This window comes from Leucopleurus acutus (genome assembly GCF_964270905.1).
Source record: "Leucopleurus acutus genome assembly, chromosome: 16".
Taxonomy (NCBI): Eukaryota; Metazoa; Chordata; class Mammalia; order Artiodactyla; family Delphinidae; genus Leucopleurus; species Leucopleurus acutus.
The window spans coordinates 9,788,287-10,360,273 of NC_139158.1; the positions used below are offsets into that span (position 1 = coordinate 9,788,287).

Below are 571,987 nucleotides of genomic sequence, written 5' to 3' on the forward strand. Positions count from 1 at the left end.
CTCATTGCTGTGCTTTATTCCATTGTGTGAATAAGCCCCCAGGTATTTACTCATCCTGATGGAGGGGTAATTTGGGTTATTTTCAGTTCGGGAGTCTTAGGAAGAGTCCATATCTTTTGGTGCATGTATGTGCCCTTTTCTGTGGTGGCATAGCTAGGCGTGGGATCGCTGGTCATGCTCAGCTTCAGTGTGTAATGCCAGGCTGTCTTCCACATTGCTTACACCAATTTCCACTCCCACTAGCAGTGCACGAGCGTTCTCGATATTCCACATCCTCACCAACGCGTGGTATAGTCCGTGTTTCATTTTATGCATTCCGGAGGATGTAGTGTTGGCGTGATGGCTAATGAAGGTGAACATCTTTTCACCTGTTTATTGGTCTTTTGGTTACCCACTCCCCCCCCCTTTTTTTTTTTTGGTGAAGCGCCTGTTCAAGTCTTTTGCTGATTTTTCTAACTCGATTTTTGGAGTTATTTCCATATTCTGAATAGGCATCCTTTGTACAATACAGGAATTACAAATTCTTTCTCTCCCTCCCCACCCACCCCCACTGGTATCATTTGATGCAAGGGAGCGCTACATATTGTCCAGTTTATCCGTCTTTTCCCTATTTTCAACACTTCCTGGGTTGAAGTCTTTGCCTGCTCCAGCGTTAAGGCAGATCTTCTTTCACGTCTACTTCTAAAAACTGTATTGTTTTACCTTTCACGTTTAGATCTTCTATCCATCTGGAGTTGATTGTTGTGTACGACGTGAAGTAAGTGTATTAGCTTCCTGTGGCTACTCTAACAAATGACCACAGACTTAGTGGTTGAAAACAACAGAAATGTATTATCTTACACTTCTGGAAGTCAGAAGTCTGAAATGGATCTCACCAGGCTAACAGCAGGATGTCAGCAGGACTGCGTTCCTTTTAGAGGCTCTAAGGAAAAATCTGTTTCTAGAAGCCTCTTCCAGCTTCTAGAGGCCTCCCGCATGCTTTGGCTGTTGGCCCCTGCCTCCATCCTCAAAGCCAGCAATGTTGGACTGGGTCCTTTGCAGGCTGCCATCTCTTTGCTTCTCTCTCTCCTGCCTCCCCCCTTCCACGTATGAGGACCCTTGTGATTACATTGAGTCTGCCTGGATAATTCAGAATAATCTTCTGTCTGGTCAGCTGATTAGCAACCGTTCTCTCTGCAACCTTAATTCCCTTTTGCCACGTAAACTGACATGTTCACAAGTACTGGGGATGGGGCCATTACTCTGCCAGCTGCAGAAGGGAGCATGATTTTTTTCCCACGTGGCTGTCCATTTGATCCAACACCACTTATTGTAAAGACTCTCCTTTGCTCAGGGGTAATTTTGAGTTGCGTGTGCAAATTCCACCCCGACAGGCTGGGTTGGGGAGGAGAACCCAGGAGATGGGGGTGACTTTCCTGCAGCTGCCCTGGCCTGGATGTGTTGGATGGGGCTGCCATGGAAACCAGAAGCGAAGGAGGCAGTAGTGAAAGATGACTGGGTCAGCATCCTGGCCCGGAAGGCAGGATACCAGAGCCCGTTCCTTCCTGTTCCCCTGATCGCTGGGCGACCTCAGCAGGCCCCTCCCCTCCTTGGGCCTCTGACTGTCTGGTCTCAGGGCCCTTCTTGGCCAGCACAGGTTTTCTTCATTTGGGCAGCTGACTCTCACTGTCCTGTTTGCTTCACTCCTGTGCCCTGGGCCTCAGCTTTCCCATTCTGTGAAATGGGAATAAAGGTGGGTCAGGGGGCAACTTGAGGTGTGTTGTTCCCAACCCTTCTTTTTGGGCCTGATGGGGGAGCCCATCCAGCAGAGCCAGGGTGATGCCTGCCCAGTGTCCTGGGCCAGTAGCAGGAGGGCTACAGATGTCCAGTTGCTGGGGCCGTGGGTGGCCACACAGCCAGGAGTGGGTTCTGGGGCCATGGCTGTGCCCTGGTTCTGAGCATGCCAACTGTGCGTGCATGCGCGTGTGTAAGACAGGGAAGTATATTGACGTTCCTTCCCCTCCCTAGACCTGACACAGCCCTGATCCTTTTTTTCTTTTCTTTTTTTGGCTGCCCCACATGGCTTATGGGATTTTAGTTCCCCGACCAGGGATTGAACCCTGGCCCTCGACAGTGAGAGTGCGGAGTCCTAACCAATTCCCAGCCCTGATCCCCTTTGCCAGGAGACAGGATCTGAACTCCAAGCTTGAGGGGAGGATGGCCACACCCCAGTGTGTCCAGCTCAGGTAGGACTGACAGGGTGGCCCTTCCCAGGGCTCTGCAGTCACCCCGGGGGTGGGCAGGACACGGAAGATACCAACTGACTTTACAAAGTAAGAACCGCAGCCCTGAGCTCAGAGGCCGTGACGATGGTAGGATGGTGAGTGTGTGGCACTGGATGCCAGCCTTCCGGCCTCAGCCCCTGCTTGTCTCCCCCCGGCAGGTGCCAGGGAAGCGGGGAGTCGATGGGCTCTCAGGTCGGTCTGTCCTTCCCCGCTCAGCCCCGTGGGTGCCCCTGCACCCCATGTCCGAGCTGCTGGCACGCGTGCCCTGCCGTCTTCCCAGCGTCATCCTCCCTCCCCGTCCTTGAAGCCATATCAGCTGGTGTGGCCTGGGTTCCTGCCCCGGCCCTGCTGTGAGGCTTGGCTGGGTCCCTTCCCCACGCTGGTTCTGGATGGCCGCCAGGCCCCTGGGTACTCCCAGGGCAACTCGAGGCCCCAAGCCGGGCCCACCACCACCACATTCTTCCTGGGGTCTCCCGTCCCATCTCCCGCTGCTGGCCGGCCCCTGTGTGAATGTTGGGCTCACACAGCCCGCCCCGCGACCTCACTGACCGGGGGAGAGCAGGGGTGGGTGGGGGGCTGGGGCGCGGGCAGACGGGCGCCGTCTCCTCCGCTCTCCCAGGCCTGAGGGGCAGCTGGTGTGAGCTGGCGGGACTCGCGGGGGGCGGGGGGGGGCTGTCCCAGATCTGCTCTGCTCTGTGCTTGCCCGTGGGGATTCTCGCTTCACCACTGGGTGAAATTCCCTGGACCTCAGTCGCGTGCGAACAAGATGGGCCTCTTTTCCAAGCAGGTGGGACAAGCAGTGGGTGCCGCCTGGGTGGAGGCTCATGGGGACGTTGGTCACACTCGCCCTTGGGGCCCCTGCTGGGTATGGGGGTTGGGGTAGCACTGAGTTTCTAGTGCAGGCGGGAGTGTTGGGATGCCCCGTGGGGCAGCTGGGGGGGGCCCATGCCACGCCCACATAGGGGCCTGCCTTTGGGAGCCTGGCGGTCAGCACCCATGGAGTTCACTCTGTTTGGGGCCTGTCCCCCATTCCTCTTGATGGGTGTGCATGGGGAGGGGAGGAACTGTTTCCTCTCCCCGTCCCCTGGTGTCTGTCTTTAAATTGTTTTTGCTTAAAAAATGTTCTGAAATATTTGAGGCACTCAAAAAGAATAGACAGGGCACAGTGAACTCCCACGTACAGCCTGCAGGGCTTGAGCACATCTCGGGACTTCCCTGGCGCTCCAGCGGTCGAGACTCTGCGCTTCCAGTGCAGGGGGTGCAGGTTTGATTCCTTCCCTGGTTGGGGAGCTAGGATCCCACGTTGCCATTCAGCATGGCCTACAAGAAAAAGAAGAGGAGGAGGAAGAAGCAAATCTTACAAATAGAAACGAAGCCCCAGTTGCCCAGCCCCGGCCCCGTTCCCATCCCCCAAACTGCATTTCTTGGCCGTCGCGTGGGATGCCGTGCATAAGTGCCGTGTAGTCACCTCCAGGACCCTCGGCCACGGTCCCCGGCCGAGTCTCCACTGCACCTGCACTGTTCCCCCAGGCTGTGCCTGCCCTTCGCCCAGCCCTTGGCCCACCTGCCCTTTCCCGGAGGCCTTTCTAGCAACTTGGTATCACCTGGCTTTTTGACTTTTCGCCCATCTGATTGGGTGGGAAAGGGGATCTCCTTGCAGCGTGGATTTGCATTTCCCTGCTGACTGGGGAGGCCCAGCTGCTCTCCAGCCTAACAACATCCTCTCCTCGAAAGCTGGCCCGGCTGTCATCAGGGTGCTCTCAGGTCGGTGCCCTCTGCTCCCTTTCTTCTCTGCCTCCAGCCCCGTATACTACACACCAGGTGGGTGCCCCAGGCCTCAGTCACTTCACACCCAGCCTGTCCCCAGATGAGCTCCCCACCCTGGCCCCTTCCTGCTCCCAGGTCCCTCCAGGTGTTGAGAGGTTCTCCTGCCTTCTGCCGTCCTCAGCCCTGCCTCCCCCCCACCTCCTCCCACCTGCCCTCCTCCACCAGTACTTGTCACCTGCTCGGCACCTGTCCCTGCTCTGTTCCCTCCAGCCCCTGCCTCCGTCTCAGCTCAGGCCTCGTGGCCCCTGTCTGTCACGGCACCTGTCATCCTCATTAGCTCCCAGAGGTTTTGCCGAGATGCTCATCCGATCTGCGGGTCCTCTGGTTGATGCCCTCCATGTCTCATCATCCCCTCAGCCTGATGCCTGGGCATGATTGGAAGACCCCCTCCCCCCGCCCGGATACCCACCCCCTGCACATTGTAGGCAGTCTAAATCCTTAGCTGTTTGGTTGACCTGGCAGAGCGGAGTCTGTGCCCTGCAGTTTCCCCTGCTTGGACCCAGCCCCCCACCCCGTGCGCCTCCCACCGCCCGCTTCGCCCCGTGGCTCTGCTGTGGTCTGGAGGCTTTGGGCCTGCAGTGAGGGGGCAGGGGCCACACTAAGTCCATCTCTGGCTGCCATGTGGCCTGGCACATGGGTCACAGGCTCAGGAGGTGGGGGGAGCGTGGGCACCCCGACTGCTGGGACCCCTGGGGTGGGCAGGAGGAGCCCCCCCCCCCCCCCCCCCCCGCAGAGAGCTCCGTCTGCTGGGCAGCAAGAGAGCCCAGGGTGTGGCTCTTGGCCGAGGTCTCTGAGCTGAGGTCTGGTCCTGGGAGCCTGCTTCCTGGTGCCCGCCTCCCATGCCCTCTGGGCGACGCTGGCACAAGGACATGGGCTTTCCACTGCCCTAGTTGGCATCTTTCCCCCTTCTGTCGGGGCCGCACCCTGGGCCGCTGATTGGTGGAAAGTTCCTGGGCCTCATCCCCCGCCCCCGAAGCTGCAGCCCGCCACCCCCAGGGCAGCTGAAATGGAAACCCTGAAACGCTAAATGGTAATTGAGGGCGGCACAAAGGGGGCCTGTTGGTCTGAACGCCACCCGCCCTTGCTCGCCTCCCCCACACCCGCCTCGTCGAGGCCCCGGCTCCCTGGGGGAGGCGGGGTGTGCATCCCGGGCCTTTGGAGAATGTAATAGAGACCAGACCGTAGTGCTGCTGCCCTTTCCACACAGCCTGCGCGCCGGGCACAGAGGGACGTTCGTGGGGCTGTCTCGTGGACTCGCTCATTTGTGCTCCCCACACAGCAGCAGTGCTTTCCCCCCCATTTTACAGGTGATGGCACTGAGGCTCGTGCAGAGCCAGGGTCCCGCAGCCACTCGGGGTGGGTCTAGGGTTTGGACTCCATGAGACTGGAATCTACTTCCTCCCAGGCCTCCCCCATCGGCTGCAGTGTGGCCAGAGGCCAACTTATCCCCACGTCCCAGCTTTTTCCAAGAAACCCCTCTCTTCCTCTGTCCCACAAGCAGGGCTGAGTCATAAAGGGGCCTCCTCCCCCTCTTCCTGTTCACCATTCTTCTCTCCATCTCCCCTTCCCTGTGTTCCCCCAGCACCGGAGGCCTGCTCGGGGGCAGGGGTGGGACTGGGGTGGGCCAAGTGATGCAGCCTTGGTTCTCTCTCCCGCCAGCTCCTCTGGTCTCCTTTGTCCGTGAGGCACGTGGGTGCTCTCCCCAGAGGCCAGGGGTCTCACAAATGTTATTCCAGGCCTGGGCCAGGCAGTGTAGGGAGGCGGAGGGCTAGACCTGGGTCTGGTTCCAGCCCAGCTGCTGAGCCATGTGTGACTTTGGGCTCGACCCCGCACTTTCTTGAGCATCGGATGTTCCTCCTGTAAGGTGACCACCGCCTCATCAGGGCGTAAGGCCTGGCACACATAGGTTCCTCACGCTGGACGCTGCTGGGTCATCAGGGTCTGGGAGGGTAGGAGGGTGACTGTGAGGGCCTCCAGAAGCCTCCCGTGGGAACAATGTCCCTGGGGATTTGTGGCCTTGAAGGCCTTTGTCCTCTGGGCCGTAGCACGTGTGCTCTCATACGGGGTTTCCAAATCACAAGCTCTGTGCCGGGCGCCATGCTGGGGCTGGGTTCTCAGAGAGGAGGTGGTGGCCCCACCTGGGGTTACCCGTGGGCTCCCAGGAGGCATGAGGAAGGTAGGAGAACGGTATCCTCTCTCCTTGGCTCAGTGTGTGATCCTGAGGTCTCTGGGTCAAAGGTCCTGGGAGACTTCCTGGAGGAGGAGGCATCGAGCTAAGTGTTCCATATGTGGTTGGAATAGGTGAAGTGAAGCAGGTGGGAGAAAAGGCACAGGCAGAGTCTGGGAGGTGGGAGACGGTCAGGCGAGTGGTAAGGAAATGCAGGGTCATCGGCAGCAAGGCTGGTTGGGGAGCCTCCAATGCCGGACACAGTTATGACGCCTGGTCCCTGTCTCAGAGGGCATGTGGGCTCGTGAGGAGTCTAGACCAGCTGCATGAAAAGCTGTGGTGTCAGACGGCCAGCTGGGCTGTTCACTATAAGCCACTCAGTCCTGAGGGCTGGGCCTCCCGGGCCTCTCATCCCCATAAGCCAGCATCATTCATCCATTCAGGTGTTTTCCTGAGCACCTATAGGCACCAGGCATCCCATCAGTGCTGAGGATACCACAGTAAACAGACTCAAGTCTTCTCCTTGTGCAGTAGAGAAAAACAAAGCTGGGGAGGGCTGGAGAGGGGTTGTAATCTTCGAAGGGGAGGTTGGAGCAGATAATTGGAGGAGATGAGCAACACACTGGATATTTGAAGGAAAAGCATTCCAGGCAGAGGGAACAGCATGTGCAAAGGCCCTGAGGCTGGAGTGTGCTTAGTGTGAGCTAGTGTGGCTGGAGTGGAGTGGGTGAGGGAGGGCCTTGGAGGTGGTGAGGAGGGCCTTGAAGCCCATCGCACTACTAGGGGGAGCCTTCAAGGATTTCTTTTTCTTTTTTTTTTTTTGGCTGCGTTGGGTCTTCATTGCTGCACGTAGGCTTTCTCTAGTTGTGGCGAGCGGGGGCTTCTCATTGTGGTGGCTTCTCTTGCTGTGGAGCGCGGGCTTCGGTAGTTGTGGCACGCGGGCTCTAAAGCGCAGGCTCAGTAGTTGTGGCGCATAGGCTTAGTTGCTCCGCGGCATGTGGGATCTTCCCGGACCAGGGCTCGAACCCGTGTGACCTGCATTGGCAGGGGGATTCTTAACCACTGCGCCACCAGGGAAGCCCAGGGATTTCATTTTTTATAGAATTTTTTTTTAAAGTTGAGATCTAATTTACACATTATTAAATCTATCCATTTTAAGTGTACAGTTTGATGACTTTTAGTATAAACATACAGGTGTGTAGCCATCACCACAATCCAGTGTTAGAACATTTCTACCACCCAGAAAGTTCTCTCATGCCTGTTTCAAGTCAGTCCCTGCTCTCAACCCCTGGCAACCGCTGATCTGCTTTCTGTGTCTATAGTTTTGAAATTTCAAATAAGTGGAATCAAACTATATGTAGTCTTTTGAGTCTGGTTTCTTTCACTTAGTGTAATGTTTTTGGAGGTTCACCCATATTGTTGCAAATGTCAACAGTTGGGTTCTGCATTTGCAGATATGGAGGGCTGACTGCACTATACCATTTTATATGAGGGACTTGGGCATCCTCGGATTTGGGTAACCTCAGGGATCCTGAACCAATTCCCCAAGGATACCAAGGGGCAACTGTGTACTATTGTCTAGATGAACTTTGTGTTTATATATTCACCAGTTGATGGACATTTGGGTTGTTTCCATGTTTTGGCTATTGTGAATAAGGTCACTATGAACATTTTTTTTTTTTTTTTACAAATGATTGTATGGTTATATGCTTTTATTTCGCTTGGGTGGTTGGGTCATATGGTAGGTATATATTTAACTTTTTTTTTTTTTAAAGATGTTGGGGGTAGGAGTTTATTAATTAATTAATTTATTTTTGCTGTGCTGCATCTTCGTTTCTGTGCAAGGGCTTCCTCTAGTTGTGGCAAGCGGGGGCCATTCACTATGGCGGCCTCTCTTGCTGCGGAGCACAGGCTCCAGACGCACAGGCTCAGTAGTTGTGGCTCACGGGCCTAGTTGCTCTGCAGCACGTGAGATCCTCCCAGACCAGGGCTCGAACCCGTGTCCCCTGCATTAGCAGGCAGATTCTCAACCACTGCGCCATCAGGGAAGCCCCTATATTTAACTTTTTAAGCAACTGTCAAACTGGTTTCCAGTGGGGTTGCACCGTTTTTCATTTCTACCAGCAATCTGTCCTGATTACTCGACATCCTCGTCAGCACTTGATATTGTCGGTTTTTCTGATTTTAGCCATCCTGATCTGCGTGAAGTGGTATCGCATTGTGGTTTTCATCCACATTGTCCTTGTGACTAATGATGTAGGTCATCTTTTCACGTGCTTATTGCTGTTTACGTATCTTCATTGGTGAAATGGGTATTCAAATCTTTTGTTCATTTTTTTATTAGGTCTTATTAGTAAGTTGTAAGGGTTCTTCATATGTTGGTGAATAAATGACCTTTGTTAGATATATGATTTGTAGCTTGACCCAAGCCTGACAGCGAGTGACTCCTGGGCCCCAGAATTCCTGGGGTGTCAGGGAGTTGGTCAGGGGATTAGAATGTTGGATTTGGCGGACTCTGGGGGGCAGGCCAAGGCTGGCAGGCATGCCTCATACTCCCATCAGCCCACCTGGGCATGTAGGTGCCACTACTTTGTGCCTTGCAGGAGCTCATTTTCCCTTGCTCTTATGTCTAACCACCCTGTGTGAGGAGCTGATCCTTCCCATGGCTATGCCAGGACGGTAATAGTGTTGTTGGCTCATCCTGCTGGCTTGGGAGCCTTTCTGGGGACACATATTCCTGCTGTGAGCATTGTGGGTTGGCTTCTGTATTAGTCAGAACTTCTTTGGTTGCAAGTGACAGTGTCCCTCAAAGAGAATTAGGCAAAAAGACATAACAATGCCTGTGTGTGTCAGGATTTGTTGGCTGATGTAAGTGAAGGGCTCAAGTGACCAGCTTCAGGTTCAGCTGGATCCAGGCCCTCCAAATCCTGGGACTTAGCTCTGCTTTCTCTGTGTTGGCGTTGTTCCCTGGCAGTCTCTTCTATGTAGTAATCCTGCAGCTCCTGGCTTTCATCCCACACCTGGACAGCCCCAGAACAAGAAGAGCACCTTTTCCTAAAGGTTCCAGCCAGAGTCCAGGCCCTGATGCTCCTTGGGTCACATGATCTTCCTTCAGCTAACCACGGGGCTCTGGCCAGGCCTGGGTCATGTGTCCACTCTAGGTGTGGGGATTGGGGGTCAGCTCATGTAAGTCATATGGCTCAAGAATGGAGAAAAGGGTTCTCTAAAAAGGAATAATATTCTGTGACCATGAGTGGGATAAGGATACGGCTGGACGGGCGAAGGGTGCGGCATCCCCTACTGCATGAGTTTAATGTCCAGAAGGCACTAATGTCCCCTGTTCCCGAGGTCCTGAGGGGGTGATGCTTTCTCCCAAAATCCTCTGTCCGTCCGCTGTGCTCTGCATCCCCTCTCCCCACTGGACAGTGTGCTCCCCTAGGTGGAGGACGCATCCTGCCTGCGGCTCTGGGGCAGGACAGGGCCAGGCCTATGGTGAGCCCTACATGAATACCTAGTAGAAGAGAGGGTGTGCACACAAGACAGTGGGGGAGTAGGGGATGTGGGCCTGTCCTTTCTGCCTCTCCCCCAACTCCCCTGCAGACAGTCCCATCTTTCTGTCACCTGGTACCCTGAGCTGATCACCATGGAGACTGGGGGCTTCCCCTCTCAGGAATCCCCTTTGTCAAACACTAGTGCCCTATTAGCCATATGCATCGCATCTTTCTCTGCTTAGTCATGAAAGCAGGGAGCTGTAATCGCAGGAGGGCAGGCTGAGGGCACGGCAAGTCCGTCCCGGCAGGGGGTTGAGGCGGGTGTAAGCTCCTCTGTGTGTGTGTCCCCGCACCTGGGGTGGAGTGGGTGAGTGCTGGATGGTGAACCCAAAGCTGGCGTATGGCCTGTGTGGTGAGGCTGGTTGATTAAACTAGATGTTGCTTTGTCCAGCCTGCATTGAGGGATGTGAGCTGTTGGCTGGTCCTAGAGGGTCTGGGGGCCACTGGAGAGTGACCCACTGGGTTGCCCATGCATGTCAGGATCTGCTGGCCAGTGCTGTGTGGTGAGAGCTGCATTCAGCTGTTGGTGGCCATGCTGAGCTGCACGGTCCTGCTAAGGGGCTGCTGGGGTTAATACAGCCTGTGCTGCAGACCCCTGAGCCGGCTTCCTCCCGATTTTCACCTCCTGGGTCCCGGATGTAAGAGAGAGTGTGTGCCTGACCCAGAGTCTGGCGGACTGGAACAAGTGTCCTGGCAGCGCCGCCGCCATGCTGGGCCCACGCCCGCAGCCACTTCTCTGTACCTCAGTTTCCCTATCTAGAAAGTGGGGATGACCATGGTCCCTGCCTCACGGGGCCAGGGGTGCTCTGCCATATGGTGACGTTGTGATGTGATCCCTCGTGTTCTCTGCCCACAGGTGAGTGACGATGGTGGAGAGCACGTGACCTGCACAGACCCTTCTCTGCCCACCGAGTGGCACCACCATGCAGAAGCCCAGCGGCCTGAAGCCCCCCGGCCGCGGGGGGAAGCACTCAAGCCCCATGGGCCGGACGTCCACTGGATCAACCTCGGCCTCTGCCACTGTGACGGCCACTGGCTCCAAGGAAGGTGCGCGGGGCCAAGGGTGGAGCGGGGGTGGGTAGTGGTTCTTCTGGAAGAGCCAAGGGAACTTGGGCTGCTCCCTGACCAGCCTGGAGGCCAGCAGTTCCCAGAAGTTCTTCTTGATGTCTGACCACATCCCTTTGAAAATTAACGGGCAGGGACACATGCTTTATGTGCAATTGTTCCTTTTCACGCTCCTCCAAAGTTGGGAGGCGGTACCACTGTTGGCTTCCCTTAGGGATGAGGAAATGGAGGCCCAGGGAGGCATGGCAACTTGCCCACATCACTCAGCCTGGGAAACGCAGCCCGATTCCAACTCCAGCCTCTGCCAGCCTCCCTGCCCCCACTCATTCCCCTTCCAGGGTCTGAAATGCTCCCCATCTTCCCATCAGCTTTCTTGTCTACCACCCAGACCTATGCCCTTTGAGCTTTACTTGTGTAACCTCTAGTCCTCCTGCTGGTGGGCAGAGGGTTCCTGGCAGGGCAGGGGTAAGGCCAGGTGCTCGGGCTGGATGCACCAGCTCTGAAGCCAGATGGGTTGAGGACAGCTGTTAGCTATTGGCTTTTTCTAGTGATAAAAAGTAAGAGAGTCCACTCTGTAATATTTGGAAAGTTTGATGTAGGGGTAAAATTGCCTATAATCTTCCCTAGAGGAAGATTACCCTAGAGGTAACTATTACTATTTTGGTTTATATCCTTTCACTTTTTTTTTAATATATATCTTTGCAATCATGCTGCATATACAACTTGAAAATCTGCTTTTTAATTTTTTTATAAATTTATTTATTTTATTTTTGGCTGCATTGGGTCTTCTTTGCTGCATGCGGGCTTCCCTCTGGTTGCATCGAGCGGGGGCTACTCTTGGTTGCGGTGCACTGGCTTCTCATTGCGGTGGCTTCTCTTGTTGCGGAGCTTAGGCTCTAGGTGCGTGGGCTTCAGTAGTTGTGGCACGTGGGCTCAGTAGTTGTGGCTCACGGGCTGTAGAGCGCCGACTCAGTAGCTGTGGCACGTGGGCTTAGTTGCTTCCCGGCATGTGGGATCTTCCCGGACCAGGGCTCGAACCCGTGTCGCCTGCACTGGCAGGTGGATTCTTAACCACTGCGTCACCAGGGAGGCCCTCTTATTTTTCACTTTGGTAAATAATGCTGTGATGAACATCTTTGGCACAAATTCCCACTTTGACGACACTCCAGCCAGCAGGGTAAGACGGGGTCCATCTCATCTGATTGGCATAGAAGTTTGGAGAGGCAAAACCAGTCACAGGCCAGACTGGGCAATCTGGGCCCTGGGTAGGGTCAAGTGAAGTTTGAGCCAAAGGCACGGGCAGTTGACAGAACCAGGTCCCTGGGAAAGCCAGACAGCTAGCATGGAAAGGTGAGGAAGATGTGTCATGTGGCCCGTGGACTGCCCTGCCTGGTACAGGCTCTTGTGGAGGCCCAGACAACCCCTTTCAAGGTGGCAAATCCTCCTTTCCTCATTTCTGAGCCTCAGAAGAACCTAGGCGGGGGAAAAAACAAGGGAAAAAACAAGGCTGTTCCAGGTGAGGGAACAAGTAACGCAAGGACCCTGAGGCAGGAATGGATTGTTTGTTAAAAAAGAGAAAGAAGACAGGTCTGGGTAAAGAGGAGTGTGAAATGAGGTTGGGGAGGGCAGCAGAGGCAGGTGGTGAAGGGCAGGGGGACTGGGTTTGTTTTAAGTGTGATGGAAGCTGTTGGAGGATGTTAGCAAAGGTAGTCTGGTGGTGTTGGCATTCCTCAGGCCACCAGGCAGAGGGCAGGTTGCGGGGGTTAAGAGCGGGGCTGGGGAGACTGGTGAGGAGGCATGTGGTCACCCGGGCGAAGATGTTTGTACTCACTTCCAGGACTGTGGGAGGTGAAGGGGGCTGACCACCATGGGTGGGCTGCAGGGAAGACTTCCTGGAGGAAGTGTGAGTGAGCTCAGCCTTAAGGAAGGAGGGAGTTGTAAGTGTGGAGGAGGAGGACGATGTGGGGCCTGGAGACAGAGCATGGGCAGAGGCACCAAATGGGCCTAGTGGTCTAGAGCGGGTGGGAGTTGTATATCCCACTGGCTGGAGAAGGGCTCCAGCCAGGCTTGGCCCTGACCCTCTTCTCCACTGGGGAGAGCCCCTAGCACCTTCTGGATTCTTTCCTCATTGCCTCCTCTCTGATCCAGAGGGCCTGAGTTCTGGCTCTGATCCAGCTCTAATGTCCCTCCTGTGTGACCTTGGAAGCATTACTTAACCTCTCTGAGCCACAAATGGGATAATGTCATTTCTCTCAGGGAATCAAGTGAGTTAATAAATGAGAAGTGCCTGCAGGCACAAGACTCATTAAAGAGTAATTTCTTTTCCTTTCATCCCTCCATAATCTCATTACAGAAAAATTTGAGTGATAAAAGAAGGAACTCCCATTACCCCTCCACTTAACCTAATCACAGCCACCACTGTGACCTATTCCTTCTGGTCTTTTTTCCTGTTCACATGTTGTTGTTTCAAGCAGTTAAGTCATGGGTTGTATCCAGACTTGCATCCTACTGCTTCACATTTGATTGCGTTCTATGCAAAGCGCCCTCCGCCCCCGTGCTACGGCAGTGTCCTCTTTGCCATCATTTTGAATGGCTACATCCTGGTCTCTCGAGGGAAGGGGAATGGACCACACTGTGTGGCCTGCTGATTGCCTCCTGGTCACACCGCACGGTGGTCTGGGGGCCGCTGAAGGTGGGGCCTGGGTGGTCTGACTCTGCCTGGACCCCAACCCTGCAGGGCTGTTCCTGTGCGGGGAGAGGAGGTGCCGCTCCATGAATGCCCAATTGATCACAGAGACACGCCCCCTGCCGAGGGACACGGTGGCGGCTAAAGGCTGCAGCTGCGGTTGGTGCCGCCCTCCTTCCCGCTCTGGCACCTGCTGCCTTTGCAGGTCAGAGAGAGACAGACCCCCCGGCTGGGGGAGGGAGCAGAGAGCCGGGAGCAGTTGGCCAGGGCAGTGGAGCCCTGTGACAGGGGAAGGGAGATTTCTGCGGCCCAGAGCTGCTTTCGTCCCTGCTCCAGGTCTCATAACAAGAGTCCCAGCAGAGGCAGGATGTGTGGCAGCAGCAGGGGAGGACAGTGGCCCCATTCCTGGCCCGCAGGCTCCCTCACCCACCCTATGGAACTGGCCATCAGGTCTCCGAGGTGCTGGAGGCGCCCACCCCCGTGGGAGGCTGGGACTCCGGAGGTGGGTGCTGGAGCACCAAGAGAGGGTCTGGCAGAGGCTGGAGCCTGGTGGTGGCTGGAGGGGGGCAGTGGCTCTGGGAATCGGGGCAGTGGCAGCCTCCCAAAGCATGAGCTCAGCCTCCGGGCAGAGGATCTGCCAAGGGTCAGGCCTGGGCTGATGCCTCCGCCCCGCCCGGCCTTTGTCAGTTCCCAGAGCCGTGGGACCAGAGGGGCCGTGGGAGGGGGTCTCTTACACCAGGAGGTGGCCCAGGGGTGGTCAAAGCAGGTGCACAGGAAGGCGGTCTGGGACCCACCGGTGGGCCAAAACCTGGGTGGGGCCTCTAGGTCAGGGGCAGCCCAGCCAGATGGGATGGACCCCCTGGAGACTGCTTCAGATCAGGCAGTCGGGGCGGGGGAGGGGGTCCTCGCTCAGGAGGTGACACTGGCGTGAAGATCTTAGTGACAAGCAGGAACCCGCAAGGTCAGGGAAAGGGCATCCAGGCAGAGGCAGTGGTGGCTACAAAAGTCCTGAGTCTTGAGACGTGGGGATGGAGGGAGAGCGGCTAGAGAGGCCTGGGGAGGGGTGTGAATGGGCCGGGGCGGGCGTGGAGACCGGAAGGGAGTTGGGGAGCTGTGGCCCAGGCCGCCTGGGGGTTGGGAGCCTATCCTGGGCCTGAGGAAGATGCGGGGGGAGCTCAGGTCTCCGGGCTGGTGGCCCAAGATGCTGCTGGGGTTAGGCCTTCCGTTTGGGCCAGGAGCAGCCGGCGCTGGCCGGGCAGGTCCAACCCTGCTGGGTAGTCGTAGGAACCACGGCAGGCTGTGCGTAGGAGCCCTTAGTCCTTCCCGGGGTCTGCTTCTGAGCCTCAGGTGGGGGCAGGCCAGGCTAGGCCGTGGGTGTCCCTCTTGGGACAAGAAGGGCTGGCCGCAGGGACCTGGGGAGGGCTCTAGGGACAGGGACAGACCATAGGCCACTGTGAGGTCCCTCTGCCCTTGCCCCCCACTGGGGCAGGAGGACCCTTGGAGGGCCTCTCCCACCCCTTGCCCTGTGGTCCAGCCCCAGAGATTTCCCATCTAGGAGGGACAGCGTTTGACACTTGTGTGTCACAAGCCGGCCCTGCAGCAGGTGTCTTATCACATTTCTTTCTCATTAACAACTGAGTAAGAGAACTGCTCTTCTGTCCATTTGAAAGATGACAGAACTGAGGTTTGGAGGTCTCAGCTGAGTTGCTCAGAGTTACAGGGCCAGAGGGTAGCAGGGCTGGGCTTGGTCTAAAGCTGGTTCAGGCTGCTGGCACCTGCTGCCCCCGGGGTTGAGGCAGCTGCGGTGGCTGGACTCCAGTCCACTCCTACGCTCTGCTCAGGCACCGGCTAGATGGGCGGGGTTGGAGGAGCCATCTGTTCTCGTTAGGTTGGTCACAGCTATCCCCCAGTGTGCCTGTGGCCTTTGCACACGTGGGGGACCCAGGACACAGGAGGTCAAGGACGCATGTGCATGGGCGTCCCCCTCAGAAAAGCAGCGGGCCACTTGGGGCAGGGTCCACTTCCTGTATGTTGATCTCCCCCAAGGGGCCCAGAGCTTTGAAGTTCTGGCTTATTGAGCTGGGGCCCGGGTGCTCCCACACCCTGTGGGTGCTCCAGACATGGGAGCCAGCCTGACGTGCCCGGGGTGGGGTGTCCCACAGAGCTTCACAGCTGGCCTCTAGTCCTAGACACTGACCCCACTCCACTCCACCTGCGGAGGTTCGTGTCTTTCACCTTGATCCCCATGCTCCCTACGAGGGTAGGTGGCTTCATCCCCGTTTTAACTGACCTGTCCCAGATGCTGCGCAAACCTGGGCAGAACCGGACCAGCTGCCAGCCCTTGCTCCTGCGGAGCTAGCCCTGGCTCCAGGCGGCACTCACTCCCTTCAAGGTCAGCTCTCCTGCTCTCCTCCCCTGACCACATCCTAAACTTTTTAATGGCATCAGGATGGGGAAAGCCAAGCTGAGCTTTTCTGTGGCTGGGCTGCGGATGGGCGGGGGGGGCAGGGCAGCCTCCTAATGTTCCTGACGACGCCCAGAATCGATTGGGAATGGGGGCGGGGGGGGGGGGAGCGGGGGGGAGCAGGGGCCCAGCTGCCAGCGCCCGCCCGCCCGCCTGCCTGCCTGCCGTGGCTGGCGTGGCTGTAGCAGGGCTTCTCCATGGGAAGCTGGCTCTGCTCCTTCCAGGGTAAGCCTCCCGCATCTTTTTCTCCCTGGGGCCTCAGCTGAGTCTGCTGGGTAGGGGCTCTTTCCCCCTGGTTTGGGAGTAAGGGGAACAGAAGGGGGCTTCTGAGTTCCCTTTGGCTCAGGAAGGACGCTGAGCAATCCTTGGGACTGGGGCCCGCCCCGGAACGGCCTGGTAGAGGGTCCCTTCTGCAGGGATGGCTGGCTGGAGACGGCGTAGCAGGGGAGATGCCGGGCCTGTGGTGGCCACAGGGGGCGGGCCCTGCCTTGGTCAGAGTGGGTTGGGAGGGGTCTTTCCAGAGACCATATGGGCGGGACGCTGTCAAGGGACTGACTGGAGGGTGGACCGGGCTGGGGGGCTCACGGTGGGAAAGCTGGCGCCCTTGAGGAATGCTCTAGAGACCCCATCCCTTCCTTTGGACCTTGGTGTTGAGTCCCTGCCAGGAGAGCCGGGATCTTAGAGCAGAAAGCTGCTTTGGGGTTTGTGGGGCATTTATGTATGTTGCATTGGGGCCACCAAGGAGGGGAGGTCAGGGTCGTGGCCAGGGTATATTTCAGCCCCATTTTGGGGCCCCGGGGATGGAGAGGGGTCTGTGTGGACCCCACCTCCCAGGGCTTGTCTTCTGGGTGGGGTGCAGACGTGTACCCTGGCAGCCTGGGTGGCAGGCTGTGCCAATCAGGGAAGAATGGAGTTCCGTGGGGTTGCAGTGCCAGTGAGGGGTGGTGGAGCTGGCCTGATGGGCAGGCAGGGTTTCCTTAGGCGACACAGAAAAAAATGCTATAATTTTAGGCCAGAGTGACTATGTACTGCCTGAGACAGCCCTAGTTTATGCTTGTGGTCTTGGCATGATACTATATTAATAGCACCTCTTTTCTCTCCACTGTGTCTAGTTTTGGATTATAAATTATGTAGGCACCTTATTTATAGCCCTCCCTAAGTCATCACACTGCTCATTTGCACATTAAAGGCTCTGACAAGTCCTGTAGCAAAGTAACCTTAACTTTGCTTAAGCCCCTGTTCCTCAAGTTGTTTGAATTTGGAGATTAAGGTTTTGTTTTCATGATACTTATTAATGCCTTGTTGAACTATGTTCTATGGAAAGTTTATAGATACACTTTTTTCCCCTCTGGCTTTCAGGGGCAAAGGGCCAACTTCATCATGCTCCTTGGTGCATGTCATATCATCACTGTGGGTCCCTCCAAGCCCCTCTTGTGGGTTTTTTTTTTTTTTTTTTTTTTTTTGCGGTACGCGGGCCTCTCACTGTTGTGGCCTCTCCCGTTGCGGAGCACAGGCTCCTGACGCGCAGGCTCAGCGGCCATGGCTCATGGGCTCAGCCGCTTCGCGGCATGTGGGATCTTCCCGGACCAGGGCACGAACCCGTGTCCCCTGCATCGGCAGGCAGACTCTCAACCACTGCGCCACCAGGGAAGCCCAAAATTAAGTACATTCTATTAAAAACATAGGTAATAAATATTCAAAACTCATGACTTCTAGTGGTTCTCCTAGTAGTGTTTATACCACTACTACTACTATTTTACTACTGGTAAAAAAGCTACTATTTACTACTAGTAAGATTTTGTAGCATCTGTGTTTTTTTTGTTTTGTCCTGTTATTTATTTATTTATTTATGGCTGCATTGGGTCTTTGTTGCTCCCATGGGCTTTCTCTAGTTGCAGTGAGCAGGGGCTACTCTTCATTGAGGTGCACGGACTTCTCATTGCAGTGGTTTCTCTTGTTGCGGAGCATGGGCTCTAGGCGTGCAGGCTTCAGTAGTTGTGGTGCACGGGCTTAGCTGCTCCGTGGCATGTGGGATCTTCCCGGACCAGGGATCAAACCCGTGTCCCCTGCATTGGCAGGCGGATGCTTAACCACTGCGCCACCAGGGAAGTTCCCAGCATCTGCGTCTTTGAGGTTATTTACTCTATGTTGGAAATACTATATATAATCTCTTCCCAATTCTGTGTTCAGTGGCATCACGCTGGTAGCTTGAGATGGATCATGGTGGGAGAATTTACACTATGGAAATTGGCAAAGGCTACAAAATCAGGGTTATTATTATTATTATTATTTTCTCTTGGAGAACTAGTTAAGCCTTTCCCAGCACAGCACTGGCTGGCATATAGGTGGAGAGGTAGTGGATGGAGACCACCCCATCGGAGAGGACCACCAGTGTGGGCCAGGGTGGAGGACTGGGGAGGCCCCAGTCCTGTCACAGGAACAGGGAGCCTTGAGAGGAGCATGGACAGCAGGGCCAGGCACCACAAGGCCGGGAAGGGCCCCCTGCAGTGCAGCGAGACATCCTTGCAGGAGAAGTTTCCAGAGCGGGGAGGGGTCAGGAGCTGAGGGTCAGAGAAGGACTGGGAAGCAGAGTCTTATTAGGGCATGGAACCGTTTCCTTCTAGACACTGCTGGATGGAAAAATACCAACTGCAGGGAGAGCAGAGGACCGAGTAATATCTAACTACAGCCTGGCTTGTGTTTTTGACTTTTAAGTACTATACACACACACACACACACACACACACACACCCCTACACGCACAGGATAAAGCGTGGAAAAACACACACCAAGATGTTAACTGTGATTATGTTTATATGATGGAACTATAGATCCTTTTCTTTTTCTTTTTCTTTTTTTTTTTCGGTACGCGGGCCTCTCACTGTTGTGGCCTCTCCTGTTGCGGAGCACAGGCTCCGGACGTGCAGGCTCAGTGGCCATGGCTCACGGGCCCAGCCGCTCTGCGGCATGTGGGATCTTCCTGGACCGGGGCACAAACCCGTGTCCCCTGCATCGGCAGGCAGACTCTCAACCACTGCGCCACCAGGGAAGCCCAGGTCCTTTTCATTTTTTTAATCAGTAACTATGTTTAAATTTTTTTCTGCACTGGACATGAATGATCTATGTAAGAAACATTTAGAGAGAGAAAAGCTTGTTTGCTGGGAAGGAGAATGGGTGACGGCAGGAGGGGGCGAGGTGAGGGAAGCTGTTTTGTGGGCCAGGGCGGTGTTCATGTCACCCGTGGGCTCTGACCTCTGTCGGAGGGCCATCGCGGGGAGAGGAGAGAGGTGGCGGGGAGGCGTGTCCCAGGGAAGACCAAAGCGGGATGGAGGTTTGCTTCTAAAAGGAGAAGAGGGTTCTTAGCTTTCCTCTGGAAACACAGGGAAAATGGGAAGGGCTCAGGGAGGTACAAAGGCGGAAGGGAGACCAGGTGAACCGGAAACTGCCTGGAGTGAGCCTCAGATTCCTTGACTGAAGAAATGGGAGCGACGTTCTGCAGCTCGGATTGTTGACTGTTCCGTGCACCCAGCACAGAGCCGGTGTGGGCCCCCGTTCTGAGCCGGCAGTGCAGTGCAGCTTGCATGGAGGGCCTGCTGCGGGGAACCAGGCTGGGTGCTGGAGAGGAAACAGCCCGTGTGAGCTTCCATTTCAGTCTGGAGGCAGACATACTCAGGTGAAGACGGGGTAAATCTCTTGAAGAATGAAGTGAGTAGAGGGTGCTGCAAGTGGGTGGGCTTTTAGGTGAAGCAGTCAGGGAAGGCTGCTCTGTGGAGGTGAGGGAACGAGCCCTGTGACTGTCAGGGCAGAGGTTCTGGGAGGTGCTCCCACCTCTGTTTGCAGTGAGCCCTCTCTCCCCAACCCCAGGACCCCGTGGACCTTGGTGCCTTCCTGCCAGGCAGAAGGCCGGCTGAGTTGTAGCTGCGGTCCTGGTGTTCCCCCACCCCTTTGCTGGGCCCACTTTGACACTGGGTGCTCAACGAATGGGGTCCCTGGTGGCTGAGATTCGGCAGGTATGAAAGATGCCGGTCTCCGCTTCCCAGGCAGGGCAGGACCAAAGCCCTTGCGGAAGCAGGGGAGGATGCGCTCTCATCTGGGCACCTCCCACCACCCCCGCCTTGAGCGCCCCCCGCTCACGTTGGAACAGGCCACCAGCTGCTGTCACTCCACACCATTTCCTTTAGCCCTTTTTATCACAGTTCTACTTTGAACTTGAAACCAGCAGTCAATTCCCTTGTGCCTGGTGTCTGGGGAAGGGTCAGCTGCTGGCGTGAGGTTTAAGTCTGTTGCTGCCCTTTGCTTTCTTGGGGGTTTGCCGAGCTGCTGCTGGTCCATTTGGGAACTAGGAGGGCAGGGAGGCCCAGGCCCTGCCCTCAGGGAGCCTCCAGAACCACCCCAGAGGCTCAGCCCATCAGCCGGGTCTCATAGCTCTGATGACACGCCCCCTCCTCTGGGAGAAGAGGCGGGACTTGTAGCATGTCAGTGCTGGCCAGTACCTTAGCAATTTCTGACCTCGCCCTTTGTCGCCCCATGGGGAAGCTGAGGCCCAGATATGGGAAGGGGCTCGGCCAGGCCCAGCCAGTGTGTTACTGACGGCTCCCTGGAGGGAACGGAGCTCTAGTGGGGTTGCCACCCTTTCCCCAGCTCAGGCGGCTGCAAGCTGCCCGGGGTGAGTGGGGGAGTGGGTGAAGGTTTGTGCCTGTGAGACTGGAGCATCAAAGAGGAAAAATGCAGCAGAACGCCCAAGTGTGGTCGCCAGGCTCGTGACCTGGATTTTATTTTAGCAGCTGTTCAAACAACTGGTCCCCGGGGCCTGTGACCTCTGGAAGGGGCAGGGGTGGGGAAGAAAGGAGATTACCTGGGGGTCTGCCTGGGCCAGGACAGCTGGGAGGACAGCTGAGTAGGCAGCTTCTTGCCAAGAATAGCCACGCTGGGTCCCCCTCGACCTGGGACCCTCCTCTATGCTCTCTGCACAGACAACAGGTAGGGCAGGGTCTCACCTGAGCCACGGCCATTCCGTTAAGCAGACATCACAGAGCCCCTCAGCACGAGGAAGTGTTCTGGAAACGGATATGGGAAGGGCACTGACACCTGCTAGACACCTCCTATGCCTGCCTTATGGGGAGGCTCTGAGCCAGACCAGGTGGGCCTGGCTCCTGCCTGGGTGACTTTGGGCAAGTTTTATAACCTCTGTTTCCTAACCTGCAAGATAAGAATATAATATAGAAAAAGTACACAGTCCAGGGCTTCCCTGGTGGTGCAGTGGTTGAGAATCGGCCCGCCAATGCAAGGGACACGGGTTTGAGCCCTGACCCGGGAAGATCCCACTTGCCGCGGAACAGCTAAGCCCGTGCACCACAACTACTGAGCCTGAGCTCTAGAGCCCGCGAGCCACAACTACTGAGCCCACCTGCCACAACTACTGAAGCCTGCATGCCCAGAGCCCATGCTCTGCAACAAAAGAAGCCACGACAATGAGAAGCCCGTGCTCCGCAACGAAGAGTAGCCCCCGCTCGCCACAACTAGAGAAAGCCCGTGCATAGCAATGAAGACCCAACGCAGCCAAAAATAAAATAAATAAATTTATATATATATAAAAAAAAGTACCCAGTCCGTTGAGGGCACGTAGTCTCACTTCATGAATGGTAGCTGCTGTCTTAATGATGATAACCTTGACCCCTCGTTGTTAGCAGGACCCACGGGCTGCTTGGGCAGTGTCACGAGGGACCTGGGACACCATCTAACTTGTGGCTTCCTCCCACTATGGCTGCTTTTCGGAGCAGGTTTTTTTTTTTTAAGGAACGGGCCCACCTGACCTAGCAGGGTTCCCAGGCCCCGTACTGCTGTGATCCCAGCAGAAGCTCCTTGTAACAGGATTGTCCTAGATGAGAACCAGGGACCCGGAGCTAGCCCAGGCACAGGGAACAGCAGGACGAAGTCGGCTGCTCTGGTGGGGGGTGTGTGTGGTGGGGGCAGAGCCATGGGTCCAAGGTCACCAGAACTTGCTGGAAGCCCTTCTTCTGCCCCCTGATCCTTTTGTGGTTTTAAATTTTTTCTAATCCCTTAGTTTGAGGATCAGTCATTTTCATCCCAGTAAGAACGGTCAGCACTTGTGTGGCCCAGGCACCGTCCCTAGGGCTTTGTGTCCATCACTGTACAGCAGCCCCGTGGCGGAGGGCAGGTGAGGAGACCGAGGCGGGGCTCCAGGGTCTGTTCCCTCAGCCACTGTGGCCTCCACCTTGTGGGATCTCAGGGGTGGAAGAGAAGAGCCTTGGGGACACCCCCCACCCCCACCCCCAGGGTCCCACAGAAGGAGAAGGAGACATCCCTCTGCAGGAAGGAGTACAAGATGAGATTGTTCCCTGCTCGAAGGGACCTGTAGGGTTTGGTCAGAGTCTAGGAAACGGGTCCATGCAGAGGAGTCCAAGATTGGGGTGGTTGTAGTTTAGGGCTTGGCATGGTGGGTGCCTGGTGCACATTTCCTGGACGAATGAAAGCGCCCTGCACCAAGAGCCAGGGGCTGTTGGCCGGACCTTGGCGCTGCTGCCTCCTGCCTGGGGGGCCTAGATAAAGCACCTGATATCTCCAGGCCTCAGTTTCCTCATCTGTAAAATGGGATCATGGAATCACTTCACAGGGTTAACTGAGGGTCCAATGAGCTACTGTATGTATGTCTGCCTCTTAGCAGAGCATCAATTCGTGGGTGTGATCACTCTGGTTGTTAATCAAATTCAGTAGCAAAGCTCACTGATTTCCCAGGAGCCCAGCTCACAGCTGAGAGGGAGCCCCTTGCCCCTCAGTTAGGACGCCCGTCCTGGCTCCCCAGGCCCTGGCTGATCACATGCTTTCCCACCACTACCAGTGCCCCGGAGGGAGAACCTGCCTGCTGGAGCTCGTATGTCAGCCCTGCCCTGGAGTTGTGTGGCTTCCTCATCTCCCAGAAGCTCTGTCCTTCCAGCCTTGAGACAGCATGCAGCCAGGCCTGCGGCCCCAGGCTCCTTGGCCTTGGGTACAAAGAGGATGCTGGTGGAGCCGCTGCCCCTGTGGCCCCTCTACTGGCTACCCATGGAAAGGACCAGAAACACAGGCAACTCTGATAGGGGCATGGCAGTGTCTGCTTGCCTCCTGTCCCCATCTGTATTTGACAAGTCCGTCAGCCTCTGGAGTAGAGGAGGAAAAGGATGAGTCCTTCCCTGCCTGATACTTGGTCTGGCAGGAAGGCGGGGCAGCCTCCAGACCTTGAGGTATAAATGGGCAGGCTTGCCGGCATCCGCTTGCACAGGAGGCCCTGTGCATGGGGCCCAGGAGCCAGACACGCACAAAGCATTGTGGGTTTGAGCTCTGCTTTGTCCTTTTGTGAGCAGGTTGCCCCCCTTCCCTTCTTCTGAGTCTAGAGCACATCAGAGCCCAGGCCTGGGAGGCAGGCCCCCTCCAAGGGTTTGAGTCCCCATTTCTGCTGTGTGGCCTTGGGCGAGGCCCTGGCCTCTCTGAGTCTCAGGGTCATTCTTTCTGTGAAGAGGGGCTGGATTAGGGTACCCAGTTCAGGCCAGAGAGCCTGGAGTTCAGTCCAGCAATGAGGTTAAGTGCTTGCTTCCGCCTCCCACCCTCCTCACACCCCCTTCTCCTGGTCTGTGTGCCCTGAGGCTTGGCCTGCAGCTTGGGGACCGGGGAGGAGAGGGGGAGACTCAGGAGTGGAATAAGAGGGTTTTCTGGCTCCTTCCTTGTCCCGAGATGTCTGTGGCCAGCTGCCAAGGAACAGTGAGGAGCCCTTCGTGGGGCCCAGAACTGGCTGGAGAAGAAGGTGGGGGGCACAGAGATCCCCCCACAAGACCTGAGTCCCACGTGGGGCCATGGGCGGCCTCAAAGTAACAGCTGAGGGCCTGAGCCCACCGGGGTGCGGAAGTAGCAGCTTGTAACCCTCGGTCATGGGTTCATTCTGCCCTCAATTTTGAGTGACCCTGAGCAGTGGAAAGCCTTCAGAGGAGGCACTGTCCTGAGCTTTTCATCCCTGGAACTTTCCAGAGGGGTTGGCAGAGTAGGGAACCGCCCGGGGATGCCTACGGCCCAGGAAGAATGAGACCCGCCCCAGGCCCCACTCCCAGCCCCACCTGCCTCAGTTTCCCCCCGGCCAGCTGGACTACGCGCTCCTGGGACGGCCGAGGGTCCAGCCCCCACCCGAGCCCTAACCGCCGCCTCTCTCCTCCTCCACAGGCTCCCCCCTGCACAAGCAGGCCTCGGGCCCCCCGGCCGCAGCCCCCGCCGCCTCCGAGAAGCCCGGCGCCAAGGCGGCCGAAGTGGGCGACGAGTTCGTGGGGGACTTCGTGGTGGGCGAGCGCGTGTGGGTGAATGGAGTGAAGCCGGGCGTGGTGCAGTACCTGGGCGAGACGCAGTTCGCGCCGGGCCAGTGGGCGGGCGTGGTGCTGGACGAGGCGGTGGGCAAGAACGACGGCGCCGTGGGCGGCGTGCGCTACTTCGAGTGCCCGGCCCTGCAGGGCATCTTCACGCGGCCCTCCAAGCTGACCCGGCAGCCTGCGGCCGAGGGCTCGGGCAGCGACGCGCACTCGGTCGAGTCGCTGACCACCCAGAACCTGTCGCTGCACTCGGGCACGGCCACGCCGCCGCTGACCAGCCGCGTCATCCCTCTGCGGGAGAGCGTCCTCAACAGCTCCGTCAAGACCGGCAACGAGTCGGGCTCCAACCTCTCCGACAGCGGCTCTGTGAAGCGGGGTGACAAGGACCTGCGCCTGGGAGACCGTGTGCTGGTGAGTCCCCCCAACCCAAGCACTCCACCCCACGTAAGTGAGCTGGATCCCCGGGGCTGGGCAGGGTGGGGGACCCACGGGGCTCGGGTGGGGTCCAGGCTGGGGTACCCGCTCCTGGTCAGAACCACAGAGTGACCAGGGAGACAGGTAAAGTGGGTACCCTGGAGACTGTCACTGTGTGACCCTGGACAAGTGTCTTAACCTTCCTGGGCCTCGGTCTTCCCATCTGTAAAATGAGAACTTTAATAGTACCTGCCTTGTGGGTTGAAATGTGTGAATACATGTTAATGCCTTTAGACAGTACCTGATACTTAGTGCCCTCAAAATGTTAGCTGTCATTGATATTATCCATTGATCCAGCCCACCAGCGTGGATGTGCCAGGATTATACTGGAAAAGGCTGGGGACCAGAGTGCTCAAGACCCTTGGCCCTCCACTTCCTAGAGTAATGAAAATAAAAACAAAAATAAACAAATGGGACCTAATTAAATGTAAAAGCTTTTGCACAGCAAAGGAAACCATAAACAAAACGAAAAGACAACCCACAGAATGGGAGAAAATATTTACAAACGAAGCAACCGACAAGGGATTAATCTCCAAAATATACAAACAGCTCATGGAGTCAATATCAAAAAACAAACAACCTATTCAAAAAAAGGGCAGAAGATCTAAATAGATGTTTCTCCAAAGAAGACATACAGATGGCCAAAAAGCACATGAAAAGATGCTCAACATCACTGAGAGATGTTATTAGAGACATGCGAATCAAAACTACAATGGGGTAGTCTGAGTCTCACACGGCTCAGAATGGCCATCATCAAAAAGTCTACAAACAGTAAATGCTGGAGAGGGTGTGGAGAAAAGGGAATCCTCCTACACTGTTGGTGGGAATGTAAATTGGTACAACCATTATGGAGAACAGTATGGAAGTTCCTTAAAAAACTAAATATAGAACTACCATATGATCCAGCAATCCCACTCCTGGGCATATATCCAGAGAAAAACCATAATTTGAAAAGATACATGCACCCCAGGGTTCACTGCAGCACTATTTACAGTAGCCAAGACATGGAAGCAACCTAAATGTCCATTGACAGAGGAGCAGATAAAAAAGATGTGGTACATATATACAATGGAATATTAGCCATAAAAATGAACGAAATAATGCCATTTGCAGCAACGTGGACGGCCCTAGAGTGTCATACCGAGTGAAGTAAGTCAGACAGAGAAGGACAAATATCATATGATATCGCTTATATGTGGGATCTTTAAAAAATAGTGCAAATGAACTTATTTACAAAACAGAAATACAGTCACAGACATAGAAAACAAACTTATGGTTACCAGGGAGGAAAGGGGGGGATAAGTTGGAAGATTGACATATACACACTACTATATATAAAATAAATAACTAATAAGGACCTACTGTATAGCACAGGGAACTCTACTTAATACTCTGTAATGACGAATATGGGAAAAGGATCCAAAAAAGACTGGATATATGTATGTGTATAACTGATTCACTTTGCTGTACGCCCGAAACTAACACAACATTGTAAATCACCTATACTCCAATTAAAAAAAAAAAAAAAGACCCCTGGCCCAAGGTCGGGTGGTTCAGACATCTAATCAGCTAGAACCCCGAGTGGTCAGGCAAGCCGGCTTACAGTCTCACTGAGCTGTCCTTGGGGGTGCCTGGGGTCTGAGGGCACCTGCTGGCCATGGCCACTGCAGGGAAATCAGGCCCAGGTTCGTGCCTTTGCTGCTACTTCCCAGCCGTGTGATGCTGGGTGATTCACTTAACTGGGCCTCATTCCCATTCATTCATCATCTGTCCATTCAGCAAAACGGGCATAGATAACTCCCGTGTGATACTTTCGTTGGGATCATTGAGAAGCTGCTGGCCGTGGAAGTGCATCGTAGTTACCAAGGACTCTGGCTGTGCAAGACGTGGGTAGTGTCATGTGAGTGCCCTGTGGGGTGGGAAGTGGAGCCCCTTGGGGTTATTGACCATCCCTGAATGCTCCTCAGGTTGGGAGAGGAGAGAGGTTTAACCCCAGTGTGATCCTGCCTGGAAATCCTCTTGCACCTGCTCCCCCCTCAGGGAGTGAGAACTGGACGTACTGAGCAGGGGGCACTCAAGCTGTCACGAGGCAGGCCGTGCTCTGGAAATCTCCGCCAGACTGCAGCCCTTCAGCAGGGTTGGCAGTAGCAGCAGACGGGCCCCAGTGACTTCCCAGCCTGAGACTGGGTTGCATCCTTTGGTTTGAAACACTGCTTTCTCCAGGGCGAATCCATGCCCAGCACTTTCTGCACCTTGTCTCTTGGTTCTCCCCGCTGCCTTACGCAGTGGGTGTTATCTCCCCATTTTACAGATGAGGAAACTGGGCTCAGCCCTGGAAAACAACCTGCCCAGGGCCACTCAGCCAGGAGGTGCTGGGCCATTCATTCCTTTATTCACTCATCAACTGTGACTGCCCTGGAAACAGGACATGCTTGGATTCTGGTGGGTTGGGGAGAGGAATTTGAAGGAGGGATTTACTTTCACCTCAAGGATGGAGCCCCACATGCCCCACCCTAGTCCACAGCTTCCCTTGGGTTAGTCCTCCAGCCTGGACCGCTGTGCACAGCCAGGATCCAGCTGGCTCGGCCAACCCTGGGACTTGCTACTTCTCCCTTATGCCTTCTATAAACACCTGACACAGCATCTTCCTATCCCTACCCCTCCCTTTAACAAATTATATCCTGGACATGAATGAAGGTAGAGGCCTGAGCTTACACAATTTGAGGATGGGGGCTTTTTAGGAAACAACAATACAAAAAATATTGCTTTCGCAAATTTTACAAATCATGTGATCCCATGAATGTATTGTCAGGGCCCTCCCCACTCAGAGCCTCCAGAGAGGCTAGTGTATGTGAGGGGCTCTGATTACCTAAGCTACGTTAGCTTCACCAGCCACAAACCTGCTTCTGACCCGGGTCAAAGGCATGAGCAATATTTGTTATTTTTGAACATAAATAACAGAATTTATATCCATTAAGTTACGCTGCTCTTCAGTGATACCTCTGGGTCCTGGTTTCATTTGGGCCTCAACACTACCCCAGGAGGTCCGAGTACTCGCCAAATAGTGGTGGGCAAGTTGTTTATCCTCTCTCTGCCTCAGTTTCTTCACCTGTAAGGTGGGGATGAAAGTTCACCTGCTGGGAATTCCCTGGCGGTCAAGTGGTTAGGACTCTGTGCTTTCACTGCCGGGGCCCAGGTTTGATCCCTGGTTGGGGAACTAAGATCCTATAAGCTGCACAGCATGGCCAAAAAAAAAAAAGTTCACCTGCTGCATATGTAGTGTTTAGAAGGTGGTCTGGCTCCAAGTAAGCCCTGTGAAGTGTTAGCTGGTATCAGCATTGAAGTCCATGAAGGGTGGGCATTCTCCCTGGGCCATGGGGTCCTGGGCACAGGGAGGAACTGAGCTCGGGGAGCCTCTCTGAGGTCACACAGCGGCTCACGTCGGCCTGCATATCCTTGGCTTTCACTGGCTGAGTGCTCGCTGGGAGCGGAGCCTTGTGCCAAGAACTTCACACACAGAATCCATTTCCTCTTCAACCCCGAGGGGCCCTGGCCCCCGGAGGAACCCCTGGGAGGGTGACACAGGGGGAACATGCCTGACCTTCCTGGAATAGTGTCACTTAAATACTGGGCATCTTGTCACATGCCTGCCAGAGCGAAACTGGCAGAAGTTTCAGGTGTGGTTTGGAGTTTCCACACTGAGCTGCATGGACTCACCTCTTACTATCCCAGCTGCCCACGACGCACATGCGCATTGTTCCGTTTTACAGGCTGAGGATGAGAATCAGGCCTGAGTTTCCCACAGCACCCAGAGTGGAAGTGGCGGAGCTGGGCTGTCCTGCCTTTGTCCTTCCCGCCCTCGGCCCCTCCCCCTCCCCAGGACACACACAGGCACACACACGTGCACACACGCGCGCACGCACACACACACACACACACAGATAACCTTTCTGGCTAATCCCTGAAATTCCTCCAGCATTGAATCATTCTATTCCGCCCCAACTTCCTCTTCTGAAATCCTCCCTCCCCGAGTGCTCCCGTAGCTCGGACTGGGTGAGTTTGGGGTAGTACTCAAGGATCCTGGGTGTCTGGAGTTGGGGCGCATGGCAGAGGTGGGAGCAGAGAGATGCAATGACTTGTCCAAGGACACGCAGACTTTTAGAACATGCCTGGCACAGCTGAGACGGGACCCAGGCCCACTGGCCCAGCCTGGTGGGACCCTGGCATCCCAGGCCACCTCTCTATTTCCTTCTGCCTGGGAACACCCACCACTCCCTTTGGTCCTGGGCACCTTCCAGGCCCGGGGAGCCTATGGGGGGGCACTCAGCTGCCTAGCTGGCCGGAGACATAGCTGCTGTGTGTGTTCCCCAAGGTGTGGTCCCGAGGGTCCATCCCAGGAAGTGGGTCTGTCCGCGTGGTTTTAGGGATGTCGCTCCAGAGGCAGCAGGGCTGGTGCGGCAGACTCTAGAGCCAGCCATTAGTTTGCGATTTAGGTCGTGGAAGAGAAGAGACGTTCCAGGGGAATTAACGGAGAAGCAGGAACCGAGACTATGTAGAAAGGCAGCTTGAGAACTGGTGGCACAGAAGAGGGGTAGGAAGACAGCCCCACCCGGGGGCTGATCCAGACTCAGACAGGCCTGCTGGGGCAGAGACCACCGGGCCTTAATCACTCATTGTACAGGGAAGGACCGTGAAGGCCAGAGAGGGTGAGCGGTTGCCTGTGGTCACACAGCACATCATGGGCTGGCCTGGAACAGGAGCTCTGGGCTTCTGTCTATCAGTCCTGGAATGTCCTCTGTATCCCCCCCCCACCCCGAGTGGATCCAGCAGTCCAGGTGGAGGGCTGGAAGTATCTTGGTCAGCTACAGTTGCCAGCATGAGGTTTGATTAGCAAGGACCAGAGGAGGCTGTCTCAGGAAGGAAGAGGCCTGGCTGGTTGCTTGTGGCTCCAAGAGGTGCCCCAGGGCCAAAGCCGCAAGGAATGGATGTCAGTGGGGTAATGGGAGAGCTCTGACCCCCAAAGATGTCAGATGGCTCATAGGTTGCCATGGAGGGTCGGGTTCTCCAAAAGTAGGCGCCAAGGTGGGGTTAGGGGTGTTTCTTAGGGCTTTTAACTTCTGTGAAAGATTGGGCAGAGGGAGAAGTCAGACCGCTCTGCAGGCCAGACAGAGTCTCGGCCAACCTGGGGCAGCTCTGGAGCGAGATTGCCCATCACAGCGTCCCATGCTGAGCCAGCGTGTCCGGGCCTTTCTGCCCCGGCCTCGCTCAGTCACCGCATGTGAGTGCCCCATCTCAGGCGAGGGGCTCCGCACAGCAGGGCAGCAAGGGCTTCCTTGAAGCGAGATCTGAGTGGAGCATCTCCAAGTACTTGAAGTCTCTGCCCTTTTATGTCCCTTCATGTACTGGCCACAGAAGCATCCTGAGGAGGGTGGACCAAGAAACCTTTCCAGGGAATCGCCTCTCCTGCTGACACCCTCTCCCGGCGTATCCCAAAGCTCCCTGCCGGTGCCAGCCTGGCCTTGCAGATAACCCAGACTGTACCAGCCTGCGAGGCGGTCTGAGCAGCCCGGCCCCTCTGCACTGGGTGGGTAGGTTCTCTGCAGGGCTGTGTCCTGCCTGCTGCCCCCTCGGCAGCTGGCCTGGGCAGTGTGGGACCAGCCTCCTGAGAGATGAGGAATGAGGTTTTCTCTCTGCAGGTGTCTCCCTCTCTCCTCAGGCCCCGGTCAAGTTCCCACCACTCTGCTGAGAACTGACACCCAGCAGGGCCATCTGTAGTGTAGAGGCTGCAAGGTGGCCTCTGGGGTGTACAGGCCTGGGCGTGAGCTCAGCTCTGCCCTTCACAGCAGTGTCCCAGGGCAGGGTGCTGAGCCTCAGTTTCCTCATCTTTAAAATGGGCCTGATATTCCCATTTCGTAGGATTTGTATAAATTGAATAAGGAAGGGACTTCCCTGGCGGTCCAGTGGTCAAGACTCTGAGCTTCCACTGCAGGGGCCGTGGGTACCATCCCTGATCGGGGGACTAAGACCCCGCATGCCATGGCGTGGCATAAATAAATAAACAAACAAACAAATAATTAGAATAAGGAAGACTCCCGGCACTTAGTGAGCCCTCGGGAAAGGCTGGTTTTCTTTCCTTGTTCTGGGTGTTGTTTCTTCACCCCGGAGTCTTCACAGCTGAGGGGCAAGTGCTGTGATGCCCAGTGTGAGGCCTGGCTGTAGACGGGAGAGGTTTGTGAGGACCGGCCAGGGGGCATCCTGGGGGCTGCTGTCCTGGGTGCTCAGGCAGAGGGAGCTGGTGTCTGTTGGGAGCGGGGAGGGGTGAGCAGGAGGGGACTCGGTGGCCCACCGAGCACACAGGGCTGCTGGGCCTCCGTGTTCAGGCTCTGCTAATGGGGGGCAGAGCCAGGTAAGGCAGGGGGCCCAGGAGGTACTAGAGCTGCCTCCTGCTTCCTCTGTGCGTCATGGGGCTTCTGGCTGGGTTCCATCAGGGTTCCATCCCCTGTCTCGTGTGTCAAGCCCTTAGTCAACATCTCCACTTTAACCTGCATTAGTTTACTATGGCTGCTGTAACGAGTACCATAAACTGGATGACTTAAAACAGAAATGTACGCTCTCCAAGTTCCGGAGGTTAGACATTTGAAATCCCAGGTGTTGGCAGGGCCATGCTGTCTCTGAAGGATCAAGGGAAGCATGTGCTCCATGCCCTTCTCTTGGGTCCTGGTGTTGCCTGCACTCCTCGGCATTCCTTGGCTTTTAGGTGCACTCCTTGAATCTCTGCCTCAGTCTTTACGTGGCCTTCTTCCCTCCGTGTCTCTTCTCTTACAAGGACACCAGTCATACTGGATTAGGGCCCGCCCTCATGACCTCATCCTAATGTGATCACATCTAAAAGACCCTATTTTTATTTATGTATTTGTTTGTTTGTTTATTGGCTGTGCCGCACAGCTTGCAGGATCTCAGTTCCCCGACCAGGGATTGAACCCGGGCCACGGCAGTCAAAGCCCGGAATCCTAAGCGCTAGGCCGCCAGGGAACTCCCATAAGAGACCCCATTTTTTAATCAGGTTACTCTCATAGTCGTGGGAGTCAGGGCTTCAGCATGTCTTTTTGGGGAACACAGTGCAAACTATAACACACCCAACCCCCATCCCCGACCTGCTCCCCCGCCCCAGCGTCCTCCCCACATCCTCCCCATCTCAGTAAATGGCACGTGTGTCTCCAGCAGACCAATCCAGGAACTTGGCAGTTGGCCTTACGTCCTGTTTTTCTCTCCTCCTGACTACGTGATTCACAATCAGGCCTCTGGTGCCGCCTCCAAAATACACCCCAGTTGGTCCCCAGCCCTCCACCTCTGTGGGCAGGTCCTCTCTCTCCAGCAGTGGAACTGCCGCCCCCTCCTTGGTCTCCCTGCCCCCAGCCCTCCACCTCTGTGGGCAGGTCCTCTCTCTCCAGCAGTGGAACTGCCGCCCCCTCCTTGGTCTCCCTGCCCCCAGCCCTCCACCTCTGTGGGCAGGTCCTCTCTCTCCAGCAGTGGAACCGCCCCCTCCTTGGTCTCCCTGCCCCCACTCAGGGCCCAACACTCCAGGAGGCCCCATCTCACGTGGGATAAAACCCACCCATCTTCCCATGGCCCCCAGACCCTTGTGGTCTGCCCGCCCACCCTCGTATGATCTGACTTCGCCCTCTGTCCTGGCTGCACTCGGCCGCCCTGGCCTCCTTCTCTTTGCTCCCGTACCAGGCCAGTGCCTCTGCTGTGCCCTGCTGACCTCCTCCACCTGGGACTCTGACCCCAGGGCTCCCCACAGCTCACTGTCCCGCTTCCGTTAGGCCTCTGTGCCAATGTCACCTCTTGGAGACGGGGCCCTCTGGTACTCTTCCACGTAGCCCTTGTCATCCGCCTGGAATGACAGCATTTACTCGCTTACTGCTGGGCTGTCTGCTTCCCGCCCTGACGAGGAAGGCTGTGGTGTTTTGCTCACATGGTTGCTCCCCCAGTGCCTGCAACAGAGCCTGGTGTCAGGAAGGCGCTCAAACCTTCCTGCTCAGTGAATGACTCACGGCCCTGCCAGGTGGTCCTGAGAGCGGGTGAGGTACCTCGTGTATGACGTCGATGCCGCAAAAGCTAGTTGAGCCCCAGATGCCCCTCACTAGCTGTTCAGGTCAGCGACCGTGGACATGGTCAGGGAGGGTCACCGAGAGGGGCTGCTCACCTCTGTCCCCTCATCTCCCTGAAGGTGGCCCAGTGGCACCACTCACCTGCCCGTCTCTCCCGGGCAGCCTCTTTCCTACCAGGACCCCCTCCTTCCCCGCTTGCTCTGCTCTTCCGCCCCAGCGGCCCAGCAGGTGCTGCCCCAGGCCTTGGAAATGAGCCCCTCACTGGACCCTCATGGCTGCCCTGTGAGACGGGGGGACTTGCCCCAGCCTCCTGATGGCAGAGCTGTCTGTCCTTGTGGGCGAGATGCATGGGTTTATTTTAAACGAGTCACCTGTTTTAACTTCCTCAGAGGAAAATCCCGGAGAAACAGATAAATTCAATCTGCCCACCTCCCTTGTTTTATGAGACCCGGGATGTAGTCGCTGTTTGGCCCAGGCCAGTGGGGATTCCAGCCTCACAGATAACCCTCAGGGGCTGGAAAAGGAGCGGGTGGGGCTCATCCCTCTGGAGACTGGGGCCCAGCCTGTCCCCCAGTGGGGGTGTGGGGAGGGACAGTCCCTTAGTGGAGCTACAGGGACTCTGGTGCATTGCTGGGGAGGGCCAGGATGCAAAATGCACAGGCACTTAGGAAGACAGCTTGGCCACTTCTTACAAAACTAAACATGCTCTCACCATGCGATTCAGCAGTCCTGCTCCTTGGTACTTACGCAAATGAGCTGACATATCTGCATGAAAACCTGCACACAAATATTTCTAGCAACTTTATTCCTAATTACTAAAACTTGGAAGCAACCGAGATGTTCTTCAGTAGGTGAATGGATAAATAAACTAAGGTGCGTCCAGACAGTGGAGTGTTATTCAAGGCTAAAAGGAACTGAACTGTCAAGCCATGAAAAGACATTCGGGAACCTTAAATGCGTAGTATTAAGTGACTGAAGCCAGTGGGAATGTGCCACGTACTATATGATTCCACCTGTATGACATTCTGGAAAAGACAAAACTTTGGGGACAGTAAGAGATCGTTGGTTACCAGGGGGTAGGGGAGGGAGGGATAGATAGGTGGAACACAGAGCATTTTTAGGGCCGTGAAACTATTCTGTATGATACTATAATGGTGGGTACGAGTCATTATATATCTCAAAGTCCATAGAATGTACAACACCAAGAGTGAACCCTAATGTAAACTATGGACTTTAGTTAATAACAATTTGTTGGCTCACCATTGTAATAAAGGCACCCCACTGATGCAGGGTGTTAATAAGAGGGGAAACTGTCGGGGCGAGAGGTGAGGGGATATGTGGAAATTCTCTGTATTTTCTGCTCAAATTTTCCAGAAACCTAAAATATCTCTATAAAACAAAGTCTATTAGGGACTTCCGTGGTGGTCCAGTGGTTAAGAATCCGCCTTTCAATGCAGGGGGTGCGGGTTCAATCCCTGGTTGGGGAACTAAGATCCTACATGCTGCAGGGCAACTAAGCTTACACACCACAACTACTGAGCCCTCGCGCTGCAACTAGAGGGATGTCCACGCGCTGCAATGAAGATCCCACGTGCCACAACTAAGACCTGATGCAGCCAAATAAATAAATTTTAAAAAGCAACATCTTTAAAAAAGTCTATTAATTTTGTACAGTAAAGACAGGTTAAATATAATAAAAAAAAGAAAGAAGGGAAAGGTCTCATACCTTGGAGGGCAGGGCCTGGCACACATGCAGTGGGGTCTGGTGAGGGGGAAGCTTGTCCATTTCTTCTAGGTTGTCGAATTTGTTGGCATGTAATTGTTCGTAGTATTCGCTTATGGCTTTGGGGATTTGTTTTGTTTTGTTCTTTTGTTGTGCGCTGCGGCATGCGGGACTTAGTGCCCCAACCTGAGATTGAACCTGGGCTACGGCAGTGAAAGCGCCGAATCCTAACCGTTAGGCCACCAGGGAGCTCCTGAATTGCAAGGTTTAGAATTCATGTCTTCAATGTGCCTGGCACGTAGCCAGTCCTTAAGAAATGGTGGGAATAGAGTGAGTTTTAATTAGGGAGCTGGTTCCTTTCGGGCACACCTGAGGCATACTTAAGGGTGTCAGAGAAGGTAGCATTTAGAAAATCCTATTTTGGTTCAGATAAACACAGTAGATAAACACACACATTTATTTTCACCCTTTCCTGAATTTGCACTAGAATGACAGTGAAGGGATTTAAAAAAAAAAAAAAGGTATTAAACCCTCAAGGACAAAGAGAACAGGAGAGGAGACAGCAGAAATACCACTGGAAACCCAGCGCAGCCCAGCGCACAGGCAGCCGCGGGGAAAGCAGAGAAGCAATCAGTGTTTCCCTCAGAAGCCCCCTGAGGATGGGAAGTCAGCCGTATGGTGGCCTCTGGAAATGGAGCTGACGTTGTTTGAAAAATCTTCAGACTCCACCTCCCTGCCTAGGGTCCCCTCTGTGTGGTGACTGCCCCTCCAGCAGATGTCTGGGATGAGTGGTTGTCTCGTGAGAGGTTCAGAGAAGGAGTCTTTGGATGGGGGAACCCCTGGCATGTTGGACTGAAAAGGGAGGATTAAATGAACATGTCTATCCTAAAAGCTGAGCCCCTTTTTCCTACTGGCTTCTCCCTCATTCAGCTCCTAGATCACTGGTGGCCAAGCCTCCACCCTCTAGAGGGCGCAGAAGCTTCTTCTCTGGGGAGGGTGGCCGGTCCTGTGAGAAATAAGAGAAGGTGATACCAGTGTCAAATCTGAACAGAAGGCCACGGAATATAAATACGGATATTCAACAAAAAAGCTCTGGATAATGAAAAACCTGATTGCAGATACAAGAAACATCACAGAAGTACTAGAAGATAAATTTAAGAGAGAAGTACTAGAAGATAGAAGTACTAGAAGATACATTTAAGGAAATTAAATTTAATAAATTTAATTTATTTAATGGAGTCTGATCAAAATGAAGCCATCACTGCGTGGCAGGGGTAGAAACCCAGTAGGGGTGTGTGCAGCCTGGTGATGGGGAGGCAGCACCTGCCCTTCCCTGATGAGACGTCGATGGATGTCACCCCCAAATTGAAAAATTGACAAGTAGCAATATTAGCGTGTCATTTAGAAATATGGAGGTCAACACCAAAAACTTCATCTTAAAGAGTGAAAGTGCTTCTGGGGAGAGGTGGAGAAACTTATACGGTTTTTTAAGGCTTTGGAAGTGTATATATATATATATATACATGTATGTGTGTGTGTATATATATATATATATGTAAAACTTTATGTATATATATAACTTGAATTGAAAGTTTTCTAAATCATTGTTACAGTAGTATTCCCGATTATTGGCCTGTCCTGAGTTATTTTAATTGTGGTAAAACGCACGTAACGTAACATTTACCTTCTTAACCATTTCGGAGCGTACAGTTCAGTAGTATTAAGTATATTCACATTGTTGTGCAACAGGTCTTTTTCATCTTGCGAAACCGAAACTGTATTCCCATTAAACAACTCCCCACTTCCCTTCCTGCCCAGCTCCTGGCAACCTCCATTCAAACCATTTTTTTTTTCCTTTTGGCCGCACAGCTCGGTCTGTGGGATCTCAGTTCCCTGATCAGGGATTGAATCCGGGCCCTCGGCTGTGAAAGCGTGGAGTCCCAACCACTGGACTGCCAGGGAATTCCCTAAACCTTTTTTTTTTTTTTTAAACATCTTTATTGGAGTATAATTGCTTTACAATGGTGTGTTAGTTTCTGCTTTATAACAAAGTGAATCATCTGTACATATACATATATCCCCCATCTCCTCCCTCTTGCGTCTCCCTCCCACCCCCTAAACCATTTTTATGGATAACGTTTATTGAGACTCTAGTATGCTCCAGACACTGCACATTTAGTACTTAATCTTCACAAAAGCCATTTTGACAGATGAAGATGCTGGAGCTCAGAGAGGTTAGGTAACTTGCCCAAGCTCATACAGCTTGTAAATGGCAGGGTTTGAACGCAGGTCTGTCTTCCTGACTCCAGAGCTCTTGCTTGGGACAGCCCTGGGAAGCACTGTTTATACCTGTACCCCTCCCAGCTGTCCTTGGGCCTCCGCCTCATCTCCCCTGGCCCTTGCACACTGGAAGGGAGGCGTGGGATGAGCCCGGGCACCTGGGTGCCTGTGCCCTCTCTGCAGTTCCCACTGCATCCTCTGGACCTGAGTCTCTCTGTGTGCCTATAGGTTGGTGGGACGAAGACTGGTGTGGTACGGTACGTCGGGGAGACAGACTTTGCCAAGGGCGAGTGGTGTGGCGTGGAGCTGGACGAGCCCCTTGGGAAGAATGATGGGGCAGTGGCGGGCACCAGGTATGGTGGGGAGGGAGGAAGGGAGTCCTCTTCTCCTAGGGTGGGTGCAGGGGTCGGGGTTGGGGCATCTGAGAATGCCAGTGTTAAGCATCTGGGTGGCTGTGCCAGATACCATGTACAGATGCTACCACCTCCCTTCTGTCATAGCAGCTCACGGAAGCAGGTGGTGGGACTGTCACCCCCATTTTACAGATCAGAGAACCAAGGCCAGAGAGGTCATTGCCAAGGTCACACAGAGAGTCACGAGCAAGCGCTAGGAGAGTCATCTGTCCCTGGGTTCCCTTCCCCCTGCCACCCATGAGTAGGTGAGGTGGGAGCACCAGAAAAGGAGAGGCAGGGGTCCTGCCTTCTGAGAGTTGCCCTGGGTGACACAGGAAATAATCAGACAGTGCTTGGTGCTCTACAGCCAAGGTTAGGGTCACAGCTGGGTCCCAGGTTTCTCAGCATCTCTGATGAAAGGGAATTGACTGCCAGGAATGCTGGGTTGAGAAGGTCTGAGCCCAGGCCTGGGCCCTTTGAGGGGGGCGTTGATGCTGTGACTGAGCAGTGTCGGGGGTGTGGGGTAAGGCACGGTGGCCTGCGAGCCTGTGTTGGCTGTCCCTGGGCTAGGTTCTGTCGTCCAGGTGAGGCTGCGACAGCTCTGAGAAGGAAGGTGTGCTAGGCTGGGGGTCAGGCTGCACAAAGACCTGAATGTGGGAAGAGGCAGGTGGGGTGGCAGTGTCAAGGTGAGCGGGAAACTGGACAGAACTAGGTCCCTGGTCACACGTGGAATCCATGGCTAGAGAGGTTTTGAGAGAAGACGATCCAGACTTCCATGACAACACTTGCCTTCCTGTTTTCGAGACGGATGTTTCTCTCAATTTACTCTTGCTTCCAGAATCCAGGGGCAGGTTGGGCAGCATCCCTCACCCCATGCCTAAGGTGCCTCCTTCAGGCTTCTGCTTCTCCATTCGGGGGCTCCATGGGCAGAGAGCCTTGGGGCTGGGGGTGGTCCAGAGGCAGCCATGAGAGTGGGGCTGCAGATACGGCTGGGGGCCTCTGACTGATGTTTGGGAGACAAAGCACAGTGGGCTTTGGAGTCCACCGGGTCCAGTCTCAGCTTTGCCATTTAACCAGCTCTCTGACTGTGGGCAGGTTACTTAACCTCTCTGAGCCTAAATCTCGTCTGTGAAATATGGATAACAATAGAGTGGTTGGGGGATCGAAATGAGCATTTTTGTAAAGGGACTGGCATAGAGCAGGTGCTCGGTAATTGTTATTCCCCCATCCCCCAGAAATATGCCCAACCGCTGTTCATGGCTATGCAGAACATCAGGCCCTGCTCACCTCTATTCCCTTTCTGGGAGTCCTGTCTATTGGTCTTAGGGTGTGGGTGATGGGTCCCCCAGGAGAAGCCTCTCTCTGCTGGGCTCTGAAGAGGTAGGGGAGGCAGGCCAGGCTCCAGGCTGTGGGGTTGTGACAGCAGCATGGTCTCTCCTACCTCTCCAGGTACTTCCAGTGCCCACCCAAGTTTGGTCTCTTCGCGCCCATCCACAAGGTAATCCGCATCGGCTTCCCATCCACCAGCCCAGCCAAGGCCAAGAAGACCAAGCGCATGGCCATGGGAGTCTCGGCACTGACCCACAGTCCCAGCAGTTCCTCCATCAGCTCTGTCAGCTCTGTGGCCTCCTCTGTGGGGGGCCGGCCCAGCCGCAGTGGCCTGGTGAGGGATACCCTGGTGTGTGTATGCGAGTGGGGTGGGGACAGAGAGACCCAGTTGTCCCCTGACTTGCTCTGGTTCCAGGCATCCGTCAGTTTGGAGTTTTTGAACAAAGATGAAAGTATATATTTTTTAACAGAGAAATTGACCCATTTACATTTATTGTTATTTTTATATTACCGATTTGTCAGTAGCTAAGCCCTTCCCTGGGAGTTAAAGAGGGTCATACAGAGGCAGGGCAGGTAATACAGGTGCATACAGGTGATACAGGTGCAGGGCAGGTGCTTTAGAAAGGCTGGCACAGCCACCTTGGGTGAGGAGGGAAGGTGAGGTTGCCCTTCCAGCAGAGCTCTGTCTACACGGGAGGTTCCTCCTAGTCCAGGAGAAGGTGGCCCAGGTGAGAGAGCCCACCTTGAGGCAGACCCCCAGGGGCTGTGACTCTCCTGAGAGAGGAAGTTCCCTGGATCGCAAACATCATGATTCCCTCTACATAACTAGGCAGAGTGTCTAGGGCCCTGGGAGGGGAGGAACCGAACCCCAGGAGTTGAGGCACTTGGGCCCCCCACTTGCTGGGTAGTGGTGGGTTGCCTGGACGGTGCTCCGCATCCCTGAGTCCTGCCTGCACCCACGCCTTCCTGCAGCTCACGGAGACCTCTTCGCGCTATGCCCGCAAGATCTCGGGCACGACTGCCTTGCAAGAGGCGCTGAAGGAGAAACAGCAGCACATCGAGCAGTTGCTGGCTGAACGGGACCTGGAGCGGGCCGAGGTGGCCAAGGCCACGAGCCACATCTGTGAGGTGGAGAAGGAGATCGCCCTGCTCAAGGCACAGCATGAGCAGGTGGGTGGCAGGCAGGGCCACGGAGCACCCGGAGGGCACCAGCAGTCTCCTCGGGCCAGTCTTGTCCCTCAGTCACGCTCAGTGAGCAGAACTTGGGGTGTGCAGAGAAAACTGAGTCGCATGTTACCAACACCCCTCATCCTCCTGGTGAATTTCCTTCCAGTGGTAGGTCCACATTCCACCTCCAGAACCTCGATACAAAGTTGCGTGTCCTGCTTTTTCCTACTTCCTATAGTGCGAGCACGATTTCTAGGTCATGGAAAATTCTTCCCCATTTGAAGGACTGCGTGGCCGTCTGTTGCGGGCCGTGTCCTTACTGACGTGGCCTGTCCCCTGCTGGTGTTTAGGTTGTTTTCCAATTCCTCACTTTTTCTAAATAATCCTGATGTAAACATTTCTGGGGTACATCTGTCCACATTTCAGACCGTGCTTTCGAGCAGATTGATTCCTGGGTTGGGTTTCAGGGAAGGAAGTCCTTGCCCATAGCCTTGGCTCTGCTGCTGTCGTGTGTCTACCCTTCCCTGCTGCTTGTTCCCCACGTGGGAGCTCCCTCCTAGGCCCCTGTCCCCATTTGGAGCCAGGCTCACTCTTCCCTCGGGTTCTGGAATTACTAAGGCCAAGCTCACGTGTGTGCCGTGACAGGGGCCTTGACGAGACAATAGGTCTTAGGCCCTCAAGGGCTGAGGGAGGTGGCAGGGACTGGGGGCAGGTGGACCTGAGGTTCCCGTCCCTGGCACTCAGCCGGCCCTCTTCCCTCACATCTAGGTCCACGGTTCCGGTCAGACTAGGGCTGGCAGGGGAGTAGGGGTGGCTGGGTTCCAGGCCTGGCTCCTTGCACCCCCTCCACACCCACCCCTCCCCTACCTGGCTCCCGGTCCCCAGGAGGAGGCTGACCCTGTCCTGGCCCTCGCTTGGGGCCCAGTATGTTGCAGAGGCAGAGGAGAAGCTGCAGCGGGCCCGGCTGCTGGTGGAGAGCGTGCGGAAAGAGAAGGTGGACCTGTCCAACCAGCTGGAGGAGGAGAGGAGGTAGGTGCCGCTCCTGTCCTGGTCCTGGCGGGACACTTTCCCAGAGCCTTGTTAAGGATGACCAGGAAAAGCAAGGCTCGGGACCAGCAGGCACAAACCCCGCCTCCACCACGTACTGGCTGTGTCACCTGGGCTGGTGACATGAGCTCTGCGGGCCTTAGTCGTCTCATCTGCGAAGTGGGGTGATGATCCCCATCTCTGCAGGCTGTTGGGAGGACTTACGAGATAACTCCAGTAAAGCACCCAGCATGACACTGAGCACATGGGAGACACTATATACGTCACTGTTTTCCTTCCTGACATGGGGTTCACCGTTCCTGCCCAGCTCGGCTCATGCAGCATCATGAGAACGCCCAGGCGGGTGGGGGGACCTCTCACTAGGGAGACGTGCATCCGACGTCCCCACCCCGTGACCCAGTTCAGCGCAGGGAACACCCCTTCTGCATCAGGTCCCTCACGTGGAGCTCACAGCCCGTGTCCTGAAGCTTCATTCCCATTTCATGTGTCAGGAAACCGAGGCTCAGAGAAGCAGCAGGAAGAGGCCCCTGGAAACACCTTGCGCCTGGGGCTCAGCCCCGGGGCTGGGGGCGCTTTACCTGCTCTGTTTCTCTCTGGCTCACAGTTAGCCCAGGAGGCAGGTTTTGCCCCCCAGGTCACAGAAAAGGAAACTGAGGCTCAGAGCAGGGAACGGACTTGCCTGAGGTCACCAGCCTGTTAGTGGTGCCACTGGCTCTTGCTGTCCTGCCAGTGGCAAGTGGGAGTTGTGTTCCCTCCCTGTGGGGACTCTGGCCTGACTTGGTCCTGGGTCACCTGGTGGAACTCAGAGCTGACTAGGGCCTGACAAGGGTTTCCCTCAGCCCAGAAGCCTCTCTTTGTCTCCTAGCTGCTGACACACAGATTTCTGCAGCTTCCTCTGCTGCCCTGCACAGTAGCACCTCCCAGACCCAGCCCTCCACCTCCCCCCGACTTGGGTCTGGTTTTGGGCTTTCAGCTGAGGCATGTGCTCCACGAGCTGTTGTTACTGTCTGACTTGGAGACAGGAGGGCTTATTCATATCTGCCTGAGAGGGTCGGTGGGGCCCACGCATCTGGTTCCCATGGCAACGTGCCTGATGCCAACAAACAAAAACAGATCTTTGAGACGTCCTGGGAGTTGTGTTCAGGAAGGCCTGGGTGCAAGTCCCAGCATTGCCCTGTGCTTGCTGTGTGACCTTGGGCAGGTCACTGGCCCTTTCTGGGCCTTAGTTTCATCCTCTGCTGGGAGCTGTCACGAGGCCCCAGGAGTAGCAGCTTTGTGAGCTGTAATGTGCCTGTGTCTCTTCCCTGTGCTCTCTCGGGGGTGGGTGGGTGTCTCCTTGAGGGTGGGCCCCACACTTGCAGCAGGGCATTGGGGGCCCTCCACATCAGGGAGCAGCCCAAGCAGTGGGGGCTGGGGCTCTGGGCCCTGATTTTGAGGGGAGGGAATGAGAATGGGGTCAGTAGGGGAAGAAGCCCACCTGGCCTCCTTCCCCACAGACTGTTCCATGCGACATGTCTGTTCCCTGCTGTGATGAAAACAGCTGTTAGTGCTTCCATTTACTATCCACTCTGTTTTTTATTTCCACAACCACCCTAGCGGGGAAGGATGCTGCATTAAACATTCCTATTTTTTTTTTTTGTGTGTGTGTGTGTGTGTGTGTGTGTGTGTGTTTATTTTTTATTTTTTTATTTTTTTGCAGAAGGAAGGATTTATTTCTTGCAGCAAGTAAGGAGAACACTGAGGATCTTTCCCAAAGCAGTGTCTATTTTAGAGAAGCCAGTGTTCTCTGTGTAGAGCATGGATCAGTAAATTGGGAGGGCTGGATGTTTCCGGGAACTCGGGGCTCTGGGCAGTGTCTTCTGCATAATCTGAGTGTGGACTTTGGGCCACCTGTGGCCTTGGCTCTCTCTGCTATTGCTGACTTGGCAAAGCCCGCCCCTCTGGGTGATGCTCACTCAGCCCCCTCTCCCCCTGCAGGAAGGTGGAGGACCTGCAGTTCCGAGTGGAGGAGGAGTCCATCACCAAGGGAGACCTGGAGGTAATGGTCAAAGGCCCCCCCACCCCAGGCTTGCACCCCAAGCCCAGCCCTCGAAGGGCAAATGGCCATGAGGTCTAGGCAGCAACTCTGGGCCCCCTGGGAGGGGGCGGGGGTATTGCAAGGAAGAAATGGGGAAGAGTCAAAGATCATACCCTGGCGGGGGGGGGTGGCGGTCATGAGAGACTCAGGTGTCAGAAGTGGGAATGGCTCAGCTCCAGGAGCCCCAGAGGGACCATGCTTCCTGTGTCAGCAGCTGGGTGGAATGGACCCAAGGCATCCACAGAGCTGGGCCTGAGGACATAGTGGCCAGGCTCCCCCATCCCTTCTTTCTTGGGCAGTAGCCCTAAAGGTGTTCCCTGGGCCCTTTGTTCATCTTGAATTCCACGTAAAATTTTGGCTGGAAATAGCCTGTGGTTGAGTCACAGAATTTATAGACGGGAAAACAGGCTCAGAAAGGCAAAGGGACCCTCCCGGTCATGGAGCAAGTCAGCAGCCAGTGGGACCAGGACCCAGGACTCCTGACTCCTGCATCCAGTCCGTAAGAATGGCTAGTTACAGCGCCTCCTCAGTTATAGCACCTGGACGAGGGGTCTGGACCTTTCACTCTCATTCTGCAATCCAACCCACCCTTTCTGAGCTGAGGGATGAAGGATGCTCACATCAATGAGTAAAGCACTTAAGGATCCCTGCCCCCCAAGACAAACACTAGCCGCCCTCACCAAATCATTTGGAGACCACGGGGCTCATTAGGCCTGCCCACAGTTGGGTGGGCAGGAGTGCCTTTCCACTGAGACCCTTCCTGCTCCCTGGGAGGTGACAAAAACCAAGGACTCCCAGAACCGTCAGATGGGGCAGGGGGCAGTCAGTTCAGTCCCTCTTCACACTCTGGTCCTGGCCCTAATTGGCCTTGGGCAGCCTCTTCCTTTCCCTGGGCCTCTGTTTGCTCCTCTGTAAAATGAGGAGCTTGAACTAGGTCAGTGATTCTCAGACTTGAGAATTCATCACCTAGAGGGTGTGTTCAGACACGAAATGCTGGGCCCTGGCCTGAGTGGCCGTTCGGTAGGTCTGGGTGGGCCCCGAGAATCTGCATTTCTAACAAGTTGCCAGGTGATGCTGGTCTGGGGACCATGCTTTGGGAATCACTGCATTAGATCATGTCTGAGCTCCAAGGGGAAATTACGGTTTCTGATTTTGTGACAAAGCCGTGTTAAGACCCCTATGACTTCCAACGTCCAGCAAAATTGTGCACATGTCTGTCCTGTCCCTGGATGACCACGGCTCGGGGAGAGACATGTGTGATCTAGGGTCACGGACAGCTGCCCCTGTTGAGGCAGGTTTTGCTGCCTGAGCTTAAAGGATGGATACTGGGGCACAATCTGGTGTAGGGACCCCAGCCTGGTATCAGGGTGTTCCAGTGTAAGTTTCCGTCTTAGCCAAGGGGGCAGGTCATGTGGTTATGTGTAGCAGGCTCTCCTGCTGGGCGGCTGCCCTCCTGCAGAGGCTGGGCGGGGGGGCTTCTGGGAAAAGCACCTGTGGTTGCAAAGAACAGAGACCCCTCCTGCTAAGTCCAGTCATCCGGGGGTTACTGAAAGGCTGCAGGGAAGTCTCACAGCCCCAATGGGAGGCAGTTCAGGGAACCAGAAGGAGGAACAGCATCAGAAATGGAGCCTATTCTCCCGCACTGAGGGGCCTCCCTCTTCTCATGACTCATGGTCAGTCTGTCTGTCTGTCACCGTGTCTGCAAGTCTCCTGGCACATCTGCTCCCTTCTCCCCGACACCCATCCTCCTGGATCCGCCCAGCCTCCAGCACCCACTGTCTCCTAGCTGTCCTCTTGGGAGAATCTGATTGGCCCCAGGCTAGCCAATGGGCTGGCTGGCTTTGGATCAGGTGTCCAGCCCAGATCCAATCAGCCTTGGCTGGGAGAGGCGTGGGGGTGGGACAGACAGTGACAGACAGCTAATTCAGTCCAAGGGCAGTGGAGCCCCGTTGCTGCTGTTTTTATTGTGACTATATTCATGGCAACCAAAAGGCAAAAGTCCCTCTCATCCTTACCTGTCTTAAAAGTCAAAAATAAAACCCAGAATACATCCTTGAGCTTCTGGTCCCCCTCCAGCTATGTCACCCCAGTTCTCTGCTTGTCCTTCTCCTGTCCTCACTCCCCCAGCTACGCAAGGTGCCCCATTCCAACCTCTCACCTCCTTCCTGACCTTGAATGTTGGCCTGTCCAGGGGCTCAGTCTCAGTCTACACTCTCCCTGAGAGCGTCCAGTCTGTGGCATTAATGCCCTTTATAAGCCCACGATTCCCTTGGTCCTCCCCTGAGCTCCGCGCCAGTATACCCACTGGACATCCCCACCAGGAAGAGCAAGTGACAGCTACTTGTAATAGTTCCCGGGGCTTCAGGAAAAAACTACCACAATTCAGTGGCTTTAGACAGCACACATTTATGCTCTCACGGTGCTGGAGGCCACAAGTCTGAAATCAAGGTGTGGACATGGCCAGTCCCATGCCTCTCTCCCAGCTCTGGTAGGATGGCTGGCAGCCACTGGGGTTCCTCGGCTTGTCGCCGCATCACTGCCTCTGTCGTCACGTGGCCTTCCTCCCTGTGTGTTCCTGTGTCTCTTCCCGTGACCTTCTCATAAGGACACTAGTCATCAGACCCACCTTAACCCAGTATGACATCATCGTAACTACTTCCATGTGCAAAGACCCTATTCAAAACGAGGTCACATTCTGAGGTTCCAGGTGGACATGAAATTTGGGGAGATGCTCTTCAGCCCAGGACAGCACCCCCCACATACCCCAGACAGATCTCTCCGTTTGTTCCTGCCTCCCCTTCACCCCCGCACCCCCCTTATCCTTCCCATCTCAGTAATTGGCCCCACAATCCACACGGTTGCTCAGGCCCCGCAGCTAAAATTCATCTTGAACCTTCTCTTTCCCTCGTCCTTCCATCAGAAACCCACTTGACCTTGCCTCCAAAATTGTCTTCATCCCCGCCGCCACCTTCCTGGACCGGGTCACAGTGGGTGACCTGGGACAAGTTACCCCTCTGTTTGGCCCCTGTGTTTCCTCTCTTGTTCCACACTGAAGCCAGATAGCCTTCAAAAAGAATCTTTAACATTTTTTAACGTTGGAAAAAATTTTAACATAAGTAGAGAGGATGGTGTGATGCACTTCCATTTACCCATCACCCAGCTTCAACGATGATCAGCTCCTGGCCACTCTTGTTTCACCGCCATCCACAGCCCTCTCTCAGGTTATTCTGAAGCAAACTGCAGACAGCCTATGACCAAATCTCTTGAAAACATAAATCAGATCCTGCCCCTTCCCTGCTCACACATCTGATGGTGCTACTCTAGATAAAAGCCGGGCTCTGTAGCCCAGGGACGACCCTGGGGACCCAGCCCTGTTCCAGGTATGTGGGGCTCCTGTCTGAGCTAGAACACCCCATGCTCTGTCTGAGCTTCTGCACGTGCTGGTTCCTCGTTTCTCCTCCACCCCTGCCCTGGTCAGCCGGTTCCTGCTTTTCCTGCAGGTCTCCCCTTAGGTTGTATTTTCAGAGAGCCCTTCTCTGCCTCCTTGATTTTGCGTCATCCTCCTTGCTCTGTTCCTGGGCCAAGTCACAGTCTGAAATGGTCCTCACTGGTCACGTATTGTTTTCATCCCTCCCCAGATGTAAGCCCCTTGGGGGGGCCCCTGTCTTGCGCTCCTTCCTGTCCCCGATGCCAGAGCAGGGCACAGCATGGTGAGATGCTTCTGGAAAACAGGCCGGGGACATGTTTTGTGATTCTTGAATGGGCGTGGCCTCATGTTGCCTCATGAAAACGTGTGCCACTCCCTGCTGCCCCCCTGGTGGGGACGTCAGGCAGCTACCTTAGACTTGAAGATACTGGGGTTTTGCTGTGGTTTTATCATCCAGGGGGTTTGTGTTACTGTTTTGTGAATTAAATAGCGCCTCGGTGTTATTTTTCCTTGGCATGGGAACCCCCATTGTAAGGGGAAGAGTCAGAACTCAGAATCAGCTATTTGTTGAGAACTGGCTGTGCAGCTCAAGGCCTGGAGGGAGATTAAGAGGGGCGACGTGCCTCTGGCTTTCAGGAGTCACTGGTGCAGTTGGGGAGACTCCTTCCCAATTAATAATAGCAGCCTTCTGTTATCCGAGGGGCTTCCCAAGGCAGTAACTTTGTGCTTTGGAGTGGGGTAGACACCGTGCGTGCAAGGAGAAGGGGGAAAGCTGTAGGTCAAGGGCTCAGGCCAGGCTTCACCGAGCTTCCGGGATTTGGATGGGGGCAGGGACACAGGGAGTCCCCCACTTCAGGAGCTTCCGTCACTGCTCCGTGTTGCTGCTGGAAGTCTACATCTCCCCTCCGTGGAGTCAGGCTGGTTTGGGGGTAGGGAGGCCCTGGCTCTAGAATCTGGGAGTCTGAGGTTTAGGCCTCCTGCTGCCCCAAGTTGCTGGATGATTCTGAACCTGAGGTGTTCCCCGTGGAGTGGCCGCTGTGAGATGGGGAGATAACCGAGATACCCTGTGTGTGTGTGCGAGGGGGCGGGGCTTGGGTTCTAAAGTTGGCACGTGAGACAGAAATTACATCCCCCCAGGTCGTCCATCTCACCTAAAATCTAGGCTTCAGGGGCTCTCCCCCCGCCCCAAGCTCCTATGGGTTCTCCTGTGCCCCCATGGACCAGGAGGCTGGGAGTTCTGAAAGTGAGAGTGAAGGGTCCTTTTGGAGGGGCTACCAAATGAAGTTGCCCGTGAACTTGTGAAGCTGGAGGCTTTTCTTGCCCTCGGGGCCACAGGTACGGTGTTTGTGATCAGGCTCTGTGTAAGTGCGGGTCCCGGGCAGGGTCGCTGTGCCTGTCATCAGAGGAGAAGGAGCAAGGTGACACGGCCCCTGCAAGGCTGGAGTTGAGGCACCGTCTTCAGCCTGTAATTTTCTGGAAGAGACTGAGCAGGGCTGTATTTTAGCACTGGGGCATGCTGCCCTCTTGGGGGGAGAGAGAGAAGAGGCATTTGTTCCTTTAGGAAAATTCACAGGAATACGATCACGGGCCAGAGGACATAAAGGTCTCTGTAGCTCTTGGTGAACTGCACGAGTATTTCTGGGACGGTACTGGGAGTCTGCACCGTCACCATTACCCTTGCCCGTGTCGGGCGTATTCTTGGTTTTCACACAACAGGCTACGGTGCTAAGCCCCGCCTCTCCTGAACTGCCGCTCAGATTCGCTCTCACCTCGTCTCTCCTTGGTGATGACGGGATGCGCGGGAGGATGCAGACAGAGGACCCTGGCTTCTCCCTGTGGAGAACTTGGTGTCCAGACCCCTCTGGATGCCCTGGGCCTTCAGCCTCCTGCTGCCCTCGCAGATCTCTTAGGGGAAATCCAAATGCCAGCCTGGATGCCCGGAGAATGTCGGGCTTTGTCAGTGTGTGAAGCGGGTGTTGTGAGGCAGGGACAAAAGTGCTCTTGTGCTTTCGGGAGGCCGGGCGTCCTCGGCGGGGCCTGGGGAGTGGGCAGTGCTGGGGCCGGGTTTGAGGCAGGGCGGTGGGAGGCCTAGTCCAGCCTCCGCTAAGGAGGCCTGGCCGGGAGAATCCTGACCGTATGGGTATATTTGAAAACCTCCCATTCAGTCGGTTCTTTGACCTTAAGACAGGCCTGGGGGCCAGGAATCCTGGGGTCATTTACGGGGGCTTCCTGTGTGCAGGATTCTGTGCCTAGAATGAGAAACAGCCCTAGGCTTCCCGATGGGGCGGGGGGGGGGGGGGAGTAGGTTTTGGCTCCTGCCCCGGAGCTGCAAGGGGAAGGGCCACCTGGGGGTGACAGAAGGGATCCAGGTGCCCGTTGTTGCCCCTTCCAGGGGCCGGCTTGGGCAGGGTTACTGCAGTCTGTGCTCTGCCCTTAAACACACCCAGCGGGGACACAGTGAGGGGCGGGCAGCAGGCCCACCCCGCCCCGCCTCCCCAGACCTCCTCTCTTTCCTTCACCTGCTCTCCTGCCTTGTGCACAGAAGATGACCTGCCTCTCTCTCTCTTTTTCTCTCTTCCTCCGGCTTCCTGTCCCTGTGCCCCTCTCTCCTGTCCCCACCTCGCCACCCGCCCCGGGTGGACCAGACCCAGACGCAGCTGGAGCACGCGCGCATTGGCGAGCTGGAGAAACACCTGCTACTGGAGAAGGCGCAGGCCGAGCGGCTGCTCCGAGAATTAGCCGACAACAGGGTAACCGCCGCCACCTCCTGCCGCCAGCGCCTTCGCCTGCTGGCGCCCCTTCAGCTGCCCTGTTTTTGTTATTTTCTCTCTCTCTGGCCGCTCTCCTCGCTTTTTTTTTTTTTTTTCCTTTTGCGCCCCTTCTAGGGAGGTTTAGGAACGTGCTTTTATGCTCCGTGGCCATGTGATGCTTGTTGAGAGGAGAGGGTCTTGGTTCTCTGGGACGTTGCTTCCCAGCTCGTGGACCCACTGGCTGGGAGTGTTCTGTGCGAGCCTCCCCCCGCCCCCCCACCGTTGCATTGCCGTGACCGTGCTTTGTCATGTTCAGAAATCGGGGCTCTTGGGAACATTCTGCCCCTTCTGTGGCCAACCTATCCATGCCTCCCTTCTCCCCAGGCTGGGGAAGGCAGAGGTTGGGAGACTGTGGATCCTTTAGCCTGTGGGTCCTTTAACTGTGGATTCTTTAGCCTGGAGGGTCTTAAATAGAATGGCGTGAGGGGCCAACCTGAAGGACCTGGGGCAGTGGTGGGCCTTCGAGGGAGTGGGGTGTTCCCAGGCATGAGACTCGGTGTCAGCCCCAGGGTGGGAGTGGTTCCTGGGCCAGGGAAAGCTCTGCGTGGGAGTGAAGTCCCCCCCGAGTCCCAGGGCATGGTTCTGAGTCCAGTCTCCAGACCCTGCGAGCCCCTCCACGCCCATCATGCGTGCCCCGGGGGCTGGGCCCCCATGCAGGCACACATCCAAACAGCTGGTCAGCCCAGCGGACAGCCCAGCTGCAGTTCCCCCGGCCGTGGAGTTAAGCCGCCGCAGAGCAGAGATCGGGGAAAACCACCGAACACAGGCTGTGGGCGTAGGGTGGGCGACCGTTGGTTTCCGCAGGTCGGCCTCAGTACACGAGTGAGCACGTGTGTGCCCGTGAGCATCTGGAGACACACACGGGTCCCTGTCCACACACTGGCCTTTGCCAGGTGACTGCGTGTGCAGTACACACGCATGTACACGGAGTCTGCTTGAAGAAACCGACCCAGTCACGGGTGACAGGCTGGAGCCCTCCACACCAAGGCATCTTCCTCTAGGGTTCAACCTGATTAGAAAAACAAAAGCAGGTTTATTGAAGTAAAGGTCACCTTCAGAAACAAATTTCTTAAGCTTGTAAAAGATTTAAAACTTTCAAATATATTGCACCCAAACCTGTGATCACTGACACGGTCGAAGTAGGTTTCTGGCGGGTGGAGCCTCTGATCTCAGAGTTTTCCATCAGAAGGAGGGTCTGGGAGCATTCTTTATTTTTTTTTTTCTTCTGCGTTAAACATTAAACCGGACCCTTCTTTGGCCACCCCCTCCAAAAGGCCTCTCTGTGAATCAGCTCATTCCGGCTGGAACTTTTCTAGAGCAGGATAGTACAGAATTCCCTCTGTTGTGTCTGCCCTTTAAAAATAACATGAACTTGAAGAAAGCCATAACCTCAAATAGATGGTTTCCTTTCGCCACCGATATTTCCCAAACCGCCTAGAGCAGCGGGGACCAGGGAGTCCCCGAGTCACTGGGACACAAGCTGGGGAAGCCTCCCTGGGAGCTGCGGTGGGCAGGGCGGCACTCAGGTGGAGTGGGGCATCCTTCCCTTCTCACGGCCTTCCCCCGTGCCCTCCAGCCGGCCCGCTGACCCCGGTCTCCCTCTCTCCCGGTAGCTGACCACGGTGGCCGAGAAGTCACGGGTGCTGCAGCTGGAGGAGGAGCTGAGCCTGCGGCGCGGGGAGATCCAGGAGCTGCAGCAGTGCCTGCTACACTCCGGCCCGCCACCCGCCGACCACCCCGAGGCCGCCGAGACCCTGCGGCTGCGGGAGCGGCTGCTGTCCGCCAGCCAGGAGCACCAGAGGGAGAGCGGCCTGTTGAGGGACAAGTACGAGAAGGCACTGAGGGCCTACCAGGCGGAGGTGGAGAAGCTGCGGGCGGCCAACGAGAAGTATGCGCAGGAGGTGGTGGACCTCAAGGCCAAGGTCCAGCAGGCCACCAGCGAGAACATGGGGCTCATGGACAACTGGAAGTCCAAGCTGGACTCGCTGGCCTTGGACCACCAGAAGTCCCTGGAGGACCTCAAGGCCACCCTGAACTCGAGCCCGGGTGCCCAGCAGAAGGAGATCGGGGAGCTGAAGGCCGTGATGGAGGGCATCAAGATGGAACACCAGCTGGAGCTGGGCAACTTGCGGGCCAAGCACGACATTGAGACGGCCATGCACGTGAAGGAGAAAGAGGGCCTGCGGCAGAAGCTGCAGGAGGCCCAGGAGGAGCTGGCCGGGCTGCAACAGCACTGGCGGGCCCAGCTGGAGGTGCAGGCCAGCCAGCACCGGCTGGAGCTGCAGGAGGCCCAGGACCGGTGCCGCGACGCTGAGCTGCGGGGGCGCGAGCTGGAGAAGCTGGACGTGGAGTACCGGGGCCAGGCGCAGGCCATTGCGTTCCTCAAGGAGCAGATCTCCCTGGCCGAGAAGAAGATGCTAGACTATGAGCTGCTGCAGCGCTCGGAGGCCCAGAGCAAGCAGGAGGCCGACAGGCTGCGGGAGAAGCTTCTGGTCACTGAAAACAGACTCCAGGCTGTCGAGTCCCTGTGTTCGACCCAGCACACCAACGTAGGCGGCCACCCCTCCTGCCTGGCTGTGCGGGGACCACGGACGGCAGCGGTCCGGGCCCGAGGGCCTGGCTGGGGAGGGTCTAGGCGTCTACTGACCGTTTATTTCCAGTCCAGGGAAGCGTCCTTGTTGCCCCCAGGAGCACGCCGTGGGAGATCGGAGGGCACCTGGCTCAGAGGAGGAGGTCCTTCCATTAGAAGGGCAGCAGGCCCGGGTGACTGTGGGGCCCCAAGGCCGTCTGAGCTGACCTGGCTGGGTCCCCACAGGCCAGGCCTGGAGAGATGTGTATCTAGGCACAGGGAACAGCCTTCTTCCCAGTCCCCAGACACGTCCTCCTGTGCAGGCTCCTGGGCCTCCCCAAGGCACCAGTACCAGATGCTCTGGCACTGGGCTGGCAGACATGTGGAGGGCAAACCCTGCCCATCTCCAAGGCGAGCACCGACCTGGGGGACCCGAGGGCGGCCCCCTACCTGCTGGTCCTGATGAGACTGAGCAAACAGTTCAGCAGCCGCTTTCCCAAGAGCGGGCTGGTCCCTGGAGCGGGACCCTGGAGAGGCTGCTGCCATTGCAATCAGCTTTGCTCCAAATCTAGAAGTCCCAGCTGAGCATGCTGGGGAGGCCAAGACCCCGGGTAGCCTGGGCGTGTGCTCCAGCGGGGGCAGGAAGGGCCTCATGAGTGGCTCTGGGCACCACACCGGGTGCAGGCCCTATGATGCCCTATCTCACCAGGACTCCTTCAAGGTCCATATAGGCTTCGTTTCACAGATGAGCAAACTGAGATTCCGAGGCAGAGTACCTTTCCCAGGTTTTCTTGTCCATCAGTGGCAGAGCTTGTGTCCAGCCCCACTGCCTAAGGGCCAGCAGAGGGTGCCCGGGATGACAAAGTCAAATCTTACATGATAGGACAGCTAGCAGCAAGATCGTTGCCTTTTTATTAGCCATGGGGGTTCCTGAGCTTCTGGTTCCCTTTGTACACTTAAACCAGCATTTAACAATTGAGCCACAAGTATTCAGGAGTTCCACGTACAGGGGGCGCCTTTTTTGTAAAAGGAGCTCTGCCCGTGTCACACCTTGAGGTCCCACTGCACCGGCCTTTCTGCCCCCTTCTCCCAGGGAGGGACCAGCAAGTGCTCTCCCAGGATGCTGGGCAGAGAGAAAAGGAAGATCCTCAGGTTAGCTGTGTACGCATGACCTGATTGGCTGCTCAGGCAAGGAGGGTCAGGCCTGGGACCCCAGGACCTGGACTCCTTAGCAGGGGAGGTTTGGGGCTGCTGTGGTTCCACAGGATGGCCTGCTGCCCCTCAGTCACAGACCTCAAGCCAAGGAGTGGGTGGTGATCTCAGGAATGCCCATCTCTTGATTTCCACACACGTGGGGACTTGGTCTGGACCCACATGCCTCCCAGATTCAAAGGTTCAAGTCCAGGGACAACTCAATTTTGGGTCTCGTGTAGTAAGTATAGGAATTTGGAAAAATTTTAGTGTGTGCCTCATTTTCCCTGCAGTGTGTGTAAATTAAGATCTAGGAAGCTTAGTTTATCGCAACAAACTGAGATTAAAGCAGGGCTTGGGATGTATGAGCAGAAGTATGAGGGGCAGGTGGATGGAGGTGACTGCCTGCTCAGCTCTGTGCTGCCCTGGTATGCAGTGTAGAATGCAAACTGCAGGCTCGGGGGACAGCCAGCTTGGGCAGGAGTCCAGAAACGTCTACCGAAAGGCAGCAAGGAGCCTGCTGATGTTTGCCACACAGATTTTTTTTTTTCCCTTGGTTGATCTTTTCTTCTTTGGCTTCTGGATTTATTTTTTTTTAAGATGTGTTAGAAAAGAAGTAGCATTTCTTGAAGTCCCTCCGGGAGCCGACCCCGGTGCGTGCCCTGCACACGCTGCCCCATGGCGGTCCATTCTTGCTTTATGGATGGGAACCAAGGCCGGGAGTCTTGCCTCTGGATGATGGTGGAGACAGAGTCCCAGGACCAATCTCTGTAGGCATCCCAGGGAAGGAGACATCTGTTTAATATAATAGGCGTTTGCACGAAGGAAAGGTTAGGAGGTGATCCCGTGGAAGCTACGTAAACAGCCTTCCGGGGCCCTGGGAGCAGAGGGGGTCCTCTTGTCAGGGAAGCTAGCCCAAGGACATCTGTGCCCCCTGCTTCATCGAGCCCCTGAAAGTCTCCTTGAAGTGGGGAGAGGTGGGCTGGCTGGGGCTGAGGGCCGAGAGGGGGAGGCGAGTGTCCCCCTTACCAGGCTCTCCTTTCAGATGATTGAGTCCAACGACATTTCAGGGGAGAAGATGAGGATGAAGGAGACTGTGGAGGGTGAGTGGCCGCTGGGCCGGATGAGATGCGGGGCTATGGGGAAAGGCTGGGCAGTTCTGCCTCTGAGCTGGGTCCCGCTTTGCGTTGCATCATCTGCCGATTGGTGAGAGCACTACTGCGTGCACCAGCCGCTCACCCGCGAGGGGAGGAGGGCGGAGGCTCATTTATTGAGAACCTGATTGTATGTTTGGTTTCGTTATTTTTAAAATAGGTATAAACTTCAGATTGTTCAAAGGGCATATGGTGAAGCATCCTCTGTCCCCTACCTAGTTCCCTCCGCAAAGGCACAACGTTGGCCAACTCATGTCTCTCTTCCAGAGACGGTTTATGCACATACAAGCACAGACACAGATGGTGCCACACTTCCCACACTATTCGGGCCCCTTACTCTTTTTTTTGGCCACGCCGTGCAGTTTGCGGGATCTCAGTTCCCTGACCAGGGATTGAACCCGGGCCACGGCAGTGAAAGTGTGGAGTCCTAACCACTAGACCACGAGGGAACTCCTTCGGGCCCCTTACTTCTTTTTGCCCATTTAATAATGGATCTTGGAGACTGCTCCCTGTCACCACATTCTTTTGTATGGTGTAGAATATTCCATCGTGTGGAGCTACCATCGTGTATTTAGCTGATGGATCACGGGTTGTTTCCAGTTTTTATCTGTTACAAACCCTGCTGCAGGAAATTACCTTGCCCTCCATCAGGCTCAACCCGGTCCATCAGCAGTGAAAGCGCAGAGTCCTAACCACTGGACTGCCAGGGAATTCCCAAGGCTCAACTCATTTTTTTTTTTTTTTTTTGCTGTATGCGGGCCTCTGTTGTGGCCTCTCCCGTCGTGGAGCACAGGCTCCGGACGCGCAGGCTCAGCAGCCATGGCTCACGGGCCCAGCCGCTCCGCGGTATGTGGGATCTTCCCGGACCGGGGCGCGAACCCGTGTCCCCTGCATCGGCAGGCGGACTCTCAACCACTGCACCACCAGGGAAGCCCTCAACTCATTTTAACTCCCACCGGCTCTGGTTGAAAGTATGTTTCCCCACAAGCTTCACCAACAAAATATTTCATCAAACTCTGTGATCTTTGCCTATCTCAGCTGTAAAAGATGTTACCTGCTGTAGCTTCAACTTGCCTTTCCCTTACTGTGAGTGACACTCTATTGCCATTTCTCCTTGCATCCTTGGCCCATTTTTTTCCCTGTTGGGTTATTGATCTTTTTGTTGATTTTTAGAAACTACTTATATATGACTTTGCAAACATTTTCGCCCCATTTGTGGTTTGTCTTTTGACTCTTCTTTGGGTGGTGGTTGCCGTGCAGATTTTTAAACATAGGTCTTTTCTTTTTGGGATCCTGGGTTTATTATTTTTAAAATGTATTCCGTGGTTTCCTCTAGTACCTTTTAAGTTCCATTTTCTATGTTTAAATCTCTGATCCATCTAGAATTCTCTCTTCTATAAGGTGTGAGGTAAGGATCCATTTTTATTTTTTTTCCCAAGAGTACCCACTTATGCCAGTACCATTTTTGAAAACCTCATCTCCTGCCTCCACTGATTTGAATTAACCATATTTACCATCTTTAAATTCCATCGGGTAATTGGCTCTATTTCTAGACTTTCGATTCCTTTCCAATGACTTGTCTGTCTCTTCATGTGCCATTTCTACAGTGTTTTGAAGCTTTGTTTATATTTCAGTTACTGGCAGGGCTAGTCTTCCTGTTCTGCTTTTCCAAAATTCTCTCAGCCATTCTTTTTTTTTTTTTTATTCGAGACAAAATTAACGTAAAATAAAATTAACCATTTTGAAGCAAACAATTCAGGGGCGTTAATACATTCACAATGTTGTGCAACTACCTCCTCTGTCTAGTTCCCAAACATTTTCATCACTCCAAAAGGAAGCCGCATGTACATTATCAGTCACTGTCTATTTTCTCCTCACTGCAGCTGCTGACAACTGCTAATCTGCTTTCTGTCTCTGTGGATTTGCCCATTCTTGATGTTTCATATAGATAGAACCATACAATATGTGGCCTTTTATGTCTGGTTTATTTCACTAGGCATAATATATTCAAGATTCATCTGTGCTGTAGCACATGTCAGTGTTCCATTCCTGTTTATAGCTGAGTCATATTGGCATCGTACGCATCACCACATTTTGCTTATCCATTCACCTGTCGACGGGCGTTTGGGTTGCTTCCACCTTTTGGCTATTGTGAATAGTGCTGCATGCGCAGGTACTTGTTGAGCACCTGTTTTCAGCTCTTTGGGGTATATACTTAGGAGCAGAATTGTTAAGTCATATAGTAATTGTGTGTTTAACTCTTTGAAGAAGTTTTTTGCCAGACTCTCTTGGCTAGCCTTGCTTATTTTTTCCAAGCGATTTTAGAATCAGTTTATCTAGTTCCACAAAAATTACAATCTGGCTGGGTATTTTTATTGGTATCATGTCAAATTTATACATTAACTTACAGAAAGTTAACACCTTTCTAGCACTTTCCGTGAATCTTTTTCATGACTGTTCCGAGGCTGTCCAGTATTGAACGCACATGGCCAAGTGACCTGGGCACCGTTACTATCCCCATTCTTCACTTGAGGAAGCTGAGACTCTTGAGAGTTAAGTTGCCCAAGACCACACAGTATTGGTGCCTCTTCTTCAGGGTGGGTTACCCAGAGGGACCACTGGAATGAGGAAGAACTTGGACTCTTGAGGCCAAGTGTGGCCCCATTTTAGGGTTTTGATGGAAGGGGCACCCCCTCACCCACTGGACCGCAGTGTTGGCCCTGGAGTATTGATGGCCCCTCATCTCTCCCTTCACCCCAGGCCTGCAGGACAAGCTGAACAAGAGGGACAAAGAGGTGACAGCCTTAACATCCCAGACCGAGACGCTCAGGGCCCAAGTAAGTGGTAAGTCTCCCTCCTTCAAGGCAGATGCGGGGAGCTTTCTTTGGGCAGTGTGCCAGTCCAGCAGGGGGTGGGTGGTACTGCGTCAGGGTGCCCTCCCCCACTCTGCCTTGAGGAGAAGGCGGCCTGGCCCAGTTCCCATGCACTGGGCTTCCACCTGGACAGCAGTGAATGGGGAGCAGTAGCCCACACTCGGTCCATAATATAATTGGGGGCCCCAGCCAGCTTCTCTCCTCAGAGCCAGGTCTGTGTTCTCTGTGTTATGAAATTGCATCACTAGTTCTCACTTTCTGGGCTTGAAGACCCTTGGGTTTCACTCTCTCTACCTTTTGATACAGTATTTGTGCACCAGCCCCTAGAAGAAATACCAGGATTTCAGAATCAGGGAGAAGGTCTTTGGCCACAGCAGAAAGCAAGGCACAGGGAGAATGAGGCCAGAGGGGAGACTAGGGAGAGACGGGGGGGTCTGGAATTTGTGACTGGGTGACAAACTGGCCCTGCTTCTTGTCCGCCAGAATGCCATTGGTGGTGTCCATGAGACGGCCCCCATCCTGGGAAATGGTTCCCACCCCCACTCCTATCCAGTTCCCATCACGTTCACGTGGCATAATTGGTCCCGACAAAGGTCAGTTGACCTCAGATTCCTCCGGGGCCAAGGTGAAGTTTTAGCTTTTCCTTGTCCAGGCAACAGTGTAAATACCCGGGCCCCGTCTCGGGAAGGGTGGGCTGCTTTCTTGACACCAGAGGGCCCGGCTACTGTGTGGGAACTTTGGTCTGCTTTTCGTAGTAGCTCTTCTCGGCCCCTCGCCGCCTGGCCCTACAGGACGAGAGAGGCCCACTCAGTGAAGTGTGTCCCTGTGACCCCTGGGAAACCTGCTCCCTGCCCGGGCCTTGGCCCCCAGGTGGGATAGATTCCCACGGTGATCCCAGCGCTCTCCCTCCTTACCCTGCCGGCTGGCCCTTAGCACTGGAGAGCAAGTGCAGGTCGGGAGAGAAGAAGGTGGACGCCCTCCAGAAGGAGAAGCGGCGCTTGGAGGTGGAGCTGGAGGCCGTGTCCCGGAAGACCCATGATGCCTCGGGCCAGCTGGTTCTCATCAGCCAGGAGCTGCTCAGGAAGGAGCGGTGAGTCAGCCGTGGGCTGTGTGTTCAGACCTGCCTGACCCTCACTCCACCCAGTTAATATTAGCCAGTCTTCTCCCGAGGCGGGGCAGGGATAGACCCGGTGGACAGATGGCTGGCATCACCGATGATCACCATACTGTGCACTGCTAAGCTCCGATGAAGCCTCAGAATCCTTCTTAACACAGTTCTCCAAGCAGAGCTTATAGGAAAGCTTAGTGGTTCCCAAGCATCCTGGGCCCAGGGACTCCTTGAAACTCTTAAAAATTATTGAGGATTCCCACCACCTCTTCCTTGAAGCTCTTCTTGGTTGATGTAGGCCACTGTGAGCTCCTCCATGCTTCTGTGGTACTTAGGATGGGAGTGGGAGATCAGCAGATTAAACAAGTAGAGATTTATTTTCCTCACATAACAAGAAATCTGGAGGTAGCTGTAGCTGGCATTTGGTTCAGTGGCTCAAGATATCAGTGCCAACACCTTTGTTCTCTTGGGTTATGCTAGACTCTCCCTCGTGGTTGCAAGGTGGCTGCTGAAGCTCCAGCCATCAGGAGCCATCATTCCTAGCAGGAAGAAGGAGGAAAGGGAAAGGGTCAGTGCCAGCAGACTTCCACTTTGTTCTCAACTACCCATGGCCACCTAGAGAGGGAGTTTTCCCCTCCTCTATAGTAGATGCAAGCAAGGGATCATCCTAAGAAAGGCTAAGTCCTCTTGACCGTACCATCCCCGAATCCTGGCCCCTCTCGGGTTGTGGTTGGATGGTTTCGGGCCTTGTATTTCGTCTCTGGTCCCTCCTGGCACAGATGCTGTCTTAGTAGCCAGCGTCCCCCTTCAGGGTGGCCAGTCTCCAGGCGCTTGGCAAATTGCGGAGCACGGGAGGGGAGGGGCCCATCTGAGTGCAGGTGTTCTGTGCGCCCCCCGCCCCCTCCAGGAGCCTGAACGAACTGCGTGTGTTGCTTTTGGAGGCCAATCGCCACTCCCCAGGGCCTGAGAGGGACCTGAGCCGCGAGGTCCACAAGGCCGAGTGGCGGATCAAGGAGCAGAAACTCAAGGATGACATCCGGGGCCTGCGGGAACAGCTGACCGGGCTGGTACGTGGGGAAGGGGGCGGCCTCGGGATGGCAGACACCAGGGAGGGTCTGGGGCTATCTGCTGTCAGCCATGGAGACTGGTGACCTCCTGGAGCCACCCCAGGGATAGCCAAGTCACAGGGAGCGTTCAAAATCCCCTAGAACCACAGGCAGGGTCAGCGAGGTGCCTGGTGAGGGGCCGTGGGCGGCCCCTTTTGTAGATATTGTGGTCGGCTGTGTGTCCGTCTGGGTGATGCAGTGCAGAGGAAGACTTCCTAAGAATCTCACCAGTCCAGAGGTGGGATGGGCTACCGGCAGGTGGTGAGCTCACCATCCAGAGAAGTAATCAACCAGAAACCAGCTCCTTGTTCAGGGTCCAACAGTGGCGATTCATGCATCCACCTCAGGAAGGAGAGGGGAACAGGTGCCTGACTGAGCAGAGTCTCCAGAGGTGGGGGTGCGGTAGGCGAGTGATGCTGGTAGCACAGGACGGAACCATCCCACTCCATCCTCCTGTGGTCAACCTTCAGGACGAGCCTGTGGCCGGTTCCTGGGCCTGGTCAACTCCAGAGCGTTGACAAGATAGGGTCTGGGAGGACAGGATTGCTGTCAGGGGAAGCTGCTCCAAAGCCCCTCGCTGCCCTCCCACCCAGCCACACAGGCTCAGCCACGCTGGAGGAGATGGAAGGACAAGAGTGTCCTGCAGCCATGGAAGCAGCCCTGGGCCTACAGGGTTAAGGGAGAAGGGTATCACTCTGGCTGCACCCAACTGTGTGTGTGGGGACCACCGGGCCCAGCCGCCCTAGGGCCTTTCAGTCCTGGCAGGTCTGGCCAACAGGGGGTTGGTTACACGTGGTCCTCGTGGTGCTGTGAGCCTGGGCGTAACTCAGAAGCCAAGGCCCAGAGGCTGGTGTGGATTTGGGAGCTCTGATTCCAAGGCTTTCCCAGAGCCGCGTGGAGGGGGCAGAGCCGCGCTGACTGTCTCCGTGGGCCACAAGCTGGTCAAATTTACACGTGACTGGCTGCCCCTTACCCCAGGAGAGCCTCTCCCATGTCCCCCTGCACTATCCTCAGTGCCACGGAGCTGCCCCCCTGGGAGAACTACGCACGGGCTTCGTGGTTAGAAAACCTCCGGAACAAGGGAGGTTTGGATGGAGGGGGAGGTTTGGGTAGAGAGTCAGAGCAGAGCAGAAGGACCCTGGAAGCACCGGCCCAGGGAGGACAGTGCAGGGAAGCTTCGTGTGGGAGTGAGGAGGCTGGTCTGCCCACAAGGCAGGTGCATCTCCAGGTACCACGGTGGGCGGGGCCAGCTGCAGAGCACTTGGAAGGGAGGGGAAGGCATGTCCTGTTGGGGCAGGGGAGGGTTCTGAGGAGAGGTTCGGGGATGAGGCTGTAGGTCTAGAGGTGAAGAGGAGGGACCCACATAAACAGTGTGGAGGGAGGCGGGGGGGGGTGCAAGAAGGAAAGGGGGGGAGGAGGGGTCCTGGGTTTTGGGACCTGAAGAATGTGGAGCATCTGACAGAGCCTGGGAATTCAGGGCGGGGGCCAAGGAAGATGCTTCAGAGAGGACCCTTAGGTGAGGGAGGCCTGGTGATTCTCAGGCCTGACCCAGAGATGAGGCGGGACACATGAGTTTCCGGCCTAAAGGAGAGACCACCCTCCTGCAACACGTACACGCATGCACACGCTCTTCCTCTCTCCTACTGCTTCCAGGACAAAGAGAAGTCCCTGTCGGATCAGAGGCGCTACTCCCTCATTGAGCCGTCCTCGTGCTCGTCACCGGAGCTCCTGCGGCTGCAGCACCAGCTGATGAGCACAGAGGATGCCCTGCGGGACGCGCTGGACCAGGCTCAGCAGGTGGAGAGGCTCATGGAGGCGATGAGGGGCTCCCCCGAAAAGTCCCAGGTGAGCTGGGTCTCAGCCAGGTCCTGAGGGGAGAGACACCGCCCTGCACCCCGGGAGTCCCAGCCCAAGGGGTACATGGCTTTATCCCGAGGAGCTCAGACTAAGGGCGGAGATGCCCTGAGAGCCTGTGTTTCCTGGGGTGTGTCCTGGGACCCCTATTCTGATGGGTTCTGCTCAGAGTTTGGATCCTGAGATGGTCCTGTTGGGAAAACCTCGCCATCTAGTGGACAAGCCAGGAAATGCTGCCTGGTGAACCTTGCTCAGCATCTTGCCCTCGACTCTTACAGGCCACCGGCAATTCCGGTTCTGCAAATGGCATCCACCAGCAAGACAAGGCCCACAAACAAGAGGTAAGGGGCACCCTGGCCCCGGGGAGATACTCTGCCACTCCCACGGCCCTCCCGTACAGCCCAACTTCTCTGGAGAAAAACTTTGAAAAGCCACCAAAAATACACAGATACATCGTGCAAGCGGCTTTACAATAGGGTCGCTCACAGAATGTAGTCAAACTCGATTCAGTTACCATCCTGCTCTTTTAACCTTGTTTCTCTTTCAAAAAAAAAAAAAGAAAACCTTTTATTATAAAGTAATACATGCCTACTGGGCAACTTTTGGGGGAAAAAATGAAAAATATATAAAGAAGAAAATACTGGGAATTCCCTGACAGTCCAGTGGTTAGGACTCCGTGCTTTCACTGCCATGGGCCTGGGTTTAATCCCTGCTTGGGGAACTGAGATCCCACAAGACACGCAGCGAAGCCAAAAAAAAAATTACTTACCAGTAGCCCTTCTACCCAGAGATGACCACGGTTAACATTTTGAAGTGATGTCCTTCCTGAACTTTGCTAAGCATGTACACGTGTGTATGTGTATGGATGTACAGTCAATCCTCACTATTCCGTATTTGCAGACTTACCTACCTGGTAACATTTATTTGTAACCCTAAAATCAATACTCATAGCACTTTCCTGGTCATTCGTGGACACCCGTGCAGAGTGGAGAAAAAATTTAATCACCGGACATGCATGTTCCCAGCTGAGCTCATACAAAACACCGTGCTGCCTTCTTGTTTAGCTCATTCTGCAAACAAGTGTCCTTTTCACGGTCTATTTAGTGACATGTTTTTCACATTTTCATGCTTTTTTTCTTGATGATTTCCGCCATTTAAAATGGTCCCCAAGTGTCTGCTGAAGAGCTGTCTAGTGTTCCTAAGTGCGAGAAGGCTGCAATGTGCCTTCCAGAAAGTACCTTCGAGAAGCTTCATTCAGGCATGAGCTACGGTACTGCTGTCCTTGAGTTCATTATTAATGAGTCAACAATATATATTCAGTGAGGTGTCTTTAAACAGAAGCACACATGAAACATGGTTACATATTGATCAATCAACGAAAATGTCAGACCAGAGGTTTGCAGGAACTTTGTATTTCCACTGGGAGCAATGGCTCAGTATTTGCTGGTTCCGCATCTGTGTGATTCTGTAGAACAGAACTCCTGCAAATAATTGTTATATGTTTATGTATGTGTCTGCAGATGCGTGTGCGCATTAACTTTTAAAAAAAAATTTATTGAAGTATGGTTGACACTTAGACATTAACTTTTTATTTGGAAATAATTTCAAGCTGACAAAAAAGTGGCAAGAATAAAATTAGCACCTAGAGCATCAGCTCTCCTTTCCCCCAACATAACATGTTGTTAATCTTTTGCCCCATTTGCTTTATCTTTTGTTCTCTGTGTGTAGATGTGTGTGTTATATGCATGGAGTATTTTTCTGAACCATTTGAGTATAATTGCATGTGTCATGGTCCTTAATACTTCAGTCCGTATTCCTGAGAAAAAGGACGTGATTTTACATAAACACAGTACGATTCACAATCTCAGCGACTTCCCTGGTGGCGCAGTGGTTAAGACTCCACGCTCCCAATGCAGGGGGCCTGGGTTTGATCTCTGGCCAGGGAACTAGATCCCACATGCATGCCACAACTAAGAGTTTGCATGCCACAACTAAGGAGCTGGTGAGCCGCAACTAAGGAGCCTGCCTGCCACAACGAAGGAGTCCATGTGCCACAACTAAGGAGCCCACCTGCCGCAACTAAAAGGAGCCCACGTGCCACAACTAAGGAGCCCGCCTGCCACAACTAAGACCCTGCGCAACCAAATAAATAAATATTTTTTAAAAATTAAAAAAAAAAATTTCAGCAAATGTAATGCTGATACGAGATTTATATCCAATCACTCTCCATACCCAGTTTCTTCACTTGACCCGGGAGTGCCTTCAAAGCTCTTTCCCCCTCAGTACAGGATCCAGTCTAAGGTTGAGTCAGCTGGTTGCATTTACTTGTTACGTCTCTTTAGTCTGCTTGAATCTAGAACATTTCCTCAGCTTCACTTTGATTTTTATGACACTGATATTTATTTATTTATTTATTTATTTATTTATTTATTTATTGGCTGTGTTGGGTCTTCGTTGCTGCACGCAAGCCCTTCTCTAGTTGCAGTGAGCGGGGGCTACTCTTCGTTGCGGTGCACGGGCTTCTCACTGCGGTGGCTTCTCTTGTTGCGGAGCACGGGCTCTAGGCGCACAGGCTCAGTAGTTGTGGCTCGCGGGCTCTAGAGCGCAGCGTCAGTAGTTGTGGTGCACGGGCTTAGTTGCTCCGTGGCATGTGGGATCTTCCCAGACCAGGGCTCAAACCCGTGTCCCCTGCATTGGCAGGCGGAATCTTAACCACTGCGCCACCAGGGAAGTCCCGACATTGACGTTTTTGAAATACAGTCCTCCCTCCTGTTTTAATAGAAGATTCCTCCTTTGGGGTTTGTCCCATGGCTCCTGCTGCAGAGCCAGGTTCTACAACTGAGGCTGGAATACACAGTCAGTGCCACGTTCTCCTCCGGGCATCACGACCGCGGTGTGTGATGTCCATGTGCCCTTCATTCCTGAGTGAATCTTGATCGCCTGGTCAAGGTGTTGTCTGACTCCTCCGCTGTGTAGTTGCTGGTTATTTCCTAACGAGCATTCGGTGGAGACCCTGGAAGACCTTGTGAATCCTCTGTTCCTCACCCAGATGTCCCCTGGATTCGTCATCCATTCATGAATCTTGCCTGAGCCGGTCTTTACTGTGATGGTTGCAAAGTAACATATAAATTACTATACTGTATTGTATTATTATTATTTTTTTGGACACGCCACGTAGCTTGTGGGATCTTAGTTCCTCCACCAGGGATCAAACCTGGGCCCCCTGCAGAGGAAGTGTGGAGTCCTAACAACTGGACCGCCAGGGAATTCCCTAAATTATTTTAATGGAGTAGGTAGTGTGCTCTATATTCAGTTTCACCTCTTGTTTTTTTTACTGAATATTTTCTCTCTTCCTTAAGCAGTCTTTGTAAAGTCTATGTTTTATAAAATTGTGGGTGGAAAATTTGTTTCCTAAAACTTCATGGACCTGACTCCCTTGCTGGGAATGTCTTTGCTGTGTTGTGTTTTAAGAGGGTGCCTGGTGGCCTCCACCCCACAGTTAGCCACTGGCATTCACCCACAGTGTTAGAGAGCCCACCTGGGGCCCAGGTGCTAGCCCGATTAGGCTCTGTCCCTGGCTCGCTGTGTGACCTTTGGGCCAGTGAGGCTGGAGCACAGGAAGGAAGGCTGAGTCCTTCCAGCTTGGCCAGTGGGACCACGGCCGCAGGCGCTCACGTAGAGACAGGAGAACCTTGGCCACAGCATCTGCCGAGGGGCCTGTGAGGGAGAAGCAGAGAGAGAGATGGGCGCGGGGAGGAGGGGACCCTGCACAGGACCTGAGAGCAGGGTGGAGGCACAGAGCTGTGGTGGGACGTGGTGGGGTTGTGTCTGCAGAGGAGCTGCCTGTACCAGGCACCCTGGGAGTTGATGTCCAGACCTTGTGCGACTTTGTCCTGCAAGGCACACGGGGGTCATCCTGGTTTACAGACGCGAAAACTGAGGCTTGGGGTCTCAGCACCAGTTTTCCTTTCCTCGGATCCAGCCTCCGTGCAGGCCCTCAGAGCTGTCTGTAAAACCCACCTGCTCTCGCCTCTTCCCCTCAGTTCTCATAAACTGCTCCCACCCGGCCTCCTGTCTCACCAAACACACAGCGAAGAGACTGCTCCTGCCTCAGGGCCTTTGCACATGCTATTCCCTTTACCTGGCCCAGGTGGGTCTCCTCCCCCAGCCCCACCCCACCCCCTCTGCCGCTTGTCCCTATGCCCACTGAGACACTTGCTGACCAAGCCCATTCTCTCTCCAGGACAAGCACTGACCCTGAGGGACACTGTGGAGCTGCCCGGTCCACACCAGAGCCCCTCCAGCCTGCCCCAGCGGCGCCACCTCCAGGCAGGGGCCAGGACTGTCGCTTTGGAGAAGAGAACAGTGTAACAATAACGTACCCACCGCCGCGGACAATCCCCTACCCCGACCCCCCTGCCGGACCAGGAGGCTTCCTCAAGCGCGACCTTCCACAGAAGGCGGTACAGCCCCGGCCTGGCCCCCGGGACCTTGAGCCTGGACACCCTGGACACCCCGGCGGTTTCTGGAGTTGGTTTGGGGAGGCCGAGGTGATCCGGCCAGGCCCCCTGCCCAGAAGGAGCTGCCCTGAGGACCATCGTGGCCCTCTGGGCACATCCCTGCCCTCCCTTTCTTCCCCTTCTCCTGGGTCCCTCTCAGACCCCAGAGCCGTTGTTCCGGGAAGGGGCCAGAGGAGGGCTCCAGCTTCTCCTTCCGGCACCAAGGAGGGAAGTCCAGCCCTTAGGAGCCAGTGGGGGACCCCCTTTTCTGCAGCTGCTTCCAGGCCAAGGCAGTCCCCAGGGCTTCTTGTCCCCGCATACTGAGCCTCTTTCATGCAGTGGTACAAGCTCCCTTCAGCCCGTCTGCCCAGTGAGGCCCCAGGTTCAAAGTGCTTGGGAGGCAAGGCCCTTCGTTCCCACCCTGACCCCAACGCACACACGGCTCCGAGCTGCTGGCCGGAGGGTAGTCACCAAGGCCGGGAGCCACAGTATTAGGAAAGTCTGGAAGCCCCCCTCCTTCCTGCACCCCCTACCCCCAGTGACCTGGCTTGGAGCTGGGGCAGGGCGGCCCCAGGGGGGCCCAGGACTAGGGCTCTGGGTATGTTTTGATTGGTCAGTAATATGCTGTCCCCTGGGTTGACTTGATGTTCCGAAACCGGGCCTGCCACCTGCAGACTCACCCACGCAGACCCCGACGTATACACCCACTGACCCTTGGCACACACACACTCAGAGGGGTCATGCGTGCACACGTGCCATGTAGGTGGGACTTTTGCAGTCAGCCACACTCAGACTATGTGGACGCTCACCCTCGGGTTCCAGGCCCAAGCCCCAGGCCTGGCAGGGCCGTGACCACACACGTTGCAAATGCTCCTGCGACCTCACCGTGCACATACACAGCCAGGTGCACGTGGGTGAGCCTTTGGGGGGCGTGGCCACACATGCACAGGAACACACAACCCAACAGCCCCCTTTCGGTGGTACAAGGCATCTGCCTTGGGCTTTCTAAGCCCGGTCTTCTGTAGCCAAGAAAAGAGCCCAAGGATGATTGGGACAAGAAAAATCTCCCTGCCTCCCCGCTTCCCCTCAAGCCCTGCCAAGTTACTCCAGCCTCATGCGTGGTGGGAAAAGAGTGTCTGCCCAAAGCCCCCACTCTTAGAGCTGGAGGGCCCATGGGTGACTGCCTTGTACCCTGCAGCGTCTCTGTGGAGGGCCTGCCCCTCCTCCCGCAGCTCAGGGAGAGTGCTCACAGGGGCCTCTCCCACTAGGGGCTAGAGGCGGGGATCTGATGGCCCATCACGGTGTTCCTGAATTGCACCAGGCAGGTATGCAGTTGGTGCCCTGGGAGCAGCCCAGGTAGCCTCTGAGTGCTCCTGGGTACAGGTGGGTGGTGTTCACGTCCCTGCCCCAAAGCAACCCATCCTGGGGATGGCCAGTTAGTCCCATCAGCCCCCTCCCCTCTCCCCGTTGGCTTTCGGTAGCTCTTGCATGCGGTTTTATTAACAACGGTCTAGGAGCAATGCTGTAGTGGCTTAACCCAGAGTCAAATTCTACTCTTTCCAGCAGTCAGGCAGCCGCCCTGCCCACTGGAGATTAGTCTACTAACAGCCAAAAGCCCACACCGGGAGGGGCTGAGCCCCCGGGGCGGGCTGGCGGGTGGCGAGTGCTTTCCCTGTGAGCATCTGCGCCTGCCCAGTGTGTGCTCAGCCACGCCCCCTCCCCAGGTCCTCCCGCACCCTTCCCTTCCCCAAAGTGGAATTGTTGAAGTGTGGCGAGTCCGTGCTCGAGACAATAAAGCTTGTGACTGAGGTCCAGGACCCCTGCAGTTTCTGCTTCTCTCTGTGGGTTCCCTGGGCTCCCCCATCCTCTCTCAGCTCACTGGCACCCTGGTGCCAGGAGTGTGTCTTGATCCTGTTCCTGGTGGACTGCCAGCTAATTCTTACTCAGGTGTGAATGGCTGATGAGAGCCTCAGAGGGCCTGGTGTGGCTGCCACGTCCAAGGAGAGGGAGCTCAGCAAGAACAGGCAGAGAACCAGAGATGGGGGGCAGCAGCGGAGGCCAGGCAAGGTTGCCAGAGAGGTCTGGGGGGTTGGATTTGAATCTGTTGGAGGTATAAGTGGGCCCCCAAGGAGCAATCGAAAATACAAAATAGTGATGGATCAGCTAACACAAGTTTGATGCGTTTGGGGAGAACACCTAAGACTTCAGTGAGCTAATCCTGTCTCCTGCAGCAAGATGTCTATGGATCAGATGGTCAAAGTTTTGCAAGCTTTATGGTCATTTTGCAGGCTGTGCAGTTGAGGGTCCTCCCCCCCCGCCCCCATGGAGCCTGAACAAGGCTCTCGAGGTTAACAGCTGAACGTACCCAGAAGATTTGTGCTCCTTCTCAGGCACCGTATCAGCAGAGTCCTGGAGGAAGCAGTGGGGCCACGCGAGGGGGAATGAGAGTTTAAGGAGGGGCTGTGTGCACAGGTGTGGACAGGGCAAAGGAAACCTATGAGGGTCTCTACTACCCCCACCCCCTGCCGCTCTTGCCAGCCCCTCCCATTGGCTGAACACAAGCAGAAGCCAAGGCAGGGGAGCCTATTGGAGGCCGTAGAGGTCAGCTCCTGGGGCACAGCCAGGATGGAGGGGGCGTGCACAGTGGGTCTGGAGGTGGGGACAGATGGAGAGCAGTCAACACAGTGTCCATCCGGGGCAGATCTCGGATAGATTGAAACAGCAGCCAAGTCTTAGGTTTCTGCCGCCTCCGATATAAATGGTCTCTATCTTTCCAGAACTCATCAGCCCAGTATTCTGAAAGTCAGAGAGCTTCTGCAAAGATCCTTTCCTCTGAGGCTTACCAAGCACCGCTGTGACTTACTGGGTTTTTTTCCATTTTACCCAAGGCACCGTGTTAGCCCAGTCACCCACCTGGCGATGATGCTAAGTGGGTCACCCTCCCCGAGGTAAAGCGTTTCCGGGACCAGTTTAACCTTCGGTGGGAACTCCACGCTGGGGGCTCGTGGTCGGAGAAGAGAGAGGCCCCCCACCCGCTCATGGCTCCCAGGCCAGCAGTTGACGTAACCCTGTGTTAGCTGCGGTGAAGAAGAGGTTGCTGGGGGCGGGGGCGGGGAGGAAGGAAGTGTGGGCAGGCAGGGACTGTGAAGGGGAGGGTGAGGGGCCTGGTGTCTCTGGCCCTTACCGGGGCTGAGGGTGCATGCGACCTGAGGCCAGATGGAGAAGGAGGGCTTGAATCTCATGGAAGGAGCTTCCTGAGTCCTTATCTGTCCGGGGCTTGGCATTCAGCAGGTGCGGGATGAAAGGAGGACACCTGAAGGAGAGTGAGGGGGCCGTCCGCCAGGGGTGAAGTGGTGACGACAGCCTGCCACAGAGTCCTGCTCACAGGGGCTCAAAGCCTGGGGGGCGGGAAGCCCAGGGCTGGGGACTCAGGGAGGTATGTGCAAAGTCAAAGACCTGGAGGGCGGCCTTGAGCCCTTCAGAGCTTTACCCCTTGGGGGGGGGGGTGTCCCTGACAGCATCACCCTGGGAAGAGCTCAGGCACTGGACGTCCTTGAGGTCCAGCCCAGCCCGCCACCCTCTGGCTGTGGGCCAGGCCCATTTCTCCGCTTCCCTGAGCCTCAGTTTCTTCATCTGTAAAATGGAGAAAATGAAACTGATCTTGTGCACCGTGGGGTCTAAATGAGACGGTGAGACGCCCTTAGCTTATGGGCTACGCCTGCTGGTTTCCTTCACTCTCCCAGCCTAGCAGGGAAGTTGTCCTTTCTCCATCTGTAGGCCTCTGGGAGCCCTCACCCCCAGCTTGGTGGGCCCCTGGGCAGTCCAGTTTAGAGGCAGCAAGCTCGCTTCCCCCAGAGCCAGGTCTGGGGTAGGGGTGGCAGGGGGCGGGAGCCTGCCAGTCTGGGCAGAGGGTGTCTCGACACCACCCCGGGTCGATTTTTTGTTTTTTGGGGGCTGCACCACACCACATGCAGGACCTTAGTTCCCCAAGCGGGAATCGAACCCGGGCCCCCTGCAGTGCAAGAGCAGAGACGTAACCACTGGACCACTAGGGAAGTCCCCTTGACTTTCCTAACTTTTAAGTGTTGAGATAATGTCAGCCATACAGAAGAACTGCGGATAGAATTCCTACACACCCTTCACCAGCTTCCTCTCAAGTAAACCTCTTGTCCGACCACAGGACGATGATCCAAATAAGAACACTGACGCTGGTGGGGTGCTGTGGCCTCAAGTACAGACCTTATTTGGATTTCACCAGTTTTTCCTCTAAATATCCCTTTTCTGGTCCGGGATCCCATCCAGATCCCACAGGGCATGGATTCGTCATCCAGTCTGTAGTTTCGCGGACTTGCCTCGTGTTTCACGACCTTGACACATTTGAAGAGCGTGGAACGGCTATGTTGTACAGTGTCCCCCAGTTTGGTTTGTCTGGTGTTTTCTCACGATTAGATGGAGCCCCGAGGTGGTGTGTCCTCTCGGTGCACCATATCGGGGGTACCTGATTTCAATCAATCTGTGTTATTGCTGATGATGCTTAGTTAACCTTGATCGCTTGGTTAAGGTGATGTGTGCTAGTGTCACCGACCAGGGTTCTTGGCCTTCCCCAATCTATAGAGATTGACTAGAGGCCAGACAAGAAATTTGGGCGAGGCTTTCCTGGGGCCCCTGCTGCAGCAGGGGGCAGTGAGAACAAACAACAGGTTGCCTTGCTCGCTCCCTGAGGGGGGCAAGCTTGTTTCTTATATGGGGTAAGAGTAGGGGTGTGTCCAGGGGTCGGGCCGGAGGCTTGACTTAGGAGTTTTGCCCACCCCTTAGTTGATGCTGTGTGCAGGGTCCAGGTGCAGTACCCTGCTTTTACTCTTTAGTCCCATACAGTTTCTTTGTATTTTGTTGCTCAAGGAGAGGTGTGTCCAGATGCAAGCATTGCAGCACGGCAGCAAAGGGTCCCAGGTCCCAGCCTGTCTCACGAGGATTCTCCACTGTCAAATTACTCTTTTTTTCCCGTTTCTAATCGTAACTATTTGGGAGGATACACTTTGAGATTATGCAAATGTCCCATTTCTCCTTAAACTTTCACCACTGATTTTTGCATCTGTCCACGGAGCTTGCCTGCTGTAATTATTACTATGATATTCTAGTAGTGGTTTTCTAGTTCTCTCATTCTGTCTCCATGTATTAACTGGAATTGTTCTGTAAGAGAGAATTGTTTCTTCTTCCCCGTTTATTTATCTATGTATTTATTTTGCTATGGACTCATAGATATTTATTCCATACTTTGGGTTATTATCCAATACGATTGTTATTTACTTTATTGTTCAAGTTGTTCTAGCCCTGACCATTGGGAGTGCCTTCAGTTGGCTCCCCTGTCCCTTTTTGTTTTGGTTTGGTTTTTTTGGCCTGCACCTCGCAGCGTGTGGGATCTTAGTTCCCCGACCAGGGATCGAACCCATGCCCCCTGCATTGAAAGGTGAAGGTTTAACCATTTAACCACCGAGGAAGTCCCTTCCCCTGTCCCTTTGGTGTGCCCTCTTCCTTTTGTCTTTTGAGCACTTCCATACTCTCTGCAGTGCGCTCCAAACTCATTTTGTATGTTTCCTGCCTCAGCCCTGGAATCAGCCACTGATATAAGAATCTAAAACACAAGCAACCAAAGGGGAGAAAAATAGATCAATTGAATTTCATCAAAATTTAGACCTTTTTTTGCCTCAAAGGATATCCACCAAAGGTGAGAAAAAATGTTTGCAAATCATTTACCTGCTAAGGGTCTAGTATCCAGAATATATATAAGGAACTCTTTCAACTCAACAATAAAAAGATAAATACCTCAATTTAAAGTAGGCATAGGGGAACTTCCCTGGTGCGCAGTGGTTAAGAATCCGCCTGCCAATGCAGGGGACGTGGGTTCGAGCCCTGGTCCGGGAAGATCCCACATGTCACAGAGCAACTAAGCCCGTGCACCACAACTGCAGAGCCTGCACTCTAGAGCCCGTGAGCCACAACTACTGAGCCCGGGTGCCACAGCTACTGAAACCTGTGCACCTAGAGCCCGTGCTCAGCAACAAAGAAAGGCCACTGCAATGAGAAGCCCGCGCACCGCAATGAAGAGTAGCCCTGTGGGCAGTAACGAAGACCCAACACAGCCAGAAATAAATTAATTAATCAATTTTTTAAAATAAAATAAAATTAGGCAAAGGATCTGAATACACATTTTTCCAGAGCAGATGGACAAATGGCCAAGAAACACATGAAAAGAAGCTCAGCATCGTTGGTCATTGGGAAATGCAAATGAAAACTTCAATGAGGGGACTTCCCTGGTGGTGCAGTGGTTAAGAATCCGCCTGCCAATGCAGGGGACACGGGTTCAATCCCTAGTCCAGGAAGATCCCACATGCTGAGGAGCAACTAAGCCTGTGTGCCACAGCTACTGAGCCTGAGCTCTAGAGCCCGCGAGCCACAACTGCTGAGCTCGCGAGCCTACAGCCCGTGCTCTGCAACAAGAGAAGCCACCGCAGTGAGAAGCCCATGCACCGCAATGAAGAGTAGCCCCCGCTCACCGCAACTAGAGAAAGCCTGCGCGCAGCAATGAAGACCCAATGCAACCAAAATTAAATTAAATTAAATGAATAAATAAAACTTCAATAAATAAATAAAACTTCAATCAGAGGGGAATTCCCTTGCAGTCCAGTGGTTAGGACTCTGTGCTCACTGCCGTGGCCTGGGTTCAATCCCTGTTCAGGGAACTAAGATCTTGTAACAGGGCAGCATTAACCCCCGCCCTCCCAAAAAAACCACTTCAGTGAGATACCACTTCACACCCACTAGGAGGGCTACAAATAAAAGGCAGACGGTAACAAGTGCTGACAAGCTTGTGGAGAAATTGGAATTCTCATACATTGCTGGTGGGACTGTAAAATGGTGCAGCCACGTGGGAAAATAGCTTGACAGTTCCTCAGAATGTTAACCATAGACTTACCATATGACCCAGCAATTTTACTCCTAGGTATATACCCAAGATAAATTTTTAAATGTCCACACCAAAACCTGTGCACAAATGTTCACAGCAGCATTCTTCACAGTAGCCCCAAAGTGCAAACAGCGCAAATGCCCATCAGCTTATGACTAGATAAACAAAATGTGGTCGATCCACATAATGGAATATTTTTCCACAAAAAAAAGAATGAAATACCGATACATGCTACCAGGTGGATAAACCTCCAAATCATGATGCTAAGCAAAAGAAGCCAGTCATAAAAGGTCGCATACCCTATGATTCCATTTAAATGAAATGTCCAGAATAAATTCATAGAGATGGAAAGCAGATTGCTGGTTGCCAAGGTCTGATGGGAAGAGGCAGTGGGGAGCAAACTGCTTAAGGGAGGTAGGGTTTGACTTTGGTGTGATGGAAATTTTTTGAAACTAAATAGAAGTGCTGGTTGTTGGACTTCTCTGGTGGTCCAGGGCGTAAGAATCCGCCCTCCAATGCAGGGGACGTGGGTTTGATCCCTGGTCGGGGAACTAAGATCCCACATGCTGCAGGGCAACTAAGCCCACACGCCACAACTACTGAGCCCTCGCGCTGCAACTGGAGAGAAGTCCACGCGCTGCCGTGAAGATCCCGCGTGCCACAACTAAGACCCGACGCAGCCAAATAAATATTTTTTTAAAGCAACATCTTTTTAAAAAAGTCTATTAATTTTTACAGTAAAGACAAGGTTAAATATAATGAAAAAAGAAAGAAGGGGAAGGTCTCATACCCTGGGGGGCAGGGCCTGGCGCACATGCAGTGGGGTCTGGTGAGGGGGAAGCTTGTCCATTTCTTTTATGGAAACTTGTCCATAACTACTGAGCCCGCGCACTCTAGAGCCCGCGTGCCACAGCAAAAGATTCCCGCATGCCCCAACGAAGATCCCACGTGCCAGCAACGAAGATCCTACGTGCCACAGCTAAGACCCAACATGGCCAAATAAATAAATAAATATATTTTTTAAAAAGTGTTGGTTGTGTAACGTCATGAAAATACTGAATGCCACTAAGTGATCATTTAATCATTTAAAATGATTAACTTTATGTGATATAATTTTCGCCTCAGTAAATTACTTTTTAAAAAAGAAAAGGAATTTTACATTATGATAATTGCCATGTTTCCACATGTGTACCAGTAAGATTGTGGGAGGAGTGTGACTTGTTCATATTAACACCAAACTGTATTGGTAATCTTTGTTAAGCCGTGATGTGTAAACTTTTTTATTTGTTCAGCTAATTTCAGAGAAAAAAATTGCCAAGAACCTGAGCAGGCTTAAGAACTGGACAGTCTGATCTTGTATTCCAGCTCAGCCACTTACCAGGTTTATGACCTGCACCAGACCCCTAAACCTCCCCGAGCCCCTGTTTTTCCACCTCCAGTATGGCAGGGACAGTGGGATACATCTTATGGGATTGTTGTGACCTCCCCTCCCCCCAACACAGGGTCTGTCTCCTGGGGGGTGCTGGTCTCAGGAACCGGGATTTCTCTTGTCCCACTTCCCTTCTTTACTCCGACTTCCTGGGGAAACATCAGTCAGACCAGCTAGGTCAGTTGGGAGGTCTTGGCCATCTCCTCCTGAGGGAACTGGGGGTGAAGCTGGAGGGTGGGTGAAATACACAGCCCTGGATCCACGGGAACCCATCTGGCAAGCCAAGCCTGTGATGCTTCCCATTCACCAGCAGGTGTCACCCTCGGCCACCTCACCACTGCGTATCAATCCACCGGGGATGGATGCGGAAGGGGAGACTGAGGCCCAGAAGGAACATGGCCACGTTCGCAAGCCAGAACCAGATGGGGACCCAGATGTCCCAGTGCGTGACCCTAGAGCTCTCCACCCCTGTGGGCTCCGAGTCTTGCTTCCGGGCTCTATGTGAGTATCTATCTGGGACCGAGGCCAGCTGGGGGTGGATATTCATTCCATCACCAGGAAACTGCAGACCAGGACCTGACCCATCTCCCTCCTCCCATGACGGTGGCCTCCCCACCCTGCAGGACCTCGGGTCTTGTTTTTGTTTTTGCGGTACACGGGCCTCTCACTGTTGTGGCCTCTCCCGTTGCGGAGCAGAGGCTTCGGACGCGCAGGCTCAGCGGCCATGGCTCACGGGCCCAGTCGCTCCGCGGCATGTGGGATCTTCCGGGACCGGGGCACGAAGCCGTGTCCCTTGAATCGGCAGGCGGACTCTCAACCACTGCGCCACCAGGGAAGCCCAGGACCTCGGGTCTTGATGTACCCCCCTCCTAACTCTAGGCTCTACCCCCTCCATGGAGATGCCTCCTAGACCTAGAATCTCTGTCCTAAACGTTTCCTTCATGTCCCCCTTGCCAAACCCAACTCTGGGTACTTTTTCTGGTTCCCCTCCTACACCCCAGGAGTGGCTGAAAAATGTCTTAAGACAGAAGTGTGGGGCCCAGTGTAAATTTAGGAGACAATATGGGATAGAGCAAATAACCAGGAGACCGAGTTCTAGAGTCTTCTCTGGAAACTTGGGCAAAGTTTTCTGCTCTTTCGCTCGGGTGTCCCAGCAGAGGGAAGGACTTACTGCCTCCAGGGCTGCCCCAACGCGCATCTAGATGCCCCTTACAGCCTCCTTCTCCCAGTCACAGTGACCACCCTCCCCTCTGACCCACACAGACAACTTTGCCTCCAATTTCCCAGAAGCCTTGAGCCTGAAATTTACCAGGAACCTCTTCATTATGCCCCTAGCCAAGTGTGCATCTCTGGACTTCATTACGTTTGTCACTTTCTATCCTTCATTTCTCAGTCCTGTGTGGACCTCCCCCAGGTACCCCGTCCCCTTTCTCACAACTCAGCCCTCAGATCCTGGCTCAAACCCCATAGCCTCAGAGAAACCATTCCAAGTGGCAAGACACGCACACACATAACCCACGTTTTTCTCGCCCTGCACGCTCCCCACCCCCTCATGGCACAGACCACAGTCTGAACTTGCGTACCACCTGTCTCTTCCAGGGGCAAGCACCGTGTGGGGCTCACTCCATATCCCTCACAATTAGCCCAGTGCCTGACGCAGAGTAGACGCTCAATAAACAGTTATCAGATGGATCTATCCCTACCCGACACACACACTTAAATCTTCAGCCTTGCTTTCGACTTGGCCATCTTCCTTGAACTCCAAACATTCCCAAACATTCCTCCATTCTAAAAACTATAGCCCTTTATGGGTCTCTTAATTGTCCTCATTTACTTGTGATCTGAGTTTATTTTCTGTATCTGTAAACTTCTCCAAGTTTTTTTGCTCTTGTTTCCTTTAAAATGGTTTTTCTCTTAGTCCTCTTTCAAGTTTACTTCTTGTTTAGAAGGTAAACAGCACCATCTTCGTTCTCGAAGTCACTTCTTCATCCAGGGTCCCGTCCTCTTGAAAATCTCTCTCTATCTCCTGGGTGGTTGTCTGCATCTTCTTAAACTCTTACATCTTTACCTTTCCTAGGTTTAATCTTTCAATCTCAGACTTTAGGCTTTGATCTTCAATCTTAAATCACATTCATTTTGTCACTTTATTTTATCATCATTTTAAACCTCTTAACTTTCATCTCTCATTCAGGGTAATTTTAAGCCCGCTTTCCTGGTTTTTCATTTTCATTTTGCATTGGCTGATTACAACTTTGTATTATATATACACATTTACATTTTAAAGTTGTCATCTCATTGGTCCTAGTCTTTGATTTCTGTCATCTTAAATTTTTTTCATTATTTCAAATAATTCTCTACCATAAGTCTTGGCTGGCTTTTTTTTTTTTTTTTTTTTTTTTTTGCGGTACATGGGCCTCTCCCATTGCAGAGCACAGGCTCCGGACGCAGCCGTGGCTCACGGGCCTAGTCTAGCTGCTCCGCGGCATGTGGGATCCTCCCGGACCGGGGCACGAACCCGTGTCCCCTGCATCGGCAGGCGGACTCTCAACCACTGCACCACCAGGGAAGACCTGGCTTTTTTTGTTTGTTTGTTTGTTTGTTTTTTGGCTGGCTTTTGATTTTCTCAGTTTAAAATCATTGTTTTTCTCAGGGATTACGTCTTCTTCATCTTCCAGGCATTCAAGCTTCACTAAACCCTGTGCAACTGGTGTTCTAGGATTGCCATCAGCTCTTTTTGAAAGGTGAGCAGATGAGACCCAAGGAGGATAAACAGTTGCTGGAGGTCACACCGCTGGTGAATGGCAGGAGGGATGGCAAGCCCAACGTGGCTGAGTCCAGGCTCTCACTCTCTGCTTCCCCTTCTCCTGGCCCCTGCCACCGCTTCACCACAGGAGCCCCCCTGCCCCTCTGCAGAGGTCCCATGCCTCATTCCCCTGGCTGTCCCTGTAGGCCCCCTCAGGTAGCCCCATAGATCTCCCCACCCATTCACTGCTGCTTTTTCCAAAAACTTCATTCCAAGAAACTAGAGAGGCTCACTAGCCTCTCTGTGCAAAGGTCACCTTGATTTACTGAAGCACATGGTTGCCTAGAATCTCATGCCACTCAGCCTTTCACTAAGGACCTGCACGTTTTAGAATCCGTGGTCTCTGACACCCACAGCTATTGGAGTCAGGGCAGATTCTGCCAGGAGGATGCCACGAACCTAGAGGCTATGCTGGGCAGGAGGTCCTGCCCATGTGCACTTGTCTCCAATGGGAACTGATGCTGGGGTCCTGGTAGCTGGTGATGGAGGACAGGAGAGGGTCTACACCAGGAACCTGGCCCAGCTTTATAGCAGGCTGCCCCGACACATCCATTTCCTGGATGGTCCAGTCCTGTTCTCTGAAAGGCTGTGTGAAAGCCAGGACTCCATGTTGCACAGCTCCAGGGGGTGCTGTTCACATAGCGCCGTGCAGGGATGCTCTGTGAGGACCCTCCTAACGGGCCGAGGGTCAAGGAGCAGCTGGCTCTTACAGAGTTTATCCCAAACAGAGATCATCTTTGGGGTCACACAGGGGCTCCTGACTCAGGCCAGCCAGTTAGGTTACCTCCTCACCCCCAGCTCTTTCCTGCCAGGACCACCACAGGTCACCAGGATCCCCTAGAATGTCCATCTCTTAGGCTTGTCTCACCTCCTTCCCACACTTCACCCCCAGCTATAAAGAACAGAAGCGTAGCAGACAGTTAAAAAAAAACACACAAAGGACTTCCCTGGTGGTTCAGTGGTTGGGACTCCACACTTCCAAGGGGAGCAGTGCATGGGTTCGACTCCTGGTACCCTGGTGGGGAACTAGGATCCTGCATGCCGCACGGCGTGGCCAAAAAAAAAAAAAGGAATAAATCTTAAAACAAAAGGTGCCAGGCAAAACAATGCATACTGTAGAATCCCATTTGTATACGAAATAAAACAGGCAACAGTAATCTATGCTGTTGGTTGTCAGAGTATGAGTAGCAGGAAGTATGCGGGTACTTCTGGGGGCCTGGAAGATTCTATTTCCTCACCTACATGCTGGTTACATGCAAGTGTTCAGTTTATGAAATCCAACATGCTGTACACTTGTGGCATGTGTCCTTTTCTGTATGCAATACCTCAATAAAAAGTTTTTTAAAAAGCAAAAAAAGACGCGTTCTCCTGCCGGCAGAGGATATAGCTTTCCCTGGGCCTGGACCAGGTCTGACCTGCCCTCTGATTATCACATTATCACACAAGAGGGCTCAGACCCACCATCCCAGGTCACGACTCTAGGAGATGCTCCAGGCTTTTAGAGACTTTTAGGTAATGATCCATTTCTTCAAGTCACCCCAGTGAGTTTGGGGCCTGATTTAGAGCCAGGAACCACAAGACTCACACCCACACATCTATGACACCTTACTGTGTGTTATTCTTTGCTCTCCTTTCATTTTTTTTTAACAGCTTTCTTGAGATATGATTCACATACCATACAACTCACCCTTTTTTATTTTAATATTTTATTTATTTATTTGGCTGCGCCGGGTCTTAGTTGCGGCACACTAGATCTTCATTGCGGCGTACGGGATCTTTAGTTGCAGCATGAGGGATTTTTTAGTTGCGGCATGTGGGAATTTGTAGTAGTGGCATGCGGACTCTTAGTTGTGACATGCGGACTCTAGTTGTGACATGCAGGATCTAGTTGCCTGACCAGGGATCGAACCTGGGCCCCCAGCACTGGCCCCCAGCAGAGTCTTAACCTCTGGACAACCAGGGAAGTCCCCAACTCACCCATTTAAAGTGCTATTTTTTTTGGTATAGTCACGGAATTGTGTAACCATCATCACAATCAATTTTAGAACGTTTTCATCACCCCAAAAAGAAACCCCATGCCCCTTAGCTGTTACCCCCTCAATTTCTCCACCACTCCCAGGAACAACTGTGTTTACCTGGTAATGGCCTGCTTTTACCTTTTAGATAAAAACAGATCATGTTTCCCTCTGTATATCAGATACCAAAAATTTCATAGGGAAATCGTGGCCCACCTCTGACAACTACACAAGCCCTCACCTCTGGCTTTATCTTCTTTTCCTGCCGTTATTTTCCCTAATTTCCTAACCTGTTTTTGTTTATCTTTACAAATATAACTTGAAAAACCCACATTAGGATTTGATTGGGGTGGCATTGAATTTATAGATTAATTGAAGGGAGAATTAGCTTCCCATCCATGAATTACGCTCCCATCTGTAATCATGGTATATCTTTCCATTTATCCAGGTGTTTGTTTTGTTTGTTTGTTTTGGGGCTGTGCCATGCGGGGATCTTAGTTCCCTGGCCAGGGACCGAACCCGTGCCGCCTGCAGTGGAAACGAGGGATGCTAATCACTGGACCGCCAGGGAATTCCCCATATCTAAGTGTTTTTTAAATTTACATCCCAAAGTTAATTTTACAATGTTATCTATTAGGTCTTGAGTAACTTTTATTAAACGTATTCCAAAATACCTTACACTTTGTTTGGGACTATTCAATAAATGATGCTAGGACAATTAGCTGTCCATACGGAGAAAGAATAAAATTAGATTCCCACCTCCTACGTAAGCAAAAATCAACTGCAGATGAATTAAAGAACTACTTGTGAAAAGTAAAGTTGTTCAACTTTTAAAAGAAAATGTAGGATAGGGAAGTGTGTTCAACTGGAAACACCCAAAGCAATAGTGGCTTAAGTAAGTTCTCTCTTATTTAAGATCATTTCTATCTCAGGTATAATCACTCTAGAAGTAGGCAACAAAACAAAACTAAACAAAACCAGAAAAACTGTTATGACTGATTCACAGTGATACCAAGAATTAGGCTTCTAACTTTGGCCCTGCCATATTCAGCATGTTGCTTCCATTCTGAGGTCGCCTCAAAGTCCAAAATGACTGCTGGAGCTCCAACCATCACATCTACATTCTAGATGGCAGAATGAAGAAGGTAAGGAAGGGAAATGTCCCAGAAGTCCCACAAAACACTTTCACTCATATATCATCGGCCAGATGTCAGTCTAATGGCCACACCCAGCTGGAAAGAGGACTGGGAAATGTAGTCTTTTAGCTGAGTGGCAATATGTCCAGCTAAAAACTGGTATTCTGGTACTAAGGCAGAAAGGTAGAATGGACGTTGGAGGCCCCCAACAGAATTAGCCATAGTAATTTTTTTGAAACAAGATGCAAAAAGCACAAATGTTAAAGGAAAATATTGGCCACTGTGACTAAATTAAAATGTAAAACTTCTAATAAGTAAACTATTTAACTTATTTTAATAAATAAATATTGACAACAAATGAGTGTTAACTCTTAGTTTGGGGAAAGATTTGCGGTGCATATCGCTAAGTGTTTTAAAATTTTACACAAAGAATTGGGATCCATCATATCTAAAGAATTCCTGCAAATCGATAAGAAAAAGGTTAAAACCCAGTACATGAAACTTACCCTCATGCACCTAAAAAAGACCATAAAGGATGTGTCTGGGCGGGGGGTGGGTTCAAGACAAACCAGCAATGTTAACACTGAACCCCAGAGTACACGGCGGGAGGCGGAAGCGGTGGCCTTAGGGACCAAGCTGCTGCAATGGGGCAATGTCAGTTCATAAGGCACGGGATGACCCAACTGACATGAGTGTTATACATGTGTTGTTGAAAGTGGCTTTAAATTTTCTCTGAAAGGAGGTACAGTCGAGATAACTGAATAAATGAAAGAGTAAAGATGCAGACTTTTTCCACAGATGCTTACTTCTGGGGTGTCTCAGCCTTTATAGCTTCAGACACCCCCTCTTCCCCAGGGCTTCTGCAGCCCCATACTCCTGGGCTGCTTCTTAAATAGGAGTCAATCCCAGAGAAATAGGAAATTCTAGCTGGCTTTGCTCGAATTCCCCAGGGATTTAAGTGCAAGTGATTGGGAGGTGACCCAGGATGACTGTGGAGGGGGTGGGACAGGGAGAAAAGCCAGTAAAGGGTGTGTTAGTTAGCAGGTGACTTTGGGGTAACTGGGGCCCGGGACCCTCTGAGATCTGCGGCTGGCTTCATGCCTCAGGATCGTCCCACGGAGCGGGGGCAGCTGGGGTGCTCAGTTTCCAGCTTCTGCCTTTCACTGGTTGAGGGAGCCCCTCTTACCTAGAGCCAGACATCACCCTTAGGCGGAGTCATGGGATGATGTTTGCAGGTAATGCCAGGTGGGTCAAGGGTATATGGGGAGGACACCAACAGCAAAAGTGTCACAAACAGCATCGTGTCACCCCAACATTATGACTGTGGTCCACCACCACCCCTGCCTGCAGGGCCCCCCGCAGTAAATCTGCCGTTTCTCCTTCCCATCTTCTCTCCCACACTTGGGTCAAGCTGGACAACTCGTTACTCCTGACGCTTCCTGTGTTTTCTCTGCCTCCTGGCTTGTGCACAGGCTCTTTCTTCGTCCTGATCCGTCCTTTCTCTTCTCCCATCACTGAGGTCCAGCTTAGAAGCTAGTGTGTGTCTCTCCACTCACCTTCTTTTGCCCTTTATCTCTCTCTTTCTCTCATCCCCACGGCCTGTTGCCTTCCTCAGAGGATCCATCTAATTGCCTGGTATTTATTCTTGGATGCCCTCTCTCTCCAGCTAGGCTTGGGCTCCTAGAGAACAGGGAATGGTCAGATCTGCTTCCTCTGTGGGTCCCAGGGTCTATCACTGGGCCCTGCACGTAGCAGATGCTCCACAAAACGCTCAAGAATTCTCATTTTGCAGATGGAGACACGGACCCAAGAAGCAAAGTGACTTACATCCCAAATGCCTTATTGAGCACCAACAGTAAACTCAGCCCCGTACACGGAGATCCTGGGCTAGGACGTGTTGGTCAAAAAAGAGGAGACGACTTGGTCCCTGCCTTCCGGGAGTGTTCAGTCCAGCTGTGGAAAGAGTGACCTATGTCAGCGCCCGGGGACTGGTGCTCATTTACATGTCCAGCGCGCACGGAGTGTACTGCCATGTGTTGGGAATGCAGGTAATTGGGGATGGCCAGCCCTGTTTGCTCAGGTCTGTGCAAAGCCACGTGTGGGGCTCAGAGGCAGGAAGCCCAGGAACCAAGGGGATTCCTCCTTGACCTCAGTGAAGCCATGGTCCATCAAGGATACCAGAGCATCCTGGGAGAAGAGGACCACCTGGAGGGTCAGGTGTTGGTGGGCAACATGGACAGTAAGGGGTGAAGTAGCTCAGAGAAGTGAGAGATCCAGGAAGACTTCTTGGAGGAGGTGAGTTGGGGCTGAGACATGGAGAACAAAAAGGAAGTGTTTCCTGGCTGCCCCAACCCTGAGGGACCATGGCCTTGTCTTGCCTCAATTTTCCTTTTGTTGTTTTCCGGTGAGGGCCTGGTCTCCCCAAATTCCCTGGGGGCCCATCTCACCCCTATGGGGTGAGATGAAAGGACATTGAAGCCCTGAGTGATGTTGGACAAATCCCTCCCATTCTCTGTGTCTCAGTTTCCTTATCTGTTAAGGTAAGGTCCATCCCCTTTATCACCCTTACAAGTTTGCAGGGAGGAAAAGAGACGATTTGCAGTTTCTGAGCCAGGAGGGGGCAAAGCTCCTTAGAAATCACGTCACCAGCCGCCTCATTTCACAAAGGGGAAACTGAGTCCCAGAGAGGCAGAGGGCCCTCAGTCAGGTTCAGTGAGACCCCATCTGGGACTGAGCTTCCAGGACGATGGCAATGTACTCCTCACCGGCAAAGTGGATTTCCTCCCAGAGCAAGGGGGTCCCCACTTGGGGTGTGTGTGTTGTCTTCTTCTTTGGCACCTTAGAAATGTTAATTGAGGGACATTATGTAAAGAAGCCCAGATTGGAGATGCTCATTTGAATCCCAACAAGGTTCTATATTAAAAATAGCAGGAGGGGCTTCCCTGGTGGTGCAGTGGTTGAGAGTCCACCTGCCGATGCAGGGGACACAGGTTCATGCCCCGGTCTGGGAAGATCCCACATCCCACATGCCGCGGAGAGGCTGGGCCCGTGAGCCATGGCCGCTGAGCCTGCGCGTCCGGAGCCTGTGCTCCGCAACGGGAGAGGCCACAACCGTGAGAGGCCCGCGTACCGCAAAAAAAAAAAAAAAACAAACCAGGAGGAGGAGGTGGCTTTGGGCTTGGAGGGAGGCAGCCGACCCTGTGACCTGGGAGGGTCCAGACTGTTGGGCCCCTGGTGGGGCGTCCAGGTCTCAGAGCCTGAGTGTGGTCCACAGCTCTGACAGCCCGGGGTCCCCACTGTAGTCAGGCTCCCACGAGTCCCTTTAGCACACTGGACACCCAAGCAGTGATTCTAAAAATCAGATCTGACCCCGTCACTCTTCTGTATATAACCTGCTGAGGCTGTCCGTTGCCCTGAGGATAAAACCTCAGCTCTGTGCTCAAGGCCTGTCCTGTCTGGTCCCTCAGCCTCATCTCCCACCATGTCCTCAGGGCTACCCGGCACTCCAGCCAAGGGAGCATCCTGTCTGATCACCCGGCTTCACCCTCACGCGAAGCCGTTGCACAGGCCACTCCTGCATCCTGCGACAGCAGTGTCTCCTCTTTCCCACCAGGACAGCTACGTCATCCTTCAAGCATCAGCAGCTCAAAGGCACCTTCCTGGAGCCTCCAGGCCAGGCTGGTTATCTCTGTCTCTGCTCTTCCACAAACTTCTCTTGTAACGCCTGCTCTTAGAATTGATGTGTCTGTGGGTCTAGCCATCCTGGGCTACATGCACCCCAAGGTCAGGGGCCACATTGGGGACCTCCCCTGGGCCTGCCCACCGCCCCCCCCAGAGCCAGCCCTTCTGCACAGAGCACATTGAGGGGGGAGTGTCAGAAATAATCACAGGGCTGCCTCCCTGGGCCCCGCCATGTACCCCTCCCTCCAGAGATGGCCGAACTGGCCTGGGTGACTTTGGGTCCCCCACCCCGACCTGTCCTCAAGGACATCAGGGGGAAGGGAGGGGAGTGAGGAGGGAGGCTGGTTATTAATTAAAAAGCAAGTCATGTGCAGGTCCTGCCTCATTCCAATAAAAACCGTCAAGGGTATTAATTACCAGATCTGGTGATAGACGCGGGGTAGGTTTACTCAGGCCGGGTAAGGATGCTGGTGGTCAGAATGCCAATGAGCGTGCAGCCTCTGTGGCTCGGGCCTGGGCCTAGGAGGGGCTGGGAGCTGAGGGGCACCTTGGGTTGACGTCGGTAATGAAATAACACCACCGCCAGTTACCTCCTGCTGAGCAGTTCCCAAGTCCCAGGCAGGGCCCACGTGACCGCTTTTCTGTGCCTTCTGTCATCTCACTCCCTACAGCCTCATGAGATTGGTCCTATTTTTATCTCCATTTTTCAGATGGGGACATTTGGGCACAGAGAGGTTTTGTAACTTGACAAGGTCACACAGCTAGCAAGTGGCTGCACGAGGACACCAGTCTGGGTCTTCACCACAGGGACACGAGGACCTAGACGTGCTGGCTAGCATCATCAAGCAGGCGGTTATCGCACAGGTGGGGAAACTGAGGCAGGAGAGGGCGTCACTTGCCCAAATCATACTGCACGTTGGTGGCATGGAAACCATGTCCCTGGGTGCTCAGTCCAGGAGTCTCTCTCCTCCTCAGCAGTTAAGTATGCATGTTGGGGGTTCCCACCAAGAAGGAATAGGGTGGAGGGGCCTCAGGTGGGCCAGGGTTTGGGGCCAAGGCCACCTGCCCTGTCCTGCCACCCTCCCCACCTCCCCACCTCCTCCCTCTGCCACCTCCCAGAAGCCTCAGGAACCTAGCCCGTCTGAACCAACCCAGTACTCCTCTGTGTCAGCCCCAGAAGGCGGTCTCAGCCCAGCACTCGTCCCAGTGGAATTAAAATAGGCCTGACCTAAATACAAGCACAATGCCAGCACTGAAAATACGGCTGTGTCAGCAGAAACTCCAACTGGTAGGAAACCAATGCACTTTGGGATGAACACCCCCCCCACCCCAGAAAGGCGGCCAGCCTGCGTGACCGTGAACACCGACAGTTCCTTATACCATACCTGAGCGTGACATAGAGGTGGGCAAGAGAGAAGGACACTCCCTCCTGCCGGCCTGGCTGATGGCAAGCTCACAAAGGTGATCAGGCAGCCGCAGCATCACCCCAGGGCTCTCACCCCAGGGAAAATGAGACCCAGAGAGGCGAGGTACCCTAGCCAACGCTGCACAGCTCACGGGCAGCAGAGGTCGGGAGACAGGTCTCTGGTTTCTGGGAAGGAAGACAAGCTGGGAAATGGGCTCCTGAAACAAAAGTCTGGGCCCCTGAGGAGGACCAGGCGGGGGTTGATGCCTTTGACTGGCCTTAGGGTGGGGCCCCAGGAAAGCCCCTAGGGTTGCGCACTCCCTTTGGTCACCAAAAAGAACCAGCGCTGCAGGTGTGCACTGATGATGTATAAACAGGCAGATGAGCAAACTGTGCTCCCCTTGACAGGGCCCACCTCCTGGGCCACACAGGGCCCTGCGCTCAGAAGGACTCCACGCTCAGTTAAATGCTCTGCTGTGGCCATCTTAAAATTCTTAATAATTCTGTCACTGAATGTGTGTTTTGTAAGCGAATTCCAACAGGACGATGAACATGCGTGGTAACAGAGGAGGTACCCGGTTCGTATCCGTGCTCTGTGCCACCATGGTCCACAGTGGAGGCGATGCCCGTCGGGCATGAAATTCCAGTGGACCCGTCAAGAGCAGGAGACTCGAAGCAAGTACAAGGTGAGCGTGTCATAACAGGGGGCTGCTGACAACCTCGAGAAGCCCTGCTTTCTGTTCAAACCACAACTTGCTTCGAGTGCAGAAAAGAAGGCAATGACTTCTAAGAATCACAAAGGACCAAGGAACCCTGTCACACACTTCCTTATCCGTTACTTCCCTGCATTAGCCAACCACCCTTGCCGAAAATGACGACACAGAAGGAAAAGAATAAGTAGGGCAACTCAGAGTTTCTTTTCCTTTTGGTCCTTTCGTACACATCATAAGCCAGAGGTAGAGGGAGTTGGTTGAACGCATTGTATGGTAAAGTGAAATTAAAACAGGTGAGTTAGTTTTGTGCCATGTTTCCACCTGTTGGAGTAAGAATGACATACACAGGCATGTACAAGGCATGATATAAACTGCGTAAACTCGGGGGTTCCACATATGAGTTAAACGCTCTTATAGCTGCATTTAAAACTGGCCCAGGGCTTCCCTGGTGGCGCAGTGGTTGAGAGTCTGTCTGCCTGACGATGCAAGGGACATGGGTTCGTGCCCCGGGCCGGGAAGATCCCACGTGCCGCGGAGCGGCTGGGCCCGTGAGCCATGGCCGCTGAGCCTGCACATCCGGAGCCTGTGCTCCACAACGGGAGAGGCCACAGCAGTGAGAGGCCAGCATACCGCAAAAAAAAAAAAAAAAAAAAAAAAAAAAACTGGTCCTGAAGAATATAAAGATGAATGGTGAAGATGAAATGGCACAATGCTAATCACTTTACATTTGAATTTTTCTTTACTTAGAATGACATTAAATAGTAAATTTTGGGGCTTCCCTGGTAGCGCAGTGGTTAAGAATCCGCCTGCCAATGCAGGGGACACAGGTTCAAGCCCTGGTCCAGGAAGATCCCACATGCCGCGGAGCAACTAAGCCCGTGCGCCACAACTACTGAGCCTGCACTCTAGAGCCTGCGAGCCACAACTACTGAGCCCGCGTGCCATAACTACTGAAGCCCACGTGCCTAGAGCCTGTGCTCCGCAACAAGAGAAGCCACTGTGATGAGAAGCCCACGCACCACAATGAAGAGTAGCCCCCACTCGCTGCAACTAGAGAAAGCCCGCACGCAGCAAGAAGACCCAACACAGCAAAAATAAATAAATAAATTAATTAATTTTAAAGATAAATAAATAAATTCTAAAAAAAAGTAGCAAATTTTTCAAAACACCATGATAAGTCGAAAGAGATACTGCGGAAGAAAGGGAAAGTTTTATATTTTAGTACCTTTAAGGACACATTTTTCTTGCTTGTTGAACAATGAGCACCTGCCCCCCTCACCTACCCCAACCCCCATTTTCATTCTGCAGTTCTGTAGCAGGCCCCGGCCCTGGGTCAGGCAGGAAGAGAAGCATGTGTTATGTGGTTTTATTTTTCTTCTTTATTCAAGTCTCTGCAAACCTGATTGAGCAGGGGCAGAGTGCTGTGCGTCCACGGGGGCCCAGAGGGACAGCTGACCAGCCTGAGATCAGGGACTCCTTCCTGGAGGCAGCGACGTTGAGAGCTGGGCCTGGAGAGGTGAAAAGAATGCTGGGAGGCAAAGGCGCTTTGAGGATGCCGGGCAGCTACCCACCTTGGAGCCTCAGGGCTGAGCGCCCGGCTGGCCCTGGCACGTGTGTCCACCTGGGCGGCAGCTCCAGGTGGCCTTGCACTGGCCCCAGAGGACCTGTCACAAGGCAAGGTGAAAGATGGTGCCCCAGGGACAGGGGGCCCAGCACTGCAGATCCAGGGCCTATAGAGGCCTACTCAGCCCTCATTCAATGAACATCTCTTGCACTTCTTCAGGCGGTCTTCTGGGCGCAAGACATAGAGCAGAAAATGACACAGACCAGAGTCCTGGATGCATGGGGACAGCTGGCTGGAAATGACCAAGAGCTTGGGGAGAGATAGTCTCGGCCATCAGTGGTGACAGGAAGCGCCGGGTCCAGCAGGGCCTCGGGTAGGACAGGCCTGGACCAACGGTATCTCCGAAGAGGACGTTGCTCTCCGGGAGCTTGGGCAGGTGACCCAGATTCCACAGGTGCCGAGGGATACCTCTCAGCAGGGCTCAGCAGGCAGGGGGCTGGTGGCCTCTGAACACATTAGAAAGGGTCTCTGCTTTGGGCAGATGCCATGCCGGGGCGCTAAGCGTGATGGGCTGACCGTGGAAGCAACCTCACACCACTGAGCCCGGGGGAGCTGAGTGTGACCTGGACTTCAGCCCCGGTCACCTGCCCACAGCCTGTCCAACCACCCAGGTCTGGCTCAGCAGGTCTAGACATCCAGTGTGTCTGTCCTTGCAGGTGCCTGGCCTGCTTCCTCCATAGGGTCCCTTAGAGCCGAGGGTAGTGGGGGCACTCAGCTGGTGCCGTGGAGCCTTACACATGCCAGGCACCGTGCTGACCATTCAGACGCATGGACTCATTTAGCTCCCACAGCACCTCTTCGAGGTAGGCAAGTTCCTCATTCCCATTTGATCAGTGAGGTCACTGATGCACAGAGAGGTGAGGTTATTTGCCCAGAGACACACAGCTAGCGAGCGGCAGTGCTGGGATTTACACTCTTAATCATTAGTCTGAACAACCTCTTTCTCTTTATCTCTTGGTTCCCTTAGGTTCTGGCTTAAGTGACCCCCCCTTTTTTTTTTTAATTTTTACTGGAGTGTAGTTGATTTACAACGCTGTGTTAGTTTCAGGTGTACAGTAAAGTGATTCAGTTATACATATACATATATCCACTCTTTTTTAGATTCTTTTCCCATATAAGCCATGACAGAGTATTGAGTAGGGTTCCCTGTGCTATACAGTAGGTGCTTGTTAGTTATCTGTTTTATATATAGTAGTGTGTATATGTCAGTCCCAATCTTCCAATTTATCCTTCTCCCCTAGATGGCCCCTTTTAGACCATTTAGGATGAAGCCCAGGGAAATTCATTAGAACGTTGGATAACTCCTCCCATTTTGAAAAAAACGGAGGCTCAGAGAGGGAAAGGGACTTGCCTGCAGTAGCACAGCAACTCCTGACTCCTCGCTCCAGAGTAAAGCAAACAGTCCCATTCTGTCACCCAAAGGATACTTCTTTTTTGAGATCTCAAAATGTCCCTCAGCCTCCGGGGACCTGGGAGGTGAGACCTCGGGGATTGGACAGTTTGTGCTGAGGGGCAGATGGGGGCTGAAATCCTATCCACACTCAGCTCGCTGGTGCGAGATGGGGTCCTGGGCTGGGGCTGCAGAGAAGGAAATTCCAAGGGTGAGACCCTGGTTCCCTGGGTCCAGGTACTCCCCCTTGTCTCCTGTACAGCGAGAACACACGTTTGCCCACAGCTCTGCCTCCCTCAGGGACCAGAGCTGACGAGTTCTTTGAATGTATTCTTCGGAGTTTGCTACCTGGATGGCTTTCCCCTGTCCTCCTTCATCTCAGCAGCTCAGCCCTGAAGGTACAGCTCCTGTACGATGCGACGTCTCCACTTGACCTTCAAATGGACAATTCTCAGTTTGCCCCCTTGCTGTTGAAACCAAGTCCATCTTCTATGACCTTGGCCCCGAGTACTGACCTCCATTTTTTAATTAACATTGACGTGGGTTCAACCGAATTAACATTCCCATCTTCGAGGCACTCTCTGGCAAGGGTCCAGCCCGGAGTTCTGGGCCGAGGACCTCCTGTGTGACATGCTTCTCCCGAGGGGATGGTGGAGAAGGGCAGAGGCAACTCGGGGGGAGTGGAGGCTGCGGAGGCATCTTCCAGGCAATGGAGACAGGAGCACGCTGCCTCTTTTATTTACTTTTCAGGCCACAAAAGCACAAGTTAAGTGTGTGTCCAGCCTGACCCTGGAGAGGAGCCCAGGCAGTTCCTCTGGGTCTGACCAGCTTCCAGTCCCCGGAGGATCCCGCGACTGTGCCAATTGCCTGGGACCCAACAAGTACCAGGGACCGGAGTCACCTGGGTCACCTGGATTTGGGGGTGGGCCGGGGCAGGAAAAGTGGACAGAGAGGGGCATCTGGCCTCAGACCCCCGCTCTGGGCTCGGCCCAGCTTGCCAATTGTGTTGGTCTCAGGCCCTGTTGGTCAGGGGCCCGGGGTGAGGGGACATAGGCCATCTGTGAGCTTTCCCAGGACTCTCAGGGGTCTGGGCCCATGGCCTCCGTGTGCACTGGCATTCTCTGCTCATTCATTTATTTTCAGAGCAGGAAAGTGGATTTGAAACGCTCCTTCTGAATGTTTATCCCCGGGGGGAATGTGGGGCTCATGAATAATGCAGGCCATGGAGGACCGGGGGCCGGCCGGGCTCTGTCCTGTCCGGAAAGTCTCCAAGTCGCCACAGACGGACCCAGGGCACATGCCGGCTGTGCCCCTTGCTCCTCAGGGGTTGGGAAGCGTCTCTTAGCCTCTGAGCCTCCAGATATAAAACAGGAGTGTGGAGCTTCGCCCTGCCACCCACAAGGCAGCCCATGGAGGGCCAGTCCGTCCTCGCTGCCACCTTGGCCCTCTCCTGGGGCACCGGTGCAGTCACCTACAGCCTCACTCTGATGCTCAGAGCACACCCATCTTTTCTAACCACACACTGAATAGCATCAGAGCCAGACGGTTATTCCAGGCTGCTGGAGGACGCAGGCTGAGGGGCGCCCGGTCCCACCGAGATCCAGGGGGCTCAGCTCGGCCAAGTGGGCTGTTGGGTGGTGGCAGTGGGCACATCTCGTCCCCGTCCTCGGATGACCTGGGTGGCCTCCCTTAAAGGGGCTGGTTTTGCATCTGATGCAGGATGCAGTTCTTGTTCCTGTTCACACCCTGGGCCTCCAGCCTCACTTCTCCTGGGCAGGGATCAGGGCCTCTGCATGTCAGAAATGTCCCCCGTCCCCCAGGGACTGTGCTCAGGGCAGTGGCCCTGTCCTGCCCCTTAGCCCTCTGTCAAGACCCCTCAGACCACCCCCGAGCTCCTTTAGGACTGAATCTCCAGTCAAACCCAACTTGGGTGTGGAAGGACCATCCTTTCTGTGCCCCCTCAGCTCCCCGGTGGCAGTCACACCACAGCTCTGGAGAGCCCTCTGTTGGCGGGGTGACAGCCTGCAGGCTTCTAAGTGCTTCCTGCTGAACCGAAAGCAGGAATGATTTAAGGTAGACACGGGGAGGATCGTTGGGGGTTAAAATGGATCAGCAAATGGCCAAGCAGAAGTTCTTCTGGTGAGGATGGAGTGGGGGACCACACACCCGCTGTGCCCCTCCTATCCCTCACCCCATCCTCAAGGTCTGGGAGGTAGTGACCTCATGCTATCCTCTATCATAATATTTACCAACAGTGCTGCAATTGAGCCAGGCAGCTCGGCAATTATAATCATGTTATCATTATTGCTGATAATTCTGATCATAAGCATAAATTATAAACAAGAGCAGGGCCCAGCAGGTAGGCACAGGGAGGGCATGTAGCGGCAGGGAGACTGGCCTCCCTCCCCACTCACCCACTCCCGCCCCCCCTCCTGTTTTCTGGCCAAGACCACGTGTCCCCTCCGGAGCCTGGCCCTGGGACACTGGTAGCTACAGGTGGCCCTTTCCCGCCGGGGTCCCTGGCTGTCCTGGCCACCTCTCACCGAGCCCTACTCTGCCTCACAGAAACTATTACGGTGCAATTATTACAGAGATGGTCATTCCAAAGTGATCTTTCAGTTACCCCACAGCTGCAACCATGGAGACGGCCCCAGCGCAATTACATGCCTCTCTCTGTTCTTGAAAGATTCCAGGAGAGGAGAGTCGGAGGATACAGAGAGCAGGGACGGCAGAGACAAGAGGCGCAAGGAGAGAGAGCCGCAGAGAGCAAGAGAAGTGAGGACCCCCAGAGACAGAGAGAGACAGAAACACAGAGACAGAGAGAAACAGCGGCCCCTGAGAGAGCTGGGAGAGATAAAGGCTCAGGGAGAGAGAGATGACAGACAGCATCACGTGAAAGATGTAGACAGAGAGACAGAGACAGATTCAGAGAGAGACGGAGATGATACGGGAGGAGAGACAGAGGCCAGGGCAGACACAAGGACATAGAAACAGACCCAGGTGCATATCTTGCTGGAGAGAGCCACATAAAAAGATAGCAACAGATGGAGAGTAACAGAGAGAGAGAGAGAGAGAGAGAAAACAGAGACCAGCAAGTCACGTGACAGCAGACAGCTGAGGCCTTTTTCATTCATCCATTCATTCATTCAGCCAATGTTTGTGGAGCCCTACTGTGGAGGGCTGGGTGCTGGGGACCCCGAGGCACACCAGGACCCCTCTCCATGTCTGTCCTCGCGTGATTTTAATGGGTGAGTCAGACAGGGACTGAACCATCACTCGCCCAACGTAAAGTTCCAATGGGAGCAAGCGATCAGGGTTTCTCCGCTGCTCTTTCCTAAGGGGCTCGGAGAGCCTTGGCGGGATGGGTGGCCGGGTCAGTGCGGTCAGAAAGGCTGAGATCTGGAGGATAGAGAGCTGACTTGGTTAGGCGTTGGGTTTAGAAGGACTGTGTATGCAAAGGCCCACTTGCATGCAGTGATGCAAAAGCAAAGACTTGGTTCCAGACTTCCCCTTGGGAGATGGGGTGGTATGGAAGGCTGATGGGGGACACAGGGAGACCCTGTGTGATAAGTCTTCTCCTGGGGGTGCAGCAGAAAACCCTGGGGCGGAAAGGACTATTTCAGCCTGTGCTGAGGCCCTGGACCAGCGGGCCCATGGCATGGATGCCAGAGGGGGCTTCTGGTTTACTGTTTCCCATGGGACCCGAGAGTGTGGCCTCGGCCACCCCCATTCCTCCTCAGGCTGAGTTGGGTGCCCCCTCTGGCTCCAGTGCACAGGGCCTCTTCATTGCTGCATACACCACATCGTTGTGTGTTCACTGTTGGCTCAGAGCTCCCAGGGGCAGGTGGAGACTGGGTCTAAAGGATGCCTGCTACAGAGAGGGCGCTTTGGTGTGGAATTAGGGCCCCCCATCGCAGGGCTGATCTGGCCCAGCCAGATGTCTGTCCTGACTGCTGGTCTGGGCACCGGCAGCCTGTGAAGGAGGAGCCAGGCTGGAGCGCCGCGTGGCACAGGGGACGTGGCTATGGGATGGAACTGTGTGTCTGAGTGTGGGCAAACCACAGATGCCAGCGCCTGAGCGGCCCTTGGAGAACATGAAGGCTAGTGATCCCCAAACTTGAATGTGTATCAGAAAGACCTGAGGACTGGGTTCTAAAGTGTAAAGTTCCCGACCCCTCTGGTGTCCGGGCCAACACATCTCCAGGAAGGGGCTGGACCTGCGCTTTTTTTTTTCTTTTTCTTTTTTTTTTTTTTGGCCACCGTGCAGCATGCAGGATCTTAGTTCCCCAACCAGGGATCAAACCCTTGCCCCCTGCAATGGAAGCACAGGGTCTTAACCACTGGACCACCAGGGAAGTCTCTGGACCTCTGGTTTTTTTTTTTTTTTTTTTTTGCGGTACGCGGGCCTCTCACTGTTGTGGCCTCTCCCGTTGCGGAGCACAGGCTCCGGACGCGCAGGCTCAGCGACCATGGCTCACGGGCCCACCCGCTCCACGGCACGTGGGATCTTCCCGGACCGGGTCACAAACCCATGTCCCCTGCATCGGCAGGCGGACCCCCAACCACTGCACCACCAGGGAAGCCCGACCTGTGCTTTTAACAAGCACAGGGGAGGAAACTGAGGCCCAAGTCCCGCCGTCAGTAGCTGAGCTGAGATGGAAGATGCCACAACACGACCCCCAGTTCCAGCTCGTCCACTTGCCTCACCTGGTCCCTGCCCTTGTGTCAAGCACTGGGCTGGGGCTCAACTCACTATATGCCTTGGGCTATGTTAGAAACCCCCTCTGCAGATGAGAAAACTGAGGTTTGGAGAAAAGAAAGTACCCAAACAACACAGCTGAGCTTCAGTTCTTGCTGTGCTAGACTTCCAGCAGGGAGGGGGGCGCCCGGCTTCTCCGTGTCCTCTCTTCCCCGCACCCTCCACGGACACACACTCATAGCGGGAAGTCCCCCCAGAGCTTTTCTACTGACTTTGCTCTTTTCCTACGGTTTCTGGGGAAGTTGCTTTGAAGTGTTTTCCCCTTGTTTTTTCCTTTTCTGGCCCTGAAGTTGTTCTAAGTCTTCACTAATTTATAACTCTAAATTTGCTTAGCAGAGCTGCTGCCTGGTTCCCGCTGGGGGTGGGGGAGGGAGTGGGGGGCTGGAGGGCCAAGACCTGAGAAGCAGGGGCCCCTCGTGGGGGATGATGTGAGGGACAAAAGCTTTGCTCCCCCTTGTCCCACATCCTCCAAGTTGGGGCCACGGAAGACTCATCGGCGGCTTCAGCCTAACTTCTGGGTGGGATGATGGAATCGTAACCTTGACCGTGTTTCTCAGGTGCCTCCCTGAGCCTGTTTCTTCCACAGAGTGGGCCTGATGGAAGGTGCTGAACACCACGCCTGGCTTAGAGTAAGCATTCAGTAAATGTTCATTGTTGTGGGGTTTTTTGGTTTTGGGGTGTTTTTGGCTGTGCCGCGTGGCTTGCAAGATCTTAATTTTCCCAACCAGGGATTGAACCCAGGCCCACGGCAGTGAAAGCATCTAGTCTTAACCACTGGACTGTCAGGGAACTCCCACGTTATTGTTATTACTAGTATTTTTCAATGGTTGCTCTGTGGAGCAGGGAAGGGAGGGATGGAAAGTGGGGGGCAGGGGGTCTACAGGGGCTTCTCAGAGGAATCAGCAGATGAAGGGAATTTCGAGGCAGCTCCAGGACCTCCACTTCTGCTCCCATCCAGAGCAGCATATGGACTGAGCTTCTTTGCAAGTGTTTATTGGAAAAAAAGATTTTGCAACTTAAAAAGGGTTGGAAAATTACCTCACAGACCCGCATTTTCCAACACATGGCCACTAGTTACATATTAAAGTCTGTCTGGCCGAAACTGGGATGTGTTTTAAGTGTGAAATAGACACTATTTTCAAAGACTTAGTATAAGGAAAATAATGTAAAATATCTCAATTTTTAAAAATATTACATGTTGGGGCTTCCCTGGTGGCGCAGTGGTTGAGAGTCCACCTGCCGATGCAGGGGACGCAGGTTCGTGCCCCGGTCCGGGAGGATCCCACGTGCCACGGAGCGGCTGGGCCCGTGAGCCATGGTCACTGAGCCTGCGCGTCCGGAGCCTGTGCTCCACAACGGGAGAGGCCACAACAGTGAGAGGCCTGCGTACCGCAAAAAAAAAAAAAAATTACGTGTTGAACACACTTTGGGTGTGTTGGGTTAAATCAAATATACGACTAAAATGAATTTCACCTAGTTCTTTTACTCTTTCAACACGGCTACTAGGAAATTCAAAATTCCCTCCGTGGCGTGCATTTGTGGCTCATATTCTATTTCTGTTGGCCCGCGTGGCCGTACCCTACTTACCAGGGCCAAACCCCGGGGGCCTGGGAGGCTGGGGCTGCAGAGCTGCCTGTGTCATGAAAGGAAGACCTCCCTGCCTCCCAGCTGTCCGCCCCAGCTTGCCAGGGTGCCCGAAATCCCAGTACTAGAGCTTTGCTTTCTGGGGTCTGGAAAGCTTGGAAGAAGGGAAATGATTTCTGCCCTTAGCCTTCTGGATGAGCCGTGGAAAGAAAAATCTGGGGGGACAGGGCCCAGGCAGGGGATGAAAGGAGATGCCCGGAGGCCTGAGGGACGGCCCCTTGTTGGGGGAGGGGGTTGGAAATCTGGGTCCCAGACTCGGGACCCCCAAGCGAGCCCATCGCCAGTCCTTTTCTCCTGCGCAGCCCTCGCACTATCTGAGCACCCTGGCTGACAGGGATAACATTCAACATCTAGGCTTACAGATTCTCTGCTCACCTTGCCTGACCTTGTTTTATGGATTCTGCACGCTGTCTTGAAAGCACATTTCCATCCATCAAATCTATTTTCCCTTTGGTTTCCATGATGGAATAAGAGATAGGTTGCTCTGGAGAGAAACAGGAGTAGTTAAATCCAGAAACCATTCAAGTCTCATTTTTAAAGCCTAGATAGTTATTATCAGATAAAATCATTCTTCCTGAAGATCCAAGGAAAGCCACGGAGATGGCAGAAAAGAACGGCCGTTGGGGGGATTGGGAGTCCAGAGGTCCTCGCCTGCCACTCGCCGCTGGGCTGCTGTGGGTTGATCCTTCCCCTTTCCCCTCTCAGTACTGCGGGCTGCTTACCTGTAAGAGGAGAGCATTGGGCTCACCGTCCTCACCTTTGGCCCTTGTGTTCGCATCCAGGGCAGCCAAGCCCCAGGCTCCCTCTGGGCTTGTCCCAGTGTTCAGAAAAGGGATACCTTGTTGGAGATGGCTGGGCTGTCCTTCTATCCCCCACTCCCACCCCCACCCTGTGGAGTCTCACCTCCAAGGAACAAGGAGCCAGAAGTGGCCCAGAATCATGGGAAAGGAAACAATGCACAAGGAGGTCAGGGATCCAGGTTGGGCCCAAACCCCCAGGGTGCAGAGGGCAGAGTCCATATGGCAGGTCTCTCGGGTGGCCAGTCTGCTGGTCAGAGACCCTGAATCAAACACACTGGGCCAGGAAGAAGAGACCGGCTCCTGCCTGGGAGTTCCTGAGCTGATGGGGAGACAGGACGCCCAGACGCACCGTCACTTCCACAAATGACCAACCATCCTACATTCCCACTTGTGAAATGAGACAAGTGAACGAGGGCGTGCAAAGGGCTTTGTCATGGGAGCAATCCTGTGGCTTTGAGAGAGTTAGGAGGAAGGTGGAGAGAAGAGCCTTGGTTTCCACATCTCTGTAGTAGTGGGGACCTGGCCAGGCCTGGGCGAGGATGGGGCAGGGCCAGTGCAAAGGCGCTTCATAAAGCTGGCAGGAGAAGTTCCTGTAGGTGCAAAGAAGCCACTGGCAAGGATTTCTCAACCAAACTCCCCTCTCTGCTTAAGGAGGTGTTGCTGCCCTTCTCGGGAGAAGGAATTGAACTTGACAGAAATGTGAGTGTCCATGACCTTGTCCTTAGAATCCCCACCTCCTTATGAAAAGCAGTCCAAGCAAAAACTCCACATCTGACTTTGCCCCCTAGATGAAACCAACAAATTTATTATTATTTATTTATTTATTTTTGTGGTACGCGGGCCTGTCACCGTGTGGCCTCTCCCATTGCAGAGCACAGGCTCCGGACGCGCAGGCTCAGCGGCCATGGCTCACGGGCCCAGCCGATCCGCGGCATGTGGGATCTTCCCAGACCGGGGCACGAACCCGTGTACCCTGCATCGGCAGGCGGACTCTCAACCACTGCGCCACCAGGGAAGCCCGAAACCAACAAATTTTTTAAATGAGCATTGTTGTCGAGCACCTACTATGCCTCAAGTACTTTGCTAAACATTTTCCTGTATTGCGTGCCATTTAATCCTCATAGCAGTCTTATGAAGAAAGGACTATCTTTTTTTAAATTTAATTTATTTTTTATACAGCAAGTTCTAAGAGATATTAGTTATCTATTTTATACATATTAGTGTATATACGTTCATCCCAATCTCCCAATTCATCCCCCCAACCCCCACTTCCCCCCTTGTGTCCATACGTTTGTTCTCTACATCTGTGTCTTTATTTCTGCCTCGCAAGCCGGTTCATCTGTACCATTTTTCTAGTTTCCACATATATGCATTAATATACAATATTTGTTTTTCTCTTTCTGACTTACTTCACGCTGTATGACAGTCTCTAGGTCCATCCACTTCTCTACAAATGACCCAATTTCGTTCCTAAGAAAGGACTATCTTGACTCCATTTTACAGATGAGGAAGCTGAGGCCCAGAGAGGGCAACTAACTTGGCCTAGGACACAGCCAGTGAACGTGGAGCCAGCTGTCATACCCCAGTCACACGCAACTGAGAGGGGCAGGGCCTTCCGCTCGATCACACTGCCCCCAGTCTCTGCCTGGGTGAGGCTGAAGTGAGGCTGGCTGTTCCCACGTGGAGGAGCAGCCCAGAGGCAGGCCGTGCCCTCCCGGCACTCCACTTGTTTGTCTGCCGCTCTGGATTCTGCCTGCAGAGGGCAGTCCTGAGCACACACCAAGCCTCGGATCCTTTAGGCCTCCCGCCGGGGTCCAGAGGTTTCTGGTACTCTGCCCCTGGACTTGGGGTCCAGGAAGCATTCTGCCCAGAAGCCAACAGCTCAGCCAGCCAGCCCTTCCTGGGACCAGCTTCCCCTAGCTGGGCGCACTGAGGTCATGCCTAACCCCCCAAACCTCAAGGGTCTTTGCAAATGTAATGGAGGGACCATAGGCCAGTGGGCAGAATGAGGGCTATGGAGAGGGTCCCAGCAATGCCACTCACATGCTGCATGTCCCTAAGCAAGTCACTTCATCTCATTATAAAACGAGGCCAATAATACTGCCTTGCAGGCTTCATGTAAGGAATGGTGATAGCCTAGGTATTATGCCTAGTAGATACAGGTGCCTAGTAGACGCTTAACTAGCAGTGCCCATCATCACTGCTATCTGCAGAGACCACACCGTGGTTCACTGAGAGGCTGCAGGAAGGGGGAAATGGAGGCTCTGAGGGGTGAACTGCCTTGCCCAAGGTCACACGGTGGTAAGAGCCAGGATTTGAAGTCACCTGGTCAGCCTCCAGACCCTGGCCCTTCCCCTTAGTCACTCTGCCACACCAGGGCCAGCACAGGGCAGGTGGGGATGTGAGTCTGAGGGGGACCACAAGACAGGGTGCTTCAAGGGGTCCCCAGGCCTCCCAGCGGCAAGGAGGATGAAAGAGTATCCCCAAGAGGCCGGGGCACCATGGGATAGAGGGCATGACTGTGGCCTCATTCCCAATCCCCTGCTCTGGCTGATACCCTCTGTGGGCAAGGCATTCAATGGGCACAAGGGGCCCTCTGGGCTTGGCCTCGGGCTGGGCAGTGTGGACACAGCCTGCCAGGGGGACACCTGGCCAGCCAAGGTCAGCCTTTACCAAGGGCCCGTTGTGTGCCCGGCAGGGCCCCAGTGGGCTTTGCTAGGACCTAGTAGATTCTCAGTCTGAGTCCCTCCATCTAGGCCAGGCACTCCCTGGGGTTGGGGCCTGCCTGGTCTGTTTCCCTCCCCACAGTGTCCAGCATAGCAAGGGCCTAGCACAGGGCTCAGGGCACTGCCATGAACCATCGTGCTCCTCGTGATGAATTAAGATGCACGCTTTGCAGAGGATCGGAAGTGTGCTTCTGACTCCTAGCACGGCTGGTATGGTGGGGAAGGGGGTGGCCCTGGAGGGGAAGGGGGGGAGTCAGGAGGGCTGCCCAGACAAGATGGGACCTGGCGTGTTCAACTGCATCTGCTGTGACCTTCATCATGTCACTGCCTTCCTTTCCATCCCAGGGGACAAAGGCTGAAAGAGGCACCCGGGCCAAGCCACCGGGAAATAACCTGGGCACGGCAGGGGTGACCAGCCGCTGCACTTCCAGTTTCCCCAGCGCGTGGTGCGCCGGGCCTACGGTCGCTCCGGGCCCCGGTGTCTCCCGGGGATCCTCCCGGAGCCCGCTGAGTGACCTTGACCCTCCGGCCCGGCTCCTGCGCCCGGGTCTCCCGGGGCCGAGCCGCGGCTTTCTAATCCGCCGCGGCCTGACCTGGGGAGGCAGAGGGGCGTCGCGGGCAGCCAGGGGGCGCCGGGGCCGCCCCTCCTGAGGGCCACCCCGGCGGCGGGCGCTGCGGCGGAGCGCGCTCAGGGCGCCGGGCGCGGGGCGGGGGCACGGCGCTCCCCCCGCGGTGCCCAGGCCGGGGCGCGGGGCGGGCAGGGCGGGCTAATCCCGTATGTAAATGGCAGCCAATGGAGGGTGGTGTTGCGCGGGGCTGGGATTAGGGCCGGGGCGAATGGCTGGCAATCTTACTGGGATTACAGAACAAAGAGCCTCCCTGCGCTCCCGCTCTCGGCTCCGCTCCCCGCGCCGCGCCCCGCCCTCCGCCGCAGCCCGCGCCGGGGGTGGGGGCCGCCGAGCGCCAGCCCCCCGGCCGGCCCGAGAGCCCCCGCCGGGCCCCCTCCCCGCCCAGCGCCCCGCTCTCCTCCCGCCCGCCCCCTCCGCCGCTCCGCGCCTCCCTCTGCCTCTCCTTCCCCCATTCTCCTGGATTAATTAAGGAGGCAGCGGCAGGAGTCTGAGTCCTGGCCGCGGGCCGGGGCCGGGGCGCCGCTGGCAGGAGCGCTTGGGGATCCTCCAAGGTAGGAGAAACTTTTGCGGGGGGCGGGCGCCGAGGCCCTTCTCCCCTCTCCTCCCACCCTCCCCCCCCGGGGCCCCCGCCCCTCCCCCTCAAGGTGTTACAGAATCTGGGTCCGGCTTTTGGGTGCATTGGGAGGCACGTGACTGGGATTATAATTCGGGCCGGGGGAGGGGAGGGACGGCCGCCCCCACCTGCCGGGAGGGGGTGGCAGTCGGGAGCTGTCACCCCCCGGCCCTTCCGGATGTAGGGGCGCCCGGGGCGGGCAGCGGGCGCCCGCAGGCTGCTGCAGTTGGCGAATGAGGTCAGTTGTGCTGCCCAGACGGCGGGCGCCAGTGTGGGAGCGGAGGGGGCTGGGAAGGCCGCGGCCCCCGCCCCCCAATTCCCCCCACCTTCGCCTTTCTCGGGCTGGGGCGGTCTCTTGGCCGGTGCCCCCCACTTATAGGCTGAGTTCAGGCAGGACTGAACAGGACAGCCAGGCAGGACTGCCCCGGCACAGTGGTTCCTGTTGGGGTCCCTGGGGAGGGGGCTGGCCTGAGTGGTGGCAGCTGAGCTCCTTGTGGGGTGGGGGGAAGGAGACTCAGAGGATGGCAGTGGGGGTCGCAAAGCTTCCAGAGGAGCAAGTTGGGGATGCTCTGTCTGTGGGTGGTCTCTGAGTTCCCGCAGATGGGTGGGGAGGCCCCTGGAGCAGCCATAGGATGTGGATGGGCTTTGAGGATGATGGGCTTAATGCCTTTCCTGGGTTCCCCAGCCCCTGCCTGTGGCCAGGGAGAGGGGTGATGCCCCGGCCTGGGCCCAGGGGAGAGGGGGACAGTGCATCTGAGAGTTCCGCCCTCCTGGCATTGCTGGAGGGGGCTCGAGCCCTGGACATCTGGCCCTGTGACCCAGGCTCCCAGGACTAGACCTGGGCTGGGAGGCTCCTGTGTCCACATCATAGCCCAAGTGAGGGAGCTCGGCATGTAGGGTCTCCTTGCCCGGCACGTGGGGAAGGCGATGGCCTTGGGTGGAGTATGGTGCTGTTGATGTGGGGCGTGGGGCAGGCCCGGACAGCTTCTAGAGGAGTGGGCATTTGCGGGGCTTCTCTTACTGCCCACAGCAGAAGGCAGGGGTGGCCAGAAGCTGCTCTGACCCCTCTGGCCATCGTCTCCCTCGTGTGTCTGGTTGCTCGGTGGCCAGGACTGCTGCTCCCTGGTACTGACCTGGGGCCTCCGGGCTGGGGAGGTGCCTCTGAGCAGCCCATTTATTTCAGCAACGTCATTCCCAAAGGGTAAGGGCATCGACATCGATTATTTATTCAGAGTGAGAGGCAGTGGTGGTGGGGAGGCTGGTGACTGCTGGCAGGGAGGGGCCGGGCACAAGGGCAGAAAGGATGGGGGTGGTCAGGTGGCCATCAGGAGTAGGGATCCAGGAGGGTGGGGGGTACACTCTGCCTTCTTCTGAACAGGGACCTGTGGACCAAGGGATAGGCCTGGCCCCAAGGGGACAGGATGTTGGAGCCCCCAATCTGCTTTTGGGAGGTGGGGAGCTTAAGACCACACCCCGTTCTGTACCCTGCTCCGAGGGTGACCTAGAAAGTTGTGGCTCTGACTCAAAGGGTCCCAGAGGACCCCAGCGGAGGAAGCGAGGCAGGGTTGGTTCTCGGCCGCCACTCACTGACCACTCGTTCAAAATGCGGGTGGACTTGGGGGGAAAAGGTTGCAAAACTGGGTCTGGGAAGGTAGCATTGTAGGGGCAGGCTTAACCTACTTAGGAGGACCGTTCTCTAGATGCTGGAGGAAGGGTCATTTATTTGCAGTGTGCTTCATCTGTTCGTTTAAGGCAGTCTCCCCGAGCTGGCTAGCCTTCTGACGTGGTTCTAGTTGTTAGATGCTTGGAAATAGTCGGAAAGGCAGACGTAATGATAGGGGTCTCGGAGACAGCTGTTCTTGCAACCTCCCTGTCTCCAGCAGCCAGGGCGTCCCCAGTTTGGTAATGGCCCAGTTGTTGGAGACCCCGGGTGAGGATCTGAGGGTGATGTGGTGGGTGACAGCTTGGGGCTCTCGTGTCCTAAGCGTGACCTTGGAACCACAGACCGCATCTTCTGGTCCATCCCCATTCCAGGTTCTGCTTCGTGTCCTCTGGCTCTCGTCTGCCCACCCGCTGCCTCCTGGGCCCGTTCTTTGAAACCTGCAATCTTACAGTTTTCCTGAATGGCCCTTGCACGTGCCGTTCCTCTCACCTCAGAGGTTCTTCCCACCTGCAGGGGCGGGGCTTCCTGAAATGGCCCCACTTGGTGAGGATGGGGGATAAGAGCTGTAGAATTTGCCTTTTGCCTCTCCTCTGTCAGGACTCAGCTGGCTGTCATGTCCTCCAGCCGGAAGCCTTCCCTGACCTTCCCAGGACTGGCCAAGGTGCTACCTCTGTGTCCCCATGACATTTCTGTCCTTCCCCTGTCCCAACACTGATCTTAATCAAGAGTTACGTGTCCCGATTGTACTAGGGACAGGGCGGGGACTGAGGCTTGCTTTTGGTTCCGTGGTGCCCCAGGGCTGGTCCCCAAATACTTATTGAGTGAATGAATGAATGAAGTCCTGCCCCAGGGTCCGAATTGCTAAGCATACTTTCTCGCGTTGTTCCTGAATTCCCGTCTCTGGGGCAGGTTCCCACGATGGTTGGAATCCCAGGGTCTTTTCCTGAGCTTCCTGCCCCACATCCTCTGGGAGGCTCCTCACCCCATCACCCCAGCCTGTGTCTCCCCCAAACCTGAGTCTGGGGCTTTGCTCCCTGAGCGTCATCCATCCAGCGTCTCTTGATCCTCCGACTCTCAGGCACTTGCGGACATCTCTCTCTTTGATGCCCTGCAGCCAGGACAGAGCCAGGTTCCTTGGGACAGACCAGGAGGGCGTGCCAGCTCCAGGGGTTCTGTGGAGGCCTCAGGGGGCACTGGGAACAGGAGCTGCAGGGTTAATTCACAAGTCCCAGAGAGCAGAGCGAGACCCAGGACCGAGGGCTCGGGATCCCCCGGGAGGATGTGGGGCCTATGAGATGTGACCTCTTGTGGTGACTGGAAGGGAATTCCCGGCAGGAATTCACAAGCAGGGGCAGGTGGGGAGGATTGTTTTATATGGGAGGAGTGAAGGAGACAAACCTGGTCCGAAGACAGTGGCATGTCACCCCTTTGGTGACAGGGTGACAGTGGAGACTTCTGGGTGTAAATGTTGGGGTGTCCAGGTGAGTCCCAAGGGGAGCCAGCCTTGCTGGGCGCCCGCCCGGGTTCCTCATTTGCAGGATGTCTGGCTGGGACTGTCTCACTGGGGTTGATATTTCGTCAGTTCAGACTTCGTGCTGTGGGTTATGTCTGATGACACAAAGAGGCTCAGAGCGCTGGGGGAGGATGGCGTGTGGGGCACAGCCCTTGTTCACTTTGGGGTGAGGCTTTGCTTTGACCAGGCACGGGCTTGGCGTGAGTGGCGGGGGTGTGCCCGGCAGGGAGCAGAGCTCTCGCTCCGAACTCCCTCCTGGTCCCGAGCTGGGCCTGGCTGACCCACAGCTATTTGTGTGCCCACCTGTCTCCCTCCTTCAGGACCACCTGCTCCAGGCTGCCAGATTTAGCCAGTTAAAAGAGGGACACCCGGTTACATTTGGATTTCGGATAAGCAACAGATCATGCAGTATTGGGGCTCTCAATGACGCTAAAAATTTACTTCCTGTTTACCTGAAGTTCAGACTGAACTGGGGGTCTTGTGTTTTTTTCCGGCAACCTTTCCGCTGCGGCCTCTGGGCAGTGAGACTGTTGGGGGCTAGGGAGGGACTCAGGGTGTGGCTGGGGCCTGGAGTTGGGGTCAGGACTCAACCTGAGGGGCGGGGGATGGTCTAGAGCGAGTCTGAATCAGGCAGCGGCGATTCTCATTTCCTCGGTTGGGCTTTCTCCTGTCCGGGGTCCAGGCGTCCAGATCTCCTGTTAGGCCTGGGTAGTGTGGGGCCTCAGGGATCCCCAGGCTGGGAGGCCCTGGCGTTCAGAGTCTTCTGTGCCACTGCAGTCCATACGGTGTATGAAGAAGTGTCGGGAGGCGCAGGGAGGTTGCCGGGGTCGTCCTGACGCCGACTTAGGATTTGCAGAGCCAGGCCTGAGCCCTGGGAGGCTCTGTCTCTGGTGCTCCCCTCTCCAAGGCTGGAGATCGCACCTCCGGGGCCCCTGGTAGGGGAGGGTCCTTGGTGGGCTGGTCACAGGTTTGAGGGGCTGTCCCTTTAAAGGGATGCCGGGTGGGTACAGCATGCTGGTTGCTGGGAATTACCTCCCCGCTGCCATGCCACCGTCCGAGGCAGAAGCCCCAGCCCCTGTGTTGCACTGAGGCCCCTGGAATGTCACGGGAGGGCCCAAGGCCAGGGAGTGACCCATGTCCCCTGCCCCCAGCGGGCTGTGTGTTTGTGTGCGAAGTGGCGATGATGCCCCCGCCCTGCCTGAGCCCGGTGGTGGTGCTGTGGTTTTGGGGGGTTCTGTGTTGCATGGTGGAGGCTCCAGAGGGTGGTAGGTGGGTCACACCGCTGCAGGTCTGGAGTGGAGACGGGGTGGGAAGCCAGAGACGAGAGGTCCCAGCTTAAGGGCTTGGGGTCCTGGGCAGCTCCTAGGTGCCCGGCCTGGCTGTGTGGTTGGGGAAGGAGGGACAGCTGAGGCCGTGTCCCTTCCTGGCCTGTAGCTGGAGGAGACTCTTCAGGCTGCTTCTCTCCTGGAGGCTTGGGCAGGGCCAGGTCTGTTTGCTGGTGGGGTCTAGTGGGGTCTCAAGGTACGTTTTCTGGCTACTGGCAGAATTGCCCTATGGGGGGGTCTGTATCTGTCCATGCATCTGTTGGTCACTCCACAAGCTAGTGAGAAACTTGCAGAGGCACCAGGTCTGCAGGGTCTCAGGTCCTGGCATCCAGCCCCAGGCCGGCACGTAGGAAGGGCTCACCCCACGTGTTATCATGTATATTGTCGAGGGATGAGGAATATCTGGTGAAATGCCCAGGGCTTAAGTGTGCCGTCCAAGGAACTCGACCAATGCATGCATTCACATAGCCCAGCCCCTGTCAAGACGTAGAACATTCCATCCCCCCCAAAGGTTCTCTCAAGCCGGTATGCAGCCAGCCCCCTCCCTTCCCCCAGCCCCTGGCAACCCCTGATCTGGTTTCTGTCTCTATGGCTTCACATCCTCTAGCGCGTCATATAAATGCAATCACGCAGTACGCAGCCTGCGTCTAGCTTCTTCCGTTCCGCCTAATGTATTGTCGGGGCATCGGGAGCGGGTCCTTTTTGTGGCTGAGTAGTACTCCACGGCACGGCTATACCACAGAGCTCTGCCACCCTTCTCGTGGAGGAGGCTCGGGGCCGCCCAGAGGAGGGGGTATCTTTTCCTCATGTTCACAAAGACACCCCCTCCCCACCCGCTTTGAGAGCTGACCCTGAGCCAGGATCGCTGCACACTTCTGTCCGCAGAGCTGGAATTTCATCCTCCGTTTCTGGTGACTTGCACAAACGGGGAGCTCCCGATGAAATTACACCTGCCTGCAGCCGCCCTCAGGGCTGCAGTCTTCCACCCGCCCAATGACCAGGTGGCTTCCTGGACAATTGATGCTCTGGGGGCAGAGGGTGAACCTGAAGGGAGGGAAGCTCTCTGTGCCCGGTGGTGCCTTGCCCATCTCTGTGTGCCCCGCTCCCCCAGGAGTCTGGGGGTCTCTGGCAGTGAGTCCCTGGTCTCCACTTCTGCGGCACTATAGTTTGGGATACAAATTCTGTGTTTTCCTGAAACAAGCGGATATGGAAGGAGGGCAGGCAGGAGCCTGATTCAGGGTCAGACAGAATGGGACTGTGTGACCTCGGGTGGGTGACACCACGTCTCTGTGCTTCGGCCTGGTCATCTGTGAACAGAACAGAGCATCTGGTTTCCAGGGCCAGCATGAGCCTCAGCAGGGGTCACACAAGCTGCTGGGCTTCCGCAGAGCCCTGGAGGGCACGGGACCCCGCGGGGGAAGGAGGTGGGGACATGCGGGCTTCCAGCACCCCGTGTCCCCCTCTGAGTTGGAGTAGGGCCACTTCTATCCAAGTTACCTGTTAGGGCTCTGGATAAAACGTTGGTTGCCACCCATCTGAGATCCACAGATGTGCTGAATGTCCGTGTGGACGGCAGCTCTGAGATTTCGGTTGGTCACAAGCTCCTGGTCAGGCCGATTCCAGCTCTGCCGCCTGCCTGCTGTGCGTGGCTTGGAGGACGGCCACTCTGCTGAGCCTCAGTTTGACCATCTAGAAAATGGAGGCAGCGCTGCCTGTGGGCTCATGAATGGCGGTCCCTGAGTGAAGGGCCCCCCCCCCCGGGGTCGTGGCTTCCTAGGGAAAGGGAGCACCGTGGGTGACAGCAGCATGGCCTATGGGTGTCTTGAGAGATTTGGGGGCTTTTAACTGTTTCTTGTGAGGAAGTCATTGACTTTTCCTGATGAGCCAGCTGCCCCCCCCCTACCCCACCATTGTCCCCTCCCCCATGTCCTCAAAAGCTGGACCCCTGAGTCCCACCCTTGGGCTGTACTCGGTGGAGGGACCATGGCAGGCTAGCCCTGTGCAGAAGGGCCCTTGGGTGGCTCCCTGGAGCAGGCAGGACTCCTGCCTGCCCACCCACCCAGCCAGCTCCAAGGTGGTCCTGGCGGGCTCCAAGGGGGTCTTGTGCCTGGGCCCATCTGGTGTCTCATGTTTATCCAGGAGCTGGTTTTTCAGGTGTGGTGGCTTTCAGCAGAGAGGCCCAGCTTGGGAAAGGTAGGGCCTCTGGGAAGGAGCTAGGTGCCCCTGTTCTCTATGTGTACCCTGGCTGGGGGGTGCAGTCCTCTGGGTGGATAGGCTAACCACATCCTCCCTCTGATCCTGGTCCACTGCCCACATGCCCGCCTGGAGCCAGCCACTGCCTCAGATGCTCTGTTCTCTGCACATCCAGGGTGGGGAGATGCTCCTGGACGCCCTGGGTGGGAGGCCAGTGCCCCTCCTTGGGGGCAGGCTCCTTTGGCTTCCTTAGAGCTTCCCCACTTCCCAGCAGGGTGCCGTTTAACCATCAGAGCCTTTGAAACCAGACAGGCAAGGGTTGGAGCCCCAGTTCTACCCCTCACCTGCTGTGTGACTTCAGACGAGTGACCTTACCTCTCTGAGCCTCACCTGAACAAATGAGTGTGGTTATCCCTGCGTGACAGGGTTCTTGGGAGGATCCGCGTGTTCAGTTGGGAGAAGCTGGTCCCCATCCCAGTGAAGAGTGTTTTCTCAACTTGTCACACGATGATCCCAGAGGCTGGCCCTTGGAGAGCTCCAGGCCTGCCCAGAGAGGCCCTGGCCGCCACCATTCCCTGCTCTGCTCTTGCCTCCTCTGCCCGCGGTGCGTGGGCTGTGCTGAGTCTCTGTTTCTGTAAGCTGGGAAAACCGCAGGGGTAGAAGTGCTTAGTCCCCTTGGCGTGTCCACCTCTCAGACCCTTGGGGTGGGTGATCAGACGTCCCGATGCCAAGTCCTACCTTGGTGCTGGGCTGCCCAGGGGTATGGGCCTCACCGTACTCCCCAGTGGGCCTGGGGGCAGCCTGCAGGAGGTGACTGGAGGACGGGTGGGATTCAGGAGTAGTCTGGGGTGGGCATTCTGGGGTGGGGCGAGGTGGGGGCAGCAGTGTAGGAAAGGGTCCAGAGATGGGAAATGACACTCCAGAAGGTCTTCTGCGGGAACCAACTTGGGGGTGGGGTGGGGGGGCTTGTGTTGGGTCCAGGTGAAGACCTTCATCTGATTGCCTCACTCCCAGCCAGGCCCTGTCTGTTCCTATGAAAGCCATGACGAGCTTCATCAGTTTTCAGAACATACTGCGTTCCCGTCTTGCTTCACAATGTGCTATTGCTTCTCCTTTAAACACGTTTTACCGCTCCCCATCCATTTCACTGGGCTAATTCTTGCGGGTCCGAGCTTGGATGTCACTTCCCTCCGGAAGCCTTCTCTGATGTCCCCTCCCGGGTCTGTGTTAAGTGCCCCTCCTCTGTGTTCCTACAGCTCAGCGCCCCTCGCCTGCTGTGTTCCAACTGGCCTTGTACTTGTCTGTCTCCCTCCAATGGGTCAGGGCCGTGCTGCCCTGTCCCTCTGCATCCCTGCCCCCAGCTCGCTGCCTGACACAGTGAGTGTCCTGTACCCACTTGTTAAGTGAATTAGAAGCAAGCTGGGTGCCGGGACATTTGGGGCGGGGCCTTGGAAGGTCAAGGGGCTTTTCCACCCTTCCATCCCAGCTCTCACAGGCTCACCCCGTCGTCCCCAGTTGCTGCCTCTGCTGGCCTGGCTGTGCCTCTCAGAGACATCCGGGGGGTAATGGCAATGGTGGTGGGGGGCACTGTGTGCAGACCAGTTTGGGGGGTTCCCCCTCCGTGAAGGGCAGCTGGTGCGTGTGGAGAGAGCGCAAGTGTGAAGCCTCAGAACAGTTAATCCCCTGGATTATTTAGACACACGCTTTTGTGCGTGCACGTGCACGTGCACACATCTGTGTGGCGATCCAGAGGCCGCTGGCAGCGACCGTGCCCAGGACCTTGACGTTTAGCTGAGTCCTGACCGCCAGCCTCAGACACATGCCGCCCGGTGTGCGGAGCCCCCTCCAGTCCCGGCGGGTGGCACAGGGGCGAGACCATCAGTTAGGAGCGTGTTGGCTCCAGGTAATAGAAAGCCCAAGTACAGAGGCGTAAACAAAGAGGGGTTTATGTATCCCCCCCAAGAAGAAGCCTGTGGGTAGGTCCTCAGAGCCTCGGGTTGGGGCTCAGTGGTGCCTTTAGGGATTTGTTCTCTTCCTCTCTAGCATGTTGGATTTTTTTTTTTTTTTGAAAATTATTTCCTTTAAAATGCACACTTCAGGACTTCCCTGGTGGTCCAGTGGTTAAGGCTCCGTGCTTCCACCACAGGGGGCCCGGGTTCGATCCCTGGTCAGGGAACTAAGATCCCATGTGCTGCATAGTGCGGTCGAAAAAAAAAAAAAAGTAAAATGTACACTGCAGTGTGTTTTCATATATTCATAAAGTTGTGCAGTGTTCGCCATGGTCTAATTTCAGAGCATTTCATCACTCCAAAAAGAAGTCCTGACCCATTAAGTAGATACACACGCACTCATCCCCTGGCAACCAGTCGGGGTCTGTCTTTCAGGACGTGACTTCTGTCCAGGGCTGGGGCCCAGAGCTTCTGTGGGAGCCCCCGTGCCACCTTGCTCAGGCACCCTTCCCCCTCCCCTACTCCTGAGCCTCCTGGATGGGGTGTGCCACAACCCTTAGAGCTGGAGGGGACCTCTTTTCCTTTTCAGATGGAGAAGCCGAGGCCCAGGGCTGGGAAGACACGTGGCTAAGTTCCCAGAGTTACAAGAATCAGGATCCAAAACCACATCTCGTGACTCTTGGTCCAGGGCTCCCTGTCCTCCGGCAGGTGCCCCGGAGCCTCCCCGGGCTTCCTCTTCAGGAGGCTGGGTGGACGCATTGAGGCAGAACAGCTGGCGGGAGGTCTGGGGGCAGACCGTGGTGAGGGTGGTGGTGGTAGGGGAGTGAGAGTGATCAGGGTATGGGAAACACCCCAGATGAGGAGAGGAGAGTCCGCAGCGGGACCTGGCGGCTGTAGATTCTGCTGGGAGGCAGGAGGCAGGAGGCTGCTGAGCAGTTGGTGCGATGGGGTGTAGGCTGACGGCCCCTGGGACCAAGCAGGAGAGAGGGGCACCGATTTCTGCCCCCGGGAGCTCATGGTGTCACCTCGGGGAAACCTCAAGCCTCCTTATGTGTCCAGGGTAAATCCCAGCGGACACCATTCTTGGGATCTGTAGAATGGGGCTGATGAACTGGAAGGACTGCCTAAAAAAGAGACCCCTGGAGCCCGGGGGCAGGGGTGGGCAGGTGGAGTATCGTGGGTAGTGACGCTCCTGGTACGGGTGGACCCAGCCTTGGTGATGCAGGTGCTACATTCATCTGGTGAGATGTTGAGTCACTGCCTGTGTGGGCTGCGTCCGTCCTCACGGCGCTGCCGAGAGCTCTCGAGGCTTCCGTGAGCACGTGGGGTGGTGGGCAGGCGGGCGTGGCACAGAGCTGGCGCTGGCTAAGGTCCGGGTGCCCACCACCCCCCTTGGGGAGCCAGTTCAGAGCTATGTCAGTCCCACCAGGAGGGTTCTCACCCTGCAGGCCTTGGAGGGCCAGGACCCTGGAGCCCAATGGGAGGGGACATAGGGATGCCAGGGGCAGTGCCTGGGACCCCTCCCTGCCGGCCTGCCCTTCTGCAGGGACAGAACTTTGGAAGAGGAGTGATTTTCTCATCCCAGGCTTCAGACAGGGTTTCTTTTTTGGCAATGAAACCAGTGCCTCCTTGCTCCCATTTTCTTGGCTTCGTGTCTGCTGCTGCAGACGTGAGGGCAGACTGGGCGACCCCACGTCACGGAGGGCTGACAGCTGCCAGGATCTCCACCGTCTCCACAACTCATCCCAACGTCCCGGAAGGTCCGCGATCTTGGCACCGCCCTCCGCCCTGTTTTTGGCTCAGAAAATTACATCTCCGTATCTGTAGGGTCCCTTCTGGTTGTCAGGACCCATGATGACTCCCACGCTGGGCCTCACTGCGACCCCAGAAAGGAGGCCCGGCCACTGTCCTGAAGCCCCTCACTCTCTTGAGGGAGGCAAAAAAGACAGTTTGGAATAACGAACCAAGGGAGGACCCCTCAGCCTTTCTGCAGATACCCGCACGCGAGCCACTGGGCAGTGAGCCGTGCTTGCGGAGGTGCTCAGGGGAGGTGTGTGGGTGTTGGGCACGTGTTTGCTTCTGGCAGGCTTTGCTTTGAAGCTGGCCCCGAAGTCTTCCTGCTGTGTGACCTTGGGCAAGCTACTCAGCCTTTCTGAGCATCTGTGTCCTCATCTGTCAGATGGGTAGAGTTGTGCTTGGAGGGTTGCTGTAGGGGGTTGAAAGAAGGATGCTAACAGCACAGCACTGGGTGGTCACACATGGGTGCTGATAAGGATGGCCGTACTGTGAGGCTTTGTGGAAAAGTGAGGTTCAGCCAGGACCCAGGCCAAGGTGGGATTTGGATAGAAAGACTCCGTTGGGGCCTGGCTCTCACCTCCCACCACTGCTCTGTGAGGAAGGAAGGAGCAGGGTGCCATAGGTGTCTACGGGAGGAGGAGACTGAGGCCCAGAGAGGGGAAGCAGGTTGCTCTACGTCACACAGCCCCAGCAGGTGGCACACCGTCAGTTAGACCCAGATCTCCCAAGGGCTGGCCCTGTGCACGCTCCCGAGACCATGGGCTTTTGGAAGGGTGGGGGGGTGCTGCCCATCAGCAGTGATCGGGCCCTAAGGAGGGAATGGTGTGACCTGGGCTGGGTTCCTCCAGGCTGTCCGCGTCCCTGGGGTTGGGAGAGAAGGGCAGGCACGGGTCACTTTATTGGTACTTTTTTTTTTTTTTTTTGCAGTACGCGGGCCCTTCACTGTTGCGGCCTCTCTCGTTGCGGAGCACAGGCTCTGGACACGCAGGCCCAGCAGCCATGGCTCACGGGCCCAGTCACTCCGTGGCATGTGGGATCTTCCCGGACGGGGGCACGAACCCGTGTCCCCTGCATCGGCAGGTGGCCTCTCAACCACCACGCCTCCAGGGAAGCCCGTGGGGTCACTTTATTGAATCACATCACCTGGCTGGAGCTTTAGGGGAGCCCCAGGTTGTCCCCGGTAGATCGAGGTAGCTAGGCTCCCCTCGCCCAAGTGAGGGTGGAGATGGGGGCATGAGTTTGGAGAAGGAAGTGGTGTCTGTGCACCCGCCTGAGTACACACAGGAGGGGAGGGCCAGGGAGAGGAGCGGGAATGTGGCCTGGAGCCCTGGCTCCCCTGGCTTGTGCGGTGGAGGGCGGGTCACCTACACGCTGGGCCTCATCTGTCCAGTGTAGGACGGATGATGATCTAGATCCTGCCCTGCTCCCAGGGTGCAGGGGCCTCCGATGTGATGGTGTGTGAAAGCAGCTGTGGCCGGGGAGGGGTGATCGGTGTGCACCTGTGTGTGGGAGCCTGTGAGTGTCCCGCCACAAAAGAATGCGTGTCATCCTCTGGGGACCTGGTCATTGATGTGAACCAGCCCCCTTATCCTGCAGGGGCAGGGATTCACCATGACACCCCCGGGATGGACCGTGTGGCTCCATCTTCCCTGTCTGGTGGCGTTCCTCGTCTAGAGCACACAGTGGGTCTGCAGGTGACACTTAACTATTTGTGAAAGGAATGAATGGGACTTGGGTCACCAGCACGTGTCAGCCATGAGACGTGTGCGTGAGTGTGCGGACAGAGGGTGCAGGGACCTGGGGAGGCAGCAGGTGCAGTTGACAAATACCTGATGAGTGGACCTCTGAACGGAGGTGGCCTCCTCTCTCATGTGTGGGTCACCATTTATAACCTTTGGCTTCTCTTTCCCCGCCTGGGAGCTCTGGGGTGGGAACTGGGCCTGAGTCACCCCAGTTCTAGGTCCGTGTCATAACAGGTGCAGTGAAAATACTGTGCACTTAGTTAGGGTCCTGGGGCATCCTTCAGGTGGTTAAGGGGCTCAGGGGGGTGGACAGGCCCAGGACTAGGACTGGGGGAGCCCCTGGAATGGGGAGGGCAGGAGGAAAGGGTCCTGGAGTGTATGTGGTCAGGATTTAAAGGAGCAGGAACGGGGACTTCCCTGGTGGTCCAGTGGGAGCTCTGCGCTTCCGTTGCAGGGAGCCCGGATTCAATCCCTGGTCGGAGACCTAGATTCCGCATGCATGCCGCAACTAAGAAGTTCGCCTGCTGCAGATAAAGATCCCATGTGCCACAAGGAAGATCCTGTGTACTGCAACTAAGATCCCTGCGCAGCCAAAATAAATAAACAGATCGATAAATAAACCATTTTAAAAAATAGAATGAAATAAAGGAGTAAGAACACGAGGGTGGGGGTGCTGGAGGGCATCCAGGTTGGGGGTAGTGCCTATGGACAGGCCGGAAATGAGGAAGGGGTGTGAGGGGGCGGGTGACTCAGATGACTGCTCTGGAGTGGATCAGGGCAGGTATAGAGGCCAGATGCCGGGGAGGGGTCGTGGTGGTCCTTCCGTCTGGAGCTGAGAACTTCTAGCCCAAGTTCTCCACTTACAGATGGGGAAACTGAGGCTCAGAGATGGGTGGTGCCCAGGTTCCACTTCAGGGTGTCATCAGGAGTTAGAAGCTAGGTTCCTTCCGATGGGTTCCTGGGACCCTGGCTCCACACCCCTGGTGGCTCACAGGTCAGGGGGCCGGGTTGAGTAGAAGCCAGAAACAGGAGGAAGGAGGGCGGGGCTGGGCTGCCAGTTGGGGTGGGGGCCCGTGAGCGAGCCCGGCGGCCCGATTAGCTCACCCACAGGTGACTAGCTTTCTTCCGCCCAGCCTTTTCCCGACAAGGCAGGGCCTGGGGCTCCTCGTCCAGGTTTCTCATCCTTCTGAGAAGGCCTGTTTACGTCTGGCAGGGGGGCTCTCGGGAGATGCGCCCGCCCCAGGGGCTGGTACCTCCTAGCTTCTTCCCACCGTCTCCTGACACCCAGCTGAGTGCCAGGCCTGCATTTCCCACCCAAGTCCCCCCAGCACGTAGGGGAACACAAGGGTCCTTGTGCTGCCCGTCAGGAGTCCCGGGTGAGCTGGCCTGGAGATGATGAGACGGGTGATGTCAGGGGGAGACAGCCACTCAGCAGGTGATGTCAGCGCGAAGCCGTCATCGCCGTCATCTCGGCTGCCTCTTTAACGAGCCCGTAGGATCTCCAGGCGCGAGCCAGACGCTTTTTACACGTTATGTCACGCGGGATCCTCTCGATGCCGGGAGCGGCGCCTTTGGTGGTACCATTTTGCTCAGGAGGAAACGCGTGGAGGGTTTGGGTGCCCGATGGAAGTCACAGGCTGGTGATAGCTGGGTGGACTCCTGATCCCAGCTTTGCTTGACCCAAAGCCCAGGCGCTTGCCCCCTCCTCACGCCGAGAGGGGCAGCCAGGGCAGCAGGGGCACTCGGGCCGGCCGGGTGCAGGCGTGGTGGGGTTGGACGTGCCGGGGCAGGGCCTTGGACGCCAAGGATGGTGGAGTTTGGCTCCGCTTGGTTTCCTCTCCCTCTCTCTTCAGGCTTCTGGTTCCTTTTAGTGACTCATTCACCCACCCAGCAAGTATCATGGACTGCCCGCTGTGGTTCTGGGGGACAGCCGTGAACAAAAGAAAACCCCCTCCCCCGCGGGCACGTCCTGTTGGGGCGGCTGGTGAGGCCAGCACTCTCTCTGCCTCCCTGGCTGGTCTTGGGGTCCGGCCTCTGCTGACCGGCGCACACCTTCCCGTCCGATGGAAAGAAGCGGCCGTGGAGTCGGCACTCTTCATTGTCCTGGATTGGCAGAGGGCTTGGCACAAGGGTTCTTGGGCCTGTGTCCTGAACTCAGAGGCTTTGGGGTCCATCTGGAAGGACCCGGGAGGCCTGGTCCCCAGCGGAGACTGTGTCTCCATCCAACCCGATTGGTTCCAGGTTTCCTCATCCTAAAGGATGAAGCCCTTCTGAGCCCTCCCCACCCCTCCGTTCTCGCCCACACCCCACGGCCTCCACCTGCTTCCACTCCCCAGCCCTCTACATCTGCTCCCCGGGGGTCACCCATTTGCCGCACCTCCCACCCCCGTGTTTGTGTTCCTCTAGGCTCCTTGGCCAGCCTCCTGATCTCTGACCTCCACCCTTTTCCCCTCCCCTGACTCTCTGACTCTCCCTTGTCCTCAGTGCCCCTGATTTCTCCCACTATGTTCTCCCTGGCACGCTAGGCCTTTGCTGCTGCCCTGCCGCATGTCTTGCACATCTTGTCCCTTGTGCCCAGAGCTCCCAACCACGCCCAGCCCCTGATCGCCCACGGGTTACAGGTGTCCCTCGGGATCCCAGAGTCAGCCTCTAGGCCTCCTGTCCTCCTCCCTCTGTTCCCTGCTGAGCTGGGGGCACCCTCATCCGCTCTCTCAACAGAATCAGAAAGCCGGGTGTCACTCTAGGCGCCTCCCTCTCAGGACACCCCCATCCACTCAGTCACAAAGTTCTGCCCTGCCCAGTGATCACATCCCTCCTCTCCTCTGCCCCACTGCCACCATCTGCCTCAGACGTGGCCATCCCTGGCCTGGACTGTTGCAGAAGCTTGGTAGCTACCAGATCCCCATCTCCAGTCCTGCCCCCTGTAGTTCACCTGCCAGGAACCCCTAAACTAACCTTGTCTTGCCCCGCCCCAAACCTGCCGGTGGTTCCCGTCCCCCAAATGATGACCTTCCAAGGTCCTTGACCTGGCCCCAGCAACCATGCCCACGTCTTCACCCACCACTTCCTGCCCTGCCCTGGACATTCCAGCCACGCAGAGCCAGGCCCGTCCCCACTCAACCCAGCGCTCGGCTCAGGCTCGACCAAGACACATGGGCGGCCCTGGCTGGTGGTTTTTGGCTTTCCTTCAAATGGTCCTGCCGTATTTGCTCAGCATTTTATTCTAAGGAGGTGGGCCCTGCGGGGGGGCAGAGCAGTCATCCCCCTTGTAGGTGAGTGGTGCCTGGGTATTGCTGCCCGGGCTTTGCTCCTCCCCTGCAAACTCCTGCTCCCACGTGACATGACACACTGCAGTCAGCTTGGGTATCGCCTCCTCCAAGGAGTCTTCCCTGATTCCGCCTTCCACCATCCTGTGCTTCTTGTGTGTCACTTTTTACCTTGGACGGAAGTATAATTTACTTAACAGTAAAATGCATAAATCTTATGTGTCCAGCGTGATGAGTTTTAACCTACGTATATGCCCCGTGTAACCACCACTCAAATCAAGGAGTGTCGCCCTGTGTTTTAATCTCTTTCTTTCTAAGTCTGTTTTATCGTAACTATCCTATCTCCTCCCAGCCTGGGACTCTCTCTAGGGCAGGAACACCTGCTGTCTGTCCCAGTGCTCTGTGGAATGAAGTGTGATGGTTTTGGCGTGTGTGCGCATATGGTCATGTCCCCACATGCGTGACCATGAGTTGGGGGCGGGGTGTGGCAGAGGCTGTGCCCATGGGAACTGGTGCATTTTGAGCCTGGCTGGGGGCCCTGCTGCGAGGCCAGATGCCCCCTCCTCAGCTGAGAGAGTGCCTGATCTCCGCTCCCCAGCCCAGGGCCTCCGCAAGGAGCGACGCCCCGCCCAGAGAGGCCCCTGCGGGCTGGCAGCCTGGAGATTAGTCTCCAAGGCCACGACGCCAGTTGCCATGGGCACGCGGGCCCGAGTCAGGATTGCGATTCCTCATCCTGGTCACGCAGGCGGTGGCCGCCCCTGCCTGCCCGCCAGGAGCCGGGCTTTAAATAACGAAATGGAAACCTGACCCCCGGGGAGCTGTCTGCCCACCGGAGCCTGGCCTCCCCTCCCGCTGGGACAGGCCCCTGAGGCGACCCAGACACCCGCACACTGCCAACAGCACCTGCCCCGTCCCCTCTGGGGCAGAGCCTGGGTTTGAGGGTTCCCTTCGTTAGCTTAGCGCCCTGAGCACAGGCGTGGCCCTAGCCTGGTCCTCGGGAGCCCGCTCTGAGAAGAGAGCTCACCTTCATGAGCCCCCATCCCCACCTGAGAGGACTAAAGCCCCACCTTCCAGAATCCAGGGCTCAGCAGGGGCGGGGCTTCCCGCGGCCGGGCCCCAGCTCCTCCTCCAAGCGGAAGGCGGGGAAGGCAGAAGGCCTCCCTCGTTTCCCCAGGAAGCAGCGTGATGCACGTGCCTGCCCTTTGCCCGGGCCTGGGCTGCTTTCCTGTCCCGGGGGTGGGGCAGCACGTGGGTTGGTTCTTTAAAAAAACTTTTTTTTTTAAGAACGAGGTTTCTGTTATTTCTTTCCAAATTGCAAAAGTCGTACTCCTCACCTCAGCTCATTTACAAAACGCAGAAGAGTAGAGGAGAGCAAGTCACTCGTGGATGCCGCCCACGGAGATGAAATGTCTCCAGTCTCCAGCCCAGGCTTTTCCGCGAGGTCATTAGTCTGTATGATGCTGGTTTCAGCTCCGGTGGGGCACTTAGGTTGTCTGCCATTTCCCTTTTTTGTGTGTTGGCGTGTGTATTTACGGATGTAGGACATGCTTTGGTGAAATGTTTTTGTACATAAATCTTTGTGTTTTGGATAATTTTCTCAGGATAAATTGTTAGGGAGTTCCCTGGCGTCCAGGGGTTAGGGTTTCACACTTTCACTGCCGAGTTCAATCCCTGGTCAGGGAACTAAGATCCCGCATGCCTTGCGGCTCGGCCAAGAGCAAAAAAAAAGGATGAATTGATTAAAGGACTGGGTCAAAGGGTGGGAACTCGGTTAAAGCTCTGGAGACGTGTCAAGACAACTTTCTTGTGTGTTGCGTAACTGGGGATCCCAAACCTGTCTCTTTAAAGCGGTTTATTGAGGGGGGGACAAAGCTATTTATTACGTCAGCAGCTCGATAAGTGTTAAAAAGCAAGTCACCCAGGTAACTACCCAGATTAAGTTTGGAGCATTCCCAGACCCCCAGAGGCCTCTATCATGCCCCCTTCCAGCAGCCAACCCACCCCACTTCCCTGCCAACGTGACCACCATCCCAACCTGTAACGTCCGTCAGAGTTTGGCCTGTGTTTGAACCGCACATAAAAGGAGTTCTACAGCGTGACCTTTCGCACCTGGATTCTTTCATCATCTTGGAGAGACTCGGCCGTAGCGTGGCGTGTAGCTGTGTTTTGTTCATACATCTGATGTCTTTTTCACCAGACCAGGCATCAGGGAGAATGCATTGGAGGCAAACACATGGGCAACGCACTGAAAGCAGGATACCATCTGGATTATCGCCCGTTTTCAAAGACATAAAGCGTGTCTCCCTAAAGGCCCTACTCTGGTGAATAAGAAAGACTCTGCAACCAGCACAGCACTGAAGCTCATGGGAGAGCACGCCGTGTTATGGGATGAACTTGCACTGAGTGTGCAGGCGTCTGGGGTACAGTCCGTCCCCTCTGGGCCTTGGTTTCCCCAGAAGCACATGGAGGTGGTCGGATGGGGGTCCATCCAGCTCTGAGTGCTATGACATTGTATCCTTAAAAGCACTAAGAGTTTCTTTTCTAAAGTGGGTGAAGTTTGGTCTCGCCATCCTGTTTACCAACTTGCCTCACTTTCTACATAAAGTAAATGTGAGCTATCTTCCACCTCTGCCCACCTTACCCCGAGGCCAGGTGACTTGACGGAAGGATCTTTGCAGATGGTGCCCGTCTCTCCTTTAAAAACTTGTACAGACCCTCTCTAAGAGGCCTTGATAAGTGGGCAACTTCCACTTGAAAACCCCCAGGGACGGGGAACCCCGGGGCCCACGAGGCTCCTGGTCTTCCATTTGGAGACAGCCCTCCTGGTGGGGTAGCTTTTCCTGTGTTGAGTCAAAGCCTGTATCTCTGTAACCTCTACCAGTGTGACATGAATGCACATGGACTGGTGTGGGGCTTCAGGAGCCAGTCACGAATCAAAGACTGGGGAGATGATGGGCATCACCAGGCCTGGCATCATGGGTCCCCTTGATAGCGCTCGGTAAATGGTAGGAGCTACTGTTAGTGTTCTTATTACTTTTTTAAAAATATCATTCCTTATTTTTTATTAATCAATTTATTTTTGCTGTGTTGGGTCTTCGTTTCTGCACGAGGGCTTTCTCTAGTAGTGGCAAGCGGGGGCCAGTCTTCATCGCGGTGCGCGGGCCTCTTACTATCGCGGCCCCTCTTGTTGCGGAGCACAGGCTCCAGACGCGCAGGCTCAGTAGTTGTGGCTGACGGGCCTAGTTGCTCTGCGGCATGTGGGATCCTACCAGACCAGGGCTCGAACCCGTGTCCCCTGCATTAGCAGGCAGATTCTCGACCACTGCGCCACCAGGGAAGTCCTTATTACTTTTTAATTGTGGTAAGATACCCATCACGTAAAATTTACCATCTTAACCGTATTTAAGTGTACAGTTCAGTGGCTTTAGGTACATTCACATTATTGTGCAACAAATCTCCAGAACTGTTTTCTTCTTCCCAAATGGAAATTCTATCCCCCTTGAACACTAACTCCCCCTCCCCCCTCTCCCCGGCCCCTGGCACCCACATGTGACTCTGCCTGTGAATTTGACTCCTGGGTACCGCTTATAAGTAGAATCACGCGGTGTTTGTCTTTCTGTGACTGGCTTGTTTCTCTTGGCATAATGTCCTCAAGGTTCATCCATGTGGTAGCAGGTGTCAGAATTTCCTTCCTTTTTAAGGCTGCATAATATTCCATTGTGTGTATAGACCACATTTTCTTTATCCATTCATCCATCAGTGGACACTTGGCTGTTGTGAATAATGCTGCTATGGACATAGGTGTATAATTATCTCTTGGAGACTGATAATAATAATATTAATAAAATAATATTTATTTATTTATTTTGCAGTACGCGGGCCTCTCACTGTTATGGCCTCTCCCGTTGCGGAGCACAGGCTCCAGACGCGCAGGCTCAGCGGCCATGGCTCACGGGCCCAGCTGCTCCGCGACATGTGGGATCTTCCCAGACCGGGGCACGAACCTGTGTCCCCTGCATCGGCAGGCGGACTCTCAACCACTGCGCCACCAGGGAAGCCCTAAAATAATTATTTTTAATTATTATAAAAAAATAATATTATTATGTTATTATTATCCACATTGCTATGATATAGGATCTCAAACCTGGGATGGATCTGAGAAGTAACCTCTTTCGATCCCTCCTTCAGTGCTTGAGTCGGTCCATCCAGTATCCTGCTGAGACTTCTTCTGGCCTTGGATGCATGCCAGGGGTGGGATGAGAGCCCTACTACCTTCTAACACCTCTGACCATCTGAGTGCCAGGAACTGGGGTGGCATAGGGTGGAGGAAAGAGGCTTTGTGAGAGGGGTCATGGTAGAGGGAAGTTCAACCAGCCATCCCCTCTGTCTCCAGATGACCCACTAGAAGGAACCAGGTGGGGGCTTTGGCTGGAGAAACTCGAATTTGATGCTTGGACCAATGTTCCTCCATGGCAGGGATTAGGGGATGGTGATATTTATCAAGAGAGTCTTGGAGACTGAGGTCTATAAGAATAGATTCCATTTCAACTGACAGGAATTAATCCCTCAACAGTTCAGTGAGGTACATCCGATTTGCCCTATTTTCCAGATGAGGAAAGCAAGGTTTGGGGAGATGGAATAACTTGCTTCCTGGAAGGAAGGGCTTTTTCTCCTTGAACGGTGCCCGGCACTGGGGCTGTTTAAAGGTTATTGGATTGATTTATTTTTGTTTAGTTATATCCCACCTTATTTCAGAAGGGATTTGAAAGATTCGTAAAGAAACATAAACTATATAGCAAGATGGTTGGAGGACTTCCCTGGTGGTCCAGTGGTTAAGACTTCGCCTTCCAATGCAGGGGGTGCAGGTTCAGTCCCTGGTTGGGGAGCTAAGATCCCACATGTCTTGCGGCCAAAAAACCAAAACATAAAACAGAAGCAGTATTGTAACAAATTCAATAAAAATTTTTAAAAAGACAGTAAAAAACAAAGGTGGTGGCCTGACGGAAGCAGAAGTGAGTCTGAGTTTGATGAAGATGCTTGCCGTGGAGTCTGTTTCCATTAGGACTGTGTTCAGTTGTAAGTAATCTGAGAAACAGAGACTTAAGAAGTGAGGGTTGGGACTTCCCTGGTGGTCCAGTAGTAAAGAATCCATCTCCCAGTGCAGGGGATGCGGGTTCAATCCCTGGTTGGGGAACTAAGATCCCATATGCTGCAGGGCAACTAAGCCCTCGAGCCACGACTACTGAGCCCAGGCACCACAACTGGAGAGAAGCCCGCGCCACAACGAAGAGCCCACGCAATGCAACAAAAGATCCCTTGTGTCGCAACTGAGACCTGACACAGCCAGAAAGAAAGAAAGAAAAATATATTAAAAAAAAAAAAAGTGAGGGGTTTGTTTTCTCCTATAATGAGAAGTCTGGAGGCAGGTGGCCCAGCCCTGGGGCAGCCTTCTGGGACTTCAGGGAGACCAGTGCCTTCCCTTCCCTGGCTTTTCCATCCTAGGTGGTGGCTTTGGTCATCCTGAGGCACACGGGACTGTTGGCCACCAGGCAGCAGGTGGAGGGGGTGGGGCAGCCAGTACCTGCTCTGTGGGCAGGAGAGAAGAGGGTTGAGTGAACCAGCTACACCGTTGGCCACAGAATCCTAGGTTCTTTCTGCGGGTCGATCACCAGATGGGATGGCCACTCTCTAGCCGCCAGTTACAAAAGGAGTGTTGGTCTGTTATAAAATAGACCAGGAGGCAAAAACAGATGGATGATTTTTTGCTTTGGTCACACTGTGAGGCTTGCAGGATCTTAGTTCCCCAACCAGGGATTGAACCCGGGCCCTGAAAGTGAAAGCGCCGGGTCCTAACCCTTGGACTGCCAGGGAATTCCCCAAATGGGTGGTTTTGTTTGTTTGTTTGTTTGTTTGTTTTTACAACTGGTAAAGGTTGACTTAACTAGGATGCTTTTAGCTACAAGAAAAAGAGACCTCCACTGAGCGAGGCTTATGAAACGTGGGCTTTTATTATATCCAGCCTGAAGCCCGGAGGTGGCAGGTCCAGATCATGAGCGTCCAGGTTCTTCCACGGGTCTGCTCTGCTGTCCTCTGTGTGATGGCGTCACCTCCTGTACTGGCTCCTCTCGTGGTCCTCAGATGGCTGTCACGGCTGGGAGTGTCACATTCAGACCATCCCGACATCCTCGTTTCAGTCCCCTTCTAAGAGCAGGGAAAACTTTCCTAGAAGCCTCGTGTCTCAGTGGCCAGAAGTGGGTTCCATGCTTCTCCTTAAACCAATCCCAGGTGAGGGAATGGGATTGCCTTGACCTAAGGCCTCGGGGCGTCCCCAAAATTTGCTGCCCCAGGTGTGAATTTAGGTGCCGGGACATAACGGGGGCTGTGTTAGCAGGGAGGAGGGAAAGGACTGGGGTCAGGGGTGGGGTTGGGATGCTGGTGTCTCGACCCCAAATCCGGGCTGCCTTCCATTGTACTGTGGCCAGCGTAAGACCCCCTCCAGCTGCCCCGCTGGTGCGGAAGTCAGGGCAGTGGCCTGCTTTATTCTCTGCCAGCTGCAGCGATGGGTGGACAGTGGGGAGGGGGCGAGAACTCAGGGCCCCAGGTAATTCCATCCCCACTGGGGAGCCCCTGGGACAGGAGATCCCATGGTGGGTAGGGCTGCTGGGGAGAAGGGATGCCCCCCCTCCCCTCGGGAGGGGAGACATTTCCTTTTGTTTGTTCTCTCAAGCTTCTTTTTCAAGAAACACAGGCATATGGCAGCGGATGGTGCGGGGGCCGTGTTTGGGTGGTGTGTGTGCTCTTGCCTTTGGCGTGGTGGTAGTATTTTTTCCACTGGCTCCAGTGCCCAGCTGGTACCTCGGGCATTGAGACTTGAGTCAAAGGTGCTCCCCTGGCATCCGGAGAAAATCCAACTCTTTCCAGTGGCGGCTCCTGGCATTACCTATAGGGAAGGGATGGGAGAACTTTCCAGCAAACCCAGGTCTGGGCTCTGTAGAAGTCTGAACTGAGGAATGTGTGTCCAGGAGGTTGAGGATGTGGACGGGGATTTGTGAGGGGGACGTGGTGAGTGAAGGGGTCCTGGATTCACTCCTGAGGCTGCTGTAACAATTACCATAAACTTAGTGCCTTAAAACAACCGAAAATGTTTTTTCTTAGAGTGTGGGAGACCAGAACCAGAATCAGTACCACTGGGTCAAAATCAAGGTGTCAGTAGGGTTGTGCTATCTCTAGAGGCTCTCAGGGAGAATCTGTCCCCGCTTCTTCCGGCTTCTGGTGGCTGCTGGCATCCTGTGGCTTGTGGCTGCATCACTCCAGTATTGAAGGCCGGCATCTTCCCATCTCTCTCTGCTCTGTCTTCATGTGGCCTTCTGTGTGGGTCAAATCTCCTTCTGCCTCCTTATAAGGATATGTGTAATGGCATTTAAGGCCCACCCAGATAATCCAGGATAATCTCCGCATTGCAAGGTCATTAACTTAATCACATCTGCAAAAGTGGTTTTTCCATATAAGGTGACACTTCGGGCTCCAGGGATTAGGATATGACTGTCTTTGCGGGGCCTTTTTTGGGCCTACCACAAGTCCTTAAGGGCAAATTTGAGCAGCTGTTCTTATAGAAGGGCTCTCTGGTAATATACACCAACCAGGAAGAGGGGGTGGGTGGAAATTCCCAGCTGACCCCCGCTTCTCTTGCCATCTCAGCTCTGCCCCACACTGGGGGCAACCTTGCACACATGCCTGTGGACACCCTAAACATGTACCCAAGTTCCATTCGCCCTTCCAAACAGCTGCCCCCTGGGGATGCACCTGCACCTGCATGGTCTGCCCTCAGTGTATCAGTTACCTATCACTGCATAACAAATAGCCCCAAACTTAGGAATGTCAAACAACAATGTCATTTCTCATTTTAATCTCTCACAGTTTGGAATTTGACTAGACTCAGCTAGATGGTTCTTGTTCGAGGTCGCTCCTACAATTACAGTCAAAAGATGGCTGGGGTCAGGGTTGTCTCAAAGACTTCCTTACTCACAAGGCTGGTGCCTGGCCTGGGAAAGAGCTGGGGCTCCTCAGGCATCTCTAGATCCACTCAACCTGTCCAGCACGGTGGCTTCAGGACAGCCAGACTGCTTATATGTTGACCCAGAGCTCCGATGTTCAGTCTCCAAGAGACCAAGATGCCAGGGGAAACCAAGCGCCCTTTGGGACCTGGCCTTGGAGGTCAGGGTGGCATCTCCAGAACATCTGTTGGTTAGAAGTGAGTGAGTCAGGGGCGTCCCTGGTGGTCCAGCAGTTAAGACTCCTTGCTCCCAGTGCAGGGGGCCCGGGTTCCATCCCTGGTCAGGGAACTAGATCCTGTGTGCCGCAACTAAAGATCCTGCATGTCACAACTAAAGATCCCGCACATGGCAATGAAGACCCCCGCGAGCCACAGCTAAGACCTGGTGCAGCCAGATTGATTAATTAATTAATTTAAAAAAGTGAGTGATTAAGGCCCATATTCAAGAGGATGGGAATTGGATGTCACCATTGGATGGGAGAAGTGTCAAAGAATTTGCCATCATGTTTAAAGCCGCCTTGGGTGGACACACCAGAGGAGAGGCCCCCTGGGGTCCAGGTCGGGGAATTGCTTGCCCAGTGGATTCCAGGGGCCTGAGCGCGCAGAAGGTGGTCTGGGGCAGGTGCGGGCTCGTGGCGGGGTGTGTCCTCTTAGGCTTGTAGGCTGCTTGCCCCTCGGACCAGGGCTGGAGCAGGACCTCTGAAGTGCAGTCCCAGGCTCTGAGGTCAAGGGTGGGATTCCTACTAGACAGTCCCAGAACCTGACTATGGTCTGTGTTGAAAGTGCTTCAGCCATCTGCCCTCCCAGCCTCACTGACGACCCTGAGCCACATCGTGCTTGCTGGTGACTCAGGGTCTTTGCCCATGCCACCTCCTGTCCAGAGTGCCCCCTTCCTCCCCACCCACCTTGTTCACGTCTCCTGATTCTTTCAAACCTGCAGAAACAGCCCCTCCCATCAGACACCTTTCCAGGCCTTTGTGTACCAGGCTGGTACTCAGCAGGCCTGGGGGTATACAGGAACTGGTGGTCTCATGGGGGCCCAGACGCCTCTGCATCCTAACTGAAGGAGAGTTGCAGGGTTGGAGGGAAGAAGGAGCTGTGGGTGCCCAGACGAGGGGCAGCAGGCCAGCCTGGAGGGTCAGGACATGGCTGACCACAGCAAAGAGTGAGCCAGGCAGAGGGAAGGGTGTCTCTTCTGAAGGGCACAGGGGTGCTACGGCTCAGAAGCCAGAGGTCAGGCATGTCCCGGGGCCTGTAGGCTGGTGTGTTGGGCACCAGAGGGAGGGCAGCGAGGCTGGGATCAGGGATCAGGTCATCTCCTGGTAGTGACTTTGGACAGGACGGTGACCCCCGAGGGCAGGGTTTGTGTCCTGTTCATCTGTGTGTGTGGCAGTGCTGGGCCTGGGCTTGGGTTGGTGCCTTCTCTCTGACTGTCTCCCTGTGGGGAGAGCCCCAGCAGGACTTGCATCAGCACACTTGCATGTGCACCTGTGATGTGGGTAAGTATGTGTTGGGTTGCTAGTGCTCACACTCACCTGTGGGTCAGAGATGTGTTTGTCAGGTACATTCTCTCCCCCCTTGCCCCATTCCAGCAGAGGTCACTGAGCAGCGACTCTCATTTTAGTGTTGACACTTAGTGAGTACAACCAAACACTTCCCCTTACTCATAGAGTGAATGTTATGTATCTCCAAGCCATGCTTCTTGCCTATGCCTCTCCCCACAGAAATGCGAATACTGTCTGTACATTTGTGTTCTCAGAGAACTCCTATTCACCCTTCAAAACCCTTCTCAACAATCATCAACTCAGGAAAACCTTGTTTGGAAACCCTGACTCCTCCAAAGCTAAATAAACAGAAATTGTTTAAATAAAAGGGGGTGGGGACTTCCCTTGTGGTCCAGCAGTTAAGACTCCGCACTCCCAATGCAGGGGGCCCGGGTTCGATCCCTGGTCAGGGAACTAGATCCCACATGCTGCAACTAAAGATCCCGCATGCCACAATTAAGACCTGGCACAGCCAAATAAATAAATAAATATTTGATAAACAAATAAAGGGGGGGAGCCCTTTTCCCCCATATCAAGCCTTGTTGCCTGGGTGAGCTTCTCCTCTTATTCTCATTTCGTGGTTCTGTAATTTTTTAAATTAACTTATTTATTTTTGGCAGCATTGGGTCTTCGTTGCTGCGTGCGGGCTTTCTCTAGTTGTGGCGAGCCGGGGCTGCTCTTCATTGCAGTGTGCAGGCGTCTCATCGCGGTGGCTTCTCTTGCTGTGGAGCACGGGCTCTAGGCACGTGGGCTTCAGTAGTTGTGGCACGTGGGCTCAGTAGTTGTGGCTCGTGGGCTCTAGAGCGCAGGCTCAGTCGTTGTGGCGCACGGGCTTAGTTGCTCCGCGGCATGTGGAATCTTCCCAGACCAGGGCTCGAACCCGTGTCCCCTGCATTGGCAGGCAGATTCTTAACCATTGCACCACCAGGGAAGTCCCTGGTTCTGTAAGTTTTTGTGGACTGGTCCTGTGAGCTCTAGGAGGGCAGGCACGGCTGTCTGAGTCATTTCCAGGAGGTGTTAAGTAAACAAATTGGGGTGAAAGGAGGCCCGGGAAGCATCTCCCCTGGGGCCTCCCCACAGGTGGCCAGACCTCCAGCTTCTGCTGAGTGGTTGTAGGCTGCCCGCCCCACCCCCCCAGAGCACATTGCCTTGGGACTTTGACCCAACTGATGGCCAGGTGGAGGTGTGCTCGCTGTTCTGTCCCAGTGTGGCCTTGCTGGGTGTCTGATGAGCACCCAGTGTAGCCCTCGGGGTTCAACAAATGTGTGTGGAAAGGAAGGAGGGGCGCCCAACACATGTGCTCCTGATACTGGGGGACCCGGACGCGCCGGCACGTGGGAGGAGGGCCTGGGCTGCTGCAGGCCCGGCCCGTGGGTAGCCCGTTGCCCGCCACCCCCTAGATAGGCTGCTTGCAGGAGGGCGGGTGGCGTTTGTTTCTCGGTTCACCCCCAAGCCAGCAGGGACAAGTGACCCTCCCCAGCCTGGTGAGGCCAGGCCTCTCGGTCTCACTCTGACTGGTGGCTTCTCTTGTTCTGTGTGTGTCATACACACACTGTCTCTTTTTTTTACCCATCCCCATGCTGACACATGAATACTCACTCACACTTCTGCCTCTTTCAACAAGTACTCTTCAACCTTGGTGGAGACTTGAGGGACGTGGGATTCCCAGTTGGGCCACTGTCCAGGGAAGGAACCTGTCAAAGGTGGCCCTGGGCTCTGGGGACAGGCTCGCTTCCTGCAGGCCCAGGAAGGAGAAATATACCCTCCTGCCAGGAGTCTCCTTACCTGTGCCTGCCCTGGGGTCCCACGGGCAGGGAAGCAGGGCGCAGGGTGGGCCCCCTTCTCTGCCAGCCGGGCTGAGCCCCCCGATCTGTCGCTGCTCCAGAGGGAAGTGAGCTGAAGGCTGCGTCGTGGGGTGGAAGGAACCGGGATTAGTCCGTGCGATCTGGACTCGGGTCCCGGCTTTGCCACATCCTGGCTTTGGGACGCTTGAAACTCGAAATCCTTCTCTGTGAAATGCGGGTGGCTGTGAGAATTAACCGTGCGTCGGGGCCTAACCAGCCCTGGGCACCTGGGGAGCAGTGCTTCGGCTTCTTCCCTCCCTCCCCTGGGCACCTGCTGTTCTGGCTCTGGCCCACTTTGCGTGTCCTCTGCGTGCGGCCCTGAGTCCCTGGCTCATGGTGTGAAGGACCAGCGCCTGGGCTCCTGCGGTCCTGTGCACAAGCCCTGCCCTGGTTCCCGTCTGCCCGGCTCCAGCCAGGAGTGGGGCCAACCCACCGGTCTCATCAGCCACCTGGCTGTCCTGTCACCGTGCCTGGGGTTCCACCCTTAGCCCCGTTCCTCTGAATTAAGAGTCCTGCGCCAAGGAGGAGCAAAAAGAGAACGGACCGTGAGTGTCAGATGTCCCTGATCTCATCCTGGCTTCATCACTCACTTGGAGCAAAAATGTGCTGCCTCTGGGACTTGGTTTTTTCAACCTTGAAATGGGCCCAGTTCCCTCCATCCTGCTGCCCTCCAGGGGTGGAGGTCACAGGTGTCAGCGTGCTCGGAAACGGGCACTCCCAGGGGAGGGGGACAAGAGAGTGGCTTTTCAGCCAGGGGGAGGAAGAGGGAGCCGGCAGGGGAAGCAGGGCAAGGAGGGAAGGGGCGTGGGGGGTGCTGAACCCCTGGATAAAGGGGGCGTCTAGGATGGTGGGTGGGGAAAGGGTTTTTTTTATGGGTTGAGCTGGAACGTTTATCTGCAGCCCTGATTTTTTGCCTACACACCCTTCTCCCCTCCCCCCCCATCAGCCCCATCCACTTCTGCAGGGCCCCCTGTCACTGGGGGAGGTCAGGTTCCCTCCAGAGTGAGCACCTGTCTTCCCAAGGCCATGCCCAGGCCATGGACAGCAGTAAGGACAAGTTCAAGGACAGTCCCCCCTTAGCCTCTCAGTGGCCCAGTGCGGGTTGTTTAGGATTGGAAACCCCAGCCCAAGTGCTGTTTCCTCACCCTCGCCCAGGGCCCGGGGGAGTGGCCTTTCTGGGCCCGACTGCCACGGGGGCCTCCCTCCCGGGGGCAAGTCTGCCTTGAGTTGGGGCAGCGGTGACTCAGCCATGGACACAGCACTCAGCTAATCTTTGGCTCAGGGACCGGGAAGGCCTCCACCTCTCGGTGGCCAGCAAAGCTGCCACTGTCTGGGCCAGGAATCCTGGACGAGTGTAGGAGGCAGGCGGCGGGCAGAAAAACTGAGCTGCTTGGAAACATCCCCAGAGATCATCCAGGCCCTGTACCTGACTGCGTGTCAGAATCTCCCGGGGCTGAAAAATACAGCGTCCGGGGCCTGAGGTAGACTTGTCGCCTCAGGGCTTCTAGAGGGTGGGCCCCAGGAAGCTGGGCACTGGACCGGCAGGTGTTGGCGGCAGCTGGGCCACCTGCCCGCCTCACTCACACATGGGCAAAGCCGGGTGATGGGGCAGGTGTCACACAGCAGTGTCCCTGCAGACCGGGGACCCAGCTCTTCCCTCCGCCTGCCCCAGCTCTGCCTTTGGGGGCTTTATAAAACAAGGTTGTCCCCTCTGGTCCCTGTGTGACCTTCAAACACATCAAGAGCGTGGCTTCCTCCCCTCCCGTGATCTCCTGGATGAAACAGCCCTGCCTTCTCCTCTGGCAGACCCTCCCCCTTTGTCCCCTCCCCTGAGGAGCCCCCAAGCCTGTCTCTCATCTCTAACTGAAATTGGATACTTTGGACCCAAAGGCAGGACCTGATGTCCATGGTTTGCCTTCCTTATTGGTGTCTGTCCTTGTCCTCACTGGCCGAGAGGGGCCTTTGGGCTCCCGGCTCTGCTGGTCCCTGTGTCATGGGGAGACCAGCCATCCTGCTTTGCCTGGGCCTAAGGGGTTTCTGTGCTAAGCGCAGGAAGGTCCCGGGCAAACCAGGGCGAGTTGTTCAGCCTGCCTGAGCATCTGCTGTGGATTCGATCGGCCAGTCTTCCTGCTCCCCGCGTCCTGGCAGGTGTGAGGGGTACAGTCCTCATGGAGCATGTTGACGGGAGAGGACCGGGCTTGGTGACAGAGGGACAGATGGACGAGCTCATGCCCACTACCGTCTGTGACGGAGTGATGATATAGCAAGGAAGGCGGCTCACATTGTGACAAGCGTCGAGACGGTGCTGATGCTGCAGGTCCTGGGACCACGCTTGGAGGAGCACCTGTGCAGGACACCTGTCTGACCCAGCAGCCTCCCTCATTTTCAGTTCCTGGACTGTTCCTCCTTCGTGATCCAAATACATCCAAAGTTGCAGTCCCCCATGTTATTTTATTGTTGTCAGACCACCCTGCTTATAGCTTGCAAACATCCTGGCTCCCACCCAAAGTGGCTGATCATCACACTTGTTGTCAGTTCCCCAGATATTTTTGTTTTGGGCCACTCCACGCGGCATGCAGGATCTTAGCTCCCCAATCTTAGTTCCGTGACCAGGGATAGAACCCGTGCCCCCTGCAGTGGAAGCTCGGAGTCCTAATCACTGGACGGCCAGGGAAGTCCCTGTTTCCCCGAATATTTGTTGAGTGTCCCTGAAATCCCAGGCAAGTGCTCAAGGCAGTGAAGGTTTGGTAAACCTGACAGCCTCTGGTCTCCCAGGGCCACATTCCAGGTGGGGAAATCTGGCAGGACGCACGTGAACAGGTCACTTCGGATGTTATGAAGGAAATAAACGAAGAGGTGGGGGCAAGGGGTGGGGGCTGCCGCCTGGCTGCTGGGTCAGGGAAGGCGCAGAGGACCTGGTGGTTGGGCTGAGGCCTGATGGAGCGAAGGGGGCAGCGGGAGGAGACGGGGACTGGGCAGAACCTTCCGGGCGGGAGGAGCCGCGAGTCCGAGGCCCCAGAAGGGAGCACACGGTGTGTTTTGGGGACAGAAAGAGGGCGGTGCTGGAGCCAGCACAGAGCGGGGAGGGCAGACAGGCCCAGGTCACACGGGCCTGCAGCGTGGGGAGGTGACATTCTGCCCGCGGTGGGAACCCCCTGGAAGCTCCTTAGCGGGAGAGCCGCGTGAGACTGGTGTGGCAGCTGCTTGCAGGGGGACCGTGGGGGCAGGAGGAGGGCAGGGAGGCTACAGTGGGGAGCCACTGTCCCCACATGGGTGAGCGAGGATGGTGGCCTGGACGGGGAGGCGGCGAGAAGTGGGCAGACCTGGGTGCATCCTGAAGCCGAGCTCGCAGGACTCTCCCTGGATTGTTTCAGGGACGTGGCAGAAGAGAGCCGGGGGTGAGGCCTCAGCGTCAGCCTGCATCTGAGCTGATGGCAGGAGAGGAGCAGATCTGAGCGGGAAACGCGGGCCGTGTTCCGTTTGGGTTGCTTGTTAGACGTTGAACAGGAGACGGGGAGGAGGTAGCATCTCAGGAGACGGGGGAGGGGAGAGAGAAGTGGAGAGTCCCCACTATACAGGTGACATGTAAGCCGCGAGATTGCCTCGCAGTGAGGGAGGGAGTGGGATGGGGATGAGAAGAGGGCCCAGGACCCTCCAGCGGTCAGCGGTCAGTGCCAGGAGGGACGTGGCCGGGAGGTGGGGCGGAAGCCAGGTGTGTGGCCCTTGGCAGCCCTGGGAGAAGGGTTTGGGGAGGGATGCTCACAGCCCCCTGCTGCCTCTTGGCCCTCGTAGGCCTTACCCCCCCAGGAACCTGGGGGTGGGTGGAAGTCCCTTGTCACTGAGGGCTTCCTGGCCACTTGTGCCTCAGGTCAGGAGCCAGCCCCCCATCACCCAGGATGTCACTTCTGATATCCTCTCTCAGGTGACACAGAGCAGCCCTTAGCTGCCTCCAGCCTCGCCTGGCCCCTTGTCCTCGCTTGCTGGTGTGTGGCGTGTGTGACGGCTCAGGCAGTGGCCTCTGTTCTTGCCATCCACTCCCCCTGGGGACTTTGTCCTGTTCGTTTTTGGGGCACTTGCCTCCTGGTTAATTGCATACTTCGTGCTCTGTTCTGTGTCGTTTGTTGGTTTCATTGGGTGGTTGTCTTCTCCCTCATTTTCAGATTAGAAGTAGCCCCACCTTACAAATGAGAAAACGGGGGGGTTAGGTGGTTGGTCCAATGTGGTCCTGGCAGCCTCAGGCCTGGGTCTCACTGTGTGCGTGGTTCACGGCTCGTGTCTCCCAGCCCAGCGCTCTGGTCCCCCTGTTCCACCCACAGCCGCTCCAGCCATGGGAGCCTGCCCCTCTCTCCAAGGCCCGGGAGGATCTTCTGCCCTCCTACCCAAACGCACCCAGCTGCCTAGGGCTCGGCCTCCTTGGGCTCCGGCTCCAGACAGAGCGTCCTGGGAGCCCAGACGGACTAGAAGCCAGGGGATGGCCCACAGCCCAGCCCCCTTCTCCTCCGTCCCTGAGTCCCTGGCTCCTTTCTAAATGGATTAGGACCTTTGCCGGAAGGAGCCAGCAGCCGTCTGGGGCGACCGGAGGCCAGGGCTGGCGCGCTGTCTGGTGCCTCCTGCTTTGCCCTGATTCGATTTGGGCTCCAGCAGCTGGGAGGCTGGCAGCCTGAGGCCTTTCTGGAAGTGGCTCAAGGGACTGGGGGGCAGGGGGCGGCTGAGGGGAGGAGGCAAGACTTCACGCGCCCCAGGCAGGCAAATCTCTCAGCTGGTCGTGCAACAGACCTGCGATTGGGCTTCGTGCCACAGAAGGCCCCTGGCTGATGCTTGGTCCATTAGCAGGTCCCATCGGGGCCTGTCATACCCTCAGCATCCCTAATAACGTGGGTTTCGAGCTTTTATTAAAAATAAGGCAACCGGGACTTCCCTGGTGGTCCAGTGGTTAGGGCTTCACGCTTCCACTGCAGGGATCACAGGTTCGGATCCCTGGTCGGGGAACTAAGATCCCACGTGAGCACAGCACGGCCAAAAATAAATAAATAAATAAATAAGGCAACCTAGGAGAAGAAATACATTTTATAAACATTTTGAAGTGAACCCATACACATTTTGGCCAACTGCTGACCTGGCCAGTTATTTTGTTTGTTTGTTTGTTTTGTTTTGTTTTAATTTATTTTATTTTATTTATTTTTGGCTGTGTTGGGTCTTTGTTGCTGCGCACCGGCTTTTCTCTAGTTGCGGCGAGCGGGAGCTACTCTCCGTTGTGGTGCGCAGGCTTCTTGTTGCGGTGGCTTCTCTTATTGCGGAGCATGGGCTCTAGGCGCGCGGGCTTCAGTAGCTGCAGCACACGGGCTCAGTAGTTGTGGCTCGCGGGCTTAGTTGCTCCACGGCATGGGGGATCTTCCCAGACCAGGGCTCGAACTCGTGTCCCCTGCATTGGCAGGCAGATTCTTAACCCCTGCACCACCAGGGAAGTCCCTGGCCTATTATTAAAATCAGTATTTATCTACAGCCAAGTAGCCAACTTGGGCCAGGACGGAGTCCAGAGCCAAGCTCTGCTGCATCCCTAATTCCTTTGAATGTTTCCGTCTCCGTCATTGGATGCACCTCACCTTGTTATGTGTGACGTGCTCTGATTGCTGTTCCGTGTCATCGATTTTACAACCCACTAAAAGGCTACAGTCTGTGGTTTGGACTACACTGAGCTGGACACTGGGGGTGCAGCAGTGATTGGCAGACCAGTCCCTGACCTCATAGAGCTTACAGTCCAGGGGGCAGAAGACACTATGGACTTGGCACTATATTAGGTGCCAGGCCCAGCCATCACCTACCCAGGACCTCCGACCCCCAACCCCAGTTACATGCACAGACTCCTTTACCCCCAAGAAGCAGAGAGGGCAGGACTCACAGGCTCCCTCTGATGCCTGCAGCTCTGTTCCCTGATCCCACCCCTGAACTGGCCACCTGGGGCCCTTGCACAGAGCACTAGAAGGTCTGAGCCCGGGGAGGGAAACTGAGCGTTCCTGCCTCTGCCCTCTACCTTCTCCTTTGCTTGGATTGGCGAGGGGACAGCTGCCCCATAGGAAGATGCTGGCACTGGGGCATCCTGTGGGTGGGCCCCCTGGACCTGATTCCTGGGGTCAGGAAAGGGAGGGGCAGGATGGATCGGGGACCGAGGGAGGCTGACCTTTGTATCTAGTGGGGCCCAGGCCCGGCTGGGTAATACAGGGCCAGCAGACTTGTTCCCTGCCTGCTGTAGCCCCGATATGACGCCCTGATCTGAGGGCGCCTCAGCAAGGGGGGAGGATACAGCTCTGTCCTCCGGGAACCTCATGACGAGGGGCAACGTAACGTCCTGTGTTGGGGAAACCTCACCTGAGGTGAAGGGGCCTCTGCCCCGTGGTATCTCTCTGCACCTCTGAGATTCAGTCCTGGAAGCCAGGAAGTAGACCGAAATTCCACGGCCTTGGGGTGGCGGCCTTCCCCCGGGGAGCATGTGACTTGATACACAGCTTTGATGGGGGGGCTTGGGGACAGGTGGGAAGCCAGGGACACCTGACCAGCCTGGGCAGGAAGGGGCAGGAGGTGGGGCAATCCGGGGCACCTTCCCAGCACAGGTGACAATTAAAAGCTAAGGGGCAGGGCTTCCCTGGTGGCGCAGTGGTTGAGAGTCCGCCGCCGATGCAGGGGACGCGGGTTCGTGCCCCGGTCCGGGAAGATCCCACATGCCGCGGAGCGGCTGGGCCCGTGAGCCATGGCCGCTGAGCCTGCGCGTCCGGAGCCTGTGCTCCGCAACGGGAGAGGCCACAACAGTGAAAGGCCCGCGTACCGCAAAAAAAATAAAATAAAAGCTAAGGGGGCAGTCAATAGATGCCAAAGGGGCCAGGGAGGGCACTCAGGGAGAACAGAACTGGTGACAGCTGAGGAGCCGTGAAGGATGTCCGTATGTTTGGAGGATGGTGACACTTAGAGTGCCTAGAGCATGGGGTATAAGGAGGAGTTGAGGCAAGGGACAAGAGTCTAGACCCTTGAATACCAAGCTGAGGAGTCAGGAGCTAATGTGGGCAGCAGGGCGTTATGGAGGGTGTGTGGGCAATGGAGGGCCATGGCCAGAGGGGTGTGCGTGGGGAGAGTTGGCATTTAGGGCCTGCCGGGCACACTGCTTCTGGCTTTGGCTCTGGGGGTGCAGACTTGGGAGACGTGCCCTGAGGCACCCGCCTCCGTTATCCTGCTGTCTGTTCCCACACCTGTACGGGCCTTATACAGGCTGCGGTGTGTCCAGGCCTGTCAGAGCTCAAACCCCATCATGCATGTAAGACCCTTAGGTGAAGAAAAGGCCAGCTCTTGATTTGTCCCACCTGGGAAGTCGAGGTGGCCTTGGGGATCCCGGGGGCCTGGCGGGTTAGTGGTGGCATGCCACGCCCTATGGCCCACGGCCACCTCCGCCTCTTCCCTTCCTCCATCTAGGCGACCATGGCCTTGCTGGGAAAGCGCTGCGACGTCCCCACAAACGGCTGTGGCCCTGACCGCTGGAACTCCGCCATCGCCCGCAAAGACGAGATCATCACTAGCCTCGTGTCTGCCTTAGATTCCATGGTGAGTCCCCCTGCCGCCCCTGGAGGAGCGGGGCGGCCAGCCTTCGTAACCTCCGCTGCTCACAGGAGCCCTCGCCGGCCTGAGCCTGAGTCCCTGTCTGCTACAAGGCCTGTCTGCCGACGCCGGGGGTGGGAGGCTTGAGTGAGGTCAAGTGTGTGGGACTCCAGCCCTCGCCCCCTCGCCCCCTCACCCTGTCTTCGTTTCGTCACCTCTTACAGTTGACGTCCCGTCCCTGGGATGGTCACAGGTCTCCCTCCCAGCAGGTCACCTGGAGGGTAATGCGTCACAGTGGTTCATTAGAAAGCTGTCACCCCCGTTGTTAAAGCCAGGGCTGTAACTGCATCACTCCTCTGGCACCCTTGCCTCCATACCTAAACCTATAGCAGTTTATCCCAAATGAGAAAATAACAGGGAATCCCCTGGCGGTCTAGCGGTTAGGACTCAGAGCTTTCACTGCCAAGGGCCCGGGTTCGATCCCCAGTGGGGGAACTAAGATCCCACAAGCTGCACGGCTCAGCCAAAAAAAAAAAAAAAGAGGGAGAGAGAAAATAATAACGTCATTTTCCTGTACTTTTCCTGGGGCAGGTTCTGTGATAGAGGGTAGGCAGGTGTCTTAAAAAAAAAAAAAATTCTGTCTGGCATCAGGTAGCTGCACCCCCTGCATTTTGGTTCAGTGAAGTTGAACTTCAGAGAGGGCAGTACTTTGCCTGATGTCACACAGCATGATCAGTTTTTAAAGTGGGCTCCCAGGGGCAAAGTCTACAGTTTCCCAAGGACAAAGGGCCTCCCTCCAGGCTATTCCAGCTGCAGGCAGCTCAAGGGCTGCTTAGGTGGTATTTGGGGCAGAGGTGGTAGACACCCCTGGGAAGGCCAGCTGGGTTTGACCCCTCCCCTGTACGGAGTGGCCTTCATGAGGAGGGGGGGCCCCAGGAGCTCAGCCCTGTGCCGGTAGCAGTGTCAGCTTGGTGTGGTGGTGGAGGTACGGTTGACACAGGCAGCGACGGCCAATGCCACAGCCACTAGCCACATGTGACAGTCGATATTTAAATTGTAATTTGTGAAAATTAAACAATTCAGTTACTCCATCACACTAGCTTCATTTCAAGAGTTCAGTGGCCACACGTGGCTAGTGGCTGTGGTATCAGACAGTGTAGAAATAGAACATTTTCATCATTGCAGAAATTCCAGGGTCCAGTGCTGGTCTAGAGGGTCTTTCAGAGGCTTCTTGGAGGAGCCAGTGACCCTGTAGCTGTCCTGGTGGCATGAACAAGACAGGCTCGCCCCACCCTGCGACAAGGCCTTTACAGGTTTCCTAAGGGACCTCGTGGGTGACAGCGGCACTTACTTGGCAGTGACTTAACGCTGGCACCCAGCGGGCCTGGGGCCAGGTTCTCAGGCGGCCTGCAGGAAGATTGGGGCCAAAGTGCTGTCCGTTCATCACCTCCTCCCGCCCAGTCTCAGACCCTTTTCCAGGCATTTCCTCCTGACCCCCATTCTCTGTGCCTTTGGGCGAGTCTACTCCCTGCTGTGGCCTCAGCTTCTTCAGCTGAGAAGTGACCATGCAGCGCAGGGAAGGCTCTCCTCCAGCTCTGCTGGCCACTCCTTGGAAACGGTTGAATCCGTTTATCGTCTTTGTTATACAGTGTTGCCACAGGGCAAGGGAGCAGTGGGGTTTGGTTTTCATCTTAGAGAGCCGAAAATGAACGCCATCCCTGCCCCCAGGAGCTCCCGGGGGACAGTCCTGCTGGCCCTGAGAGGTCCCCAGCTTCCTCACCGGAGCGACTCCAAGCCGGAGCTGGCACTAAAGGCACGATCACGGCTCAGAGAGGTTGTAGAACCTGTCCTAGATCACACAGCAGTGGAACTGCGATTAGAAGCCAGGCTTCCCAACTGTCCGCAGAGCGCTAACTCAGATAGAAACCAGCATTTATCAGGCACTGACCGTATGCCACGAGCTTTGCAGGCAGGGTTTTCCCAGTGAAGTAGGCCTGAGATGCTGGCGGTCTTGGTCGCAGGGCCCCCTGTGTTAGGGCTTCCTGTGCAGTAGGCCTGCCAGTCTCAACTCTGGGGCTGCAAAAAGGACCTCTTTGCCTCATACCCACACGGGATGCCCCGGTTTAGAGACTTTTTCCCACCAGCCGGGCCCCATTGAATCCCCACAACAAGCCCATCACAACTCTGGGAGCTGGGCCGCTTGTCCGCATTCTACACATTTGGAAATTGGGGCCCAGAGAAGGGCGTGACCTGCAGGAAGAGGCTGTTGCAGGACTGAAGCCTGGATCTGTCTGTGCCTTGGTTCTCCTGGGACCCCTCCCACCTCTTCATCCAGGACTTGGAGAGAGCCCAGGACAGGATCATCCGTGAGGCTGGGGCCAGGCCCGAGGCAGGAAGCCCAGAGCAAGGAGGGCCTGGGAGGAGGAAGGGGCACAGGCCGCGTCCTCCTCCAGCCCCTGTAACTTTGTCTTCTTCCCCTGACCTTGGCCAAGCTCTGTGGGTGTCGTTCGTTCATTCCCGCTGCAGTCTAAGACCCAGAACATCGGGACGGTGACCTCTCCCTGGAGCTCTCCCTGGAGGGCTCTCCGGCAGCTGGGAGCTCACCTCCCACCCCCCAAAGCTGGCACTGGGGGTGTCCGGAGTGGGGGGTCCTCCCCCCGGCTCACACCCCTGCTCCCCCACAGTGCTCAGCGCTCTCCAAGCTGAACGCAGAAGTGGCCTGTGTCGCTGTGCACGATGAGAGCGCCTTCGTGGTCGGCACCGACAAGGGGAGGATGTTCCTGAACGCCCGCAAGGAGCTGCAGTCAGACTTCCTCAGGTTCTGCCGTGAGTACCCGGGGCTCCAGAGCGCCAGTCCCCACTGTCCCCGAGGGGAGGAGCTCTGGCGCGTTGCTGGGTCCCTGGAGCAACACCGGGTGGCCCTGTGTGGGAGGAGGCACTGGGCAGGAGGGGCTGCCGCAAGCTTCCCAATGTGGCGTCGTCAGGGGCGGCCACCGTTTTCGTTGGAGTCACACAGCAGCCCCTCGGCCGATAGAGACTCCGGGCAGGCCAGACCCAGCTGCCTCCTGTGCTCGTGGACAGAAGGGGACACTGTGGCCCAGTTGCGGCCTGATGCAGGGACCCAGCGCACGTGCTCAGCTAATACTTACTGAGCGCCTGTTGTGGGCGACACCCTTTAAGCACGAACTCACTTATCCTGACGTCAGATGCTGGCACTGACCCTGTTACAGTAGCAGAATCTCGGAGCCGCCTCCTGGGGGCCCGTGGGGATGAAGTGACTGAGGACTTGTCCGGCACGTAGGAAATGCTCTAGAAACGGGAGCAGTTAGAGATGATGTGATAAATAGAGCCACGGGCTGGGCCACGTGCTGGGGCTGTTTACTGTTCCCAGCAGGCTCGGGAAACAGTCATCACCGGTTTACAAATGAGAAAATGAGATGCAATGAGTGTAACCATAGGGGACACACAGCTGACGAGTGATGGAGGTGGAGTTTGCTCTTTCGGCTGCACCCCTTCAAAACGGGGGGGATGCAGGGACTTCCCTGGAGGTCCGGTGATTAAGACTCCACGCTTCCAATGCAGGGGACGTGGGTTCAAGCCCTGGCTAGGGAACTAAGATCCCACATGCTATGCGGCACAGCCAAAAAGAAAAAAACGAGGGATGCAGCATGGGCACCCCCGGGACTCCTGCCAAGGGGTCCTGGTCGCTCCCGGAAGAGGCCAGCACCAGCACTCAGAGCTGTGAGCCGGGACCCCCGAGGCAGAGGGGTCGTTCTGAAGCCCCCACCTCTTCAATGCTACCTAGGCCGTCAGGGCCCCTCCTAAGCAGCCCCGGCCTCTGCACTCTCCTCCCAGCATCCCTGGTGCTCACCAGGCTGCACTGTGCTGAAGTGCACGTTCCCCGGCTCTGTGTGTCCCTGCTCACCACTGCCTTTTGTCCCTGCTGTTCCCCACCTGGAAGGCCCTCGCTCCTCCCCTCTGCCTGGCAGACGCCTGCCCAGCCTCCTGACTGACATCCCTCCCGCCCCGGCCCCATCGGTGCCCCTCCGCCCCAGCGCCCATGCCTGCCTGCCCCCCACCCCTTGCAGCTTCCTGTGTCCATCCACACCTATGCCCCAGCTTGGCGGTGAGCTCCCGAGGCAGGCCAGCTTCCCCTTCATGGTGGATTAAGTCCTATGGGGTTAGAGCCTGGGTGGGCATTCTAGCCCAGAAGTTGGGACTCAGAGATCTTGGGGTTAAGAGCAGGCCCTAGAGGCAGACACCTGGGGCCACATCCTGGCTTTGCCAGCTGCTGCCTGCTGGACCTCAGCCTCTTCACCTGTGAAAGGGGAGGACAGTGCTACCCCATCCTGGGTCGATGTGAGGATTAAACAAATTAATACACGGCGAGCACGTAGAACAATGCCTGGCACTTAGTTTACACTCACTAAACACCAGCTGTTGTTTTTCGCACCGTTATTAGCATTTCCATCACCCGACCCCGGCCTGGGCCTGGACCCTGGGATCAGCCATTTCTGGGACGGCTGTTCCCCCCCAACACACACACACACACCATGCTGGGGCGTATCGTTACTGGGGTCCAGCCACTTCCCCAGCCAGCCCCCTCTCCCACCCGGCCCTCAAAATCTGTACCCTCTCCAGGGTTGGGCAGGGGGCTGGACCAGTGTAGGGTGGGCAGTGGCGGGGTCCTGTGGCCCTAGATGGCCAGGCTGGGAGCCAGACTGGGGCCTGGGGCAGGTGCACCTGGCTTCCCAGAGCCAGGCAGAGCTGCTATTTATAGCACCGGGAACTTGGCTGGTCTATTTCAAGCTTCTCAGGTCCCAGAGGAGAGCACACTCCAAGCTGGGAGGGGCACCCCCAAGCCCTCTTCGCATCCCCTTTCCAATGCAGTGCCTAGCATCTTCCCAACCTAGGGATCCAGGGACACTCCCAGGCCCCCACCCTGGCCCAGCCTGGCATGAACCTGCCTCTTCCCAGACCCTCAGCCTCCTGGTGGGGTCCCCATTGTCTCCCCATTTGGCAGAGCAGAAAACTAGGGCCTCAACTGGTTAATTCAGAAATAGGTGATGGGGGACTTCCCTGGTGGTCCAGTGGCTAAGACTCCATGCTCCCAGTGCAGGGGGCCCAGGTTCGATCCCTTGTTTGGGGAACTAGATCCCGCATGCATGCCGCAACTAAGAAGTCTGCATGCCGCAACTAAGAGTCCACATGCCGCAACTAAAGAGCCTGCGTGCTGCAACTAAGACCCGGCACAGCCAAAATAAATAAATAATAAATAAATAAATATTTTAAAAAAAGAAATAGGTGATGGAACAGACATTCGTTGAACCCCAGTTCTGAGCCAGCCCATCTGGTCTCTCATGAGAGCTCACAGACTGAGGCCCAGACAGGGAAGGGACTTGCGTAAGGTCACACAGCGAGTTAGAGGTGAGCAGGGATGAATGCCCTCTGCTGGGCACTGGGAACCCTGAGGTAAGCAGCCCTGGCCCTAGGCAGGGCGGTTGGGGCAGGCCTTACTCACCCACTTATTCTTCCTTCATTCATCCACTTGCACTCCGTGTTGGGTGCCCAGCTACAGGGCTTAGCACAGGGCAGGGACGTCCCAGCTCACTGGGCTGGTGGTGTGATGAGTACTCACCATGGCCCCGCATGCTCTGTGTCCCACAGGAGGGCCCCCGTGGAAGGAGCCGGAGGCAGAGCACCCCAAGAAGGTGCCTCGGGGTGAGGGTGGCAGCCGGAACATCCCACGGTCTGCCCTGGAACATGGCTCGGACGTGTACCTTCTGCGGAAGATGGTAGAGGAGGTGTTTGATGTTCTTTATAGTAAGATCCTTCCTCATTCCATTTGGGGCCCCCAGGCGGGTGGGAGCCCCCAGCCCTGCCCAGAGGAGGAGGCCCCCTCCTGCCCCACTACAGGCCCTGGGCGGAACCTCAAGGCGTGGGTTCCTTCTCTCCCCACCCCCAGCCCTCCCTCATTCTGCATCCCCAGACGTGGATCTGCCGTCCCAGCCCCGTTCCCTGAACCACCATCCCTACCACCCCTGCCCTGGCGCTGCTCACTGCTCCCTCGTGCCTCGAAGAGGCCCCAGGCTTGCCCTGGTCTGCTCGCCACCAGCCCAGCTCCCTGCTGTCCCCACCTGCCCTGTGACCAAGGGCATCTTCCCAAAGCGCAAGTCTGACCACAAAGCTCTTCCCTCCGCTGCCTGCTCGGGCTCCCTGTCACCCTGGGCGTGGCCTCAGACCCTACCACGGCCCGTCCCCAGCCCCCTCCAGCCACGCTGACCCACCTTCTATTCTCCCGCTCATTCTGGCTTCATTTCACACCTGCTGTGACCTTTGGGCCGACCTTCCCCTCCTCTGTCTGGTGGACGCCGCATTGCTCTCTAAGGCTCAGCTCCAGGAAGCCCCCAGCTCTGAGCTGGGTTAAGGCCTCCTCTGGGCACCCACTATGCCCTGTGTCCTCACTCGCCCAGTTGCTCTCCAGGATCAGGGACTGTATCTGCTCTTTCTGCTGTTCCTAGCCTGCACTTCAGAGCCCAGCAACAGTGGGCTCTCAGAGGGTGTTTGTTGAATGACTGAGTGAAGGCTAACTGCCCAGCCAAGTACTACCTTTGGGGTGGAAGAGGGGAGGGGACAGGCAGGCCTGGTCTCCCTTGGGAAGTGTCAGGTTGCAGAGTCTCTGGCCCAGTGGTGACCTTCACACTCCCTGGGTGACCTCATGCGGGTTCCTTCAGTCCCTAAGGGTCCCACCCCATGATTTCTAATTTGCTTTATTCCTTTCCCTACCGCAGACTTTGGTTCTGTGGAGCAAAGGTCGGGGTGGGGTGGGGGGACTCCTGCCGTTGTCTAAATGTCAGGAGGAGGCCAAGAGGGGTAGGGGGCCCGGAGGCCCTGGTGGGCATGCTGGCCCCGGGGACGGGAGGACTTGTCACGCGTGGTTAGCTGTGCCTCTGCAGACGCTTTTGCCAGATGCAGGGTTCACGCCCAGAGCCCCCTGCGCCCCTGCCCACTCTGCCCCGACCCCCCTTGCCTGCCTCGGGCAGAATCAGAGGTGATTATGAGGGGAGGGGCTTCCTTCTGTCTCCAGGTGGGAGGCAGCAGACATCTGTGAGCCCAGACGCTCGGCCCTCCCTCCCCTCCCCCCTCCCGCGTGCTCAGCAGCTTCTCATCCTGTCTCTCCTCTCTCTTCTGCTTCCTCTCCATTTCTCTCTTCCTTACCTGCCCTCCTCTCCCTCGCTTTCCTTTTCCCTTCCTTCCTGTGGCTGTTTTCTTGCGGTTTCTCTCCCTCACCCCTCTCTCCTCACCCCCTGCTCGCAGCCCTGGGGCCTGCTTTCCCCTCCACCCAGATGCCCAGAGAGGAGAATGGCGGGGGAAGCAGGGAACCCCCTCGATGGGGCAGCCCCAGCCCTCAGGTGCAGGCTGCAGGCCCCTGTCCATAGCCCCTGCCGCCCCCCTCACCGCCGGCAGGGGCTTATTCTGTGGGAGGTTGGCAGTGAAGGGGCCTCTGGGGTCCTGTTTCCCGGGGATCCGGCACCACAGGGCGTCACTCAGCGTGGTCCCAGCTCCGGGGCGCGCCCCGTGCTCACCACAGCCCGGCTGCCGTCTTATACTAGGCCCCCTCCTCGACCCCTCCCACAGGCGAGGCCCTGGGCCGGGCCAGCGTGGTGCCGCTGCCCTACGAGAGGCTGCTCCGGGAGCCGGGGCTGCTGGCTGTGCAGGGGCTGCCCGAGGGCCTGGCCTTCCGGAGGCCGGCCGAGTACGACCCCAAGGCCCTCATGGCCATCCTGGAGCACAGCCACCGGATCCGCTTCAAGCTCAAGAGGTGAGTGAGGCAGCCCGCCTGGGAGCGGCCCGGGGCCGGGTGGCTGGACCCCGGGGGCCAGGCCGGGCCGGGCGACGACCTGCTTCCGTGCAGGCTCAGCCGCTCGTGGCCGCTTGTCCTGCCCGAGGGCAGGGAACTTCAGACTCCCACAGGGGACCCTGGTTGTAAGAGCTCCCAGTCCGATGGCAGAGGTGAGGCAGAAACTCAGTCACAGAGCATGCTCTGAGCCAGGTGTGGAGTCACGGAAGTCTTCCCCGGGGGACTTCTGTGTTGCAGAGAGGCTTGGTTGGGGAAGAAATAGCACCAGTAGCGCTCCAGGTATCAGGAACAGCCCGTGCAGAAGCAGGAGGCGGGAAGCCACATCGTGGGTGCTTGCTGGGTTGTCAGCCGAGGGCTCCATTAGGGACTGACGGGCCATGAGGTCATGGAGGCTGGGCCGGGGAGGGTACCGATCTCTGGGGCAGCCAAGAAGCAGCCTGAGGGCTGAACGTGGCCCATCAGGGCTCGGGCACCGCGGCCGGCCAGTGCACGAGCAATGCATTAGGGGGTGCGAGACGATCAGCTGCAGCTGAAAGGATGTGATTGGTGGAGAGGGGGCACAGAGGCCAAGGGGCAGGGCCCAGGTCCTTGGATGGCCCAGCCGTGTGGCCCTGGGCACATCACACCCCCACCCGGGCCTGCACCCCGACCTGTAAAATGGGGACTGGTCATGCATACTTCACGGGCTGTCGTGTTCTGCAGAGGGAGGGCTCGAGGAAGACATACCCCTGGTGGGACAGGTGGATGAAGCCGTCTTGTGTCCTTTCCTTCACCCAGGCCGCTCGAGGATGGCGGGCGGGACTCGAAGGCCCTGGTGGAGTTGAATGGCATCTCCCTGATAGCCAAGGGGTCTCGGGACTGTGGCCTGCACGGCCAGGCCCCCAAGGGGCCACCCCAGGACCTGCCCCCAACCGCCACCTCCTCGTCCGTGGCCAGCTTCCTGTACAGCACCGCCCTTGCCAACCGCACCGCGCGGGAGCTCAAGCAGGAGGCACCTGCCTGCCCTCTTGCCTCCAGTGACCTGGGCCTCGGCCGGCCCGGGCCTGAGCCCAAGGCCCCCACTGCCCAAGACTTCCCAGACTGCTGTGGTAAGCTGCTGCTGGGACTCCCGAGTCTGGGGGGTGGGGGGTGGGGGACAGAGGTCACTCATGCAGGGGCAGCTTCCCAGGGCGGGTCGGGGTGCTCAGGGCTGCAGGGGACACGTCGGAGCAAGGAGCTGGGGCGGGCCAGAAGGTGCGGTAGCTCGGACTCAGTCAGACCCCGGGCCTCTGCCCAGTCATCTGTGAACAGTATCCTTGCCTGGGACCAAGAGATGCCCGAAAGGACTCCCAGGGGAGTCTATGGAGGGAGAGAGTAGACATGCTAATCAGGTACGTGCATTTAATGAGCTCCTACTACCTCCACCCAGCGTGGATTAGGGGTACTGGAAGCATAAGAAAAGGAACAGCTGGACATGAGAAAGACCTGTGTCCATATTTTGGCCCCTATACTTAATGGCTACGTGTCCCAGGGCAAATCTCTACCTCTTTGAGCCTCAGTTTCCTCATCCGTAAAATGGAGATGCCAATAGTACCTGTCTCGCTGGGCTGTTATCATGATGAAATGACAGAGCACGTTAGAAATGCACATTCTCAGGCCCAGCCACAGCCCTGCTGAATCTGGCACTTTGGGGGCGGGGTGAGCCCCAGCTGCCTGCAAACCGACGCGTCCACCAAGTGTTTCCGATGGGTGCTCAAGTTTGAGAACCTCTGTATTAAAGCAGCGAGTCCAGTGCTGGGCACAGAGTAGGTGCTTGTAAGTTATACTTAACTGTTATTGTTATTATGAGAAGGAGAAAAAAGGACACCCCCTCCCCGCCACAGCCATGAGGGCTGAGCAGGGCGATGGGACTTATATGCCTGAAACAAGTGTCCCCATCTGTAAAATGTGACCTGGGACGTCCTGCCCTCCCCGATCTGCCATTCGGGGAGCACACTCTGCTAAAGGATGTCTCAGGCCTCTGGCCAGGGAACTTGCCTTGAGTTCATGATCACACGGCTCAGTCCTGGGTTCTCCCTGGTGGGGGAGACTGTTACCCCAGAGCCCTAGCCCGCGCACTCAGGCCAGATCTGGGGAACCCCTCTTGGGGCCCACCTGGAACCTGTACCTTTCCGCTCCCTTGTCCAGGACAGAAGCCCACTGGGCCTGGCGGTCCTCTCATTCAGAACGTCCATGCCTCTAAGCGCATCCTCTTCTCCATCGTCCATGACAAGTCAGGTAGGACAGTGCCCGTGGCAGCACCCTGACCAGAGTGGGGATCCAGGACTGGGGTGGTGCTTATTACTGAAATGGATGTGTGTCCACTGGGTCTTTGTGAGAGAAAGGAGGAACGGCACCGCACAAGGGACTTGTGAGTGAAACCAGAGTGAAGCCAATGTATAATAGTTACATATTGCTGCATGCCAAATTGCCCCCAAACGTAGCTTAAAATGACAAGCATTTATACCTTACGGTTTCTGTGGGTGAGAATTCGGGAGCAGCTTAGCTGGGTGGTCCTGGCTCAGAATTTCTCAGGATGTCAGCTGGGGCTGTGATCATCTGAAGGCTCGACTGGGGCTGGAGGATCCACTTCCAGCTCACACATGTGGCTGTTGGCAGGATACCTATTCAGGGCTGCTTAAGTGTCCTCAAAACGTGGCGACTGGTTTCTTGGAGCTAGTGATCTGAGAGAGAGTAAGGAAGGAACCACGTCTTTTATGACCCAGCCTCAGAAATCACTGTCACTTCTGCCGTATCCTACCCATTAGAAGTCAGGAACTTGGTCCAGTTCATACCCAAGGGAGAGAGAGGAATTAAACTCCACCTCATGAAGGAACAAGGGTCAAAAAAATATGGAGACAGATTTTAAAAGTACCACACAGAACAGAGAACCAGAAGGTTTGGGATTCATTTGTACCAAAAAGGGATGTAGTGAGACTTCCCAGCAACTTTGCCTTGTGGAGGTCTCAGCCTCACCTTCAGTGAAAGGTTCTTTAAGAAACCTAGTTTCCTGGGATCAGAATGGAGACCACCACTGCCACAAACAAGCTGCATCCCAGGCAGGGAGGGGACCTGGATGTCTAGGCAGAACGGCATTGTGGGAGGCCGTGGTGGGCAAGAGATACAAGCAGAGATAGAATCTCACCAGATACTAGCTGGGTGATCTCAGGCAAGTTACTCAGCCTCTCTGAGCCTCAGTTTTCCCACCTGCAAAATGGGAATAATATCTATTTCCGCACATTGTCCTGAGGGATTAACTAGGATATTATACATATTAAGTGCTTAGCACAGATAAGTACTTAATAAATTAAAGATGTTCCTTTTATAATTTTAATGAACCAAATGATCGCTCTAGTTATTAATATTAAATTGAAGCAGAGGCTTTGGTTTTATGGGAGAGGCCAGCAGGGCTGAGGGTTCGAGGGACTCCAACAGGGCCAAAGCTGGGTGAGACCCCGGGTGCACAAGGCATGAGGGTTAGGTTTTCAAGGTCAAGACTCAGGAGAGGCCCAGGATGGACGGGCTGAGCCTGCACAATATCTACGGCCATGGGGGTGGACAGAGAGGCAAGAGGCAGCCAAGCCGTGGGGTCCCTGCTCCGACGGGCCCTCACTTGTACCTCCTGTGTTTTGATAGAGAAGTGGGACGCCTTCATAAAAGAAACCGAGGACATCAACACGCTCCGGGAGTGTGTGCAGATCCTGTTTAACAGCAGATATGGTGAGTGGGCGGCGCGGCCCGTGGTGTGGCCCCAGCAGCGCACTGAGCATCTCATTGTGTGGCAGTCACTCGTGTTCCCCAGCATGACGGTGGGAGCCATATGCTGGCTTCACGCGCCGTCAACGCAAATGTCATCTCCTGTCTGGGTAGGGGGTGGTTGTGTCAATATTTCCCTTCCAGATTCTCCAGGGAGCGGGACTGATGGCAAAGCCCCAGACCTTGGCTCACCTGTGGGAGGCGGGCCGCTTGGGGGGGGGCGGTGGCGACCATCCGGGAAAACGGCTATTGGCCTCTTGTGCCTGCAAGTCCCCCACGCACCACCCTGTCTCCTGCCTCCTCACCTTTGCCCGTGCCCTGCCCCCTGCCCAGCGTGCCCTTTGCACGTATTGCGGGCAGACTCCTACCTGTTCATCAAGACTCAGCTCTTAAAGCTCTGATGGTTTCCTCTCTGTTCCATGTCGCACACTTGATGCGCCTTGTCTGTATCTGTCCCCGTGAAAGCCAGGACAGCACCGGCCCCTCTGTGCCCCCAGCACCCAGGACAGAGCCGAGCTCAGAGCACGTGTCGGCTCACCGCACTGTGGGCAGCAGACACAGGTGGTAACCGGGGCAGGGGTGCCCTCCACGTGGTAGAGCTTCAGCCAAGTGCAAAGTGTGGCCACTCGTTGGCTAGACAGCAGGGGCTGGACCAGATGGACCTGTAAGCCCTTCCCGCTCTGGGTCCTGGGACCCCCGAGTGCCCTCCCACACCTGGTCTCCTTTGTCCCCTCAGCAGTCCTCGCTCACTCTCACTTATTCGCTCAGCCTCTGTTGCGCTCCGTCTATAAGCCCCGCTCAATGGTCAGACGCAGCGTGGCTCTGGCCAGGGTGGGTAGCTCTCAGTCACTGCAGAGATGATGCAGGTACCCACAGATCACTCATCACGCAGGCGTGATGTCATTGAACCCCACTTGAATCGCGCAGCCCCTCTTTGGGGCAGCCCCTCTGCACGATGGGACCAAGGGAGGGGGCTGGGGGGAGGGGCACCACCCAGAGCTGCAGGGACAGAGAGGAGGGTCCCGGGCCGCCTACATGTGCGGGTCAGGGGAGAGCACTGCCCTGGGAGTCCACGGACACTTGCTGGATGCCCTGGAGATGGCCAGTCTCCCTGCCTAACATTGGCTTTCTCACCATGAGCAGACCAGACGTGCCGGGGTAGGGCTTCACTGCCCTCCCTGCCCTCTCTCCCCTCCTGCTTGGCTACGAAAAAGCCTCTCTCTCTACTCACAACACTTCTGACAGCAGGAGTGTGGGTTTTCCACGCCACGCAACCCTCCAGTTCTCTGTGGCCACCAGCTGGGGGCCCTACAACTCGATTCAATTCTGACCCAAACTCCCCGGAGTTACACAGACCCCTCCCCAGGTGAAGGGCTCAGTGCCCCAAGGCAGCACCCCACTTCAGATGCCAGTCACAGGTAGTGGGTCCCCAGGGTACCCACACTTCCATCCAATTTGGCTGCACACCCGTGTGGTTCCCAGGACCCCCCTCCGCGGGTTCGGCAGTTTTCCATAATGGCTCACAGAACTGAGGGAGGAAACACTTTGCTTCTCTTGACCTGTTTATTACAAAGGATACAGATGAAGAGGTACATGGTGAAAGGTCCGGAAGGGTCTTGAGTACAGGGGCTTCTGTCCCCATGGAGCCTAGGGTGCACCAGCCTCCTGGCACGTGGAAGCTCTCTGAACCCCTTCGGTTAGAGTTTTTACAGAGGTTGCATTAAGTGGGTGTGATTGATTTAACCGTTGGCCGTTGGTGATGAGCTCAGTCTCCAGCCCCTGTCTCCTCCCAGGAGTGGGGGATGTTTCCAACCCTCTAATTGCGTTTTGGGGGGTTTTTTAAATTAATTTATTTATTTTTGGCTGCGTTGGGTCTTCTTTCTTTAATTTTATTTTTAATTTATTTATTTTTGGCTGCCTTGGGTCTTCGTTGCTGCACGTGGGCTTTCTCTAGCTGTGGCGAGCGGGGGCTACTCTTCCTTGCGGTGCGCGGACTTCTCACTGTGGTGGCTTCTCTTGCTGCGGCGCACAGGCTCTAGGCACACGGGCTTCAGTAGTTGTGGCTCGCGGGCTCTAGAGCACAGGCTCAGTAGTTGTGGCACACAGGCTTAGTTGCTCCGCGGCATGTGGGATCTTCCCGGACCAGGGCTCAAACCCGTGTCCCCTGCATTGGCAGGCAGATTCTTAACCATTGCGCCACCAGGGAAGTCCCTCTAATCGCGTTTTGAGCCCCCTACCTTGTGCCAGGCACTCAGACCAACTCTGGTCTCAAGGTGCTTCAGCAAGTGGCTGAAGGTGGGTCTGCAGTACACGCAGTGGTGCACGGTAGTACGTTCGAGTATGTAGTAATGTGCAGGGGTGAGGGCCCTCAGAAAGGGAGGACGGCTCAGAGAAAGGTGAGGTTTCTCGATAGGCTTGAGGAGTCAGGGGAGGCTTCATGGAGGAGGTGTTCTTTGATCCACCCTGGGGCCTGGGAGGCTTGGTCACGTGGGCTTGGTGGGCTGGGCCATCCTGGTTGGGGTGGGGCTGAGCGAGGCCCCGTACTGCAGGGGGCTGTCTGTACCCAAGTTTCTCCCCTCCCTCCCTAGACAGGTGTGAGCAGGGCGGGGAGTAGGCAGAGGGGAGCTGGGGAGGGCTGGCTCTGTCCACATTGGGTAGGTTCTGCCCCACCGCTGCGGGCATGACAGCTGCCAGTCTTCCAGTCTGTCGTGCGTGCTGGACGTTTCCAGAATGTTGAGCCTTTCCTGGAGGTCGGCACTTGGGCCCACCACCATGGCCAAATCCAAGGAGGAGTGTCGGGCTTGGGGTGGTTGAGACCTTGCCCCTCTCAGGCCAGAGCTCCCTCTGAGCTGTCCCTTCCGCTGCCCTGGGGAGAAGCTGCGCCCGCCGCCCCGCCCCCATGAGTACTGGGGGTTCCTGTGGCAGGGGTGGGGATGTTTGGCAGCCTGAACAATCCTGCAGATCCAGGACGAGCAGGTCCTGCTCCTGGTTCGCCCTTTCAGCTACCAGCTCCGGGCCAAGTGGGCCCGCGATGTTGCTGGGGGTGCAGAGGGGGGAAAAAGAAACAGAAAAGACATGGGGGGACCCCCAGCCTTGAGGAAGCCGCAGTGTCTCTGTCATCCGGGGGGGGGGGGGTTGAGATTACACCAGGGTCTAAGGGTTGTGCATGGCGGCTCCCTCCTCCTCTTCCAGGTGGGCAGCAGCTGGAGGCTGCGCGGGCTGGAGCTTTTGTGCCCTGGGCTGAAAAGACAGGCCTAGCAAGTCAGATGAACCCGAGGGGAGGTGGATTCACGTAGACTCGAAGAAGCCAAGAGCCCATCGCTCAAGTGCTGGGGCTGGGGGGTGGCTGGTGACGCTGGGGTTCGGGGGAAGAGACGGTTTGACAGCTGCTGAGATGGTGAGGGTTTAATTAGACGATGAGCTAAGTGTGACTTCACAGTGAGACCTGGCTGCCAAAGCCTCCAGCGCAGGCCTGGGCCGCATCAACAGAAAAGCAATCTTGGCGGTGCCCCAGGGAGGGCCACAGGCAGGCGACTCTGCCCTGCCCCGGTCCTGGCATGACTGCAGGGGTCCGGCTGTGGGCTGCCACTTGTCAGAACACAGACACATCCTGGCGTGGCCCGAGGAGCCAGGCCAGGATGGGGAGGGGCCTGAGGAACAGTGAGGAGACGTGGAACCCTTGGGACAGGTTGGAGTGACCCTTGGGAGAGGCAGGAGTGAAGGGGACACCCAGCTCAGCTCGCCTCCCAGGCCTCGGGGCCCCATGAAAGTACCATCAGGCACATAGTAGGTGCTCAAGAACTATTTGGTGAGTGAATGAATGAAAAGGAGGAGCTGGGGTGTATGAGTGACTGAAATGGCGCAGGACCGCACCTAATGGTTTGGAGGAAAAGAGCAAGTAACCACTTCCTGAGCTCGGGTTCTGTCTGCGCTGCTGTTGACAAAGCTGTCGGCTTCCAGCGGTGTCTCCCGTCACTGACGAGTGCGCTGAGTGCTGGGCACACCTGTACAACTGGGAGCATCTGGCCAAGAGTCCACCTCCAGCCTGGAAGCTTCCCTCAGCCGCTCATTCACTCCCAAATATGCAGGAAGCAGCTACTACGTGTCCTGTCCTATTTAGTTTCCAGACAGTGAACCAACGCACAGTGAATATGTTTGTAACGTCAGATTATGATAAATGCGGGATGAAAAACAAAGCAGGGCGGGCTAGGGAGGGCTGGAGGGGGCTGTTTTAGGCTGGTGAAGTGACATTTGAGCAGATGCTTGAATGGAGAGAGGGAGGGAGGGAAGAGTATGGTGATCTGGAAGAAGAGTGTCTGAGTAGACGGAAGAGCAGGTGCAAAGGCCCTGGGATGAGTGCGCGCTTGGCGTGTTAGGGAAGCGCCAGGGAGGGCAGAGAGACCGGGGTGAGCAGGTAGAGGGGTGAAAGATAAGGCCGGAGGTGATGGGGTCCTGGTCACGTAGGGCCTTGTAGGACTTCGGCCATCGCTGAGTGGGAGGGGAGCCTATGGGCAGTTTTTAAGAGAGTAGTGATGTATTTGGTGTTTCAGGAGGATCCCTCTGGCTGCTGAGTGGCCAGAGTGGTGCCTGGGAGGTGGGAGGTGGTGATGACCAGGCCCTGGGGCCCTGCATGTCCCGCAGCCTCCATCCCGCGTTCAGCCTTGCCGTTGCCCTTCCAGCGGAAGCCCTGGGCCTGGACCACATGGTCCCCGTCCCCTACAGGAAGATCGCCTGCGACCCGGAGGCTGTGGAGATCGTGGGCATCCCGGACAAGATCCCCTTCAAGCGCCCCTGCACCTACGGGGTCCCCAAGCTGAAGCGGATCCTGGAGGAGCGGCACAGCATCCACTTTGTCATTAAGAGGTAGGGGGTGGGGGGCAGGGGGGCAGGGCTGGGCAGAGGGGCGACGGCAGGCACGAGGCAGGTCCCTGGGGAGGCAACAGGGGTCAGGAGCGGAGCGAAGGGGTTCTGTAGCCTGACAGCTGCGTGGCCGCCTCCTTCTGGCCTCTTTTGAGTATTGAATGGAGAAATGGAGGCACAGTGCCTGACCCGAGTAGGCACTGGCTAAGCTCTCAGAGGTGTTTTCCTGCCACTGAAGAAGACCTGAGGCCTTTGTACTTACCTCCCTTCAGAGAGGAGCCCACCTGAGCTCAGGTGGGGCTGGGCCAGCCTCTCCCTTTCTGCACCTCCCATCGGACTACCCTGCCTGCTGGTAGTTTGTCCACCTTTCCTGTCCTCCCAGGTGGCCAGTTTCCCTGGTGCAGGTGCGGGTGGGCGGGAGAAGGCAGAGCACTATGGACTCTGGAACTGCAGCCCCTTCCCCCCGGCCTGCTGCCACCCACCCCCCAGCCTTGTCTCACAACTCCCACAGGGGGCTTTGTCCTCACAGCTGGCCGGACTCACCAGCGAGCGGGCATCCCCAGGCAATGCCAGGCTTCCTGGGATTGCTTCCTCCTAAATAGTTAGAGAGGGAGGGGGCCAGAGGCCGTGCCGTCCAGCCCCCTGCCTCCAGCAGCACTGCCTGCGTCGGGCCCTTCCCAGGCATCCATTCTGGGAGTCCGCTGAGGGCGTGGCTCCCAGCGTGTGCACGCGCCCACGCGCCTGCTTGATTGCTTGTTGCCCTAGACTGTAAGCAGGGACGGTGTGGCTCGTGGCTGAATCCCCAGCGCCCACAGCAGTCCCTGGCATGCAGGAGATGCCAGTCCATATCTGTGGAATAAAAGGATGGATGGATGAAAGTGCTTGTCCAAATTTGGACTCAGGCCATCTAACTTGTTAGAGCTTAGGAAATAAACAGGGCAATAGGAGAGAGAAAAATGGTGGGTGGGTGAGGAGGAGACCTGTTTAGGGTGGCCCGGGGGCCTCTGAGACAAGGTCCCATTGGTTAAGCCAGAGCTGGGAGGTTGAGAAGGGCCGCCTGCACCCAGCTGGGCAGTGTCTGGGCAGAAGAATTGACCTCAGTGAGCAGCCCAGACGGCTGGGGTGCAAGAGGGTGGGGATTGACCCTGAGAGCGTGGAGTTGTTCTGAGCCTTGGGAAGGACCTCTGCAGGGTTGCTGGATGCCAGAGCTGGGGTCTGCCCGGCCCCCTGGCTGCTGGGGGAGAACGGACTCTAGAGAGCAGAAGCAGGAGACTGGCGAGGAGGCTGCTGCAGCCGTGGGCCAGGCCAGCGTGGTGGGCACAGGGAGAGAGCGGCTGGGTTGGGGATGGCATCTGAGCGGTGACGGGGTGTGCTGGTGAGTGGACCGTGCAGGTGGGGAGGGGAGTGGGGAGGAAGGGTCACCCCCATGTTTCTGAGTGAGTTCACCTTGGAGGAGATCAGGAGATGGAATTTTCAGAAGCCCAGCTGAGAGGTCAGAAGCTCGGGAGGGAGGTCTGGGAGTTAGAGATAAAAATCTGAGAGTTGGCAGCGTGGGCCAGGAAGGGATCACGGGCAGGAGAGAAATAGAGAAGAGAAGAGAGGGGCAATTCCCTGGCGGTCCAGTGGTTAGGACTCCACTCTTGCCTGCTGAGGGCCCGGGTTCAATTCCTGGTCAGGGAACTAAGATCCCACAAGCCATGCAGCGTGGCCAAAAACAAAAAAAGAAAGAAAAAAAAAAGAGAGAAAAGGTGGAGAGGACTCAGATGGACTCTGGGATCCCCACGTTAGAGGCTGGGGCCGCCAGCAGAGGAGGCTGAGAGTGGCCAGGGAGCTGGGCGGGCGTCTCACTGCCACCGAGGGAGGTGACTCTGAGAGTCAGCTCTGACTGTGGGGCACGCCTGCTCAGAGCCCTTCCCCGCTCCCCCACTCTCCGTGAGCCCTGGTGTAGCGGCCCCCAGGGTGCCACACTCCAGTCCGTCAGCAGCCGCCATGCCCGCCTTAGTGCTGCTCCGCCCTCCCTCCTGTTTCTCTGAACTCCTGCCTCCTCACGTGCCTCCGGCCACCACTGAAGCCCTTTCCTTTGCCTGGAGCTGCTCCCCGCCCTCCTTCCCACCTGTCCTGTCTTTCAAGGCTCACTATTCTGTCTAGAAGCCCTCCCCCGTCCTCAGTTGGAAAGAATTTCCCCCTTCCGCAGCAGATGGCTTCTTCCCCCTATCCGCGTCCCCACCAGCCCCCCATCACCCTGATCACTGGCGGCAGTGGGACCACATCTGTGCCACCTCTGTTCCCTCTCAACCTCTACCAGGGGTCCCACTTGATAAATCATTCTGGAGGTGGATTTGAAATCATTTGAGGGAATTCCCTGGCGGTCCAGTGGTTAGGACTCTGCACTTCCATTGCTGAGGGCCTGGGTTCAATCCCTGGCTGGGGAACTAACATCCCGCAAACCGAGTGGCGTGGTGGGGCCAAAAACAAAATCATTCGGCCTTCTGTCAGGTAGTGCCTCCTGTTGCCTAGCTTAAGTCTCTCTTGCTGCTGCCTAAGTCCTTTTCCTTCAGTTGACTCCTGGTAGCAAGGGAGGAGGCTAGGAGAGCAGAAAGCAGCAAGGGCATCCCAGTGACCCCTTACATTCCTGACTGTGGTGTTTGAGTCCTCACTGTGGCTGACCTTCATCTCCCTCTATCCAAACTGTAGGTCGTTTAACCCTCCACTAGTATTTGCCAGGCGCCTCCTGCAGTCCCAGCCCTTCACTGAGCTCTACTGAGGACTTCATGAAACAGCAGGCACAGTCCCCATCTGCCCCCGGGGGCTACCGCGAGTCATGGGGGGTGGTCACTCCTGCGATGAGTCCTGGGAGCATCAAACAGCATGTTCCCGGTGTAGACTCGATGGCATCTGAGCAGCAAGCCTGTGGGGCTTCCTGGAGGAGGAGGCTTGGCATCAGGCCGACTGGGCTTGAAGCCACACAGCACGTGAAAACCTTGACTAGCGCTTCTCTTCTGAGCCTCAGTTTCCTCATTTGTAAATATAGGGACAATGATGCCCTATTCCTCAGGTTTTTCTCAACATAGTATGAGGAGGTAGACATAACATACCTGGCATGAAATAGATGCTCAATAGACGCGAGTCTTCTCCCTTTACCTCATCTCCTTCACGTATAGAGAAGTAGTTAAATCAGTGCTGACAACCCGGGTTCGAATCCTGGCCCTACCATTTTCCTGCTGTGTGTCCTTGGGCAAGTTACTCAACTGCTCTGCCTTACTTTCCTCGTCTATAAAATGGGGCAGAGGCAAATTCCCTGGCGGTCCAGTGGTTAGGGCTCTGCGCTGCCACTGCAGGGGGCATGGGTTCGATCCCTGGTGGGGTAATTAAGATCCCACATGCTGCACCGTGTGGCTAGAGAACAAAATAAAATAAAATGCGGCTAATGATTGTTCAGGCCCCACAGTGCTGATGGGAGACACATGGATGTGAGCGAGGTGCTCAGAACAGAGGCTGCTCCTCTCTGAGCCCCAGTGCATTTTCACTGTTGCACAGCCCAGCCTCGTCAGGGAGACATTTGAGATCACATCTGCGATCGTCCTAGCAGAAGGGAGTCAGAGAACAGAGAGCCTAGGAAGCAGCCAGGAGGGGGAGTTGCCACCCCAGCCCAGGTGTCTGCAGTGCGGGGGAGGTCAGGGTGCTCTCCCGACAAAAGGGAGAAGCCCCTCGACAAAGCCTGTGGGTCTTGTTATTAGTGGAAGGGGGCTTCCTGGCCCCTGGGTCCCCAGTCATGCCCAGCCCTGACCCCTAAATCCCCGGTTTCTACCAGGACACAAGCCCAGAGCGAGAGGCTCTGAGTTCACGTGTGTCGGTTCTACCTAAGGGAGGACTTCAGAGGGAAAAGTGTCTGGAGGGGGTCCTAGAACTCTGCAGTGTGCAACAGCGACCCTTGTTCAGAGCTCATCAGGTGGGCCTTCCAGGCCGGGCAGCCCATGAGGGCGTCTGTCACAGCATCGGAGCCACGTCAGATCAGACTTTCTCCCTGTCATCTGTCTCCCCGCTCCCCGCCCACCAACTCCTCTAGGAACTGAAGGCCAAGGTGTCACACCCCCTCCCTTGTGCTCCCTGATAAGTAAATATAACCATAAATAATAAAACTTGCTGTTAATGCAGGGAGCCTCCCCGTCACTGGGTGGAGCTGAGGAAGCGTGCCTCAGAGGGGAAGCCAGTTCTCTCCAGAATTATGCCCTGTGGCCGCTTCTCGGCCTTGGGGGACCCAGACGAGCATGAACCTCCAGGAACAGTGGGGGAAGCTTGCGCCTCTCAGAATAAGAACAGGATGCCGTGCCTGGGGTCTCACCGCCCTGGTAACCCACACGCTCTACCTTCTGTCACTGACCTTTTCGCCTCTGTTTGAATTTCCCTCTGGGCCCGGCTTGGGCACTGTCGGCCCCCTTGTATTTGGACTCAGACAAGCGGGACTTCGTTTGTCCCATGTCGCCTCTGGGGGTGCCAGTTTAGTGGCCAAAGCCCTGTCCCCTTGTCCTGCCGCTCCATGGCACGCAGGCTCTGCTGCAGGCCCCCCAGACCAGCTGCCTGAGGCTCCCCAGCCCGCTGGGAGCCACCTGGTGGGGTCTGGGAGCAGAGCAGAAAGAACAGCAGCCCTGCAGGTAGGCAGCCAGGTGATCCCAGCTCCCTCGCTGACCTTTACTCCATCCTCGTTTTCCAGGAATAAGAACTCCAGGTGTCTTATCAGGATGACTCAGGAGTCCCCAAATGGCCCCTGGGCCCCTAGCCATCCCCCCTCCAAGCCATCCTCTGTGTGGTGATGGAGTGATCTGAGGGTGCCATGCGCCCTGGGGGCTCCCCGTTGCCCACGGTGTAGAGACCACATGCCTGGGCACAGCACGGAAGGCTGGTCACCTCCCACAGGACGCCTCCAGCCGGCCAGATGGAGCTGCCAGCCCTCCCTGTGCCTTTACCTGGACAACCTCTCAGCCCTCCCACCTGGGCTCGCCATCCCCAACTCCGTGAAGTCTTTCCTGACCCCCTCCCTGCTTGGGTCCCCTTGGCTTCTGAGACAAACCGGAGGGGTCCCACATGTCACGCTGTGAGGCAGTGATCTGGAATGCTCCTGGCTTGTGCCGCCGACAGAGAGCTTCCTGGGAGCAGGGCCTACCCCTACCTGTCGCTGAGACACAGGTGGTGGTGGGTAAAGGCTGCGGAGCCCCGGTGGGAAAGGGGTGTGAGTTATCCTCCAGCTGTGGCCGAGGAGAGCTCAGGGCCGGAGGAAGCCCCACCCCCCACCCTGGGCTGTTGAGATGAATAGGTTGGACCCTCCGGGACCCCCACAGGGGCTGGCCAGTGCCTTCCCTGGCTGTGGAGAAATGGTTCGGGATGTCTGGTTGTTTGGGGGTATCTGGCTGTTCCGGACCGTGCCCTCTTCTGCCCCCATGTGAGGCCAGCCCGGTGCCCAGGTCTGCAGCCATGCATGTGGGACTTGAGTGACGGTCACTGAGGAGACCTGGAGGCCGGCTCCCCTCTCATGCCCATCTCTCCTCTCTCCCCAGGATGTTCGATGAGCGAATTTTCACAGGTATGTGTGGGTACCGTCTAGTCTGTTCTGAAGCCACCAAGCTGATGCCCCCAAGAGTGCTTGAGCTGCCACCACACCGGACCCAAGGGAGCCTGGGTGTGGCTTCTGTATCCGGGGGCCCCAGCTCCCAGGCGCAGACAGACTGTCAGGACATCCCCTCCAGACATGGGAAGCCCTGGATGGGGAATAATAAAGCTGACATTTGCTGAATACTAACATGTGATGGCTACTCTCCTAAGCTGTTAGCATATTTAATTTTAATTTAATTTAGTTTTCAACAGTCCTATAAAGTGGGTTCTGGTTTTTTCCCTGAAGTCTAGCTAGTGAGCACTGGGGTCTAGATGCAAACCGAAGTGCCCAGGCCATGACCAGTGGGTGGCCTGCCTCTCAGGAGGAAGAGGCGGACTCTGCCAGGTGCAGCAAAGGGAGCACGGATCTTGGGGTGCAACACATCTGAGTCCCAATACCAGCCCTACCTCCCCCCAGCTTTGGGACCTTGGGCACGGTCATGTGGGCCTCAGTTTCCACATCTGTGAAAAGATAAGAGCACCATCCTCTGGGTTCCTGGGATAACTAAATGAGAGAATGGTCCCATGGTACAGCCTTGGGAGAGACTCGGTCCCTTTCCCAAGGGCTCCCTCAGCCCCAATAGCATAGCCCCTGTCCTGAGGTCAGGACAGCCGTTTCTGGCTTCTTCCTCCTGCCAAATCCTCTGAGATCCCCGTCATCCTTATTCCTCATCCCAGGGGAGGCATCTCTCCCTGGACCCCTTCCTGGCTTGGCTGGACATGGAGGCCACAAGAAGGAGGGACAGAGGCCAGACCACACCTGAGGGGTGCCCCCAGGAGCTTCCCCCAGAGGCCCCTGCTGGGTGCCCCGCAGGCAGAGGAGGCTGGAGAACCTTCGCCTTGACCACCCTGCCCCTCCCTGGCTCTCCCCCCAGGGAACAAGTTTACCAAAGACCCCACAAAGCTGGAGCCAGCCAGCCCGCCCGAGGACATCTCTGCGGAGGTCTCCCGTGCTGCCGTCCTGGACCTGGCTGGGACTGCTCGGTAAGGCCACACCCCGGCTCTGCGCCAGCTCTGCAGGGAGGAGCGAGGCCTAGGGCTGGCTGGAGGATGCTAGGCCCAGCGTCTCACTCCACCTGGACACCCCGCACAGGGTTATCCCGCACAGGCACCTGTACGCCTCACCCCACTGTGGGCCAGGGAGAATCTAAAGGGACCCAGAAGGAGAACAGAGATTTCGCCAATTTTCTTCCACCTGGAGGATTCTCGTCACCCTTTGGGATCTAGCCATACGTTATCTAGTCTGAAAAGCCTTCCCTGGCACCCAGACTAGGTCAGGAATCTGCCCTGCATGTCCACGAGGCCTCGCACTCAGTTCATGGCCTGGTCGCCATTCACCAGTGCCCCCCACCCAGGCCCTGGGCTCCTGGGGGCCAGGGACGGGCCATCTATCCCGGAATCCCCACGTCCAGCCCAGGCCTCCCCGACTGTTCTATGAATGAACCGAATCCTCCATCCCAGGGTCCTGCCCAGCTTCACTCCCCAAGCCCCTCCCCAGACTCCTTAACCCTCTCCAGGCAGGTGGTCCCTACAGCTCTCAGTGCCCCCAACAAGCACTGATCAAACCCCTACTGCACTAAGTGGTGGGGCTCCTAGACTGGCCAGTCCCAGGCCTCAGGAGCTCCCAGCTGGTGGGCAAGGTGGACGCCCAGCACGTCACCCCAGGGTACAGATCAGGAGCTCGGCTGGGGCAGCCAGGAGACTGCTGTCCGGGAGACGGGGCACTGGGGGTATTGCTGGCGTAGGGGGGGAGCGGCGTGGATCCCGCTGGGATGGGAGCAGATGTGGTCAGGGGTGCATTTTGAATTGGCAGCCGCCGTGGGCCCCTGACTGCTTGGAGGGGGAAAGCTGGGGCTGATGCCATGTCATTTCTCGGCTTCCTTCCCACAGGTCGGACAAAAGCAGTCTCTCTGAAGACTGTGGGCCAGGTGAGGAGCTGGACCCCACTGCGCGTGTCTGGGGTGGGAGGGCGTCCACCAGCCCCACTCAGCAGCTCTGGGGAGGAGGCCGGCTCAGACCATGAGCCTGGGTATTCATGAATGTCCTCCGTCCACCCCGTCCCCTGACCCTCCCCCAGGCCGCAGAGCATGCTGGGAGCTCGCTGGGGGCCGGGAGGGGCAGGTGGGATGTGGGTGGCTTTGTGGGAGACCTGGATTCGGGTATCACCTCTGTCTCCACATCCTTGGCGATGCAGGCCTCAGCTGCCAGGTCTATACGTTGTATCTACCTATAGCTCAGACACCAGGGCTGACGTGACTTTTCCTGGCACTACTAACAAGTCACAGACAGGAGAATGTTCAAGAATGACTCCCCTGCCCGGCCGAGCTCACGCCCGCACTTGACCAGATCCCTCGTTTCCCCCCACAGGAACCTCTGGGGAGCTGGGTGGGCTGAGACCCATCAAAATAGAGCCAGAGGATCTAGATATCATTCAGGTCACTGTCCCAGGTAAGGGCTGATCCTGCCACCCCGCCTGAAGGTACAGGGGTCGAGCACCACCGTGTCCCCTCCCGGGCTGTCGTGTTCTGTCTCTGGAGCCCCTGTCCCGGCCAAGAAGGGGTCGCCAGGCCGCTGTTTCTCTGGTCTGATCGTGAAAGGCTGCAGCGTTGCGTGTGCTTTCTGTAGCCACATCTGCCCTCTGGGCTGGGGGTCCGGTCTCAGCTCCGACCTTCCTAAAGGTCCCCCCAGCCTTCACCTCTCTGGCCTGGCTTCCCTGGGATTTGAGAGGCTGCGGGGGAGAAGAAAAGGTCATTGGAGTAAGAGGATCTGAGTCTGACTCCAGACCTGGGTCCCTCTGAGCGTCAGTTTCCGCATCTGTGAAGAGGGGCATGTACTTGTCCTCTGGAGGCTCAGGATGGGGCAACCACAGGCTCCAGGCCCCTTGGGTCCCTGCTGTCCTCCGGCACAGCTACCCTCCTTCCTTAAGGGTCCTGCTCTGTGGGCACGCTGAGCTGGGAGGTCCCTGAGGGACCGTGACGGGGTGGGACAGACAGAAGATGCTGTTGTCATTTGGAGTTTTGCCTCCAGACCCTTCCCCAACCTCTGAGGAAATGACAGACTCAATGCCTGGACATGTGCCCTCGGAAGATTCCGGTTACGGGATGGAGATGCTGACTGGTAAGAAGTGGGCTGGGGACCCACCTCCCTGGGATGTAACAGGGAGAGGGGTGGGCCAGGAAGCCTCTAGACTTTTCTTGGTATTGACTGTCCCCCTTGGAAGAAACTCAGTATATGCCTGGCTCCCCCATCCCGGCCAGGTTCCTTTCTGAAAACTTGAAATAGGCCTTGAGTTAATATTAAGTCTGGTTACTCTGTCTTTCCCAGGAGCTCCCATTTGGATAAGTTTGTTTATTTAGTCAGTAACTATTTATTGAGCACCTACTATGTACAAGGTCCCATGCAAGGTGCTGGGGACAGAGCAGTGAACCCGACAGACCAAAGTCCCCGCCCTTGTGGGCTGACATCCCAGTGCAGGGAGACAGGTAATAAGCAAATCAATAAGAAAAATAGGGGAATTCCCTGGCGGTCCAGTGGTTAGGATTCCAGGCTTTCACTGCCAGGAGCCCGGGTTTGATCCCTGGTCAGAGAACTAAGATCCTGCAAGCTGTGCAGTGCGGCCCCCAAAAAAAGGAAAAAAGAAAAATAGAAAGTCAGATGGTGGTAAGTGTTATAGGGAGACACAAGGCCAGGAGGGGAAGTATCAGGGGCAGGAGGGGTGGTTATTACAGGTATTGAGTGGTCAGAGAGGACCTCACTGAGAAAATGACATTGGAGCAAAGACCTGAAGGAGGTGCGGGCAGGAGCCGTGTGGATATCAGGGCAGAACTTTCCAGGCAGAGGGAGCAGCATGGGCATAGGCCCTGAGGTGCACTATGCCCAGCATGTCTCGGCAACAGCAAGGAGGCCGGGTGGCTGGAACAGAGTGAGGTGCGGAAAGGGAGGTGGTGGGTGAGTTATGCAGGGTTGTGTGCATCAGAGGAAGGACTGGAGACTTAACTCTGAAGAGACAGGAACCAGTGCGGGGGTGGCGCTAATGGAGTACATTTTAACGGTGTTTACTCTGACCGTGGAGCTGAGAACAGACTGCAGAAGGTCTGGGGACAAGGACAGAAACAGACTCTGACGATAATTTAGGCAAGAGGAATGGTTGGGCAGGTGGATAGCAGCAGGGAGAGGGTAGGGTTCTGTGTGTTTTGTTTATGAACGTTTATTTTGGAAATGTTCAAAACCACCCGAAGTTGAAAAGAATAGCTTAATGAATCTCACATGCCCAACTCTCAGCTCCAACCATTCTCAACAGATGTTATTATTGATAATAAGAAGTAAGAATTATTACACGTAGTTAATGTTTTTAGAAAGTGAATCATTCTAGGACTTCCCTGGCGGTCCAGTTGTTAAGACTCCGCGCTTCCACTGCAGGGGGCGCAGGTTTGATCCCTGGTTGGGGAACTAAGATCCCGCGTGCCGCGTGGCACAGCCAAAAAATAAAAAAAAAATTTTTGTAAGTGAATCATTATAAAGACAAATAGTATGTAAATTATAGAAGGTTTGCGGACATGGCAGAAAACGATATTAGTACTTAGATGATTTGAGTTTGGAAGGCTGTGTAACAAGGGATGCAGGGCCAGGGCAGGAAACTTTAGGAAGATGACTGGAATTTGTTTCCCTTGCCTGTGATGTCTGGTGTGGGCTTGATTAGGAGGGGAGAGGGATGGGTATTGCTTAAGGATACTGTGCAAAAGCATGGGAGGTGTATTTAAATGCACAGTGTGAAGAAACCTCATAATGTTCAATGTGAAAAGCAAGTGCAGAAGGATATAGACAATATGGCATTTCTGTAAGTTTGGAGACGTAACAATAGTATTGCTAATGTTTTATTTTTAAAAATCGTGTGCAACTATGACAAAATGCTAATGTGTATTCATTCCGGCTGATAGGTCCATGAGTGTTTGTGGTAATATTCTGTATGCTTTACTGCACTTTTTAACATGTCCCCTACCGAAAATAAACAAGTGACTGGAAAAATAAATAAGAAGGTTTCCTACAGGCCCAGATGGGTGGTGCCGCGTTAATTGGTGACAGAACAAAGGCAGAATCTCTCTGCTCCTCGTCTGCTTCCGTCTTCTCTGTCAGGGAGAATGGTCTGGAAACAGGAAAGAGTGAGGAGGACCTGGGAGTCCGGTTCAACAAGGAGATATAAAGGGTCCTCAGAGCTGCTGTGGGTGAGTGTGCTCTATGGATACTACCTAAGACGTGCATAGGACGTGAGAAGTCCCAGCGGACACAGATGAGCTGACAACAGAGATAGACTTGGAGATGAGGTTTTGCCCCAATTGCAAACAGGTGGACCGTGCGTTAGTCCCAGGCCACAGTTCTGGAACAGATTTCTACATGGGCGACTGGGAGCCATCAGAGGGGACCCACTGTGGGGTCATCCATGGGACGGAGTTGGCTCATACGACATCGAGATCTCCAGATGACCCTCCAGCTGCGGAAGCGCCTCATGATTTTTATAAACAAAAGGGTTTTGGGCTTCCCTGGTGGCGCAGTGGTTGGGAGTCCGCCTGCCGATGCAGGGGACGCGGGTTCGTGCCCCGGTCCGGGAAGATCCCACATGCCGCGGAGCGGCTGGGCCTGTGAGCCATGGCCGCTGAGCCTGCGCGTCCGGAGCCTGTGCTCTGCGGCGGGAGAGGCCACAGCAGTGAGAGGCCCGCGGACCGCCAAAAAAAAAAAAAAAAAAGGTTTTGACTCTAAATGCAGTTTTAAGTATTGTTTTCAATTTAAATAAAAGTTATTTGAATTTCAAGCAAAAAAAGGGAGGGCTGCAGGGGGACCCCAGCCTCCACATGGGGAAGGTTTCCCCTGTTGTCCTGGAGGGCTTGGTCCTTCCTCAAACATTTGTCAGTTAGTTGGATAAAGGGACCTTAGGCAGCAAGATTATGCAATTTGCAGATCCTTGGGGAGGAATGGTCAGTCCATCTAAGAATGGTGTTCCCCATGGCCTTGACAGACCAGAACACTGGGCTGAAACGCACAAGAAAAATTCACAGCCCCAGGACGTGTGTCTTGGGTTGTGTTCCCTGGGGCCCAGTCTCTGAGATGGAGTTTAATGTGTGGGGTTTTTATTAGGGGCTGCCGTTGGGATCAACACCTATGTAAGGGAGGGGACAGAAGCACAAGGGGGACGAGGGGGAAGGCAAGCCATGATCTGGCTGCAGCAACACGTCCACCAACCCCACGGGGAGCTCGGAGCCAGAAAGGCCCCTCAGAGTTGCTCCCAGTTGCACTGGATATCCTGGCCTTTATACCTCCACCTCAATCAGTCACGAGATGCGGGCCACCCTGGAAGGGCAGTCCTTGAAGGGGCAGCTGCCCGCTGACCACACTCCCTGCTGCTAGGCCAACAAGCTCTTCCTTGAAGGGGATCTGAGTAGTCAGTACATCCCAGTGCCTGCCACAGAAGAAGAGACAGACAGTAAACAAACGCATGCAGCCACAGAGAAACAGGGGCTTGAACAAAGGGGCATCTCTTGCACCTTTTAACTGAACAGAGCTTTGGCTGAGCGCATGGGGAAATGGGCACAGACCTGGTGCTGGTACGAACGCAAATGGGCAAATTGCTTTTTAGGGAAATGTGTCTGCTTGAAGAGCCGTAAAAATGAGCACCACCACCCTCTCCCCACTACGTCCAGCAGGAACCCGGTCCGAGGAAATTGTCTGAAATGTGAAGTGTTTCCTGCACGGAGATGTTCATGCCAGCGTTAATGATGACCATGCAAGATTGCAGCAAGCTCGTTCAGCTGTCAGGGAGCTGTTAACGGCATCCTCCTGATGGACTATTAGCCACTAAAAAGAGGCAACGAGGGAGACTGTAGAAGACACGAAGCTGATGGTGTTTACAACTGTGTTGAAAACATGATCACTGTTTTGGGGGGCGGAAAATATCCAAAAAGTAGCTATGTTAGGTTAAGTGATCAATCTTTGTCACTCCCTGAATCAGTTGCGATGTACTTTTAATACCTTGGTAATGAAGAAAGAAGATTGTCAGGCACGGGCTGGGCATGAGTGGAATTGGAAGCAATCCGGTAACTGTGGGGAGTGTAGTGGACCAAAGGCTCAGGATGAGCTGACAGTGTGGCCTGGTCTTTCAGAAGTCGCATGTCACCTGGCTGCATTCAGAGCAGAATTAAGAAGACCGAGGGGGATTTCCCTGGAGGTGCAGTGGTTGAGAATCCGTCTGCCAGTGTAGGGGACATGGGTTTTATCCCTGGTCCGGGAAGATCCCACACGCCATGGAGCAGCTAAGCCCTCAGGCCACAACTACTGAAGCCCGCGCGCCTAGAGCCCGCGCTCCACAAGAGAAGCCACCGCAATGAGAAGCCCGCGCACCGCAACGAAGAGAGCCCCCGCTCGCCGCAACTAGAGAAAGCCCCGTGCGCAGCAACAAAGACCCAACGCAGCCAAAAATAAAGAAATTTAATAAATTAAAAAAAAAAGAAGACCAAGGGGGTCCCGATCTGTGGAGGCCCCTGGGGTTGGGGGGCCGTGGACCAGCATGGAGCGATTTCTATCGGAAAGGCTTCTCCCAGCTGGTGGTGTTACTGTATTGTACAAATCATCCCTCGTTTGCTCACCTGGTGCCTTGGGCATCTCTGGTCATGCCCTCGATCGTTTACCAAGGTTGAAAATGGGGAGGCAGTGAGCACATGGACGGGTTTGTTCAGGGTGAGTAGCCCCGCACCATGCCAGGGGGCGGGGGGGGAAAGCAGGCAACTTTCTCACGTTTGGAATTAGGGCCCCCAAAGTACATAGGTCATCATCTCCTGCTGCCTTTGAAAGAGCCCCCCGCCCCCCGGGAGAGGACCCGGCCCCGCTTCCTTCTGTTTTCAGGGTCCTACAACAACGGCTGGCAGAAACCCCTCCTTAGTGGAGCCACAGAGCTGAGCTGGTTCCCTGTGGGTGTCTGGGTCCGGTCATCTGCCTGGCTCTCCGATTGTAGCTACCGCCTGGGGGTGGCCCTGCACACACGGACAGCTCAGAGCGGGGACAGACTTCCCGGTCTCCCCTCTTGTTCCTCTCAAGCCATTTCGTGAACTTGATCGGTGCTGCCACTGTGACATCTGGGCATCTCCCTCCGCCCTGAGACAGATCCAGCTCCCTGATTCAGGGAACCCTCCCTGGCAGCACTGCTTGTCCCTCTGTCCCCACCAGACTCCTCTCCTCCTGTCTGCCCCTCTCTGTCTAGAAATGGCAAAGATGAAGTTGGTGAGTTTGGGATCCCCCAGGGGCTTCCCCTGAGACAGGGGCCTTCATTCATTTGGGAGGAGAGTCCGGGAAGGGCAGTCCTGGTACGAAGGGGGACTGGACAGGACAGCAGTGCCGTCAGGCCCGTCACCCCTGTGGGCAGCTGAGCTGAGGGACCACGGGAGCCCACATAAATCACACACCTGAGTTAACGCAGCTGAGGAAGCTGGGAGCTGGGCTGGTGATCTGCCCTCCATCACTGGCTGAGAGCTCTTTCCAGGCATTGATCCCAGCCCTTGTACCTTGCTGGTCTGCTCCCACAGCCAGAAAAAAGCCTCCAGGCAGAGTCAGGTGGGCCCATAGTGTACTTATTGCCATGAGGAAAATTTAGGCCGAAAGCTCAGGCCTGGCCCTTTTTAAGTCAGAGGCTGAGCATAGATGAAATCTTCCAGAACTTTCCGGTCTGAGCCCCAAGGCTTAGGCTTGTCTGGCAATCCCAGATGCAGGCTCCCCTTCCCTCCGTCCGTGAGTGGGCCTTGACCATGGGCAGCTCTCCCAGGATCAGCCCCTTTCCATTCCAATCACTATCCCATCTGGAATATCCCTGCATCCCTCATCACCGAGCATCCTCCCCACCGGCTGGCCAAGAGCAGACCCAGGTCCGACTTCTCCACCCCTCACCAGGTCAGCCTTGTGTCAGGGGCTGAGAAGGGCTGTTTAAGGGTTAGCCCTGCCTGGGAAAGCACCTGGCAAACGCACAGCAAACTTCCTAAGTCGCAGTTTCCTTCTGGTTCTTTCAAGTGTTGAAAGTCCCCACACCTTCCTCCAGCTCTTGGCACCAAAGAGCTGCTGCTGATGGAGGCCCTGCAGCCCGCCGATCGGCCTGTGCCCCACCCCCTGCACCCCACTTCCACTGTCCGCACTTGGAGTTCATCCTGCTGTGGAAATCCTCCATCTCTGAGTTTGCCACCACCCTCCCCACACACACTTCCCCCCTCCCTGCCTGTGTCCCTCTCCCACCCCACTGCTTTCCCTGGACACTTGGGTCCAGCCCAGGTGTACCCCCCCTCGGCCCCCCAAAGCCAGTCTCACCCCTCCCCTGTATAGCTTGAGCCCTCACCTCCCCTGTTGTTCACTGTGCCACGACCTTGCTGCCTGTTGGACGGCCACCTGGGGACAAGGTTGGGCCCCTTGTGCCCAGGCCAGAGCCAGTGTCATCTTGTCAGATGCTTTGGGACCATGTGACCCTAGATGGCTCCACGCCCCCACCTGCCTTTCCTCCATCCCCTTACCCAGCCATGCCACCTGACATGTGGGATCGTAGTTCCCTGACTGGGGATAGAACCTCTGCCCCCTGCAGTGGAAGCGTGGAGCCCTAACCACTGGACCGCCAAGGAATTCCCTCTGTTTTTCTTTACGGCATCACTGCCATCTGGCATCGTATGTAATGTTTGACATCACACGAGGAGGACAAGGCTTTGTCTTGTTCCCGTGTGTCCTCAGTGCCTAGAACAGAACCTGGCAGTCAGCAGATGGAAGGACAGGCTGGTGCAGGGCTGGTCTCCACGGGGTGTTTACCAAATGTCACAGCATATCTGGTCTCTGAAACTCACATGGAGGCGAGGGCAGGTGCTTGTGCAAAATTGGGGTCCACGATCCCATTTGGGAGTCACCATGCCGTGCTCCAGAGTCTGGGCCTGCCGTTCCCCACCTGTCTGCCCTGACTTTGGTGGTGCAGGAGATGATGAACATGGCTGCCTGGCACCCTCTTTTTCAGACAAAGGCCCCAGCGAGGACCCGCGGCCTGAGGAGAGGCCTGTGGAGGGTGAGGCACTGTTCACCCCCCATTTTTCACCCCCCCCCACGTCTCCTCCCCTCCCCAGTCCTGCATCTCCTTTTTGTCTCTTCCCAACACCGGGTTTGGGGGTGGGTGTCCTGTGGGCTGCCTGAGTTGGGAGGAGGTTTATAGACCTGTCTTGTAGAACTAAGAGGTACACGGTCAGAGGTAGAAGCAGCTCTTTCTGGTAAAGGAAATTGTAAGCCTTTCTTATTTTGTTTTTATATACACCCTGCCTCTTTCCACAAAGGTTTTAAGGCTGAGTCTTCCTGAGCAAGTCGAATTTAGGCCTGAAAGCACAAAATTGGCTTTGTGTCCAATAGACATGTTCAGTCTCAGGAACACTGCTCATTCCCACCCTGCGGAGGGTGGGAGTAGGACAGGCAGGGAGATCAAGGTGAGGATGGGTCTGTTTCCACCCCTGGAACGGAATGAGTGGGTGTCAGAGGAGAGGAGCGTCACTTTCCCAATCCCAAACCCAGCCTGGCAGGGGAGGAACTCTGAAGTTTTAATCAACATCCACTGCCACCTAGTGGCAGCATACTCAATTTGCAGGCTTAGAGTTCACAAGCTAGCAAAGTCACTTACGGTGCTGGTCTAGCGTGACATTCACATAGAAAGGCCCATGGTCATTCTTAGGCCTCAAAACCTTCCATTCAGTCCTGGTAATGCCCTAGATCCGATTTCACAAGCAGGTATTTGAGCCCCAGAATTGTGGACCTGTCTGCAGGGATGCCACTTCTGAGGAAGTAGGTTACCTGCCACCATTACCCTTCCCCATTCCAAGGTCCCAGCACAGGGTCATTCTTGGTGCCAGCAGACCTAGGACATGAGCTGAGAAGCAGGGTCCTGCTGCCACTGGGGAGGCTCACCAAACTGTTCTTTGCCTTTCAGACAGTCATGGTGACGTGATCCGGCCTCTGCGGAAGCAGGTGGAGCTGCTTTTCAACACGCGATACGGTGAGCGGGGAGCCGGGTAGGGTCGAGGGCGTCCAGGCGTCCCTCCAGCTGCCCTGTTTTCAGAGGGTCTGATCCCCCATCCCAGCTGCTCCTGGAACCGAGACAGAGGAGGGAGGGGCCGGAAGGGCTGGGACCAACTGGGAAAGGGCCGGGGCTCCACAGGGCCTGCCATCCTGCCCCTTCCTCAGCTCTAGACCTCCCTCCCTGGGAGACCGCGGCACTGCCAGAGAACCCCACCCTCTGAAACGCAGCGTCCCCACCTCCTCCTTCAACAGGCTCACACTGACTCGTGGTCTGCCTCAGCCTCAGCTTACAGAGGCCACTCTGACTGCTGTCACTGCCCCTCTGTACCCACAGACACCCTCGTTCAGGGTCCTCAGGAGGCCAGATGGATAACAAGGTCTTTCCTACTAGAAAGACCAGGAAAGAAAACAGGGAGGCAGGGAGAAGCCTGCTCTTCATTCAGCCCTTGTGGTTGGCCAGGCACTGGCGAGGTGCTTCCCATGAGTTCTCCCATCCCGTCTCACAAAACGCCTGTGTCCTAATGCCCATTTTACAGATGAGGAAAATGAGGCCTGGGGAAGTGATGTGGCTTGTCCTAGGCCCCAGAACTAGTGAGCGGCAGTGCCTGGCCTGGGCCTCAGATGTCTCTGGTTCCCAAGGCGTGGTGTTGGGCCATGCAGGGGGTTGGGGTTATTTATGGTGGCAGGGGGACCCTCTGGAGGGCCTTTCTGGCAGCACGGGGACACGTGGACTTGGGTGGAGCCGATGCCAGGTCTCACCAGCTGTCAGCAGTTTCTCCTGCATTGCCTGGGTATGAGGGCATGAACTGAGCGTAGGTCTTACCCACTTCCTTGGGTTCACATCCCCCAGCTCTGGGGCTCTGAGACCTGAGACAGGTCACATCCCCTCTGGGCTCTGGGTCTCTTACCCACAGCCTGGGGCTAACAGTACTTACCTCAGGAGGGTCAGGAGGGTTCAACTAAGGGCTAAGTTTCAAAAGGGCTCCAGCACCTGCGGCCCCCCCATGCAGACATGGGAGGTGGGAGTTGAGGCTCGTGGCCCCATAGATCTGGGTGGCCCTACAGCAGCCATATCTCTGCAGCCAAGGCCATTGGCATCTCGGAGCCTGTCAAGGTGCCCTACTCCAAGTTCCTGATGTACCCAGAGGAGCTGTTTGTGGTGGGGCTGCCTGAAGGCATCTCCCTCCGCAGGCCCAACTGCTTCGGGATCGCCAAGCTCCGGAAGATCCTGGAGGCCAGCAACAGCATCCAGTTCGTCATCAAGAGGTAAGGCCCGGCCGGGTCCACGGGAGCCCTTCCAGGCTTGCCCGGCGCCCAGGAGCTGCGCCAAGTAGCCATCTTCCTCTTCAGACTGGGAAAGGCTTTTTTTTAAAAAAAAAATAGGGCATTCGATGAGGTTTGGCCTCAGTTGAGCAGGCCCGAGGTTGCCCACGCCCAGCCCAGGCCTGAAGGACCTTAAGCAACTAGACTGACGCCCTCTCAGTCCCACGAGAACAGCCCCCAGTTTACCCAGGTGTAGACTGGGAGAACACCCGCCAGCTTGATCTCCTGGGTAATTCTGAGCACCTCTGGGCCAGGGGGCATCCAGGCTGAGGACAGTGCCCCATGACCCCAGGACTGGAAAATCAGGCATTGGCATTTAGAGTCTCTTCTGTTTCCTCGGGCATCTGATTTTTGTCAGCGAGGACCCAGGGAGCTCCAGTGTGTCCAGCCTGTGTGCGGCTCAGATATAAATTGTCAGCGAGGACCCAGGGAGCTCCAGTGTATCCAGCCTGTGTGCCGGCTCAGCCTGTGTGCGGCTCAGATATAAAGTCCCTTTGGAGGAGGTGGAGCCAGCTACTGAATTTTTAAAAGATGAGGGAGGACCTGGGGTGAACCGTTTTGTGTTTTTGGGTTTTTTTTTGTGGTACGTGGGCCTCTCACTGTGTGGCCTCTCTCGCTGCGGAGCACAGGCTCCGGACGCGCAGGCCCAGCGGCCACGGCTCACGGTCCCAGCCGCTCCGCGGCATGTGGGATCCTCCCGGACCGAGGCGCAAACTCACGCCCCCTGCATCGGCAGGCGGACCCCCAACCACTGCACCACCAGGGAAGCCCTGTTTTGTGTTTTTTGGCTTCTGTGTATTAACGCAATGTCTTATAAATTTACTTTTGGTTTGGTTGGAAGTGACAAGAAAGAGGAGACTCTTAAGGGTTTGTTGTCTCTGGGGGAGTAGATGGCCCCCAAATTGGGAGACTCACAGTGTCCTTCACGCCTCGAGGGGCAGGCTGGTGATGGGGTGCGGAGCAGGGAGCTCTCTCGTGGGGCCTGGTTTGCGCCAGGAGAAGCAGAGAGGGTGATGCTCCAGGAGATGCAAATAGTGGACACGTGGTTCCTTCCTTCCACAAATACATCTTGAGTGCCCACCGTGTTCCAGGAGTGATGCAGCCGCAAATGCCACCGAGTCCTGCCCTCGAGTTGGCTGATCTCATGGAATTGAATCACAATATAGTATCAGGTAGAGACAAATGCTATGATGCAGCTTAAAGGGGCAAAGAAGGAGGGGCAGGAGGAACCTGTCCATGGAGGGGACTTTGGAGCAGAGACTTAACGAAGCAAGGTTTGCAAATTATTTGCAATGGAAGAGCATTGAAGCAGCGGGAACAGCAGGTGCAAAAGCCCTGAGGCAGGGACATCCTTGTGTGTTTGAAGTCTAGCAAGGCGCCATTGTGACTGGTGTAGGGGGAGTGAGGGAAGAGTGAGAGTGGCGAGGCCCAAGAGATAGCAGGAGCTGGATCATACAGGGTCTTAGACTGGTTTAAAGAGTCTGGATTTTATTTCAAATTTAACGAGGACTCACCGGAAGTTTTTGAGGAGGATGGGCAGGGGCAGAAATGGGGACCAGTGAGGAGGCTGTTCCTGGCCCAGGGGACGCAGTGGCATCTTGGATTAGGTAAAGGTAGGGGTGGGATGGTGAAAAGTTGTCAGATTCAGACAGTGTTTTGAAGATGAGGCTGGTAGAATTTGCTGATATATGGGATGTGAGTCTGCTGTGTGTTATGTTTGAGGTGCGTGGGGGTCTTCCAGAGAGGGTTGGCAGGTGGATTTACGGGGGTCAGACTCAGGAGAGAGGTTGGGGTGGGGACAGAACGTGGGAACCTGTCAGCATTCAGGAGGGACGTAGCACATGGGGACTGCTTGCCTCATCCACCCCCTCAAACTGAGAACTGGAAGCCCTTGGGTGACTCGCAAGCTCCTGGGTCTAAGTCCAGCTCCTCCTGTTACTCCCCCTGCCCTTGGGTAGGTTGTTCAGGGCGTTAAATGGGGCATACTGTACCAATTATGGGGTGGCCCTGGAGGTCAAGGCTTAGCAAAAGACCTGGCACAGTGTAGGTACTCAATTAAGATTTTTTTTTTTTTTTAGTATCAGGTTTATTGAAGTTTAATTTACATTCAGTAAAACTCACCCTTTTAAAATGCACAACTCTTTGATTTTTGGCAAACTCACACTGTCACATCACTACCATCAAGACACAAAACAGTTCCGTCACTCCACAAGCTTCCCTTGTGCCCTTTTGTTGACTACCCCAGACCCTGCGACCTGGTAGTTGATCATTTTTTTGCCATTTTGCCTTTTCCAGAATGTCATATAAATGGAATCATACATTGTGCATCTCATTGGGTCTGGCTCTTTCACTCAGCTTTTGAGATTCATCCATGTGGTTGCCTGTATCAGGAGTTCATTTAAAATATATATATATATATATGTATGTGTGTGTATATATATATATATATATATATATATATATATATATATAAATTTTAAAAAGTGAATTTAGATAATTCGTTTTCTGAATGCCAAGTGAAGAAAATGATTCAAGTAGGAAAGAGTGATTAACTTTGTCCAGTGGAACAGTTGGGGTATTAGGATTAAGGACCAGTTGGGGTGATTCTAAGAGATAATTGGAGAAGAGAGATGGAGCACTTGAGTATATTTATTTTGTTATTCTTCATTTAAAAAATTAGCCAAAAATACTTTTGGGAATATTAGTGAAAGATTGCCACTTCTCATTAATCTTACTTCTAAAAAATATGTATTTGGGGGGTGATGTAACTGTTCTGGAATTAGAAGTATGGCTGCATAAACAACTTTGTGACTATCCTAAAAACCACTGATGTGTGTACCTTAAAGAGTGAATTACATCTCAATAAAGTATAAATGTATGTGTGTGTATGTGTGTGTCTTATGTATGTTCGTGTGTGTGTGTGTGTGTATGTGTGTGTGTGTGTGTGTGTGTGTGTATTAGTTGGCCAGAGCAGCCATAACAAAGTACTACAGACTGGGTGGCTTAAACAACAGAAATTTATTTCTCGCAGTTCTGGAGTCTGGAAGTTCAGGGTCAAGGTGTCAGCAGGGTTAGTTTCCCCTGAGGTCTGTCTCCTTGGCTTGCAGACAACCACCTTCTTGCTGAGTCTTCACATGGTCATTTCTCTCTGTCCACACATCCTTGGTATCTCTCTGTGACCTAATCTCCTCTCCCTATGAGGACACTAGTCAGATTGGATTAGGGCCCACCCTAATGTCCTCATTTAAAGACCTTATTTTGAAATACAGTGAGCCTATAAAAAAATATATGAGAAATCAGCACTTGGAGGGATGTCACTGATGGACTGATTTCCACCTAAACCTGAATTCCACGTCCTTCTAAACAGCCTCCAGACGGCGGCTGCCAGTTGATGGGAGTTGGCACAGAGTCAAATCAAACTTTCTAAATCTTTGATCAAAAAACATTCTTAACCCAGATTCTTGAACAAACATGTATCCAAACTTTTCATATTCTTTTGTGCATTCTTCTGGAAATAGGGTCCCTTGCTTCATCAAATTCTCCGAAATTAAAACAAACAAACAAACAAAAAAAACCTTGGGAAATTTAAAACCATGGGTGGATTCACACGGATGGGAGACTGAGGTCCAGGGGAGGAGTGGCAGAAGGTCTGTCTGATTGCAGCGCTGCAGGGCAGTTCTGGTGCCGACCTCCCAGACTTAGCAGACCCTACGGATTCAGGACACAGTCCCCAGCAAGACCACCCCCACTTCCAACATCAGCTAAAGTTCAAAGGTCCCTAGACCACCGACACTCCTGAGCAGCTGGCTGCAAATTCAGGGGTTCCCAGGACCCCTCCCCAAGTTTGATAATTAACTAGCACAACTTACAGGACCCAGGAAAGCACTGTATGACAGTTTTAGAGAAAGGATGCAAATCAGGACCAGCCAAATGAAGAGACATAAAGGACAAAGTCTGGGAGGGACTGGATGTGGAGCTTCCATCCCCTCTTCCTGCGAAATCAGGGCCCATCACCCTCCCAGCACATCAGTGTGTTCACCAACCAGGCAGCTCCACCGACCCCAGTGTCCACACTTTTACTGGAATTCGTTGCTAGCCTTCACTGGCTTACTGGCCAAGTGATTGGACTGTCTCCAGCCCCCCTCCCCTCCCTAGAGGTCAAGAGGTCTGGCTGATAACAGTGGCTTGAAGACCAGACAAGCTATATTATACAGCACTGATTCTAAGTGCCCCATTTTTGGTGCAACCTTGTCCAGCTGTAGCAGGCCTGTCTGGGTGGCGGGGGTCTGGGCTGAATGGCAAGCTGAGGGCACTGGGGAGGTCACATTGGCCAGAGGAGGGCTGGCAGGGCATGGCGGGTGCAACAGGTACCAGAATCACTCCTTCACATCTCCCGAAGGGAAGGGATGCTGGACCAGGGTTCAGAGTGAGGATGAGTCTGCAGGTGAGGCTGCCCGGGGAGGTGCTGGGCTTTTCCTCACAGGGGTATCCAAGCAGTGACACAGGAGACCCTGCCTGGGAGTGAGGCCAAAGGCCAGACTCTCAGGGCACCACCCCCTCCATCAAGTGGATGAGGATTTGGTGTCCCTCCTGGCAGCGGGCATCTGTGCCTGACACAGAGCTGGGTTTACAGGGCCAGGGAGGGAGGAGGCACAGCCCTGCCTTAGATCACAGTTTCAGGAGCTGGAAAAGCCCTCAGACTACATTTAGACCCCCATCACTTCCTCTCTGCCTTCTTATGGGGAAGCGGAAGCCCAGAAAATGTAATGATTTCCCCACAGGCACTGAGCAGGGCTCCCAGGCCAGAGTGCTTTCTGCGGTCCTGTTGTGTCTTCAAGTATGGATTTATGAGGCCCGTTCCCCTCTGAGCCAGGGCAACGTTATTATTCCATTTCAGATGAGAAAACAGGCCTGGGGTTGGAGGGGTCCCTCAGCGGGAGAGGCTGCAGGCAAGAAGGAGGGGATGCCTAGTTTGAACTCTGCCCCTCTCGCTGTGCGGTCTTGGGCACGTTACTCACCTTCCCGATGCCTCAGTCTCCCATTCCGGCAAGTGGGATGATGGAAACAGTGCCTACCTCAAGGATGTCGGGCGGGCTCTGTGGAGTCTGCAGGGATACAGACATCAGTGTAAAGCTGGGTCTGGTCCCCGAGGCCCCGACCCCAGAGTGAAATGGTGTCAGCCAGAAACCTTGGACCTTCCCTACACCAGGATCTTGCCACAGTCAGTCCCGACTGTGTCTACAGCTCCGCAGGAAGGCCCCCAGACCACGTGCTCTGACCCTGGCCAGTGGCAGTTATGCATCCTGGAACCGAGAGTGAGGGGTTCAGCTCCACCGGGCCAGGACCAGGCTGGTTTCGCTCCTGGCTGGATCCTCAGAGCCCAGTGCAGCCCCCAGATCGCACATGTGGGTCAGCAGGACAGCTGCCTGGGAGGCAGAAACCCCAGACCTTGACTGTCCAGAGCCAGGAGTGCCCACTGCACAGATGTGCAGACTGAGGCCCAGGGGGAGAGCTGGGTAGTACCGGGGAGCCCTGGAGGGACCTTGGTGATAGCCCCACTTGTGTTTTGCAGGCCTGAGCTGCTCACCGAAGGAGTCAAAGAGCCCCTCACAGACAGCCAAGGTACCCTGCGCAGGGTCATGGGCCGAGGCGCGGGCCGGGCGTGGGAGGGGTCCCAGGCTTCTGCCATCACCCCTCCTCCTGCTTCCTCTGTCCTGGTCCCGTCTACCCTGGCATCCCCCCATTGCCCTCCCTGCTGGGTTTGCCCCCACCAGATACCACCTCTGTCCCGGGTCCCAGGAGCTGCCTGCTCACCCTGGCTTCTCTCCCCCCCGCCCCCAGAGAGGGATTCCGGGGACCCTCTTGTGGACGAGAGCCTGAAGAGACAGGGCTTTCAAGGTAAGGTTGCAGCTCAGGATGGGGTCCGCAGTCCCAGTGCCATGACCTTGACCTGGCTTGGGTTTGGAGGGCCAGGCTAGGGGTGGGAGGGGCTGGACGCCAACCTCAGGGCCCCGGGGTCTGAGCGAGGCCGGCGGGCAGCCAGGCAGGGCTGGAGTTTGCCAGCCCCAGTGAGAGGCTCCACAGGGTGGCTGGGGGTTCGGGGGTACAGGGCGCGGGAGCCGGCCTGCTGTCCGTCTGGGGAAGCAGCTGACCTGCCCACTTCGTATTAGGCAGCCGGCCGTGCTCTTAGTGCTTTGAAATCAGAGGAGAGGAGGTCACGGAGGGCAGGGAGGGCTCTCCCAAAAAGGAGGACCCTGGTTGGGCCAAGGAGGGGTGGGAGGACGTGAGCGTGGAGGAAGAGGCGTGGAAGATGGGGGAAGCCTGATGCAGGGAGGGGCCAGGGACTGACAGGGGAGGCTCCCTCCCCACAGTGGAGGCTGGTATTACCTTTTGGTTAAGATCAAGTGTAGTATCGGTAGGGGCTGCGGTGGCTGAGAGCAGCCGTCCACGTGCACGTCGGGGCAGCTCTAGGGTGTGGCTGTGAGTCCCCTAGGGTGGGTGCTCCCCATGTGGGTCCTGGGTGGTCAGTGTGACCCAGAGGAGAAAGTGGGGTCAGCCAGACCAGCGGCAGGAAGGGCCAGCCCCTGTGGGTGGAGGAGCCCAAATCCCAGACGGGCACCTGCTTACCCCCCAGCCTCTCAACTCCTTCCTGGGCAGCCGGAACTTTCTGGGACGGGGGAGTTCCGTCTCTCACCTCACCCCGTGACCCCTCATACTCAGCCCTCTTAGCAGACTGGGGTCCGACCAGCCAGAGACCCACCCCCTCCCTCCTCCATCCTCCACCTCTCTCTTCCCACAAGGCAGTGCCAGGTTCTCATCTCCCCAAGGCCGGGGGCTCGTCCAGGGGTCTCATGGCAGGTGCTGGCACGCAGGCTCCATAAGCGATAGCCTCTGGGTGAATGAGTGACCACGGGGAGCTTCCAGGCCGGCTCCTGCCTCCGCGGGGCCGCCCTGTCCACTGAGCTCACGTCCCCGCGCTGCCTCCTGCCTCCCGCCTGACTCTGAGCGAGGCGCCACTCCACCCGCCGGTGACGCAGGAGGCTGCTCCCCTCCGTGGCGTCTCTCACCTCCAGGGCTGGCTCACTGGTGTGGGTTTCAAATGTCAACAGTTAATTTCCGACTCATCGCTGTTGTCTCGAGAGTGTGCGTCCTTCCGGAAAAAACACACGTCTCCGTCAAGAAGTTAGTGCTGGAGGACTCCAAGGGGCCCCCTCCACGGAGCTGATAATTGCCTGAGAAGGAGTTCCCCATAGTTAGGAAATCATATTCCTTTAAAGTCACCAAGTGCCTTTTCATTTAACAGCCCAAATCCGTAATTGTTTTTCACTTTGCAGAAAATTATGATGCCAGACTCTCACGGATCGACATTGCCAACACGCTGAGGGAGCAGGTCCAGGATCTGTTCAATAAGAAATACGGTGAGCCCCGGCACACCCTGGCGGGAGGGAAGAGAGGCAGGAGCAACCCGGTTCTGGCCGTGGTCTCCTCTGGGAAGACCGCTCACCTGCATACAAATACGTCTTGAGCACTTACTGTGTGCCAGGCACTGGGGAAAAGGGAGTGAAGAAAACACGCAGTCTCACGGGGACTTCTCTGGCGTTCCAGTGGTTAAGACTCCGTGCTTCCACTGCAGGGGCTGCGGGTTCGATCCCTGGTCGGGGAGCTAAGATCCCACATGCCAGAAACAAACAGACAAACGAAAAAACCACGCAGTCCCTGCCCTCGGGGGACCCTGCAGACCAGTGACATGAGACCGACATAGAACAGCTCTACCCAGAATCCAGCGACAGTGAGGCGTCGTCCCATGATTATGCAGGAAAAGAGCAGGCTGCTTGTTCAGGAGAAAATAGCTCTCCTTAGATTGGAAGCCAGGGAAGGGCTCTTGGAAGAAAGAACTGAACGATAGGGAATCAAGCAGAGTGTGAAGGAAGGGCATTCTGGCTGAGGTGATGGCATGTGCAAAGGCCCTGAGGCTTGTCTTAAGAAGGAGCCAAGGGAATTCCCTGGCGGTCCAGTGGTTAGGACTTGGTGCTTTCACTGCCGTGGGCCCTGGTCAGGGAACTAAGATCCTGCAAACCATACGGTGCAGCCAAAAAAAAAAAAAAATATATATATATATATATATATATATAAAAATATATATATACACACATATATATATGTATATATATGTAAGTAGATAGATAGATGTAAGAAGGAGCCAAAAGCCGAAGCGTAAGGGCAGGCACTGGGGGAGAGGAGGGCCCTGCGGAGCTGGCCAGAAGACAGATCCAATTGTCCAGGGCCTTGGAGGGAACCATGATACCGGGTTTGTATTTTGGGAGGATTGAAGTAAATGGAGCAGTTTTGCACTTTTAAAGTGTCTCCCTGGATGCCGTGAGGAAAGTGAGTGGCTGTGGGAGGGTGGGAGTGGACACTGGGAGACCAGCCCAGAGTATTTCGGCGAGAGTGATGATGGCTTGGGCAGGCCCTGGCCGGGATGCTGCAGGAAACCGGATGGAGTGAGACGTGCTTCCGAGGGAGAACCACAGGCGCAGATTGACGGGGCAGCGGGAGGAGTGGAGGCATCCAGCTGCGTCCTGCCTCGAGGAGGACAAGCTGTATCTGTTAAGGTGCTTTTCGGTCTCAAGTAGCAAAACCAAACTGGCTTCAACCGTTAAGGGGGTTAATTGGCTAATGATTCAGTTACTATGACTTCACAACAGATCACCCTAACACGTGGTTGCCTAGAATAGCCATGATCATGTATTATCTCTGAGGGTGTCAGCGAGTCAGGACTTTGGGAGCAAGCCGAGCTGGGGAGCTGTCACTCACGGTCTGTCCCAGGGTTGCAGGCAGAAGGCGGGTGAAGCTGGGGTCATCTGGACGGCATGTCTGGCGCCTGGGCTGGGGAAAGAGCTGGTGCTGGCGCGGCTGGGCCCCTCAAGCATCTTTCTCAGTGTCTGTGTGACCCCTCTACGTGGGCTTTCTGGCATAGCAACTCCATGGTAGCTGGACTTCCTCCTTGTTGGTCGGGGCTCCTGAGTGTCCTGAGAGAGAGAGAGCCAGGTGGAAGCCACGTTGCCTTTTATGACCCAGCCTCAGAGGTTGTGCAGTGTCCCCTCTGCCGTACTGCATTGGTCAAGGTAGTTACAAAGTTCCACCCTAGTGTAAGAGGAGGGGATATAGACCCCATCCTCTATGGGGAGTGTCGATGTTACACTATAAGAGGAGCACGTGGGATGGGAGAAAGATTGGTGCAGCTGTCTTTGGACAGTACAATTAGCCATAAGTCAGGAAATCCAGCAGTAGGGTGGCTTTCAGGATTAGCTGGATCCAGCAGCTCAGGGAATGAACTTGGTGTCCTTCCACTGTGTCAGAATCATCTCAGGCTGACTTCCTGCTTGCTAGCAGGATGACCACGGCAGGTCCAGACATCCCATCCAGGGAGAGAGCTGGCTTTTCCACAGGCTTTCTCAGGAAAGCCTGATAGTTTCCCAGAATTCCATGGGCCCTCCCCTGTTTCTCACTGATCCCCATTGAGTCACATGTCCAGTCTTTACCCAATCCCCATGGCAGAGAATGCCATGTGCTCATCGGCTTAGGCCTGGGTTACCCAGATCTGTCACCATGACAAGGGGGAGGAGGGGGGAGCACAGAGCTGCCAGAGACAGGTGGATACCGAAGCTGCCAGCCAGGGAGAAGGGGCAGCGCCCTCACTGAGCGGGGAAGTTTGAAGAGGGGAGATGATGGGTTCCATTTGGATATGTTGAGTCTGAAGGGTGAGTGGAGATGTCTCATAGGCAGGCAGAGAGAAAAGTCTGCTGTTCAGGAGAGGTGTCTGGACTGGATGCAAAAATTAGACCACAGGAGCAGAGGAGACACCCCTAGGGGTGCAAAGAGAGCAGAAAGAGGACCCATGCAGAAAGCCAAGGAGCCCTGTGTTTAGAGGTCAAGTCCAGGAAGGGGAGGAGTGGCCAGAAAGGGGAAACCAAGAAAGTGAGGCATCATGGACACCAAGGTGTTGGATTTTGCCAAAAGAGAGCAAATACCTTCTGGGTTAGGCAACACAGAGGCCATCAGTCATTCTAGCAAGAGCCCTTTTGGGGGCAAGGAGTGAGGAAGTAGAGATGGCAGTGTTCGCATTCATGGATTATGGGTATAAGTACATTTCTGTCTGCAGCAAAGTCAGGATAAAGAATTTAAAACAGGCTGGAAATTCATAGAAACAGAACGTGGATTGGTTTGGTTGCCAGGGCACAGAGGGAAGGAGTGAGGTGTGACTGCTAATGGGGATGGGGTTTCTTTTCGGGGTGATGAAAACGCTCTGGAGTTAGATAGTGGTGATGATTTCACAACCTCCTGAGTACGCTAAAAACCACTGGATTGTTTAAGATGGTAAATGTTATGGTACGTGAATTACATCTCAATTAAATAAAGCCAAACAAACAAGCTGAAGCGATGGCACGAAGCCAGGGGTGACATGAAGACTCAGCCATTCTGTACTTGCTAGATGCAGGGCATGCATCAAGCTCTGAGTTTCCCAGGAGCCAGAGCAAAAAGGGAAATGAGGCCAGTTATACCATTCCCAGTGTCCACGAGATAAAAATTAGTTTATTGCCCAGAAAAAGTTCAGCTACTTCTAGTGCAAAGATTTCTGCAGCACATCTTCGTAAAGGGGCATCCTGTGACACTGAGGAGTGTCCAGCCCTCCGTCCAGGAGGGGGCTCCCATGGTGCACCCCACCTAAGTCAGAGAGCCATGGATGTTCACATCAGCCTGACAGCAGGCAGCAGGCCTTGGCCCAGAGTGGATCAGCAGTGGACTCAGGGCTGCTCCCAGGCTGTGAGACAAGGCACAGTCCCCGGGATGGACATGCCACAGCCCTCTGCAGAGGGGATTGGCGACAGGAATGAGGCCGAGCGCCAGATGTGGAAAGAGAGCCCTGAGGTCTGAGCCGCACCCTGGCTGGCCTCCCTGCTCCCAGACGGGATCCGCCTTTTTAGGCCAGGCCGATCCTGAACCAGGGTGAGGCAGAGCCTGTGGGGCTGATGGATCGTTGTAGGGAAGGGCCAGCTGTGCCCACCAGGTACCATCCTTGAGACGGCTTTCAGATTCTCAAGCCGTGAGGCCTCTGACGGTAGCCCCTGCCCTCTCCCAGCAGCCACAGCCCCACGTCCCCTGGCCACTCCTCAGCCTGCCCTGGGCACGCGCCCACACCCCCGACCCCCCAGGGCCCCTGCTTCCCAGTCCCTCACTGACTGTGCCTTGCTGCAGTGCTACACGACAGCCCCCCACCGTACCCCACTGTGCACGGGGTGTATCACACTCGTGCATGGAGCACCCCCTGGCTGCCGACAGCCCACCAGCCCCGCCTCTGGCTCCTGACACCTCCTCTGTCCCTCTCGTCCGCAGGGGAAGCCTTGGGCATCAAGTACCCGGTCCAGGTCCCCTACAAGAGGATCAAGAGTAACCCCGGCTCGGTGATCATCGAGGGACTGCCCCCCGGGATCCCTTTCCGAAAGCCCTGCACCTTTGGCTCCCAGAACCTGGAGAGGATCCTTGCGGTGGCTGACAAGATCAAATTCACCGTCACCAGGTACTCAGGGGAAGGGAGACAGAGAGGAGGCGAGGCTACCACGGGAGGGGGCTCGCACCACAGACCCTTGGCCTTTCCTTCCGGTGGACCTGCCCTCCATGGACAAGGCAGCTCTTCCAGCACCACCCTGGGCCCTGGGAGTTGGAGGAAGGGGGACTGCCGGCCAGCCAGGGTGCAGGGAGCCCCACAGAAGTGAGACTAGCTCCCCTGCCCCGCAGCCACCATAGCGGGGGCAGCCTTCATGGGCCCCGTCTACCTGCTGCGGCACCTGCTCACTGCACTCCCTCATCCCCTGGAAGAGGCGTGGAGCCAGCAGGGCAGAGCCAGCGGGAGACCCTGCTTGGCCTGGTGCACAGCGGCCCTGCCACATCATCCCAGGGTCCCCAGGGTCCCCTGCGCACGAAGCGCCGGGCATCTTGTTAAAGTGCAGATTCTGCTTCGGCAGGCCTGGGGTGGGTCCCACGCATTCCACACAAGCTCCCAGGCCCTCCCCTGACACCCCCGTCTCTGTTTCTCTTCCAGGCCTTTTCAAGGACTCATCCCAAAGCCTGGTAAGAGGCGCTGGCTATGGGGGGGCCACTTGGCGCGGGGGTGGGCCATGGTGCTGGGGGCCAGAGGCCGGAGTGGAGCTCACTGTGGGGCACCGGTTCCAGGGCCCTGGAGCGGGACCCCTGCCCTTCTGTGGTCCCACCTCCCTGGGCTCTGGCCCCAGCAGAGAGGAGGAAGGCCAAGCTGGAGCCTGGCCCCGGTTCCTGGGACAGAGAAAGGGGTGGTGGGGTGGCACTGGTGACTTCTAAGCCTGGGATGGGGGTTCAGGAGGGAGGGGCCTGGCCGGGTCAGTGCCCCCCACTTTCCCTAATGCAGGGGCCTTGGTGAGCAGATGAGGGTGATGGGGGTGGGTTCCTAGCCTCAGAGGGAGGGGTGTCTGCAGGGGAACCTGCGAGCTTGGCGGTGGGGTGTGGGTGAGTGCTTACCCGCTTCGTAAAATGCCTCTCCTGGCCCCATTTCAAGGCATCCACCACCACCCCCACCGTCCCCCGGGCTATGTCCTGGCCCTCCCGAGCCCTGAATGAGCAGGGGCTGTCCCTGCGGGGGGTGGCATGACCACCAGCACTCAGGGCTGGGCGGGCCTCCACAGAGGCAGCTGCGTACGCAGATCCCAGAGCCTGCGCGTGGAGACACGGGGAGGAGCTCTGCCGCCTCTCCCCTGCTCCCGCCCGGAGTCACTGGCAGCCCTGGGCCCTTGGGGAGGCTGCGCTGGGAACAGAGAAAGCCTGCAGGACAGGACTCCAATTTCACAGTCGCAGTCACATCCACTTTACTCCTCACTCACCTCCGTGCGCCCTGACCCTGCCACCTATAGCTGTTCACTCCCTGCGCCCAGGCCTGGCTCGGTGGGCTTCTGAGGAAGGAGCGACCTGGAGGGGGGCCAGACTCACTGAGGGGGGTAGCAGTGTGGCGGCTGCCGTCGGGCTGCAGGGACCCCAGGGAGGAGGAACAGAGGAAGGGGTGCTTGGGAGGGTTTCCCGGAGAGGAAGGCTCTCGCGGGGCCTCAGGGGAGAGCAGTACTTGGAGGGCCGGGGGAGAGGGAGGGAGAGGCAGGTGGTCAGCTGGGGAAGCAGCAGGGGTCCAAGGCCTACGCCCAGGGTGGTTTTCCAGAACTCTCAGAGGTATGAAAGCCGTCAGGTGATGTTAGTAAGGTAGAGATGGTGAAGGTAAGAGCAGCAAAGCGCAGCAGTGGTGGCCCCGGCGGAAACCTTGCCAAGAGATTACCGGGCGTCAGACCCTGTGCTGACCGCTTCACGTGGGTCCGGAGGTCCTTCCTCCTAGGGCTGGGCAGTGGTCTGGGTACCGTGGTTACAGACGGAGGAGTCATCTCGTTTACTCCTCACACCTGTGAGGCTGGCGCCAGAGCCTGACCTTCAGGGGGAAACTGAGGCTCGCGTTTCAGCAACGTGCCCACGTCACACGGCTAGCCAGTGGCCTGGCCGGCCTCTAGGCCCGTGATCTGTAGCACTTCGCCCCCGTGGACAGGTAGGCCTGTGCTTCTGGGGGCTGCAGGACAGAACAAGGGTACGGGGGCTCAGGTGCTCATGAGAACATCACAGACCCGGGGACCCTCTTCTCATCGGCCATGGGGGGCAGGACACATGTCCCCTGGTGCCACCTGGGGCCCCTGGCCCATCCCTGCTCTGTGACAGGCCACTCAGCCCTCTGTGGACCTGCCTTGCTGCAGGACCGTGGTGGGCGGCCTGTGGTCCGCTCGCCTGCCCACAGCAGGGGCCCCGTGACCCTGTCAGCCCTGTGCCACTGAGTCAGCTTCAAGCCACTGCCCGTCCCGACTTCACTTTCTGCCCAGGTTGGTGTCAGAGCCGGGCAGTGTCCGTCCTCTTCCCATGAGCGGCAGCAGGAAGGATGGCCGGGCCTCCCTTTGCTGACGGAGAGGAGAAACACGGCGAGGCAGTCCGTCGGCCTCCCCCTGCACACCCTGTGATCCCCAGCCCCTCCTACCCAGAAGGAAGGGCCCCATGGAGGCCTGAAAATATAGCTGCTCCAGGGGTAGGCACATATTTTAACAAGTTTGAAAAGCAAGAAATACACTTGATCGTATGCTGGGCTGTGAGTTCAGCGCTTTGTATATCACCTGTTTTTGTCCCCTTTTTACGCATGAAGAAACTGAGGCCCAGGGAACTTCAATGACTTGCCTTGGACGCCCAACCTGTAGTGGAGATAGCGTTGGTTCCACACCTGGCTCCCTGTTCCTTCAGGGAGGCCCACTGATGCCAGGCGGGCGGCATGTAATTCAGAGCAGCCCCCAAATAGCGGAGTGTCGGGCTTTGGGGAGAAACACTGGGGGGCAGAGAGGCAGCCAGCAGCCATTGCCCCCTTCTGGGGGGGTGACCTCTTCCACTGACCACGGCTCACCCTCCAGCAAGGGGGCCTTGACAGCTCATCTTCCTGTTCGAACAGCTTCTTGAATCTCAGCCATCACCCCAGGGTGGCCATCCGCCCCCCATTTCTCTGTGCCAGTCTGCCCACCCACCCATCGGCCTTCCCTGTGGCCCCTCTGTGTGCAGAGAGGGCCCTTGGAAATGCTTTCTCTGCCCACGTGGTATGGGAGAGGGTGGCAGGCTGCCTAGAAGAAGAGATGGGCACCTGGCCCTGGCCCCAGGCCTCAGGGATGGGACTGCCAGCGCCTTTCCAGGCATTGGTGCTCTGGGCCAGGTGTCAGCCTGGAGGGACCGAGGCAGATGGGCTGGCAGGCCAGCTGTGTGCTTCCTAACGCCATTTGTCACGCTGGGCTGGGAAGATGTCCAGACTCACAGGGGCCTCCGGGGGTTCACCAGAGGTCGCTGGGTGCTGTTCCTGCCCCAGAAAGGGCTGTTCCCAAACCGTCCATTAGACAGCCGCTGTCATTAGAAACCTGATGCGGGCCAGCTCCTGGGGTTCCGAGGTGAACTGGAGCAGGTCAGGTCAGGTCTCTGGGGAAGGCGGAACGTTGGCAGGTGCCGTAGCCTGGAGAAAGGAAGGCTGTAGCTGTGCGCCTGGAGGGGTGTTAGATGATGTGCTTTGGGATTGGGGGCCGAGGTGGTGTGGGGGCCATGGGAGAGCACAGGCTGGTGCTCAGACAGACCCAGGTTGAAACCCCAGACGCCTCTTACTAACCCTGTGACTCTGGGCTCATTATTTCACATCTCCGAGCCTTCACTTCCTCATCGGTGAGATGGAGATGGTCATACCTGCCTCCCCGGGTGGTCTGAATGAATGAATGGTGGGCATTGGGGGGTGAGCCATGGAGGACGGTTTTCCCCCTGCTGATGCTTGAGAGAGATGTTTGTGAAGCCCTCAGCCCTGGGCCAGCTGTGATAGGAAGGGCTCAGCCAATGGGGTTGGCAGTTGTTACTGTTATTCCTGGAGGTCGGGAAGGCTTCCTGGAGGAGGTGACATTAAGCTGGGCCTTGGAGTTGAGCAGAAGGGTGTGTGGTTCTAACACAGGGCACAGCCTAAGTGGGGGCACAGAGCGGGTGTCTGACTAAACCAGGCTCAATCCCAGGGGCCTGAGTGAGTGAGGCCTGGGCGAGGTGCACACCACTGGAAGCTCCTTGCCACCTGGCCAGGCTGCTCCCCAGTTCACCCACCTGCCTGCAGCAGCCCTGAGTTAAATTAGGGACACTGGGCCAGGGGCCAGAGAGGCAGGTGGCTGGGGACAGTCTCTGCCCTCGGCAGCACCAAGTCAAGGTGTGTCTCTCCCCAGACCCAGAGGGGCCCGAGGCTGTGTAAACCCAGGACAGCAAAGGGGCTGTTCATGATATGTTGGGAAAGATCAGTGGTGACTGAGGAAGGAGAGGCCCTCCGCCCAGGTAGCTGGTGTAGCAACAGCTGTAGAACATTCTAGTAGGTCGGGAAACACGAATACATACCCATGGTGGAAATCTGGAAAATACAGAGATCTCACTGCCCAGATGGCTGTTTATTTTTACGATGATACATTGCTTCCAGATTTTTCCCCAAGCTTATTAATTGTATATCTCGTCCTTTCCATAAATTCACACACACACATGCTTGAGCATAAGCATTTTCCCATGTCTTTAAAACACTTTACAATGGTCTGTCATCAGGGTGCATCATAGTTATATGGCAGCCCTGTCCCCCGAGAATGGACATGCGGGCAACTTCTCACACCGTGGATACCTAACACCCACGTCATGCTGATGATTTGCCGATTACCAAGCCTTCCCATACCAGCACATTCGATCTCCCCCAATAACCAGTCCTACAGGGAGAAACAGGCTCAGAGAGGTTAAGGAACTCGCTGGAGGTCACACAGCATGTGCCCAGGCTTTCCCCACCCCCGACCTTTCATCCACACTGGGTAGGTCTTTGCTGCCCCCTTCTGGCTATCAGCATCTATAACAGTCCTGCCTGTCTAACCCTTAAGGCTCATAATCCTTTGAGTTCATTTATTTGCACAACAACAACAAAAAGATGATTGAATACCTGTCGTATGCCAAGCAAGATCTGGGAATACAAAATAGAAAAAAAATCTCTACCCCCCGTGGTGCTTATATTCTAATAGGGGAGACGGGTAAATAAGAACAAATTGTATCGTATTCAATAGTGACAAGTGCCGTGGAGACACACACAAAGGATAGCACTGTCAAGAGCACAATTTTAGAGAGGCCACCAGAAGCTAAGGCCTGAATGAAGACAGGGTATAAGCCATGTAGAAATCTAGGTCAATGATCAGGGAACTAAGATCCCACATGCCGTGGGGCAACTAAGCCTGCGTGCCACAACTACTGAGCTCGCGCACCTAAACTAGAGCCCCCGTGCCCTGGAGCCCACACGCCACAACTAGAGAAGAGAAAACCCACACGCCACAACTAGAGAGAAGCCCGCGCACCACAACAAAGAGCCCGTGCCACAACGAAAGATCCCTTGTGCCTCAGTGAAGATCCCGCGTGCCGCAACTAGGACCCAGTGCAGCCAGAAATAAATTAACTAAATAAATAAATAATAAATAAATGTTTAAATAAAGAAAGAAATCTAGGTTGAGACATCCAGGGAGAAGAGTTGTCAGTGCAAAGGCCCTGGGGCCCTGGACATATTTTGAAAGTAGGGCCAACAGGATTGCTGAGAGTGAATGTGGGGAGGGGGAAAGAGAGAGATCAAGGATGGCATCAAGGGACTTCCCTGGTGGCCCAGTGGTTAGGACTGCACGCTTCCACTGCAGGGGACGTGGGTTTGATCCCTGGTCGGGGAACTAAGATCCCGCAAGCCACATGGTGTGGCAACAAAAAACCCAAAACAAAACAGGATAGCGTCAAGATTTTGTCCCAAGCAGCTGGAGAGGGAAAGGGAGGTGAGGATCTGAGTGGTGGGCAAATTTGACACCCAAGTGGACATGTTGGGAAGGCAGTTGGATCTACAAATCAGAGAGAGCCCCACTGAGGGGTATAGCTTAGGGATAGAGCATTTGACTACAGAGAGAGTCCCCCGGAGACATGCAGTCGGGAGCCATTCTGTATTTCATGCATTTTAGTCATGAAACTGGATCACAGTGGGGTTCAACATGGATAATCAGAAGGGGTTCGAGGATGAACCCTGGGGCCCTCCAGCATTTAGAGCTGAGGAGAGACAAGTGAACCCCCAGAGGGTGTGATGTCCTGGAAGCTGAGTGAGAAACTGTTGAAGAAGGAGAGTGATCACCTGGGCCCAGTGCTGCTGCAAGGTCAGGTTCAGACCTGAGATGGGACTGTGGGATGGAGCGCCCAGAGGTCCAGGGATGGCATGGTCAAGAGCAGTTTCGGGGGCTTCCCTGGTGGCGCAGTGGTTAGGAATGCACCTGCCAATTCAGGGGACACGGGTTCAAGCCCTGGTTCGGGAAGATCCCACATGCCACAGAGCAACTAAGCCCATGCGCCACGACTACTGAGCCTGCACTCTAGAGCCCGCAAGCCACAACAACTGAGCCCGCGTGCCACAACTACTGAAGCCCGCGCACCTAGAGCCCGTGCTCCACAACAAGAGAAGCCACCACAATAAGCCCGTGTGTCGCAACAAAGAGTAGCCCCCTCGTCGCAACTAGAGAAAGCCCGCGCACAGCAGCGAAGACCCAACACGGCCAAAAATAAATAAATAAATAAAATAACGTTTATTAAAGAAAACGAAAAGAGCAGTTTCAGGGAGGGGAGAGGACCTGAGTGGAATCGTGGGCTCAGGGGAGAACAAGAGAAAAGAAATGAACTCATCAGCTGCAGATGATGGCCGTTTAGGGACAGAGGAGAGGTGGGGTGGGAGCTGCAGGGTGAAATGGGATGAGGAGAGGGTTTTAGAGGCTGAATAGTGACAGTGTGATTTTAGAGAAATGGATGACATGGCAGCAGAGAGCGTGGGGAGAGTGGGCAGAGGAGGGACGTCCCCCTGAGAACAGGAGGTGGGGAAGGGGGTGCTGAGAGCACTGCCAGAACCCCTCTGCACACAGGGGGACAGGGGAAGGGTGACTGGGGTGGAGGGAAGATTGTTGGAGTCAGCGTCCTAGAGGGAGGGCTAGAAAGATGGGACAGTCTCAGAAGGAAGTATGACCTGGACACCGTGGAGAGGCCACCAATGTTGATGACCAAGGGGTTTGGACATGACTGGAAAGAGGAGAGGAGGTCGAGACAGGGAGGGCCAGGGGCTTGGAAGGCATGTCTACCCGCACGTTGATCCCCAGGAAACAGGACAGATGGCAGCGGTGTGGGTGTCCTGAGCCCCGTGCAAGTTCAGTGCCACCCGCAGGCAAAGACCAGTCCTCCCCCTTCCCCAGGAGAAGCAGCTCCCCGCAGGCAGGCCACGTGCATCTGGGGGTCTAGGAGAGCTTCCCAGGGAGCTGACGTTCCTCCCCGGGGATGGGGGGGTTGCAGGCTGAGGGGCAGCACTTGCAGAGGTGGGGAGCCCTGAAATGACCATCCTTGTCCAACCCTCACTGAGTGCCCACGGCGTGCCAGGCCCCAGGCCTTTCCCCCAGAGCCTCGTGGGGTCTTCACAGCAAGCCTGCGAGGTAGATGCTGTTTTCATTCCCATTTCGCAGCTGAGCACACTGAGGCTGAAGGAAGCAGTCACGTAGGTAACACAGGGCTGAAGTCGTACACAGGGCTGTGCCGTTCTGGAGCCTGGGCTGGTTGGGCAGTGGGGGGAAGATCGCAGAAAAAGAATAAGGCCGAATCATGCACGGCCTTGACCTAAACGCAGGCTTTCTCTGGTGGCATCGGAGGCTTTTTCAGTCAAGGGACTGATAGGGTTGGATTTGTATTGTCTTACGATTGCCATGGTAACCACACTTCCACCTACCAAGGTGGGTGGGAGAAGGCAAAAATGGAGCAGCATGGGCTGTGGGACCCAGAGGTGGGTGGGGTTAGGATCTAGAGGTGGCAGTGGGGCGTGAGGAGGGAGAGAGGGCAGAAGGTTCCAGAAGGGTGATGGTGGTGTCCATCCCCAAGGCGGGGTCTGCAGGCCTGTGGGACATCCAGGAACAGTCATGGTGCTGAGAGCCTGCAGGGTGGCGCTGGGGCTGGCCTGGGTGAGCGTGGAGCCAGCAGAGAGGGCCCAGGGCAGAGCCGGGAGCACACCGACCTCCAAGAGACCTTGAGGGAGAGGAGCCTGTGAAGGAACAGAGGAGGTGGAGCCCCAGAAAAGGCGGTGGAGGGATTTGCGGGTAAGAAGCGCTGAGTCAGGCAGCTGTTTGCAAATCTCCCATGAGAGCAGAGTCCTAGGCAACACCAGAGAGATCAAGGAAATGAACATTCTCGAAAGGTTCTCGAATAGCAGTGGCTTTAAAAAAAAAAAAACAAAAAGCCTTGTAGGTAGTGAGTTCCCCACCACTGGAGGCATCCAAGCAGCCACTCACCTGGAGGCACTGCAGGAGAGGTGGGAGGGGCTTTGCCCGCTGCAGCTACCTTTGGCTTGTGCATCCTGTGCCTGTCTGCCCGGAGCCCCAGCCCTTTAGAACTAGGGAGGGCGCAGACGGAGGGGTCTCCCCACGCACTGACTCACTTCCCTCTGCTGCCCGGCTCCAGGCTTCCCCACAGCTGCCCTGCCCCGGCTCCCTTCTGGCCAAACACAGGCTTCCAGCTTCCTCTCCTTTTGGTTTGGTTCTTTGGACCCCAGCAGCTCAGCCCTCCCTGCCAGCTTGGGGGAACTCCCTGGTGAGCAGCAAACCCGCCCACCCCCGGAGCAGGGGCTCCGGGCCCCACAGACAGAGCAGAGCTGCCGACTTCCTGTGTGACTCCAGCAGCAAGTCCGGTTTGCCTGCCTGGGCCTCGCTCTCCCTCTTTGCAAAGTGGGAAGCGTCACACTGGGGCTGCCCCGGGGTGCCCCAGCAGGGCAAGGAAAGGAGGAATAAATGGCCCGTTGTGCGCGGGAGGGGTAAGGCGGAGAGGCCGGCCAGGCCGGAGCGTGGAGGGCCTGGAAGGCCTGGCTTTGCAGCGTGGACTGGACCCTGCAGACCCGGCCTTGGCAAGCTCTTCCGCTGACGTCCCCGAGGCCGGAGCCCGAGCACCCCCGCGGGACAGGGCCGAAGCTCTGCCGGGCCCCAGCTTTACCTAGGAAGCCCCCATTCCAGAGAGTCTCCACTTGAGTTTTCATTCAAGGAACTATGTCAGATTACATTCTGCTGAGAAAATAGATGTTCCCACTCGACCTACTTCCCACCCCCAGCGTTTCCTGAGGCCCAGTTTGAGAAGCTCAGCTGTGGGTGAAGGGTCTGCGGGGGCGGGGGGGGGGTACAAGGAGGGAAGGGCTCCAGCCCCAAATGGTACCTCTTGTCATTGTCCCCACTGGGGCCTCTGCTAGGTCTCTGCGGGGTCTCCTGTCACTCATCGGGTGCTGGGAGGAGTGGGCTTCCCGGAGAAGGGCACCTGAGCTGGGCCTGGGATTGACCTCAGCAGAGGGCATTTGGGGGTGGGGGGAGGGACTGAATAGGAGCTGGAAGGAGTCGCCTGCTGGGCCCTCGGGAGCTGGGTGACCTTGGATGAGTTAACTTACTGTCTGTGACCCTGGATAAGTTAACTTGCTATCTCTGGGCCTCGAGGTCACATGGAGCAGGGACAGCCTTCGTGGTCCACCCCCCGACCCTTGTCACGCACCCCTGCCTCCCTCTCTTCCCTACGCCACCCCCCTCCACCCTTCCAACTCGTAAGAGCTCAAAATAAAACCCTGCTTTCTCAAGTTTCTAAAGATGTCACAGTTCCAGTGCCAGCCACATGTTTCTCCACTTCATTATCTCTGCTTTTCTTTGTTAATTAGGCTCCAGTAATGATCTCACTTCTGCCTTCCCGGGAAGAGCTGGCATCTGCTGGGTGGGGCCTGGAGGCCTTTGTGGGCAGACGCCCGACTGCCAGGCCCAGAATTGGCCGGCTGCCTCCTTTCCTGCAGGAGGGGAGGCCCCGCCCTTTCCATCTGGGTCGTGGCCGCCCCAGTCTGTCCCTGGGCTGGTCAGTGGTCCCAGCCCTGCCCTCCCTCAGCTCTGCCAGGCGGGGGACGGGTACCTCAAGGTTCCCAGCGGCTGTTAGACAGGGGGCTTCTCAGGCCCCAGGAGCGAGCGGTGGGGGGGCTCCAGGCTCTTCTGCAACATTCCAGAAAACCTCACCGAAACTAGTTCCCCAGCTGGGACCACCCAAGCCGACAGGAACAACCAACGCCTTTATTTAGGCTAGGATGAGATCAGCTCAGGGTCACCAGGCACTGCGTGCGGAACAGAAGCTCTCGCTGGCTGATAAACGCGTCTTTGAGCCACGCAAGTGGAGGCCTGGGGGGTGGGGCACGAAGGATGGCTCAGCGCACATGGCATACTGGGTGGACAGGATCTTTCCAACCTCCTGGGCTGGGTGGGGTGGGGTGGGGGAGGGTCTGGTGGCAGAAGAGACCTCGTGGTGGGAGGTGGGGATGGGGACAGGACAGCACAGTCTGCGGAGGGACCCCTGCAGGTTTGGGAGCTCAGGACCAAGTACTTCATCTGTGAACGGTTCCGAGGTGTCTTCAGGGCTGGGTGTACGTAGCTTTTGATCAACACCAATTAAAGAGAACCCTGCCTCGTGGAACTTGCGTTCTGGTGTGGATGCAGAGAACAGACCATGTGCGAAGGGTAAAGGGTACTAGGTGTGAGTGCTGAGAAGTTACAACCCTAGATGTGGGGCGGCCAGGGAAGGCTGGTGAGCAGAGGCCTGGAGGCGGCAGTAGTGAGCCAGGAGGGCATAGAGAAGAGCCTGGCAGGCCGAGTACAGACTGCAAAGGCCCTGAGGTCCCCTGCCAGTGTGGGAGGCCAGGTCGGGTGGAGGACCCGGTAGGAGATGAGATGGAAATGGGAGAGAAGGCCAATGGTGGACGCTGGATCAAGATGCTGACCCTTGTTCCGAGTGAGCTGGGAGCCAGGGCAGGCTTCCGAGCAGAGGAGAGACAGAATCCAGTCTAGGATCTAACAGGATCCTTCTGGCTGCTGGGTGAGGACACACAGGGCGGCAGCAGGGGACGATGTAGGGAGTTGGTCCTGGCAAAGCAGGTGAGGCCCAGTAGTGGCGGCAGTGGTGGCAAGTCCTTGACTCTGGGCAGAGTTTGTAGCTGAAGCCGACAATTGCTGATGTGGGCTGTGAGAGAGAGAGGAGTTGAGTTTGACCTCAGGGATTGGGGCTGAGCTTCTGGAAGGATGGAGGTGCGGGTAGGTAGCTGAGACGAGGAAGATGCAGGAAGAGCTGGCCGGGGGTGCGGGGGAGTCTCAGGCATGTTTGTGGCGTGTTAAGTCTGGGGTATTATCCAGGCGCTGTTGCATGTAGAGTGGGGGCGGGGGGCGCGTCCAGGGAGTGGTCCAGGCTTGAGGTATAATTTGGGGAATCGCAAGCATATCGCTGGTATTTAAAGCCCTAACAGAATGAGATCTTTGGGAGTGAGCGGAATCAGAGGACCAGGGCCCTGGTGCCTTCAGCCTTTGTGGGTAAGGAAAAAACTGGGAGGGGCCGGGAGTGGGTGGTGTCCTGGGGCTGAGTGGAAGAACCCCGTTCTCCCTGGGGGAGGCCCTTCTCCCCTTGTGGCCGTGAGCCTCCCACGGCCCAGAGACGCGGCTGAGCATCTTGCAGGGATGTCAGGGGTCAGGCCCTGAGCCACGATGGCTTCTCAGCAGGCCGCAGGCCCACTGTGCAGGATTATAGATGCCACCCAAGGCAAGCGGGAGGAGGTTTCCCCTCCGTTGCGCGAAATAGGGGAGCCCCGGGTTTCCACTGTCTGTTCCGTGAAACAGCAGGTTCTGCACGCCCTCTTGGGTGGGGACCTGGAGAGTGGCAGGGCGGGGTGAAAACAACTTCTCTGGTACCAGCAGAGGATCTCCTTCGCCGGGGAAAGGAGGATGGATTTGCCCCACAGACAACAGAGAGCCCTCAGCGAGTTTAAAGCGAAGGAAGGACATGGGCGGATAGACTGTTTAGAAAAACCTGAGTGGCTTGCAAAGCAGAGGATGCATTCGGGGAGGGCAGGTGAGAAGACCCACCTGGATTTTTGGATGGAGACAAGGGGGCACAGAGGGGTTTCGTCGGCTGCTGTAACAAATTACCCACTCGGTGACTGAAAGCAACACAGGTTTATCTCCTTACAGTTGTAGAGCTAAGATGTCCGAAATGAGTCTCACGGGGCTAGTCACGGTGTCCGCAGAGTGGGTTCCTTCCCAAGGCTCCGAGGGAGAATCTGTTTCCTTGTCTTTTCCATCTTCTAGACACTGCCTGCGTTCCTTGGCTTGCAGCCCCTCCTGCATCTTCAAAACGCATCCGTCCAACCTCTGTTGTCCCCTCTCCCTCTGCTTTTGACCTTGCCTCCTTACAAGGACCCTTGTGATTACATTTAGGGTCCACTCAAATAACCCAGGATAACCTGGCCACCTCAAGATCCTTAACTTAAACACACCAGCAAAGTCCCTTCTACCATGTAAAGAAACATAGTCACCGGCTCCGGGGATTAGGGCATGGACAGCTTTGGGAGCCACTACGCAGCCGAGGTTTCTCTCCTGAGCGACCGTGTGGGAGGTTGGAGCCAGGGACCCACGAGAAGGGAGGAGGGACAGGTTTGAGGGGACCTGGAGAAGCCGGCCCGGGATGTGCAGAATCAAAGGTGCTCGAGGAAGCAGGCGGAAACATGGGTTTGGGGGTTGCGGGTTCAGAGAGAGTGAGAAGAAACAGCAGCATGGATGGAGCAGAAGGAAGATCTCTTCCCTCCCCGTGTGCAGCGACTGAGTCGGACACTCCTGCTCTGTCCTCACAGCCACAACAGAACGAGGCTGTACTGCCAGGTGGTCAGTGGGCTGGGGTGAATCCCGGCTCTCCCTCTAACTCACTGTGTAACCCGGGGCCTGCGGCTTCCCCTGTGTGCCTCAGTCTCCTCGTCTGTAGGATGCAGACGCTCCTAGGACCAACTTCGTAAGGTTGTCAGAATGATTAAGTGAAGGAAGCCATGCAAAGGTCTAAGAAGAGTGCCTGGCACGCAGGAGCTTAATTTCTCAGACAGTTATTTACCGAGCGCTTGTGATGTGTCGGGTGTTATTGCGGGTGCTGGGGCTGTAGTCCTGAACACGTGCAAACAGACTGCACGCTCAGCCCACAGGAAGCATCTGTTCTCGGGTCGTTGGCTGCAGAGTTTGCTGTACAGCACGAGGATCGGGATTGGTACCCCTCCCCGCGTGAGGCAGTAGAGCCCTCCCTCCCTGTGCGCTCCGCTGCCTCCATCTGCCCACCTTGCCCAGGCTGGGAGCCGATGTCCTGCTCGTCACATTTCGTGTGTGGCATTCCGTACCTGGCCAGTCATGGCCACAGTTCGGCCTTGGGACCATGGAGGAGGGAAGGGGAGAGGAGAGGGAAGGACACGACTTCCCTTGGGAAGGGCCATGGGCGTGTCTGCTCCCGGGACCGTCCGTCCAAGGCAGACGCCCACAAGAAAACCTGGCACTTGCTCCGCCCAGCCAGGTTTGCAGGTTCGAGCACAGAGCTGCAGGAGAGTCTGGGAAAGCCCTCTGAGGAGGTACTGGGCTGTTCTCGGATGGGAAGGCAGCACCCAGGGCTCAGAGAGACCTGGGTTTGAGCCTCAGCGCCTCCCATCGCAAACCATGCGGCCTTGGTGGCTGGGAACAGGCACCTTGACTCCTCTGAGCCTCGGTTTCCTTACGTGTAAAATGGGGATCGTAACACCTAGGGGTCAGGTTTGTCGTGAGGAATAAAGAGCATCACTGTGTACATCACCAGGCATTGTCTCTGGTGGGCACGTATCGTCAGCAAGTGGAGGATTTGCATCCCAGTGTCTGGCAGCTGGGAGGGCAGTGAAACGGCCTGGAGCCCCAACAGGGGAGGTCCCAGCCAGACAGCTCTCTGTTGGCCATTGTTCCAGGCTCCTGTGTGCAGTGGGTCAGCTGAAGGTCAGACAGCTGGGCTCCAGGGAGGAACCTGGATCACCTGCCCAGGCAGGTTGTGGTCCACCCACCATGCACCTCCATCCCAGGGAAGGGAGGTGGATTCATGGGGGCACAGAGCCCAGCTCGAGGGAACTCTGGGGGAGAAGGCTTGCTTTCTTCCCTCCCCTGTCCCCCTCCCCAGTGAACCCCATGCACTGATCAGATCCGTCGTGATCCCTGGCTCATAACCCACTCTGCCATCAATCCCTGCATGTAATCATCAATTCATTGATGGTTGTAACTTTTTATTTTGAAGTGATTTTTAATTTACAAAAAGTTGCAAAGATAGCACAGAGTTCCCAAATACCGTCTGACCCGTGTGGGATGTTAACATCTTGCATAACCATGGTCCATTTGTCAAAACTAAGAAATTAACATCGATTGGTGCTGTGCGATTAACTAAGCTATAGGTTTTATTTAGATTTCTTCAGTTTTTCCACCGATGTCGTTTTCACATTCCTGAATCCAGTCCAGGATACCGCACTGCATTTAGCATTCATTTATTTTTATTCTTTCATTCGTATTCCCACATATTTGTTTGCTCACTCGTTAATAAATACTATGGTGAACGCCCATGAACCCGCCACCCGTCTAAGAATCAGAACAGAACCAATAACGTACTTCCACCTACGTGCTCTCCCTCATCCTGTCTGCCTCTCTCCCCAGAACAAATATTCTGAATTTTATGTGTGTCATTCTCTTGGTTTCTTTCCCTTCAGAATTGCAAAACTGCAGGAAAAAAAAAGAATAGTAGAAGAATAGGAAAAAAAAAAAGAATCCCTGGCTATATATTCTTTGTCAGGATTCATTAATTCTCTTTTTTGTGTTTGTGTGTGTTAATTCTTCTTTCTTCTTTTTATTTATTTTTTTATTTTATTTTATTATTTTGTTTTTTTATTTATTTTTTATTTTTTGGCTTCACCATGCGACGTTCGGGATCTTTTTTTTTTATAAATTTATTTATTTTTTATTTTTGGCTGCGTTGGGTCTTCGTTGCTGCACGCGGGCTTTCTCTAGTTGGGGTGAGCGGGGGCTACTCTTTGTTGCGGTGCATGGGCTTCTCATTGCGGTGGCCCCTCTTGTTGCAGAGCACGGGCTCTAGATGCGTGGGCTTCAATAGTTGCGGCACACAGGCTCAGTAGCTGTGGCCCCCGGGCTCTAGAGCACAGGCTCAGTAGTTGTGGGGTGTGGGCTTAGTTGCTCCGCGGCATGTGGGATCTTCCCGGACCAGGGCTCGAACCCATGTCCCCTGCGTTGGCAGGCGGATTCTTAACCACTGTGCCACCAGGGAAGCCCAGACATTCGGGATCTTATTTCCCGGACCAGGGGTTGAACCCAGGCAGGCCCTTAGCAGTGAAAGCGCCGAGTCCTAACCATTGGACCACCAGGGAATTCCCTGGAGTCATTAATACTTTCCTTTTTAAAAAAATATTTATTTATTTATTTATTTATTTGGCTGTACCAGGTCTTAGTTGTGGCACTCGGGATCTTCATTGCGGCACACAGGATCTTTAGTTGCGGCATGCATGTGGGATCTAGTTCCCCGACCAGGGATCGAACCCAGGCCCCCTGCATTGGGAGCGCGGAGTCCCAACAGCTGGACCACGAGGGAAGTCGCTGGAGTCATTAATTCTTAACATTTGCCAAATTCCTTCCCTCTCTCCCTCCCTCTGTTCCTCTCTGTCTCTCCCACAGGCACAGACCCCGCCCCATTGATTTCTGTCTCTGCCTCTTTCTCCATTCAAAATAAGTTGCAGACATCTTGAGTGTTCACGCCTAAATATTTCAACACACAACCCACAACTCTCCAGAACAATGCTATTCTTTTGCAGATCCACAATACCGTTGTCACACTCATAAAACTTAACTCCCTGTCATCTAATAGACAGTCCGTATTCAAATTCCCAAAAATGTCTTTGATACCGTCGTCCCCCGTGATTTAATCACTGCTCACAGGTTGATTTCTTTTAACATGTCTATTGCATATAATACGGGCCTAAACCAAAATTATTTCATTTTGCTTTTTTTTTTAACTTTCTAAAAATTATTATTTATTTACTTAGTTGCACCAGGTCTTAGTTGTGGCAGGCAGGCTCCTTAGTTGCAGAATGCATGTGGGATCTAGTTCCCTAACCGGGGATCGAACCCAGGCCCTCTGCATTGGGAGTGCAGAGTCTTATCCACTTTGCCACCAGGGAAGTCCCTTTTTTTTTTAACTTTTATAACCAAGGTGTCCTGTTGTAACAAGCCTGGGATTTGCTTCTGTCACTTAACATGACGTAACACAAGGTTGAAATGTGTGGCCATAGCAGTTTGTTTTCAGGGCTCTGTAATATTCCACTGAGTGACTGTACCACGATTGACTCGTCCATTCTCCTGTCCTTGGCCATCTGGGTTCCCTCCGTGGTCTTGCCGTTACTAAGAACGCTCTTAGCACGCTTGAGTATGTTCTCTTTGGCACACGTACGAAAGATTCTCTTGGGTGCGTGAGGCATGGGCCTGGGAAGGGCTTCCACCCCACTGCAGCATGGCCATCCCCTCTCTGAGCCTCAGCTTCTCCGTCTGTAAAACAGATGGAAGACTTCCTTGTGGGTCCAGTGGTTAGGACTTGGCGTTTTCACTCCCGAGGGCCCGGGTTCAATCCCTGGTCGGGGAACTAAGATGCCACAAGCCACGCAGCCTGGCCAAAAAAAACCCCAGAATTCCTGCTGCCCCTAAATACAGATCATGGAAGGGGTTAAGCGATGAACTGAGTTTTACCCTTTTATCCTGGCAAAGGTCTGGTGCCGGGAAAGGGAGGTATCGTGCAAGTCGCGGGGTCCCAGAGAGGGACTTGGCTCGTCCCCCACCTGAGCGGCCCCTGCTTCCTGCACAAGGCAGCTGTTCTGCCCAGGTGGGGTGCCTGTGGATATCCACCCTCTGCTCTCTTGAGAGCCAGGCCCGCCCAGGTCTGCTTTCTGCCTGGATCGCCCAGCCCAAGCCTGGCAGAGAGGAGAGGCTGCTCCGAGAGGGTTGAGGAGGCATAGTTACTCCGCTCTTCCCCCGAGATCCGGTCTCTCCCTCGGAGCAGCATTCCTTGCTGCTTTTAGATGGTGACTGTCAGCACACAGTCATCAGCCTGAGCTGGGGACCTCAGACTCGGCGCAGAAAGGCCAGGCTGCTTAGGGCTCGTGTACTTTGCCCCGGGAGAGGGCTGTGAGGCCACCCCAGGCATCACCCCGAGCTGACTGGCCTAAAACTGTGTACATAGCATGGCTGGGGTTTAATAAGCTTGGTTGCTTTCTTTCCCCAGGCAAAATTCAGTTAATCCTCAGGCTAACAGACAGCAGATTAGAAACAACAAGATGAGAGCTACAGTAGTGAGATAGACAGTAGTGAGAGAGAGGAGACCAGAAAACTGGAAACAGCAGCAAAAGGCGGGAGACATGCCAGCCTGGGGCAGTGGGGGACAGGTCACTGCAGCCAGGGCAAGTTCAACAGCACTTTCTGGACAGCACTGGCGGTCAGGTCATGAGGGTGACCTCCACCTACCCCCAACCATGTGCTTAATAAGAGAGGGGTACTTGATGAGTTTTAGAAAATGGTCTCCCCCACATGAGTAAAGCAAAACCCAGGGACTTCAGAGAACAAACGTCCATCATCTGGAAGAGTTTCGTATGGAAGATTTCGTTTCCTGAGACTACACAAGATAACTGAGGCACTGATCTGCCAATAACATCAATGATAACTTGACACTGATGGCATAAGACCTTAAATGTTTTTATGCACCGTATCACTGGATCCCTCCCAACAGGCCAGGATTCCCATTTGAGGGATGTGGAAACTGAGGCTCACAGAGGTTGAGTGCTTTTCCACATACCACACAGCCTTAGGGTCACAGTCAAGATTGCCTTGCAACCTGCTGGGCCAGGGAACTTCCCTGTCCCTGGCCCTGAGGACCCCCTTTCTCCCCACTGTCTACAGGCATTCAAGCAGGTACATTGAGGGCACACCACACTCCGCATGGAGCCCTGTGACATTTGCAAGTGGAGAACATTCTGAAATGTTTGCAACCGTTGGTGTCCTTACAACCAACCTGGGTTCAGAGAAGCTCAGGCAGGACCCCCCCCAGAGAAGAAGAGTAATAACTAGACCGTGGACCGTGCCAGGCACAGACGTAACGTCCTCACCTCATCCTCACGGCAGCTCCATGTGGTCATTGTTGCTAATTGTTTTTTTTTAAGGTGTTTTTTGTTTTTAATTTTTGGCTGCATTGGGTCTTCGCTGCTGCGCACGGGCTTTCTCTAGTTGCGGCGATTGGGGGCTACTCTTCATTGTGCTGAGCGGGCTTCTCACTGTGGCGGCCTCCCCTGTTGCGGAGCACGGGCTCTAGGCGTGCGGGCTTCAGTAGTTGTGGCACGAGGGCTCAGTAGTTGTGGCTCACGGGCTCCAGAGCACAGGCTCAGCAGCTGTGGTGCACAGGCGCAGCCGCTCTGCGGCATGTGGGATCTTCCCGGACCAGGGCTCGAACCCGTGTCCCCTTGGCAGCCGGACTCTCAACCACTGCGCCACCAGGGAAGCCCTGTTGCTACTTGCCAGACGAGGAAATCCAGTGGTTGCCTAAGGTCATGAGCTAATAACAGAGCCAAGATTTGAAACCAGGCAGTCAGACTTCAGAGAGTGTGGTCTTAACTCCTGGCAACAGGGCTGCACCTCAGAGCCCGGGAAAGACCACTGGGTGTACAGCCGAGGCCCCACGGGGCCCCAGTGACTGTGCCTCACCCCCCTCCCCATGTTTTCATGCTTCCTGATCCTAGTTTCGCCCACAAGCAGACCAGGCTCAGAGGTGATGGCTGCCGGGCCCCACCCCAGCCTAGGCTAGGACAGCCGCTGCCCACAGCCATCCTTGGGGAGGTCCCTGGTGACCCCAGGCCTGGCCACCCCCTCTCCAGACGGTGGGTGTGTGGCGGTGGTGGCAGGAGCCTGGCTCTGTAAGGAGGAGTCCTGTGACCCGCCCGCAGCCTGCCAGCAGGCGCACTTGGCTGGAGGTGCAGGCTAGCAGGATGTATGGGCTTCCTCCTCCACACCGGGGCTCGCCAGGGCTCGGCCAGGGGCCAGCTGAGGACAGTGGCCATGATTCACGCCACAGGAGACCAGCTCTGTCCTGGGCACCTCCGAGCCCCCGACACAAGCGTGTTCAGCCCTCCCCGCTGCATGGAGCTGGAGGGCTGGGGCTCAAGCAGGAACACAGGCAGGGCCTCTTCACCTGGGGTTCAGGTTCAACCTCCCAGCAACTGCGTCACTCCTTTGCCCTCACCACCTGAGGGGTTGCCTCTGAGTACACGGAGGACCAGCGCCTCTCTCCCCTCCAGCCCCCGCCAGAGGCTAACCTGGCCTATTTCATTCAAAAACTAGTCCTCTAAGAAAAATGGAACCCCCCTTCCTCCAAATTAAGTAAAAACAAAGAGGTCGGGGAGAAGCCAGGAGCAGCTGTGGGGAAACGTGGGCATCCTCTCAGAGGCCCGACACTGAGCTGGGAGGGTCCAGGGGTAACGCGCGTCGTGGGCCTGACAGTCTGCCCATGGGACATGCTTGGTCCACTCAGCAGCTGTGATGATTCTTGGTATTACGGAAAAAGGCCCCTAAACTGCCACCACACTCCAGAGGCATTCAGGACACCTCCCGGTGCCACCAGCGTCCCTCAGGCAACTCAGGTCCCACTTTCCTGACATTTAACTGCTGCCACAGTTTGCTGCCTGGGACTGACCTGTGTGCTCTTCGTGCTGGCTGCCCTGTGATGTGGTGTCACCCCTGCCTGTCAGCTGCAGCCTGGTTTGGGGGTGCTCTCCCCGGCAGATCAGACAGGACATAGGGGAGGGGAAATTTTCCATGTCCCCTAACATGTGTTGAGCACCCGCGGGATGCCTGCAGCCCCAACGTGCAGATAAATCTGCGTCCCACGGGGCCTTGGGTGGCATGGGTGTCACCTCCTCTGGGAAGCCCTCCTTGATCCCTGGCTGGGTTGGAGTCGTCCCCACCCCCACCCCATGTTTCCACGAGCCATGCACTGACAGTTACCAAGCCCAGTGGGTCACCGAGTGTTCCCCACTGTCCCCTGCCTCGTCTGGGGCTGTGTTCTGTACTCTGCTAAATGCCCAAGGGCAGCACTGCATCCAGATGGGACGGTGCTCATGAAATATTCGTCCAAGACGAATACTATGTCAAGACAGTGAGCTGAAATGCTGAGAGGTGACATGGCGTGGCCCTTTGAGGCCTGGCGTTGCCTCTCAAAAGGCGAGGGCAGTGTGCAGCCCAGGCCTGCCCTGTCTTTATCTCTCTCCACCCACTGGCAGTGGTGCAGCAGGAGCCTGCAGGGGGAGGTGGGGTTGGTGAGTGAGTCCTGCGCTCCCAGAGAGGTGCACAGGTGACGGCCATGTCCAGCAACTGCGGGGACCTGAGCTGGTGGGCTTGCTTTGAGGTGCTGTCTTTTAATCCAGAAGGCTTTTTGTCATGTACCGACTGAGTCCGGCCCTGCCCTGGGCTTGAGAGGAGACAGAGGCGTGGAACTATGAGCGGATGGAACAAGAGATTTAGAGGAAACACCTTAAAGATCAACCCTTCTTTCTACAGATGGGAAACTGACACTTCAGGAAACCCAGAGTGCATGGTAGCGTGAAAGACGAGGACTTTTGAGTCAGACAGAGTATTCCTGGCACTTAGCGGCTGTGTGACCTTGGGCAGGTTACTTAACCTCTCTGAACCTTTGTGTCCTCGGCTGTGGTGAGCAGTGACCATGACCGCATCTGGGAAAGCTGCCAGCAGAGCATCCAAGCGCTCGTTGGGTGAATCCAGGCTGATCTTTCCCTGGCCTGTGTGGTGCTGCCGTGCCTGTGCAGAATGCCGGCCACCAGAGCAATCCCTGGTGGCAGGGGGTTAGCTAGATAAAGAGTGTCCTCCACCTCTCTGCAGGCTCTTAAGTGGCCCTGGGGCCCAGCGCTTGGTCCTAGTTGTTTGCTGACCTGGAGGAGGGTCAGGTTGATTCTTGCCACATCCGGGGTCCTGAAAACCATTTGGAAGGGCCACGTTGGGGCATATGGGAAGATGGAGGGCTCCAGGGGGTGCTGAGTTTGGGGTCTTGGTGTGGCCGAGGGGAGCCATGACTCCCCAAGATGGGGACACAGGAGGGAGGGTGTTATCTGGGATGCCTGACATTTGCAGTGTCTCGTGGGCACCCAGGTGGCTGGTAGGCCGTGATTGAAGAGAGAGATTCAGGAACTCTGAGATACGGCAGATCTAGGTTCCAAAGTCAGGAGCGCTGGCAAGAACAGGACCAGACCAGGGACAGCGGGTGAAGGGGGAGGAGGCACCAGGCAGTGCGGGAAGCTCTCTGCTCTGAGGGGCGGCCCTGGACTGGGAGTGGAGGCCCCTACCTGGCGCTGGTGCAGGGAGAGGGCTGGGCCTGCTGGACGGAGCGTGAAGGGCAGGCGGGGGCAGCAGACAGTCTGGGTGGCACAGAGCCCTTGGCTTCCTAAATGGAACTGAGTTCTGTGAGACTTTCCAGATTAACACAGGAGCTGTTTTTCTTCACAGACCCATTCTGTCTGCTCTGCCCCTCACCTCCCAGGCCCTGGCTCCCTGCCGGCTCCCCACCCCAGAGGCCCAGCCCCGTGATTACTGTGCGAGGGTGCCCGGGCCCTTCCTGGAACTCCAGCTCCCTCCCCAGCCCAGGGCACGAGCCCCGCAGCCCGGACCTTCACCATGCCAGCCACTCCCACCCAGCCCGGCCCTGTCCCTGGGGGGCTCCACTGACCCCCCCTCCTGCTCTTCTAGGCCAAGGAGAGGAGTGAGGGGAGCACGGGGTCCAAGCAGAAAGTGCCCGTGGAGGGCTGCCCTGGACGCTAGGCCGGAAGGGTGTGCAGCCCCTACACCCCCAAAGCATGCCTGTCTCCCTGGTCACAGGCCTGGGGCTCTTGGTCTGCAAGGCATCCAGGGTGAGTTCTGAGAGCCCAGCTCAGTCAGGCGGGCACACACTGCTGGACCCATTACTGCCCCCTCCCCGGCACCGGCCCGGGCTTTAGCCGCATCCAGCACATTGTGACCTTTCTCCCTTCAGTGCCCACACATGGGCCAGTCCTACACCTGCTGTCTTTTCCCACCCGCACCCCACTCATCACAGACCCCTACCTGCCTTCCAAGAGACCACTTGAACATCCTGCTCTCCCAGGGGGCCTCCCCAGACTTGCACGGACGGGGTAGGCACCCTGATTCATGCCCCACGTCTCCTCGGAGGTGTCCCCCGTCGCATTTCTGGGCGCCACCCTTGCCAGGCTGTGAGTTCCTGGGAGGAGGCTCACGGCCTCCCTCTCCTCAGGGTGATCCATGCCTGACATGGGGCCTGTACGGGGGGAAGGTGTTCAGAGAATGTGGGGCGGGTGGATGGATGTACAGACAGACGGCTGAGGCCAGAAACAGGCCGCAGGGGAGTGGGCGGGCCCTGGAGAGTCTGCGCCGGCAGGTGAGGGTCTGGGCCGCCATGGGGGAGAAGGAGTAGGTACGGTGGCCGAGACCGTGCCGACCCTCACGCCCCCTCGTGTTCCTCTTGTAGATGAAGATGATGCCAACAGACTTGGGGAGAAGGTGATCCTCCGGGAGCAGGTGAAGGAGCTCTTCAACGAGAAATACGGTCAGTGCGTGGCGGGGGAGGGCAGGGCCTGGGGGGCAGCCTTCCTTGGAGGCGCCCCTCCCTCTGCAGCCAGCCTGGCCTCCAGTTGCCCCCAGCTGGCCTGTCCGCTCCCTGGGGACATAGTTGCCCTGTCCGAGACTGATGGGAGCTGATCCCTCTTTCTCCCCATCCAAGAAAGGGGAAAAAACCCTGATCTGTGATGCACACAGTAGGGATGGCTATGGTGAGCATTTCTGTTTTTCTAGGGCTGGGCTGTGTGGCAGAGGCCGTGCCCCACGGCCAAGTGCTTGTTCATGCAGACGCTTGTCTGCCCAACACACACTCAGCCCTGAGATTCCGGAGGAAGGCATCTGATCCCTCCGTCCAGGGGCTCAGTGTCGGGAGGGAACTGGCCGTGGAATATATGAAAGGTGCCAGGTCCTGTGCAGAAGGCATCCAGGTGCCAGGGCAGAACCCAGGATGGTGCAGTTGATAATACGGTTACCACTGATGGAGCATTTTCTAGATTACCGGGTGCCAGGCTGCACTAGGTGCCCTATATACATTTTGTTCGTGATGAATTTAGTAGTATTGGCTCCACTTTGTATTGTAGCAGAGAAAGACAGTTAAAAAAAAAAAGAAAGAATTTCAGAGAGTGACAAAGGAAAACAGGAAAATGTAGAAGTGTGATGAGGGTGAGACGGGGTAGCCGTGGTCTGTCTGGATCGGTGAACCAGAAAGCTCCTTGGGGACTTCCCTGGTGGCGCAGTGGTTAAGAATCCACCTGCTAGTGTAGGGGACACGGGTTCAAGCCCTGGTCCAGGAAGATCCCACATGCCGCGGAGCAACTAAGCCCGTGCACCACAACTACTGAGCCTGCGCTCTAGAGCCCGTGAGCCACGACTCCTGAGCCCACGTGCCACAACTACTGAGCCTGAGTGCCACAACTACTGAAGCCCGCGTGCCTAGAGCCCATGCTCCGCAAAAAGATAAGCCACTGCAATGAGAAGCCCGCGCACCCCAACGAAGAGTAGCTCCCACTCGCCACAGCTAGAGAAAGCCCACACTCAGCAGTGAAGACCCAACGCAGCCAAAAATAAAATTAATTAATTGAAAAAAAAAGAAAGAAAGAAAGCTCCTTGGAAGAAGGGATGTTTTAGCCAGAACTTGAATGTCAGGAGGGGACAGACATTAGAAGGAAGCTTGCCAGGCAGAGGGAACAGCTCGGTGACTGGGGAGCAGCGAGAAGTCAGGAGGGCCTGGAGTGGGAAGATGTCCTGATGACGGGGTGGGGAGAGGTGGGCAGGCCAGGACTCCGAGTTGGGGTTTCATTTTGAGAGTAACAGGAAGCAGCTCTGCTGGTGGTTTGTGGTGTCTTTTTCACTTTTTATTTTGGAATCAGTTTTCGAACATATACAAAAGCAGAGAGAATGACAAAATGACCCACCATGTAACTCAAACCTGGCTTCTGTGCTTACCAATATTTTGCCAATCTTAGTTCATCTCTTTCCACAGGCACACTTTGATAGGTTTAGTACTTTGAAACAAATCTAAGACATCCCGTCATTTCAGCCACAAATACCTAAGTAAGGGCTTTTATGTTTTCTAACACAATTGGAGTGGATTTTTAGCAGCATCAGGTCCTCATTTGTCAGGTCCAGGCGTGCACACTTAACAAATCATTGCACTGGGCATGTGTGAAAGTGCCTGTTTCATTGCCAGTGTTGGATATTGAATTTTTTTTTTTTTTTTTTTGGGTGAGCCTTGAGGCATGCGGGATCTTAGTTCCCTGACCAGGGATCAAACCCATGCCCCCTTCAGTGGTAGCACAGAGTCTGACCACTGAACTGCCAGGGAATTCGATGGATTTTTTATTTTATTTTATTGAAGTATAGTTGATTTACAATGTTGTATTATTTCTGCTATACAGCAAAGTGACTCAGTTATATATATTCTTTTTCATATTCTTTTCCATTCTGGTTTATCACAGGGTATTGAATATAGTTCCCTGTGCTATACAGTAGGACCTTGTTGTTTATTCATCCCGTATATACTAGTTTGTATTTGCTAATCCCAAGCTCCCACTCTTTCCCACCCCCACCCCTCCTGGATTTTTAGTTTTGCTAATTGGATAAAAAAAAAAAGTGGTGTGTGTGTTGACTTATAAACTCTCAGTGGTGCGGTGGCTACTGAGTGGGACTGTGCTGGGTCCCAGCCGTTCCCCACAGAGCTTGGCTTTGACAGGGGACATCTTCCCTGACTCCCTGTGCCCTCTAGGTGAGGCCCTGGGCCTGAACCGGCCTGTGCTCGTCCCTTACAAACTGATTCGGGACAGCCCAGATGCTGTCGAGGTCACAGGCCTGCCCGATGACATCCCTTTCCGGAACCCCAACACATATGACATACACCGGCTGGAGAAGATCCTGAAGGCCCGGGAGCACGTCCGCATGGTCATCATCAACCAGCTCCAGTGAGTGCCCCCAGCACCTGCGTCAGGGTGGGCAGGAGGGTGGGGGCCATGGGAGAGGGTGCTGCTTGGATCTGGGAGGGGAACGCCCAAAGCAGGCCCAGCCAGGAGTCAGAGAGAGAGACAGAGAGAAAAGGAGAGAGAGGGACCTTTCACTTGCACAGAATCCAGGAGATGGACTAGCTTAACACTCTCATCTTAAAGATCAGGAAACTGGTGAGGAAAGGGACAGTGTAAGTCACAGTGGGTCAGCTGGGCTCTAGACCCAGGTAGCTTAGTCCATTCGGGCTGCTGTAACAAAATACCACAGACCAGGTAGCTTAAACAAAAGAAGTTTATTTCTCACCATTCTGGAGGCTGGGAAGTCCAAGATCAAGGTGCCAGCAGATTTGGCATCTGGTGAGGCTCTTCCTGGTTCACAGATGGCCCTCTTTTCGCTGTGTCCTCACATGGTGGAAGGGACAAGGGAGCAATCTGGGGCCTTTAATAAGGGCACTAATCCTGTTCTCGAGGGCTCCACCCTCCTGACCTAATCACCTCCCAAAGACCCCACCAACAAATACCATCACATTGGGGATTAGGTTTCAACATTTGAACTTTTCGGGGACACTAGCATTCAGTCTGTAGCCCCGGATGTCCTGATTACAACCCCTTTCAACTGAAACACAGGCCTCAGCATTCATGGGTGTTGGTTTACTTTTTGGATTTTAATTAAATTTGATTTTTTTTTTTTTTTTACTATTCCCCTCATGTTTACCCATTTTACTGTATTTAGAAAATAACAGTAATTCAGTACCCCCACCCCTCAGAGACAACCACTGTCTGTATTTTACTATATATCCTTATAGAGTTTTTTTTTTAAATATGGTAGTTTATTTGATTATTTTCTGATTTAGAAACAATACACACAGCAAACTTGGGAAAATACAAAAAGTAGAAAAAACGAGGAAGATAACCCATAACACTCCTGTTCAGAGTTAACACTGGTGGTGCTTTTTTTTTTTTTTAATAATATTTATTTATTGGCTGCACCGGGTCTTCGTTGCGGCATGCAGGATCTTTAGTTGTGGCATGTGGGATCTAGTTCCCTGACCAGGGATCAAACCCGGGTCCCTTGCATCAGGAGCACAGAGTCTTAACCGCTGGACCACCAGGGAAGTCCCTGATGGTGCATTTCTTTCTTAGTTTTTCCTCTACCCATATTTTCTTTTCAATTTTATACTCCATGTTTTAAAATTAAAATAGTATTTGCATGTGTCAAAAAAAATCAAATTATTCAGAGGGGTCTCAAATGAAAAGTAGAGGTTTCCCTTCCTTCCCAACTACAGTCCACTCCCTGAAGTAACTTCTGGAAAATAGGAGAAAATGCCCACCTCACACCCTGTAGGCATACTTTCCACAGAGAACCACCAAAGACATTCTGGGGTTTTCCTTCAACGTTTCCACTTCTCTTTTAATGCCTGTTAGATATATATTTTGAAAAATGAAACTGAGATCAAACAGTATTTATCTGTAGACAGTAAGTAAAACTTGCTGTTTCCTCTCTGGCTATCTTGCGTGTATTTGACCATTATCCATTTCCATGATAACGCCCTTTAATGACTGTTTAGATGGACCATAATGTCCTCTACTGATGGACATTTAGGTTACATCTAATTTGTGGGGGGTGGTTCATATAATAACACTGCAAGTAAAATAATCAATAAAATAAAAAGTAAAAGATATATTAAGATATACTACTGTCTCAAATATCCATTTACATAAACCTAGGCACACACTTTTGATTACTTGGTCAGACGACACCCTCGCTCTCTAGAGGAAACCAGGTCCCGAGACTGGCGATCACGCACCTGCTCTGGGCGGGGATGCTGACCGTTTTCATCCGGGTCTTACCTGGCTAATGTCCCAGCAGTGGCGGCATCTCATCTCATGTCATCTCACGAGAGATGTCGCCCAGACTCAGGGAGCAGGTGAGAAGGAGGAGGGGAAACCTCATTTTCTAACTGCCACCTCATCTTTCTCTTTTTCAGGCCTTTTGCAGAAATCTGCAATGATGCCAAGGTGCCAGGTAAGTCAGAGGCTAAAGAGGCCATCCTTGGGAAATCCCTGGCAGTCCAGTGGTTAGGACTCTGAGCTTCCACTACAGGGGGCACGGGTTCAATCCCTGGTCAGGGAACTGAGATCCCACAAGCCACGCGGTGTGGCTGGGAAAAAAAAAAAAAAAAAAGGCCACCCTTCTGCCTCTCAGGGACCAGAGTCTATGGACAGATCTGGGCCAAGTGACATGCAATAGAGGGACGTGTAGTCCCCCTGCCCAGTACCTCCCCAGGGAGCCTGAGACCTCCCTCTGCAGCGCCAGTATCCCCAGATGCTGGAAGGACAGGAAGCCTGCAGGCACCCTTCAGAGAGGCCCTGCCACAGAGGGCCAGATCAGCTAGAGAGGATCAGCTAGAGAGGGTGTCAGATCTGCTAGAGAGGGTGAGGGACAGGCTGGAACCAGCAAGAGGGGGCGTCAGGTAGGATGGCGGAAGTCACCTGGGGAGGGGAGGAGGGGTGACGTGGGGTCGGCAGGGGTGAGGCAGGCGGGCGCTGCCGGAGCCTGGCTGGGCCCCCTAGATTCTGCCTGCATTTGCAGGGCAGCACCTGCACCAGACCCTGGTCTTCTGGAACCTTTCAGGGCGCAAGAACCTGGGAAACTCTGGGATTCTGATTAAGCAGGCGTGCCATAGAGCTCGAGAGGATGGAGCCCTGGGGATTGGGAGGTGCACCTCCGATTAAGAAACACCCATCTCGTCCCACCTCTCATGGTACCTCTGGGAAACTGAGGCCCAGGGAGGGGAAGGGACTTGCCAAGGCCATATAGTGAGTTGGCGGCCGCCTAGAACCTGGTGTCCGGACCATCCTTCTGAACCACAGGCCACCGTGGACTGCAGGCCCCAGCGTGGCTGCTTAACGGGGACAGTGATGGAATTCAGCGAGGGGGCCCCACCCCAGCCTGAGACCCAAGATGGCCCAACTCCAGATGGTCCCAGTTCCCCTGGGACACCACAGCCTGGGGTGGCACAGGCAACCAGCAGCCACCTCCTTCTAGCACGTGATGCCACGGGCATGGCACTAGGCACTCATGGTAGAGAGGTGACTAGGTTTGGGAGCTGCTCCCAAGTCAAAGGCACACACGCAGAAGGCTCCATGGAGGCCTCAGGGAGGAGAGTTTGGGACAAATGATCAGAGACTGGATGCTGTCACTTACATCCACCCCCCCCCCCATGGCCATCTTTAGGGTCCACAGCCCTGGGCCAGCGCCTCTGACTTGTTGGCATGTGAAGCCTCCTACAAAAACTCCTCCTCCCTGGCTCGCAACCTGGGCTCCTCCTGCCTCCAGAGCCTCCTGTTTCCCGGGGTCTTTACACCACATCCCAGATGCCAGGCTCTGGTTTTGCTTCAGCAGCTGAACGAACAATTGCCCCCTGGGCCCAGCCTGCCCTCATGCTGTGTCATTAAGACCCTTCTGGTGGGCTGTGTCAGTAACCTGTCCGTCCACTCAGTCAAGCCCAATCCCCACCTGTGCATCACACAGCAGCAAATCGTTTTTTGTTTTTTTTGGCCTTGAGAATTCGGGGATCTTAGTTCCCCGACCAGGGATGGAACCCGGTCCCCTGCAGTGGAAGTGCAGAGTCCTAACCACTGGACCGCCAGGGAATTCCCCAATATACAGCTGCACATCTTTTTGATAAGTCTTACATAGTCACATGAATTGAATTCAGCAGCAACATGACCCCTGCTAGTCCTGCTGTGTGCTGGGCTTGGTGCTAGGCTCTTTCCTACACATAATCTCCTTTGAGTCTCATATCACAGCTGTCCCCTTTTGGCTCAGAGAGGTTAATCAATTTACCAGGGTCACACAGCTAGTAGGTGGCAGCAGTGGAGTTTGCACTTAGGACTTCTGGCTCTAAACCAGGGTTTCTTTCCATTGGGACACTGCCTGTCTACTAGTACCTGTGACCTGTCATCATTCACAGCAAATCAGATCTGGGTCGTCACACATCAGCGGTAACAGTAGCAACAATACTGATACCAATTCTCAGTTTCTGACTATTTACTGGGGACCAGGCACATTAGCTCATGTGACTCTCCCAGCAAGCCTGCAGGATCTTACATTTTACTTGTGACAGAATGAAGGCTCGTTGGCCACTAAGTGACTCCCCTTAAGACTTAAGTCTGTGTGGCTCAGAGTCTGGGAGTTCTGGGGAGGCCGGGAGCCCGCAGGCTACATGGTCTGAGGAGAGTATAAGGAAACCTGCTGGAGAGACCCACCTGGGGGAGAAGGCTCTATCGTTAGCAAAGCAGACAGGTGAGCGGGAGCAGGAAGGTGGGCGAGTGGGGCGCGGGGCTGCTTAGGGAAGGAGGCCGGAGAGATGGGCCTCAGCCGCTGGTGGGCCGGGAGCCCTGAGTGCTGAGAGGGGGACTTCAAACCAGAGAGCAAGGCCTTCTCCGTGGGGGGTCAGGAGGCCAAGACACAGTGGCCCTGGCACCTGGCGTCAGCAACCCTTTCTCCCACCAGCCAAAGACAGCAGCATCCCCAAGCGCAAGAGAAAGCGGGTCTCCGAAGGGAATTCCATCTCGTCTTCCTCCTCCTCTAACCCGGAGTCAGTGGCATCCACCAACCAGATCTCACTCGTGGTAAAGTTGCGCAGACCTGGACCTGACTGCTCTTCTCTCTGGCTTTCAGCCGGCACTCGGGCAGGCTCGTCTACTCCGGAGCGTGGGTCTGGGGTGCGGGGAAATGCTGGGCACTGAGTAGAGTCTGCAGACGCATCTGCCTGCCCTACCCATGAGACAGTCCACCCCCCTCTCATCAGTGCCCACAGGCGCCCGGGGAAGGAGCTCACACCCCCACTGTGCAGATGGGCAAGCTCAGGCCGAGGAGGGGGAAGGGACCTGACCACCCACTCGGCAGGACCTCAAGCAGACTCCTGGGTTCCTGGGGCATTCAGATGTTAGACTAATCTCTGTGATCACATCACATGCTCTGAGCCACAGCCCTGTGAGGTGTTCCCTGCAGTTACGTAGACAAGGAAAACCAGGGTCAGAGGCCGCATGACTCTGTGGCCTCATGGCTGGTCAGTGGTGGATGGAGACCCCGCCTCCAAAGCGCCACCTGTTCTGCCATGTAGCTGGATTTTTCTCTCCCACCCACGAGGAAAACCTCATTAAGGGCACACACTTGAGGGTTCTTCCTGATTTCAAAATATTAGCTTTGAAATCCTGAGTCCAAATGGGGAGAATATTGGAAGACAGTTGAAAATGACTTTAGGATTTGTTTATCCTTGGACCCCTTCCTGCTAAACCCCGAAGCTCAGGCTTTGCCTCTGTTCCTGCCAGGGTGCTCACAGAGGGTCTCTAGCCCCTCGCACCACCCAGAGAGACAGGACAGCTGCTTTGGGGCCTGAGGCCTGGAGGGGGCTGAGTTGATGGTGGTGACCAGCAGTTCTGAGCCAATCCCCAATTCCCTCCCCACATGTCTGCTCACATGGCTAGGCCCCCAGGACACAGGTGGGAATAGGTCAGAAGACTCCAGCCCAGGCCCCATGGCCACTGGTGAACTGCGTGACCTTAGACAGGTCACGTCCCGTCTCTGGGCATTCCATGGCCTCAAAATAAATAGCATTTGAGGAAGCCCTTCAGAAAGCAGCGCTGAGTGTTCTGGTATGCTCTCCACGTCACCCGGAGTCCTAACCCGGGCTCTCTGTCCCCCTCTTTCTAGCAATGGCCAATGTACATGGTGGACTATGCCGGCCTGAACGTGCAGCTCCCGGGACCTCTGAATTACTAGACCTCAGTGCTGAATCAGGACCTCACTCAGAAAGACTAAAGGAAATGTAATTTATGTACAAAGTGTATATTCGGATATGTATCGATGCCTTTTAGTTTTTCCAATGATTTTTACACTATATTCCTGCCGGCAAGGCCTTTTTAAATAAGTAAAAAAAAAAAAAAAAAAAAACCATTGCCTTTGTTCCTGTTGCGTGTTCTCTCTTGGAATTTGTGGCTGCAGCTGTCACTGGAACGAGGTCAGGAAACCCAGCTCAGGTGGCCTGCCTGGGCCCTCCGTCCTTGCCAAAGCAGAGACGGTGGCCCTGACCGCGGGGTCCTGGGTACAGACTTCACTCATTTGGCTGCTGCTGGGGTCACATGACCTCAGGATGCGGCACCACGGAAGGCAAAGTGCTAGGCTGACCCCCCTGGCCTCAGGGAGCGTTCAGTGTGGTAAGGGGCCGTCTTGCCCTTGCCCCAGTAACTCAGGTGAAGTCAGAAAAGTCAAGTATGGGGACTTCCCTGGTGGCACAGCGATTAAGATTCCGAGCTCCCAATGCAGGGGGCCTGGGTTTGATCCCTGGTCCAGGAACTAGGTCCCACATGCCACAACTGAGGAGCCCACATGCCGCAACAAAGGAGCCAGTGAGCTGCAACTAAGGAGCCTGCCTGTCGCAACTAAGACCTGATGCAACCAAATAAATAAATAAATATATATATATATATATATATTTAAGTCAAGTATGATAAGCAGGTATGGAATCTCCATAGCTGGAGGGAAGGCATCTTGGCGAAGGGGCTTTGGGTTGGGCCTGGAGGGCTGGGGTGGGTTTTTTTGTGTGTGTTTTTCTTTAACATCTTTATTGGAGTATAATTGCTTTGCAATGGTGTGTTAGTTTCTGCTGTACAACAAAGTGAACAGCTATACATATACATATATCCCCATATCTCCCCCCTCTTGCATCTCCCTCCCACCCTCCCACCCTCCCTATCTCACCCCTCTAGGTGGTCACAAAGCATGGAGCTCATCTCCCTGTGTAATGCAGCTGCTTCCCACTAGCTATCTATTTACATTTGGTAGCATATATATGTCCATGCCACTCTCTCACTTCATCCCAGCTTACCTTCCCTCTCCCCGTGTCCTCAAGTCCATTCTCCACGTCTGCGTCTTTATTCCTGTCCTGCCCCTAGGTTCTTCAGAACCATTTTTTTTAATTTTTTTAAGATTCCATACATATGTGTTAGCATACGGTATTTGTTTTTCTCTTAAAAATATGGAATGCTTCACAAATTTGCGTGTCATCCTTGCCCAGGGGCCATGCTAATCTCTGTATCCTTCCGATTTTAGTGTAGGTGCTGCCGAAGCCAGCACCTGGGGTGGGTTTTTGACAGAGTTCTGGGTACTGAAGCAGAGTGATGGGTCACAGCTGCTTCTCAGAAAGACCTCTTTGGTGGCAGGTGGAAAGGTGAAGGAAAGGATGAGACCGGAGGCAGAAAGACAAGTCAAAAGGGCCTGGCGGTAGTCCAGGCCGGGCACCCAGTGGCCGCTCATTCAGTCCTGGTGGGGAAGGCAGGGCGCCCTTACCTAGCGCAGAATCAGGAAATGGTCCTAGAAGCACATTAGGAGTTGGTGGGACAAAGCGGGGAGGGCTGGCGCAGGACGGTGGCACAAAGCGGGGGAGAGCCGCACGTGCAAAGGCAGGGAGGCCCGGACTGAGAACCTGGAAGTTCCAGGAACAAGGAGTCGCTGGAGCAGAGGACTCAAGGAGAGCGGCTGGAAGTGTGACGGATAGGTGGGTGTGTTCCCAGCAGGCTGCTGCCTGCACATGGTGCTGTGATCGAGAGGTGGGCGGGGGCAGAAATGCAGCCTGGGTTCTGCTGGCCCAGCCTTGCACGTTGCATCCTGTTCTCCCTGGCCCTGGTGGAAGACCTTGTGGGCCGGGTAAAGGTGATGGGGTATGGTGGTGAGAGCCACAGCACGGAGTACCAGGGGAGAACCAAGACCAGATCTGCATTTTGGAAGGGTCCACTTCCAGCAGCCAGGAAGCTTCAGAGGAGAGAGAAGCTGGAGGCCATGTGGGAGGCTCTTGTAGTTGTTCCAGCGAGCGCTGGCAGGGGTTGAGCCAGGTGGAGAATAACAGGGAGGGCAGCCAACAGGACTTGGAGGTCAATTGGATGCAAGTGCTGGGGCGTAGAGGAGTCAGGGTGACCACGGGGTCCAGCCAAGGTCCAGCAGGAAGCCTGCAGCTTGGAGGAACTGAGTCCTGAATCAGCTAAGTACACGATCCAAACGGTTCAGGAGCTTCTGCCAGCCCTGTGGGTTAGCCCGGTGCCCAGAGCTGGGAGGGAAGGCCCTGTCCCAGCCTTCCAGACTCTGCTTCCTCCTAGAAAGACGCAAGAAGCCAGAACCACGAGCTGGGTATGCCCCACCCAAACTTGTCCTCTTTCTGCCACATGCCAGTGGCCCCAGGACCTGCCAGGGCTCTCCACTCCATCCTCAGGCCCCTGGCCCTGGGCCCAGCTGGCCTTGTAATCTCCAGGATCAGGGGGAGGGGCGACCCCCTCTACTGACCACCCCCCCCAAGGCATAAACTGCCTAGGAGATCAAGGACATCGTTGCAGCTGCCACCTTGCCTTCAAGCCCCCTTCTCTTGCCACCCAGCCTTCCCCCATCTCATCCTATCTCTCCCTGGATTAAAAAAACCCCACTGCTTTCCCTCCCCCGCAGCACTGAGTGCCAACTTCTTGGCGCTCCCGGTCTGTCCCCCTCCTCTGCCTCTCATCCCACCGATCTGTCCCCTTTCTTCTCCACGTCAGCCACAGAGCAGTTGAGCGGCTGCAGCCTTGGCACCGGCCTCCTCGCGGCCTGGCCGGCCTGGGACTCGGGTCCACCTGGCGCCCCCGCACCCCAGCTGGCGCCTCCCGGTTGTCTAGACCGACCAGGGTCGCCCCGCCCCCGGGCTCAGATCTGCGGCCAGAGCCGGAAGTGGCTCCGGCCCCGGGAGGGCGGGGCTCCGCGTGCCCGAGACGGTGCTGCCGCCGACTGCGCGGAGAGGCGGGGAGCCCCGGGGAAGGGCGCTGGAACCCCGGAACACCAGCGCTGCGGACTGCAGAGTGTCTGCATCTGTCATCTTTCGGACGTGTGCAAATAGGTAGGTTGGTGCAGCAAACCTTCGCGCCTTGTTGCCGGACTTCATTTCACAAAAGCATAAGGCGGAACCCCTCCCGTCAAGTCAAACCTTTTGAACCAAGAGGTGACCTGTGTCCGTTTCCCCTCCTGTCCCGGGCGCTCCGGGCTTTGGGAGGTGTGTCCGGGCTGAGTACGGAGGATGTGCTTGGGGGCCGCTGGCCACCTCCCCTCCACCCCCCACCCCGCCTGCTCGCTTTGCCCAGTGTGCCCAGCCAGCACCCCCAGATACGCTGGGGGATGCCTTACCGAGTATGTCCTCCCAAGCATCCCCTGTTTTCTGCAAGAGAGCCAGATGCTGTTTATGCAACCTCTCCAGAATCTCAGCGTACTGTACTTTTTAAAGTGATTTGATTCAAAGCACTCATTCTTTAATTAAACTTCATTTAGCTGCCATCTGTCTGGGTTCAAAATTGGCTTCGTGTTTTGCAACTCTAAATGAGAATTGTTATTGGATTTGTAAACACATGCACCAAAAAAAAAAAATCACAAAACACTTTCAAAAGTAATAAATGAGGAATGTGCAGAAGCATGTTGGGAGCTGCATCTTAGGCGTCCTAATTGCTGGGGAATGTATTCTGGTGGGTACATAATCATTTTATATACAAATCTTTGTATAGAAATCTGGTATCAATGAAAAGATCAAGATTATAGAAAATGCTGGAATTATATCTGACTGAAAACAGTAATAAAGCAATAATCAGAGCAGGGACAAAGCGAGGGTGAGGCCGGAGGGGGGCGGGGAGCAGCTCTCATGCACCTGTTTCCCTGCAGGGAGCCTCCCTCACCTGCCCAGCTGCTTCCCTTCTGCTAAAAAAGGAAGAGGGTGAGCCTGAGCTCTACTGGCAGGGGCTTCACAACAACCCTTCTAGATACCTTTTTAAGTAAGGAGTCAAAGCTTTATTAAGGCTCAGCTGCTGACCTCCAAGGTGTAGGGTCTGCTCCCTCCCACCTGGGCCAGGCAGAGAAGGAGAACGAAGAGAAAAGATGGAGAGGGATGGTAGCACCTCTTTGAAGCCTCATGTAGTGGCTCTTCAGGAAGAATAGTATTAAAGATTTTTCAGTGGGGAAACTGAGGCACGAAGACAGTGGAGGAGCAGAACTGGAGGCTGGTGGTCGCAGGATGGGCAGCTCTTGGTGTCAGAGTTTCTGGTTGATCGAGTTTGGAGGACGCAGAAGTGAGAAGGGGGGTAGAGGTTGACGTGTGTGGATTGAAGCAGGACCCCAGCAACCCAAAGACTCTCTTTGAGTGATCTGGCCTCTGCCCCGTGCTCCCCTGATCTCATCTCCCGGGCTGTCTCCCCAGCACTGCCCTTCTGTCACATGGGGTTGGGGGTCCTTCTTTCATTTCCTCAAAGAGGCCTCTCCTTCTTCCCAACTCACGTGGCAGCGCCTTCCTGTTTTACCTTTCACTGAAATGTCCCCTCCACGGAGGCCTCTCCAAACCGTCCAGTCTAAGGCAGAAATACCCTCCACCTCATAATTTTTAAATTTCACCTCCTTTAAAAAAAAAAACCATGTTGGGCTTCCCTGGTGGCGCAGTGGTTGAGAGTCTGCCTGCTGATGCAGGGGACACGGGTTCGTGCCCCGGTCCGGGAAGATCCCACATGCCGCGGAGCGGCTGGGCCTGTGAGCCATGGCCGCTGAGCCTGCGCATCCGGAGCCTCTGCTCCACAACGAGAGAGGCCACAACAGTGAGAGGCCCGCGTACTGTAAAATAAATAAATAAATAATAAAATAAAATAAAACCATGTCATTACTGCACTCATCTCCACAGGGGGCAGAAAGTGAGCCTTCCCTTAACTCTATTTTTTTTTTATTTTTATTTTTTGGCTGCACCACTCAGCTTGCAGGATCTTAGTTCCCCGACCAGGGATCGAACCCAAGCCCTCAGCAGTGAAAGCACCGAGTCCTAAAACCACTGGACCTCCAGGGAATTCCCTTCCTTTAACTCTAGATCCTCCTTCCTAGTGATTCCAGTAACCTTGCCCCCACCCCATCACCCTCCCATCTACGGGGAACCAGGACAGGTGCCTCTGCCTGTTTTCCACCATTAAAGCCTGCTTGTTTGATTTCTGGTCAAGCGTTTAGACTCCAGAAGCCTGATGTTTCAACATCAATGTCCCTGAAATGGTCCACCTAAGATGCAGGAAATGGGAGCCAGGATAAACACTAGGTGCTACAAGAGGTACGGAAAACACTCCACCTGGCTTACACTTTTGCAGATAATAGTAATATAACCACTATATACTAACTGTCTAAAATGCCAGAGCCATTAGGTAAGACCTTTTGTGTGCACTGTTAGTCCTCACAGCCCTGCAAGGTAAATATTCTTTCTTCCTCTTACAGATGAAGAATTTGAGGTTCAAAAAAGATCAAGGGTTATTATCCAGGGTTACACAACTAGGAAAAATTGAGCACCAAGCCAGGATTCAAAGCTAGGGCTGCCTGACTTAGAGGATTCAGGCCACCAAGCGCTGCCCCAAGGTAGATCCTGCATGCAGCTGCCCCTCCCCGCTCTGCAAACATGGCAAGGGGTGGAAAAGCAGTGGGCAACCTCCAGCTGGGAGGAGTTCTTGTCTCGTTTCCTCCTTGTTTGAAGAAGAACAGAGGTACATTTAGAAAGAGGGGTCTTCCCTGGTGGCGCAGTGGTTAAGAATCCATCTGCCAATGCACGGGACATGGGTTCGTGCCCTGGTCCGGGAAGATCCCACATGCCGCAGAGCAACTAAGCCCACGCGCCACAACTACTGAGCCTGCGCTTTAGAGCCCGCGAGCCACAACTACTGAAGCCCACGCGCCTAGAGCCCATGCTGCGCAACAAGAGAAGCCACCGCAATGAGAAACCCACGCACCGCAACAAAGAGTAGCCCCCGCTCACCACAACTAGAGAAAGTCCACGGGCAGCAACAAAGACCCAACGCAGCCAAAAATAATAATAAATAAATTTATTTAAAAAATAAGAAAAAGGGGAGGGCTTCCCTCGTGGCACAGTGGTTAAGAATCCACCTGCCAATGCAGCGGACATGGGTTCGTGCCCTGGTCTGGGAAGATCCTACATGCCACAGAGCAACTAAGCCCGTGCGCCACAACTACTGAGCCTGTGCTCTACAGCCCACGAGCCACAACTACTGAAGCCTGCACGCCTAGAGCCCGGGCTCTGCAACAAGAGAAGCCGCCGCAATGAGAAGCCTGCGCACTGCAACGAAGAGTAGCCCCCGCTCTCCGCAACTAGAGAAAACCTGCATGCAGCAATGAAGACCCAACGCAGCCAAAAATAAATAAATAAATAAATTTATTTTTTAAAAAAAGAGGAGGGAAGAATGGGTACCAGTTCAAGGCTTGCCCAGAAAAGTTGCTAAGACACTCCTCTTAGTGCACAGGAAAGGGATATTAACAGCAGCCCACAGCTGGAAGGACTAGAGAAATACAAACACATACAATCTCACGTATACACACTCACACAGACTCATACACATACGCGCACATACGCACACATATTTTTAAAACTGTTAATTAGAGGTGTTGTCATAATCCCCAGTTATAGCAGAGTGCTTGGCTCACAGATGTTGGACTGGCATCTGAGAAAGTGGCACAGAGAGGAGCCATCCTCAGCCACAGCTCTGAACACTCCCGGCCCTGCCAGCACGCAGCTCTGCTGGACCCCACTGCCCCAGGAGGAAATCCTCCGGCCTCACTCTGGCATCTGGGGCCCAGCCCCCAACAACTCCTTCTGTATCTCCCAGTGTGCGTTGGGCTCCAGCCAAACCATGTCCTTACTGTTCTCAGAACATTCTAGAGCCTAACAGACCTCCACGCCTCTGCCCCGGCTTTCAGCCTGGCTGGCCCTTCCCCTTTCCTTTGCTTCACAAGGGTGTGCCCTGCTCTGTGGTCCAGCAGGAAGGTCCTGTCTTGTGCCAGCCCCCCAGGCGGTCCCTGCCCAGCAGGTGCTCTCAGAAAACTCCACACAATGTGCTATTGTCCCCTGAAAAAAAAAAGAGCTTATTGAACACACAGCCTGAAACACTAGCTCCTAATATCTCCTAAACATCCCCCAGCAAAAAGAATGTCGTTTTCTTCTCTGTCGCCTTCCAGACGTCCTGCTCTGAAGCCTGAGATACAAGCCTTCCTTGCTCAGGAAATCTGCTCTTCCTCTTAAAGTCTCATTTCTCGTTTTTTTCATTTCCCCCCCCCTACCATGGTGTACATTACATCCCCCTGACTTATTTATTTTATAACTGGGAGTTTGTACTTTTGGACCACCTTCACCCATTTCACCCATCCTCCACTCCCTGCCTCTGCCAACTACCAATCTATCTGTATCTGTAAGGATTTTTTATTTTTTTAAATTTATTTTTGGCTGCGTTGGTCTTAGTTGCTACGCATGGGCTTTCTCTAGTTGCTGCGAGCGGGGGCTACTCTTCGTTTTGGTGCATGGGCCTCTCTTATTGCGGAGCACGGGCTCTAGGTGCAAGGACTCAGTAGTTGTGGCTCGTGGGCTCTAGAGCACAGGCTCAGTAATTGCGGCGCACAGGCTTAGTTGCTCCGCAGCATGTGGGATCTTCTCGGACCAGGGCTCGAACCCATGTCCCTTGCATCAGCAGGCGGACTCTCAACCACTGCGCCACCAGGGAAGCCCAGACTCTATCTTCTTTATCCATTCATCCATCCAGGGACACTTAGGTTGCTTCCATGTCTTGGCTATTGCAAATAATGCTGTAGTGAATACAGAGGTACAGATACCTTTTCAAGGTAGTGTTTTTGTTTCCTTCCAATAAATACCCCAAAGTGGAATTGCTGGATCATATGGTAGTTCTATTTCTAATTTTTAGGAACCTCCATACTGTTTTCCAGAGTCGCTATGCTAATTTACATTCCCACCAACAGTGCACAAGGGTTATCTTTTCTCCACATCCTTGCCAGCATTTATTATTTGTTGTCTTTTTGATAACAGCCATTCTAACAGGTGTGAGGTGGTATCTCACTGTGGTTTTGATTTGCATTTCCCTGATGATCAGTGATTTTGAGCACCTTTTCATGTACCTATTGGCCATGTGTACCTCTTCTTTGGGAAAGTGTCTATTGAGATCCTCTGCCCTTTTTTTTTTTTCTGGAGTATAGTTGATTTACAATGTTGTGTTAGTTTCAGGTGTACAGCAAAGTGAATCAGTTATATATCTATATTCATTCTTTTTCAGATTCTTTTCCCATATAGGTTATTATAGAATATTGAGTAGAGTTCCCCCTGCTATACAGTAGGTCCTTGTTAGTTATCTATTTTATATATAGTACTGTGTCTATGTTAATCCCAATCTCCTAATTTATCACTTCCCCCCATGTTTCCCCTTTGGTAACCATAAGTTTGATTTCGAGATCTGTGAGTCTGTTTCTGTTTTGTAAAAAAGTTCATTTGTATCATTGTTTTGTTAGATGCCACATATAAGTGATATCATATGACATTTGTCTTTCCCTTTCTGACTTACTTCCTCTGCCCATTGTTTGCCTTTTGCTCTTGCGTTGTGTGAGTTCATTATACATCTTGGATATTAACCCCTTATCAGCTATGTGATTTGCATATATTTTCTCCCATTCGGTAGTTTGTTGAAGCCTCATTTTGGGGGGGGGGGGTCTCTGACCCTTTCTCCTTCTCCAAGAGCGTGCCCTGCTCTGCTGTCAGCCAGCCCTGCAGCTGAAGGCTGTTTTGTTTTTTTTTTTGGCCATGCCACTCGGCTTGCAGGACCTTAGTTCCCCGACCAGGGATCGAGCCCATGCCTGCAGCAGTGAAAGTGCAGAGTCCTAACCACTGGGCCGCCAGGGAGTACCCCAGGCTGCTTCTGCTCCCTTTGCTTCTGCCTCCTTCCTTCTCTCTCTCTGCTTTGCTACTGCCCCCACCTCCTTTGAGAGGAGGTGTTTCTAAGGACTCTGGGAGGCTCACACACTTGCCTCATCATCTGAGGGACTTCCTGCTCTCCAGGCCTCAGACATCCTCAGGGCCTAAGCACCTGGTTCCCTGGATCCCAATGAAGAGAACGGCTTGAAGTGAATCTGGAAAATGGGCAGGGACTGCAGAGGTTGGGGGCGTTACCTGCTGTGTCTTCAGTAGATTTGTGAACCTCTTGAGTTGGCTGTCAGGACCAGGAGGTGAAAGGGACCAGAAAGCATTCTCCCGAAAGGTCATAAGCCCATTGGAGTGACAGTTCATTGGCTTATTTAGTGATGAAACAAACACTCATGAAGCATCTTTGCCAAGACCTCGTGCCTCCTGCCTGTGATGGACAAGGAGCAAGTCAACAGCCGACATGTAACTACAAGACCAGAGCTGTGAAGGAAATGGACAAGGTGTAGGAACCAAGGCTGGGGTCGGCCAGGGAAGAGACGAGGATGAAATTGAGTCTTTAAAGGTCAGTAGGAGTCAGCCAAGCAAAGAACAGGAGGAAGACAAACATCTCCAGAGAGAGGGAGCAGGGCATGGGGGCCCTGAGTTGGGGACTGGGGAAGAAGTGGACTTCTTTCTGTGGAGGTGACGAGTGGTGGGTGAAGGGGAGAGAGCCATGGGATGCAGCTGGAGAAGCAAGACTTCATCCGCAGTGTCCTGGCCACTGCCAAAGAGTTTTATTTAGTCATGGGAGCAACACGCTCCAATTTATGCTTCTTCAGAACTCACTCTGGTTGCTCTGTGGAGAATGTAAAGAACTCCAACAACTCAACGGAAAACACACATGGGCTTCCCTGGTGGCGCAGTGGTTTAGAGTCCGCCTGCCGATGCAGGGGACACGGGTTCGTGCCCCGGTCCGGGAAGATCCCACATGCTGCAGAGTGGCTGAGCCCGTGAGCCATGGCCGCTGAGCCTGCGCGTCCGGAGCCTGTGCTCCGCAACGGGAGAGTCCACAACAGTGAGAGGCCCACGTATGGCAAAAAAAAAAAAAGGAAAGAAAGAAAACACACACAACCCAAGTAAAAAATGGGCAAAAGACTTGAGTGGATATTTCTCCAAAGAAGATATACAAATGGCCAATCAATTAATGAAAAGATGCTTAACATCATTAGTCATTAGGGAAATGCAAATCAAAACCACGATGAGGGGGACTTCCCTGGCGGTCCAGTGGTTAAGACTCTGCGCTCGCAGTGCAAGGGATACAGGTTCGATCCCTGGTTGGGGAACTAAAATCCCACATGCCACACAGCGTGGCCAAAAAAAAAAAAAAAAAAAAAAAACCAAAAAAACCCCACAATGAGGTACCACCTACTAGGATGTCTATGATAAAAAAGAAAACAGAAAATAGCAAGGGTTGGAGAGGATGTAGAGAAACTGGAAACTTCCTGCATTGCTGGTGGGAATGTGAAATGGTACAGCCTCTGTGGGAAAGCATCTGGCAGTTTTCCAAAAAGTTAAACATGGAATTATATGACCAGTGTGATATTGTGATATGATAAATATATATTTTGGTCTTCACCTGTTTTCCCGGTACCAACTCCAAAAACTGTCGGGATTTCCTAAGTGATAAGAGCAACAGAGGTGTCTTTTGTTATTCATAACAAGCCCTTCAAACACACCTGAGTTTATGTTAATGAGGTGACTTTTGGACCGCCCCTAAGGAAGGAGGCTGGTTGCCAGGTGAATCAGCCTTATAGTTAGAGGGTTGGAACTTTCAGCCCCACCCCCTGAACTCTGAGGAGGGAAGGGGGGCTAGATTCAATTACTCACCAAGGGCCAATGATTTAATCAGTCTTGCCTAAGTAATGAAGCCTTCATAAAAATCCCTACGGTATGGGTTCAGAGAGCTTCCAAGTGGATGAACCAGAACGCCTCCATGTGCCAGGAGGGTGGCGCACCTCAAACTCCATTGGGACAGATGTCCCTGTGCTCTGTACCCTTGTGGACCTGGCCCTATGTACCTCTTCATCTGGCTGTTCATTCATATCCTTTAACATCCTTTGTAATAAACTGGAAATCTAGTAAGGAAATTGTTAACCTGATTCTGTGAGCCACTCTAGCAAATGACTGAACCCAAGAAGGGAGTCATGGAAACCTCTAATTTATCACCAGCCCTTCAGAAGCTCAGGTGACAACCTGGATTTAGGATTGGCATCCAAAGTGGGGTCAGTCTTGTGGAATTGAGCCCTTAACCTGTGGGATCTGATGCTATCTCCAGGTAGATAGCATTAAAATTGAGTTAAATTATAGACCCACTAAGCTGGTGTCTGAAAATTGGTTGGTGTGGGAAAAACCCCACACATTTGGTGACCAGAAATGCAGAATGTTGTAATAGAGGAGAAACACAGGAGTTTTTCCTTTTCGCCTAGCAATTCCACGCTAAGGCGTTACCCTAGGGAATTGAAAGCAGGGACTCAAATAGGTATTTGTGTACCAATGTTCATTGCAACATTATTCACAATAGCCAAAAGGTGGAAACAACCCGAAGTCCACCAACAGATGAACTGATAAGCAAAATGCAGTGTATCCATACAATGGAATATGATGTAGCCACAAAAAGGAATGAAGTTCTGATACCTGCTACAACAGGGATGAACCTTGAAAACATGCTGAGTGAAAGAAGCCAGGCACAAAAGGGCAACTAGTGTACGGCTCTATTTCTATAAGGTATTTGGACAGGCAAATTCACAGAGACAGAAAGGAGATTTGAGGTTACCAGGGGCTAGGAGGGGAGGGGAAAGAATGGGGAAGGATGATTCTTTCTTTCTATTTTTTTTTTTTTTTTGGCTGCACCACACAACTTGTGGGATCTTAGTTCCCTGACCAGGGATCGAACCTGGGCCCTCGGCAATGAAAGCACAGAGTCCTACCGCTGGCCGTCCAGGGAATTTCCTGGGGAATGATTATTTAATGGGTACAGAGTTTCTGTTTGGGATGATGCAAACGTTCTGGAAATAGTGGTGACGGTTACACATCATTGTGAGGGTACTTAGTGCCACTGAGCTATGCACCTAAATAGTGAGTGTTATATATTTTTTACCACGATTAAAAACAAAATTTTTTTAAGCATTCTGGCTGCTGTGTGGAGGACAGTGGTGGCATCTAGATGACCTCTCTAGTCATTGAAATCAAATTCTCTCCTTCCGTTTTTCCCACCATCCACCCATGCTGGAAAAAGCATGTAGTATTGACCACAGCATCCTCAGCCTGCCATTCAAAGATTTCCTGGCCCACCCAGGTGATCGGAAGCCCCTTGGACACTTATAGGTGGGCATCTGGGAGACCCAAGCTTGTCTTGATCCAACCCAACCCAGCTGGTCCAGGGAAAGCAAGTCCCTCCAGAGCATCTTGAAACTACACCACTGTAGAGAAATTTTGAAGGTAGGGGGACCCCTTCCAGGGCCCGAGAATGGGCTCTTGTCTAACACTTGGAAATGAATTGTCCGAGGAGACACACGTGCTGGCAAAGCAAAAGACTTTATTGGGAAGGGGCGCCCGGGCGGAGAGCAGCAGGGTAAGGGAACCCTGGAGAACCGCTCTGCCACGTGGCTTATGGTCTCGGGTTTTATGGTAACTGGGTTGTCTCTGGCCAATCACTCTGACTCAGGGTCCTTCCTGGTGGCGTGCACATCACTCAGCCAGGGTGGATTTCAGTGAGAAGGATTCTGGGAGGTTGGTAGGACATATGGACTAGCGTCTCCTCTCTCCTTTTGACCTTTCCCGAATTCTTCTGGTTGGTGGTAGCTTGTTAGTTCCGCATTCCTTACCAGGACCTCCTGTTGCAAGTGACTACTATCTTGCCTGGCCAGGGTGGGCGGTTTCCATCAGTGGTTCCCCTAACAGAGAGAATAGCCCCAAAGGGCTTTGTGCCAATGATGGCAGTGCCAGTGCTGAGTACTCTAAGTGCCATGACAGGCGATGCTTCCCAGAGTCAGTCCCTGCAGAGGCCACAGGCACCAGGAAGAGGGCAGGTTCAGGGCCCAGTGGGGGCTGAGTCACTCTCCATCTGGAGGGAGGAGGAAATTCCATCTTTCGGGATCACGGGGATCCTTTTTTGTGACTGTATCTTGCACATACCAACTGCTGGCCAGTTGCTCAAGGGGCCGGGAATCCCACTCCTCTCCCAGGCCTGAGTGACACACGGAGGGGTTTCTCAGAACCGGTGTGATGAATGGATGGGTGCTGAGGCCACAGACGCCAGCCTGGGAGCCCAGGGAGGCCCAGCCCCTGCCCAGGGTGACCAACAGGAAGTTGGTGGCTGAGTAAGGATTGGACCCGGGTGCCCCCTCCCAGACTGAGCCTCTCTCTGTCTTGCCGCCCCCGCCCCGGGGGGGAGGTCTCTCCAGCCCCAGACCCTGAGGAGGGGCAGCTGTGGAGTCACACACGTGCTCTTTTCACCGGTTTTTTTATGGGTTTCTTTTCTTTTGTTCTCTTTCTGGGAAATCTGATTTGAACTTTGAAAGCCGAGGATCGGGTTGCCAGATTTAGCAAATAAAAATACAGGATGCGCCGTTAAATGTGATTTTCAGATCAACACCAAATAATTCTTTAGGATACATATATCCCATGCAATATTTGACACAGAACTTACACTAAAAGTAATTATTTGGTGTTGATCTGAAATTCAAATTTCTGTATTTTTCTGGCAACCTCCCCTAGAAGCTAGACTCTGTTATCTGCAGAGAAAAGGCGGCCTTTGAGCGGGGGAGGATGGAGGAAGAAACAAAGCGATCAGGCCTGGTCCAGGAAAATGGTGGCCTCTCTCCACCGACTCCCCCAGAACCTAGCTGGGCCCCGCCAAGCTGAGCTGCCATTCCTTCCACGGTGCACCTCTGAAGAATCCCAGAGGCTCTCTGTTTGCTCCCAGCCTGTCTGCCTTTCTCAGCACAGAAGCAATCCAGACACATGCTGCAAGACGTCGAGAGACAAATGAGGACGCTGCTCAGACAGCCGGAGGGGACAGGAAGCTTCTGGCTGCCTCGAGAGAGGAAACTGGAGCAGGAAGGCAGCGCCGGGGGAGGTGGGGCCAGGACAGCAGCACTGCGGCCCTCACCCCGACCCCTTGGTGCCACAGAGAGAGGGCCATGACGGCTCCAGAAAGTGAAGAATCACTGGAAAGCCCAAGCACAGTCAGCTGCACAGTTTTGCTTGTGATTTGGTCCGGACACCTGGCTCCTGTGTGCCGCAGCCCTGCTCAGCTGCATGGACGGCGGCGGGATCCAGCCCCAAGGCCAGGCCTCCAGAGCAGGCAAGGTAACTGAGCCCTGCTCCTGAAAGCCAGGACCGCTGGGGAGCCTGGGGCCCGCGCTACAGGCCACAGCCGTGCTAGGCCACAGGTCAGGACCCCTGCCTTGTGTCGTCCGCTGATCCTGGGCCCCAGCTACCCCTGGCCGCTCCCCTTCTCTGCCAGGCTGCACCTGACCCTGGAGCCTCCTGTCTCCGGGCGGGGTTCTGATGATCTCCTGGGTGCCTGCCTTGTTAGGCTGCCGGTGCTAGGGCCCCACCCTCCACGCCAAGGCCTGCGGAACACTCTGAATCTGGTGGTGTTGGCTCAAACTGGAGAGCTCTTCCGAATCTTCCATTTCCTCAGTCTCCCCACGCCTGGCTCCACGACACTCTCTGTAGTACCTGCCCAGTCACTGGGGCCCAGCTTGCCTTGAACCTGAGCTGGCTGAGTGACAACAGTTAATTCCGAGAAGGTGTTGTACACTTTTTCTTTCTTCCTCTCTCCCTTTTTATTCTGTTGTTTTGTTTTTGTTTTCGTTTGGCCACACCACGCATCATGCAGGATCTTAGTTCCCCAAGCAGGGATTGAACCCGTGCCCCCTGCAGCGGAAGCTCAGAGTCTTAACCACTGGACCGCCAGGGAAGTCCCTTCCTCTCTTTTTTTTGTAAGGTGGGACACTATTGTATTTTATCACGAAATTAACGAACATTTCCTGTACCAATGTCAACAACATAGAGTACAAACGGAAACTTAATAATCTCGACTTTGCCTCCAAGTTTATCCGTTGCTATTAACTGTCAATGTTCATGGTGACATATGGATCCTTCAACATCTTTATGCTGGTATAATTCATCACACACATACATCCACTGGTAATTTTTCTCCCTTTCTTTTTCCTTTAAATGAAAATGGATCCTACGGTAATCAGGAGTGCATGCGGCACCTAAATGGTGGCTTAAGTAAGAAATGTGTTTTGTTAGCTGATGTGGGCTGCTGCCGCCACTCAGGCACACATCTCTTTATGTTTCCCCATCCTGAAAGTGTGACTTTGGTCCCCTGGTCACAAGACGGCTCTGCCTTGCATTCGCTGAGTCCATGTTCCAGGCAGACAGAAGAAGGAAGGCAAAAGATAACAGGCATATACCAGCTGACTCTGATTAAAAGTATACTAACGTGCTACAAGAAAAACAATATTTTCCCCAGAGGTTCCTTCCTGTAGATTTCTGCTTATAGATCTCATTAGCCAGAAATATGTCATGTGGTCATGCCTAGCTGCAAGGGAAGCTGAGAAATCAAGATTGATTGATCGATTGATTGATCGATTTTAGAATTTTTGATGTGGACCATTTTTAAAGTCTTTATTGAATTTCTTACAATATTGCTTTTGTTTTATATTTTGATTTTTTGGCTGTGAGGATGTGCTATCTTAGCTCCCCAACCAGGGATCAAACCCGTACCCCCTGCACTGGAAGGGGGAGTCGTAACCACTGGACCACCAGGGAAGTCCCAAGGTTTATTTTTTAAGCTGAGTACATGGCCTGTGAATAAGGAAGAAGGGGAGTACAGGTATTGGGGAGACACATCCAGCAATGCCTACTATAGATACCATACCAATAACTCAGCAACTCTTTTTCTCCGCACTTGATGTATCATGAATCTTTTCGGATTCCTATCAAAAGCTGTACAATCGTCCTACAGAATAGTACCACCATAATTTATAATTATACCGAATCATTTTCCAAAACAAAGCCAGTGGCAATAAACGTCCTTGTAGATACATCCTTTACTGCCGGTTGCTTCTGTCTCTGAAGTTTAGATTTACCCAAAGTGGCTTACTGCATGAACGAGGGGTATCTATTGCTTTTATCGATTGCTGTGAACCAATTACCCTGACATTTCATAGCTTAAAATAACAAACATTTATTATCTGATATTGATTCTGAGGGTCAGGAATCTAAGAGCAGCTTAGATGGGTGGTTTTGGATCAGAGTTTCCTAAGAAGTTGCACTCAAGCTGTGGGTTGGGCTGCAGTCATCTAAGGGTTCAGTTGGGGCAGGAGAATCTGCTCCAAGCTTACTCACATGGCTGCTGGCAAACCTCAGTTTCTTTTCCTTTCTTTAAAAATAAATTTATTTATTTATTTTTGGCTGTGTTGGGTCTTCATTGCTGTGCACAGGCTTTCTCTAGTTGCGGTGAGCGGGGACTACTCTTCATTGCACCGTGCAGGCTTCTCATTGCGGTGGCTTCTCTTGTGGCAGAGCACGGGCTCTAGGCGCACAGGCTTCAGTAGCTGTGGCTCTCAGGCTCAATAGTTGTGGCTCGTGGGCTCTAGAGTGCAGGCTCAGTAGTTGTGGCGCGTGGGCTTAGCTGCTCTGCGGCATGTGGGATCTTCCCGGACCAGGGCTCGAACCTGTTTCCCCTGGATTGGCAGGTGGATTCTTAACCACTGTGCCACCAGGGAAACCCAAACCTCAGTTTCTTGATGGTTGTTGGACAGCAGCTTCAGTTTCCCAGCACATAGGCCTCACTTTAGGACTGCTGACAACGTGGCAGCATGCTTCCCCCAGAAAGAGTGATTCAAGGGAGAAAATGAGCGCCAAAGACAGAAGCTTCAGGCTTTTTAATCCCCTGAGATCATCACTTCTGCCTTCTGCTGCTGATCACACAGCACACCTAGTACAACTTAAGAGGACAACACAGGGTGTGAATCCCTGGAGGCAGGGAACGTTGGGGTCCATGTTCCCCCAGTGGCTGGCTACCAACTTATCTGTTTTTTCTCGTGTTGCTTTAGTTGTCATATCTAAGAAACCACTGCCTAATCCGAGGTCACAAAGATTTACGCTCTTCTGAGACTGAGTTTTAAGCTCTTACATTTAGGTTGATGTCCCATTTTGAGTTAATTTTTGTACATGGTGTGAAATAGGCATCTAATTTCATTCTTTTGCATGTATATATAAAACTCTACCAGGGCTTCCCTGGTGGCGCAGTGGTTGAGAGTCCGCCTGCCGATGCAGGGGACCCGGGTTCGTGCCCCGGTCCGGGAAGATCCCACGTGCTGCGGAGCGGCTAGGCCCGTGAGCCATGGCCAGAGAGCCTGCGCGTCCGGAGCCTGTGCTCCGCAATGGGAGAGGCCACAATAGTGAGAGGCCCGTGTACAGCAAAAAACAAAAAAACAAAAACAAAAAACTCTACCAGTCCCATTTGTTGACAGGACAATTTTTTCCCCGTTGATTGGTCTTGGCACACTTGTCAAAGATCGATTGACTAGAAGTGAGAGTTTATTTCTGGGCTGTCAGTGCTGTCCCACTGATACAGGTATCTCTCCTCATGCCAGTACTGCACTCTATTATAGAAGTTTTGAAATCAGGAAGTAGTGAGTCCTCCAACTTTGTTCTCCTTTTTCAAGATTGTTTTGGCTATTCTGGGTCTTTTATATTTCCATATAAATCTTAGGATCAGCTTCTTAATTTCTGCTCAAAAAAGCTAGTTAGGATTTTGATAGGGATCACTTGGAATCTATAAATCAATTTGGGGAGTATTATCATCTTAATAACATTGTCTTCTAATCCATGAACATGGGATGTCTTTACATTAATTGAGGTCTTCCTTAATTTCTTTTTTAATTAATTAAGTTATTTATAAATTTATTTATTTGCTTTTGGCTGCGTTGGGTCTTTGTTGCTGTGCACGGGCTTTCTCTAGTTGCGATGAGTGGGGGCTGGTCTTCGTTGTAGCGTGCGGGCTTCTCATTGCAGTGGCTTCTCTTGTTGCAGAGCACGGGCTCTAGGCCTGTGGGCTTCAGTAGCTGTGGTTCTCAGGCTCAGTAGTTGTGGCTCGCGGGCTCTAAAGCGCAGGCTCAGTAGTTGTGGTGCACAGGCTTTCTTGCTCTGCAGCATGTGGGATCTTCCCCCATGCAAGGCTGGACCAGGGCTTAAACCCACGTCCCCTGCATTGGCAAGCAGACTCTTAACCACTGTGCCACCAGGGAAGTCCCATTCCTTAATTTCTTTAATGATGTTTTATAGTCTTCAGTGTACAAATCTTACATTACTTTTTAAACTGTTATTCCTAAATATTGTATTATTTTTGAGTTTGTTATAAGTAGAATTCTTTTTTTTTCACATCTTTATTGGAGTATAAATGCTTTACAATGTTGTGTTAGTTTCTTCTGTACAACAAAGTGAATCAGCTATATGTATACATATATCCCCATATCGCCTCCCTCCCCCGCTCCCTATCCCATCCCTCTAGGTCGTCACAAAAAAAGAGTTGATCTCCTTGTGCTATGCAGCAGCTTCCCACTAGCCCTCTATCTTACATTTGGTAGTGTATATATGTCAGTTCTACTCTCTCACTTCATCCCAGCTTCCCCCTCGCCTGCTGTGCCCTCAAGTCCGTTCTCTATGTCTGCGTCTTTATTCCTGCCCTGCCACTAGGTTCATCAGTAACACTTTTTAAAATTCCATATATGTGTGTTAGCGTTATAAGCAGAATTCTTTTCTTAATACCATTTTTGGATTGAAATGCAATTGATGTTTTTTGTATACTGGTCTTGTATCCTATAACCTTGCTAAGTTCATTCATTTGCTCTAATAGTTTGTGTGTGTGTGTGTGTGTGTGTGTAATGGCTTCCTTAGGTTTTATATATACATGATCATGTCATCTGCAAGTAGAAGTAATTTAGTTCTTTCATTCTGACCTGGAAGCCTTTTATTTCTTCTTCTTGCTTAATTATCCTGGCTTGAACGTCCAGTACAAAGTTGAACAGCGGGACTTCCCTGGTGGTCCAGTGTGTACGACTCTGAACACCCAATGCAGGGGGCCCAGTTCGATCCCTGGGCGGGGCATCCCAGATGCATGCCGCAACTAAGAGTTCGCATGCCATAACTAAAGATCCCACATGCCACAACTAAGAAACGGCACACCCAAAATAAATTAATTAGTTAATTAACAAAAAAACAACCAAAGTTGGATAGCAATGGTGAGAATTGCCGTCGTCATCTTGTTCCTGATTTTAGCTTTTTAGTCTCTGACTATTAAGTGTGATGTTAGCTGTGGGGGGTTTTGTAGATGTTCTTTATCAGTTGTGAACCATAACTTACACTTAAATGGTAATTTTCATATAAAGTCATTGGTACAGTGTTTGGCACAGAGTAAGCCATGAAGAATGTTGGTTATCATTCTCATCATCAGCATCTAGTTAACTATCCTCCTACTGTGGGACATTTAGATATTTCCTCTATTTGACCATTATAAATAACCCAGCATTGAACATCTGTGCTGATCCCTCTGCCCTTTAAAAACCAAATAATATTTCACAATATATGTAAGCCAAATCATTATGCTGTACACCTTAAACTTATACAGTGCTCTATGTCAATTATATCTCAGTAAAACTGCGAAAAAAAATAGTAGCCCCCAAATCTTAAATACTATATCACATTGGCTTCAACTTCACCCACAAAGGTTAAGAATATAGCAATTCTACCAATCCTCTAACAGTAATATCTTCAAATCTTCTCCATAACTGTTATGGGTTGAATTGTGTCCTCCCAAAAAAGATATGTTGAAATCTTCATCCCTAGTACCTTAGAATGTGACCTTATTGGGAAATAGGGTCATCACAGAGGTAATTAAGTTAAAATGATGTCATTAGGGTTGGCCCTAATTCAGTATGACTAATGTCCTTATAAAAAGCGGAAATTTGGACACAGAAACAGACAAGCACAGGGGAAGACAATGTGAAGAGACACAGGGAGAATGCCACGTGAAAGCAAAGGAATTCCAAAGACCACTGGTAAACCACAGGAAGCTAGGAGAGAGACCTGTAACAGATGCTCCCTCCTCACCCTCAGAAGGAACCAACTCTGCTGACACCTTGATCTTGGACTTCTAGCCTCCAGAACTGAGACAATAAATTTCTGATATTTTTATTTTTAGTTTATGGTATTTTATCACGGCAGCTCTAGGAAATTAACTAAAACAGAGGGGAATATGGAGATATGGGGAGGCAACTGGAGGTATCTGCAGCTCAGGGTCTGGAAAGGAAGCGTTTCTTCCCACGTTGGGCTTCTGACCCAGATGCGTTACCGTCATGTGCACAGGTTCTGTTCTGGGCTGCATGTTAGCTGATGTCAACTTTGCGTGCCTGATGGGACTCCCCTGGTGGCGCAGTAGACAATACTTCATGCTCCCAATGCAGGGGGCCCGGGTTCGATCCCTGGTCAAGGAACTAGATCCCACACACATGCCACAACTAAGAGTTTGCATGCCACAACTAAGGAGGCCGCCTGCCACAAGTAAAACCCAATGCAACAAAACAAACAAATAAATAAATATTAAAAAAAAAAAAAAGAACTTTGTGTGCCTGAGGCTGCCTGGAGCTTGCCCTCTCCTAAGCCTGGTGTAATGTATACAAGTTAGAACTAGACTTGGAATGGGGGGCTAGAACATGCCCGGGCAGGGGAGACAGAGCTCCGGCCCCAGCGCACACACACTCCCTCAGAGATCACCATTGTGACAATATTTGTGTGGAAAATGAGCTTTTAAACGTCTCATTTGTGCACACCTGCATTCACCAAACACAACTGAGCACTGCTTGACTCACTTTGTTCTAAATGGAAGAATCAGAGATGCAAAAGGCCTGTGCTTGGGAGAGACAGACCTGCACATGGGGCATTACAATGTGGACAGTAGCAATGAGAGTTCACACTTCCAGAGGGTTGCCTCTGCGCCAGGCCCTGTTCTAAGCGCGTGACGGCTATTAGCTCATTGAAGGCTTATAATAACCCTTTGAGGTAAGACTATAATTATCTTCCTTTTGCGCCAGAGAAAACTTGCTCATGGCTCCACAGCTAGTAATAGGCAAAGCCAGGATTTGAACCCGGAGTGGGAGCTCTCAGCTCTCACACTATTCATTCCCTCTACAAAATTATGACAGTAAAAGGAATAAAGTGCTACAGCAGTAAATATGGTAACAGTAAATATGACCCTAGCAGTGGGCACAATTTCCTGTGGAAACAAAGAGGGAAACATGACCCACTCTGCCTGGATGAGCTGAAGGATGTTTCCACGGAGGAGCCATTCCTTAGCTGAGCTTTGAAAAAAGAATTCACCCGAACCCAATGCTGGGAAGGTCATTTCACGTATGTGCAAGACCAGGCAGGCATGAGCTACAGAGAACACATTTCATCATTAGGTCCTCTCTGCTCATTTCAACTACAACTGAAATAATATTTATTTTAAAAAGAACTATTTAAAATTTTAAATTAAAAAATTTTACATTTAAAATATTTTAAGAATAAGTATTATTACTTAATAGCTAATCCCATTGTTTCTATGATATGCTAACCATTTTCAAAGCGACCTCAAAGGATATAAAAGCTGCAGTTGGGGCTTCCCTGGTGGCGCAGTGGTTGAGAGTCCGCCTGCCGATACAGGGGACGCGGGTTCGTGCCCCGGTCTGGGAAGATCCCACCTGCCACGGAGCGGCTGGGCCCATGAGCCATGGCCGCTGAGCCTGCGCGTCTGGAGCCTGTGCTCCGCAACGGGAGAGGCCACGACAGTGAGAGGCCCGCGTATCGCAAAAAAAAAAAAAAAGCTGCAGTTGGCAGGCCAAAGATTCCCAGGGGTTTTGGTCCCAGGGAGTGTTACACAGTAGCAGTGACTAGAAGGCCTTAGAAGACAGCAAACGTGGATTCTTGCCTAAACTGGAAGTTTATAAAAATTTTCCGTGAGGTGGCAGCAGTTCTTCAAGTAGTTGTGGAAAATAATCTTGCTTGAAAATTTAAAAAAAAATTTTGCCAATAAAGTGATCTCTTTCCTACCCTTGAATTTTGCCTGCCTTGAAATAAAAGCTGTGATTTACAAGTCCTTCAGCTTAAAAATGGAAACTGTTCAAGTGTCGCTATTCTCTTGACAGTATTTTCTATCAACGAACAAAAGTTGAAGTTCTTCTATCTTTCAAGGTCATTTCCAAAGCGTCTAACAAAAGATGCAAAAATTTAATTCCCATCCCAGCTACTGGAAAGCAGTATTTAATTTTAGCCCTGCCAAAGAAAGTGAAGCGGGCAGTAAGTGATTTGGGCATCTGGAAGTGTTTCATGCTTCAAGACCGACCAACTGTGTCCCTTACTTTTCACTCTCAGGATGGCTGCCCTGTTAATTTCTAGTTTCTCGTAAATTAACACTGATCTCAATTTACACTGTAAGAAAAAGAATAAGAAAAGAACTAAGCTAGCTGGATTGCAGCAGAGAACAAAAAGTAGAATGGATGGGCCCTTACAGAAGAGAATTGTTTCAGCCTCAGAACAAAGCGGCAGATGGATTAAGCCAGTCTGAGCCCTAGCTCCGCCTCTTGCCAGCTGGGCCCCTCACCTGATCTCTCTACACCAGTTTTTTTCAACCATAAACATAATGACAGCAATATCTATTCACGGGATTGTAGAGTGCAAAGCAGAGAACATCTTTGAAAACACTTTAAAAACTCTTCACGTGCCATACGCATTAGCTGGAGCTAGAGCAGACATTTACCAGGTCACCAAAATATTTTTATCCGCTGGCTTTTTCTTCTTCGCCAGTCTCCCATGCAGGACAGACAATGGAAGTAACACCAAAGTCATCATCCTCTTGTCAGTCAATTCTTGGCTGGTTTTCATCCCCAGCTGCACATCAGAGTCACCAGGGAGCCCTCACCCCAGCCTGGGGCAATCACCACAGTCCCTCTGGGGTGGGGCGGGCGTGGACATGAAGCAGACACTTCATAAACCTCTGAATGTCCTTGAAGGGACTTGGCCTTACCCTGAGTGGTCACATGGTTTCCTTGCTGAGGACGCTGCCAGCCAAGAAACCAAAGCTTTTGCTTAAATGAGTCTGTTAAACAGCTGCTTCAAATTCAACCTAACAGATCCCTTGGGGGCTAAAGCCAGCCTGACCTCACTGAGTTAAATGGACATCCTTTCATTCATTTTAAATAGCATCTTTATAGAATTATTCAACATTGAAAGTGGATATCTGTGGCCTATAATTTGAAAGATCTTTACTATAATTATAGAGACACTTCTGAAATTAATGTCCAAATAACCAAAGGCACTAGATGACTACCCTCATACACTATTATTATTATTTTGTCTACATTAATTTTTAAAAATATATTTATTTACTTAGGCTGTGCCGGGTCTTAGTTGCGGCACACGGGATCTTCGTTGTGGCATGAGGGATCTTTAGTTGCAGCATGCGTGCGGGATCGAACCTGGGCCCCCTGCATTGGAAGCGCAGTCTTACCCACTGGACTACCAGGGAAGCCCTGTTCATACATTATTTTAACACCTTCTTTCCTCCATTCCCCATCTCTTCTGCAAAACGATACTTAAATTCAGAGTTTTTAACTAATTTTAAGTACTTCATTTTTTGCGACCAAGTTTATTAAGCCCGTCTAGTGAAAATATTAGCAGTTTCTGGTTAGTTTTAAATCAGAGGGACTTCCCTGGTGGCACAGTGGTTAAGAATCCGCCTGCCAATGCAGGGGACACGGGTTCGAGCCCTGGTCTGGGAAGATCCCACATGCCGTGGAGCAACTAAGCCAGTGCACCGCAACTACTGAGCCTGTGCTCTAGAGCCTGTGAGCCACAACTACTGAGCCCACGTGCCACAACTACTGAAGCCCACGCGCCTAGAGCCCGTGCTCTGCAATGAGAGAAGCCACCGCAATGAGAAGCCTGCGCATCACAACAAAGAGTAGCCCCCGCTCACCGCAACTAGAGAAAGCCCACACGCAGCAGTGAAGACCCAACACAGCCATAAATAAATAAATAAATAAAATCAGAGGCATTCATTAATAATCTTCAAATATGAATATTCCAGGGAATTCCCTGGCAGTCCAGTGGTTAGGAATTCACACTTCCACTGCAGGGAGCACGGGTTTGATTCCTGATCGGGGAACTAAGATCGCACATGCCGCAATGCACAGCCAAAAAAAAAAAAAAAAAAGAATATTCCAGAAAATTTCTCCATGCTATCTGATCAAGATTAATTTGCTATAAAATTACCTTTCTTTGGAAGGTATCAGCACACATTTGAATTGAACTCATCATTTTTCAAAATAAGTCCTAAATTTAAAAAAAGAAAAACCATTCTGTAATAAAACCAGAATAATTTCATACAACTTTCCTTTCCAGGAATAATAGCAAATGAAACAAGGCCTTGTAAAATGTGGTCCTGACATGCCATGGTGGAAAACAAATGTGCGATGAGCTTCACCTCTTCAAAATAAACTCTGTCTTGCAGACTTGGAAACCAAGGAAGGGCAGTAACTTCTGGCCAAATGCAAAATTCAGGCTGCTGGGGTCCAGGTATTTCTCTATTAGGGGCCACACATTCACTGGGATGTAGCCAGATTGCATATCTGTAACGCCTTCATTACATCATCCTAACCACAGCCATGGCCCATCATAACTACTTCTTTCTTTTTTTTTTTTTTTTTGTGCGGTACGTGGGCCTCTCACTGTTGTGGCCTCTCCCGTTGCGGAGCACAGGCTCCAGACGCGCAGGCTCAGCGGCCATGGCTCACGGGCCCAGCCGCTCTCCGGCATGTGGGATCTTCCCGGACCGGGCACAAACCCGTGTCCCCTGCATCGGCAGGCGGACTCTCAACCACTGCGCCACCAGGGAAGCCCTTCTTTCTTTTTTTTATTGAAATATAGTTGACATACTTTTATGTTAGTTTCAGATGTACTACATAGTGATTTGACATTTGCATACAGCATGCAATGATCACGATAAGTCTAGTAACCATCTGTCCCCATACAAAGTTATTACAATATTATTGACCATATTTCTTATGCTGCATATAAATAAGCCACATCCCTGTGGCTTATTTATTTTATAACTGGAGGTTTGTGCCTGTTAATCCCCTTCACCTATTTTGCTCCCCTTCCCCCCAGCATCATAACTTCTGATTCATACTCTGGGCCTGCAAAGTGCTTATATCTGACAACTCTCGCTATACATAAAGCCATCCACTCTTGGGTCTTACAAAGCCATAAAATATTCATGATCTTCTGTAGGCCAAGTAAATTGAAAAAAAATTTTTTATTGAAGTATAGTTGATTTACAATGTTGTGTTAATTTCTGCTGTACAGCAAAGTGATTCAGTTACACATATATATATATATATTCTTTTTCATATTCTTTTCCATTGTGGTTTATCATAGGATACTGACTATAGTTCCCTGTGCTATACAATAGGACCTGTCATTTATCCATCCTATGCATAATGGTTTGCATCTGCTAATCCCAAACTCCCAATCCTTCCCTTCCCCACTCCCCGCAAATTGTTTTTTAATTGTGGTAAATGCATCATCATAATCATTTTTAAGTGTACAGTTCAGTAGTGTTAAGTATATTCACGGTATTGTGCAATCCAGCTCCAGAACTGTTTTCATCTTGCAAAACTGAAACTCTATACCCATTCAACAACTCCTCTTTCCCTCTACCTCTCAGCCCCTGGCAACCACCATTCTATTTTCTGTCTCTATGAATGTGACTACTCTAAGTAGTGCATACAAGTGGAATCATACAGTATTTGTCTTTTCGTGCAAGCAAATGTTTTTAACCGTAATTGTGTCTGTCCCATCGAATTCATAGCCAGAAAGCAGAAGACCTGAAAACTTGAACTTTATGAATAAGTATGTAAAACACACTACACATACACACAGACTCCAGACACATGCTTCCCACAGCACTGACCTTGGGACAAAGTCCATCTGTGGGGGCCACCGAAGGCCTGTTGTGCAAGACTGCTGCCCCAGGTGTTTCATCTGAGTGAGCAGAAAAGAAAGGTGTGCTTATGGCAGCCAGGAAGGGTCAAGGTCTTTCAAGTTATACAAGAATGGACATGCAGGGGCTTCTCTGGTGGCACAGTGGATAGGAATCTGCCTGCCAATGCAGGGGACATGGGTTCAAGCTCTGGTCCGGGAAGATCCCACAAGCCACGGAGCAACTAAGCCCGTGTGCCGCTGTTAGACCTTCGCGGTCTCCTAGGAGTTTCGACTCGCCCAGGAAACAAGAAGAGTCGGAAGTCGATGCAAAACCCAAGAGGTTTATTGAGGGCCGGTGCACCAGGGTTCCTTGGTCCTCACGCAGGAGGTCGAAGAAGGAACCCTTTTGGGCGCGAATATGTCAGTTTTATAGGTTCCCACTTCCCCGTATGTAAATTATAGATTTGGTTGTGTTCTCCTGCTGATTGGTCCCGGCTTAGCCTCGGACCAGAGAGGGAACTTGTCCCCAGCTGCCTGATTGGTCTTTGACAGACACCTTTTTTACATTTTGTTATCTCCCTCCTTCTCCCCAGCTGCCTGATTGGTCTTTGACAGACACCTTTTTTACATTTTGTTATCTCCCTCCTTCTCGGAAGGGGGCCGGACATCCTGGAAATTCACCCATTGTCTAAGAAGCCCCTATTGTCTGGAGAGTTCTTAATCATTAGCTGGAACAATGTCCCTCGAGTCCCACACCGCGACTACTGAGCCTGTGCTCTAGAGCCTGCAAGCCACAACTACTGAAGCCCACGCACCTAGAGCCCATGCTCCACAACAAGGGAAGCCACCGCAATGAGAAGCCCGCACACTGCAACAAAGAGTAGCCCCCGCTCACCACAACTAGAGAAAGCCCGCACGCAGCAACGAAGACCCACACAGCCAAAAAAAATAAATTCATACTGCTGAAAAGTCTCCCCCCCCCCCACACACACACACACAAAGAATGGACATGCAGAGAGGGTTCTCAGGACACAACCTATAGCTGAAAGTTGACATGAAACCAGTGGCAATGGCAGGAGGGAACAGCAGCCGCCTCTGAGATCAAACCCAGGGCCAGGCGTGCAAAGAGGCCTTGGGGCTCAGAGCTCTGGCCTGGGAATTTCACAGAAGCCTCATCTGGTTCTGCAGTTTTGGCTTTGAGGCTGTGTTCCTAGGCCTCCCAATGCTATTTGCATCTCCTGGGCCAACTTGGCCCACCGTCAAGGTAGGCTGGATCCAGGAGAAACCAGAGAGCAGGTGCCCTGACGGTGGAGCCAGGAAGCCCATTGGGAGCACTTCTTACTGTCTCCACGCTGAAAACCACTGTGTTCTTGCTTCATAAAAGGTTCTGGCAAATTTGCTCAGGGGTGGAAGCCATTGCTGGCTGCTCTGTTGGTGACAGGGCCAGAGTGGGGCCCAGAGGCCGGCAGCCTTGCCAGGGACGCGGTGCAGTGCGCCCGGCCTGTGGCTTCTCCCGCTTCCCAAGGTGGGGCGTCAGGAATGCGGGTGGGGAGGGGCCTTCACTAAGGGCTCTGCACTGTTATTCTTCCCCCCTCCCTTTGCCGCAGTTGGATCTCTCCGGAGAGTTCCTCCATCTTGAAGCGCTTGCAGAGAGTGGCCGCCTGTGCTGGCCGCCAGGGGGGCCTGGCAGGTGGGCTCACGGGACAGGCGCTTCCTCCGGCTTCAGGGCCTCCATCCTCATGCCTTTAGGGGGCCTCAGGAAGACCGGGTGGGCACCGCCTCGACTCTCCACGAATCCCACCCTGCCAGCCCTCCAAGGCCTTAATCCCCGGGGTCCAGCCCGCCTCCGCTCCCAACTGCACGTGGTCTCAGGCTTCCGGGGGCTCCTGGCGGCACCCGCTCTGGCTCTTTCATGGGGGCGCCTCGGGTTCCATGTACTATTCCGTGTGGCTTTACGTGTTGGGAGGAGAAGGGGCTTCCTCCGGCCGCTGCGGCGGCCATGCTGGTGGGGCCGGGACACAGATGTGGATGCGGGGCCGCCCTGCATGTGCCTCCCCCGGCCCCTCCCAAATAATCCGGCTGCTGCTTTCTAATCTTAATTCCCCCGCTGGCTTGAGAAGCTCGCACTGTCTCCTCTGTCTCTCTTTTTTTTTTTTTTTTGGCAGCGGCCAGGGCCATGCAGGATCTTAGTTCCCCTAGCAGGGTTCCATTGACGCCTCTTCCCCTGCAACGGAAGAAAAAGTCTTAACCACTGGTCCACCAGGGAAGTCCCTCTCTCTTATCTGTATCTCTCTGCCCCCTACTTACCTCCTTCTCTTCTCTCTCTCTCTAACAGTTCCGCAGTTTCTAAGTTAAACGCACAAATTACAAATACATACAATAGCATGAATTAATCTCCAAAATGCTAGGCTGAGTGAGTGAAATAAGCCTGACACAAAAACTACATGTTGGATGACTCCATTTCTATGAAGTTCTGGAACAGGAAGACTAGTGACAGAAAGCAGATCAGGTGAGGCCATGCCTGGAGTGGGTGTGGGTGGGATCAATGCATCCAGATGGGCAGGAGGCAACTTTTTAAGGTGATGGAAACGTGCTATATCTTGATGGTGGCAGGGGGTTATGTGGGTAAACACATTTGTCAAAACTCATTTAACTAAACACACAAAAAGAAATCATTTTATTCTGTGTAAATAAAATACTTGAATGAAGGTTTTGTTATTTGTTTAAAACCGCTTAGTCCAGCTTCCCTGAGTGGGTGGCACAATTTTGCCTGGAAATGGAAGCTGGAATGACAGGCATCCTGACTAACGTGTCCAGCACAAACTTCTTAGGTGGCACAGAAGGCCCATTGTGATCAGACACAAGTCCCTCTGCAGCCTGGTCTGCTCCTGGCCCCGAGCCCCTGCCACCAGCACCCCCTCTGTGAGCCGTGTACGTTGACACTTCTGTATCTTTTTTTTTTTTTTTTGCGGTACACGGGCCTCTCACTGCTGTGGCCTCTCCCGCTGCGGAGCACAGGCTCCGGACGTGCAGGCTCAGCGGCCATGGCTCACGGGCCCAGCCGCTCCGCGACATGTGCGATTTTCCCGGACCGGGGCATGAACCCGTGTCCCCTGCATCGGCAGGCGGACTCTCAACCACTGCGCCACCAGGGAAGCCCAACACTTCCGTATCTTTGACACGCTCTTCTCTTTGCCTTCAATACCCTCCACCCTCCATCTTCTCTGCTAGAAACTTCCATGCATCCTTCAAAGCCTGACTCAAGGGTCCCTTCCCCACCTCCTCAGGGCCTCATGACAGTGTACCAGTCATACTGTGTGATTACCTGTTGATTACTCTGTCCTCCCACAAGTCTGTAGACTCCCTGAGGTCAAGGACAGGGCCATATTCCTTCCTGCATCCTCCAAAGCAGCTAGCACATTCCCTTGAATGCCTGTTAGGCAATATGGTAGGCCTAAATAAATTTGCTAAATAAACTCTCACAGCCTCCCGAAGAAATAGATGCTCTTCTCCTCAACATGCAGATGAGGAAAATGCAGTTCAGAGAGTTTAGGCAACGATGCTGAATATCTCAGAGGCAGGATGTGGTGGAGTTAAATCTAAGGCTTCAAAGCCTGTGCTCTTTACCTTCACTCAGTCAGTCAAAAACAGCCAAAGGGGGCTTCCCTGGTGGCACAGTGGTTGAGAGTCCGCCTGCCGATGCAGGGGACACAGGTTCGTGTCCTGGACCGGGAAGATCCCACATGCCGCGGAGCGGCTGGGCCCATGAGCCATGGCCGCTGAGCCTGCGCATCCGGAGCCTGTGCCCCACAACAGGAGAGACCACAACAGTGAGAGGCCCGCGTACCACAAAAAAAAAAAAAAAGCCAAAGGCCTACTGTGTGTGTGAGGCACTGTCCTAGACCCAGAGGGTGGGAAAATAAATGAAGCTCAGAGAGGAGAAAAGTTCACAGATAGTGCAAACATATATTCAAACATTGAATAAATGAATGAATGAATACAAGCTACCTTTCCTCCTCTTTGCTGTCCGCACCCGCACGCACTAATATGTACAGCAGGGGCCCACCATTTCTTCTCTATGCACACCTCCACACACACCCTGAGGGACCTAATCCATGGAACCTTTGCACACTCGCTCTCAAGGGCAGCCAGCTATGGATCTAAGGGTTTGGTTTGGCTAATGGATTTATAGTTCTTTGGTGGGCTTATAGTCATGGCTGTGTTGTGAAGAATCTGGTTGGTTTTATTCACTAGGTTGATGCTGACACTGCTTTTGCATTTTTGCTAGAATTTGAGTTTGGAGTATGTGGTCACCACACATGTAAGAGACCGAACATAACTTTCCCTGTCCATTTATAAACTTAATGGCTTTTCTGGTGCCTTGAACAGTGCTGAAATGGACTAAATGTCCAGATATTTGTTATAAGTTTTGTCCATTTCATTTGCTGAAACTTGATTTTGAGAGAGTGAACTTTCCTAGTCAGATTTCTAAAAAAAAAAAAAGAAAAAATCTTTCATTTCCTATGTCTGCAATATGTCAGGAAATAGCTCAGAGATCATTTCACTTTACTTGAAAACAAAGTTAACCTCTGATTGGGGGCCGAGTGTTACTTGTTTTCACCTGCTTTCCAGTTCGTTGGTGGAACAGATACATTTGTGCTAAAATTTTGCTACATGGTCCCACCGAGAATAATGCAATTTAGAAATTAGTGTCTATATTTTACTTTATGTTTTTATAAAAATTAAACCTATCATCAAGATATGATGAAACCAAAGTATTGCTACTTAGAACAACATGGATGAATCTCATAATATTGACGGAGGAAAAAGAATACAAAAGAGTATATACATGTCATGATTCCTCAAAAAGAGGCAAAATGGATCTGTAGGAAAGGAAGTAAGGGCTGTGGTTCTCACTGGGGGTAGTAACTGTGAAGGGGGTCCAGGGGGCCTCCTGGGATGCTGTCACTGTGCTATTTCTTTTCTTTTTTTTTTTTTAATTTTATTTATTTTTGGCTGTGTTGGGTCTTCTTTGCTGCGTGTGGGCTTTCTCTAGTCGCAGCGAACGGGGGCTACTCTTCGTTGCAGGCTTCTCATTGTGGTGGCTTCTCTTGTTGCGGAGCACGGGCTCTAGGCACGCAGGCTTCAGTAGTTGTGGCTCGCGGGCTCCAGAGCGCAGGCTCAGTAGCTGTGGTGCACGGGCTCAGCTGCTCTGCGGCATGTGGGATCCTCCCGGACCAGGGCTCGAACCCGTGTCCCCTGCATTGGTAGGCAGATTCTTAACCACTGTGCCACCAGGGAAGTCCCACTGTGCTATTTCTTGATCTGATTACACAGGTGTGCTCACTGTGAAAGTTTATAAAACTATTCAACATTTGTGCTCCTGTCTGTATGCATGGCATATGTCAACAAAAATGAAAAATGTGTTGAAACCAAATTTCAGCACCTTTTCTAGATAAAATGAGGGATTTTCCTCCAATTGCCCTTTATCTTCTGTAAAACAAGAAGTAGTGACACTAAGGTAAAATTTGTTTTGAGTTCTTAATTCTACTTCATTGAATTAACAGTTTCATTTAATTTAGTCAACATTTTGGACCTTTGTTCTAAGATAATCTATAAGATTATCCATATCTATCTTAATTGATTTATTTCTCAGGATTTTGCCCAATATGACCACTCCTTTTTTCTTTCTTTTTTTTTTTTTGATGGCTTCAATGTATTCTTACTTTAAAAAAAAATTTTTATTGGTGTATAGTTGATTTTCAATGTTGTGTTAGTTTCAGGTGTACAGCAAAGTGAATCAGTTATACATATACATATATCCACTCTTTTTCAGATTCTTTTCCCATATAGGCCATGACAGAGTATTGAGTAGAGTTCCCTGAGGTGTACAGTAGGTCCTTATTAATTATCTATTTTATATATAGTAGTGGGTATATGTCAATCCCATTCTTCCAATTTAACCCTCCCCTCCCTTACCCCCTGGTAACCATAAGTTTGTTTTCTACATCTGTAACTCTTTTTCTGTTTTGTAGATAAGTTCATTTGTACCCATTTTTTTGATTCCACATGTGAGCAATAGCATACGATATTTGTCTTTGTCTGATTTACTTCACTCAGTATGACAATCTCTAGGTCCATCCATGTTGCTGGAAATGGCATAATTTCATTCTTTTTTATGGCTGAGTAATATTCCATACATTATTGTTTCATAAAGAAATAAATACCTTTAAAAAGGTACATGATGGGGCTTCCCTGGTGGTGCAGTGGTTAAGAATCCACCTGCCAATGCAGGGGACAAGGGTTCGAGCCCTGGTCTGGGAAGATCCCACATGCCGCAGAGCAACTAAGCCCGTGCGCCACAACTACTGAGCCTGCACTCTAGAGCCTGCGAGTCACAACTACTGAAGCCTGCGTGCCTAGAGCCCATGCTCTGCAACAAGAGAAGCCACCGCAATGAGGAGACAGTGCACCGCAACAAAGAGTAGCCCCCGCTTGCCGCAACTAGAGAAAGCCCGAGCGCAGCAACGAAGACCCAACGTAGCCAAAAATAAATAAATTTAAACAAACAAACAAAAGGTACATGATGTCCAGAAATAAAATTTTCCCCATAGTTCATTTCCTACTTAGCACACCTCCTGATTTGTTTTGTTGTTTAGTAAGCGATGCTTAGGTGCTAAATGTGACAAGGTGAACACACATGAAAATGCCACTTTGGTAAATGAAGCCCAGAGACATTTTCAGGTTCCAGAGACCCCACAGCAGCCAATTCTGTAGGCTAAGCAGCTAGCACTATTCCAATACTAATGATGCTCATTTGAAAACTCCTTCCTCTTGTATTTATTCAAACTTTTTCCCTTTGAACTCTGAATATTTATATGATGAAAAAATCAATGGAGTTCCACCAAAATTCAAATTGTCTGGTTTCTCTTAATCAGAAAATTCGGTCACAAGAGACCTACGTTCCTGATTGGCAGCAACTGGCTGATTCACATTTATTTTGTCAGGTATCTGACATGTGACAGGCATTTGCACTGTGCCAGGATTGGGATCAAAAAATGAATGAGATGAGATCTTTGTTTTCAAGAAATCAGAATCGAAAATGTAAGAGAGGTATACAGATAGTTATAATACAAACTAGAATGTGGTATGTGTCCTAAGAGATTTATAGAAAGCTATAAAATTCCAAAGAAGGGAGAAATCACATATCAATAGAGAGCTCACCAAGGCCTTTACCATGTTTTTCCAATTATAAATAAAATATTCTTATCGTAGAAAAATTAGAAGATTCAAACATATAAATGACTATTTAGAAACATTCAACCAGGAGTTCCCTGGTGGTCCAGTGGTTAGGACTCAGTGCTTTCACTGCCGTGGCCTGGGTTCAATCCCTGGTTGGGGAACTAAGATCCCTCAAACCACGTGGCAGGGCCAAAAAACAAACAAATGAAAACAAAACTCAACCATAATACCTCCACACATTTTGGTATATTTCTTCCAATCTTATTTTTTTTGTGTGTATATCTTAATAAAAATGACATATCATATTTATAGGCTGCTTTTAGTTGCCCAAGATATGGTGTGAGCATTTTCCATGTCATTATTGTTTCAGAATCCTGTTTTTTTTCTTTAGAATTTTAAAAAATTACTTAATTTATTTATTTATTTTTGGCTGCATTGGGTCTTCATTGCTGCGCGTGGGCTTTCTTTTTAGTTGCAGCAAGCGGGGGCTACTCTTCATTGCAGTGCGCAGGCTTCTCATTGCGGTGGCCTCTCTTGTTGCGGAGCGTGGGCTCTAGGCGTGCAGGCTTCAGTAGTTTTGGTGCACAGGCTCAGTAGTTGTGGCTCATGGACTCTAGAGTGCAGGCTCAGTAGTTGTGGCACACAGGCTTAGTTGCTCCACGACATGTGGGATCTTCCCAGACCATGGCTCGAAACTGTGTCCCCTGCATTGGCAGGTAGATTCTTTTTTATTTTTTTTGGCAGGTAGATTCTTAACCACTGCACCACCAGGGAAGTCCCCAGAATCCTGGATAAAATCCTGAGGCATTTTATCTCATAATATATAGATGCACCAACATCATTTTATCTAGTGCTCTATTATTGAGCATTTAGATGGTTTTTACTTTTCTGCTATTATGAATAATGCTAAGGTAAATCTATTTATTCGAAAATATATGTCCCAGCTACAGAAAATGTTTTGAAGCGTCATTTGGACTTTGCAAAAGTTGGTAGAAGTTTTTACAATGATGCAGAGTATTACTTGAGGATAACCACTGAGATAGATCACCAAAGGAAGATACCTTGAGAATTAACTATTTAGGGAATGGTTTTGTCCTAAAACTTTTCAGGTATTTGTGTTCAGTATTTATAATTTTTGCAGTATCTTTGTACCAATTGCACAGATTTATATATAAATATTATATATAAGTATTCATATAAAATATTAAGAATATTTATAATATATTCTAAATATTTATTAAATGACATATAAATATGATAACATAATAATTACATAAATTTACATATATAAAGACTTTTAAAATTTTAAGTACTTTTTAAAAAATTGAAATATAGTTGATGTACAACATCATGTTAGTTTCAGGTATACTACATAGTGATTTGACATTTGCATACATTAGGAAACGATCACCACTATAAGTGTGGTAACCATCTGTGTCCATACAAAATTATTACAATATTATTGACCACATTACTTACACTGTACATTACATCCCCATGGCTTATTGGCTTATTTATTGTATAAGTGGAGGTGTTTTTTCTGTTTGTTTGTTTTTGTTTTTTGCCATGCCATGCAGCATGTAGGATTTTAGTTCCCCAACAAGGGTCAATCCCAGGCCCCCCTGCAGTGGAAGCACAGAGTCCTAACCACTGGATTGCCAGGGAAGTCCCTGGAGGTGGTTTATACCTTTTAATCCCTTTCACCTCTTTTGCTCCCCCTACTCCCCTCCTCTCTGGCAACCATTCCTTCGTTCTCTGTATCTATGAGATACATTTTCTTTGTTCTCAGTATCTACGATATACATTTTCATTTTCTTTCCTTTGTTTTGTTTTTTAGATTCCACATATATGTGAGATCACATGGTACTTGTCTTTCTCCGACCTATTTCCTTTAGCATAATACCTTCCTGATCCATCCATGTTGTTGCAGATGGCAAGATTTCATTTTTTTTAATGACTGAGTAATATTCCATTTTATATGTGTACCACATCTTCTTTATCCATTCATGTATCCATGGACACGGGTTGCTTCCATATCTTGGATAGTGTAAATAATGCTGCAATGAACATTGTTGTGCATAAAAATTTAAGTACATTTATATATTTAGCAAGAAATCTTTATATCACTACCTCAAATGGAAAAAAATCAGTATAGACACACAGATCATTGGAATAGAACAGAGAGTCCAGAAATAGACCACATATATATGGACAGTTGATTTTTGACCAGGGTACCAAGGTAATTCAGTGGGGAAAGGTGAGAATATAAAATAGTGTACCCACTTCGGAAAACAATTTGTCAATTTCTTATAAAATTACAAACCATAAGACCCTGCAATTCCACTTCTAGGTATTTACCCAAGAAAAAATGGAGATATTCGTATAAAAATATTCATAGCAGCTTTATATCCCCCAACTGGAAGCAACTCAGATATTCATCAACAAGTGATTGGATATGGACTTCTCTGGCCGTGCAATGGTTAAGACTCCACACTCCCAATGCAGGGGCGTGGGTTCAATCCCTGGTCCGGGAACTAAGATCCCCATATGTCCTGTTGCGTGGCCAAAAAAAACAGCAAGTGCTGGGATAAACAAATTGTGGCATATCTGTACAATAGAATACTACTCAGTAAGGAAACAAAATGAAATAAAAAGACAAATGACCAAAGACTACTAACATAGGAAACAATGCAATTAAGTGTCAAAAACACTGTGCTGGGTGAGAGAAGACAGATAGCTGGGATGAAGTGAGAGAGTGGCATGGACATATATACACTACCAAATGTAAAATAGATAGCTAGAGGGAAGCAGCCGCATAGCACAGGGAGATCAGCTCAGTGCTTTGTGACCACCTAGAGGGGTGGGATAAGGAGGGTGGGAGGGAGATGCAAGAGGGAGGAGATATGGGGATATATGTATACGTACAGCTGATTCACTTTGTTATAAAGCAGAAACTAACACACCACTGTAAAGCAATTATACTCCAATAAAGATGTTAAAAAAAAAAAAAAGAAGACAGATACAAAAGATTGCATATGGTATGACTCCATTTATATGAAAAGTCAGGAGTGACAAATCTAATCTATGGTGGTAGGACCCATGGTGGCCTAGGGCTGGTTAAGGATTGAATAGGAAGGGGCTACAAATTGACTCTACTTTGATGACAACAGTCATTATATATTTGTCAAAACTCAAAGAACTGTACTTTTAAAATGAGCATATTTAAGTTGATTTTTTTTAATTCCATTCTATTCTTAGCATACACACAGAGGTAACTATGTGAGGTGATGAACGTGTTAACTGACCTTATTATGGTAATCACCTCACAATATATACATAGATCAAATCATCACGTTGTATACCTTAAGCTTACACAATATTATATGTCATGTATATCTCAATAAAGCTGGGAAAAACATAAAAAATAAATTCTTATGACCAAAAAAAAAAAAAAAAGAGTCCATTCCAGTGTCACACAAGATGGTGGAGTAGGAAGCTCTGGGGATTAGTCCCTCCTCCATTGAAGCAAACTTTGAGCTGGAAAGAACGACTGTAATCCGCTATTTCCAAACTCTGGAACCTGATCAAACACTTATAACAACCAGGAGAGTGCTTGATGAGGGAGAGGTGCTGATTTTTCACAACCGGTGTGCGCAAACCAGCTACTATTGCCAGTTGCTCAGTCCCACCATGACTGTAGGGATAGCAGCCCATGTTCCTGGAGCAGCTGGATTTGTGCCAGGGTGGGTAGTGGGGATCTTTGGGGTTGTGCATTTTGGCTGGTCTGATGGTACCCTAAGGGACTAGTGCAGACACTTGCCTTGGTTTTGCCCCCCTTGAGCTACTGCAGGTTCCCTGGCAGTACTTATTGGAAGATTTGAGGAACCAGAACATTTTTTTGTGTGTGGGGGGGAGGTGGGACTCTTCCTAGGTCACTGGTTTTGTGTGTGTGTGTGTGTGTGTGTGTGTGTGTGTGTGTGTGTGTGTCCCTTAACTATTTATTGTGGATATAAATGCTTTTACTCCTTTTGTCTTCTTTATAAATTATTTATTTATTTATTTATTATTTATTTTTGGCTGCGTTGGGTCTTAGTTGCGGCACACGGGATCCTATTGCGGCATGCGGGATCTTTTTTTTTTTTTTTTTTTTGCGGTATGCGGGCCTCTTACTGCTGTGGCCTCTCCCGTTGCGGAGCACAGGCTCCAGACGCGCAGGCTCAGTGGCCATGGCTCACGGGCCTAGCCGCTCCATAGCATGTGGGATCTTCCCGGACCGGGGCACGAACCCGTGTCCCCTGCATCGGCAGGCGGACTCTCAACCACTGCACCACCAGGGAAGCCCATGCGGGATCTTTTGTTGCAGTGCGTGGTCTCTTCACTGTGGCGTGTGGGCTTCTCTCTCTAGTTGTGGTGGGCGGGCTCAGTAGTTGCGGTGTGCAGGCTTAGTTGCCCCGCGGCATGTGGGATCTTAGTTCCCCCACCAGGGATCAAACGCGCATCCCCTGCATTGGAAGGTGGATTCTTAACCACTGGACCACCAGGGAAGTCCCTAGGTCACTGGTTGACTGCAGAGATAATGGAATATAAACTTCAGTGACCACGTACAATAAATACATCTTATGAAAACAGTTTGGAAAAGACAGACAGTCCCAGCCCTCAACAAGCAAAATCAGCAATCCCTGAGGACTGAGAGAATCAGATTTTCTTGAGCTACCACATTATAATACTTAGAATGCCCAGGGCTCAACAAAAAATTACAAAGCATGTAAAGAAACAGGAAAGTATGACCCATTCATAGGAAGAAAAGAATTTGACAGAAATCATCCCTGAAGAAGCAAAGACACTGGAATTACTAGTTAAGATGTTAAATCACTATTTTAAATATGCCCAACATGCTAAAGGAAACTATGGACAGAGAACTGAAAGCAATCAGGGAAACAATGTATGAGCAAAATGAGAATATCAATAAAAGAGATAGAAATTATCAAAAAGAACCAACCCAATTCTGTAATGGAAAAAACACAACAACTGAAATGAAAATTTCACTAAAGGGGTTTAACATATACATACAGAGCCCCAAAATACATGAAGCAAAAATTGGCAAAACTGAAGGGAGAAAGACTGTTCTACAATAGGAGACTCCAATACCTGACTTTTAATAATTGATAGAACAACCAGATAGAAGATCAATAAGGAAACAGAGGACTTGAACAACAACACAAACCAATTAGACCTAATAGATATAAGTAACACTTCACTCAACAACAGACTTTCTCAAGTAAACATGGGTCATTCTTGAGAATAGACCACAAGTCTTAACAAAGTTGAAAAGATTGAAATCATGCAAAGTATCTTTCCTGGTCCCAATGGGGTGAAACTAGAAATCAATTACAGAAGGAAAATTGGAAAATTCACAAATATGTGGCTATTACACAACATGTTCTTAAACAGCTAATGAGTCAAAGAAGAAATCATAAGGGAAATTAGAAAATACTTTGAGATGAATGAAAATAAAACATAACATACTAAAACTAACAGGATGCAGGACTTCCCTGGTGGCGCAGTGGTTAAGAATCCATTTGCCAATGCAGGGGACACAGGTTCGGGCCCTGGTCCGGGAAGATGCCACATGCCACGGAGCAACTAAGCCCGTGAGCCACAACTAGTGAGCCTGCGCTCTAGAGCCCGAGAGCCACAACTAATGAGCCTGCGTGCCACAACTACTGAAGCCCACATGCCTAGAGCCCATGCTCCGCAATAAGAGAAGCCACTGCACTGAGAAGCCCGTGCACCACAACGAAGGGTAGCCCCCGCTCGCTGCAACTAGAGAAAGCCTGTGCACAGCAACAAAGACCCAGCGCAGCCAAAAATAAAAAGATAAATAAATAAATAAAATTTTTAAATAAATAAATAAAACTAATACAATGCAGTGAAAACAGTGCTAAGAGGAAAATTTATAACTGTAAATATCCATGCTAAAGAAGAAGAAAAATGTCTATAACCTAATTGTACAATTCAAGGGACTAGAAAAAGAAGAGCAAACTAAACCTAAGGCTAATAGAAGGAAGGAAATATTAAAGAATTGAGTGGAGTTAAAATAGAGAACAGAAAAACAATAGAGAAAATCAATGAAACCAACAGTTGGTTCTTTGAAAAGTTCAACAAAATTGACAAATCTTAGCTAGACTGACTAAGAAAAAAGAGAGGACTTAAATTACTAAAATCAGAAATGAAAGTAGAGACATTACTATCAACTCTACAGAAATAAAAAGGATTATAAGAGAATACTGTGAACAATTATATGCCAACAAGTTGGATAACCTAGATGAAATGCACAAGTTTCTAAAAACACACAAGCTACCAAAACTGACTCAAAAAGAAAAAATCACAAAAAGAAAAAGAAAAAGAAAAAATCTCAACAGACCTTTAACAAGGAAGAAGATTAAACCGGAAATCAGAAACCTATCAACAAAGAAAATCTCAGGACTGGATGGCTTAACTGGTGGATTCTACCAAACATTTAAAGAATAATTGACACTAATCTTTCTCAAACTTGTCCAGGGTACTGGAGAGGAGAGAACACCTTTTACCCTATGTGATCAGCATTACCCTGATTTCAAAGTCAGACAAAGACACTGCAAGAAAAGAAAACTACTGGACAATATCCCTTATGGGTACACACAGATGCAAAAATTTGCAACAAAATACTGCCAAACTGAATTCAGCAGCATGTTAAAAGGAATATAGGGAATTCTCTGGTGGTCCAATGGTTAGGACTCCACGCTTTCACTGCTGAGGGCCCGGGTTCAGTCCCTCCCACAAGCCACATAATGTGGCCAAATTTTTTTTTTTTTAAAAAGGATTATATTCTATGACCAAGTGGGATATATCCCTATATCCCTGTATGTAAGGTTAGTTCAACATACAAATATCAATGTAACACACAGCATTAATAGAAGGAAGGGGAAAAAACTACACGATTATCTCAATTGATGGAGAAAAATAATTTGACAAAATCCAACACCCTTTCATAATAAAAACATGCAACAAACTAGGAATAGAAGAAAACTTCCTGAGCATGATAAAGGCCATATATGAAAAACCCACAGCAAACATCATACTCAGTGATGAAAGGTTGAAAGCTTCTCCCCTGAGATCAGGAACAAAACTAGTATGTTAACTTTTGTCACTTCTATGCCACGTAGTACCAGAAATGTTAGCCTGGTCAATAGGCAAGAAAAGGGACTTCCCTGGTGGTACAGTGGTTAAGAACCCACCTGCCAATGCAGGGAACACGGGTTTGAGCCCTGGTCCGGGAAGATCCCACATGCCGAGGAGCAACTAAGCCCGAGTGCCGCAACTACTGAAGCACACGCACCTAGAGCCTGTGCTCTGCAACAAAGAGAAGCCACTGCAATGAGAAGGCTGGGCACCGCAAGGAAGAATAGTCCCCGCTTGCCGCAACTAGAGAAAGCCTGCACGCAGCAACCAAGACCCAATGCAGCCAAAAATAAATAAATAAATATTTTTAAAAAGTTAAACATATTATTACCGTAAGACCCAACAAGTCCACTTCTAGGTCTATATCTAAAATAAACGAAAACAGGGACTCAAACAAATACTTGTACATGAATGGTCATAGCAGCATTATTCACAATAGCCGACGGGTGGAAATGATCCAACTGATGAAGAGGTAAAGCAAAGATGGTGTGTACCTACAATGGAATATCATTCAGCCATAAAAGCGAATGAATTTCTGATGCGTACAACAGCATGTAATCTTAAAAACATGCTAAATGAAATAAGCCAGTAACAAAAGGACAAATGTTGTATGATTCCAGTTTTATGAGGTATCTAAAATAGGCAAATTCAGAGACACAAGGTAGAATAGAGGTTACCAGGAGAGGGGGGAGAGAAGAGAGTGGGGGTTGTTGCTTAATCGGTACAGTTTTTTGGGTGATGACAAAAGTTCTGCAAACAGTGATGATGGTTACACAACATTGTGAATGCATGTAATACCATTGAATTTTACACTTAAAATGGTAAATTTCATGTTATACATATTTTACTGCAATAAAACAAAACCAAAATCCGGACCAAACTGAGACTGTCTCTTCAACTTATAAAGATCAAAAGGACATGTTAAAGGGAAACCTTTTTCACCGTTTAGGTAACGATGCCATCTGGCTGAACAGGACTCAGACGAGGATTGCGGAGGCTAACCCGTGCTAAGCAAGCTCCCGTAAACGGAACTATGAAACCAAAATACCTGTTTACCTATTCACAGTTTATAATGAGAAACAGAAATGTCCGACGGACCAAAGGGCTTTTGTTCTAAGCTGTTTATGCTCTGTCTGCAAGCTATATGGAGAGGGAAAGCCCTCCCTAGATGGGGATTTCCCCGTTGCTCGGCAGCTGCCCGAGAGCGACTGCGGCAGGATTCAGCGGTATCCTTGGCCCATTCTCCCACTTCCTCACCCAGGACCTAAGTACTCTACGAGACTTTCCTTCGGCCACGTGCTTCTGGGATTCGCAGGGACGCTCAGAACCAGCGTGCTCGGGACCACCGTTGAAGCAGATAAGCCAGTGGTGCGGAAGCCTAAGGGAACGGAAGGTCGACTTCCGCTGTGCCAGGAAAATGATGGCCCGGGGCCGCAAGGGAAGTGACGAGCCTGCGGGGTCGCCGGAGCCCTGGAGGCGGCCCCACGCCGAGAGGGGCGCGGGGAAAGGATGACTCCAGGCTCCAACGCAGCCCACCTGGACCCGCGGGACCCAGAGGGAGAGGCTTAAAAGAGACCATGAAATGGAAAGCCCCAGACAGGCCAAGCAAAGGAAGGAAAAGATGAAAGAGACAGAGAAGTATAGAAATCTTGCTGTGGAGAGACTATGTGTGTGTATGTACACATCTCTCTCTCTCTCACACACACACACACCTATCATGGTGTGGGGGAGGCTTTTCTTACCATTGATTTATAACACTGACGACATGGAGAAAAAAATGGCTAACTTTGACCACGTAAAAATGAAACTTCAGTATGACAGCAACACACAAAAAAATGTCACAAAGACAATCTGGGGAAATACTTGTTAACACTTTAAACAAAAGGAGAATTTCTTTCATTTAAAAACCACTTAAGGAGTGGGGAGCGATAAATTAGGAGTTTGGGATTAGCAGATAGAAACTACTATATATAAAATAGATAATCAACAAGGACCTGCTATATAGCACAGGGAACTATGCTCAATATTTTGTAATAACCTATAAGGGAAAAGAATCTGAAAAATAATATATATTATATATTCATACCTATATCTATATCTGAATCACTTTGCTGTATACCTGAAACTAACACTGCATTGTAAATCAGCTATACTTCAATTAAAAATAAATAAATAAATAGCACTCATATAATAAGGGGAGAAAAAAGAGCAAAGACCTAATTGCAAAAATGCAAATGATTAGTTTGCAAAAACATAAATGTAAATGGCTAATAAAAATATGAAAAGATGCCCAACTTCGTTCACAATGTGTGCATTAGGACAACTAAAATAAAAAGTTACTTTCCACCAAAATTGGGCAGGTGTGGAGGAAATGGGCATTTTCACACCTTGTATGTATAGCGGTGCTATCTTTTTGGAGGGCAAACTGACAATGTGTATCAAAGTTTTAGATGCACAGGTTTGTATTTTTTTAACATTTAAAAAGTCAGGGACTTCCCTGGTGGTGCAGTGGTTAAGACTGCGCTCCTAATGCAGAGGGCCCGGGTTCGATCCCTTGTCAGCGAACTAGATCCCACATGCATGTCGCAACTAAGAGTTCACATGCCACAACTAAGGATCCTGCCAGCCGCAACCAAGACATGGTGCAACCAAATAAATAAATTTTAAAACTAAAATAAAAAAATAAAAAGTCATTTAAAATTTTTATTGTGGTAAGAACACTTGACATGAGATCTGTGGTCTTGACAAAGTTTTTTTTTTTTTTTTTTTTTTTTTTTGCGGTACGCAGGCCTCTCACTGCTGTGGCCTCTCCCGTTGCGGAGCACAGGCTCCGGACGCGCAGGCTCAGCAGCCATGGCTAACGGGCCTAGTCGCTCTGCGGCATGTGGGATCTTCCCGGACCGGGGCACGAACCCGTGTCCCCTGCATCGGCAGGCGGACTCTCAACCACTGTGCCACCAGGGAGACCCTTGACAAAGTTTTAAGTGTACATCATTGTTGACTACAGGTAGAGTATTGTACAGCAGATTTCTAGAACCTATTCATCTTGCTTAACAAACTTCATGCCTGTTGATTAATAACTCCCATTTCCCCTTTTCCCCAACCCCTGACAACCCCCATTCTACTCTTTGAGTCTGTGAGTGTGTATTTTATCTCTTCTACTTTTTTTCTCATATTTTGGAATTAATTTCTTGGAAATTTCTTTACACGGACCTCTCACTGCTGTGGCCTCTCCCGTTGCGAAGCACAGGCTCCGGACGCACAGGCTCAGTGGCCATGGCTCATGGGCCCAGCCGCTCCGCAGCATGTGGGATCTTCCCGGACCGGGTAACGAACCCGTATCCCCTGCATCGGCAGGCGGACTCTCAACCACTGCGCCACCAGGGAAGCCCTCGAGTGTGTATTTTAGATACCTCATATTCGTGAAATCATGCTGTATTTGTCTTTCTGTGACTGGCTTACTTCAGTTAGCATAATGTTCTCAAGGTTCATCCATGTTGTTCCATACTGCAGAATTTCCTTCTTTTTTAAGGCTGAATAGTATTCCATATATATATATATATATATATATATATATATATATATATGGATCACATTTTTTTATTTATCCATTTATCTGTGGATGACAAGTTTAGGTTGTTTCCACATCTGAGCTACTGTGACTAGTGCTGCAATGAACATAGGAGGGTGCACAGATCCTTTTACATGATAATTTTGCTGCCAAGAATTTGCTTTAAAAACATGCCAATATAAGAAACAACCTAAAGGTCCATCGTTAAGGAATTGATTAGAAGAATATTCAGAGTATGATCTCATCTCTATACATTTTTAAGCGATGTGTATACACCACTATAGGCTTCCATGCCCCCCCCCCACCAGGATGACTTTGATTAGAAGTCTTAGAAGTGTCAATGAAAAATTAACCAGTCAATCTAACAAGGGAATGGAAAATTTTATTCGAGCTGTATTTGAGGATTATAACCTGGGAAGATCATCTCAGAAAGCTCTGAGAACTGTTCTGCCTGTTAGAAGTCAAGGCACAGTTATATAAGTTTTTTCAGGTGGAGGGCTGTACATCAAATAATGTATTTTTTTAAGTTATTTTATTATTATTGAAGTAGAGTTGATTTATAATGTGTTAATTTCTGCTGTACAGCAAAGTGATTCCATTATACATATATACACATTCTTTTTCGTATTGTTTTCCATTATGGTTTATCACAGGATATTGAATATAGTTCCCTGTGCTATACAGTAGGACCTTGTTGTTTATCCATTCTATATATAATACTTTGCATCTGCTAAACCAAGCTCCCAACCCATCCCTCAGGAATGTTATCTTTTAAGGAGTTGTCTTGTCGATGTGGGGAGAATGTTGTTGTTTATGGTTGAGCAGGTATTCCTGAGGATGGGGGAGGTCTGGTCAATGCATAATGCAAATACACAATGCACACGATGGAGGGAGAGGAGGCCAAAGGGCAGAGAAGAATTTTTATGTTTAAATTTTTCTTGTCTTGCCATAAAATATGAATTTCATTTCACAGAAGGCTAAGAGAGTTCCTCCCCCTTTAAAACAAATTCATGTTATTATTATTTTTAAAATTCTATCCATCCTTTAATACTCATTGCAAATGCTGCCTCCTCCATTTAAAATTGCATGCTTTATCTCCACCCATCTTGTACTATCTGATGGTGTTTACTGGAGTGTACTTTGTATTTGATTCATGTGTCACATCAACCTGGATGAGATGACTGTAGCCTACAAATAAATAGACAACAATAGTTAAAAATTTAGACTTGGACACAGGCTGATTTAGATGAGAATCTGGATTTTTGCCATCTGTGTATCATTGGCCAAGTAACTTAAGCTTTCAGAGCCTTTTTAGCATATGAGGAAGTGTTAAGCACCTACCACAGGGGGTAGTTGTCAGTGCAGTGAGATAACCTAAGTGTTGAGCAAAGCAAGTGGCAGGGAGGGAATGCTCAATAAATGTTAGCCTTTATTATACATTTCTGGAGGACAGAAGCAGTCTCTCAGGCTTTCCAGAATTTAGTCGGTGCTCAGCCTCTTCCCTGTTGCTCACTTTGGGTTTAATCCGAGTTCACTGGGGATTGGACCACATGGTTTGCTGGAATGAAGTCAGAGGCCCCAGGTACAACGCAGAGCCTGCCCAACCCCTCTCCTTAGATTCAGGGGGAAGAGAAAAGATGGTTAGCATACCTTCCCACTGCTGGGAAAACAATTTAAAGTAGTACTTGACTACTTGATGATGGCTAACTTCACATTTGAGCAGCATCATTATTTTTGGCTTCTTTTTTTCTCCCTCTAACCCGTTGTTCAAAATTTCCCTTTATTCTTAGATGAAAACTTTCCCACTGTATTTACCTTAATTATAATAAACACAGGGCCAGGAGGGGGTTAAAAAGTTGTTTTGATTCACCAGAAAAAGAGTAAAGGCTTGGTAAATGCAAAGATAATAATCAAGCACCTGGACATTAAGTTGATATTGGAAACAAAAATAGAAAAGGGAAAGAGGGACTTCTGTGGTGGTCCAGTGGCTAAGATTCCTCGCTCCCAATGCAGGGGGCCCGGATTTGATCCCTGGTCAGGGAACTAGATCCCGCATGCTGCAACTAAGAGTCCGCATGCCGCAAGGAAGATCCTGAGTGCCGCAACTAAGACCAGATGCAGCCGAATAAATAAATAAATATTAAAGTAAATAAAGGGAAAGAATGGGGCTATTTGTTTTCAGCATTAAGTCCAAATTATCCTTTTCTTGATTTTAGGAATGAAACGTTGCATGGCCATCGATTATGCATTTCGTTTGGAAGTAACTTTCCTTGATTCGATTTTGTACTCAAAGGTTTCTGAGTATGATATTCTTGGCAGAGATATATTCTGAAAGGATGTGTTGCTTATAATGCCAGTTATTTTATTAGTTGCATCACCTGATCAGTCAGATATGATAACAAGTCCACCTGAATCCAGTGATAAGTGTATCTGTAAATATATTTTCTTAAATCTTAGAACAAAAAGCATTTTTAAAATTCTTTAGTTAGAAAAGAAACATGAACATTTTGTTCATAAGATATTTTAAAATACTGTTTTGAATGCTAAATTATACCATTTAATATTTATAGAACACTTAACTAAGAGTCTATAAAGTATTTTCATTTACATATTGCCTGATTTCCCCAAATCCCTGAGGAAGGCAGAGAAAATACTATAGAGATTCTTACGTTTTAAAAATGAACTTACATAACAATTACAGCAATAGTAACAAAATACTGAATAGAAGATAACATTCATTTAAATCCTGTTAAAACAACAAATAAAACTGTTTATTTCAATTGAGGTTACATGAATATTAGATTTACTGCATAGGGCAGATGTTTGCACAAAAAGGCATAGCAAGAGCTAGAAGGTCTGTTTAGGTTACATCTACATTATTAATTATTATGAATAAATTATAACTTGGATTTAGGTTTTTTTTTTTTCCACCTTTGGAAGAGTTCTCTAAAAGGTAATTTACTCAGGATTCGAAATATTCAAATTGTCCAAACAAAAACCTGCTCAAACAGAGTGTTTTATAAGCAGTTAAAAAAGCATCCTTGTAATAACAAAGGAGTTATCTGTTACAGGGCAGACACCCATGCAGAAGCTAAAGATGTCGTTTTGGCCCTACCCATGTGATCTGGACTAGGTATGCAATTCCTAACTGGGATACCAGATCTAAAAGATCAAACTGTTATTTTACACATGATAGATATGTTACATCCCATTCTCTCTCTATACTGTACTATGTATATACTGTAAAGAAAAACCAAGAAATTGGACCCAGAAGTTTGGGTCCTGCATGAAGCAGAGTCATGGGGAAAAAAAGACCTTTGTTTAGTGTTCATCAAAAGACTGATGTACTTCGGAAAAAAGGGTGTGTCAAGAGCGTCTCAGCTTGAGGACTTCCCTGGTGGTCCAGTGGGTAAGACTCGAACTCGCAACGCAGGGGGCCTGGGTTCGATCTCTGGCGGGAACTAGATCCCGCATGCCGCAACTAAGACCCGGTACAGCCAAAATAAATAGGTAAATTAAAAAAAATTTTAATAAAAAAGAGTATCTCAGTTTTCGCTAGAGTTACGGTTTTGAGCAACCTAAAATATACGACAGGGTCACAAAAAGATTAATTATTCAGTTTGGATTTCAAAGAGCATCTTTTTAACACTAGGGAATTCCTTGGTGGTCCAGTAGTTAGGACTCGGTGCTTTCACTGTTGGTACGGTTTCGATCTCTGGTTGGGGAACTAAGATCACAGCATAACCCGCACTCCTCCCCGAAAAAAACCCCAAAAAACCCCACTAAATAATCTCAACCACAGTGACCTTGACCAAGTGGTGTAAGTGTGGTTCTGTCAGCATAGGTAGCTGATAGGGGTTTCCTATGGGGGTGGGTCCCATGATAATGGAGAAAGCAGACTCCTGATACCAGTATTAAAAATCCAAGAAGAAGGTGATTATTTTTCAGGACTAGTGAAGACATTCAAACATTGCCACATCACTTGCTATTTAAAAGCAATTAACAAGTCTGTAAGTGCTCAGAGACTGTATGAAGATGCATTTAAGTTGGTGGAAGAGCTCACACTTGGTTTAGATCCTTATCTATCCTGGCTGTGGCCCTTCTGACTTGGCTTTTGTCTCCCACAGTACAGTAGACCCCCTTATCTGCGGTTTCACTTTCCACGGTTTCAGTTACAGGCATTTGGAAAATATTACAGCCGTCCCTTGGTCTCGAAGGGGGATTGGTTCCAGGACCGCCCCGCCCCCCTCAATACTCCTCAGATGCCAAAGTCTGCAGATGCTCAAGTCCCTTATATAAAATGGCTGTAGTATTAGCATGCAACCTACACACATCCTCCCCATTTACTTTTAATCACCTCTGAATTTCTAATACCTAATACAATGTAACTGCTATGCAAATAATTGTAAACCAATGTAAATGCTATGTAAATAGTTGCCGGGCACCCAGCCAGCAAATTCAAGTTTTGCTTTTTGAAAGTTTCTGGCATTTTTTTGTTTGTTTGTTTTAGAATATTTTCCATCCATGGTTTGCTGAATCCGCAGATGCAGAACCCGCGGATACGGAGGGCTGACTGCAGATGGAAAATTCCAGAAATAAACAATTCATAAGTTTTAAATTTCACGCCCGCCCGCTCCGTCCTGCCTGGGTCGTGAATCATCCCTTTGTCCAGCGTATCCTGCCCGGTAGTCACTTAGTAGCCGCCTGGGTTATCAGATCAACTGCCAGGTATCGCAGTGCTTGTGCTCAAGTAACCCTTATTTTACTTAATAATGGCCCCAAAGCGCAAGAGTAGTGATGCTGGCAGTTCGGATATGCCAAAGAGAAGCCGTAAAGTGCTTCCTTTAATTGAAAAAGTGAAAGTTCTCGACTTAGTAAGGAAAGAAAAAAAATCGTATGCTGAGGTTGCTAAGATCTACGGTAAGAACGAATCTTCTATCCGTGAAATTGTGAAGAAGGAAAAAGAAATCCGTGCTAGTTTTGCTGTAGCGCCTCAAACTGCAAAAGTTACAGCCACAGTGCGTGATAAGTGCATAGTTAAGATGGAAGAGGCATTAAATTTGTGGGTGGAAGACATGAACAGAAAACGTGTTCCCATTGACAGCAATGTGTTGCGCCAGAAAGCACTGAGCCTGTACGAAGACTTCAGCCAGGGATCCCCAGAAACGGGTGATACCAAGCCATTTACTGCAAGTAAGGGATGGTTACACAGATTCAGGAATAGGTTTGGACTGAAGAATATAAAAATTACTGGAAAGGCTGTGTCTGCTAAGGAAGAAGCTGCTGCCACACTTCCAGCAGAGTTGAAGAAGTTGATTAAGGACAGAGAATATTATCCAAAGCAAGTCTTCAATTGTGATGAAACTGGGCTCTTCTGGAAGAAGATGCCCAATAGAACCTACATTCATAAAAGTGCAAAGGAGGCACCAGGGCATAAAACACGGAAGGACAGATTAACTCTGGTGCTACCTGGCATCTCACATCATCACAAGAAGGGTAAGTACAGTATAATAAGACATTTTTAATTTTTTTTTAATTTTATTTTTTGGCCTCACCGCTCAGCATGTGGGATACTAGCTCCTCAAACAGGGGTCGAACCAGCACCCCCTGCACTGGAAAAATGAAGTCCTAACCACTGGACCACCAGGGAAGTCCTAATAAGATATTTTGAGAGAGACCACATTCACATAACTTTTATTTATTTATTTTACTTTTTATTAATTTTATTTATTTTTGGCTGCATTGGGTCTTTGTTGCTGTGCGCCGGCTTCCTCTAGTTGGGGTGAGCGCAGGCTACTCTTCATTGCGGTGCGCAGGCTTCTCGTTGCATTGGCCTCTCTTGTTGTGGAGCACGGGCTCTAGGTGCGCGGGTTCAGTAGCTGTGGTGCACTGGGCTCAGTAGTTGTGGCTCACGGCCTCTAGAACGCAGGCTCAGTAGTTGTGGTGCACGGGCTTAGTGGGTCTGTGGCATGTGTGATCTTCCCGGACCAGGGCTCGAACCTGTGTCCCCTGCATTGGCAGGCGGATTCTTAACCACTGCGCCACCAGGGAAGTCCCCACATAACTTTTATTGCAATATATATTGTTATAATTATTCTATGTCATTTTATTTTATTTTTTTAAGAAGATGTTGGGGGTAGGAGTTTATTAATTTATTTTTGCTGTGTTGCGTCTTCGTTTCTGTGAGAGAGCTTTCTCTAGTTGTGGCAAGCGGGGGCCACTCTTCATCGCGGTGCGCGGGCCTCTCACTATCGCGGCCTCTCTTGTTGCGGAGCACAGGCTCCAGACGCGCAGGCTCAGTAGTTGTGGCTCACGGGCCTAGTTGCTCCGCGGCATGTGGGATCCTCCCAGACCAGGGCTCGAACCCGTGTCCCCTGCATTAGCAGGCAGATTCTCAACCACTGTGCCACCAGGGAACCCTCTATGTTATTTTTTAATGAATACTTTATCTCATTGGAAATTTCTAGGACATGATCTTTTTATTTTTTACATATTTATTTATTTGGCTTCGCTGGCTCTTAGTTGCGGCATGCAGGATCTTAGTTGTGGCATGTGGATCTAGTTCCCTGACCAGGGCCCCCTGAATTGGGAGCACGGAGTCTTAGCCACTGGACCACCAGGGAAGTCCCTATTCTATGTTATTATTAATCTCTTACTGTGCCTAATTTATAAATTAAACTTTATCATAGGTATGTACATATAGGCATATAGGAAAAAACATGGTATATTGAGGGTTCAGTATTATCTTTGGTTTCAGGCACCCACTTAGGGGTCTTGGAATGTATCCCCCGCGGATAAGGAGGGGTTACTGTATGCAGTAGAATGGAGTGTCATGTTATTTGGACACTCATCTGCAGGACTGCATCCACTAAGTTAAAGATTAAAAAGAGAGAAATATTTAAAATAATTTGAAATAAGCTGCAAGATTCTGCCAACTGTTGGCCTCCGTGTGCTCATGTCTCACGTGAGCTGGAGCCAAGAGCTGGGAATCTTCTTTTCCTGCAATCTCGGTCTCGGTACACACATCTTGTTATGTTGAATGTCATTCTAAACAAAGTTGAGTGTGATTTAAACAAAGGATTCCACACGAAATCATCCCTAAATACAAATCAATGATTTTTTTTTTTTTTTTTTCATTTCTTGCTCAACCCAAAAAACAGCAGTGCAATCCTGTGCTGGAAAAACAACTGGCTGTACTGAGCTGGTATCCAAGTGGCTTGTAACTCTGGTCACCATTAACATAGCATCTGTACCAATGAGGTGAGGGAGAAACTGGCTAACAAGCAGCAACAAGCGTATCACTAGCAGCCGAGGTGGCAAGCCAGGCCTCAGGGAAAACTGAAATTGCGTGAGATTTATGACTGTGAGACATGAATTTGAGGGTTACACCTGCCAACAGCCATACACTGGGAAAAAAGCTTGGTCTCTACACACTGTTCACACCACATACCCTTCCACACACTGTTCATTGTCCCCAAAGGGCCAGCTTTCTGTCCAGAGGCAATTCAAAGCCAGCTAAAGTTTTGGGACCTGCGTTAGGATTTGATAGTTTTAGGAACAGCTTCAACCTCCAAGGAAGCTGGAGTTGTTCATGAAGCAGCAGCAAAATTTCACACTGAGCTGTTCAATTCATAAAAAGTGAAGGGACTATCTCCTAAATAAGTCAATGGCAAGGGTAATCTCGACTAAGTGAACTTTTGCTTTACTAACTCACTTTGTGACACCCTTCCAATGCTACTCCATGGCTCCACCATACCCAGTGCATCCTCCCTTCACTGTCCTCAACCTCCCAGTCTTCCCAAGAATCCGTTCAGGACTCCAGTCCCTTTATAAAACATACTCACTGATGCTCACAGCAGCTGAGTTTGCAGCTTGTAGGCTGGCTGCTCTTAGCAGCTGAGTTGTAGGCTTCTCAAGAGTTAATGTTTGTTCCTAAATATGTCAGTTGTACTTGGTATTGGGAAGACGGAATTTAATTAAATATTCCAAAATGTTAAGAAATATGAGGGCAAAAATTGTCCTTAGGAAAAACTAAACGCTGCGGAGAGACTTGACAAAGGAGAGTTCTAATCGATTTAGGCGAAGACAAAATTACTGTAAAAGATTGCAAGGGAAATGGGAAAAATGTGGAAGTCTTCTGTAATCAGATTGCTTCGCAGGGACCTTTAAATTCTCCATCTATTTAAAGAAATCCAACATGGACATTCTAGACGAGGCATTATGGGTGCGGTCGGTGGAAGAAAGAAGATGGGGAACGCCAATCTGTGAACCCAAATTCAAAGGAAAGGTTTTGGACCTACATCAAAAGACTAGCTGCTCGGAAAGTTTTCTTGCGAGCGACAAAGGCTGGAAAAAGCGCCGTGGTCGCCACCTACCGAGGAGGAGGGGGAGGGGGGAGGATGGCCGGCGGGCCCCTAATCTCCGGTGGGGAGAAACATCACAAAATCACTCGATTTTGTTCTTTACATAAACATCTAAAATCTCTGGGCTCGAGTTTTTTGAACTTCTAACTTGGGTGAACAGTAACGTCTCACCATTTTCGAAATTCACGAGCTAATGAAAGTTGAGATGCAAAAAATTATCGGGGGGAGGGGCTTGAGTGAAATTGCCTAGCGGTTGACAGAACAAAACGGGCTGCAAACCACGTTTTCTGTTCCCCTCCATGGCTTTTCCACTTTAACTTTCTAAATGTTGAGTGAAAGTGAGCAAAGCCTGGGGGTTGGAGGGTGAATAAAAACAGAAGGGTGCCTTTCCCTCGCCCGTGCAAAGTTGGGGCAATAGTCTCTTTTGGCCGATTTTGAGGCAATCTTTCAAAACTAACAGGAGTTCTTTGTGTTCCGGAGGGTGGTGCAGGGCGGAGGAGGTCCCTTGGCGGAGCATGGAAGGCGGCAGGCCGTCCTGGGACTCTCCGGCCTTTGCAGTGGTCCGGCCTCTCAATTTGCAAGGAATCTCGGGTGCAAGAGTGAGTGCGAGCCTTGGACCGTGGCTGAAGCCAGCTGCAGAGCGGCAGGGAGCAGGCTGGAGCTCTCCTGGCCTGGATTTTCATCCCTGCGCCCCGGCTCCCCTCCCCCACCCGAGCAGCAGCGCAGGCCCCAGGTGCAGCCATGTTCCTCGCTCCCACCACCCGCGCCTCCATTGACAGTCCTTGCCCGAGAGGGCCGGGCGCCGCGCTCGCCGCGTCTTCGGGCTCTGGGCTTGTTGGCGCGAGGCTTCCTGGGAGTCGTAGTCCACTGCCCCCGCCGTCGCGTTGGTGGGGACGAATCAGAGACTACAACTCCCGCTGGGCGGTGTTGCGGGTGCGCACGCGCAGCGCGCCTTCGAGGAACAAAAAAAAAAAAAAAAAAGAGGAGGAGGGTGAGAGAGAAGCTCGGAGAGCAGAGGAAAGGGGCCGCCGATCGCCCCCCCGCTTTCCCGCACGCGCTCTCTAGCCGTGGCTGCCCGCCTGCCGCGGTTACCCCGGCCTATCCCTCGGTCCCCTGTGAGCGGATCTAGGCGCTGAGCGAGGCCCTGCCGGGGCGGCCATGCGGCGGTGACAGGAGCTCGGCCGAGACGCTCGGGCCCCTCGCCCTCTCACCTCCTGCCCGCTCGCCAGCCAGCCTCAGCCCGAGGGTGCTCCGCCGCAGCCGCAGTTCGCGCGCGGCCCACACTCGCTTCCCTTCAGCACCCCCGGCCCCGGCGCTGCCTGGAGGCGGCTGCACTCGGGTGAGTCCCTGTCGCCTCATCTCCGGTCCCCCGCCCCGGTTGCCATCGCGAGCACGGTCTTTATTTGAGACTCGCTCCCTCCGGGGCCTGCACTGACAGGGGTCCGGGGACCGTCGGCGGCCGTGTTGGGGGCCACAGGTCCCCCCCATCCCGGCCGGCCGGCGTTGGGGGTGGGGCAGGAGCAGACGCGGTCGCGGGGGACGACAGTTGCACGCGCGCGCCTGGGTGCGTGGGGGAGGGGCGCGCGCGCCGGCGCGGCGTGGGGGGGCCCCGCACGCGTGAGGCCCGCGCGCGAGCGAGCCTGCGGGCTGCGCATGCCCGGCCGCTGATTGGCCGGCTCCGGCGATGCGGGTGCGCGCGCGGTGCCAGGCCCGAGCCGTGGGGTCGCGCTCGGCCTGGTGTCTCCGGGGCTCGTGCGCCCGGGCAGCAGACGCGCCGGATTGGCCGGCGGGCGGCGGGGGCGGTGCCGCGCTGCCTGGTAACTGCGGGCCGGCGGGCGGGCCCCGGAGCACCGCCCCTCCTCGCCGCTGCCCCTGCCCGCCCCTACCCGCGCCCAGGTGGAGCCCGGAGTGGGCTTTGTCCCCGGCCCGGCCGGCGCGCCTGCCCCACGGGGCCTGCTCTTTTGGGGAAATAAACACAATGACCGGAAGGAAAACCTCAGCCTGTAGGCTGTGAAAATAAGCCGTCTGGATTCTACCAGCACCCGGTCGGGGGTTCAGGGAAGAAGACATAAAACTGCCCTCTTTCCCCGCTACTTGTGCTTATCCAAGTTTTGCCTTTTAATAGCGAGTTTCTTTTTTGTGTTTAATGTTACGGTTTTGCGCTCATTTGCGTCTGAGAATGTTCAGATGTTGGGTCCTGTTGGTGTGGTGCTCACTCCTCGGAATGCGGGGCTCCGGTCAGACTTCTCACCTTCCTGCATTCAACTTTGCTGCAGACAATGGCTTGATGGTCCACTGCATAAAAGTGGTCTCCGGGAGTTAAGGAAACAAAAGGGGAAGTTTGCAAATGAGAGTGCCGTAGAGTGCCCTGAGGAGGCCGGGTGTTCCCCCCGCACTCCTCCCCGCTAAGCCCTAGGATTTGGAATATCCGATTTTATTTCCTACTACATATTTTTGCTTTGTCCGTTTTCCAGCCACTGTAGTCTACTGCCTTGCACTTCAGTTTCTCCCGCTTCTTGGGATCTTGGCTCACACCTGTAGGCTGGAATGACTTTTTCTTCGCTTGAGGCTGTGGAACTCTTTTGCTCACATGCAGTTACTTTAAAGCCATATCTTTTAACTTTGGGTCAGAATTTGTTGCTTCTTCATACAATCAACTTGTTTGCCCCTCCTAGGCTGGCGTCTTTATTTCCTCTTGGAGTGTGTTTGGTTATGCTTTGGATACACGTGTCTGACCTAGACACTAGGTATTAAACTCCTGGAGCGGGTAGGGATTAAGCCTTTTCCGTCTTTGTCTTTCTCCCCCTTCCAGTCTACAGCCGTCAAAGTGCTTTGTTTATATTACTAGCGACAGCTAACGCTTGAATAATGTTTATATGCCTGGCATCGCTCTTAAGCACTTAAGGTATGTTTTTCTTATTTAATATTCATAACAACCCCGTTCCTATAGATGAGGAACAAGACTAGAGAAGCTGTGTAATTACCTCTTGGTTACCCAGCAAGTAAACCTTGAATCGAAGATTTGAACCTAGGCAGTATGACTCTTCACCCCTAAGCCAGTGGTTCTGAAAACCCAAGCAAGCATCATCCTCCCCTGGAGGGCTTGTTAAAACACAATAGCTGGGTCCCACCCCAGACATTCTGATTCTGCAGGTCTGGGGTGGGGCCGGAAAATTTGCGTTTCTAACGAGTTCCCAGGTGCTGCTGCCGCTCCCAGGACAGACGCTTTGAGAGCTGTTCACTACCGGAGGAAGTTAAGTTCTGAGGGAAGTTTATTCTAGATGCTTGCTCTTCATTACTTTAAAATGAGATCTTAAAGAACCAAAAGTAATTCGTACTGCTTACTGCAGATTGCTTGGAAAACTGAGAGTTAAGAATTTTTCTTAGTGTTGGTTAAAATTAAACAGGTCTCCAGTTTATAAAGGAGCCATGGATTTGAGTACAGAATACAATTAGAAATCTAATCTCGGCTTTTTTCCCCCTCTCATTCATTTATTTTTTCATGGCACAGGCATTTATGTCTTTCAAGTGATGCCTAAAGCATCCTATCCCCACCAGAGTCTAAAGATAGGGCCTGAGCTTGGAACTGAGGTAGGCTGGGCCAGGCCGGGGCAGGCAGAGCAGCTGGGGCTCCCTAACTCCACCCTCCCGCCAGTTCCATGCGCCAAGGATTTGGCTAAGTTTTAAGAAAATGGCTACAAAGACTTTGTCATTAAAATGTAGGCTTTGGGCTTCTTTTTCTTGGGGCACAAGTCTTGGTGAGAATGATTTTTAGTGTTTTTGGTATAATGGATTTCTGTCGGAGGAAAGTGAGTAAGCTCAAATCAGGTAGGAGTGGGATTAGCTTACGGTAATCTATCATTTTTAAAATTTTATTTATTTATTTTTTGGCTGCGTTGGGTCTTCGTTGTGGTGCGCAGCTTCTCGTTGCAGTGGCTTCTCTTGTGGGGCACGGGCTCTAGGTGCGCGAGCTTCAGTAGTTGCAGTAGGCGGGCTCTAGGGTGCGCGTGGTTTCAGTCGTTGTGGCACGCGGACTTAGTTGTTCCGCGGTATGTGATCCTGTACCAGGGATCGAACCCGTGTCCCCTGCATTGGCAGGTGGATTCTTAACCCCTGCGCTACCAGGGAAGTCTCTCATATCATTTTTTTGATGATCCCTAGATCAGTGGTGTGTTCCAAAACATAAAATATAAAAGACAGGTCCCTGCTCCAGGTTGTTATTATCTAAAGGAGCAGTAAATAAAACACTTAAGCTTTTCTGTTATTACTGGTGTGTAGCTATTTGCATTGCATTCTACCTAATTCAGTTCTACAGTTGTTTCTTTCTTCATTGAAAACATGAATTTTTAAAATATTGCAATCCTTTTCATATAACTGCTGTGGTATAATTAACATGAACTTGTCTTAATCACTGGCTTAAACAGATGCTGATAAGTAATTTTTATGTATATCTAAGGGAAAGCATTTTTTGAAGAGTTGTTTGAGAAGTAATACCCTTTGAGCATGGTATTTCACTTTTCCCGAAATGCATTAGAGGTAATCTACCTGAAAGATAAATACCATGAATTTTAGAAATAGCAGTTTACCAAAGGTCATTGGTACCATTTTTCTTCAAAAGTTGTCTACATTTATTTGGAATAAGCTTATTCATTGTTACTAACTGAAAGAAAGTAGGAAATGCAATTAATCAGTTGTTCATTATAATTGTAGAGTTGAGTTTCCTTGTAATCAATGGGCTTTAAATGGCAGCATAGCAATATGAAGAATAAAATTTGGTTAAACAAAGTGTAACTGAGGCTACCTGCCTGGGAGAGTAAAATTAAGAATTAGTATTTTAGAGGATGTATTAAAAATTATGGGAAAATTACAGAAAAAATCACGTGGATAGATCAGAAGCGCTGCAGGTATAATCTTAATATTCTTCATTTTCCATTCTTTCCTCTTTCTTCCTTTACTATTTACCCTCTTTCTTGTCTTTCCTTTACTGGAATGCTCAACGATGCAGTTTCCCTGTTTTTTCTTTTTTCCTCTTTGTTTCTACAGTCCTTGTCTTCATATCCCATGCCTGTCTCTGGCACTACTCCTTTGCTTTAAACACTTAGACCTAGTGGGAAAGTAAGAAAGTTCCATATAACCAGGGACTGTCAGAGTTGATGGTGGATTGACTCATGTTCCTTGGTTTAACTTGATGAAAAATTATAGAGGATTTTAAAAGAATTAGTTTATTTAAAAAGCAACTTGAGGCAAAATGAATTTATAATTGAGAGAGAGGGAGTATGGCTTAGTGGGTATAGACATAGGTTCTTTTTTTTAAATATTTATTTATTTGGTTGCGCTGGGTTTTAGTTGCGGTAGGCGGACCCCTCAGTTGTCGCTCATGGCTCCTTAGTTGCGGCACGCGTGTGGGATCTAGTTCCCTGACCAGGGATTGAACCCAGACCCCTGCATTGGGAGTGTGGATTCTTATCCACTGCGCCACCAGGGAAGTCCCTTTATAGTGATTTTTTAAAAATTGTGGTAGGGACTTCCCTGGTAGTCCAGTGGTTAACACTCCGCGCTTCCACTGCAGGGGCCGCGCACACCATGTGGCACGGTCAAAAAAAAAAAAAAGTAGCAAAAAATTGGTAAAATATACATAACACAAAACTTAACACACAGTGTTAAGTGCACAGTTTGTACAGTCACATTGTTGAGCAGCCATCCCACCATCCATCTCCAGGACTTTTTCATACTCCTAAACTGAAATTGCCCGTTAAAGAGTAATTCCCATTCCCTCTTCCCTCCAGCCCCTGGCACCTGCTGTGAGGCATGTGGGATCTTAGTTCCCTGACCAGGGATGGAACTGGTGCCCCTTACACTGCAAGCGTGAAGTCTTAACCACTGGACCACCAGGGAAGTCCCAAATTTGACTGTTTTAGGTACCTCATACAAGTGGAATTATTTGGACAGTATTTGTCGTTTTGTGATTGGTTTATTTCATTTAGCGTAATGTCCTCATGGTTCATCCACATTTTAGGATGTGTCAGAATTTCCATCCTTTTTGATTGTTATAGTGATTTTTAAAGTTTTTGTTTTTATAGTATGGCAAAGGAGGTAATTCTTTTAAAGTACTGTATATGACTATATCATGGTATAATTATAGAAGTGGAGAGTAATGAAGAGTTTGATCCTATTTAGGGTATTTGGTTAAAATCAGCCCTGGTTAGACTGAGCCTGTGAAGATTTCTGATTGTATAGGTCCCATACTTTTGAAAATTGATGTGTGTTTTGATTCCATTTGCATACACTGTCTCTAGAGACCATAGTATTTTTTATTATATGTTAAAAATTATTTTCTGATTATGTATTTTTGTTGTGTTGATTGCTTCTGTAAAGCTTTTAGAGTACTTTTTCTTAGGGTATGTTGTAAGTGGGGTAGTCACTTTACCCAACTGGATACTCACTTCATAATTTTTTTCTTTATTTGTAGTCTTACCTATAGGAAAATTAGTTTTCTTTATAATAACAAAATGAGTCTTTGAACTATTGTTCACTATTCATTGTCTATGTTTTAAGCTTTGGAAAAGAAGAGATCCCTTACCACATTTGGAGCAGTACTCATTTATCTACTTATCCAACATATTGAAGGCCTTCTGGGTGGGTTAGGTATTGTGTGATGCCCTCAGAACACAACCCCCAGAACACAGTCTATTTCTAGGAGAATGCTGGTATGGGCAAATTCTGTTGTTTGTTGAGAGCTTCACAATAAAGACTCCTTAGTTCAGTTTGTATATTCAGTCTAGTTTACTTTTTTTGGTATTTAGCGCAAGGTGACTTTTAAACTTAAATTGTAAAGCAATCTTTGAGGAGTAGGTTTGATACAAGCAAATTTTCATGCTTGTTGGATGTATGCTTTAAAAGGTGTACATACTATATTTCAAAGCAGTGATTTGTTGTTTATCTTAAATTTACACAATATTATAGGTCAATTATATCTTAAAAATAGCTGGGAAAAAATAAAAATAAATGGTTAAAAAAAAAGCAGTGATTTATTTTGACAACTTATTATTTTTCCTGCCCCATCAGAAAATAGGTTATTTTATTTAGCAGTATTAATTAAAGCAGCTAGTTGGGAAATTTTCATTTGTCAGGCTTGGATTTGGAGAGTTTATTGGTAGATAAATAGGTATTACATATATGTGTATTTTAAAAATAAGTAACTAAAAATTTTTTAAATTTACTTTATTTAAATTTTTGGCTGCGTCAGGTCTTTGTTGCTGTGCGTGGGATTTCTCTAGTTGCGGCGAGTGGGGGCTACTCTTTGTGGCGGAGCACAGGCTGTAGGTGCACAGGCTTCAGTAGTTGTGGCGCATGGGCTCGGTAGTTGTGGCCTGCAGGCTCTAGAGCACAAGCTCAGTAGTTGTGGCGCACGGGCTTAGTTGCTCCGTGGCATGTGGGATCTTCCTGGACCAGGGATCGAGCCCATGTCCCCTGCGCTGGCAGGTGGATTCTTAACCACTCTGCCACCAGGGAAATCCCTAATTAAATTTAAAGTTAAGTGCTGGGACTTCCCTGGTGGTTCAGTGGCTAAGACTCCACGCTCCCAGTGCAGGGGGCCCAGGTTCAATCTCTGGTCAGGGAATTAGATCCCACATGCCGCAACTAAGAGTTTGCATACTGCAACTAAAAATCCCACATGCTGCAACTGTGGATCCCGCATGGATCAACTAAAGATCCTGCATGCTGCAACGAAGATCCCGTGTGCCTCAACTAAGACCCGACGCAGCCAAATAAATAAATATTTAAAAAAACAAAATTAAATGCTTACTCAGTTTATTGAATGCTTGTGTTAAGCGCTCTGCCAGGTACTTAATAGCTTCTCATACCAACCTTGTGAGGTAAGTACACATATTATTGTCATTTTCCGGATTAGTATATTTGGGCTTGAAGAATCCCACAGTCAGCCATATCTAATATTGGAGCTAGGACTTGAATTCAGAATTTGGCATGATTCCAAAGCTGCCATTCATTATAGCTTTGCTCTGTTGCCTGCTTTCTGTACACAATACATTAAAAAGATAAAGATGGAACTTTTAGGTCACAGTTAGTTGATTTTCATTTCCTCTTCCAATTCATACAAAGTTAGAAAAAGAACAAGTGAGCCAGCTTATCAACTACCAAATGTTTTTTAAATTTGAAGTAAGGACAAAGGGGCACATTCTTTGTGTATTGGCAGAGAAAGCTGCTACTTTTAAAAAATCTGCACTATCAATTTAAAAGTATAACTTACACATTTGTGAAAAATTTCAAACTAGTGCCAAGAAAAGTTGTGGGTCTTCCTGAATAGTTGATAAGGTATTTGTTTGTTTGTTTCAGAGACAGTGTTTTGGCTACTGTGACACTCAGTATTGAACTTCTTTGATCTACCTTTGGGCAGATTCTCTTTCCATGCCTTCATTTTAAAAATTTTATCATTCTTCCCTTCACCTGGCTTTTTTAAAAAAGATAAAATTTAGCTATTATTGTTAGCTGTCTAACAGTATTTTGGAAATGGGGTGGAGAGGGTATAAAGTTTTAAGTATAAAAATAAACACACTTGGAGATCATTTCAAATCTTAACCTTTCAATGTATTTTGTTTCTTCTCGAGAGATCACTTGGTGTTTACTGATAAAATTACCAGCTTTATTTCAGCAGAAAGAAAAATTTTAGTATCTTAAGATGTAAGCATAGCCTGCTATGAAAACTTAAAAGCCTTGACTTTTAAAAATCAATCTTGATCAAAGGTTTGTTTTAGGGATTTCTAATTTTCTTTCTAAATGGTCTCTTTGGCTCTATTTCTCGTTTGCTGAGGTGTATATGTTAAATATATGTGTTGTTACCATATTAATATAAATTGTGATACTTTGTATTCTTTTATTAAATCTTTGTAAAATGGAACCTCTGACGAAACACCAACCTAATTTATTCCCTTTGAAAATACCTATTAAGCCTATAGAGATAAACTCTTAGAGATGCGTATTAAAATATTCCTCTGTGTTAATAGGCAAGGAATAAGGAAATTCTGGGAGTTACAGGTTCTAGTGTAGTCTCTGGCAAACTGATCTTATCCAAAATGTTCTGTCCACTTATGGGACATTGCCTGGACAAACTAGAGAATATCTTGAGAATGGTGCCGCTGAGGAATATTTTGGAAATCATGTTACAGGTAAAGCACAGGACAAACTGGGGATGCTTGGTTTGGAGAAGAGAATTATGGAGCACGATGCATTGAAAGGGCTCTTTTGTAGAAGAAGGCTCTTTTAGGAGGCAGCAGTGGCTGAGACAGATTTGTTTGTTTGTTTTTAATATTTATTTATTTGGTTGCACCGGGGCTTAGTTGCTTCAGGTGGGCTCCTTAGGTGCGACACGCAGGCTTCTTAGTTGTGGCATGCGAACTCTTGGTTTTGGCATGCATGTGGGATCTGTTTCCCTGACCAGGGATCGAACCCAGCCCCCTGCATTGGGAGCGTGGAGACTTAACCACTGTGCCACCAGGGAAGTCCCTTGAATTTTCTTCTTTATCTAAGATTGTAAGTTTTAAGATTGAAATGGAGAAATGTTTGTTGCAAATAACAAAATAATAACACAAAAAAGAAATAAGACATAAATGGAATAAAAGAAACAAGATCAGTGTTATGGGTCCCCACCCCACCCCCAACCTCCCACGGACTGAAGTCTGACCTGAACCTTAATTTGAAGCAGAAACACGTTGAAAATTTAGAATATTTTAGAAATCAACATAATCAGAAATATTGAGAATCTCAATTTTTTGTTAGAGTGATGATGGCCTGTGTGAAAGTGTTCTAATTTATTTATCTATTTTTGGCTCCCTTGGGTCTTCGTTGCTACACGTGGGCTTTCTCTAGTTGTTGCGAGCCAGGGCTACTCTTCATTGTGGTGCATGGGCTTCTCCTTGCGGTGCCTTCTCTTGTTGCAGAGCACGGGCTCTAGGTGCGCGGGCTTCAGTAGTTGTGGCATGTGGGCTCAGTAGTTGTGGCTTGGGGGCTCTAGAGTGCAGGCCCTGTAGTTGTGGCACATGGGCTTAGTTGCTCTGCAGCATGTGGGATCTTCCCGGACCGGGGCTCGAACCTGTGCCCCCCTGCATTGGCAGGCGGATTCTTAACAACTGTGCCACCAGGAAGGTCCCTGAAAGTATTTTAGAGTTCTCTTTGACTCACTGTAAAATTTCTTTTTATTGTTTTGCTGTTCAGCATTAACGGCAAGGATCAATAAATTAAAAGCAAAAGTGTGGTCAAATAAAAACACTTACATGGAATTAATTATGGGCTTATTTTGAGGTAGAATGGATCAGTGCAGTAAGGACACAGGTAAACCTAATCCCTGAAATGGATCTCCAATAAGAAGCGCAAGAAGATTTTAAAGAATGGCTGGAGTCTGTTTTCAGAGACATAAAAGAAGGCATTGCTTCTATTAAACAGTAGCTGACAGGATAAAAGATAAAAAGATGAAACAGCAACAGGCCAATTAAGTTCAGCTTTGAACTTAAAGGAGAATTAAAATCAAATCAGGGAGACAAAAGATGAAGTCAAAAAAAAGTTCAGAATTGAAGAATTAAGGAAATTGAAAAAATGGGAAAGAAAATGGAACGGACTCTGGTAGCTATTATTTTTGTGTACTGGCACACTTTATCAACCCTTTTCTCCTGATAACAGTGTCCTGCTTTGCCTTTTAACTGCTTACCTTCCTATTCCACGTGGTTCTGGCTAGACTGCCAGTAACAGTGTATCCCAGGTAATCTTGTTCTGACTAGCCACGTGGGCTTGGGATAGGCTCGTGACACAAATCCCCAGAACTTTTGTGCAAAAAATAGCAGGAAGATATGATAGTACGCTGCCTCTAGGATCACAGTATAGGTGTGTGGTAAGCATAAAGATGCGTGTGGCCATCATTGTCTTAGGAAAGAAACCCATCTGCTCAAGAAGTGAGGCCTGCAGGGAGGGAATAGAGAGAACTCTAATGATAATCTCTTGTGTTCCTTGATCTAGCTGTGTATAGAATCAGTGCAATGTTTAGGCTGAATAGTTAAATAAAACAATAAAAATTCCTTTGTTCACTTGTGGTGGTTTGAATTGGGTATTTGTAACCTTGCAGTGTAAGATAGTTCTGGCTAATTCATAAATTGTTCTTGAAAATAGAAGACTATTATAAGTCAGTTGTGGTTCCCAGAGTTGGTGGGACTAATAAGAATGTTCTAGAATTATAAAACAAAACTTTTGTAAAAATACCAAAAAGTTGATAAGATAGGAATTTTGAAGAGCTATTATGAGAAGCTAATATTAAAAGGAAAATGAGGGAGTTCCCTGGTGGTCCTGTGGTTAGGACACCTCACTTTTCTGCTGTAGGGGGCATGGCTTTGACCAGGAACTAAGATCCTGCAAGTCCTGCGGCGCAGGCAAAATTAAAAAAAAAAAAAAAAAGGAAAATGAGAACTAATGGTAGAAGTGGGAATCTCTTTTGCCCTAAGGGCATCTGCCAATTTCACCATATGAACTTGAGTTTTGAAAACCATGTGAGATGAGAGGCTGAAATCAAAGCCCAGAATCTGCACAAAATTCAGGGGACAGATAGACCCTTCCCCTCAATAAGTTGAGACCTCAAATTGGTTAAGGCTGATTAAGAAATAAGCCAGCTTGCATCCCTATTTGTGGTCTGGGTTACCATCTCTGGGTGATTCGAGGAAACTGAAGCTTTGGATTATGGTGATCCCAGGCAGGTATTGTTCCCAGATAATAGGTCTCATATTTAAAACAGTGTTTTGATGTAAAACGACCAGCATACAGTAAAAGACAATCAGTCATACATGGGAACGAGAACCGTGAGTTGAGCTAGAACTATGAGAAACATCAGAAATACACCTGCAAAGACTTGAGATTTTTGAATTATCATAGACTGTAAAACAACTACCCGTACTATGTTTAAAGAAATATGTCAAGCTTGAAAATCTTTAGGGAGTAGGAAACTTTAAATGTGACATGGCAACAAATAGAAATTGTATAAATGAAAATTATAAACAAAATAAAAAACCTGATGGGTGGTTTTAACCACAGAATAAGTATAAGTGAAGAAGGAATTAGTGAAATGGAAGATAAGTCAGAAGAAAGATAAGTCAGGAAGGAAAAATGAGAAAAATTCAGAAGAGGGTAAGAGATTTAAGGATTAGCATACATTTAGTCTGCGTCTCTGTGTAGGATAGGAGGTAGACAATGGGACAGAGACAATACCTGAAGAGATAATAGCTGAGAATTTGCTACTACTGAAAGATGACAATCCTTAGCCCAGTGAATGATAAATGTACTGAATAAAAGGAAATGTACACTACACACACACTATACAGAGTGAAACTGTAGAAAACCATAGACAAAGAAAACATCTTAAAAACAGCAGGGATGAGGATTGGGATTACCTTTAAAAGAGATTCTAGATGACTTCTGACTAGCAACAATGGAAGCCGAAAGATAATGAAATAACCTCAGTGTGCTGACAGGAAGTATTTGTCAACCCAGATTCTTATCCTAGTTGAAAGTGTCTTTCAAGAATAAAGAATTTTTAGCAAACAGTAATTTTGCCATTAGAAAGAAACTGTAAAGGATTAACTTCAGGCAGAAGGAAAATCTGAGATGCAAGAAAAAATGAGCAAAGAATTTCATAAATATGTATGTGGTTAAATCAAAATGAAAATTAAATTGTTCGAAACAAATAATATTGCTTTTAAGAATACAGAATTAAAATACACATACACAAAAGCTGAATAACTAAGGAGCTATATCCACATAATAATTATCAGAATTCTGACAGTTTATGCAATGTGTAGTCATCATCAGAGGTCAGTTTAGTAATGGGCATAGGACCCTAAGCAGATGAGTCACTCAGGAAGAAATATAGATGATAAAACTATGAAAAGTGTTTCTTTAGTAAGCAAAGAATTTCAGCTGTTTTAGTAATAATGAGGTATTCATAGTGATTAGGTCATAGTTCTCCAATACGTTGGTGAGACTGAATTTAGTGTTTTTAAACATTTCTGGTAGCAATGGGAAAATTTTAGCATTATGTATTAAGAGGTATAAAGATTTTCATGCTATATTTCAGTATTAAATTTTTAAAATACAGAAATAAAAAGGCAAAAGCCAATTTTATGAAGATGTAGAGAGAAATTGTATGATTCCATTTCGATGGGCTATTATGCAGCTATTTAAAGAACTTGTTCTGTAAGAATATGTAACATGACAGGTAGATGATGCTAGTTGATCATTAAGGCAAGGTCACTGTACTCATAGTGGTTAGGCTCTTTGTAATTTTACTAATTTATTCTGAGAATCTGCATCCCAGATGTCTTGTGTATGCATTTTAACTTTACTATATCATAAAACTGTACTTCTCTGTTCCTTTTCTGTGTTCTTTTTCTCAGGCAGGCTACATTGGTACTCTGTTCTATGGGGATACTCTTGTAGCAATAATCCTTGGAGATTGGGACTTCCCTGGTGGTGCAGTGGTTAGGAATCTGTCTGCCAGTGTGGGGGACACGGGTTCAAGCCCATGTGGTCCAGTTGGATCCCACATGCCGCGGAGCAACTGGGCCTGTGCGCCACACTACTGAGCCTGCGCTCTGGAGCCCGCGCGCCATAACTACTGAAGCCTGCGTGCCTAGAGCCTGTACTCCTCCGCAACAAGAGAAGCCACCGCAATGAGAAGGCTGCACACCGCAATGAAGAGTAGCCCCTGCTCGCAGTAACTAGAGAAAGCCTGCGCACAACAAGGAAGACCCAACGCAGCCAAATGAATAAATTAATTAAAAAAAAGAATCCTTGGAGATTGGCAGTGAAGAATGCGCACACAGAGTTGGGATTGGCCTTTGTATCCTGGCTCATGTTCCCTTAAGTTTCTTTTCCATTTATTAGTTCATTCTTTTGCTATAGCTACTACCGTGGTGGCTCAAGAGGTCATGAGGATTTAAAAGTTTACTCAACATAGTTTAATTTCTATAGCAGTATAGTTTTTGTGATAATGGAAAAGTTCTGTATCTGTGATTCTTCACTACAAAAGTCACTAACTACATGTGGTTGCTAAACACTTGAACTGTGGCTAAGACTACTGAGGAACTGAATTTTCAATTTTACTTAATCTCGATTAATTTCAATTTAGGTAACTACCTGTGGTTATTGGCTACCATGTTGGATAGCACATCTCTGGAGGGATACCTTCCAGCTGTTTCCTTGACTGCGGATTTTCTGCCTTGGATTATGGCCTCCTTCCTTACAAAGAGAGATCCCCATTTCTCTCCACACCACCCCTCCTTTACCAAGACAGCATCAGAGATAAGAAAATCGGGAATAAATACATTGTGGTACAAATCCCAGAAGTCATTTTCTTGTCTAACATTAGGCTCATCTTTTTTTTTTTTTTAAGTTAGTTTCCTGTAGTGCGTGTGTGTGTTTCTTTAGTGTTTACTTATTTGTTCATTTTTATTTGTTTTGGCTGCAGTAGATCTTAGTTGCGGCACACAGGATCTTTGTTGGGGCACGCAGGATCTTTGTTGCAGCACGTGGGGTCTTTTTTTTTTTTAACTGTGGCATGCGGACTCTTAGTTGCGGCATGCAGACTCTTAATTGAGGCATGCATGCGGGATCTAGTTCCCCGAACAGGGGTCGAACCCTGGCTCCCTGCATTGGGAGTGCGGAGTCTTACCCACTGGACCGCCAGGGAAGTCCCTGGGCTCACCTTCTGAATTGTCTCAGTTCAGTTTTTCTTCCTTCTCTGTGTTTAAAAAGATTAAAAGGGATCTACCATTTTTATATTTACTGTTTTATGAAGAACATGATCATTTTGGTCATTTTCCTTTTTGTTCTAAAGAACTAACTGTCCCATTTTAGGTACTTTACATTTTTGTTTCATGGTCACTTTATTTTTATTTTATTTTATTTTATTTTTTTGGCTGTGCCGCGTGGCGTGCAGGATCTTAGTTCCCCAGCCAGGGATTGAACCCGGACCCTGGGCAGTGAAAGCGTGGAGTCCTAACCACTGGACTGCCAGGGAGTTCCCCATGATCTTTCTTTTCTTTTCTCTTCTCTTCTCTTTTCTTTTCTTTCTTTTCCTTCTTTTTTTTCTTTCTTTCTACCTACCTGCTTATCTATCTATCGCTGCATTGGGTCTCAGTTGTGGCACGTAGGATTTTCATTGAGGCAGGTGGGATCTTTCATTGAGGCTCAGGTGGGATCTTTCATTGAGGCTCATGTGGGCTCTCTGTTGTGGCACGCGGGCTCTAGTTGAGGCCCGCGAGCTCAGTAGTTGTGGAAGTGAAGGTTATTATGGAAAAATAATACGCCTTGTCCATTTTGACTGAGCCACATTTTACTATAAGTTTACTTAAAACTTATTTATCTAAGAGAAAAGAATAGGACCTAGGCTGTTACGGAAAATAATTTCTATCATCTAACCATTCTCTTGCTTGATACTGCCTTTTCTGTTTTGGGAAACAGAATTCTTTTTGTTAACAGATACGGGGATGTTTCAACTTTTTTATTATAAAATTTTATTTCCTAAGTATGTATACTTCATTAGTTTTTTGCGGCACACGGGCCTCTCACTGTTGTGGCCTCTCCCGTTGCAGACCACAGGCTTCGAACGTGCAAGCTCTGCGGCATGTGGGATCTTCCCGGACCGGGGCACGAACCCGTGTCCACTGTATCAGCGGGCGGACTCTCAACCACTGCACCACCAGGGAAGCCCACTTCATTAGTTTTTGATGCCCAAATCTAGCCTAGCAGTTAATTCACATGCTAACACATGGTGGAGCTAGATCACAGTTTCATTTATCTATCTATCTATCTATCTATCTATTTGTTTATGGCTGTGTTGGGTCTTCGTTTCTGCGTGAGGGCTTTCTCTAGTTGTGGGAAGCGGGGAACACTCTTCATCTCGGTGCGCCGGCCTCTCACTATCGCGGCTTCTCTTGTTGCGGAGCACAGGCTCCAGACGCACAGGCTCAGTAGTTGTGGCTCACGGGCCCAGTTGTTCCGCGGCGTGTGGGATCTTCCCAGACCAGGGCTCGAACCCGTGTCCCCTGCATTGGCAGGCAGATTCTCAACCACTGTGCCACCAGGGAAGCCCCACAGTTTTTAATAATAGGGAAATCATCCTCTTTTTTTTTTAATTGAAATTTAGTTGATTTACAATGCTATATTAATCTCAGGTGTACAACATAGTGATTCAATATTTTTATAGCTTGTACTCCATTTAAAGTTATTATAAAATATTGACAATATTCTCCTGCGCTGTACAATATATCCTTGGAGCTTATTTAATATAGTAGTTGGTACCTTATAATCCCTTATCCGTATCTTGCCCCTCCTCCTTTCCCTGATGATCTTTAATAATAGGGAAAAGGGGGCTTCCCTGGTGGTGCAGTGGTTGGGAGTCCACCTGCCGATGCGGGGGACGTGGGTTCTTGCCCCAGTCTGGGAGGATCCCATGTGCTGTGGAGCGGCTGGGCCCGTGGGCCATGGCCGCTGAGCCTGCGCGTCTGGAGCCTGTGCTTCGCAACGGGAGAGGCCACAACAGTGAGAGGCCCGCGTACCACACACACAAAAAATAATAATAGGGAAAAGATTTACATACGTTTTTAGCCAAAACAATTTTTCATGCTAACAGCTCAGCATGTTCTCTAATATTGGGCCTTCAGTTAAGGAACACCCAGATGTCTTTAGTAAATTAACTTATATACACAGATTTATTTTTAGAATTTCTATTTATGCTTCCAGTCATTAATTTTTTAGTCATCCTTTCATATTAGTTTCATTTGATTATTTGGTCTCTTGCTAAAACCTAGAATTAACCAAATTGAAAAGGGGTACTTTTTAATAGGCATCTAATTTGCATGCTATTTATAGAAAGACAGTTCTTTTAGTATTAGAATTTTTAAAAATTTGCTTTAGGGGCTTCCCTGTTGGCGCAGTGGTTGAGAGTCTGCCTGCCGATGCAGGGGACGCGGGTTCTTGCACCGGTCCGGGAGGATCCCACGTGCCGTGGAGCGGCTGGGCCAGTGGGCCATGGCCGCTGGGCCTGCGCGTCTGGAGCCTGTGCTCCGCAACGGGAGAGGCCACAACAGTGAGGGGCCCGCGTACCGCAAAAAAAAAAAAAAAAAAAAAAAAAAATTTGCTTTAGGTTTTGGCTTCTTAGAATGTCTTTATGGGATGTATTTTTGCCTTTTAATTTTTAAATTTTGATGAAATATATATGACATAAAATTTACCATTTTAACCATTTAAAAATGTACAGTCCCCCTGGCATTGAGTACATTCACATTGTGGGTTTTTTTTATTCTATTAAAAAAAATTTTTTTATACATCTTTATTGGAGTATAATTGCTTCACAATGCAGTCTTAGTTTCTGTTGTACAACAAAGTGGATCATCCATATGCATACATATATCCCCATATCCCCTCCCTCTTGAGCCTCCCTCCCACACTCCCTGTCCCACCCCTCTAGGTCATCGAAAAGCACCGAGCAGATCTCCCTGTGCTATGCTGCTGCTTCCCACTAGCTAGCTCTTTTACATTTGGTAGTGTATATACATCAATGCTACTCTCACTTCACCCCAGCTTCCCCCCCACCCCTTGTCCTCAAGTCCATTCTGTATGTCTGTGTCTTTATTCCTGCCCTGCCACTACGTTCATCAGTACCATTTTTTTTTTAGACTCCATATATATGCGTTAGCATACGGTATTTGGTTTTCTCTTTCTGACTTCACTCTGTATGACAGACTCTAGGTCCATCCACCTCACTACAAGTAACTCAATTTCGTTTCTTTTTATATCTGAGTAATATTCCATTGTGTATATATATGCCGCATCTTCTTTATCCATTCATCTGTCAGTGGACGTTTAGGTTGTTTCCATGTCCTGGCCACCATAAATCGTGCTGCAGTGAACATTGTGGTACATGTCTCTTTTTGACATTCACATTGTTGTGTGACCATCATCACTATCTATCTCCGGAACTTTTTTGTCATCCCAAACTAAAACTCTGTATACGTTAAATAATAAATTGTCATTGCTCCCTCCTTCTAGACCCTGGCAACCATCATTCTACTTTCTGTCTCTATGAATTTGATTATTATAGGTAATCTCATGTGAGTGGATCACACAGCATTTATCCATTTGTGTCTGGATTATCTCACTTAGAATAATATTTTTAAGGTTCATCTATATTGTCGTATGTATCAGAACTTCATTCCTTTTTAAGGCTGAATTACATTCCATTGTATGGATAATATATTTTGTTTATTCATCTGACAGTGGACACTTTGGTTTCTACCTTTTGGCTGTTATGAATAATGCTACTGTGAACTTGAGTGTTCAAATATCTGTTCAAGTCCCTGCTTTCAGTTCTCTTGAGTATATACCCGGAAGTGGAATTGCTGCATCATGGTAAATCTGTTTAATTTTTTAGAGAGCTACCAAACTGTTTTCCACAGTGGATGTACCATTTTACACTCCTAAGAGCAATGCACAGGGGTTCTCATTTCTCCACATCCTTGCCAGCACTTACTATTGAATGGTCTATGTGTTTGTATTTTTATAGTGCTTGAAATTCAGCTGAACCTCTTTGCTGATGCAAAAGTATCAGACAGTGTTTTCTGATAAAGGAATCTTAGCTCTTATTTGTCCTGCAGCCTATTTACTTCTTAATAAGAAAGGAGGAATTCTCTTCACCCAACCTCAGTCTACTTAACCCACTCTTGAGTAATCAGTGTGCGCATGGGAGAAAGGGGAGGTTGTGTCTATTTCCTATGTGGAACTGTGATAAACTATCACTGGATTGTGAAGTGCATCACCTCTTCCTCATTGGGAAATTTTTAAACTGGTTCTGGGTGACACCTAAATTTATTTTGGGAGGTGATGCTGACCTAGTTTTATGGAACTAAAACTAGATGGAAAGTTGGGGGTTAGATTCTCTATCTTATAGGATAACAGGAGTTTGGGGCAAATATTGATAAATTACTTGGTTTTTAAGTCTTATTTTTTCTCTTAAGCAAGAAAACTGTAAATGAGGCAATTTATGGAGGACCCTCACAGCTCTAAACATATGTTGAGCAAGACACTGAATTTCTACCACTCACTTTCCTAATACTTCTCTTTCCTAGGGATCATGGCCCAAGTAGCAATGTCTACCCTGCCCGTCGAAGATGAGGAGTCCTCGGAGAGCAGGATGGTGGTGACATTCCTTATGTCTGCTCTTGAGTCCATGGTGAGATGGCTTTGCAGTTCTATAAAGTTTTCCGTAGTTGGATAAGATTGGGCTTGTGAATGAGATTGATTTGTTTTTGGAAAACATACACTGTGTCTATTTTTAATAAATACATACTGTTTTTGCCTGAGTAATAGTTATGGATTTAAGCCTTTCAAATTTTATTGCATGTTTCAGAATGTTCTTAACTTATCTGAATGTGTAATTTTTTACATTTAATTTCAATTTTTTACCTCCCAGTATCTTAGGCAATCCCTTGTTTTGTAAGCATTAACTTTGAATTTAAGTGTAATATTCGAAGTTACTCAGAATGAGTTTGTATGTTATAGTGTGGTGCTGGTGTCTTATTGTATCTCTGTAAAGAACATTACCACAATTTTGGGCCATAAGAACATATTCACTATTTTACATCTATTCTTTATTTTATTGTGCTGTGCTTCACAATTGTCTGAATTCTGTGACCTTCTACCCAATATGTAGTGTGTTAACTTTATTTTTAAAAAAACTTATACACATAATTTTAACATATTAAGTAGTATTCTTTTGCTGTACTTTTATATTACTATCATGGTAGTAATTCAGTTGGCTTATCATGTTTTTCTGAATATGTATTTGAACTCATAGCTTTAAGAAACATCAGACTTAAGTATTTTCTGACACAATGAAATTATATATTCTAAGCAGGAGGATGCTGTGTATTTCCTGTCTTAAGCATTGACTAGTATTATATAGCATCTAACCTCACAGTTCTCAGTATGACATAGTTTGTGGAATCTTTTTTGTTTTTCTGTTAGGGCATTTTTTTTCTTCTTTCTGCTGTATAAGAATTAAAAAAATTATCTCCTTAAAGAAAGAAATTTTAGAATGGTTAGTGGCTATATATACTATTACTTTTTTTTTTTAAAGTATTTGTTTATTTGGCTGCACCAAGTCTTAGTTTCATCATGTGGGCTCTTAGTTGCGGCATGTGGGATCTAGTTCCCCGACCAGGGATCGAACCCAGGCCCCCTGCATTGGGAGCATGGAGTCTTAACCACTGGACGACCAGAGAAGTCCCTACTATTACTTTTTTTTTTTTTCTTTTCCTACTATAACTTTCTGACTGTCACTTATTTCTTGCTTTTGGTCATAAAGTTAGCCAAAATTTGTGGCTGTAACGTTAAATAATTTAGAGATTAAATCCTATTCTGTTGATATTAAATAATTTTCTTTAATACTACTCTCTATGTAGAATGAAATAGGGTCACATAGGACCCATTCCCTTCCTTAGAATGTCTTTATAGTTTTCTCATCTTTGGCAGAAGTAAGAGGATCTCTCCTCCTGTTCCCAGTTGTATACTGTGAAGTATAATTTATAGGTGTATAGGTCAGCTTCATCCTTCTTCCTTTGGCCCATAGATTTCTTTGATCTAATCCTTAGACAGTACATGAATCTTGCTTTACTGTTTCGTAAATACTGCCTTTGGAGACAGGGTTGTCCAACTAAGAGTGTGGAGAGTGCAGCAAGAATGCACTGTCATTTATCACAAGGTAAGTAAATAATAGTTCCTTACAAGTGAGCAGCCATGGTACATCTCAAAGGTATGTACCATATAACATATCATAGAAACGTCATATAACAAAATTACAGTACAGCATTGTTTGCCGTGCTGGGAACGATCGTTGGCTCACCTCGGTCACAAGTTTTCTACTGTGGCTTTATTACAGTTCAAAAGATTTCTGATCGTGACAGTAGGTATAAAATTATTTATTTGAGATGCTGTTTTTAAGCGATATTATTCAAGTAATTTCCATTTAAGAAATTAGGGGCTTCCCTGGTGGCGCAGTGGTTGAGAGTCCACCTGCCGATGCAGGGGACACGGGTTTGTGCCCCGGTCCGGGAAGATCCCACATGCCGCAGAGCGGCTGGGCCCGTGAGCCATGCTGCTGAGCCTGCGCGTCCAGAGCCTGTGCTCTGCAACGGGAGAGGCCACAACAGGCCTCTTTACGCGTACCGCAAAAAAAAAAAAAAAAAAAGAAATTAGAGGGTGGTAATTGTACAAATCAAAAACAAATGGAGGGGGCTTCCCTGGATGGCGCAGTGGTTAAGAATCTGCCTTCCAATGCAGGGCACACGGGTTTGAGCCCTGGTCCGGGAAGATCCTACATGCCGCGGAGCAACTAAGCCCATGCGCCACAACCACTAAGCCTGCGCTCTAGAGCCCGTGAGCTACAACTACTGAGCCTGCGCTCTAGAGCCCATGAGCCACAACTACTGAGGCCCGAGTGCCTAGAGCCCGTGCTCTGCAACAAGAGAAGCCACCGCAATGAGGAGCCCACGCACCGCAATGAACAGTAGCTCCCGCCCACCGCAGCTAGAGAAAGCCCGCGCACAGCAACCAAGACCCAACGCAGCCAAAAATAAATAAATTAATTAAAAAAACAAAAAACAAATGGAGGAAGCTGTAGTTTTCAACAAGTGATGCTGAGAACATAGGTTCTTTGGGGGGAAAAAGTCTTTATTGTGCAAGTTAAACTCTAGATGAGTAAAAATTTTTTAAAATTGTCATATTAAGATAAACTAAAAGACCAGAAGAAAATATGTATAATTATGTATTTAATTATGTATTCCATAAACAGCTTTTCTATGCCTAAAATCAGTGAGGCACTGTTATGCATTAATAGAGAAACACTTAACATAGTAGAAAAATAAGCTGAAGTTAGCCTAATTTACAAAAAACTGTCCAAGGTACAACACTCTAATTTATTTTATTTATTTTTATTTATGGCTGTGTTGGGTCTTTGTTGCTGCACACAGGCTTTCTCTAGTTGTGGCGAGCAGGGGCTACTCTTCGTTGCAGTGCGCGGGCTTCTCATTGTAGTGGCTTCTCTTGTTGCAGAGCATGGGCTCTAGGCACGCGGGTTTCAGTAATTGTGGCATGCGGGCTCAGTAGTTGTGGCTTGCGGGCTCTAGAGTGCAGGCTCAGTAGTTGTGGCGCACGGGCTTAGTTGCTCCGCGGCTTGTGGGTGGATTCTTAACTACTGCGCCACCAGGGAAGTCCTAAAGTATCCTTTTTAAATGGTTCTGGGAAAGTTGCACAATAACATTTGCTAGGATATTGTGAGTTAGCTCTTCTAGAAGTGCAGATGGGAGTATCAACTGATAGAAACTTCTTAGAAAGCAATTTTTAGTAGGTTTTGAGAACCCTAAAAGTATTTACTTTCAGAGTCAGAGTTTTTTGGCTATGTTGTTTCATGTCTCTGACTCTGTTCTGAGAAAGTCACTCAAGATACGCGTTGTTCCCAGATTAGTATTTCATTGTTATTCTTAGGAGTGATAATTAGAATCAGCAACATTTTCAGTAAGGTTTGCACTAAATGAATTATTGTTTATCCATAAAATGGAATGGTATGTACTCTATTAAGAGTTTAAAGAATATTTAATCTCATAGGAATATACTCAGTAAAAGTGTACTCATCTAAATGGAATTCCTGGTGTATACATATGGAGATACTTCTGGAGGTGGGAGTATGTGATGGAAGTGGTAGTGTGTCTTCCAGACCCCACCTCCCCCATTCAGGACTGATGGCACTAATCCCCCAGTTTCTATGAGTGTCAGAGGTTCCCTTGTCCAGGGTCTTTCCCTTTCCTTGGGGAGGCCTGTCCCAGCTCCAGAATTTCTGCGGTGCATCTGTGGCAGCTGTTGATTCCCCCTTTGCAGAATCCTGCCCCCTCACAGCGCACAGCTGTTGTTATTGGGAGTGCTTGCCAGTAAGCCTGTGTGCAACTCTGAGTCTGTTTCTAGGTATTTGACCTATAACAGATTACAAAGGATTTCTGCCTTTTTTCTTATAAATTGTGTGATTTCTTCTGTTTAAAATCAGGGTTGTTGGGACTTCCCTGGTCGTCCAGTGGGTAAGACTCCATGCTCCCAATGCAGGTGGCCTGGGTTCGATCCCTGGTTGGGGAACTAGATCCAGCACGCATGCCACAACTAAGAAGCCCCACATACCACAACTAAAAGCCCTCATGCCGCAACTAAAGGATCCCAGATGCTGCAACGAAGATCATGCATGCCGCAACTAAGACCCGGTGCAGCCAAAATAAATAAATAATAAATATCAAAAAATAAAATAAAATCAGGGTTGTAAACTATCTGTTAGAAAAGAGAGGTCCCTTAAAAAAAATGGGGACTCTGTTGTGTATATGATAACTTAAGGTCAAAACTAGGAACTTCACCTCGTCCACATTAGGTATTAATGCAGGTCAAGTGATAAGATTTTTTATTCATCCAGCAGAAACAGTGCTTTTAAACATCTGTACATAACATAAGATTTCCTATTTGTGTGTTTCAGTGTAAAGAACTGGCCAAGTCCAAGGCGGAAGTGGCCTGCATCGCAGTGTATGAAACAGACGTATTTGTTGTTGGAACAGAGAGAGGACGCGCTTTTGTCAACACCAGAAAGGATTTTCAGAAAGATTTCGTAAAATACTGTAAGTATTGTATTTTTATCTTTGGTATTTCATAAATACTAAACCTAAATATTTATAGATAGCACATCGTATTTTCTTCTAAAGCTGAATGAGATTTATACCCAAAAAGACTTTCTGAAGTCCATGGAGACATTTCAGAATGCTCAAAGTGAATCACTGACATGGTAACATATTAGGGGAAATACTGAAGAGCTTAAGAAAAATGGTAAATGTTTATTGTACTGTGCTCTTAGCTTGACATTACTCTGGATTAGTGAAACATGTTAGAAGGTAGAGAAATGTCAAACTTATTAAAATTTCTTATTCAGATAAGCAGGTCTTTCCCTGATAGATGTTTGGTGGGTTGGGAAAAAAAAAGTTTTTGTCTGTGCATTAAATTTGAGTAAGCATGAAGCAAAGTTAAACAGGTCTTCTTGACTCCCTCAGTGGAATCATCTTATCCTCTGTCCTCAGTCAGTTTTGTGATCCTCCATCAGGAGTTCATCCAAGTAGTGTACTTATTTGATACCAGAACAAATGCAGTAGAGAAATTTACTGTAGGGTGTTAATACCTAGGACTTCTTGCAGTGTGACAGTTTTCGTATCTGTGTTTAACCTAACACTCTCCATAGGTTTTATGTTAACTCAGTGATACAGCATTTTCTTAAACATGTCTATCAGCATATAATATGTATGTCTTTAAGATCCAAACTTAAATTTCCATTATCCAGTTAGATCCAATTCATAATACAACAAGCAGATAATGGGTGAATAAAAATAGTTTACTTAATTCATTAATTTCAATTCTCAATTGTATTTTTTTTCAATTTTTTTTTTTTTTGCGGTATGCGGGCCTCTCACTGTTGTGGCCTCTCCCGTTGCGGAGCACAGGCTCCAGATGTGCAGGCTCAGCGGCCATGGCTCACGGGCCCAGCCGCTCCGCGGCATGTGGGATCTTCCCAGACCAGGGCACAAACCAGTGTCCCCTGCATCAGCAGGCGGACTCCCAACCACTGCGCCACCAGGGAAGCCCTTCAATTGTATTTTTAAAAAACATATTCCCTCCACTGTGAAACATCCCTCCTCCCCGCCCTCCCACCCTCCACCCCCCCCCCCCCCCGCTATAATCTTTTAAGCTTTATGGTAGCAATCTGTTTAAATTTTTTCCATTATTTCTTATCATTTTGAGAATTTTTAAGACTTTGATTATGTTTATGTATTTAAATTTATATTAATAATGTTACTTTGATTATGTGTATATCAGTTGCCATCTGTCCTATGAATACTGTAATCCAACTGGCAGCTGTGTTTACATTTCAGTTCCCTATACTGTCTTGCTAATGTGGTTCTTCAGTGGTTAGAACTAAGCATTAGGGGAATTGTCCTCAGTTGCAAATTGTAGTCCCTGCCTATTAGTATTCATTCTTTTTTTTGTTACCAATAATTTGATGCCACAGAGAATAATCTTTGGATATAATTCTTAAGTTCCTAATATTTGTTTCTATAAATTATTCTGCAGACAAGGATCAGTAGTTGTCTCCTGCAACTAAATCAATAGGTGTATAAGTCAGTTGTTTTTTTTTTAAATTTATTTATTTATTTTTGGCTGCATTGGGTCTTCGTTGCTGCACGCAGGCTTTCTCTAGTTGTGGTGAGCAAGGGGGGCTACTCTTCATTGCAGTGGGCGGGCTTCTCGTTGCAGTGGCTTCTCTTGTTGTGGAGCCTGGGCTCTAGGCACGTGGGCTTCAGTAGTTGTGGCACGTGGGCTCAGTAGTTGTGGCTCGCGGGCTCTAGAGCGCAGGCTCTGTAGTTGTGGCACACGGGCTTAGTTGCTCCGTGGCATGTGGGATCTTCCCGGACCAGGGCTCAAACCCGTGTCCCCTGCATTGGCAGGCGGATTCTTAACTACTGTACCACCAGGGAAGTCCCTATGAGTCAGTTTTAGAAATTCGTGGAAGAAAATTCTAAGCTCTCTTTCAGAGTTTTGAAAAGCACTGTCCAATAGAAATAATGTAATGTAAATCACTTAGGTAATTTAAAATTTTCTAATAAAAAGTAAGGAGAAACAAATAATTCATTTCAGTCGTTGTATTTTAAACTGGTGTCTAAAACATCATTCAACATGTAATCAATATAAAAAAATTATCAGTGGGGTATTTTGCACACTATTTTTTGTACTGAGTCTTCAAAATCTAGTGTATATTGTAAACTTACAACACATCTTAATTCGGACTGGTCACATTTCAAGTGCTCAGTAACCACAGGTGTTTAGTGGCTATTGTGTTAAACTTTGCAACAAGAATGTTTTTTGTGGTGATAATCTTCCCATATTTAAGTTTGTAGTTAGTCTTAAGGTATCTTTCTATTTTAAAACTACTGTTACCTAATTTTTACTTTGTAGAATGGTTATAGCTACTCTTATTTCAGAGATAATCACCGTTTCTTATTATTTCCATTCAAGTCATTTATGTCTTTTAGGTGTTTATTTATGTTTTATATTTTAATTTTTTAAAAATTTTATTTATTTTTGTTTTGGCTGCGTTGGGTCTTCGTTGCTGTGTGCGGGCTTTTTCTAGTTGCGGCGAGTGGGGGCTACTCTTCGTTCAGGTGCATGGGCTTCTCATTGCGGTGGCCTCTCCCGCTTCGGAGCACAGGCTCTAGGTGTGCGGGCCTCAGCAGTTGCTTGCAGGTGGGCTCCAGAGTGCAGGCTCAGTAGTTGTGGCGCATGGGCTTAGTTGCTCCGTGGTACGTGGGATCTTCTCAGACCAGGGATCGAACGCGTTTCCCCTGCATTGGCAGGTGAGCTCCCACCCACTGCGCTACCAGGGAAGCCCCTAGGTGTTTATTTTATTTATTTATTTATTTATTTTGCGGTACCAGGGAAGCCCTTGGTGTTTATTTTTAAAGTTCTTCCTCCTCCCTTTCCTTTCTGTCAAATCATAAATGTTAGTATTAGGAAAAAATATTCTTAGTAAAAAATCAAATATTGAGATAATGGATATGGACCTTATATATCATTAATATTTTACAGGTGTTGAAGAAGAAGAAAAGGCTGCAGAGATGCATAAAATGAAATCAACAACCCAGGCGAATCGGATGAATGTCGATGCTGTAGAGATTGAAACACTCAGAAAAACAGTTGAGGACTATTTCTGCTTTTGCTATGGTAGGGTTATACACTTGAATTTTCTAAAAGATATGTTATACAGTTGACTTTTCTAAAGGGCAGATCACATAATTGACTTAATATTCATGTAACATACTTTTACAAATGAATGGGTTAATTCCCAAATATTGGGTTAACATTACAAATGACCTTTCTTCCTTTTTTTTTTTTTGGATAAAGTAGATTTCATGGAAATGACCTTACTTTCTAGTTCCAGTTTGTGGGAGCCCAGAAATAAATGTAGCTGTTAGAGGTTTTGTTTTGTTTTTAATTAAAGAGCAGTATTAAGGTTCATAGCAAAATTAAGAGGAGGGTACAGAGATTTCCCACATGACCCTGCCCGGCACATGCATAGCTTCCCCACTGTCAGCATCCCCACCAGAGAAACTACAGGACACATCACAGTCACCTAAAGATGGTGGTTTATGTTTGACATGCGTGCTGGTCTTACCAAATCCCTGGCAAAAACCACCTTTTGTTAGTCTAATTATGCAGTAAACAGCTCTTTTTAAGAATAAGGGAAAGAGGGGGAGGATATAGGTTGCACTGTGAGATTGTAGGTAAAACTCAACTCTGGGGAACGGAGTTTCTAGCATGTGTGGGCTCACTGATACAGGCAGCTGACAGGATATATTCATTTGTGAATGTAGCATGTGTTTATCTAATAAGTTTTCAATGAGAATATTAGCCAAAAACTGCCTGGTATGTTATGGTAACACTTGGGTTTGTCAGGGTTGCATGTTCTGAGGCTGAATTGCATATGAAAAGATTGTGTTATACCAGGGTGGGGCCGTTGTTCCTTTCCTTTTGCATGGATTTTATATAAGTGTTTTATATCTTTTTTCATTTTGGCCTTTTGAATTCATTTCAGGTTTAGACTTCTGCTAACATGGGAATAGGGCCCTATAGTATTTGAATGTAGTTTTGAAATCAGATATTACAAAAATATGAATGCCGGGGAATTCCCTGGTGGCCTAGTGGTTAGGACTTCGGGCTTTCACTGTCGTGGCCTGGGTTCAATCCCTGGTTGGGGAACTGAGATCTTGTAAGCCACGTGGCCAAAAAACCCCAAAAAAACAAAAACAAAACCCACGAATGCCATCTATTAAGCCATGATAACTAATGTTGGTTTAGTTTTTTCAAATCTTAACCATTTAATGATTATCCTTTTTTTTTTTTTTTACCTCATCCCTGTCTCTTAACCTCAGGGAAAGCTTTAGGCAAATCGACAGTGGTACCTGTTCCATATGAAAAGATGCTACGAGATCAGTCAGCTGTGGTGGTGCAGGGGCTTCCAGAAGGAGTATCCTTTAAACATCCTGAAAACTATGATCTTGCAACCCTGAAGTGGATTTTGGAGAACAAAGCAGGGATTTCATTTATCATTAAGAGGTGAAGTACTTTTTCCCTTGCCCTCAACAGTTTATTCCTATAAAGTTGAATATTTAAGTTATGTTAATATGTTTTAAAAATTCTTCTTTACTGTAGAAGCCATTTAAATTTATGCTTTATGATAATTTTGTATATTTACGTATAGTTTTTTGTTTTGTTTTAATGCAGACCTTTCCTAGAGCCAAAGAAGCTCCTAGGTAAGTGATTGTTTTGCTTACATGATAACAGGATGGGTTCCTAAACCTGTTGTGTCAAATTTAATACATTTTAATGATTTCTCCTTTATTTTCTTTTTTTTCTTTTTTTTTTTTTTTTGCGGTACGTGGGCCTCTCACTGTTGTGGCCTCTCCTGTTGCGGAGCACAGGCTCCGGACGCGCAGGCTCAGCGGCCATGGCTCACGGGCCCAGCCGCTCCGCAGCATGTGGGATCTTCCCGGACCGGGGCACGAACCCGTGTCCCCTGCATCGGCAGGCGGACTCTCAACCACTGCGCCACCAGGGAAACCCTCCTTTATTTTCTTTGAGAATATGTTGTAAGGCGTTTTGGAGTGGAGTGTTATGGTGTTTATATAAAACCAGTGAAAAGTCATTGAGCTGAAAAACCAGAGACTTGTTTTTTGTTTTCAACTCAGCTGCTTGCTTTATGATGTATTCAAGGTTTTATGTTTGCAATGTGTAAGGTCATATCCTGGATCTGCCCTCATTTCCCAGAATTATGAGTGATTTAATTTACATAGTGTTCACTGAGCAGGCACGGAAATATTGGGGATAAGATTGGGTGAAGAGGGGATACAAAACCATGTATAAGCATTAAAGCTTTTTAGTGCTGGTAGTCTAGTGGTGGAGATAAAAACCTGTAAAGTCACCACAAGGAGAGCACAGCGTACACATTGTAGGAATGGTTAGTGGAAGTTCGTTGGAGGAAGCCCAGGAAGATGTTTATGGGGAAGAGTGCACTTAAGATGGGTCCTTGAAGAAAGAAGAGAATTTCAATAGGACTTCCTTCTGGGAAGGCCAAACATTCCATTTGAAGGGAAAAGGGATATTTAGAAGACTAGTACCCTTTGGAGCCAGGGTTATTTGAGACTTTTAAAAGGAAATAACCGTTGTCATTGGCAACCCCTTAAGCAATGTAAACATGAAAGGGCAAAATAATATATAAACACCCGAGTGTATATTGTTTTCTGATAAGTAACCTTTGTTATTTTCACCATGATGGAAAGATTTATATATATATATATATATATATATATTTTTTAATTTATTTAATTTTTGGCTGCATTGGGTCTTCGCTGCTGCACGTGGGCTTTCTCTAGTTGCAGTGAGCGAGGGCTACTCTTTGTTGCGGTGTGCAGGCTTCTCATTGTGGTGGCTTCTCTTGTTGCAGAGCACAGGCTCTAGGCGCGCAGGCTTCAGTAGTTATGGCACACGGGCTTCAGTAGTTGTGGCTTGCGGGCTCTAGAGCACAGGCTCAGTAGTTGTGGCGCACGGGCTTAGTTGCTCTGTGGCATGTGGGATCTTCCCGGACCAGGGCTCGAACCCATGTCCTCTGCATTGGCAGGCGGATTCTTAACCACTGCGCCACCAGGGAAGCCTGAAAAGATTAATATTTTAGAAGCTTTGTTGAGGTATAGTTGACATGCCATAAAATTCACACATTTTAAGTATATAGTCCCTGTAGTATATGGAATTGCTTTGGCAACTTAGTTGACCCTGTTTATTTCTGGACTTTCTACACAGTGAGTCATGTTGTATGTAAATCAAGATAGTTCACTTTGCAATCTGAATGCTTTTTATTTTTCAATTTTGTTGCTCTGGCAAGGATGTCCAATGCAGTATTGAGTAGAAGTGGCCATAGCATATATTGCCTTGTTCTTGATACTAGGTGGAAGGCATTCAGGCTTTCACCATTCTGATCTTAGCTGTTGGTTTTTGTATATGCCCGTTTTAAGATTGAAAAAGCGTAGATTTATTTGTCATATTTAAATTAAAATTCACTTTTTCGTGATCAGTTTTTTTTTCCCTGAAGTACTCTAAGTATACTAAGTAAACTAAGTATCCTTAGTTTGCTATTTGTATTTTATGAGGTCTTTGATTCTAGAAACTTGTTCTGAAACATTGGGGTCTGGTGGTTAATTAAAGAATATTTCTATAGGGTGTTTTATAATAATGAGTTGTCCAAGTGGGTGGGTTTGTATGACTCAGGTCTTTTGCCTTACCAACTTTCAAAGTAATTGAAAAGTTGCAATTGTAATGGGATTGTATTTTCCAGTATAAAAATTTTTTAGCAGGCTTATTGAGATACAATTGACATACAGTAAACTACACTTATTTAAAGTGTACAGTTAAGTTTTGACACATGAATATTCTGTGAAAACCATCACTGCAATCAGGGTAATGAAACATCCTTCACCCACAGGCTTCCTCACACCACACCCCTTGGTAATTCTTCTTTTCTTCTCTGCCTCGTCCCCAGGCAGTCACTCATCTTCTTGTCATCAGCATAGATGTGTCTGCATTTTCTAGATTTTTTTTTAATAGAAATGGAATCTTACAGTATGTACTCTTTTTTGTTTGTTTTGCTTCTTGTTTTGCGATTTATCCATGTTTCATGTATCGGTAGTTTTTTTTTTTTTTTTGCTGATTAGTGTTCACTGTATAGATATACTACAATTTGTTTACTCATTCACTTGCCCATGAATATTTGGGTTTCCATTTCTTGGCAGTTACAAAGAAAGCCACTGTGATATTTGAGGGCAGGTTTTTATGTGGATGGATATTTTCATTTCTCTTGGGTAGATACCTGAAAGGGAATAGTGAGAGCATATGGTAGGTAGTTACATATTTACCTTTGTAAGACACTGACAAACTGGTTTTCAATGTGGTTGTTCCAGCTTATGCTTCCACCAGCAGTGTGTGAATTCTGGTTGTTCTACATCTTTGTCATCATTTGGGCGGGGTGGGGGGGGTCAGTCTTTCCTCTTTTATTTTCACAAACATAAAATTCCCTATTTTATGTTGTGTAATTCAGTGGGTTTTAGGATATTTATAAGACGTACAACTATCACCCTGTCTCATCACCTCAAGAACACTGTATCTGTTAGCAGTTACTGTTTTCCAGTTCTTCTGATCCAGATCTACTCTTAATAGAAATCTGGCATCATTTATACATCGGTATTGTCTTATTCAGTAATAGTGTATTGGTGTATTTGTTTCACTGATAAGAATAAGAGCTTTCTCATTAAAGGGAGGGTTCTGGAGGGTTGAGGGGATAAAAGCTGTTAGATGATTATCATCCCTATTTACCTTCCTTATAGGGGAGAACGAAGGACACTCTTACACTACCACCATACTCATTCTGATGACCCAGAGCTGTGAACTCCCTTCCCCAGGTCATTCTGTATTTAGGACCTTTGAAAATATTAGTCATACTTCAAGTACTGGAAGAATCTAAATCTAATTTTCTTTGTACATAGGTGCTCGAGTGACGGTAACAGATGCTGAAAGGTCAATGCTATCTCCAGGTGGAAGGTAAAGCATATCTCATCAGTACTAATGAACCTCTACACCTCAGCAAGTTTTAGTGTTTAGATTATTGAGGTATTAGAATATTAAAAAACACTGTGTCACACATCTCAATGTTTAATAATGCAGTCGAATCCTTTGGAGGTCCTGTGAAAATGTACTTTTTGACTTAGTTTTGAATGGTAATAGTTCCTGGGTGAAGTTGATGTGATTGGTCTGAGGGCCACGTTGTGAGTAGGAAGGCCTTATAGTAAAAAGACGGGATTTGCTTTGTTGTTTTATTATACTTTTCCCTCCCATATGGTTGATTGGAATTAAAGTACTAAATTCAGTTGACAGGTTATTTATGCAAGAAATAAATATGTAAATTTTAAAGTGAGTCAGTTTTGCATTGAGCTTGGTCAGGTGAATGAGTTTATACAGTGAGTTCCAGGACTTGTGAGCACTGTGTGAGTGGCCCTCACAATGCAGAGCTTCATCAGGGCTTCTTTTCCTTTCAGTTGTGGCCCCATCAAAGTGAAAACTGAACCCACAGAAGATTCCGGTATGTACTTGTGCTTTTAGACTCAATTATGAAATGTAAGAAGCCTTTTCCTTAATGTAGAAGGTTGTATTTTGACTCATTACTTATTGCTTTGGTGAGAAGTAGACAGAACAAATTTATTCCAAAGGTGACGTCGTTAATGTTACTGTATTATACTAAAACCCCAAGATAGTAATTTGTTTGACAAAGTGGTAGCTAGAAATTCATTGCTAATTACACATTTATAGACAAAATTTATTAATAGTTTTTTCCAATTACACAGGAATAATAATAATAAATGTCATCTAGTCCTATAGTGCTTTTTACAATAATCAATATAATATCGTCTTGACTCTGCCTTTTCCCATTGCATTCCCTTTTTTTTTTTTTACTCCCCAGGGAAACTGTCTTTAACTCTAAGCTGTTTTTGGTATTTAATTCTTTATTTTCATTTTTATTATTTATTTTAAAAAATTTTATTAGCATATAGTTGATTTACAATGTTCGTTTTAGGTGTACAGCAAAGTGAATCAGTTATAACATACACATATATCCACTCTTTTTCAGTTTTTTTTTTTTTTTTTTTTATGGCTGTGTTGGGTCTTAGTTGCGGCATGCAGGATCTTTTTTGTTGAGGTGTGCAGGCTCTTCATTGTGGCGTGCGGGCTTCTCTCTAGTTGTGGTGTGCGGGGTTTTTTTTTTTTCCTGTCTCTCTCTAGTTGTGTGTGGGCTCTAGTCTGCTTCACGCGAGCTCGGTAGTTGTTGCACGTGGCCTTAGTTGCCCAACCAGGGATGGAACCCGCGTCCCCTGCATTGGAAGGCAGATTCTTTACCACTGGACCACCAGGGAAATCCCTTTTTTTAGATTCTTTTCCCATATTTAGATCCGTTCCCATTACAAAGTATTGCTTAGTAATTCTTTATTTTTATATGTGATTCTCATACTATTTCATATACTTTTCTTTTTATAAATTTGTTTATTTTTGGCTACATTGGGTCTTTGCTGCTGTGTGCGGGCTTTCTCTAGTTGCGGTGAGCGGGGGCTACTCTTCATTGTGGTGCGCGGTATTCTCATTGTGGTGGCTTTTCTTGTTGTGGAGCATGGGCTCTAGGCGTGTGGGCTTCGGTAGTTGTGGCGAGCAGACTCAGTACTTTGTGGCTCGCGGGCTCTAGAGCGCAGGCTCAGTAGTTGTGGCGCACGGGCTTGGTTGCTCCGCGGCATGTGGGATCTTCCCGGACCAGGGCTCGAACCCGTGTCCCTTGCACTGGCAGGCGGATTCTTAACCACTGCGCCACCAGGGAAGTCCTGTGGCTTTTCTTTTCTTAATGATGTCCTTCGAAGCCTAGAAGTTTTTAATTTTGATCCAGTTTTCCAAGTTTTTCTTCTGTCACTTTTTTTTTTTGGTGGTACGCGGGCTTCTTACCGCCGTGGCGTCTCCCGTTGCGGAGCACAGGCTCCGGACGCGCAGGCTCAGTGGCCATGGCTCACGGGCCCAGCCGCTCCGCGGCATGTGGGATCCTTCCGGACCGGGACACGAACCCGTGTCCCCTGCATCAGCAGGCGGACTCTCAACCACTGTGCCACCAGGGAAGCCCTCTTCTGTCACTTTTGCCTTTGGTGTTACATCTAGAATATCTTTGCCCAACCTAAAGTCATAACGATTTTTATACTTATGCTTTCTTCCTGAATTTATAGTTTTAACTCTTATATTTCGGTCTAAGAGCCATTTCAAGTTAATTTCTGTGCATGTTGTGATGTAAGGGTCTAAATTTATCTATCATTTATCACATTTATCATGTGAATATCCTGTTGTCCGAGCATCATTTGTTGAAAAGATACCCTTTCTCCATTGGATTGCCTTATTGGCATGTTTGTCAAAAATCAATTGACCAAGTTTACTTCTGCACGTTCAACTCTATTCCCCTGAACTCTAATGCCTATTCTTAGGCCAGTACCATACTGTATTTCATCTAGGTTTTTTAAAAAAAATTATTTATTTTGTATTTTATTTATTTTTGGCTGCATTGGGTCTTCGTTGCTGCACACGGGCTTTCTGTAGTCACAGCGAGCGGGAGCCATTCTTTGTTGTGGTGCACGGTCTCCTCATTGCGGTGGCTTCTCTTGTTGCGGAACACGGAGCTCTAGGCACGCGGGCTTCAGTAGTTGTGGCATGTAGGCTCTAGAGCGCAGGCTCAGTAGTTGTGGCGCACAGGCTTAGTCGCATTGTGGCATGTGGGATCTTCCCAGACCAGGGCTTGAACCCGTGTCCCCTGCATTGGCAGGCTGATTCTTAACCACTGTGCCACCAGGGAAGCCCTTCATGTAGTTTTAAGGTTTGGTTTAATTTGTTGCCTATTAACGTGGAAAATGAGAATATACTTACTTTACCACTTGTTTCCAATACTTCTTCCCTTTTTCCCACTTTTATCATAGAGGTAAATTGATTTTTACTATTCAGGTTCTTTTAGAACTGAGCATTGTCTTGGACATTTAATGTTTGCTTTCTTGCCATGTTCCATTTCTAGGGCAGAGTATTTTTGCTTATTTTAAAAACATACAGGTCTTCCTGACTTGATTACAATTTCATTGTGATAATTTATTGTTACTCTGTTTCTATGATAAGAGTCAGAATGAAAGCAACTTCATCTTTTAAAAATAATATATCATTTTTAAAGGTCATCATATTATTACTAGGGATATATTTTTAAATTAGTCTTGGTGATTGGTAAGGAAAAAATGGATTTTTACAGTTTTTTCTTACTAAAGGCACATATAAACTATGATGTCTCCTGTTCGACCTCTTGCAGAGGATGGATGCCAATTGGTATTACGTTGTGTTACATCTGAATTCTCACTGTTGCAGGGCCTGTCACTGTGGGGCTTTTGCTGTACTCTTGGATTACTTCAGAAATTATCTTATGCAGTGAATTTCAGATTTAGAGTTCATCTAGGAACACGAGGATGATTTTATTAGAAAAATCTCTTAATTCACTTATGTTATTGAACTAATTACAAATAATATATCATTTAGGTAGATGATGAAAGGCAGCAGAAATTCTTAACATGATTGGGTGGAATATTATGTATAATTGTAAATGCCACCCCCTCGTGTTTAATAGTGAACCATAGGAAGCACTCCTCGTAAGACACTAGCACATTCTCATGTTTCTTACCAGTGTTCCAGATGACCAAACCATTACAAATAAGAGTAAGTAATTAGAAAATGCAGGGTACCATTAACTTTTACAGGTGATATGATTATGTATACAGAACACTAAAGAGAATCAACTAGAAAACTCGTAAAAACAAAACATCCATAATCTATTCTACTTCAAGAAGTGTTAAAAAGTCTGTGTTAAAGTGTTAAAAAGATAATAACAACTTAGATTAAAAGTGATTAAAAAAAATTTAATAATCCTTTGAAAGCTTTCTAAGCAATAAAATTTGACTAGGGAAAAATTCTAAAAATTTTGTATGGCAGAATCAGCCAAAATGTATCAAAGGACATGTAAGAAACAGGGAATGGCTATTTGCAAGACGAATGACAAAGGGTTGTTTTACTTGACTTACAAAGAGCTAATCCAAGAAATAAATGACCAAAGATTCAAGAGAAAATGCTCAGTTTAGTTAAAGAAATGGAGATAAAAGTCCAAGAAAGATAAAGTTTTGCGCTCAGAAGATGGGCAGACATTAAATTCTGCTTATACCCAGTCTCAGTAAGGGTGTAGAGAAACAGGCAGTTTTAAAAATTCTTGATGTGTGTAATAATTATTGCTGTCTTATGGCGGATACTTTGGTAATATCTCTCATTTGGAGATGCACATGTTCTTTGACCCATTGCTGCTTTGCAAAAAGAGCAATTAACCCGCAACTCCATTAGTGAATTCTGTGTTGTCTTTGAACACAGTGAGGCAATAGGTCTGCATCCACTGATGCACAAGTATCTATAAGACAGACTACTTGTTAGCTAGAGAAAAGCTAGATGTGATGAAAGAAATGAACAATATCGTAATGCCTTAAACTTTGTATTTAAAAATGTTACATTTTGAAATTATTGCAAGCTAATAAAAAACCTGCATGTGTAACATAAGGACCTTTTTCCTGTGCCAATGTGATACCCTATCTTTTTTTTTTTTGGTGGGGAGGGAAAAGCAAGAACACCAGGTGTGTTTAGTGTGCAGCAAGAACACCAGGGATCTTTCCCAAAGCAGTGTCTCCCCTGTCACTCTTTTAGCTACTTCAGCGTGTGATTCTTAGAAGCAAGGATATTGTCCCACATTACTACAATATAATCATCAAAATAAGGAAGATAAATTACTCCTAATTCTCAAACCCTTTTCAGGTTTTGGGTTTGTTGGTTTGTTTGTTTTCCCATTAATGGCTTCTTCAGCTTTCTCAGGCTTTTCTGGTCTTCTAAGACCGTGACACTTTTGAAGGAAGTATCTGATAGTTCCTCATGATTAGATTCATGTAATGCGTTTTTTGCAAAAATAGCACAGAAACGATGCCGTGTTTTTTTTTCTCCTTTCATATCAGATGGAAGTTGTTTTCTATTTATCCCTTTACTGAAGATATTATTTATGTGACCAGAGTTAGTTTTTCTAGGCTTCTCCACTGTAATTTCTTTATATTAATTGTATTTCCTTTGTAATTATTATATTCATGGGAGTTTCTCTGAGACTATGGAAATATATACCACTCATCAAACTTCCACTTAAAATTAATTCATGTATATTAGAGTACACTCTTTCTATTTTATAGTATATTTCTGTCTTATTCAGTATATTACAATTCATTATTATCATTATTTATTTTGATTTGCAAATAGTCCTTGCTTTGGCCATTGGGAACCACTTCAAGATGTCCCCCGTGTCCTTCCTTGTTTGTAAATATCCCCATTGTTTTTAGAGAACTGTTAATTTTTTGCTAAGCAAGGTTGTTAGGGTTCATCTTATTCTTTCCCTAATCCAGCACTAGAGTCAGCCCTGGTTCCTCACTGTGGAGAGTGTTATTTATTAAGAAACCATAACCTAGGTGTTAGATGTTCTTATTGCAGTTGGGATGTCATTGCTTCTAAGTGGACAAAGCTAGGGTATCTGTTTATTTGTATTTACATACACATAATTATATACATACGTACATCCATTTACATCTATGTTTTTTTCATGCCCATATCTTCAGTTCCACTCTTGACACCCCAAGGTTTTTTCCCTCCCTTTCCTAGAGAGTATTCTTTGTCGCAGTTAGAATCATAGCAACCAGATATTCTCAGTATGTTTACGTACTTCGTTTAAGCCATGTCTTATTGCCAGCCTCCTTGCCTTGCTGACACTTTGACATTCTTTGTTGGCCTGTCACCACTCCACTCATGCTTGTCCCCCATTTGTCTCAGTCTCCCAGACCTGTTACTCAGTTTCCTCTCCCCCCTCATATAAATAGTCTCATTCTGCTATCCTGCTTTGGACCATCAAACCTCCCCGATGCAGCTGCCTATCTTGGTCAGCGTAATCTAATGGCATTTGGAATGAATTGGTGGGGTAAGGAGAAAGAGAACTCTGTGTGTATGAGTATATGTGAGTGAATGAATGAGACCTATTTATGTATGTTATTTTTAGGGAGGTCTGCAAGACAGGCATTGTTGAATTCTCCTTTTTGGGAATAAGTATTTGAATCTATTACTCTATTTGTTTTACAGAAGTTTTTTTCTTTCCCCCCTTTTTTCCATGTCACAGGAAATTTCGATTTTCGGTTTAGTTTTTAGTTTATTGTGCTGAAATCACTGTTTCGCAGATCTTCTCCCCTTTATTTATATATTACTTTCCTGAATAGTTTGCATCCCAAAAAAAACATGCTGACTGGAGAAAAATCATATTTTTGGAATTCTTTATCCATCTTAATTATAGATATAATAGTACACATCACTATCATAGAGGTTTATTTTTTCTGCCTTACACTTTGTCTTTATATTCCTTTGTGTGTATGTGTGTCTTAACTTTTCTTGCAGTTTCTTTTAAAATTTCCATTTTATTTTATTTTTTATATTTCTTGAGCATAACAGTTGTGGTCTATTTAGGAGAAAACAGCCATACCAGTTATTTGAACCATACCAGTTATTATTATGGAAAAAATTTACAGATTAATTAGTTGTAATAAAAAGGACTATATACTAAGGTATCATGTAAGTAATGACTCAAGGAATTGGCTGTCACCCCTAAAACTTCGCTTCTGATTTCTAAGGTGGGATGCTATTTGGATGGTACTGGTGTTATGTGGGGGACATGTTGAAACTGGTTCTGGTTGTGTTGGGAAACTTGTAAGGTAGATCCAGGTGTTGCTATGGGAAGGGTCTGCTTTCACTAGATTAAAGGAATATACCAAGGAGTGAGTGACCCTGATGGGAACAGGATGCAGCAAGCCAAAAGAAAGATGCAAGTCCCTTTTCCGTCTTCTAGCCTTGTAGCCTCCTTACTCTATTCCCTTGTGGCAGAGATTCTCAAAGAACCAACTGTTTTGCAGTCCATGCGTCAGAAGAGTCTAAGAGGGCAGGTCTGGACCTGAGGCAGCAGCTTAATGACTCACGCAGGCTACCCCTTTGGCTACATGGCATCCATACACACCTCCGCATATTTAAACCTTCATGTAACAACTAAACAACGGTCCCATCTGACGGGATGCAACTTTCCCTTCCTACAGAGGGAACCGTTTTCGCCCTTGTTCTAATAGTCATTGTACCGTCTCTGGGAGACTAATTTACTACCCAGTCATGGGCTATGTTAATTACTCCTCAAATATACCCCCAACCTATTTATTCTCTTATCTAAAGGCTAACCGGCAAAGGAAACCTCCAACAAAATTTTTGTAAAATAATAATGGGAAGGAGAAGAGAGAATAGTTAATATAACCAAACATACAATATTTACAGAAACACACATACTCATAACAAGGAAGAAAACATGCAGTGTCCCCATTTCTGCAGCTTGTCACAAAAATTCATACCTTTCTTAATTCATTACACATTATATTATGTTTTCTTTGCCTTCAGCCAGGACCCTATCTGGTAAGATTCTTTACCTGGTTGAGGTGACCCAAGCCTTCATTCCACAATGGATCTGCCTTTTTTGTTTGCTTTGATTTTCTATTAACTTCTGCTAATGAGCATGGAAGTACTAGACACCCCACAGAATCCCAGGGTTTCCAGACAAGTTCCCTACCACCATCTTCTGGCAGCAAACCAACCTTCCATTGGTGATTGCTGTCCATAGAGTAACCCCCTTCTTTGCTTGTGGCTTCAGGGATAAATGTCCTTTATTAGTATATCAAACTAACTCTCTTTTTGAAGTATTTCTTCAGTTGAAAATACTCTGTACAAACCTTCTAAAGTCACATAGCACCAGCTCAATATTAAGTCCATGATGGGACTGGTATGATTATAGCTGATATCTTAGTCTGAACTGTGTACATACACCCATCCACTGTTGATTTCTTAAACTTGTCTGAGAGTATCATCTACTCCTGACATTGCAGATGAGAAAGAGAGAGAGTAGGAACTGCAATCATTTGGTGAAATCAGCCTTTCATTTCTGAAAGCCCCTCCTGTGTAACCCTTTGAGGCTCCCCAGCCAAGGGCTCTTTGTTTTTGAATATATGGGGAATATGTCTTTATTAAGAATTCATTAAAGAATTGGTTAAGAATCTTCTTTCTTAAAACTTTTAATTGAAGTATAATGTATGCAAAGTATAAGTGTATATATGCTCAATAAATAAAAAGTACACACGCCTGTAACCTAACATTCATTGATACAGAACATTAATAACACCCCAAGAAGGTCTTCCCCCTCTCATTACTCTCCTCCCAAAATCAACTGCTTGCCTGAGTGTTTTTTTTTTTAACCTAAGGCTTGTGCATTTTAATTTTTCTTCAGCTTTCTTGAGGGATAATTGACATTACTTGAGTTTTAACAACATAAATTTCTTTTCTCTAATTTTGACCTTCCTCTACATGGAATTGTAAAATATGCACTCATTTATATCTGGCCACAAAGGTGTACGTCAAATTATTTATCCTCATTGTGGGCAAAGTGTTATGCTGAAAGGTATGGTTTGTTACCCTTGTTAAAAAAGGGATATATTAAGAGGGGGGGAAATTAATGTGTCTCATTATTAAAATGGTTATGCCATATTTACTCTGGAATAGCGAGTTATTAAAATTTATGTTTGCAGGTGATTTTCAGTGATTTATAAAAATATTTTTAATATTGCATGAAAATAGGGTGTGACTAATTTTCTTTAATTGCGAAGATCAGAACTTGTTGGAGAACAAATTTGGCGTTAAATAATCCCAGAATATTAGTAGTGTGGTTAAAACTACTACACTAGTAGTTGGTAGTACTATTAGTACTACCACTAGTACTACTAGCAATAGTAGTCTAGGTTGGGTTTTAGGTTGTTTTTGTCCTCCTGATGACGCCTAGCAAACTTTTGTCTTTTGAAAGCCTTTAAAATATGTATGCATTATTCTGTATTATTAGGAGGGCAGAAGGGATTTCCCTATACTGTCTGAATGCCCTGAAGTGTAATTATATAATTTAATTAAAAAAAATAATTTGTTTTTACAGGCATTTCTCTGGAAATGGCAGCTGTGACAGTAAAGGAAGAATCAGAAGATCCTGATTACTATCAATATAACATTCAAGGTAATACTGTTTAATACAGTTTTTCTTTCCAGAAGTTATTGGTGGTTAAAATTAAAATTATTTAATTGCCCGAATTCCTTAGATACTATTTTATTGATTGGTCCTTTGGTCCTTGACTAGCATGTATACTTATAATTTATCACTGAAATAAAATAGATTTCAAAAATGGGGCACTAAAATAAACTCAGTTTACAGGGGAAATGTTAAATAATCATTAATATTCTTAAAAGGACAAGCAAAAGTTGTGGCACAATTTAGAATTCAATTTGAATTTTCAGTTATTTGCAAGGCATAAGAGGTCTTCTAAACGTTTAATATCTCTATTTGTGCAATAAAAATAACTTTGCATTATCACTATGTTAAAAATCTATAAAAGATAAGACATTAATTTTAGGTATTTATCATCTTGTTCTGTAGCTGCTTGATTATCAAGAGGGAATTAAAGGTCATAATTTCACAATGCAGTTTGCTTTTATGCTTTGATGGGTTTTAGTTTAGAAGAACATCTATAGTTCATGGTAAGTTTAATTTTTATAGATGCATAAAGTATATTAAACATTTAAAGTATAAGATCTGATTGGTTTTTTGTATATACCCATAAAACTATCTTCACTGCAGTCAAGATAAAGAAATGTCCATAACCCTCAAGTTCCCTTGAGTCTCTTTGTAATTCACAGCCCTCCCCAGCCAACCACCGATCTGTTTTCTTTCATTTTAGATTAGTTTGCATTTTTAAGAAATCTATGTAAATGGAATCAGCATAAAGTATGTACTGTTTTCTTGGGGTGGGGAGCTATGACTTCTTAAATTCCACATAATTGTTTTGAAATTTCATCCATAGTGTGGCATTTATCGACGGCTAATTCCATTTTATTGCTGTTATTCCATTGCTTGGCTGTACCACAATTTGTTTATCCCTCTGTCTATTGATGGACATTTTGGTTGTTTCCAGTTTGGGGCTATTAAAAGTAAAGGTGCTGAAACATTTGTTTGGAAATACGCCTTCATTTCTCTTGAGTAGATCCCTAGAACTGGAATAGCTGAGATATATGGTAGGTATTTAAGCTGTTTTCCACTGTGCTTTTACTATTGTACATTTCCATAAGCGGGGACAATAGTTCTAGTGGCTCCACATCCTTATCAGCACTTGTATGGTCCGCATTACTATTTTTAGCCACTTCAGTGGATGTCTTATGATACCTCTTTTTGGTTTTAATTTGCCTTTGCTTAATAGGTTTAGTTCATTTAAAAAGATAAGGCTTTATCAGTTCTGGAGTATTATAAAAAAGTTATGAATAAATTTCTTCTGTTTGTAATCATGTGAATATCTGTATACAGATATTTGAATTTCATAATTTTTATCTGTCAGATTTGAATATTTTATTGCTTGTGATGTTTGTAATCACATGGCTAAAAGGTTGGGTTAATTCTGAGGATTTTTAATTAAAAAGTTAAAAATTTGGGAAATATTTAGCCTTTATAGCAGTTGTTGGTACCTTACTAACATATATTTAATAAATACTGTTTAATAAAATCTTTTTAGTACATTATATTTAATTTTTAAAATAAAATGTCTGCCTTTATCTTTGGTATTGCCTTTTTTAACTTTGCTGTTACTAGGCAGGATTATAGAAGCTTTTTTTTTCCCCCTTTGAAATAGGGAGTGTGAGTGATTTAAGTAATGAGTGAAAATCAGATGTTTATAGAGGAAAAGATTGCTGAAATGATAATATTTTAAGTGCAGCTGAAGAAGGTGGGAGCCAGACTGTTAGTTTTTCATCTAGGCTGAGAGATACAGTCCATGCAGTTTGGGTACTTCTCTTAATAATTAAGCTTTGGCAATTCTTTGTATATTCTGAATAAAAGTCCTTTGTGATGTGATTTGCAAATAGGTTAATTTGATGGTGTCCAACTTAGTGCTTTTTTTTTTTTTTTTCCCCTTACATGAGTTGTGCTTAAGTATCATAGCTAAGAAATCTTGGTCTGACCCAGTGTCACAGAGATTTTCTTCTGTGTCATATAAAAGTTTTCATAGTTTTACATTTAGGTCTGTGATTGGTTTAGACCTAATTTTTGTATAGTGTGCAGAATACCAGGTTCAAACTTAAGGCATACAGATATCCAGTTTTTCCAGTACCTTTTGTTGAAATGACTGTTCTTTTTTTTGTTTTGTTTTGTTTAATTTATTTTTGGCTGCGTTGGCAGGCTTTCTCTAGTTGTGGCGAGTGAGGGCTACTCTTCGTTGCGGTCTGCGGGCTTCTCATTGGGGTGGCTTCTCTTTGTTGCAGAGCACGGGCTCTAGGCATGTGGGCTTCAGTAGTTGTGGTGCACAGGTTTCAGTAGTTGTGGCTTGCAGGCTCTAGAGCATAGGCTCAGTAGTTGTGGCGCACAGGCTCAGTAGTTGTGGTGCACAGGCTTAGTTGCTCTGCGGCATGTGGGATCTTCTTGGACCAGGGCTCAAACCCGCGGCCCCTGCATTGGCAGGCAGATTCTTAACCACTGCGCCACCAGGGAAGCCCAACGACTGTTCTTTTTCTATTTTATTACCTTTACATCTCTGTCAGTTTTCTCGAGAATATTCTGTTACATTGATCTGTTTCTATCTTTTTCCAAAATTACATCGTCTTGAGGACTATAGTTTATATAATAAGTCTTAAAATCAGATTGTGAGAGTCCACCAAAATTATCCTTCTTTTTCAACATTATTTTGCCTATTTTAGCTCCTTTTCCTTTTCATATAAATTTTTAAAATCAGCTTATTGATTTGTTCAGAAAGCCCTGTGGGGACTTTTTTTTTTTCGGTACGCGGGCCTCTCACTGTTGTGGCCTCTCCCGTTGTGGAACACAGGCTCCGGACGCGCAGGCTCAGTGGCCATGGCTCACGGACCTAGCCGCTCCCTGGCATGTGGTATCTTCTCGGACCAGGACACGAACCCATGTCCCCTGCATCGGCAGGCAGACTCTAAACCACTGAGCCACCAGGGAAGCCCGGCTTCTTTTATTTTAAGAGTTTTTTTTTTTTAATTATTTTATTTTTGGCTGAGTTGGGTCTTCGTTGCTGCGCGCGGGCTTCTCTAGTTGCGGCAAGCAGGGTTACTCTTTGTTGCAGTGCGTGGGCTTCTCACTGCAGTGGCTTCTCTTGTTGTGGAGCATGGGCTCTAGGCACACAGGCTTCAGTAGTTGTGGCACATGGGCTTAGTTGCTCCACGGCATGTGGGATCTTCCCGGACCCGGGCTCAAACCCGTGTTCCTTGCCAATGCAAGGCAGGCGGATTCTTAACCACTGCGCCCCCAGGGAAGCCCAAGATTTTTATTTTTATTTTTTTTGATGTGGACCATTTTTAAAGTCTTTACTGAATTTGTTATAATATTGCTTCAATTTTATGTTTTGTTTTTTTGGCCGGAGGCATGTGGGATCTTCTTACCTCCCCAACCAGGGATCAAACCCGCACCCCCTGCATTGGAAGGCGAAGTCTTAACCACTGGACCACCAGGGAAGTCCTTCCACCTTCCCCCCACACCACCACCGTGGGGATTTTGATGGAGATTGTGCTGAATCTATAGACTAATTTAGGTTGAATATCTTAATATTGAATCTTCTGATTCATGAGCATGATATATGTATCTTATCTATTTAGTTCTTTCTTGATTCCTTTCATCAGGGCTTTGTTTTCAGCATACAGTTCTTGTACATATTTTGTAAGATTTATATCTAAGTATTTAATGTTTTTCAGTGTTATTGTAAATGGTGTACTGTTCTTTTACAGTTTCAGCTTCCAACTTTATTGCTAATATGTAGAACTACAGTTGACTTTTACATACGGACCTTGTATCTTGTGACCTAGTTAAAATTCATTTATTAGTATAGCAACTATTTGGGAAAAAAATCTTTGGGATTTTGTAAGTAGACAGTATTATTTCTTCCCTTTCATTTTCTTGTGTTAATTGCACCAGCTCTTCAACATTCCAGTGTTACGTTGAATAGTAGTGAGAGTAGGCATCCTTACCTTGTTTGCAGTTGTAGAAGGAAATCTTTTCTCTGTGAAAGCTGTAGGTTTTTTGTAGTTGCCCTTCATCAGATTGAAGAAATTTTCTTCAGTTCAGAGTTTGTAAAGAGCTTTTATGGTGATTGGTTGTTGAATTTTGTGAAAGGTCTTTTCTGTATCTCTGGAGATGATTACATCATTTTTCTCGTTTAGTCTGTTAAAATGGTCATCAACATTAATTTTCAAATGTTGGTTCTGACTAATATCTGTTAAGAACATTTTCAAATGTTCTTAAGAGATATTAGTTAGAAGTTTCTTTTCTTGTAAATGTCCTTATTTGGTTTTGGTAATACTGGCCTAAGTGAATTGGGAAATGATATATTTGAAGAATTTTTTTGTAGAATTGATATTATTCCATTTCTATATATTTTTGGTAAAATTTGCCAATGAATCCACCTGAACCTTGAGGTTTCTCTAATGGAAAGTTTAAAAATTTGCTCCATTTTTTAATTTTAAAGTTTGTTTTAATCATTGTAGGTCTGCTCGGGTTACGGATTTCTTCTAGATTAAGAGTCGGCAGTTTGTGTCTTTTAAGGAATTTGTCTACTTTGTCTTAAGTTTTCTTTCTTTTTTTAAATTTTAACGTTTGCAGGGTCTGTAGTAATTTAATTATAGTGATTTGTGTCTTTTTGTTTGTTTGTTTCTTATTGGTCATTCTAGCTCAGGGCTTTGTCGTAAAACTTGGCAATATTGACATTTTGATCATACGATTCATTGTTGTCAGTATCTGTCTTATGGTCTGCATTGTAGGATGTTTAGTATCCTCCCTGGCCTCTCCGTGCTAGATGTATACCAGTAGCATCTCCCTAGTTGTAACAATCCACAACGTCTCCAGACGTTGCCATATGTCCCTTGGGGACAGTATCACTTCCAGTGGAGAACCATTGCTCTTGCTCTAGAACTTTCTCAATTTTTTTCTTTTTTCCTCAAAGATCTAGCTTTTACAAAATTTCAGTGATTTTTTGCTCTTATGTTTCTTTCTTTCTTTCTTTTTGGTTGCTTTAATTTTAATTTGGTTTTATTTTATGTTTCTTAAGATGGGAGCTTAAATCATTGAAGTGTTTTCCAATATAAGTACTTAATGCTGTAAACCCCCCTCTTGAGTTAAGCATTAGTTAACTGCACCCTATAAACTTTGGTTATTTTCACTCATTTCAAAACATTTTCTGATTTCCCCTTTGTCCTCTGGTTTACATAGAAGTGTAGTCTTTTCTTTTCTTTTCTTTTCTTTTCTTTTTTTTTGGCAGCACCGCATGGCTTGTGGGATCCTAGTTCCCTGTCCAGGGATCGAACCCAGGCCCTCGGCAGTGAAAGTGCAGAGCCCTAACCACTGGACAGCCTGGGAATTCCCTGTAGAAGTGTAGTCTTAATCTCCACATACCTGTGGACTTGTCAGGTAGCTTTGTTACTGATTTTTAGTTTATTTCCATTATGGTTGGAGAACATTCTTTGTATAATTTCAGTTATTTCAGCTTTGTTAAGGTTGCTTGATGGTCATTCAGGCCTGCTATATCTGCACTGGCATTTCTCTTTACTTCTATCCACTACAAAAGTATTGAAATCTCCGACTGCCTCTGTCTATTTCTCCTTCCAGTTCTTTCACTTTGCTTCGTGCATTCTGAAGATCTGTTGTTAGGGATCACTATGCTAGAAGCTCCTTTTCCCTTGGACTCCTTTCCTGGCAGCCTCTTTCCAGTGCAGACCGTTGTCCTGATTTGTAATAACCTAGGTTAGTTTTGTTTGTTTTTGTAGTTCATATAAATAGAATCCTTCAGCATGTATCAGGCTTCTTCTGTAAACATGTAATTTGTGAGACATTTTGTTGGGTGTACTTGTAGGTCCATTATTTGCATTGCTGTATTGTACAGTCATCCTTTGGTATCCACAGGGGAATTGGTTCCAGGGCCACCCCCCAGTATCAAAACCCACAGATGATCAAGTCCCTTATATAAAACGGTGTAGTATTTGAATATAACCTACAAACGCCCACCCCTATACTTTATTTAAATCACCTCTAGATAACTTAAATACCTGATACAATGTAAATGCTAAATAGTTGCCAGCATGCTGCAAATTCAAATTTTGCATTTTGGAACTTTCTGGGATTTTTTGTTCCCAATATTTTTGATCCATGGTTGGTTGAATCTGCAGATGCTGAATGCAGGGATACAGATGGCTGGCTGTATTTCTTGTTTTTGTTTTTTTTTGTTTGTTTGTTTTGCGGTACGCGGGCCCCTCACCGTTGCGGCCATTCCCGCTGCGGACGCGCAGGCTCAGCGGCCATGGCTCACGGGCCCAGCAGCTCCGCGGCATGTGGGATCTTCCCGGACCGGGGCACGAACCCGTGTCCCCTGCATCGGCAGGCAGACTCTCAACCACTGCGCCACCAGGGAAGCCCTGGCTGGCTGTATTTCTCAAATGCTTTTTTAAAATGTTTAAAACCCACAAACATAATATACATCTGTCCATGTTTACTGAATCTTACATGATATAACATGTTAACTGTGTTATTGACACCCTTCTTTAGGCCCTTCCAATTCCCATTTTTTTCTCTGTTCCTCCTGAGTTAACCATTTTCTTGAAATTGAGGGTTGTCCTTCCTGGTAACGATTTTATATTTTAAATGCATATACATTCCCACGGAAATATCTTTGTATGTGTATCCAGGCACCTACATTTTATGTGTTACATTTTCTGTTTTTAAGCTTGACTCAAATGGTATCATACTGTATATGTGTTTTGTATGTTCTTGTATGTCATTCAGTACAAGTTTTTGAGATTGACCTATTTTTGTCACGTACAGATTTAGTACTATCATTGTGACAATTACCTGTGTGATTATACTGAAGTTCATGTGTCCATTCTTGCACTTAAAATCATTTATGTTTTCTTCCAAAACTTTCGGTATTCCAAAATAGGCTTGGACACATCTCTGTGTACCTGTCAGTTTTCCTCTAAGATGTTCTCAGATGTGAGCGTTGGGAAAGTGATTTGTCTGCAGTGACTGTTAGACACTCCCGGAGTTGTGCGGGTGAAGTGTGCTGCTGATCTTACGACAGAGTCCAAGTCATTTGCTATTATAACATGTATGGTTAAAAGTAAACAACGTAATTTGGTAGTATAGTGATATGTGAAGGTATGCTGGGCAAATATTAACCAAAAGAAACCAAGTTTAGTAATAGTAATTTGAGGCCAAAAAAGAAAAAGATAACAAATATGAAGAGTAAGACTATATAATTTATATACTAATAAGTCATTAAGTTAATAGGATAATCATCAATTTGTATATACCTAACAATGTAGCCTCAAGTCTAAATAAAGAATTGATATAATTTGATACAATTGATAAATTTGTAAATGGAGTCATGTGGGAGATTTTAACAAATGATGAATGCTTATAAATGGTAAATAGAGTATTTGAACTCTGAAATTTACAAACATAAGCTAGTTGTTGTATATCCAGAACTCTTTACCCAGCAAATAAATGTTTATTTACAAAACATGGATCTTTTACAAAAGTTGACTTTATACTTGTTCACAGGTAGCCTTAAAGAATTCCCCGAATATAATGTAATTAGTTAAATTAGAAGTCAATAACAAGCATGTTATTTAAAATAGAAATTCTATACAGTGGGAATCCTAAGAAATACACTTTTATTGACTTAAAGAGGACCTAATTAAAATAATTTAGAACAGAACAATATCGATAATGACACATAGCTAGACTTGTGGAAAAGCAGCTAAAGCAGTATTTAGAAGTCAGTTAGTACATTAGCTATCATTTAATTTATTTCTTCTGTATATTTTTACCCAGGATCACATGACTAGGAGGCAGTGAATCTGGCATTTGAATTCAGGTGTCTTTCATTTATCATCTTGCTCTTAGTTGAGATTCCAAATACAAATAATTTTTCTATTTTCTATGAAATTGTTTTCTTCTATGCTGTGTCCTTTATTTATAATGTGTAGTTTTGTGCCTCTTCGTGAAATCCGTCATGCATTTGCAAAGCTTTTCAAAAGTCTTATTTTCCAAAAAATACTCAGAGGTAGTGAAGCGGTTTGTATTCATATTAATGCAAGGACATGTTTATGTTGAGTAGTCATTGAAAACACAATGTTTTGTTCTCTTTTAAATCTATTACTTTCACTAAAAGCATAATACATGCAGGTGTGTTGTCAAAATCTATAGTATTCTGTGAAGGTTTAATTAACACAAAATACGTTGTATGTTAATAATTCGGAAAAACCATGTTAAGTTATTAAAAAGCGTTTATGGATCTTCAGGAAGGGAGGATTCTGAATTAATTGTTTGTCATGTTTCTATTTCAGTGGAGATTCAAGCTTATTGATAGGTTAATTGCGTTATTTTAGAGATTCTGAGGAAGGTGTAACAATTTGATTCTGCATTTTTGTTTAGTATGACAAAACATTAAGCCAAATATTTGGCAAGGAAGAAACAAATGCACCTTGGAAGATATATCTGCCCTTATAATCTGTATGAAGTAAAAGTTGCAGTTTGCTGTCATGAACATTACCCATATCCACCATTTTAGACATATTGTTCCCATTCAATTCATGTCGAGTTAGTCATTTTCAAAATTTCTTTTGACTGTCTATATATGAGTTTATCTGAATACACCTTTTCCATTCACTAAGACCATAAATTGACACCATTCATTTTGTCAGTCTTTTTTTTTCTTTTCTTTTCTTTTTTTTTTTTGCCTTTTTTGTTCATGAAAAGGCTGTATTATTCCATATCTCTCGCCCAAATTTGTTTGCTGAAGTGACCCAAAATACATTTTTGGGATTACTTTTGAAGTATTATCTTTGTATCCCAAAGCAGGCCCTTCTGAAACTGATGATGTTGATGACAAACTCCCCCTTTCGAAGTCTTTGCAAGGTATAACTTTTTCACTTCCATTTTCCCACATACTGTTCTTATTTAATGTTTCTTTATATTGGACAGACTGTGTTTTAGTATTTATATCTGTATTATTACTTTTCTAAATGGAAAAGGAAAAAGAAATGTATTGGCCTTTTTTTTTTTAAACATATAAATGAACTTCACAAGCAACAATTTTTCAAAACCAATTTTCCCTTTTGTGAATCTAGTAATGAATCTCGAAATGGGTACATGACACACTTTCATATTTAAGGTAAAGTACACATTTATACCTTATATCAGAATAGTCAGAAATAAGGCTTATATTGCATAGTTAGTAATGTAAATATCAATAAGGTCATGTTGATACTTAGTTTTTAGAAAGGTTGTAAGATATCATTTGTAAATCCCTAAGTTTATTGATTGAATACCTCTTTGGGAATTTCTGTGTAGTGTTCCCTAACTTGATGATCATAGGCTGTTTGTGCTGGCTTTTACTTTACTTCTGTCTATTCTGGCTTTTAGCTCATAAGATTTATTTTATTTAGCTATACTTTTAATATAAATGTAATTGCTTATTTCAGATTTTTAAAGAACAAAAAGTACACGTAGAATCATTGTTTACATGTACTCTTGTAATATTCTGACCAGGTGGGACAATCACCTTAATTTTTCTTATTCTTACCCAATCTTGCCTTTTTAAGTACTGGCCTCTTCTCCGTTATCTCTCATTGTTTTGACCTCACATTTTTGTTTTCTTTGGCATTATAGTCAAAGAACCCAATGCTCCATAAATTCAAATGTTAACGTTTAATTGGGGGGTGGGGGCTGTGTGTTGATAAAGTGTATTTAAGAAGTTAAATAAAGAAATAATTCATGGCTACAGATTTATAGATTTATCTAGTGTTTTGAGCTCAGGTGAGTTTTCAGAACATGAAATAAGTGGAAAAGAATCCCAAGATAATTATAGCAGCATAAAGTTAGACATTGAAAACCAGAAACATTTTGTCTTTGCATGGCACTTTAAATTCAAAGGTGCTAGGCACTGAGTGACAGTGTTTGTAGTCAGTGCTCTTTAAAAATCAAGATAAAGTGTATTTGAAACCTGTGTCTGGGAATTGTACCTTTAGTATAGTTTCTTTAATTAGTTACCAATGGATGACAAAATAGACCTGATTTTGCTTCCCCTCCCGCTTTGTGCTTTATTCTTCCTTATAGGTAATATATTTTTATTTATACACGAATGCAGTGATTTTCAATCTTTTCTATGTTAGTAGCTCAGACATTTAAGGACAGAGGATAAATATTCTGGGGCAGTTTGGGCACTTGTCCTAATTGGCTCTCTTGGGTTTTAGATTACTTCTTTCCTATTTATGAGTAAAGCTTCTTCTCTGGTAGGATGAGCCTGTTTACCTTTTGACTGCCTAACCTGATACATTGCTTTATGTTCCAGTTTTTAGAAGCAGGCAGATTATATTACCTGAATTAAAATGCTTTTGAGACTAAAGGTAGTATCTTAAGTTTTAACTTATGAGTTTCCTTTAAGTGCAACTATGATTAAATAATGGGGATTGAGTTTCCATAGCTTCCACCATAGTAAAAATGGAAAGCAGGAAACATTTCACAGCCCAACCTGAACTTGTTTATCTAGCCTTGATAGAGTCTATGAGCAAAGAAGAAATTTACTCTGGTGTGTGTTTTTGTGTGTGTGTCATTGACAGATGAGCATGGCACTTTGAAACATACTATTCTACTTCTCAAATTCTAACATCTATCAGTAATTATATTGTGTAGTTCCAGTAACTAATAGTAAATCCCCAAACCTACTTCGGTTTAATCTATATATTTACGTTTTAAAATAATTTTTTGAGCTTTCATACAGAAGTGTTACATGTTTTTCTGAATTAGATAACATTGTTTGTATTAACTGCTAAGGAGTTAAGGAATCAGTTTGTATTCATGTTATTATTTGCATTGTTACCTAGTATCTCTTCTTCCAATATCAGTCTTTATTGGTTTATTATATGTGGTATATTTTCTTTTTAGGAAGCCATCATTCTTCAGAGGGCAATGAAGGAACAGAAATGGAAGTACCAGCAGAAGGTTAGATACAGGGATTTTTACTTTGCTGTATTTGTATTATGTTGTTCTGTACTGTAGAGAATATTATCATTAAAACACCTTATTTGGAAATGAAATGATGATTGTTATGGTATGCCTTCTTAGCCAACAGGTTGTTTTTTTAGTCCTAAGATGATATTTAATATACCTCTTTTACTATACTGAATAATAGAGCATATGGGGAGGAAAACTTAAGTGGTAAGTACAACTCTTCATGATGCAAAATGCTGCCCATTTTTTCTTGGTCATTTTTTGCCATATTTTGAAAGAATGGTTTTGATAGTTAGAATTAAAATTATTACTGGCTCTGTTCATATTTCATTTTAAAACATACTATTAGTACCATTTTTTTAAGTAGGGTAATGTATTCTCCATACGATTAATGAAAGGAAGATCTCCTCTCGGCTCATTTTTATATCCACAGCCACCCCGTGGACTGCTTTGTCTCTTACCCAGCCATCCTCCTTTGATTGTAGGATTGAATGGATATTCAACTGTGGTACAGCTTTTTTAGTTATTGGAATCTTGAGTTAAACGGTTACCATGCAGAATGGCTTCCTGTTGCTAAGCCGTTTAGATAGTTCCAAAAGAATTTTTGTAGATTTCTCCCAAGGAAAATAACTGGTTAAGGTAACTGGACATTGTTTTAGAATTATTATTTCTCACATAAACTGGTTGTGTCAAGCCTTATTTTTTTAAGAATAAAAAGGAACTCTATTCTGTACCTTTTTATTCCTTATGTTTGCTTTTTTGTTTTATTTTTTTAAAATCAGTAATTTGATCGTTTACTTTCTTCGAGTGGAGGGAGTTCTGAAGGTCCCTGGAAAGTTGACTGATCTTTCCGAATTCAGTTGTAGAATTAGAGTATTCTAATTGGAATACATTTCTTGCAGAAGTATTGAAAGGCTCATTTTAAATAATATTTTAAATTTCTTGTTGAGTTTTTTTAATAGACGATGGTGTGGATGAAATTTTTTTTGTTTTCTTTTACTGTGTGTAGGTAATTAGATATTTCCTCTGTAACAAAATCCTCTGTTTTGGCTAGGCAGTATTTACAGCAAGGAGATACCTGTATACAAGACAAATTGTACTGGGGTTCATTGGGCAATGTGAATTAGATATTAGGCTTTGAACTACTTTATTTTTGAGGAAATTTTTATTGTCATATTGCAGTGTTAATAGAGTCGAATTGAAGTTCGGTTCTGTTCTTTATTCCTTTACTAACAAGTAAACATAATCTTTGGCAAATCAATTAATCTCTCAACCTTTGCAAAATGAAAAGAGAGTTGATGAAGATACTCTCTAGCTGAGCTTCCAGCACTAACATTCTGATGTACATTTGTTTTGTGTAGTAACACAACTATTCAATTTTGTAAAGTATGTTGCATATAAAGTTAGGTGATACAGTCCTGTGTGCATTTGTTATAGTCACTGTTTTGATATGAAGGTCCCCATTGCAAAAAATTTGATTGTGGTTTTATTTAACATTATAAGCCACTCCTAGGATTTCTGAAAGGAGAGGAGAAATAGTTTAAAACGAATAATAAAACCTTTGTTTTTATCCTACTGTCTTCTAGTTACAGCAGGAAAATAATTGTGACTTCATTATAATTTTATTCCTCTAAAAATAAAAGTTTTTTGAGTCCATTAATGCAGGTAATTTGGTATTATCTAATAGTTTTCCAGAGTTTCTCTACTTTTTATTTTCTTTTATCCCTACTTACAATGAAAAGGGTCAGATATTTTAACTTAACAAATATGAGATGAATTAAAATGCCAGTAAAATTTTATAGTAGGCTGCTTTTGGAATATCAAATCAGTAAAATGTTGGAACATAATAGAAAGTGCTTTATAATGAATGTCATTTTAGAATTTTATTTTTTTCAAGATTCTACTCAACATGTCCCTTCAGAAACAAGTGAGGACCCCGAAGTTGAGGTGACTATTGAAGGTTAGTTATCTAAAAGCATTGATTCCAAAAGTTTACTTCTGGTCATAAAAATATTTGTCACATTCACATTGCTAAGTATGCATTTCATTCATTTTTAAAGGAAACTTGTGAAAAAAAACTGAAGCATATATGTGTATGTGTGACCAAAGCAGCCCATATCCCACCAGCACACCCAGTGCTTTGGGAGTTTTAGACAACAAAAGTAAGCCGTGAAAATGAGCAGTGGGCCAACCTATATACTTTCTATCATTGGGAATAGAGAATTTTTAAAAAGCGAAAACTATGACCAGACTGGATGCACACAAAAACAGATTTATAACCTGTTTACTGGGTGTGATATAAGAGACTTAATTAGTACTGGAACCCCTGTGTCTACCTTAGTGAAGTGGAGGAGAAGGTGTTGATAGTTTTCCCCCATAAAATGCAGTTAGAGGCTGGCATATAATCTGTCCTTCAAAACTTTGGAAGCAGCAGCTACAAAAATATTCGAAACTAATCTCTCTATATAGTTAAAGTTGCTTCAAATGTAGTTTTTTCTTCAAAGATAATGCATGAATGCAGATGAGCCAGTTTGTCCTGAATTATTTAAAGATTCAGCTAATTATTAACAGTATCATGCTTTATATTTAATAATTATTAAATGTGTATTGATTTTTTTTTCCTTTGAAGTTATCTCACACTATTCCTCTATAAGTTCTTTTTCCTCAAAGTAGGTTTCTCTAAGGTAAAAATACAGCTCTGTTAACCCCCACCCTACTCCAGTGACCCTCGACTCAGTGGTAGATGTCACTTTATTGTTTATACATCTAAAAATAATTTGATGTATATATACACCCACGCATATTTCGTTTTGCGAAAATATATGGGTGTTTTCAGCATACAGCATTATAATGAACAAATAAAATACACACATATCACATTTTCCGTAGTTTTTTTCCCCATAACTTTACATCTTGGTACTTCATCATTATTATTTTTTTTAACTGCTACATAACCTTTCTTGGTTTGCTATCTTTGTCTTTCCTTTTTTTTTTTTTTTAAATAACCTGTCGCCTACTGGTGTCCACTTGGTTATTTATGGTGTTTGGCTACTTCAAGCTATTCAAAGTGTTTGTCTTCATTGCTTCTAAATTATAAGTTGATTGGTGGCTTTTACCTAATATCAGAAATTTTCTCATACTTTGTGTGTTAACATCTCAATTTAATATACATATTTTATCACTAACATAATTTTACTAACCTAAAAGCAGTTTTGAATTGTTTCTAGTCAAGTAAGTAAGTAATTAACTAATTTGTCCACTCCGGGCGGCATGTGGGATCTTAGTTCCCCAACCAGGGATCGAACCCCAGCCTGTTGCAGTCTTAACCGCTGGACTGCTAGGGAAGTCCACAATAATTGAATTCAATTGCATTTTAATTTGTAACTCAACTATGAGAAGAGAATCTATAAATATTATATTATGAACACTAAGAACCTTTTCCTTCCTATAGAGATAAGAAAAATTGATGATTAAAATTATTAGCATAAAGCTTTTAAATAGGACTGATAACCACATGGATTTATCTGAAAACAAATCTTAAAACAGATAAAGACTATGTTAGAATTGTTTAGAAAATAAACACTTGTTTTTAATAGTATAAGACCTTTAAAGGGATGTCAAGATAATTATGAAATAAATGGCTTATAAACTTGAAATGTGTGTCAATCTTTTCAGTTTTAACTCTTTGGAGGGAGTGATAAATCCCATTTCTTTTAAACTAAGACATAGTACCAGAAGTTTGATACATCATCCAAATTTGTCAACAAGTAGAATTTTGCTGTTTAGGCTGCTGCCTTATGTTCAGAAGACCAGTGAAGTACCAGGTCTGTGTAACGTAATTACTTTTCAGGGTAGCATTTTCTGTGGGATATGTGTTTATGAACAAACTATTATATACCAACTAATTAAATTGCTAATTAATTGTTATCCATACATTAAAGGAAGGTAAAATGTAATCTGTGATACTAACAAGGCAGGTCAAATGAGAACTCACATGCACATCTTTTTGATAAGTATATTGTATTTTTTTCTGGAAAGATGATTATAAAATCCTAGAAACTAGGAAAATATCCATAGTTAGAAAATTAAATTTTGATACATTCTCATATTAGAAAAAATATATTGGCATTGAAATGGTAACTTTTTAAAAAAAATATGCGATCTGAAAAAAGACCCCTAGTGTAATATGCTTAGTGGAAAAAAAAAAAAAAACCTGCCTTTCAAGAACAAGTCACCTTTAAAAGGAAAAGTGTATCTAGAGAACTATGTTAGTTTTGTTTAGGAAAATACTTGTGCTTGGAAGGAAGTAAGATAATCCTGCTTGCCTGGGGGTGACTTTTGTTTTCTCATATTGTATCTTTCTGCATTTCCCAAAAAGTTCATAGAAAAGAAAAAAGAAACTTTGTCATCAAGTAAGTTTGTAAGATTTTCCACAGTACTTTAACCTTGATATCTTTATTTGCAATTATGTGACGTTATGAAGGGTTTAATTGAGATCGACGCAGACACGTTAAACTGCAGGAAATAGTCTATTGAGCTGAGATGTGCTCTTCCATTTGTGATGATCAATTTGTTATTGAAGACAGTGGTGCGCATGTATAACTTTTGTGACTTAGGTTTGGGAAATACCCCTTGGAGTAATATGGCTGTGCGTGCCTTAATTTCATAAACATCATGACTACATTTCTGGGTAAAATCAGACTGTTGTCAGGTCTCTGACACATGCATGTCTTTGATAAGTGTAGAGACAGTCTTACCTAAGAGTTGTTTGAGGTCTGGCTGTCATGGGTGTGCTAATAACGGGAAGTGTTTTGCTTGTGAAGAGGTCTCCTTACAGTGCAGTTCACTTTCAGTGCATTTTCCCCCGAACTTGAGTCATTCACACATGTTTATTCTGCTGTGGCCTAACCCCCTGATTGTTTCTTAACTTAATTTGTCTTCAAATTGATTTTTAAATTTAATTTATTTATATTTATTTATTTGGCTGTGTCGGGTCTTAGTTGTGGCGCGCGCGGGCTTATCTCTAGTTGTGGTGTGCGGGTGTTCTCTCTCTAGTTGTAGCACGTGGGCTCCGTAGTTTGCGGCATGCTGCCTCTCTAGTTGAGGCACACGGGCTCCATAGTTGTGGCACGCGGGCTTAAGTTGCCCCGCGGCATGTGGGATCTTAGTTCTCCGACCAAGGATTGAGCCCGAGTCCCCTGCATTGGAAGGCGGATTCTTTACCACTGGACCACCATGGAAGTCCCTTCAAGTTGATTTTAAATAGATTAAAAAGGTTAATTTTGTGTCTTCTTAAGTAAGACTCTTTTTGAAATTTTAAATTTTCTTTCTTAAATGAATTGAAAAATATACATAAATATTTACACACCGGAATGCAGTTCACAATACCACCTATATATGGACTATACTTTTTTGGGGGTTTTAAAAATAATTTATTTAACAATCTAGGAAGTTTGCAGCCATCAGCAGTTCCAGTGCAATTTCAGGTGCAGTTGGAATTCAGGAATCTCCATAGAGCTGTTAGTGTAGCAAACCTTGTAGGTAAAATACATGTATACTTTTGATAGCACACGTTAAGGGATCTTTCTAAAATTGACTTCATTAGTTTCGTTCTCAGCAAACTGACCTGGGCCACTCAACATGGCTTTTATTGTTCCTGATGTTAGCGCGTGTTCTCTTTTTACAGTAAATTCGTGACCTCCCGAAGATATCAATTTTACATGCATGGCATCAGGGCCCTCACAGCCACCGTAGGTTTTCTCTTCTCCATCCACTATGTTCTTATGAAATTCTGCTTTGCGTCCACAGGAACTTTAGTAGTTTCTCATCAGCTCCGCAGCAACCACTGTCACCGCACCGGGTCCCCGCACGCCACCACAGCCCTATGCCAGGGCCACTTTGGATAACACTGTTTTAGAGTTTGAATAGTTGGATTTCATTCTCTGATGGTATCCTTCTTCATGAAATTTATGCTTAGGACATTCATAAATACTTGGCTGCTGCCCAAAATTAAGGACTGCACTATTCAAATGTTCATTTAATCAGTCCACAAACACCAGGCACCTTGTATGTGCTGGGGGCTGTACTAGGTGCTAAGGTGTGAACGAGATAGGCAAGTCCATTGGAGAGTTTTGAACAGAGAAGGGATAAGTTCTGTCCTCCTTTTTGAAGAAAAAAGGGCTGCTGTAAAGACTGAGAGCAGACCATAGTGGAAGCAAAGCTATCGTAGTTATCCAGGGCAGAGAGGGAGGTGCTGTAGAACTGGATGGTGACAGTAGGGGTAAGGAGTGACTGAGTTCTGGGCATTTCTGAAGATAGAGCAATCGTCTTTGCCATTTGTCACTGTTTACATATTATGCTTATCTTATAAATGTCACATGAGAGTTCATAGAATCAATGTAATTGGGTAGGTTATCATTTGAATACTTTGTATTTTCAACTTTATAGTTGCTGACAATCACTTAGTAAGCATCCAATTATTATGTAAAAATTAGACTTTTGGAGGATTTAGGACCTGGGTCCATGGGTGGGAAATGCCATCTATTAATTTGAAATGTGTAGGGGTAATTAATTAAGAGAAAGAGTGCCTGGTTTATTTTGATTTGTTTCTTTTACTTTGAATAGGTGTCAGATTATTTGATAAAACATTACCAATTTGATTATGTTGAAAAGAGTATCAGAAAAAAATTTTATATGCTGTTAATGCATTCATCAAGAATTGGGTGAGTTTAGTAACACATTTTAGCTCTGAGGTCTGTGTTATATCCATAGGCATATTTGTAAGTATGTTGCAAAAAGGAAAACAGGATTTTTTTAGATAGTAATTTGGGGTTAGGGTCTGTTACTGCCCTTTTTCAAGGGGTGGGAGGCTTGTTTGTTTTTGGGGTTTTTTGCGGTACGCGGGCCTCTCACTGTCGTGGCCTCTCCCGTTGCGGAGCGCAGGCTCAGTGGCCATGGCTCACAGGCCCAGCCGCTCCACAGCATGTGGGATCTTCCCGGACCGGGTCACGAACCCGTGTCCCCTGCATCGGCAGGCGGACTCTCAACCACTGCACCACCAGGGAAGCCTGAGAGGCTTGTTTTTAAGACTGAGGCATAGCTGTCACATATTCCTCACTGAATTGCAGCTTTTGCATGTTAAAATATCTTGAAATTCATTTTATAAGCTTTTAGTTTTGATGATGTAAATATTTTTAGTTTGGGCTTAAATTGGAAGTGTCCAGAGATATGTGTCTTTTTACACAAAAGTGGTTGTTTATAATGTTGAAGCACCATGATAGTTAGAAAACAGTGCTGCCTGCTGGACTGATGGTTAGAGGCAGACTGGTTTCTGCTGCAGAGAAATAATTTGGATCCTTTGTGAAAGAGATTTTGAGGTCAAGAGTAACAGTTTTTCATACTTTTTCAAAATCAGAGTTTTTTGCTGCAAGAGTCCAAAAAAAAATAGAAGGTGTGGTTGAGTTCATAGCTCTTCTTGATCTAATTCTATGTTTCGTATGAATTAAAACACTCTAAAATAAGGTAATAAATATATGAAATGGGTTAGTCTTTTAATAAAATGTATGTTGTGGTATTTTATCATCACACATGATTAATTTCATCTCTGTTTACATTTAATAGATTGACTTCATTATTTGTCACTGGAGAGAAATGTGATAATCACTTTTTAATATTTTACAGTCTTTGTTAAATCATTTGTTATCTTGTTAAAAAACACTCTCCTAGATTTGTCTTTTTTCTATTTATGGTCGATGAGGTTACTTTTATAAAATATATTTATACTATTAAATCCTTTTGTTTTAAAATGTTAATCTGATTGAACAAATGAGGTCTTGGACACTAAAGAAAAGCTCTCTTGCCCTTTCCCCTTGGCCTCAATTTCAAACCGTTCAGATTACAATTGGGATGAATATAATAGAGCACTGACTTTTCATTACCATCCTAAAGCTATATTTTATTTTATACTCTTTTGGTTTTCATGTTATATAATTCAATTCGCAATAATTTTAAATGATAATCTATAGAGATATTTAGGCTGCATTAGCCTCTAAGGAAAATACTTTTGTTTTAAATGTCATTGCTTAATGTTTGTAAAGAAATATTAATACTAAGCATTTAAAATGCTTTGACAATATTCATAGGTGAAATGAGTCTATTTCATTTTACCCTTTGCAAATTAGCCTGAAAATACTCTCAGGCGTCTAAAAATCTATTTAGAAATTGGAAAGGGGGGGTTTTGTCAGCTGTGTTCAGAATTGAAAGCCAGACATTAGAGAAATACCTAATATGTTTTCCAAAATGTATCTACTTAGGTGTGAATCTAATTATTTAATAACCTATTTAAGAATCTTTTGACCATTTTTAATCCTTGTAGTAGTTTAATCATTATGAGCCCATGTTACATAGTCAAGTTTTATTTTACTGGTAGTTTGTCATTTTTAAATTGTTTTTTACTACAAATTTTTTTTTTGTTTTTTCTGGATTTGAACATGGGTTTCTACAGTGGAATTCAACGCGTGAAAGTTTTTGTAGTGTCGTAAGTTGTTTATATGATAACTTGTTCCTGAAATAGTATTCCCTTTCCCAGCACATAAATGGGTCCTAATATGACTTTGTCTGGTATCAGTGACATTGATACCTTTTTCTCTTATTGGTTTGAATAGTCAGTCAGTAAATGATTTTAGGTAATCAGAATATCTGTTGACATTACAGTTGACCCACCGTATCTGCAAGCTTTAAACAACTGCAGATGGAAGGTATTCAGAAAGAGTTTTTTAGAAAATTCTAAAAAGCAAAACTTGAATTTGCCATGTGCCAGACAACTATTTACATAGCACTTACATTGTCTTAGGTATTAGAAGTAATCTAGAGATGATTTAAAGTGTAAGGGAGGATGTGTGTAGGTTGTATGTGAATCATATGCCAGTTTATATAAGTGACTTGAGCATCCGTGGATTTTGGTATCCACAGGCTTTGTCTGTAAAGGAAGAACCCAAAGTCAGTGAACACGGGCAGCCATGTCTGTGTTCTCTGATGCTATGTAGGAATGAGATTTAAGTATTTTAGGCTTTAGTCAGATTTTCCCTTGATTAACATACAAAGTATATAGAAGTTATCCATTGCTGTCCAAGGCATCATTGTATATTAGGCTAAATTTGAATTTCTTATTGTTTTTTGAGAGTTAACCTGTTTAGCTGAAAGAATGATACCCATAATTTCATCTCAGCTTCACTGTCTAGCATATGACATGATTAAGTCATATAGCATTCTCTGGTCTTGTTTGTTTAGCTATAAAATGAGAATGAAAATTATACTGAAAAGGGGAACTTAGTGTATCTTATGGTATCTTTTTGTTACTGCTGTTGCCTTTAACCCAGTGATTATTTTCTTCTTCATCCCACATTTTTTTAAAGTATAGATATCTGAAAATGGTATTTTCAATAATTTATAGATGGTGTTTGAGCAGAAATCTCAGTAATGTGCCAACTGATATTTTCAGGGACCAGAAGAAGATGACAGTCGATAGCTTTTCTTACTTGATCCAGTGTCCTTTATTCTAGCACCAGATGTATTGAAGTATCACGGCAGAGTTGAGTTGCAGGCACAGCCGCAAAGAACTCTTACTACAAACTCTTGGGTAGTCTATATTCTGTGATTAAATATATGATCGCTCATTTTCTCCATACATGGGTATTGTATTGGATGGATCAACAATACCTGTTTCACAAATAATATAATCTTACTGCTTTTAGTTTTGTTGGTTAAAAGTTTTTAACATACAGTTATCCAACCTCCTTTATGTATGCTTGAATTTTGTATAAGCTTAAATATTTTTCCATTCAAGATATATTTTCTCCCCGTTTTCTTATATATTTGTATAGTTGTTGGTAGCTGTCTCCATTAAAACCTTTTTCTTGGAAGACTTAAAATACACTATAATTCTAGACAGCTGTCTGAGAGGAGTTAGGAGAAGGGGAAATTTGTATGACTTAATTCAAATTAAGCAAACTGAAAAAAAAGGAGCAAGACATAGGAAAACGAGGGTTATTCACTTGAGCACCTCCGAAAAGAGTAGGAAAGCTGGAGATGTAACTGGGAAAAAATACGCTGAAAATGTCAACACAGAAATAGCGGTTGCTGTCCCAGTCTCATTTAAATCCCCCCACGTCTTTTGAATGCTGAGAATTTTACAGGCAGTGGCTTTTAGACTCACTCATTTAGACTGTTCCTCCAGTGATGATAGTTTTTTTTTTCAAGATGATGATTATTCTCCACCTACCAAGAGACCAAAGAGCAATGAACCTCCCCAGCCGCCAGTCACAGAACCTGCCAATGCCGGCAAACGGAAAGTGAGGGAGTTCAACTTTGGTAAGTTGTCAGTGAAATGTGGTCCTCTTTTCTTTTTTTTCCTTCCGAACTTTTTCTGTTACTGAAGAGTTACAGCATTCTTTGGGGAGGATGCCTTAAATATATTACTACCTTATAGTCTAAGCTGAGGAAAGCCATGGACAGTTTGAAGTAACCTTAAAGACACTGCTTACACATGTTTGTGTGTACCAAAGCATAAGACATTGTATCTTCTGTTGTTGACTAGAATTGGTAGACTTAAGGGAATTTCCTGGCAGTCCAGTCATTAGGACTCGATGCTTTCACTGCTGGGGCCCAGCTTCCGTCCCTGGTCAGGGAAGTAAGATCCTACAGGCCGTAATGTGGCCAAAAAAAAAAAAAGGGTAGACTTAAAAATCAGTGTTAATGACTTAGTAATTCAGTTATTTGTCTGAGATTTGGATCACTTCTTTATTTCAGATACAATTTTTATATTAATTTTTCTTGCTTTGTGTAACTGCTGGCCTCTAATCTAATCAAACCACAGTGGTATCCTTTTGAAGGGACTAAGTAAAATGTTAGTGGCAAGATGTGTTTGTGATCCATATTTTGAATAAATAGAACATTTAGCTTTATACGTTTTTTAAATAGTACTTTAATTTTTAAGTTGTCTTAGTCATAATTACTGAATATAAATTGAAGTTACATATATAGTAAGTTTATATATATTCTTTAGCATGCTATTATAAGTTGCAACTGTATATAAAGTCTTATTTCCGTGCAACTTAGACATGTTTTAGAAGGTTTCCTGCACAGTCTTGGGGACCTTTCTCTTTTTCGCCTCACTTTGAGGTGTTTAATTGACGGGTCTTTTCTGCCCTCCTGCTTTTCGGAATTTATAAGTTTAAAAAGAGGTACTCAGTATGAAGTGTTCTGAAAATAATCTTTAAACAACCCTATAATCTCTCATTGAACCAATTATAAGCACCGCAGAAAAAGATAAAGTCCTTAGGAAAACAGTAAAATTATATAGACAGGTGGATTATTAAAAATCAGGATATGTTATGTAGAAAATAAGTCGTTAGATGTTGGGTCATCTTAAGAACATTATTAGTGCCTCCAAACAGGGATTTATCATTGAGTTTTAACTTTCTCTCAATTTTCAGAGAAATGGAATGCTCGAATTACTGACCTGCGTAAACAAGTTGAAGAGTTGTTTGAAAGAAAGTATGGTAAGTCTAAACTCAAAAATTCCTGTAAGGTTTTGTCCGTAAGCTTTTTAACAATGGAATTACTGTTCATCTAATGTGGGCAAGTCCCATTCTACCAGTGTTTGTGCGTTCCTTCCTTATCTGTCGCTGGAAAGGTAGTGGATAGTATCTGTCCAAATATTAGAAATTTTCTTTCCAGATCACAACAAAGCTTTAGAAGTTTCCTTTCTTTAATTATCAATTAATATTTCCGTTAAACTTCCAGCATGCGTCTTTGGGAGTTTATTTATATATTTGTTGCAAAATCTTGAATCTTGGAGATTTAACTGAAGAGTGTTTTCTTAAGCAATAGTCTTCGTTAAACCTGATGTGTTAAATCTTGTATTCATCTAGATGCCCTTATTTTCCCTACTCTCAATAGATACCTGAGTTTGTTAGATCTCAAGTTCTCTTTTCCTTTTATTTTAATATTCCGTCCTATAGCTACCTTTATATAGTAATCAGAGAAACAAGATTTATTATCACCTGGTATCAAATGCTCACCTAGAAATAGCAAAAATTGTTTAAAAATATCTGTTTTGTTGGGTTTTTTAAATGTGGAGAATTCTTTGCAAATGACTGGCGAAGCTGTAAAATTGTATAATACACTGAATTGTAACTTGAAAGTCTGTAGTGCTATCCTGCATTACTGAGCTTCTCTAAGTGAATTTTTAATTTAATTTTATTTTTTATAAATCTGTTTTATCCATTTTTGCTTTTGGCTGCATTGGGTCTTCACCACTGTGCGCGGGCTCTCCCTAGCTGAGGCAAGCGGGGGGCCACTCCTCGCCGCGGTGCGCCGGCCCCTCACCACGGCAGCCTCCCCTGTTGCGGAGCACGGGCTCTAGGTGAGCGGGCTTCAGCAGTTGTGGTGCGTGGGCTCAGTAGCTGTGGCTCACGGCTCTAGAGCGCAGGCTCAGTAGTTGTGGCGCACGGTCCCAGCTGCTCTGCAGCATGTGGGATCCTCCCGGACCGGGGTTCTAACCCGTGTCCCCTGCATTGGCAGGCAGACTCCCAACCACTGCACCACCAGGGAAGCCCCTCTAAGTGAAGTTTTTAAATGATAAACCACATTGGGCTTATTTACTTAAAGTAATTTGAACAGTTCCCTATCATGGATTATAACAGTCCTCAGTGAAGATCTAGAATTAGAGTAGACTTCATGAGGAATTCAGTAACTTTTTCTTTATTTTTTTCTTTCTTTATTTTTTTTTTTGCGGTACTTGGGCCTCTCACTGTTGTGGCCTCTCCCGTAGCGGAGCACAGGCTCCGGACGCGCAGGCTCAGCGGCCATGGGTCACGGGCCTAGCTGCTCCGTGGCACGTGGGATCTTCCCGGACCGGGGCACGAACCCGTGTCCCCTGCATCAGCAGGCGGACTCTCAACCACTGCGCCACCAGGGAACCCTTCTTTAATATTTTCAGTTATTTTCTTAAGGTTCTCAGTATTTTTCACGTTTCAGTAGTCAGAGTCTACTGCCTGTGATTTTGTTTTATTTTTTTTTTGTTTGTATAAATTTATTTATATTTTATTTTTGGCTGCGTTGGGTCTTCGTTGCTGCGTGCGGGCTTCCTCTAGTTGTGGTGAGCGGTACTCTTCATTGCAGTGCGCGGGCTCTAGGCATGTGGGCTTCAGTAGTTGTGGCTCGCGGGCTCTAGAGTGCAGGCTCAGTAGTTGTGGCGCATGGGCTTAGTTGCTCCGCGGCATGTGGATCTTCCCGGACCAGGCCTCGAACCCATGTCCCTGCATTGGCAGGTGGATTCTTAACCACAGCGCCACTAGGGAAGTCCTATTGCCTGTGATTTTATTTAGACCATTTCAAAGTAAAAACTCACAACATATTCTTTCTACATGGAAGCATTATAACGTGGTGGTTAAGATTACAGGCTATGGGGACAGACTGTCTGGCCATGTTCTCTTAGTCCTCTCTGAGCCATTTGTGAAAGGCATGAGCACTATAGCTCTACTCTGAAGATTTGATGAGATAGATGAGATAGTGCTTGTGAAGTGCTTCCTATAATACTTGGGATGTAAGTACGTAAGAAATGCTTGCTGTTTGTATTTTTGTTATTGTATTCTTAATTTAGTACTATTATGAATAAAAGTAATTTACTTATCACAGTTTTATAAATTTCTGTGTTTCTCATAGAGAGAAGCAAAGGTTATGTTTTTACTTCTGTTGTGATGGTGATATATTTATTTGATTATTTTGCATATAAGAAAATAATGTTTACCAATCATTGTGAAATTATAATAACAATATTCACATTTCATAATTTCAAAGCATCTTTAATGGTAATTGCCTTCGGGGAAGGTATTTTCATTGTTAAATGTGAATATGATTTTCAGATGTAGTATATCAACGAAGGATATTAAATCTAACTCAGAATTAATGTGTAATATGGTACACTTGAAACTTGAATACAAAGATTAATGTTTAGCAAATAAACTTTTACATAAAATACCAGCAAAAAAGTGGACCTGTTCTGAGAGGTGATTCCTGAGGGAGCAGGGGCTGAGGGGAGTCCACCGTAGTCATTTTTGCTTTGGAACCTTTCTGGCAAGGTCAGTAGCATCTGTGCTGTTCTGTTCACTGGAAAGCAGTTTATATAACTGTGCTATATGTTAATTACATGAACTAGAAACCTTTGAAAGAATTAGTGGTGCTTGCTATGTAGTCATGGAGAATTTGGCATGGCTTTACTTAGTATCAAAATGTTTGCAATTTTTAATGCTAGCTAAAAATGTGCTTGTGTTGTAGATGAACGTAAATTGATGCTTTTTGAAACTTTTTATTATGAAATTCATACTTCCAAAGACCCTCTATTTAAATATCCATCACCCAAGTTCAACAGTGTTTAATATTTTATAATATTTTCTTTCTTGTCCTTTCCTGTCCTCTTTGTGATGCAAGAACATTTTAAAACTCTGATGTCCAAGACATCATGTCATTTCACCTCTCAAAACTCTAAACTGTAAAATTCCAAGTTGGGTGAGAGGAATGCATTGTCTTAATCTCAGTTCCATTGTCACACCTAAAAACATTACACTGTTTAATACCCAGTGATATTTAAATGTCCCCTATTGTTTAGAAAAACTGACTCTTTGTAGTTTGTTTAATAAAACTATCAAAGTCTGTTCATTGTATTCGATTCTTAAGATTCCTTGTGCATTTGGCTTGTTGCAGTTGTTGTATTATTTTACTCTCGGTAAATGAATCTTAGAATTTTTACAGTTCAGAAAAATGTTCTGCTTCAGTTATTTTATTAAAAAATCCTTTTTACGTGAACATTTATGTTTTTAAAATATTACTTCTCATTATATGCTGTATGTATTAGCTGAAATTAGCTGGTATATTTTTCTGGGGTCATTTATGGTTCAAATTTGAGTAGAAAGTCTGCCTATATCTACATTATTTCAAAATAATATATTATTTCATTGCAGTTTTGACTAAGTAGAGTGCTGGCATCTTTGGTGGTATTTTCCTCTTAGTTCTTCTGTACTATTTTGCTTCTGATGCAGTGATAATAAAAGTTACAAAGCAATATGTATGTATTCGATTATTATTCTTTTCTACAAACTGTGCTTAATCCTTGTCATTTCATAATTTTCCCTTTCTCTTTTTACCCTTAAAGCTCAAGCTATAAAAGCCAAAGGTCCTGTGACGATCCCGTACCCTCTTTTCCAGTCCCACGTGGAAGATCTTTATGTAGAAGGACTTCCGGAAGGAATCCCTTTTAGAAGGCCATCTACTTACGGAATTCCTCGCCTTGAGAGGATATTACTTGCAAAGGAAAGGATTCGTTTTGTGATAAAGAAGTAAGACCCTTGGACTTTGGTCTTTGTTCTTGATTAGTGAATCTTTTTTTGTTGTTGACAGATATTCACTAACCACTAGGGCTATATTTAAATTAAGTTTGAGTTATTATATGTTGTTTTGTTTCTACTTTTCAATGTGTCTATGTCAGTTATGCCAGGGTTGACTTTTGGAGTATGAACACCTGTCCATGCCTGACTGGCGTACCACTGTTATTTTCTTTTACAATTTTTCTCTACGTATGCTAAAGAAAATACTGAAGTATCAGTGTCTTATTTTTTCAGGCCTGAATTTTAAAAACCATAGGTGGAAATAAAGTCGATTATAAAATAAAAATAAACAATAGAAGTAAGAATGAAAAGAAAAAAATAGCAGAATGCTATAAATTCTTTAGCACTGACGTAAGGGTTGTAGCAAGGAGCTTTAAACAAAAATTTATGTGCAGCAATTGGAAGTGTAAATGCTTGCATTTAAAAATGGCAGCCACATCACACATTTCCATAATTTCAACTGACTAAAATTCTATTAAGATTACAATAAAAGTTTAAAAAAACTAAGAGGGCATATAACAACATTTCAGCAAATGTTGATATATGAAAACTTTCTAATTAGATGCATGAAGCAAGATGCATTTGTAAACAGGAACAATTGGAGAATAGTTGTCTAGGAAATTATCAAATATAATTGCTAAACTAAAATTTTCAATGAAAGGGCTAAAAGATTGTTAGTATTATAAATTGTAAAGATGATTGTGTATATGAGACATGAGAAAGGATATGAGAAGAAAACAAAGATATATGCCTGGTCACATTTCATAAAGTTTCAGTGTCCTAAGGATAAAGGTAGAAATCATTAGGTTCTAGAGAATAAGACCATGTCATCATAAAGAATGAAAATCACGCAGATATCTCATACTTGATTTGAGTAGTAATGGATGTAACGCTATTAAGTCATTCTTTCCAAGTTCGAATTGAAAATGATTTGAACCTTGAATTCTGTAGCCAAACATGCTTGAAAGCAAATAGAGATTGCAGCATGAAAGAGGTTGGGTAGCAGTTGGGATGTCTCCAGCACCAAGTAACAAAAACCCTTATTCAAATTGGCTTGTTACAGTAAGATTCTTATCTCACGTAGCAAGGGGGTCAGAGATGGGATGATTAAAACAGTGATACTTGGCAGTCCAGTGGTTAAGACTGTGCGCTTTCACTGCAGGGGGCACAGGCTCGATCCCCCGTCAGGAACTAAGATCCCGCATGCCGCGGCCAAAAAAAAAAAGTTAAAAAAATTAGAAAATAAATAAAACAATGATACTTGGGGCTCTGCTTCTGCTCCTTTCCAGATTCTTCCTTCCTTGTGTTGATAGTTTCCTTAGACTAGTGAGCTGGATGCCATAGTTCCAGAACTCACAGCCGGACATGTCTACTAGGAGGGACAGTAGCTACCTGTGTTTCTCTGAGAAAAGGAAACCTTGGAATATGGCCTTACTTCTCTTTGGTTAGGATTATGTCAAGTGCTTATTCCTCAGCCAGGCACAGGCATGGGAAAGATAGCACCATGATGGGTGTAGACCACGTAGTACTCACCCTTCAGTGAGTGGGGGCGGGGTTCACTTCCCCTGAATTACGTGGCTTTCATTTTAAGTTCTAATATGAATGGATCTTTTTGAGTCACGTGCATATTATAACTGATTTAATTTTTTCCCACATATCTTTGGGCTATAAATAGTAAAGTCAATAACAGCAGAATGATAGTCATTTGCAGAAGTATTCATGTTCATTTTTCTGGCAGTGCTCTGATACTGTTGAGAAAGTGGGGAAATTAACAAACACCTTGATCAAAGATTATAACCAAGCAGACTTGCCTCTGTATTGGTATTAAATAAGGGAATGATAGGATTTAACTAAGGATAAAAAGGACCCAAGAAATACCGTAGGTAATAGGGGAGCTGTCCTCCACAGAGAAACTTGCTGCTAAGAGATATTTTTCTTTCAAATAAATTGTAGTTTGAAAGATTTTGTCCTCCATTTTTCTATGAGCAATTCAAGTGAAACTCTCCTTACACAAGACAACGTGGAAGGCAGCCATGCAGACTAGCAGCATTGGCACCCCCCGGGAGCTTTCAGAGACACCACATCTTAGATCCTACCTAGATCTACTGGATCCATCCTGCATGTGATGAGGATCCCAGATGATTCCAGTGCTCATTAAAGTTTGAGACACCCTGGTGTGTAGAACAGGCTTTGAAGTCAGAATAATAATAATGGCAATTCAGCCCGACGTGTCCAGTACAGTCAAGCACTTTATAAATCACCCACACTTTTTTTTAACAGATGAGGAAACAAGGCAATGAGAAGGAAGGAAGGAAGAAAGAAGGAAAGAAAGAAAGAATGAATGAATATTTTGTAGTCTCTCATGAAATTGAATGGTAAACAAGAGAGGCTTGTTATAAAACCCGGACACCAGTCCTAGTCAGGAGTCAAATAACCACTCCTTCCTCCCTGCATATTGATAACGTTAATAAGCCTGTTCTGAGAACTCTTGTACTGTCATTTTCTCACAGTGCTTGCATTTTAGTTTGCTAGAAGTTTTGAAAACGGTTCGAATGGCTAAGGAAGACATACAAATAATTGTGTAGATTGTGCTCATGGTCGCTCATCTTAAAGCATGTAAAGCTCTATCTTTGGGTATTTAACTGTTTGTGCAAGCCCACCACAAGGTACTCAGGCTGTGCAGGTTCTGCTCAAGTCCTTCCCATGTCCTAATTTATGGGAAGCCATCTCTCACATTTGGAAGGGGCTTTGTAAGCCTTTCCCCAAAGGTTAATGTGCTTAGTCTTGATAAACAGAAACTAGGATGTTTACTTAGAAGGGTAATGCTATACTTCAGCAAATGTTTTATTTCACAGCTCTTCCGTTGACTTAACCCTATATTAGTTTCTAACATTTTCAAGATTATGGTTAATATATGGCCATGATTCTCTGTGATCTCAGTCTCCCCCGCCTTCCCTGTTACTTCAGGATATTACAACAAAATAGAGTGAGGCGGGATACATATGTTAGATTGTAAAAATTCTGTGGGGTGTTTGTGTATTCAGAAGAAGTTTTTAAAAGCATGTATACTGTCCTGCAAATGTTAGTTTTGAAATATATATGGTTTTTATAACCAGATTATAGATGTTTTTAAGTAAGGTGGTCTTGAATGTTATGTAAAATTGAAGACTCCCATTTAAAATTTTTGCAGTTTGCTTCCTTTGGTATTATGCTTTTTTTTTTTTTTTTTTTTTTTTTTTTTGCGGTACGCGGGCCTCTCACTGCTGTGGCCTCTCCCGTTGCGGAGCACAGGCTCCGGACGCGCAGGCTCAGCGGCCATGGCTCACGGGCCCAGCCGCTCCGCGGCATGTGAGATCTTCCCGGACCGGGGCACGAACCTGTGTCCCCTGCATCGGCAGGCTGACTCTCAACCACCACGCCACCAGGGAAGCCCTGGTGTTATGCTTTTAAGAAATACCTTTGATTTACAAAGTTTACTGTGTGTGTGTGAGCGTGTGTGTGTATGTGTCTGTGTGTACGCGCGCACGCATACACACACTCCGTGAAGCACATTATGAAGCCATTTGCAGTTACCATTTGGTTTTATTACTCTGGAAATCTCAAGAAATTAGGATTTAGTTGTGCTCAAGAGTTCAGGCTGTCTTTTAAAAACTGCCTTTGATGACTGAATATGACATAAGTACTAGTAGTTATTACTTTTGCTGAATATTATCTGGTAAATATTTAGTAATTTTTCTCACCTTTCAGACATGAACTTTTGAATTCAACACGTGAAGACTTACAGCTTGATAAACCAGCTTCAGGAGGTAGGTCTCCAGACTTGTGTCAAATTGTATGTCAAATCAGAACATGATGTACAAGGAATATTGTCCAGGATTCTCTAGAATAATAAACCCATTTTGTTTTTAATAACGCATTATAAATAAATGTAAACATCACATTTCTGGATAAACTATAAAAGGACCATGTCTGTTCTATGTTTGAGATGCAAAATTTTTCTGGCATAATGTATTGAACAGTTTATTATCCTAGTCTGTAGTATCCTAGTCTGTATTAGTATCAGTTGAATGATCATCCATCATTATACCCAGGAGTTAAAAAGACTTATTTCTTAGAGTACGTAGCCATGGGCATCATCACTTGTTGGTTAGATGTGTTTTGAAGGAAATCCAATCATGATCTGTTCTCTTAGTTGCTTTTGCTCTGGAGTGGAGGGAGTAGGGTGGGGATATAAAATGGAAATTGCATCAGTTAGAGTTGGTGTAATGAAAGGATTGCCAGCATTATTGTGGCCCCCAATTTATCACAAAAATCACCTGCTAGCTGATCTTGAGTGAAATGAATTCTATTTCCTAGCTTCAGTGGTGACACTTTCAATTTATCTCTGTAAAATCGCTATTAATTGTGAATTTTCATTTTGTTATTGTTTTGTTCTTACACATTTTATTCAATGTCAGCACTGTTTTAATAAACACATTCTAAAATCTTAGAAGTAATTTTAGTTAGAACAGAAAAACAATACCACCTATTTAGTAATTTATTTAGTAACATTTAATAATTTATTAATGTCATCAAATTGAAGAATTTGTGTATATTACCCTTACAGTAAAAGAAGAGTGGTATGCCAGAATCACTAAGTTACGAAAGATGGTAGATCAGCTTTTCTGCAAAAAATTTGGTAAGTTTAATTTTCCCCCCTAGCTAAAGTATATTACAGAATAACTTTTCCAGATTTTGCTTTAAGAAAGTAAATACAATGGATGACTCATCTCCAGTTTCCTTTATTGTTGCTTTTTTAACGTATACTATGAAAAGTTTTAAATCTGTACAGAAGGGAAGAGAATATTGTAATGAAAACCCACGTACTCTTGACTAAGTTATTTATACCGTGTACAGGTTATTTCGGCACAGGGCATTTCACAGTTTGGGAATCCTTTTGTCTTCGTACCTTTTAATGGTGTACCACAGTGGCATCTAGGGGACCACCAGTAGCAGTGTGTCCCTGGAAGGCAGACTGCTGCTTAGCAGTGTTTTGGTTGTCTTGTTTGTAGTGCTTGCTGTGCTTGCATCCCTACACACTTAAAATACTCAGGTTTGGTTTATCATTGCAACATCTTTTGTTACCAGAAGTAACTCCCTTGCTTTATTGTACTTTTCAGCAGTGTTCAACATAGTTGTCTTATTTTTTTTCTTTCTTAAGCATTTTAAACGATTCTTACGGAAAGTTTCAAACGTTATTGACTCTTGGTTTGTTCCTGGGTTTCTTCATGTCTTATTGGCTGTCCTCTTCATTCTCTTGTTGGTACCTCCCTTGAGTCCATTCTTTAAATTTTGGGGTGCTGCTCTACAGCTCAGTCCTGAGCCCTCCACAGATAGTCCCACTCTATCTTAAAAATACAGTGTTGTCTATATTCCCGATGACTTTCACATTCAAGTTTCTAGCCCTGAAAACTCCTCTTACACCACACCTTTATATTCACCCAGCCATTTGACAGCTCTTCAGACTTCATGGGTCCTAGATAGAGTCCTTGATTCCCCCTCCAGCATGTTCCTTTCCCAGTCCTCCCAGTGGCACCACACTCTACCTAGTCTTCCAAGCCAGACCCCCTAGCGGTCACGCTTGATTTCTTCATTTCCACAAGGCCTCCTGCTGACTCTACGTTTAAAACACACTGCAAATCCGTATCTTTTTCTTCTTCACTGCTGTCTGTCAGTGTAGTCAAAGTCAATGCCCCAAAGCAGCCAGATTTTACTGCCTACCCTTCTAACATAAACCACGAAGCACACTGTATGTCATCACCCTTTAATTTTTCTTAAAGCACTAATGGCTACCTTTTTCCTTCCACTACAACACAGTTCAAACAGCAGCCCAGATCTTGTCTCTCTTGGCTATTAGTAGAACAGTGCTTGGGCAGATACTCAACAAATACTGAATGGACCAGTGTCATTAAAAATTACTCAGAAGGGGGCTTCCCTGGTGGCGCAGTGGTTGAGAGTCCACCTGCCGATGCAGGGGACACGGGTTCGTGCCCCGGTCCGGGAGGATCCCACGTGCCGCAGAGCGGCTGGGCCCGTGAGCCATGGCCGCTGAGCCTGCGCGTCCGGAGCCTGTGCTCCGCAACGGGAGAGGCCACAGCAGTGAGAGGCCCGCGTACCGCAAAAAAAAAAAAAATTACTCAGAAGGACCTCCCTGGCGGGCCAGTAGTTAAGACTGTGCCCTTCCAAAACAGGGGGCACGGGTTAGATCCCTGGTCAGGGAACTAAGATCACACATGCCCCTCGGCAGACAAACAAATAAATAAAAGTGTGACTCAAAAAAAATTTTTTTAATTAAATAAAAATACATGGAACAGTTTTTAAAAATTACTGAGAAATTCCTGAGCCTTGAGAAAAAGTCAGAGTGTAAGTTTTTCCTCATCAATATCCTTGACCACCGAACATGAATGTAGGACCTTCATGAAAATGTATCTCCTCGTACATCTGGTCAGAAATCAGCTAATGAACAATAAACTAGAGAACCTTCACCACTTTAAAAATCATTATACTTCCAGGACATTTAGTGAAATAAGATTATGAACCTTATTTGTCATTTGAGATGCCACCATAGTGTCGTCATAATCGTAATTCATGAGTAGCTGACATAGGATAATGTGCATCTGCATTAACAGGCTTAAACTTTGGCCTCACATTTAGTTCTAGAAACTCAGCCTGGGGTAAGAAACAGCCAATCCTATTAGATCATGGGTGCCTGCCAGCCAGCCATGGCACCCATGACTTTTCCCTCATGGAAGGAGAAAGCTGTGTGTGAGATAGTGTACTCATAGAAAGAAAAATTGGCCTGTAGAAAATATTTTCTCATTGTATCAGAGCTAAGAAAATAGATAACTCCTATGTATTGTTACCTTACAAACAGCAAAATCCTGCTTGTGGCCTCAGGTGGGTCATTTGGGACTGGAGTCACTTTAGAGAGTGAGAAGCCAGCAGAATTGTTGCTTTCTTTAAGGTTACTGAAAGGGAAAGAAGAAAACATAAGATTGTCTGTCATATCAGACACAAGTCTTGAAAGTTGTATAGCAGCAGCAGCATAGTCATTCAGCACCTGTGAACCCCCTGTGTGTCAGGTGCTGAGAACTCAGCAGCACAGAGGATGGTGAATGCTTCCTCTGGGAAGCATTCATTTATAACTTAGGGAAATATGCATGGCAAAGCAACCAGTAAATATGCAGTATATTAGAAGGTGTTAAGTGTTCAGGAAAAAATTAAGCAAAATGAGGGGGATAGGGAGACAGAGGGTTGGTTACTTAATATAGGGGAGACCTCGTAGATGATGTGATGAACACTAATGCACTTGGCCTTCCTCTTTTCTGTAACTTGTGCTGTTTCTCTCTCAATTCCAACAGTTTGGTTCTTTTTTATTTTATAGAAAGTTTGTTAGAATTAGGATTTTGTTCTTTTTTGTTATATTTAACAGAATAATTACAATTAATATTACTCCCAGGTGTGAGTGTGAAAGCCTTTACCATATTTTAAAAGAGAATATTTCTTTTCACAGCCATGATCTAAATTACATTGTATTTGTTTTTTCAAATACACACTCCTTACTTTTATCAAAGAGATCCTATACTTGAGCCCTTCAGATTTGGTGCTAATGAAATGAAGGAAGAAATTAAGACAGAAGGCCTTTGAATTTGAGAGGAAAGTCAAACTAACCATCAAAGAAATGCAGATGCTTCAAGGAGCCACTCTTTGTTCAACCATCAGATTGTAAAATGTTTAAATGTAACTCAGAATACGAGGGAGACCATAAGTGCTGATACTTTGTAAATTGTTTGGATCTTCTTACAAGCTCTGTTTGGATGTGGCTTCATAGTGGGGGTTAGTAATTACATTTTTACATTTTAAAATTTCAATGCCACACCTATTCAAAAGTAGAAAAATAGTACAATGCATTCCCATATACCCATTTTTGTAATCAGTGACGTTTAAGATTTTCCACATTTTGTTCATCCTTTCCTCTTTCATTCCCCTTGTAGGAATTTAATAAAGCATATCACAGGCATGGTGTCATTTTCCTTGTTCAGTGTGCGCCATTGAACAACACTTTTATTTATATTATTTTATTTTTGGCTGCGTTGGGTCTTCGTTGCTGTGTGTGCGCTTTCATTGGTTGCGGCGAGCAGGGGCTACTCTTCGTTGTGGTGCACAGGCTTCTCACTGTGGTGGCTTCTCTTGTTGCAGAGCATGGGCTCTAGGTGCACGGGCTTCAGTAGTTGTGGCACACGGGCTCAGTAGTTGTGGTGCACGGGCTTAGTTGCTTCACAGCATGTGGGATCTTCCTAGGCCAGGGATCGAACCTGTGTCCCCTGTGTTGGCAGGTGGATTCCCAGCCACTGCGCCACCAGAGAAGTCCCAACATTGACGTTTTAAATACAGTCACAGTGTCCTCATCACACTTGACAGAATTAACAGTCTCTTTGCTCTTATCCAGTCCTTCATTGAGTTTCCTCATTTATCTGAAAAGTATCTTCTAAGTTTTTGCTTCGAACCTGGATTTAAACAATAAAGTTTCGTGCCTTAATTTTGCTTGATATGTCTCTTTTAATCTAAACCAGCCTCTGCTTACTATTTTTATTTGTCATTCCATGAATTATTTCCTTGGAAAATGGTACACTGATGAGGTTTAAGGGGTAAAGAACAGTAATCTTATGGTTGCAATGCAGATAGAAGTATAGCCTGAAGTAAGTTAGTGTGCAAGAGCCAATAAAAAGTTTATTGTACTCAAGAAGCATTAAGTAGCAAAATTCTGCCTCCGGATATTTGAAAAAGTAGTATTTAAGTTGCACTCTTTATTGTTGGTCATGATTTTCTTCTTTTTATTTATTCTCAAAGATATTGAGAATTTTAAAAATAAGATCTTAGAGGGACTTCCCTGGTGGTCCAGTGGCTAAGACTCCACGCTCCCAACGCATGGGGCCCGGGTTCGATCCCTGGTCAGGGAACTAGGTCCCACATGCATGCTGCAACTAAAGATCCCGCATGCCGCAACTGAGACCCAGCGCAGCCAAATAAATATCTTTTAAAAAAGAATACATAAAAATAAGATCTTAGAGCTATTACGATGGCCTTAGTATCAGGAAACTTAAATTCACCAAAAGTTACTTCTTGATCATGGGTCATTTAATATTTGCATTTGCTGTATTAAGTCTGTTTCAGTAGTTGCTGTTGATATTTTCAGAGTATACTTTACTTTTTAAAAAGTTGACATATACTTTGCTATGGATTGTAATAAAATATGATTTCAGCAGAAACTTCATCTCCAGTCTTTTGTATTGCTTTTCTTCTGTAAAGCTGAAGCCTTAGGGAGCACCGAAGCCAAGGCTGTACCTTACCAGAAATTTGAAGCACATCCTCATGACCTCTATGTGGAAGGACTACCAGAAAACATTCCTTTTAGAAGTCCCTCGTGGTATGGAATCCCAAGGCTGGAAAAAATTATTCAAGTGGGCAATCGAATTAAATTTGTTATTAAAAGGTAGGATTATAATTTGCAGAAACAAATTTAATGTTGTCATTAAGAAAAAATTAATTTTATAAAAATGGGCTTTTCCCCTTCCCAGCTGGACTTACTCTCCATATTTAAGATTAAGGTATTACATTTAGATTCATTTTTTGAGCAAGTTTCTATGCAGTGCCAGGCACCAGATGTACAAAATTGGGTCCACCAGGAATCCTGTCCTTGGGAGGCTTATTATATAGGTCAGTGCCGTAAAGTGCTACTTGAACACTTTGGGGGAGAAGGCGAGGGTGGCATGCAGTTTGGTCACTTGTGCATAGAGAACGCAAGAAGGGGGTTCAAATAAAGGAAGTAACATAGGTAGGTAGGCGCAGGGAGGTGTCAGGTGTACTCGAATGCTCGGCTAACCACACCATTCTGTATGGAAGGATTGATGACCTTGAGGGCATAGCATTGATAGACAGACTGAGATGGCCCAGTGGAGGAAGGCTTTCTGTCCTTCGCAGTCAGCAGAGTATTGAAGGGGTTTGAAAGCTGATTCCTCTTCAAATAATTTGAATTGGACCTTAAGAGTGTTACTTTGGCTTGAGTTTGAAGGCTAGCAGAACGGGTAATTTGAGGGCAGGGAGTGGGAACAGAAGGCCCATTTAATAAAGAAGAATTATCGTTGGGACAGAATTTGCTTGCTGTTTGGGGGTTGTGCATTTGTATGTCTGTTTGTTGGGACATGCTTTAGGGTGACATAGCTAGATATATCTACCTGTATTGTGCTCTAGTCCATCTGAAGTTTCAGAAACAGGAGGTCGAACTGCTTTGGGGCAAAACACAACTGTTTTGCACAAGTTAAGCTTAAAATTCCTTTCAGGACATACAGGTGGTTCCACCTGAATATTCGTAAATTGCTACTTTAAGAATAATTAAAGTCACCAAAATGATATTGTCACTGCAAATGAAGGTGGAGTGAGCCACACTAGAAATTAAAGTGGGCTTAAATGCTCTCATCCTGATGTCAATTGTATTTTTACAGACCAGAGCTCCTGACTCACAGCACTACTGAAGTTACTCAGCCAAGAACGAATACACCAGGTAAGACAGTTGTGAATCCTTCTTACAAGCTTAAGTAAGTAGTTTCTAAGCTTTTATTAATCTTTTAAAGCCATGGAATTCCTCTTTTTTCTCCCTTCCACCCAAAAAGTCTTTTGTGGAAGGTCAATACAGGCACTCCTTGATTTATCCACATGAACATAAGCAGTCTGGGGGGAGGTCGAGCTTTGGATTTAGACCGGTGGTATTTAGTAGAAATAGAACGTGCGTCACAGATGCAAGCCATATATGTCATGTAAAATTTTCTAGTAGCCAAATCTGTTTTTCATCCTGTAATCAACATAAATACATGATGAGTTAGTTTACATTTTTCATTTCATTTATCTACATTCTTTATTTGAAACTCTGGTGTGTATTATACACTTACAGCACATCTTAATTCAAGTAGCGACATTTCAGGTTGCCCACATGTGGCTAATGTGCCAGACCATGCAGATTTAGGCCTTAATCTGTTCACAAGGACCTTGCTTTTAAAATGGCAAATACTGTGATTGCAGCAGCTGTGCCCAATAGAAAAGAACTTTTTAAAAGTCTCGGTCTCAGTTGTCTGAATGGTTTTATTTTCTTTGAGGTATAAGTGTGCCTTTATTTCTTTCCCATCTTTTTGTTTTCCATTCCATAATGTCAGAAAAAGTGACCACAACTTGTAGATCTTCTACAACCTTAGGAACTTCTGTTGCTAAGAACCAGTGGGTGTTTCTGAATTGTTGCAGTTAATCTTTTCCCTCCCTCTCTCCCCCGCTCCCTCCCTCCCTCCCTCCCTCCTTTCCTCCCTTCCTTCCTTCCTTCCTTCCTTTTCTTTCATTTTTGCAGTGAATCATTTTTGTAAATGCTAAGATGAACTACTATACAGGAGGGGTTATTTGTCTGAACTGTAATACTGATTCTTGAGCTTTTAGGGTACCTGGAGGCAACCGGTGAAGGTCACCAGTATGCCAAATAGATTGTATATAATCTTTTGTTTATCATGGCATGAGAAGTATTTGAGAAATACTGTACTAGGGAAACAGACTATCTTGTGCCCAGAATCCTGCCGGGGAGAAGATAGAGTTGAGGCTTAACTTCTCAGGCTGAGCAGCAACATTAACCCAGCAAACTCCCCAGAATGCTTTTGATTTAGGCAAAGAAACAAAATATTGGCGACAAATTGAAGATTGGACATGACAGAGACTTTGCTAAGCAAAATAATGCAAAGAAAACTGTTCCCAAAGGTAGTGCTTTAATATGCATTAGTCTGAGTATGATGAAAGTCTATGTAGGAGTCTTCGTTTCGCAAGACAGACCTCAAGTTCAAGCTTGTGATTAATGTGATCACTGCTTTTATTAGGAGCAATTCTAATAATGACTGCAAATTGAGGATGTGAAACATGTATTATTGGAACGATCTGTAGGCACCATACAAGTTACTCCGAGGATTTAGTAATATTTTCAGTAGTACTTGATCTGCTGTTTTCTAGCATAGATGGTTACAGGCCTATTATCAAAAGACTCTCCATTCTCCCAATTATTAACAATGCTTGGCCTTCTACCATTCGTAGAAGACCTTGGAAAGAATCAAAGGTTGTCCTTCTTCATTGCAACAAAATGTTACTGGGTCTGCCAGTCACCTAGGCGTTAGTCTTGCTGGGCCAATTCAAGTCCCAGTGTACCCGACAGAAGAATTGTATTAGTCCTTGCCATCAGAGACGTCTGCTTAACTCTGAGGTAACAGTTGTATGCTTAAACACACGTGGGTGCACTTTGTTCTCAATTTGGTAAAAGGTAGATGTCACATGTGAGAAAGTTGGGGCACTAGCCAGATAGCTGAGCTTTGAAGGGGAAGAATGAGAAGGTACTTGGTTCTTGTGTAGAATGGTACAGAGGTCTTTTTGTATTAGAGCAGCAAATACCAGAGAAGGAAGTGCAGGGTGAGGCAGAAGGGCTGACTGAGCACCAGGTTAACAGAAGCCCTTTACCTCGGAGAAGGAGAGTCTAGATATTGTTATAGTAATATTCAAATTTGGTTTATACCAGACTGACTTCGTCTGGTCGAATGGCCGAGTTACCATATTAGACCCTTGAGATGCTGGGTTTTCTTTTAAAGAAAAGGTTTTAAAGTACTTTCACAGTAAAAGTAAAGTGGAGATGAAAGATTTTCTGAGGCTCCCAACCTTTAGCAGTATTTTCAGAACTTCTCCAACATTTCCTGTCGCCTTGTCCACAGACACAAATGGCTTTCACACGTGGTGCGATTCTTGCACTCTCTACCCTTTCCTCTTACTCTCTCTTTCCCTCCTTTCCTTATCCAATACCTCCAACCATCCTCCATTGTCTCCAAGTCTACCTCCGTCCTCTCCATCCTCAGCTCCAACAAACAAGCCCCAATTATCTGTCCAAGTAAGTGCCACCCTACGTGTCTTTTATAATAGCTTATTTTTTTCTTTATTTTTATGTTGTATTTAAAAGGGGATGGTTGTCTTATAAATGAGGGGTAAGGAAATAAACTGGATTCTGGATGTGAGTAGTGCTGAGTGACAGCTCCCTAATCACTTTATCATTTATTTCTTGCTGTGATTAGTGAAGTTTTCCTTTGTGTAAATCTGTAGGCACACGTGTTCGATAAAACAAGGAATGCCTGTTTAGAAAGCAAATACAAGTGAAGCTCCTCTGGTTGAACCTGGTATAGGAGGCCTGGATCTTTATATAGCTGGTCCTCCCAACCCTGAGGGTTCTTTGATGTACCTCCAAGAAAAAGTGTTTGAAAACCATTCATTCTAAATACTTAGGAACAAGTTCTTCTTTATTTACAATGTAAACTTAAATTTGAATTCTATCTCCCTGTACTTCTGATATTTGACAAGTGCAGGAAATCCTTCTTTTCTTTATCTGAAGTTTTTGCTTTTAAGCAAAATTTTATTAAGAGTGTCACTGGATTGTACATCTAAAACTAATACAGTGTTATATGCCGATTATCTCTCAAGTTTTTAAAAAATAGCATCACTGGAAAGAACAGCGTCCAGTCTGATTTTGTGTCAGCATCCATAAGGGACATTGTTGATTGGGTTTATTTTTCCTTTCTAGTCAAAGAAGATTGGAATGTCAGAATTACCAAGCTACGGAAGCAAGTGGAAGAGATTTTTAATTTGAAATTTGGTAAGTAAAACACAGTGATTATGTCTTAATTTAAAAACATTAATGAAAGGCAGTGTTTTGAATGAACATTATAGCAGTTCAGGACCTAAAGAAAGAAGGTCCCAGAAACTGGGTTTGACTTTCTGCTACTACATTCACTACTTAAACTGAGCGAGTTACTTTCTGTCTCCTGGACTCCGTTTTCTCGTGTGTCAGAGTGGGAAAGGAAGGGAGGAGTTGGGGAGGAGTCTCAGTTCCGCTGTCTGTACTTGTAACCTGGCTAACACCTGTGGCAAATAGGTTTCATCATCTGTTTCAACGTAGATTTGTTGACAGCGGTTTCCTGGAGCGCTGTCTTGAGGATTCTGAGGAGGCTCAGCAAGAGTGTTTCAGTTGATTGGGTGTGTCTGTCATGGAGAAGGAAGTAAGGAGTGGAGTGATATCAATATTCCTGGGGCGTTGCCATCGTCGTTTTAATAACTGGTATTGACGTTTGTGTCCTGGATCAGGAATCTTCAGTACTCTTGACCAGTTCTGCTCAGATGCATCTTATGCACCTCTTATCTTTTTTCTTTTTCTTTCTTTCTTTTTTGTTTTTTTTGGGGGGGCCATGCCCCGCGCAGCTTGTGGGATCTTAGTTCCCGACCAGGGATCGCACCCTGCCCCTCGGCAGTGAAGGCACAGAGTCCTAACCACTGGACCACCGGGGAATTCCCTCTTATCTTTTAAACAGCAAACTTGCACCTAGATGATAACACAAGGGCTGCATAGTTGCCATTTCGGTAGTATGGCAGTGAAATGGCTGTAGTTCATTTCTGCCCAGAGCACAGAGACAATTTTGGTTAATTATCCCTTTGCTTTGAAGTGGTAAAATGTTCCTCTTATATTTTAGGCTTCTTCGTCAACTTTACACAATATACTAAGCAAAATACCTATATTACTAAGTGGAAATTGCTAGATTGTAGGGAACTTTTGCACAACGGATTTGAGAATGCCCAGATGTCAACTACACTTAGTATGGCGATCATTTGACAATATATACAAATAGCAAATCATTATACTATACACTTGAAACTAATATAATGTTATATGTTCATTATATCACAATTTTAAATATATATATATATATATTAAAAACATAAACAGAGACTGCTGTCAGACAAAACTCAAAGACTGTAAAATTTTACCTTCCATAAGTTATGTTCTCTTACACTTTCAGCTCAAGCTCTTGGACTCACAGAGGCAGTAAAAGTACCATACCCGGTGTTTGAATCAAACCCCGAGTTCCTTTATGTAGAAGGCTTGCCAGAAGGAATTCCCTTTCGAAGCCCTACCTGGTTTGGAATTCCACGACTTGAAAGGATTGTCCGTGGAAGTAATAAAATCAAGTTTGTTGTTAAAAAGTAAGTTCTCTTTGCCAATGTAGCCCTTTCTGGGATTAGAACAATCAAGGCATATTTCTATTTAAATTTTTTTCTAGCTTCAGGTTACGGCTAAGGCTTTGAAGTCCACGATGGAAAGCGTAGCATTGAGCTGCAGTCCTGGCCTTGTCCATTGCCTCCCATCCTTTAACTTGTCCTTGATTTTCTTCATCGGGACAAGGAGAGTTGTACCTGCCTCACATTGGTGGAGGTGAAGTTTGTTAAGGAGATGCTATGTTGTCTCTTACTTGATAGATACTTGAGGGCAGGATGAAAGTGCTGATTTTTATGTGCTCTGTTATTCCTGCTTAAACTTACGGGCAACTGAATTTCAGTGATTAAGTTTCTCATTTATATGTCTGCAGAATTTCAGTAATTGAAGAAACTAAACTAGTGGTAGTTAATTTTCATTTTCGTGAAAGAGGTCATTTACTCTTCATAAAATCATTTAGCAGGCATTTGTAGGAAGGAAAAGTGAATTTTTTTGGTCCATAACGGAAGAAACTATTGTTACATTACAGAGTTATCATTGGTCATCACAATTTTTACTAGCTGTGAAGACCAATATTATACTGGCCACTGTAATGTTTCTTGGTTTTTTCTCTAGACCTGAACTAGTTATTTCCTACTTGCCTCCTGGAATGGCTAGTAAAATAAACACTAAAGGTAAGAGATTATGTATACCTTCATTATACTTCAGTGCGTTAAAACATACTGAGTCGTTGGCACATATCTTTTGGGGGCTTTCGGTTTGTTTCTTTGCTTTTTAAGGTATTTTGTTTAATGAACCCCTCTCCTCCCTCTCCCTCCCTCCCTCCCTCCCTCCCTCCCTCCCTCCCTCCCTCCCTCCCTCCTCTCTGTCTCTTAAAAGTAAACATTTCATTGGCAGTTTCACGTTTGCAATCCTCCTTCATTCATGTTTCCACAGCTTTGTTGAGACTCATGTGGACGATTATACTACCAGTTTAATTCTTCAGGTTTCTTTGAAAAGAGCCAAACTGTATGAATTTTAATACTCTGCTTTTATAAAGCATCTCCTTCTGGATTTTTTACAACATGCAAAAGAAATTGTATGCTTACTTTACAGCTTTGCAGTCCCCGAAAAGACCACGAAGCCCTGGGAGTAATTCAAAAGTTCCTGAAATTGAGGTCACTGTTGAAGGTGAGGTTGCTCTGTGGCCCGTTCCTGTCCGTTCTACAATTCACTAGTTAATCTGTTGCTTCTTCACTTTACTATTTATATTTTTATGCAAATGAGTTTTTATAAAACTTGTTTTAGGTGCAGAACACTTAACTGCGATAAAGCTAGATTTTTTTTTTAAATTAATTAATTTATTTATTTTTGGGTGCATTGGGTCTTCGTTGCTGTGTGCGGGCTTTCTCTAGTTGCAGCGAGCGGGGGCTGCTCTTCATTGCGGTGCAGTGTCTCCTCTTGTTGCGGCGCACGGGCTCTAGGTGCGCGTGCTTCAGTAGTTGTGGCTCGCAGGCTCTAGAGCTCAGGCTCAGTAGTTGTGGCGCACGGGCTTAGTTGCTTCGGGGCATGTGGGATCTTCCCGGATCAGGGCTCGAACCCGTGTCCCCTGTGTTGGCAGGCGGATTCTTAACCACTGCGCCACCGGGGTAGTCCCAAAGTTAGATTTTCTAAATGTTTCTAATTAACGATTTCAATTACAAGATGATATTTCTCCACAGCCTCGCCACCACGTGTTACTTTCTGCTTTTTAGATAATATCCATCCTAATGGGTGTCCGTTCCTTTTTCTTGATGACTAGTATTTCATTGTGTGGATATACCATATTTTGTTTATTCATCGATTGGTGGACATTTGGTTTGCACTACTTTTTGGCTATTTATGAGTAATGCTGCTCTGAACATTCGTGTACAAGGGCAGTGATGGGTTAATGAAAAATGGTTTTGACCTGCCTTCAGATTAACAGAGAATCTCTTTCTGTTGTCTTACCCAAGCCACAGAGGACCTTGTCCCACAGTAGCTTTCTTTTGCTTAACCAGGGCTATAAATAGACCCCAAATTTAATTTATATTTGTTAAAATACCACAAAATAGTTGTTAGTGGTTTAACACTAACTAATTTGAGTAGTAAAGAGCTGTGTCCATGTTCAGGGACTTTTTGTCAAGAGTGTGATAGCAAGGAGGGGCTTTTTTTTTCCCCACCATACTAGAGTTTTCTTTTAAATTATACATCATGCTTGTAAATGGATTTTTTTATTACTTTAAAAATCAAATTTATTGAGTACACTTTATATGCGATAAAATGCACGCATTTTAATTGTACAGTTTGAGTTTTGAAAAATGCTTGTAGCACCACTTTAGTCAATGGATAGAACATCTCCCTCACCCTAAAACGTCTCACACACGCTCCTTGGCAGTCACTGCCTCACAGGCCAGGCCACAGGCAACCATTGATCCGCCTTTTGTCACCATGGAACACTTCTGCCTGTTGTAGAATTTCATATAAATGGAATCATGTTGTATCTTTTCTTTTTATGGTTGCCTTCTTTTGCTTAGCACAATGTTGTTAGATTTATACTTGCTGCATGTTTCAGTATTTTTTATTGCTGAGTATTACTCCATTGTATGGATTCACCAGAATTAATGTATGCATTTGTCAGTGGGCATTTGGGTTTATTTCCTGTCTTTGTCTAGTAAAGATGCTATATGAACATTTGTGTACAAAACATGGCATATGCTTTCCTTCTCTCGAATAGATATTTAGAGTGGAATTACTGGGTTTTTAACTTTCTAAGAAACAGTTTACCAAACTGATTGTATCGCTTTACACTTCTGCCAGGAATGTGTGAGAATTCCAGTTGCTGCACATCCTCACAGTACTTGATATTGTCATTCTTTTTATTTTAGCCGTTCTAGTGGGTGTGTAGTGTCATTTCACTTAAGCATAAACCAGAATGCCAGTTTATTGATTTTTGAATCGCAGGTAGATATTTCAGTCAGCTTAATTCTATCAGGTGATCACAAGTCTCTTCCTGTCTTTCCCTGTGACTATTAAAAGGCTGCTTTATGAACATGGAGTATAAAAAGAGATGTTAGTTGAGTGATCTTAGTAGCCTGTTACAGAAGTATGGTAATAGGATGTACTGAGTTCCTCTGTCTGGTTATTATACCTGCCAGGTCAACCAGGCTGCTAGATCCAGCTGGTCCAGAAATACTTTGCTGTTATCACTATGCTCTTTAAGGAAGCTGTGGTTTTTATTCGGGAGTTTGAAGTAGTTAAAGATTACAATGTTGAATCTTGATATTTTATTCGATTCTGAGGCCATAGTCAGGCTTTTAATGGAAAACAACTGATAGCCCATAACATTGTTTCTGTATATTACTAAGAATTCAAAGAAAGGATATGTCAGTGTCAGCTAGAGAATCCAAAGGAAAGCTTCATATAGGGGAGATGATATAGTTGTATCTAAAGTCGTGTTTATGTTCAAAGGCCGAAAGAAAAACATAAAAGGCAAGATAGGTAACCAGTGGCTTCAAAATGACGTAATGAATCATTAAGTGAATTGAACGTTCCTCAGATCAGCCAGAAAGCTAGATGTGTTTTGGGGGGAAATGCCTGATTATAGGGATGGAAGTAGGAAGATGGATGGAGGTCTGTAACACTGACAGCAGTGGCTGTTTTCATTGCAGAGTGCTTGTATACACACTGAACTGAACTTCTCCAGCACAGGTTGGACCTCAAGAGCATGTCCTAGAGAAATCACGAGCAGTACGTAAGGATGACTGAATATATGTGCTGATTATGTTTTTTGTTTAATTCTTTAGGCCCTAATAACAGCAACCCTCAAACCTCAGCTGTTCGAACCCCTACCCAGACTAATGGTTCTAATGTTCCCTTCAAGCCTCGAGGGAGAGAGTTTTCCTTTGGTAAATACGTGTTATGTTTTTCTTTATTTCATTATTTTAAATAAAAGGAGTTAGTAAAATATTTTACTGGTTGAATTGTTTTCTTTTTTTTATTTGGTGAGTTAGTATATATTAGCAATTCAAGGCACAGATTATAGGGCCAGACTGAATTCAAATCTGGGGCCAGGACTTTATAATTGTTTGACGTTGAGCAGGCTGCTTAACCTCTCTGTGCCTCAGTTTCCTTATCTATGAGTGGGGATAACATTACTTCCTGTTCCATAGGGTTATTATGAAGATTATAAATACCAGATCATTTAAAGGGTAAAACCGTATCTGGCACGTAGTAGATACTCTAATTGTTTTTTGGGGGGGTATTTTGGTTTTCATTTGTTTTTTTATTTATTCGTAGCCAACATATTAGTAATATAATAAAACAGTTAAATAATGCATCAGGATTAGAGTAGTTATCAAGACACGCCTGTGTTTAAAACCTATATATTTTTTATTTTGTATTGCTTAAAGATGCACAATAAAAGATGAAGAAGTTCCTGCCATTGGATGTATACTAGTAACTGTTACTAACATCTTAATCGCTCTTGTTTTTTGGTTTTTTTTTTTTTTATATGCAGAGGCCTGGAATGCCAAAATCACTGACCTAAAACAGAAAGTTGAAAATCTTTTCAATGAAAAATGTGGTAAGTTTATTTTGAAATACTGTTATTAAAATATGAGGTAGCTTTTTTATAAAATAGAAAAATGTGAGCATAGTTCAGCATTTAAATATTACTGTCATCAGAAGTGTGTGGGTTTTGCAGGCATGAATTTTATAATTTCTTCCACACTTCTGAGCACCAAGAAATTGAAGAAATTTTTCTAAAATTAATGTGATTTTTTAAAAAGAAAGGTTTTAGTAGCTGCAAAATGTAATTTAAAATGCGTGTTTTTAAAAAGGCTTAGTTTTTTAAAAAGTTATAACTATGAGAACCAGTAAATGTGTTTTGTTTTTGTTTTTTTAGGTGAAGCTCTTGGCCTTAAACAAGCTGTGAAAGTGCCGTTTGCGTTATTTGAGTCTTTTCCTGAAGACTTTTACGTGGAAGGCTTACCCGAGGGTGTGCCATTCCGACGACCATCTACTTTTGGCATTCCAAGGCTGGAGAAGATACTCAGAAACAAAGCCAAAATTAAGTTCATCATTAAAAAGTAAGGAAATGAGATGAAACAAGATTGCCATGAGTTGATACAGTTTGATGCCGGGAGATGGCACATGGATTCTACTTTGGAGCTCAGCCAAACCTTAGGGTCAAAGAAGCTCTTTAAGCTGTACCTTTGTATATATTTTAAATTTTTCGTAACTGGTCAAAAGAGGGAGGGCTGTGGCTTATCAGGGGGATAACAACTTGGTTTAGTGAAGTCTATGCACAGTGACATATATATTTTTTAATATAAATTTTTAAATTTATTTTTGGCTGTGTTGGGTCTTCATTGCTGTGCGCGGGCTTTCTCTAGTTGCAGCAAGCAGGGGCTACTCTTCGTTGCGGTGCACGGGCTTCTCATTGTGGTGGCTTCTGTTGTTGCGGAGCACGGGCTCTAGGTGTGAGGGCTTCAGTAGTTCTGGCGTGTGGACTCTAGAGCATAGGCTCAGTAGTTGTGGCGCACGGGCTTAGTTGCTCTGTGGCATGTGGGATCTTCCCGGACCAGTGTCCCCTACACTGGCAGGTGGATTCCTAACCACTGTGCCACCAGGGAAGCCTCACAGTGATATCTTAATGGTTAATACTACTGGAGTCTAGGCAGTGGTTCAGTTGGTTTTCTTTTTTTTTGCGGTACGTGGGCCTCTCACTGTTGTGGCCTCTCCCGTTGCGGAGCACAGGCTCCGGACGCGCAGGCTCAGCGGCCATGGCTCACGGGCCCAGCCGCTCTGCAGCATGTGGGATCTTCCCGGACCGGGGCACGAACCCGTGTCCCCTGCATTGGCAGGCGGACTCTCAACCACTGCGCCACCAGGGAAGCCCAGTGGTTCAGTTTTATAAAGCCCGTTTATTTCTCCAGCTTACAGAATATTTTAAATTTCTCTGCTGTTTGCTTCGACATCTGTGAATTATGCCAACACAATTGAAGTAAATGGAAATAATTAGAGTTAACAAAACACGTTTGAAATGAATTGAAAGGAATTTTAGGTTTTATTTATTAAAGGTTACTTCTGAGTTCCCTAAGGATGCTGTCAAATAATCAAAGCTGACATTGCCAACCATAACGGCCTCCCTCTGTACCTTCAGCCAGGTCTGTAGAGGCTAAGGCCCCTGCTTCTGCTTCCTAAGAGAGACAGTCTCTTGTGTTCAGGTTTTTACCGCCTGTCTTGTTTCCATGCTACCTGCATTCGGGTCTCTTGCTGTTTCCTTCTCCAGTCTAGCATACACTCTTTCCAGGATATATTGAAACCACAGGAAGAAGCTGTTTATACTAGATGGGGCTGGGGTGGATGTTAAAATCACAATTATAATTAGTCTTTATATGTGTGTTCCTTTAGAGATCCATGTTACTTCTGTTCTTCCATTACTAAGAATGTGTATTTATAGAAAGTTGCTGGCTTTTTAAATCTCTTACTTGTTTCATTTTTAATGTTTTACTATTGGAATGTTAGCCCAAAAGTCTTTTCTCTTTTCTTGTTCTTAGGCCTGAAATGTTTGAGACGGCAATTAAGGAGAGCACCTCCTCCTCTAAGAGCCCTCCAAGTAAGCATTTGCTGCAGAAAACATGCTGTTAGACACTTACTTTGCAGCACTAATTTAGAAAACTGTTGAAAGAGTGGCTACTGAGACAAAACCAGGAAAGCTCATTCAAGGTTGGGGTTTGGACTAGTTTACGATTTTTAAGTTCTTTAATACCTAAGGATCTCCACATATCTGATGCTCTACGAAGGAAGCACCACAAGGAAGAGAAAAAAGTGAAAAACGTCTTTCAGGAAGCCTAATATCACAGAACAACAAAACATGACATGAAAAGGAACAAAGTTGGGTTAAAATATTATCTTTTGTAGTCTGAATTGTAAGCACTTTATTAGGGAAGATTTAATTACATCTGTATATGTTCTAATCTCAAGTCTCTGTTTTAAGGAAAAATAAATTCATCGCCCAATGTTAATACTACTGCATCAGGTGTTGAAGATCTTAACATCATTCAGGTGACAATTCCAGGTATGATCTCTCTGCCTTAATCATAGTTTGTGGGGCTTCATGGATGTTGAATGCACTGCACATTGTATGCTGTCCCCACCAGCCCCTGCGGAAGTTATTAACCAAATACATCACCTTGTCGGTTTATCGCTAAACAGCTCTTGGCAGTTGTTAGACTCTGCATGAGCTAAAACCTGTAGGCCACCCAGATGCCTAGGGTGCTGTTTAAAAAATTTGTATAAGTCGGCAAGCAAAGCTCTTCATAACTGCAGCATTGTCAGTTTGGTGTTATTATTAAATTGTTTGGTTAAATCATTTCAATCTTGATTCGTTTTTTAAAACATTCCAAAAACAGAAAGTGAAGTTACATAAAGCACTTAAAAATTTATCTGGTATTAAAGTCGCATTATTAAGTTACAACTTTCTCTTAACCTTTTTAGATGACGATAATGAAAGACTGTCAAAAGTTGAGAAAGCTAGACAGCTAAGAGAACAAGTTAATGACCTCTTCAGTCGAAAATTTGGTAAGTTTTGCATTTGCATAGTATAGCTTGCAGCAAGCCAGGAAATTTTGTCTCAATAAGGTCTTCAAAGTAAATCATGCTCAGGTGGTTTTAATCTGTGCTTTTATGACACTCAGCTAAGGCGCCAGGTTCATCTGTGCTTTTATGCCGTTTGTCTTGCTATAGGTGAAGCCATTGGTATGGGTTTCCCTGTGAAAGTTCCCTACAGGAAAATCACAATTAACCCTGGCTGTGTGGTGGTTGATGGCATGCCTCCTGGAGTGTCATTCAAAGCCCCCAGCTATCTGGAAATCAGCTCCATGAGAAGGATCTTAGATTCTGCTGAGTTCATTAAATTCACAGTCATTAGGTACGTGGGAGTTCCTTGCTTGGTCATAAGAATGAACCTGCAGATCATTGAGGCTGAGTCATCTTCCAAAATGTAGTCATATGTAGTAAGTTTACCGTGTAATGAAATGAACTGTAGTGAAATTCTTTAGTTACTGTACTATTGGATTCTTTCTTCCTTGTGCTGACTCAGTTCTCTGGTTTTTAAGGCAGGGGATTGTTAGCACACCATGGCCTGTGGACCAGCTCCAGCCTGCCATCTGCTTTTATTTTAGTTTTATGTCTTCTTATAACCCAGTCACATCCGTTTGTTTACATATCGTCTGTGGCTGCTTTCATATTGCAGTGGTAAAATTAAGTAGTTGGGACAGAGACAGTGTGGTCTACAAAGCTGGAAATATTTACTGTCTGGCCCTTTACAGAAAAATGTTGCCAGCCTCTGCCTCAGCATCTCGTCACAGGCTTTGGATCAGACAGGGATTCGATACTAAGTCACTTCTGTTTCCTTGTCTGTCCGGTGAGATTGTAGTTGTTTCCTTTGAGAGTGTTAGCTCCTTATCCACAGAGTAGGAATGGTGGTTACACCTGCCCTCTAACGGCATTGTGCGAATTGCAGTCTTTGATGTGTGCTTGTCACAGTAAGTCTTACGGTATCCTTTTGTCATCCACCTAAGCAGAAGTCCCAAGTGCCCGTCACTCTTTTCTTCCACCTCCCCAAACTTAGCTGTTACTAAATAACACCCATTCATTGTCAAGTTCCCACTGTCTGCATAGGACCAACACTCAGACAGAGCTAATGTATTACCTTCCCAAGGCCTTTTCCTCATTTCACTAAAATTACTCTATTCCCTTTGCATTGTTCCTATTCTTTTCCCACCATCTTGGTGTAGCATTTTCTAATAATGTGCCATATTAGTTATTCGTATGTCTGTCTGTCTGTAGCTTAAAAGCTATAAGATTAAGCAGTAGTGGACAGCTTTTCTCATTCTAGCACGTAGGCGGCATGGGCTAACTGTTAGTTGAATACACTGAATATGCCTGTGAACCCTTGTAGAGAAGAAAAAACCTTGTGCAATTTGTTTCTCTCTTTAGACCATTTCCAGGACTTGTGATTAATAACCGTGAGTATTTCTTGAAGTCTTCTTGGTTTTGCTCTTTTCTGGGATGTGAGAAGGGGGTGGGTGTGTGGGTGTGTGCACTTGCACGTACACTTACCTGAGAGTGTAACATTTTATTACTTCGCCTACAGCAGTAATCATTCAAAGTCATCGTTTTAGCCCTCAGTGTGCGAGGCACCAGGCACTTTCTAGATGTAAAACTGGGCGAGTTGCTTCACCTTTTTTAAATCTCAGTTTACTTATCAGGAAAATGGTAATGATATTAGTACCCATTCTGGGAGTTTTAGAGCATTTTAAATGACACATTGTGTGTCAGGCCTCTGAAACAGGGACCAGCAAGCTGCGGCCGTGTAAATAAAGTTTTATTACAGCACTGCCAGGCCCATTTGCTTATGGCAAACTGGACTGACCTGCAAAGCCTGAAATACTTACTGCCTCTTTGTAATAAAGCTTGTTGACCCCTGACCCTAGTATGTGCTCAGTAAGCAAAATCTATATTTGTTACTGTTTTTACTACTACTGCTATTACTTTTACTATTAGTTTGTAATTATTGGGCTGGAAAAAGTAAGTCTTTTAATGTGATTTAGCTACTTCTGTTGATATTTAGGCCTAGTGTCTGGCAGCCACTGGGCCCTCACATACTGTTGCATGAACAAGTGTAAGTGTTCTTCCAGTTCCCTGATGTTCGTATCAGTTTAAACAGTGTATTTTTTTTAGCAAAACTTAATTATGCTAGTATGTTTTATGTTCTTCTGTTAACTTTGTTAAAAAATTTCAAAAGTGAGAATCATCCCTAACTAATACCATTAGCGTTTCAGTCTTTTTTCCAACTGGTATTATTCCATCTCTTTAAAATCCATCTGTATTGAGTATTCAATTGTATACCTTATTTGTTGGGAAAGTATTCAGGAGTTTTCAGTGGTCACTGAGCAGCTGGGTCTCCTGAGTTGCTGGTTTGCCCCCTGAGCTGAGAATTGGGCCGCTGTTGTGCCTGCCCCCAGCCCCCTGTTCTGCTTCACACTATTGATGCTGTTCTGTGGCCACCACTCCTTCAGTGTCACGGATTTGGTTATATCTCTTCTGCCTCCAAGTTTCGAGTTTCACTTTATCACAAAATATATTTATTTGCTTTTTCCCCCGAGCCATGAGTTCTTTTTTAATAGAATCTGTTTTTATATATTATACTGTCTATCTTGGCCAAGTATGTTAGTATCTGGGGATGTCAGTAATGAATGAAAGAGAGGTAAACCTTGCTTCATAGATTTTCGGTCATCTTTGGCATTCAGCTTTAACGACACCCGGGAACTTTGTCATTTAAAGAAACCCCATGATAAGGTGTGGGGTTTCTTTGGGGGGAAAAAATTTATTGATCCCAATTCATCTACCTTCTGTGTAATTTTTAATTTCAAAAGACACTGTATTTTATGCCTCCCTGCTCCTTTACCTTATGTTTAAAATGTTCAGTTTTGTTCTTTTCCTTGTGCCCTAGTCTATTATAGAATTTTATGGTAATTACTCTGAATTAGTTACTTTGATGGGACATACTAGAATTTTTAATATTTGTTCCCTTCTTGTCGTAAGGAAGATAGTGCCTGTTATAGCAAAGTTGGAGCATCAGATTAGAGAATGTATGTAAAAGATGCTTTTCAAATATAACAACATATACATGTACAACATATCATTAAATTATTACTTAAATGAATCTGCTTTCTTTTCAGAGTTGGTTGATCAGAGTGAGTCAGAAAGCCCAGTGATCCAAGGTAAATTAAGCATGGTACAATACAGAAGTATTCCTACTTAGTCAATAAAACAGGTCACATAAATTGTGTGGCCTCACATGCTTACATTTACCTAACTTCAAGGGAAGTTAATTCCACAGCACACACGTACACACATATGCACACACTCGTGCACATGCAGACTTGTTTGCTTAGACTCCTTTGTCTGAAAGCCTATATAAGCTCAAACCATAGGTCCTCACTGAGAACTGGACCACATGCCATTTGTTCCCACCGTCCCAGGTCAGGAACCCTGAGACCAGTGGCGAAGAATGCAGTTGTGGGGTGATGGGGGGAGAAGGTTGTTTTTTAACTTGGCTTCTTATGCCATTTGTTTCCAGTGGTATAAACCAAAATTATGTTGGGCGGAAATGCATGCATTGTAGTTTTAAAAACTCCTTAGAAACAAAGTGTTGAGACCTGCTGTGTGATTCATTGAAAGTAACAAAAGGCTTTTATTAGAAGGGAGCCCACAGAAGAAAGGGTGGAAAGACATAGAGAAAGAAACTCCTACTTTCATGTTAGAGCTATGTTAATTAAGATTGTTATTTAAGATTTCGGTTGTGTAGGCAAATTTAACAGGTTTCAGAAAAGCAGGTTTTTGAGAGTCTGGTTGCGTAGCAGTGTATTTAATCCCAAGAATCTGTGGCTGCTGTCTCACCTAGACCTGGGCTTTGTGTACAACGTCTAGAGAGCTTTCTCCCTCTAGGCTCTTTAAATAACTGAAAGCAACTTTGGAAAAATGTTAAAGTAAAATCTTTATGTATTTCTCTTCAGAATCAGCTGAGCCGAGCCAGTTGGAGGTTCCTGCAACAGAAGGTAAAAAGAGTAGTCTGGTTGTCACAAATAAAGTGCCAGAGACAAAGGATTAATTGTGTTTCTAAAGCTGTTTAACTGGACCTGTGTGGTGGTTTTGTTTCTGGGTGAACTGGATTTGTAGTTTATGCCCAGAAACATTGTGTTTAGAGGTGACTCATGGGTTCTTTTCCTCCATTTTCCCCAGTGACTCTTAATGAATTCTGAAATAGTTGAATGACTGCTATATAACCTAGATACAGCTATTGTGGGTCCTTTACATGCATAATTAATAAAATGTTTGTTACTTTGAAAATCTTAAGTAACAAAATTTAGAACTTACTGCTAGAGAACAGTCTTATCAGTTTTAGTATCTTATAATTCCTGTTAAGTCATTGTAATGAATAGTTTGGTATGAGTAGATTTATAATTGGACAGATTTGCATTAATAGTGCAGTTAATCGGTTCCCTTTTGTTTCACTTGATAGAAATAAAGGAGACTGATGGAAGCTCTCAAATCAAGCAAGAACCAGACCCTACGTGGTAGACCTCTTCCCTCCTAGGGTAAATCACCTTCTGTGTCCAGGATGCCATGTCGTATCTATCTGAACCCACCTGCATATTCATAAGCTGAAGTGTTTCCCCTGCTTCAGCCATAAATGGCGGCCCCGCCTTCAGGGCACGTGAGGACAAAGTACAAGCATACTGGGTGGTTTGAGCTCGAAGGTTCAAGCAGAGAGATTTTCCTTGGATCAATGCATGTCAGGCAGAGAAGGCAAAGCGCTTTGCCTCAAATGGAAAATGTTTTGTTTCTAATCTATAGGTTAAATCTTGTCCTTGCCGTTGGAGTTCACTGTGAGTCAGTGTGAACAGACTGACTTTTCCCCCTAATCGTAATAACAGTACTTGCAGAGACTGGCTGAGCTACACAACCCATCGTGCATCTTGCATAATTAAGTTATAAGCCTGATCCAGTTCTTCCGAACATCTTAAACTTGGCCAGGTTACTAGCCAGGAGGGGCAGCTCTAGACCAGGAGTCAGTGAAACTTGGGTTTCATGTCATATTGAACCACATAAGCCCCAGCTGTTGAATGTTTTCATGATAGTTAGAGGATACGGTTAGCTCTCATCTGTACCTGACACTCCAGAGACTTTTTTGGTCATGGAATTGGCCATGTACTGTCAGTCCATGGATTTAAGTGGTAATTAAGTTGAGATATTAGTGAGTCACAAATTCCTATAATCAGATTAACCTGTTTTCTTGCTTGTTTGTTTTCTCTCCTATTTTAGCTTAAAGTATCAGTGGGTGAGAAGAGCTTTTCGGACCTGTTACTGCCCCAAGCTGTGTAATATACTTGTATAACAGAAATACCTTCTATACAAACCTTTTTTTCTACTTTTAGATAGAAATGTCTACTTTTTCAGCAGTTCTGTGAATTGAATTAAAGAGCAGAGTGACTGTAGATTTGGAATGGCTGGTTTACTTTGGAATGTATTATAAGGATTTTACAGCAGTGCTGGAAAAACGACAGGGAAAATGACAGGGATGAATCTCATCAGATTTTTTACGTATTCAGCAGAGCCTTCAGCTGTGGTGTTTGTTTCCCAATCAAGTGAAGATCTCTCCTACTGGAACATCTCAGCTTCTGCAGTGAAGAAAATAACCTGTGATAGTTCAGCTCTTTAGTTTTTCTATTTGAAAAGTCACTTAATTGATCCTTTTGTTCACGGTTCTCCTTAATGACTGAGTGAACAGTTAGTATCTGTATATTTGACTAAACCTTTTCCTAAGCTCTCTATCATGGTTCATATGTTTTTTATCGTAATTAAAAACCAACCATCTGGATCACCTAACAGCCAGTAAGAGGTCAGTATCTCAGCGTGTGGCTTATAGATGGAGTACAGAGAACCTCTTCCATCCACATTTACTTTTCATCCAAATAAAATGCATGGTGTAGCAGAAGTTCCAGATGAGGTATAAGTGTTTGGGCAAGCCGAATGACACTAAAGCCTCACAGTCGTGTAACCCGTTGTGGTGTGGAATTCTTTGGAACACTATTCCAGCTCGGATCAGACTCAAGGGCGTCTCATTGCCTTCATTACTTTACAGTTCTGCTTGTAACACTGAGGCTCCAGTGTGGGGAGTGAGGGGTCAGCAAGCTGACTAGGCACCCTCGGATATTCTGCGCCATTTGTAGGAGAATCTTACATGTGTTGAGATTTCACAAACAGTAAGAGTTGTAAAATACCAGCTATATGAAAAGCTAGAGTATGTGATGGCATAGAGTTTTCATTAGCTTTATCACAATATTCACGATGGAGAATTATATTACATGGTAGCAGAAATAGGCATTTTTATGTGTTGCTTATATTTTACCTCAAATTAAATTGTAGATATAGGGTAATAAATAAAATCCATCCATGCCTTTCACACACTAATTCATTTCTTTCTAAGGTGTTTTCATGACTGTGTGGGGAAACCTGGGGTGGCTCGGCGGAATGCAAGGCGAGCTTAGGTGGGCACGGTCCAGAGGCTCAGTCCCTTGTCAGGACACCACTGCTCACGGTGTGTCTGAGACTGCTGTGCCTCTGGGCTGAGCTGGGACTGGAGCCCCCTAGCTTTTTATCTGTGACATGCCAACTGTATGCAGCAAACGCATGATGTTGGAGGTCAGGGTCCCTCCCCGGGTAGAGCCCGTATGTCAGCCCCTCCCCCATGAAAACCACACACTGGCTCCAGGTCTTCTCTGTCCCTCTCCACCATCACCCTCTGCCTCTCTTTTACAAGTGTGACCTCAGGGAAAGCCAAACTGGTTTGTTCCTGACTTACCAACCGACATTAGGAGGAGACAGCTGCTGCAGTAGAATCTCAGGGTTCCTTTCCCGTGTTCTTAAGGTGTTCACAACCTTGCTGCCTCCACCCACGCTTCCCATCCCAGCCACTGGAGAACCGTAGTCATCCAAAGGCTGCTTTTAAAAGGAGTTAAGCTTGTACATGTAACTCTTTAACAGAAAGTTTGCGGGAGCACAGACTTACAAGGAGATCTGTTTCCCAGTGCAAGCGTATACATCCAGTATGAAAATTCTGTATATATGCATACACACGTCTTTTGTTTTTATATATACTATTAGAAAGCTGCTTTTATATATATATATATATATATATATATATATATAAGTTTCTTAACGTCTAGCAAGTGCATCCGTTTCTGTACTGCGGACAACAGCACAGAACCAGTGCTGCGTCCTCCTCGTGGTGACACGCAAAAGGTTTAAGAATGCTGTCCTGTCCCGTTCTGCCTCTCCTCTAAACAGGCTTATTGGTTCCTTTAAGAAATGTTGAACCTCAGGCAAGAGGTGCTGTTCCTGCATCTATCTGTCTTTGAGTGGAAGAGCCTGGAGGTGGAATAAGTCATTTTTACTTATTAACTCACTGTCGTTTTAACACACCTCATTAACCCTGCTTCCCACAGTCGGGCGTCTAAGCAAAGCCTTCCGTAGGACAGCATTGTTTCCTGGCGAGGTGACTGGCTTAGCAATTTGCCTCCTTACCTGCGATGGTCAGATTAGCCCTGGTTTCAGCACCGTGGGCTTGTTTAAAGATGGCTGGAGTGTTGCCCTGGCTTGCTCATTCGGAGCCCAGGAACCACCTACAAGACAAGCCTTCCACCGCCTGTGTTAGTGAACAGGTGGTGCATGCAGAAATGAGACAGTGGATAGATAACGTGATTCCTCACGGGGTGAGGGGTGTTAAAACTTGGCCAGCAAGGTCTTCATTAGATCAGTAAGGACCGGACTGAAAAAACAAACGACAGTCCACACAGGTCTCATCAGTAATTCTAATGTGTTTCTGGAACACGTCCTGATTCCATGATAGTTGATGGTTAAACCTTATTTTACCAGGAAATGCAGCAGAACGACTGGGAACATAGGCCTTGTGACCAAACCCAAGCTCTGCTTTTGGACAGCTGTTAAGATTAAGTAAGATTGCCAACAGAAAAACGGTGGAACCGAAGAAGTGTGTCCATCGCAGGATTGTATGCATTAAACCCCGCTTGGTGGAGTTGGGCCAAGTGCTAACGACCCCGTGCCCAGCTCTGGGCCTTGGGTGGCGGGGAGAGCTGAGCTCTGTTCATGGGGCAGCCTCTGCCCTCGGGCAGTGGGCAGAGCTGCTGTGGGCACGGCTGTCGGCAGTGCTGAGAGAAATCTCTGCATTTGCAGCCTGCCACCACTCAGACTGTGCGAGTGCACATAAGCTAACCCTGTTGAGCAGTCAGCACGTCCCAAGAGACCTTTTTATCTTTTCATTGATCTGAATCATCTGCGATGCGGGAAGTGAGGTTCGGCTTATTCACTGTGCGTTCACGCCCTATGCCCAGGCCACCTTGGGATTTGAGAGATGAGGAAATAAAGACAAGAAATGAAGTCATTGGCACAGTCTTACCTCCGAGACTGAGGGACGAGACTGGGCCCGGGTCTGTAGCGCCCAGTGTCGCCAGGACAGAGCTGCCTACTATGGCAGGCAGCCAGTGCCCCTTTGAAGTAGGCTGGCTACGTGAGCATCCTCTAGCTTCATTTCTGCCTTTTCTCTTTCCTCCCCACCAGGAACCGGAAAGGTCCGTTGGAGAGGGAGATTGAGAGACCAGACCTCTCCAGTTTCCACACCCCAGGCCCCAGTCTAAATAAACTCAAGATCCTGGTTGGCTTAACCGTTAGTGGACAGGTAACTGTCACAGTCTGGTCTCGCCTTGCTAAGTGGAAGCCCCACTTTCTGGACTATGTATTTTGAAAGATGTGGTGGTCTCCCAGGGATGCCTCGGTTTCCCTATGATAGGGAAGAAGAGGGAGACAGGATTTGGGGAATTGAGGCAGTCTCTGAGGTCCCTGTTCTACGCAGCTCTGAGTCCAGTAGGATGAGCGCAAGTGGGGCTGTGTAGCCTTCTGGTTAGACCCCCGTAGAGTTGCTCTCCAACCTCTGCAGTTTGGGTTCTGTTTTACTCCACTACCTACTAAAGGGATGGTTAGCTCTCTGTACTTCCCCTCACGGCTGCCAGCTTTCTTGGCTCAGAAGGCAGATAGGAAAGCGGCTTGTAGCAGGTGGTTGAAATCACAAGTTCCTCAGGGTATGGTGGCCCGTTGACGAGTCACAACGGGTGGACCTAGCTGCTGCTCCAGAGGGGCTTTGTAACCCCGGATGCTGGGTGAAAAACGGCAAAGCCCCTTGGCTTCCCAGCTCCCCTGCTCTGGTCAACAATGGTCTTGTGTGTCACCTTCCTCCTGTCCTGTCCCACCCCCCAACCCCCACCCCACCCCGTACCTTGTGGTTTTATTTTGAGGAAGTATCAGGAAAGGTAGCACTGAAAACAAGCTATGATACAATGCCCATTTGTAACAGTGTTTCCTGCCGGGTTTCCTTCTCAGAAGCAAGAGCAGGTGGTTGATGGGCCTTTTGTAGCATCAACTTCATGCATGATCTCAGGATGCCTGTTTAAAACCCACAGTGCCTCAAGTTGTAGAAAGCAATAATGACCCTCACCAAAGACCATGTGCTTGGCAGTGCCTGGGGGAACCTAGTGAGAGCTGTTCCCACTCGTTTCAGTAAACGAGTAGCCCCGACTCATTCACTGAACGATCCCCAACCAGAGGCAGCAGAAGCGAAAGCCCACCTCCAAGGCTCCTAAGAAGGTTTAGATAAATCCTGAAAGGATCTATAGATCTGCATGCTCTGTAATGTAGACAAACTGTCTTCTCCCTGACAACGACCCATCTATCAATATATCCTCTAGGAAAAATAATCCCTAATGAAAAATAGCAAGTGCAGGTTTCCAGAAAGGCAAGGTCAGAGCAGGCACCCTGTGGCATGTGGTCGAAAAGCCGGAGCAAGTGTTGGCTCTTGGCCTTCAGAAGAGGAGCTTTCTGTCTCGGGAGCGGCATCATTACCCCTGGTGCTTGAGGCAAGATGGGACCCTGCCGGGAACCTCTGTAAGCAAGCCATCTGTCTACAGGTGACAAGCCTGTCACCCCAGGCCTGTGCGTCTTTACTGTTCTGCACCGCTGGGCAGTAGCAGAGGTACCGAGCCCTGGGCAGGTCCCAGACGGGCTTCAGCACGCCACCAGCTTGCTCCTCTGCGCTGTGTCTGGGCTGGGGAGATGTGGAAATGGCAGCCCAGCCCTGGTGACTGGATTTGGGCGGGAGTTCTCGTGACTGGAATTAGCTTCAAGCTCTAGACAAATCACCACAAAACCCCCTGAGGCGGCAGCACGCTGCTGGATTTAGCCTTGATGGTCGGTAGGTGAGCTTCAAATAGCTCTCACCGTGTGACACATCAGGCCCCCGGGAGGAAGTGGGGCGGGAGGGTGGGCACAGGCAGTCCCTGGGGGCCGGCGTTGGGCTCCTGGCTTCGGAGTGGGACCAGCTTGCAGAGTTCCTGTCCACCTGGTATTTGTTAAGGGCCCTCTTGGTGTCAGGACCCCTGCCAGACGCCGGAGTGCAGAGGGGACAGGCCCAGCCCTGCCCCCCAGAACAAACTGCTGTCCTCCCCAGCCTGGTCTGGGAAGTCCCCATCCCACGCCCACGGCCCCAGACACTGCTGAGCTCTCCCGGGGCCAGGCCACTGGCTGCGCCACGCCCTGACGGCTCCCGTGACGGTTGCGGCAGAGAGCACAAGCCTGCCCTGGGGTCTGAGGCTTGCACAGTTTGCCCCAGCAGCCTGGAGTGCCAGCTCTCATCCGTGAGACACTTCCCTCCTTCAAGGCCCGGTTTAAACGGCAAGAAACTGCCTCGGACCTCCCTAAATCCTCCCAACAGTCCATGGAGTAGGTACGGTTGCTAATGCCACTTTACAGATGAAAAAACAGGCCCGGAGCTTGCCCAAGGGCACACAACCCTGTGTGGGAGGAGGTCAGTGTGGGCTGGGTTCCGGGCCATGTGCTCATAACCAGCGGTTGGCGTGTACGTGGCCTCCTACAGACCAAAGGCTCAGTCTGATTCCTGTGCACGTCCAGCTCTGGAGCCCTCGCTCCTGTGTCCCTAGGCCAAGGACTGGACAGCAGTGTCATCAGGCCCAGGGGAGAAGGGATTCCCACGTGTGGCTCGGGTGTGTCCTAAGCCCCGGTCCTGAGTGCAGGCTCCCGGTTCTTCTGATGAGGCCTCGAGGTCCATCCCTGACCCAGCCCGAGCCCACGCCTGGTCTGATTTGCTGAGAAAGGAAGGCTCAGGGTCCCTTGGGAGGCAGGTTGTGCGTGGCCGGCATTTCCACGCAGACCCCTGCTTGCCCTCAGAGCGCCCGCACAGCCGGCCTCGCCGCCGAGGGCGCCCTCAGCCTACAGGCCAGCAGCGGCCCAGGGCCCCGCCTCCTCCGGGCGCCAGGTGAGAACTGCCTAGCTGGGGGCCAGTGGGAGGGGCTTAATTTAGACTTGGGAAGAAGTGTCCCGCAGCCAGGGCTGCTTTGTACCCATCTTGGGAAGCCTGACAGGAGATCCCAGAGGGCACTGCCTGGGCCTCAGGCCCTCAGGCCAAACCTTTCTCCATGTAGCCTGTCTCCAAGGCCCAGCCTAGGGGATCTCCTGGTTGAGGAACTGCCCAGCCCCGTCCATCTGGGGAAGGCGGCATCTGGAGAGGCCAAGGTCTTTGGGCCAGACTGGGAAGCCCTGCTTCCTGTCCAGTCTGGCCTGTTGTGAGAATCTCCCTCTTTGGGGCGTTTGCACAGTCTGGCTCCTTCGTGAACCCCAGTCATCATTCACTCACTCAGGGGAGCCAGTGGTTAAGAGCGTGGGTCCAGGGCTCCCCTGGTGGCGCAGTGGTTAAGAATCCGCCTGCCAGTGCAGGGGACACGGGTTTAAGCCCTGGTCCGGGAAGATCCCACATGGCGCGGAGCATCTAAGCCCATGTGCCACAACTGCTGAGCCCACGCGCCACGAATACTGAGGCCCGCGCGCCTAGAGCCCGTGCTCCGCCACAAGAGAAGCCACCGCAATCAGAAGCCTGTGCACTGCAATGAAGAGTATCCCCCGCTCGCCGCAACTAGAGAAGTCCTGCGCGTAGCAACAAAGACCCAACGCAGCCAAAAAAAAAAGAGCGTGGGTCCAGGGTCCAGACTGTCTAGGTCAAGACCCAGCTTTTTGCTTCCCAGTGCTGGCAACCTATTTACCTCTCTGTGCCTCAGTTTTCCCATCTATAAAGTAGGGGGAATAACAGTACCTACCTGATAGTCTCATTGTGAGGATAAGATGTGATCCTAAAGATAAAGCACTCCTGACCCAGGTTGAGTCCTTTGTTAGCACTCAGAGGGAAGTGGGGGGGGGGTGTGATTCTGGGGGCTCTGGTATTCACCTAATACCTGGGTGATGGACAACAAGATATCTATAATGTTAGCTAAAATTTTATGTTTAGTTAAACTTCATTTTTCTGCAGTTTTCTATAATTTCACAATTTGAAAGTTCTAAACTTTGTAAGTTGGTGTCTCCCCCGCTAAAACAAACTTATTTATTAATTACCTCCAGTTTTGTTCATTTTTTAAAATTAAGCATTTGGTCACTCACTTGTTTCATCCATGCATTCAAGTAAATCTATCTCATCCCAACAAAAGGCTGTGAGCCTGCTCACGGAGGTCCTTACAAGGTAAGCATGAGTTCTTAGCACTTCATGGTTTGTACACCTGCGCTCTGCCTGGGCGCGGTAAGGAGCAAGGCGACGTTTGGGGAGACCATAGGAGGGAAGTGGAGAGGTAGCAGCTGATGGCTTGGGCCGCTGAGTTGTGCCTGGTGTCTGCAGGACAGAGCAGCCTGGCCGGGCAATTATGCAAGAGTGGAAAGACCGCTGAGAAGAAGGGAAGGAAGTGCCCGGGCCACGACCAGACCCGGCGCCGGGGGTTGGGTGGGGTGGGGTGGGGTGGGGTGGGGGGTGGGTACCACTGCAGCCAGCCCCACCAGCCACTTCCTCTACCCTTCCCAGGTGAGCCAGTGCTGCAAGTCTGACCTCTGTGTGGGGACCGCAAGGCAGCACCACATGGGACGGGGAAGACCAGAGACAAGCTGAGCGTCCCTCAGGGAGGGGGCATTTAGTGAGTAATGAAAGGACAGCCACTCAGCCGTGAGCCAAGGGCCTTGTGCTGCAGGGGCCACTGATGTGGAATTAAGTGAGGACTGCCATCCATCATGTGATCCCACTCAATGTTCTTTGCTTTCAACTTTCTTTTGAGGTACAACACACCCACGAAAAAGGGCCGTGCACGAAACTGACGTGCCTGGGGCTGGGTTAATTTTCAGAAAGTGAGTGCACTTGTGGAAATGGCATCCTTATCAACAGAGCAGATCACCTGCCACCTCCTACTTGCCTCCACTCACTGCTGCCCCCACCCCCCCACCCCCCCGCACTGGAGGTCACCCTGGCTTCCAACCCCACTGACTGGCATGGGCAGTTTTTGAGCTTGGTGTCAATGGCATGCTGCAGCAGGTGTGCTTTGTGTCTGCCTTCTCTATCCCCGCATTGTGTCTGGAAGGTTCACCCGTGTTGTGTCCGGTAGTTCCTGCCCATTGCCGAGTAGTGCATCATCCTTCTGTGCAGGAAGATCCTAGATGTGTAAATGGGAATGATCAGAGGAAGGACTTGCAAGGCTGGTCACACCCAGGGCTGGTGACCTCAGGGTGATCGGGGAGCAGCAGTGACCAGAAGGGACCTGCCAAGCAGACCTTTCAGAGCAGAGGAGATGGACGCTGGGCTTCCTAGATAAAATCCCCTGCCAGAGAGCAACCCTCACCCCTGGCGGTCCAGGGGGACCTGTGGCTCTCAGAGTGTTCCCAGTGCTGATGGGCTTTGCCATCATCTCTCCATCTTGGAATCTGGGGATCTGGGCCACAAACTGGCCCTGCCCACCTGAGCCTGCAGCTGAACTGCCTGGGTCTAAGGCCACTTGCTGCGTGACCTTGAACCAGCTCTATAACCTCTGAGCCCCCCAGGCTCCCCATCTACCTGGCCAAGCACCCCAGGCTTTAGTGAGAGAGGCCCCAGCCTCTCCCCCAGCAAGCTGCTGTCCTCCTCACCCCTCCATCCCAAATCCCCTTCTCCCCCTTCTCATCAGAGCTGGGAGCCCCCTTTCACTCAAGAGGAAACCACATCTGCTCTGAGCGGCCATTCTTTGATCAGGATTTGAACGCGGTTCTCACTGAGTCTGCCCCGCTGCCCATTGCCCTCAGCCACAGTCACCCGGGATGTACACCTGAGGCTTGCACACGCTCCCCTGGAGGATTCATTCCATCAATCACTTCGTGAGTGATGCAGTTACTATCCGAATGCTTACAGAGGGCCCACTGTGTGCCAGGCACCAGCTCTAGGGGTTGGGGCCAGAGCCCTTGTCAAAACAGGCCAAACCCTTCTCTCATGGGGCTCACATTCTGGTAGGGAAAGACACTGTAAAAACAAAAATGTGATGAGTGATCTGGAAAAAAAAAAAAAAAGAAAGCAGGAAAGAGGGGTGGGGTCCGCATGAAGTTTTGCTATTTTATGTGAAGTTTATATCAAGGAAGGCCTCTCAGAGGAGGTGCCCTTTGAGTAGAAACCTGTAGAAGAGGAGGGTGGGAGTTACAGGTGTGTGGGAGACGGGCCAGGTGGAATGGCTTGTGCAAAAGCCCTGAGATGGGAGCACCTGGAACAGAGGGGCCAGCGTGGCTGGCTCAGAGGAGCCAGGAGGAGAGAGCTGGGAGTCAGGCAACCCTCCTGCGGGGCCCTGTGGGCCACGGAGGGGACAATGACGGGCGTGTCCCCGCACAACTGCGTGCGTGAGGCCACCGATGTCCGCACCACGGGAACCCGAGGAAGCCCAGAAACTGAAAGAAGAAGCAAAACCCTATCTGCACGTTCCCTGCCCCCTCCTGCCCGCGGCCCCGCCGCGACAGAGGCGACTTCCTTTTTCCAGCCTATTTAAGTCTCAGCCCGCAGCGCCCCGGAGAAGAGGGGGCCGCACGCAGCTCAGCCATGGGGGACCCCTTCATTCGCCACATCGCCCTCCTGGGCTTCGAGAAGCGCTACGTCCCCAGCCAGCACTACGTGAGTACCGGCCTGAGGCGCCCTGCGCGTGGGGACAGGACTGGCGGGGCGCAGGTGCCGGTCCCCGCGCAGCCCCGGGACTCCCGGCCCGAGACGCGGGCGGCCGAGGGGTGAGGGGGCGGGGCCGCGGCCAAGGCTCCCCGGCTCTGGGCCTCAGGCCGCCCGCCGGGGCCGCAGCCAATGTGCGCCCTTCAAAAGGTGCGCGCCGCCACCCGGGCCCTCGGTGCGAGGACAGCGGCTTGGCCCCCGGCCCCCGCCCGCCCACCCCACGCCCTGCTTCCCGCCGCAGCCCGGCGTCCCCTCTCCGCGCCCGGCGAGTGTCCCCGCGGCGGGAGAGCGCCCTGGTGGCGATCAGTTACATTAGAGTCGTGACCCCTCCTGTAGGGTGACACCACCACAGGGACCAGAGGAGTCCCCCCTCCTGCCCTGGGGGAGCTGGAGAAGTGCAGGCCCAGACATGGCCATCCCATCACGGGGTCCCCAAACCCAGAGGAAGGCCAGGGAGGGATCCAATTAGTAAATTGGCACTTGTAGTGTATGTGCCAAGACCCTGCTTTTTTAACTTTTAATTTTGAAATAATTTCAAATTTACAGAAATGTCCCCCAAAACACCAATAACTCCAATATTCCTTCACCCACGTTTCCTCTCTCCTCTCACTCTCTGTCTCTCCCCCTCCGTCTCTTTGTCCCTCCTGCTTTCTCTCTCTCTGAATATACATTTTCTGAATCATTTGAGAGTTATTTGGAGACGCTGTGTTTCTTTACCTCTAAGTATTTATTACAGGTGTGTATTTCTTAAAACCAAGGACGTTCTTTTGCATAACCAAAGGTGTCAAAATGAGGAAATTAACACTGATAAAACACTGTTATGCAACCCGCAGACTTTATTCGGATTTTACCAATTGTCCTCTTGTCCCTCCGTAGGAAAATTTTTTCAGGTCAAGGAGCCAATCCAAGATCACACAAATTAAAACAAACGAACAAAAACTATCCAGGATCACCTGTTGCATCTGAGTTGTCATGTCTCTTTGGCGTCTTTAAATCCAGATCCGTCTTAATCGGTCTTTGTCCTTCGCAACTTTGACTTTTTGAAGAGATGGGGCCAGTTATCTTGCAGAACACCCCTCGATTCGGGTGTGTCTGATACTTTGTTAGATCTCAGTAATGCAGGAACACCCCAGAAGTATTGATACGTTCTTTTCATGGATCGTATCAGGTGGCAGGTGATTTTGATTTGTTCCTTTATTGGTGATGTTAACTTTGATCACTGAGTCCTGGACGTGTCCTCCAAGTTTCTCTGCTGTAAAGTTACTCTTTTCCCCTTTGTAATTGATAACTAAACTATGGGGAGGTTATGTAAAGCTGTGTGAATATCCTGTGCCTTATAGTATCTGTGTGACTCTTGCCTGAATCCCATTACTATAATGATTGCCAAATAATGATTTTTAAACTCTATCGGTCCTTCTGCATTTATTAGTTAACATTTTCCTGTGTCTTCCCTTCTTCCTTATTTATGTCAGTATAGATCCATGGATTCCTGTTTTATTCAGTGAGTTATAATCCAATACCATCATTACTTATTTTGATGCTCAGAATGTCCCAGATTTGGTGACTGGAGCTCCTTCAGGCTGGCTTCTGTACTTTTTTTTTTTTTTTTTTTTTTAATATATCCTGTCATTCTTTTTTTTGTGGCAGGGGCGGTGGGGGACAGGGTACCTGGGTACATTCTTATGGCACAAAGTGGGCCAGCTTAACTTGGACTTTCCCAGCCCTAGTCCTGGACTCAAGCATTTCACTAAAGAGCCCTGGTTCTTTTTAGTGGGAGTGATATTAGAACCCAAGATCTGGAAGCTAGGTGTGCTCATTGCCACCAAGGTGTCATGGCTCATGACTGCCTTTCCAGTGGACAGACTGGAGGAAATAGCTATTTCATATCATCCGTGCTTCTCATCACTTTATGTATGTAGCTCCTTTTTCTCACTGCAGGAACCCTGGCTCCCAAAGAGATCAGTATATTCACTCTTCTGCTCAATTCTAAAATACGCATAAACTTGTTTCAGAATAATTACACCCACGCCACTATTAACAATAAACCTACTAACCTATTAAGTCAAATTTAAGTTTTCTTTGCAGTTCTTTTGGTCCTTTTGGACTGAGAATACTGAAAGTGCTGCAACTAAAAGCTACTTGGATTCTTTTCCATTTTCCTTTAATATTTAGGTTATTATCCATTTTATATATAGTTAAGTTCATTTGTTTCTGTTTGTTTCCAACTTTAAAGTTAAAAAAATCCTTGTTGATTTAATTTTACTTCTAAATATGTAAAATATTAGCAGGTTCACCCATTTAAAGTGCACTATGGCTTTGGGTATATTTAAAGTTCTTCAACTATCACAACCATCTAATTTTTATCATCCCCGTTGGTAGCTATTCTTTTTATTCCCCAAGATTATATTCTGAGAAACTTCAAATATACAGCAAAGTTGAAAAAAATTTTTACAGCAAAACAAAACCAAACAAAAAACCCAACCAGGGACCTCCCTGGTGGTGCAGTAGTTAAGAATGTGCCTGCCAATGCAGGGGACACAGGTTCAAGCCCTGGTCCTGGAAGATCCCACATGCTGCAGAGCAACTAAGCCTGTGCACCACAACTAACTGAGCCTGCCCTCTAGAGCCCACAAGCCACAACTACTGAGCCCGTGTACTGCAACTACTGAAGCGTCTAGAGCCCATGCTCCGCAACAAGAGAAGCCACCGCAATGAGAAGCCTGTGCACTGCAACAAAGAGTAGCCCCCATGCGCCACAACTAGAGAAAACCTGTGCACAGCAACGAAGACTCAACGCAGCCAAAAATAAATAATTAATTTAAAAAAAAAAAAAACAAACTCAACCAGACATATGCTTACTATCTTGATTATACCATTAACATTTCCTATAGTACTTGCTTTATCATGTATGCCTCCATCCATCCATCCACCCATCAATCTATCTTATTTTTGGTGCATTTCAAGGCAAATTACAAACATCAGTACACTGTCCTAAATGTTGGGTTGGCCAAAAAGTTCATTCCGGTTTTTCCTTAAGACCTTACAGAAAAACCTGAACGAACTTTTTGGCCAACCCAGTACTTCAGCATGCGTATCACAACTAGAGTTCAGTATTTTTCTGTAGTTTTTTTTCTCTTTTGATGGAAAATTTATGTAAAATGAAACCCACAAATCTCAGAGATACATTTGCTGAGATCTGACAGTACATCTCCCTACGTAACCCAAACTCTCATCAAGACGTAGACTGTAAAAAATAAAAAATAATAAAAAGAAAAAGATGTAGACCGTGACCATCACCCCATCTCACACCCCAGTCATTCCTCCCCATCCCCAGGTTTTTTCCACCTTAATTTAGTTGTGTTTGCTCTAGAATGTCATAGATACGGAATCATATGTAGCCTTTCACGCCTGGCTTATTTCACTCAGCATAATTTCATGATTTTGAGATTCATCCACATGGTTGCACATAGCAGTAATTTGTTCTTTTTTGCGGCTGAGTGGTATTCTCCTAACTATTTTTGCAGGCCTATTTTTCCTTCCTGAGGTTTTTTGTTTTGTTTGTTTTTAAATAATGGCTTTTTTGAGATATAATTCCCATGCCATACGATTAACCTATGTGAATTGTACAATTCAGTGGTTTTTAGGATACTCACAGAGTTGCACAACCATCACTACAATTGATTTTAGAAGATTTTCTTCATCACCCATACCCGTTAGCAGTCAAACCTCAGCCCCCTTACCCCCAGCCCCGCCCAGCCCCTGGCAACCACTAATCTACTTTCTGTCTCAATAGATTTGTCTCTTTTGGACATTTTGTGTGTGTGTGTGTGTGTGGCCACATGCGTGGCTTGTGGGATCTCAGTTTTCCGACCAGGGACTGAACCTGGGACCTTGGCAGTGAAAGTGCAGAGTCCCGACCACTGAACCACCAGGGAACTCCCTGGACATTTCATAGAAATGGAACCGTACAACAGCTTACTGAGTTCTTGTGTTGTCTGAGGCCAGCCCTTTCTGTATCTTACCTTCTGTTAACTCTCATACCAGCCTTAGCAGTGAGGTCCTACTTTTACCTCCAGTTTACAGATGAATTTGAGTTAATTTGAGAGAAGTCATTCCTCTTACCCTGGGGACCATGAACTTGGTGCTCTTTCTATGGCCCAGGTTACCCCAAAGAGCATTCTCCCTCCCACCCCCAGTCCTGTGGGCTTCCACCATGGGGTGGGGGGCTGCCCAGGTGCATGGCTGAACGAGATGCCCCACCTCTACCGCCCCCCAGGTCTACATGTTCCTGGTGAAATGGCAGGACCTGTCTGAGAAGGTGGTCTATCGGCGTTTCACTGAGATCTACGAATTCCATGTGAGTGCCCTGTGTTGGGGGTCCAGGGAGGGGATGCCACACCCAGTCCCAGTTCTGCCCTTTGGGGAGGGGAGCGGCCTAGGTGCTGACCAGGAGCTGAGGAACCCAGAGTCCCCCCGTCCCCTCCCAGCCCACAGATAAGGGGGCATTATTTTTTTTAACTTTAAAAAGCACTAAAGCAATTTTTATTTTGGTGAAATATACATAACATACATTTACCACTTTACCCATTTTAAGTGTACAAGCCAGTGGCATTAAGTACGTTCACAATGTCACACAGCCAACACCACCACCCATTTCTGAATATGTCTGTCTTCCCAAACCAAAACTCTGCACCCATTCCACAGGATCTCAAGGGGGCCGTCTCAAGGGCCCTGCTTGCGCTGTCCCTGCCGGGGACAGCCTGCCAGTGTCACCACCGCAGGTGTCATCCGAGGAGCTTGCTCTGTCACTCACCGTCACTGGCCTGATGAGGACCCCTGGTGGATTAGGAGGAGGGCGGATGATCCTGACACCCAAGAAACCGGGTCCTCTTGCTTTGTGGGTGCCTGCTATCACCAAGGTTTACATGAGAGAATCCCTCAGGGTTCCCGACACCAGTGGCTGGTTGGACAAAATTGGGGGTGGTCATCGGGGGTCACAGTGCACACGGTGCTGGGTCCTGGTCTAAGACAGGGTCATATGGATGGAGGGGCCACAAAAGCCAGATGGGTTCCCCCAGGGCCCACTCCACACGCAGGGCCCTCCTTAACCAGGGAAGGGGCTTCAGGAAGCGTGCAGGTTCCTGCACTTCTCTTGTGTGAATTATTTAAAGTGAGATGCAGATAAATGCAAAGAAAACTGTAACCAGCCTTGTACACCCAGCACCTGGAGTCACAACTGATATCACTGGGCCGTTTGCTATGAGGCGTTTTTTTGTTTGTTTGTTTTAAAATTCATTTTATTTTTGGCTACGTTGGGTCTTCATTGCTTCGCGCAGGCTTTCTCTAGTTGTGGGAATGGGGTCTACTCTTCCTTGCGGTACGCAGGCTTCTCACTGCGGTGGCTTCTCTTGTTGCAGAGCACGGGCTCTAGGCACGTCAGCTCAGTAGTTGTGGCTCGAGGGCTCTAGAGCACAGGCTCAGTAGTTGTGGCGCGTGGACTTAGTTGCTTTGCGGCTTGTGGGATCTTCCCGGACCAGGGCTCGAACCTGTGTCCCCTGCATTGGCAGGCGGGTTCTTAACCACTGTGCCACCAGGGAAGCCCTAAGGTGTTTTTAAGATAAGGTGTTTTTAAGATAAAGGAGATAAAACATTACAAAAGCAGTGGAAGTCGCCCTTCATCTCACATCCCGTCCCAGCTCCTACCCTGGGTGGCCACACACACACACCGCACACCGCACACGCACACGCACACGCACACACACACGCACAGCACAGAAACAACATGCAGTAGTGTGGAGCCTGCATTTTCTGTAGTGCATATAAATGCCATCAGTGTGCTTTTTGCCTCTTTCTCAATCTTATTACTGTCACTAGGTTACTTTTTTTTTTTTTTTTTTTTTTTTTTGCGGTACGCGGGCTTCTCACTGTTGCGGCCCCGCCCGCTGCGGAGCACAGGCTCCGGACGCGCAGGCTCAGCGGCCATGGTTCACGGGCCCAGCCGCTCTGCTGTATGTGGGATCTTCCCGGACCAGGGCATGAACCCATGTCCCCTGCATCGGCAGGCGGACTCTCTACCACTGTGCCACCAGGGAAGCCCACTAGGTTACATTTTTTGAGACTAGTCCATGCTGATACTTTGTGGGGCTTCATCTCACCTCTTTAAACTGTTCTGGGTTATTCCATTGTAGGATTAGCTTCTTTTATTAATTGGTCGACTCATTCATTCATCCAACCACTATTTATTGAGCACCAACTAAGTACCAGGCACTTTCTACTTAGTGAGAAGGAAATGCTGCTGAAAGGCATAAAAGACAGATGCAAATTCTTGCCCACCCTAGTGGACCTTATGTTCTAGTGGAGGAGTCAGGATAACAGACAAACGAAAAAATAAGTAACTTATATAGTACGTTAGATGGTCCTTAGAATTACAGAGAAAAATAAAGCAGGGAGGGGAGGTGGGAAGGGTGGGACAAGGAAGGACAGTTGTCAGGGAGGAGGCCTCACTGAAGTGGGAGATATCTGAGCAAGGACTTGAAGAAGGAGAAAGAGAGAGAGAGAGTGAGCTATGGATCTGTGTGGGGGAAGAATGGGAATCGCACATGCAAAGGCCCTGGGGCAGGAGTGGGCCTGGAGCATTCAAGGGTGTCTGGAGCAGAGTGAACAGCGGGAGAGTGGGGCAGGAGAGGTGAGCAAGGCAGGCAGAGGCAGGTCACATGGTGCCTGGTAGACCAATGCGGAGCCTTTGGCTTCCATTCTGGGTGAGCTGAGAGGCAGGGAGGGTTCTGAGCAGAGGAGGGACAGGATGCAACTTAGGTTTTCAGAGGATCCCTCTGGATGCTGGATTGAGGACAGACAAGGGAGGGGGAGGGGTGAGTGACCTAAGAAGATTATAATAACCAGACCCGGTGGAAGCTCAGACCAGGGTGGTGGCAGCAAGTGTAGTGAGAAGAATCAGATTCTGAATAGATTTGGGGAGCAGAACCGAAAGAATTTGCTGATGGATTGGATGTGAGGTGGAAGAGAAAGAAGAATCCAGGATGCCACCAGGAGCTTCTAGCCTGAGCAATTGGAAGGGTATTTAGGTCATGTCCAATTTTGTGTTTTACAGTGCTGTAATAAAACAGATTCCTTCACATCTGCTTTTCTGTCTAGAAAATCTTAAAGGAGATGTTTCCTATCGAGGCAGGGGACATCAACTCAGAGAACAGGATCATACCCCACCTGCCAGGTGAGGAGCAGGCCTGAGTCACCTGGGCAGGCTCACCTGTCCCAGCTCCCCTCACCTGCCCTCCAATTGCCCCTTCCACTCCCACCCTCTCCGGACTTGACCTTTCGAGTGTGCTCACTGGTCCTCTGGTGCCCCTCCCTGGTCCGCCCAGCCCCGCGGTGGTTTGATGGGCAGCGGGTGGCCGAGAGCCGCCAGGGCACCCTCACCGAGTACTGCAACTCACTCATGAACCTGCCTGTCAAGATCTCCCGCTGCCCCCACCTCCTCAACTTCTTCAAGGTGCGCCCTGACGACCTCAAGCTCCCCACGGACAGCCAGTGAGTGGCGGGAGGAGGAAAGGTGGTGGTCAGACCCTTGCCTGGAGTGGGTGGGACTATCCCCATGTTACACAGGAGGAGCCTGAGGCTCAGAGAGGGGAAGTGACTTGCCCAAAGTCACACAGCAGGGAAAGCCAAGGAGGCAGGATTCCAACTCTGGACACCCCCAGCATCCCTGCCAAGTTTCTACCTGGACCCCTCTGAGCCTCAGGGTGCTGGGGGTTGGCGGGGAGGCACTGTGGGCTGGGGGTCTAAGGTCCTAAGTCCTTGTCCTGACTCTGAGGCTGCCTGGCCGTGGGACCTGGAGCCTTCTGAAAGCAGCTTCCCCTTCTGTGACCGGGTGGTGAGGGCCAGATGCAGTAGTGGGTGCTGGGAAGAGTGCTTACAAACTGTGAAGTGTGGAGCCCCCGAGAGGACGTGGGGGGCCGGTGGCCTCTGTTCCTTCCTGAGCCTGTCTCAGGCCCCTGCCTATCCTTTGTCACCTCATTCTCTGCCTGCCCTCGCCCCAGGGATCTCCTGTGCTCAGGGCCCTGCGTGGACAGCATCGGAGATGCTGATGAGATCTCGCGGGAATGTGCTGCGGAAGGTCCTTCTCTCTGTCCCCCTCTGGTACTGAGTGCTGGGGGAGGCCTGGAGGACAGGGCTGCCGTAGAGACAGCAGGGCTCCAGCCAGTGCTTCTGGACCCTTGAACACATCCCCGGTCCTGGGCGGGGCAGTTCCCACTGGCCCTGGGGTTAGGGGTGCCCACTCCTGTTGGCTTCCCTCTCGAGGCTCCAGCAGAAGGGAGCTGGCCCACGAACCTTCTCCTTTGGGTCTGCAGGAGGCTGGGGCCCCTCCTCGGGCTGGCTGAGCAGAGCCTGTCCTCCTCAAAGCCCTGTCCTTCTAGTCCAGTTGCTACCTTCTCTCTGCGGCGGCCCCCATTTCCCACGTTCCTTCTGGGAACTTTCTTGGCAAGTTCTTCCGTAGGTCTGCCCGGAGCATGCTGTTCTCCAGGGGAAGCTGAGCGTCTAACCCAGACTGTTCTCTGATGCAGGGTGAAAAAGCCAGAGACATACCTGATGCCCAGAGATGGCAAGAGTAATGCTGCAGGTGAGAGGCCGGGGTCAGCCAAGTGAGGGTCACCCTAAGGGACTGCTGACACCATCAGGGACCCTGAGCTCGGTGTGTGCAGGGAAAAGAGCAGGAGTTGAGAGCAGCTGTGAAGGGTCTTGGTGGCTGCACTGAAGTGTTGGGGTCTTTGAGGGTCACTGGTCAGTGAAGGGGGCTCACCTCCATGGCTGCAGCGCCCAGCACAGACCCTGGCTCCCAAGAGCCTAGAGGATGTTCTGGCTGAATGAATGAACAGATTTAGGGGCAGAAGTGGCTTTTAGGGGTGACTCAGGGGCATGACAGTATCTAGTCTTTATTGCACGATAATTATTAATAACATTACCTAACATTTATCGAGCACATACCCTGTGCCAGGCGCTATTTTAAATGTTTTCCATGTATTAACTCATGTAATCATCTCTATAATAGTATGAAATAGGTACAACTGTGCTATTATCCCCATTTTGCAACTAGACAACACTGAGGCTTGATTTAAGTTGAGATTCTTGACAAGGGACACACAGCTACTAAATGTGGAGCACGATTTCAGCCAGTCGGTGGGACACACGGTCAAGTACTCTGGGCTACTCAAAGTGTGGTCCAGTGACCAGCAGTGTCTTAGGTCAGGCTGCTATAACAAAGTGTCATAGAGTGGGTGGCTTAAATAGGAGAAATGAATTTTCTCATAGTTCTGGAGGCTGGAAGGCTGAGATCAAGTTGTGGGCAGGTTTGGGTTCCGCTGAGGCCTCTCTCCTTGGCTTGCAGACGGCTGCCTTGTTGCTTTGTCCTCACATGGCCTTTTCTCTGTGCATGCAGCTCCCTGGTGTCTTTTCCTCTTCCCATAAGGACACCAGTCCTATTGGATCAGGGTCCCACCCTTATGACCTCATTTAACCTTAATCACCTCCTTGAAGGTTTTATCTCCAAATACACTCATATTCTAAGGTACTGGGGGTTAGGGCTTCAACATATGAATTTGGGGGTGGGGGGACACAATTCAGCCCATAACAGGCGGCAGCAGTACTGCCTGGGGGCTGGTTAGACATGTAGCCCCTCAGGTCCCACCAGAGGCCTGTGGAATCAGCACCTGTGTTTCCGCAAGATCCCCGGGTGATTTGTGTGCACCTTGAAGCTGAGAAGGGCTGCTCGCTACCCACATCAAATGAGAAAGAGACCGTGTGTAAAGTGTGTGACCAGTGTCTGGAACACACTGGGTGCTCAATAAGTGCAGGGCTGCGAAGACTAGCTTGTCTTTGCTGCTTTCCAGTATACAGGGCGCGTCTACCCCTGGCCTGTCCGGAGCTGGGTGGGGACAGGATGCCAGTGCCTGTTCAGGTGGCCTACACAGGGCCCACAGGGGAGAGCCAGGACGAGGCGCCCACAACGTCCACTCACCCTGCCCTCCCTCTACCCAGACATCACGGGCCCCATCATCCTGCAGACGTACCGCGCCATCGCTGACTATGAGAAGAGCTCAGGCTCCGAGATGGCTCTGGCCACAGGCGACGTGGTGGATGTCGTGGAGAAGAGCCAGAGTGGTCAGCCTCCCCGCCCTGCCTGGACCGCCCTCCCCTGGTGCCTGGGCCCATGGCTACAGGCCCCCACCAAGGCTCTGCCCCCCAGGCAGCCCCAGGCCTCCTCCCCGCCTGGCCCACCGGGGGGCTCTGGCTCCTTCGGGGCCCTGACTGTTCTCCCCACACTGTGGGTCACCCTCTCCCTGAGAGTGTGCCCCAGGGCAGCTCTGGGGATCTGCACACATTCTGGGCTGTGACTGTGCGTCTCTGGGGGTTATATCCGGGTGGACAGGTGAACTTCTCACCATGTGTGTGATGTGGGTTCTGAGCTGTAGTTCTGTGACCCTGTGGGTACTGGTGTGTGTGATTTTGGTGTAGAGTGTGGTGAAGGTGACATTTCTGGATCTGAGTGTTGGACACCTGTGTGTCTGTGTCTGAGTGCTCTCACCCACCCCTACCCCCCCGCCGATGGCTGAGGGAGGCTCCCAGGCCCGCCCAGACCTACCGCCCCGTATCCCTGGCACAGGCTGGTGGTTCTGCCAAATGAAGACAAAGCGCGGCTGGGTCCCGGCGTCCTACTTGGAGCCCCTGGACAGTCCCGATGAGGCAGAAGACCCAGAACCCAACTATGAAGGTGCCCCTCCCCTCCTCGGCCTCAGGGGTGGGAGAGAGGGGCGGGATTGAAGAGCCAGAAGTGAGTGCTTTGGGGTCAGACATGACTGTGGGCTGGGCAGGAGGGGAGGCAGGGCTGAGACCCTAGGTTGGGTCTAGGTGGGGTAGGAGGTGGTGCCCTTAGTCAGGACAGGGGGAACCAGGAGGTAGAATAGAGGTGAGGGGGATAAGGTCAGCCTGGGACACAGTGTGGCAGCCAGCCTGGGGCTGGGTCCAGTGGGAAGCTGCATGATGAGCCGAACTGAGGCTCAGGAAGGAGGGCTGCCTGGAGGTGGGGGCATTATGGCTGACTAGAATGGAAAAACTGGCAGCCCCTGGGCTGGATGGGTCCCACGTGGGGTTTGAAAAAATTTAGTATTGGTTGCCCGTATTTTGCAATAGAAAGATCTTACAATTTTATATGGATTTATGACTCCTCTTTAAAAATTGGGAAAGGCGTGTGTATTGGGCCTGCAGCCCCACATGCCAATAGTGGACTGGAGTTGAGTAGCTCAGGTGCCACTGGATGGGTGCTCTACCTCTGCACTTTCTGCCTAGCCACTCCTCGTGTGCAGGTGCCTGGCCAGGTCTCTGCAGTCATGGGTGCTCCTGGCCTCTGGTGTGGGTGATGGTGGGTAGGAGCGGGCGAGCTCCCCTGGGTAGAGTAGGCAGAGGGCACAAGTCCAGAGTGTCTCCACGAGGAGGGGGGAGGGCTGGAGGAGAGAGGTCCTGGGCTCCAGCTGGAGGAAGCCCCAGGCCCAGAGAGGAGGGGCGGGGTGGCGAGCCCCGTGCTGGGGGGGGGGGCTTCACACTCTGCCCCTCCTCTCTCCAGGTGAGCCCTACATCACCATCGAAGCCTACACTGCCCTATTGGAGGATGAGATATCTTTGGAGCAGGGCGAAACCATCGAGGTCATTCATAAGCTCCTGGATGGCTGGTGGGTCATCAGGTAGGAGAGCTGTGCCCTCCCTCCCACTGCACCTGCCCTGAGAGTCAGCCTGGCCTGGGGTTGGGCCAGTGCCGACTTGACTGTGTGACTCTGGGTAGGCCACTGCCTCTCTCTGGGCTGTTTCCATTTTGGAAGCAGACTCGTGATAATCCCAGCCTGCCCGTGTCTCAGGGTTCAGTGTTCTTATCTGAGTGGGCACACCTTTCCTTTGTGACTTGGGGTCACGTCCCCTGACCAGTCCATCTATTCATTCTCCAGCAACACAATTAATTGTATTAATTATTATATTTGATAGCTGCTAGAGCAGACCCTGTCATCCCTTTTCCTTTTAAAATCCTTCATTGCAATTTCCATCTGTTTATTCCTCCAAGTGAACGTAGGAATACTAACTTGCTTTCCTGGTTCTGGGGAAAGCAGAATCCCAGGGTCTTGCACACGATTTCAGAGCCCTGAGTCACAGGGCCCATCCGTGACCCCAGTGAGCTTGTGGCCACAACACCCCCCCATCAGCGTGGCCCTTGGCTGGGGACTTTGAGGCAGGATTTCTCAACCTTTTATTTTTAAAATTTTATTGGCATATAGTTGCTTTACAGTGTTGTGTTAGTTTCTGCTGTACAGCAAAGTGAATTAGTTTTTTGACCCAAACTCAGTTAACCCCCATTATGCACCCTGAGACAATGTTTGTGAGTCTCCCACCAGCCAAGAAGAATCAGAGTTTTACAGAGTGAGGTTTGTATTATGCAAAGGCTGTTGTTTTTTTACTACCAAATGCAGTAGTGAGAATGGAAAGAAAAAGCTTCTCAACAAATGGTGCTGGAACAACTGGATATCCCTATGGGGGGAAAAAATGAACCTAGACCCCTGCCTCACACCATACACCTTTATTTGGAACATTTCACAGATTTTACCAAGCACAAAACCCAAAACTAAGAAGCTTTTGGAAGAAAGCATAAGGGAACTTGGTGACCTGGAGGTACGCAGAAGTTTCTTAGGACACAGAAGGCAATCACCATGAAAGAAAAAACTGACAAATACAATATTGCAGATGTTTTGTAGCAAACACCTGTCCCTGGGGAGATGGATCTGCTAACTTCCTCCCCCTCCCAGGGTCACAACTGGGAAGGCCTGTGTGGCATTGATGAGGAAACTGAGGCACACAGGTGCAGGGTCTGGTGTTGGCTGCCTTGTCTGCAACCTCCCAGCTGCCTTGACCCCCAACTGTTTAGAGGGAGCCTTGACCCCATGTCTGAGGCCCCGCCCCTGCAGCTGCTCAGGCCTCAAGGGCTGCCTCTGTTGCAGGAAAGAAGATGTCACAGGTTACTTCCCATCCATGTACCTGCAACAGGCAGGGCAGGACACAGACCAGGCCCAAAGCCGGATCAAGAGGGGAGCGCCGCCCCGCAGGTGAGCAAGAGCCCCCGGGGCAGGGGGCGTGGGCTGGGCGGGGCTGAGGAGGGTATACCGCGGCTTCCGTCTGTCTGTCCAGGCCCTGGATAGGCAGTGCTGGGGCAGGGGAGATGGTGCAGGGGCGCTCAGCCTGGCGGGGTAGGCAGCACCCTCACTGGATGGAGGCCCCTCCCACACTCTGGGGCTGGCACGGGGGCGGTGGGAAAGCAGAGGTGTGAGGCGGAGGCGGCGGCTCCGATGCCTAGAGTCCTTGGGATGGCCCGTGAGGGCTGCGGCAGTTCGGAGGGCTTTCCTGGGGAGGGGGTAGGCTGGCGGCTGGGGAGGGGTGTGGGAAATGGGCCTGGGCTCTGAGTCAGGGCAGGGGTCCGCGTCGGTGAGGGACAGTCGCCTTCACGCCCCGCTCAGGCTGTGCTGGACCCCCCCACCCCGCCTCCTTCCCACTCTCAACCTCCCCGGGCTAGTCTTTGGACTCCAGGGGTGGCCATGAGAGTCCCCTCGGGCAGGGACGCGGTAAGGGCAGGGACGTGGGGCGCTGACCAAAGCCCCTGTCCTGCTGTGCCCAGGTCGTCCATCCGCAACGCGCACAGCATCCACCAACGGTCACGGAAGCGCCTCAGCCAGGACACCTATCGGCGCAACAGTGTCCGTTTTTTGCAGCAGCGTCCCCGCGGGGCGCGGCCGGGGCCCCGGAGCCCAGGGAGCTTGCTGAGTGAGTGAGGGCGGGGGCCTGGGGGCAGGGCCTGAGTCTGGGGGCGGGCCCCGGGGCGGGCCGGAGGTGAGGAGGGACGTGGCCAGCATCGAGGGTGATAAGAGGCGGGGCCTTGAGGGGTGGGGCCTGAAAATGAAGAGAGGCGGGGCCGAGCAGGCGGGGCGGGCCTCAGCTGGCGCTGTCCTCCAGGAGAGGAGGAGGAATCGCTCAAGACCGAGCGCCCCAAGCCGCAGCCGGCCGTGCCCCCGAGGCCCAGCGCAGACCTCATCCTGCACCGCTGCAGCGAGAGCACCAAGCGGAAGCTGGCCTCCGCCGTCTGAGGCCGCCCCCACATGTCGCTCTTCCCACCTCCAGCCCCTATCCCTGTATATACATGTATAGAGCCTGAGGTTTGGCGGCAGACGGCAGCCCTTGGCCCCGCCCCACCTAGCTATTCGCCACCCTTAATAAATGTTGCTTGGAGTGGACTGATGGTTTGCAAAGTCGCGCTGCGGGCTGGGCAACACCCTTGGTATTTCTAGAAATAGGACTGAAGGCTGTGAGCTCTAATGGGGGAAGGTGCAAGAACTGAGGTCCGGTTGCATACTTTACTGGCCTTGCCCAAGACCAAGTTTGCACAAGGCCAAGTGCAAGAGGAAACCCCAGTCCCCTCTGACTGTTTGTCTGACAGACTGCCTACTTGAACTCTGGCCTCACTGCAGAAGAGTTCTGAAGAAGAGTAGACACAGTGCATAGTTGGGAGGGGAGGGGAGCCAGGGCCCTAGGTGACCTTGTGTGTGCACCCTGATTTCCAAAAAAAATGTAATTTAGGTATAGGGAGACACACCTTAGATGTAAGGACATAACACAAAGTGAAAGTGAAGGGATGGAAAAAGATACTTCATGCAAATGGAAACCGAAAGACAGCTGGAGTAGCTATACTTAGATAGAACAAAGACTGTAATAAGAGACATTGGCACTACATAACAATAAAAGGGTCAATCCAATAAGAGGGTATAACATTTGTAAATATTTATGCACCCAACATAGGAGCACTAACATATATAAAGCAAATATTTACAGACCTAAAGGAGGAAGAGACAGCAATACAATAATAGTAGGGGACTTTAATACCTCATTTACATCAATGGATAGGTCATCCAGACAGAAAATCAATAAGGATTTTCCAAGATAAATCATATGTTAGGCCATAAAACAAATTTTAACAAATTTAAGAGGACTGAAGTTATATCAAGCATATTTTTTCTAGCCACGATGGTATGAAACTAGAAATTAATTACATGAAGAAAAGTGGAAGACTCACAAACATGTGGAGATTAAACAAGTTATGAACAACCAGTGGGTCAAAGAAGAAATCAAAAAGAGAAACAACAACAACAACAAAATACCTTGAGAAAATGGAAATGTAACATACCAAAATTTAAGAGACGTAGTAAACACAGTTCTAAGAGGGAAGTTCATAGCAATAAATGCTTACCTCAAGAAACAAGAAAAGTCTCAAACAACCTAACTCAACACCCCAAGGAACTAGAAAAAGAAGAACTAATGAAGCCCAAAGTTGGTAGAAGGAAGGAAGGAACAAAAATTAGAGCAGAAATAAATGAAATAAAGACTGAAAAGAATAGAAAAGATCAGTGAAACTAAGATCCGGTTCTTAGAAAAGATAAACAAAACTGACAAACTTTTAGCTGGACTCAGCAAGAAAAAAAGAGAGAGGACTCAAAATCAGAAATAAAAGAGGAGATGTTACAACTGATACCAAAGAAATACAAAGGATCATAAATGACTACTGTGGGGACTTCCCTGGTGGCGTAGTGGTTAAGAATCCGCCTGCCAATGCAGGAGACATGGGTTCGAGCCCTGGTCTGGGAAGATCCCACATGCCACGGAGCAACTAAGCCCACGAGCCACAGCTACTGAGCCCACACGCTGCAACTACTGAAGCCTGCGTGCCTAGAGCCCATGCCGTGCAACAGGAGAAACCACCACAATGAGAAGCCTGTGTACTGTAACGAAGAGTAGCCCCCCCTCGCCGCAACTAGAGAAAGCCCAGCAACGTGCAGCAACGAAGACCAAACACAGCCCAAATAAATAAATTTATTATTTTTTAAGTTTACTATTCTTGAAAAATCAAAATAAATAAATAAATAAATGACTACTGTGAACAATTATATGCCAAACTAGAAGAAATGGATAAATTGGACAACCAAGAAAAAAATGGATAAATTGCTAGAAACATACAACCTACAAAGACTGTGATGAAACAAATCTGAATGGACCAATTATTAGCAAGGAGACTGAATCAGCAATAAAAAAGTCCCCCAAAACAAAAGTCCAGGACCAGATGACTTCACTGGTGAATTCTACCAAATATTCTTCTCAAACTCTTCCAAAAAATATGAGGGAAACTCTTTCATATTTTATGAGGCCAGCATTACCCTGATACCAAAACCAGACAAGGATGCCACAAAAAAAGAAAATTGCAGGCCAGTATCCCTGATTACCATAGATGCAAAAATCTTCAAAAAAGTATTAGCAAATAGAATTCAACAATACCTTAAAAGGATAACACACCATGATCAAGTAGGATTTATTCCAGGCATGCAGTGATGGTTCAATATTCACAAATCAGTCAATGATACACCACATTAACAAAACAAAGGATAAGAATCATATGATCATTTCAATAGATGCAGAAGAAGCATGTGACAAAATTCATTTAGAATGAAAACACTCAAAGCAGGTATAGAGGGAACATACCTCAACATAGTAAAGGCCACATATGACAAGTTCATAACTAACATCACACTCAATGGTGAAAAGCTAAAAGCTTTTCCTCTAAGACCAGGAACAAGACAAGGTTGCACACTCTCACCAATTTTATTCAACATAGTATTGGAAGTCTTAGCCAGAGCAATCAGGGAAAAAAAACGACGAAATAAAAGACATCCAAATTAGAAAGGAAGAAGTAAAACTGTCACTATTTGCAGATGACATGATATATGTAGAAAACCCTAAAGACTCCATTAAAAACTCTTAGTACTAATAAACAACTTTAGTAAAGTTGGAGGATACAAAATCAACACAAACATCTGCTGCATTCCTTTATGCTTATAATGAACTATCAGAGTGAGAAACTATCAGAAGACAATCCCATTAACAATTGAATCAAAAAGAATAAAACACCTAGGAATAAATTTAACCAAGGAGGTGAAAGACCTGTATATTGAAAACTATTGAGACATTAATGAAAGAAATTGAAGAAGACTCAAAAAATAGAAAGATATTCTGTGCTCATGGATTGTAAAAATTAATTTTGTTAAAATATCCATACTATCCAAAGCAATATACAGATTCAATGCAATCCCTATCAAAATTGAATGGTATTTTTCACAGAAATTTCACAGAAATAGTACAAACAATCCTAAAATTTGTATGGAACCACAAAAGACCCCAAATGGCCAAAGCAATCTTGAGAAAAAAAGAACAAAGCTTGAGGCATCACACACCCCAATTTCAAACTATGTTACAAAGCTACAGTAATTAAAACAGTATGGTACTGGCATTAAAACAGGTGCATAGATCAATGGAACAGAGTAGAGAACCCAGAAATAAACTCATGCATATATGGTCAGTTAATTTACAACAAAGGAGCCAAGAATATGTAATGGGGACAGAACAGTCTTCAGTAAATACTGTCTGGGAAAATTGGACAGCCACATGCAAAGGAATGAAACTGGACCACTATCTTACACAATACACAAAAACTGATGACCAACTTAAGTGTAATACCTGAAAACATAAAGCTCCTAGAAGAAAACATAGACAGTAAACTACTAGTATAGGTCTTGGCGATGAGTTTTTGAATCTGCACCAGAAGCAAAAGCAACAAATGCAAAAATAAACAAGTGGGACTACATCAAACTAAAGGCTCCTGCACAGCAAAATAAACAATAAACAAAATGAAAAGGCAGCCTATAGAATAAGAGAAAATAACTGCAAATCATATATTTGATAAGGGGTTAATATCCAAAATATATGAAGAACTCATATAACTCAATATCAAAAACAAACAATCCAATTAAAAAATAGACAGAAGATCTGAATAGACATTTCTCCAAGGAAGACATACAGATGGCCAACAGGTACATGAAAAGATGCTGAACATCATTCATTCAGGGAAATACAAATAAAAACCACAATGACACAGCACCTCATACCTGTTAGAATGGCTATTATCAAAAAGACAAAAAAATAACAAGTGTTGGCAAGGATGTGGAGAAAAGGGAAGACTTGTGCACTGTTAGTGGGAATGTAAATTGGCTCAGCCACTATGGAAAACAGTATGAAGTTTCCTCAAAAAAATTAAAAATAGAACTATCATATGATCCAGTTATTCCATTAGAATCTGGGTATTATGAGAAGAAAATGAAAACACTAAAGATAACTGCACCTTGATGTTCATTGCAGCATCATTTACGATAGCCAAGATATGGAAACAACTTAAGTGACCATCAATGGATGACCAGATAAAGAAATTGTGGCATAAATACACAATGGAATATTATTCAGCCATAAAAAATAATAAAATCTTGCCACTTGCAACAAAATGGATGGACTTTGAGGGCATTATGCTAAGTGAAATAAGTCAGACAGAGAAAGACAAATACTGTATTATCTCTCTTATATGTGGAGTCTAAAAGACAAAGAAAGAACAAAAAACAACCAAGCTCTTGGATACATTAAACAGATTGGTGGTTGCAATAAGTGGAGGGTGGGTGGGGGTGGAAGAAATGGGTGAATTGTTATTTACTTATTTCTTTATTTTAGTTTATATAAATTGAATAAACCTTTTTTTTTAACTGGCAAATATAAACAGGAGAGTATAATTGATCTCTCATTCCAGATTCAGTTGAAAATAGCCATCCTGGGGCCATTGCTAAGGCACAGAAAGGGCACAGAAATTTAGACGTCTACCCAGTTTTCACTCCCTGAGACATAGTGGGGGTCTTGGCTAATAGAGCTGTGAATATTCAGTGAAGGACAATAGTTTATCACACACACAAAGAATTATAATTTAGCTATAGGGAGGGGCACCTCTGCTTATTCACTGAGAGCCTGCCCAGTTAGGAGGTTGTACCAGAAAGCGATTATTCACCACCCACCCCAGCACTGCTGCTAGCCCATGGCCTCCAAGTCTTTGCTGGTGGGTCTGTCCCCAGATGCAAAGATACCATGATGCAAACAGGAGCTGCAAATCTCATAAAAGATGCAGCTTGTCTCGAAGGCCATGGGTAGCATGGAGAGCTTCTCTTCCTGTGTGGGAAGCAGCATATGAGGCTGGACAAAGCTGGTCACTTAGAGATAAGAGGAAATGGGTTTCTCCCAGTCTTGGCTCAGTCATATGGGTGACCATGCTGGTCAAGCCACTTGGCCCAGCACACACTACAGGTAGAGAAGGAACCTGGGAACCCCGGGAGTTGAATCAAAGCAGAACAGCCCCATGAATGGTCCAGCCAACAGAAGGCAGCCCAGACTGAACGCTGAGGTCACCTCCCTGTTACCTGATGGGCTAACCACCCGGGAGCCACATGTGACAATGATGAGCGGGGGCTCTATGACAGATGCCTGCCAGGTCTCCACGTAAGCATGGTGGCTGCTTAGAAAAGGAAGAAGAACATGGACCTTGGAGTCACCTGAACCTGGGTCTGAATCCTCTCCTGGCTGCGTGGCCTCAGGCAGGCCATTTAATCACTCTGAGCCCCAGTTGCCTGTCTAAAAACGTGGGGGCTGGTCTTTCCCCGCAGGGTTTGCAGGACCACGCCTCTCGTGTTCAGAGTCAACATCTGCTCAGGTACACCAGAAGCTGGCCTCCCCTGACTTCCGCTGTGAACCAGTCCATCCTTCATTCACTTCCCAGGAAGTGAGCCTCTGAGCCAGCCAGACCCAGCTGGACCTGCAGTCTACCTCCCAAGGTCAGGAACTGCCCAGGCTGGGTCATTCCTGTGTCTGAGGACATACATCCAGGCCCCAGCTGGGGCTGGGTCCGCTGCCCAGGTGACCACCTAGAGGTTGGTCTCTCCCCCCGGCAGCTTCCCTTCATTTCTATAAATGCCTTTTCCTCCACTGCTTCCTGAATGGGTCATCAGGTAGGATCTTCAACCTTTTTGTACCCTAATCAGATTAATTCCTCCAAATCTGGAAAGTATTCACAATTTTGGGTCACTAATTCCAGCAACTAATAGATATTAAGAACACAGATATCTCTAAGTTTATGTCTATACCTGTATCTGTATCTATATGCTTATTTTTGAGTTGATAAATTTTTGTGACCTTGTGTGATTTTTTTTTGCAATTGAAGTATAGTTAATTTACAGTGTCATGTTAGTTTCAGGTGCATCTATATGTTTTTAAGTGACAACCCTGCAGAGGAAAAATTCTATAAAGGAAAGGACATTATTTGGTCAACTGACAAAACTGGAATATGAATGGTAAACCAGACAAAAGTATTGCATCCGTGTTCAATTTACTGGAGTTGGTAACTAAGTCATGGCTATAGAAACCCTCTTCTTAGAAAATACTCCCTAAAGTATTTAGGGATAAATGAGGTAAGCAACTTTCCCTCAAATGGTTCAGAAAGAAACTATGCACATAAGTTTATATACATTATTACAGATAATCATACAGTCATTTATACACACAGGCAATGTTATACACACACACGGGAGACAGAGAGGGGGAGAGAAAGCAAACGAATGATAAAATGGGGTAAAATAATAATATGAGAATCTGGCAAAAGGGCATTAAGTGTTCTTCAGGCTCTTTTCATTTCTGCAACTTTTCTATACATTTGAAATGATTTCAAAATAAAGGATAATATAAAAAAAAAAAGACAGCCCCCAAACCTCAACTTAGGCTTTGAAAACCTACGTTATTTGTTTTGGGATTTTCCATTTTAAGTCCTACCTTTCCAGGTTCGTGTGGAGGCAGGGACAGCTAAGGCAGAGACACCACAGTATGTGAACACGTCTCTAACTGATTCTCCTTCAACTTGGAAACACGTGAGGTCACACGGAATTCCATGCCAATGGCGGGGAGATAGATGCGTGTGCACATAGACCCCCAGTGCATATATGCGTCTGTCTCTCCATTTCTCTATGGACTGATTTAAACTTTGGGATGCAGCCCCAATGCCCACAAGGGTCAAGCTAGTATGTGAGTGAGTGAAACAGGCCAGGCATAAGAAGAGTCAACTACTAGAAATACAATAAAACTTTCTTGATTTTTACTGGGCTATGGGGAAACATAAAATGTCATACAAACAAGTATGATAACTGCAGATGACATTTCTGAGTCAAAGTGGGAAAAAACAGAAAACCAGATATATTTAATAACTCATTTTCTCATCTTGCAACCCCTCGGGGCTAGAGGATTCTAGGCTTCCAGCCCACGGGATCCTGCGGGAGTGTGTTTCATCACGTCGCGATGTGGAGTACAGAATCCCACTGGGAGTCCTTCAACTGGGAGCAGTACTCAGTTTTACTCAGTTTCATAATGGAAAAGAGCTGTTCACAAATGTAGGTACTCCCGAACATGGAGAGAATCTTGGCACAGTGGGTTTTGTACTTGGGATAGCTGCTCCAGAGGTACTTATAGAATTCTGGTATTCCCACCTTGTCGTATTTGGTTTTCAGGACCGTGTTGCACTGCAGATCAATTACCTCCATCTGGAGCGCTTCCTGGACGCTCTCGATCTTCATGGAGAAAGGGGAGCTGAACAGGGTCAGTTCACTTTCGTAGACTTTGAAATCAGACAGCCTTTTCTGGAATTCCGTCTTTAGCTCCACGATTTTGGGAATGTAGTTCAGCCCATCGCTTTCGTTTCTGGAAACCGATTTCAGGGTGGGAAAGTGGGCCAGGTTATTTCTGGCCAAATGAGTCTCCCAGAGGCACAGTTTAGCCAAGAACGCCCGAATCAAGTCATACATCTGTGTCACGATTTGGGAATGCCCTTGGAGAGAGATATTCAACGTGTTCAGATGCATAGTCATGTCCACCAGGAAGGCCAAGTCTTTGATCCAATCTTGAGAGCTCAGCTGAGGCAGGGGCTTGCCTCTGGAAGACATGAAGGAGTCAATTTCTTCCAACGAGTCAAAGAACCTCTTCAGCACCAGCCCGCGGCTGAGCCACTTAATCTCCGTGTAGTACAGAAGGCTGCCGTATTGGCTGTCCAGCTCATAGAGCAAAGTCGTGAACTCGCTGTGGTTCAGTCCGCGGGAGCAGATCCAGTTCACGGCATTAACTACCACGCTCATGATGTGGTCCATCTTTAACTTTTGAGCACAGAGCGATTCCGGGTGAATAATGCAACAAACGGACTTCAGATCTGAGCCCTTGCAAGCCATCGCCACCTTGGACTTGAGTTTTGTGACCAGCCCGTCGTTGGCATCTACCATTGCAGGAGTGCCAGTTGAGGCCACACTTACTAATTTCGACCAGTCGATATTAAACTTTTTAAGACTTTTCTCAACACGCAAAAAGATCTCATTTCCAGATTTTGTCCCCGTCATGGGCACCGTATCCAAAAGTTCTTCCGATACATCAAAATTCTCATCAACGCCGCGGATGAATATGGCCAACTGGGTGGTGTTATTTATATCTGTGATCTCATCGATGGCAATAGAATAGGCCACAAATGATCTGATTTTTTCACGTAATTTCTCCCATAAGTTCCCAGCCACGTCTTCTATGGGCTGGACGGCAGGGTTTTCCTTTGGACTCACATTTGCAAACACTCGTTTTTGCTCGGGACACACGATGTCTGATGACCCTAAGAGATACTTTCTGAGCCCTTTCTTCAGCTCCTGGAGCTTCTCGTCGCGCATCTTCTCTGTGTACTGGTCATAGTGCTTGCTGTGGTTGGTTTGATAATGGCGTCTCAGGTTGTATTCTTTGGACACAGACATGCTCTGTTTGCATATTAAACACGTAGGGATATTCTGCACCTCCACGAAGAAATATGCTCTCTCCCACTTTTCTTGAAATACACGGCCCTCTTGGTCTATCTTTCTTTTTCCCACTTTTGATAGAAACATGGAGACAAGAAACAGTTCAGTTTTCTCTTAAACCGACTGTTAGTCTAACACCAGCAAGAGCATGATGACAAATGCAAGGGATAAGGTAGCGGGGTGGGGCGTGGTTAACTGGAAAGCACCCCAGCCCTGCAGAGGTGTGGGGTGAGGACGGGGGACACTCGGGGCAAGCGAACTACTGCCAGAGGGAGCATGGCCCTGGCCTGCCCAGATCTTCAGATTGCTAAAGAAAACCTGGAAATGGACTTTTATGAAAAAGTCCCCGGTTTTTCAATGTTGGCCACTAATTCCCTTTTTTAAAAGGTAGATGAGGCAAGGGGCTTCCCTGGTGGCTCAATGGTTAAGAATCCGCCTGCCAATGCAGGGAACACGGGTTCGAGTCCTGGTCCAGGAAGATCGCACATGCCATGGAGCAACTAAGCCCGTGCGCCACAACTACTGAGCCTGCGCTCTAGAGCCCGTGAGCCACAACTACTGAGCCCGCGTGCCACAACTACTGAAGCCTGCGCACCTAGAGCCCGTGCTCCGCAACAAGAGAAGCCACCACACCGCAACAAAGAGTAGCCCCCGCTCGCTGCAACTAGAGAAAGCCCGTGCGCAGTAACACAGACCCGATGCAGCCATAAATAAATAAATAAATGAATGAATGAATAAATAAATAGATAAAATTAAAAGGTAGATAAGCCAAAAGAAAGACAACTTTGGTGAGGTTCAGCAAGTGGCTATGCTTGCCCATCTGGTTTAAATGAGAATGATTTGAAAGTGTATCTGCATTTTAACATATATTTTTTCATTTGATTTTCAAGAGAAGTTTGAAATAACAGAGAAGGGAATGAGCACAGAAGATGTATGATTTAACTGCTGTGAGTCCCAAAAGACACCGGTGATAGCCACAGACCCTCACAGAACTTACTTGTTTTCAATGTAAAGAAATGGGCCACGATGCAGGTGAGCTTTACTTTGAAAGAACATAGGTATAAAAATTCACTTTAAGAAAATGTAGGCAGAGACAAGCAGTCAATTTAGTGGCTGCCTGGGGCTGGGGGTGGGAATGGGAAATGACCAGAAATGGGTAGGAGGAATCTTTCAGGTGGGGGGATGGAAATGTTCTAATATTAGATTGTGGTGATAGTTGCACAACTCCGGAAATATACTAAAAATCACTGAATTGTGTACAGTTTGCACAGGTGAGTTTTACGGTATGTAAATTTATGCCACAATAAAGCTATTAAAAACGTAAAAAGCTATTTAACAACCAGAGGAGTTTAGGAATAATAACTGTGGATTTTAAAAGAACACTTTAGTTTCCAAATTTAAATGAGGAGGTTCCCTAGATGACTCTTGGGAACACTGTTACATGTTATGCTTTTTTTTCTTTCTATAGGTACTTTACTTTTTTAGAATTTTATTGAAATATACTTATTTACAATGTTGTGTTAGTTTCAGGTGTACAGCTAAGTGATTCACTTATATATACATATGCATATATATATATAAATAAATATATATATATATATTCTTTTTTAGATTCTTTTCCATTATAGGTTATTGCAAGATGAGTATAGTTCCCTGTGCTATACAGGAGGTCCTTGTTGGTGACGCCTTTTGCTTTAATATCCAATAGGATTTTGACTTGCTTGCAAGGACTTTAGGGGAGACATTAAAAATATTTAACAAGTAGAGTGGCTGGGACGTTGCCCAATCAGAACAGAAGTCAACTGGAGTGGGTTCTGGGAGCCCTGCTGTGCCAGGCCCTGTTGGTTCTGAACTGTGGGGAGGTCAGGGGTGGCCAGGCAGGTACTGTTTACCAAATAAGGTAGAGTAGTAGTTCAGTATTATGATACGAGCCGCCCCCATAAAGGACTCTTGAATAAGAATGTGGTATGTTATCACACACAGCAAGCGCCATCGGATTGTTATATGAGAAAAAAATGCCTGGTTAATACAACTCGAGCCACAGAATTAGAGGGCTTTAAAAGAAGCAGGAAAACAAAATGCACATAAAGAGCGGCATGCTTTGCTCTTTCTGGTGGTGAGTGTCTACTGAGCGCACGTGGCACAGCAGGGGCTAGGACCATCTTCTCTCCCCCAGGATACTCACCATTGCTGAGTTCAAGGCCGGGAAGTGGTCTGAAGAGAAAGAGACATGGGTGAGTGCAACAGAGGTCACTCTTCCTCTCTTGTCCATTTAGTTCTATTTGACAAACTTTTGTGAGTGTCAGTGCGAGGCTAAACTAAAACAGGCTGCCCACGATCACCAAGAAAAGGGAGCGAGGACACACAGCTCCCGGAAGCAGAGTACGATGAACTGAGTGTGACAGGCAGCAGGACATAGCACTTGACTGCAGGGACCCACAGCCCACGTCCTGGGGTTAGAATCCCTGCGCCCCCCAGCTTCTCCACCTCGAGCAAGTTACGATCAGCAGCTCATTCTCCTGACCAGGCAGGGGACTCTCACGTACCTGATGACTGTGAATTTGATAAATTCTGCGGCATCCAAGATCCTTCTCATAGAGCTGATTTCCAGGTAGCCAGGGGCTTTGAATACCACCCCCGGGGGCATGCCATCGATGACCACACAGCCAGGGTTGAAGGTGATCTTCCTGTAGGGAACTTTAACAGGGAAATCCACTCCAATTGCTTCACCTGTGATGATACAAAGAGTGTAAAACCAGTTGTGTGTCACTTGCTTTTCCCAAACCATGCTTTATCTTTAATGTCAAGATTTTAAAATTAATCGCATCAAGTAACAACATTGGTGATCAGCCATTACTTTATTTACCAGCCATGCTAGGGTGTGTGAATAATTTTATTGATTTTGAAATTGGTAACAGGTAGTGTAGCAGACTGTTTCTCTCCCCATGAAATAGGCATTATCATAGTATCTACCTGAAAAGGGTTTCGTGAGGATTAAATGATGAATCACAAGTCAAACACTAAAAACAATACTCAGCTATGGTAAAAAGTCAGTAAGTGAAAGAGAGCTATTATAATTATTTAAAAAATATTTTAAATTTATTTTTAATTGAGATATAATTGACATAACATTGTATTAGTTTTAGGTGTACAACATAATGATTTGATAAAGATAGCTATTTAAACATTTTTTTTATTGAAGTATAGTTGATTTACAATGTCGTGTTAATTTCTGCTGTACAGCAAAGTGATTCAGTTATACATATATATACATTCTTTTTTTATTTATTTTATTTTTTATTTTTATTTTTTTTGTGGTACGCGGGCCTCTCACTGTTGTGGCCTCTCCTGTTGCAGAGCACAGGCTTCGGACGCGCAGGCTCAGTGGCCATGGCTCACGGGCCTAGTTGCTCCGCGGCATATGGGATCTTCCCGGACCGGGGCATGAACCCGTGTCTCCTGCATCGGCAAGCGGACTCTCAACCAGTGCACCACCAGGGAAGCCCTACATTCTTTTTTTAATATTCTTTTCCATTATGGTTTATCATAGGATATTGAATATAATTCTCTATGCTATACAGTAGGACGTTGTTTATCCATTCTATATATAAAAGCTTACATCTGCTAACTCCAAACTCCCACTCCATCACTCCCCCAACCCCCTCCCCCTTGGCAACCAGCAGTCTGTTCTCTATGTCCGTAATTCTGTTTCTGTTTCGTAGATAGGTTCATTTGTGTCATATTTTAGATTCCACATAAGTGATATCATATAGTATTTGTCTTTCTCTTTCTGACTTACTTCACTTAGTATGATAATCTCTAGCATCCATATTGCTGCAAATGGCATTATTTCATTCTTTTTTTATGGCTGAGTAGTATTCCATTATATATATATATATATATGCCACATCTTCTTTATCCATTCATCTGTCGATGGACATTTAGGTTGTTTCCATGTCTTGGCTATTGTGAATAGCGCTGCTATGAACATAGGGGTGCATGTATCTTTTTGAATTATAGTTTTGTCTGGATATTTGCCCAGGAGTGGGATTGCACGATCATATGGTAGTTTTATTTTTAGTTTTCTAAGGAACCCCCATACTGTCCTCCATAGTGGCTGCACCAACTTATATTCCCGCCAACACTGTAGGAAGGTTCCCTTTTCTCTACACCCTCTCCAGCATTTATTATTTGTAGACTTTTTAATGATGGCCATTCTGACTGGTGTGAGGTGGTACCTCACTGTGGTTTTGATTTGCACTTCTCTAATAATTAGCAATGTTGAGCATCTTTTCATGTGCCTATTGGCCAAAAGATAGCTATTATTATTATGAAATTAGTGTTTCCATGTAAAAGTTCTTCTTCAGTAAAAATACACACTAATTTTGATCACATCTCCTTCACAGAAAGATCAATTTCTTAGATAAAGTAATCAATTAGAAGGAAATATTTCAAATGTATAAAATTTGGTTATGTAACAATATAAAAACGTACCAAATTTTCGGCTAAAGAGGTCATTGACTTGTTCTCTTAGTTGTTTTATTTTTTCAATGCTTGATAATCTTTCCTTCTCATTATCTAAAAAAATTAAAAAAACAAGCAAACCAGGTTTATTCATGTATTTGCTCCCCTGAAAATCTGTTGGAGGAAACACCTGTTAGCACATGTGAAAGCACTTTACCTGGCTTATCATTCAGTTTAGTTTTAGCAATAATTAAGCATTTTGGAAATTTGTAAATTTAAGGCATTATAGATGACAGAGAATTTTCCAAATTATGACTATGTAAATATAAGACATACTACTTTAGAGAACATTTTCAATATCATGCAAGATAAGGATGTCCACTTTCACCCCTACTCTTCAACATTATAATAGAGATCCTAGCCAGTGCAATACAGCAAGTAAAATGAATAAGATGTATGTACTAGGATTAGGGGGGAAAATTTTTTAATACTTGAAATTTTTATTCTATTTAATTTTGAATAACGAAAAGTGATTATGTGGTTCAAAATTCAGGTGATATAAAACAGTACATCATGAAATGTCTCCCTTCCATCCCTATCTTAGCTCTCAAGTTTCCTTCTTTGGAGGAATCTATGCTATTAGATTCTTTTGTATCTCTCCAGATATGTTTTATATACACCTATTCAGAAAAGAAGATAAATTGATGGGCAGCAAATACATTTCACCTCTGTGGCCAGTTCCAATCCAATGGTAGCCAGTGCTTGGAGTTGGCTGCCCTAAGGGGTATTTTCCAGGTAATGCACCAGGGCAGGGCTGTGAGAAGCAATATATCTGATAAACAATGTACAATATAGCAAGATATTCAGTGTGCGGCAATTGGAAGCATATTTTATATTCCTGAATTGTCTTTCCTTAGTTGACAGGGTGAACTTAGCAAAAAAAAAGCTCCAAGAGACTAACCCATGTCACAAAGTGGTTAAAATATAACAAAATGAAAAACATAATCTAAATTATGATAAAGTCAGATAGAATTCCATACCTGGAATCGTCACCTGAACGATGTTAAGATCTTCAACACCTGCTGCAGAATTTGTAATATTGGATGAATTGGTGTTTCCTTAAACAGAAATTGAAATTTAGAACTTATAGAACATTAGGCTACTTCTCCTCTAAAACTATCAAATTGCCACTTTGATCAGAAGGCCAGACTAGGGAATTCCCTGGCGGTCCAGTGACTAGGACTTGGCGCTTTCACTGCCAGGGCCTGGGTTCAATCCCTGGTTGGGGAATTAAGATTGTGCATGCCAAGAGGCATGGCCAAAAAAAAAGAAGGCCAGGCTAAATTTTTAAAACTCCAGAGAACATTTAGCTGGCTTGGCAATAATTGATGTTTGAGTCTCTGTAGTTTAATGTCGATGTCAAAGGAGAAAGGGCACCATGGCTTTTATTTAGTTCATAGCCCCTGATACTTCAGTCTAATTTGATTTAAAAAGAAGGGTGTTTAAAAATATATTTCCTGGGACTTCCCTGGCAGCCCAGTGGTTAAGACTTTAAGCTCCCAGTGCAGGGGGCATGGGTTGGATCCCTAGTCAGGGAACTGAGATCCTGCATGGCACTCAGCCAAAAAAAAAAGGAAAAAATGTTTCCTTTGTTGTTATTCTCGGCTTAAAGGTGGGGGGTAGGAAAGAAGACATACGAATGTGTCCAAGAGGACACTTAGGAAGCAGATGTCCTATGAGAAATGAGGTAACAGACAGTCAGGGAAAGGCTCACATGGGGTTGAATAGTAAAAGCACAGTTGACGTTATCACGATTTCTGGTCAAATATACACACGATGCTCCCTTAAATGGCGAATGTAAATGAGCCTGTCTAGTCCTTTCCGAGGGACTCGAAGTTCAATCCCTGTGTTCTGTGAAAGATCAACCATTTGGGTGTTTGAGATTCTGCATCTGAAGAGCAAGACCTCAAAGGGACACAAGGAGACACACCATCGTTCTTCCCCTCTCCCCCCTTCATTCTCCCTGCCTTCATTCTTCCCTCCCCTCTCCCTTTCAGTTTCCCCCTCCCCACTTCATTCCCCTCCTTCTGGCTTCATTCTTTCCTCATTGGACCAAGCACAGTTTGACCCTACTCTGGCCAGGGCTAATTTGCACAGCCTAATTCTGTTGTCTGACAAGCCTAGAGCACTGGGTACCTGATGGGAATATGGGCTGCTCTGGTCATAGGTACACACACATTGAGTTCAATCTTTTCCCTTTCAGAAAAAATGAAAACCGTACTTAGCCGTGTGAATGTGGCGAGGTTTTTGGCAACCAACCTTCAATTTTCACCTCAGCTTCAGGGTCTTCACTCATTTCTGAAGGGGCGAGCTGAGTAGAATCTTGAAAAAAAAAATTTCTAAAATGACATTCATTGTTTATGTATTCTCATGTTCCAACATTTTACTGCTCCTATACCCAAAAAGTCGCTTATCCTGCCATTTTAAGTACATTTTATATTTACTAAACATAGAGGTATAAACATAAAGGTAATTTTAAAAAGGATAATAGGGTAATAAAGGATAATCTTATAAGGGATAAGAGGAGATAAGAAACTTTCAGGTATTATCAAGTAATATGAAGTTACTCGCAGTAATGGACACAGAATATCCTTCTATTTGAGCTAATGGAATACGTGTGGTCCTAGTGTTTTGTGGTTGTCATTGGGAATTACTAGGATTCAAAAAAAGCCATTTGCTCCTTTCTTATCCTGCCAGCAGCCCCCAGGTGATTCGTGGTCTATTATTACATGGATGCATGTAATGTACACGACATATACATGCTCAGTGAAATACGCCAATCACAAAAAAGCAAATATCATATGATTTCACTTATATGAGGCACCTAACGTACCTAATTGAGTTTTCTGGTGGATAAGAATTATGACATATACATTAAGTTCTACGTATAGACAAAAGCCTGGCTAGCTTACCTCGCCTAACTCTAGCTCATTTTAGAAAGATTTGTCAAATCTTACATTAATTGTTAGCAAAAGACTAGAATGCAAACTGTTTTGATATTGTACCATCGTTACGTAGGATGTAACCTTTGGGGAAAAACAGGTGAAGGTACATTGGACTGCTCTGTACTATTCTTGCAGCTTCTTGTGAATCTATAATTATTTTAAAATAAAAAGGTTTTAGGGAGTTCCCTGGTGGCCTCGTGGTTAGAATTCTGGGCTCTCACTGCCGTGGCCTAGGGTATAATCTCTGGTTGGGGAACTGAGATCCCACAGGCTGTGCAGTGTGGCCCCATCCTGCCCCAGATAAATAAATAAATAATAAAAAAAATAAAAGGACTGACATAAAATAAAAAGGTTTTAAAAATCAAACAAATTCAGCTCTATTGTAAATGGGCTTCCCACAATATCGTGATAATAAAAAAAGCTGTTTAGATATGAACTATTTCGAGGGCCAACATCCCATGAAAACTTTCTGATTCTAATTCAGCACCCGTTCTACAACTGACCCCTACACAGGTCTTCTTCTTTCCAAATATTGTACTATCCATCCATTTAAAAAATGACCAAACAATACCTTAACAGGCTTTTACAAAGGAGAGTAAAATGACATAAGGGAGGAACAGATTTAAACTCAATTCAAAATAATTGTCCTCCTTTACATCCAGAGAAGGTCAGAGATTGAGTTAAAGAAAAGAAACAAAAAATTAATGGAAGAATCCTGACACACGCTACAACATGGATGAACCCTGAGAACATTATGCTCAGTGAAATAAGCTAGTCACAAAAAGACAAATACCTTATAATTCCACTTATATGAGATACCAAAGTAGTCAAATTCATAGAGACAGAAAGTAGAATAGGGGTTGCCAGAAGGGAAAATGGGGGAGTTGTTGTTTAAGACGGATAGATTTGCAAGATGAAAAGTTCTGGAGATCCTCTTCCCAACAATGTAAATATACTCAGCACTACCAAACTGCACACTTCACAGTGGTTAAGATGGTAAATTGTATGTTATGTGTTTTTTTTTAACCACAATGAAAAGACATAATTTAGAAAAATAACCAGGAGTTAAATAATGACAGAGTCCGCTTGTCTTCTTGGTTCTAAAGCAATGAAGTTCAAAATGAATTTGAATTTAATTTTATGAGTGAATGAACAATTCTAAGACTGGACTCTATCATAATATGTTCTCTGGCAAAATCTACCAAAATTCTTCTAGGTCAGAGACTAGAAGAACCATCCTCTACAACAAAAAACTCCAGACTCCCTAAATCAGGAAAGCTATCGAAAATGACTGCAACTCGGCTCCTTGGAGAAAGTTTTTGATGTAAAAGAAAAACACAAATCATTTTGGTACTGAGACAGATGTACAACCCCTAAAAACAAGATCAATTTGCCTGTAAACTGACAAAGACATTCATACTTCTATGTTTGCAGAGGAAATCTCCTTTATTAATTTTATCTTACATAAACCACTTTAAGAGTTTAGGCCTTAAATATGATGCTCAGGGTTTATATACGAATGGAGGGAAGTATATATCAAGTTTTACCTCTAATTCAAGAATTTCCTAAAATTCTATTCAACTGTGCTCAAAAGATTTTGGCAAGCCCATCAAGAAGACAAAATGAAATAAAGTAACAAAGGGCATCAGTGCAAAGTTTTCTTACCACTTAACCTCTATATCCAGGCACTTAAAGTAGAATCATTTACAAATCAAAAGAGTAAGAGAGTGACAGAGTTCTTAATATGACATCTTAGGATGAGGACTCGGCCAGTTCTCTAAGAAGGCATGTTGTCTTCTGTATTTTCAAATGTGTGTTTAAAAGAGTATATTCTTGGCTTCCCTGGTGGTGCAGTGGTTGAGAGTCCGCCTGCCGATGCAGGGGACACGGGTTCATGCCCCGGTCCGGGAAGATCCCACATGCCGCGGAGCGGCTGGGCCCGTGAGCCATGGCCGCTGAACCTGCACATCCGGAGCCTGTGCTCCGCAATGGGAGACGCCACAACAGGGAGAGGCCCGCGTACCGCAAAAAAAAAAAAAAAAAGGGTATATTTTCTTCAAAATACTGTAAACTAAAAAAAAAAAAAAAAGAGAGAGAGAAAATGCCTTATTTTTCTAACCTTCCACTGGTAATTCCATTTCTATTACTTCAGTGCTGGCAGAAGAATGATGGCTCTCTGAAAGGAAAACAAACAAGGTAGAAATACAAATTTTAAAAAAGAAATCATTTAAGAACAATGCAAATAATTCAAGACCCCCACAGGAATATACATGCAATACTTCGACTCCCTAATATCAAATTCACACAAACGATCCTTTCTTTACGTTTTTTCCTTTGTTTTTATCTGTGCTTTGGAAAAATTTCAAATACAGAAAAGCAGAGAGATGGCATCATGAAGCCATGTGCCCGTCCCTCAGCGCCAACAGTCATCAACTCACGTCATCCCGTTTTATCCGTGCCCACCCCACCCAGCACTGGTAGTTTAAAGTAAATCCCAGAATTCAGTGTGCAAATATTGCATAACTACAGGCAGGTACATAAGTAAAGTCTCTTCCTTTAACATTACCATGATATTGCGATGACCCCTCCAAATGAACAATTATTCTTTATCATCATCTCATAGCTAGGTATTGTTCAAATTTCCTCAATTGTCTCATAAATGTCTTCTCTTAAAAAAAACCTTTATATTTGGAAATAGTTTTAAACACAGAAAAGTTGCAAAAATAAAATAGTACAAAGAAGATCCATCTACCCTTTACTCAGAAAACATGATGTTAACAATTTACCCTGTTGGTAATCTTTGTCTCTCCCTCCCCGCACCCCCAATCTATATAGAGAGATAGATGTATATACACACACTTTTTTTTCCTGAAGCATTTGAGGGAAAGGTACATACATTATGGACCTTTATCTCTGAACACTTCCGTGACTATTTCCTTAGAATAGGGATATTCCCTTATACGATCACAGTATAAACTCACAGAATTTAACATGTGAGACAATTTTATTTATGCTACCGTTCGTATTCCAACTTTGTCAGTTGCCCAAATGTTCATTATAGCCTTTCCCTTTCAGTAGGGGATCCGGTTTGGGGGGTCAGGTCTTGTTTTTAGCTGCCACGTCTCCTTTAACCTTGAATGGTTCCATAGTCTGTCTTCGTTTTTTATGGCATTCCATTTCTGAAGATTTGAGCCCCCTCCTTCCCCCTCTTCCGCTCCCCACTAGAATGTTCCTCATTTTGAGTTTGTCTGATGTTTCCTCATGGTTAAGACTCAGGTCTTGCATTCTCAGCCAGAACACTGCCTAGATGGTGGTGTGTCCTTCTCAGCATATCACATATACAGGCACCTGGAATTGGGGGCTGGCAGGATTTTGAGTTGACAGGTGAAAAAATAAACCACCTAGGGGCCAATATACAGAGGCCATCTTTGGTTCATTTCTAGAAAACCATGTAACTTCAACGTTGCATCATCAAACTGGTCAGGCTGTGTAACACACAGTCACGAATGTGACAAAGATCAAATCACTTACATATAAAAGCAAGTCACGCACCCATGTTGAATCTCATTACGTGACTTTACCAAACAGAAGTTGAGGTAAGTAATTTAAAAAAACAAAAACAAATTGCCTCGTGTTAGGTTCAAGTCTAAGCAAGATCAAGATTACATTCTTTTCCTCCTCTTCCATTCCAAAAAGTAAAAAAAAAAAAAAAAAAAAAAAACCCAGAACTAAATATCACACACAGTAAATTCAGTGTAGATTAACTTAAAATACTGACATGCTCTGGAAAGTGGGCATGGAGGAACAGACCTTTGAAATACTTCAAATGAGGAATTTTTTGAAGGACCTGCTTTGGAGCACAAATTTCATCATCAAATTTGGGTTAGAGATATGGATTCATAGCCATGCCATAAAGAAAAAAGGCAAAATTACAAATAAGTGAATGGCAATGAAATTCTGACACCTGCTACAACATGGAAGAAACTTGAAGACATTACACCTAGTGAAATAATCCAGTCACAAAAGGATAAATACTGTCTGATTGCAGTTATATGAGGCACCAAGAATAGGCAAATTCATAGAGACAGAAAGTAGAAGGGGGGTTGCCAGGGGCTGAGAGGAAGGGAATGGGGAGTTATTGCTTAGTGGGGACAGTTTCTGTTTGTGATGATGAAAAAGTTCTGGAGATGGATGGTAGTAATGGTCACACAACACTGTGAATGTACTTAATGTCACTGACCTGTGCATTTAAAAATGGTTAAAATTGCAAATTTTATGTTACGTATATTCTACCACAATAATAATTTTTTTTTTTTTTTTTTTTTTTTGGCTGCACCGTATGGATTGCGGGATCTTCCTTCCCTGACCAGGGATCGAATGCAGGGCCTCGCCAGTGAGAGCACTGAGTCCCAACCACTGGACTGCCAGGGAATTTCCACAATAATAATTTTTTAAAAAGGAAATGAGTGCTAAGATGACCAGTATCAATTTACCAAGAGGACAAGGGCTCTCAGGTAAATTTATTCACAGTTATAGCAAAAATATTCCTGGTCTAGAGTTTTGACAACAAAAATCCTATGTACTGAATGGGTATCAAATGTGTTCAAAATGATCTGATAATCAGTGCTTTCAAGTCAAAAGTCAAAATTAATCACAAATTTTATTTTATACAGATTATACAGGTTAATCTTACATTGAATTTGCTTTCTAAAAACTGAGATATAATTCACATACCATAAAATTCATACTTTTAAAGTGTACAGTTCAGTGGTTTTCCATATATTCACAAGGTAGTACAACCATCATCACTATTTCTAGAACATTTTCATCACCCTCCAAAGAATCCCTGTGCCCACTGGGGGTCACTCCTCACTCCCTGCTCTCTTCAGACTCTGTAACCACTAATGGACTTTCTGTCTCTATGGATTTGTCTGTTCTGGACATTTCATATAAATGGAATCATACAATATGTACCTTTTTGTGTCTGGCTTCTTTCACTCAGCATTGTGTGTTCAAGGTTCATTCATGTTACAGTGTGTATCGGCACTTCATTATTTTTAATGGCTGAATAATATTCCGTTGTATGGCTAGATCACATTTTGTTTCTCCATTCATCAGCTTATGGATACTTGTGTTGTGTCCACCTTTTGGCTATTAAGAATAATGTATAAGTTTTTGTGTGGACATACATTTTCTCTTGGGAAAATGTAGAATTGGATATGTATCTAAGAGTGGAACTGCTGGATCATATGCTCCTCATTTAGCATTTTGAGGAACTGCCAAACTATTCTGAAAAGGAGCGGTACCATTTTACATTCCCAGCAGCAATGTACGAGGATTCTAATTTCTCCGCATCTTCACCAACACTTGCTACTGTCTGCTTTTTTTTTTATTATTTATTATTTATTTTATTATTTTTTTTGAGGTACGCGGGCCTCTCACTGCTGTGGCCTCTCCCGTTGCGGAGCACAGGCTCCGGACACGCAGGCTTAGCTGCCATGGCTCATGGGCCCAGCCACTGCGTGGCATGTGGGATCTTCCCAGACCAGGGCACGAACCCATGTCCTCTGCATCGGCAGGTGGACTCTCAACCACTGTGCCACCAGGGAAGCCCCACCCATTTTTAAATTGGGTAGTTTGTATTTTTATTATTGTGTTGAAAGAGTTCTTATATATTCTGGATGCTAGGTCTTTATCAGATATATAATTTGCACATGTTTTCTCTCATTCTGTTTGTGGTCTTTTCACTTTTTGGATAATATTCCTTGAAGCACAAGAGTTTTTAATTTTGCCGAAGTTCAATTTGTCTTTTTTCTTCTTCGGCTGCTCGTGCTTTAGATTTCATATCTAAGAGACCATTGTCTAATCCAAGGTCACAAAGATATATGTCTGTGTTTCTCCTAAGAGCACTGTAGTTTTAGCTCTTATACTTAGGTCTTCGATCCATTTTGAGTTTTTTTTAAAAAATTTATTCATTATTTTTGGCTGCATTGGGTCCTCGTTGCTGCACGCAGGCTTTCTCTAGTTGCGGCGAGTGGGGGCTACTCTTTGTTGCAGTGTGTGTGCTTCTCATTGCAGTGGCCTCTCTTGTTGCAGAGCACAGGCTCTAGGCGCACGTGCCTCAGTAGTTGTGGTGCCTGGGCTTCAGTAGTTGTCGCTTGTGGGCGCTAGAGCACCGGCTCAGTAGTTTTGGCACACGGGCTTAGTTGCTCCACAGCATGTGGGATCTTCCCGGACCAGGGCTCGAACCCATGTCCCCTGCACTGGCAGGCGGATTCCCAACCACTGCGCCACCAGGGAAGTCCCGAGTTCATCTTTTTAAATATTGTGTGAGGTAGAGGTCCAAATTGATCTTTTTGCAGGTGGATATCCAGTTCTTCCAGCACCATTTTTTGAAAAGACTATTCTTTCCCCATTGACTAGTCTTGGGAACCCTTGTTGAAAATCAACTGAATATAAAAATATTGGTTTATTTCTGTACTCTCCATTCTATTCCATTGATTCATATGTCTATCCTCATGCCAGTACCACGGAATACTGATAATGACAGCTTTGTAGTAGGTTTTGAAATCAGGAAGTACACATCTTCCAACTTCGTTCTTTTTCAAGATTGTTTTGGCTCTTCAGGGTCCCTTGCATTTCCATATAAATCATAGGAAAGTTTTCCAATCCATGAACACAGGATGTCTTTACATTTATTTAGTTCCTTAATTTCTTTCAACACTGTTTTGTAGTTTTTTGTTTTTGTTTGTTTTATAAAATAGTGCAGCCACTTTTTAAAAAATATTTATTTATTTATTTGGCTGTGCTAGGTCTTCGTTGCGGCATGCGGGATCTTTAGTTGTGGCATGCGAACTCTTAGTTGCAGCATGTGGGATCTAGTTCCCTGACCAGGGATCGAACCCGGGCCCCCTGGATTGGGAGCATGGAGTCTTAGCCACTGGACCACCAGGGAAGTCCCTGTTGTGTAGTTTTCAGTGTCCAAGTCTTACACTTCTTTGGTTAAATTTATTCCTAAGTATTGCATTCTTTTTGATGCTGTGGTAAATGGACTTTTTTAAAATTTCAGTTTTTGATTGTTCATTGCTAACATATGGATATACAATTGATTTTTGTATTGACCTTGTATCCTGCAACCTTGCTACACTTATTTATTAGCTCTAATTTGTGTGTGTATTCCTTGGGATTTTCTATATACAAGATCATGTCATCTGCAAACAAATAGTTTTACATCTTCCTTTCCAATCTGGATGCCTTTTTTTATCTTACCTAATTGCCCTGCCTAGGACCTCCAGTACAATGTTGAAAAGAAGTGGCAAGTGTCTTGTTCCTGGTCTTAGGGGGAAAGCCTTCCGTCTTATTAAGTATGACATGAGCTATGTAGGTTTTCTGTAGATGCTCTTAATTATGTTGAGAAAGTTCCCTTGGATTCCTAATTTGAGTGTTTTTTTTTCTTTTTTTTAATCACGAAAGGGTATTAGATTTTGTCAAATGCCTTTTTTTTTTTGCTGTACGCGGGCCTCTCACTGTTGTGGCCTCTCCCGTTGCGAAGCACAGGCTCCGGACGCGCAGGCTCAGCGGCCATGGCTCACGGGCCCAGCCGCTCTGCGGCATGTGGTATCTTCCCATACCGGGGCACGAACCCGTGTCCCCTGCATTGGCAGGCGGACTCTCAACCACTGCGCCACCAGGGAAGCCCTGTCAAATGCCTTTTTCCTACATCTATGGGCATAATCATGTGGGTCTTGTCCTTTATTCATGATGTTGTTATTCCACTGATAGATTTTCATATGTTGAACTGATCTTTCCTTCCTAGGATCAATCCCACTTGATCATTGTATGGTCAGGCCATTCAAGATGGCTGTTCTTCTGTTCTCTGTACATGCCAGCTCAACAAGTCCCTGCTTCACTCACATGACTACCCAGTCCTCCTAATTATAGGGCTTAGTTAGTAACTGGTACATGCTTGCCCCCTGCCCCAGTGCTGTGTTCCTGGTAACTGATGAGCCAACCTGATGTCGATTCCCTCTATAAATGGTAGCCTCCTTCTCCTCCAAGCAGTGAAGGTTGCGGTTACGTGCTGCCTACTGTTTGCTGCACGGTGGGGTGTTGCTCCAGGACTTTGCTTCAGATGTGTAAGATCCCCCTGTCCAATAAGCCACCGATGTCTCCGTTGCTGGGCTTTCTTTGGTCTCGAGGCTGGGCAACTACAAGGCTTGCAGGCCTGTGGGGTGCAGCCCAACAGTCATGATGTATAATCCTTTTTATATGTTCCTGGATTCATTTGCTAGCATTTTATTGAAAAATTTTGTACGTCTATGAATAAGCGATATTTTTCTGTAGTTTTCTTGTGTTGTTTTTGTCTGGTTTTGGTATCAGGATGATACTGGACTAACAGAATGAGTTTAGAAGTGTTCCCTCCTCTATCTTTTGTAAGAATTTGTGAGGGACTTTATTATTTTTTTATTTGTTTTTTTAAAAATTTATTTATTTTATTTTTGGCTGCGTTGGGTCTTCATTGCTGCGTGAGGGCTTTCTCTAGTTGCGGTGAGCAGGGTCTACTCTTCGTTGCGGTGCCCGGGCTTCTCATTGGGGTGGCTTCTCTTGTTGCAGAGCACGGGCTCTAGGCATGCAGGCTTCAGTAGTTGTGGTGCACAGGCTTATTTACTCCGCGGTGTGTGGGATTTTCCCAGACCAGGGATCGAACCCATGTCCCCTGCCTTGGCAGGCAGAATCTTAACCACTGCACCACCAGGGAAGTCCCGTGAAGGACTTTAAACACTTGGTAGAATTCACTAGTGAAGGCACCTGGTCCTGTGCTTTGGTTTGTAGGAAGTTTTTGAATTACTAATTCAAATTCTTGTTATATGACTATTCAAATTTTGTGTTTTATCCTTAGTCAGTTTCAGTAGTTTGTCCATTTCATCTAGGTTACTCGATTTGTTTGTGATGGGCTGATTGCCCCCCACAAAGATATCCAAAAACCTGTGAACAGATGATGTTACATGGCAAGGGGCAGTTAGGTTGCAGATGGGATTAAGTGTGCTCATCGCTAACCTTCAGAAAAGGTTATTTTGCATTATCCAGCTGGGCTCCATGTAATCGATGTACGGGGTATTTAAATGTGAAAAAGGGAAGCAGAAGAGTCAGTGTCGGAGTGGTGTGATTCGAGAAAGACTGTTAATTCCTTGATCTTGGGCTTTTGTATCCATGTTCCCTTGGGCCTGGAAGGCTTCTCTCCCATATCATGCAGTGTCAGCCAGGAAGAAAACAGAATGGTGCTGATGCTCTGACATCCATCAGCATCAAGGAAGCCTGGGTGCACTATGTCTCAGCACAGCTTGTACTGTGCATTCTTCATTTCTGGGGACCCTGGAGATGGGGTCCCTGCACATGTAGAAGACCTATGGGACTTCCGTGGGCCAAGATGTTATGTGTGTACGTGTAAATGTGTGTCGGAGGTCTTCCGAGAGATCTGTGTTGCAGATGAATCGTGAGGTCCTGGTGGGGGTAGCTTCCGAGCACTGGTGGGGCCGTGTTCACTGGGGCTCCCCGAGGGCCAGTCGCCGTTCTGAGCAAGTCACACTGATTGTCTTTTTGGATTTAAAAATATCTCCCTTACTTAAAGGATATAGACATCAATACTTCAGCATGTGAGTATTTAACTAAATGGTTACAAAAACATTCAGTGCTATGGAATAGAGTCCACGATGTTAGGCAGTTTGGAACTTTCTGGCATCAAGAAGGAAGCTGTTCTACAAAGATCTCTTGAAGAGTTCTGTCATTTCCAAGCCAAGCAGGAGAAAGATTATAAATTCACACATTTAACGTAAATGTTTTTCTTCAAATAATGTACTTCTTTCTGAAAAATTAAAATAGATCAATTGCAGGTACATCTAACTTGTTCATTCCACTGATGCCTTTTGGAGCAGAATCTGTAAGTATCCTATCCCTGACTGTACACGATTTGATCAACACCAAGGTCATTTAAGTTCAAAAATATATTCTTGGGAGCCAAGACGTAATTTAACTAAAAGTAGTTTGTTCAAAACAACAGTAATTTAGAAACAAATGTTACACTGATTCTTCATAAGGGTCACATTCAACTCAGCAAGCACATTCGAGTGCTCAGTGTGTAGAAAGCCCAGGCTTGGGGCTCCAGGGCAGGAGTAAGATGCTGTGTTTCCTGCCACTAGCTGAGGGAGTCCTGGCAAAAGCATAGATAGAACACAGCAGGTCACACTAAACGCTGGAAGCTCCCTGCAGGAGTTGAGATTCTGACTGTGCCCAGAAAGAAGCAGGGGAACTCCTCAGCGGTCTGCAGGGTGGGAAGGGAGTTACAGGGAGGGATCAGCTTATATAAAAGCCCCATGGAAGGCAGATTCAGGGCACGTTCAAGGAATCACAGACCGAGCTGTGTGTCTGAAGAGCCCAGGGAGGGTGATGGAGGCAGATGAAATAGGAGGGGAGACCAGAAAGAGCAGTAGGAACGTGGAAGGAAACTGGGACTTTACGGGTGGTAAGGAGTCACAGACAGTGTGAGTGGGGGAGAGAGGTGGACAGATCCCAGTTTTCAGAGAACAAGTGATTGGGGTGGGGTGTGTGGGATGGATTGAAAAGAGATCCTCTGCTCAGAGGGAAGGAGACTGGTCACAAGGGACAGGCCAGGCGGGGGCGGACGGGGGTGGGGTGGGGTTGGCCCAGGACAGAGCAATTACCACAGAACTTCCACTGGTCTCTGCCTTTAGATATTTTGAAACAATTTTTTTAGCAAAAGTTTCAGAGCTACGTAATGCTGCAGAAAATTTTTCAAAGTTAAGATTTTGTAGGAAACATTTCTGATCCGATAATGTTTGACGATGTGACTGCAAATCGTCCTGCACTCTGTCTCCATTCCCAGTGGAGCTGGAAGATGGAGAAAGAATCTGAACACCGTACGGCAGTCACAGCGACATGATGGTACCATATCGTCAAACTGACATCACGCTGGGGTCCAGCGGGATTTTGGTCTTTGGGTAGAGAACCAAGCCACCTAACTGCACACAGCACCCACCTGTGCCATGTTTGGAAAGTTTGTGTATTTGGTAACAATTGTCTTCTCCCCGTTGAACTTGTATGCTGTCAATGAAACAACTATTAAGAAAAGGCACTTGATAGACTTCCCTGGTGGCTCAGTGGTTATGAATCCACCTCCAATGCAGGGAACATGGGTTTGAGCCCTGGTCCGGGAAGATCCCACATGCCGCGGAGCAACTAAGCCCATGTGCCACAACTACTGAGCCTGTGCTCTAGAGCCCGTGAGCTACAACTACTGAGCCTGCGTGCTACCACTACTGAAGTGTGTGTGCCTAGAGCTCGTGCTTCACAACAAGAGAAGCCACTGAAATGAGAAGCCCATGCACGGCAGTGAAGAGTAGCCCCCACTCGCTGCAACTAGAGAAAGCCCGCGCACAGCAACAAAGACCCAACGCAGCCAAAAATAAATAAATTAATTAATTTAAAAAAAAAAAAGAAAAGGCACTTGAATTTCTTAACTCATCTCCATCTCTTTTAACACTTACTATTTTCTCAGCAACCTAGGGGACACACTGGACAGAAGAGAATTAAGGCGGGAATATTTTAGATCACACAAAATAATATTTAACAGACAAACTCTAGTAAAATGCAGCCTGAAATGTCTTTACATTCACAGATGCCTAGAATCAGGTGGACTCAGGTTAAGTATCAATACAATCTATTTCATGACTGTAAAATTGTTTCCCCTAATGGCCGTGTGTTAGATCCTGGGTAAGTGTACATGGATCTTTACGACTCTTTCCCTGTTTTCCAGATGGGTGCTGATTAAAATTTTCCATCACAGATAACTTCTAAAGAAGAAAATTATTATAAAATGATATTACCTTGCATACTATATTCATAGTAATTAGGATCTTCTGATTCTTTCTTGACTGACATAACTGTTGCTTTCGGTGAAATGCCTTTGAACGCAATGGAAATTATAAAATTATGTGTTAGGCTAGACTTACGAACAGAGATATGACTGGTTAGTATATCTTCCAGGTTCTGTTTGGATCAACACAGCAACACGGCAATCAGCAAAAGAACTTGTAGCTCATGCAGTAGGAACAAATGGTTTATCCATATAAAAATATAAATATAAAATAATAATAAAACAACATAAAGCAAAGAAGGAAGGGAGGAGAGATGGATGGAAGGAAGGAGGAAAAGAAGGGAAGGAGAAAGAGGTCTAATTCCCAGTTTGGGGAAAGTTTCCCTTTCAAGATGGATGAATATGTACCTGCTTTTATATGCAATATAAGTATTGCAAATATTCTGCTGTAATGGGGCCCAAATTGGCACAGATAATCTTAATTTACTTACTACAACAAAATGAATTTCAAAACCTGGGGAAACTACATTGGTTAAACCAAAAGGCTTTATCAGGGAAAGGTGTAGTGGATGGCAAAAATTAGCCACAAATGTCTTCCATCCCAGTATATACACCTGTTTGCAATGTAACTTTCCCACTCCTATTTTCTAGAAGTGGAAAACTACTCCACCTTTTGAATCTGGGCCTGGCCATGTGACTTGCTTTGGCCAGTGGGATGCAGGGAGAGGCTTGAAAAGTGCTTGTGCATCAGCGTCTGCTGTTTTTGGAACACAGTTGCCATGTGAATGAGCCTGGAGGATGTGAGACCAAGAGGAGAGGTAGGCCCAACCCTGGCAGCTGAGGCCTCGGCCCCAGGAGTGAGGCCAGCCCAGACCAGAAGGACGGCCTGGCCAACACACAGAATTGTAAGAAAGACTAAATTATTGTTTGAAGCCACTAAGTTCTGGGGTGCTCTTTGATACTGCAATAGATAACTGATACTGAAGTATACATAAAATTTAACTGTGAAAGTTAATAGAAGCAAAAACAAAAATGGTGACAAGCTTGGGATTTCACTGTTCAGTGTTAATTTACAAGTTGGGGGAGGAGGTCTTCTGAAAACCTTTAACAGCTCTGTTGGCATAGGGATAGTAAGATTGGGTATTAACGAATGTGACTGTCAAAAAGAAAAATTTGTTAAACTGAGGAACAGAATGGACATGGCTGATGGCCATAGCAGTGAAATGGATACTGCCCTTGAACAAGTTGAGGAAATTGCTCAGAAGTGGGACAGAAAGGTAGTCTGATGGAAAGATTAAAGGAGAGCTCGCAAATGGAGGTCTACTTGTGCATAAAAAAGAAAAAAGCTTTTTACATGTTTGTAAGTGATCTGAAAGAATCTGAAAGAGCTGTTGCCCTTGAAATGGGGATGGAATTTGAGGTGCAGTGAGATTTAAGAGAGATGGAGTTTTGAGAGGGGAGGAGTGAAGAGGAATTTTACTTATTACTACTTATTACACTACTTATTACCACTTCCTACACTGAATTTTTATTTAAAACATGTATAACTTTTGTAATTGATAGTAAAACTTTAAAGTACAAACATTTGATAAATATGTGACAGCTGGGCTGTCAAAGAAAAATTTCTTTTCAATGCGGGCAACTGAAAGCAGGTTTGCCGGTGCAGAATGCAGAATTGCTTCAGCCTTTCCTCAAAATATGAGGGGGGAGGGGGAAATTCAGAAGTTAAAACCATTTAAACGTTCTGTGCAGCAAGTGCTACACAAACATCACAGGAAATAAGGCCAATGGATGGTCAGCTCGCAGAAGCCTGCAGGCACCTGGAAGCAATTTATATCACGAAATCCATGGTAGAAAGTCACATTATTAGGGATTGTTCATAGGGAATCACATCTCCAAAGAGAGACCTCAACAAAAGAGGCCTTTTTTAAGGCTGGCGGGAAACGCTCATCCACCCAATAGCTGGTGAGGACGGAAGGGAAGGCGGTAGGGCCGCGGGTCCTTGAAAGGGCCCCCCGGGGAGAGTCGACAACCCCTCACTCCCACCCCATTTGTTTTCCGGGTTTCTGAGAGGAGACTGTGGCTTGGGGGTTTTAAATTCTCTGTTACCAACAGACATGCAGGCAGAATGTATCTGAGCTTGGAAACGCATCCAAGGCTAAGATTAAAGGGCAAGCGTGTAAGGCGTGTCACGTGTAAGTGGGATGAAGACGCCACAGCTGAATTCTGTTGGCTGAAATATCTGGCTCCTTTTTGTGGACTTGTGTTGGTTTGACCTAGAATAACTACAATGGACAGGCGCTCTTTTGAGGCTGACGTTGAAGGCGGAGCTTCTACCAAGCACATGTTATCTGTGGATAGGAGTGACCCTGGGGTATGACAAGGGTGGATTCAGGCTACTCCTGCCCCAAGGGACTGGGGAGGCAGCTGAGCATAAACCACATCTCCCACCTTCAGCAAAGCTCGTGCTCTGACCTCCATCTCACTGGAGGTAACATCTCTCTTCGCCTCCTCTCTCCATCTTTTCTTAATATTGAATATTTTTCTTTTACATTATCTCAGATTTAACTTTAACTTTACATTTGGAACTGTTTATTTCTTATTTCTATGTTGCTTTTCTAAACATTATTAACTTCTCGTTTTACCCCGTACAGTCAGCTTGTGTTCATCTTTATCTTTTTGAGGTTTGAGTTTCAGTTTTATGTACTTATTTTAGGTTTTCTAACGTTTCTACTTCTAACGCTTTCAATACTTTTCCATCCCTTGATTAAACATTTGAGTTAAAAAATTTTTTTTCTATTTTTAACCTTTAACATTTTTCCTTCTAATGCCTTTTTTTTTTTTTTTGAGGCGTGGAAGAGCAGGGATGGGGGTTAACTACTCTCACCATCAAAGAGGGATTTTTTTCCCAATATACATTGTCATAGTAATGTACGTCTATTGTAGAACATTTAGAAATGACAGAGTGTAAGAAAGCAATAAAATAAGCTATGTCCAAAAATAAAAACACTGCTTTATTCATAAATCAAATTCATATTCCAAATGTGTATTCAAGACTTTTTACTCATTTAGCAGTCAAGTTCTAATTTCCATATAATTAAAATAATAACTTTGTCTACAAATATATCTACTTAATAACATCTTAGTACCTAATATTTATTGAATTAGAAGGCTTTTTTCCCTAGATACTTGAGTAAAATATGATTATTCTGCAAATAAGGCCCCCGTTGAGGTTCATTAGTGACCTATCCCCATTATCTTGTTGATTCTTTGGGATTTTCTACCCAAATATGGACCAATATATCATCTGCAAATTAAAGACAGTTTTCGTTTGTCATTCCCAATCCATATACCTTATATTTCCTTTTCTTGTCTTACTGCATTAGCTAGGACTTTCGGTATGATGTTGAAAGGGAGTGATGAGAGGGGACATCCTTGCTTTGCTCCTGATCTTAGTGGGAAAGATTCCAGTTTCTCAGCATGAAATATGATGTTAGCTGTAGGTTTTTTGTAAATTTTTTTTATCAAGTTGAGGAAATTCCCCTCTATTCCTGGTTTACTGAAAGTCCCATTTTTAAGTAAAACAAAAGAAAGGAGTCAAATAATGACCTGCTGAACACCTGATTCTACAAGCATCAGTGTACATACCAGAATCTTCCATGGGTTCAGTCTTCACACTGATGGGGGCACAGCTAAAAGGAGAAGGGAATGCTGGTCAAGATGGGCAGGGTGAGAACTGCCCAAAGGCATCTGGACACACTGAATCTAATCCCCAGCTCTCCATACCATCATAGGTTCCCCTCCCCCCATCAAACTGAATGCAAAGCTACCTCAACTTTAATGTTGTAACAAATTATTAAGAAAGTTAAAGGTGTCAATGAATATATTCTCATAATCCCAAACATCCTTTTGAATAAAGAATATGTAACAAAATAAGACATTCCATAGCCTAAAAACTAATACATTTGGGTTAGATGGGGACTTAATTTTTTATTTATACCTTACCTTTCACTTGGTGATGTCACTGATCTCTCAGCATCTGTTACCAACCCAGGCCCACCTGTGCATGAGTAAAAAGACACACGCTAGCCTCTGTCTGCACCTTGAAATATGACAACATTCAAAGGCATATAAAGGGAAAGCGAATACAAAGAGAACAGAATTCCTGGCTCTAGGTCATCATGGAATAGCAGCGGAGGAGAGACCAACTCAAAGCAGCCCCCAGGGCCTGGGCCATCTGTGTGGGCACAATGGGGGCCAAGGAGCAGACCTGTGCCGGAGCGACCTCTGGCAGGTTACTAAGCCTCCTCGTGCCTCAGTTTCCTCATCTCAAAATGGTGGTTGGGTGAGGATTAATTAATACATGCAAAGTGCTTAGAACAGTGCCTATCACAAAATAAGTGTCAGCAGCAGCTATTACCGTTATTTCTATAATGACAATACAAGCCACCTGGGACAACAGTTACCTGGTCACCTGCCACCCCTCACCCTCCAGTCCCTCCTTTAATGTGAACTGGGGGACCCCAGGAACTCACAACTGCTCCAGAAATACCTGCTCTGTGAGTAGCCCATGCACAGGAGTGTCTCATTGCCCTCTATACCCCAAGGTAGTCCATGTGGACAGACCCTCCACCCACCCCTGCCACCTGGCTTCTGTACCTATATAGGCTCAGCATAACACCCTCTTTAGACCTGGTCTTTCATGAACACCTATGGCCCAAGGTTTCCAACTATGATCCAGAATAATAATCTGAGAAAATAAGGAAGTGGGCATAGATGGATCTCTAAATGTTCCTGGTAAACTTACTATTTTCTTTTTTGGTCCCTTCATCAGTTAAGGAGCTTATGAGGGGTCCTGGTTTCCCAAACATGGTCTCAAACACCCTGCACATAACTTTCTGCCTGACCACATGGAATGGGCTTCCTGGGGGAACCAAGCTATTGAGATCCTGCTTATCTTGGGGGCCAGCTCCTCCAGGAAGCTCTTCTGACCACACAATTCTAACCCCTTCTGGGGGCTCTCAGGGATTTCCTCCACGGGTCACCCCTGGTTCTCTGAACAGTCTCTTTCCTCCTCACAGAGCATGTATCTCAGAAGCACGGGAACGGTCACACAGCCCAGACCACTCCTGAATCCCACAACGCCTGGCCTGTGGTTGGTGCTCAGAGACCAGGAAGTCACTCCAGCATCCTCACACTCCTGTGCACATGGACAAGGTAGATCTCCTGCCCTCCGAGGGCTGGACGCAGACGCTCGCCGGCATGCGAGCTGACGGGAGGGTGGCGTCCCGGCTCTTAGGCTGGGTATGTGTGTTTCCCTGAGCTGTAGTCCCTGCAAACATCCCCACCACCCCTGGCCCCGGGATCAGAGGTGGCCTCCTCAAGGCAGGAAAGACAAAGCATAAATAAGCTTTAGAATGTGCCAAACTTGCATTTTAATTAAGAAGCAGAACTGGTTTAGCAGTCAAGGGCAGTCACCAAGTATGAGAAGCTGTCACTTACCAAGCTGACTCACGGGACCCAGGAAGGGTCTGCAAGAAAACCAATACTGTTACCTGACATGAACACACAAGACGGACAGATTAAACATCTGAATAACCAATTTCTAAATATAACGGGACAGAATTAACTAACTGAAATTAAGTCAGTGTATCAGCTGTTAGGAGGGGGTAGAGCCTATCACCTGTTGATAAGGAATGAAATCCCCGCTTTGTTCTCCAAAATCCACTTCAGGGTTGCAAGGTCATAGTTCTCAGGGTGTTGAAAGGGGACCCCTTCTGGGAGCCCCTGCACCACTACGGCTGCCTGGTCCCTCAGCATCTTCTCGTAAGGAACAGGCACCATCGCTGTCGTCCCCAAGGCTTTGCCTAGAAGAAGCAGCAGGATGTCTTTAAATAATATGAGCATAAATCCCTGATAGTCAGTTTCACTTAGTGTCATAAACACAGGTGGTGATATTTGGTTCTGAAATTTATTAAAAGCTTAAAGTGTCCTATGCCTCTATATCTCAAGTTAATAAAATTTCCGACCAAAAGGCCAAAAGAAAAAGTATAAAATGTTTTCCTTTAAATCTTCACATAAGAGAATATAATAGGTTGCATAATCTATAAAAATACTGAATCACAGGGGCTTCCCTGGTGGCGCAGTGGTTAAGAATCCGCCTGCCAATGCAGGGACATGGGTTTGAGCCCTGGTCCGGGAAGATCCCACATGCCGCGGAGCAACTAAGCCCGTGAGCCACAACTACTGAGCCCGTGTGCCACAACTACTGAAGCCCGCGTGCCTAGAGCCCGTGCTCCGCAACAAGAGAAGCCACCACAATAAGAAGCCCGTGCACCGCAACTAAGAGTAGCCCCCGCTCGCCGTAACTAGAGAAAGCCAGCGCGCAGCAATGAGGACCCAACGCAGCCAAAAATAAATAAATAAAATAAATAAATTTATCTAAAAAAATATTGAATTACTATGTTGTACACCTGAAACTAATATAATATTGTAAGTCAACTATATTTCAATAAGTAAATTAATTAACTAAAAATAATCTATTTCCAAAAGAAAGAAAATAATAGGTCTTTTTCTCCATTCTCTTGGAGGTTGCACAATTCAGGGTGCTCACCCTGGTGCACCCAGGGCTGCAGGGAACAGCCTGAGGTTACTCAGGCTGCAGCCAAAGAGGATGAGAGCCCTGCCCAAAGCTTAGCTGTCCCTGTGTCACACTGTACAGATTGGGCCAACTTGCCTGTAGAAAGCTGAGTCCACCTGGGGATATGTCGGTGTCTCTGCACTGGCTGACCAGCCCCGAGGTGCTGGAGCTCCATTTCTCATATGGAAGTGTAGCCTGAGACCCTAAGATCCCTTATGCTGGAGGAGTCCCCCAAATCCAAATGGTCACAGGGACCTGCAGGTCACATAGATGTTTGCAGCTGTCTAGGAATGATGATCCAGGCCCTAAGATGCTAAGGTGCTTCTATCACAAGTACAACACCTGCAGACTTCCTTGTTATCTAGCTTTTTAAAGCACTGTGTAGGTATTAAAAAAAAAAAATCCCTGTCTCCATGCCTGTGGGAAGATGTGGGTAGGTGGGGAGACCAATGAGGATGAGGCTGGTGCGTGAACCAACCATGAACATCTAATAACTGCATGGCCATGGGGAGAGGGCTCTGCAAAGACTGAAGGCTGATGAATTCAGAGGTTCCAATGGACCAGAAGAGACCAAGTGGTCTTCCGTAAGAAGACTTGATCTGGTACTTTACTGGCTCTTCCCTTGATGTGAATGTGGATTTTTCCAATGTTAGAGACGGTCTAAATAGTCACGCTGATAAAATGATTTCTAATACCATCTTCTGTAGTGAACTATTCAGAGAATTAATGCTTAAAGTGAGCTTTACCGTAACAAAAGCAGAAATATTCCTCGACGGCTTTTCTGAGTATTTCCGTTTCTCCTGAATCAATCTGCATCCCGTTGGCAGGGCCTGGGGGTTTCACCTCCTGCAGCCCTTCGGCAATGCCTGTAAACGAGTGATCAGTACAAAGTCAGTATCCAAGTATCTGTACTGTGCGTTTCCTTAACGTCCATGCTTCTGGTACTGAAAGGAAAAAGGAATAGACATAAAACAAGATCTTTTTTTTTTTTTTAAATAAATTTATTTATTTATTTTTGGCTGCGTTGGGTCTTTGTTGCTGCGCGCGGGCTTTCTCTAGTTGCAGCGAGCAGGGGCTACTATTCGTTGCAGTGCGTGGGCTTCTCACTGTGGTGGCTTCTCTTGTTGCGGAGCACAGGCTCTAGGCGCGTGGGCTCAGTAGTTGTGGCGTGCAGACTCAGTAGTTGTGGCTCACGGGCTCCAGAGCGCAGGCTCAGCGGCCGTGGCGCACAGGCCCAGCTGCTCTGGGACATGTGGGATCTTCCTGGACCAGGGCTTGAACCCGTGTCCCCTGCATTGGCAGGCGGATTCTTAACCACTGCGCTACCAGGGAAGTCCAAAACAAGACCTTTTAATTAAAAAAAAAAAAAACACAACAAAGAACAGGCTATTTCTGATGAACAGGATAAAATAACATAGTGATCACCTCTGAAATGAATCTACTGATAAACAATAAATAATTCAACATATAAGGAAATATCAGTAGTTCAGAGGAAATGGTAACAGAAAATTGTTTGCTGGGAATTCCCTGCCGGTCCAGTGGTTAGGACTCTGCGCTTCCACTGCAGAGGACTCGGGTTCCATCCCTGGTTGGGGAACTAAAATCCCACAGGCCAAGTAGGGAAGCCAAAAAAAAAAAAAAAGAAAAGAAAGAAAATTATTTGCTATCCAGTCTGCAAGTGACAGTCACTGTGTAGGAAGACCCTCAGCACTGGGCAGGTTCGGGACCAGCCCCCCAGTCAGCTGCTACTGCAAAAGTTTTGAAACTGTTTTCATCAGGGTTAGTCAGGACACAGAAACCACACATTAATTTGAACAGGGAAAGTTTAATAAAAGAATCATTAGTGGGACTTCTCTGGTGGTCCCAATGTGAGGGGCCCGGGTTCGATCCCTGGTGAGGGACCTAGATCCCACGAGCCATAACTAAGAGCCTGCATGCTACAACTAAGACTTGGTGTAGCCGAAAAAAAAACCAAAACAGAATCGTAGTAACAAGGATGAACTGCTAAGGGGTAATGAGAACTCTAAACAACACACAAGTAACAGGCAGCAGGAGCATCGACCACCACAAGGGCTGAGGGAGAAACTAATCCTGGAAGAGAGTCCCCCCGAGGCTGAGGTCCAGGCCTCTCTGGGGAGGAGGCAGAGTCTGCAGGGGTGCCATAAACTGGGGCTGGCAAGCAGGGACCCGTCCTCTAGAGGTGCTAGTGGAAACCACTGGCAAGTGGCCCCTGGGGTGCCGCCAGATTCGCTGTTGCAGGGAAGCTGTTCCCTGGGGCGGTGGCAGAACTCTGGAAACCACCCGTGGGGTGATGCCAGCAGAACTTTCTAGGAGGCCCCTCTCTCAGGCACTGGTGGAACTAACTCCCTGGGAAACTGCCGGTGGGTGTGGTGCCCCTGAGATTTCTCTGGGAAGCTTCCTTCTGGAACTTTCTGGGACTTCTGTGTGACTTGCTGGGCAGCTGGCCGGGATGCAGGGGAGCCAACTGGATGCTGTGTGCGGCAGGGGTGCCCCTGGGAATCCCAAGTGCAATTGGTCACCGTGTGCTACAGGTACAAGCAGGTGTGAGCCCACTGGAAACGGGAAGAGAAGTGTCTTCCTCCTCCAGGGACCTCCTGAAAAAGCCTCCAAGGTAGGTCCTAGGCCAGCTGCCAAGGGAGAAATGTTTACAGGGTCCAGTTCCAGTATCACAAGGCAGGACAAAGAAGGGTGGACTTGGAGTAGAGAGGCAGTAACTTGAAAACCGTCAAAGTGATTTCTTGGGCCAGAGAGGCTTGTACCATGGAGTTACGTTCTAGGGTCAAATGTAGGGCAAAAATCGTGCACAGAGAATTATACTTGAAAACCTTCAGACATCCAGGAAGTACAGGATATATATAGTTCTGTGTAAACAATTCTGCAAAGCAATTCCTAGGCATGTTCACATATCAGAACCAATTAGGCTAAAAGAAGGAAGCAGGTGAAAACCTATGTGTGTTTGGTCATTCAAACAATTTTGGCCCACAGGTAAAATAAGAGGTAAGGAGAATAATTGACAGTACTGCCTGCAGGTTTAGTCCAGGGGTCAGTGAACTACAGCCTGGGGCCACATCCTGCCCGCGGCCTGTGTTTTGTATGACCTGTGAGCTAAGAATGGTTTTTCATATTTTGAAATGGTTAAATAAGTTCAAAAGGACTTACTTCATGACCTGAGAAAATAACACGAAATTCACATTTCAGTGCTGTAAATAAAGTTTTATTGACCAGGTGCATTCATCGCCATATCACCTGCTTCTACTTTCGTGCTACAAAAGCAAGGTGAGTGGCTGCAGCAGAGGCTGTAATGACCCAGAGACTAAAACAGTTACTATCACTCCCGTTATAGAGAAAGCTCACCAGTCCCTGGTTTACTTTATATTGCTTTAATATTAAGCACCTATAACCCTAACCCAGGTTGATTCTAAATTCCTTCTGTTTTGAGGATTAAATTTGTGAATGTTTATACAGCAGGGAGTTGGTTCCTAACTTCAGAAGGCAGGTAAATGTGTTTTTGATGCAATTCCATGGTAATTTTTCCTAACTTTCAAGACAACTTCTAGAGAAATAACCATCACACGTTCAAGGATGACACCCAGTATTACTGTTCCAGCGATGGCAGAGAAGTGTGTATTTGCCAGGAACAATGAATGATAAGCTCTGGACAAAATGAGAAGATAACTACTTGAAAGCACTGAAGAACAACCAGGAACAGGCGAAAGCAGGAAGGAATGCTATCCTCGAAAGAAGGGAAGCACACATATGGGATGAGATGCACATTGACCTGGCTTTTCCCCCATGGGAACTCCTGACTTCCTGTGGGACTCAGGGAGAAATAGAGCTTAACTGAAAAGCAGCCGTCTTAGTGAAACGAGGAAATCTATGTCACATATCAGGACTGCCATTGTGGTTAAACACTGAAAGGGAAATTCTGGAGAAAATGAGTCACAGAGGTAGGAGACCCAGTATCATCATAGCATCTTCCCTCAAATGCTTGCTTCGTCTCCAAACTGTGCAAGCACAGGGTGAGGCTTTAAGGAAAAGCAACATGTGGAAGGTAAACTGCTGAGAAGAGATTTAAACAGCTGTGTGGTGCCAGAAAGACAGGGGTTGGTATTCAAGATCCACCAAGCTCGAGAAGCTTGTTTAACACCTTGTGAAACTAAGGGGCACATCTTAGGAGGAGGGGCCGCCTTCTGAGACCAAGAGGGATGCTCTAGGGCCAAGGGCAACTCTCATCCGCATGGGGACAGGGTGACCTGCCAGTAACTTAACTGCCTGCCAGACAAAATGCAATTTAACTTAGCAGGTTTTTACAACATATCATGCATAATACCCAGTATAAAATGAAAGATTAGTAGGAATGTGAAGAAGCAGGAAAATGTGACCCATGACCAAGACAGAAGAAAAAATCTATAGACGCAGAACCAGAAATGACCCAGATGTTGAAATTACCAGATAAGGACTAAAACAACTGCTATAAACACATGAAAGACTTTTTATAGGGGTGGTGAACACAACAAATTAATATAAGGGAAATTGCAACAGAGAAATGAAAATGTTAACCACAGAAGGAAGAAAGAAAATGCAATTTTAAAAATGGAAAATAATCAGAAATGAAAATTTCACCAGATGGACTTAACAGCACCCTGGATGCGGCTGAAGGAAGAATCAGTGCCCTCAAAGAAATGCCAATAGAAACTATCCAATCTGAAACTTGAATACAAAAAGAAAAAGTGGGGGGGAAAGGAACAGAGCCTTAATGACTTGTGAGACAATAAATAGCAAATTTCTGGACTTCCCTGGTGATGCAGTGGTTAAGAATCCACCTGCCAGACTTCCCTGGTGGCACAGTGGTTAAGAATCCGCCTGCCAATGCAGGGGACACGGGTTAAAACCCTGGTCCTGGAAGATCCCACGTGCCGCGGAGCAACTAAGCCCGTGCGCCACAACTACTGAGCCTGCGCTCTAGAGCCCATGAGCTACAACCACTGAAACCCGCGCACCCTAGAGCCCACGTGCTGCAACTACTGAAGCCTGCGCGCCTAGAGCCTGTGCTCCACGGCAAGAGAAGCCACCGCACCGCAACTAGAGAAAGCCCGCGTGCAGCAACGAAGACCCAATGCAGCCAAAGCTAATTAAAAAAATAAAAAAACATTAAATAGCAAATTTCCTTCTCTGTGTAAATTAAGAAGAGAATCAGAATAAATATTTGAAGAGATATGAATGGCCAAAAATGTCCAACATTGATGAAGACATCAACATGCAGATTCAGTAAGCTCCACAGACCAAGTAGGGTAAAAACAAAGAAGGCTATAAATAGGCATTTCATGGCCAAACTGCTGAAAACCAAAGATGAGACAGAGCTAGGGAAAAAGGTACATTACCTTCAGGGGAACAAAAATAAGAATTCGAACCTGACTTTGTTACTATCTAAAACAGTGGCAACCAGGAGGAAATGGAATGAAACTTTGAAAGGGCTGGAGGAAGAGAATTCCCTGGCGGTCCAGTGGTTGGGACTCCATGCTTGCACTGCTTAAGGCGCAGGTTCAATCCCTAGTCGGGGAACTAAGATCCCGCAAGCCACGCGATGCGGCCAAAAGAGAAGAAAAAGGGCTGGAGGAAAAAAACTGTCAAGCCAGATTCTATATCGAGTAAAAGCAGTCTTCAAAAAACAAAAAGGACCTACTGTATGGCACAGGGGACTATATTCAATATCTTGTAATAACCCATAATGGAAAAGAATCTCAAAAAGAATATATAAATATATAACTGAATCATTTTGCCGTACACCTGAAACTAACATAATGTTGTAAATCAACTATACTTCAAAAAAAAAAAATCTTCAGAAACGAAAGCAAGGAGAATGATGTTGGCAAGATGGCAGACTAGGAAGCAATGGGCCTTCCTTCCTCCACAGATACACCAAATTCACAATATACGGACCAGAACACCTCTGTGAGAACTCTGCAGACCAGCCACTGGAAAACCAAGAAGAGATGTTAGCACAGGGGTAGGAAGGTTTGCAGCATTTGCTGTGCCTATTCATGCTTCTCCCTCCATGTGGCATAGTGCAGAGCAGCTGCGAAGGAACCCCCAGACTGGGGCTCCTCCCTTGACGTGGAGACAAGAGTGGACTGTGTGTCCAACATTCTGGCTTGTCTGGGGGTTACTGGAGGAACTGATTTATATCTTGCCTGACTCAGAGCACTGACTTAACTCAGAGCTGCAGTTCTGTGGGAGACACCAGGGGGCGAAAGAGATTCAAAAAGGTTTGAGAGGTTCTAGAACAGCCAGCAGGGCTGCTGGGTGGTCTTCCCCCGCACGGAGCCAGTAAGCAAAGCCTGGGAGAGGTGGTTGTCTTTTCAAATGCCCAGGGGGAAAAAATCCCAGGGTGGGGGGGGAAATTACAAGGCATACAGAGAAGCAGGGAAACAAGGCCCACTCAAAGGAACAAAATAAAACTCCAGACACCAATTCTAAAGAAATGTAGATCTACGAACTACCTGAGAAAGAATTTAAAATAAAGATGCTCAATGCACTAAGAGAGAGTATAGAAAGACAACTAAATGATACATGGACAAAAGGAGGGTACTGACAAAGAGGAGCTATAAAAATACCAAACGGCCCTCTGGGGCTGAAAAATCCGGTAACTGAACTGAAAAATTCATTAGAGGTGTTTGCAGGCAGACTGAGTCCTGTTCCATGCTATAACATGGATGAAACCTCAGGATGTCATGCCCAAAGTAAAATAATCCAGGCGTTAGTAGTGTAAGTACTCTGTGATTCCACTTAGACGAGGTATGTGAAATAGTCACACTCATAGAAACAAAGGAGAACGGTGGTTATCAGGGGCCAAGGTAGTGGGGGAAAGGGAATTGTTTATTTAGTGGATATAGAGCTTCAGATTTGCAAGATGAAAGAGTTCTGGAGATCTGTTTCACAACAATGTGAATATACTCAACACTACTGAACTACCATACCCATAAATGTGGTTTAATGGTAAATTTTATGGGTTTTTTTTAAACCACACACACACACACACACACACACACACACAAATGAAGGCAAGGTAAATACATTTTCTGATAAACAAAATCAGAGAGGGTTTCTTACTATTAGACCCACACTAAAGGAAATGCTAAAGAAAGTTCTTCAGGCTGAAGGGAAATAATTCCAGATGGAAATCCAGAGCTACAAGAAGGAAAAAAGGGTATTAGAAAGGGTACATATGTAGGTAAATATAAAAGATTATTTAAAAAAATTTTGGAAAGTGATTGCTTAAAACAAACATCATAAGGCATTGCAGGATTTATAACATATTAGGGTTAGACAGAAGTAAACAGAATTATACTGTTTAAGGTTCTTACATTGTAGGTGTAGTAGAAAAATCGTAATTTTAGGTTCACTGTGACAAGTTAGGAGGGCATATTATAATCCCAAGAATAACCAAAAAAAAAAAAAACCTAAAAGAGCTAAAGTGTCAATAGAGGAGATAAAATATAATACAAAAAAATTCTCGATCTAAAATAACACAGGGAGTTTCCCTGGTGGCATAGTGGTTAAGAATCTGCCTGCCAGTGCAGGGTACATGGGTTCGATCCCTGGTCCGGGAAGATCCCACATGCCGCAGAGTAACTAAGCCCATGTGCCACAACTACTGAGCCTGTGCTCTAGAGCCCACAAGCCACAGCTACTGAGTCCGCATGCCACAACTACTGAAGCCCATGTGCCTAGAGCCCGTGCTCCGCAACAAAAGAAGCCACCAGAATGAGAGGCCCGTGTACCACGATGAAGAGTAGCCCCCGCTGGCCACAACTAGAGAAAGCAGGCGTGCAGCAATGAGGACTCAATGCAGCCAAAATAAATAAATAAATAAATAAAATAAATTTATTAAAAAAATAAATAAGAAATAAAATAACGCAGGAAAGTAGTCTCAGAGGAACAAAGAACATATGAGATGAACCGAAAAGAAACAGCAACATAGAAGCCTTAAACTAAACCATATAAATAATAACATGAAATGTAAATGGATGAAACAAACCAAGTAAGAGTCAGATTTTCAGACTGGTTTTTACAAAAAAGACCTAACTGCATGTTTACAAGAGACATAGTTTAAATATAAAGTACAGAGAGCTGAAAGTAAATGAATAGAAAAGGCTGTGCTATGCAAATATTAGTCATAAGAAAGCTGGTGAGGCTATATTAATACAAGACAAAGGAGACTTCAAGATCAGGAGGATAAAGGAAAGCAAGAGGAATATTTTGTGAGGAAAGCAAGGGTCAATGCAGCAGGAAAACATTACAATCCTAAATTTATGTCTAATAACGTTCATATTCATATCTTCAACATGTGTGAAGCAAAATGTACTAACCAAAAGGAGGAACAGATATGCAATATAGTTGGCTATTTTAACAATCCTCTATCAATGATGGATAAAATAATAGGTGAAAATTGGAAATGATACAGATGAACTGAATAACATTTAACAACTTGACCTGATTGGTCTGTTAACTGCAGAATCTAAATTCTTTTCAAGGGTACATGGACTAGTCACCAACATAAATGATGTGCTAAGTGATAAATTAGGTCTTGATAAACTCAAAAGGATTAAAATCATACAGAGTATGTTTTTGGACCACAATGGGATTTAACTAGAAATCAATAATCCCCAAATTTCCAAATATTAGGAAATTAAGCAACATGCTTCTCAGCAACCATGGGTCAAAAAGAAATTACTAGGGTTCTTAGAAAATACTTTGAACAAAATCATAATAAAACACAACATATCAAAGTCTGAGGATTACAGCTAAAGCAGAACCTAAAGGAAAAATTATAACTTTAAATATTTTTTAAAAAACTCAATGACCTAAGCTACCAAATCAAGAAGCTAGTAAAGAAAAGCAATTAAATTCAATTAAATAAGGAAATAATAAAGAGCAGAAATAAATGACAAAGAAAACAAAGAAACAATAGACAAAATCACAAAGCCAAAAGTTGCCTCATTGGAAATTTAATTAAAAGAGATGAATGCCTTACAAGATTTATCAAGGAAAACAGAGAGAAAACACATTCAGAGAAATATGAATAACTTTATATATGAAAAATTAGCATGCACTGTGAAAATTTTTTAAAAATCTGATTCAATTTCAACGATTAGAAATCCAGTTGGCAGTTGACATTGATCTGAGCATACCCTTCTTGTTCATCAATTACATACTCACCATCTTATTTAAAGATTGCTTCAGTTTTTTAATCTTCTTGATAGTAGAGACCCTAAGTTTGGTCTTAAAAGTCAATCTGAATCAATCATCCTCTCTCCTGTATATATATATATGTATGATCTTTCATAGATATACGTTTGTTTTGTAGTAAAATGGTATACACTTGGCCCTTGAACAACATGAGGGTTAGGGGTACTGGTGAAAATCTGTGTACAATTTAGTGTCGGCCTTCAGTATCCACGTTTCCTCCGTATCCACGGTTCCTCATTTGTGGATTCAACTAACCACAGATGTTGTAGTACTGTAGTATTTACTATTGAAAAAATTCCAAATATATATGGACCTGTGCAATTCAAACCCATGTTGTTCAAGGGTCAGCTGTATACATATATAGAGAGGATATATATAGAGTGCCAGACAATTTAAAACTCTGAGAGGACTTCCTATGCAGAAAACTCTATGACATAATTCAGAGCAGGTATATGTCCTTTGCCAACCCTTGGAGACATCTATATATCTATACCCATATCCCCCTACACACACACACACACACACACACACACACACACACACACACACACACAAAAGATAAACTTTTTTTTTTTTTCCTTTCTTGGTTCCAGGGAATACAAAATTGCTAATTCAATACCTGGCAGATGACCTACAGTGGTAGAGATAATCATTATACAGCATGTAGGTTTTAACACACTAGACTAGTTTAGCTCACAGATGACCACATATGCTCACTAATGCTCCTTGTAACACATATTGGCACATTGAAGGCTCCGAAAGTCCCACATTAAAAAAAAAAAAAAAAGACAAAGGAGTATAATGGCTATTAGCTGAAAGAAAAACCGAATAGGCCTTGAAGGAGTTTCTCCCTTTCCTTTGGGAAGGAGTAAAATAAGAGTATTTTTGTTCCATTTGGTTTTATTTTAGGAATGAAAGACAGTTTCCTCTATGTTCTTCAAATGTATTCTACAAAACCAGGGCCCTGCTGAGGATACAGTGTAAAATACATTGACCATGTTTCTTGGACTCAGTGTTTTGCTAAGTCAAAGGGATGTGTCAGAACCATTTTTAGGATAATGCTTATGACATCTTAGAAGAAAATAATACATAAGTCTTGCCTGCCAAAATTCTAAGATTTATGAATACAAAGGATAAAATTGTTAACACCTACAGTATTTTGCAAAATCCTTCTGCAAATCCGTTCTGGCATTGATAAAAGCACGTCCTTTCTCTGTTCCAACGACAAACACGTCTGTTTCATACATTGCAATGCAGGCCACTTCTGCCTTGGACTTGGCCAGTTCTTTACACTGAAATGGAAAAAAAAGAATAAAATGTTATCTGCAAGGGCAGATCTGGATTTTTGTGGGGCCTGTGAGGTCTGCCTTAAGAAAAAAAGTACAAAATTAGGTACAAAACAAATATTTCTTTAGAATGAGAAAAACCACCAAGAAAAAACAAAACAAAACAAATTTTATCAAGCAAATACCATTAACATCATAAAACCGCGAGAAGAATATTTTTATTCAGCACCTGTGATGATGTTTGTAATTTATAATAAGAAATGTATATATTTGGTTATCTTCCACTGTTTCTGGCACAAAGCTCCTAAAACCCTTGGAATTTTCTAAGAGCGAGATAAAGGTGTCTTTTGCTTTGTTAATGAGGTGACTTTGGGACCAGCCTAAGGATGGGGGCTGGCTGCTGGGAAAACCAACCAGGTGATTAGAAGGTGGGAACTTTCAGTCCCACCCCCCCTGACCTCTGGGGAGGGGAGACGGACTGTAGATTGAATCAATGGCCAGTGGTTTAATCCATCATCCCTAGGTAATGAAGGAAAAGACAAAAGGATTGATGAACAAGTGGAGATTTAGGGAGAGTGGTGCACCTGGAGAGGGCATGGAAGCTCTGTTCCCCTTTCCCCACACCTTGCCTTGTGCATCTCTCCCATCTTTCTGTCCTTGAGTTATATAGATCCTTTTATAACAGTCTAGTAAATCAAATGCTTCTCTGAGTTCTGTGAGCAGCTCTAGCAAATTAATCGAACCCGAGGAGGGGCATGTGGGACCCTCCAATCTATAGCGGGTTGGTCAGAAGCACAGGTGACGATGCGGACTTGACAATGGCATCTGAAGTTGGGGGAGGGGTAGGGAAGACAGTCTTGTAGGACTGAGCCCTTAACCTGTGGAATCTGACGCTCCCTCTAGGTAAATAGTGTCAGGAGTGAGGTGAATGGTAGGACACCCAGCTGGTGTCTAAGAATTGCTTGTTAGTGGGGGGAAAACACCCATGTTGGAACTGAGTGCAGAATCTTGACCGCCTGACACCTGACACGCCTGTCTCATGTGCCTTTTTTCCCTACATCTTTGGCTGCAGACTCTTTGCCTCTTCCTGTGACAAAAATTTCATAATATCATTTTCTATGGAGAGAATAGAGATAATTTAATGTTTCCTCCAACGTGATTGATTACCTTTTTATTATTGATGATAAGGATGAATGAAACATGAAAATTCATACCACAGACACATTTGCTGTTCTTCGTGGTGCTACAGACAAGAGTTCTGATAAATTCTACTTTATGTAGTTCCTTTCAACAATTTAAAAGAATGTTTGGTGTATTTATAACTGAATACGCTATGTTACTGAGTATCTTCCTGACCAGAGGGAACTTCCGTTTTGACAACGCATCGATGAAAAACAAATCCTCTGTTGACAATTACACCCATTTAATGACTGGGAGAATTTTCCACAGACTAGCTGCTGGCTCTGTACATTTAAAACCTTGTTTCTCCTCTACTACCCACATACTTTTGGAGTTGGGAACATGTTCACACCACAATATGACCTCGGGTCTTGTCCCTTGATGTCGAGTTACCGGAAAAGTTGACAGTCAACCATCGGATTATTCCTGGAAACCATTCCTATACCAGGACATCTAGCAATAATTTACCCAGACACAGAAATAACATCAAGCCACGTAATACTTACCACTAAACTAAAACTAAATGTAATCTCCAACCCAGCTTCCCCTTCTTGAGACTCCCAAAATGCCCATCTCCACTCAAACATCACCTGACACAGTGGCTTATGGGGGGCAGAATAATGGCCCCTAAAGATGTCTACGTCCTAATCCCCAGAGCCTGTTATTTTACCTTACAGGCAAAAGGGACTTTGCAGATGTGATTACAGTTAGGATCTTGAGATGAGATCGTCTTTTTTTTTTTAATTAAAGGTTTTCAAATTTTAATTAAATTAATTTATTTATTTTTGGCTGCCTTCGTTGCTCTGTGCAGGCTTCTCATTGCAGTGGCTTCTCTTGTTGCAGAACATGGGCTCTAGGCACGCAGGCTTCAGTAGTTGTGGCACGTGGGCTCAGTAGTTGTGGCCCACGGGCTTAGTTGCTCCGCGGCATGTGGGATCTTCCCGGACCAGGGCTCGAACCCGTGTCCCCTGCATCGGCAGGTGGATTCTTAACCACTGCGCCACCAGGGAAGCCCGAGATGAGATTATCTTGATTATCTGGGTGGGGCCACAGGGGTCCCCTAATGAAACCACAAGGATCCTAGTATAAAAAGAAGGAGGCAGAAGGGGATGACAGGGGAATCCAAGGGCACATTGGTGCCCTTGCTGGAAGGAACCACAGGTCAAGGAATTCCAGCCCGAGGAGCTGGGAAGGGCAAGGCACAGTTTCTCCCTGGGAGCCTCCAGAAGGAGCACAGCCTGTTGACACCTTGATTTTAGCTCTGTAAAACCCACTTTCTGCCTTCTGAACTCCAGAACCGTCGTCAGATAAATGTGTGGCGTTTAAAGCCTCTAAGTTTGTGTAATTTGCTATAGGAGCAAGAGGAAGTTAACACAGGGCTGTGACAGAAAGAGGAAGGCAGAACAGGAGACAGCAACCTTAACTGATGTGGTGAAAAGTTCTCACTTCAGCAAATTTTACAAAAACATATGTGCATGTGTTGCTAGGATCCCCCAAGGCCATGGAAGTGGCCAGTGCAAGGCAGGTGCCCAGAAGCTTTTAAGCTCCATTAACTTCATGGCAAATCTATCTCTGTGTCAAATGAACCAAAAATTCAGCTCTTTATCTAAAGTATAGAATCTGGTATTAGGTGAAGTTATCAATCTTTAGTCTTACTTAGGTCATCATTGGTAGAAAATATCTTTTTAAAAGCATTTTTTTCTCATTATGATATATGCTGTTACAAAAATTTTAGCAGATACAGAAAAGTACACAGAAAAAGAAATCACCTCTAATTCCATTACCTAAAATTACCCACTATTCACATTTTAAAATATGCACACACAATTTTTAAAAACAAAATTAGAAACATTCTACTGTATATAGGTTGGCATTCTGCTTTATTCACTTTTCATTATTTCTGAGCATTTATAATCCTGAAAAACATGATTTTTGAATGAATATATAATATTCTATCCTATGTATATGCCATAGGTTAACCATAACATTACTGAAGTTATTTTCCTGTTACAAATAACACTACAATAAACATCTGAGTTGTATGTCAATTATACCTCAAAAAAAAAAATTCCAAGGATGTAAACATTTCCGTACACGTTTATTTCCATGGGCTGGAATCATGTCAGTGGCACACCTGACTCAAAGGGTATAAATTCTTTTATACCATTGTGCCACCCTGACCCAGTGATCCAGGTGAGCCTCACCAGTGACGCGTTGGTGCCACGCACCCCTGATGCGATGTGATGAGAAGATGAGGCATCTCACCTCTCCGGTCTTTTTCCAAAACTCCATAACCCTGGTCTAAACAGGAGGGCTACATCAGAGAAACCCAAACGGAAGGAGATTCGATAAAATACCTGACCGGAACTCTGCAGAACTGTCAAAGTCATCAAAAATAAGAGGAGGGATTCCCTGGTGGCGCAGTGGTTGAGAGTCCGCCTGCCGATGCAGGGTACACGGGTTCGTGCCCCTGTCCGGGAAGATCCCACATGCCGCGGAGCGGCTGGGCCCGTGAGCCCTGGCCACTGAGCCTGCGCGTCCGGAGCCTGTGCTCCGCAACAGGAGAGACCACAACAGTGAGAGGCCCGCGTACCACACACACACACACACACAAAAAAAAAGAGATTGAGAAACTGTCACAGATCAGTGGAGCCTAACGGGACAGGATGATTAAATGCCATGTGGGATCACAGGGTGGAGCCTGGAGCAGAAAAAGGACATCAGTGGAAAAGCTGATGAAATTCGAGTGAAGTCTGGAGTTGGTTAATAGTGATGTACGGTATTGATCTATTAGTTTTGGCAAATGTACCATAGTTACATATAACGTACCACAGTTACGTAAGTTATGGGTGAGGAGTATGTGGGGGCTCTCTGTATGATCTTTACAGCTTTTATTTATTTATGTTTTTGGCCAGGCCACGTGGCTTGTGGGATCTTATTTCCCCAACCAGGGATCGAACCCGGGCCCCCTGCAGTGAAAGCACAGAGTCCTAACCACTGGACCACCAGGGAAGTCTCCAGCTTTTCTGTAAATAGTAAACGTATTCCTAAGTACGATAACATTTTATTAAAACACACACACACACACACACACACACACACACACACACACACACACACACACACATACACACACATCCCTCGGTTTCTGAAAGCTTGAGGAAGGGGTGAGTGAGAATAACTGTTTAATGAGGGCAGAGTTTCAGTTTAAGAAGATGAAAAAGTTCTGGAGATGGGCAGTGGTGAGGGTCACACAACAGTGTGAATGTACTTAATGCCACTGAACTGTACACTTAAAAATGGTGAAGATGGTAAATTTTACGTCATGTATATATATTATATATATATATATATATATATATATATATATAATATATATATATATATATACATATCCTACCACACACACACAAAACTTGATTTTCTCAAGAAAATGTCATAGCTCCCATCCAATCCGTCGGTAAGTCCTAGCAACTCTACCTTCATCAGATCTTTGTGGTCCCATCGCTTCTTATCTCCACCACTCCCACCCTAGTCCAGGCCACCAAAACCTCCCACGTGAACCATGGCCTGCAAACTGGTCTCCCTACTTCCACTCGTGTTCCACAGTCATCGACTGTTGACACAAACACCCCCCGCCACTGCCATCACTCCTTTGCTCAAAACCTTCCAATGCCTTCCCACCACCTGAGGGAAAAAGTCCCAGTCTTGATATGATCTGGTCACTAGCTGCCTCTTTTTTTTTTTTTTTTGGCTGCACCGTGTGACATGCGGGATCTTAGTTACCCCGACCGGGGACTGAGCCCGTGACCCCTGGCATTGGGAGCACAGCGTCTTAACCAGTGGACTGCAAGGGAAGTCGCAGCCTCTTGTACTTGACCTCTGACCACATCTTCTTTCCTCACTCTGCTCCAGTGTTACTGGACTTCTTGATATTCCTTGAAAACACCAAACTTGTTCCTGCCAAGGGGCCTTTGCACAAGCTGTTCTTGGTGCTTTGAACACTCTGCCCCCAGATACTGGCCTGACTCACTTCCTCACTTCATCTAGGCCTTTGCATAAAGGGCAACTGCCCAGAGAACTTCTCCCAGACCACGCCCCTTAACCATCTGTTCTCTCCCCTAAACCTCTGTTTTCTGACCCTTGTTTTATTAATTATTTAAAAAAATATATTTATTTATTTACTTGGCTGTGCAGGTCTTAGTTGCGGCATGTGGGATCTTTAGTTGCGGCATGTGTGTGGGATCTAGTTCCCCGAGCAGGGATTGAACCCAGGCCCCCTGCATTGGGAGTGCAGAGTCTTAGCCACTGGACCACAAGGGAAGTCCCCCTGACCCTCATTTTAAAATAATATTATATTTACTGATACACACACACAGACTTTGTTTATTGTCTGTCTCCCCAAGTAGAACATGAAATCTATGTGAGGGGGACCTTATCTGTCTTCTCAAGTCTTCTGGCCCCAGCACCTAGAAGACCTTGACATATAGGAGCTGCTTCATGAATATTTGTCAAAAGAAGGAATGTGGTCAGTTCTGGGGTAAGATATTTCTAGTTCTCTTCAAATAGGTCTGATGCTTTTTAAAAAAATTCATTCCAGGGTTGTTGTTTTTTTTTTTTTTAACATTTTTATTTACCCTCAGATAATCTAGGATAATCTCCCATCTCAAGATCCTTAGCTCAGTCACATCTGTAAACTTTCTTTTGCCAAATAAGGTAACGTTCACAGGCTCTGGGGATGAGGACAGGACATCTTTGGGGGCCGTTATTCAGTTTACCCTAAGTTGCTTTAAAATTTTCTCTTTATAGTTGGTTTTCTACAGTTTAAATATGATGGGTCTAGGTATGCGTGTGTGTATGTGAGTGAGTTACCTGTGTGTTTGGTATTTTGCCAATGGACCCAATAATGTTCTTTATAGAAAAAGTAAATCTCTCTCTAGATTTTTTTCTGGTCCAGGATCCAGTCCAGGGTCGCACTTTCTATTGGCTGTCCTGTCTCTCCAGTCTCCTTCCATCTGGAACAGACAGATCTCCATCTTTGTCTTTCGTGAGACTGACATTCATGGAAGTGCAGCCCAGTTATTCTGTAGGATATCCGTAAATGTGGGTTTGTCCTATGCTTCCTCCTTGGAGGCAGGAATGCCAGGACGCGGCACTGCCCCTCCTCAGTTCCTCCCACCAGGCAGCTCGGGAGGTCCCTCCGTCCCATTACTGCTGATGTTCCCCTTGGTCACTTGATTAAGGGGGTGGCTGTCAGGTTTCTCTACTTTTATAAAGTTACTGATGTTCCGTTTTTTAATCAATACGTTGTGATCAGATGCTTTGAGGTTATGTAAATCTCCCCTCAAATTTTCACCCACAAGGTAAGTTTTACACTTTGGATGTAAATAGATGCATATCAATGGATTATTAATTTTAAAAAAAATTTATTTTATTTATTTATTTTTGGCTGCATTGGGTCTTCGTTGCGGTGAGCGGGGGCTACTCTTCACTGTGGTGCGCGGGCTTCTCATTGTCGTGGCTTCTCTTGTTGCGGAGCATGGGCTCTAGGCGTGCGGGCTTCAGTAGTTGTGGCACGCGGGCTCAGTAGCTGTGGTGCACGGGCTTAGTTGCTCCGTGGCGTGTGGGATCCTCCTGCACCAGGGCTTGAACCCATGTCCCCTGCATTGGCAGGTGGATTCTCAACCACTGCACCACCAGGGAAGCCCCTGGATTATTAATTTACCTTTGACTTTAAACAAAAAATATTCTCAAACAAGGTAACGGAGGGGCCTTCATTAAATTTTCAGATCTAGAGAGATTACATTTATACAATTCCATCCATAATGTAAGAAAAAAATTTCTTAATTATCTGACAAGCCCATCATCCCCTATAAAAAAGGATATGTGCACACAGATAGGATGTAACACTGAAGCTGAACATCAAAGGTGTCGGTGAAGTGCTTCACCGTTCCGCTCGGCAGTGATCCAACCACGTGACATTTTATAGAACTGCAAAGCCATCTCACCATAGACTCAAGGGCAGACACGAGGAACGTCACCACCATCCTGCTCTCCGAGGACTCCTCATTTGTGATGGGCAGGGTGGACATTGCTACTTGGGCCATGATCCCTAGGAAAGAGAAGTATTAGGAAAGTGAGTGGTAGAAATTCAGTGTCCTGCTCGACATGTTTAGAGCTGTGAGGGTCCTCACAGGTGACCTAGTTCAACCCTTCCTTTAAAGGTGAAGAAACCGACACTCAGAGACAGTAAGTGCTTTGCCTAAGACCTCTGTAGAGCAATGCTAACTTTTCATAGTGTATTTTCCACTAAACCTAGATATCACCTTCTCATAAAATAAATTCAGGTATGCTAGAGAGGCATGTTAACTATTTCCCAGACGAGGAGGAAGAAAGGTAAGGAAGGTCCTTTATTGATCCCGTGTTGTGTTGTCAGATTTCAGCACGACCATGTCTGCACCACATTCTGGTCCACATACACAGGAAAAGGAGAGAAGTGGCTTTGTGTATTACAGATGGGAAGAGAAAATCCCTTCCTTCCTTTTCCTGCTAGGACTTCTGCATGAAAGCTCATTCTAATTTTCCCCAGACTCTAAATCAAGTGAGCATTAAAAAGTTTCTTTGCAAAAGTTTCTCTAACATCATAAAAAGAGTTCTTTGAACTAGAGCATACAATGTAAGCACTTGTCATCGTGTCCTGCCCCTGCAATATCTGGCTTAATTATGTTTGTAAGCAAAAGATAAACAGATCAACATAAATATGTATGTGGGAGGAAGCCTAAAGATCTACGGGGGTGAAGTACGGTGGTCCTATAAGGCTATTCAGAAATATTCGCAAACGTTTCTTTCAGAGCCCGTGGTTCAATTCCTTGCCCACTTGAAGGTATGTGGCCGCGTGCCTTGCCTTGGCCAAGGATGTCAGGGAAATGACGTCACTTCCACGCAGAGGTTCCTGCCACACTCCTTTCTCTGCAATGGATCTGCCACGTTCCATATGGTTGGGTTCCAGATTGAGGAAACTGTGGATCAGACCCACAGCCAATCACAAGAGACCTCTAGGGCAAGCAAGGAATAAATCCTTGCTCCTTGAACGCACCAAAATCTGGTGGTGTTTTTAACCATCGCCTACCCTAGCCAATCTGGATGGATATAGCAGGCTGAAAAGGAATTCTAAAAATATAACTACTCATCTATCTAGATCTTCTGAAGACACCTGAGGATCCTTGAGGATCTCTTAAGTTAGAGCTGAGGTCTTCCTGAGAAAGAAAGAACGTAGACTAGCATGTACAGAGCCATTAGGATGCAAATTGTTTGACTTAAAATTTTTTTATAACTTTCCCTATTATGAAATAGAACATGAGAGTGTGACATTATACCAGGAACATAAATTAACAGGCAAGACCTGGGCATGAACAGGTGAGGAAATATACTTCAATTTGAAGGTTTTATTTTATTTATTTATTTTTAAAAATATTTATTTACTTAGGCACGCTGCGAGGCTTGCAGGATCTTAGTTCCCCGACCAGGGATCGAACCCCTGCCCCCTGCAGTGGAAGCGCGGAGTCCTAACCACTGGACTGCCAGGGCAGTCCCAATTTGAAGCTTTTAAATAATTATCTTAATATCAAGACTTTGACACTCTTTGACACTTGTTATCACACCCATATTTGAGAACAGACAGAAGTCTGTGAATGTTGTTGGTCATAACAAGGACTCTATTCCCACAGAGCTGGAGTCAGCAAAAGCAGCACCACGAAGGACACGTGTTAAGTCTTAGAAACTCTTTCCTCTAGCATCTCGATTCCATGATCATCACTTAGTACAGCAGGCCGAAGAAATGGGTATCACAAAGTATGAAACAGCAAAGGCACGCTATTTTTGCCACTTACCAGACTATGCACTTAGATTATATATGCCCTATCCTGATTCTTTGGGAGCTCAGAATATTTTCATTCATAATTCTTATTTTCCCTTTATTATCCCAGACAGAGAAAAAGGAGCAGATGTATTCTCAGGTTACAAACATGTTGATTTGTCCATGAAAAGCTAGACGCTGGGCAACTTCCTGCCTACTGCTGTTTGCACTTCTCACCTTCAATGGCTGTAGATCTGTTATGTCAATCACATTCAGTGTGTGTTAAGAAATGGGAGGGACACCATACCAACAGCCCGTGGGGATGCCACAGGCGAGGAGAGGTCCTATTCATTACCAGAACTTTTCAAGAGCATCTTAGTACTTTTTGATGGTAAGAACGCTGGAGGGGACTGAGTCCCGTCAGGCTTGATGGGGAAGGATGCATTTCATTTGGGGCTTTCTGCTCTCTAGAAACGGCTGTATCTGGATTACAACAGAAATTCACTGAACTGTTCTTTGCCTGTCCCAAGAGGTCATTTCCCTGAATAGTCTTTTTTTTTTTTTTAATTTATTTATTTATTTGGCTGTGCCAGGTCTTAGTTGCGGCACACGGGATCTTCGTTGCCATGTGCAGGATCTCTTTTTAGTTGCAGCATGCGGAATCTTCAGTTGTGGCATGTGGGATCTAGTTCCCTGACCAGGGATCGAACCCAGGCCCCCTGCATTGGGAGCGCAGAGTCTTAGCCACTGGATCACCAGCGAAGTCCTCCCTGGATAGTCCTTAGTCAATGCTGTTCATGGAACATTCCCTGCACCCCTAACCCGGTGGCTGCATCCTCTCCTGCTCCCTTTGCCAGAAAGAAACTGCTATCACACAGTGGCATTAACAGTGAACACCAGAGGACACAACAAGTTAGGCTGGTGACGCAAGCTTACAGGGCATGAGGCATGATGGGCTGGTACTCACAGAAGCAGGGGCCAGGAAAGCCAGGTTGTAGGTTCCCCAGACCACCAACCTGTTCCGGGACCCCAGTGGGCAGCGGCCCTCAGGTTCCTCCTCTATGACTAAATCAATCACTTACTATGAAGGTTCCTTTCACCTCTGAACTTCTATGGGCCCCCTCGTTTTAAAATCAAGGGAACCACATATTACATGAGTCTATGCATATGAAATGTCCAGAATAGGGAAATCTATAGAGACAGAAAGTAGATTAGTGGTTGCTTAGGGCTGGGAGGTGGGGTAGCTAAAGGGTACAGGGTTTCTATTCAGGGTGATGAAAATGTTCTAACATTGACTGTGGTGATGACTGCCCAACTCCATGCATATATTTAAAAAAACCCACTGAATTGGGGGTTTCCCTGGTGGCGCAGTGGTTAAGAATCCGCCTGCCAATGCAGGAGACACGGGTTTGAGCCCTGGGCCGGGAAGATCCCACATGCCGCGGAGCAGCTAAGCCCACGCACCACAACTACTGAGCCTGTGCTCTAGAGCCTGCAAGCCACAACTACTGAGCCCACGTGCCACAACTACTGAAGCCCTCGCACGTAGAGCCCGTGCTCCGAAAAAAGAGAAGCCACCGCAATGAGAAGCCCGCGCACCACAACGAAGAGTAGCCCCCGCTCACCGCAACTAGAGAAAGCCCGCGCGCAGCAACGATGACCCAACTCAGCCAAAAATAAATAAATAAATTTATATAAAAAAAAAATTTTTGATTAAATTACTTCATATTAAAAGGTCCAACTTGAAATAATTTTTATTTATGCAAAATATTGGCAAAGCTAGAGTTTCATTCCAATTTCTTTTCTTTATCTTTACGTGTCAGCTGCGTTACTTGTTGAAATATTAAAATAATTTTCCCATTGGAAGTTACAGAAATCTCACAAAGATTTTTAAATAAGCTTTCAAATATAGTGAACATGTGTTCAATTTTTATCTAAAATAAAGAAAATATTTGTTTTAAAAAAGGACTCACGTGGGTAAATTTGCACTGTTCTAAAGATAAACCTGGAACCAAGCTCTTTAATACCTTACTGTTTTTTAAAACTGTGATGAAGAAATATATTCTTGACCATTATCTTTCAGAGTTAACTAATTCAAACACTGTTAAAAAAAAAAAGACTATGTCTCATTCAGCGGAGTCGAGTCTTACAATGGAAGTAGGTATACCAAAAGGCAAATTCAAGCATGGTCAACATTATCCGAGGAAGCAGTACATATCTTTCCCAGAGAGAACATTTTTCTTCCATGATTTCTTTCATTGTTTAGGGGACAGGCTTTTCTAGCTCTTTAACAGCAGATGCAACTTTGCCAACACCACACATTTTTTCAGGTAAGTACTTCTGAAATCTGTCTACCACCCCTAGCGGGCTCTGCGTTGTCTGTCACAAGTCCATCCCCTCTTTGGTGGTGGTTTCCCTTTTTTCTTAGAGCTTTGCCATCTATAGATATGTCTTTAGATTTCACGTCATCTAGCCATAACTTTAATACTTTGCAGTCTCTCTAAAGCCTTATCACATACTTGGCTGGTCACCTAGCAGCTACTGGAACCCTCAAAGCCACAGTATGGTGACTCTCATGTTGATGACATGAATAGTGGATTCATCGTGACCTCTCTGTGACCTCTTGCTAAATCCTGCAGAGCCAGTTTTCCCTGCAGTGTTGACATGGGTCATTGTTTCTTCCATTAATCATCCAATGATGTAGTGTAGCGGCCATGATGTATGAAAAATACGCATTTTTAAACGGTAGAACCAGACACACTGTTGTGAGATGCTCACACTGAGAGCCACCAGAGATCTGAGCCCACTTAAGGGACTGGCATATTCCAGGCTCTTATGCTTGCATCTAATCTGTAATTACACCACAGTAATCTCTGAGAGGACTGTGATGCCAAAACTTTAACAGAGAATAAAATAACAGGCAGAATGAAACTAGGTGGAACTCAAAAAAGCTATTATCGGTTGGTGTCAACTGTGCTACCAGCAATAATTTTAAAAATGTATGTTTCATAATTATTGCTTTGTTTGCACCCTTTACTTAACAGCAAATGGAGGCAGGAACTTTGTCTTTTACATTTTATGATTTAGAACACACCATGTGTCAATAGCACATCCAAACTAATGAACCATGGTTATAAGCTAATCACGTGGTTTCCCACCTTGAGGACATTTCCCTGAGAAACAAAATCATTGCATTCTAATAGTTAAAAATCCTTGACAATGAGAGCTTGTACCAGAGTTCAAACCCCCAAAGCCTATATGGTGATTAACTTCTCTACTGAAATCTAAAGCACCAGCTTTGTTCATTTAGATCACAGATTTTATATAGTGCTTAACTTTTTGCTTTTTTAAAACTGGAGATGTAAACTGAAACAACTCTCAAATCTCATAGTTTTCCCAACAAACTTTGAGGACTTTCTCTCCTTTTCAATGTTATATTTTACTAATGAAAAGCAAACATCAAAACCAGACTACCACCTATTTTTATAAATAAAGTTTTATTGGAACATAAGCCACACTCACTGGCTTGCATCTTGTCCATTGACTGCTTTCCTGCAAAGGCAGGGTTGCATGTGACAGAGACCACATGTCCTCAGAGCTGGAAATATTTATTATCTGACCCTTTACAAAAAAAATTTGCCCATCCCTGTTCTAGAATTCATTTCCACCACTTAAATTTTGGAATGTCATCCACTCCATTTATCAAACCTCTGAAATCTTGAAATAGACACCTGCTTTATTTTTTAAACTGTTTCTAAATTTACCTTTTCAAAGGTTAATTTTTCAGGTCCCTGAGGCCTTGATTTTAATTAGCAAGTTCCCAAGGTGCCACCTTCTCCCTGACTCAGCCCAGGCCTACAGTAAGTGGAAACTACAAATGCAGATGTACCTATTCAACATTCAACAGAAATGTATTGAAGTGGTCAAGGGGTACAAACCCCCAGTTATAAAATAAACTAGTCCTGGGGCATGGTGACTATAGTTAACAATACTGTACTGTATAGTTGAAAGTTGCTTAGAGAGTAGATCTTACCACAAGAAAAAAAAATTGTAATTATGTGATGTGATGGATGTTGACCAAACTTATTGTGGTAGTCATTTCACAATACATACATATGTCAAATCGCTATGCTGTACTCCTAAAACTAATACAGTGTTATATGTCAATTATATCTCAAGCTGGGAAAAAATATCCTAAAAAAAGAATAATAACAAATTCAAGACAACCAAGGACTCTTCTGGAATGACCAAGGAGTATGGAAAAGAACTAGACATAATATGTATTTTCAATGTCAAAAAATGAAAAAAAAAGTCAAAATTAAATGCTTGGGAATTCCCTGGGGGTCCAGTGGTTAGGACTCCACAGGTTCAGTCCCTGGTCGGGGAACTAAGATTCCACAAGCCGTGCAGCGCGGCCAAATTAAATGGAAAAAAAAAAAAAGCTTAACAAATAATCAAGAACTTTAGCTTAGCCAAACAAATGTTTAAAATTTAAAAAAATGTAATGAGCACGTGCTATATGAAAATATACACTGCTGGCAGGAAAGACAAGGGGGAAACAAGGTGATTTTTATGTGAATAAAATCCACGTCCTGCGGTTTCGAGTTAAACAAACCTGCATAGATACAGAATAGCAGGTAACGAAGGCAAAATGAAAGCCAGAACCCCCCGAAATGGTTCTGAGTCAACAACCTGGGGGATGAGACTGAAAGCATGTTAGCAAGTTCTGCTTGCGAAGAGATCTTCCAGGCAGCAGGTGTGGGCAAAGACCCAGAGCTGTGGGGCACTAAACAACAGGAAGGCAGAAAGAAAGTTGACCCGCTCCAAATGCATTATCACCTGCAGTAGCCTGGCGCCAAGCCCTGTGTCCACTGAAGGCAAGGTGGCCGGTCACACAGATCAAGCCTTCCTCTCCAGGTGGAAGAAAAGAAGAGACAAGGCTGCTCAACTCTTCGACTGCAGCCATGAGCAATATCCAATTTGCCAATTTCCAATCCCGTATTTAGACATCTGCTTACTTCAAATTACCAGCAGGAAACTAAACGGTGGCATTTTTGGCTCAGCCATTCCATTCCTTGGTATGTACCCAAGAGTTGAAAACAAATGTCCACACAAAAACTTGAACACTGATGTTCAACAGCAGTATTCATAATGGCCCCAAAGTGGAAATAATCCAAAAACATTCATCAATTGATGGAAGATGAAAATGTGGTATATCCATACAATGAATTATTATTCAGCCATAAGAAGGAATGAAAGAAGCCAGACCCAAAACACTCCCTTTGATGATTCTATCCTTAGGAAATACCTGGAATAGGCAGAGACACAGGGATACAAAGCACATTGGCGGTGTCCAGGGTGGGGATGGGAAAGGGGAATGACTGCCTAATCGATATGGGGTTTCTTTGGGGGTGATGAAAACGTTCTAGAATTACTGGTGATGGTTGCACAGCTCTGTGAATAAACAAAAACCACTGAATTACACACTTTTAAAGGTGAATTTCATGGCGTTGTATCAATAAAGCTGTTATTAAACAGCAAAGCTTGGGTTCGAAGCACGGGGAATATAGCCCTACAAACCTTTTCTCTCCTTTATCTCTAAATCATAATCGTGAGGGACTGTAGTCTAGGACCAGAGCCGCCTTCTGACCTCTAGGTTGGTTTTCTGCCAACAAACCGGCCACTGGTGGCCGCCCCAGTGACCACACCCACGACAAACCCCACACCGCGCGCCACTCGGCAACGTGAGCGACGTGAGGGGCGGTGTCGGGACACCGCCGTGGAGCCGGGCGCAGTTACCAGGCAACAGCGTCTGACCCGCCCCCCCACTAACCAATCAAGCGCGTCCGCACGCAGCGCGGTATCCCCACGTACGCCAGCTGGAGCGTGACCTCACGTACATCGGGCCTTAGAGAGCCCAGAGTCTGCAGCACCCGCCCCCACCGCCTCCGCTCAGCCAATCAGAAAGAAGAGGTATGCGCGTTCCGTGCGTGCTACCGTTGCCCCCGCGCCAGGGCTTCCCCGCCCCACCCCCACTCCTCGGGCCTTGCCCGCGGGGCGCCGGTTCGGCGGCCGGTCGGGCTGGCTGCGAAGGGGCTGCTTGCAGCCCGCGCGCCTGGGCGGGCGGTCTCCCCAGGCCTCCCCTCCGTCAGGCCCGCGGGACGAGAAAGTTCCAAGCAAAGCACCCGCTCTTAATGGCGGCTGCGGCGGGGGCGGTGTACGCACCTGAGGTCCCCGCCGGCGGGCAGCGCCCGGCCGGCCGCGGGGTCCGAGGGCTGAGCCACCTGGGAGTGGCCCGGGGGCCGAGGGCGGCGGCCGCAACCGCGAAGAGGCGAGGGCGCGGCGTGTGGGCGGCGGCCGAAGCCCTGCTCTCCACTATCCCTTCTTTTTCTCTTTCTTTTCCTTTTTTTTTTTTTTTGGCTTCCTGGAAGGCAGCCTAGACTCGTGTGTCCGCAGCGCCCCAAGTGGGAGTTGCCGTTTCCGGTGCCGTGGAATAGTTCAGCTTCACAGTGAGCTTGTTTGGAAGTCCCTTAGTCTCGCTCTGTTCAAGGCCAGAAGTGCTCGTCCATCTTCAGTCTTAGATGAGTGGCTGCATGTGTCTGGTCTCGCCCCTGACACCGCCCCCGAACGTGGACTACTTTCTTGCTGTTATTTAATTTGATAGTTTCGTGTGATTGCAGTTTGTACCTTTAAAGCGGTGAGGTCACAACTCCAGTGACCGGTGAATCTGCCTTAAAGCCAACGAGTTGTTATAATACTGTAACAACATGTCCTCACCTTTTGATGGGGGTCAGTGACATAACCAACCCAACCATGAGCTGTCGATCAGATGGTGATGGCACTCCAGCAAGTAGTCGAATATTACTATAGTTTTGTTTAAGCAAAGTTGCATATTTTATGTATGCCAAAAGGAGAATAGAAACCTTTTACCCATTGCTCCGATTTAACATAGCTGCCTTGTTTCTCGTTTTAAAGGAATATTCAGACGCAGTTGAAGGCAGCGTTCTCATTCTTTACTGTCTTGAAGTTATGTTCTAATACACATTTTCTTTTGCAAAAAGACAAGTGTCACGATTCGCTGACATTTTTTTCTGTAAGTGGCTCACAAAAATATGCTTCCTAGCAGAAGCTGCTAAAAAAGATGTTCTTTCAAGGTAAAAATAACCATCCAGCAGTTAGTTGAGATGGTACCTGCTTTTTTTGACATCATTTTAAAAAGAGATGTTTGAAAATATTTCCATTATGTTATAGTTGATTCTTTCTGTTCGGAAGAGTTATGGTCTATAAATTCTTAGCAAACACTGAGCAAAACTGAATACTGCTCCTAGGAGAAATACAGGATTAGGTTTCTGCCAGCCTCTTCACATTTTGGTAAAACTCTCAATACATAACCTTGTTTTATGTGTGTGTCTGTTTAAAGACACCTTATTTAATGTATATTGTTGGTTCATTAGTTGAACTCATGGCCAACAGCTCTGTAACTCTTGTGTGAAGGAAGCTTAGCTAACACAAGTATTTTCTACGTAAGGCACATCGCTCCCTTGTGCTTGGGAATACTAGACAATGCTATGTTTGAGGACCATTTTAAACAGCAAAATCATCAAAAAAGAAAAAAAAAGAAAACCCACAAAATGTGGAAAGTGTAGCATTAAGTAGACCAGGAAAAGGACACTTGTTTACAGTGGGAGAGCTGGTGTCACCTTGTTCTACCTCAGCTGGGAACGTGCACGGCAGGCAAAACAACTTTTTTTGCCACTCTACTGTGTCTGCTGATAAGCAGGGTGAGTATTGCTTTTAAATTTACCTATAAATTGTAGGTGAATTCACAAGTATGGAGTTAGTGAATAATAAGGATTGATTGAATTTTGTTGCCCAAAACAATGGGAGTACAAAACTCTCATACTTGAAAACTTAACTTGGAAACAATTTTCTAATCTGCTTTAAAATCTTCTATATGGGGTTTCCCTGGTGGCGCAGTGGTTGAGAGTCCGCCTGCCGATGCAGGGCACACGGGTTCGTGCCCCGGTCCGGGAAGATCCCACATGCCGCGGAGCAGCTTGGCCCGTGAGCCATGGCCGCTGAGCCTGCGCGTCCGGAACCTGTGCTCCGCAACGGGAGAGGCCACAATAGTGAGAGGCCCGCGTAACAACAACAACAACAAAAATTGTCCAGTAACTCTCCACCTCAGAGTTAAGTGTAAATGTCCAGACTTAGGCTTCTGGCCAAGGTAAAGTAACAAGGATTGGATTTATCCTGTTGCCTGAAATGACTCAAAAATAAACGAGCAAAATACATGATAATGAGGGAAAATTATGAGCATGTTTTTGGCACTAAATTTGCCAATTTAAGAGAAATGGACAAATTCTTTGAAAGACACAAATTACCAAAGCTTCCTCAAAGGAAATAGATAATTTGAATAGCCCTATATCTATAAAAGAGTTGGAAATTTAGTTAAAAATCTTCCCATAAAGAAAATTTCAGGCCCAGATGGCTTCACTGGTAATTTCTACTGAACATTTAAGGTAAAAATAAATTTACGCAAACTCTTCCCAAAACTTGAAGAGAAGGAGATACATTCTGACTCATTCTATGGGGACAGCATTGCCATGATACCAAAACCACACAAAGACATCACAAGAAGAGAAAGGCACAGGCCAATATCCCTCATGAACACAGATGTAAACATTCTCAATGAACTTTTTTTTCAAGATAAACGGAATATATGTGAACACAGAGACTTGTACACAAATGTTCTTAACAGCTGTATTCATAATATCTGAATGCAGGGAGAAGGCCAAATGTCAATCAACAGGTGAATCAATAAACAAATTGTGGTACGTCCATATAATGGAATGGTACTCAGCAGTAAAAAAGAACGAATTACGGGTACGTGGAATCTCCAAATTCATCATGCTTAGTCAATGAAGACACACATCCGAGCCCATATTTTATTATTGTTCATATATATAATTCTAGAAAGGACAAACTATTTTATAGTGGCAAAACCATGTCAATTTCCTAGTACCGGGGTGGAGAAAGGGGTTGACTGCAAAGGACATGAGGATGATTTTGGTGGGGAAGGAATTATGCTGTATCTCAATTGTGGTGGTGCTCACACAGCTGAATACGTTTTTCAAAATTTTTCAAACTATAGTTTGGATGAATGCAATTTATTTTACATAAATTATACCCCCATATTGCTTAAAAAGCCAGCCCTCACATTCCTGTTTCATGAAAAATAATTTAAAATTATTTTAAATTAAACATATGTAGTCACATTGTTTTTGCAAAAATCATCTTACCTACTGGTATTTTCCTACCACTACTATTTTTAATGAGAGCAAAGAGTTTAAAAAACACAATAAGATGTTTGTTTAAAAATTATTGTTTATTTAATCTTTATCTCATTATTTAAATAATTTCTTTGTATATTTCATAAAGTACATATTAGTATAATAATATGTGCAAATGATTTATATATATTTTTTCATGCTCACAAATTTTACCCATAGAGATACATAATCAAAATAATTTGGAGACTACTGCCCTAGAAAGTTGGAAGATCCGTTTTCTCAGAAAACTGAAAGAAGAATTTACCTGGAAGCAGCGAGCTGAATTCATCAAGCAGATGGCTGAAGCCAATGGTAATGTTAGAGTATACCACATTTACGTGCCACGGGAAGACTCAAGATTGTAAAATGTCATTTCTCCTAGTTAGTTTCTCTCAATTAGCTCATGAATTTAATGCAATTCCAATAAAAAAAATCCCAGTGGGATTTTTTAATGCAACCTGGCAAGATGATTTTAAAATTTATTTGAAAGTAAATGTTATGAATAGCAAAGGCAATTTTGTAAAAGAACAAAGAAGAGACATTTGAATAAAAATCAAAGCATATTATAAAGCTGTAGCAGGTGAAATCTTGTCATATTAGTTTGAGAATAAATCAGTAGAAACAAAAATTGAATTCAGAAATTGATCCATGTATGTGGAAATTTATCATATGTTATAAATGGCATTTCAAATCTTCAGATAAAGTCTGTTAATAGCCAATAATTTGGGGACAATCAGATATCTGTTTGAAAAAAATATCAAGAAATATACAGTCTTGTCTCATACCACTCATAAAAATCAACTCCAAATCTACATAGAAAAAGTAAAAAATTAGATTAAGTGTTATACAAACATTACAGAATATCCTTATTATCTTGGGTAGTAGTTTTCCTAAACTAGACACAGAAAGCAGAAGCTCTAAACAATAAAGTTAGTAAAACTGACTACAAGAAAATAAAATTGTGTAGGACAGAAGACACCATAAATTAAGAAAAAAGGATAAAATATTTCAACACGTAAGGGTTTCTATGCATAATATATCAATTACTTCTATAAATTAATAAGACAAACAACCCAATAGAAATGTGGCCAAGAATATGAATAAACAAACAATTCTCAGTAAAAGAAACATGAAATGCTAGTAACCATAGATGTTCAACCTTCCTAGAGATTACAGAATACAAAGTGAATCAGTAATGAGATATGCTTTAGGTATTAGATTGACAAACATTTTAAAAGTTTGTATCAGGTGTTTGGTATATGGAAAAATGAATCCACCCATATACTATGGTAGCACAACTTTTAGAGAACAAATTAAAAACATCTATTAAATTTTTTAAATGAGCATTTTCTGTGACCCAGCAGTTCCAGTTATCAGTATCTACCCAGGTTATACCCTTAAATAAGTGCAAAAGGAACATGTACAAGAATATTCACTGTAATAGAAAAAAATAGAAACAACTCAAATGTCCATGAAAAAAGGAGAATGGTTAAACAAGATGTAGTTTATTCACAGTAATATCCAAGAGTGGAAAAGAATGGGGTAAGTCCAAACAAACTGTTGTAAAAGTATCTCCAGGGCTTCCCTGGTGGCGCAGTGGTTAAGAATCCGCCTGCCAATGCAGGGGACATGGGTTTGAGCCCTGGTCCGGGAAGATCCCACATGCCACGGAGCAACTAAGCCTGTGCGCCACAACTACTGAGCCTGCACTCTAGAGCCCGCGAGCCACAACTACTGAAGCCCGCGCGCCTAGAGCCCATGCTCCACTACAAGAGAAGCCACCGCAGTGAGAAGCCTGCGCACTGCAGTGAAGAGTAGCGCCCCCCCGCCACTCACTGCAACTAGAGAAAAGCCCGCGCACAGCAACAAAGACCCAATGCAACCAAAAATAAATAAACAAAATAAATTTATTTTTTAAAAAAAGTATCTCCAATATACTTTTGAGTGAAAAGATGAAGTTGCAGAATGAAATACATATTATCCCAATTTTTAAAAACACAACTAACAAAAATAAAATAATGGTTTTCCATGGCACCAGGTATATGTGGTGCTGTGGTTAAAGGAGCCTTTACCTGTAGCCATGTATAGTGTTTTATTTATTAATTTTTCTACAAAGGTAAAAGTCATAGATTAATTGTATAATTAAACATTAATAATAAAAATTAAAATATATAAGACTAATAATTAAGTTCACTCTTTCCTAAACTCGGGACTATCATATCAGCTACCCCAAGTAACAAAGAAGTTAGAACATCTACAGGAAAATGTCCTTATGGGTTGGGGGAAGATTTAGTTTGGCTAACAGTTCACAGACATTTTAATACTTTGGGGTAGCTGGTATTTTGCTGTAGAACCATCTTTCCTGAATAGCAATTTGGACAAAAATGTAAGTACTTGCCAGCATACAGCCAGTATATAAAATCAACCAGGCTGTGATAGTAAAATATAAAAGCCCAGTAGTGACTGTAAATCCAGGTCTCCTTTCGCCAAACCTGGCTTTTAGGCTGTTTTATCCTGTTTCTCTATCAGTGTGAGCCACAAAATTGATGGGCGAGCATCGCCACCCAGTGGCTATGGTTCACATTTGCAGAGTTTCTTACTGTGCCCTTTTGTTCCTAAATCTCAAACCAATAGTGCTTTCAGATATCCCTTAAAAGAAAAATGTTCTAGAAATTCAAGAAACCCATATAGGGTTATCAATTTTTTAATTCTGGCAAGTAAAGATTTTTAAAAAGCCTACTAAATACAAGCATTGCCAGTTTTGTAAAAGAACAGATATTTAAAACCAAAAAATCAGAGAGGCCATACACTAGATAACAGGACAGTCCTGCTTATGAAAGAGCAGTTGAAAATTTATATGCATTTCATACATATATAAGTATATTATAACTATATTAATAATCAGAGGTGGTTAAACATCATTTCTGAGTGTGCCTGTGATGATGTTTCTAAAAGAGATGAGCATTTGTATTGGTGGCCTGAGTACAGAAAATGGCCCTCTCCAATGTCCGTGGGCTTCATCCAGCCCATGGAGGGCCCCAATAGGACAAAAAGGTAGAGGAAGATTGAATGTTCTCTTTCTCTTTCTGCCTGTTTGACCCAGGATATCCATCTTGCCCTGCCCTTGAACTGGGACTTAACGCCACTGTTGCTCTGGTTCTCAGGCCTTTGGGCTCTGACCGGAACTACAGCAGCAGCTTTTCTGAGTCTCCAGCTTGCAGATGGCAGATAAGGAGTTTCCTATTTTCCTATTGGTTCTATTTCTCTGGAGAACCCTCATACAATAATAATTACATGATTCTCCTTTATCGGTATATGTCTCAGCTTTATCAGTAAAAGCAGAGCTGGAGACAAAGTCTTGTACACAGAACCTTAATTTTGGGGGTATCAGGAGTGAGAGCAGGGAGCGTTAATGAGTAGTATTGTCCTTTCCATATAGAGGCAAACTGCCTTTGATCCCCTTTACCATTGGGATTGAAAAGAACCCATTCACCAGATCAGTATCCCCTGGGAAGTTCAGAAACCATATTGATCTGTTCCAGTAAAATACTACCCGTGACTCAGCAGCTATGACTGGACTAAGCACTTAGCTAAGTTTATAGTAGTTTTCAGCTGTCTTCCATAACCCATCTGGTGTTTGCAGGAGTCAAACATGTGAACTAAATGGAGACGTGATGGGAACCACCACTTCTGAGTCCTTCACGTCTTAGAAGTTGGTGCTCAAGTCTGCAATTCCACCTGGGATGCAGTATGTCTTCTCCTTTAATACTTCCTGGGTCAAGACAGGGTGAGGGAACCAATATGAGCTGCTAAGAATGTCTGTCCCAACTGTGTAAGTGGGAACCAGGGAAATAGCCACAGGGTGGGTGTGTGGACACATTTGACCCCCTGTGGGACATACTTGTACCTGGCTCCAGGTGCCCTCATTCTAACTGGGGCCTTGTTGGTATTTCACGTCCTATGGTGTCAGTGTCAGCTCAGACCCTCTATCCAGCTCTTGGGAGATCTGATTCTCGTTTCTCCAGTGGATGGTAACTCTGGTAAGTAACCACAGGTGCCTTTGGGAAATGATAAAGAGAATATTTATTGACGCTACTGTAGTGGCTCTGCAGGGTCCTTCCTCAAGTGGACCCAGCCTCCTCTATAATTGCTGGACTGTGGTCTGAGAACTGGGTTAGGTCCTAAAACTGGGTGAGAGATTGATTTTCATTGTACTAACCAATGTCAGCCTTCTGCTCACCAGATTTTTTTCCAGTTATACAAGGCAAGAAAGCACCTTAGCTGTCTGTGCTTTCATCTTATCCCTTGGAATACCGTGGTCAGATAGCCACGCCACAGATTACCGGTGCCAGACACTACAGTTGCCATTCCGCCCTTGCCTCTTGTTCTACCAAGTCCATCCACCTTGCTTCTGATGGCAAAGTCCAGCCACCTGGCTCTGCTGCTCTGGAACCTACCATCGTCTTTGGGAGTCTAGTTTTAGAGCACCATCTGCTACTGTCACCCTAGCCTAGGCACTCCGAGCTTCTCAAAGATGCTAGAGCTTCCTCACCGGGACATCTCTTATTGCCTTAGTGACGGTCTTAAGAGTCCTCTGGATCCTTGCAGGGTGGATTAATCTGCTTTAACATTCCCACCTCCCCGAGCCTTTTGACTCTTTTCTCTTCCAGGGAGTTCCAGCATCTCCACCTCATTTATTGATACTGTTGTCATATGTAAGCTTCACAGAGCCATCCCAGCAGCATTAGAATTGGCTCCTTGCCAGGATGTTAAATCCTGAAGGAGCTGGCCCTGTGTCAACAAACTCTCTCCATCCATTCTTTTATTCTGTGCTTCTGGTCCAACACCCTAAATGTACACATGCACCCACACATATTCCCTAGTCCTGCTGAGCCCAGTGCTGCAATTCTGTCAGTGAGTAAGCTGTTTCCTCTTACAATAGGGACTGCTCTTCCTCACTCAGGTTCTGCTGAGACCTGACTGAATACCAGTCTGGCAGCAATGAGGTGAAGTGGGTCGCACCTTGAGGAGGATAAGCGTCACCTCTTGGGGCATCTACTCAGCTGGAGTCTTAGCATGGTACCTAGGCGAGGGGAGGCTGCTCCCCTATATCAAGGGAGAGGGGGCCGTTTCTGCTGGACTGGAAATTAGAGTGGGGGTGGCGTCTGTGTTGTAATATTCTCAGGTGCATGGTCCCGGTGCCCCATCCCAATCTCAAGTTCCCACCCCTGTGCTATTGGGGTTTGACTTCAGCCTAGGAGACCTGCCAAGGCTGTACATCTGGCCTCCTCTGCAGCTCTGTCACCCTGAAATCCCAGGCCTCTGGCTCCTTTTTGCCTGCAGCAGATGAAAGTCTTTTTAAACAGCATCATGGAGGCCTGTTGGTTTTCTCAGCATGCCCCAAGTGAATAGCTGGCTGATCTAAACCTGTCATTCTTTCTTCAAGGCTTCCTACACAGTTAACCAAGCCAGCTAACTCCACAAACTTACTATTACCCCCATACTATTCGTGTCATAGAGATACAGCTTAACCAAATGCTCTGAGTCTACCAGCACCTCATCCCTCCACCTCAAGTAAAAAGAGCCTTAGTAATCATGATGCTACAGCAAGCCAGGGGTTATCACCGCCCTACTTCAGGTGCCAATTGTTTTAGCTTGTGTCCTTCCCCAAACAGCCTTACATAAAGACTTGCTCCCTGGTGGCTTACTTGGGAGGCGATCGTAGGGAAGGAGAGAGGGAGTGGCAAGAGTCACACAGGAAAAGCAGACGTAAGGGTCACCATTGAGGCTGCCGCTGTGGTCAGCGGGGTCCTCATTCTGCCAGGATCCTGAGCAGTGCACAGAAGGCCTCCCCGAATGCACCTCAATGGTGGCATTTATCCCTTGGCTCCTAAGCCCATTGGTTGCAGTTTGCGTCTAGGATGTTAATTCCCCCTCTTTTCCACCTTGCATGTGTGTATGGGCCCTGCGAGCTCCTTTCTGTGTCTGAGGCATCTGTGGAGTTTTTGGTAGAAAATTTAAAATGCCTGGCATGCACATGGGACAAGAAGCTTGAAGAGAGTCAGAGCTTGCGTGGATCTGCTCATCCTCCCATGTCAGAGATGTCAGACTAAGGACGAGCGGGGTGACTGAGGACCCTGGATGCACCTGCTCCCATACATATCTATAGAGTCACAAATTCAGGTAAAAGCCCCAAACTTTACCATGGCCCAAAGGCCAAAGGTGATCTGCTGCCCTTCTTCCTCCATCCTTCCAACCTCGTCTCCTACCTCTGTCCACCGCCTCACTCAGCTCTAACCACCCTCCCCTCCGTGTGTGTGTGTGTGGGGGGGCTCCCAGACACACTCCCGGTGTGGTCAGTTAGCATTTAATCGGAGTAGCCACGCACCAGAGGCAGCTCCCAGGAACCTCCAGGCAGCTCTCTTTCCATCAACACTGGAGGGGTTGCTGATTAGCTTAATGAATGTTAGAAATGGGTTTAGTGAAATTAGTGGCTTGTTAGTTGGTGTATCAAAGTCCAGTGAAGAGACAGAAACCACCTTGTGATTTGAACAGAGAAGGTTTAATATGAAGAATTATTAATGATAACAAGGGCTTGGCCGGTATGAAGAGAACTCTAAAGCATACAGGACTGGTAGAGGGAGGAGTCCCCGCCACTAGGGCTGAGCCAGGCTACCCCAGAAAGAGGCCACCCCCCAGAGCTGAGACCCAGACCTCGGTGGGAAAGGCTCACCCATGGCTCACTGAATGGTAGGGGTCTCACTGAGAGGTAGCAGAGGTCACAGGAAATGTGCACTCTGGAACTTTACAGAAATCCACTCTCTTGGGGGCCAAGGAAGGTCTTCCATCAGGAGGTGCTTCATAGGAGGCACTTGCCTATGACAGTGCCCGAGGGGGCTGCTGGGGGAATAAGCTGTGGTCCGCTCTGTGCTGCTTGCCACCGCCTGCGGCAGGAGCTGGCTGCCGGTGGTTGTCACCACTGGTTGCGCTGCTAAAGTAGCGGCACTTTCCGGTCCCAGATGTAGGCATTTGTCTCCTCCGGTTTGGAGTAATTGAAGATGCATGGCGGGGCACCAGCGCTCCCCCTACAGGCCTGTCCCGATTCCAATTTTAGCTGAGTTTATTGAATTAATTCCACACCTGGAAGGAATCCAGTTTTATCGTACTATCAAGACCAGTTCAAATCACTTTGTTGTCCTGGAATGTGCTTTGCAGTCATTCTGTGAAACACGTTTTCGCCGTTCTGTGGTGAAACGTGGCTGATGTGTTACCCTTCTGTGGGGCTGTTTCATAGAGGGTGATGCGGGAAAACTGACTGATACGACGTGGTAGCTGTGAGACTGCTCCTCAAGGCCTCCAACTACAGTGAATGTAATGAACCAAAGCCGTGAAATCTATCCTGTTTGCAGGGAGGTCATGCTTCCCTTGCACTGCTCCCAGTGACTGAATGAGGCGGGAAGAGACACTCGGGCAGACCAGATCCTGGGAGGCACGGATTCCTCTGCTGGTCATCTTGGGCTCCAGCACTCCCCAGTGACCTTACCAAGTCTTCCTTAGACTGTACAGCAGCCATAGGACACTTTTACCCAGGCTTCCCTCTTCCTCTCCCTCATTTATTTATTTATAAATTTATCTATTTATTTAGTTTTGGCTGTATTGGGTCTTCGTTGCTGTGCACAGGCTTTCTCTAGTTGCGGAGACTGGGGGCTACTCTTCGTTGCGGTGCGCAGGCGTCTTATTGTGGTGGCTTCTCTTGTTGCAGAGCACGGGCTCTACATGCGTGGGCTCAGTAGTTGTGGCTCGCCGGCTCTAGAGCGCAGGCTCAGTAGTTGTGGCACAGGGGCTTAGTTGCTCTGCGGCATGTGGGATCTTCCTGGACCGGGGATCGAACCCGTGTCTTCTGCATTGGCAGGCGGATTCTTAACCATTGCGCCACCAGAGAAGTCCCTCTCCCTCATTTAGAGTCAGATTTGTATCGTGGCCTGATGGCTCTCCCAGCTTTCTGAGCACCTCCCTTCCCCTTTTTCTCTTACAGAGATATTTTCCCTAATAAAATCCTTGCCTATCTAATCCCACGGAGGCCTTGCGGAATTAAAGAACCTCGGCTAAAATTGGAGTCAGGACAGGACTGTAGGGGGAGCTCTTATGCCCCACCATGCATCTTCAATTACTCCAAACAGGAAGAGACAAATGCCCACATCTGGGACGGGAAGATGCCTCTATCCAACCAATGAGAAGCCACTATACTTTGGACTCCCAGCTTCCTCCAGTGGACTCTTTGGTTATCACAGCACCTCCCAATTACCCACTTTTCCATATAAAAGCAAGTTCCCTTTCGTTGTTCTCCGGATTTGCCTGTGGTCTGTCATAGTTTGTACTTCTCAATTTGCAGTTTCTCTTCTTATTCCTAAATAAGCTCACTTTTGCCGGCAAAATACTGGCTATTACATTATTAAAGTTGATACAGGTATCGAGCATATAAAGAGGAGAGAAAAGCAAGAGGAGGGAAAAAGAGACAGTTTGCTCTCAGCATTTGGGACTAATATTCGGGAATGACTGTCATAGATCATAATGGGCTGCAAGAGATCCTACAGGCCATGAAGTTCAAAAATTCCTTTCATGTATTGATTTTTTTTTAATATCTCCTCATTTTAGAGGTGAGATCCAGAGAAGGGAGACAACTTCCCAACATCACGGGACAAGTCAGTAGCAGAGCCAGGACAGGAGCCCAGGTCCCCAGACTCGCAAATCATTCATGAGGGCATGCCTTGTTCCTGGCTGCATGCTAAACTCTAGTACAAAACTGGTGAGGACAATGTGAATGAAGTTCTTGCCTTCGTGGAACTTCAAAGGAGGTGCTCCAGCTGGATGTTAGAAGGCGAGGAGTTTGCTAGACACCTGCAGGGAGAAGAGGGCAGTGGGAAGGGCATTCAAGGCGCTGTGTGCAAAGGAAGGCCTGAAACATCCCTGGGATTCAGAAATTACAAGTAGAACCACCTGCCTTAAGTGGAGTGATGGGCTGAGGGGCGAGGTGACGCTGGGAGGAGGATGCACTGTCGAAGACAGCAGGGAGCTCTCTGTGGCTGGAGCGCCGACTGAGCGGCGTGGGAGCGGGAACAGAGGCAACAGGGCCAGGTAAAAAGTGTCGAGGGACAGAGGATAGGGGAGAGCACTACGCTGGAGTCGCGCAGAGTGGGCAACCTCTTAAATTTTACTCCTGCTGATTACCAAAATTCAAAGGGCCTTTGCAAAATGAGAGCGCCCACCAGAGCCGGGAAGGTGCTCAGCAAACACGCGCTCTGCGGGAAGGCGAGTGAGTTCAGGCCGGCTGCCAGAGCTCGGAGAAAGGTCGCGCACTATGTCGGTAGGGCCGGGACGGGTCCTCTAGGTCGAGTCACTCAGGAACGGGCGATACCAGGCTCCGCCCAGTCCAGCCCAGCCCTCCAGCCTCCCTGAGCCATTGGCTGACCTCAAGGCCTTTGCTTTCAGCCAATAGTAAACGTGGCCGCAGGCTCTTCCGCCGGGGGAGGTCAAAGGTCGCCAATATGGCGGCGCCCAGGAACGGCTGAGGCGTGTAGCGGAGGATGGCGCTGGCGGCGGGGGCTCGGCTGGGGCGCCGGCTGAGCGGGCCGGGGCCGTGGCGCGGACACTGGACGGCGGCCGGGCGCTCGCGGAGCCGGCGCGAGACGGCGGAGGCCGAGGCGGACGCGCCCGTGTTCCAGTACGTGGGCGAGCGCGCGACCCGCGCCGACCGCATTTTCGTGTGGGGCTTCAGCTTCTCCGGGGCGCTGGGCGTGCCCACCTTCGTGCTGCCCGGCTCCGGGCCCCAGCCCCGCGCCGGCTCGCGGCCGCGCCGCAGGATCCAGGCCGTGCCCTACCGCCTGAAGCTGGACCAAAAGGTGAGGACTTCGGCTCCCTCTCTTCCTCCCTCTGTGCTGGCCTCCGGTCTCGGCCGCGCCTCCCGAGGCACTCGGCCCTCTCGGAGAGGTTGGCGACGCTGGGTGGCCAAACTTAAGAGAGCATGACCCTCGAGCGGGCTGCCGGAGGGGAGTGCGTTAGGGCGCTGCCGGCATGTACCGAGTGGCCGAAACGTGCCAGGTGTTGCGCCCGGCTCGCGTCATTCGGGAGTCGGGGTTGTTGCCACAGTTACGGGGGAGGAAAGGGAGGCTCGGAGAAGTTATGAGACAGGCCCACGGCCCCCCAGCTGGCAGGTGTTCGTACTTTGGGATTCGCCTTCGGGCCAATCAGACCCCAGAAGTTCTGCTGTTAGGAAAGCCGACTTCAAAAGGTCAGAGAAAGCGTGGGCTGGCTGGGGTCGGTGAACAATTCGGAAAGGAAATGTTAACTGGAGCAGTAACAGGAATGAGAGGAAGGATGAAAGGTCTAAACACAGTGGAATGGTTGCACAGGAGTCCCCTGAGTTGACTCAGATTTGAAAAGATGCAGCAAAGAACAGCTACCGGAGGGCGGCTTATCTCGGCAGCTAACATCCAGAAAAGCAAAAACGGATGTTTAGGATAGGTTCTTGCTCGGCGTGGTTGTGGACGTCTTGGTGGGTGGTGAAAAAGAAGCAGATTTGACCAGTTTGGCTTCTGACTTCTCTGTCAAGGATAACAAATGATCTTTTGCCCTAAAAGGGGAGATCGAGAGAGCCAGGGAATTTAAGCTCCAGAGGAATGAAAAGTTGGGTTTGACTTCTTAATATTGAGTTGTGAGAGTTATTTATGTATTCTGGATATAGGTACTTTATCACATATATGATATGTGCAAATGTTCACTGCCAGTCCATGGATTTTCTTTTTATTTTTTTCATAGTGTCCTTTGGAGAGAAAAAGGTTTTAATTTTAATGAAGTTCAGTTGATCAGTTTTTCTGCTGTGGATTGTACTTTTGGTATATCTAAGAAATCTTTGCCTAACCCAAGATCACAAAGATAATTTTCCTCTCTTTTTGCCTGGGAACTTCATAGTTTGAGTTCTCATATTTATGTCTGTGAGACAGTCATTTGAATTGATTTTTGTGTATGGTGTGGGGTAAGGGGTTTTTTGGATGTGGCTATCCAATTGTCCTGTCACTAGTTGAAAACACTATCCTTTTTTTATTGAATAGTCTTGGCACCTTTGTGAAAATCGGTTGATGGTAAATGTAAGGCTTTATTTCTGAACTCTCAGTTCTGTTCCATTGATCTATATGTTTATCCTCTTGATTACTGTAGCTTTATAATTGGTTTTTAAATTGGGAGATGTTAAGTTTTGGCTCTTCAGGGTCTTTTGCTTTTCCATACAAATTTTAGTATTAGCTTGTCAATTTCTGCAAAACTACCTGCTGGGATTTTGGTAATGATTACACTGAATCTGTAGATCAATTTGGGCACAAATGCCATCTAAGTAATTTTGAGTCTTTCAATCTATAAACATGAAATGTCTCCCCATTTACTTGGGAATTTAATTTCTTTCAACTATGTTTTTGTAGTTTTCAGTATACAAGTCTTGCACGTCTTTTGTTAAATTTATTCCTAAGTGTTTTTTTCTTTTTAATGTTCTTTTGAATAGAATTGTATTCTTAAGTTCATTTTTAGAGTGTTAATTGCTTTTACATAGCAATACAATTGGTTTTTGTATACTGACTTAATATTTTGTGACTTTACTGACCTTGCTTATTAGTTATATAGATTTTCGTGTATTCCTTAGGGTTTTATACATACAGGATCATATTGTCTGGTTGTCTGTGAATAAAGACAGTTTTACATCTTCATTTCCAATTTGAAACTTTTGATTTCTTTTTCTTGCCTGACTGCATTGGATAGAACCTTCAGTGTAGCAGTGGATTGAAGTGACATCCTTGCCTGTTCCTGATATTAGGGAGATAGTATTTAGTCTTTCATTTATAATTATGACATTAGCTATAAGTTTTTCATAGATACCTTTTGTCAAGTTGAGGAAGTTCCCTTTTTGTCCTGCTTTGTTCAGAGTTTTTCTTTTCTTTTTCTTTTTTAAAAAAATCATGACTAGGGATTAGATTTTTGTCAAACAATTTTTCTATGTCTGTTTCTGTGATCATGTATTTTTTGTCTTTTATTCTATTAATTGGATATATTACATTAACTGATCTTTGGATATTAAACCAGCCTTGCATTCCTAGGATAAATTCCACTCGATTGTGGTGAATAATCCCTTTTGTACATTGCTGGATTTGGTTGCTAATGTTTTGTTAAGGACTTTTTTGTTGTTTTTTTCTTGTGATGTCCTCCTTGTCTGCTTATGGTATCAGGGTATTACTGGCCTCATAAAATGAGTTTCTGGAAAGGTTTGTAAAGAATTGGTATTATTTCTTGTTTTAATGTTTGGTAGAGTTCGCCAATGAAGTAAGTCATCTGGACCTGGGCTTTTCTTTATAGGAAGAGTTTTTTTTTTTTATTACTAATTCAATATTTAAAAACTTGTTACAGGTATATTAAATTTTTTATTTCTTCTTGAGTCAGCGTTGGTACTTTGTGTCTTTCTGAGAATTTGTTTTGTGCCAGTTATCTAACTCTTTGGCATAAGTTGTTGATAGTATTCGCTTATAATCTAAATTTCTGTAGGGCTGGCAGGTTGGTGATGTCCCCTCTTTCATTGCTGATTTTGGTAATTTATATTTCCTCTCTTTTTACCTTGGTCAGTCTAGCTAAAGACTTGTCAGCTTTGTTAATCTTTTGAAAGAACCAACATTTAGTTTAATTCATTTTTTGGTATTGTTTTCCTGTTTTCTGTTTTATTGATTTCCAGTTGAATTTTTATAATTTTATTCCTCTGCTTGCTTTGGGTTTAGTTTGCTTTTCTTTTCTAGTTTCTTTTGCTGGAAGTTTAGGCTATTGTTGAGGTCTTTCTTCTTTTGTAATGTAGGTGTTCATAGCTATAATTTTTTCTTTAAACACTGTTTAGCTGCAGCCCATAAATTCTGTTATGTTGTATTTTGATCTTTATTCACCTTATTTTTCGATTTCCTATGTGATTACTTCTTTGACCCATGAGTTATTTGGAAGTGTTTAATTTCCAAATATTTATGTTTTCCCTAATTTCTTTATTCATTGATAGCCAATTTAATTCAGTTGTGGTTACAGAACATACTTTAAGTTCAGTCCTTTTAAATGTATTGTGACTTTGTTTTATAGCCTAGCATATGGTCTCTCCTGGAGAATGTTCCTTGTGTGTTTGAAAAGTATGTGTATTCTGTTGTTGTTTGGGTGGAGTGTTCTATAGATGTCAAGGTCAAGTTGGTTGATAGCTTCTTGGTTAACCTGTTGTTTGCTCCAGCTGTTAGCCACCAGTATCTAGGCAGCTGCAGTATTCATCACTGGTCTCTGACAGTTTTCAAAAAACATCCCTGGGGAAAAGGCTGTTTACCCTGGATGATATCTGGGTCAGATCAGAAAAATAGAGCCTTGTGCTTGGGGTCTTACAGGGAACCACTAGATAGATCAAATGAGAATTCCCTGGGAATGGGGCTTTGAAATTTCTCCAATCCCATTTTGCCTCCTCCAATGGCTTCCAGACTGCTGGTTTTCACTATAATTGTGAGCTGTTGGTTTTCAGGAGCTGAGAAGAGGTGGATGGGAATAGGTCAAGTTAAAATGCTGCAAAGCTTGCTGTTCTGAGATTCAGCTCTTTTCTTAAGTAAACATTCCCCAGATTGCTTTAAGTCCTTGGTTAATTTCCAGAGTTCTGAAAGAATTGTTTCTGAGAATGTTAGTCAGTGTTCTTATTGCTCCACCATTTTCACTGATGTCCCTAAATCCATGTCCTTTTTTTTTTAAATTGAAGTATAGTAGATTTACAATGTTGTGTTAATTACTGCTGTACAGCACAAAGTGGCTCAGTTATACATATATATCCTTTTAAAAAAAATAAATTTATTTTGTTTATTTTTGGCTGTGTTGTTTGTCTTCATTGCTGCGTGCAGGCTTTCTCTAGTGTCAAGCAGGGGCAGCTCTTCGTCCCGGTGCGTGGGCTTCTCACTGCGATGGCTTTTCTTGTTTGGAGCACGGGTTCTAGGCCCGCGGGCTTCAGTAGTTGTGGCGCACGGGCTTAGTTGCTCCGTGGCATGTGGGATCTTCCTGGACCAGGGCTCGAACCCATGTCCCCAGCATGGGCAGGTGGATTCTTAACCACTGTGCCACCAGGGAAGCCTCTATATTCTTTTTCATATTTTTTTCCATTATGGTTTATCACAGGATATTGAATATAGTTCCTTGTGCTATACAGAAGGACCTTGTTGTTTATTCATCCTGTATATATTAGTTTGCATTTACTAATCCTAAACTCCCAATCCTTCCCTCCCCAACCCCCCAACTGGCAACAACAAATCTGTTCTCTATGTCTGTGAGTCTGTTTCTTTTTCCTAGATAAGTTCATTTGTGTCATATTTTAGAGTTCATATATAAGTGATATCATATGGTATTTGTCTTTCTCTTTCTGACTTACTTTGCTTAGTGTGATAATCTCAAGGTCCATCCATGTTGCTGCAAATGGCATAATTTCACTCTTTTTTATAGTTGAGAATATTCCTTTGTGTATATTTACCACATCTTCTTTATCCATCTGTCGATGGACATTTAGGTTGTTTCCATGTCTTGGCTATTGTGAATAGTGCTGCTGTGAACGTAGGGGTGCATGTATCTTTTCAAATTACAGTTTTGTCTAGGTATATGCCCAGGAGTGGGATTGCTGGATCATATGGCAACTCTATTTTTAGTTTTTTTTGAGGAACCTTCATACTGTTTTCCATAATGGCTGCACCAATTTACATTCCCACCAACAGTATAAGAGGGTTCCCTTTTCTCCACACCCTCTCCAACATTTATTATTTGTAGACTCTTTAAGGATGGCCATTCTGACCAGTGTGACCTCATTGTATCAATAGTTTAAATTTGCATTTCTCTAATAATTAGCGATGATGAGCATCTTTTCATGTGCTCATTGGCCATCTGTATGTCTTCTTTGGAGAAATGTCTGTTTAGGGCTTCTGCCTATTTTTTGATTGTCAATCCATGTCCTTTTTTTAAAATTAATTAATTTATTTTTTATTTTTGGCTGTGTTGGGTCTTTGTTGCTGCGTGCGGGCTTTTCTCTAGTTGCAGTGAGTAGGGGCTACTCTTCATTGCGGTGCGCAGGCTTTTCATTGCAGTGGCTTCTCTTGTTGCGGAGCACGGGCTCTAGGCGCACGGACTTCGGTAGTTGTGCCTCGCGGGCTCTAGAGCGCAGGCTCAGTAGTTGTGGCGCATGGGCTTAGTTGCTCCACGGCATGTGGGATCTTCCGGGACCAGGGCTCGAACCCGTGTCCCCTGCATTGGCAGGCGGATTCTTAACCACTGCGCCACGAGGGAAGCACCATGTCCTTTTAATGTAATTACTAACACGGTTGGATTGCATCTGCCATTTCGCTATTTGTTTTTGTATGTCTTTTTTGTTTATCGATTTTTCCTTTGCTGCCTTCTTTTGTGTTAAATAGGTATTTTTCTGTTGGACCCTTTAAATTCCTTTGTCAGGTGTTTTAATATGTTTTTTGAGTTTTTGTTTTTTTAGTGGTTGGTGTTGGGATTATAATATATAATTTATCATAATCTATTTTAGGTTAATAGTGACCTAATTCTGAAAGACTGTAGCAACTTTGTTGCAACATAGCCCCATTTCCACTTCTCTCCTTTGTGTGGTTATTGTGATATATATTACATCTTTATACGTTTTAAGCCCAACAATACAATTTTATAATTATTATTTTATGCAGTTTTCTTTTTTCTCTTTTTTTTTGCGGTACGCGGGCCTCTCACTGTTGTGGCCTCTCCCGTTGCGGAGCACAGGCTCTGGATGTGCAGGCTCAGCGGCCATGGCTCACGGGCCCAGCCGCTCCGCGGCATGTGGGATCTTCCCGGACTGGGGCACGAACCCGTGTCCCCTGCATCGGCAGGCGGACTCTCAACCACTGCGCCACCAGGGAAGCCCTATGCAGTGTTTTATATTTATCTTTATAATTATTTCCACTGATGTTCTTCATTTCTTGTGACTTTTAGTTACCATCTGCTGTCATTTCCTTTTAGCCAGAAGAATTTCTTAGTACTTCTGTTTTTTTTTAAATTTATTTATTTTATTTATTTATCTTTGGCTGTATTGGGTCTTCGTTGCTGTGCGTGGGCTTTCTCTAGTTGCGGAGAGCGGGGGCCACTCTTTGCTGCGGTGCGCGGGCTTCTCATTGAGGTGGCTTCTCTTGTTGTGGAGCACGGGCTCTAGAGCGCAGGCTCAGTAGTTGTGGCACACGGGCTCAGTAGTTGTGGCTCACGGTCTTAGTTGCGCTGCGGCATGTGGGATCTTCCCAGACCAGGGCTCAAACCCGTGCCCCCTGCATAGGCAGGTGAATTCTTAACCACTGCACCACCAGGGAAGCCCTCTTAGTACTTCTTAAAGCAGGTCTGCTAGCAGTGAATTCTCTCAGTCTTTGGCAATGTCATTTCATCTGCATATTTTTTTTAAACGATAGTTTTGCTGGATATAGAATTCTTGGTTGACAGTTTTTGTCCTTCAGCACTTTGAGTGTGTCCTTCTACTCTGGTCTCCATTGTTTCTAATGAGAAGTTAACTGTTAATCTTATTGTTCCCTTGTACTTGATGAATCCATTTTCTTTTGATGCTTTCAAAATTTTCTCTTTGTATTTCAAAAGTTTAACTGTGATTTGTTGAGCAAGTTTAATCTGTGAGACTTATGGGTTTTTTAGTAAAATTTGGTAAGTTTTCTGCCATTACTTGAGTATTTTTTTCTGCTTCTTTCTTTCTCTCTTGCCCTTCTGGAACTCTTGTTATGTAGGTGTTGATATACTTGATGTTGTGTTTCAGATCTCTGAGGCACTGTTCTTTTTTTCCCAATGTTTCTTTTTTTTCCTATTCTTCAGAATGAATAATTTCTATTGATATTTTTTCAACTTAACTGATTCTTTCTTCTGCCATCTCAAATGTGCTGTTGAGCCTATATAGTGAATTTTAAAATTTGGTTATTATACTTTACAACTCTAGAATTTCCATTTAGTCTTTTAATGTTTTTATTTCTGTATTCAAATTCCATATTTGTTGGGCCATTGTTGTCATATTTTTCTTTAGTTCTTTAAATATTATTTTATTTTTTAATTTTTTTTTAAATTTTATTTATTATTATTATTTTTTTTTTGCGGTACACAGGCCTCTCACTGTCATGGCCTCTCCCGTTGTGGAGCGTGGGCTCCGGACGCGCAGGCTCAGCGGCCATGGCTCATGGGCCCAGCCGCCCCGCGGCATGTGGGATCTTCCCGGACCGGGGCACGAACCCATGTCCCCTGCATAGGCAGGCGGACTCTCAACCACTGCGCCACCAGGGAAGCCCTAAATATTATTTTAAAATATTCTTTGAATGTTAGTTCAAACAATAGTTCACAAATCCAACATCTTGGTCCATTTAGTTTCTCTTGGCTGCTTTCCTCCCTCAATATAGGTCACACTTTCTTTTTTCTTTGCATGTCTTGTACTTGTTTATTGAAAACTGGGCTCTTGGATATAACAACTTTGGATTCTGATATTATCTTCCTTGAGTTCTTTGTTTTTTTTTTTTTTTGGAGGTGGGGTAACTTTTCTGTAATTTAGGGAGTCAGTCTCCTCTGCTCTGCATGGCCACTGACACCAGTGTCTTTGCTTGGGGTTTCTGTTTTGTTCCCCGTCCTAGCTCCCTTCCCCTCCCCGCACTGCCTTTTTTTTTTTTTTTTTTTTTTAGCCAGGCTTCTTCAGGGTTGCCCCTTATCTGCATACCTTTGTGGTCAGCCAGTGAGTTGGGCAGAGGCTGTGCTCAGACACCTTGAGCTTATAAGGTTTCTCTCCTTCACTTTTGATTCTGTGTGTGGTTTGGGGACCACATTGAAAGTTCAGCCTGATCTCAAGTCTGCCTTAGCTTTTCTTTCCGCTGGGAGCTCCTTTGTGCAGTTTCCCAGTCAACCATGCTTGTGTGGAGAGCCTTCCATGGCTCTCTCATTTCTAGGATCTTACCATTAAATTTCTGGCTGGTCTGCCTCTCCTCTTACCCTAGTCAGGATTGCAACCTCAGGCTCGCTGAGTTGTGGGTCTTCCTTGTTTGTTTCCTGCTGAGTTTGCTGTGGAGCACGACTTTTCACCCTCTACCCCAAATTAAGTTTGTCCTTTCTGGTAACAAAGCTGATGGTTTTCATGGCCAGCTCTGCCCTTTTCTAACTTCTGTGCTGCCTGAGCTGCGGTAGATGGAGCAGCCCAGGACAAGAGGTCTACAAAGCCCTGATATTCTTGCCTGTAGTTCTAGCATCCCTTCATGAGTAACTTCTCCATTTACTTGCCTTTGATTGACTTCGGGAGCCCTGAAATGGTTGTGGGTTTGTTTTTTGCAGTTTTCTCCAGTTTTATACTTGTTGTTTGGGGAGAGATTCACTAACCTTTTCACACCACCATAGTTGGAAAGTCCCCTTCTAGCATATTATTGTAAAAAACATTGCTTAATGCTGACTCTGTGTCAGGTATTGTTCAAAGCCTTTTCACATATTAGATTTAATAATACAGTAGGTGCTTCCCAAATATTTGTTGAATGTTGAGTAAACAGATGAGAATAATCGTAGTGTGCTGGGCATCAGTTTTGGACTCACTTTTTTATGTTTCCTGCTGTGTGGTCAGGGGCTGGCTTCTCCCTCCCCAGTGGGTCATTTCTGTGGAGGTGGAGCCATTCCAGAAGGCCGGAGAACTGAGGGTTTTTTTTGTTTGTTTGTTTCCTAATACAAGTGTACATGTATGTACCTTCCATGTGAATGTTACGAGGGAAAATGTCACAAGACAGAAGGAGGGATATATAACTTCTGGATGACTTGATTAAACAAGTCATCAAATTTAAAAGAAGTATTTAGCTCGCTTTCTTCAAGAAATGCTGGAGTTAAAAAAAAAAGAAAAACCTCACGTTTGTTCATTATCAGTGGAAAGCTGGCATTTTCATCAGGATTAGGTTAGATTTCCATGTCTCTGAGACTGACTACATAGGCCTTTGGTAAACGGTAAACAACCAAGAGATAGTGGGGAATCATCAGGGTGACCATGTAATTTCTCATCATTTGCTTGAGAGTGAACCTTGGGCCATCAGGTGTAAAGCAGGACTGCCTCAGGCCACTCTGGGTATTATGGAAAGGGGGTTGACCCTAAAACCAGGCTGCCTTTGGTGTGCTTCCAGCCGCACTGAAGCCTCAGTTTCCTCATCTGATCAGTGAATGTGGGGATTGATAACAGTGTGGGTAAAACACCCAGCAAACACACTGGCCCTGTCAATGTGTTATATTCACGGTAGCTGTAATACTAATTCTTCTTCATGGCAGTGGTGGTTTGAGAGTATAATAGTGTAGCATAAGGGTTAAGAACATGCACTCTGCAATCAGACAGCCTCCACTTACTAGCTGTGAGACTGTATTAGGCAAGCTACTTAATCTTCTAGGAGCCTTGATTTCCTTATCTACTAAATACTACTACTACCACCACCACTAATAATAAATACTTTATATAGCTCTTACATTAGGTCAGGTACTATTTAAGGTTTTTTTAAAAAAAATATTTATTTATTTATCTATTTGGCTGCACTGGGTCTCAGTTGTGGCATGCGGGATCTTCACTGCAGCGTGTGGGATCTTTGTTGCGGCATGTGGGATCTAGTTCTCTGACCAGGGCTCGAACCCAGGCCCTCTGCATTGGGAACACTGAGTCGTAGCCACTGGACCACCAGGGAAGTCCCTACTTTAAGGGTTTTAACTATGTTAACTCATTTAGTCCTCACAGCTACCCAATAAGAGAGACACTGTTGTTTTCTCTTTTATAATAGAGGGAAACAGACACAGAAGTTAAGCAGTCTATCTCAGGTCACACAGCTGGTAAGGGTCTACCAGTTGTAAACCCTGTGGTCTTGCCAAGATTCAAAATAAGGTAGTCTTCAACTTAACTACTCTGCGAGACTGTGTCTTGGTGAATGGGGATGATTTGATACTTAGACCATTGGGTGATTGTGAAGATTAAATGAAATAGTACATATCAAGCCCTTAACACATAGTAAACGTCCAATAAATGTTAGTTGCTATAGTAATAGTGTGTGTTCTTGGAATGGATAAACAACCTGCCATTTATTGCTGGGAAAACTTGATGTCACAAATCAGTCAATGCTTTATGGGAATTTTTTTTCAGATTTCATCTGCTGCCTGTGGTTATGGATTCACATTGCTGTCCTCTAAAACCAAGGATGTTACAAAAGTTTGGGGTATGGGACTCAACAAAGATTCTCAGCTTGGATTTCACAGGAGCCGGAAAGATAAAAGTGAGCGTTCTCACCTTGGTTTCTCTCTGCTGTGATTGGTCTGAAAAAGCACCCTTTGATTTTTTTTTAATGTATTTATTTTATTTATTTATTTTTGGCTGCATTGGGTCTTCGTTGCTGTGTGTGGGCTTTCTCTAGTTGCGGTGAGTGGGGGCTACTCTTTGTTGTGTTGTGCGGGCTTCTCATTGCGGTGGCTTCTCATGTTGCAGAGCACGGGCTCTAGGCGCCCGGGCTTCAGGAGTTGTGGCTTGCGGGCTCTGGAGTGCAGGCTCAGTAGTTGTGGCGCATGGGCTTTGTTGCTCTGCAACACGTGGGATCTTCCTGGACCAGGGCTTGAACCCGTGTCCCCTGCATCAGCAGGCAGATTCTTAACCACTGCACAACCAGGGAAGCCCTGGTTGATAAGACTTTTAAAAGACTTTTGAGTTTGTGTCAATCTTTTTCTCCTTGATATTTATTTATTGAAGAAATCATGTTGATTGTCCTGTAGAAGTTTCCAGTCTGGAGTTTGCTGAATGCACCCATGTGGTACTGTTTAACGTGACCCTCTGTCCTCTATATTTCCTGCCAATTGGTAGTTGGATGTGGAGCCAGATTCCATTTATTCATTCATTTATTTATTTATTTTAAAAAGGAGCTGTAACACTTCAGATTCCCTTTAAATTTATGTATTTACTGCTTCCCAGGCCCTTAGGGGGTCAGTGAAGATAGTAATAGGAGATGTAACGTTTTAGTATTTTAAAGTACTGTATTTTTGCAGCTAATAAGGCTCTATACACTAACAGCATTGTCCAGTGTCTTTGGTTTTGCTTAGAATTACATCATCTTATTGTGATAAATTTGTTATTTCATGCTGATCAAAAGCTCTGTTTGAAAATTATATCAGTCACTAAAAATACTAACAGGTGGGGCTTCCCTGGTGGCGCAGTGGTTGAGAGTCCGCCTGCCGATGCAGGGGACGCGGGTCCGTGCCCTGGTCCGGGAAGATCCCACATGCCGCGGAACTGCTAGGCCCGTGAGCCATGGCTGCTGGGCCTACGCATCCGGAGCCTGTGCCCTGCAACGGGAGAGGCCACAACAGTGAGAGGCCCACATACCGCAAAAAAAAAAAACAAAAAAAAACTAAGAGGCAACTATAATAATAAGGCCATATATTTGGTAGACAAAATGTTTTCATTTTCATAATTTTTAAATTTTTTGGCTGCGCCATGCTGCGTGAGGGATCTTAGTTCCCCAGCCAGGGGTCGAACCTGCGCCCCCTGCAGTGGAAGCACGGAGTCTTAACCACTGGAACGCCAGGGAAGTCCCCATGACAGAATGTTTTTAAACATGAGGTTCATAGGAGAAAAGAGATAGGTCATTAGTGGGGAGTGGGTTGAGAACCAGTGTATCTGCAGTTATTCTCATTAACTCCAGCCTCCATTATAAATATTCCAAAGCTCATCGTTTAAAACCTACCATAGGAATTCCCTATATAGACCATTCTGGCTTCTCCAGTAGGATTATGAAGAGCAATAACGTTCTTTAGAGTGCCTTCTAAAACGCTTCCCCCTTTCTTGCTTATTTACATATTAGAATTTTCTTTTTAAAATAGATAACATACTTGCATACCTCAGAATCCTAAAGACACAGTTAAATATATGGAGAAAAGTCTGCTTTACACCTCTGTCCTCCCAGCCACACAGTTTTTCTCCCTGAAGACAACCTGTGTCAACAGTTTCTAGAGAGATTTTATGTATATGCAAGCACATGCATCTATGTATTCTTCTTACTTCCTTTTAATCTAAGTGGTATCATACCGTATATGCTGTTCTTCACTTTACTAGAAATTCTAGTGGGTATTGCAGGAAGAAAATGCTTTTCCCTTCCTTAAAAATCCAGAAGGTGGCACTTTCCTGGTGGTCCAGTGGTGGCGACTCTGCCCTTCCACTGCAGGGGGTGTGAAAAAAAAATCCAGAAGGTGTTAAACGACGTGGGAAGAGATTTCTTTAATAAGTCTGCTTTTCAATAACCCAGCATGTGATGGAGGCCAAGGGCTGGGAGTGGGGCTGGAGTTCTCATCTTAGCTCTGCCACTAATGTAGTCTCTCAGGCAGTGTAATGTATGTGCCCCTTGTCTTTTTCGTTTCAGTGAGGGGATATGAGTATGTTTTGGAGCCCTCGCCCGTCCCACTGCCACTGGACAGACCTCAGGAGACGCAGGTGCTGCAAGTCTCCTGCGGCAGAGCCCACTCTCTGGTTCTGACAGACAGCGAAGGAGGTGATGGGAGAGTGGGGACCGCTTTTCCGCTGTTGGGCCTGAAGCGGCTCGTTCAGTTGAGCCACATCTAGTTAGTGAAGCTGTTGGCATTTCCCAAGCAAGTCAGTAGGGTGGTTTCAGGAGAGCTGTGTTGGGCAGCCCTTGTTAACTCTTCCGTGTTCTCTGCCCTCTGTGGTTCTTGGAAAATCTCAGGTATTTATAAGTGTGATGGCGCACAGCAGGCAGCCTTATTTTGGCCCCCTGCTCCTTAGCCATGGAGCCACCAAGCCGACCATGTGTGTAGATGGCTTTTTCCCTTGTACTGAAAGCAGCCTGTTTGCTCACACTGCTTCCAGGTGGGGGGCTTCCACGGTCCAGGCTCCTGGCTCACCCCGGCGCTCTCTAGAAGAGCGGTTGTTTCCAGGGGAAGGTCAACTTTATTAACGTTTTCAAATTTCATTTTTTTTGGCTAAGTGTGCTTTGTAGGAAAAGGCAAAGGTGGTGTTAGGAACTCTTTCAAGAGGGGGCTTGGCATTGAGGGCAGCTTAGTGACAGGTACAGGGAATGGGGGCTGCTGAGGCCTTTCATGGAGTGTGCTCGCCTCACACTGTGGAATTCCTGAGAAGCGCAGCCAGGGCCTGGGCGGGGAGACGGAAGGCATGGCAACAGTGACCCAGGCCTTCGCGGCCAGCCTGGACCCCAGCACACCTGTGGGGGGTGCCTGCAGAGGCTGGGAATGTTGGAGAAGGAAGCCAAGGAGCAGCTAGGGTGAGTGGTCAGAATAGGGCCACTTTTGAGACCCCCTTCCAGTCCTGACATTTGAGGGTTCCATGAACCTGCAGAGCTGATTTAATTGGCGGTGTTATCCTGTAGTCTTCAGCATGGGGAACAATTCTTACGGGCAGTGTGGAAGAAAAGTGGTCGAAAATGAAGTTTACAGGTGAGTTCCCGAAAGGACTACCCCTTTCCCAAATTGTATCAAGCATTAAACACCCCCTGAGTGATTATGATGTGATGGACCCACAGAGCAGTGAAACTCGAGGTTCCTCATGCTGGAGAGGAGCAGTGAGAACTCACTGGAAGGCTGTGGAGAGTATCTTTCCGGTGCAGGTGGGAGGGAGGGCGTGTGAGCATTGACTGTGATGCGTGGAACTTCTTTGTTTGTTATTTTCACCAAATTGATTAACTTAAAAATTCCTCTAGTCTTTAAAAAAATTTCCCTCTAGTTCCTCACATTATGCTGGTAGGTCTAAACACCAGTCAGAAATCTGCAGCATATTAAAATCACCAAAGGATTTTGTTTCATTTTCCTTTCATGCCCAGACCTACCTCTTCCTTATATTTGGCCTTGAGAGTTTCCCTAACGTTGCTATGTGTGTGGGGAGGCTGCTAGTTGGGGTGACGGGAGGGGCCAGAATCGCACAGTGCTTATCATGACCATATCTTTCGGTTCTCCCCAAATTGCTCCTGGCTGTAGTGAAAGTCACAAAGTCCATAGGATGCAGGACTTCGATGGACAGGTGGTCCAGGTAAGAGACGTGGGCTGAGAACCACTGGTCCCACCCCGGGGGGTGATTTTGAAAGGGTGGAAGTTGGGTGAGGTGATGGCAAATTGTTAGGGAGATTTTCTGAATTAATAAATTATTTTAGTAAATATTGCCTGCCTACTATAGGCCAGGATTTACGCTAGCTTGTGGGGATACAAAGTTTAGTAAAAATTGGGGAGGGCAGTAACACTCTAGTGGGGGAGGCAGGTTATAAAAACTAGCTGTCTCAGAGTATATTAAGGCTGTGTGTGTCCCAGGCTGCTTTATCTTGTACCCATGCTTGGGTACAGTGCCTGGCATATGGTAGATACTTAAATGCTTAAATATGTAAATGAGTGTCTACCGAAAGCACTTATGAAAGCACCAGAAGGAGAATAGTTACGTCCACCAGGCGTGGACTGGAAGGAGAGACAGCGTCATGGAGGAGGTAGCCGAGGAACTGACCAGCTGGGCCGGGGTGGGTGGTAGGAGAGGTGTTATGGCAGAAGGAGCAGTCTGAAGGCTCGATGGTGCCGAGAGCATGCAGTGTGGCTGGAGTGTGGTGTGCCTGCCTGCGGTGGGGCGGGGTGGAATCGGCTGGAAGACGGGTTGAGAGGGGACGATGCAGGGTCTTGTACACCTCATTAAGGAGTTTAGACTTCGTCCTCTTGGTGGTCAGGGGCTGCCAGAGGTTCTGAGCAGGGTGAGTGACAGCCAAGTCACGATCTGTTTAAGAAGATAACTTTGGCCATGGCATAAAGTTGAGGGAGGAGGTGAAGTCCAGGTGGGAAGCTGTGGGGAGAAGGGACAGGTGAGGAGACGTAAGGAGAATTGACCAGATTCGAGGCTTGATTAGATGGGCGGGGAGGGAGCTAGAAGGAGCCAAGTGTGACTCCACAGGCAGATGGGTGGCGCTGACGTTCTTGGCCCAGGTGGCAGAGTCCTGGAGCAGGGGAGGTGAGGAGCAGGTGGAGAGGGAACTTGTTTCCAAGGTGGCGGTGGAGTGGAGTGTGCATCTTGCCCAGGCTTCAGAGCCACCTTGATGCGGGTTCAAGTCCCTGCTTGTCCACATGTTAACTGGGTGACTTGGGGCAAGTTACCAAACTTGTCTGAGATTCGGTTTCTTACTGGGTGGCCTTGGTCATTGACTTAGCACAGTGCCTGGCGTAAGGAATGTTTGCTAAATGGTGCTTTTCATTAGGCAGTTAGCAGAGTAGGTCTCTGCAGAGACTCAGCAGAGTGGTTGAGACTGGAGATGACCACGTGGCGGTGGCAGCAGAAGCCGTGGGGGTGGGTGCCATCTCCCAGGAAGCGCGCAGAGGGCAGACCTCAGAGGAGGATTCCAGCCCTGTAGGGTCCGAAGTGGAGACTGAGCTAGTGACAAAGACGGGACACTGTTGGGGGGTGTGGGAGAGAGGCTTATGGAGGAGGGAGGAGGGTGGGGAGCTCCCGGCTTCGCTCCTCAGGACACCTGGCACTGTTCTTTTTTTTTTAGCAAGAGCAGTTTCAGGGGAGTAGGAGACACAAGCTGGGCTGTGCTGGAATGAGAAAGAGTCAGATGCGGAGCAGAGCAGGACAGCCTACCAGCCCAGCCCCCTTGGCACTCAGGAGCCATGGGGAGTGGTGCCCGGCTTTGGGCACTTGGATCAGGACACCGGCTTCTAAGGATTCCTTCTCACCAACCTCACCTCTGTTTGTGTGATAGGTCGCCTGCGGTCAGGACCATAGTCTGTTCCTGACGGATAAAGGAGAAGTGTATTCTTGTGGATGGGGCGCGGATGGGCAAACAGGTAGCGTCCCTCCCACCCCCGCCCCCCTCCCCATGGGATGGTGCCGCTGCCTTCATCTGACTCTTCCCTCTTCTGTCACTTCCTGGGAATGCTGTTCTGTTGTGTCCCCTCCCGTCCCCCTCACTGGCTCCCCCGATCGGATAGAGGATTGGAGAGTCCCGCAACAAGTCTGAGTCTTTTAAGAGACAAATGCCACCTGAAGGGAGCTCGATTTTAACTCATTTGAGAAGAATGTGATTAAGGGAGGGAGGAATGAGGGATAAGCTTTATCATCCTTGTATATTTTATTTTTCTGTGTTTGATATTTGTCTGAAGGGAGGACCTTAAATTTAAGATTTAAATCTTGTGTAAATCCTCTATAACCCTGCTACCTCATCACATCATCTTTGTTCCTTGACTCATGTTTTCTCCCAAGTCCTTGTTCATATGTGGACATCTTTTATGGTAATCATAGCAGAGGTGTGATTTTATATGCTTGTTTTATCATTAAATTTACATGAAACATTTTTACATGTTGGTATAATTTTCAGTTGCAGTTTTTAATATTTGTATGGTACAGCATCAAACTAATGTACCATAAGGTGAGTTAATCATTTTGTCAGGTGATTACTCATTACCTTGTTGTCAGGAGGCATACTTTTTGGGGGCTGCAGTAGCCATTGGAGATATGACATTTGTCATGTATAGACATCTAGCTTTTCCTTTCATTTGGAGTGTTGCCCTAGATAAATTCCCAGGAGTGGGTCAGAGGATTAGAATATTTTTATTGTTTTCAGAATGTGTTGTTAAATTGCTTTCCAAAAGTTTTACTAGTTTATATTGCCATCAGCAATGTATAGAAGTAGCAATTTAATCATAACCTCTCTAGCAGTGAGTATTGTCAATTTAAGTGTCCTAATTTAATTACAATGCCAGTTTTTAAAATGTGCCTTTTTTTATCTATAAAGTGGAAGCTTCTTTTTATTTTCTAAAATCTTGGTGTGGGTAACTTTTAAAAATCAGCTTTTCATGAAAAGAATGAAATTGTTGATACATTTTGATAGCATAGACCAAGGAATATGGTGAAAAGTGAAAGTCCCACTCGCTGGAGATAACTGTGGTTAACAGTTTCCTGGTGCCATTCCAGAAACTCCACTGTCACATGGCCCCACTGCCCTTGCTTGCCAGGCTCTGAGTCCAGCCCCACGAGCCCCCTGCAGCCTGTTCTTGAGCCTGTCCTCCTTTGTGCTGCCACCGTGCCTTTGTACATGCTGTTCCTGTAGCCTAGAATGCTCTTTTGTGCTCTCCTTTTCATCCTGTAGGCCTCAGCTTGAGGTTGTCTCTTCAGTGAAGGCTCCCCTGACCATTCTGTCTAAAGCAGTTTCTATCTCAGCATCCTATTTCTTTCATAACCCTTCAACATTTTGAATTACTTTTTAAAAATCTTTTTTATTATATATGGAGTACATAATAACAGGCTTTTTGCCTGTTGCTGAGGGGTGCTGCCAGTCTGACACTGCTTTGGGCCCCTTTGAGAAAGCCTGGTACAAGCACGAGTCTGTGGGTTCTACTTTGGTCTGCTGCCCAGGGGTTACTCTCCATTGCAGTGCTGATGGTGACATTTGTCCTCCGGGCAAGCCCCGTCTTTTCCTCTGGTCACTGTGTACCACACCAGTTTGCCAGTTTTGATTTGTTGTAGTTGGGGGATGGTGTGAGGTGTGGGGCTGAGGTGGGATGGGCTCTTAGAGATTTCTTTTATGTTCTAGCAAGCCCAGCAGTGCATTAGGAATTGCTTGTTGTAACTTTGGTTTCCCAGTGCTTATGGAAGTTATGTTTACACTACACTGTAGTCTATTAAGTGTGCAATAGCATTATGTCTAAAAAATGTACGTATCTTAATTAAAAAATACTGCCTCCCAAGTGCCAACCATCATTTGACAATACAGGGTTGCCACAAACCTTCAATTTGTAAAAAATGCAGTATCTGTGAAGTGCAGTAGAACGAGGTGTGCCTGTATGTAATATACAAGGTCTGATAGGTTCATTGTGTGTTGGTGTTTCATCCTGAAAATGTATGTAACTTGAATCAGACTTAGAAAATATCAAGGGTTTTATTTATTTATTTGTTTATTTATTGAAATTCTATTTATTTATTTATTTTGGCTGTGCTGGGTCTTAGTTGTGGCACGAGGGATCTTCGTTGCTGCACGCGGGATCTTTTAGTTGTGGCATGTGGGATCTTAGTTCCCTGACCAGGGATCAAACCCTGGCCCCCTGCATTGGGAGTGTAGAGTCTTAACCACTGGAACACCAGGGAAGTCCCATCAAGGGTTTTAAAAGTAAACAATTACTATGATGGTTTTTCCTTTTCTGAGAGAACATGGAGAAGGAAGTTGTACAGCATGTAGAATAACAGATTAGGATTTTGAGTTGATGTTTGCAAAGTGCTTAAAACCGTGTTTGACACATAGTAGGTCAATGCAAGTGTTTGTTAAAAGAATAAACAATTAAAAGTAAGTAACACAGTTTTCCATTGTTCCAGGTCTGGGTCACTACAATATCACCAGCGCACCCACCAAGCTGGCTGGAGACCTTGCCGGAGTGAACGTTGTCCAGGTGGCCACCTACGGAGACTGCTGCCTGGCTGTGTCGGTCGATGGCAGCCTCTTCGGGTGGGGGAACTCTGAGTACCTGCAGCTGGCCTCTGTCACGGACTCCACACAGGTAAGACCCCACGAGGTCCTCTGCAGCCTGGGGCTGGGGGTTTGGAGATAGAGTGTTAAGGATGTTTAGAAGAGATCCTTCACGAAGGGGTGATGTATAGAGTGCTGTGTAGGCCTCACCTGTGCTACGGCTGCCTCTTCAAGGGGCCAAGTTCTTGGCAATCTCATTGGAGCCTGGAAAGAAAGCTTAGATGCAAAAGCCATCATTATCAATACTTCGATGAGATAGTCCTGGTTTAGAGCAGTAGTTTAGGTATGTCTGCATGCCCTGTCTTGTTCTGAAAGGGATGTGAGGCTGTTTACATAAGGTCCTGTGATGTCACAGTCGGCCTCTAGTTGCCGTCTAGTGTGTGTACCCCCAAATATACAGATCTGAGGTGTGCACCTTGGTGAAGACACCTGTGCGGCCCCTAGATCATGCAGTAGGGCATTGGCAGTCCTGCTGCTGGCCTCTCTCTGTCACACCATCAGTACAGTACAGTAGGGCTTTCAACGTTTTATTAAGGAAAATTCCAAACGTAAGCAAAAGTAGACCTCACTGCATAATTAATCTGTGTATCCATCATCCGTGTTCAACAATTACCAACTAATGGCCCGTTCAAAAAAATAGGTAAGTTACTGTTTTAAATTGTGTGACTTAGTGGTTTTTAGTATATTCTCAAGGTTATGCAACTGTCCCCACTAATTCCAGAACATCTTCATTCACCCTCCCCACCCTGCTCTCCAAAGAGCCCCATACACCTAATGGCCAATCTCGCTGCATCTGTAATTCCATCTGCTTCTCTGTCCTGCGTTATTCTGAAGCAAATGCTAGACATCATATCCATAAGTCAGCATGGATCTCTAAGTGATAAGGACTGAATGTCATCAAGCTTCTGACAACATACAGAAGGGTTTGAAATATATATTAATAGATAAAGAGATATGCGCAAATGGATAAGATCAGCTAACTGGATGAAACAGTTCATCCTCTGTGGTCTGACACAGTAGCTTGAAGTGGCTGCATATTTGGCTCTGAGCTCTCTAGTAGCCAAAACAGAGACGAAAACGTGGTCATTGAAGTGATTCATTGTTTCCATAAGATAAACAGCAAATAGAAGAGGGACTGGCCTTCCGGATAGCAAGGCCTGAGATCAGTGTCTCCCACGGCCTTCCTGTGAGGGCAGATCTAGGGTCATGTCATCATTATCTGTGCTGCATGACAGAGGACCCCAACACGTAGCGGCTTAAAACAACACACATTTATTGTCTCACCGTTTCTGTGGGTCAGGAACCTAGGGGTGGCTTAGCTGGGTCTCTGGCTCTGAGTCTCTCAAAGGCTGGTGTCACCTTGGGGTTCACCTTGGGAAGGCCCTGCCTCCGGGCCCGTTCTGGTTGTTGGCAGCAGGGTGTAGGTCCTCGTGGACTGTTGGCCCTGGGGCCCCAGGTCTTCGCTGGCGCTTGGCCAGCTCACAGTGGTTGTCCAAGCCTTCCTCGGCTTCTTGCCATGCAGGCTTCTCCAAGTGGTGGCTCACAGCGTGGCTTCGGCCGAGTGAGCCAATGAGAGGGCGAGAGCGCGTGTCGGTGAGACGGAAGCCAGTGCCTCGTAAGTTCATCTTGGCAGTGCCTTCCGCCACGTTTGCTGGAATTCTGTTCTTTAGAAGCAAGTCGCTAGGCCTAACTCCCACACACAAGGGTGCAGATTATCCATGGTGTGACTAGCACAGACGGGTCACTTGTTTTGGAAGCAGCCCACTGCATCCATGATTCTTTACGTGGTCCAAGCCTCATCCTGTCAGTGACAACAGTGGTGTGTTTCCAGTGGCTCTTTGCTGGAGGGTTTCTCAGCCTTTGCCGAGGGCCCTGTGCCACAGCCCAGTTGGGTAGAGAAGCTGTGAGAGCCGGGCGGCAGACACCAGGCCATCTCGGATCAGTGAAGCCCCTTTCCCTTGGAGTCATCTGAGGGATTGCTACCCTCCAGCTGTCTCCATTTGCAAGTGACTCTGAAAAGATTCATGGCTGTCACAGAAGCACTTAAAATCTATCTTGCAAAGTTATTTCTCAGTAGGGGTGCCAAGACCAAATCCTGCTGGACAGCTAAGTTGGCCACATTTCGTTCTCCCAAGCCTTGAGCCTCCGTCTGTCACTCTGAGCAGAAGTGCCACAGCCGTCTCTAGGCACCGCAAGTTCAGTGCATCCCGGAGTGAGTTCATGCTCAGCCCGGCATCCTGGCCCTTCTCCCTTGTTACCCACGTCCACTCACGTTCCCCTCTAGAAATCACGTCCCTCTCCCTTACTGCCTCCCTGTTGTGCTTAGGATAGAGACCAAACCCTTGCCATGATCAACAACGTCCTGCGTGATCTGGTTTCCCTTCTGCCCACCGGCATCTTACAGATACTCCCCCTTGTGCCCCTGCGTCAACCACTCTGACCTTGTGTAAGCTCCTGAATGGGCCACACTCAGCTTGCTCCCTTTGCACGTCCATCTCGCTGCCTCAGGATTTCCTTCTCTTCTCCCCTGGCCCGCGTACTCCTGATTGCCCCTCCCCGCACACCAGATCAGGTCCCCTGACACTCACGCCAGGGACCCCTGTACTCTCCTTCATTGCATTCAGCACAGATTCATCCCGTGTTAGGTTTGGCTGACATCTGCCTCCCCCATTGGACTACAGTCTGAGAGTGGGACTGCTTCTCCTGCTGCCTGTCATCTTCCCAGCATGCAGTTAGAAGCTTAGCATGTGTACGATGTTCAGGAGATATATGGGGAGGGAATGAATGAACCGGGACTTACCTACTCTGTACGTGAAACAGTATTTCTCACTGGTTTGTCTTCCTAGCAGTGTGGTCCCTTCCTTTGATTCAGGTGAACGTCCCCCGGTGCCTGCCCTTCTCAGGAGTCGGGCGGGTGAAGCAGGCTGCGAGTGGGGGCACAGGCTGTGCTGTACTAAACGGTGAGACCCTCTCGCAGGCAGTTTGCTGGGAAGCTGTGGGTGGCTTGGGTGAGGAAGGGTTGGTGTCCGCTGGATTCAGGCTGTGGTTTTCAGTGCGGGGAGCATGGTTGTGGGAAGATCTAGTTAGTTTAGTTCAGTTAATAGAGGGTGAGGGTGAGATTCCTGACAGAAGGATAACAGCCATGATTTATAGGTTGACGAACGGCCAGCATAGAGCTGAGTAACTATCGCAAACCTCTGGAGTGGAGGATGAAGTACTGCTCCCTCCCGAAGCCTGGGCCAAAGCCCCCAGGCCTGCCTTCTCCAGAAAGGCCGTGCTAAGAGCCACGGGCACATAGAAGAGCCTTAGGGTTCAGGTACTGGGAGCCAAGCCCCTGGGATTAAACGTCTGGCACCACTGATGAGTAGTAAACTTTTTATGACCTGAAAATCATTACGAATTTTAGAATCTAGCCAGAAGTTGTGTGTGTACTTGGCTTGGTGTCTGATCCGTGTGAGACATAGCGCTGTTAGGAAACGCTGCCGTTCTAAGGCTCTCCTGTGTTCACGTGGGGGTTGTGGCTGATTTATGGAGTGGCCCCGTCCAGCACACTCAAGATGTAGACATTTGTATTGTGAGATTGGTTAGCTGGCTAGACACACTCCACAAGCAAGAATTTGAAAGAGGAGAAAAGAAACATTATTTTAAATATCAGCATGTTCTTGCCAAGCAAGAAGAGGGGAAAAAAAAGTTCATGTGGATATAATGCATCTTGGTGGTGCGGTTTGAATTTCTAGCGAGGGAGGGCTGCACTTGGTTTGACTTCCTGACCGTTGTTTTTCCTGTAATCCAGGAGAAGGACATGTTTTCGTCTGGGGCTATGGAATTCTTGGGAAAGGACCAAACCTCATGGAAACTGCCCTTCCAGAAATGATTCCACCCACTCTCTTTGGCTTGACGGAGTTCAATCCAGGAGTCCAGGTTTCCCGCATTTGCTGTGGACTCAGCCACTTCGCCGCCCTCACCAGTAAGTGACCAAGCCCGTGTGGCCCCAAGGCCGTACCGAGCTTCACCCTCTCAGGTTCAGCCCCAAACCCTGGGCTGCTCTCAGTTTCCATCCATCCAGTGGAGTGGCACCCTTGTGTGGATAATTAGAGAGCAGCTAATCCAGAAGTTGTCTGGCTTGAGGTGGTCTAATGTGTGTCTCCTTTTCACCCGGGAGGTGTGTTTTCAGTTCATTTGGTTTGTGGTTAGGCTGGCGTTGCAGTGACTTTTCTCAAGTGGACGCAGTCGGTGGTGGAGAGGGGACCCTCGAGTGGGCCGGGCTGCCGGGGGAGACCCGCGGAGGTTTGGTGCATTGCGGTGGGTGAGGAGGAAATGAGCGTGGGGGGCTTCATCCCGGTCCCTGGCCAAGCCCGACCCTCATCCGAGCCAGGAGCGTGGGGTGGCAAGAGGCGTATTTATAAGACCGTCCTGTGGTTTTGACGGGGTAGATGTGCCCGGTTTCTCCAAAGTGCTGGGGGGAGTGATCGAAGGGGGCTGAAGTGGAGGTTTTCTCAGAGGGTTGCCCGGTTACAAAGCCACGACGCACACAGTGGCTCTGCGGCCCTCCCGCGCGTCTGCGCTTCTGGATTACAGCTCTCATGCCCCGCGCGGCTGTCGGCTCAATTTGCTCCTCGTTAGTTGACTTGAATAGTAAGACGGAACTAAATTTCATTTTGTGATTCTCAAGTAAATTCACTTTTTCCTTGCAATTTAAAGACCGTTTTATCTCACGGCAAGCTGTTGTTTCCTTTGGAAACATCTGGGCCGGGACAGGCAGTTTGGGTGGTCCTCGTCTGTGCTCCCCGGCCTCGCGCTGCTGTGAGGACTGCTGCAGGCGAGCACGCTGTTGCAGAGTCCTCGCTGCCGTTCAGTGTCTGCGTCTCAGGGTTTGGGGCTTGAGCGGCAGCAGCTGCAGCGTGGGCCGCTGTGGAGGTGGGGGGAGTGTTGTCTGTGCGCTGAGGCACTGGGTGGCAGCAGTGGCGCCCGCGGTGGAGGACCCCTCACACCCCTCACGCAGGGTCAGCCACCTTCATCTGCAAGTGCGTCTGTGTCACGTTGGCGTTTTAAAGCTATTTTGATGTAGCAGATAGAGTCAGCGTGGGCGAATTCTGGAGGTAACAGTAACCTATTTCCCCAATGTTTAAGGCTTAAACTACGTGCAAAGTCATGTACTTGGAAACCCGGACGAAGCCTTTGACTAGGGTAGATTGCTTTGTCTGCTGTCGTGCCATGCGGCCATTTGGGGTCACACTGGAATGAAATCCTACCTAGATTTCCCCCAAGACCCAACAGCCACCCTCCAAGTGCCAGTGACTGTCCCTCAGTAGGGGGAGCCTCAGAGCCTCAGTAGGGGGAGCCTCAGAGCCTGGCTTCCTCTGGTTTGCCCTGAGGTCTGCTAACATGTTGGGGGCCAGACTGAATTGTTCTGTTAAACGCGACCTCTGAGGTGGAAGACCACGGACGGCAGCAGGACCAGAGGGCTCTGACAGCGCGTCCCAGAAGGATCCCTTACTTCATCAGCCGGTTGTGTCAGTGCCGGCTCCCCCATGTCTTCCCTTCTTCCATGACCAGCGCCTCTGCCAGAGGGGGCTGGTAAATGGGGCCTCCGCGCCGAGGATGCCCCCGGCTGGTGTGGACGGAAGTCTGCACTGAGGGCCCTGCCCAGCCTGAGGGTCCATCCTGGAGCTGGCGTTCCCAGAGCCCCAGTCTGGACTCAGCCTCCTGGCCTGCCCCTCCAGCACCCTGCCTGTCCTTTTCCTTCATGGCACTGTTTACAATTTGAAAACATGCATTTGTTGGTTTAATCATCTGTTTAGTTTTCGCTCTTCAACTAGCTCCAGCCCTGTGAGGACAGGAACATGCGTGTCGGTCCCCCTGCTGTCCCAGCTCCTAGCACACAGATGTCCACTCGACCCAAAGAGGCACCCAGTCACCGTGTGTCACTTGACCAAATGCTCCTGAAATGTGGAGACCCAGACAAGAAATGACAAATTGTCCTACTTCTCACTCTGTCAGGGCGTGACCAGGATTTGAGGATGCTGAGATTTCAGGATTTGTGGAGGGCAGGGTTTGGTTAGACATAAGTGGGCGATGAGGGTGTGTGTGTAAGGGCCGCACAGAGCGGGCCCGGGCCGTGTACAGGAGCCCCTGGGCCCACCTCCAGGCATGTGTTCATCTCCCATGAGAGGGACACAGCATGACTCTGGGCCGGGACATGTTTTTGGTATGGGAAAGCATTAATGCCTGGGAGAAATTGAAGTTTAACTTCGATCTTTTTGTACCTGGTTCTAGAAAGCCTATTCTCATGATCCTTCCTCCTCTTGGAGACTTGCCCTTGGCCTCAAGCCCCAACCAAGCCGTTTTTCTTTATTTGCAGACAGAGGAGAGCTGTTTGTGTGGGGCAAGAACATCCGAGGGTGCCTGGGAATCGGTCGCCTGGAAGACCAGTACTTCCCGTGGAGGGTAAGGCTGGGCCGGGCGGGCGTGGGGGCGGCGTGCCCGCAGAGCACACTCACCTGATGCAGCAGCCCGGCCGGCACAGGGTCCCCGGGCTTCCAGTCCCTGTGGTGCCTGTAAGAAGCCTCCTCGGAGGCTGGCCTCGGGCACACGGGTGCCTCAGGGAGGAGCGAGCTGCAGGCCGGGTGCTTCGGGGCTCCGAGAGGGAGAGGGTTGAGATGAAGAAGTTGACGTGCCAGGAGCTGTTTACAGAGGCCAGTGGAGAGGACTATTTTACAGCGGATTTAAAAGAAAGCGGGATGTTTAATGTTCAGAGTGCCTTACCACAGCCATCAGAGTGAAACATGAAGGCTCTTCTGAGGGGAGGATGCAGTTACACAAAAAGGCTCATTTCAGAATTAAAGGGGAAGAGGGTTCCTTCTTAAGTTGTAGTTTATCTTAGTGTCGTTTACTAAGTCAGTTCTTTAAGTTCTTCAGAAAAAAAAGAGGCTAGTTTTTTGAATACAGAACATATGGACGTGGTACAAAATGTATTATGAAAGATAAGCCTCCCGTCTCTTGTCCCAGAGGCAGCCACTGGTTCTGGTTTCATTGTTCCCTTCCAGAGATAGGCTCTGTGTAGAGGAGCAGGCGCTTGTGTGCGTGAACGCCTGTGTGTGTGCACTTGCGTGTGTTCGCGTGTGTGTACGTGCCTAAGTGTTTTCTTTGAAGGTTAGGTTTTAACGTGTTTTGAGGTTGTGTAAAGCATTTTTTAAAAAACACATGTAAAAGTGCAAAAGAAATGTGTAATAAAAAAATAATAAGGGGGACTTCCCTGGTGGCACAGTGGTTAAGAATCTGCCTGCCAAAGCAGGGGACACGGGTTTGTGCCCTGGTCGGGAAGATCCCACATGCCGCAGAGCAACTAAGCCCGTGTGCCACAACTACTGAGCCTGCACTCTAGAACCCATGAACCACAACTACTGACCCTGCGTGCCACAACTACTGAAGCCCACGCACCTAGAGCCTGTGCTCCGCAATGAGGGAAGCCACCACAATGAGAAGCCTGCGCATTGCAACGAAGAGTAGCCCCTGCTCGCTGCAACTAGAGAAAGCCCATGTGCAGCAACGAAGACCCAATGCAGCCATAAAGGAAGGAAGGAGGAGAAAGAGAGGGGGGGGAGGGAGGAAGAGAGACAGAGAAAGAAGGAAAGAAAGAAGAAGAACAGAAAGAAAGAAAGAAGGAAAGAAAGGAAGGAGGTAAGGAGGAGAGAGAGAGAGAAAGGAAAAAAAGAGAAAGGAAGGAGGAGAGGGAGGGAGAGAGGAAAGGGGAGAGGCGGAGAGAGAGGCAGGGAGGGAGAGGAGAGGGGGGAGAGATGGAGGGAGGGAGAGGGAGGGAAGGGGAGACAGGGAGAGAGGGAGGGAGAGGGAAGGGGAGGGAGAGGCGGAGAGAGGGAGGGGGAGAGCGAAGGGGAGGGAGAGAGGGAGAGGCGGAGAGAGGGAGGGGGAGAGCGAAGGGGAGGGAGAGAGAGGGAGGGAGAGAGGGAAGGGGAGAGGCGGAGAGAGGGGGGAGGGAGGAAAGGGAAGGGAGCAAGGGAGGGAGAGAGATTCAGGGAGAGGGAAGGGGAGGGAGAGGGAAGGGAGAGAGGGAGGGAAGGGGAGACAGGGAGAGAGGAATGGGGAGAGGGGGAGAGGTGGGGAGAAAGGGAAGGGGAGGGAGAGGGGAGAGGCGGGGAGAGGGAAGGAGAGAGGGAAACGGGGAGGGAGGGGGAGAGGTGGAGGGAAAGGGCAGGGGAGAGGTGGGGAGAGAAGGAAGGGGAGGGAGAGAGGGAGGGGGAGAGGCGGAGAGAGGGAGGGGGAGAGGCAGAGAGGGGGAGGGAAGGGGAGGGAGAGAGAGGGAGGGGGAGAGGTGGAGAGGGAGGGAGGGAGGGGGAGAGGGAAAGGGAGAGGGAGGGAGAGAGGGAGAGGGAAGGGGAGAGGTGGAGAGGGAGGGAGGGAGGGAGGGGGAGAGGGAGGGAGAGAGGGAAAGGGAGAGGGAGGGAGAGAGGGAGAGGGAAGGGGAGAGGTGGAGAGAGGGAGGGAGAGGGAAGGGGAGAGGCGGGGAGGGAGAGGGAGATGGAGAGAGAAAGAAAGGAAAGGAAGGAAGGAAGGAAGGAAGGAAGGAAGGATTTATCGGTCAGTGTTTCAAGGCACTCACTGTGGTGTTCTAGGGGCTCTTTCTCTCAGCTCCCCCTGGCTGCTGGCTCCCCTGGCTCCCCTGAGCTCGGCAGGCCCTGACTCCGGTGCTTTCTCTAAGAGAACAGGTCAAAAGGGAGACTTTAAACTTGTTGGAAAAAAATGGCTGTGGCCCAGAGCTGTTCCCAGTCTGGCCGGTGCTGACCCGCTTGTTCCCAGGGACCCCACCCCGGGTGAGGAAAGGCATGGCGGCGGCTGGACCGTGGCCGGCAGCTCAGGGATACGGAGCAGTTAGAATCCTGCTGCTTCTCTTGGGAGCCACTCACAGCCCTCTCTTTAACAGCCCCCGCCCCCCCCCCCCCCCCCCCCCCCCCGCAAGGGACTTCCTTCTGAGGGGCAGCTGGGGAAATGGCCAAGCAAGTGGGTTTGGAATGAATGACCGTTGTGACTAGGGGCTCCCCACCTGCCTCGTGTCCTCCCAATTAGAGCGAAGATCAGCTGTGAAATCAGGTTTGAGAGCGTTTTCGTTGTCCAAGTGGCCGGGCCAGGCTTGGCCTCTGTGGTGGAGTGCCAGGCCTGGGGGTGGATGCCCCGTTGTTCAAGCCGGACCCCTGCACCGAACGTCCCTCTGAAGTGTTGTTCCCGGCCTCCATGCCATCAGGGAAAGGTCACTCAGGTCTGTTCCTGTGACGGCTGCTTTCATGCCCCACACCATTGTCTCCCCTTGTGTGTCTGTAGAGCTCCTTCGCCCCCCGTGTCACCTTTTGGTCGGGGTTGGGAGCGTGGTGCGGAGGTCCATGCCGGCTCCAAGATGCGAGGCTGGGGCTCTGGGAGAGTGGTGGTGACAGGAACCAGGTTTTCGATCAAGTAGGTTGGATTCCTTAAAGGTTAGTCTCTTGTTGGGACAGTCTGTTCTGTTGTCGCTTAAAAAAAAAATTGCAGGTGATTTTTATTCTTTAAACACTATTTTCTTATTAATCTTAAGTAGGGGATATGTTACGTCATTTAAAAAGTATTCCAAGAAAGAAAAAAAAGAGTAAAGCCATATGTGTAGGTCCTACAGTGCTATTAACTAGTTATTCTTAGACTTCCTTACAGAGCCTGGGCTTTTCTGATGATTCGTAGGCCTAGGAAGTGACATCTGAGTCACCTGATTGAAACCTCTCCTTCTGGAAGCTGTCCAGGAGGTTTTCCTCCTCCACATTGATGCTCAGAGCGGTTCAGTGATTTCTTTAAGGTCACACACCTAGTAAGAAGCGGAGGACTTCCCTGGTGGCTCAGTGGTTAAGAATCTGCCTGCCCATGCAGGGGACACGGGTTCGAGCCCTGGTCCGGGAAGATCCCACGTGCCGCGGAGCAACTAAGCCCGTGGGCCACAACTACTGAGCTCATGTGCCACAACTACTGAAACCCGTGCGCCTAGAGCCCGTGCTCCACAACAAGAGAAGCCACCACAATGAGAAGCCTGCGCACTGCAAGGAAGAGTAGGCCCCGCTCGCCACGACTAGAGAAAGCCCGTGTGCAGCAACAAAGACCCAACACAGCCAAAAATAAATAAATAAATAGATATATATTTTTAAAAAAGTGGAACCAAGAATCAGACTGAGAATTTCTGACTTTAAGATGTCACCATGGTCCCCCTCCTCTTCGAGGGCCTGAGCTGGGTTCCCCTGGAGTCCCCGCGGTGGAGGGAGGGCGAGGTGGAGGTGGGGACCCTCTGCCTGATGGCAGCCCTGCGGGCCTGGGAACAGGACACTGGGGAAAGCTTTCGAGCGGTGCCACCCCCACCCCCACCCAGGCCCTAACTTTCCATCGCACATGACCACCATTCTCAGGGCCCGGAGCTGTCCCGGGGGCCGGTGCTTTGCACCGTCTCTCTAATCCTCAGAACAGCCTGTGAAGGTTGGGCTGCCCCCCAGCCTGCCCTGTGCACACTGACCTCAGGATTCGAAGCCGCTGGCCCAGTCTCTCAGCCGCGCAGTGGGTGGGCTGCGACGTGACCTCGGTGCTCTAAGCGCAGACTACGCTTCCCCCTCGCCGTGCGCCTCTCTGGTGGGGCTTGGGTTGGAGCACAAGCTGGGAACCCTCTGCTTCCTGGGCCTCTTTCTTACCTGGCTGCTTCAGAAGCCACAGGCCCCGGCAGTTCTGACGCCCCAGGGGAGGGCACGCCGCAGGGGCTGGGCCTCCTCGCAGGCTGAGCCGGCTCCCCTCCCGGGTGTGGCCTGGCTTCTGGGCGCGGGTCAGGGCATCCTGGGTACAGCCGAGTGGGGACACGGCAAGTCTGGTGGCCGGATCACAGCTGGTCCAGCGCTCCTCTCTGCCTTCCTCTGCCCTTCACCTGGTGGGTGTGTGTCTTGGGAACTTGTCCTGGTGCAGAGAGCTGTTCCTACACTGATTCTGCTCAAACTTTTCAGAGTCACTCAGGCCAAATATGGTTCGTTTTCTGGAACTGTTTGCCTTTGCAACAATTTGAGTGTAAATTGGTTTAGAATAGAAACTCCTTTTAACCCTGATGAGGCCACAAATAAAACGTGCCTGAGGGCAGCCTTCTCTTGGACTCAGTTCAGAGGCTGACAGTGAGAGGCAGTTGGCCGGGGGGGAGCTGGGGCCCCGGGAGCCACCTGCTGCTCCCCAGAGAGGCTCCTGGGGCCAGCGTCAGCCATGACCATCGTCCCGGCGAGTCAGCCAAGGTGAGGTGGCTCCCTCTGCTTTGGGTTCTGACGGTCACAGCCCTTGGGGAACGAGGACAGAGGTGCCCCAGTGTGACAGCTCGGCCGCAGGTCAGCGCGGAGAGTGGCCCTTTCCTGGGGAAGGTCAATAAAGGTGCTCTCGTGGCCCGGGGAGGTTGCTAGGAGCTCACCTGGCCTGGTCACCCCAGGCAGCATGTTTTCTTCTGCTTCTGTGGCCAGCCTGGAACGCTTTCTGCAGCTCTGGGCCTTTGCGATGAGCTGAGGGCACCGCCGCATGTTTGTTCAGTGATTTCTGTAACAGGTTTTGCTGAAGGCGTTTGTTTAGGGACGGGTGAGTAGCACGACTTGGTTGCTAGCATCCGTTTGCCTTGTGGCCGGGAGACCCTAATGGACTTGTCTCTGAACGGTTGATGTTGCTGCCTCTGGGCTTTTAGGGCAGGCCATCTGGACGAGGCCTTTCCCTCTGAAGCTCAGTAAACTCCGCAGGCTGTTACAGATCCCTCTGCAGCTGTCACGCTGCCCCGCTGAGCGCTGCCACGGGGGAGGGACGGCAGGATTCGGATCCGGTCAGAAGAGCAGCATCGGCGTCCTGGAAGGGCTGAGGGGGAGGTGGTGCGGGTGCTCTGTCTCAGAAGTTGCCCCCGAAGAAGACACTGCGCTCGCAGCGGCTTCTGCGCCTAGAAGCTCTGCAAAGACAAGAGACCAGCTCAGAGGGAAGGTGGGGAGCAGGGCACGTGATGACAGGGTGGCGTCCAAGGGTATTTAATACCTTTTCTTCTTTTCTACTGAATGTCATTTTATATCGTAGCCACGTGGCTATCACCTATTCAAAGTAATAATAATAATAACATTTGTAATAATAATACAACAAGAGGAGAAAGCAAAGTGCCCCTCTCCTGGAGAACTGGGTGGCTGTGTGCACCTGGAGATCCCGCCTGTGTTGTGGGCACCATGGAGTTTGGAGGGAGGGGGTCCATCTCCACGGCCCAGCTGTGGGGCAGTGAGTCCCCGTCAAGGCCAGCAGGCTGGAGCCTCCACACGCACGAGGCTGCCTGCACTTCACCTGGAGGGTTGGGCTTGCCTGTGATGAAGTGATGTCAGTGTGGGTGACAGTGTCGGCAGGGCTGCCAGCCAGGCCTCTGGCACCTTCTGAGATGAAGTAAATACCCCTCCTCCGGGGTGCGCAGGACCTGGGAGCAGCCTGCCTGGGTCTGGAGCTGACGTGTAGAGCGGGTGAAGGCCCTGGGCTGGGAGGCTTCCTTCCCACAGTGGACCCTGAGGGCAGGGCAGGGCAGGGCAGGAGGGTTTCTGGAGCTGCTCCAGCGAGCTGTCTGGTGACCCCTGGGAAGGGTCTCTGAACAGCTGGCTTGAGCGCAGGTTTGGCCTCTGGGGAGTCACACTCACGGGGAACGGCCTCTGTGGGGTGTGCACGTCCCAGGACGGTGCAGGCAGGGTCCGTGCGCGTGTCCAGAGCGGCCTCTCGGGGGGTGCTGCCCGGGTCTGGGTGGGGAGTCACGACGGCCCTTCCCACGGTGGGTGCATCTACCCTTCCCAGCAGACCTGCCGGGTGGGTGTAAGCACCCCATTTCCAGGTGAGGGAGCCGAGGCTCAGAGCAGTTAGGTCACCTACCCAGAGCAGAGCCAGGGTCAGGCCCTTGATCGGCCACCGCCAGGCCATCTCTCCTCACGGCGTGCTGGTTCTTGTTTGTTCAGGTGACGATGCCTGGGGAGCCTGTGGATGTGGCGTGCGGTGTGGACCACATGGTGACCCTGGCCAGGTCCTTCATCTGAACGTCCTCCCCGGCCCGCTCGAGCCAGGCCTCGGCCTCAGGACCGCTTGGACTGCACAGCAGAGGCAGCCGCTGGGGCTCTGGTTGGGGCCCGAGAGGGTCGGGGCCCTCCGTGTGGTGTGCCGCGCTCCCCGGCAGCCCGGAGCGGTGTGACTGGAGGTTCCGGGACGGGGTCCCCCCTCCTGCCGAGGGTGAGACGTGCTGCACTCAGCACAGATGCCGCCGTTATCGGCCGAGCCCCAGGGGTGTGTGGCCCCGGCAGGGCGAGGATGATCTGCTCATCTTGGCTCCTTCTGCAGAACACACGACGGCTTCTGGTGTCACGTCTGGTCTTTGGAAAGCTTAGCCCGCTCAGCCGTCTCTGCTTGCTGCTGGGACACCAGCCGAAACCCCTTGCACTGGAAATGCCAGTGGGCGCCAGCCCGGGACCCTGTGGGCCCATGGCTCTCAGCAGCCTTGTAACCATTCTTACTGCCTGGCTTAGAAGACTTGAGAAGCCCCCACGGGAGGAAGAGCGAGGCCAAATTCTTGTGGGCCAAGGGCTCTGAACACATCCTGCGAAAGCTTGGCTGGAGTACTAGCCTTGGAGAAGGAAAATTCAGAAACAGTGACAAACATTTGCATTAGTAGTGTAACTTGTCTTTTTCTTTAAAAACTTCTTTTAAAAATCTCTCTTGGAATAAAGTCTATTTTCTGCTTTTTCGTTTTTAAGAACTGGAGAGGCCTTTTTATTTTAACCTGATCATTTAGAGATTAGCTTTCAAAAACAAGGCTTTTGGTAAAGAGGCAACTAGAAACCAGTGAAAAATACTCTAGAAGACAGCCCCACTTGAAAACTGTTTGTTTTCTGACCAGAGTCTGCTCCCGCAGTGCAGTTGGGAGAAAATGATGAAGTATAAAACCAACTGGGCAATCACGTCACAAAGCAGGCTCTCACTCACCGTTTGCCTACATCCCCCATCTTTTATTCATTCACTCAACAAGCACTTACTGTTTGTACCCCATACTTGTCAGGTACTGTTGATCCCACTGGGTCACGTGGTGGCAAACAGAATCCCTGTAAGCAGGTCTCATGACACTTACATTCGAGGAGGCAAAACAGACAAGCAAAATGCAAAGTGCATTAGGTGGCTGCGTGGGCTGTGGAGGAAAAGCCGGAGAGGGACAGGTGGTGCCGGGGGCGGCGGTTTAAAGCGGAGCCGTCACTGACCCGACATCCTCGCTGCGACCTGAGGCAGCTCGAACCGGCCAGGCGGTGTCTGGGGCAGCGGCCCTGGGGCCCCTCACCGGGGCTCCTACCACCTCCACTTCTCTGTAGGGGGACCAGTTCTTATGTTTATTACAGCAAAGTTTCTCCATAAACTTGAAACAGAAATTGAAAACCATCTGTCATTTTCCTTCCTGGAGCTTCTAGTTGGGCCGAGGACCACGTCGCCCCAGTGGTGAACGGCAGTAATCCACCCTCAGGGAGATACACGCCTGAAGCACATGCTGATTTGAGGAGGGTGATGTCCCCGAAGGGCAGGCCGGGGCCCCCTAGTGATGTTCAGGGACCGTGGGGGATGGTGGTGATGGAGGGTCTCTGTCGAAGGTGGGAATGGTTTTTAGCCTCCCCTCGTCCCCTCAAGTGGCAACCATGACTCAGGTCCAGTAACTACTTCCACCTTGGACACAGCACCCAGGGTATATTAAGGGATGTCTTTGGATTTGTCTTAAAAAGCAGTGTCGGGACTTCCCTGGCGGTCCAGTGGTTGAGACTTCGCCTTCCAATGCAGAGGGTGCGGGTTAGATCCCTGGTCGGGGAGCTAAGATCCCACATGCCTCATGGCCAAAAAACCAAAACATAAAACATGCAGCATTGTAACAAAGTCAATGAAGACTTTAAAAATGGTCCACATAAAAAAAAAAAAAAATCTAAATACCCCCCAAAATCCAGTGTCTCCCAGTGGGGTCTGTGCCCTTTGTGGTGACGCACATCTGCCAGGCCCTTCCCATGGCTGTCCTCTGTGCTCGTGTCCTTCTCAGCTCTGGTCCTGTTGTTCCAGCCTCTCCCAGCATTTAACAGAGGCCTGCTACACCATTGGCTCAGCTGCTGTGATTTCTCATCTTGTTCCTGTGAAGGCTCAGTGTTTCAGGCTCCGGGCTCCTCTCACGTTATCGAGTGCATGGATGACACCCTGGGTGAAGCGACCATGGGCCACCTCCGACGTGATCTCTCTTCTCACACTCAGACTCCGTCCATTCACAGATGTTGGGGCCAGTGCAGAGCCCTGAGAAGGCGTAGGGACTCCACCGCCGTTTGGGTGAGTGGACAGCCCCTTCCAAGGCACTTGGGTCTCCGCCTTCCCTCCCCTGAGCCCCCGGCAGACGTGCAGGCTGCCACTTCATAACGGTTCTGGGGGAGGGACGGCTCTCACTGTGCGCAAAACCTTAAATCAGCTAATAGAAGATGCGGCTCACCACTCTCGTCAGGTCAGTCCTGACACACTCAGAATCCTGTCATGACCACGCTTGTCCCCTGAATAGATGGTCACCCATAATAAGTGCCCAAACACTCATGCACTTGCTGTGTTCTGTGCGACAGTCGGATGCTGAGAACATCGAAACGGTGCTGACTTGGCCCAGCAGGTGACGGCCTGGCCACGCGCCTGGCCAGCCAGGCCCAGGGCGAAAGCTTGGGCTGCGTCCGTGAAGATCGACACTGTTCTCCTGTGTGATGCCGGTCCCAGCACCTCCCGACCGGCAACAAGAGTGACTCAAACTGTCTCGTGGGCTATTCTTTTTTTATCAGAACTGATGAGCTGCCTCGTGTGGTGTGACGTACAGACAGACCTTGGGGGCAGCACCCAGCACAGGCCCGGCCCTGTGAGACAGCCATCGTCCCAGCGCCCGCCCAGCCCAGGACTGACCCCCAAGAACTTATCCCCTCCCCCAAAAGCCCCATACCTGCCTTTCTGTCTCCCAGGATGCATTACCAGCCACCCCCAGAGACTCAGATTGCATTGATCAAGAAATCCCGGCCTTTCTTCCACACGAACCTTGCTATTTAACCTGGAGCAACAGCCAGATAGATTAAGCTTGAGCTGAGACAATGTTTGGAGTCCTTCTAAGATGTCTTTTCTCAGATTTGGGGCCACACTGAGGTGCGTGCTCAGCAGTCACATGTACAAGGATAAATCCAGATACCGTGGTCACCTCCTTAAACCAGGAGTCCACTGTCTTGCCAAGGAGGCAAACAGGTGAGATGTAGCTGGTGGGGGCGGGGATGGCCCATGGGGCTGGAGGGTAGAGTAGCTTAGTCTTGCCATCGCTCTGGTAGCCTGGTGGCAGCACAAGTGCCAGGAGACCAGAGAGTAGAGGACATGAAGCCATGCCCATCAGAAAATGCCCTGTTTGACAAACGAGACCTCATCAGACTTAAAAGCTTTTGCACAGCAAAGGAAACCATCCGCAAAACAAAAAGACAGCCTACGGAATGGGAGAAGATATTTGCAAACGATGGGACTGACGGGGTTAATAGCTAAAATATACAGACAGCTCATACAACTCAATAATAATAAAAAAACAACCACCACCCAATCAAAAAATGAGCAGAAGACCTAGATAGATGTTTCTACAAAGAAGACATACAGATGGCCATCAGGCAATGAACAGCTGCTTAACATCGCCAATTATTAATGAAATGCAAATCAAAACCACAATAAGGTATCATCTCACCCCGGTCAAAATGGCCAGCATCAAATTGTCTACAAATAATTAACGCTGGAGAGGATGTGGAAGAAAGGAAATCCTCGTATACTGTTGGTAGGAATGTAAATTGGTGCAGCCACTATGGAGAACAGTATGGAGGTTCCTTAAAAAACTAAAAGTAGGGGCTTCCCTGGTGGCGCAGTGGTTAGGAATCCGCCTGCCATTGCAGGGGACACGGGTTTGAGTCCTGGTCGAGGTAGATCCCACATGCTGTGGAGCAACTGAGCCTGTGCACCACAACTATTGAGCCTGTGCTTTAGAGCTCGCGAGCCACAACTACTGAAGCTCGTGTGCCTAGAAGCCCATGCTCTGCAACAAGAGAAGCCACCACAATGAGAAGCCTGTGCACCACACGAAAAGTAGCCCCAGCTTGCCGCAATTAGAGAAAGCCCGTGCACAGCAATGAAGACGCAATGCAGCCCACCCCCCCCAAAAAAAAACCAAACAAAAACAAAAAAAACTAAAAGCAGAACTACCACATGATCCAGCAATTCCACTCCACTCCTGGGAAAATGTCCAGAAAAAACAAAAACGCTGATTTGAAAAGATATATGCACCCCAGTGTTCATAGCAGCACTATTTACAATAGCCCAGACATGAAAACGACCCAAGTGTCTGTCAACAGATGATTGGTTTAAGAAGATGTGGTGTGTGTACACACACACACACACACACACACACACACACACACACACACACACACACACACACACACACACACACACACTGGAATATTACTCAGCCATAAAAAAGAATGAAATATTGCAGCAACATGGATGGACTTGGAGGGTATTATGCTAAGGGAAATAAGTCAGAGAATGACAAAAGCAGTATGATATCACTTATATGTGGAATCTAAAAAATAATACAAGTGAAGCTATATACAAAATAGAAACAGACTCAGACATAGAGAACAAACTCATGGTTACCAAAGGGGAAAGCGGGGGAGGGAGGGATAAATTAGGATGGGATTAACAGATACACCCTACTACACATAAAATAGATAAGCAACAAGGATTTACTGTATAACACAGGGAACTATATTCAATATCTTAAAATAACCTATAATGGAAAATAATCTGAAAAAACATATACAAGTTAATCATTTCCCTGTACACCTGAAACGAACACAATATTGTAAATCAACTATACTTCAATTAGGAAAAACGAAAACAGAAAATGCCCCATTTGAGTCTACCCTTGGAGACAAAAACTGACCGTAAGCTGTCCCATAGCTGCAGTTGACCTTCATTCCAGCGGGGGAACGTTGAAGAGCAGAGGCTGATGGGGTACATTCTCCGGAGCACCCTCCATATGCCAGGACCTGCCAGTGTTTGGGATGCGGCAATAAGGATACATCATCCTTGCAGGTACACTGGGGCTGACTGCCCCTGATCACTCTGGCCTCAGAATGGAGGAAAGCAGGATGAGGCCACTGCCCCACAGAGCAGCCGAAGGAGGCGGTGTTCTCCATGGGGACTCTGGGATTCCTTTAGGCAGCTTCTGCCCCTTAACCCTGGCCTTCTCAACCTCGCCTGTGTAACAGAATCATCTGGGGATGTTTTTGTTTTGTTCCTGATAAACATTTTGTTTATTCATTCATCAGCTGATGGATATTTGCGTTGGCTCCACTTTTGGGCTGTTGTGGATAATGCCAAAACATTCATGTACACATTTGACATTAGCCCAGCATTTGATTTTTTGGGAACATTCCCATACAAGTTTTTGGGTGAGTATGTTTTCAGTTTTCTTGCGTAGATACCTCGGATTGGGATTGCTGGGTCCTTCATTTAAATTTTTAAGCTTTGACACCTGTATTGTGGAACCCACAACACACTGTAACACTGAGTTCCTAGACACTGATTATCTATTTCCCGGAATACAACTTGAGCTGCTGCCTACAGGCCTGTTAGGGCGTCTCTGCTCACTTCTCCTCAGCTCTCTCTACTCAGGACCCTCTCAGTGCCCGGTGCGTATTAGTGTGGGGAGATGGGCTGCGGTCCAGCTGATGGCTGCCAGAGCTTCCCGCTGGTCCAGCTCAGGTGGACAGCTCCTGGAAAACATCTCCAACGAGATGCCCCAAGACCAGCTTTTGCAAGGTAAAGACCTCTGTGGTCTTTCTACCCCTTTATGCTGCCCTCCACTGTGTTTACAGGAACTTTCTTTAACCATCAAGGGATGTTAGACTCACATTTTCTTGGCCGTCCTTCCTGCTGTGCATTCACACCTCTTGCCTTCTCTACCACATTCATTTTTTTAAAAAAATTGAGATGTGAGTCACATACCGTAAAACCATTTTAAAGTGTACAATTCAGTGGTTTTAGCCTATTATCTGTGTGGTGCAACCGTCACCACGATCTCATTCCACACTCCCTTTGGAGAGCTAGTTTTCACCATCGTGAGCCCCTGCTTCCCCGCCAGCTGAATAAAAACCAAGGGGAGGCAAAGTGACTACAGAGTGTGCTCTTTCCTTCTGTGGCCCTGCATTCCTTTTATTACTCTTTAAAAAAACTTTTATTATTTTTTGCCACACCACACTGCATGTGGAATCTTAGTTCCCTGACCAGGTATCGAACCCTCACCTCCTGCATCCCTGAATTGGAAGCATGGGGTCTTTAACCACTGGACTGCCAGGGAAGTCCCCTTTTTATTACTTTTTAAGAGCGGGTTGGGGAGCTTTAAAAACTATACTGAAGCCAAGATGAGTTGAATCAGACTCTTTGGGGTAGAGTCCTGGCACAGGTAACTCTCCCCACTCTCCAGGGGAGTCCAATGTGCTGGGGTAAGAACCCTGCCGAGATGCAGCCAAAGCTGCTCCCACGAGGAATTATGCCCTGGCTGGGGGAAGGGCACATGCATGGTTCGGAAGGTGGGATGCCAGCCAGTCCTCTACATCTGTGATGCCCCCCGCCAGTCCTGACTGCACTGTGAAGGCCCTTGAGTTGGCCAGGGTCATCTCTCCTGAGAAATGAGGCCAGGATCCTGGCTGCCCCCTTTCCTCCTTCTATCAGCCATGCTCAATAACCCAGACTCACCATTCAGATGCTAAGTTTGGTCTCCTGCATGAAGTCCTCCATCGCTCCCCATGGTCTGTAGCAGACTGTGAGGCCCCCAGCTGGCCTGAGAACCCACCTTGCATTTCAGCCTCATTTCTACCAGCCCCGTCCATTTCCTCCCTCTCCCACTTTGCTTCTCCATTCCAGCTACGCTCCCCTCTAGGCCCTCTGCGCCTTTGCTGTTCCCTCTGTTTGGGTCCCCCTGCTAAGCTTACCAAGCTCAACCCTAACGTCCTGGCTTCTTGTTCCTCCTACTGCCGGACAGTGGTCATGGCCCCAGGGCACAGCATCCCCTTGTGGTGGAGCCTGGCACTGCAATCCCTGGGAGAGCCTGTTTTCACATCTTTACACCTCCTGGAGCAACTCAGGTGCAGGGGCCACGGCAGCGTCATCTGGGTCTCCAGCCCCGGGCACAAGGTCTGGCACCATCCTAGAGACAGTGAACATGAGTGAGTGGTGGGAAAAGGAGGGCTTTGCTACTGTTTTGGGCAATCAAGAGTGCCCACCCATGTTGTGGCTCCAGTGCGATATGTGAAGGGTTGCAAACCCCAGAAAGGCAAGCCTTCACAGCAGCCAGAATTTCTTTGACTCGGGGTGGTGAGTGCTTTAGCTCCCATCTTCCCTCCCTTCCATCTCCAGGGCTGCTTCTCCTGTGAGGCAGGGGTGAGGGGATGGTGGGGCCCAATGTAGGCAGAACCCTGCCCTGCTCACACCTGCCCTCCATGGACAACATCAAAGAGGGGCAGGGTGAAGGGCATCCAAGGTCCAGGACCTGCTGGTCTCAGGCCTCTTTCTTGCCTGGGCAGTCCCAGCATCCACCTGCCAAGGGGGCAGGAGCTCAACCGCAGAGCGCTTGTGGGAGGGACGCCAAGCACCGTGCCCTCCCTCCTGCCCCCAGGGTGTCTTATCTGGAGGCATCAGCTCCTGGGCTTCCAGCACCAAGAAACCTTTCCTGGGGGTGTGACATTCACAGCAGGGTTCCAGCCCCTGATCCTTCCCCTGCCACCACCAAGGTCCTATCCTGCTCCAGGGGACCCCGGTCCCCCAGGCCCACCTCTGCCACAGATTTGGGGAGGAATGGTGAGTGTAGAAGCCAGTTTCCAAAGTGGCCCCCAAGGTTACCTTGACCTCTTGGTTTTCACACCCCTGTGTGGTCTCCTCCACGGTCAAATCAGAGCTGGGCTGCATGACGATAGAACATGATGGAGATGACGGAACATGAATTCTGAAGCTAGAAGAAAAACTTTTTTTTTTTTGTTAAGGTCCTACCTTGGTCCTCGACTCCCTTGCTCTAGGGGAAGCCAGGCGCCATACGACGAGGACGCTCAAGCAGCAGAGACCCACGTGGAGAGGAACAGGCTTCCTGCCGACAGCCAGGCCCACCTCGCCAGTCATGTGGGTTAAGCACCTTGGAAATAGACCCTCTGGCCCCAGCCGAGCTTCAGATGCCTGCAGCCTCTTGAGAGACTCTGAGCCCAAGCTGCTCACACGGCTCCCAAATTCCTAACCCACCAAAACCAGGACACGCAAACAATCATTTTAAGCCTTACATTTTGGGGCCACTTGTTATGCAGCACTGGGTAACTAATACAGCCCCTCTCGTTCTCAGGGCTATTTATTTCCTCTCTCGGATTCTTGCTTTGGCTCCTCCCAGCTCCTGGCCTATGTTCCCCCAACCACGGTATGAGAAGGGAGAGAGATGAGACATAGCCCTGGATCAGCACAAAATCAGACAGCCGTCAGCCAACATCATTTTTTTCTTCCATTTTAATGAACACTTTACAAAGTACAAAATATACTGTCTTTTTTTTGGGGAACATTAGGTACTTTTTTTCTCTCTGTCATACAGTACATGAATCTCAAGGGTTTTGTGTTTTTTCAAGAAAGAAAGAAAGTGTGAGGGCCTGGGGTACGGGGCTGCCCTGTTCTCCCCTCGCCCAGACCTTGGGACAGATGCATGTGCCGCTGCTACTGCTGGTGACCCGGGGCATATGCCAGGGGAGGGCCAGACCCCCAAGGCGAAACCCTGGGCAGGGCAGAGGCCCCTCTGAGCCCTGCTGTGCAGCCAGCATCCACTCACCCCCATCTCAGGATAACGGAAATGATTTTGGCAAAGAGCAAGTGGAGGGCTCGGGGTTTTGTTTGCTGTTACACCTCCCCACCCCCAGTTTTGGAGCCAACCCTGCCCAGCTCTTCCTGGACCATTTTCTGAACAGGTAAACTGAAGCAGTGGACAGGAAAATGCACTGGGCTTGGCCTCTGCCTTGGGACCTGAATTTGGCCTGTTTTTCACCCACCCCGCTGGCCCTCCACTCCAGTTTCCAACTTTGTTGGATGCTCTGCATGGACGAGCCCCAGTAGGCAAAGGGGCACCAGCCCCCAGAACCCCTCCCTGTAAATACTGTCTTCAGGACTGGCTGCTTCTGAGGAGTCCGCCCAGCAGGTCTAGCCCTTGGCTGCATGGACCTCCGGGCCTCTGCAGGGCAGAGCACAGCCCCTGCAGGGACGCCTCTGCCCCGTCTGTCTGCAGAGCAGTTTCAGCAAAGTCAGGGGGGTGGGGCTGCCCTGCGTTCGAGGCCTGCTGCCCGCACCCCTTCAACTCTACATGTGGCCCTGGGGTCAGAACGCACCCAGGCCTCGAAATACTGGACGAGCCAGCCCCTGCACTCGAATCTGGGCTCTGCACGTGTGTGCTCGAGTCCACACTAGAGTGCGTGTCACAGCGCACACTCACACTCACGTGTGCGTATACACACACGTGTGGTCCTGCTCAGAACACTGCTCTGACGCCCAGCACTTGCCGCGTTCACAGCCTCCCGCACCGAGAACCGAGAGCCACGAGCTCCCTCCCCACCAGGCTGCCCACGAAAGCAGGGGCCAGGCCGCCCGCAGGCTTCCACCTGTACTCCAGGCCACTCCTGGTGCCCTCAGCCCCAAGGACAGCAGGCTGCCTCGGCCAACAGCTCCCATCCTTCCGTCCCAAGAAAGGAGGCCTCCCAGAGGGCGTGGGTTTCAAAGCTGAAGGCCAGAGCCCACCCCGCAGCTTTCTCTCTCCCTCGGTCAATGGAAAAGGGTCCTTTTGCTGCCTCTAATTTGAAAATGAAACAATGGAAAAGAGCTGGCATGTGAGAAAAGGTATCTAGCTATACCAGGGCTCACCTCCCCTCACAAGTCCCGTCCACTCTTCCCAAGCCCACCCTCTGCTGGGCTGACCACCGTCTGCCATCTTGGTTGACCAACATGCGCCATCTTGGTGGCTCCCTTCCCAGGCGACCTCCTGGAATAGAGGGCCACTGCCCCCTCCAGGCCTAGCCCCTGCCTCAGCACAGTACCCAGGAAACCTGCAGAGCCCACGCCCCTGTCTTTCCACCGCTGGGAGAGCCCGTCATCCTCCCCAAGCTCCGCCTGCCAAGCCAACCACTGACTCCGCTTCTCGGCGGCCGTGACGGCAGTGCCCGGGGGGCTGCTCCCCAGCCATGGCTGGCACTGGCCACAGACACATACACTGGGGGTGCTTCCTTCCTACCCGCCCCCCTGCCACAATTTTCCCTCAGGAAGGAGCGTCAAAAATTCCTGGCACAGAGCCGTAGCGCTACCACCTGGAAGGTCCCCAAGGTCCCCTCTCTTAGCTGGGGCTGGGAAGGGCCCTGCTTGTGCCCATGTCCAGATCCAGAGGCTCAGAAAGGTGGCCCAGGGTGGCTGGGAAGTGTAGCCAGAAGGGGCAGGAGTTGGGTGGGCAGGTTCATCTTTGATTATCAGGCAAATGGTACCGCTGGCTTGGGGTAGGGGCCTGGCCCTTCCTATCCCCCCCACAGCCTCCTCTCCTGAGCTCCGTGGCGTCCTCTGTCACCACAGAGGGGACAAGCGCCAACCAACCATGCATCTTCTGGACACCACACTGGCCACCGAGGCCATGCTGCCCGCATGGGGAGGCCACAGCGGCCAGCTCCGGGTCACCCGGTCCCTCCCTTCCCACCAGGGGCCTGTGGCCCGGAGTTGATGGGAGGGGGAGAATGCTGGTGCTTGGGGGTTTCTGGACCCCCGGAATCCTGGGGAAGGGAGGTCTTATGCGCCTCTCCTGCTTGGATGGGTGCCCTGGGCTGAGGTCAGTGGTATAGGCACCGCCTCCTGGGGGGCCCTGGAAACCCCTGTGGAGGAAAGAGGTGCAGAGCGGGCACTGCCCAACTCTTTGCTGGGTCAGGACTAGGGCCGAGGGAGAATGGGGTTTCTTAGGAACCGGGGGCGCCCATGTTGAGAGCTGAGCCCAAGAGGCAGATTTTGATAATTGGGGGCAGGGGTGAAGCGGGCGATCGCGGCCCCTGGTCTCCCTTAACCTCGCGCCGCTCTGCAGTGCGCAGGGACCGGGCGGGTGAAGAGAGAGCGCAGCACTTAGATGGTTTGAGCTTTTCTGACCAGCGAACAGCACAGACTCAAAAGACACACCCGGAGCCCAGGTGGCAGCTCCTGGGCCACCCGCTCACCCCCAAGCCAGAGCCTAGAGTGCCTCAGCCTGACAGGGCACCCTCTTCAGGCCACCTCTCTGGGGGTCTGGGGACCCCTGCGCACAGCAAAGCCAGAGATGGCTGGGGGCAGCCAGCCACCGGGGAGACCACTCGTTCTTCCCCCAGATTGCTGGAGACCCAGCCGCTGACTCACGGGCACACACAGGCACGGAGGATGTGCCGGCCTCTGCACACGGTGGGAGGATGGGGGTGTGCGAAATAGAGGGGGCAGGTTTTCAGGGTGTCGGCTCCCGCCCTGTCAGCTGGATACACACCTGGGTAGCCCAGAGAGCGGAGTCCATCCGTCCCTTTCTCAGTCAGATGGGGCCAGTCCCCAGGAGGCGACCTGGGGAAAGAACCTGAGGCTTCTACAGCGAAAGAAATCAGGTGATGGGGCTGTGGCAGCAGACCTGGACGGAAAGACGGAGCGCGCCCGTCCCGCTGGGCCAGGTCTTCGGGCTGAGAGCACCGGCAAGGGCGCTCTTCTGTTCCAGCTGTTCCTCCCTCTGTGCCACCGTCCCCCAAATAAAATAAGGGTGTCCAGGGGCCTTGGTCGTGCCAACGGGATTACAGGAAGGGGCCGAATCCAGCTTTCAAGGGAGATTCGGCAGGAGGGGTCAGGGACCCTCAACACCCGCCCCGGAGCTCAGTTCCTGGGCCGTTGGTTTAGTTTTTCTCTCAAGTCAGGGCCGAGGCAGCCAGCCGGCTTCTCTAATAATCGTATTGCCTATATACTTGAATTAAAAATATATGGTGGCTCAAAACATGGCTGTGTGCACGGCAGACACCGCGGGGCGGAAGCCCTCACGCCCCCCCCCACACACACGCACACACGCGTGTGCACGCTCACACAGTATATATTAACATATATATTGCTCAAGTATATATGCTATTTACAGTATATATCTATATCAACATAAAACACAGGTATTTATATGTGTGTACAATATACGTCCTAGGGGGTCTAGGGAGCACACGTTTCTGGGGGTTGCTCGGCAGGGAGGAGAGGCGGGGGAGTGACACGGTGAGGGGGGGACAGACAGGAAGCGGTCTGGAGGGCGTGCCACGGAAAAATCAAGGCCTTCCAGGGACAGTAAGGGGACTCTCGGGGCGTGAAGTGCTGCCCTGCCCACGTGGACACCCCCATTTTGGAACCAGCAAACAATTGACGTTTTGGTGTTTTGTGCAAAATGAATTAACTTAAAAAAAAAAAAAACACGTGGGTTCCGAATCAGTACTTGGGCCCCGAACATCTGCAAGGATCCAGACAGACAGCTTCCCCACCTGGTGGGTTTCCATGGCTCAGAGGGTCCCACGCGGCACAGAGAATGGGGGTGGGTGGGGCTTCACCAGCCCAAGAGAATGTCCCTTCTCCTCCGAGCTTCTCAGGGACAGCACGTGTCAGCTGCTGCCCGGGCACCGAGGAGGACCCTGCAGGTCCTGCTTGCTTGGAAAACACTCCCAGCTGGAGAGGAGGCACGGGGGTCACCCCATTCTCCGAGGGGGCTGGCTTGCCACCTGGCTGTCCACCACCCTGCGGCCCTCGAGTCCCCTCTGATGCTCAGAGCCACTCTGCATTGGCAGCTCCGTGGGGGGATGCCCCGGGGACCCCTGTATCGTAACAGACCTCTGCTCCCAGCTTTCTGCTCCAAAGGGAGGGCCGAGACCCCTGGAAGCAGCTCCCGATTCTCAAGCTCGTCCCTGGAGCCACAGGGTGCCAACCAAGCGATGTCACACTCTGAGCCCCGGCAGACTCAGCAGGCCATCCCCTGAAACTACTGCCAGCTGCAGCCTGGGTGCAAATACATTAAATAAGAAACTAGAACAAGGTACGGTTTTCTCTATTAAGGCTCAGATAAGCTGCCTCCTAGGTCAAGTACTCATGAACGCCACGGCCCCTGGACCGAGGGGTGGGTGGGCAGGTGAGTTGGGGGCAGAGGCCTTCCACTTTCCCCCAAAAGTGGGGCGAGGGGGCGGGGCAGGAAAACGGGGGAGCCCTGTGCTGGTCTAGTTAACTGCTGGGGAGGTGGGGGTGACCTAAGACACCCCAGGCCCAGAACGCTGGGGCTGCCCCCATTTAGGGGAACCCGAGGCTCTGCCAGCCCCAGGAGGGTCCAGGGAAAGCAGAGGGGACAGGAGCTCGTGCCCCAGGCTGGTGGGTCTCCTGGGAACCCCCCTCCCCCCGGGACCGAGCGCTTGTGGTGGGGAGGGTCTGGAAAGGCCCCTTTGGCAGTCTTGCTGGGAGTTGGGGCACACGCCCTGTGGCTGGCAGGCCAGGTTCTGGGGGACGGGGGTCCCCCTCCAGCTCAGGGCCCCACCCGAGCTCCCTTGGAGCCTCACCAGCACACGACCAGAGGGCTGCCCACTGGCCTCTACTCTGCAGGAACCAGCCCAGAGCCAATGGAACCAGAGACCAGTGACCACAGGGGCCAGAACCCCTACCCTCACAAGGGCCTTCCAGGGCCCCATGAACTCAGCCCTGCTCAGCCAGCCCCCCAAGATGACCCGAGAACTGGTCCTCCCAGTGTCCTGTAGAAGGTGCCAGCTTCCTTTGGCGTCTGCCCCCGGCCGTGGGCGAGGCAGGAGGAGAAGGTGGGTCAGCTCGCAAGCTCCCTGGGCCTCAGACATCATTTTCTGGGGTGCGGGTGGGGGAAGGAGGCGGGGGGGGGGTTCTCTGGAGGGTCTGGGGGCTCCAGGAAGGCAGGAGGGCATGGGGAGGGCTTGGCTTGGGCCACAGGCCTGGCGGGGTCAGCCATCAGGGGTGTGTCCTAGGGACCCCCCCCTTCCTTGGGGGCCCCGGGGCCGATTTTCCAGTCGGTTGAGAAATACTGCGAGAAGAATCTTCAGGGTGGGGCTGGGCCCAGGCCTGGGGGGCAGACGGGGAGGAGCGGAAGAGGCCCTCCTAATGCTTCTCTGCTTGGCTGACTTTCAGGGCGCTGATGACGCCATTGATGTTTTCTTCTGGTACCTGCGAGGGGTGGGAAGCAGACACCCGTGAGCCCCTGGAGCCGGGCCTGCCCTGCCCGGGGGCCGGTGCCGGACACTCACCAGTGCGTGGTCGAACTTGAAGGTACTGATGTAGTAAGCGGGGATGTCAGCAGCAGCTAAGGGCTCGGAGATCTGGGCCACGATGCCGCACTCATCTGGGGACAGAGGCGGGGACCACGTTTAGCGTCCTCCCCACCCGGCCACCCAGCACAGCCTTGGCCTCTCCCCTCCCTCTGCTGGCAGTGCCCGCCCTGTACCCGCAAGCTTCCCAGAGACTCCCCGCCCCTCCATCCAGCGGGCTTCTCTGATCTCTTTGGCCAGCAGTGAGCTCTCCATCCTCAGGGCTCCACAGAAGGCACTTCTGTCTAACTGTGACCACCCTCTGCCTGTTTCCCGTGCCTCGTAGTTTGGACTCATCTTCCTGGCCATCTTGCGAGTTCCCTAAACAGAGCTGGAGGTAGCGTGGCAATAAGAGGACGTGGGTTCAGGCCCTCTTTTTTGTCGCCCTTTTCTAGCCAGATGACGTGGCCAAGTCACTTCCTCTCTCTGAGCCTCCGTTTCCTCATCGGAGTCCCCACTGGGTAAAGGTCCCTGCCTGTCCTAAAGGCAGTATCAGGCATCTGATCATGAGGAATGTCATTTCCTTCTCCTTCTGGATCTCCAAAGCAGTGGCCTTCTGGCCTCCTCCAAACCTCAGCCAATAAGGTGGTCTTTGGGTTGCCTGGGGATGGTTCTCCCCTCTCCTCCACCCTCCTCCCCGCTTTGAAGGCACCATGCAAAGCTTCCTCCTACAGCAAGACCTCCAGGATCTGAGGACCACTCTTCTCTCCATCAGCACAACCCCTCAAAGCTACTGTTCTGATTCTGGCGATGATGCCTTTCCCCAGCGCTGTCCCGATTGGGTGGGAGAGTACAGATATGGCCACCAGCTCCCCATGGGATCCTGGGGCCAGAGCCTGGGCATCAGCAACCTGGGCTTCACCCTTCCCCCACCCCCAGCCTCCCCGGCACCCTTCCACTCCCCGGCCCTGGTCCTGCTTGTCAGCCCACCCTGGGACCTAGAGGTGACCCTGCAGGTCTCTCAAGCTCCTGTCTCCTGCTTGGTCTCCCAGGGCTCCTGGCTGGACCCACGGGCCCCTTTGGTGGCTGCACAGGCCTCGTGCTTGCACTTCTGGTGACCGTCTGTGCTGTATGTGGTGGAGACCGGTTGTGTCCTAAGATTCTTCAGCTACAGACACATTCATTTGCAGTTCTGTACAGGGGGTGGGGGGTGCGGGTAGGAGATTAGGGTCTAGAATGGTGCCTTTCAAACCGTGGGTGGTGACCCACTGGGGACATCAATTTAGAAGGCTGGTAACCAGTGTTTTATAAAATGACAACAGAAAAGGGAAGGGCAAACAGCCCAGCACCAGAGTGAGTGCAGTTTTGTGAAACTGTAGAGTTGTTTGTGTATGTGTGTGCTGGGCTGTGATGGAAAACATATTTCCTGCAAACCGTGGTCTAAAACATATGGAATTCGCCAGTCTAGAATCTTTCAGATTCTCAAGTTATTTTTCTTGCAGGGCTATTTATAGCTATTAGCCTGGCGCTAAAACCCTCCACATCCCGGGAAGGTAGATCCAGCTGCTGCCTGCTAGATCACACACTGTGTCCCCTGCCGCCTGCCCGCGAGGCCACTCAAAACAGCCCAGGGCAACTGCGGATGGTAGGACGATTCAAGTTTCATCTACTCTCCCGCCTCGATTCTCCCTTCAACCTGACTTTCTTTTTTCTGTAATATTATTATACTGAGTGTATTTTGGTAAACTTTGAAGCAAAGCTGGGGATAAAAAGATAAGCTGAAATGCATCACTAATTATCAGAGAAAGGCAAATAAAACTGCAATGAGGCACCACCTCACACGGATCAGAATGGCCATCACTAAAAAATCTACAAATAACAAATGCTGGAGAGGGTGTGGAGAGAAGGGAACCCTCCCACACGGTTGGTGCAGCCACTATGAAAAACAGTATGGAGGTTCCTCAAAAAACTAAAAGTAGAGTTGCCATAGGATGCAGCAATCCCACTCCTGGGCTTATACGCAGACAAAACTCTAATTCGAAAAGATACACGCACCGCTATGTTCACAGCAGCACTATTCACAACAGCCAAGACATGGAAACAACCTAAATGTCCACTGACAGATGAATGGATAAAGAAGATGTGGTACATATATACAATGGAATACTACTCAGCCATAAAAAAGGATGAAATAATGCCATTTGCAGTGACATGGATGGACCTAGAGATGATCATACTAAGCGAAGTAAGTCAGACAGAGAAAGACAAACACCATATGATATCACTTATATGTGGAATCTAAAATATGACACAGATGAACCTATCTACGAAATAGAAACAGACTCTCAGACACAGAGATCAGACTTGTGGTTGCCAAGGGGGAGGGGGCTGGAGGAGGGACGGAGTGGGAGGTTTGGGTGAGCAGATGCACACTATTACATACAGAATGGATAAACAACAAGATCCTACTGTAGAGCACAGGGAACTATAGTCAATATCCTGTGATAAACTAAAATGGAAAAGAATATGAAAAAGAATACATATATATGTATATATAACTGAATCATTTTGCTATACAGCAGAAATTAACGTAACATTGTAAATCAACTCTACTTCAGTAAAAAAAAAAGAAAAAAAAAAGATAAACTGATATGCACAACTTCCTGCTTCTCATCTGAGTCTCCAGTGACGCCTGCCCCTTTGCCTGTGATGACCTGGTGAGGCTCTTTTCCACTGTTTCTACCGTGGAGAGGCACCGCTGCGTCACACGCACCTCTGCTGGTGCCACCCTCTCCTCCCCGTCAGCCGGGTTAACATCCACTGGTCACCTCTGGGGCCACCTCCTCTGGGAAGCCTTCCCTTCCTCAACCCTCTCCAAGCCTTACACGTCCTTACATGTGGTAGTGACAGCAACTGCTGCTTGCTGAGCACCCGGTGTAACTGACACGTCATGGAGGGCTTCGCACCACCCTGAAGCAGGATCTACCATCATCCTTGTTTTACAGACTAGGAAACTGAGGCTCAGAGGTTAAGCACCAAGGTCACCCTGGTTGCCTTCAGCCTCCTTCACTGGCGAACTTGCCTCTAGGCTACTGGGTCTCCATATCCCCACGGCCCCAAACTGGGCAGCAAATGCGGGTGGGAGAGATGCTGGGGTCGGTGGAGAAGGTGGCCCCGAGAGACAGGCTGGAGCCCAGGGTTGGACCAGGAGCCTTCAGTGTACATTTCCTAGCACTGCAGAAAGCAGCCCACTGTCCTGCCCCTGGGATGGCTCTGGCTTTGGCCCTGATGTGAGCGAAGTTAGGGGGTGCTGTCCAGTCCTGCTAGTTACTGTGTATCTGCGACCTTGTCCAGAGAAAGCCACAGGCAGGTGGCAGAACCGGGTTTCCTCTCCGACCTGTGGCCCTCAGGTCAAAATGCCCTGCCACCTTCACGTCCCGTCCCAGAAGCAGAGCCCCCTGGGCTGACCCCACGGCCCCTGGAGCAGTCTGAGCTTTATCTGGAATATTCTGCACTCTGTCTATGAGAAATCAGGATTTACTGATCCCATCAGGGCCAGCTGAGGGGCGCTCCCTGAAACAAACGTCCTGTGACTTACCAAGAGCCTCTTCTGGGTTCAAGGTCTTGGGTCTGACAAGTCTAGCCCCGAGAAATCATGTCTCATCAAGACAAAGCGCGCTGCAGTCATCACAACGGGGCCAGCAGCCGACACTCAGCGCCGGGAGAATCGGTACCGTGTGGCCCTTCTAACCGAGGGGGTCTGAGACCCGTGGCCCCTTGGAATATGCTGATGGGAAAAACTGTCTACCAAAGACAGCTTGGACAATTGTGGAAACTGAAGCTAGACTGAGTCTTGGGGGATTCCTGTGAATTTTCTCCCGGGGGATCAGGTCACTGTGACTACACGGGGAAAAGGGTGCGGGGCTGGGATGCCTTGAGTTTTACTGTGAGCTGTTTGGCAACTGTGTTTAAAAAAAAAAAAAAACACCTCATTAAAAATGACAACAGTCATTCCCTGTCCACAGTGGGACTGAGGAGAGATTTCTTTCCTCTTCTATTTTTATCATGCCCCCAATATTCTAATAATAAGCAGGCTTTAATTTTTCATTGGGGAGGGGACGGAGAAGAGCGCTTTGCTTGAAGTTGCTCTTCCGTCCTCCGAGGCCCATGCCTGCCGTCACTCACTGGGCAAGGGACCGCGTGGGTTGTGGGGACCTCAGTCTCCCCATCTATACCGGCACTCGGCAATGCCGGCCCCGCCCCCCGGGGCTCACCGAATCCTAGGGGCTGTCCTCCAATCCGCACCATCTTCCAGAGCTCTCCAGATGCGCTCGTGAACAACAAATTACTAGGAAACCTTGAAAGGGAGCGAGTGATGTTAATCCCCAGATATTAACGGTGCTCCCTCTGCCAGCCCTCCCTGGAGCATTCCCTGTCCTTGGGCACTGATGTCGGGCCAGAGCAAGGGGGTGTCTGGCCTGAGCTCAGGGGCCCCAAGGACTCTCCCAAGCCCTCAGCGCACTCACTCTGCACCTTCCTCGTCTGGGGGCGGGTAGGGGGAGCAGGAAGGCAAGGTTGGGACCGGGCTTTGGAACAACTGCCCCCTTTGCTCAGGCTGGGCAGGGTACCCCCCCCAGCTCCAGACGGGGGTGGGGGGGTGAGGGACAAACAGCACTGGATGGCGCTGGATGACCCGGGGCCTTTGTCTCTGAGTGGCCTGTCATCTGTGAGCCGGGGCCACTCACCTGCAATGAAGGGCTGGGGTAGGGACATATTAGGACCGAGTGGGTGACAAGCCCATCACAAGCCTCCATGCCGGGGCCCGGCTCACCTCTGCTGGGTCTGCACGTCCATCACCAGGGAGATGTAGCCCTCGATGAGGGAGAAGGAGAAGAAGCGGATGTGGCCACAGTCATCGCCGGCCGCCATGGGGTCCTTCACTCTGGGGGCCGGGGCAGCTGGTGAGGGGTGGAGTGGGGCCCCCGCTGCACCCCAAGCCCCATCAGGCCCCCCTGCCCCGCCCATCAGTCTGGGGGTGCTGGGAAGAGCACGGGCCAAGTCCTGGCTCTGATCCTGCCTTGCTGGTGGACCCTGAGGCACTACCCGCGTCGGTCTCTGCATCTGTGAGGTGTGGACGATTCCACGGCACTCACAGAGATGAGCACCGCACTCCGCGTTTCTGGAGCCCCATCCCGCCCTCGGCACAGGCTACACTTGCCCTTTCCTGGGGGTGGCTTCTCTGTCCCTGTGATGGCCCACATCTCAGGGCACAGTCTATGGTCACTGTCAGCTCACTGGCCCCTGGCCCCGCTCCACTTGGTGCTGGCCAAAACTTACAATCTACCCTGAGGAAAAATGCAAAGCTGTCGTCCACCAAATGAAAAAACCTGAGTTCCCAGCTCTTCAGATGACTGGGCTTGCCCTAGGAGCTCAGGTGACAGTGGGGTGTTTATTATATCCACATGTGGGCCTAGGGCTTCACCAGGTTTTGGGGTTCCCAAGGAATGCCATTCTCCCCTCTTAGAATGGGGATCTGGGGTACAGCCATGTCTCGCTTCTCAAACGAGCTCCCAGGGCAGGTCTGTGCCTCCCACCTCAGACTGGGGCTACTAGACAGAGCCGTGTCTCCCCTTGGCCACCCAGCAGCCCCTCACACCCGAGGAGGCCCTACCCGTTGGAGTAGAACATGACATCCATGAGGAGTGTGGCAACAGCGGGCAGTGTGTCCGGGTCCAGGCTGGTGACACAGAACCTGTTGCTCGGGCTGGACAGTGGGTGGATGACGGGCCTCTGGACTGTGAGAGCACAAAGACAAGGGGCGCTGAGGCCGGGAGGAGAGGAGCATTGTGGGGCAGGAGAGGGCCCAGGAAGAGGGGTGGGGTCAGCCAGCAGCTGCTCTGGGGAGGCTGGCTGCAGGCCCTGCAAGACCTGGCCCATCGCTTCTCCAGCCTCCAGCCCCACCCCCAGGCCCCTGGGCCTTTGCACATGCCACACCGCCTGCCTGGAACGCCCTTCCCAACCTTCACCACCGGGCTTAGCTCCTACTTGTGCTCCAAGCTTCAGCTTGAGAGTCACTGCCTCTGGGAGGCCTGGCCTGATAGCCTGGACTGGGTCAGAAGTGGTCTCTGGCCATTGCTGGCTGCATCCACATCCACTGCCCTGGCTAGACCTTGGGAACAGAGTCTGATCAGGACTGTTGTAACGTGTTATGCCTGGCCCTCAACTGATGCTCTGAGAATGTGGCTGCCCTGGGGCAGGACCTGGTAATTTCTTGAGGTCTCTCTGCACAACCCTCCCCCTCCCGCAACTCACCCATCTTGGGCTTCACGAAGCCGTTGGTGATGCCGAGGTTCTCGGCTGCCACTGTCTCGCCATTGACGACCCGCAGGATGGTGAACTCTGATGACAAGGTGTGGGTAACGAAGGGCAGGTCCCGCTCACGCACCTGGGGACGGGGAGTCAAAGAGGGAGTGTACCATGGTCCCTGGATGGAGTGGGCCTGGGGTCACCAGCCCCTTCACTCTGAGATTCTGTCCCCAGAACGAGCTTCCCCTGTCCTTGCCTCCCGCTGTCCCGGTTGGGGACGGGAGCCTGGGACCAGGGGCACGTGCCTCCCCAGGGGCAGCAGGGAGGATGCAGAGGGGAGAAGACACCGTGCCGAGGGCTAGGAGGTGCAGGTCCACTCCCCCACTCCCTCTTGTGTGTGGTGGCCACACCTGTCCCTGGCCTGGGAGGACTCCCCAGGGTGGCCACGCCCTATGGGAGAAGAGCATGAATAACACGGTAGCCAGGAAATGCCGCTGGCTCCATGGCCAGACACACTTGCCACCCCAGGGGAGGGGTATGGGATTGGGGGAGCCATTCATCCAGCGAGGGGGGCATCCCACCCACACGCACCCCCAGCCCTCACTTCCTGGCCTCCAGCTTAAACCCAGCATGGTCCACACCAAGGGCAGGCAGTGGGTGGGACTAGACCAGCCAGGGCCATGCTGACACTGGACTGATGACCCTAAGGTACGCTTGACCTCTCTCTGAGCTGATCACGAAAGCGGGGGGGAGAGGCACAAACTCTGTAGACCACATCCGAGGGGGCGCCCACGTGGCCTGGGCGTGGGCTGCGGCTTGCTCACCAGGATGAAGTCCGTCTGGTAGGTGGACAGCATGAACACAGAGATGTTCTGATCGGCCAGTGGGGCGATGACCGACTTGGCGATCTTGGTCACACCGATGGGCTGGGAGCTGGAGAAGCTGCCACCACCCGACACCACGTTGAGGGCCAGCCAGGTGGCGTCGGCCACACTCAGGTGTTCTGAGGAGGGCAGCTCTGGAGGGGGACACAGAAGGCCGGCTTATGACTGATGGCCCCAGATGTGTGACCTCGGCCAGCCCGCCCTCTGGGCCTCAGCGCCCTCATCTGTCAAAGGAGGCCGAGATCGTCCTTAAAGGTCCCATCCGGGGAGGACCGAGCAGGGAAGGCTCTCAGAGGACTCTGGATGTGCCCAGCAGCTCAGCAGGGCAGGGACCATGGGAACAAGGGGTTTATCTGTGCTGGGCCTCAGTTTCCCCAGCTGTGAAGTGATGAGTACTCAGCAGTAACAGTTTTGTTATTTCTGGTTTTCACTACCTTTCTGGGTACCAGGTGCTGCCATCACCAACTTATACCGGTGGACCGGGTCCCATGGTTTTCAAACTGGGTTCCCAGGAACCTCCCAGGGGCTGGGGGGTAGAGGGGAGGCCAGAAGACGACAGGGTGGGAGCCTGGGATTTTCCTCCCTGCTTCAATTAGACCTGTACTTCAGGCTCCTCCGGAAGCACATTCAGCTCCAGAAGGCCTCCTGAGGTTGCCACCTTCCAGTGGGCAGTGACTGTCACCCAAGTCCCTCCTGAGAGCCTGGGGATCCTGGGGGCGGGGGCACCGGCAGGGGCAGGGTCGGGGAGGTTCAGAGCAGCAGTGATCGCCCAGTCTCCTTGACTAGCTCACAAAGACCATCCTTCCACCCCGTCCTGCAGAAAGAGTACCCAGGGGAGACTGTGCACGGGACATGGTACACACATGTGCATGGCTGCATGGACAGGCAGCCACAGAACGGAGCACAGGTTGCACATGGAACTCTCCACGCATCACAGTCGCCTGCTCGAACCCACCCTGTACCAGGACTGTCATTTCACCCCATACATATGACAAACCAGAGCTCTGAGGGGCTGGTGACTTACCCAAGATCACTTAGACAGGGAATAACAGAGCCAGGATTCAAACCCAGATCTGACTTACAAACAGACCCTTATGCTCTATGCTGGGCACCACATGGGAAGAAGGGCCAGGTCCCCAGCAAGGGGGTCGCTAAGAAGAGGGGCCCGGACACTGGTGAGTTAAGGGGGCTGCGATGATCACGATGCTGCCCGAGGGAAGCTGGGTTGGGCTGTGCTGGCCTCAGCAAGATGGCTCCGGAAGCCTCAACCAGGCTCCTACCTGCCCAGCTAAGGTCGTCATGGCAACCACAGCCTACGGAGCCCATTGGCCCTGCTGGCTGAGAGGGGCCAGTCCTCCGCCAGGCTGGCTGGAGAGGTAGGCTGCTTCCCAGAGAAGGGAAGGGGTTTGGGAGTGGGGGAGGCAGGAGGAAAGCCTGATCTCAGGCTTCCACATCTAGTCTCTCCACTTGTCATCTGGGGTGTCAGAAGAGAGACTTCTCAGCCCCAGGACCGCCAGAGGAAACACGCTCCCCGGAACTGAGTGTCCCAGTTCAATTCTGAAATTCCAAGGGGTCTGGAACTGGCCATGGAGGGGATTTCCTGGGGGCAGTGCTGTGAGCCCCCAACCCTGCCATCTTAAGCAAAGACAGCCCCAGGAGCCACCGAGGGCCAGGGTGCCTTGATGGTCTGTCATCTGAAGCACCATTTTAATATACTAATAAATAAAATACTTAATAAAAAATTTTAATTTCACTTTTCAGTAGGGCAGAACCCCAAAAGCCATCTTAGGAAAATTCTGGAGGGGTCCTTTCCATCACCGCATGCTAACACATCAGGACCATGTCAGCTTCTGTGAACCTGCCTCTGCCTGCCTGTTCCAAGCTCCTCCCAACTCAAAACTGCCCAGTGGCTTTCCACGTTCTCTGGAGTAAAAGCCAAAGTCCTCGTGCCGCTGGGCACCAGCATTGCCCCAGAGGGCTTTCTGGGATGATAGATATGGTCTATACCTACGCCGTCCAAAGCCACTTACCCCATGTGGTAACGGAGCACTTGAAATGTGGTCAGTGCTACAGAAGAAATACAATTTTAAGTTGCATTTAATTTTGGTTCCTTTAAATTCCCATGGCCGCGTGGGGTGAGCGGCCAGTTCAAGTCTACAATTGGCCTCACTAGCACGCCAGCGCCCTGGGGCTTTGTTTTCTGCTATTCTCAGCGCCTGGCACACGGAGGCTCCAAAAGGATGGATGAGGAGGGACGTGGCAGCTGTCCCTGCCCCTCTGCTCTGCTCAGGCCCCTGTTCCCACCCATCGACCTTCTCTGCTCCCCCCGCGCGCCCCCACCCCAGCTCAGTCTCTGTGGTCAGGGCTTGGTCACACTGCCAGACCCCAGGTGGAGGGTGGCCTTCGACATCATCCCACGCTCCTGTACCTGGCTTCCCAGGATCACGCAGAGGGCCCCGGGGGAGCCAGTGTCATCCCCAGACACTGCCAACTTCTCTGAATTCTTACTCCAGCAGTGCAGAACGCTGTCCATTTGCTTATAGACCTGGCTCAGAAGTCAGTCCCTGCCCCATTTCACAGAATAGGAAACTGAGGCCCAGAGAGGGAAGCTGACTGGCTCAAGGTCACAGTGCAGTAAATGGGGAGGGCACCTCATTCTGGCACCGTGGTTCCATTGGCCCTGTAAGGCCTTCACCTGGCAGGTGGAGCCTCTGTTGCCCCAGCCTCAGGCCTGCCCTCTGTCCCCCGCCTGAGTTCCACAATCCAGTGGGGCCTGATCTTTAGCAGTGGGGTCCTTGGCGAGCACGTGAGGGTGGTGGCAAAGAACACAGGCTTTGGGCTCAGACAGTGACAAACTCTAACCCTGGCTCCGTCCTCTGCAGCAGAGGCTGCTGGGAAGCTGCTGCTGATACAGTGGTGAAGGCCATTCCCTCCAAGTCTGCAAAGCGCTGGGGTATGTGCATTTTTAGGGGGTGCTAGGGTACCAAGGCTCTGCTCCGAGGAGTCTCTCAGCGGGTTTGGACGGGTCCCGCGGAGAAGCCCAGGCCTGAGGCCGACCGGAAATGGGGACAGAAGTGGGCGGGTGGGGGATGGTGGGCAGTCTGCAGGCTGCCACTGCCCAGAGGATTTCAGCTCAATCCAAACGCTACTCAGGGTTTGGGCGGCCGGTGAGCGGGGGTGGGTCTGCCCGCCGGTCCCGGCTCTCAGTCCTGGATGGAACCCACTGAGGTGCTTCAAGCAGCAGGCCCGGATGAGAGCGAGGTCAGCCCTGGGTCAGTGGTCACCTCTCTGAAGCTTCCAGAAGGGTGAGCTTTGTCAGAGCAGCAAAGCAGCTGGAGACCACAGTGCTCGCTGCTTCTGGCCCCAGGGACCCCAAACGCTGCCCTGGCACTCGGGGGCAAGGGAAGGCCTGCCTGGTCCCATCGTCACCCAGGCCAAGCCTCAGGGTGCCCGAGGTGCCGCTGCGGGGCTGGGGGCTGGGCTGCCAGGAGCTGCCAGGAGGGAGCCAGCTTGCTCTTCCCTAGAGGAAAGGTAGACACATCCCAAGACTGAAAGGGATTATTAATACTGTCACTGCCCATCATCCAAGACCCTAAAGATAGCCTATCAGAGCTGAGGACGCTCCCTGGCGGGTCGCTGAGGACGCTTGCCACCTCCCAGAAAGCAAGTCGGCAGCTCTGTTGCTGGGAGCCCACCCCACCTCCCCAGGAGTCCCTCGTTTCCGGCTGCAGGACCTGTGGTTCCCTGTGCTAAGTGGTCACGTCCTCTGACAGAATTTGTCAGGCTTCTCCCACCCTGCCTGCAGCGGGGTCACGAGTCCTGGGGTCAGGTGGGTGGGTTGTGTCCTGGCTGTGTGACTCTGAACGAAATCACCACCTCTTGGTTTCTTAGTTTTCAAATGTTGGGCTGATGAAATCAGGATAGACTCCAGAAGACGCTTGGAGGATTTAATGGGATAATCCCCATCGAGTGCGTAGCTAAGTGCCTGGCATCCGAGGGCTTGCCAAGTGCCAAAGCCTTTCTGTTATAACGCTGCTGCTGGGAGTTTTGTTGGTTTCTGGATAGAAGTTGGGGAAAAATGTATCAAGAGTTTAAACATGTACAGTTTCACTGTAAAGGAGTAGTTACACATGGGACAAAGAAGGAGTTATGGGTATGAACGTTCAACCCAAAAGGATTTAAGACAAAGACCTGGGAGCTACCAAAAAAGTCAACGCCAGGGCCGGGCAGACGAACCATAGTTCATCTGTGACAGAATACGATGCATCTGTTTAAAAAACAGGTTTTCGGCTATGAAACACATTTTCCAACCATGAAGGAAATCAGAATATAAAATTTATGGTAGGTATTAATTCTGCAATTAACGTCTCATTCTGTAGGTGTGGTAAGTAGGAGAGGGCTTTTATTCTCAGCTGATACAGGCTCAGGTATTCAGGGTGAGCTGTCCTGAGGTCTTAGTTTCAAGTGGTCCATTAAATAATAAATGTATGTGTGCACTGTTTATGGACAAGAAGTGAAAACAGTTGTCCTCAAAGGTGACCAGCCGGCAAGCCTAGTTTCAGGTGGAGGGAACAGGGGTGTTAATTGTAGGCTCTCAACGGTTGTGCAAGTCTGAAAACTGTCAAAATAGAAAGGGTATCGGGAAAACACACTTTTGAAGGCTATCTGATCCTGGGAAATTATACTGAGTGGAATGAAAAGATAAGAAGCATGTACACTACAGGTCAACACAGCGAGATATCCACACCCGGGGGTGTAGAATGTGGAGACCTCGTGGGAAGGACTTTGCCACGAGGCAGCCCTGGAGAGGTCGAGGGAAGCGGGTGGGCGGGCGGGAGCTGGGGTGTCATGGGAGTGATGCGGGGGACTCTCCAGGGAAGCAGCCCTCCCACAGCAGGCACCCCATCCTCAAGGTCCACCCCTCCTCCCATCCCGGGAGATGTAATCTCAGCTCCAGGCTGAGCTGCCAGTCTGTTATTCTACACAATGCGGGAGACGCTCCAGAGGCAGGTGTGCGTCATCCTCCATCCGTGCTCACCGGGGGGGAGGGGTCGGCTTCAGGGCACAGTGAAGAACTGGCCCCGACTGGCATCCCAGCTCCTTCACTGACCTGGACCTCGTGCAGAGGGGACCCCTGCTGGGGGTATTACTGAATTAGTAAGTTAGGAGCTCAGAGCTAGGCGGGCGACGCAGGGAGTGCTGACGGGCACTGCACTGTTTGCCCTGGTGGACACGCAAAGTGGAGGTGGCACGTGACTCCCTGATGCATGTCATACGGCCACACACACACCTTACAGAACTGGGAGGGAGGGAAGGAGGTGATCCTGTGTTAGGGACGAGGCCACGGAGGCCCCAGGTCAGTGAGCAGCTTGCCCAGAAGGTAGCAGAGGCTGGATAGAACCTGGGTCTTCCCCTCAGCCCTGGGTGAGGCCAGGAGTTACCTCTCGACATCCTCCTCCCTCCATCTTTTGACCAATCACGGCACCAAGCCCCAAGTGTGCTACAGGCCACACCGACACACACAAGGGGACTGTGACGGGGGGGCCCCCCCCCGATGTGCACTGGGCCCCTCCAACCGCAAAACTACCCAGAGGTCAGGGCAGGCGCTGCTGCTCCTATTATTTTGGGTCCCTGAGAACACCTAGCATTGCACAAAGTAAGTGCTCATTAAATATGTAAGAGCTCAAAATACACACACGCACCTCCCTTCTGTTGGCCACACAGAAACACAGCATCCATTTGAGCCAAGAACCTCTAAAATTCCACAACCAACAAGGAGCTGCCTGGTTAATGTCACTGACGATCGCCCCTCCCTCCCAGGAAAGGTCCAGCATCTCACGTACACGTGAATCGCAGACAGCCGCTGGTTTCTAACCATAAAAGCTTCACAATGGAGGTAACTGTTGGCGAACAATAACCAATGTACCCTGGCTGATGTTAACAGTGGCCAAGGGAAGCCCTTGGGTGAGAAGCAACATGTGCAGAGCTGGGAGACGGGGCACCATCCTTCATATGGTGTGACACAGCCAGTATCCCTCCCTGGTCCCACCGGGGCAGCCACAAGACCAGACTCCCTTTCCGAAGAGGAGTCTCCTGAGAGAACGCCCCTAGAAGCGAGGTGCGAGGGTAGAACTCAGCATCGCTACCTCTCACTGCAGCCTCCACCCCACCCCAAATCCTGCCCTCTGAGAGCAGACTGCCCTGGGCCTGCCCCCTTTTCCTCAGGTGCTCCTGTGACCTTGGTCTGCTGGGAACCACCACTTCTCAGCAGCACTTTCTCCTCATTTCGGCTGGAACCACCCTGAAAGCACTTCCGGCTTCAAATGCCCCTCTGTCACTCACGGCGACTCTGGGCACGTAAATGGCGGCTTCCTCACCTGTAAAATGGGTCTCCACTCTTTATCCTTCAGGCCACTGGAATGATCCCAGGAGGTGATATGCCTCTGCTGGGCTCCAGTTAACGGTTAACAGTGGTGGAGGGGGAACGGGAGTCTTACTTTGTATGGTTTTCCCCTGTGGTTCCACAGTGTAAGCGCGAGAGAGACTTACTACTTAAATCTATGTACACAGTTTTTTCTCTGGTAACGATGGATATCCAAGCAGCCTGACGTGCTGACCAGGAGTCACGGCCTGGAAGTGAGACCCTGGCTCAGACGTCACAGAGCGGCTGGGCCCCTCCTGGGCTAATAATTGAAACCTGCTTCCCCACGTCCTACCTACCCTGTACTAAAGAGTAAGCCGATGGCCCCTTTGTCACCGGCTCCGTTCCAGCCACTCAGGTTCAGGGAGAGGCAGATCGAGACTTCGCCTCCATTGTTTACGGTTCCAGGGAACCTCAGGGTCTGTAAGTCCCTCAGGAGCTGAGGCTCAGTCCTTATACCTCCTGGTCTGCCCTGCCTTGCCCTGTCCGGGGCCTGGCCCGTGGAAACATGCATGAATGACACCAGTGGCGAGGCCCTGGGCAGGCTGCACACCACGTGTCTGTGCTTCAGCTTCTTCGTCTATAAAGTGAGGACCGTTAGAGCCGTTTCCAGTGTTTAGCACAGTGTCTGCAGACAGAAGCACCGGCAGGGCTGTTAGAATGCGTTCATCTATGTTGAATGGCGGAGGGGTGGGCGTGGAGGTCCAAGCCTCAGCTCTGGTCTTGCTTCCTATTTCGAGGGCCTCTCCCGTGGGGGCTCCTGCACGGTGGGGCGTCCTCTGTGACTCGCTCTCGCAGCATCCACACCCTCCTTGCACAGCACCCACCGCAATGGCAGCTCCACAATTAATGGTGTAATTAGCTGGCAGGTCCTGAGGTTCATAGGGTCGGAGGTGGGGTCTCTCATTCTGGCTACACCTCCAGGGCTCAGCAAGATGCCGGCACAGCACGCAGCAGGTGCTCAGTAAATACTGCCCCACCCCCCCACCCCGGGGCTGGCTCAGAATAACCCGACACTCAGCTCTGCCAAAGGACGACACTCAGCTCTGCCAAAGGACGGCTCCCTGGTTACAGACAATTCCTGCAAACACAGCCTTCCAGGACCAGCAAAACTGGCTCCCCAGGTCCCGCAGCCTCCCGCTCTCCCTGCTCAAGGAGTTTTCTTACCTGCTGCCTTCAGAGGTAGACAGTTAGTCAGAGATACTGGTCTGGGGAGGTGGATTAGATAGAATATCCCTTCCCAGAGAACAGACACTCTGGGGGTGCTCCTTCTACATCCGAGGTGCCCTGATTCTCAGCAGTTCTGTGTAAAGGCCTGAATGCCCATGAGAAAATAAACATGTGCTTGGGTTGCCTGAGCAGACATTCTTCATGTGAGTTGTGGCTAAGGCAACATTCCGGTCTGTGGTTCCTGGGCTCAGGAAATGTCTGATGGGGGACTTCCCTGGTGGCGCAGCGGCTAAGACTCCACACTCCCAATGGTCAGGGCACTAGATCCCACATGCGTGCGGCAACTAACAGTTGGCATGCCACAACTAAGGAGCCCTCAAGCCACAACTGAGGAGCCCGCCTGCTGCAACTAATGAGCCCCACTGCTGCAACTAAGACCTGGCGCAACTGAATAAATAAATATTAAAAAAAAAAGAAAAGAAAATTCTGATGAATGAATGAGTGACTGACGACACAGGTGTCCTTGGCGAAGGGGCAGGGCCTCCAGTGGGGTCTGCCCCATTCCTGCTCTGGCCACACAGCCGCCCCCCCTTGGAGGCATGGGGGGCCCGTAGGATGTGGGGCGCCGAGCCCAGTCCCCAATACTGACTCAGTGCCCTAGACCACGTGCGTGCGAGGACAACAGGGCGTAGCTGGGAAGCCGCTTCCTGGGGCTTCACTTTCTCACCAGTAAAAGTAAAGAGGGTCAATACGCATCGGGAACCACAAAATAGTCACCTCCTGACTCCACAATGCCATTTCTCAGACTCTGTTTTGGGAATCAACCTGCCTAAGAATACATGTTATGCACTGACAGAGTTTATGCATTTCTCATTGGAGGACAATGAAAATAACTTCAGCTCCAACCGTAGGGGCCTGGGCAAGGAACCAGGGCTGCTGCTGAAAGGCTGTGATATCACAGCATATTTTGTTGTTATGTGAAGTGAAAACATTTCTATAAATTAAACAGACCGCCTGAGAAAAGTTGGAAAGAAAACCACGAAAAAAGTGACCAGTAGTTGTCTTGTGGGTAGGGCTAGGGTTTTAAAAACTGTTGGGATTTGTTACCCTCTCTACATGTTCGGAAGACTCTAACTTAGCAGTTCTGAATGACCACCAGCTCTCAGCGGTCCCAGCTCCTCTGCTGGTGAGTCTGGACCCACGACTCCCCGCCTCCACTCTCAGTTCCTCATTGATAATCACAGGACAAGCACAACACCTTCGCATCAAGTAATACGTATCGGTCAGCACTCGCCACCAATGAACACTCACTGTTACTTTAGAGCCGGACAAACATAACGAACTTCAATAATAAAACTAAAAGGATGTGGAGGATGAGGGGACAGGGCTTCTTTCTGGGGTGACGGAAGTGTTCTGGAATCGGATAGTGGTGATGGCTGCACAACCTTGGGAATATCAAAGACCACGGAACTGCTGTACATTTTAAAATGACGCACTCTCTGGTACGTGAATTCTATCTCGATTTAAAAGATGGAAGGAAGATAAAGGAAAATCATAAAAGGATGGTGACTGGGGCACGTTCCTGTTCGAACAAGGACTGAAGATGTTTTGAAAGCGCCTCCCTCACGGCAGGAGTCCCAGAGAACATGCCCCCTGCCTTCCCGGTTGCTTTAGCTCCTGGCTGGGGAGGCACCGCCCCCTTTCAGCTCTGGGGCCTTTCCTGGGAAAAAGTCTCGCGAGCAGAAAGGGAGGGGATCAGCCAGAACACAGGACAGGAGGAAGCTCTGCCACCAGCAGGTGGGGACAGAAATAAGGGGAGGGGGGCGGGCAGCCGGCACCGACAGCCGGCCCCAGTCCAGCCAAGCCCCTGGGGAGAGAAGCACTTACCCAGGAAGCCCTCCTCATCGACAATGATGGTGTAATCCTCCGGGGTCTCGGTCAGACTGAAGAACTTGCACCTGGGTGGACGGACAGACAGACACGGGGTATTGTAAGTCCCAGCAGACCCTGTGGCAGCTGCCCGCCTCAGCCCCCGCCCCCTCTCCCAACGCCGTGACCCGGTTTACCCAGAGCTCTGCCCCAGGCTGCTCGGGGGCTACGTATTTCTCCCTCCACTGCCTCAGTTTTGACTCAGGAGGACTCAGGGAGGCCTAGGGACGCTGATGGTTTCCTCTGCACCCCCCGATCTTTGAGGACCCCTGAGCTGGCCACCCTCCAGGGTCCCCTACAGGCCCAAGGGCAGCTCTGGCAGGGCACATGCAGATGAACTGTGTTTTCCGTGCCCTCCGCTCCCCACACACGTTCTGACCTTGAGGCCTCTGTCGCTGTGTCGCGTCCCCGGCCCATGGTCCTGGCCCCTCTCCTCACCAACTCGAGAGCTCCCACAGTCATTTACAGCCTAATTCGCATCACCCAACCGACAGCCCAGCCTTTAGGGTACTTTTCTCCCTTGCAGGAGAGAGGGGCGTGGCTGTCTGTGCCATGGTGCGGCAGGGATCCCTGAACTGCCACATGCTGCCTTTGGTAATACTGCTTGGCCTGGGGTGTAAGTTGCTCATTTCCTCCCCCAAATGGGACCATCAATTTCCCAAGGCCAGGGAGGGTCTGGCAATCACTCGGTCCGTCTGTAACTCATCCCTGCCGGTCTCAGCCCTGAGCACGCTCTTGGCACCTGGCAGACACGCTGGGCTACGTGTCCAGACAGCCCTTGGGCTGGGCTTTGAGGCTGTCTCCAGCTGAGGGGCTTACCACCCCCTCAACGCCCGTCTCCCTGTCCCCCATCCAGCTAGACTGGCCCCCAGAACACCCCAGGCGCAGCTGCAGGGAGAGACGGCATGCACAGGCAGCGGCGGGCAGGGAACTGCCCACGGTCATTGATTTATCTGGTGTCGCTGATCTCAAGTACGGGGCTCAGCTCGGGCTCCATGCCCGCTGTGTAAAACCCATCCATCACAGGAAGCCGTGACAGAAGGAGGCCCAACGAGTAAGCCTGGCAAGGGCCCGAACAGCACTTCTACGAAGATTAAAATGGGAAAGCGATCCTGGAGTGGATGCGGCGTTGCGGGGGATGGGGGTGGCCGGAATGTCCGCGGATCTCTGCCCCCCTGGCTCCCCTCTCCTGGCAGCCATCCTGCCACACGGAAGCCTTATCCACAGAAGCCCTGCAGCACCCTTTTCACTTTATTCTTTAAATTTCCACAAGTAGTGAGATCAGCTGGAACCGGTAGGACTGCAAAAGGGTACAGCCGTTTGGAAGATGGTTTGTCAGGTTTCTACAGAGTGAAACCTACATGACCACTGGCAACCCTGCTCCTGGGTATTTAGTCAAGGGAAATGAAAACATACGGCCCCACAAAGGCCGGTAGGCAAATGTTTACAGCTTTTATTTGTAATCACCCCGAACTGGAAACAACCCAAACGTCCTCCCTTCAGCGGGAGAACTGGGTAAACTGTGGCACATCCACACCAGGGAATACTGGTCAGCAACGGAAAGGACTGAATTACTGATTCTTGCAGCCATGTGGACGAATCTCAAGAGCATTTTGCTAAGTTACAGCCAGACTCAACAGGAGACGTACTGTGTGATGCCATTTATGTGACATTCTGGAAGAGGCTACACTGTAAGGATGGAGAACAGATTCCTGGTTGCCAGGGGTTGGGTTGGGGCTGACATTTGAGGGCCACCGGGGAACTTCTGGGGTGAAGGAGGTGTTTGGTTCTTGACGGTGGTGGTGACAAGATGATATACATTTGTCACAACCCGAAGGACTGTACCCTAAAAGGGGCGGCTTCTACTGTATATGTGACTTATACCTCGGTGAACCCGACTTCAAGGAAAACGTTTCGCCAGAGTCGTGAACAAGGTGGCGTTCCCCCGCCACGCCCCCCCCCCACCCCCCCCGGCCAACACTCTGCTCAACCAGCAGCACCACACTCTTCAATTTCCCTCCAGCTCTTTGGTTTTCAAATTACATCTCTGTCCCTGCCTGTCCCAGATCCAATTTGCAACTACTGCCCGGACAAATGAAATCTATAACTGCTGGGCGACAATGGCAAATTATCACTTAGTGAACGGCAACCACTGGTCTGGCCTAGCTCCTCCTTGGGGACCCCTGTGTGCTAAGAAAGAGCCTCAGAAGCCCACCCCCACCCCACCCCCACCGCCAATCACCAGATTGCCACAAGCAAGGACTCCCTGGGTGGGGGGAGTGGCCACCCAGTCATCCCAGAGCCCTGAGAAGGCAAACAGATGTACTTGCTCCCTGTGCCCTCTCGGGGGTGAGGGATGCTCCAGAAATAGACCACGTGCATGGCCCTGGAGGGCACAAACACCGGCAGAAGGCAACATCGGCCTCTGCTGCCGATGGGGTATGACTACGCTGTTGATGTGACCCGTCTCCAGGGGCCGAGTGCCAGCTATTATCTCGGAATGTGCGCCTTGGCGTGGGCAGGCCTCCAGGAGGGCGAGTCAGTCGGAGGGACCTGCAGCTACTGCTCTGGTCACACACTCGGGAGCGGGCCTCCTGCTCTCCTAATTTTACCCCCTCAAGTCCTACACATCTCTGAGCTCACCCCATCTTACCTCCCAAGTCGCTCTGAGATCTGTTTTGCCCTCTCTCCATCACCCCCTCCACGTGAGCGCTTGCCTAGAAGCCTCCCCTTGCCTCACTCCCCCACTCTTGCCTGCCTCCTTGTCTCACGTCCCCAAAGGTGGACAAATACTCTTTCCACTGCCCGGCACCCCCTTCCCTCTTCTTTGGCTGGAGACGTGCCACTCATCCTCCAAGACCCAGTTTAAGCGTTTTCTTCGGGGTGAAACCTTTTCTGATTGGGCCCACCACCTCTTCTCTCTCACTTCCTACCACAGGGGTGATCCTGTCTGGATGTTAAAGCCACTGCGGACAGCTGGGCTTGGTGGTGCATCACACCTCAAAGGGACAGTTCATTTATCTCACAGTGTATGTGTAAGATGCCCTTAGAGTTGGGCTGTGTACAACCTGAACAACTGCACATGATGGTCCTGAGTGCTTTCCACACGCTATTACAAGTAATACTTGTTTCCCCCAGTGGACCATAAACTCTCACAGGCAGGGACAGTGGGTTCTCTGTACACACACCTTGTACCTGACACTGGCTGGACAGAGAAACAACACTCAAAGTCTGATGAGCAAAAGAGTGAACTGTGGCCACATGCCTACCCCCAAAGCCAGAGGAGTCCCAATCAGAGCAAACACTGCTTGCCCCTGTGTGGCACTGCCTTGACTTGCCCGTCTCTGGGAGGCGCTCAAGTCTCCAGTCCCAACTTCACGCTCTCTAATGAGCCGTGGCTAGATCAACACCCCAGATGCCGGGCCCCAGTGTTCGTGGCCTCTCTGTACTTTGTCTACAAGGAGCTGGAGAGAGGACCGAAACCCAGCAATTACCCAGCCTGCTGCTGAGTGCTGTTGGGAAACCCGGGGAGGAGGAGAAGTGTTTGCCCTCTAGACACCCTCATGGTGCTTAGAAACAGGATGAAACAACAGGGTTAGAGAAAGCAGCCTGGGAGTGTGGGAAGAGGACCAAGAGCCTGGGGTCAAGAGACCTGGGTTCCAGTCCCAACCTGGCACCTGGGGGTGGTGAACCCTGGGCTGCTTCATTCCTCTGTACAATGAGCGACAGGTTCAAGGTGGACTAGTTTCCATCCAGCTCCGGTTTGGGCAGGGAGGGCACAGGCCACATGGAACCCTGTCAGTGCCATAGCAAGGTGGACCTCAAGGGGCCTGGCTGACAAGGCACGGAGAGATGATCCCAGAACCATTGAGTCTGTTTGGAAAATGCTTTTCAAGGGCAGGCAAAAATCCCAACTAGCTCTGATCAGAACCCAAGACAGATCTGCTGCCCAGGCAGCTGGGCAGGTGGTACATCACAACTCTGGTGAGGAGGGCTCATTCATTGCACAGTCTGTGTAAAGAGTGCCCTTAGAGTTGGGCAGTGCACAACCTGTGCAACTGTGTGTGATGGCTGACCAGCAGGTCCTGCTGGCGCAATCAGATAGATAGGATACAAAACTCTAGAGTCCTGGACAATGAAGTAGGGAGACTGGGGAACAGCAGCTCTGGGAGAGCCCCAGTTCACTGTGGTTCAGGACATACCCCAAGAGTCATGCAAGTCCGACTTCCCTGGTGGCGCAGTGGTTGAGAGTCTGCCTGCCAATGCAGGCGACATGGGTTCGATCCCTGGTCCGGGAGGATCCCACATGCTGTGGAGCGACTAAGCCTGTGTGCCACAACTACTGAGCCTGCGCTCTGGTGCCTCAGCATAAATAAAATAAAATAAAATAAAATAAAATAAATAAAAGAATCATCCAAGTCCCCTGTCCAGGGGGCGCCAATGCATCCTTGGGCTCTGTGCACAGAGTACGGGTGCTGGATAGTACTGGAGGCCATACCAGAAAGTCTGCACCTGTTCAGATCCTCACGGCCCACACATGCCCAGAGGAAAGCGAGGGGACTTTACACTGAAATCCCTTCAGCCTGGGGGAAGATTCCAGCCACCATCTTTAAATCTCTATGGCTGTTGTGGACCATGGGATGGAAGCAATGCTGCTGCTTATGGCTGTGTGACCTTAGGCAAGTTACTTAACCTCTCTGTGCCTCGGTTTTCTCATGTGTACAATGAGATGAAAATATTTAATATCTCCTTCATAGGGTTGTGGTTGAAGAATAAATGCCCAGCATGACTATGGTAAGCACTCAATATGTTGGCTATTTTTCCTTCTTGGAGGACAGAGGCAGCTGAAGTGGAGGACCATGGGGAGGCCGGCTTGCATTCCCAGTAAGAAAAGCTCTAAAGCCAAACGGGCTACAGAGACCAACGGGCTGTCTTGGGAGGTGGTGAGACGTCAGTTGTCTGAGGGGCTGAGCCCCAGGCAGGTGGGCTGCAGCGGTGATGCTGCCTCAATGGAGAGGATAGATTAAGCCACCTCCAAGGTTCTGTGGAGCGCTGAGTCTCTGATTCCTTGAAACACTGGTTCTTACACATTGACGCCAAGCAACAAGCTTTGGCTGAAGAGTCTCCATGCATCTTCCCAGGAGCCCAGCTCCCACCAGGTAGCCAGTGACGAGATGATGGTTTATGATGGAAGACATTGACTCAGCCTGAAATTCCCAGTGCATCTGTTGGAGCCAAACCTGCTCCCTGGTCTCAACTCCCTGGTCTCAGCTCCCCGACATGCCACGCTGGGACCTCAGGAATCTTCACAGATACTTGACACGTCTGAGCACAGGGACTGTCCAGATCGGGGGAGCCAGGGAGGTGTCCTGACACATCACCATCGGGTGGGAGCTCCTATCTGCATCCGTCTCGCCTTCTCCACTCACCTGCTGGCCGGGTGATGGTCCCGCAAGGCTGTCCTGCGCTCCCTTCCTTGTTTCCCAGACACCACAAGGACCCCTTTACATAGTCAGGGCTCAGCAGAAGTTGGCTTTATGTGGAGTCTCTTTGTGCAGAAGACCGGGGTCTCTGGGAGGTGGGAGCTAGCTTTGTGGGCCGGACCCCATCTGGGACTGGGCCTGTTTTCTGTGGGGTCACAATGTGCCCTGTATCAGCCAGACCCTGCTGAGGTCCCCTGTTGCCTGGCCACAGAACAAGTGCAGCCCTTTGCAATTAGAGCCTGGTCAGCTGGGCTATGAAATGAGCGCAGAGCCTTCACACACACCTGACAGGCCTTGCAGACAGGACTGAGAACAGGTTTCCAGCATGTTCCAGTTGCTATTTGCAACCCGTTATTCCTTTGTTCCAGCAGGGCCCCTGAATGCCCATTTTGAATTTCAGCGCCTGGAAACCCACGCGTGTTTCTCACCGAGTGCAGCCTGCTCAGTCTACAACGAGGGAGGTTCAGCCACATCTTCCTCTGCAGCGTGTCACAGTGAGGAGACGGAAGGGCCAGGGTCTGACCCACTTTTGGGGACCACCCGCCCCTGCCTCTGCCAGCCCCGCCGATGCGTCCCTGCAGCAGCGCACAGGAGCCTTGAACAATATACAGCGAGTGACAGACGCGCTCTGGGGCAAGCGTGGTGGCCTCCCGCCTTCCTGGGCTCTTCTTCTTCCCCAAGGACAACCAGGAGGAGGGTGTGCGTCAGGCTTTCTTCTCTTAGCCAGCCGTGGCTTTTTCAGCTGGGTCTTCTCCTGGATCTTCAATAGGTCTCTCGTGTTACCTACATTTCATTTCTACTGTCTTTTAACAACTGGAAGCTGCCATTTCAAGTTTTAGTTAGGAAAAAAAAACCTGCGTCACGTTCTGTGATTTGAAGGGCAACCCCGAAGAATGTCTTTTTTCTGTTAAGATGGAAAAAAATCTGCTGATGTCTTGGGTGGCCAGGAGAATTGGACAGCGTGGGCAACAGTGTTTGCAAATTCTAGGGTGGCACGCACAGACGGGACTGTAAAAAGGGGCTGGGTAGGGCAAAAGGAATCGCTAAGGTCTGGATAAAGCCCCTGTGACCCAGGCGAAAGCGGCTAGATCACTCAGTCATCACAAATCGTTAAGTGCCTTTAATGTATAAAGGCACTGCTTCAGGTGCCGGAGACACACCTTAAATAACTGGACAGTTAGAACTTCCACGGGGGCTGGATAAATAAAGTAGTGAGTCAGACGGTGGCGTGGCTGCAGAGCCACTAAAAAAGGTGGATCTGCGATCTAAAGCAGAGCAGGGAGTGGTTGCCAGGGGTTGCGGGGTAGGGGAATGGGGAGCAACTGGTAAAAGGGTGCAGACTTTCAGTCTGAGATGATGCAAAGTTCTGGAAGTGGATGGTGATGGTGGTGAAGGGCGCAGAACAATGGGAATGTGAGCATTTAATACCACTGAGATATACACTTAAAAATGGTTCAGACGGTATACTTTGTGTTATGTACGTTTGTCCACACACACAAAAAAGAGCAGGAAAGCTCCCTGTGAGACCTGTAGAAGCTGGAAGAGCGGGCGTGTTGCTGTCCCAAAGCCCTGAGGTGGGTACATGCTGGGAGTGAACGAGGCCAGAGTGGCCACGTGGTGGGGGAGGGGGAATGACAGGTGGTGACGTCAGACGTCATGGGGGAGGGATGATGCCTGTGGCCCCTGTAAGGACTGGGTGGGGCCGAGAGAGCAGTGACGAGGCTAGTCGTCGTCTCCAAGGAGGCTGGTGAGAGCTGATGGTGACTTGGGCCAGGCCGGCAGTGGTGGGCATGCCTCCATTTACGGCCAGGAAATAATAGTCAACAAATCGGGGCTGGTGAGGTCACTGAGAAACAAAGGGCCAAGGCAGGGAACCATTGCCTTCTGTGGCACGTTCTCATCAGCGGCACCAGGAGAGAGGTCAGTGGGCAGAAGGGGTGCCTTGCACTGGCGGGATTTACTCGCCTCTGAATCTGGCCCGGACCCACGGCTTTGGTCCTTTCCTCCATGGAGACCCGTGCCTGGTGAGGGACTGTGGTGCTCCCTGGCCCTGCTCCGAAGGCCCAAGCACAAGCCCCAGAGAACTTCAGGCCGGCTCTTCCTTCAGGACGGGCATCCTGGAGGAAGACAGGTGGCATCAAGAGGGTCGTGCCAGGGTAGGAACACCGTCTGTGGAAGGGCAGCGTCTTGCGGCGTGAACACATTCCCAAGTGCAGGGCGTACACGAGGCGCTGGCTGGTGGTTCCCTTTCTTCCTTGGGAGGGACTGAGACGGAAAAAGGCCCAAGCGGGCGTCCTGGTTTTTGCCACCTATCCAAGATGAGGCTGGAACAACTCACTGGTCCTCAAATCACGCCAGGTTCCTTATCTGTGAGAGAGGTTTGAAGATACCTGTCCTGCAGGGTCATTTAGGATTTAAGGAGGTGTGGAACAAACGTGCAAGTGCTGAAGACCCTGCCTCAGCACGTGTGGCCACTGGATGAAGTGAGCTGGCCCGGGGACTGAGTGGACGTCCGAGGCAGCATTCCTGTCCAGGCAGTGCTTGGTCTTGCAGTGGGCTCTGGGTCTCTGCCTGACTTCGGATCTCCCCATTCCTCATGGCCTCCACCCCAACCCTTACCAGCAGGACAGTCAAGTCTTGCGCAGTGGCCCACGAACCCAGCCCAGGTCCCCCGGGCGGGCCAAAGCCCCCTGTCCCAGCGCACGCTCACCCTCACCTGCCCATCACCTCCCCAGCGAATGATCACATCCACTGAGGTGCTGAGATGCTTCCCTTCCTGGTCTATCTCTGCTGGTGAGATACCTGCTCCTGGGAGACAGCTGAGTCTATCTCATCCAGATCCCCCAAGCCTTGAACAGGAAAGAGGGTCTGTGCATCCTCTGTGTTAACTGAATGAACATGGAGTGTAATTAATGATTGCCATTTCATAGACGGGGAAACTGATGCTGTTAGGTTAAGGCAGTTATGACCTTGGGACCACTGTGCTGTGTGGTCTCCAAGGTGGGGGGCAGCCCAGGCGCAGGTGTGGCCTGTGGTATATTCCCTATGACTCAGCTCTTCCCCTGGAAGCTATCCACTGTCTTAAACATGGGTAACCGGAGACACAGACGAGAGAATTGGTAACAGCCCGTCCTTGGTAACAAACACCTGGCTGCAACCCAGATTCCCATCACTGGATGAGGAGGAAAATGATGACAGAAGAATATTACCCAACAATCAAAATGAACACTCTACAGGGACTTGCAAAACTCCGAATGAGTCTCAGCAATACAATAGTAGATGGAAAAATAAGTCCCCAACTGTTATGTCCAGCATGGTATTCTTTTTACAGTTAAAAGCAGCTATGACGAAACAACGACAACAACAACAACAAAACAACACCTTTAAGACTCCACGGAGTTGCAATGTTACTACATAGAAAGGAAGCCAGGGAATAAAGAACACATCACCTGGGGTTTGGGGATGCGCGGGGGAGACCTCTGGTTACATGGAGGGTATCGTCTCCATCCTACTTTTGCTCTGGCTTTGCATGTGCTGATTACACGATTGACATTAGCTAGTTAGTTAAATGCATAAAGGTAAGCCGTGCAAAGACACATGATGGGTGAGCGTTACGAACCTGAGCTGAGGTCACTGGTGCAAGGATGAGGGGCTGCAGGCGATTGGGACCGGGGTCTGGCAGAAGGGACACAGCCACAGAACAGGAGCCAGGGTAGGCTGCTAGGCTGTAAAAAGGTGCAGGAAACGCTGCAGTTCAAGGGCTACCCAGAGGAGGTGGCCTGAGAAGGGTCCAGGAGCCAGAGTCAGCCTAGAGCCCTAGATGAACGGACAGCACTGGGCCCAGGGCGACAACTCACTCCCATTTGGGTCATTCTAGTTGGTCTTGGCTGTCAGTGATTTGGGGGCTCACTTGGGCTCAAGAGATGTATATTCGATCCCCAACTTGGTCCCCACAGTCCAGTCTCTATTTAATAGTCTGATGGTGCTGTGTGTAAAGGGCTAATGCTCTGGGTCTCAGTTACAGCACCAGCCCCGACGGTCTTATTTTTTTCGTTTAAAAACTTAAAAATAATTTAAATTTTATATTGGAGTATAGTTGATTTACAACGTTGTGTTAGTTTCAGGTGTACAACAAAGTGATTCAATGATACATCTCTATATGTATATATTCTTTTTTTTTTACATTCTCTTCCATTATAGGTTATTACAAGATATGGAGTATAGTTCTCTGTGCTGTACAGCAGATTCTTGTTGGTTTTATATATATAAGTGTGTATATGTTAATTGCACACTAATTTATCCCTCCCCCTCACCTTTCCCCTTTGGTAAGCCCTGGTGGTCTCAGACATTTACGCAGCACCTGAGCCTGTGTCCTCTCTCATAAACAGGGGGATAACCCCACCGCTCACGGGGCCAGGGTTCGAGGTTGGCATCCCTCTGTCGATAAAAACACCAGGCACCAACGGCTGATCCAACAGCACTGGTTTCTTTCTTTCCTTTCAGTTCGGATAATGGCCCTCATGTTCCCCTGGTTTTCTCTGGAACTGGAAGCTTATTCAACCTCCCCTGTTCCTCATACTGCAGCTGAGGAGACACACACACACACACACAGACACACACAGACACACACACAGACACACACACAGACACACACACAGACACACACACAGACACACAGACACACACACACACACACACACACACACACACACCTCCAAGGATGTTCGGTCAGCAGGCTGAAAACAATAATCAAAAGACCCGACCCTAAAGCAATCTGTCCCCCCAGCCCCGCCCCACCAAGCTCCTGACACTATTAATTGGGAACCAACGGTCCCCAGAAGATTCGCCATTATAAGACTTTGGACCCACACTGAGGTACTGCCTGGATGGAGCTGCCATCCTGTTGCCTGGCAACTCTGAGATGCCTCAGCTCCCAGGTCACTCTGCGCCTCTCTCACCTCCTGTGGCCCCTCCAATTCTGTACCGTCTGCTGCTGGCTCGGGGGCAGGGTGTCCTGGGTGGGCCCCTTGGCCGACCCCATCCTTAGATGGCCCCCCATCAGCACCGACCTCCAGCTTGGAAATCCCCCAGAGCCTGGATCTTGTCCCTCCACCCCTCTCGGGAGCAGCTCAACCCTCCATCTCCCTCGTCTCCCCATGCCCACGCTCTGCATTCCAACCTGCATTTCCAAGTTCCTAAGACTTAGGCCGCCCTCTCAAAACATCTCTGCCTTTCCATCCATCTCATCCCCTTTCTCTGGCCTCAGAAAAACGGTACCACTGTGGCAACCTATCTTTAAGCCTCTGTTCCCACTGGCGCCTCTCCCTCAGGAATCTCATACTTGGCTTCCTTGTCTTGGTGACAAACAGGCTCAAGTTTCCTCCGTCCTAAAAAAAGGCTCCCTCGTGCCCATCACCTTCTTCTCTCCGCCACCACCAGTCCTCTAGCCACTGCCGCTGGCCTGACTCAACCCTCCAATGGATCCTCCTCAGCTCACCAGTGACCTCCACCAGCCAAAGCTGATGGCCTCTTCCCTCACACCCTCCTGTCCTTGGACCTTTTGGCTGGACCTTACATGGTGGGCCAAGGCCTCAGCCTGGACACTTATACCGACCACAGCAGGGTCTTCCAGTATCGACACTCTCCTTTTGCTTCCTGCAGTGTCTTCTCTTCCAAGCCTCCCCAGTGCTCTTCTCTCATTACACCCTCTCTGCCAATTCTCTCCCTCCCAGGGTCCCAGCCCTCGTGGCCCAGGCTTTCTCCCCAAGCCTCAGACTTGCACTTCTCTGCCTATGCTGGCTGGACTGGTCTCAGACTCATGTCTCACATCTGCCCACTAAGACAGGAAGTGTTGATGCCCATTTCACAGATAAGGAAACTGAAGACAGTGACCCGCCAGACAACCAAGGCTGCTGCGCGTGCCCTCATCCTGATGGGACAAAACGCAATCACACACCAATCGACTCTCAAAACCCACTGCTGTTCCCCTTGGGCGTGGTCGACAGCCGACCACCAGGGCAGAGCCAGGGCCTGGGGCTGCCCTGACCCTGGGGCCGAAGGCTGAGTCATCTCAGAGAACAGTTCTCATTTTCAATGGCTGTGGCTGCCTGTTATGGGCAGCCTGGCTGACACTCGATCTGTTTACTCTCGGATTCCGAACCCAGCAGAGCGAGGCCCTCACAGGGGCCTCTCCTGGGCATCCTGGGCAAGGAGCCCGGGCCGCTCAGAGCCCTGTGGACCTTAAGCCGGGAGGGGGAGGGGGAGACAGAGGGGGGAGAGGAGGAGGGCCATTTCCAGGTAAACTCGTCCAGTAGATCCACGCTGAGATTTCAGATTTACAAACCAGATAAATTAGCAGAGGGAAGAGATTTGCAAGGGTTGGTTTAATTGGTGGAATCATTTACCACAAGTTCCCCATTAAAACTGCAATGGGCGGGGGGAGGGATCTTCCTGGAATCACTCAGACAGGAAGATGGAGCACAGGTACAGAATCAGGCTGGGAAGGCCACTGTGTGCTGCCTCCTTCGGTAAGGGGATCCCGGAGACCGAGCCTCCATTTGCATACCTCTGGGGAGGGGGAGCTCACTCCTTTGCGCAGCAATTCATTCCATCCTGGGGTAGCTTATTTCTAGAAAGCTCTATCAAGGTGGCCTCTTTAATAACCGATACCCAGCTAGTCTTAATTCTGCCCTTCAGAGACGCAGGGATATTTGCTCCAGCTGGGAAAATGGCAGGAAAGGAGCCCAGTAGGATCATCACCTCTTCGCACAGTGAGAACAGGGCTTACGGGCTAAAACGCTGCATAAACCTCAGCTGTTTGCTGAAAGCACTGGTTCTCAGCCTTGGCTACACATTGCACTCACCTGGTGAACCCTGAAAAGTACCGAGGGGGCCTGATGAGGGTGGGTGCACAGCTGAAGTTGGAAAACCAGAGTGGCCAGGGGCCAGCCTCCCTTGCCGGATGCCTGGGCCTTCCTGGCCGGGAGAGGTCGCTGGCAAGCTGCCTAACCAGGGGCTTGAGCATGGCACATCCGCCACCAAGTGCTGGGGGGGGGGGGACCACCCTGGGCGGGGGCCTAGCTGCAAGGCAGTGTCCCTTTAAGGAGCCCCTGCTTGCTGCTCCTGGGGCTGCCTCATACCCGGCTCTGCTATCTCTATGCCTGCAGACCCCCCCGGCCGCTGTGGGCCTGGCACTTCTGGGCTCTCCGAGACAAGACTGAGAACACCTGTTACACCCCATGGAGCACACTGCTCCCTAAACCAGAAGCACCACTGCTCTCTGAATGTCAGGACCCAGGGCCGGGGGTTTAAGCTGGTTCCAATAGTACCCGTTCACCGCAATGCCAGCAGGGAGGTGATGGACGGGAACGACCTGTTGGTTTGCCTGGACTGTCCCAGTTTGGGCACCAACAATGCTTCGAAAATGGGCAGAATCACACAGAGGCGACAGAAGACAGGTGAGAGGGCAGGAGAGGGGAGTGGTGACCAGAAGGGGGTAGTGGGGAGACTTCCAGGATCCTGGGAATGTTCTCTATGGTTTTTTCCTGGGAGCTGGTTCCCCAGGTGTGGTCAGTCTGTGGGAATTCACAGAGCCACACGCATAAGATCTGTGCCCGCCCCACGTGGCTGCTACTTCACTACCAGAGAAGAAAAATCCCAGAGGGCAGGCTGGGTGGAGGCCAAAGGTTCAAGTTCTTGCCTTTCTACATGGCTCACATGCCAGGGTGTACCTCTAGGGCCCTCAGAACAAAGGTTTGAGGGGGCAGAGGCAGTGAGGGGGTGACCTGAAGATGGATGGGGAAAAGGACTCTAAAACATCCCTTTTGGGACTTCCCTGGAGGTCCAGTGGTTAAGACTCCACGCTTCCACTGCAGGGGACACAGGTTCGATCCCTGATCAGGGAACTAAGATCCCGCATGCCACGTGGTGTTGCCAAAAAAAAAAAAAAAAGTCCCCTTGGTGACACCCCCCCTCACTGGGCCAGGGCCGAGCAGCTCCTCAATGGCACTCATCGCTTTAGGCGACAAATGTTTCTAATGAGGTCAACCTGGGCCTGGAGCACAGTTTCGTACAGGTAATTTTTTTTTTTTTTTTTTTTTTTTTACTCAAAGCCTTTCTCTGAACTATGGCATAATTTACCATAATGAAATGTGCAGATTTTAGGTGTACCGTCAGACGAATTCTGACAATTGTATACTCCCATTTAGCCACCACCCCAATCGAGAGGGAAAAACTGGGACATTGGGAATGACATCCACCCTACTATATATAAAATAGATAATAAGGGCCTACTGTATAGTACAGGAAACGCTACTCAATACTCAGTAATGGCCTATATGGGAAAAGAATCTAAAAAAAAAAAAAGAGTGGATATATGTATAACTGATTCACTTTGCTGTACACCTGAAACTAACACGACACTGTAAATCAACTATACTCCAATTAAAAAAGATATTGAACATTTCCATCACTGCAGAAAGCCTTCTGTCCCTTGCCTGTGGGTCCCCAAGACCACCCAGAGGCAACCCCTGTGCCAGTTTCTATCATCACAGATCATTTGCCGGCTTGTGTGCCTCACAGCCGTGAGGTCATACGGTGTGTACTATCTTGTGTCTGGCCTCTTCTGTTCAGTGTATTGTTTTTGAGATGCACCTGTTTTACTTTATGTCGTTTTGTAGCCACTTTTATTGCTGAATATATGTGTATGTTTATATATATTTATAATGTATTATAATATAGTTTAACTTATCCCTTCTCTTGTTGATGACATTTGGTTGTTTCCAGTTTTTGGCTATTATGAATAAAGCTGCTATAAACATCCTATTAAAAAAAAAAAGATTTCCTGGCTGGCTTCCTCTGCCCCAAATTCCCGTAATTCCACAAAAGCAGCTCAGGTTTGCCCCCAAGAACTCCCACCCAAGCGCGCCTGAGTCCCACCTTCTCCACGGGGTGGGTCCTAGAGCACCAGCAGTCAAGCATCTGCTGAGATGGGGAAGGACCCCGCTGACATGGGGCCAGGCAAAAACAAGCAGACAAAGCATTACCATAGTTTGACTGCGGGAAGGGCTGTGGAACAAGGAAGCGTCTTATTTATTTATTTAAAAAGAAAAAAAAATTGTTTTTAACTTTTTGGCCGCACCCCGAGGCATGTGGGATCTTAGTTCCCCAACCAGGGATCGAACCTGCGCCCCCTGCATTGGAAGCTCTGAGTCTTAACCACTGGACTGCCGGGGAAGTCCCCAAGGAGGGTTTTTTTTTTTTTTTTAAAAAACAGAGCAGCTGTGAGGGTTTCCTTTGGATGGGGTGTCTGGGAAGGGCTCAGAGAGGATGAGATCCAGGCAGGGGGAGCAGCAGACGCAGTGGACCCCAGAAGGAAAGACCCCTAACTCGCGGAAGAGAAATATTCTACGGCGCTCTGGTCCAATTGTGTACAGCCAGGGAAACATGGAATATCATCTATACTTTGTAATACATCGTTGAGTGGAAAAAGGCAAGCCCCAGAAAATACAGTCAGATGCCCTTGTCAGGTGTATACACAGGACAAAACTGTTTGTAAAAGTCAAGGGAAAGATAAGTGTGGGTGGACAGCAGTTACCATCATGTCATGGTCGCAGTGGGGGGTATTCTTATTCAAACAATAAACAAACGTAACTTGAAAGCTAGGATCGATAAGTATGTCACAGAACAAGGATCATGAGTAATTGCATTCTGTGCACCTGAGGTCCATTAAAAAAAAAGGAAAAAGAAGGCTTTGAAATGTTTGAGGGTCTGTGTCTTAAGCAGCTCACTTTGGCTGCATGGAGAGCAGTTCCCACATCTCACTGGCAATCTCGCTGTTCTATCTCTGCACCTGCCTCTCTGTATCTGCTTGAGTCCCATCTTCTCTTAGGTGGGGGGAGCTGGCTTCATACTCCATTCACCGTGGACCACCGGGGGGCCGCCCAGGGGATGCAGGACCCAGAAACCGAAGCCCGTGAGCCTGCCCAATCAGACCCCTGGCCCCTGTGTCCCTCCAGCTGGGAGCCTGGGAGGACGGTCAGGAGCCCCAAGAGGAGGTCTGCTCAGCTGATACCAACTTTACCAAGTCAGCAGTGTCAGCCGAGCCCCCCAAGATAGGGAGTCGGACACAGACGCACATGTGTTTCTGCAGGGGTTTCAGGGACAAGAAACCAAAGGGGGTGGATGGAGGATGGGAGGAGGACATCAAGGAAGAGCTTGGAAATGCCTTAACAGGGGGTTACAGCTCAAAGGTGTGCAAGATACTCAGGTGAAGAGAACCAGGGGTCAGACACGCTTTGCATATTCCATACCCAGGAACATTCTTCACTTGTACCAAGAAGCCCATGGCCCTCTCAGCCTCTTTTTCTTCCTAGCACTTTTGGGGCAGAATAGCAGAGACATATTTTTCTGTACCCAAGAAACAGGCCAGTAACAGCACGATGACAAATGGGCCTGGTACCTGGTCTCAGTGGAGGTGGGGCGGTGGGGGACACCAGGGTATGGAAGGGACTGAGGCTGCCTGGGGGCGGGTGCGGCGGCTCCTTTCCTACCAAAGAGGGGCAGCTGCCACTCAGCTCCGATGTACTGTTAAACGTGGGCCCTGGGTTGCAAGATTTTCCAATTTTTCCAGAAAAGCTGGAAATCCAGATTTTGGTGATCTCTCTCAATATTTAAATGTTGGTGTGCTTTTTAAATTTATTTTGGGCTGCATCAGGTCTTCGTTGCTGCGCGCAGGCTTTCTCTACTTGCAGTGAGCGGGAGCTACTCTTCGTTGCGGTGCGCAGGCTTCTCACTGTGGTGGCTTCTCTTGCTGCGGAGCACAGGCTCTAGGCACGCGGGCTTCAGTAGTTGTGCCACGTGGGCTCAGTAGTTGTGGCTCACGGGCTCTAGAGCACAGGCTCAGTAGTTGTGGCGCACGGGCTTAGCTGCTCCGCAGCATGTGGGATCTTCCCGGACCAGGGCTTGAACCGTGTCCCCTGCATTGGCAGGCGGATTCTTAACCACTGTGCCATGAGGGAAGTCCCTATTTTTTTTTTTAAGTATAATTTCCACTTTATTTTCTTTCCAGAGGACAGTATGCTTCAGTCTTTAAGGACTTAGCTCCTTCCATGGGCTTTGGCGGAGGTTGTGGGGCAGCACCCGCAGGCCTAAATCGGGGTGGAGGTGTTCGGTCCTTCCGGGCTTCCCGAGAATGACTCCTGACTACCGTGCGGTGAACGGCACAACTCATGCAGTAATGCAGGTTCACACACAGCTTGGGAAGCACATAGGCATAGAAAACCCTCGCTTCGGAAATGTCCCTGACGGCTGCGGCCTCTACGATGTTCCGAATGACGAACTCCTTAATGGCCTCGTCCTCGTGCATGCGTCGGGCACAGCTGGTGCAGCGAACAGGCTGCATGAGGCCGCGGCCCTTTTTGGCACGACCGTTATTCCTTCTTTTCTTGGTCATCTTGGAAGCGAGGAGGAGAGAGCTAAATGTTGGTGTACTTTTCAAAAAACACACCGCGTGGGCCAAAGAACACATGTCTGGCCTACAGATTCCCCATTTTTCCCTTCCTAGTCCCCCTGGGATTGAGGGGGCAGTCAATTTCCTGGATGAAGGGGTGTCTGTGTGTGTGACCACTCATGGGATCGGTGCCTGGAGTAAGGTGGCAGGGTCCCGAGCTAACGGCCCCTGGGACCCCTTAGAGCTCACTGGGCTGCCTCTGAGGTAGGGTCAGGAGTAGGTTAAGCGACATGTAAACCAGGTGAAGCAGAAGACGGCCTGTGACCATCTGCCCGCTCTGGATGCTGACCTGGGCATCTCAGCTGCTCCCTGCTCCAACTGGGCTTCAGCACCTCCAGCTGGGCCTGTTCAGCCTCGACTCCTAGCAAGCTGGGTGACCTGGGCATGCCCTGCGTCTCCCCGCGCTTTGGGCTGGCGCCTTGTCACCCCCAGAGTCAGAAAACAGGGCCTACGTCGGAAGGACTGCGGCTCCAGCTTTGCCAAGCCGCTGCCCTGTCCACCGCAGTTCCACGGGCCCAGCGCTGTGCTAGCTGGGGATGCAGACGTGATGATGTGTTTACATAAGCGGGGTGGATGCAGGGAATAAGCAGAGAAGGGCAAGCGGGGGAGTGCTGGGGGTCTGGGGCTCAGGGAGGGCACCCTGGAGGTGGTGGCGCTGGAGCAGAAAGCTGAAGCAGAGCTAAGTGTGGGGGCGGCTGGGATGTCAGAAAGGAGCCCTGAGATCCCCAGACGGAGCCAATTCCTGCTGGCCAGGCCAGCCTAGGTTCAACCACAGCCCACTACAGCGTACCCGACTGCTCTGACCAGGAGCCCACGGGGTGTACCCCCGGCATCTGCCTGCAAAGGGTGGCACGTACAGCCAGGTGCGACCCCACTCCGCCCAACCCTAAGTCAGGACAGCCATCGTTGAAATGAACCTGGCATTCTCTCTACTGAGTCCAAACAAACCTAGAACAGTGCTATCCAGGAGAGCTTCCTGGAATGATGAAAATGGTCTACACCTGCGTTGTCCAGTTGGGTTGGCCACCAGCCACGTGTGGCTACTGAGTGCTACGAAATGAGGCTAGCGTGGCTAAAGAATTGAATTAAAAAAAAATCTTCCTTGATTTTAATTAATATGAACTTAGCTAGGGTTCATATGAACTAAATGTGAACTAGAGGCTGCCGACTTGGACAGTACAGTTCTGGGACTTTTCTACCCATCACTCTTTCAGGAGCAAGCAGCCTCCACCTGAAACAATGTGCACGTCGCCTCCGGGGCCTGCAGCTCCAGGTCATTCGGCTGCGGTTAACCCCCCAACACCTGAAACAATGTGCACGTCGCCTCCGGGGCCTGCAGCTCCAGGTCATTCGGCTGCGGTTAACCCCCCAAGCCACAGGCCCTGGGACCATTCCAGGTCCAGATGCCATCTCTGTCTCCATGATGTCCGGAACCTCACTGCGGTCCTCAGGAGTGAAGGACTAGCTGCTGGCATGAGGCGGGGTCTCGAGTTTACCACTACTTTCCCCCAGGAAAAGCCCCCCGGTTGTTCACTTAGCTCAGGGGGTAAAATGTCTAGCACTGACATTTAGCTCTTTTTTTTGTTTGTTTTTGGTTTTTTTTTTTTTTGGTTACGCTGCACGGCTTGCAGGATCTTAGTTCCCAGACCAGGGATCGAACCTGGTGATAGCGCACAGTCCTAACCACTGGACCACCACGGAATTCCCGACACTTAGCTCTTTTAATGAGCTCGACCTTGAGCCAGGGAGAAAGGGCAGGAAAATTGCTATTGTGCCCACGTGTACCTGACCTACCTGCCTCTCTCTTCACCCTCCCGTTACCAAGATGGGCTCACTGAGGCTTTGGGACAGTCTTGTCGGGGCTCTTTCCACTGGTCCTCAATCTCAGCAGTCCAGGAGGGCTAGGGTGGCATGGGGGACACAGAGGGCAACAACAGCCAGGGCTGCCAGAACAAAGCACTGGGGGCCTTAAGCAACAGAAGTTTATTTTCTCACAGTTCTGGAGGATGGAAGTAGAATGGAGTGCTGGCAGCGTTTCTGGAGAGGGCTCCCTCTCCAGAGAGGGCTTGATGAAGGCTGCATCCTTGCCTGGCCTTCCTTCTGTGCACATGTGGGGAGAAAGCAAGCGAGCTCTCTGGTGCCTCTTCTCCTAAGGACACTAATCCTATTGGATCAGGGCCCCACCGTTATGACCTCTTTTAATTTTAATTACTTCCTAAAGGCCCATCTCCAAATACATTCCCACTAGGGGTTAGGGCTTTAGCATATGAGTTTTGGGGGGACACAAACATTCAGTCCACAATACCCTTAAAGACACTGCCGGCTACTGAGAAGAGACTCGTGAAACAACTGGACAAATGACCAGAGATGATGGGAAAAGGGCTGCAATGAACATAAGCCCATGAGAAACGGTACAGAATGGTTCCCAAGCTGAAGGGAAGGGGCTCTGAGCTGAGCCACAGCCTAGCTCCCCATGGCCTGTCTGCACCTGGGGAAATCAGTGTGACCGCCACGTGCCTTGGCAAGTCCTCTCCTTTATGGACTCAGTTCCAAATCCATGAAATAAAAGAGCTGAACTAAAGATGTCAGGCTGGGTCCAGCCCAGAGTGGCCGAGAACTAGCTATTCAGTGTGCTAACATTCTCCACCAGGGAGGGCAGCGCTTACACCCAAATGGTGCCGTCCCAGACCTTAGGCTGGGGCAGGAGAGGGCTGGAAGGGACCCCTTTGTGGCCAGCCTCCAGCCCTGCACCTACCTGCCCTGGGGCAAACAACCCTCTGGTCGGTCTACTCTCCCTAGCTGTCCCAGGCTGGGGCAGGCTCAGTCAGCAGCAGAGCTATGCTTACTTACTGGACAGGGGTCGTCAGCCCCGGCTGCTTCCAAAGTGCGCCTGGCCTGGGGGTCCAGCTATGGCTGAGACATGCCTGCAAAGTAAGCCCCGGCCCAAGCTGTCGCGTTGTCCTGCACTCCTGGCTGATGGTGACACCAACTTCCCAGAGTCAGGATGGGCCGAAAATCAACACAGGCACCCACTGTCAGCTCCTTATTACCCAACCTCTCCTGGGGGATGCGGCGTTTTCTTTTGCTGGGTTTGTACCTCTCATTACCTCTCTGAGCTGCCTGGAGCAGCTCAATGACAGTCTAGTGGCCCTGCCCCACAATGAGAAGGGCCAGGCCCCAAGGGCCTTCCATGGGCTCTGGGCCAAATATTTCACTTTTATTAAAATTCTCACTTGGCTGTGGCCTATATCCCAGGGCCACATCCAATTTGCCAAAGTCGTGGAGGGAGAGAAAGTAAGGGAGACAGCGGCGTTCAAGTAATCAGAACATAATGATGTTAAAAGGAATTTCTGATGAGCTGGCCAAGTCAGTGTTATCACCCCATTTTGCAGATGAAGAAACTGAGGACTGGAAAGGCTAACACTCCACCAAAGGCCGTGAGTTAAGTGGGCAGAACATGCTACGTGTGACTGGTAAGCGGGTAGGCCTGGGCCTCTGTGATGCTAGCATCCTCCACCTGCACAGGAGTGGGGTGACCTTCTTGCTGCATCTTTGGCAGTGGCAAGAAGGCTCTTCCAGAGCTCTCTGAGGGCAACAGGGGCCAGAAGCTGCCTACCCACCGCCCTGGGGCGGGTGGGTATCTTTATGGGGTCTGGCACACTTTACCTCTGGGACAGCTGTGAAGCCCCAGGGAGGGCACTGCTCAGGCCCAGCTGCTCCCAGAGCCTGGAGCCTCCCCATCAGCTAAATCTGGCAGGAAGGTGGAAAGGCCTGGGGGTGCTGGGACCTGGGCCAGTTTCCAACATTTGTGGAGGTGAGAGAGCTCTGGACCTGTGAGGGGGCAGCCCCTGGAGGTGTGGACTCAGCTTCAAGGGCTGGGCACACTGGGGATGCTTGAATGTGGGTGTGGCTACCTGGGCCCCAGGACCTTGCAGACAGATGTCTTCACCTGCACATGGAGGGGGACAGCGGGGGAGCTGGCCACAGAGATGGGCAAATACCCTGATATGAGAGCAAATAAAATCAGGGCTTTAACTATGGTGGGCCGACTAGAGGCTGGGTGCTCTGGAGGTGAAAGGCTTAAGACCTGCCACAGCCCACTGGGGGCCTGTGAGCTGGCTGGGGGAAATAAGATGAACGGTGACAGAGGGCCCCAAACAAGAAGACAAGCAGGGCTGGCATGTATGTGCATAAACACGCACCCCCGGAATGGAAGGTGACATAGAGGGGTCCTTTACCTACCAGGCTATCTGATGACACGCTGGGTGGTGAGGTGGTGGGAAGCAGGCCCAGGACCCCCAGACAGGGATGTCAATGGGAACCCCTTTCCGCAGCCACCACGTGAGGACTTTTCCAACACACGTGCTCTGACCCCGGGTTCTGCTTCTAGGCATTTGCCTGTAGGCATATTCTCACGCATGAAAAATAAGGCCTGTGCCCCAAGTTACACGTTATGGCATTAGTTGTAAATACTGACAAAAAAGGTTGGGAACAAAGGTCCACCTGCGGAGTAAGTTTAAAGATATGATGGTCACCTGGTCCTTGGGAAACTGTGCAACAGTTAAAATGAAGGATGTGAATCACCACTAAGACGAACTTCAGCTGAAGAATACCACGGTGCAGAATGGGAATAGTGAGCACGGTTTAATACCAATTTATGTTAAAAAAAAAAAAAAAAGAGAGAGAGAGAGAAAATACTACATATGCGTATTTGCATACACACACACACACACACACATATATATATATACACACGCACACACAGGAAATATTACTGAGATCCCCACTGATCTCCTTGTCCGTGGGGGCGGGAATTGGTTGGCTGAAGAACAAGGGTGGGAGGAAGCTTTTACTGGGCACCTTTGTGTAACTTTGGAATTCTAATAAATTGTGAATTTGCTATCTATCCAGAAATTTAAAGCGAAGGAAAAAAAAAAAACAGAGGCAAGGATGCGATAGGGCCAAGGTGGACTGCCAAGGCAGGGGAGCCAGGTAAGAGTGGCGTGCCAGCAGGGGGCACTGAGAGGGTGCAGGAAGGAGGGTGTCATGGCCAGGGTCATGGCGTTGGGGGCCAGACTATCCCGGGGATCAAACCCCAGCCCTGCTGTTCACTTGTGCTGTGACCCTGGCAGTCACAATCCTCTCCTCCTTCCTGCCCAGGACCCAGGCGACAGCCCAGACATAGCCTGATGCCACAAGAATGGAGGAGGATCAGAGGATGATGGGGCTCCCTGCCTCCCCCAGGCTGGGGTACAGCCTCTCTTGCCCACCTGCAACCCTCTATTTGGGAGGGGGCCTGACCCTGACCCACCTAAGAAGCCAGGTGACCTGTCATCTTAAAGCAGACCCTGGCACTCTGCATTCTCTCCAGCTAGAAGCTGCTTGGTCACCGCCCCCACTACCCGAGTAAGCCTAGGTCCTTCAGGGGTGGGTAAACAAAGAATGGGGAAGGTATCCCAAGATCTCCAGCCTCAACGTGAAGACAAACAGCCCACCTAAGCCTTCCTGAGACCTGGTCTGTGCTCACCCTCCTGCTTAGAGACCCCAGCACCAGACCCAGTCAGAGAGGCCCAAAGCACAGCCTGCAAGGGGGGAAATGAGCATCTCCCAGAGCCCCAGACCATATGGGGACATCAAGGGGTTATGGAGAACGGCAGATGCTCAGGGAAGCCTAGCTGATGACAGCCAAGGCCTGATGAGCAACTCCTAGAGGCCAGGCATTGGATGCACAAGAGCACATGAGGCTCCAACAGGACCCCAGGGGCTCATCAGCACTTTCCAGATATGAAAACTGAGACTTACTGAAGTGAAATGACTCCAAATGGGGCATATGGACTGAATGTCTGTATCCTCCACAAATTCATATGTTGAAGGCCTAACCCCCGATGGGATGGTATTTGGAGGTGGGGACTCTGGGAGGTGATTAGGTTTGGATGAGGTCATGAGGATGGGGCCCCGTGATGGGGCTAGTGCCCTAAGAGAGGAAGAGAGAGATATCGCTTGCTTTCTTTGTCCACGCACCTGCACCGAGAAAAGACCATGTGAGGGCACAGGGAGAAGGTGGCCATCTGCAAGCCAAGAAGAGAGCCCTCACCAGGAAGTGAATCTACTGGCGTCCTGATCTTGGATTACCAACTTCCAAAACTGAGAAATAAATTTCTGTTGTTTAAGCCACCCAGGCTGTGGTATTTTGTTATTGCAGTGCAAGCTGACTAATACAGGTGGCACAGTGAGGGTTCAACTCAGATCCATCAAGACTCATGCTCTGTCAATGACGATCCTCTCCACAGCCCCGCGACACCCTGCAACACCTCCACCTCTCAACTTTCTTCTCATTCTCACTAGCCTGGATTTGTTGTCTGTTGTTCAGTATGCATTTTATTATATTAAATACACAAAAAACTTACCCTCTTAATGACTTTAAGGTATACAGCTCAGTGGTATTAACTACATTTACACTGTTGTGCAACCGTCACCACCACCCATCCCCATAACTCTTTTCGTCTTGTAAAACTGAAACTCTGTCTCTATTAAACGATAACTCCCCATTCTCCCCATCACCAGCCCCTGTGCGTCACCATTCTACTTTCTGTCTCTATGAATTTGTACAGTATTTATCCTTTGTGACTGGCTTATACCACTCAGTCCCCAAGGTTCATCCGTGTTGTAGCAGGTGTCAGAATTTCCTTCCTTTTTAAGGCTGAACAGTATTCTACTGTACGCATACACCACATTTTGCTTATCAGTTCATCAGTCAATGGATACTTGGGTTGCTTCCATGTTTTTGTTGTTGTGAATAATGCTGCTGTGAACATGGGTGTACAAATATTTGAGACCCTGCTTCCAATCCTTTTGGGTATACACCCAGAAGTGGCATTTCGCTAGCCTAGATTTCCCACACCACATTCTCTCTCATTTCCTTTTCCACTGGGCCATTTCCCCCAGCTGTCCTCTTCCTTACCTGCCCTGCCCTCCCCTCTCCCACGAGCCTTCTTCGGCCCTGGGATTACACCAGTGACCAGATCCTGACGGAGGAGGCTGGACACAGCCCTCTCTCCCCTCATAACGGGGCCATCCCCTCCAGCTCCCACGCTGCTCCAGCTCACCATGGGCCACACTGGCCAGGGCTCTGTGCTTTTGCACATGCTGTGCCACCTTCTTGGAAGTCCCTTCTCTACCTCAATGCTTCAAGCCTGGCTCAATGCCACCTCTCCCGGAAGCCCTCCCCGACCCACCTGGACTCAACTGTACTTCCTCCCCTGTACCTCGAGCTCCCCCGAGCCTTGAGGACTTTCCTCTCACCAGATTAGTGTAATCAAGATCTTGGAGAGCTGTCTTCCCCACCGTGCTGTCCACGAGTCCAGGGTTGGTGTCCAAGCCCTCAAAGGGCCAGCATGTGGCACAGAATGGGCATCGAGACACACTTGGGAACTAGTGGAGATGAAGGAAGCCTCAAGGGCCAAGAATCCATGCCAGGTGTAAGGAAACCCCAGAAGGCAAGAATGAACCCTCTCCACGGTGCAGCCTCTGCCTTCCCGAGCCACTGCCCCATGGGCTTGATTCCCCCTGGGGTGGCAGACAAGCCCTCGGAGGCTGGAGGCACAGGCTTCCAGACCTCACAGGCACCTAACTGCTCCCACGGGGATCCCCCTTGGCCGGTCCCTGCCCTTGGTGGGTGAAGGGATGAGTCTGCGGAGGACACCTGCCTTCATGGGACAGAGGTGTGTGTGTGGGGTAGGGGTGGGGGTGATGCAAGAACCTTCATTCTGCAGGAGGACTCAGGGGTCCTGGCTTCTGAGAACAAGCGCTCCTCGGGGCATTAACTCAGGGCAACCTTCCAATGGTTTGATTTTTTACGGGGCGTTTTAACAACACAGCTGGTGCCCAAGCGAGGCCGGCAGTACAGGTGGGCACTGAGGGGTCTCGCGATCGCCACCATCTGAGAAGGGCTCCCAGGACCTTGCTGGGAGCGGAGAGCTCATGCCTTTGAAAGGACACCAGCACTCTCGGCTCTGACAAGCTGCCCTTACAGTGGGCCGCCGGCCTAACCACAAAGGTTCTCGGGTCCACATGCCTGCAGACTCCTCTTCTGCTTTTAGCCTCCCCATCCCCGGCCCCCTGGGCCAGTCTGTCAGGCCCCACAGCTCACTCAATTAAAAAAAAAACACCCCTGGTCAAATAAAAATCAGAATTAGTCATTCCATCCTGCAACCGCCAGCTCAGCCCTTCCAACAATTTCAAAGCAGAACAGACCATCAGCACTGCGGGGACAGAGGCCACAGCTACCCCTTCGCCAAGGGGTGCGGTCCAGCCAGGGCACTTCGGTCCTCAAAAGCTATCCGTCGAATTCATGTGAATGGTCAGCTCACTGTGGGTCAGACGCCTAAGCCCTTGATGTAAAATTTCCCACTTAATCTTCAGTGGAACCCAAAGAGCTCGATAGCATGGTGCCTATTTGAAAGATGGGGAAACTGAGCCTCCTTTGAGGCTCTCAACAAGCTGTCCAAGGTCACAGAGCTGGTAAATGGTGGACGTTGGATTAAAAACACGTTTTCTTGACTCTTACAAGTGTGTACGCCCCCTGAGAAATGGGCCTTAGCACAGGCCTGAGCCCCAGTCTGCTAGGTGTCTGCTGTGTGAATTGGGGTGAGTTACGAGCCGCTGACTCCACCGTCGGCTGGGAGCCCTCCTTCCTGTGGAGCCTGGTGAGGGAAAAGGATGGAAAACCCTACTGCAGCCTGACACGTAGTAGGCTCTCAAGAAAGATCGCCGAGGCTAAAAGCTTTGTTTGTTCTAAATCCATCCTATCAGTCACTGCCTCAGTGATTTTTGAACTCTGAAGGAAAAAGATTGAACTTTGAGAACAAATTTCCACCCACTGCCTTTCCTGCTCAAGAAAGGGAGTAAATTGTGGGGTGGGGAGGGGCTCAAGGAAGGTGGGCCTGGTGGAGAGGTCCTGAGGGTGGAGAGGAAAGTCCAGGGGAGCATCCAGGAGGCCCACCTTGGAGGGAAAACTAACCCTACCTTGAACGTATGCACCTTGTACTGCCCAGGGTCCGAGGCCTGTGCAGAAGGAGGGAGGCCTGACTTGACTGCCCCCCACTCCCTTCCTGTCAGAACTATATACCTCCCGGCAGCCTAGGCTCAGATCGGGTGGCCACAGCCTAGGCTGGGTCAGCTGGGGAGCCCCCTCTCCACTGACAGCTGCCCAGGCCCTCCAAGGACCCCAAGAGCTACAGGAACCTACATGTCACACTTCCTTGTCTCCACTGATGCGTCTGCTTAGATGACACCAAGCTCCAGTGAGCGCTGTACCAGGAGGACCGTGGGCAAAGCCTGCTGTGGCCGGGTGCTTAACCTGGGCTATCCCTTCCCCATAATCCTGTTTGCCCACAAAGACAACGAGTCTCCCAGAGGTTCAGTAGCCCAGACTGTGGTCACCTAGCCGGTAAGGGACTCCAGGCTCCTACCCATATTAAGCTAGTGTGGTGGTTTACGAACATGGACTCTGCAGCCAGAGGTCCTGGGTTCAAATCCCTACTCCTCAGGTACGTCAAACGGTGCAGCCGCTGTGGGAAACAGCTTGGCAGATCCTCAAAATGTTAAACACAGAGTCACCACGTGACCCGGCAATTCCATCCCTAGGGATCTACGCAAGAGAGATGAAAACACACATTCACACCAACACTTGTACACAGATGTTCACAGCAGTGATCTTTATAACAAAAATGTGGAAACAATCCAAACATACATCAATGGATGAATAAACAAAATGTGGTCTATCCAATACAATGGAATACTATTCTATCATAAAAAGGAATGACGTATTGACACACAGGCTACAACACAGATGAACCTTGAAAACATGATGCTCCGTGAAAGAAGCCAGTCACACAGAACCACATATTGTATGATTCCATTGATAAGAAATGTCCAGAACAGGCAAATCCCTAGAGACAGAAAGCAGATTAGTGCTGCCAGGGGCTAGGGAATGTCTGCTTATGGTTTCTTTTGGGGTGACGATGGACGAGTTTTGGAATTAGACAGTGGTGACGGCTGCACAACTCTGAATACACAAGAGGCTACTGAGTTGTACACTTGAAGAGGGTGAAGTGTATGGTATGTGAATTATATCTCAATAAAGCTGTTATAAAAAAAAAACCCTACTCTTCACTTGTTGGTTTTGTGATCTTGAGCAAAGTCCGTGTCTCAGTTCCCCCATCTGCAAAACGGGGCCAGTGATTGTACCTACGTGCTAAGGGTTACTGTGAGGATCAAGCGAGTTAATGCATGACGTGCTCCAAGCCGCTGTCTCACTGGACGCCAGCTCTTTCCCTCGGTCTGACTCTGCTGCCCACGCTGCTGTGGCTCACTGCCATCCACTCACCCACCACACTGCCCTCTGGTTCTGCACACTCGCCAGGCTCCTACCTTTTTCTCTTGTCCCCCAAATTTCCGTAAAACATACATGCTATCAAACTTATCATCTTGATCATTTTAAAGTTTACTGTTCAGTAGTAAGTGCGTTCGTATTGTTTTGTAACTGATCTCCAGAACTCTTCATCTTGCAAAACTGAAACTCTATACTCACTGAATAACAAGTCCCCACTCACCCCCCCTCGCCAGCCCCTGGCAACCACCACTTGACTTTCTGTCTCTATGAATTGACTTCTCTAGGTACCTCATGTAAGGGGAATCAAACACTATTTGTCTTTCTGTGGCTGGCTTATTTCACTTAGCATAATGTCCTCAAGGCTCATCCATGTTGTAGCATGTGTCACAATCTCCTTCCTTTTTAAGACTGGATGATACTTCATTATATGGACAGACCACATTTTGCTTATCCGTGCATTTGTCTATGGGCACTCAGGTTGCTCCCATCTTTTGGCTATTGTGAATGATGCTGCCATGAACATGGGTGGGCAGATGAGACCCCAAGCTTGTAAGCCTAGATCTCAGAGGTCCGAGTGTGTCCAATATATTACAATTAAGGCAAGGAAGAGTGTAAGGCATCCAGAGGTGAGCTTCCCCTTAGAAGGTGTAATTTAACACACTCACCACAAACTGAGTGGCTAAAGGTTTGGGGGAACTGGCAGCTGGGGCTGATGCTGGTAGGCCTGTCTGCTTGTGCCAAGGTGCAACACTGGGTCTTGGACAACCAGAACCTGACTGCTCCAGCACCGGTGGGGCTAGGCTGGTTTATTCAGGGCTGGTTCCTCAGACCGGAGGTCTGTTATAAGAAAAACATTTGCCAGGAAGCGCAAGCTCAGTCCTTTGCAACAGAAGACAAGTCAGTGCAGTGAAGCACTGGTCCTGAGGAGGCCTGGACATGCACCCGGCGTGAGGACAGAGGGGGACTAGCTCTCCCACCCTATACCCTGAGGCACAGGTGATCCCAGAAAGCCACTTACCCAGCCCCAGGGTGGCTTCAAGAGCTATCTGGCTGGATGAAAGCTGGCTAGGGCGATCACGCATTCTGGTTTGCCCTGTTGTCCAGGGTAATTATTTTTAGTGCTCCCTGTTATTCTCAGAAGTGTCCCCATTTGGATGATAAATTACATAGTCACCGTATCAGTTATCCATTGCATAACAAGTTACCTGAAAACCTAGTCGCTTGAAACAACAAACTTGTGTATCCCTCACAGCTCCTATGGGCTAGGAATGTGGGCATGGCACACCTGGGCACTTCTGGCTGAGGGTTTCTTATGAGGTTGCAGCCCAGGTGCTAGCTGGGGCTGCGGGCATTGGAAGGCTTGCCTGGGGCAGGAGGATCTGTTGTCAAGGTGACTCACTCACAGGCTGGCTGTTGGTGGGAGGCCTCAGTTCCACTCCACTGTGGGCCTCTCCACAGGGATGCTTGAGTGTCCTTACAACATGGCAGCCGGCTTCCCACAGAGCAAGAGAGAGACAGAGCAAAGCAGTGCCAGGCAGAAGCTATCTTTTTAAGCCCTAGCCCCAGAAGCCTCGCAGTATTGCTTCTATTCCCTTCTGCTCATTAGAAGAAAGTCACTAATCCAGACCCCACACTTAAAGGCAAGGGAGGTCCAGCTTTTGAAGGGAACAGTGTCAAAGAATTTGGGGTATTTAAAAACTACCACAGTTACTCTAATGCTAGGGCATGTGTGGTGGAGAGATGGGGCAAAGCCAGAGAGGACAGAAGTCAGACCAAAGAATATTCACAATGCCAGATAAGGATCGGGGGGCAGTCAGAGAACGGTTTTGAGCAAGGCAGAGATACAGTCAGAGATTCAGAGTGAACCATGACATCTACCCCAGCACCACCTCTGGTGAGGCCACAGGGCCTCCACTCAGCCCCCGCAGTACCAGCTGTCCCCTCCTTCTGGGTCTTTGGGCCTCTCACCCTCTACCTTCGGCAGAGAACACACCTTTTCTTCCCACTGGACCAAAGCACCTTTTGTGTCTTCCACTGGGCCCTGCACATAGCAGGTGCACGTTGCAGGGTTTCTGCGTGAACAAAACATACCAATTTGCACCAACCCCAAGCTGTGGTCACACGGGCCACAAGTCCCAGCCTGCACTCTGCATACACCTTTCTCTTTCCAGCCTCCAGGCCTTTGCTCCTGTGGTTCCCTCCTGCCCAGAGGGCTCTGGCTGTGCTAACCATTTGCACTGTCCTGGAGGCAGATGGGACTGGTGGCAAAGCTGTTTGGATAATTCAGGGGGGAGATGAGAAGGACTGGCGCTGGCAGAAGCAGGGGGCTCGGGTGAGGAGGGGCGGACCTCGCTAAGCAGTTGGGTGTGCGGCAGGCCAAGGACAACTCTGTGCTTTCCATACCTGGTGCTTGGGAGCTGGGGCTGAGCCAGCCCCTTACTCTGGGGCAGCAACAGGTCATGGATACCCCAGGCGGGCGTGGGAATTGGCTCTGGGGCTCACCCTGTGCTCTCCCCACCTCCTCCATCCTGCTCCCTGCCTGGCCTGTCTTCTTTCATCCCCAGCACCTCTACCGCGTGACGTCTCCCTATTCCACCCAGACTCAGCTCCCAGTGCCACCTCTTCTAGGAAGCCTTACTTGCTTGCAGCTGTGGGATGCTACAGCATTTTGGCTGCCCCTTTCAGAGCCCTAAATGCCTGGCGTCCTTGGTGAGGTACCTGGAGGGCAGTGACAGAATCTCCACGTCCAGAGTGTGACTGTATGCGCATGAGAAGCCTTAGAAAAATCCCCTAACCCTGGGCTTCTCAAACTCTGCCTCCGCAGACTGTCACTGACCAGCTTAAAGGGCATTTTCTCTCTCAGCTAATACTGACTGGAGTTTACAGTGAACCAGGCTCCATTTGAAGTGCTGGTCATGGTTTGCCTCTCTAAGTCCTCACAACAACCTAAGCAGTGGACATGATCACTATCCCTGTTTTAGAAACTGAGCACACAGAGAGGTCAAGCATCTTGCCCAAGGTCACACCGCCAGGATGTAGGGGTGCTGGGATTCCATCCCAGGTGCCGGGTCCCAGGCCTTAACTCCCCTGCCAGCCTGTCTTTCTCTAATGCAATCAAACAGTGGCTTCAGCCCCATGCACGCAAGAAAACAGTGGACTCTGAATGGACTCTTTGCAACTTTGAGCTTTTCTCCTGTAATGCCTCTACCCGAGACTTGCAGACTGCGGGTCTGGCCCGAGTGGGCAGTGTGGGTTGCTGTGAGCACGTGCTTACTGCATATCACTTCGGTGCTTTTTCTTGACAATCAAATGAGATGGACTTTCTGGACACAAGCATTTCACAGGCAAAAAAAAAGACGGTGCTGCAGCTTCCTGTCACCTGAACTTGCATTTCAGGATAATGATCTTGCCCCTGCCCCCGCTTCATTGCCATGGACTCTCAGTGACACCTCTGCTTAGTGGCCCCTGGGGAGTGGGTGTCCAAACCGGTGTGATTTTAGACCTGGCTGAGTGGTCTCAGGACAGGTTCTGCGACCACACTTCCTGGGTTCAAATCCCAGCTCTGCCACTTCTGTGTGTCCTTGGGCACTCAAGGTCCTCAGTTTCCTCATCTGAAAAATGGGGACAATCCAGCTCCAACTTTAGAGGGCTGCTGTGAGGATTAAATGGACTAACAGATATATGGTGCTTGGAACAGTGCCTGGAATGTAGTAAATGCTTTATAAGTGTCAGCTATTATTGTTGTCATTGTTGTTTTTACCGTACACTTATTAATTATTCCCAGTTTTCCCTTCTGGGGTTGCGACAGCAAACTGGGGTCCCCAGGGAGCCCCACCTCCCAGAGGCCACAAGCTTCCAGGCAGCCGGCCCCAACTGCAGTGGTGGATCCTGATTAGTTCGTGATAGTCTCATTTCCTGTAACTGTGACTGGTGGAGGAATGCTCATGGGCCTAGTTCTGACCAATGAGATGAGAGTCTGTGTGTGAGGGGGTGTGTTCCCAGACAGGTTTTCTCATAGACCCTGGGAGGCAACAGCCCTTTCGCTTCCCTGAGTCCTTGCCACCCTGTCCTGTGACTGCCCATAATGCCTGGAGCTGCCCCAGCCATTCCACAGAGCCAAAGAGAAAGACCGGGCCCTTGATGACATCATCAAGCCTTTAAGTTACCAACCCTCAAACAGCCCGATTCATGACCTCATCGTGCAAAGTTCATACTTCTTATTGTTTGGGCCAGCTTATTTGCAGCCCAAAGGAGCCTGCTGAGAGTCCACGGTTGGTCACATTACATCTTTTTGAGATTAAGCCCATCATACCAGAGGAAGGGTCTGAGCTCAGCTGTGCTCTCAGGGAAGACTTCCTGGAGGAGGTGAGGTTAAAATGGAATCTAAAAGAAGGAGCAGGTGGACAAGGGGGGCAGGGCAAAGAGCAACATTCCAGGCAGACAGACAAAGGCCTGAGGCTAGAGACACTACAGCGTGTGTGTATGCACGCAAATAATCTCTGTGGCTGGGAGCCATGTCAGATGAGACTGGAATGGTGGGGTGGGCTGCGGCGGGGCCCTCGGCCAGGCTACAGAACCTCAGGCTATCACAGGGCGAAGCTCTGCGGTAGCCTTGATTTTGCTCAGCCAGGGTCTCTGCCTCCAGCTTTGTGTCTAGAATAAGTGTACTCAGCCTGCCTTCTGCCCCCTATTCCAGCTACACTCAGATGCTACCCCGAGAGTTGGGGCAGGGGCACTGGGCCTTGTTTCTCCAGGTGTGATTCAGCCTGCCGAGCCTCTTCCAGCCCCCAAGGCACTCAGAAAAGACTCTGGCTGGAATCTGGGTCACTCTGCACGAGTCAGACATCCATCAGATAGGCAGTTACTAAGTGCCTACAAAGCAGTGTGCTAAGCACAGCAGAGAAAGGACCTGGTTCAAATCCCAATCCTGTTTCTTCCCAGCTGTGTGACCTTGAGCAGGCCACTTTACTTCTCCAAACCCAGTGTCTTCATCTCTTTGGAACAGATGGTGAAATCAGTGGTAGCTCTATTATCTCTGGTACTGGAAGTGGGGTGGGGGGAGAAGGAAAAGATAAAAAGATGCACAAAAAGCTTCCTGAAAGTAAGGTTTGTAATCTAGGTGGTGGGAGAATAAGACAAGCAAACGATATACTGTTATGGAAAAAAGTTGAGAAGTGATGAAAGGTTAAGGGGAGGAAGTAGTAAGTCTAGATGGGAAGTGATGAGGGACATGCATTCCTGGCAGAAGATAAGGGCCACAGAGGCAGGGCAGAAGGGATGCAGAAAGATCTACAGGTTCCATCCTGTGCTCCTAAAGCTTTAGAACAGTACGCTGCAAATACAAGGGGTGGACATAACTGTTGAATATGGGTGTCAATGAACCTGTAATAGCAAATCTCTGAGCCTGAGCCAGAAAGATGCTGATTCAAATCTAGGCTCCACCACGTACAGCATGACCTTGAATGAGTCACTTAACGTTTGAGCCTCAGATTCCTTCATTGCAGATTCCTTCATTCCACCTAATTCACAGAGTTGTACCGTGGCATATGCAGGATACTGAACTAAATCCTATTTTAAAGCCCTAAGATACAGTGCCACCTCCTGCAGGAAGCCTCCCGGACTCCCTCAGGCGGTCCCCCAGATCCTGCTCCTACCCCCTAGGTACTCCCTTCCCTGCTGTATTGTGATCGCCTCTTCTTCCTTTCCCACCAGGTTCTGGGCTTCAAAGAGGAAGAGGCAGGGTATCTCAGCATCTCTTGAACCTAGCTGCACCCGCACACGGAGTGGGCATCTACTGATGCCACATCCCTCCCCAAGCCTCCACCCAGGTAGACATGAGAGGGAGGAAGTGACTAAGTCTGCTGGGGGTGGAGGCAAGAGGGGTTCAGGAAAGTTTTGGGTGATAGCACTAGATCTTGAGGGTTGAATAGGAATTTACTGCTGGGGGGTGGGAGGAGGAGGTTCCAGGGAGGGAGGGAGGGGGGCGGGGGGAGAGAGAGGGAGAGAGGGAGAGAGGGAGAGAGGGAGAGAGGGAGAGAGGGAGAGAGGGAGAGAGGGAGAGAGGGAGAGAGGGAGAGAGAGGGAGGGAGGGGGGAGAGGGAGGGAGGGGGGAGAGGGGGAGAGAGAGAGAGAGAGGGAGAGAGAGAACTAAAGCAGGGAGGTGTGAAGGGAAGTAAATTGTGGGTCACATGGTATTTGCCAGAGAGTGACTAAAGATGAGAATTCTGGCTTCAGATCCCAAAGGGTCTCAAATGCCATGCTGAGGATTCACCCCTACAGGGAGTGACTGAAAACTTGTAAACAAGGCACAGTGACAAAAATGACAGGGCTATGGGCCACCACTTGGGGGCAGGAACTGATGGAAGGATCAAAAAAAGGACCAAAAGTTCTACCTGGATGACTGATCATTGAAAATTGCTTAAATAATATATCCACAGCCCGCTACCCCTTATACTTGCAGAAAAGCCAATTTCCACAATCATTCCATGCTACACACACACAACAGCTCTGTGAAACCTAGGGGGCCAAGTGGTGCTGTCTTCATTACAGATGGACAAAGGCAGAGCCAGAGAAGGAAAGGACCTTGCCACGGTCACACAGGCAATGAGGGGGCTAGTCACAACCTGAAGCCAGTGTCCTGGCCCAGAGTGCTGGGGAGGCAGGCCTTTGGCCACTTGACAAATGTGCTCAGCACCTTCTAGGGCTAGACCCTGCAGACATGGAGATGACCTTTGACCTCTGAGCCATCTTGAGACTGGACTGGTCACCTGGGCCTCAGACCAGCTGCCTCTTGCAAGAGTGGGAGAAGCAGGACCCACTGAGGGGTGCGGTTTCTGTGGTCAGACAGGTCAGCAGGGGCTCACCCCCAGGACAGGCCTATCTATGAGTCCTCCAAACTGGACCCTGGGATGGGGGCTGGAAGAGGGCCAATCCCTCTGTAAAGGGAAAGGGGCAGAGGGAGTGGCCCTTTGCTGCCTTTCTAAGAAGCCCCCAAATGCCCCCTCCTCCCAGCACCCAGGCCCCGCACAGCAGCAGCCTGAGTCATCATCCCGGTGGTTTGAATGGTAGCCGAGAAATCAGCCAGGGGGCTGCCTGGGGCTGACGGCCAAGGGTTGGAAAAACAAGGCCATTTTCTCTTAACTCCAGCCTTGGAATCTCAAGACAGGCTAGGGGTGGGGAGCAGAGGGCAGGTAAATGCAGAATGGGTGGGTGTCAAGAACCAGATGGGGCTGGGGTGGGGGGCGACGAGGAGGGGGAGGTTCAGAATCTGAGCTGTTGGCTTTTGTTTTCAAATGACCTGTTTAATAATTACCTTTGCAATCAAAGGAGCCAGGGCCCAGAGAAGGTGAGGATTCCAACCCTCCATACCACAGCAAGCAGCCAGAGAAGAAAGTAAACAAGATGCCACTGGCTCTCATTCCATCTCGCAAACAATGGCGGGACTGAGCTGCCCGCTCACACACACACATCGAAGTGAGATTTCCAGGGAAGAACTTTAACAGGCAGATAAGAGGCTCGGACTGAATTATTTCCCCACATCCCAGGAGCTCCCCTGAACTCAGCACCCAAGAGGTGTTAGCCTAGGGTTCCGGCATTTTAACATTAACCTTGACCTGTAATTTATTCATTCATTTTGCAGAGAAGGAGAACTACCTCCGCCTCAACGCCCGGAAAACCCAGCCAGCAACAACTTCATCCCTTTCAACAGTCACAATGGTGGACAAACAAGGGATTTAAGTTACAGCGGCTAGCTTGCACTCACACTCCACTGGGCTAGGGCTCCTTAAAAAAACACCACTCTAATCCAAGCACCCACTGGGGCTCACAAAAGTCAGAACCTGACCGGCAGTGGGAAAAATCCAACTTGTTTTTTTTTTTTTTTCAACCTCCCAAGGCCTTCAACTATTTTTCCTCCTGCAGCATCCAAGCCCAGCCTCAAGGCAGAGCCATAAACACGCCTGCTCCTCCCCCTTCCACGGTTCGGCAACCGCCCCCCCGCCCCCCCAACCTTCCCGGACCCAGAGGAGAAAGAACCACAGCGACCCTCACCCGCAGCCCCCTCCTCTGCCCTCCCCCAGCCGCCCGCGCCGGCCGCAATCCTCGTAGGCACCTTGAGATAAACACCCACTAATGATTTTATGATTTTCTGCTCTGGGTAGCCGCGCTCAGCAGAATCCCTTCCCCCGCCCAGGCGACGGGGGCCGGCCCAACGGAGGGATTGGGGGATGGGGGGGCGTTAGTTTGTTTTTTACACTGCCGCGTCTCCACACCTGTTTTTCATTCATTCATTCGTTCGTTCATTCATTCATTAGCGGATTCGTCACAGCTGCCTCCCCGGCCCTCTGGATCTCGGGGAGAGGATGGGAGGGGGCTAGGGTGGGGGAGACAGCGGCAGGGGTGCATCTTGTAGGGAGGGTCAGGGGGGAAGGACCCCGTTGGAGGGCATTTTGGGTGGCTTTGTCAAACACAAGACGAGCGATGCGGCGGGGGCGGGGCGGGGGCGCTCCCCGGGGCTCGAAGTTGTTTTCCGAGCCGCGGCGGCGAGGACAGCCGCCCGGGTGCGCCTCTTTGTCTCTCCCCGGCCGGCGCCGCGTCCCCGCGCGCTCACCTGGTCTTGGAGGACAAGAAGGCAAGTTTGATCAGGCCGTAGGTGAAGAGCGGGATACTCTCCTTGGCGACGCTGGCAACTTGCAGCCGGTGCTCCAGTATGTGGAGTTCCATCGTCCGCCCGCGCTCCGCGGCAGCTCATCCGCGGGGGGCGAGCCGCGGCCCCCGCCCCCTGCACGCCCAGCCGGCACCAAGCGCCGCGGGCAGCCGGCCCGGTGACCGGGAGCTCGGCGCCGGGCGGGCCGGGGCGGACAAAGGGGAGGCCCGCCAAGCCGCGAGGGGCCGCGGGCGGCGGGCGAGGGCGGCAGCGCTGGCGGAGCAGCAGCGCGCGGCGCCCGGCGCGGAGAGCAGCTGGTGTTCGCTGTAACAAACAACTTGCCACTCAAACGTCGACCCGCTGGGCATGCGCGGCCGCCGCGGGGCGTGCCGGGACTTGTAGTCGCGCGGCCCGGGCGCCGGCGGCCGCTGATGTCAGGGGCCGGGCGGCCGCCCTAGGGGCCCGCCCGATGCGCTGAGGGAAAATGCTGGAGCGCGGGCCCCTACGGGCCCACGGGGAGGCGAAGGGCAGAAGCGGGGGCCTTTCGAGCCAGGCTGAGCCTGAGTGCAAGCGCTGTCCCTCAAGCTCAGGACTAGGCGCTTCTGGGCGCAAAGCGAGTCGTCCACAGAACTCGCGCGCTGGAGGAGACCTGAGTCTGGGAGGGGAGAGATTTGGAGAAACCGGTAATTACAGTGCAGAGAAGCAAAACAGAGAGGGGTGCGGGGGACAGAGACGGGGCCTTGGGGGGTTTTCTGGAGGAGGGGACATCCAGGCTGGGTTCTGAGGGATGAACGGGACCTCGCTGAGGAGGGGGAGGGGGCGCGCGGGCTTGGAGGCCAGCAGTCTTCCAGGCAGAAGGAACAGCGTGTCCAAAGGCACAGAAGCGTGAAAGCGCCCACGGTGCTGTGTTTGGCTTTGTTGGAGCGGAAAATGTGAGGGAGGAGAGGCAAGAGATAAGGCAGGCGCAGTCACCAGGAGTCCGGTCGAGAGGGTCATGTGTGCAGAGCTAATGAGGTGGCCGTTTATCCGGCGGGAGAGAGGGTGATGGGGACTGCGAATTAGGGAAAAGTCCGAAATACACCCGAAGGGCTTCCCACCCCAGGGCCGGTGTGCCCGTGACTACGTCCCGCAACGGCTCCCCCTTAATGGCTGCCTGGAATTTTGAAATTTTCTAGGTTAAAGTTACTGGTGCTCTGCTCCTTGGCAGAGTAATTTGGGGACGTGATGGGTCAGGTTTACCTGCTGGGCCTGTCTGGGAACTCTCTTGGAGGAAGATTCTGGTCATGCCCTCTCACATTCCTCTCTCAGCCCACCTCTGTGAAGTAGGGACACATCAGGCTACCTCATTTCCACAAAGGGGCTTGAAGCCCGCAATCTGGTGGCTCTTAAAGTGTGTTGACCCCCTTCCCGGTTTACTTTCACTAAAGAATTTATCACCATCTAATAAAGAATATTCTTCTTTGTTTTGCTTGTCTGTCTCCCTCTTCTAGCATCTCAGCTCCACGAAGGCAGTGGTTTTTGTCTGTTCTCTGCTGTATTCCCAGTGCCTGAAATGTGGTTGGCAGGTGAGAGACATGCATTCAGTATTCATGGAATGCATAAATGCATACATCTATTCCTTTAGCATCTAGAGGCCTAGAAGGCCCCAAAAGAAATGCATTCAGGGGCCAGGCAAGTGTGAAGATGTGTGAAGCAGCTGGGTATCAGACAGGTGGAAATGGTACAGGAAAAGGGAGGCCAACCTGAAGGCATAAAATGTATTAAAACAAAACCCCCAAAACAAAAAGCCAACAGGTGAAACCAAATAAACAAGGCTAAAGGCAGGATTTGGTCAGTTTTCTGACTTCTGCCTTAGATGGCCTAAGTCAGTTGTTTTTAATCTGCAAGCCATGACCCATGAGTGGGTGGTGAAATCAATTTAGCCGGGCATGACTAGGATTAAAAAATAAATTATATTGAATAGAAAATGACACAGCTTTGCACGTGGTATGGGTAGGTTACTATTATCTTTTCTGTGTTCCAGGAAACTTTCGTTTTGGCCACACGTGAACGTGTGGGCACGCAGGCGTGTGTGTGCGTCTCTGTGTGTGCATGCACTGGATCTTTATGCAAAGGTATTTCTTTTTGTGCGTCTTGGTCAAAAACATTTGAAAACACTGGGCTTTCTAGTTAATCAAGCCAGACTATTGTAACGTTTGCAAATTTAGACCACGTTGGTTGGATTTATAGAATTGCTTTCACTGAGCTATATCTGGTGCTTAAGATTTCTGTGACACTGACACCTGAAATGAATGTTGGGATGTTGAGGAAACTGACCTCTAGGTCGCCAAATCCAGAGGATGGTTTCAGGCTGGGGCTAGGGTGAGACATTGACTCTGAAGGTCATGCAGGTACTGGCGTGGCGTGTTCTCATGGAATTCACTCCTCTCTTGATTCCTTCGCACTGTACTCTTCTGGTCCTATCCTGGTTCTTCTGGTTTTCCCTCTTTGGTTTCTCCTCCGCCCAACCCTAAAATGAGCAGAGGCCCACCTGGTGTTCCTTTCTATAGTGTATTTTTACAGCAATGGCTGCCAGTGAATCATGCCTCCCGGTAAGGCATCCCACACTGACTTTGGGTTTGGCCACGTGAATTTCTTTGGCCAGTGAAGTCTTACCTTGGTAGCACATGTACTTGGTAAGTCCTGTGCATTGAGACTCGCCCACTTGGATACTCCCTTGAGGCCACTATGCTGTAAAGAAGCCCAAGTGGAAGTTAACATGGAAAGAGAGGCCCAAGTGTTCCAGCTGTTCCAGTTGAGCCCTGTCCCCTGCCGACAGCTGGCATCAACCAGACGTGTGAGTCTTGGACCTTCTAGCTCACTGTCCAGATGGATGCAGCCCCATGAATGAGCCAGGTGAAAGCAGAAGAGGAACTACCCAACCAACCTATAGAAGAAGAATAAATACAGCTGACCCTTGAACAACATGGGTTTAAACTCCTCGGGTCCACTTACACACCGTTGTTTTTGATAGTGGATAATGCAGTGCTGCAAGATCCATGATTGGTTGCATCTGTGATTGTGGAGCCGTGGATATGAAGGGCCATCTATAAATTATAAGCAGATTTTCAACTGCAAGGAGGGTCATCATTCCTAATCCCCTCCTCACTCAAGGGTCAACTGTAGTTGTTTTTAGCCGCTAAGATTTGGAATGGTTTGTTATGCAGAAATACCTAGCTGATACATTCCCTCAACCCTCATCTTCTCTCACTCTGTGGGTGGACTCAGTCTCTGGCTTCTAATATTTTGAGGGCCCGCAAATTGACAGTTCTAGCTCAGAACATGTTCCGGAGGCCCTGATTCACATATCTAACTTCCTAGTCGTTGGTTACATCCACCTAAATGTTCACAGGCTTGACCAGCCCAACCTGTTCACACCTTACCTCATCATCTAACCCGCCCCAGCCCTTTTCCTCTTCCTCCTGTAGTCTCTGTCTTGGTTGATGACATCATCGCCAATCCCTAAAGTTACCAGCCTGATATGGCATGTTGTGATTTCCAAGATGGTCGCAACAAGATTTTTTATTCTGCGTGCTCTCCTGGCAACATGACATTGACCATAAACCCGTTAGGAGGTGGCTCAATGTTCCTGCCTCTTGAATCTGAGCAGGCCTGTGACCACAGAGAAAACGACACCTGTGACTTCTGAAACTCAGTCATAGCTGCTGATCCTGTTTCCATCTGGTCCTCTTGGGGTACTCACTCTCTGAACGCCTCTGTCATGCTGTGAGGAAGCATGGGCCACATGGACAGATCACAAGTGGAAATTTGGTTTGGTTTGTTAGGGCTGCGTAACAAAGTAACACAGACTGGGGAATTAAAAAACAGAAACTTATTGTCTCACAATTCCGGGAGCTAGAAGTTCAAGATCCAGGTGTTGGCAGGGTTGGTTCCTTCTGAAACCCCTCTCCTTGGCTTGTAGATGGCCACCTTCTCCCTGTGTCCTCACGTGGTCTTCCCTCTGTGTGTGTATCAGTGTCCTAATCTCCTCCTCTTATGAGGACACCAGTAATAATGATTAGAGCCCACCCTAATGACCTCATTTTAACTTAACTACCTCTTTAAAGACCCTATTGCCAAATACAATCATATTCTGAGGCAGTGGGGGTTAGGACTTCCACATATGAATTTTGAGGAGTGGTGGGCACAGTTTGGCCCATAGCAGTGTTCCAGCCAGCAGCCCCAGCTGAGGTTTCAGTTGACAGCCAGCATCACCAGACCTGGGAAGAAGCCTTCACCTGACACAAATGAGAGACCCTGAGCAAGAGCCACCCAGCTGAGCCCAATCAGCCTCTCCAGAGATAATAATAAAATAATTATTGTTGTTCTAAACCACTGCATTTAAATAGCAATAGATTATTGGAATATTCTAGAATCAACCCGGTTGGTGGTGGTGACGAGGGGCTGGGGGACAGGGGAGAGCTGACCTGGGAATTATCCTGGTCAGGATAATTGATACCTCTTGCTTCCCCACTCTGCCATCTAATCAGTCACCAAGTCTTAATGATTTCGTTTACTGCACACCTCTGTAATCCAGCCTGTCTCTTCACCTTGACCATCATGTTCCTATGTCCTAGATTGTTACAGTGGCCTCCTAATGTCCATTCTATCCTCCTCGTGTTGCCAAGGTAGCTGTTCTATGCTGTGGCCCTACCACCTGTAACTCTTGCAGCGACCATGGCTCTCTTAAGAAAACCAAGTTCGGATCCTCCATAGATGGTCTTAATGTGACGGGAAGGAGGCTTCCTGGCTCCTAGACCCACCCTCTCCAATATGGTAGTCATTGGCCAAACATGGCTGTTGAGCATTTGAAATGGAGCTAATGCCATGAGAAGCAGAAACTTTCATTTTACTTCATTTTAATTAATTTAAAATTAAAAACTGATACTCAATTCAGTTATTGGAAAACATTCAAGTATGTTTGGAAAGAACTGCCAACTGTCCTGGTTTTCCTGGGACTGAGCTTCCAGGATGTGGAACTGGGAATTTTAAAACCAGGACTTGGGTAAACAGGGATGAGTTGGTGACACTACTTTGAAACAACTTGGTTATGGAAATCTATGAAATCCAAATACAGATCAAGTGTTGTGGATGAGAATTAAGCATCTGAATGGAGATGTGCCGTAAATGTCAAATATATTCTGGCTTTCAAAGACTTGGTATGAAAAAAAAAAGTAAAATATCTCATTAAAAATTTCATATATTGATTACATGTTAAAACGATAGTATTTTGGATATTGGGTTAAATAGACTATATTATTAAAATTAATTCCATCTATTTCTTCTTTACTTTTTAAAATTTAAAGTCACGTATAGCTTGCATTATATTTTTATTAGGCAGCCGTGCTCTGGAGCAGTGGTTCTTAAACTGTGGCTGGTGTCAGAATCACAGGGGCACTTCGTAAAGATGCTGAGGCCCAGGCCCTGTCCTGCTTTGAGGAGCCTGGGTCTCTGTTCTTCATCAGGTCTCCAGCTCAATCACCCTGCTGTGGTGGCGTAGTGTGTGGAATGTAGATGCCAGCAACCCCTTTCCTCTTAAGTCTGGGGTCTCTGAACCTAAGAAAACAATGCCCAAGAACCGGCAGGACTTCTCTCTCTGCCTGGCTAAGGCCTAGCATGGGTTTTACCAGCGTGGGCTGCTCAGATGGCGTAGGAATGGAAAAAGAAGAGAGGGAGGAGACGGCCAGGAGAACTAAGGGGCATCTTTTTCTGGGGCTCTGATTCTTTCTGGATCCTTCCCTAGTCCCTAGGTAAGCTGACCTCAAATATCTTTCCCTGGGTTTGACAAACAACACTGAGGGCCGTGGGGCGTCACTGAAAGTTCTGAGCAGGGAGGAGCGCGATGAAATGGATGCCCTGTTGGCCTATTCTGAGGGAGCCTCAGCCACCTCCCTTTCTCACACTTTTCCACAGGACTGCAGGAAGAAGCGATTCCTCAGATTCTTTGCTAGAGATGGCCCCTCCCACATGCTCACCTGCACTCCCACAGGAAAGGATTACTGGTCCCCAAAGTGCAGTGGGCTGAATTACTATACTATAAACTGTCACAGCTTAATCCCCATCAGCCATCATCCTGGTCTCGGGCAGAGGCCCTTCCTTGGTGCTCCCAGGCCTGCCCAGCCTTGCCAGGAGCCCCCAGAGACCAGGTCCCGGCTCTCTGCTGCAAATCCACACTTAGACACCAGGTGTCACTCAGCCCCACCAAGGGAGAGAGTGTGTGGTATGGGAAACCAATCAGCCAACCAACCAACCAACCAACCAACCAACCAACCAACACTGCATCCTAGAGAACCAGGCCTAGTCTGAATTTGGCCTCTATCCCATTCAGTGCTGTGCAAATTACATCTTTCTCTGCTTTGGTTTCCTCATCTGCAAAATGGGCATAATGGTGCCTCTCTCATAGGGCATTCATGTGTAGGCTCCAGCGCTGCTCCTGGCACTCAGTAGATGCTCAGTAAATATTTGTTGAATGAATTAATGAATCAATGTGTGGATGGGCAGCTCTTTGGCAGTCTGTCCTCAAGGGCAGGCCCCCTCCGTGGTTTCTATTCTACCCCTCCCCGGCTTGTGGCTCCCCGCAGTGAAGGAAGAAAGTAAGGAAATGGGTGTGTCTAGGGCTTCTGCCTGCGTGTGCCTCATTGCATCTGATTCCCTGGAGAGGTAGGGATTCATATGCTCATTTTACACATGGGGAAACTGAAGCTGGGGGAAGGTCAGGAGGAGAGGACCTGAGGACACAGCTTTTCTTGGGTCTCCCAAGGGCCTGCACCAGGGCTGAGAACACAGTGCTACTAAAGGAAGGCCCACGGGTTGAGTCAATGCATGAACATCAGGCACCGTGATGACACTGGGAGCCCCATCCCCTTTCTTGTGACATCCTTGGGCAGGGCTAGGGCAGGACAAGAGGCACCAGAGTCTGTCTTCTCTCTCTCTCTGTCTTGGATTATTTCCTTTCATACCTTCCTCCTGCCTCCTCCCCTTCTACTCCTTAGCCTGTGCCCTTTCAGCAGTATTTTCTCCTTTCTTTCCCTTTCTTCCTTCCTTTCTCCCTTTCTTTCTCTCTTTCTTCCTTCCTACCTTTCTTTTTCTTTCTTCCTTCCTCCCTTCCTTCCTTCCTTTCTTTCTCTTTCTTTCTTTCTTTTTGTTTCCTTCTTTCTTCCTTTCTTTCTTTCTTTCTTTCCTTCCTTCCTTCCTTCCTTTCTTCCTTTCCTTCTTCCTTTCTTTCTTTCTTCCTTTCCTTCTTCCTTTCTTTCTTCCTTCCTTCCTTTCTTTCTTCCTTTCTCCTTTCCTTTCCCATCCCTTTCCTTTTCTTCCTTCTTTCATTCTTCCTTATTCCCTGCTTCCCTCCTTCTCCTCCCAACCGCCCCCCCCCCCGACCTTTTGTTATAATCTGTGACTGAGGACCAGACTGCATAGCGTCTAAGAACCAAAAGGTTGACATGCTGGAATATAGAGGCTGAGGGGCCTCCACACCCCTACCATTCACACCCCAGTACCTCAGTTTCCTCATCTGTAAATTGGTTTGTTTTAAGGACTTGGGGTGGTATGTGTAGGTGCTGAGTACAGGCCTGACCGATGGGAAGAGCCTGATGGGTGTGAGGTGTTGCTGGTGTTATTTCACCTGTGCCTAAGGCAGGCCTCACTGCAGCTCTTTAATGTCGTGGGAACTGCTTCTGGAGAGCATCAAGGTCTGAGATTCTGAAGGTATGATTTGGGGTAAATTGTGCGTCAATTTCGTGATCATTTAAATGCAAGTGTCTGGATGGCTGCTTCCCAGGCAAGTGGTGAGCCGTTGGTCATTAAGTTGTTGGGAAAATGACAGCTGAGTCCTGTGGCACTAACACACAGCCTAGTTTGGATTGTAAGCTCAGGGAGGGCAGGGCTGGGATGATGTGTGGCCTTCCCTGGGGTGGTGTTCATTCAAGACCCGTGGAGTGACTCAGGATGCACATGTGGTGCCTGGCAAGTAGGGGTGGCCTGAGGGTCCCGAGTGACCCTAGATCCAAAGTAGCCCCAGAGTTCCTTCTTGGCAGGTCACAGGAGAGAGAGCTGTACTCAGGACATCTTTTTGCACATTGCAAAGGTGATTTGCTCTCTTGGGAAGGAATCTGGTCTCTTTAATATCCTTTGTGAAGATGCAGAAACATCTGCAGTGGAGACTGCTGGGATTGCTCATGAGATATTAGCCACATCTCGGTGAAAAGAGCAATTTATCAGAGGACGTTCCTTCCAGTGACAGAGAACCTTTCAGAACTTGATTGCACTTAATGTACCAGCCTTTCCAAAGTATTTTATTCCACCCTCAAATGAGATAATGAAGCCCTTTAATTTACTGTTCAACTCCCAGACAGAGTGAGCTGGTCAGGCCCGAGGAGATAGAAGGCTGGACCCAGGCTCAGGAGGCCCAGTGCACCTGGTGTGTCGTCATGGCCTTCTCAGCCTGGAGCTGCCCATCTCCTGTTGGGAGGTAGCATGGAGCCCCAGGCAGCCCAGGGTAAATCCCAGTCTTGCAGTTTCCTTCCTGTGTGTCCCCAAGCCAGTCACTTACTCTCTTGAAGCCTCGGTTTCATCATCTGTAGAATGGGGATGGATGGTAATACTGGTGCGGCAGGGTTGTAGTAATGATTAGGGATGATATGGCTAAGAGGGCAGTGCCTGGCACTGGGTAGATGCTCAATAAATGACAATTGTCACTGGGTAGTGAAGTCGAGCCCTGAGACCTCAGAGGAAGTCATTCTTGCTGCTGGTCCTGGGGAACGTTCACATCCCTGGCTCTGCCCTGGAATCACACCATCAGCACCAAATGAAACAGCCTTCAAGGCCTTCACCTCCTGCTTATCCGCCCATCCCATCCTGACCATTTCAGTGGATCTCGCCCACCCAGACAAATAGATGATGGATGGATAGCTGTAAAAACTCAGCCGTGGGCAGCGTCAGAGCCCATGCTGGACCTTGCCCAAGCCTTCTCCAGCCTCTCGTTTGGACCTGGGAGCTCCTTGACCTCACCCACCCTAGTTCTCACATACATGATGGTGCAAGCCCTGGGTACGTCTAAGGGGCCTCGTCAGATTTGTGTTGATCACAATGCTCTCCCCACAAAGCAGTCAAGTTGATTGCTCTTACGATATCAGTATGTTATGATACTTTTCCAAGGATGCAAGTAAAGCATTCTGAGAAAGGGATGTATTTTCTAATTTGCCCAGAGGTCATTATAGATGAATGGTTTACCCTTCTTTCCCCCGCTGCCCCAGTGGCCTTCCCCAGCTCAACCTCACACTCCCCTTACAGTAGGATTCTGGCATTTGTCCTCTGTTTCCTGCTCTGGCCCGGGGGGACCAGCCAGGACGCGCACTGTTGGTCTCATCTCTGGCTGGCTTTCTGACCGGCTCTTGTCTCCAGCCCAGACTGATTCCTGTCAACACCCCCTCCTCCCCTCACTCTGTATACATAGCTCTTCACCTGCTCCTGCTGCCTCCCTCCTGATCAACATCCAGACTCACCCTGTGTCGGTACCTGTGGTGGCTGATAATGGCCCTTAAAGATCCCTGGAACCTGCAAATGGTGCCTTATATGGAAAAGGGGTCTTTGCAGATGTGATTAAGTTAAGCCTTTTGAGATGGGGAGTTCACCCTGGATTATCCAGGTGGGTCCAATGTAATCACAGCATCTTTACAAGAGAGAGACAGAGGGATATTCGACACAGGCAGGAGAAGGTGACATGAACACAGAGGCAGAGATTGGAGTGATGTGCCTGCAAGCGTAGGAATGCTGACCACCGTCAGAATCCAGCCACCAGCATTCTCCCCTGGAGCTTCTGGAGGGAGCACAGCCTTGATGACACCTTGATTTCTGCCCAGTAATACAGATGTTGGATTTCTGCCTTCCAGACCTGTGCGAGAATAAATTTCTGTTGTTTTAAGACCAAATTGGTGGTCATTTGTGACAGCAGCCATGGGAAACTAGATGAGTGTTCATCCTCTCTGGGGAGATCCTTTGCCCGGTCCAGCTTAGCTCTAGGCCCTGACTCTGTTTTGGTCCCCATGGTCCTGGCCCTGAAGGGAGCTCCCTAGCTCTTCGGATGGGCCTGGACACTTGATGCTGCAGTGCCAGATCCCACTCCTGACAGGGGCTTTGGGGACCTTAGAATCAGCTGCATAGGTGTTATCTGCTGGCGATCAACCCCAGGACCCACTGGGTGGTAGGCCCTCCAAGAGAACCTTAAGCTTATCCCTCCTCCCCTGTGGAATAATCAAGGCTCATTATAGGTGGGGCGCAGATCAGACAGTTCAGAAGAGCATTGGCTGAGGTCCTACTTTGTGCGAACTATATGATGGGTGCTTGATATACCTTGTCTCTTCTATTACCTTTCTCCAGTCTGGGGATAAAAATGGTAAAAAAAAAAAAAGTATTCCTCTGGCTTATTTCCTTCCTGCTCTAATGGGACCTGTTTGCCTTTCAAAGTTTCCAGGAGCCCTGCGAGGGGGGGTGGTCTCACTAGTGCTCACTAACATTCTTCCGTCACTTCTTATTGCCATTTTCCTCCTCCTATGATTGACTTTCAAGCTGGGATGGCTGCTCTCAAGCTTTCTGCTGTCTCCTTCCCCCTTGCTGTGGCCCTGGCTCCTCAGTAGGATGAAGGTTGGTTCCGCCACAGCCCAGGCCTCTGAGCCTAAAAGGGAGTTTCCTCTCCGCACTTGTCCCTTCAGGCTTGCTCTCCATGGTCACACAGCTGCAAAATGTGCCATGTCAGCTCTCAGTATTGTGCAGATATCTTAGGGAAAGGGCTGGCCACAGATTGTATTCTCCCAAAAATGGAAGCAATGATGTCTCCCATCCCATGTGGTCTTCCTGCGATGTGACTCTGACACTCCTTCTCCTTGGATATGGATGGATTTGTGACTGTGGCAGAAGTGACACAATGGGTCGTAAAGAGTGATGTAGCTTGCACTGGTTTGCTTGGGATGCTGGCTCAGGGGACCCAGCCACCATGCTATGACAAAGCCCAAACAGTGCATGGAGAGGCCCACTCGGAGAGGAACTCAGGTTCCCTTCCCATGGCTTGCGCCCACCTTCCAGCCATGTGAGTACGCCATCTTGAAAAGTGAACGGTCCAGCCTTAGTCAGCCACCCTAGCTAATGCCAACTGTAGCAGAGATGAGCTGTCCCCACGGAGCCTTGCCCAAACTATGGGTTCATGAGTAGAATAAATGTTTGTTGTTGTTTGAAGCCGCCGAGTTTGGCTTGTTTCACTGCGATGGACAATGGATACAGAATTCCTCCAGTTTTCTTTTGTATTCTCCCTCCCTGGGACTCAGACCTGGAGCCGTGGGACGCAGCCCAGGGCCAACCTAAAAGAATGATCTGGCTCCATCCACTTGGGAATTACATTTCCCTTCCCTCAGGCTGAGCCTCTTCCTGGGAAGCTCTTGGGTACCTCTCGCAAACTGACCCGTGGGGGCAACTTCACTGGTCCTCCGGAATTGACTGGACATCCTTAAATCCTGGAGGACCAGAGTTTAGATTAAAGCTGGGACATCTCCTTCCCTTCCTTCTTATCCACCCCTAGTCACAATCTCAGTTATTTTATGAGGGGGAAACTGAGGTTCAGAGAAATTGAATCACTCTCCCAGGGAATACAGCTAGGAAGTGGAAGACTGAGATTTGGATCCACGTCTGTCTGCCTTTCCACTACCCTGAGGGCTGCTTCTCTGTGTTATGTGCAGAGGCTGATGATCCAGAGGGGTCCCCTTGTGTCTCACTAAGGCCATAAGCCACTTCATCATCCTCTCACAGATTCCCCTCAAAAAAAGATATACGTTTAAATGGCTAATAAGCATATGAAAAGGCACTCAACCTCATTAGTAGCCAGGAGATACAAATTAAAACCCTAAGTGGGAATTCCCTGGCAATCCAGTGGTTAGGACTCTGCCCTCTCACTGCCAAGGGCCTGGGTTCGACCCCTGGTCGGGGAACTAAGATCCCACGAGCCATGTGGCATGGCCAAATGAACAAAACAAAACAACAAACAACCCCAAGCACACCCCTACTGTGATTGAATGCAAAAGTGCCTCTCTCAGACCACCTTCCATGTGACCCCACCAGCCTTTTTGCCAACTCAGGCCATTCCCTCTTTAGTGCTCCCTCTGGGGTCAGTGGAGGCTCACCTTCTCCCTCTTCTTGTACCTGCTTCCTTCCTGACCACAGGTGTTGATCTCAAGAGCACTTCTTAATAAATGTCCTGCATGCTAAACTCTATCTTTGTGGCCAGGGGAACCTCACCAGTGACAACTACACATCCACTAGAATGGCTGAAATATTTTGAAAAATATTTATCCTGTTTTTCACGTTTTGAAACATTATAAACTGGAAACAGACCCACACATATATGGCCAGTTGATTTTTGACAAAGGTGCAAAGGCAATTCAATGGAGAAAGGATAATCATTTCAACAAATGGTGCTGGAACAACTGGACACCCATATGGAAAAAAAAAAAAGCAAGCAAAAAAAAAAGAAAGGAATCTTGATTACCTATCACAACTTATACAAAAATTAACTCAAAATGGATCATAGACCTAAAAGTAAAACCTAGAATTAAAATACTCCCCAGGAGGAAACATAGGAGAAAATCTTTGTGACTTCAGGTTAGACAAAATTTTCTTAGTTATAGCTTCTATATCCATGAGCTGTAAAAGAAAAATATGCTAAGTTAGATTTCATCAAAATTAAAAACATCTGATTTTCAAAAGACATTCTTATGAAAATGAAAAGACAAGCTACAGACTGGGAGAAAATATTTACAGAACACATGTGATAAAGAACTTGGATCCAGAATGTAAAGAATCCTGGAAACTGAATAAGAAAACAAATAATCCAATTAAAAATGGTCCAAAAAATTGAACAAACCCTGCAGACAAGAAGATATGTGGATGGCAGATGAACACATGAAAGGATGTTGAGCATCATGAGCTATTAGAGGAATGCAAATTAAAACCCGAATGAGTTACTAGTAGACACCTCTTACAATGATTTCATAAACAAACAAACAAACAAACTTGACAATACCAAGTGCTGGTGAAGATGCAGAGCAACTAGAACTCATACAAAATTGTACAGAAAACTTGGAAAATGGTTGGCAGTTCCTTATAAAAGTAAACATACACTCACCATATGACCCAGCAATCCCACTCCTAGCTGTTTACCGAGCAGAAATAAAAACTTGTGTTCCCACAAAAACCAGCCCACATATGTTTACAGCAGATTTATTCATAATTTTCCTTCCTGGAAACAACCCAAATGCACTGTAATTGGGGAATGGATGAATAAATTGATACATCCATACAATAGAATATGATTCAGCAATAAAAAACTGTTGATACACTCAATAACATGGATGAACCTCACACGTTATGCTAAGTGGATGAAACCAAACTCAAAAGGCTACATGCTATATGATTACAAGGGTTGGGAGTCGGGTAAGGGATTTGGTGCCTATCAAGGGGCACCAAGGAGTTTTGGGAGGTGATAGAACTGTTCCATATTTTGATTGTGATAGTGACCACACACTTACCACAACTCACAGAACTGTACACTAAGAAGAGTAAAATTTACTGTATGCAAATAAACTGTACTAAAAGTATTGAACCAAAAAGCATTTTATATAAGTAGTATCATACTGCAGGTATCCTTCCTCAGTTGCTTTTTTTTTTGCTTACCATTAATGATTTATACAAGTTTACACTATGTATGTAATAATGATATGTGTAGCTCTTGTTCATTCATTTTAACTGCTACATCACATTCTATTATACATTATACCTTAATTTATCTATTCGTTCTTCTTCTGGTGGACATTTTTTTTTAATAAATAAATTTATTTATTTATTTTTGGCTGCATTCTTCGTTGTTCTGTCTTTGTTGCTGCGCACGGGCTTTCTCTAGTTGCGGCGAGTGGGGGCTACTCTTTGTTGCGGTGCGCGGGATTCTCATCGCGGTGGCTTCTCTTGTTGCGGAGCACAAGCTCTGGGTGTGGGGGGCTTCAGTAGTTCCAGCACACCGGCTCAGTAGTTGTGGCTCGCAGGCTCTAAAGTGCAGGCTCAGTAGTTGTGGTGCACGGGCTTAGTTGCTCCGCTGCATGTGGCACCTTCCCGATACAGGGATCGAACCTGTGTCCCCTGCATTGGCAGGTGGATTCTAAACAACTGTGCCACCAGGGAAGCCCCTTTGTTCCTGTTTTTATCCTTCTGTTTTAAACAATGTTGCAATAAACATTCCTGTAAATGTATTCTGGAGTACAGGTGCTGAGATTTCTCTCTTGGATGTTTACTGAAAAGAGTAAATTGAATAGGGACAAAAACCGTGAGCATCTTCACTTTGCTCTCCAAGGGCTTATACAACTGACTCTACCAACAGCATATGAGAATTTCTTTCTTCTATATCTCCATCAAAAATTGTATTATCAGACTTTAACTTCTGCTTAGCTGATGAATATAAAATGGTATCTCATTGTTGTTTTATTTCACAATTTCCCTGATTACTAGTGAGGTTGATTTATATGTTTGTTGGTCGTTTGGGTTTTTTCTTCTGTGAATTGCCTCTTCGTAGTCTTTGTCTTTTTTTTTTTTTCTTCCCCTACTGTGCTGCACATCTTTTTCTTCTTGATTTGTACCCATTTTTTTGTTTTTCCCCCTAACCTCTTCCTGATTGTAATCCCTGTTGGGTAGCAGATATCTTCTCAGTCTGCAGTTTGTCTTTTAAAAATTTTAATAGTAACTTTTGTTGATAGAAATTTGTAAATTTATTAGTCTTTTTTTGTTGTTGTGCATGCTTTTTGTGCCCTTTCTAAGAAATCCATCTCTACTTCAAGGTCAAAAGATATTTTCCTGTAAACTTTAAAAAGTTTTGCGTTTCCCATGTATGTCTTTAGTTCACTTGGAATTGATCTTTTTGTGTGATGTAGAGATCTAGTTTTATTTTTTATACATAACCCTACACCATTTATTGAAGAGTCCACCCTTTCCCCACTGATTTATATAGGCTTTTGTGCTCTCTATTCTATTTTATTGGTATAGCTGTCTATCCTTACAACACCATCTTAATTATGTAATAAATCTTTCTATCTAATAAATCTGTCTGGGGCTATTCTTGGCCCTTTGCTCTTCTCTATAAATTTTAGAAGCATCTTGCCAAGTTCCCAAAGAGAGTTTTGGATGTTTTTGAAATTCTATAATATTTAATACATAAATTTAGGTAGAATTGGTACCTTTATGATATTGAATCTTTCTGGCCATGTCTGGGGTATATATTTCTTTACTTACCAGATACTCTTTTGAGTCTTTCAATAATGTTTTGTAATTTAGACCATTAGGTTCTTGCACAACTTTCTGCTCCATTTATTTTAAGCACATTATGGTTTTAATTTTTTTGATATGGTAAACAGAATTAAAAGTAATATATTCTACTTATTTGTGGTACATAGGAATGTTGTTGATGTTTATATGTCAATCTCATGTATAGCAATCTTGCTGATTACAAGTTTGTGTATAGATTCTTTTGGATTCACTGTGTAGACAATTATACTTTCTCTAGATATACTTTTCCTTTTCATTTAATGCCTTTTTATTTCGTTTAATCACCTTATTTCATTGGCCGGGTACTTTAATGTAGTGCTAAGAGGAAGCAATGAGAGAGGACATCCTTTATTGCTTTGAGTCTAATTGAATTGCCTCTGAAATTTTACCCTTAAATATAATATATGCAGTGAGTTTTGAACAATTACTTTTTATCACATCTATGACATTATATTCTATTTCTAGATTGCTTTTTAAAAATCTTTTAAAAAGTATGAATTAGTACAGACTTTTATCAAATGGTTTTCCTGCAGGTATTGAGATGATCATATGCTCTTTTTTTCTTTTAATTCTATAGTGTGGCATATTACATTAATAGATTTACTTATTATTCATGAGAGAAATCCCACCTGGCCAGCAACTATTTTATATATATATTTCACTGAAATTAAATTAAATTAGCTGCTAAATTTAATTTGCTGATATTTTATTTAAGATTTTGAAATACATGTTCATAAGTGTATAATGGATCTGTAATTGCCTTTTAAAAAATTATCCTTGTCTGGTTTTGCCATCAAGGTTATACTGGCTTCAGAAAATGAAATAGGTAGCTTTCATTC

At 49.2% G+C, this 571,987-nt stretch overlaps 7 protein-coding genes and 1 pseudogene across 20 annotated transcripts; 5 read left to right on the plus strand and 3 right to left on the minus strand.

The window, feature by feature from the left end:
- Positions 1-10,732: 10,732 nt before the first annotated feature.
- Positions 10,733-61,836, plus strand: CLIP2 (CAP-Gly domain containing linker protein 2; the record flags this gene model as incomplete). Of its 2 annotated transcripts, XM_082858033.1 has the most annotated exons (15): positions 10,733-10,856; positions 24,233-24,783; positions 37,192-37,316; positions 38,805-39,018; positions 39,657-39,854; positions 40,777-40,880; positions 42,876-42,936; positions 49,048-49,152; positions 50,826-51,761; positions 54,018-54,075; positions 56,887-56,970; positions 57,933-58,089; positions 59,015-59,174; positions 60,867-61,058; positions 61,346-61,836. In XM_082858033.1, the coding sequence occupies 15 exons, from the start codon at positions 10,733-10,735 to the stop codon at positions 61,541-61,543; spliced, it is 3,267 nt and encodes a 1,088-aa protein (XP_082714159.1). In that variant the 3' UTR covers positions 61,544-61,836. The 2 variants fall into 2 exon arrangements, with proteins under 2 accessions (XP_082714159.1, XP_082714160.1); XM_082858034.1 differs by lacking the exon at positions 49,048-49,152.
- A 72,414-nt stretch (positions 61,837-134,250) lies between these two features.
- Positions 134,251-211,641, plus strand: GTF2IRD1 (GTF2I repeat domain containing 1; the record flags this gene model as incomplete). 3 transcript variants are annotated; one of them, XM_082857694.1, is made up of 26 exons in its annotated part: positions 134,251-134,373; positions 137,052-137,193; positions 140,035-140,190; positions 142,006-142,189; positions 143,006-143,316; positions 144,395-144,484; positions 145,883-145,966; positions 150,682-150,865; positions 156,415-156,440; positions 157,384-157,492; positions 158,399-158,436; positions 158,876-158,956; positions 159,536-159,625; positions 166,530-166,577; positions 167,484-167,549; positions 168,655-168,838; positions 174,468-174,517; positions 174,695-174,793; positions 176,230-176,313; positions 180,290-180,473; positions 180,996-181,024; positions 203,018-203,095; positions 205,352-205,544; positions 207,572-207,609; positions 210,103-210,221; positions 211,306-211,641. In XM_082857694.1, the coding sequence occupies 26 exons, from the start codon at positions 134,251-134,253 to the stop codon at positions 211,372-211,374; spliced, it is 2,859 nt and encodes a 952-aa protein (XP_082713820.1). In that variant the 3' UTR covers positions 211,375-211,641. The 3 variants fall into 3 exon arrangements, with proteins under 3 accessions (XP_082713820.1, XP_082713819.1, XP_082713821.1); XM_082857693.1 differs by having other exon boundaries at positions 174,737-174,793; positions 202,964-203,095; XM_082857695.1 differs by having other exon boundaries at positions 174,737-174,793.
- Positions 211,642-214,446: 2,805 nt separating this feature from the next.
- On the plus strand, positions 214,447-360,548 carry GTF2I (general transcription factor IIi). Of its 8 annotated transcripts, none has more exons than XM_082857692.1 (35): positions 214,447-214,507; positions 283,036-283,139; positions 287,475-287,613; positions 290,624-290,758; positions 291,967-292,150; positions 292,319-292,347; positions 295,627-295,681; positions 296,176-296,219; positions 304,815-304,892; positions 313,779-313,838; positions 315,867-315,923; positions 317,830-317,892; positions 326,190-326,300; positions 327,425-327,490; positions 331,144-331,327; positions 335,123-335,181; positions 335,982-336,053; positions 340,724-340,907; positions 341,917-341,975; positions 345,054-345,125; positions 346,324-346,507; positions 347,133-347,191; positions 347,613-347,687; positions 350,321-350,422; positions 351,034-351,099; positions 351,421-351,604; positions 353,078-353,136; positions 353,518-353,598; positions 354,018-354,101; positions 354,267-354,450; positions 355,521-355,549; positions 357,266-357,307; positions 358,103-358,144; positions 358,609-358,684; positions 359,412-360,548. In XM_082857692.1, exons 2-34 carry the CDS (start codon positions 283,041-283,043, stop codon positions 358,665-358,667), a joined length of 3,000 nt encoding a protein of 999 aa, XP_082713818.1. In that variant the 5' UTR covers positions 214,447-214,507; positions 283,036-283,040; the 3' UTR covers positions 358,668-358,684; positions 359,412-360,548. The 8 variants fall into 8 exon arrangements, with proteins under 8 accessions (XP_082713818.1, XP_082713811.1, XP_082713812.1 ...); XM_082857685.1 differs by lacking the exon at positions 214,447-214,507 and adding an exon at positions 260,302-260,990; XM_082857686.1 differs by lacking the exon at positions 214,447-214,507 and adding an exon at positions 260,302-260,990 and having other exon boundaries at positions 313,782-313,838.
- LOC309973432 (elongin-C-like) lies at positions 318,918-322,818 on the minus strand (annotated as a pseudogene). The gene has a single exon. The product of its transcript is annotated as an elongin-C-like (transcript).
- A 7,767-nt stretch (positions 360,549-368,315) lies between the features above and the next one.
- On the plus strand, positions 368,316-383,539 carry NCF1 (neutrophil cytosolic factor 1). 2 transcript variants are annotated; one of them, XM_082858035.1, is made up of 12 exons: positions 368,316-368,387; positions 369,035-369,165; positions 373,490-373,570; positions 376,366-376,441; positions 376,593-376,758; positions 377,793-377,848; positions 379,264-379,386; positions 379,889-379,996; positions 380,846-380,963; positions 382,263-382,367; positions 382,934-383,079; positions 383,269-383,539. In XM_082858035.1, the coding sequence occupies exons 2-12, from the start codon at positions 369,094-369,096 to the stop codon at positions 383,397-383,399; spliced, it is 1,182 nt and encodes a 393-aa protein (XP_082714161.1). In that variant the 5' UTR covers positions 368,316-368,387; positions 369,035-369,093; the 3' UTR covers positions 383,400-383,539. The 2 variants fall into 2 exon arrangements, with proteins under 2 accessions (XP_082714161.1, XP_082714162.1); XM_082858036.1 differs by having other exon boundaries at positions 383,272-383,539.
- A 6,947-nt stretch (positions 383,540-390,486) lies between these two features.
- LOC309972617 (general transcription factor II-I repeat domain-containing protein 2) lies at positions 390,487-444,356 on the minus strand. Its single transcript, XM_082856395.1, has 16 exons — positions 443,902-444,356; positions 435,830-435,933; positions 428,510-428,648; positions 418,833-418,952; positions 417,130-417,313; positions 416,949-416,977; positions 415,452-415,506; positions 415,095-415,138; positions 411,457-411,534; positions 401,676-401,732; positions 398,871-398,933; positions 397,592-397,669; positions 396,582-396,665; positions 394,634-394,817; positions 394,273-394,301; positions 390,487-392,158 (listed from the first exon to the last, which is right to left on the minus strand). The coding sequence occupies exons 2-16, from the start codon at positions 435,926-435,928 to the stop codon at positions 390,555-390,557; spliced, it is 2,847 nt and encodes a 948-aa protein (XP_082712521.1). The 5' UTR covers positions 435,929-435,933; positions 443,902-444,356; the 3' UTR covers positions 390,487-390,554.
- Positions 444,357-456,552: 12,196 nt separating this feature from the next.
- On the plus strand, positions 456,553-489,345 carry RCC1L (RCC1 like). 2 transcript variants are annotated; one of them, XM_082857696.1, is made up of 11 exons: positions 456,553-456,907; positions 467,236-467,365; positions 469,496-469,624; positions 470,477-470,543; positions 471,081-471,132; positions 472,835-472,919; positions 475,441-475,622; positions 478,464-478,551; positions 479,385-479,558; positions 481,953-482,038; positions 488,590-488,769. In XM_082857696.1, exons 1-11 carry the CDS (start codon positions 456,593-456,595, stop codon positions 488,665-488,667), a joined length of 1,386 nt encoding a protein of 461 aa, XP_082713822.1. In that variant the 5' UTR covers positions 456,553-456,592; the 3' UTR covers positions 488,668-488,769. The 2 variants fall into 2 exon arrangements, with proteins under 2 accessions (XP_082713822.1, XP_082713823.1); XM_082857697.1 differs by lacking the exon at positions 481,953-482,038 and having other exon boundaries at positions 488,590-489,345.
- Positions 489,346-502,783: 13,438 nt separating this feature from the next.
- On the minus strand, positions 502,784-555,838 carry CASTOR2 (cytosolic arginine sensor for mTORC1 subunit 2; the record flags this gene model as incomplete). The annotated part of the gene is made up of 9 exons (XM_082856611.1): positions 502,784-502,942; positions 503,023-503,117; positions 507,297-507,379; positions 507,854-507,964; positions 508,694-508,817; positions 509,335-509,467; positions 510,153-510,346; positions 519,691-519,761; positions 555,726-555,838. The coding sequence occupies 9 exons, from the start codon at positions 555,836-555,838 to the stop codon at positions 502,877-502,879; spliced, it is 990 nt and encodes a 329-aa protein (XP_082712737.1). The 3' UTR covers positions 502,784-502,876.
- Positions 555,839-571,987: the final 16,149 nt, after the last annotated feature.

Excerpts from the sequence above, each read along its gene's own strand:
- GTF2I (XM_082857685.1), top strand. The coding sequence starts at position 260,309 with ATGCCAAAGAGAAGCCGTAAAGTGCTTCCTTTAATTGAAAAAGTGAAA. Across the intron at positions 347,688-350,320 it reads AATTGAGGTCACTGTTGAAG|GCCCTAATAACAGCAACCCT; the intron begins GTGAGGTTGCTC and ends TTAATTCTTTAG. Across the intron at positions 357,308-358,102 it reads AGAAAGCCCAGTGATCCAAG|AATCAGCTGAGCCGAGCCAG; the intron begins GTAAATTAAGCA and ends ATTTCTCTTCAG.
- NCF1 (XM_082858035.1), top strand. The coding sequence starts at position 369,094 with ATGGGGGACCCCTTCATTCGCCACATCGCCCTCCTGGGCTTCGAGAAG. Across the intron at positions 376,442-376,592 it reads GATCATACCCCACCTGCCAG|CCCCGCGGTGGTTTGATGGG; the intron begins GTGAGGAGCAGG and ends TGGTCCGCCCAG. Across the intron at positions 379,387-379,888 it reads CGTGGAGAAGAGCCAGAGTG|GCTGGTGGTTCTGCCAAATG; the intron begins GTCAGCCTCCCC and ends TCCCTGGCACAG.
- LOC309972617 (XM_082856395.1), bottom strand. The coding sequence starts at position 435,928 with ATGGCCCAAGTAGCAATGTCCACCCTGCCCATCACAAATGAGGAGTCC. Across the intron at positions 418,953-428,509 it reads GAAGGATTTTGCAAAATACT|GCATTGCCGAAGGGCTGCAG; the intron begins GTAGGTGTTAAC and ends ACTCGTTTACAG. Across the intron at positions 401,733-411,456 it reads CTATGAATATAGTATGCAAG|AGAGCCATCATTCTTCTGCC; the intron begins GTAATATCATTT and ends TTTTCCTTTCAG.
- RCC1L (XM_082857697.1), top strand. The coding sequence starts at position 456,593 with ATGGCGCTGGCGGCGGGGGCTCGGCTGGGGCGCCGGCTGAGCGGGCCG. Across the intron at positions 475,623-478,463 it reads CTGTCACGGACTCCACACAG|GTGAACGTCCCCCGGTGCCT; the intron begins GTAAGACCCCAC and ends CCTTTGATTCAG. Across the intron at positions 479,559-488,589 it reads CCACTTCGCCGCCCTCACCA|GTGACGATGCCTGGGGAGCC; the intron begins GTAAGTGACCAA and ends TTGTTTGTTCAG.